Below are 464,071 nucleotides of genomic sequence, written 5' to 3'. Positions count from 1 at the left end.
AAAAACCAAACCCAAACATACAAATAAGCATTACTCCCCCTATAAACACACTCCTCTCACAGGAGTGAGACATTCTAACTCCCTGAGACATTTTAAACCCTAAAAAACCAGACCCCAGACTTGGAATGAAGACTCAGCCTTCAAATATGAGGGAAAGGGTTTGGCGTTCTGCGCAGCTCACCCCACTAAGCCTGGACCTGCAAACACCCTGCCGGGACCACCTGCAGGAAGCCCTCGGCCTGACTTTCTAAGGAGGTACCTGGTCCTTGTTGGCAACGCTCCCTCACACGGGAACTCCCTGCCACGCGATTCTAAATGCCCCAGACGAGCTTCAACGCCAGCCTTCCTCTGCCCAGGGCCTCCCCTCACCCCACGGCCCCCGCAGGTCCCATCCCGGAGACCATAGCTACCACCCAGAGGCCTGCTGCTGAGAGGGTCCTGTGTCCCGTGTACCCTCGTGTCCGCCTCTGTCGCCAGATTAGCTCCTGGGGTGGGGCGGCAGCTACCGGGGCCCTGTGCCAGGCCCCCAGGGGAAAAGGCCACAGCCCTGGCCTCGAGGGTTCACATGCAGGTGGACGCTGGGGTAGGAAAGGAATCGTCACGCACACGCAAGAGAAGGAAACTCAGATTTATTGAGCACCTGTCACGCCAGGCGTGTCACTTACACACATGCATTCAACACAACGGATTTCGGAACTCGAGGCTGGAGGCACGGATTTCCCAGCTCTGTCAGCCAGCGGCCCACGGTCAGGAAAACACACGGAGTGGTCTCCGCCCCTCTCTTCTCAAAATCAAAGTGAGTGAAACCAACGCAGAGGAGCTGGGAGGCGTCCCATCCACGGCGCGGAAGCCACCGAAGCCCGCAGGGGCTGCTCTGAGCAGCTCCCCGACTCTGACACCGACACAGGACTGCACGAAGCTGTGGCCGAGCACGTGACACTGTTTCTCGGGCGTGAGAGTCTGAAACAGGTGGGGTGTCTCCTTCCCCACGTGCTTTGCATCCGGAGAGACAGTTCTCACGGTTGGCAGACGTCTTCTCTTCCTGCCGCGCCTGTGTCTCCCGGGAAGCGGTGACACTTTCTCCCTGGGCGACCTCTGGGCACCGCCAAGCCTAGAAGCCCACTGCCTCCTCTGCTTAAAGTTTCCTTTTGAGGAAAGAGGTAAATCTGACAAGTGTCTGGTCAGGGGTTCATAGCACCGAGAGTCTCCTTCACGTTGGCAGCCACACTTCAAAGGGGGGGCTGTCAGAAGAACGAGAAGCAACCCCCCCACATCAAGTTTGCCCCAACTTTCGAGAAGAGGGGAAAAAACTCGAAAAGCATCACCATGTGAAATAATAATAACAATTAGCAATAATAATAATATTAATAATAATCTGACCGACCGGCAGCATCTGTTGGTTTTAATAATGTTGAGGTCTCTCAGGAAAATAAAACAAAAACAAATGATGAAAGAAAGAAAGACCACGTGGCTGAAATGTTTCAAGACCTCTGGCTTCCCATCGGGCTCTGAGTTCAAGTTTCGGAAGTCCACTGCTGTCTCCTGGCATTCCGGAATCTTCTAGGGGCCCTTCACGTTACCGGGTCGAGCGGCGAGGCTGGCGAAGTAGGCACACTGGGAGGGGTCACACTGGCCAGGGGGGCCGGGGGGGCCTGGGGGACCAGGGTGTCCAGCTGGTCCTGTCTCCCCCTGAGGGCCGGGACCCCCGGGGAGTCCATCTTTCGCATAGCCAGGTTGCCCGGGCTGACCTGGCGCAAGGAGCAAAGGAAACACGTGGTTCAAATGCCCTTGGGAGCAAAAGAGCCCTGATCTCCCCACTTCCATGGCGTCTACACTGGGGACTCATGTCTGCAGAGGTGACACCCCAGTCTGGGCGCTCTGCCTGGGGAGGTTAGAATGGCCAGGTGGCCACCGGGGAGCAGAGCGCCTTGCTGTGCAGGTGAAGGGCTGCCTTGAGCTTTCGGACGAGGACAGCCATCAGGGTGCCACTGGAGAGACATGAGCAAGGACAGGTGGAGGCCAGGGAGGGGACATGTGCTCCATGAGGAAGCGACGAGACACCAGGCCTCCTAGGTTCTTACGCGGTTCCAGGAGCGGCGTCTGAGTTGGGAGTGGGGCACCAGGTCCTCATCACTAAGCATCAGCCCCAACTCGTGTCTCCTGGGAGATACCTGGTGACATTCCATTATCCAATACCTAAGCTGTCCCATTTATTCTGCAGTTTCTAAGCTTTATCTATAGTTTCAATTTGAGCCACAGACTCGGACTACATTAAACTATTCTGCAAACCGTAGGCAGAGATAATGTACGTGGGAAATAAGCAACAGATAGAAAGCCCAAAATTTAGATCCAGAAAAAATTACTAAAGACAAACTTCCATGCCTCCTTTTATTAAGCATCATAATACATATAATCCACCTATCTCCCTTTTTGCTTTGGCCACTGGGAAGCTCAGTGCTAAGTGATATTCTTCCTTAGGTTGTCATAATCACCTTGTTAGAAAATCTGACACCCTCCATAAAATAAAAGGAAACCAAACTTTTTCCTTTAAAAAATCTTGGGATGTTGCATGAATTCTGTTCATGCTCTGGATGCAGTCGTGTCATCTATATGCCTGCTTGTGCTGCGTTTTGAGACTAGCAGTTATTCAGTTCTTTAGGCAGGAACCACCGAAGTACAGTCATGATCTCAACCTCATATTGGTACAATTATTTCCCCCTCTTAACGCTTCCTGATCCGCCTTTCAATCTTTAATTGAAATTGCTTTATTTTTTAAAATATTCTTAATATTTGACACTGCTGAAAAGTAGGCAAGCTATCAAAAAATTTTCTAATGTATTTCCAGTCATCTTCTCTAATGAGAATAGCAATATATGTCTGCCACAGGAAATGTGGAAACTCAAGAAGATATTAATACTAAAAGTAAGTGTTCCTTAGGTCTAACATTCAGAAATGACTTCAGGGAATCATATCAACTAAAATTAAAACAGGAGCCTCACTGAGGCGGAGTTTGATAACAATTTTTTTTTTTTTTGTCTTTTTGCCATTTCTTGGGCCGCTCTCGCGGCATATGGAGGTTCCCAGGCTAGGGGTCCAATCAGAGCTGCAGCCGCCAGCCTACGCCAGAGCCACAGCAACGCGGGATCCAAGCCGCGTCTGCGACCTACACCACAGCTCATGGCAACGCTGGATCCTTAATCCACTGAGCAAGGCCAGGGATCGAACCCGCAACCTTATGGTTCCTAGTCGGATTCGTTCACCACTGCGCCACGACGGGAACTCTGGAGTTTGATAACAATTTAGTCTAATTCCTCCCACACCTCATCCTGGAACGTGACACTGCCATGTTCAAAGGAGTTATCCCCATATAACCACTAGGGACAATGGCCAACTTGTCCAGGTTTTAAGACTCAAATGCCACGTCCCAGGAGCCCCTCAGCCTCGGAAAGCCCAAGACAGCTGGCCACGCTGCCACGTCGCCCGTATTCGCCGAGATATGTCCTGAGACTCGCAGCAGGGAACGAACATTACACCATGGAAGGAAAAGCATCCCACATTCAAGCGAGTCTAGGAAGTGCTGGTTTAACGGAAATAAACATCGTTTTTAAATGCAAGGTTCCTGAGCACCGCGGAACAGTTCCTTTGAGACAGGAATCTCTAAAAGAGAAGAACAGCTCCCCGGGATGCCCAGACTTATTTAAGCCCAGACCTGTCTTCTTTAGGATGATGGCACGGGATTTTAATTCGAGGCATCTACCTCAAGAATTCATGGGATAAAGTATAGTTTCCTGAGTGAGCCGGGAAGCTGGCGTTTTGGAGAGATGTCATAAAATCTGGATTTCTGCATCTTCAGTCGTTAACCAACCCTTTCTCCAAGCCACTCGCCTGTGGCTGCAGGGGATGGCCCCTCCCACCCCGAGAGCCCACCCTCTGCTCCTACCTGGGATTCCGGGGGGCCCCATCTCGCCTCGCAGGCCAACTCCAGGGGCACCTGGGTCACCTTTGGCTCCTCGCTCTCCTGGTGAGAAAAACATGCATCTTTAAGAGACCCACGACGAGGGCAGAGAGAGGGAGCCGAGAGCCCTGTGCCAACGCGGCTTTCCTCTGTTCACGTACACTTCACACTCAGACCCCAACTCCTGTTCACACATGCATGCGTTCACACACCCATGCACACACTCACACCCCAATTCCTATTCACACATGCATGCACTTTCACTCACACTCACGCACATACCTGCATTCAAAAATATGCCCACACGAACACCAAAATAAATGGATGCGCCCTCCAAAGTGTGTGCTCAAATACACATATGTACATGCAAACATTTACAAGTGCATAACTACCCAATTACACACACACACACACACACACACATATATTAGCAAATATATGCATATACTCATGAGCACATCAAACAGACCCCGCACGTACACACCACCTCCCTCTCTCTCTCACACACACACACACGTCCACACACGTTCCCTGATGCGCGCCTACACGTCCCCGTGTTCTCAAAGCATCTCACACGACCCTTCATCGCGGAGGAGCTGGGAGACACAGCCACCTGCACACACACGAGACACAGCTCAGCTCTCAAGAAGCTGGAATTCCAGTAAGACAGGTGAGGCAGGTCACCGAAGAATGTTCTAATATGAAGCAGGATCAGGTAAGTACTAACACCACAGGAATTTAAAACCGTGACAGATGTTCAGAAGAGGGTCCATTCCCCCGGGAGGATATGAGAGATTATATTTGGGTTAATAGTATACATATTTTATTTTCCTTTTTGGCTGCCCTGTGGCACATGGAGTTCTCAGGCCAAGGATCAGATCTGAGCCGCAGTTGCGACCTATGCCAGATCCTGAACCCACTGTGCTGGGCCGGGGACTGAACCTGCGGCCCAGCGCTCCAGAGATGCAGTCGATCCTGCTGCGCCACAGCGAGAACGCCAGTACCATGCAGGGTCGATGAGACTGTCTCTCTCCACTATCTTTATCAGCTTTCCTTTTTTTTTCTTTTGCCATATTGTTCCCAGAATATCTCCCGTGTGCAACACAGCGTATTTTCTCTTGCAACCCAAATGGAAACCGTGCTGGGTGGTGGAGATTTGGGGCCTTTCCCATTTATTGTTATAATTGCTACATCTGGTTGGGCTTTCTGTCCTAGTCTGATGGTGTCCGTGCTTTATGCTTTCTTGTTGACGCTTTTCTCACGTGTTTTGTCTGATGAACCCACGGAAATAGGGCCTGGACATGGACTTCACAGAAAGTCGAGTATGAGAAACATTACAGGCAGTAAGTCAGCGAGTAAAGAATGAAGGAATGGATGATTCCAAGAGCGAGCCGGCGGGCAGCGGTTTCCCAGACCCCAGCGCCAATCGGCGGCAGCTGAAATCCAGCCCCGTCATTCCCAGGGGGCTGAGTTTGGGGTCAGGTCCTTCCCACCCTTTCGCATCTGTCCTTTTGCAAAGTGAGTGCCTTCTGAGCTGCTTGTGCTGTGCGTGGGCGCTGCCCCTTAAAGGACAGGCTCCCTGTTGCCCAGAGCAGTGGCGTCCAGGTAAGGTGCCCACCTGAGACCTGGAGAGCAGGCAGCCATGTGCAGCTTTGGCGCAAACCGCTTTATTCACATGTAAGGCTGGCATCTCCTGCCCATTTCCCTGGAGATTAAACGTCTTATTCCTCAGCTACCTCCCCACTCAAAAGGGGAAAAAGAGGGCCTTTCGTGTTACTCTCTGACACCTGAGCCGTGGAGATGGAGAGAGAACAAGAAAGTGGGAGGGAACCGATTTAATTCTCCTGGCAGAAGCATCACTGTGCAGAAATATCGAGTATGAAAGCCTCTTATGCATTTGAAAAATTACATGATGCCAAAGCGCAGGGTGCTACCAGGCTGCGGGGAGGAGGAGGAATGAATTATGCATGTTCAGCTGGAGCGTGCACCACGCCCTGGCTCCTTCTCAGCCCTCGGGTCCGCTGCAACGCACATCTTCCCGGGCCCGCACTCACCTTTGGGACCTACGGGTCCAGAGGGTCCTTCCAGACCCCCCTGCCCGGGCCGCCCTGGCTCCCCCATGGGGCCAGCCCGACCCGGGAGCCCATCTTTTCCAGGGGGCCCGGGGGGTCCGGGTCTGCCCTGAGAGGCCTTGGTGTGCGCTGAGGGCATCTGGGCCATGAGGTAGGCAAGTTTGGCTGCGGAGAAAGAAAAACAGACATTTCAGGAAGGAGGGATAAAGAACCAAAGACAGGATGGATGGCTCGCTGCAAAGCTCAGACCCAGGGAGACAAAAGCAGCTGCAAAACAAGAGCAGGAAAAACCAGACTGAGGGCACAGTGCCCGGCACAGGGGCCTGCGCCCTCTGACATTACGGGACGGCTCGGTCGGGGTGAGGCACTGCTTTGGAGCCCAGTTGCCTGGGGGCGCCTAGGGCAGCCACTAACGGCTGCATGGCCGTGGACAAGCCACTCAGCCTGGCTCAGACCTCGCTGCCTTTTCAATAAGATGAAAAAGGGCCTCGCAGCCCTTTTCACGGGGCTGGTGAGAGGATGAAGCATATGGGACAACGCATTGACCCTGCACCTGGGTCAGGTAAGAGCTGCGCGGACATCGCTGCTGCATCCAGGTAGCGCTGGTGGCAGTAGTAGCAGCAGCAGTGACAATCAAAAAAATTGTAATTGTCCGTCTGGGGACATCGAGGCCCCTGGGGCTGGGGCAGGTGGGATGTCGGTGGCTCATACAAAGCTACACTGGGACCCCTAAGTGTGCAAAGGCTCGTCCATAAGTGAAGGCCAGACACGCTGTCCTTGCTGATCTCAGGGGTCCAAGGCGCTACTATTACAGAACTCAGGCCAAGCCCCAGAGGTCCAGGTGCCGGCCACCACCTCCTTCTAGTGCACTGGGGACACGGGGCCCACCCGATGGCCACCAAGCGCTTTTACCATTTCCCATACAGTCCGGATAATCAGGCCCAGCTCTTCATCTTGCAGGTGGTGGGGCCCAGCCCCAAAGAGGCACGCTGACAGCCCCCTGGTGTCTTGGTGGTAAAGCCAAGGCAGAGTTGGGATCTTCGGAAGGTGCGTCCTTGGCCTCCCATGGCAGCCCCCTCCCCCATCTTCTCGCCAGAGGAAGTGGGAGGGGCACGGTCCAGCTCGGAGCCCAGGGCGGACCAGCTTCACTTCTCTGAGTCTCCCCCCCCCTTTTTGGCCTCACCCACAACACATGGAAGTCCCCGGGCTGGGGATCAAACCGGCAATGCCACAGACAAGCCAGATCCTTAGCCCACTGTGCCACCTCAGGAACTCTCACTTCTCGGCGTGGAGCCTTGAGTCTCACATCTTGAAAGTGGAGCTGATGTTTGCTCCTCGGAAGAGTCTTTGGACAAAAGGATGCAGAGGCCAGCAGCTCTCCACCTAAACTTTAACTAGTTCAGAACAGGGCTCGTCTCTGCCCCAGGTCTGGAAGCTCTGTTGGAAAGGGCGGTGGCCTTTTCTGTCACCCATGACTCAAATGCCAGAACGCACAACGCAGAGGTGCCCAGACGGGAGACCGCGGGACCCGCCCCGCCCAGCAGGGCCCCAGTCCAGCCTCGGGCCCCTTCCTTTCGTCACCTCCTTCCCAGCAACCCTGGCTCTGCGTCTGCCCCAGGCAATGGCCTTGGGTTCTCCTGTGCCAGGCGACAGACGGTGCGGGACTGGACACCCCGGGAGGGCAGGGCTGAGGGTCACCTTGCCCAGTGCTGCGTGCCCTACCTGACGTAGAGTCTGGCAGGCAGCAGGTGCAAAATAACTGCCCTGACACGACCACATGCATAACGTGCCCTTCCCCTTCGCCCACCTGCGCCCAGGAACGGAGGTGGGTTTCTGATCTTGCCCAGCACACAGCTGTCCTCGACTTTCTCCTACACTTTCTGGCACACGGGGAAGTGGGAACGGCTACGATCCGAGAGACTGTGACAGCAAAGAGCCTGGATTCTGCAGCGAGCCTGCCCGCCACTCGCAAACCCTGGTCTCACCCTGACCAGCTCTCCGACCTCAGCCAAGTCACTTAGCATCTCTGCGCCTAACACTCGAACAAGCCTCTGTGTTCACGGGGGCGCCCACATGTCAGCGTGTGGGTGCTGAGGAGGCCGCCCAACGTACGGCCGGCCCTACTTGGTGCTCTTAAGACGCTTACCTTCCTACCTCCCCATGGCTGAGCACCTGCTGTGTACGGGGCTTGTGCAAGACTCAGGCTTACAGTAAATGCAATACAGCAGGATGGAAAGGATTCTAGTTCCTTGAAAGCACTGTGTGTCCTAGCTCCCCTCAGGGTCTGCGGACGTGCGGTGCCGAGGGTCTGGGGTCTCCCTCTCCACTTACGTGGCCCCAGCTTTGAGGAAGGAGACAGATGGGCCCCAGGCAAGACATGTACAACTAGCCCCCTGTTTATACTTTCAAAGGCAGGAGACAGGGAGGCTCCAGGATAGACACTTTCAAGCGACCTGTTTATACTTCGAGACAGAAATAACAGCAGGAACAAGGTGAATAACTGGACTTTGCCTTCTGCGGGCACGTAAAACAGAGGTAATGGCCGGGCCAGAGACGGGCTGAGCCCTGCTTGGGCGAAAGCTCAAGAGGAGATGTTAACACTTTCCCACCTCGGGGTCAGGGAGACCCCAAGCACACGTGTGCAGGAAGACCTGCTCTGGGTTAGAACGGGGGGCCGCCAGGCTAACCTTCCCACAAGGCCTTGCTCTGGAATCCATCTTGGCCTGAACGCGGGCACGCATATCGGGAGGGCCCTGGGTCCGGTCAGGTGTGAGGAAGAAAACGAGAGACCTGACCAAAGGAAGACGAAGACCCAGAAGGGCTATGCTTACAGAAGTGACTCGAATCACCCCTTTGGCAGGTTCCCCATGATCAGGGCCGGCCACACTCCTGCCTGACTGCGCTCTTTTGCGGCTCAACCGCTTCTCTGCGTGCTCTCCCACGAGTTGTGCCGTCTCTCTCATGATACGCTGCGTCCCTGTTTTTACAGTCTTTGCCTCCTTGAGACACTCTTGCTTTCAATGGGGGCAAGAAGCAGGGCAACTCGGCTTTTACCTCCAACTGGTCTAGCTGCTGGGATGCCTGGTTTTCACCCAGGCTGCCCAGGTTCCATTCCTGAGCAGGAAACGAAGATCTCTCTTCAAGCACCACTCACTGCTATCTCCTGGCGATCACCTCCTCCAGGAAGCCTTCCGCCCTCTGTACCCCGCCCTCTGAGCTCTCTCAGCTACTCTCATCTGCCCTCTTCTGATGTCCTCTGTGCCACGTTAACTCTAGGAATTTCCTTTTTATGCCAAAGTCATCTTGTCTGTTTACTTCTCCGTCTCCTCCCCTGAGCTATGAATTCTTCGAGGCCCATCGCTGGCCGGACAAAGCGGAAATAAATACACGGCTGTGGCAAGGCTGGTTCTGTCGATGGGGAGCTCCCCTCCTAGAGGCAATCAAATGGAGTAATTCAGGCATCCCAAGGAGAGGTGTGGACTGGAGCCGTGTCGGATAAGGTTGGCTGGAGCCTGCGAGGCGCTGCTCACTCCTGATTTCTACATGAGCTGCTCTGCGGCTGCCCTTTCCAAACCGAGCTGCAGGACTCCTGAACGATGAAGAAAGCACGGCTTCCCGGGGCTTCTCCTAAAAGCATCCAGGACCCGAGCTACACAGCTGGGATGAAGTCCAGCCACTCACTTTCCAGCTGTTTCTCCAGTTCTTCTTGGATGAGCCGCCGCAGGACGTCCAGGGATGGAGACTCCCCCTAAGAAGGGCGAAGGCAGTTTACTCTTCTTCCCAGGGCTCCTGCCACCCACGACCCGCGACCCCCCCCATGGCTCAGGAAACTGAGAGTCAGGGCAACAAATGCCACGCCTCCCCAGCTCCATCGCTCTCACACCTAAAACGCCTCCTGCCCTCCTGTCACGCGGGCAGCATCGTCCCATCTTGCGTGGCGACCTGAACTCCTTCCTGTCTGAGGGCCCCGCTCCCTCTCCTTCCTGCACAGCCTTGCCGCCGCTTACCTGCATCTCCCGCCTGAACAAAGCCCCTCCCAGCCCTGGACCTGGGAGCTGCGGCTTTGAATCTCTCCGCCAAAGTCCCATCTACCTGCAGGACCAGCTCGCAGGCTGCCTTCTGCGCTAAAATTGTGTTTGACTTCCTCCCACCGACCACTTGGCTGCTCTGATCCCCGGGGTCTGGCTTTTCCTGCTCTGGTCACACTGGCCCAACACAGGTGTGTGACACAGTGCTGGGGAGGGGCTCACAGAAACGGAGGCGTCTGAGGCTCAGAGAACAGAGCGCTGGCTCCAGGATCCCACAGTGACACGCATCTCTTAGAATGCAGGAGAGCAGACCTCACGCCATACTGGGCCCCTCCCGCGTCATCAGAGTCCTTCGGGGGCAGGGGGGGGGTCCACCCACGGGGAGGGGGGGGCGGGGCTTCCTGTGCTCCTCTCTGCAGCTCCAGCATCTGGCACAGCATGAAAGGGCCTCCAGTCCCTGCTCTTTTTTTCTTTTCTCGTCAGTAATCTTTTGTTAGTCCCAGAAGGTCCATCATGACCCAGGGCAGCAGGGGCAGGAGAACTTGGCAAAGACTCAGGGGAGCGGGGCTTTAGAAGCCCACCAGGTCCTCCAGCCCCCACACTTGGCTGAGGGACAGGATCTGGCTGCCCGGCCTCTTTCAGGGGGGCTGGAACTCAGGCTGACCACAGTCATCGGCTAGTGACAGTGCCGCAGAGCCTCGGAGCAGGCAGGGACTGGAGGTCACCTACACCTGTGCTCTGAGGAACAAGAGGGTCCCCGGAGGAAGAAGCAGACGGCGGAGAGGGGGAGGGGAGACCCTGTGGACCTGGCAACAGCCCCATCCACACGTCCACCAAGCTCGGGAAGCTAGGGTGTGCCTATGCGACAAATCTGTGTCAAGTAAGAGCTCTGCCCCTAGAATAAAACTTGCTCTAAATAAACCTTTCCTTTTACAGTTGGCAAAAGTGAGACCCAGAGGGAGGAGCAAGCGCCCCAGACAGGAGAGAGGGAAAGCCAGGCCCCGGATGGACGGCAAGCAGCCCCCAGGAAGCTGCGTCACTGAGAGCCGTCTGCATCTTCTCAGCCACCTGTCGCATGGGGTCCTGGGGCAGAAGAGCACTACAGCCCGAGGAATGCAGTCTGGAGGATCCACTACACGGAGACAGGGCGAACAGGAGGGGGCCTCTGCTCTTGAGCACTTCCAAAGCCACGCCTGTCATCTCACTTAACCGCTACAACCAACCCATCAGACGCGGGGGGTTGGGGGGGCATCCTTATCCTTCCCTGCAGAGCTGGCCCAGCAGGCTCAGCGAGAATTCACCTGCCTGCGCCATCTAGACTCCTGGGATCTGTAACCTGGTCCCTCTGAAGCCCCACCCTTCGCCGGCTTCCCCATAGGCCCTCGGAGCCCCAGGTTTGAGGCATCGCCAGCATCCTTACCCTCAGTCCGGGAAACCCTGGCTGGCCCGGAGGCCCCGGGGGCCCGGCCGGCCCATTCTCCCCAGGTGGTCCTTGGGGGCCCATCAGGCCTGTGTGACCTTTGTGGCCTGGGATGCCAGGGTCCCCAGGCTGGCCCTTCCCTCCAGGAGGTCCCTTGTCACCTTTGATGCCCGGATCTCCCTACAGGAGGAAAGAAGCGTCAGGAAGCAAAGGCCAGACAAGACTCGCGGCTGCAGGCTGGCGGCCCCGCCGCTGCCTTCTCGGCAGGCGTTCTGAAAGGAGACCTCAGCTCTGGCCCGACTCGGGGCTGGCGGCCCAGACACGCACGGGGGGCCAGAGAGACAAAGCTACCCGCCCACAGTCACGCAGGCAGTGTGCAGAGGCCGAGACTGGAACTCTGCTTTCCCACCCCAGTCCCGTGCTCCATCCCAGGAGCGCAGCTCCACCTGCCTGGCTAGAGGAGGCCAGCCGCTGAGACTGACAGCCCGAGCTGCTGGTCCACTCCCGGTCCAGGTTGGTTCCCTGTCAGCTGGAGCGACAGGGGCACTCGTCTGACAGAGGTGCCTCACTTGCAGGTGACCTCACCGCCTTCTCTGGGGGCCTGCAGAGCATGATGCTGGCGGGGACCACTTCTCCCCCTCACTGGCCGAGAGACTGAACTCTCGGATCAGTGGTCCAGGAACCACGGCAACCATGCGACCGGCCAATCCTCTGTCCTGTGTGCTACTGTGTCTGAAGAGCCAGCCTCAGTTGTCAGAGAGGCTGAAAGTGCAGGGGCCACGTTGCTGGCCTCAGCGTAAAAAAACTCTGAGGCAACACCGAGAAAAGGTGGAGCGACGGATGCTAACTGGACGTGGGACCTGCCGACAGACATGACCCAGAGCCCCGGAAATGGAAGGTGGGCCAGTTATGAAACCCCCTGCCACCTGCACACAGACTCGAAAAATGCAAACAGTGAAAGAGTGAGAAAGGTCTGATAAGGTCTGGGGGTTACATAAAAGGTATGTGCGCATTTACGCAGGTCCCCAGAGGGGTCTGCACACCCGGACTTGGGAAAGACACAAAGCACGTGACAGTGACAGTGCTGGACCTGGGGAGGGGCGGGGACTAAAGGGTGTGGGGACTCCCCTCCACTGCACTACTTCTTTTGCAATTTGCATTGTTTCTGGGTCTGTATGGCTTTTTCAACAAGAACAAAAAGAGCAGTGAATTAAAAAATGAATTTAACCATATTTGGGGGGGTCACCTAGATTTTCTGAAGGTAATGCACTGCACAGAGATGACCTCAAGTTTAGGGGTCTGGGAGGGCCCTGGGGCTCTGTGCATCTCAAGGCCAAGGCCCTGTGGGACAGCATCTCCTATTATGAAAGGTCTCAGCAGCCCTCTGCGGTGAGAGTGATGTATCTGTCCCATATTTCGGGTGTCCCCAGGGTGCAAAGGCAAGGGGAGCATGACCGCTGTCTGGCAAGGCTCCATGAAACCACTCAACGTGGAAAGGCAGCTCTCGGCCGCTGACGTGTATTAGAGAAGATTCTATTTACTGATCAGACTTAGAAGAGACGTATAGGTGTGGTCTGAATTTCCTGGCTCCCAGCCAAAACTGAAGCCACGCCCCACACACAGCAGCTCCCCGGGGCAGCTTCTCAGTGGCAAGACCCTGCGTGCCGGTGCCCCCTCCCCCGGCTCCATCCTCAGCAACCAATAGCCGTGGGAATCAAAGTCACGGGCAGCAGGGAGGAGGAGAGAGATCCAGAGGGGGTGAGAATCCCTGACACGCTGCTTCCATTCTTCTCTGGCCTGGAGGAGAAACCAGCTCCTCACCCATCCAACGTGCAAAGAAAGCAGAGATAAATTCTTTGCAGGACCATGGAAAACAAACAGGGTGGGTGTGGGGTGGCAGCGCCGGCCATGTGGGGCAACAGGGGGACTCCATCATGGCTGACCCAATGGGGGACAGTGGGCAAAGGGCATCTAACTTCCCTGAAGGGAGCGGTCGGGGGTGAGAGAACACCCCTCCCCCCATGGATATTTCTGGAAAAAAAAAAAAAAAAAAGATTTTTTTCTTTTCCTGTTGTTTTTTGGAGCAATGCAATGTAAAGCAAAGCTTTCTGAGCCTAAGTGCCAAGGCGATTCATTATGGGAAAATCTGTTCCCCTGTCACCTCCAGGGACAAATCTGGCTCCTGGCAAACTGGCGCGTTGGGCTCCAAGCGTGTCACGCACAGGCGTTTGCACACGGAGAGGAGCGAGGGATCTGTCAAAGTCTGGGAACACTTGCCTTTGAATCTGTAATTGCCATGATTTTACGCCTTAAAATAACAACTAAAAAAAAAAAAGGAAAAAGAAAAAATCCAACAACATCGACTACGACAGCATCAAGAAAAGCCTCCCCCTGTGGGCTCAGGATGCTCGGGAGAGCAGGGAAGAGAGCCTGCCGCGGCTCCCTGAGGCCCTGGGCACAGTCCCCTGTCCCCTGGAGGCTGCCTCCGCAGGGCCACACGTCCCCACTTACCCTTTCTCCTCTGGGTCCCGGCTCTCCAGGCTTCCCAGGGGCTCCCTGCGAGGAAACCACAGGACGAGATGGTCACTTAGCCCGGGCCGGCCACCCGCACGGGCGTCTCGGCCCTTCTCGGTTCTTCCAGGATGCTGTGTGGTGAGGTCAAGGGGCCTGGAGAAGGCAGGGCCTCCAGGGGGCCTCTCTGTCCAGACCCCACAGCTCGGACCCACCTCCCCTCCTCCCCAGGCCCACCCTGGACCCACGGCATCGGCCGTGTTCGAGCCGTTAGGGGTCCTTCTCCACCACGCTCTCGATGGCTCCCGCCACACGCCCAGCAGACCCTGCTTGGATTGGTCTTGAATACGTGCTCCTTGCCGTTGGGCCCCTGGCCGACTCCACTCCCACCAGAGGGACCAATGTGGGCCCCGAGGGCGGGGTCTGGGCGGCTCTGCCATCCCGTGGCCTCTGCCAGGCATCTTCCCTCTGCCCAGCTTGCTCCTCATCACTGATGGACTGCACATCTGTGCCCCCAAATCCACATGCTGAAGACGTAACCCCCAGTGTGAGAGTATGAGGGGCGGAGTCCCTGAGGGGCCTAGGTTTTGCCACAGGGTTCGGGAGCGCGGCCTGAGATGAGGTAGCCGGCCAGTGCGATCAGGAAGGGAGAAGCCCCGACTCTGCCAGCACCGGGATCGTGGACTTGGCAGCCCCCCAGAACCGGCAGCAGTGTATGCCTGCCATCTGAGACAGCTGCTTTAGGGTAGTTTTATGGCAGCTGAGTTGACAAGGCACTGTCCCTTTGTCTGGATCACTAACCCCTCCCTGGCCCTCAGGCCTCCCCTCCAGGAAGCCCTCCTGGATCACTCAGCACTTGGGAGGCAGGAACCCCCATGCCCCTCCCGAAGGGCAGTCACATTGAGGCCAGGGGACACAGCCCTTCAGGGCCCTCTGGGACATTTCCTGCCTCTGTGATCCTCTCCCCTCTTGGCCCCCGGCCCCTCTCTGCCACTCCTGCAAAGCTCCAGCAGGTCCCTCTGGCCAGTTGACTCTCCTCATACTTTTCCTCTGGCTGACGCCTCACTTCCTTTCTCCCTAGAGGAGTGACAAACGTGCATGTGTCAGCCTCCCCGTGGACAACCAGCACTTGGGGGCAGTGGTTCAGGCACAGCCCTGGGAATCGGGCGCTGCTTCTCCTTCCCTCAGGCCAGGGAGCAGGAGAGAACCACGGATGATGGGGGAGCGGTGCAGTGGCCCCCGGAGAGGAAAGCGTGGCCCTACCGGCTGAAGTCCAGGCTGCCATGTTGCTGTGGCTGTGGTGTAGACAGGCAGCTGCAGCTCTGATTCGACCCCTAGCCTGGGAACTTCCAGATGTCACAGGTGTGAGGACCAGCATTGGAGGTGGCGTGCCCGGGATCTGGAGCCCTGTGACCTGGCTTCGTGGAGCCGCCTCTGTTCCCTCCCACAGATGAGAGTACAAAGGGGTCTTCCTGGAGTTCCCACTGTGGCTCACTAGGTTAAGGACCCAACTTTGTTAACCCCTGGCCTCGCTCAGGGGGTGGAGGGTCCGGCGTTGCCGTGAGCCACGGTGTAGGTCATAGACCTCGGATGCCATGTTGCTGTGGCTGTGGTGTAGACAGGCAACTGCAGCTCTGATTCGACCCCTAGCCTGGGAACTTCCAGATGTCACAGGTGTGGCCCTAAAAAGACAAAAAGGGGAGGGGTCTTCTTTATTCCAGGGGAGGCTGTGGACTTTGAAACGGACAAGCCAGTATCCACAGAGCTCTCAAGCAGAGCCCCGGGCTATTTTCTCTGCAGTCATTCACTCTTTCATTCATAACTTAGCCCGTATTTTTGAATCGATTCTGTCCCCGGCACCTGGGCTATCGCAGGACAGAGCAGGGGGTGTGACAGAGGATACTGGGGCGTCTGCTCTCTTTCCGGGGTGGGGGGTGGTCGAGGAGGGTTGGCAAAGGCAATGTTTCAGCCCAGACCTCGGGGTGAGCAGGAGCAGGCGTGGGAAGGGTGGGGAGCCGCGGGAGGCCTTTCTGAGGAGCGGGGCCAGTGTGTGTGAAAGCGCGTGCAGAGAACGTGTCCTGTTTCTGGAAGCAGAAGGCGCTCAGCGAGCGGGAGGCAATGACCAGGGCCGGAGCGTCCCGGGCTCTGTCCACAGAGGACAGAGCCGAGGTGTGAACTGGAGCCTGACTCGGTCTCATGTAGGCTCCACAGAGGTGACTCGGACTGTGGGGGGAGGGGGACAGCGAGGGGCAAGGCTGGACACAAGGACCCCAGCGAGGCGGTCCCTGCAAACGTCCAGGTGAGAGAGGAGGCTGGCCTGGGTTAGGGACCTAGTGGCCGAACGGGGAGAGCTGGACGGAGCTGAGAGGCGCCGCGGGGTCGGAATGGATAGGACTTGTGGACGGACTGGGTGCAGAAAGACAGCTAGTGACAGAGGCTTTCCGACACAGCATCTCTGGACCAGCTGCGTGATCCATGGGCCCCGTGCAAGATGAAAATGTGACCCTTTGTTCAGAAAGCCTCAAGGATTTCAGGGCAGCGAGAGCAGAGCACAGAGGCAAAGGGCAGCCCTGCGAAGTGCAGGGCCCCGTGAGACTGCACGTGTCACCCGCCCGTGAAGGGACCCTGCGTCTCCCACAGGAAAGGGCCAGCCAGAGGAGAAGTGTGCGCGGTACTTGCCTCCTTGCCGGCGCCTCCCTTCTCACCTGGCTCTCCCTGCGAAACAGAACAGAGGGTCGGTCAGTCCGCTGCACTGGCCCGTGACACGTAACACGAGCATCTTGAAAACAGACGGCAGTCAGCCGTCCAGCCCAGGATCTCCAAACAGGGCTCTCAGCTTACCTGAGGCCCACGGGGACCCAGGAAGCCAGGGAGTCCTGGGCTGCCGTTTTCTCCTCTGGTTCCCTTCTGACCCTGTGGATGGAAGATGGGGTGAATTCTTCAAGGTCAAGTACCAAGGCGAGACGATTTAGAAACCTCAGAACCGCTCTGTAGTCTTGAAGGTTGGACATGTGAACAAAATGGAAGAATTCCCCTTTCCTGCGGTGGAGGGGTGGGCTTGGAGAGGATGGGATGGGGTGCTAGGGACCCCGCGATGCAGTGAGGAGCAGGCAAATCGCCTGTAAATAGTCCTCGGCTTTCCCCTTCAGAGCAACGGAGCAAAACGGGACAAACATGTAACAGACAGCTTGATGTGGGGTCCCCGTAACCTCCTGGCGAGGCAGTGTCCTCTGGCCATCGGCCAGCAATTCTCACGGTGCAGTAGCATCACTTTGGGGGAAAGGCTTTTGGGGGTCTTTGAGCTTCAACCTCTCTGGCAAGCCGCCCCCTGTGGGCCAGCTCCGCATGGGGGATGCGTCACCCAGTGACCCAGTCCCATCCTCTCTGCAGCGTCTCAGCGGCGGTGACCAGGACCCTCAATGGTTCCTAAGGACGTTACTACGTATCCACACAGTTGTCCCTGTTCCAAGAGCACCACCAGAGGCCCCTTTGCCTGGGAACGATGGGTTTCCCAGGATAAAGGATTTTCAGTGCTACAACCCAGAAGATTCTCGGCAAACCAGGATGGGCTGGTCACCCTAATTTCCACAGTGACCGCAGTCAGCTGGCCAGACTGGTCTGCCATTGCCCGTGCAATTATTGCTTGAGTGCTGCACCATATGGGTGGCTTCTCAAAAGGGTCGCCAATTACAGCAAATAAATATACAGCACGACAGGGCCGGGAGGAGACTGGTGGACAGGCTTTGACTTACCCAACCCTAGAAACCATTGAAGACCCATCTCCTCCATCATGTCTCCCCATCCTCCAGACCTGAACCCCAAACCCCCAATCCTCTGCTCAGGGACCAGGACTCTGCTGCTTACTCGTGCCACCCTCTGTCTACTAACCTGCCCACAGCAAGAAGGCAGAAGACAGGAACGAGGCTCTCCCCATCCCCCACCTCCTAGCTGGCGGAGGACCCCCTTGGGCCATATCTGTGCTATGGCCATGCCCACGACGCCTGCTCACCCCGTCTGAGATGGTAAGGGGTCGGCTGGCCTCACCCTGTCCTTCTAGCCTCAAAAAACATCAAATGACTACGAGGCAACCTTATTACACATGCTTTTAGTCTCTCATAGTTTTGTCCTGCTGGATGCCAATGGTTGTCGACAAAAGGAAGCCAAGTGCATAACTGCATGTATTTTAAACGTTGAAAGAGGTCCTTCTGGGAGTTCCCATTGTGGCGCAGTAGGTTAAGGACCTGACATAGTCTCTGTGAGGATGTGGCTTTGACCCCTGGCCTGGCTCAGTGGGTTAAGGATCCGGTGTTACCATGGGCTGTGGCGTAGATCACAGACGTGGCTCGGATCCAGTGTTGCTGTGGCTGTGGTGTAGGCCTCAGCTACAGCTCGGATCTGACCTCTAGCCTGGGAACTTTCATATGCACAGGGGCAGCACAACAAGAAAAAAAAATTAAAAATTAAGTAAAATAGAAAAGGAAGAGGTCCTTCCCAGATCCTCTTGCCTCTAGCCTGGTCCTGCTGTCCAAAAACTACACCAACAACCACCGAACTGCACTCTTTACACGGGTGAATTGTGGGGAACGTGACTTATATCTCAATAAAGCTGCTGTCAAAACAGAAACCACAACGGGTTTGTGGGAACAGTTGCACGACTCCGCAAATGTACTTAGGACCCCTGAAACGCATCAGATACCCCCACTGATGCATCTACAGATAGAGACAGGCAGTCTGTGATGAAAACTACACGCCCTTTCAAGGCTCGCCCTCGTTCCGTCACGGCCCTGGGGCAGTACTCACGGGGCTTCCTGGAGGGCCGGGGTCTCCCGGAGATCCAGGCGATCCGTTCTTGCCCTGGAGGAAGAGACACAAGGGAGGATTCTGCCAGGATGCTCCGCCAGGACATCCCAGAGCAGGAAGGTGGAACAGCGCTCTCTGCAGCGGAGGGCCTGACTTCACACCCAGAGCCGACACTTGGACCAGCGCGGCTTCCCGTCGTTAACTAGGGGGTGCTTCTCAGCTTGTAAAAAGGAGCATGTGATGTTTAACTCATAACAGTTAAGTGAGCTCATGGGCCTGACAATCCAGGGCCGGCGACTGCTGCCCACAGCACAGGCAGAGCAAATCATCACGACCACGTCGAGCCCTCATCCGTTCATCCTCTGACGCAGATGACGTCTCGGGGAACAAAGAAAGCGCTCGCCCCACGGCCACAGCGCTGTTCCCACCTGGGAGGCATGTCCCCCCCGCCGGATCTCACCCTTGCATGCAATGGAGAAAAATACCGAGACACTGAAAAGTGGCTGGTTCGGAACCACGGAGCTACTGGATGGGAGGTCCATTCACTCCAGGTTCCCGGACGGACTCACAGCTCTAACAGTCTCGACTGGGATGGGTATTTTGTGCCTACTTGTAACGCGCATAAATACATTTAACCAGTAAGACCCTTGGTCGGATAAAAATCAGAAAGTTCAAGACTGCTCCCAAGCCACAGACAAACTCCCATTAAGCCCCAGGCCCGCAGGTCAGCTTCGGCAGGCTGAGATGGGCACTGCCCCGGCCCGCTGCTCTCCTCTGGCTCAGGACCCTCCCTGCCGGACGGTGTGTCTTTACCTGGCTCTCTCCCCTGCTCAGCATCCACACGCATGGGAGGCAGGCACTCTGCTAGCTGAATGAACCAACACCATCATAGGGAAACACGCTGCATGGATCCCTTAACCACAGGTGCCAAGTCTTATGACCTGTGAAGCACGTGTTCCAGATGAGCCGGCTTCGTGGCAACACAGGGCAGTAAAAAGCTAAACCTCCGTGGCACTTGCTAAGTGCCAGGCTTCACAAGTGTGAACTCAGCGCTCACAGATACAAAGCTGCCGCTGACTGAGGTGCAGAAATGCTAAACAACCTGCCTGAGACCTGAGACCAAAGTGAGGGGACTGAGGTTGGAACCCAGGCGTCACTGACTCTGGCCCACGCGACCCCGCCCCTTACTAAAGGTAAGGCTTGCGGGTGACCCAAACCAGCGAGCATAAATAGGGCTTTCTCCTCCTGCTGGAAAAAGCACTGTGATGGCCAGGGAGTCATGCGCCTCGTCTCACAAGGTCCCGCCAGGAATCGGCTAGGGTGGACCCCTTCATAGCCAGGATGAGGAAAGGGAGGCGTGAGAAAGCCCAGGACCTGCCTGGGGTCGCAGAGCTAGGAAGGGCCGGGCTGCGCACCTGCTGCGGCCCCACTCCACACTTGTGGGCGTGGCACGCCACGGCCCCGCCCCGCGCCTCCCCCCCCCCCGCCCCCGCCCCTGGGTCTGTGCGCTTCTGAAAATACAGGCTTTGACACATCCCCCTGGTGAGCTTCTCTCTCCTCCTTCTCCCTTTGGTCCTGTTTGCCTAGAGAATGAGGCCCGGGACACATTACCACACGGCACCAGCACAGGCGGGCGTGCACAGAGGGAGGGGCGGCTCTGGGCGGCCACCTGCCACCAGTCAGGACCCTAGGGGCCGAGTGGGGCTGAGACCTGGCTCCCTCCTGGGCTAGAGACCACCCCTCATGTCCCACCTGTGTTCTCCAAACCCCTTTGGTGTTCACACCACCCCAAGGGCTCTGAGCTTGCCCCGGGCCCTCCCACCAGGGTGACCTTTCAGAGAAGGCGAAGCAGCGCCCACAGCTCCAGCTGCAGACTCCTGGACCAGAGTGCCTGAGTGCAGAGGCCGGCTCTGCCACCTGCTGCATGGTCTCCGGAAGGGACTCAACATCCTCGTGCCTCCTTTTCTCAGCTGGGGGCGAGGACAGCCAGAGCACCTGCCTCCCGGGGTTCGGGGAGAACTGGGTGAGGGTATGCTGTCCCTGCTCTGTGGCCCCTGGTACCGGCCTCTGCTGACACTTCCTGGCAGCCCTCTGCGAACACACAGCATCTGGTTCAAGGCTGTGTGACCCCGGAAAGCATATCATTCCCGAGGAGGGAGAGTGAGGTCGTCAGGAAAATAACCTGGGACCTGCTCTGATGGGGCCGAGAACACGGATTTGGGAAACTTGGGCGGCTTCCCGCTGGTTACGGATTCCTTGTGATGTCCCTCAGGATTGAGAAGCAAATTGGAAAACCACGAACCCGCTTGGGGGACCTCAGGCCTGCAGGGCCAGGCCCGCCCCGACAGGTGCTGCCCACGCTCTTCGAAGCCTCACCTGGGCCTGCTGCCAGCTCCACCCACCTCACACCTGTTCCTGTGCTCACTGTTTCCAGCACGGAGCCACTCCCCTTTCCTTCTTCTGTGCCCTCGAAAGTGCCTGCGCTCACCGAGGACTTACGAGATGCTACCCTGTGGCCTCGCACCCTGATCTGAAGGCTATCCACGCCCTTCCTCTGGCCACCTGGGGTCACAGACTGTGGGCATGGAGGGCATCTGGACACTGAATCCCCATGGGCTGCCCATTGAGGATGGAGGCTGGATTTGCATCCTTATGGTCCCACCAAGGAAGAATGGGGCTCTACCCAGTGAGTTCTGGAAGGATGTGTGTTCAAACACATCTGACCAGTGCCCACAGTCCTTCTGCACAAGCCTGAAGACAAAGCACATAGCCACGGTCATGGCCACGAGAGTTGGAGAACACGGGATCTGATGTCAGGAAGTCCTGGGTTTAAATCCTACCGGAAGCTCTTGCCAGCTGCGTAACCTAACTACCAGATAGGGTAACCCGGGAAGCCCATACACCTGCCTTGTAAGTTTATTTACTCATGCGTTTATGCCATTACTCATTCAAAAATACATACATGCACATGACCTCTGCAAAATAAGCAAGTTGCCAAGACGAAGTGTGAAGCAAACATGCATTCTGTGTATATGCCAGTAGATGTACTGAAAATAGTTTCAAGTTGGGAATTTTCTCTTTACTCTGTAGCTTTCCTTTCTACACGAGCCCGGTACCATCACCACAGATCACATCCGATATTCACCTATGTGAGTGTGTGTTAGAGCAGCGCCTCTGAGATGGGCCCCGGGCTAAATGGGAAAAGGCACATGTGCTTCTCTTTGCACAGAACGAGGAATATATTTCCTTCCTACCCTCCTCTCCCATATTCATTCGAGCTGCTCTTGGATAAGAGAATGATGTGCCTATGTGCCTGAATGGGCAGGGATACTATTCAAAAGCTTGATCAGCCCCATGGCATGTTACGAGTTGAACTGTGCCCCGCTTCCCAATCCATCTGTTGAAGTCCGATTCCCCAGGATGTCAGAACTTGACCTTGTTTGGAAGCAGGGTCGGTGTCTATACATTAAGACGAGGTCATCCTGGAGGAGGTGGGCCTCCAACATGACGTTATGAGAAGGGGACACTAGGACCAGAGACACGTCCACAGGAGAATGCCGTGTGAAGGTGAGGGCCGAGACTGGGGGGATGCTCCCACAAACCAAGCAAGGCCAGGAATCGCCTGCAAACCGCCAGAAGCCGAGAGGCTCTGGAACAAAATCCTCCTTCTGCTGGCAAACAGATCTTGGACCTCCAGCTTACAGAACAGTGAGGCCATGCGTCCTGGACTTGTAGCCTCCATAGCGGAGAGAGAATACATTGCTGTTTAAGCCGCTCAGTTTGCGGGTCTTTGCTCCGACAGCTCTGGTGAGCTACTCAGAGGATGTCCCAAACGTCAGAATGTCCCAAAGCCGGAGCATGAAGGTCCTACAGGCTGCCTGCTGTGCCAAGTGGCACCTTTTAAATTTCCCAATTGTGGGTTGTGTTCCCAAAAAGGAGTCTGGGGCGTATGTGCTGGGCCACTAGGGGGGCTTCGGGCTGTGGCTATACAACAACTGCTAAGACCTTTCGTTTTTCTAACAACACATAGGACTTACGGTGACCAAAGGGGACAGGTGGGGGTGGGAGGGATGGCCTGGGGGTTGGGATTGGCATTTGCACACTGAGGTCTGTGGAATGACTGGCTAACCGGGCCCTGCTGTGGAGCCCAGGGAACTCGCCCCAACATTCCGTGATCATTCACGTGGGAAAAGAACCTGAAGGAGAATAACTGACTGAATCACTGCGTCACACAGCAGAAATGACCACAGCCGCGTAAATCGCCTCGACTTCAATAAAACTGTAAAAAATGAAAAAAGAAAAAACCCCAAAAAACAACCCCCCCAAACCCCCCAAAAAAGTCCAACCCACAGCGCTGCAGCAGGAGGACTACGGTCACAGGCTCTGTTGAAACACAGAGCAGGTTGGACTCAAAGCGAAACTCACCGGTAGGCCCCTGGGTCCCTGGGGGCCCTGCGGCCCTGTGGCTCCTGTGTCTCCCTGGAACAGAGAGAGGTCACGTTATCACAGAGCCATCGCATGAAGACGATGGAGGCACAGTTTCAAATGGGGACCAAATTTCACCTGTTACCCAAGAACACCAACAAATGGCATCCAAACTGTTTCGTCATATCCATCGCCAGTTATTCCAGATATGGACAAACTCACTCCACGTACAGGAGTAAATGCACAGACAACCTCATCTGTACAGTCACTGATTTATCCACTTGCTTAGGCGCCCCCAACTGGCCCTGTGGGGATTTCAGGGCCCCATCTGGTGCTAACGGGAGTAACGGAGAAGAGAGCTTCTGGGGTCACTGGACTGTCCCCTGGGGCCGTTCCTGCCTCGGTCCCCGCAGTGAGAGAAACTCCACCTTCCGGGTGCCAGGCAGTGGGGAGGTACTGCCGCCACCTCCAGGGCCTTCCAGGCAGGCCCCCAACAAGGCATAATCTCTCCGAGTCAGGAAGGAAAAATACAGAAGCATGGCCATGCTCCAACACAAATTAGACTGTAGAACACCCTGGAAGATGGAGCTTTTATTTTATTTTTGTTTTTAGGGCTGCACCTGCGGCACATGGAGGCACCCAGGCTAGGGATTGACTCAGAGCTGCAGCCACTGGCCTACACCACAGCCACAGCCACAGCCACACCAGATCCAAGCCACATCTGCAACCTACACTACAGCTCATGGCAACCCCGGATCCTTAACCCACTGAGCGAGGCCAGGGATTGAACCTGAATCCTCAGGAGGACAACACTGGATCCTTAACCTGTGAAGCCACAACTGGAGCTCATAGAAAATGGAGCTTTAAAATGAAAAGAGTCAGAGAGCTGAGGAGAGACAAGAGCATGTGCCCTGCGATCTGGCCTCCTGGGCTCCTGCGCCCCTGCACCCTGACCTGCCGAGCCCACCCACCGCTGCCTAGGGAGCCCCTCCCAGACCCTGCAGTGGGAATTGCAGTGACAGGGGTTGGCTAGACGAGATTTTCAAACTGCGTTTCAGCGCCTGGGAGGCAGCTTTGGGGACAGGGCTGGGGAGAGGCCTCGCTCAGCGGTGCAGCTTCTCTGCTTTGGCCTGTGTGCTGGGCCTCCACACACAAGACTGGTTTTGGAAAATAGATCCCATTGCTACGGACAAGTGCAGGAATGAGACTGAATTTCTTCCAGGATCGTTTCCAGCTCCATCATCTCGAGACCACAGATCAACCAAGACGACGAAATGCGAGAGCAGGGGGCGGGGTACACGTCACCAGGGGTTAAAGGCCAGTGCTTGGGATGCGAAGGGGCGAGCAGGGGCCGCCTTGACTTCAGGACCGCGTGCGCATGCTCCTGACCACGCACCCGCAGGAGACCGAGCTGTGTCCACACCTCGCACTGCCCTGCAGGATGTCACGTCCCCAGGCCAGTGCCCTGTCGGGATGTGATCCCGGCAGATCTGGGCTCCATGCTGCTTCCTCCTGCCTCCGACTCTGTGCAGCCATGAGTAAGTCTCTTGGCCTCTCTGGTCCTGTTTTTCTATCATACGACCAGGGGAAAAGGTGACATGCCCCATCCTGATCTTAAGAACAAGAGTCAGTTCACATGTACCCCAGCACGTGGCAGTGATGCCCAGATGGGTTGGAGACGGAGAAATAATCCAGGAGAGACTCTGAAATGTCCATCCAAGGCCATCCGAGGCCAGATCCAACACGCGCATCATCGATGCCAACAGACAAATCACGACCGAGTCTGCAAAGCCTCCTTTGTACAGCACAGGCACCAACTCTCAGGCTGGAAGCCCAGGGGTAGGAAGACTCATGGGGCCTGTGGTGCCAGCAGGCGAGGTGTCATCAACAGAGGCCTAGATTTCCCCTGGGAGTCCCTCCACTGTGGCACCATCCCCTCATCCAGGTTCTGCCCATCTCTCGGTTCTTCGGGGAGGCGCTTTCTCTATACCCCCTCCTCCCACAGCCCCACCCAGGCCCCCCGGGTCCCCCACACTCACGTCTTTTCCTGGGGACCCTTCCCGGCCAGGGGGCCCCATGGCACCAGGCTCTCCCTAGAAGAGGAAGCAGAGACGGAAAGAGCTGCTGTCAGGGAGAGAGATGCAGAAGGCCAGCTGTCTCTGCCACAGCAATCCCAGAGCATCCAGTGGGGGGAGTCCAGGAGGACCACCTGCCCGAAAGCACCCCCCTGCGTCCTGGCCCCCAGCGGGGCCTGCAGTGTCCCCAGGCCAGCTGCGAGTGCCCGGCCCGCTCTGCCTCCCAGAGCTGCAGGGAGACACCAGCTGGGGGATCAGCCCGACCACCTGGACACCTCTGTCTCCCCACCTGCCAACCCCCTGCACCGTCTCGGCACCTCAGCTTTCTCCTCGTTGCACAGAGCATGGCAGGGGCTGACTGATGGACCCCTGAGGTTCTCTCTGTTTGGGGCACTCGGGGGAGATGGAAGAAGGAGAAGGCTAGGACAGGACCCAGAATCTTCCATCTGGGATGAGCCGGTGCTTTCCGCACACCAGCTCTGGGCCCTCGGGAAAACCGCTGTCTCCAGGCCTCGGTCCCCTCCTCTGTGACGAGGGGCCTAACAACAGCGCTCGCTGCTCAGGGCCCGTGACAACGTGGCAGTGACCACAGCTGACTCCAGGCTGACTTGGTCAGCTGGTGACACATCGGTGTCTGGCCCCCAGAGAAACATCTAGAAACCGTGGATGAGAAGGGATGATTCTTCCAATACTGCCACTGTCCTCTCTCAGGTGACATGGCATGCCCCCATACGCAGGGCCCTGTCCTCTCAGGGGACACGGCACTGTCCCCATCTGCAAGGCCCAGGAGCCCTCTGTCTAGAAGTGTCAGCTCAGGGGCACCAGGATGACCTGATGGCGAGACGTCCACTTACCCGGGGGCCAGGGGGGCCAGAGTCGCCGGTGTGTCCCTTGAAGCCCTAGAAGAAAGAGAATAACGTCATCCCACCCAAGAGCAGACGGACAAGGACCCGGGACACGGTCCAGCAGAAGCCCGCCCATCGCTCTGTCCTCCCGACTCCTCCTTGGTGACTGTGGTGCGCTGGGTTCTGCTCTGCGCCAGGCCCAGGCCAGGTCCCTGATGACCGGCTGGGTGACCAGGCCCTTTCTCCCGGGCACTCTGCAGCGGGGGCAGGGCTGCGGGGGCCTGTCCCAGAAATGCCCCAGAGGGTGGGGCATCTCCCCCACGTCTCTGACCCCCCTCGGCTTCATCTTTCTCATCTCACCCCACGTGGCTTAGACAAACCCCCCACCCCCGCCACCTGGATCCTGGGGCAGGTGGTTCCCTTTGAGACGACGCTGCCTTCAGCCCGAGTGAGGGCCTCGGTGCCTTTCTCGTTCCTGCACCCGGGGCTGCTCCCCATCAGCACCCATGAGCAGAGCCAGCCTGGGACCCCATGCTTGGCTACGGGGCTGGGCCACCCGGCGAAGCCCAGCGGCCTGGAAGTGCTCCACCTGCATGCAGCCCAGCCACAGAGCGCCAAGCCCTCTGAGCGAGGAGGAAGCGTTAGCAGAGCTGACACGCTCCTCTGTTATCAGCCAGGCCATCCTGACTGTGTGATAACCCACTGCACGGAGAGGGAGCTGAGGCTCAGAGAGCCAGGCTCCCTGCCCCAGGTGCCACAGCTGGAGGGGAATCGGATTTGGATCCGGGCAGGCCTGTACTGCTCCAAAGCTCCCCCATCCCTCACTGCTCTCCATGCTCGGAGACCCAGAGCCTTCACTGGCTGCTGACCCTGCACCTGAGAGGCTCCTCCTCCCTCCCTCCACCGTGCGACCACACCCTGGTTGTGTGTCCTCTTCAGGCTGCACAGTCGGCCCCATCAGAGGTCCCCGTAACAGGCTGCACGCGTCTGCATGCTGTTCCCTCCTGCTGGCGGGCCACTGGCCCATGGAGTCAACCGTGCTGGTTACAGGCCTTCCTCTCTGCCAGCCTCCCACCCCAACACAGCACGTCTCCCACTGCCACTGTCTGATGTCCTCCTGGCACCTCTGTCCCTGTGCAGCATCTTACAGCATCACTGCAAGGCACTGCTCTGAAGGTCCTGTGAGGCTGAATCCCCAGCCAGAGGCTGGTCCAGAGCCATGCCCTTGAAAGGGGGCTGCTGCCTGTGCACAGAGGTCAAGGTCAGAAGATCTGGGGAGCGCCTGGGACAGGGCCTTGAAGGTAACTTCACTTGTCAACACCCTCCCCCAGACAGGGCTGCACAGCGCAGGAAACCGCGACCCGCTCAGCGCAGCGAGGTGACCTGAGTGAGGTCCCGCGCTGGCCCCTCATTTGATGTAAAGGCAGGAATGAAGCGGGAGGGGCACAGATGGAGCCGGACCAAGACAGGAGTGTCCCATCTGCAGTGCCCCCACTGGGTACTGGGCCGCAGCCATCACACGTGCTCTCGCGGCAACGCAGTGAAAGCCTGTAAGATGGGGTTTGTTGTCCCCATTTTATAAATAAGAAACTTGAGGCTCAGGCCGATCTGTCTCGGAGAGACTCAGTAGGGGAAGCATGAGGCAGGAGTCCATCCTGCCCCCCCCTCCCACCGGTCTGGGGGTAAGAAGGAGTGGTCTTAGGAGGGAGGCTCTGAAGGTCTCAGTGTAAGGAAGGAATGGGGAGGGGGAGGGCAAGGATGGAGGAAGAGGAAGATCCCACCTGCCGAGCCGTCCCGGACGCAGGCACACCCTCGCCCCCGTCACGCTCAACTCTAGGAGCCGGCGGTTTGTGGCCTGTTAGGACCTTCAGGGACCAAGGCCACGTGCCTCCCAGCTGACTCCCCCAGGCCCTTCTCAGACCGCGTTTCCTGGTTGCATCTCCCAGTTTCGAAAAGCAAGTAAGGCCCCTCCTGGGGACAGGACAGCCCTAAAGCTGGCCACAGGAGGAGAGGCGCGTCCTAGAATGACCACAGCCCTGGCAATGTGCTCTCTGTCCTGCCTGCCCCCCCCCCCCACCGACTGGGGGGGTAAGAGTGGGCGGCAGCAGGGTGGTCGGGCACAAAGGCGGGTCTCAGACTCCGGGAGGGTTGGGGGAGGAGGAGGAAGCAGAAGCCCATCAGCTTTGACTCCACATTCAACCCCCGTAACCTCCTAATATCACCATCCCTGAAACGAGGATAATAACACGCCCCCCGGGCAGAGCTTTGCAGGGTTAATCTAAGGAAAGGGGCTTTTCAGGCTATTAGGTCTGTAGGAGCAGGACTGACTGTGGGATCAGCTGGAACTGAGCCACAGCGCCCTCTTTCTAGCTCTGGGTCTTAAAGGGCTTTACTTCACTGGGGCTCAGTTTCCACATCTGTAAAATGAAGACAGAACCTACATTTGCAGAGTTGCCGTAAGGATGGAGAAAGAGAGTGCGCTCCGCTGTTCAAAACAGGCCAGCTCCCTTTCCCTTTCCCCGGAGAGGGACAGGTTCCGCCTGGGTCCCAGCATCGTCCTCAGAGACACTAGAATCCCGATTGCAGCCAGCTCGGGGGCAGGGACCCTGGTTGCCCTCCTCCCATATAATCAGGGACAAAAGCATCAACTGAGGAGCCGACACAATGTCCCGGATGCTTGGCGGGGGGTTTGCATGTTTTATCTGCTCCTTTAGTATTGTATTCACGGCACCCTAGAGAAGTGGGAGCCATTCTGATACCCATTTCAAAGACGAAGAAACAGAGGTTCAGAAAGGTCCCCTGACCAAGGTCATAAAGTCAGTAAAGACAAAGTGAAAGCTGAACCCAGGGCTGCCTATCTCAGAGCCCACAGGGCTCCAACTCACACCATGCCAGCCAGAGGGGGGTCTTTGTTCACCTGCCTGGGTCTGTACCCCCTGCCCCTGCACTGAAGCAGGACTCCTTACAACTCTCAGCTGAGAGATGGGTGTCGCCCCAACACAGTTCCCAGCAAACGGAGCCCCTCGGCTCAAACAAAACAAAACGCAACAACCTCTCCTTCCCACAAACAGAAACAACCTTTCTGAAAACAAAACACTAATTCTGTGTCTTAATCCCCCCGTGAGAGGTGATAGCGTCGCATTCTTAGGCCTCTTCTCCTGGTAAAATCAGGTGAAAGGCAAAGAGGTTTAGGAAAAAGGACAGGTTTTCTGTGACTGTTTTATCTCCCCTTATTAACACCAGCCAGGTGAGTTACTGATTTTTTTTTTTTTAACAGGAAAACACATTAAGGAAATAGAACTAGCATTTTGAACGCCTACTTCTTGCTAGATAACTGGATTTTAAGATTTTCATTAAAAATCATATTTTTTCTAAAAGAAAATTTAAGGAATTGTGTAAGTGATTTTGAAAATATTGAGTAAAGCACTTAGTAAAACACCCCCACCAACCCCAAAATACAGAGTTCATCTTTATAGAAAAGGTGTCTGTATATGTTTATATGCGTGATGAATAGTTGAACAGCTAGATAGAGATTTAGGCATATAAATGCTGGATGTGTCACACACAGAAAAAAAGACGGAAAGAATACCAGCACGTTAACAAGAGCTTCACTTGTGTGTTGCAGATGATAAGCAACTCTATTTTCTTCTCTATGACATTACTTTTCTTACTATTTTCCGTTTTATTACCATCATTTGTTATTGTTATTCCATGAGGATGAATTATTATCATTAATTGGGGAAAAAACCCTTCGGCTGTGGAAAGGGTTCAAAATTCAAATCGACTCACTTTTAGGGGTCCTCTCATCCAGGGAAAGCCCATTACGAGGATACCAAATAGGATAAGAACCAAGAAAACTTAGAACAGCAACATGGTAAGAATGGTTGCAATTTTGCAAATAAATTTTATAGCAATGGCACGTGAAAGACCTGCATTTACTGCCTGGAAGTACCAAGGTCTTGGCAGACAGGGATTTCTGGAAGCTACAGCCGAGCAGGCTCAGAGACCCTACCCACTGCGTCACAGCCAAGTGGCTGATGGTTTTATTCCACCGTGGACAACACACCCACACACACCACACTCAGCACTTACTGGGGGACCTTGGGCGCCCTCCGGTCCTGGCAGACCCGGCTCTCCTGTTTTGCCCTGAGAGGAAAGAAGAAGAGAAGCGTTTGAGGACAACATCTTAAGGATCGAACTCTCCGTGGCCGCCCGGGCTTCACGGCGCCACATTTCCAGGGGCAGGTCTCTGCCCTCTGCCCCCCGCTCCGCCCCCGGCTCTGTGGTCCATTATCGTCCATATAAATCAGCTCGGAGTAGCACAGCCTATCTCGCTCCTGGTTTTCCTGGGAAGGTGCTGGGTGCACAGGTTTCGCCTCTGAAACACTCACCGTGCCTCTTTTTATTCTCGGAAGTGCTCTGGTCTGGTTGAGAAATTCCGTGGAAGCCCCAGTTAGAAACAGCTTTATACCTACTCACAAAACCACCTCAAGGCAGCCGAACGTTACATGCCTGTTACAAACGGGGACACTGAGGCTCCAAGAGGGCACATGGTTTCCCTGAGTCAACCAAGGGCGGAGCCAGACGGGACGCCAGCAACACGCTAAGATGCTCTGTCACCCAGCAGCAGCGCCCACCGCCGGGAGGGCCTGCAACTCCCCACCCCCCGCCCCCTCCTCCTAACTGCACGGAGGCCCCTGGGACACTCGCTACTCAGTCTTCACCACCAGCAGCTTCCTGTGGCCCTGGAGCAAACAAAGCCATGAAGAAAAGCCAGTGCGAGCCTCGGGTGCTGAAGTCCTGCTAAAGTGGTGCGCAGTGGGGGAGCGTCAGGACCAGCAGGGAAGGGGGTGCAAAGCTGGGTGTGACCGATGGGGAGACGGGCAGCAAGAGGCCCCGCCTTCACTCTGGGGGGGGTGTGCCTACTTCCCCAACCCCGCCTTCATTTTCACAGAGACCTTGAGGGTTAAAGGGGGTCCATTAAGGGGCACAAGAGAGGGAGAAGAGCATTTGTGGATTTTCCTCAACATTTACATGTATTTATTTATTTATTGGCCATGCCTGTGGCATGTGGACGTTCCTGGGCCAGGGATCAAGCCCGAGCCACAGCTATGACAATGCTGAGTCCTTAACCGCTAGGCCACCAGGGAACTCCCGTGCATAGAGTAAAAATTACAGGGAGAAGGAGGATTAGACCCCAAGTTTTGGCACCCGAGTTTGGTTTTCCTTCTGGCCAGCGTGTGCAGTCTGTGTAAGCCTAGCTGTGTGATGGTGGGCGCCACCTCCCTTCTCTGGATCTGCTTCTCAGCTGTAAATGCAGGACAATCTCCCTGCCATGGGTCCTCCCGGGCCTGACTCGGTTCCGCCCCAGAGTCAAGAGAAGGCATCACGTCCCAAGTTACCAGCAGGAAAAGGGTGACGACCAGCCACTGCAGCAGGGTTCCGTGTGCCAGGCACTACCCTGGCACTTCACACAATAGCGCCTGTCAATGAGTCCTCACTAGCACCCACAAGGGAGGCACTTTTGTGCTCCCCCAGGCCCAACTCCAAGGCACAGAGAGGTCAACCTACTCAAGGTCGCACAGCTGGGCTTCTAGACAGGCGTTGTGGCTCCAGAGCCTCTGTACTTTGTTCTGCACTACAATTGATGCTCAGATGCCCCCTATTAGAAATGATACAACAAGCAACTCTAAAAGCTGCCTATCTACCCACCCGTCTGTGTATCTATCTACCCATGCATTCCTCACCTGTCTATCTACTGTCTGTCTGTCCAGCCATGTCCCTGATGTGTAGAAACTTTTTTTGCTTTTGTTTTTTTTTGGGGGGGGCTTCACCCATGGCATATGGAAGTTCCCAGGGTAGGGGTCAAATCAGAGCTGCAGCTGCCGACCTACATCACAGCAACACAGGATCTGAGCTGCATGTGCGACCTACACCACAGCTCACAGTAACGCTGGATCCTTAACCCACTGAGCAAGGCCAGGGACTGAACCTGCATCCTCATGGATACTAGTTGGATTTGTCTCCGCTGCGCCACAGTAGGAACTCCCTGATATATAGGAACTTAAAGGAGTAAGTCACAGTGGGAAGTAACCCCCGTGCCCATAGCCAAGGCTGCTGGTCCCCAACTGCCCTCCCTGGCTCATGGGAAGGGCTCCTGTCACTTTGCTAAGCAGCCCTGCTGGGACAGAAGAGGCTGTCACAGAATGGCCTTTGCGGTGCTGGACTGCGGGGTTGAAGGCCCAAGGGCAGGGGAGTTCAGCCTCCACAACCAACCCTCCATCAAAAAGGCTGGAGCTGATGAAGTAGCCTCCTGGGCCCCTGGCAGGGGTTGGGGCAGAGAGGCCAGGTGTGCCCCTCGCCTGTTCTCAGATGGTCCCCAGGGGGAGGGGACCGCAGCTGCCCATGGGAATGTCTCACTCACTAGCCCGTTAGTGGGTTTTCTTTCCCTCCTTCTTTCACTTCCTCACTCCGTCCATGCTCCTGGGAGCACATCCCCAGCCCTGCGCCCGCCTCCAAATCCTGGTCTCCAGGTCTGCTCTCGAGGGTCTCTGATGCCACCCTTGCCTGGGCCAACCTCCTCCCAGACGGCTCGGAGCGATGAACATCAGGAGGGCCACCCGGAGACCCCAGAACCAACTGACCGGTGCGCCCAGGAACGCCCGCTGGGGGGCCCGAGGGGCCCCTCCCTTCCCAGCAGAACCAGCCCCGCCCCCTCGGGCGATGAGCTCCCCACTGCTTACCCCCCAGACCTGGTCTTAGACCAGGCCCCGCCCAGCGCCTGGCACAGGCCTCTCTGGAAAAGGCCTTCAGGGAACAGACAGAAGGAAGGTCTAGGGCCTCTGTACCCTGAACTGTCAGTGACACAGGTCGACACCTCTCAGAGTGATACACTTCCTGCAAGATGGCTGGTTGCCTGCCTTGCGGCATGAACTCCGGGGTCAGCCTTCAGGACGTGGGTCCCAGATGCTTCACTGACCAGCTGTGTGACCTTGGCCAGCCTACTCAACCTCTCTGTGCCTGAGTCTCCTCATCTGGGCCAATAATGAGAGGCACACCCCACAGGGTTTTTCTGGGGGTTCCGCTGGAAAACGCAACGAAGCACTCGGTGCCCGTCTGTCCTCTCCTCGGGGTGCAGGCGGCTGCTGTCAGGCATGGTGGCGTTATCTGTTCTTTTTCCTCACCCCACAGCCTCAGCCTGGCTAACTGCCACCTGCCCACCCCAGGCTGCCCTGCTGGGTGTCAGCCTTCGACAGCTTAGATGAGCCTTTTCTTCTGCTCGCTGCTAGAAGCCCTTTCTTGTCCTCTCGGCAGAGAGTTCTGGTTTCAGCACCTGGCAAGCAGGGCAAAGTCATAAAGAAGGTGCTTCTGGCGAGTTGCGTAAGACGCAGACTGAGTCATAATTGTCATGACCAAGCAAATTAAATGGAACACAAACCTCGCTGTGGAGACTTTCGTGTAATTCCTCTTAGTGGTTCTAAAGCTTCTAAACTAGGGCAGTTGGAAAAAGTAACGCACTGAATGAACAATTAGAGAAGCCTGGTGCGTTTAACCACTTTCTCACTTCACTGGCTTCTGCAGCAACTCCGGCAAGTCACTACCTTTATCCTCATTCTCTCTGACATGAAACCGAAACCCGGAGATGCTCAGAGACCCACGGCAGCTCGCAAAGCCTGTGGGGGTGGAGCAAGCGCTGCTTCTGGTTGTGGTTGTCATTTTGGCCTAAAATATTTTAACTTCACTTTATCAAGAAGCACTGCACACACACGCTCCAAACCTTTAGAAGATAACCATGGAATATCATACTGTGGGGCATAAACCTGCCTTCCTATCCCCGTGTCCCTTCTGCTCAGCAGCACCCATCCTCAGCTACCTCCCTGCTTGGTGACTACTCCTCTTGGTGTTTCTGGAGTCTCCCAGAGTTCCTTTATGTAAATGCTAGAAAAATGCACATAGACCCATTTTCATACAAAAGAGGGCAGGCTAAACACACAGCTCTGTGCGCTGTAAGTTGGGGATGTCTCATGTCCTGTTTAGAAAATGCCCTCGTTCTTCCTCACGTCTGCTGGGCATTCTATTGGCCGCACCTATCATTAACTGTCTCCTGCTGGTGGGTGTTGGAAGAACCAGGTCTCGGCCCCAGGTGCCACCTTCCTCTGTCCGCTCGGTGCTGAGGCTGTGGAAAGGGTTTGTGAAGACAAAACCGCTGCTGGAATAAAGCTTCAGCATCATCACGGAGCCCAGATCCACCCTCAAGACGGACTGGGGTCCTGGAAGGACCACACTGAGGTCACAGAGGCGGCCCCTCTGCCTGCACACCTCCAGCCAACAGCGACCAGGGCCATAGGGACAGCGCCTCAGTAGCACGTGGTCCCTCTCACTGGGTGGCCCGGGCAGCTGACATTAAAGATCAAGAAAAAACAACTTGAGGAGTTCCTGTTGTGGCACAGTGGTTAACGAATCTGCCTAGAAGCCATGAGGTTGCAGGTTCGATCCCTAGCCCCGCTCAGTGGGTTAAGGATCCAGCGTTGCTGTGGCTGTGGTGTAGGTTGCAGACGAGGCTCGGATCTCACGTTGCTGTGGCTCTGGCGGAGGCCGGCAGCTGCAGCTCCAATTTGACCCCTAGCCTGGGAACCTCCATATGCTGCGGGAGTGGCCCTAGAAAAGGCAAAAAGACAAAAAAAAAAAAAAAAAAGAAAAGAAAAGAAAAGAAAAAAGAAAAAACAACTTGATGCTAAAGTGGAAGAAAGGCAAACTCAGGCACCCTGGAGCCAGCAGGTGAATCTCAGGCTTTTTTTTTTGCGGGGCTCGGGGTGGGGCAAGGCTTTTCAGATGTCGGATTTCTATTCCAGCAGCGCTGACCTGCCCGTTCCCCTCCCACATCCACAGGATGGAGGCTGCAGGGGCAGTTAACAAAAACCAGAGAGGGACAGGAGCCCTGGGCTAGGGTTTGGATTCTGTCACCAGCCCAACAGGTGACTTTCAGCCCATGATGTCACTCTCTGAGACTCGGTGTCCTCAGCTGTCAAATGGGACCAGCAGCATCGACGTTGCAGGGTTCTCAGGAGACGTAAATGACGCAATGCACCAAAAATAACTCTCCCTGTGCCCGGGTCAGAGCAGCTCCAGACACACACAGTCACTGCTTCTGAGAAATGGAGGGTAAAAGACGATTGAGCATCCCTCACCGGCTCTCCGGGGGCTCCTGGTTTTCCATCTCTGCCTTCTTTGCCTTCTTCTCCCTGCAAGAGAAACTCCACTTGGTTATCTGGCCGAAGATGCTAAGCAGGAAGGAAGGACAGACGCCCTCCACGTGCATGCTCAGCAGGCAGAACTGGCTTGGTGACCCAGTTTCTTCCCCAGCACCACGATTCTGGCTTCGATCTCTGGTCCGCAGTGCCTGACACACAGGGGGAAAGCAGGAAACTGCGGTAGCATCACTATTACTGTCACTGGCTGACGGAAGCCCCCACGGGATCTTTTCGTGGAGTCAAACTTAGAATAATAGGGGCTCGTCTCTGAGCCTCCGGGGTTGACTGTGGTGATAAGGAGGCGCTTCTGACGAAGACAATGGGGTTACTGAGGGACAGGCTAGCTCCTGGGACACAAGAGGGGCTTGGTAAATGACAGCAAGGGCCAAGGCCGGGCTCCCTGGGAAGGCTGTGAACTTTACATGTTTCTTTGCATTGAAACCAAGCTACCAGACCCTCCCCGTTCTCCACCTCCTGCCCATCTCCTGCTATGAATAAGACACTATAAGCCTCATGCTTAACTAAGCGATCATCATCATTCTTCAGGAGTCTCTGCAGATCAGGACAACGATGACAACATCACACAGACCTAGGTTCCATCCTGGGCCACCACGCCTGGGCGGGCTCGGGGGAAGGAAGGCAACAGGCAGCCAGGCAGTGGGGAAACTGAGTCACACGGAACAAGGTCTGAATCCCACTTGCACCAACTACGCCTACGATCTGGGCCACGTTCCGGACACTCACAGCTCCTCAGCAGCCCCCCTCCTGAACAGAGATGACACACCGGCCTGGCAGAGTCACAAGGTGGCTCAGAATCAATGCTTCCACAGGCGACGCTTAACAAACCAGGCATCGATCAACAGCACTGGCGGTGCAGCTGTTCCTGCCGCCCAGCAGGTGCTCCTGAAACTGGGCAGTAGCCCTCATCCGCGCCTTTGACGTCCGCGCCTGCGCACCGGCGGGAAGCACAGGGGACAGTAATCTAAGGCTGGTGACCATCCGGGAGGCTGGCCAATGCTCCAGGGGCACCGGGAACTCTTTATGGATCCTGTTCCCCGTGTAACCATGATAACACTAAAGAAACCCCTAGGCTGACGCGGACGCCAGGCAGTGTCGGTTCTTTTTTCAGTTAGAAGTTTACCTCCAGGAACCGCTTCTCTCCATACACAGAGCAGCGGCGAGGAGGGTCAAGAGACCCGATAAGGAGAGTGGCCAACTCGGCGTGGAGGCTGGAGGCTGGCAGGAGACCCTGGGGACTCCTGGGGCAGACACCTGGTTCCTGGGGGCAGCAGGAGCGCCACCTCGGACAATAAAGAAGAGCACCGAGCGTGGGCTACTGAATCATCAGAGAAGGAACCGAGGCTCCCGGCAGAGAAAGGCCCCCCCTTGCTGACTGCATTGCTGGGCCAGCCTTTTAAACTCTCCGAGCGTCAGTTTCTTCCCCTTTAATAAGTTAAAGAGATCTTCGCACTGACATGGCAGGAAGAGGAGCCGTAGGGCATATAAAGGGGTGCCTGTTGCAATGCTTGGCACAGAGTTGGCTCAATAAATGGGAAACATTGTTTTAATTCACAGAAGTCAATGCTGGTGCTCTACGAATATTAGTGAACGCTGACGCTGCACCGCTCCCAGCCCCTACCAGACACAGAAGCCTCTCAAGTTTTTCCTATTTCTTATGGTCAGTGCGAGTCCGCACACCCGTGTCTTTCTGCAGGTTGCACCTTCTACCCGAAATGCCTTCTTTCCGACCCCTCTCGACTTCCTCTGCCTGGATAACTTGACTTTGAAGACTCATCTTAAGAATCACCTCCTCCAGGCAGGCCTCCAGGCCTGGCTTGAGTGCCCACAGATCTATCACCTTAGACATCACGCTCTGCGTCAATGGTTTCTTCCTTTTCTGTCTGGCTGCCCATGAGACCCCAGGCTCCGCGCTGGCAGAGACCACAGCCCAGAACATAACCCCATGATGGCAAGGCCCTCTTCTGTTATATTCCCAGATCTAGCCACCAGCAGGTGCCTAGTTAGAGTGCTGAATGAGCAAATCAATGCATAACGGAGGAGGTGGTCACTAATAAACCACTACACAAATACAGACACGATTACCAGCTAAGACAGGTACTTAGGAAGAAAGGAAAAAGAAAGCAAGACAGCCTAGCTTGGCCTTGGGGGTGGGAGTGGGGGAGATAAAAACTTAGGAAGTGTTTTGCTTGAGGTGAGATGAGAAAGGTCAAAGGCATTAACTAGCAAAAGAGGTGACAAGAGGGCATTCAGAGTGGAGAGAAACGCATGTGCAAAGGCCCTGTGGCCTGGAGAGAAGATGCAGAATGTTCTAGAAACCAAAGAAAGCCAGCATGGCTGGAGCAAAAGAATGCAACATGGCGCGGGGGTGGGGGGGTGCTGTGGCCAGGACGGGCCCTAGCAGCAGGCACATGCCAGGCCTGGAAGCCACGCCAGGCTTTAGCCTCAATGACAAGGACACACGCAGCCTCTCTGAGCCATTCTTACTGCCAGCATACTGGAGAATTGGATCCTATTGAGAACTATATTAACTGAAAAGTCCGGAACACTTGTGGAAAGCAATTTTACAGTATGTATCAGGAGCCTTAGATATTACTGCACTCTGACAAGCAGACGGCCCTTTGGGGAACCATCCTACAGAAATAAGAAAAGCGCTATGTATTTAAAATAATCTAGAGCAGATTTCTGAAATAGTTGTAAGATTTACGAGACGACAGAAGAATATTCACAGGCTGTATGCTGCATTTATTGGGTAGAGTGTATATAAAATTTATAAGCATTTAATACTAGTGTGGAAAATAGAAAATGCTTATATTATCACAAACAATTATCACAGCTATGTATGAATTATGTGTGTGTGTTGACTGATGAATGTGTGTATAGAAAGAGAAGAATTTTTTTTTTTGGCTGTGCCCACAGCATGTGGAAGTTCCCGGGCCAGGGACTGAACCTGCGCCACAGTAGTGACCCGAGCTGCCGCAGTGACAATAATGCTGGATCCTTAACCCGCTGTACTGCAAGAGAAATCCTGCAAGTTTTATTTACACAAATAAACAATATATACATAATGGAACAATGAAACTAAGGTTGGCTTTGGTTAGTGGTTATTTTTCTTCTAATTTTCTGTAGCGTCAAAAATTCTCCTGGTAAACATGCTTTGCTTTAATAATGCTGGAATATAGTTTTCTTTGCTTTTTTCTTTTGTAGTAGAGAAACAACGGTTCTTTAAAAATGCCACTTACCGGGATTCCAGGTAATCCAGAGGGGCCTGGGGGGCCAGGAGGACCTTCTTTGCCCTAAAAGATCCAGGACACAAAATGCCATTAAATTTCTTGGACTGGCTTTTCTAGAGGTAAATGGTCTCACCCGGAACTGCCTCCGTGGGTTGGAAGGAGGCTTTGGTGAGGAGCAGTGGGTGCCTGTGCACCTGCCACAGCCACCTCACCGCTTCCCCACAGGGCAGGGAGGTGCCCTGGGCCAAGCATAAATATGCAGCTTGGTAGTCATGCAGCCCGGGACTCCTTCTGGCCTTATGACATAGACTCTTGGGGAATTGGAGACTGAAAGCATCATGGGAAGAAGACCCTGGGGCTTGGCAGCCCACAAGACCTGGGTCCAGACCCCACTCTGCACTTCGCCCCCAAACGCCTGTGACTCAGGACCCTGTCTCCCAGCACCCAGCACCCAGCACCCAGCACCTGCAGGTGTTCTGCACGCAGGACTTGACACAAACAAGGGACTGACCAGGGGCACGGGTAATAGACGGTTGTATTACTACCACCTTCTTACCCAGGGGGTTCCACGCATTTTTATTATCAACCACTTTTAGGATTCCTTTCTCCCATGAAATAGACCTTGAAAGATTTTCTTCCAAACTGCACTAATTAATATTTCATTTCCCATTTTATTCACCAAAAACACACATCGCTGTCACTGAGAGCTTCTAAATCAGATAAAGTAACCAGAGGCGTCATTTTTCTCAGGAGGCGCATTCTGGCATCATCCTAAGCCTCTACCAGGAGTTTTGAGAAGAGTCCCGATCACTTTATAATCTCCTGCCAGTGTTTCTTCTGCAAGTAAACACTGGCGTCAGGTTTTACACTCAACCCACGTGCCCCACAAAAGGCAATATTCTTAAAGGCTGGATTTTAGCCCCTTGGAAGAAAAGCAAAACCAAAAATATTTTGATATTTATTTCAGGCTTATAGAGATTTTTATTGTCATATAAAGCATCTAATCAGGAGACCTTACTTTCTTTATTAAGTACTAAACTCAATCAAAACTCAATAACCGAGTTTTATTTCCATATCTGAAGAAAATGAAAGATATAAGTATCAAATCATTAAGATACTGAGAATTATTTTTTCATAGACCCTTGAGAACCAGTGAAAAATGGACAATGTTTTAGGTTCACTACTGTTTTTTTAAAACCTTTCCTCAAGGAGTTCCTTTGATGGCTCAGCAGTTAACGAATCTGATTAGCATCCATGAGGATGCAGGTTTGATCCCTGGCTTTGCTCAGTGGGTTAAGGACCCGGTGTTGCTGTGAGCTGGGGTGTACGTCGCAGATGTGGCTTGGATCTGGCATTGCTGTGGCTGTGGGGTAGGCCTGTAGCTGTATCTCTGATTACATTCCTAGCCTGGGAACCTCCATATGCCACGGTTGTGGCCCTAAGAAGAAAAAAAAAAAGCAAGAAGAAAACAAACAAAAACAAAAAACAAAACAAACCCTTTCCTCAAATGTATCTGCATGTTACATAATCATGCTGAGAGATAACTTTTTTTTTTATTTTTGGAGGTGTGGCTCCTGGCCTACACCACAGCCACAGCAACTCGGGATCCAAGCTGAGTCTTTGACCTACATCATAGCTCAATGTGATGTAGGGATATGGCAATGCCAGATCCCTAATTCACCGAGCAGGGCCAGGGCTCAAACTCGCATCCTCATGGATACCAGTGAGGTTCGTTACTGCTGAGCCCCAAGGGGAACTCCGAGATTACTCTTAATTTTCACAAAATGAAATGCTAGGTTCATGCATTTGCCTTCGTAACAGTTTGACAGAGACCTGCATCTCTGTAAACTCATGCTGCATGATATTTGAGACTGTTTAGACATATTGCCACTTGCACCAGTGCAGAATAATAATATAAAACAAAAAAACAGTCTCTTTCTCTCCACAGCACCTGCAAACACGTTAATAAACAAAGTGAATATTTTTTTGTCAACTTGGGCCAAATATTCAATCCCCATTAGGAATTTTAAAATACTGATAACAGAGCTTCCTGGATTCCTTCCTGGGTGCCTATTACTCCAAAGACCCTAGTTGGAAACACTAATGATCTAGGACAGGAATCCGTGAGCTCCGGGCCTTTGCCTGTTTTGCAAATAAAGTTTTATCAGAGCCCAGTCTCACCTGTTAGTGTACATACTGTCGGCGGCTGATTTCACCTTATCGAGGCAGAGTTGAATATTTGCAACAGAAACCATATGGCCCACAAGACTAAAATATCTACTATTTAGGTTTTTTTTTTTCCTCCCATCAGGTGAGTTAAAGATTCAGTAAAGAGTCAGTATGGTTGGTCCCAAACCTGCTTTTGAGACTTGTTGTTTGCTATGGAAATTATACAATTTAGCTGCTGTTCATTGGGTAACCCAATGAAATTTAGGTGGAGAAAAGAAGAAGAATGGCCTTTTGTGCAAATTAAGACCTTGAAAATACTTGACAAAGACGAGACACTCGCTGTCTAAATAGCTGATAGCTATACCACAAGAGAGCTGTAAAAGATTAAGCAAAAATTCTAATAAACCAGGATTCTGCATTCAAATTGCTTCACGGGTGTTCTCATATGCTCAAGCCACTTTATAAAAAAGTAACAAATAGTAAATAGGTGGATATTCTTTCTACAAGATGGTAACAAGAGACTCCATTCAAGGGAACAGAAAGAAAAATAAGGGCCTTCATTCTATGTCAAAAAGATTGGCAAATGATCTATATGTTTTAATTTAAAACACAACGAAAATAGATTTGTGTTTACTTTTTAACCGTTTCCTATATAATTTTCTTTTTTTCTTGCTTCCTTCCTTGCATCCTTCCTTCCTTCCTTCTTTCTCTCTCTTTCTTTCGACCACCACAGTCACTGTTTGTACAAAGACGACTTGGGCTAGATTCTGGTCTGATGTTTATGCTGAAATACCAAGACCACGGGCAGCTTCAAGCACAGGCATAACTTGCCAGGACAGAATCAACATTTTATTTAATGTAGCGTAATTCCTGCGAATGCAAGGATTCACATCTGGGCCCCACATCTGGTTCTCCTTGGGCAAACAGTCCATTAGCTTTTATCGGGGAAATCGTTTTCTGTCTCAGAATCAGTAAAAAGCTGCTTGTGGTACTGTTTATATTGTATTCCTTCTGGGCCTCCTAGGTGGGCTGCTTCAAAAGGACTCACCAGACGGTGATCAGAAGAGAACCGCGTGGCTCTTACTTCTCAAACTTATCATCCCTCTGGTCCCTGACCTGACCATCCTGCCCACACAGTGGGTCGGTGTGGAGGAACAGAAGGCGAGCTGACATGGGAGTTTTCCGACGGACTTAACACCCAACTTGGATATTAACGTCCTGTATGACCTTGGATGCATGGCCTCAGCCCATCGGGCTTTGCCCTCCTCATCCGAGGAGGAGGAAGTGGTCCTGGCTGATCCCTACAGGGCTCTTGGTGCCTGTGTCCAGAGGGTGGACTTGCTTGCTTAGCAATAGCTCTACCTGAAATATGACACTGAGATTTCGCAGCCTGGGGTGTGTACCTGGCTCTGCCATCGCCTCACTGTGCGAGCCTGACCTGGGGGTTTCACGTCTCTGAAGCCCACGTTCCTTATTTATAAAGTGGAGACAACGATTCCCAAAGGTGAGGCAGCCAGAGGAGAAGAGCAGTATGAGCAGAGCCTATCTTGCTTTAAGTGAACACGCATGTAGTGACGCCAAGCACAATGCCACCTTTGTTTTATGGTCCTGACCCCAAGCGTGGTCCTGGCAGCTCTGTGCAATGCATATAAATGCTGGGTTGTTGAGAAACAGGCCCTGGGTCCCAGCCAGCTCCACCTGTGTGACTTCAAGACCTTGACCAAATGACTTTCCCTTTCTTAACGTCACTCTGCTTTCTGAACAGCTGGATGACAGCGGCTACCTACCGCCTGACACGCCGCTTGGCTCATTCCATAGCCTCAGAACGGGTGAGCGCCAAGCCCTGTCTACTCCCCATACCTGTTCTGAATAGAAATTACACTGACAAGGAATAGAGAGATGGGACTACAACTGGGACCAGTCCGAACTGGTTTTAAACTGGATTCGGGAAGCACAGATGGCCAGGTCATTTCACTCAAACCTTTAATTTAGAGGAACGGTAACCAGGGTTCTCACAGAAAGCAATTCCTCCTACGGTCGACGAGCGGTCCCCAGACCCTTGGAGCGTGAGCCACCGGAAGGAGGAAGGACCAGGGCGGGGCTGGCAAAGGCTGGGGATGGTGGGACGGTCCAAACACAAACTGAAGGCAAATCCTATCCGTTGAGGAACTTACTGGGGGTCCTTGGATTCCTGGTGGTCCAGCAGCTCCCGCACTTCCATCTGCTCCCTAAGGATGGTAAAACAGAGCCAGGTTGTTGTGTGTCTGAGCAGAGATCACTGTCACATCCTCTGTGCACGAGGCCTCCCCAGCTCTGAGAGCGGCCTGAGCACTTCAGCGGGGCTTGCGCTGTCCCCACCAGGCTGGGCTAGTCTCTGGCAATAGAAAGACGGTGGGAGGACAGCAGCCACGTTTCCGGAAAGACCAGTTATCCAAGAGATGGGAGGAAATGGTTTCAGTTCAGAGGGGACCTTTTCAGCTCACATCGGGGAACGTTTCAGGACAGAAGACAAGAACTAAACAATTGGATTTATCTTCCAGGGGGCGAAGGAAGGCAGGTGCCTGTACTGACCAGGGATGAAGAGATGCAGAGATGGGTAATGGGAGGGGCGCTCTGCACAGGGAAGTAAACGATGCAACGTGAGCTCCAGACACGCGTCTGGCCCGCGGCTCTTGCACGTGCCTGTGATCCAAAGCCCCACGCGTCAGAGCTCACATCCTGCCCTCCTCCACATCTGGGCTCAGGCATCAGCTTCTCAGTGCGATGTTTTCTGCCTATCAGATCCCAAAGTGCCAGTCCTGCGCCTCACCACCCCTTTCCTGTTTTTGTTTTTCTCGAGCCTCTACATCCATCCGACACCTTAGTGTTTATCTCCTTACTTGTTTATTGGGAATGAAAACAGTACCTTGGCAATAGCAGACACTCAATAGTTCTTGAATAAATGAATGAATTAGGAGCTGGGCTGCCTGGGTGATAAAGGCAGAGGTTCTTTAGGCATTGCTTCTTTTTTTTCTTTTTTTTTTTCTTTGGCCACTTATGGAAGCGCCACTGCCCACACCGCAGGGAGGTGAGGCGATTTACAATGTGCTTGGCGCAGAGTAGAGGGACCAGTCAGGAGTGCACCTTCTTAGAGCCAGAGGTCCCGGGTCTAAGTCCTGGGTCCCCACCGGCTGGCCGGACGGCCCTAAGGAAGGTATTCTACTCCTCTGCATCTCAGTGCCTTTGTAAAACAGAGAAAAAGCAAGAGCAGCTATGCGAGCTGCACTGCGGGGAGACCTGAGTAAGCTAATACCCGAGTAAGCTAATACCCAGAAAGGGGAGCCAGCCCCAGGCGCATAGCGACAGACGCCATCAAGACGTCTCCTTATCATTAAGTCTGACGACAATGGTCTTCTGGGCGTGTCTGCGGGCCAAGCCCCCACCAGAACGCTGCAGACAATAACCAAACGAGGCGTAACAAGTAAGTGAGCTCTCACAGTGGGTGACCGATACTTTTCCAATAGTCTTTATTTGGTCGCTTTATGTAATTTATTGGGCGCCTATGCTGGAACCGGGTGCTGGCAAGGTTTCCGGGCTAGAAAGATGACCTCGCCATGGTCTTAGACCTCCGAAGAACTTGCTGTAGCTGTAGAAGATGTGTCTTATTTTTCACATAGGACAAAGCCTCGAGACAAGCTGCTGTCTGATTTGTCTCCACATCTCTCACTAGGGGAGGACTCAGTAAATGCTCATGAAATACAAAGAGGCTGATGACATTTGGATAAACAGTCTAAGGTTCACATGTGTGCCTGCACCTGGGCTGCTGCAGAGGAAATTACACATCCAGCCTGAACCTAACAGAACAATGGAGTTTTTACCCCAAATCTGGATGCTTCTACATAATTCTGCCAAAGGCTTTGGGCATCCCAGACTCTGGAACCTAGCCAAGCTATAGCAGAGGGGGAAGAGAGTAAGGGTTTTGTCTGGAAGAAGAATGTTAACTGAGACCAGAAAATAAACTGTGGAACAAAAGAGCCTTGTCTTCTTGGTGTTTATATACTACAAAATAACACGCAAAAACCGATGCCTGGGAGTTCCTGTCATAGCCCAGAGGAAACGAATCTGACTAGGAACCATGAGGTTGCAGGTTCAATCCCTAGCCTTGCTCAATGGGTTAAGGATCCGACGTTGCCGTGAGCTGTGGTGTAGGGCAGACGTGGCTCAGATCTGGCATTGCTGTGGCTGTGGCGTAGGCTGACAGCTATAGTTCCGATTCACCCCCTAGCTTGGGAACCTCCATATGCCACGAGCGCAGCCCTAAAAAGACAAAACAAACAAACAACCCCCCCCCAAAAAAAAAACGATGCCTGAATGACCAGGCTCTTGAGTTTCTTTTGCGTGACTGGCCCCTCCACCTGGACGGGCAGCTGAGTCAGCATCCATTCCCAAAGGCGGTAACCACCCAAAGCCTGGCACCAAGGGGAAGCTCAGTGAACATCTGCATGAGGCCAAATAATCACATTCATCGGCTGGAGACAGACAAGCTGGTTTCTGATGGATTGTTTCTGAATCTCGGTTTCCCTGTCCAGCATGAGAATAAGAAGCCAGGAGCCATTTCCTGACTGTTGTCATGGAGTTCTAAGCCACAGCAGCTTCCCGGGAGAAGAGGACAGGGTACCGTTTGTACTAGAGATGCGTTTGAAGCTTTGGACGTACCAGGATGGGGTGGGGGTGGGGCTTTAGCATACCCTTCATTTTATTAGCCCCTGAGCTGACAGGTTGTACGAGGAAGCTAAGGCCACCATGCTATGAAATGATTCGCTCAGGAAGGGGACTTTTTCCATGACTGTGGTTCCCTCTCAAATGTCCCTTCTCCCTTTATGCCAATGCCTCTTCCCACACTGCTGTCAGCTTGATCAGCTGCAGCTGGTTGTCAGATGCTACAAAATCCCATACCATAGGTGAATACAGTGCAAAGAAATTGCCAACAGGAAATGACACATTTTGAAGCAAATGCAGAATTTCAGGCAATGAAATGACGGCACCCTGTTGGGTTCCCTGCAAGGTGGCTCACAAATGTGCACACAGCAGAGTTGGAAGAGCTGGGCGTTGAGGCTGAGCAACTGAAGAGGATGTGACAGCAAAGGCCCTTGAAGGAGGGGGCAGGGGATGAGCTGAGCAGCCAAAACGCAAGGCAGGCTCTGCGGAAAACTCAGACAGCTTTTGCACTTGGTAGGTGATTTATCTTTTATGGTTTTGATATAAAAGTCAGTTATGAAGCAAAAGATGCCATTTCATGCTCTCACATTTTATTGAAAAAATACATTTAAAACAACTTGATTTATTCTAAGAGTTAACACATAAGTTAGTTAGAAGCCAATTCGAAGTTGTTAAAAAGAAGACCAAGCAAGCTTCCTTCCATACATTCTAACTTCATGATCCTAACTGAGGCTCCTTTTCAGTATTTATCATGACAAGTCCATCCCCATTTGAGGTCGGCCCCCTGTCAGGGCCCTTTAGCCATCACCAGTGGGCTTTGTTCTATGAGGTCTGGGAGACCAGAGCCCCTGAAGAACCCATGGGAAATCCCAGGGGACTGGTCCCGGGCTTGGTGAGGATGCTAATTCCCACCGCCTGTTCCCACAGCTACCACTGGTAAGGACCACCGTGGACTCAGAGCAGAGGAGCAACAAGAATCGCCAGGGGGCAGCCTCGAGCAAAGGGAGATGCATTTGCTGAGAAGCGCATCAGTAAACGTCAGTGCCAGAATTACTCTACGAGCAAAGAGAACTTTTTTTGGGGGGGGGGGCTGGGAATAAATGGGATGACATTAATGGTTGTTGCAGTGATAACGATAACAGCTGTCTGGAACGATAAATAATGATAATGCAGAGTAGTAGTAATTGTGGTTATAATTACTGTTATCAGTTATAGTAAACCCAAGAGAGTCTATGGAAAAGGAAAAGCTGGTGCTACATTTCCTTTTTTTTTTTTTTTTTTTTTCTTTTTAGGGCCACACCTGCAGCATACTGGAGGTTGCCAGGCTAAAGGTCGAAGTGGAACTACAGCTGCTGGTGTACGCCACAGCCACAGCAACCAGATCTGAGCTCCATCTGTGACCTACACCACAGCTCATGGCAACACCAGATCCTTACTCCACTGAGCAAGGCCAGGGATCGCACCCGAGTCCTCATGGATACTAGTCGGGTTCATAACCCACTGAGCTACAATGGGAAACTCCCTTTTAAAAATATATATACTTCTTGCTTAAGATCTTAGCCTTGGAATTATTCCAGGCTTCGCCCTTCCCAAGCTGGACAAAATGGAAGACTGTCGAGCCCGTCCACCCCCGCCTATGCCCTCCATCCCAGAAGCATCCTAACTGCACTGTCCCTCGATGCTATTCAAGCCCCTCTGTGCTCACCCTGACACCATGGGACCTGCTCTTTCGGTCCACCCCTGGACGCCCTTCAGGTGTCACCCATCCTTTAAAATAAGAGGTGTGTCCATGTGACAGCATCTCCAGGGAGTAGGGGAGTGCGTGCAAATGACAAGGACAGGAGAGGAGGGGACCAAACAGAACTACTTACCGGTGGCCCAGGGTTCCCTGGGGGCCCCATGAAACCTGGAACTCCAGGATGGCCCTAGGAAGACACAGGGCGATTAGTTTCAGTGATTCACAAAGAGTGTTTCCCTTTGCACAACTACCAAATTTCAGACAACCAGCCAGAATCTACCTTCTAACTCATATAATCATTCTGGATATACACACATATAATACTTATAAGTGTAGATGTATTTCAGTAGGTGGTTGAGAGACTGTCTCATAATATTTATAAGAAGAAATCAACCTGGAACTGACCTGCTTCAAGATAATGTGAACAGAGAAGGACCTACATGGAAAGAAGAATGGCCATACGGCTGGAAGAGGCTGTCCTGGGTCCTAAGTACAGAGGGGGACGTTTCTTTCTATTCTCTTATTTTTATGTATCTTTGAAGTATCTCATCATAAAAACTTAAAACAAATAAATACAAATACACACAATTTATGTCCTCAGTGGGGACTGTTAGGTTAACTGAACTACGGCATCTGTGACAGGATTATAGTCATTTTAAGAAAGATTCGTGTCTCCACATGCAGAGGAGTCCATGTGTGTTTGAGAATGAGCCCAACCAGCTATGGTGCAAAGGGAACTGCACCTAACATTTGGTTTAGTACAACGATGCTATAAAACCAGAGAAGTCACCGTGATGAAAGAAGGGACCTCCCTGTCCTCCCCACCCACCCCCGGAAGACACAAGCTGTAACCTTCGGTATAGAGAGCACTGGCCTTGACAACTCATAAGAATAATCCCAACACGTTTTGTTTTTCAAGATCTAGATGGAATTTTCACCGAGTAGGTCATTCAGGCCTTAATACAGCTCTTATCTCTCTGCCTCTGGATTCCCAGCTCACACACCTCACCTGTAACTGAGGGGCAAGCCCTGCGATTTTCCCATGACCCTTCTGCCTCCCAGAGCCTGATGCAGAGCCTGGCGTGGAGCCGGCTTCTGATGGCACCAGCTGAGAGACGGCGAGAAGACTGAGAAGGAAAGGGGAGGGCAGGTGGGTGAGAGGAAAGGAAAAGAAAAGAAGGGAAGAGTGACAGCAGCACAGCACAGGCATAACAGCCGGTAAATGGCAGAAAGGCTGCTTGGGGTTGAGCTGCTGAACAGGTGCAGAATGGGAGACAGCGTTCAGACCCACAGAAGGCACACTGGTCCCCACTGGTGCCATCTTCCAAGGCACTTGCAGAAGTGGTCCAGCAGGGCTCGATGGGCCCCGAGCAGAGGAAAGCATTTCAACTCGAACCACCAGGGTCACATGAGAGAAGAGGCAGCTGGGCAGGAGCAAAGAAGGGGGCATGTGGCATTTTGTAATGCACGACTGCAGTCCAGCGAACAAGGAGCACTAAAACAAAGAGTATAAAATGCACATACACACACACACACACACACACACACACACACACACACACACACACACACACACGTGTGTTTTTAGGGCTGCATGGCATACAGAGGTTCCCAGGCTGGGGATCGAATTGGAGCTGTAGCTGCTGGCCTACATTACAGCCACAGCAATGCCAGATCTCAGCTGTGTCTGTGACCTGCACCACAGCTCATGGCAATGCCGGATCCTTAACCCACAGAGCAAGGCCAGGGATCGAACCCATGTCCTCATGGATATTAGTTGGGTTGATTACTGCTGAGCCACAACGGGAACTCCAAAATACATATATATATATAGATATATATATATATCTATATATATATATATACTTGTCTTTTTGCCTTTTCTTGAGCCGCTCCCACGGCATATGGAGGTTCCCAGGCTAGGGGTCGAATCGGAGCTGTAACCATCGGCCTACGCCAGAGCCATGGCAACACGGGATCCGAGCCACGTCTGCAACCTACACCACAGCTCACGGCAATGCCAGATCCTTAACCCACTGAGCAAGGCGAGGGATCGAACCTGCAACCTCATCGTTCCTAGTCAGATTCGTTAACCACTGAGCCATGACAGGAACTCCCAAAAATATATATTACAAAAAGTCAGGCCCCCCGGATAACTGGGGAAGGGGAGTGTGACAATGACCCAAGGTGGAAACCATGAAAATATGATTTTTATGATTTTTAGATCCGGACCTGCTGTACAGCTCAGGGAAGTCCACTCAGTGTCCTGTGAGGACCTCTAAGGGAATGGATACGTGCACATGCAGAGCCGAACCACTTCACTGCACAGCAGAAATTACACAACATTGTTAAGTCAACTAGATTTCAATAAAATTTTAAAAATAAAAATAAAATGTAAGTGTTCTCTCGTGGCGCATAGGATCAAGGATCTGGTGCTGTTACTGCAGCAGCTTGGGTTGCTGCTGGGGTGCAGGTTTGATTCCTGGCCCGGGAACTTTCATATGTCGTGGGCATAGCCAAAAAATAATGGAAAAAAAATCTAAGAAAAAAAACCTGGAGTTCCCATTATGGCTCAGTGGAAACAAATCTGACTAGTATCCATGAGGACACAGGTTCGATCCCTGGCCTCCCTCAGTGGGTTAAGGATCCGGCGTTGCTGTGAACTGTGGTGCAGGTCGCAGGTGAGGGTCAGATCTGATGCTGCTGTGGCCGTGGCTGTGGCTGTGGCTGTGGCCAGAAGCTGTAGCTCTGATTCAACCCCAAGCTTGGGAATCTCCATATGCTCCTAAAAAGACAAAAAGACAAAAACAAAACAAAACAGAACACAACTTACCAAAGGCAAAGAAGAGAAAAGAAATAATTTCAGAAATGGCGGCATGAAAGCTGCCTAGGAAAACCTGCGGTATTTCTTGAGGGTGAAAGAGTCATTACCAAGTAAGTTTTACCTGATCTCCTTTCTGTCCAATCTCGCCATCGGCACCATGTTCTCCTTTACTTCCCTTAGGAGGAAGAAAGAAAGAGAGAAAAAACGACTGAAAAATTTCCTAGAGCGACTTGAGAAAGACAAAGTTTTCACTGCATTCATTCACTTATTGTTCGTCAGCCTCTTAGCACGTCTGTGCTGTGGGCCCCTCTAACAGGGGACCTTAAGCAGATCAAACGCTAAGTTGCAGGGGTTTCTTTTAATCTAGAAAACAAAGAGAATTATGATTGCCTCCCCATGAAATGTTGGGAGAATAAAATCAAATAATACATGGAAAACACTTAGAATAGAGCTCAGAATATAGTATGAGCTCAATAAATAAAGTTATACTCGTGATTTTTTACTATTTTCTTTTTGACTCCCGGGTTTGTCATTTAGGAATTGCGTGCCATTGGGCAAGGTGTTTCAAATGTTTCACTGCTTCTAAAATGAGAATGAGAGCAACACAACCTTTGTCATGAGATCACATGACATAAAATGTACAAAGTACGCAGACTCGTGGTGGGTTCGGTGTTTGCTCTCGGTAGAGAGGAGCTGTCACCCTTCTCTCCATGACTGTCACCGTGCTCATCATCTTCGTCACCAGCCCATCTCTGCAGGTGTCATGGTGACAACCCCACCCCCACCCTTTATTCATCATCATGGTTAATTAACAGTCACCGCCACCACGGCTGTCGTCGTTTCCCCAGCATCCCCTTCCTCCTCCTCGTCATCCGTCACCCCATCAGCACCAGCACCAGCGTCACCCTCCTCATCCTCATCAATGGCACCACCCTCATCATACTGCCAACATCAGCACCACCACCCTTATCCTCCTCGCCACGACCATCACCATGGACCCCTCACCAGCACCAGCACCACATCGTGCTCTCCTAGAATCACTTCCCTCCGCCACCTCCTCCTCGTTCTCTTCATTCCCACGGTCATCAAGACACAATGTGCAACTTGCCAAAAACAGAGCTTTACAGACTAACCCTGAAAGCACTACTCAAAGGTTCCCATCTCCTTTTCACCTACTTGGCACGGCATTCACCAGGTTACCAAGTTGCATTTCAGGAAAAGGTTGTTACACAGAAACATTTCAGTTCCTTTGGAAGAATGCGCTCTACAGCAAAGGAAGCCGTTGGCAATTAGTTGACCTTGGCTCTGGTTCCAGGTCGGTCGGTCTGTCCTTATCTTTCCATCTTTTAGAAGATCATGTCTCTTCATGTTCTGTTTGTTCACTCGGTAAATAAGCCTGGGAGGCAGGTCAATCTAGGAGGGTCCTTCCGGGTCCAGGACCCTATAGTTCTCTCACTGAAACGTCATGCCCAGCCCCCTTGCCATCCAGACTGCTGTACCACACAGCAGTTCACTGATGACACTGATACCTAATGACACCCTGGCTGCCTCCCTGAGGTTTCCTGGGAGGGCGAGGTGATCTAGCACCTGTAAAGTGCCAGATGCTAGCACGTAAAAGAGAAAAAAAAAATAGATGCGAAGGGGAACAGTGTTTGTTCCAACATTTTTGCATGCAATTAGGTCTCCTGTTTTGAAGTGTATGAAGCCAGCACACTGTCTACAGGCCACCTTATCATCTCAATGAAAAGGAATGACATAGAAGAGCACCCTGCCTCGCTGACATTTAGGATGACTGCCTTAAAAGCAAATGGTTTTCTTTCCTTTTCCTGGCCTCCGTCTGGGACTAGAGTGGCTTCAACCCTCATCTCGGAACAACTAAAATGTCAGCAGCTCAAGGCTCTCCACAGTTGTCCTTGTCACCTTCCCCACTGCAACGGGGGATCAAAGCAAACACGGCCACCCCCAAGCCTGACTCACTTCCTTCCAGAAAAGAGGGCTGACATTTACAGAGCCCCCGACTCCGCCTGGCACTCTGCCAGAGCTGCCCCGTGAGCTCCCACTGCATGCACTTCTTTGTTCATGTCCTGAGCTGATGCAAAACAGGACTTAATATGCCTACAATACCAAAGTCAGCCAGGAAGACTACTCAGTGAGGTCAAGGTTATTATCAGAGCATAGAGATAAGAAATCTAAAGACCAAAGAGGTCAAGTCATGCGCCTGAGGTCACACAGCTAAGAAAAAGCAAGATTTGGCATCTAATCCAGATCTGTCTGTACCAAACTGCCTCGTCCCGATCAAGTTACTTTCCTGGTTCTCTTTCTAGGTCATGATGCCTTGTCCCACCGGTGCAACAATGTCAAGAGCACGAGTTGCATAGTCTGGAAGCCTGACTAACCCTGCTGAGCATGTCCTGGGAACCTTTCTGTCCACTGAGAATATAGCAAAGCAACAAAGCAGATGAGACACAAACACCAAAATCCACCTGCCCACCTGGAGTTTACATTCCAGAAATATTACTAATTTACTACTTGGCTAGGTCGGTTCTCTTCAGTAGATGCTACCAAGGATCCACTGAAAGGGCTTCATTTTTCCCATTGAAAACAGGGAAGAAACTCCCACCACAAGCCCTTTTATTATCATTATTACTATTTTGCTTTTTAGGGCTGCACCTGCGGGATATGGAAGTTCCCAGGCTTGGGGCTGAACTGGAGCTGCAGCTGCCAGCCACAGCCACAGCCACACCAGATCTGAGCCACGTCTGTGACCTGCGCCGTAGCCACAGCAACATGGGATCCTTAACCCACTGAACAGAGCCAGGCTTCGAACCTGCATCCTATGGCTACCAGTCTGGCTCTTAACCTGCTGAGTCACAATGGGAACTCCATTTCTGGCAGTTCTAATGACAGCAAAGGAGGTATTATCTCTGCCTCCCAGAATCGCCCAGAACCTCCAAGTGGAGCTTCTGCTCATTTCGTGTCAGGTCCTTACAGTTCCCATTCTGTGACCCGTGGATGCGCAGAGAAGAAAACCCTGTTTGTTGTGACGGATAGAGAGTAATCAGCATGTCCACATGGGCAGAGGCCTTTACGTCGGACTCTGCGGAAAACCGCGTTCTGATTCCATCTTGCTCTTTCTTCCTCTGCGTGGATCACGATCCTAACGGCAGCCACTATCTCAGACCCTAGCCCTTAGAGGCGGGGTTTTATGCAGTTCGAAAGCTCTAGAAGGAAGCTCTGGATCTGAGGGCATCATTAACCTCCCCAGACCCAACAGCCAGAGAGAGGAGCTGCAAATCTGCAAGGCAAACGTCGGGAGGCTGATTTATCACAACCGAAAACAAACAAGCAAAGCAAACCTTCCTGACACCGCGTGTGACCAGTGAACACCCGGGGCCTTTAAAAGGACGCTAACAATGAACACGACTGCTCCACTCTGGGCGGCCTCCCCGACGTACGAATTCACCTTTGCACCCGCAGGTCTGGCACAGATGCTGTCTGATGAGCGAAGTTCAAGAGAAAGGAAATGAGAAAGTCCTCCGTTCTGTTTTCGGGAGCAGGGCGCATGGGACGAATGGAGAGCACAGAGACGGCCTGAGTTTGAAGCCAAGAACCAAGGCAAGCCTGAGTCCTCAGATGAGACACCAAACTCCTCGGAGACGACGTCCCAGCACTGAGCGGGGCTGAGGGGGAACTACTGCAGAGTCATCACTGGAGGCGGCAGAAGCAGGTGACCCACTGGGAGCTGTCCTTGGTGCTGGCCTCGGGGATCGCATTACTGGGGGTATAAAAGCCTACTAGGTAGTGGGGGCCCTGGAGTTAGACGAGCAGGGATTCACCGTGGCTGTATCACCTCCTAGTCTTGTAATCCTGGCATTTAACTTTGCTAAACCTTACTGTCCTAATCTGTAAAGTGGGACATCTCTAAATCCTAGGATAATCCTCACCATTGAGGCAGATAATACCGAGAGCAGGCAACCCGGCCCTCGGCCCCGCACACACCAGGCACATGTCTGCTGCAGCTCCGTGGGAGCCCGTTCTGTAGGATGGACCCTGAGAGCCTCTCAAGGTCACCACGGACTCCCAAGTGGAGAAACAATGCCCCCGTCTTTAGGATGCGGTACTCATTTCTGTTCTTTTTCTGGGTGGAAGCTTTCTTTGGTTTTCTCAGATTATGTAAAGGAACAAACCCTCCCCTGGAGGGAATAATGAAGGAACAAAGGCAGAACCCTGGTCCTGAGACACCAGCACTTCAGGAGGGGTTGGGCTGATAGAGAAAACAGTTCCTACTTAGTGGCGAGAACTCCTCCTCATCTGTCGAATTGACCTGCTTTTCTCTCTCGGAATAAAGGTCGTTCCGTGGCAGAGGTGGCACCCAGCAGCTGGCAGGTTGACAACACAGGTGCCTCCTAAGGATCAGCTGAAATTACCTGCTGAATCTTCTAGGCGAGGATTATGACCCGGGAAAGCAGGCTGATACTCAGTGAACAGCACAGAGCATGCGCTGCCTAGCTGCTGACTCTTAACCTAACGTCGCCCAGGGCGGGATCTCCCGTTCCAGCTACACTGAGACCTGGTACCTGCAGTTCCTGAAGCAGGCGTCTTGGATTTGTCAAAACCCGATACAACTTCAAAGTCTACGGATAACAAACACTGGATGTCTTAACCTGCCAGCCAGGGCCCGGGAGATCTGGCTGCTTTCCATCCGCAGGCCCAAGGCTTGCTTGTCACCCTGCAGGATTTGTTTGCTCGCTTGCTTTTTAATAGCAACAGTGATAGCTCCAACCCACTTTCCAGGGCTGAGCCCAGGGTGAGGCAGGTGGACACACACTTTGAGGGTAAAACGTAAGAGGTTCCAGAAACCTCAGGATCCAAGATAAAGACTATTTCGATGCCGTATTTTTAAAAGTCAAAATGAATGCCAGAGAATCCAGCGGCAGTTCCCACTGTGGCTCAGCGGGTTGCCAACCTGACTAGTATCCATGAGGCTGTGGGTGTGAGCCCTGGCCTTGCTCAGTGGGTTAAGGATCCGGCTTTGCCGTGAGCTGCAGTGTAGGTCGAAGATGTGGCTCGGATCCTGCATTGCTGTGGTTCTGGTGTAGGCTGGCAGCTGTAGCTCGGATTCGACCCCAGCCCGGGAAGTTCCGTATGCTGTGGGTGTGGCCCTCTTTTTGGAAAATAAAAACATCCATGAAGAACAAGATATGAAATTGTAAATAAAGACAGGGCTTCGAAGGGGCAGGGATTAGGGAGCGGCAAGGAGAGCGAGGGGTGCAAGTGGAGGCGGGGTCCCGTCTACTGCTGACATTTTCATATTCTGTTCTCCACGCATCTGCTGCATCCATTTCAAACATTTCAAAATACTGCACTGGAGCCTCATTTTTCTTGGTTGCTGAGGTTTGGGGGCTTCCCCTTATGCTTTCTGCCCAGGTCCTCACCAGTTCTGGCCCTGGGGCTGGCAGGGCACTAAGCACCCAGGCTGACCGAGGAGGGCTGACAAGGGACTGGGCACTGTCTCTGCTCTGACACTCCCTAGTTCACCAGGAGGAAAGGGAAGGGCAGAGGGTAAGCAGCCTGCCCAAGGGCATTGCTGAGACTGGATGCCAACTCCAAAGGTCTTGCTTCTGAGGTCTCTCTCCTACTGGCCACTTTATGCCGCCTCTCCCAGCAGAGGAGCCACGCTGTGTCCCAGCCGCGCCACAGGAAGAAACACAATGACAGTCACACTGCGGGGGGGAGCAGTGGGTACAGTTTATATTGGAACAGAGGTGACAAAGGGGTCAGCCCTCACCTGCTCCCTGCCTCCAGGCGGGCACTCGCATGTTCCCCTGGAGCTAAATACTGTCGCCAGCGAGAGCCCAGACAGCTCCTCTGCCTGTCATAGGGCTGAGCTCACAGCTCTCTCCTCTCACGCCCGTGTCCTTGGCTCTGGGAAGCTACATGGAGGTTCTACCCACTTCAGATGGCGTCTCCTCCCTCATTCACAGGTCAGGACTATTCACATCTGTAAAGCAGTCTCCTAATATTTTTTACTGAGCGCCACGTTCTTTTTATGTATCATATGAGTCAGCATTCACACACCTCTGAAGCTTTTATTCAGATTACTAGTGATTGGAGAAATTGAGGCCAGAGAGGTCAAGGTTTGCCTAAGGTCACACAGCTCCAAAGACTCGACCTAGGGCTGGGACTCAAGTTCACGGCCGTCCGTCCCCGAAGCTCATGTCTTAACCTGCACTACGCATTCCTATCAGGGAGCTCGTTTACACTTCCAGCCTCTCAGGTGTTTGTCGATGCGCAATTGGAGACTCAGCAAGTTCAAGGGTCCCTTCCCAGGGTCGCTGAGACAGTCAGCACTAAGCAGAGATTGCGAGTGTGGGTGTCCTGATTTTAAAACCAGTATAGCTTTACACGGGGCAGCACCCTTGCCCAAACTTAGGTCAACCAGGGAGATGAGAGCAGATGCACGTGGTTCTTAGGAAGGCTCACTGACCTGCGGTCCAGCTATTCCAGGGGGTCCTGGGGGGCCTCTGGGCCCAGCATCTCCCTGAGGCAGAACAACAGGGAAAGAAAGAGGAAAAAAAACCCAGTAAGAATTTGTGTCTGGAGCCCACGCCCAGAGTCATCCGGCAGCCACTCCTTCCGCATTTATTCTCTGCTTTCCCGCTGGGATGCCCCGTCCCCACTCCCAGGCCAGCGTGTCTGAGGAAGGATGCAGGTGAGTGGTGACAGGAGTGCAGCCGTGGGTTCCTGGGCATCACCCACCCCCAGTATGGCAGCTGGTGTGGGAGCCAGTCCCCAGGATGCCAAGGACCCCTGCCTCCCGTATCCATAGCCTTGCGCAGAATGGAGAGGCGGGGCTGGAATCTCCGAGGTATTTCGCGGCAGTGATAGAAAGTCAACTTTCTCTTTTCTCCTTACCTTCCGGCCTTCTGTGCCTTCTGTCCCCGGCTTGCCTGGGACACCCTTGTCCCCTTTAAAACCTGGCAGACCAGGGAGGCCTGGGGGGCCTGCAGGGCAGTCGTTACACACGTCCTGCGAAAGAGCAAAAACACACAGTACAGCTACTGGGAAAACAAAAGGAGACCACAGGTTCTGCCTCCACAGACAGGAGGAAGCCAGCCCACAGCGAAAAAGCAAACAGGTGGATTGGGTCAAACTCTGCGTTAGATCGGCGCTGATCTAGCTCATGTTCCTGGATTATTTCTCCCTACTTCTGGCCAGACGGCTGAAATGCAGCCCAAGACAGAGATGTCGAAAGCGCACGTACCAGCGCCTGTGAGCATCTGCCAACATCCACGGCACAGATTTGATGAAAACATTTGGTCCTGTTAAAGACAGCATGCTCTGGCCCCAAGGCTGGAGCCCAGACAAAGCTGGGAGCTGAATTCTCTCTCATGGGTGTGCCTAAGTGGTTTCTGAACAAAGAAGCGAAATCCAGCAATAGGCACACACCCTCAGGACTTTCTTGCTGCGACACATGCCCCCTCTCACCACGCCTGGCATTACTCTTTGTCCAAAGTAGGCATTTAATAAATGCTGCCTGGAGTGGAGCTTTGTGCTACTTCTTGGAGGCAGGCAGGTACTAGCCCTGGAGTGAACTTTCTTTCTTCCTTCCTTCCTTTCTTATTAATAAGTACACCTGATTCACAGTGTTTCTTCAAGTTCTGTTGTACAGCAAAGTGACCCAGTGACACACAGTGCCCTGTGCTGTACAGCAGGGCCCCACTGCCCATCCATTCCAGATGTAACAGTTCGCATCCAAAACACCCCCAAACTGCCCGTCCCTCCCCCCCGCCCCCCGGAACCACAAGTCTGCTCTCCTTGGCGGTGACCTGTTTCTGTTTTGTGGACAGGATCATCTGTGCCACATTTTAGATTCCACACATAAGTGATGTCACATTGTATTTGTCTTTTTCTTTCTGGTTTACTTCGCTTAGTGTGAGAATCTCCAGTTCCATCCACATTGCTGCCAATGGCATTAGTTTATCCTTTTTTATGGCCAAGTAGTATGCCATTGTATATATGCACCACATTTTTTTTTTTTTGCTTTTTGGGGCCACACCCACAGCATATGGAAGTTCCCAGGCCAGAGGTCGAATCGGAGCTACAGCTGCCAACCTACACCACAGCCACAGCAATGCAAGTTGCAAACTGCAACCTATACCACAGCTCACAGTATAACGCCAGATCCTTAACCCACTGAGCGAGGCCAGGGACCGAACCTGCAACCTCATGGTTCCTGGTCAGATTCGTTTCCACTGCACCATGACGGGAACTCCTGTGCACATCTTCGTAATCCAGTCATCTGTCGATGGACCTTAAGGTTTCTTCAGGTCCTGGCTATTGTGAACAGAGCTGCCGTGAACGTGGGAGTGCATGTATCTTTTTCAGTGGAAGTTCTGTCCAGTTATGTGCCTGGGAGTGGACTGCTGGATCATACGGTCGTTCTACCCTGGAGTGAATGTAACGTTCTCAGCCCAGGGAACAGGTCCTCTGATTTGTCTGCATTACCCCAGCTCTCCCAGTTTGGAGCCCAGTAAATACCAAAGAGAATCCACAGGCTTGGCCACACGCTTGCCCAGCCCCAGCCAGGGTCTGCTCCTGCCACGCCCTTCTCTCTAATCCTCACGCCTCCTCCCCGAGCCTCTCCTGGAGACAAAGGTTAAAGGAGATCAGGCGGTACTTAGAATAGTGTCAGAGCCTTCCGGTGCCCTGGGCTGTCACTAATAACGCAGATGCACTCCCTCAGCAGCTCCCTCCCTGTTAGGCGCTGGGCTTTTCTGCTTTGAGACCACAAGGAGCACACGTCTTCAAGAGCTCACAGTTCCACGATACGAACGGACACAAAACAAACGCAGTAACGAGGACCTTTGGTGGCTCTGCTGGAGATCTGCTAAGCTTGTTCATTTTCGGCAAGGGGATGGCGCGGGCGACCTGGCATCATCTTGGTCTCTAATTCAGGACGGACTGGGTTTTCTATCCAAAAAGCAACCCTGAACCGTCCACCATTCTTTTTACGTGCTCACTCCTACGCGGTCTTTGAAGATTCTTTTTTTTCTTTTTTAATGTTTTTTTTTGGTCTGTTTTTTTTTTTTTTTTTTTTTTTTTGCCTTTTCTTGGGCCACTCCTGCGGCATATGGGGGTTCCCAGGCTAGGGGTCCAATCGGAGCTGTAGCCGCCGGCCTACACCACAGCCACAGCAACACAGGATCCGAGCCGCATCTGCAACCTACTCCACAGCTCATGGCAACGCCGGATCCTTAACCCACTGAGCAAGGCCAGGGATTGAACCCGCAACCTCATGGTTTCCAGTCGGATTCGTTCACCACTGCGCCACGACGGGAACTCCTGAAGATTCTTTAGACATGTCCTACTCCAAGAAGCCTTGCTGATGGCTTCACACGCAGGACATGTCCCAACTCCCCTGGACCCAGGAGTTCCTGCTATTGAAGCTCCGTTCACCCCATCAGGCAAAAGAACGGCTGAGTTCTGGGGACAGGGGCAGACTCGCGTTCTCCGTCCAGTTCATAGCAAACAACACGACGTCCACAGCTGGTGAACCAGCCAACCAACCACCCAACCAGCTGACGGTGACCTTCCACACCCAGTGTCATTTCCTTCCGTGGGTGGTTTCAGAAGCGGCTGAACTGCAGGGGAGGGTGAAAAATGCCCAAACGAAGGGGCGAGTGAGATAAACTGAAGGTTGCTGTTCTCAGTGGCTGTTCCTTATTTGAAAGACCAGCCGCCCTGAGAGGAACTCGTCTATCCTAAGACCGTCTCCATGGTTCTTTAAAATCAGGTCCATCCACGACACGTGGCAACAAGGACATGGGGTGCATAAAATTCCAGCCGGGTGGCAGCAGGGATTGTGGCCTCTGATATCTTGGTGGATCTGGAGGGCACAGGAGTGATTTGAGACCATTCTGGGCAACGGGACCCACAGCAGAGAGCATAGAAATAGCTGAGTGATGTAAAATCTCAATACATCCCATTTCTTCGCAATTTCTGGCACGGATTACTCTCAGCCTGGCTGTGTCTTAGTCACACATTCTGTGCAGGATTGTTCCCTGAAGACCAGAGCAGCCCTCAGTGGCCCCCAGACACGCCAGTGAGTGGGCTGGACCTAACGTACTGACCCAGTCCCAGAAGCCAGTGAGCACAGGGCAAGCCCAGCACCCCACCTCCTGTCCTACCGATGCTGTCTTTGGCTCCTGTGCTCCTGGAGCCCTGGTCCCTCCTGAACTGGCCTACCTGGAAGGCCTTGAGACTCGCACTGGGGCCCAGGTCCAGCTGCCCCCAAATACGTCTCAATGGCATATTGATTATTTTGCATTAAAGTTACCTAAGAAATGGCCATCGCAAGAGGGACATTTTTGACCCTTCTCTCCAGCTCCCGGAAAGCAACAACTAAACCTGTCATGTGAAAGGGACACTTCCTGCATCTGGAGCCATCTCTCTGTCGCCAGAGATGGGGTTTCAGCACCGAGATGCCTGCAAAACAAATCTTTCTCATCATCATCATCATCATTTGTCTTTTGTCATTTTAAGGCTGCACCAGTGCAGCATAGGGAGGTTCCCAGGCTAGGGGTCTAATGGAGCTGCAGCTGCCGGCCTACACCACAAACACAGCAACGCCAGATCCGAGCTGCCTCCATGACCTACACCACAGCTCATGGCAACAACCACCAGGTCCTTAACCCACTGAGCGAGGCCAGGGGTCGAACCCACGACTGCATGGTTCCTAGTTGGATTCGTTTCTGCTATGTCATGATGGGACCTCCTATTATTATTATTATGTGGAAGTTCTTGGGCCAGGAATCAAACCTGAGCCATAGCAGTGACAACACTGGATCCTTAACCCACTCTGCCACCAGGGAACTCCTATACAAACCTACTAATTTTAACGGACTACTCCAAACCCAAGCTCTGCTTAGATTCTCCACTAATTAAGCATCCAAAGCCTAGGCTTCTTTGTCCTATAAATTCCTCATAAATGTATGGTTTCTTTGTCTAAAAAGCCTTAAGTGTTTTGGTCACTTCTTAGGTCCCATTTCTCTGAGACCTCCATGGGCACAAATTAAAATCTCTTTCTTTTTCTCCTGTTAATGTCTTGTGTCAGTTCTATTATTACTCCCGTCACAAGAACTCAAGAGGCACTGCAGGGAAATTTCTCCCTCCCCACTAGACAGGGCTCTGCTTCCAACAAGACGGGCTTATCCAGACCAGAGCGAAGCCTGGGGCCTCCTGGGATCACAGCTTCCCCTCTCTGAGCCCCAGTCTCCTGATCTCTGATGAGGACCTTGAAGTCTGGGGAGAAATACGTGAGATGACAAAGGGAAAATGCCTGAGGCCGTGCCCGGCGCGCGGCGAGGGCACCGGAATCGCAGCTGCTACGGGGGTCCCTGTGGTTTCAGCTGTTACTTTCCTCCCTAAATCCGTAGCCTTGTTTGCTTTACAGACCAGATGTCTTTGATCATCCATACTGACTCTTAACTCTTCCACTCAACCGCGTCATCTCAGGCAAGTCACTTGGTCCCTTTGGGTCTATTTCTCTGTCTCCTAACAAGGGTCATTCTCCTACCTTCGGAGATGGTTGTGAAATGTAAACAGCAGGTGTGAGGCAGCCAGCACGTTGCAGGCTCCCCTGTGTGTCTCTCTAAGTGCCCACTCCCCCTCGCCTCAACCCCGTCCCTTCGTCTGAGACACGTTCGGCGTACCTGCCTGGCGGTGTCCCTGCACGTGGTGTGGCCAGTGTACCAGGCAAGCGCCCCACAGGATGCTCACAATGGCAGGGATGCTCCAGCCTCTGCCATGTGGGAAAAGACCACCACTGCTGCCCAGGTCATCTCATCCAGCCTCTCGCTCGATCCCTGAGTCCCCACAGTGCACTCCTGCCAAAGCCCACTATTCAAAGCTGTGGGTGATGGGCTCAGAGCTCACCACCTGCCTGTGCTTCGTCAGGGAGCTGTCAGGATGCTCAGACTCGCGCAGAGATGCAGTCAGATGACAGAGAGGTCACGCCCAGAGATCTGGAGCGGGTCACGCTGGATGTGAACCTAGGTTCTGCCACTGTCCAGCTCTGTTATCTTGAACAAGCACCTGGCCCATCTGGAGCCAACCTCCTGCTGGGTAAAACGCAGCCAGGAAGAGTACCCACCCCTGGGTTGTTTGTGAGGATCAGACGAAATACTCTTTATCCTGGGGAAGCATCTAATGGAGAAGCTGAGGAAGACCTCGCCGGGCGCAGATCCCACCATGGAAGTGCATTAAACAGGAGCTCTCAGAAGGCGAGCTGCCCACCCAGGCGGTTCCCAGGGATCAGCATGAGGTAGACAGACATTCTCTTATGAGAGATGCCTTCTCAGCAAGAGGGAGGGTCTGGCCACCAGCTGCCTGGACCACCATCAGACTCTAACCTCCATCACCAAGATGGCAGCAGGTGATTCTAAAACGGGGTGCTGGGGAGTTCCCGTCGTGGCGCAGTGGTTAACTAATCCGACTAGGAACCATGAGGTTGCGGGTTCGATCCCTGCCCTTGCTCAGTGGGTTAACGATCCGGCGTTGCCGTGAGCTGTGGTGTAGGTTGCAGACGCGGCTCGGATCCCGCGTTGCTGTGGCTCTGGCATAGGCCGGTGGCTACAGCTCCGATTCAACCCCTAGCCTGGGAACCTCCATATGCCGCGGGAGCGGCCCAAGAAATAGCAACAACAACAACAACAAAAGACAAAAAGACAAAAAAAAATAAAAAAAATAAATAAATAAAACGGGGTGCTGGGAGAGTTGACTCCACAGACCTGGGCACACCCCCATGGCCCGGGCTTTTGTCTACGGGGCTTCCAGGCGAGGCACAGCTCTGGGGGACCATGGAGTCTCAGGTGCTGCCCTGAGGTGCTACGTTCGGGAATGTGGGGGCCTGGCTGCTCTGATGACACAGCTGCATCCTGTCACCACTGTGTGGCCGTCAAGCGGCACCCACGCAGCACTCACTCCTGTTATCACTGCCACGAAGACGGGGATGCCCTTAGGCTGAAATCCTTGGGGGGAGGAGCTGATGCAAATCCAGTGCCTTCCAGTGGGAAGGAATTATGGAAAAATCATCTAGGCTATAAAAGCCTGTAATAAACAAGGCTTGGATCAATACATAATGATTTCGTGCCATGTCCTTGTTGTTAAAAACAAAATCAAAACCAAAAAAAAACCAAACTCCCTCTTGTCAATAAAAACCAGGAAGGACTGCTCTCCTGCTGCTTATTTTTTAATAAAACGTATGGTTTTCCATCGCAGCATCTCAGGATGGAGGGAGAGTCAAAGTCCTTGGTTTCTGGGAAGCTTTCTTCTCCTTCTTGCTCTCCTCCCTCGCTCTCATCCAGTTTGGGGAACACAGGAAGAGAGGAAGGGGCTGACCACACAGAACCCAGAGCCAAGCTTCACCCAGTTTTAAGACAAAGGCTTGAATTACAGGCAGCCAAAGGCTCCCCTACGCTCACTGTCGCAGGACGGTGGTCACCGGAGCCTGAATCTCATCCTGTCTCTCTTGCCTTGCCCAGCTCTTCCCCACTGAAGATGGAGTCCAGGTCCCTGGCATCCAGCTTTCCCGCCCTATCTCAGCAGAGCTGTGCTCAGCGCACCTCTCCCGCCGCTCGTGGAGCAGCACATGTGGTTCTGAAGAGGAGCTGAGTCTGCACTCAGACCTGACTCATCCGGCTAAGGGGGGCAGCTGGCTCCCCTGTCCCCTGCCCTGCACCTGTGCTCTGGACCTTGCACCAGCAGGACCCCCACTCACCCCGTCTGACTGCCCACCATCCTCTTTTCAGGACTCGAGGAGGCAGTCCTGGGTGGGGTCAAAGGTCAGTTGCGGGAATCTGGGAGGAGGGGATTCTAATCCCAGAAAGTCACTACTAACCCTCACAGTAACTCAGGTTTGTCTTTCTTCCTTCCTTCCTTTCGCTTTTTAGGGCTGCACCTGTGGCACATGGAGAATCCCAGTCTAGGGGTCGATTCAGAGCTACAGCTGACGGCCTACACCACAGCAACACAGGATCCAAACCACGTCTGTGACCTACACCACAGCTCACGGCAATGCCGGATCCTAAACCCACTGAGCGAAGCCAGGGATCGAACCCGCAACCTCATGGTTCCTAGTCGGATTTGTTTCTGCTGCGCCACAACAGGACCTCTGACTCAAGTTTCTGATAGGCAAAACAGGAACATAAATAAGCACCAACCTCAGAGAGTAACTGTGGAATAAGAGATGCACACGAAGCATTTAGCACAGCACTGCCCAGCAGGGCTCTCTCTGACGGTGCACAGGCTCTAAATCTGCTAGCCTAATTTAGCCTGATTTAGCCACTATCCACGTGTGACGACTCAGTACTTGGAAGGTGGCTGGTGTGGCTAAGGACTGGAGATGCTCATTGCACTGAAATTTTTTTTTTTTTTTGACCACACCCAAGGCAAATGGCAGTTCCTGGGCCAGGAACCTAATCCGAGCTGCAGCTGCGTCGAGGCTGGATTCTTAACCCACAGCACCAGGCTGGGGATAGAACCCATGCTGCCTCAGAGACAATGCCAGATCCTTAACCTGTTGCTCCACAGTGGGAACTCCTAATTGCATTTAATTTCAATCACCTTAACCTTAAATTGATGCACGTGGCCAGTGGCTGCAGAACTGGACAGTGGGTTTTAGCACAGCGCAGGCACACAGTGAGAGCGCAGCAAACGTGAAGGCCACAGTACAGTTGTTCACACAGAAAAAGCCAAACACACACACGTCATTGAGATCTCCAGTTCCCCCAGTAACCATTTTCAAAACTCGTGCTTTTACCTTAACCAAGAGATTTATGTCCCCGGGAGACAGCAGTGGAGAGGGGCCCTGTCAAAGGAAAGAGAAATGAATACAGGCAAATACACAAGCCTGCACACCGCACACCCGTGCTGCTTCGGGCCGTGCGCTGTCTTCACAACATAAGCTGTTAACACTGGATGTGTCAGTGCCACACGCTGGATTCGAAAGAGCCCCGTCTAAGCCCCACGCTTGGGAGTCACAGACAGACTCCTCTGAGGCAGCAGCTGAACAGGCTGCCAGGCCTGCATCTCACATCAGCCTGTCTGGTCCCCGGTCTCCTTCTTCCGGCCCCTTCTCCTTTTCTGGTGCTCCCTCCTCTCCACTTCCATCAAAACCAATAGGTCCTATGGGTCCTACAGGCCCCACCCAGACGGGTAACAGCGGTTGCTATCAGTCATTCACAACCTAGTATGAATCTAAAGCACGTCCTTCGGCTCTCCCAGGTAAAAGAGCACTTCGAACGTCCTTCATCATTAGGAGCTGGAGTCTCCAACTGCAGGAAGGAGATTTCAGAAAAGGGAGTGGTTACGAAGTCTCGGAAAGCATGCGGCTCACAGACTTCACATCCAAACCCGCTGTGAGCTGGAATGTGGCGCGTCATGACTGTGGCCGGCCTGGAGCCTCGAGGGGTGCAGGCTGGGTTCACGCTGGGGTGTAAGGGACACGAAGCTGGGAAGGACAGTGGAAATTCAAAGACAGACACCAAAGGGAAGAATGGAGATGGGCACGCTGCTTGCAAACGTCTCAGTTTTGCAATGGCAAAGGAATACCAGAAAACCCGTTCTCCGGGGGGACGCCTGTGCCCACAATCTGACCTACGGCTGATTTCTTCTGAGCAAGTCTGAGTTTAGGTTTATGAATTATGTGAACCCAGTCTAGCACGTTAGGGAGATGCCTGTCCTGGCTCCCCGTCCTTTCCCCAACCCCAGAGGGTTTCCGCCACATCCTGCCGGCTAAAGAAAGCCATGTGACAGTGGCATCGTTCAAGTTTGCGGAGCACATCCCCGGCAGGGGCTGGGCGCGTGCTTGTGTTTTCCGAGTCGATGTACTCAAGGATTCGATCCACCCTCTGGGCTGTAACAAGAACAGGACGCCCAGGAGAGGGTGGTTGGACTGCCTGGGATTTAGAGATGCCTGGGATTTGGAACCACCAGGCCTGCAGGGGGAGCTCCCTCAGGCTGCATCTGTCACGGTCTGGACTTGGCGGAGGTCCTTGAACCCCCTTCAGCCTTTGGCCTGCACCTCACTCCTCCCCCCGCTTCTCAGGGGCCTTGCACTTGGGCAACGGGGTGCACCCTGTGGGATTACGTGGCTGCAGTAAAGCTGGCGCCATGAGGAAGAGGGGGCATGACTGAATCCCCCTTGACCTCCAGCAAGATTTCCACTCATCCCACTGAAGGTCGGACTTCAGTGAAAACTTCCAGGACCCCTGGGCAGACTGAGGTGCACTTCCCAGGGCCCCGCAGGCTGGATTGCGGAGGACAGATGCTCAAGCCCTCGGCAGCCTCCATGCCTTGGGTCTTTGTCTGAAATGCGTGGCCGGCCAGGCTGACCACGGAGACAGGGGGCCTCTGATGGCCCGGGGGGCACTCTGGTTCCTGAAACCGGCCTTGAGGCCTGAGGTGCCCAGGGGGCGACTGCTACGGCGGCGACCTCAGCGGACCTATTTCCCGGTATCTTCCCACTGCCTCCCGCTCACCCCGACTGCTCATCCCCACTTCCCGGAGGCTGCTCCACGATGTGGTTGCTTGGCTAAGCCTTCGGGCTTCTCTGGCATTGGTAACCTCGTCGGGGTCGGGGGGTGGGGGTCTCAGAAGCCAAGTGCACTGAACCCGCAGGGGGACCTCGGGCTGGAGGGCGACCGCACTGCCCAGGGCCAGCCTCTCGGGACGGTCCCTTTCTGCTCACACTCTGACAGTGTCGCTGCCCTCGCTGGGAGAGAGGCGACGGTCTCATCTACTCTAAGGAGGTGGACACCAGGAGGCAGGGACATCGCTGAGCAAAAAGGCGGGACACGGGTCAGCTAGGGACGGGCAAGAAGGCTGCTCTGTCACCCCCAAGCCCCATCCATCCTTCTCGGCCCTGCTCCAGGCCCCGGAAACCGCACCCTGGGGAAGTACCTCGGGACCCACCTGCCTGCTGGCCCCCGGGTGAGCTGGACCAATAGAAGGACATTGGGAAACCGCAGTGGCGGTGGGGCTGGGGCACGGCTCCCTCCCTGCCTCTGGCCAGGCTTCCTGGCAGTGGCGTTGAACCCCCCATGGCAGCTCGGAGCTGGCAGCCCCTTCCCTACCATCCTCATTCTCTCCTGACTCTGAAGGCAAGCACCCAGGAGCAGGGGCCTCTCTCTGGGGTTTGTCTCTGGGAGCAGGGGCGCGGGGGCGGGGGGTGTCACAGCCTCTCCGATTGGCTCCCCCTGCTCGCAGCACTGTAAAAAGCCCCCTTTTAAAGTCTCTGGAACCATCCAAGCTGCATTTTATTTTGGCTGGATCCCTGGCTGATGGTCAATAGTCCTCCAGAGCAGCTGGGTGACATACTGGCTTTCCGGGAGGCCCTCTCTCGCCGGGGTGTCCTGGTACACCCTAAGAGGAGAAAGAAAGAACACTCACTGTGCTGAGCACGTCATCCCGACCCGCTCGGCCCGCCCTCCCCTCCAAACTCTCTTATCTGCCAAACGTAACTCGGGGGAAAAAAAAAAAATCACCCAACTGTGAAGACGGGTGTCAATAAAAATTCACGGTTTCCAATCTCAGCTGAATACCCAAGGTTTCTCGGGAAATATTCAACTGTGGCAAATGTTCAAAAGAGTAAGCCACCTCGTCTCTGATTCGCATCCAAAACACGAAACCGACAACAACTCATGCATGCGGAGTGGTGCTTGTGCGTGTGCGCGTGGGGTACCCAGGAGCTTACGAGGTTCTGGAAGCATAACACGAAAGCGAAACACGTGAAACCAGACAATACAAAATCAAAGGTCACAGGGAGCAGACAACAAAACATGAAAAACCTTGGTGGGGGAGGGGCAGGGATTCGTGGGGCAGAACTGCTCCCCTGGGGTTTCCTGTCAAGGGAGGCTGGGGGCGGGGGGCGGTTCTGCAAGAACCTGGGCTGATCCTGCATCCCTGGCCTTCACTTACATCCTGGCCAGCTGGTCCCTGGGGGCCGGGCATTCCAGGTGGGCCTCGAGATCCCTGCACAGAAAGAAAAGAAGTAAGAACAATAAGGCCTCCTTTCCCTGGCGTCCCGTCTCCGTGCACAAATGGCCTGCTGGCCGGAGCCATCTGATGTGACTCGTGTGTCAGAGCAGCCAGCCCAGAGCTTACACATTCACTGAGGGTGTGGAGGCGGGCGCGTTAAGTACACACAGAGAACACTCTGGAACGCCTTCCCCGTGAGCCTGATGGCCGGGGGCCCCCTTCTTGAGTGGACGGGACAGCTCCCGCAATAAGGCAGGCCTCAGCTCCAGTCCTGCTCCCCTCACTGCAGTGTGGACGACCAGCTCCCGGTGCTGGCTGCTGCGTAGACTGACGTGGGAGGGCCCGGCACAGGGCTCAGGACTCAGGCAACAGGTGTCATTATGATTATTTTTGGCCTCGCCTACAGCACGCAGAGGTTCCAGGTCCAGGGGTTGAACCCACATCACGGCAGTGACCTGGGCCACAGCAGTGGCAATGCCAGGGCCTTCGCTGCTAGGCCACGGAAGACCTCCGGTCGTTAGCTCTTATAAGAAAATCACTCCCACTCCGCTGAAGACCTCCAGGCGGTACCGGGAACGGTACAGACGGCTTTCGTGATGGATCTCGCTTCCTGTAGGGAGTTCCCTCACCTCCCGCCCCCTTACAGGTTAAGAGCGAGTCCTCGTTCGCTCACGGCTGCGTGGCGGGGGATGAGGAAGCCGGGATTCAAAATGGGTTCCTCTGGCAATTTGATTAAATTCTTTAAACACAGGCTGTCCTTCTGCAAAGCAGAGGTGACAAAAGCAAAGGCAGCGCCAGCCTGTCCACTACCTCCTGTGCTCCCTGCACTGGACGAGCGCCCCACCCCCCACGCCACAGGTCACTGCTCTTTGCGAGCAGCCTCACTGTTGAACCTTTAGGATTTCTTTGTAAACACGCTCTGGCCAGGCCACTTTAAATGGCTTTGATCAGCGCATCAAGTTTCCCATCAAAACCCAGCCCTTTATTCAAATCATACTGTACCGGGGGCCCTTTTTCTCCTGGGGGTCCGGAGGGGCCCTAAGAAACAAACAAAGAAGTAAGCAAGTTAGGAATGAAATCTTTGCTGAAACAGGCCGCCGTTGTTAGTTCTAAGCTGGGCTTTAATTGTCCTAAAAGGAGGAGTTTACTTCTTCCCACCTTTAAGTCACAGGGTCTCACCCTCTCACCACCACCCAGGAAGGCTGCATATAGAAACCCTTCTGGAACCTTCTCCATGTGCCCCTGAACCAGCACAACCTGATCTGGGCACCACTGGGTTTCTGACAGGTGAGCCCGTCCTAGCTCTGGTGTGAGGTGGGAACCAGCAGCCCAGCACCCTCGTGTTGTGCCCCTTCCTGCCCTGGGATGGCTGGGGAGCACTTTCAGAGCCAGACACCCAGACTGGACCGCCTGGCAGATGCTGCTGTGGTTCCCCTCCCTGCTCCTGCAAGTGGGCGCACACACACACACACACACACACACACACACACACACACTCGGGTCTGCCCTCCTATAAGTGTGGCCAGCCTAGCATCTGGCCTCCAGATGTTGCACATAAGGTGTGTCCCTTGAGGGAGGCATTGGTGTAGTTTCAGGGGCTGCAGTGAGCGGGACCGCCCCTTGGCCCCAAGCCTCTCCCTCTGCAGAGAAGCCCTGCCTGCTTTCCGCCTGCACACATCCTCTCACCACATGTTGCTTCTCAGTTTGCACATCAGCTCCCTTGGAAAGCCTTCCCTGGCTTCTCCCAGGAGGCTCCTTAGAAGTGATGCCCCAGCCCCCGGGGGTACTCCATCTAGGGCGTGCCACCTGGTACTGTCACTGCTTCCTGGCCTGTCTGTCCTCTTGGCTGGAAGGACCACATGCTGCCTCAGGGGCCCTGCCCCGTGCTTAGCGCAGCCCGGTGCACAGTCGGGACCCAGCAGAGCGCAGCAAGTGGCCCTCCACCAAAACCGAGATTTGATGGTATGAGGAGAGCTTGAAAATCACTTTTTTTTTTTTTTGTCTTTTTTGCCTTTTCTAGGGCTGCTCCCAAGGCACATGGAGGTTCCCAGGCTAGGGGTCCAATTGGAGCTGTAGCCGCCAGCCTACACCACAGCCACAGCCACAGCAACATGGGATCCGAGCCGCGTCTGCGACCTACACCACAGCTCACAGCAACACTGGATCCTTAACCCACTGAGCGAGGCCAGGGATCGAACCCACCATCTCATGGTTCCTAGTCAGATTCGTTAACCACTGCGCCACAATGGGAACTCCGAAAATCACTTGTTATCATCCTTCTGTCTCGTGGATGCTCCAACTAAGGCCTCGAAGAGACCAAGGGCCTGCAGGCGCCAGGCGGGGTGAATCCCACTCTCAGTCTAGTGCGGCCATGTGACTCTGCAGCAGAGCCCAGGGGGACGTACCAGAGACCCCAACAGGGAAGAGGATTCCATACCAATGCAAAGGTTTCTGGCCATAGGACAGGCCAGGGAACCTAAAAGCCTGCCAACCAAATCCAGCCCAGAAGTGCCTGATAAAGTAAGATAAGCATCATCCTAGGGCAGCGTTGAGCACTAAAGAAAGCGGGGAACCTCCAGAGGCCTAAGCCAAGCAGGCAAGTCAAACAGGTGAGACAATGACCCAGAATTCCACCTGGGGTCCACCTGACTCACAGTCCCCTCTCCCTCCATCAGTCCTCAGGGCTCTGTAAGCTGTAGGTCAACGGCACAGGTGGACTGATACACATGTATCTGAACATCATTCCTTTCAAAGTAACTCCTTACGGGAGTTCCTACCATGGCTCAGCGGAAATGAATCTAACATCCATGAGGATGCAGGCTGGATCCTTGACCTCGCTCCGTGGGTTAAGGATCCAGCATTGTCGTAAGCTGTGGTGTAGGTTGCAGACGCGGCTCAGATCCTGAGTTGCTTTGGCCAGCAGCTACAGCTCCTATTCGACCCCTAGCCTGGGAACCTCCATATGCCCCAAGTGTGGCCCTAAAAGGTAAGCAAACAAACAAGAACAAAGCAGCTCCTTACTGGTACAATTGTTCCTCAGGGAAAGGGCCTAGGGCCAGCTCATTACTGGCATGGGGGACACTGCCCCATTTTAGGGTCACCTTTTGTTCCCAAATTCAACTCCATGATCCACCTTAAGCCTCTAACTTGCTCATTAGACTAAGCTCCAAATGCCTCTCTTAGGTCCTTTAGTATAAAAGCCACATGTGAAGGATAGATTTTGCTATCAAAAGGCCTTCATTTCAAATCTTAACTTTATCAATTACTGGTTATAGGACCTTGAGCATGTTACTTTATTTCTTGGAGCTTCAGTTTTCTCAACTGTAATACAAAGCTAGATGATCACCTTGCCTTGTCGGATCAGAAATAAAAGAAGGCGTTCCCACTGCGGCCCGTGAGGATGTGGGTTTGATCCGATCCCTGGCCTTGCTCAGGGCGTTAAGGATCTGGCGTTGCCGTGAGGTGATGTAGGTCGCAGATGCGGTTCAGATCCCAAGTTGCTGTGGCTGTGGTGTAGGCCAGCAGCTGTAGCTTTGATTTGACCCCTAGCCTGGGAACTTCCACATCTTGCAGGTGCAACCCTGAAAAGACAAAAAAAAAAAAGAGAGAGAGAGAGAGAGAAAAGAAATAAACTACTCTAAGCAGAGAACCAGACTGGAGCCTAGCCCATAAAAGGAATTCCCATGGCTATTCTGCTAATATACTTTTTTTTTTTTTGTCTTTTTGCCTTTTCTAGGGCCACACCTGCAGCATATGGAGGTTCCCAGGCTAGGGGTTGAATCGGAGCTGTAGCTACCGGCCTACGCCAGAGCCACAGCAACTCCAGATCGGAGCCACTTCTGCAACCTACACCACAGCTCATGGCAACACTGGATCCTTAACCCACTGAGCAAGGCCAGGGATCGAACCCGCAACCTCATGGTTCCTAGTCGGATTCGTTAACCACTGCGCCACTATGGGAACTGCCTGCTAACATACTTTTAAGAAACAGAAAAGTGTGTCATGGAGGGGAGACTGTGTAATGACTTCCCAATGCCCTCCCTAAATCTGAACATGTTTTCAATGATAACAACCCTCTTTCCCAAGATTATGCCCTCTGATGGGTTTGTTCAAGAGTCACTTGATCCAACACACTTATTTTGGCCATTGGCACCATTATCCACTAAAAGGAACTACAACTCCTTGGAGAAACAACAAATCTCAGATCTGGGCGAGGAACATATTACAAATCGGGAGGGTCCCATCACTCCAAAGAGCAAGGAAATGATTGAAGGCTGCTAGGCTTCTGTCGAAAGTTCTCAAGGTCAAGTTGAATAGGCTCCCCTTGGCATAAGACAATTTGAACGTCAGAAGGAAGAATAAGTGCAATGAACTGAAAAAATAACCAAGTGTGTATAAATCCATGAGTTCAAAATTAGAGAAAAAAAAATAAAAACACCTCCTGGATGACCTTTGCAAGATGCCAAGGAACCGAGGTGTTATGTGAAGAAATACAGGGAAAGGCTGTGGTGTTTACGTTCTGCTTCCGTGGATCCGGCCCGCCGGGTATCCGGATCGTCAATGAGGGAACGAGTCTCCACAGAGAAGCATTCATTCGAGCTGAAACATGACAAAGAGCCGAGCGAACTAGAACAGCACCAATTTGCAAGCCTTGATGGGCTGACTGATTTAAGCAGGGACATCAAAGCGGGAGAGCATCACGCGAGACCATGAGACACCACGCGCCTCCTGCTGCACGAACACAGCACCTGTGAAGTCTTGCCAACGAGATCAAACCTGAGTCTGATCAAGCCTCCAGGGCCAGGGATGGATGTATAGGAAAGACGGGGACGGAGCAGCTGCTCCATCAGCCCATGGGCAGAGCCCAGTCTGCGGGAAGCTAAGACCAAACCGTCACTCTTGTTTCGTCAATTTAAAAACCGGCGAATTACAGGTGCATTCCCCCCGCCTCCCATGGATACGCACCCATTTCATCCTCCACCCTCTTTCATCTGAAGGGCTGAGAGGGACCAGGCTGTGGGCTGGGCTCTGGGGGAGGGTTCAAAGGCCTGCCTGGCTTTTCATCTGCAGAGGGACCTGGGCCCACGGTCTGAACCTCCCTAAGCCTCAGGGTCCTCACCTGTGAGCTGAAAAGGCTAGGAGTTCAAGCTCACAGGACCACGACAAAGACCGAGGAGCGGAGTCTACGTGAGGGCCTCGCACGGGAGCCTGGCGCATTTGTACGATGCTCAGGGCGCCCTAGGAATTATTACTAGGAACAGCAAAAATCCTTGCGGAGATTAGAAAGGAGAGTTTTCAACCAGAAGGGAGAAAAAGAACTTATTTCAAACCTTTTTACTTTTCTTTTCAGGGCTGCACCTGCAGCATATGGACATCCCCAGGCTAGAGGTCGAATCAGAGCTGCAGCTGCAGCCCTGCGCCACAGCCATGGCGACGCCGGATCGGAGCCTCGTCTGCCACCTACGCTACAGAGACTGTGTTGGGTCCTTAACCTGCTGAGTCCCCTGAGGCTTTAATCTAAAACCAAGACTGGGATGCTGAGCTCCTGGTTATACAAGGTGCCCTGGGGTCTGGGGCCATACCCTATCTGTGCGGTATGCCCCCACCCCCCTCCTTTGTGTCCCGCTGGACCTTACTCTGTGCACAGAACAGGACAAGAGTGCACGGTAGTAAATGGAGCTTTACTTGCTGAGCCTCGGCCTTGAAGGAACAACCGAGAGACGCCTGGTGTCCCCAGGCTGGGCAAGATGGGGCTGACTGTGCAAACTCCCATTGAAGGGAAACTGGGCAGCCTGATTCCTGGCTGCGTTATGAGTGGCTCTCTGGTTCTTTGAATCCAAGGAGCGGGACTAAACCAGCAGAAAGGACAGAGGAACCACAAATGCGGGTCTCGCAGGGCAACAGTGCGGAAAACAGGAATGTGCCTGAGAAGACATCAGCACGAGCCAAGACCACATAAACGGCAACTTCCACCGCTGCCCGGCTCAGACGGCGAGAAGGGCATCTGCTTGGCGCTGGGATGCTGGGGTCTACTTGTGGCTCTCTCGAGTCCTAAATGTGACTTGGGGCAAGTGTCACATCTCTTAAGTGGTTCCCCTCATTTGGAAAATGAATGGGAGAAGAGGATCTGGCTGGTCAGGCTGCTGGGAGGATGGAATGAGAGCAGCCCCAGGAGACAAATGAGAGCGTGGATGAGCAGGCCCTGCTCGCTCCCGGCTGGACCCCGAAGGAGGCGGGCCGTGCGCGCTGCACTTAGGATCGCCCAGCTCTCAGAGGCTTTCATTTCTATTCTCATTACCTGGCTCCCTGGGAGACGGGAGTGCAAACAAAACCCCTAAGGCAGGACACCTGCCCTGCGTCCCTGCACACAGGCAGCCAGTGCTTCTTTCCTCGGCTGGGATGGAGTCTCCGAAGGGCTGCGAGCCGGTGTGTTTGTATGGGAACCCCCGGGCCCTGGGCAGAGGAGGCCGTCGGAACAAGGGACTCAGAGGGAATTAAGCCTTAAAGGAGGGGCGATTTCAGGCAGCGAAGGCTGAGCAAGATGTCAGCGGGGGGATCGTTAGGAGAGCAAAGGGCAAAGGCAAGGTTCCAGGGTTACTATCAAGGCCACCCGCTGTGACCTCCAACGTCCCATCCACAAGGACCCTACTGGACGGCAGGAGGCCTGGCTGCGGCTGCCGGAGGGTCTCCGGCCCTCACAGACCTCAGGCTCCAAGTTCAGTGAGGTTCAGCAACACCGGGACCTGCCCTCAGGCCCAACTGGGTCACTGTTGAGCGTTTCAGACCCCGCGAAGCGCAGATCAGAGGGAACCTGAAGATGAAAGAGACTGTCGCCCACGCCTTGAAGGGAGAAGCCGAAACTCCAGACCACCGGCTCCCCTCCACTCCCCCGCCCGGAGAAGGGCAGAGGGTGGCAGCAAAGCCACGGGTCCCCTTCCAGGGCTCAGCGCTGCTCCTGGGTGCCGACGCCTTGGAGGACAGGGCCAGGGACGAAGGACGGGGGATCCAGCGGGGATGTGAGGACATGACAGCAACCAGCACGCCCCCTCCACACACACACCTGGTTCTGCTGAAACCACAGGTCCGGGGACACAGAGGGAGAACAGGCGCAAGCCCGGGGACACAGGGGGAGAGCAGGCGCAGGTCCGGGGATGAAGAGGGAGAGCAGGCACAGGCCCGGGGACGCAGAGGGAGAGCAGGCACAGGTCTGGGGACGCAGAGGAAGAGTAGGCACAGGCCCAAGGACACAGAGAGAGAGCAGGCGCAGGCCCGGGGACACAGAGAGAGAGAGCAGGCGCAGGCCCGGGGACACAGAGAGAGAGAGCAGGCGCAGGCCTGGGGACGCAGACGGAGAGCAGGCACAGGCCAGGGGACGCAGAGGGAGAGCAGGCACAGGCCCAGGGACGCAGAAGCAGAGCACTGGTTTGGAGGCTGTGGGGAGGGCTCTGCCCCCGGGACCTGCAGGATCACGTCGGCCAAGTCACTTCATCTTCTTGGCCTCAGATATTTACCCGGCAGACACTGACACAGCTGACACCTTCAGGGCCCCACCCCAAATTCCCTGGGAACACACAGCTGGCAGCTCCTTGCTGCAGGTGCCTGCCCTGGGGCCATCTGTAGCCATAAGAGGACGCTCGGCCGAGCGCAGGGCAGCCCCCAGGAGTGGGTACCTAACACACTGCTAACTTAGCACAGCTCTGCCAGGGCGCCATGCCACCTCCCGGGGGTGCCACTCCCTGCAGGGCGAGCCTGAGATAATTTCCCTAACAGACTCATGGCTCTGAATCCTGTTCTCTGGAGATGCTTCTGCAACAAGCCCAACCTTCCTCAAGGGATAAGCCCACTTTTTTCTTGCTTTCTTAATGGCCACACCCGGGACGTATGGATGTTTCCAGGCCAGGGATGGAATCCGAGCCGCAGCTGCAACCTACACCACAGGTGCAGCAACAGTGGATCCTTTAACCCACTGTACCAGGCTAGGGACTGAACCCATGCCTCCACAGAGACCCGAGGTGCTGCAGTTGGATTCTTAACCCACCACGCCACAGCGAGACTCCTAGAGACAAACCCACTTTCACAGGACCGAAGGACTGAGGATGCAGACTCTTCTAGACTTGGCACCAGACCAGGGACAGACCACTCGGCAAGTGACAGGGCTCCTGCAAAGCTTGGAGCGGGGAGGGATGAACTCACACCCCCGCTGTCACCCCTTCGCCCCCTTCTCCGCACACCTGCTCCCAGCTCGCCCCTGCACCCTCATGACAGATGGCCCGGCCCTTAGCAAGGAGCCTAGGCCAGCAGCCAAAGACAGGATTTATGAAAATTCAATAAGGTTTCCCCACCACGGAAGCTTTTAATAAGCTGAAGTGGAGAAAGGACTCTGAACAGTTGATTTACAGGCGCTTGGCTGGAAGCAGCCAATTACTTTACAGGTGAAATCACTTGGGCAGGGACATATTTCATGGGCAATTTTAGCTGCTCCGGGCGGGCAGGGATGGCGTCTGCCTCTGCTGCCCTGCTTTCCGCTTAAGGGCTTGATACGGCGAATCCTTAGGGAGTGGACGGGACGTGGAGAGACCCGTGAAAGGACGAGGGGCCACGCGGGACACCTGTGGTTCCACGTACAGGTGCTTTCTGTTCTAAGGGTGAACGAAGCATGAGTCAGAATCGGAAGCCCGCCAAGCGGGCCCCTTGCAAAGCAGGAGGGCGGAAACAAGAGCCTGGATGGCTACGCGCCTTCTCTACATCTTTTGCCAAACTGTGCCTTCTAGTCACTAACAGGGTGAGAGCAACAGCCAAAGACAGATGACAGAGCTCATGTCCGCGAGGGTTTGCTGTGGAAGAGAATTTCTTTTAAGAGGAACAGACTAGAACTGGACGTGTCCAAGGGGATGCCATATGCCGTCTCCCGCGGTTTCTGGGGACGTGGGGGACGTCACAACGCCCACGGTCATCCTACCACCTTGCAGTTAGTCCTGCTGGGCCGGGGTGATGGGAAGTGAGGTGCTCGTTTCTGGTGGGGAGGAGACGAGGCAGGCTGGGGAGGGGCGGACACAGGAGCGCCCGGGGGAAATTCAGGGCCCGAGGGAGGAGCCCAGGAACAGCCCTGCGGTGTAAGAGCCCCCCCCCGAGGGAAGGAACGGGGCTTTGATTTAACCAGTTACATTCTGGGTGAGACACCGGATGTCCTCTCAAGTTCTCTGAGACAAATGAAGAATGGTATTCCTTTAGGGCTGGCTGTTGTCTGCACTTCTTAGATGCAAAGCCAGGCAGAGACTGGTCATGTGCTGCTCGGGTTTATTTTCAGATTCCATTTGGGGGCGGCGGTGAAGTTAGACGGTGCTTCCGGGTTACGATAATGATGATGACACAACGTCAAAGGTACCACATGGGCAGTATGGACATTACGAGGCTGAGCGGTGGGATGTGAAAACCACGGGGTACTTGAGCCTCCTTTAAAAAACAAGACAGGTGCTAGAGACTGAATGTTCGCGGCCCCCCAAAATTCACACACAGAAACCCAGTCCCCAGTGCGATGGCATTTGGAGACAGGGCCTTTGGTGATGCTGTCATGGGGACGAAGCCCTCAGGAAAGGCATCAGACTTTATAAAAGAGGCTTCCGAAAGCCCTCTTACCCCTTCCACCACGTCAGGACACACCCACACAAACAGCCGACTGTTAGCCACACACCGAGCCTGCTGGCACCTTGATCTTGGACTTCTCAGCTTCCAGAATGGAGAGAAGTAAATTCCGGTCGTTTTCCAGGCCACCAGGCTCTGGCATCTTTGTCATAGTAACCCAAACAGACTAGGACGACACGGCCACCAAAAGAAGTCAAGGCCAATGAAAGGTGTGTTAATAACAACATACAGTGTTTTCCGCCAAGGAGGGACCGAGCAGGAGAAGATAAAACCCCAGGACTGAAGACCGGCCTTACGATTGGAAGGTTATCATTCAGTCAAAGGCCGGGGTTGGGGAGGAGGTGGCGCTTTGCGCCGCAAAAGAAAGAAGGAGAAGCAAGGGCGGAAGACACAGACGAGCGAGCGTGATCCTACAGTCACGCAAAGAAACGCCTAATCGCCGTCTATTCTCTACAGAAGTGATGGTCTAAATGTGAAACCCAGGCGGACTAGCTTTCAAGGAGGTGTCTTCTGTGGTAGAGGTGCTCCGGGGAGGCTGGCTGGGAGCGTCACCGCATCCTCACCCCAGACGGGCCTGGCTGCCACGGACCCTCTCGTTTCGTAACTCAGAGGTTTTATAGGTTTTGGGGGGGGTTTGTTTTCTAGCGCCGCACCCACAGCATATGGAGGTTCCCAGACTAGGGGTCCAATCAGAGCAGCAGCTGCCGCCCTGCACCACAGCCACAGCAACGCAGGATCCGAGCCCTGTCTGCAACCTACACCACAGCTCACGGCAACACTGGATCCTTAACCCACTGAGCGAGGCCAAGGATTGCATACTAGTCCTCGAGGATGCCAGTCGGGTTCGTTACCACTGAGCCCCAACGGGAACTCCCTGCAGCTCTTTCAGTTACCGCACCTGGGGTGGGGGGGTGGGGGGTGTCTGCCAACTCACATCCAGAAGGTGATGGGAATTACGCATCAAAACTACTCATCAAAGACCCCTTCACAGATTTCACTTTGGAAATAAACACCTTTCTGGATTGCATTTATGTTCTGACCTGTATCTTAGGGGGAGGAAGAGGGTCATGAGCTCATTTTTGCTCAAAATCCCTGAAAGCATATGCTGTTTTTCCCACTTCACCCCCGTTCCCCAACCAATTCAGCGCCCCTGGCTATAACTCAGTTTCGGCAAAGCTCAGCCAGTGAGTCTTTTTTTTTTTTTTTTTTTTCTCATTTTCTTTTCTTTTCTTTTTGGCCATGCCCACATCATTCAGAAGTTTCCAGGCCAAAAATCGAACCCGAGCCACAGCAGTGATGATGCTAAATCCTCAACCACCAGGCCACCGGGGAACTTATGTCCTTTTCAGATGAGCTGTGTTCCCTTAGTCCTCTTTTAACCAGACAAGCCTGGGTCTCCCCGGAGCCTCATTCCACGAGAACCCCAACCTGTTCAATAACATCAGCCACAGTGGACAGACCTACACCTGGACCGACCCGGGTCAGTGCCCCGCTACCAGGACAGCTGGGCAGCACCCCCCTCGGGAGCCAGAAGGGGCTGGCTGCGTGGCCAGGAGCGAGGAAGGGCTGGGTGATGAAGGACTCACAGCAGGGCCGGCGACCCCAATGCCCGGGTCTCCGCGGTTGCCAGGAGCTCCAGGGGTCCCAGGTGCGCCGCGGTCCCCCTGCAAAGAGAAAGCATACTGTCAAGAGGGCAGCTCTGGGAAGGAGAGCGCGGGGGACAGAGGAGTCACGCCCCTCCCACCGTCCTGTCCCACCCCACATCTCTCCCATCACCTGGACTCGGAGCACCCCGAGGGTCATCCATGAGCCCATCACCCCACCCAATTCAACACGCATGGACCACAGCTGCCAACCGTGACCTTTCGCCTTCCAGAGCCGACCACAGACCAACCTTGACGATGGCTCTGGAGTAATTAACAACAATATGACCCACCATCCCCCCTGCCACCACCCCCCTGCCACCGCAATTCCAAATGCCACTGAGGTTTCTCCACCATCCATCGTACCCCTCCCCCAGCCTGGACACACCCCAGATTTGACCGTGTACCCATGTTTCAGCTCAGTCCCACATCACCATAAATTAATTCATCATTTCACCAATAATTTGCCAAGTACGTATTTCTGCCAGTCACTTTTCTAGGGCTTAGGAGGGGCGGGAACGTACCCTTCGTGACGAAGCGTGGGGGGTAAAGTAGGGTGGGTTCAAGTTCTGGCTTCAACACTGAGCAACTGAAGGTTCCCTAAGCTTTGTTCCTTCAGTTACAAGGGACAGGCGATAAGAGGAGCGGCCAGGCCAGCAGGCACCGTGCTTATTAAAGGAGACCACACACACACAGATGCCTGGCACGGCCGCCAGTGCACATTTGCTGTCGGGGTTCTTGCGGTTCTCATGTACCTGCCACGCTGGGCTTTGGTGGAAAGAGGAAAAGGAGAAGGAAAGGGAAAAAGAAGAATTTCTGTTTGCCATTTGCTGTAGCAGGACAGAGATGGTCGTATCTTCCCATCCACCATTTCAAAATCCTCGATCTCTGCAAACAAGCGCTTGTCCGAACGCAACAGGCAGCAAAAGCTGACTTGTGCTGATGCAGAATATTTACGAGCTTTAGAAGCCCGTTTTGCGTGGATATTTATGCATTTCTGCTGCATCAATATGAATGAGTTTGGTGAGGATCGCTGCCCCGCACAGCACCACAAATGTTACATACGTATCGTTTGCAAAGTATGACCTTTCTAAATTCCAAAACAAATTCAGTCCAAAACACGGGGCCCCCACAATTGTGTGCGAGAGACTGTACACCTGTATTAGGTCACCTGCTGGCATCTCAAGCCCGAAATGGGGGGCGACCCTGTCCAGGCCGCTTAACTCTTCAGGATGCATTCGCTTGCAGGACAAATGGAAGCAGCCTTAGGAGGCTGTTACGAAGAGTCCGTGGGATGATGGGCAGCAACTTATTTCCGGTAGAACCCGACACCGTGAGGCCACACTGCTTCGGTAAGGTCTGTGTTTTTGAGCAGTGACGGAAACTCCTATTAATAATGAGCTCATCCTCTGACCATCATCTCAATTGGAAAATTTTACATTGTGGGCCTTTAAGAAAAGGGAAGGCTTCAAGACGACTCGTCTTTCCCGCAGTGTGACCGCTGCTTGGACGAGGGTATAAATTATGGATGCGTCCAACTAACGCTGGTTGTTTATTCACTTCGAGCTGAGAGCTAGGCTTCAAGACCAGCTCAAGGATGAGCCCTGTGCATTTTCTTTTCTTTCTTTCTTCCTCCCTCCCTTGCTCCACCCACCCCTTCTTTTTTTTCTTTTTTATGGCTGCATCCGGAGCATCTGGAAGTTCCTGGGCTAGGGGTCTCACTGGAGCTGCCGCTGCAGGCCTACGCCACAGCCACGGCCACACTGGCTCCAAGCCACATCTGCAGATGATGCCGCAGCTTGCAGCAAGGCCAGATCCGCAAACCCACCGAGTGAGGCCAGGGATCTACCCTGTATCCTCACAGACACCATGTCGGGGTTCTTAACCCACTGGGCCACAGTAAGAACTCCAGCCCTGGGCATTTTCCATACTCAGTGTTAAGTTCAGAAGAGAAGCCTGGACAGGGCTTGCGAAGTTCTCACCAAAGAGATGAACCACAGTCCACACCGTTCACTAAACTCTGGTGATGTGGCCCCTTTCCCGCCTCTGTCCAGGCCCGTGGTGGCCTCGTGTCCTGAGAGCCACAGCGTCCCTCTGCCCCGCCCTAACTCCGTACCCAGTTCCCGGAAGGTCTCTTCAGAGCCCCAGATGGGACATTCCATTTCTCTAGAAGAGCATATGACACGGCTGATTCCAGGAAGCACAAGATGCTTGAGGCTTCCGGGAAATCTGGTTTGTGTGCATGGGGACGGTGGAAAGGGACAAAGTCATGAAAGAAGGCAAATCTGGAGAAAGACGTAGTGAACTAAGAATGGATGTGCTCGGCGCTGGATCCCTCCCGCACCGTGACTGTGAGCGGATGCGGTGGGACGATTCAAACCAGCCCCCGCGTGACTCCAAGGCCAGTCTAAGGCCTGGAACCGAGTCCCCTAAACTCGAGCTCCCCTGCCGAGTTCATGACTAGCCTCTCCATCCAAAACTCTATTCCTGTTCTTGTCCTGCCCCGGTTCCCCTCGGGGTCGAGGAGTAGCCGAGAAAAGGGGGGACGGACACGGAGCAGGAGCGCAGGACACCTGAGGGGCTCCCCTCCCAGGGACAAGCCCCTCTGTGTGGTCGCGTCCCCACGTCTTGCTTGGCCTTCCCAGTTCCGAAGAGCAGACGCAGGCAGCCACTCACGAGGGGAGGGAGGGAGGCAGAGCCCAAGGAGGCGCGGTTGAGCAGGAAGTACCGCCGCCGCAATGAGAGCTGAGCAGGAACGCGCTCACAGGACTCCCAGTTTCTCCTCGAGGGATGCGCAGAGAGGTCGGACACCCACCTTGAGCTGTTCTGCGGAAACTAGGACTCCTGCCCTCGAGAGGATGCTGACCACAGGCATGGACACCCCAGACCGGCTGCAACCAGAAGGCTGATGAGTAAGAGTCCCCAGAAGCATGACCACCAATCAATCCGAAAGCGGTCTGAGAGCTGAGCACCCTCTCTGGGACCCCGCCTTAAGGCTGCCTTTAAAACCCTTGTCTGAGTCACGGGGGATTCAGGCCACCTGTTCTCCTTGCTTAGCCCTGCAACACACAATACGTTGCTTCATCACAACCCGGTGCCCGCAGACTGGCTCTGCTGTGTGTCAGGCGGGTGAACCCTGCCCCTCCAGGCAGGTGGAGGGTGGTTCTGTGACCGTGGATAAATCCCATAAACTCTTTGGTACCTTAAGACATTCATTAATTAGAAAGCAAATAGGAGTTCCCGTCGTGGCGCAGTGGTTAACGAATCCGACTAGGAACCATGAGGTTGCGGGTTCGATCTCTGCCCTTGCTCAGTGGGTTGACGATCTGGCGTTGCCGTGAGCTGTGGTGTAGGTTGCAGACGCGGCTCGGATCCCGCGTTGCTGTGGCTCTGGCATAGGCCGGTGGCTACAGCTCCGATTGGACCCCTAGCCTGGGAACCTCCATATGCCGCGGGAGCGGCCCAAGAAATAGCAACAACAACAACAACAAAAGACCAAAAAAAAAAAAAAAGAAAGCAAATAAACAAAACAAAACAAGAACATTCTACCAAATTCCCATGTATCAAAACAAGAACATTCTACCAAATTCCCATGTATCTTCTGCAGACTAATGTACAAGAGACCATATGACTTCAGACATTACAGGTAAATACATGATTATATTTTATCACCAGAATTAGACGATAGAAAATAAACTAAGCAGCCAAAATATCAGAAAAGTCTGTGTTGTTTTGCACCCCGGTTTCTCTTCAAAATAGTTAACACAGGTCTTTTTCCGATTATTTTCTCTTTTCACGCGGCTCCCCTTCTTCCCAAGGCTCTATTTTCATGCACATCACTCACCCCTCACTTCCTGGAGATAAACCTCACCACAGCTGAATGTGTATTCCTCCAGGCTACCTGTTCACACCTCTGCTTCTTGCATGAGCCATATTCCCCCTTGTTTTTCCCTCCAGGTTCTAAGCTTCCAAACACCTATCATCCACGAAGACTGAGCTGCCGAATCACCGCACTTGCGTAACCCCAGCTCTGCCGCCCTCCTCTCTGCCCTACGGAAGATAGTGGAGCATCTCTTCATTCCTCTTAACACACTGACCTCCCAGTTTGTCTGTCCGACCCTCTGACTTCTGTGTGTCTTAGAAGAAACCATCCTTTCATTCATGTATCCATGAACTCAGCCAATATCTGTAAGCACCTAAAATGAGTCAGAACCTACACAGGGTACAATGAATGTTTACCCACTTCTGCATCCTGCAACAGCCCTCCAGGAGCAAATTCCCGGATGCTGGAAGGAGTGCCTCTATCATTGCTCAAATTTTGTCAGGTTCTAAATTTTGCTTTTTACTGAAATCAACTTTTTGCCCAGGAGGGAGCATGATAAAAGACCTCTCCCAGCCCGGCCTGGAATCTGAGTCACTGATGGATTTCTGCCTCTGGGTAGGACAGCCAGGCCTGGCTCCATTCAGCTGTTTAAGGCCCATTGTGATGCTAACGGGCCCCCCAAACAACTACACAGCACAATCAGGGACTGAAATGTTTAGGAAAAAAGGAGAAAAAGGCCTCAAAGCTCTATCAAAACAAGAAGGCTCCTGAATGAGGAAAAAAAGGGCCCAGGAGCCCCTGTTACACTGACTAATATCTGTTTTGGCTGCAAGACATCCTGGGCCAGTTCAACAGTGCTCGGGGAGGAAACGTGTGAGGTCGTGGAAGAAAAAGGACTACTGAACAACTATGGGCCTTGAGAGCATGTATCCACAGGAGCCGTCTGGGGGGTTAGCTCCTTTACACAGAAAGAGAAAGAGTCTCAGAAAGAATAAGCCACCTGCCCTTGAGTCGTCTGTCTTGCAGGGAGTTGAGCTGGGATTCTAACCAAGTTCTGAATGGAGGCAAAGCCTGTTCATTTCCCCAGAAACAAGTGCCACCCAAGAGAAGGAAAGGCATCTTTCAGAGTCTTCCTGCTGAGGAGGTGCCAAGGAGAACCCCCCCAGAGTCCCCTCCCCAACCTCGGGGACAGCGCCGGGCACTCAGCCAGACACCCGTGGGCTCTGGGGCCCTCCCGTCCTCCTATTCTCTGAGTCCCAATTTACCTTCCCAGCGCCAGCTGGCTGTGGGAACCTTTAGTCTCAACCACATTCTACTTTACAAAAATATACAATATTAGCGCCAGCGGGTCATCTGCTTTCACATCTCACATTTTATTTATTTCTTAATGGTTTTCTTTTTAGGGCTGCACCTGTGGCATATGGAAGTTCCCAGGCTAGGGTTAGCATAGGAGCTACAGCTGCTGGCCTACACCACAGCCACAGCAACGCAGGATCCGGGGTGCATCTGTGACCTACACTACAGCTCACGGCAACGCCAGATCCTTTAACCCACTGATCGGGACCAGGGATCGAACCCAGACCCTCATGGATACTAGTTGGGTTCGTTACCGCTGAGCCACAACGGGAAACTCCACATCTCACATTTTAAATGGAAGGAGGTGTTTGACCAAAGGCACAGCATGACTTGCCATGGGTCCCATGGAGTTGAAACAAGCAGGTCAACTGGACCCCAGGCGAAGCCCTCTGCTCTGCTCACTGCCCTCTCTCAGCCTGCCCCTCTGCTCCTCCGTGTCACCCCCCCCTGCCACTTGGGCTTCCTCTCTCCAACCGCACGCCCACAGGGATGAGGGAGGTCTCGCTGGATCCCCACCTTCTTGCTGCAAACCCCAAAGCAGAGTCCACAGGGTGACCTAATGGTAAGAGTCACTAGCATTCACTGAGCTTGTACCTGTGACAAACATGAGGCTCGGCGACTCTTCTTACTTGCATTGTCTCATTTTCCCCCAAACTGCCTGGGCGACAGCGTTCACCACCCTCATGAGTAATTATCGCAGAGAAGGGCCACCTTCAGCCGTTTTTCGCTCTCCCATTCCCAACAGCCTTGCCTTCCTCTCTTCTAAGAGGCAATCAATTTCCTCCAGATCCCGAAGGTTCTCCTCTAGGGGAACCTGGGAGCACAGGACCCCTGCCAGTCAGACGCCGGGCTCATCGCATCCCCGGGGAACCTCAGACTCTCCTCCAGAGGCTGGGTCCTGCTCCTTTCCGCCCGCGCCCATTGCTCCAGGCATAAGGTTCTAATTTGCACAACCTCGATTTCAGGCTAAGTCCTTTCCAGTTTTATTTCTTCAGAGTCTAGGGAGCTGCCAAATATTTGCTCAGATCACTCAAAGAACCCTCTCATCGCCTTTTCCTTTGATCATGAGCAACAAAATCGCTATCAGAGGGATGCACGTTCGTCTGCGATGATCTCCATCAGTGCAAAGCTCGGAGAGTTTACAGAGTCACCGGCCTGAAGAGCAGAGAAAACCACGAAGCAAACACAGCGATTATTCCCGATGCCTCAAGTTCCGCATCCTGGATATTTTTGTAAACAAAAAGCCTTTACCGTACAATAAAAACAATGCACTCTGGTTAAGTGCTATGATCCCAAAGACACAGCTATAGAATAAAAGGGGGAGTAAAAAGAACGGGTATGGGGGCCTTGAAATAAAACTTCCAGTGAGAGCAGTGTATGTGGGTTCCCCAAGCTTTGCGTCTTAAATAAGAGATGGATGGTGATGTGACCTGGGAAAGTACTAGCGGCTCAGAAAGTGGGTCTGGGGACCAGAGGCAGAGTAAAAGAATTCTTAAAAATTTGTTTTCATAAACATATGCAAGTAGAGAAAATACGGTAATGATACAGTAACACATCTATTTATGTGATTTTGAATATACATATTAAGCTAAAGCAAGAAATAAACATGCTAAGGTCCATCGCTGACTACTTCCCCCACATTCTTAAGTTTGTGCACCTGAGCGGGTGGAATAATTTTCCGCCAGATGTGGGTGCATTTACCGGCCATGCTTTGCTCTGAACACACTCTCTTTCCGGCACCTGTGGTCTCCTCCCTGCAGAGAACGCCTTCCTCATTTTCCCCTTTTGGTGGCGACATGCACTTGAAAAATCAGGACAGACATCACCTCCTCCAAGAAGCCTTCAAGGTCAAACGAGGCTGTGTCGGAAGCCTCCTCTAAGCTCACCTGTGCCTCATCTTCCCTCTATCCTGGCATTTGTCTGCTTTAGCCTGCTTGGTTATCTGTTTCTACCCTGGCCCCTGAGCTGTTATTAGAGGCCTGGGAACACGTAACACCCATCCCTGCCACCCAGAGCCCACCTCCAGATCTGACACATGGCAGAAGCTCAGTGGATATGCAATGAAAGAGATAATAAGAGCTCTGATGCATAAATGACTCAATGAGTGACCAATGCCAGGTAAGGACAACTTCCAGAAAATGTCCCTAATCATTCAGGGAAGTTCTCTTTAGAAGACACTCCCTAGTGGGAAAGTCGTCTTCTCTGAGTTGGGGTTGCAAGTGAACTGAAGAAGAGACACCTGCTATTTGCCCCGAGTCTCCTTTGCCTCCTGGGTGCTCGGCTGGATGACGCTGTTCCCTCCCCTGTGGTGTCAGCAGGTTGGTGGACACGAATCACCACCCCCAGGCCTGGCCTGTGGAATTTTCCCACGAACTCCCACACCACCTCTCCTCTCGTTTCCCACTGCGGACGGAGGCTCTGGTAGGAGACACTGAAGCCCTGGAGGATGGGACAGTCACTGGACTGGCCGAACATGGGTCCCTGAATGGCTGTGTGGATCCAAACTCCCTGCCCACCACCGCTCCCACCGGCCTTCATGTGAACAGAAGTGAGCTTTCACTGTGCTGATCATCTCAGATTCGGGGATCCTTTGTTTCCCGATTAAGCTAAAGTACAAGACTAGATCTCTCCCTGTGCTGGTTGAAAGCATCTTTTGCAACTTGATTTAACTGCAGATACTTTTTAAGCAACCACTGCATGGCAGCTCCTTCGACTCGCAGTTCAGAGTCACAGAGCCTCTAATTAGGTGGAAAGTGACGAACACGGAAGTGAACAGAAATGACCGGAGATGCTTATAATTAAATTCTGCACGGTTCCCTTCTGAGTGCAACCCATGGCACCCACAGTTTGCCAGATAAGTACTCACCTTGGTTCCCAGAGGTCCAGGTGGTCCTGGTGGTCCCCGAAGTCCCTGGGGAATTGAATGGTGCAAAGACATTACGGGTCCGGGAGTGAGTATCTACCCACCCGCCATGGGCCAAGCTGTGTGCCCTCGATGATGTGGGGGCCCAAGGACAGACGGGACCCCCCCGTCATCGCCTGTCTTGTATCAAAGAAAACCACCTGGCTTGAGAAGTAAGATCCTGGGGTGTGAATTCTGAACCTGCCACTTGCCATTTCTGCGTGACCTTGAGCAAACCCCCCTGTCTCTCGTAGTAGTTTGCTTTGAAAGCCACTTATTTTGTGGGCTCCCTCACGCAAGGGCAAGGCCAGGTTTCAGGTTTCAATGCAGGGCTCCTCAGATTACAAAACCTGACCTCCTTCTTGTTTACCTGCTTGGAAGACCTGAGGGCGCCAAGGAGGAAGAGCTTCAGTTTCAGGCTGACGGCTCTGATGCAGCACGCGTTAAAAATCACTGCCTCCTTTTGGCAGTGTTGGCTGAAAGAGCCAGAGTGAAGGGGGCGGGAGGTCCAGGCCCTTGTGTGTTAATGGTCAAGCTCTCCCACTCCCTTTGGCAAGGGAGTCTCCTCTCTGAGCCTCGCATTCCTCGTCTCTAAAACAGGGTTCATGATGCCCTCGACATTTGCATCCCCCCAAAGTCACATGTTCAATCCTAATGCCCGTTGTGATGGTATTAAGAAGTGGGGCCTTTGGGGTGATGCAGTTATGGGGTGGTGCCCTCATAAATGGATTAGTGCCCTTATAATAAAGGTTCGAGACCCCTGCCCCTTCCACTCTGTGCGCACACAGCAGGAAGTCAGCAACCTGTGACCCCCAAGCAGGCTCTCGCCAGAATCCAAGCAGCTGATACCCTGACCCTGGATGTTCAGTGGCCAGTTTACGGCTTTTTGTTGGAGGAGCCCAAAGAGACTAAAACAACTTCTCACTTCTCAGAGCAGACGCGAGGGTGCAGCCTAAGGGCTTAGTGCCTGGGACACAGACAATGCCACATCAGCTGAGGGCCATACACTAAGGGTTTATGCGAATCGTGTCATCCGATCCTTGGGAGGTGGGCGCTGTGATCATTCATATTTTAGGACGGAAGGAAATTCGCATCTAGGATTAAAGATTAAGGATGCAGGCACAGAGAGTTTAAGTCATTTTCCCAAGGCCACACAGGCAGTGAGTTGTTCTGACTCAAACCAGGTCTCCCTGCCCCTCTCCACGAGGTTGTGAGCTTTGCGAACGGGAACGCCACCTCCTCACTGTCCTCAGGGTCTAGGACAGAACCTGGCCCAGCGTGGCCCCGGGAAACCCAGAGCTTCACTATCGGCCCCGACTCTTCCCTCCTTCCTGTGAGAGGCTTCCACACGCCTGCCCACTGCCAATAGGCTTGTAAGACCGCCCGTGGCAGTGGTGGGGGGGGGATAGACACGCCGCCCCCCTGACGCTGGGCTTGGCCACGTGACTTGCTTTAGCCGATGGCGTTTGGACAGGATGAACGCCACGTGCCCGGGAAGGCGTTAAGAGTCAGGAGAGTCTCTGCTGCGAGAATGCCGTGTCTCAATCAGGGCCTTCTCCTTCAGCTCAGGGCTCAGAATTAGGACACAAGCGGGGGCAGGACCGTAGCTGTCGACTCACAAATGTCAACAAGGAACCCACGACACAAGGGCATTTTGCTAAGGGGAAGGTGCTGAGATTTGGGGGTTCTTTGTTACCGCAGCAAAATTTACTAGTAGAGCTCGCTTTGTGTCCAGGACACACTAAAAAGTGTGCAAATTCCAATGGACATAGCCTCCTGCATTTGCACACACAGCCTGTCTGTCTGGAACACCATCTCTTTTTGCCTAAAAGATAATTTCTTCCAATTTCTAACCCATCTCTGTGTCCCCAGCGTCCAGCCCAGAGCCTGACACACACCCGCAGTCCACACAGGACCCTGTGCTGCGCTGGCCGGAAGTGGACTGGAACCAGCTGTTCCTGCCACACTTCTCCCAGCCGACCTGCTTTCATGGGCTATGACTCAGTTTCTGCAAAGTGTGACCAGTGAGCCTTTTTATCTTCCTTTTCTAACACCAGACTGGTCATCACGAGCACAGAGACCGCTGGACCCGACACGTACCGGCTCTCCGTCCTTCCCTTTTCCGGGGGGGCCCGGGAGCCCAGGAGCACCAGGATCACCCCTGGGGCCAGCCGGCCCTGGAATCCCATCTTCTCCCACTGCTCCCTGCAAAGAAAAGTAGTTTCAGGCTCAACGACACGCAGAGAGTAGGCGTTTCAGTGGCGGCACCAACCTGGCGGGGCTGGTACGCTTCCTGGCGATGTCATTTCAGAAAGTCCCCCCCCCCGTCTTCTGAGGGTGCAGAATGGTGGACTGTGTAGCGTGTGTCCCCAGGATTCAGATGCCCAAGCCCTAACCCCAGCGCCTCGGTTTGGAAAGAGCGTCTCCGCAGATGTAATCAGCTAAGCTGCGGTCCTCCGGAGAGGCACGGCCCCTAATCCCACGTGAACCGGTGTCGTGAGGAGGGGACATGCGGACACGGACCCGCGTAGAGGGCAGTCAGTGGGAAGACACAGGGAGAGGACAGCCAGCAGTCACCGAGGAGCGGCTGGAAAGGCCCTGCCCTCGCAGCCCCGGGGAAGCAACCCTGGGACACCTTGATTTGGGCCTTCCGGACCCGGGGAGAGTGGGGAGACGGCAAATTTCCGTAGCTTAAAGCACCGGGTTTCTGATACTGTTACCGTGGCCTCAGCAAACATCACAGCGCGGAACATGCGCACGGGAAGCCGTTAGCGGCTCTCTAATCCACCTGCTACCCATCGCAGGACCCCACCTGGTGCGCCTCTGACAGGCAGTCCCCCCCCCCCACCCCGTGTCTGCTTGGACTCCTCTGAGAGCAGCGAGCTCACCCCCTCCCCAGGCTGTTCACCCCTTTCCTGGGCGGTTCCCTTACACAGTGTGTTTTTATAATCAGCCAGGACAACCCTCTCTGAAACCTTCCAGACGTTTGATGATCAAACTCGGGGCTCTGAGTACGAAATCCAATCCCTCGTCACACTACAGGCCTTTGGTGATTCACACACACAGGGCTTGGGGCTCCAATGTGGAGCGAGAGGAGGGAGGGAGAGGGAGGGAGAACCAGGATCCGGTGAGGGAGGGAGCTGGGCCTGGCGTCTGCTCGTCCTGTCTGACCACAAAGCCAGGAGCACCCCCCGTCCCCCGCCCCCCCAGCCTGGATCTGGAACCCCGGGGGGGAACCTGTGAGCCACGAGAACTCCCTTTCTGGGGTGGGGCTCCCTTGGGCCAAAGCTGCAACGTGACATTCCTGATGTGGGGGTGACATGAGGCACAGGGTCCCAAGAAGGGGTAAAGCGAGGGATGGAGCGGACCTCTCGTTAAGCCCAAGACCAGCTTCCCCGAGCATCCGGCCAGCCACCGGACAGTGGTAGAGAAAAGGCATGTTCTGCCCTCCAGGCTCTTTCTGACTTTAGGATCACCAGCGGGAAGCCCCCCTCAGTGTGCAGCCCTGGGTCCCGGACCTCAGCCTGGGCTTCCGCTCGGCCAAGGAGAGGTGTTTGGCGCCCTCTAGTGGCAGAAGGAGCCAACGACGCACTGATGTTCCCATCCCTGCCCACTTGGTCCTGGAAAACCTCTTCTAACCCCCTTCCAAGCTCCTTCTAAATTGTCAGGGCTCTGTTATGTCCCAGAATAGAGCCCAATCCCTCATCCACGGCATAATCAAGGCACACAGATGGGCCAGGTTGCTTTTCCCTCGCTTAACCTGGGTGCTCTACTCTTCGTTCTGCAGACTTAAGGGAGGGCACCTTTAAAAACAAATGAAGTTTCTTCGTGGTGCAGCAAGTTAAGGATCCAGCGTTTCCACTGCAGTGGCTAGGGCTGTTGTGGCACGGGTTCAATTCCTGACCCAGGAACTTCCACATGCTGTGGGCACAGCCGGAAAAAAAGGCCACAGCCTTCCCACTAAAATGTGAAACCATGAAAATATACATCTATTCTTGTTACACGTAGCCAAAATAGAAAGGATAAAACAAATGATCCCTCCTTTGAAAGGCTCTGGGTGAGGTGGACTTGAAGACATCTGCATTAGAAGAGGCTTAGACCCTGGAGTGCGGGGAGGGGCCTCTGTGGATGCTGCCTCGGGAGTTGGGGGGACACAGAGACACCAGTCCCTGGACATGAAGCCTCACGTGGGGAGCTGGGGACAGTGAAACACGGCCACCCCCGGCACCTACTCTCTGCCGAGACCCCCGACAGGCCAGCACTTCAGCTCGGCCTCGGCACCTGCGCTGGCCCCACTTCACAGATGAGGACATTCAGGTGAGCCTGAGCTCCAGGCTTCTCAACCTTGGCCCTGACCCTCAGGGGACGGGAGGACACTGTGCGGAGAAGGGGAGTGGCCCTCTGACTGTGAGATGCGTAGCAGAATCCCTGCTCTCCACCCACTAGATGCCAGCGCAAGAGAAGTCAGGGCACACGTCAGAGACACTGCCCGAAATGCAGAGCAGGACATGCCACGTGGGATTTCGAAGGCCGTGGAGGCTTCTCCTCTGCCCCGGGGTGTGGGCACTTTGGAGCAGACACCATGTCCCTCTTTTGCCCAACAAAGCCAGCTCTCTCTCTTCGCTCGGGGAGGCCTGTGCACACAGTGGTGTGGGAGGCCGAAGTCGGTGCCCTGAACTGAGAGGAAGCGGGACTTGGGGTCAGACGGACCTCGCCCTGTGGCTCACTAACTAAGGGACGCAGGACAACGGAGCTCATCTCCCAGAGCCTCACCTCCGCCTCTGCTGAGTGGGGACCCCCGACTCAGGGTCCATCATGAGGCTTAAAGGGGATGGTGCAGGGCCCTCCTCCTGCTCGGGAAGCCCTTCCGACTCCTGGTCTGAGCAGAGCGGATCCTCCCTCCCCGCTTCTAAGGCGCTAAGAGCAGCCGCTGTGGGCAGGGATCACCTGTCTTACCTTCTCCCCACGTTCCCCGTCTTTCCCAGGGGGGCCTCTGGTGCCTGGGGGGCCCTGAGGAAAGAAAGGTTATTGACGAGGTGAAGTTCAAGATCGCCCAGAGAAGGACAATCAGGCCCCCTTGGAGTGGATGACCACAGCTCTGCCCCCATGATCCCCCACCAGGATTAGATTCCTTGCCGCTGTCCCCCGCACCGTGCCTGCCACAGCAGTCCCTCCCCTGGTCTGCACGGAGCCTCGCAGGGCAGAGCTCTAAGCACGCCCTGCCCGCCTTGGGCTCCAGGGCTCAGCAGGCAGGCGGGGCCTGGCTCAGAGGGGAAGCCGGGGAGGGCGAGGCAGAGCCAGGAGCACAGCCTCGGGAGTCAGGGATCTGCTCCGCCCTTGTCTTCTGAATCCCGCAGAGGCTGACTTTCTGAGACAAGGCTCAGGAGCAAGGGTTCCACAGATGCTCCAGCGGGGAAGTGAGACAGGACAGGCAGGTGTGACACGGTCGTGTAACTGGACCTCAGTCCTGCTGGGGGCTCTGGGGGCCCATGTGGGAAACCCACGCAGAGCGGCTCCGTGAGGAGACATTTATAACGCACCACTCAGGGCTACCTCTGCTGCGGCTGGTGCAACTGGCCCTGTGGCTGGACAGCAGGTCTCTAAAAGCCAGAGAAGACCCTCAGGCAAAGCAACGCAGGGCTGGCTGCTGGAAGCGTGCGGCTCACACTGCAGCGGGGAGCGGCCGTGGTGCCGGCGATGTTCCAGGAAGCAGTAGCCACGGCCACCACTAGACACGACTCCGTCTCCCTGTGCCTCAGCTCCCTCCCGAGTAAAACGGGGGCCACCTCCCAGCCTCGTGAGGATACAACGAATGAGCATGTGCAAAGCACTGAGAACAGTGTCCGGCACGCGCACACGCACACGCACACACACCCCACCCACTATTCGTCCTCTAAACCGCTGTGATTATGAACCGAACTGATTTCTATGTACTGTAGGAGCACAGTCGTCAGCTGCCCTTGACAAGACGCCATGGAGTGTTTCACTGCACACGCTGACACCGAAATCCACGTCTAGGGTGGACCTTAGAGCTGCTCCACGAGCAGACCCCGTCTCCGCACGGCCAGCACCGCGGGGCGTGGCGGGTGAAGCAGCACAGCCCACTCTGTTTTGAAGATGGAACAGCTGAGGCTTCCAGGAGCCCCTGGCAGAGGCCCGACGGCCGGTTAGGGGCAGAGCTGTGGCCAGAACCCAGGAATCCCCAGCCGTCAGGGCTTCTTCAAGTTCACCTTGTTTCTTCCAAGGCAAACTCTGATGCCAATGCCAACGGCAAGGACAATTACAGGCTCCTGCAGGGTCAGCCTCGTTTAACCCTTGGACGTCTCAGGAGTTAGCTAGAGCCTCAGGCTGGTCACTTTCCAGGTGACTTTGCTGGGACACCAAGTTCTCCATCTGCCAAGTGGGAGTGAGGGTACCTGGCCCCTGAGTTTCGCGGAGGACAAGCGAGCTAGCTCGGGGGATGGGCAGCCAGGGGTGGGGTCCCTGCCTCTCTCCCACCCCATGACTCACCGCACTGCCTGGGGGGCCACTGGGGCCGGGGGAGCCGACGGGGCCAGGAGCACCCTGTTCAGAGATAGAGGGAGGTTAGAAAGGCTCAAGGTGTTGACTGTACGTAGATAACCCGACTCTCTCCAAACCTGCCTCCCACTCGACGCTCCCTGATTTGCCGGGAATGTTCCTAACCTTGAACTCCCCACACGGAGAAGACGGACCTCCTGTTGGGGTGCTGTGGCCCCCCAACCAGCCAGTCCCCATAGGAGTGGAACCCGGCACAGGGGAGGGAGAGAGGACTCTAGAACGTTCCTTAAGACCTCGGCACGGAGCACGGGGCATGGGGGGAGGGCGGAGGCGGAGTGTGAGCTGCGGGTGGGCAGAGGGGAGGGAGGCCAGGTCCCACCACACACGTGCCCACGTGAGGCTGGGCCTCTGTCCTCGGGGCACTGGGAAGGGCACGCGGAAAATGGAAGACACGGCTCCGACCTGAGCTGTGGAGAAGAAGGCTGTGGAATATACCGAAGGTTGACTGCAAGGGCACAGGAAGCTCTAGAGACAAGGGGGAGGACCGGGCGAGGCAGCCGTGGCTGGGCGGGAAGGGGCTCTCCTGAAGGAAGCGCCAGGAGGAAGGGCCAGGGCTCAGGGACCAGCTGCTGGGGGGGGCCAAGGAGGAGTTTGGGTGATCAGACGTCTGAGGATGCCGATGCTGCTCTCGGAGGAGGGGCCCCAGGGAGGGAAGGCGTGTGTGTGTGTGTGTGTGTGTGTGTGTGTGTGCGCGCGCGTGTGTGTGTCTGTTGGATTTAACTGGCAAATCAGGCCATGTTTTCTGGAGAAAGTGGATTTGAACACTGACGGCTGGACAACGAGTCCATGAAAGGAGATGCAGTGAGAACACCAGGGAGGTGGGGCCTCCTCTCGCCCCTTCCCTGCCCCCGCCTGCACTCGGCTCCCGTACCCCACCCCTGGGGCTGTGCTCCGTCCAGGCCCCCCGACAGGCCACGAGGGACTTGCCAGATGCTCCTTTCTCTGTGGTGTCCACACTGCTCACTGGCTGCAGCTAACCCCATTCCCACTCGGCCACGTGCACCACCACATGAGCACACGGCAGCGGGTACGCAGGGCCTGGGGTCCTGTCTGCCTGCCGTTGCTGCTGCTGCTCTACTGTCCCGGCAGGAGCCGGCCGCGTCCTGCCTCCCGCCAGCTGCACGGAGTGGCCTGGCTCTGCAGCTCTGCACCACGAGGCAGGGTGCCAGGCAGAACCTGGGGGTGCAAGTGTCAACCCCCCACTCCCACCCCGGCCCCAGGCGCTGGGCCCCAGGAGAGCGAAGCAGGAGCAGCGTGTGTGTGAAGGCCGCGTGTCCTCCTGGATGAGCTGCATTAGGGGTTCATGTGTGTTTGTGCATCACAGTATGTGAACATGGATGTATCTGTGGGCACGCTCCTCGGAGTGACAAACTTATCTATGAGTGTGTGTGTGTGTGTGTGTGTGTGTGTGTGTGTGTAAGGGGATCCCTTTCATGGGCTGGCACCTGGACAAAGCCTGAAAGTGCTGGGAACCTGGCGGAGGCCAGCAGATCGCTGGTCCTTGCTGCTCGGGAGGCGCGGACCCGGGGCCAGCCTCCCCGCATACTGCCCCCCGCCCCCACCCCACCGTGTGGCCTGCGCTCTCCCGGACCCCTCCCCAGTCAGCCGAGCTGGGAGCCCGGACTCCCGCATGTGGGCCCGGGGGGACTCACGGGAGTCCCAGCTGCTCCGGGCGTCCCCTGTGCGCCTTCCTGTCCCTTGGCACCCTGCACGGGGAACAAAACGCAGGTGAGACATCCCAGACGACGCTGCCCCGGCCCCAGCAGGGGCCTGGGGCCCCTTCCTCATCAGAGCCAGCTGACCCAAACCGAAAGGACGGGGAGCAGGGCCCAAGGGTGCAGAAGCCACAGCTTCTGGCTGTCGTGCTCTTCTCCACCACCCCGGGACTCAGGCCTCAGCCCCCAGCCCATCTCCTGATGGAAAGGAGGCTTGGAGCCACGGCCGGCCAGGTGCGCACAGCCAGCCAGGGCCCGGGGATCCGAGCTCACACAGGCCACTCCCACGGGACCGCTTAGAGCGCACCAGCAACTGCCCTACAAAGAGGCAGCGAAGAGGCCAAAACAGAAAAATGTGACCGAAACGCCAACACACGCTAGGTGTTATTTAAACCCGAGTTGGAGTTGCTGAGGGGCTGGGAGGAGGAGGGGATTTCCTGCGTCGGAAAAGCTGCAGGGCGCCAGGACCCCTGGGTCCTGAGCTCTGCCAGCCAGATGGCGCAGAGCAGGGAACTCAGCTCGCCTAAACTGACCCTTCAGCGCCAGGTAACGACATCCTGGGGTCCTGAGGGGGGCTGCGTTTTGGGGTGCTTTGGTGCTTTGTGAGATGCCCTCTGCCCCAAGGGACTGGACCCACAGAGTCCAGGCAGCATCATCGGTGGCAGCGCCCCCAGGTGGATACTCCTGGAATGGCAGGTGAGAGGGGCCAGCGCGGGAAGCAGGGACTGGGGGGATTTCCGGTCTAGGCGCCCACAGGGGGACAGAAGGTTCTCTTACCGGTGGTCCAGTGGGTCCCTGAGGCCCCACCGCTCCAGGATGACCCTGTGATCCCTGCAATGAAACCACCTGTCAATGGACTAGGTCATACCTTTGCTCAGGGCGGATGGGGGTGGCGTGGACACGTGCACCAGGACAATTTGAGACCCACGGAGGGGCTTCCTTGGACCCCTGAGGGAGGAGGATGGGGCTGCATTCGGTTCCGTGGGGCTCCTGTGTGTGGTTTGGACCTGTAGCCGCTCAGCCCTTCAATGTCCCGTCTCAGGGTGACCAGCCGCAGGGCGAGGGGCGTGGGGCGTGGGGCAGGGGCGGGGGCGCAGAGCCCAGGGCACTCACCGGGTCCCCAGGCGCGCCCGGATCGCCCTTCTCTCCTTTGGGCCCGCGCTCCCCCTGTCGGTGGAGAAGCACACAGTCAGCGGACGGCTCACCCTCAGGTCGCACTGGCCTCTCGGTCCTGCTCAGGCCACCGCCTCCAGCCAGCTCCCCGCTTTCTCAGACCTCGGAGACCCTGCCCCAGAGGCTCTTCCTGGCCTCTGCCCAGCTCATCATGGACCCCCCAGTTAGTGTCTGCCCAGCCGGGAGGGCGGCCCGGGGTCCTCACTGTCTCTGCAGCATCTGTCGAGTGGAATCTGCAGTCTACCTCGGAGAGCTGGGGCCGGATTAAATGAGACTGTTCTTGCGGAGTGCTTCCCGCTGCCCACACAGAGGAGGTTTTCAGCAGATGCAAGCTCATTCCTTCTAGAATCTCTGTCTCCCACTAGCTCACAAGAGCACACTGGCTCCATTCACCAAACAACAATATTCTCATCTCTAGAAAATGTCTCACGGTGGGGGTTCGCAAAATTCTTTTGTCTGGTCTTCAAGTCATAAAAAAGAAGCCACAGACCAAAATAGAATACTCTGGAGTTCCCGTCGTGACTCAGCAAAAACGAATCTAATATCCATGAGGACGAAGGTTCAAACCCTGGCCTCGCTCAGTGGGCTAAGGATCTGGTGTTGCCGTGAGCGGTGGTGTAGGTCGCCCACGAGGCTTGGATCTGGTGTTGCTGTGGCTGTGGTGTAGGCCGGTGGCTGCAACTCTGATTTGACCCCTAGTCCGGGAGCCTCCACGTGCCACGGGTGTGGCCCTAAAAAGACAAAAATAAAAGTAATAATACGCTTTCCTCCTCTTCACCCCTCACCATCAGCACTTTCTTTTCCTGATGCATTTGTCAAAATGAAACTTGAGAAAATAAAATGGATCACTATTTCGATGGACAGTGTAAAAAAAAGACAAAGGGGCTTGTGGGGGGGGGAGGAGTAGGATTTGGATGACACACAGGGAAGGAGTCTGCCCCGCTTTCTGCCAGCTTGGGGGGGGGGGCTGGGGGGCGGGGGACAGGCTTGGACCCTAGGAGGGATCCCAGGGACTTAGAGCAAGATGCTCAAGCCATCCGTACCCAGAGCCTGAGAGCCAGGAGGCAGGGCCCTTGCTGCAGGGGCAGAGCAGCTGCCCATCACAGCTGGGCTGACGCCTGAGTGCACCTTCTCCTCCCACGGCCCCCACCAGCGATGCCAGCAAGCCCAGTCCCCTCTCTGGACTCAGCAAATGCAGGGCATCAGCTGGGTCCAGGAATTCTTGGCAGGCTTCGGGGGTGGAGCCAGGCTGCCTTCCCAAGGCAGCTGCTTCTACACCAGCCCCAGTTCCAAAGACCCGCTGAAGCCCTCAGCTGCAACTTCTCCACGCCTGGCCCGGCCCGCCCTCCCTCAGCTGAGGAAGGGGCTTCCTCTCCTCTCTGGCGTCTCCAGACCCACACACCCTCTAACAGCCCTGCTCCCTTCTCCACAAACTGAAATCCCCACGCCCCCTCCAGGCCTCCCCCTTGCGGTCCCCAATGTCCCTGGAGGCAGGGGGAGTTGAAGGAGTCAGGGCTTTTCTTCCAGCCCCCCTCCCCCTTTCTCTTCCTCTTCTTAATCATGCCGCCGTGACCCCCCCATCACCCGGTTCCCCCCAGCCCTGTGCACAGAGACTCAAAGGCACACGGCTGAGGAGCAGAGGGAGCCGTGAAGGGGGGGGGACATCTTTCAAAACCATCAATACAAGCACGGTTACCCCGGCAACGAGGCAGCCCCAGAGGGATTCATGCAATAATCCGCAATGACTTTTTTTTTCATGGACACAATTTCCTTGCTTTGCATCCAAAAGTGGCTTCCTGGTTTCTGCACAGCTCAGACCCTGCAGGAAGCTGTCACACGGGGGCTCAAAGGGGCAGTCAGGCAGACCCCCAGCCCCTCCGTCCCTTCCCACGGGAACGCCCTGGAGATGGTGGCTGTGGAGCAGTTCCTTTAAGGAGGAGCAGCCTCGCCTCACCCCAGAGGGACTCAGGGTGGGCACAAGGGAGGGAGACCCGGAGAGCGAGGGTGAGGGCGGGCAGGGGGCATCTTGCAGGTGGGTGTGGTCCTGGAAGAGGGAGGCGGTGGGGTAGCAGGATGGAGCAGGCGCCCCCTGCGGGGCGAGTCTGGAACCTCAGCAGCAGCGGCCGACAGCGGCTCCCTGGGGACCTAAGGCCACTGACAACTGGGCCTCCACTGCGAACCCCTGGAAGGCCCTTCGCAAGGGGCTTGGCTGCGGAGCCACGGGCCATCGCCTGTGAAACGGATGGTCGGAGCGACACCTGTGCCGCGCCTGAGTGTCCGATGTGCCTTGCCCTGCCCGCCGGAGCCCTGCCTTTGAGAGAGGAGCGGCCGCGGCCTGCTCTGCCCCCAGGCATCTCCCAACACCCCTCCTGCAGCCCCGCTGCCCAGGAACGGCCCCTCCGGCCCCACGTCCTCCCCGCGCCTCCTGCAAAGCAGCTCAAAATGCTCCTCTCCCCACAAGGGGTTCAGCACCTGCTCAACCTCTCTTTCCACTCTGTTCTCTTCCCTCATGCACAGGATGCTCTGAGCCATTACAGTTGTCTCTGCTTAACAGCGGAGCGAGGCGGCCGACTGTCCACACGGGCCTCTCGGCAGCGCTGCCTGCCACGGGCCGGGTCCTGACCACGGAGAACCGCGTCCCCCAGAGGAAGCCCAGGAGGCGCCGCTGGCCTCAGGCCGCGTCGGCACCAGAAACCCCGAGCCCGCTTTCACAGCAACCACGCGTGAGAAGAGGAGGGAAGGGTCCCGGGGCTGCGGCCAGGGCGAGCCTCCTTCTCTGTGTTTTCATCTCTACAAGAACCCATAAGCTCCCCTCCATCGGCCACACCCCAAGCAGGCTCGGTCCCCCTTGTCCTCTGAACAGCCCCTCTTACTATGTGGGGGGCTGTGCCCCCAGTATATGGAAGTTCCCGGGCCAGGGGTTAAATCCAAGCTGCAGCTGCGACCCTAGCCACTGGAGAGACAAGGCTGGCTCCTTAACCCACACGCCACAGCGGGAACTCCTGAACAGTGCCTCTTAGTCCTGTCCCCTCGAGGCACTCCAGGCCTCATCCCCTCACCGCGGACACCCACGGTAACTGCCTGCCCTGCTCTTTCATCTTCTGCCAGCTCACGTGACTGTCCTTACAGCCACCAGCCACTCTGTGCAGTGAGGAGGTGACTTTACCCAAAGAGAGGGCTGGCCTTCAACCTGGGCCACTGGAGGCACCCTCCAGCCCCCGGGAATGTCCTGTCCAGTGCTGGGGCTGGTGCCTTGCAGGGCCCATTCCCTGCCGGCTGCCAGGACAAGGTCTAAAAGCCCAGACACCTGGCAGTGACTCATAGGTTGGGGCTGAGAGTCAGGACGCAGCCCTGGCCCAGCTCCCAGAGCCCCCAGGACCTGGCGAGCCAGGCTAGGGGGAGGTGGGGGACACCAGGCAGCACCGGTGGGGTTGGGGGGCGGCTGCTACTTACAGGTATCCTTGGGTGCGGAGTGGCCAGGGACATCTGCGAAGGAAACCACAGAAATGAGAACGACGTGAATCCATTTTCACCACCTGCCTCTGAGACACGGACCAAGGGCACCTCGAGTGATTATCAACGGTGACAATTTGCTCACATATTCCTTTGAAGTCCCTGAGCATGCACGAAGTCAGCAAAGCACAGGGCTTAGATGTGGGGCTCCGGAGTCCCACAGTCTGAGCTCAGACCCCGTCACCTTTAAAACCACGTGACCTCAGACACCTGCCAGCCTCTATGCTCTCACGGGTGAAATGGGGGTGACATATCCTCCACGCGGGGTGGGCTGAGGCCGAAACAGACAAGGGCGTGCACGTCATCAGAGCCGGCCCGGGATGGCCGGATCCTTCCAGCACGCTCCTCTTCACTCTCAGCAGCTGCCGGCCGTGGCCCAGGTGAGGACGAAGCCAGGCTGCAGGCTCAGCGCTGGGCACGGAGAGCTCAGCTTGTGCAAACCCTGTCTCTGCAGATGAAGACCCCGGGGACCGGCCCCTCGCAGCCCTCCTGCCAGGCTGCATGGATCCCTCCCAGGCTCACAGCTCTGCACCTGCTGCTCCTCTGGCCCAGAACGCGCTCCCCTCCTGCCTCTCTCTCAGGGCCTGTGCCGCGGTGCCCCCTCCTCTCCACTCAAATATGAACCAGGCCCCTTGTTGTGCAGCCCTCACTTTGCCTTGATAGCATTTACTGTCATTTGCAAGTCAGGTTTATCTGGGCCACCAGGAGTCTGGCACTTTCCTCCCTGACTAGTCTGTAAAGCTCCACAGCATCCGAACTTTGCCAGCGTCTGGCTCACAGCCAGCGCTCAGATAAAAGCGAAAGGACAAGAGCGTATCATGGATTCTGGCCCCAAAGCACAATGGGTTCAGAATGGAAGGTCTCTAGACCGTGCCCTCCAATCCCAGGGTTTTTTCCGAGAAGAAACCATTGTTTTTCAGATTAACATATTTGTGTATCTTTCCATATAATTCTGAATGTACAGAAATGCCTAACTCTGCATGAGCGTTACGTAGTTAGTAACGGCAAAAGCGCTGTTATTATTTATGTTCTTGCCATGTAGTAACACAGCATATACTTTCACAGTAACCCTAAGAAGTAGGGTATCTGTTTTGGCCCTCATTTATGGCAGAAGAAACTGGAAAGACAGAGAAGGAATCGACTGCACGGAGCTCACACAGCCAGTGAACTCTGGAGCAGGAGCTGGCACCACAGCCACCGGCCGCGGGGTCCATGCCAGCCTTCCCACACACCGCAATTCACAAGTCAGTTTTTCCACTTAATTTTCCTTGCGTATCGGCATCTTGCAAAGCCATGTACATAGTGTACGCGTCTGTTTATTTTTTTGAAGCGGGACTCCATGATACGCGTGTTCTGCAGTTTAGTTAATTCTGTGCTTCCGGTCAGCTTGGTCTGCCTGTTTTGTTTTGTTTTGTTTTCCATTTTTCTCGAGTTTTACGGCAGCGCGGTCGATGGACAACGTAGCGACCACTTCTGCTGAACAGCAAAGGGGTGCAGGGATACGGAGACACACAGGCTGTCGTTTTTCATTCTCAGCCACACTGCAAGGTACACCCTTAGACGTGATTTTGTAAATACACACAATGCAAAGAGTTCTTTAGGATGGACGCCTAGAAATGGAATCTCTCTACACCACTGGGGAGACGGTTTATATGCGGGTACCCAGTCACTTCTCAAATAAGTCACCAGATAGCTTCCCATACACAGCACTGCCCCTTCCCTTCAGGCTTTGCTACACGAAGCAGTTCCAGCCTCCAGCGACGACGTCAAACGACCCGTTCTGACTTTCGATTTGATTCCGAGGTTCTTTCAGCATCTTTATGGAACGGCTGAGTCTCGTTTCAATGGGAGTGAGGGTGGGGGGAGACTGGGTTGTGAGACAGTGATTTACATGCATAAAACCCACAGGGAACACATCTTTGTCAGATGGCAAACGGGACTCTGGGTGTCCCGGCTCCTTCATCTCCTGCCCTCCGCACTGAGGCAGTCTCCTGCTTCCCCGCTAAATGACCACTTCCCCTAATGGCCCTGTCGTGGCCAGCCCCTGGAGCTGTGCTCTGCTTCCCTGAAATCATCTGTTCAAAGCCCAGAATGTCAAGGCTGGAAAGAAACATTCATACGAAAAAAAAAAAAAAAGACATGCAAAAAATATGTCCATGTGTTTAAATAGCCTTTTAAAAAAATCAGTATTTATGTACCAGAAGCTGTGCTATGTACCTTATATTATTTCAGTTAATTTTTACTACAAATGTACAAAATAGCTGGGTATAACAGTTTTTCTTAACAGATGAGAAAATTGATTCTTTTTGATATTAAACAACATATCCAAGACCACAATGCTGGTGAATGGACCTGCTGGGATTCAAACCCACTTTTTTCCTGGCTCCAAAGCCCATGCTCTTACTCATGGCTCAACACCAATTCACGATGCCCACCCTCAGGCCTCCGGAGGGGAAAGCACGAGCCATGGCTGTGTCCTCTCCCTGCGGTCTGAGGCCGGACAAGCTGTGTCTTGTCGCTGGACCCTGTTTCCCCATATGTGACAGGTGCGTACGGATTCTCAGTGTCCAGCAGGGTTCTGATCAGCAGTGACTGTGTGTGCTGAATACAATGAGTCAACAAGCACAAGTGGTTTTTAGAGAAGCTACGCCCTTTTGGATTACAGGGCCTCTGGATAGTCCCGGTACGGGAAAACGCCCTTAAAGAGACATTTAGAACTAAGTGCCATGTGTGCAGAAGGAGAAAGGATTAGAAGCAGAGTAACTTACAGTTCCTGGTAATCCAGGGGGGCCTGCTGGACCAGCTTCACCCTAGATGGAAGAAATGGAAAATAAACAGCCATTAACCCTGATGCCCGTTCTGCTCATCCTGGGATACCTTCCCCAGACAACAGAACCACCTGCCCCTGCGTCTACCTGGGTGGACGGATAGATAGATGGATGGATGGATAGATTCCAGATTATAAAATAGTTCAGACATATCAAAACTTTGTTTGGAGAAGCATCCGTGCTGATGCGGCAGCTCTTGCTCATTTACACCATATATTCTTTGTTTTTTTTCTTTTTCGGGCCGCACCCATGGCATATGGAAGTTCCCAGGCTAGGGGTCAAATGAGACCTGTAGCTGCTGGCCTACCCCCCAGCCACAGCAATGCAGGATCCGAGCTGGGTCTGGGGTGTTGCCTCAGCAAAGGGCAACGCTGGATCCTTGACCCACGGAGCAAGGCCAGGGGTCAAACCCGCATCCTCATGGATCCTAGTCGGATTTGTTACTGCTGAGCCACGACAGAAGTCCTGTATCACTCTGTCCCCTTCCACGGCGCCGTGGAAACAGCGATCCACTATCCGTCTCCCCGGTGAGGACAATTCGGTGACTTCCATTGGCTGCAGCCATGACCACGCGGCGGCAACCATCTCCTAGAACCTTCTCCGGGCCCTGCCCCAGCCTCTTTGGAGGGGACAGGCTCTGCTCAGGGACCTGAGGGGCGAATGTCACATTCCCGTACATGGCAAAGGCTCGGGAGTTGAACCACCTGAACCTGAAGCCTAACTCTACCCTTTTATGCGGGATTGTCCTTCCGCTGGCAGGCTTTCGGTCTGGAAAGTGACAGCAGTGCACGCAGCTCACAGCATCGGGTGGGGACCCAGTGAGGCCATCCTCAGTGGGGCCCGTAAGGAAGGAATCGCTGCTGTTGTCCTTCCTTCTTTCTGCCCTGAGGAAAGGAGGTCACTGGGCCTCTCCGCGCGGGAGCAACGGACCCCAAAGCCCATCATTCCGCGGGAGCCACGAAGGTGTCAGGACATGGATGTCCAGGCCCAGGGGTGCTCCTGGCGTCGCAGGGCCAGGTCTCTGGCAGGCCTGGGGCCACATGTGGTTACTGGTGGACACATGAATGAGGCTGGCTTGAGGGGCGAGGCTGCGCTTAGTATCGATGACGTAATAATCAAAAGCAGTTACATTGTTTTCTACGACACTCCCGTGGTTACAGAGGCTTCCATTCCAGGTACCAGGCTGCTCTTCCACGTGCATGAATTCCTTTACTCTCCAGTTCAACGCAACAGAGTGCGTCCCATCCCCCATTCCACGGATGCAGAAACGGAAGCACAACCACACTCAGGCACCTGCCCAGAGGGCCTCTGGCCAAGATGGAAATTAGCAGAGACCCTCATGGCCCACCCGCCTCACTGCACCTGCTACGAAGTCCTGGAGCCCCTTCCCGCCTTGAGCCACCTGGCCTGCTTCCCCCCCACCCCCCACCCCGCATTAGGAAAGGTTTGTGGCCCACTCCTCACCCCGCCCCTGAAGGGAGATTATAGGCCCCCAACCAAGCAGCAAGGGTATGGTAAGACTCTCTCCTCTCTCCTTTGTCCCTGGGCTGTAAAAACACATCTCGCTTGGGGGTGGCTCTCCCCGGTCATCGGGAAGTCATTCCACTGCTCCAGCAGCCCTTCTATTCTCACTAAACTCTCCTTCTCTCTATCTCACTGGAGAAAGAAGACAGCAGGAGAATCCAGAGACACCGAACCATGCTGACCCGAGTTCCAGATGCTCCAAAGCGAAAAACACCTTCTCAGGGCCACCTGCATGATCTGAGCTCACCCAGTTCTCTTCCTGACACGGGTGACCTCATGCTCCAGAACCCACCTCACCCAAGTCAACTGACCCCCCATGAAAAAGTCCAGACCATCAAAGCTGAGTGTCCCCAGCGGCAGGTAGGAACAGACATAAAAGAAAAGATTGGAGGAGAGATGGTTTCCCGCCCCGAGGGTCCCCAAGTCCAGCCTTCCAGAAGGGGCCCCCGTCCCCCCGCCGGGCTGTGGGCCAGGGCGGCGCCCAGGTGGCTCTCTGACTTAGAGAAGCAGGTTTGGTTGGAGAAGGATCAAGAGTTCTGCAGTTCACGTGACCGCCTGGGTTCCGGGCCTGCTCCTCCACAGTTTAACTCTCGAAGCCCCAGGGGACAAAGGAGCAGTGTCCCCCTTCCTACTGAGATGCCCTGGGGCCAAAATGCTCCCAGTGGGTGGTGGGGAGGACGTGGACTGGCCCAGGCAGGCGTGCACAGGGCACAGCCAGAAGGGGGCGCTATTGCCTTAATGTTTTCAGATTTTTTTTTTTTTTAAACCAGAATTGTCTGTTATTACATATACCCCGAGAGGAAAAGAAAAGCAGGCCAGATTCTTTGGAAGCTTGAATGTGATTCTGCTGTGGCCCCGGCAATGCTGCCAAAGCAATAAAAGGGGCTTAATGCTCTCGCTGAGTCCTCTGCATCCTGGAAATGAGTTTCTCAAATAAAAATTGCATTTCTGAAACGTCCAGGGGAGCAGCAGGCCTGAATGGCTTACCCACCAAAGCCCTTTCCATTCCAGGATCTCTATTTATAGATCGCAGGTCGGTCCAGAACAAAGCCCTCAGCCTTCCACCCTGCAGCGGGGGATGGGACGTGAGCAGGTCCAGGTTGGAGGAGAGCAGGACACAGTGGGAAGGGACGGCAGGCCCTTCAGGGGTGTGACCACTGGCTCTGTGGGCTGGCCTCTGTGAGGTGCGGAGCTGCGAGCAGCCAGGACGCTTCCCAGACTGGGCTTCTGGTCCTGACTCGACTGCCCTCCATCCGTGGAACCTGGCCTCCCTCGGCCTCAGTTTTCTCATCTATAAACTGGAGGGGGGGGGTTGCTGATAACATGAGCATCCCGGGTCACTGTGCAGTGATCCTGTGATCCTGGGACACGGGCAAGTCCAGACCTGAGAGCGCTTAGGCTTTTTACAACAGCCTGCAGGGAGGGCCGCAGGCACGCGCTCCCGCCTCCGCCCATCTGGCCACTGTAGTCACGATCCATCACCGTTTTACAGAAGAGACTGAGGAGTTCCTGCTGTGGCTCAGCAGGTTAAGGCCCTGACGTTGTCTCTGAGGATGTGGATTCAATCCCTGGCCTTGCTCAGTGGGTTAGGGATCCGGCATTGCCGTGAGCTGTGGTGTAGGTCGCAGATGTGGCTCAGATCCCGTGTTGCTGTGGCTGTGGTGCAGGCCCACAGCTGCAGCTCCAATTCGACCCCTAGCCCGGGAACTTCCATATGCTGTGGGTGCGGCCCCAAAAAGTAAAAAAAAAAAAAAAAAAAAAAAAAAAAAAAAAAAAAAAAAAAGAGAGAGAGAGAGAGAGAGAGAGACTGAGTACCCATGGACTTTGGAGTCTAAGGGCTCCTGGATACCAGCCCGTGTGAGCAGAACTACTTCAGGCCAGCAAGTGAAGCCCGGGGAGGTGAGACGGGATGCTCCAAACCACACATGGGACAGAACCGAAACTGGAACCCCGGCCACCGCTTCGACTCCAGGGTGCTCTCCCTGAAGGCAACACACAGAACCGACAAAGGGAGGCTTGGCAGCTCCTGGAGCCGACGGCCACGATGCCAGAGAGCTCCTACCTTTTCTCCTCGGTCCCCTTTCAGTCCCGGGAGCCCCAGCTCCCCTCGCTCTCCCTGCAAAGAAAGGCAAGTGGGAAACATCAGGGCTCATTTGAGTGGAGGGGCCGCCTCGTGCAGGTGAAGACCAAGTTCAAGGGATGTCCCTCCAGCGACACGCAAAGCACCCAGTTCTCCACCTGGCACCTGGCAGACGACACCGCTCACCCTGTGCCTGTAAATTGCATCCGAAGATGGCCCACCCTTTTCAGAGCCATCCCTCCGCCTCTGTCCTTCTGTTCCAGCTCCTGGACCAGGCCAGCCTGACCGCCTTCCTCTTCTCTTCCGCAAAGATGGGGAATACGCCCCAACCCCAGCCCGGTGGCCACCCAGCCCCCAAGGGTCCAAGACTGCCCTCCAGGGCACAGGCCACTTACCCGTGCTCCCTTCTCTCCCCTCACACCTGGGGATCCCAGAGCGCCGGGGAGCCCTGCCTCCCCCTGTGGAAAGAACGTAGCCCCCACTCAGTGGGCTCTCAGGATGAGCAGCCACATCTGCTGCCCAGCCCCCCGGAGCCCCCGGGCTGAGAGGGGGTAACACGGAAAGTGAAATAGTGGAGAGGGGAGATCTCGAGCGTGGGGGCACTGGGGCGCCCCCAAGCGCCTGCTGACTCTGCTACCCCTCTGGGAACCCTTGTTTCGCCTCCTCATCCCGTGGACCAGCCAGGGTCACCTCCTGGTCACCTGTCCTGAGATCCCCCGGGTCTGAGGACAATCCCAGGCCTGCCCACCCTCACCTGCGTGGCACCACCCGCTGCACCCATGCAATTGCTCTTGGTCCATGGTGGCGACACCAGGAACAACCCAGAAACCGGTGCAGGCCACGCTAACAGTCATGGGGTGGGTGAGTGAAGGCGTGACGTGACTGGCGCGGGGGCCCAGGGGACACGAAAGACAAGGCGGAGGGAGCAGGACGCCCTGAGGGATCAGACCCACAGACCTTCTCTCCAGGCCGGCCCGCCAGGCCCTGCTCGCCACCGTCACCCTGCAGACAGAACAGCAGACACCTCGTTACTCTCCGCTTATTACGCCGTCGCTGACACGCAGCACCTGTCAGCCGCAACCCCTGATTCTGAGCAAGCAGCACAAGCGCCACAGGCTTCAGCAACAGTGTTGAGCGTTCCCGGAGCCCGGCTTCCACACTCCCCCACACGGTTTTTTGCTGCCCTCCAAAGACACAGCTTCTGGAAGTCCCGCTGTGGCTCGAAGGGGTTGGTGCCCTCTCTGGAATGCAGGGATGCAGGTTTGATCCCTGGCCCAGCGCAGTGGGTTAAGGCGCCTGCATTGCTACAGCTGCGGCTTGGATCTGAACCCTGGCCTGTCTGAAGTGGCCAAAAAATTTTTTTTTAAATAAAAAATACTTTTTTGAAAATGACACAGCTTCTGGAACTGCCCTGACAAAGTTTATTCCGGTGGAATCCATTCTTCCTGAATCGAGATGCTCGCAGTGCAAAACGATGAGAAGGAACTGAAATCAGGACTCCCAGGGCCACCCCGGTCTGAGATTTGCTGCCCTTCAAGGAAACCCAGGCCCCGGGCCGGTTCCATGATGGAGAAGAGGTCTGATGAGCCTGTCGGGCCAGCCGCGGCTGTGGTTCAGGCTCTCTGGGGAAACAGGAGGAGCCCACTGGCGGCTGAGGGCGCGCTTCCCTCTCCCATAGCGGTGACAATAAAGACCAGTCTGGGATGAAATGTCACTAAACATCTAAAGTTATACTGGAAAGCCAGCCCCCAGCGGGGACACACTGGTTCCAGGAGCTTGGATGAAGTTTCGTCCTTGGCCATCAGGTCCCTGCCTAGCGTTCTGCAGACACGTTTGAGGGGGGTGGCGGGCACAGGTGCCTCTCCTCTGATCCCACAGCATCAGGCTGCTGGGCTTCCCAGGTCCCTGTAAGTCACTGATGCAGAGAGGTGTGGTGGGTGGGGCGGAGAGACTGTCGTTTCTTTCTTCTTTTTTTCTTTTCTTTTCTTTTTTTCTTTTCTTTTGACAGCCATGTCTAGTGTCTCGAGGAATACTAACTTCTCCGATGCCAATTTCTTCCTAACACGATGCTACTGAGTAAAACCCTTAGTAGATCTCCATAAGGAAATGTGGTTTTCTGAGAAATAAACGGGCACATGAAAGAATGAACGAATGAATGGGTGTGATGACACATAAGGATTTTCGCTGCAGCGATGCCAGACGCCGCTGGCACTGAAGGCTGTAGCGCACCACCACTTAGCAGAGAGAAAGGAAAAAGAAAGAAAGCAAAGAAGCTAAAAATATGCTTTAGCAGCTTGCACGCATTTCTTCTGGCCGCTCTGGTGCCACCAGGGCCGCTGGTGTCCAGAGTCAGTGCACAGAGACATTCTAGATGCCCTCCAGTTCCCCCATCAACTCCCAGTGTTTACAAGCACAATCAGTAAGAACCGCGCTAACCAGAACTGTGCAAATGCTTGCTACACAAATGCTCACTTTAAAGCTGCTGGGACGGTAACACCTCTGCAGGGGCAACTGGTTCTCACGTGCTGAGAAAGGCGCTGGGGGCTGAGGTTGGGTAGAAGGCCTTTTGAAGGCCATGTGAAGTGCCCCCCAAACCCTAAGCCAAAGGCACCACCCATGAAGGGCTGGGCGCCACTCTGAACTCTTGACATGAGCCAAAGTGGTCAATGCAGTGACTCACCCTGCAATCAGTTGGTTCCCTGAGGGGACTTAAGAACCTGCCACCCAAGACGTATCCATAACCTCCTTCAAAGAGATCCATCTTTAGTTGGCACGATGTCAAAATAAACTAACGAACAGGACCTCCTGCCAGGTCTCCTTTGAAGCTACAAGGTATGTTCTACAAGTATCATAATTCACAGTTTTGAACCTTCTAGAGAAATGCTTTAAACATATTACACTGGAAATCATACAAAAATGACACATAAGCTGCAGTAATAGACGTCTCTAAATCCTTCAGCCATTAGGGGTTAGCATAAATACAAAACATGTAGGAGTTCCCTTGTGGAGCAGCAGGTTAAGGGTCCGGCAATGTCTCTGCAGTGGCTCAGGTCACTACCGAGGCTGGGGTTCGATCCCTAGCTCGGTCCAGTGAGTTAAAGGATCGGGTGTTGACTGGATTCTATCCCTGGCCCAGGAACTTCCATATGCTGCAGGTGCAACCATAAAATAAATGTATATATAGATGAAAAGACTAAGGGGCCCAGAGGGCCTCTCTAACGTCACCCTAAAACTTCTCCTGATGGAGCACCTTCATCTGCAGAATCGTTCACAGGGAACTCAACGGGGATAGACTGCCTCTGAAGACTGTTGAATGGAGTGTTGAAATTCATACAGTGTCAGCCTAGAAGGATTTGCCAGCTCGCAGATCTGAAGAAACACAGCTCTAAGGTCTGGGTGACTCCATAAAATCCATGAAGTCAAAAATGGAAAATAATAGCAAACTATGCAGACACTTTAAGTTATTTTCAGAACGTGACTGAATTTCAGCCAATCCATCAAGCACTGGAAGGTGGGCGGGTGTTTATGAGACCATGAGAGTCACCCACAAACCCCTGGGGCAGCATTTGCGTGGACAAAACACGGCATGTTACACGTCATTACATTTCAGTCTTTGGGGATCATTATAAATATTTCTTAAAAAGCGAAAGCTGAGTCTTAAAAATGAAAGGCTGCTGTGCTTGCGAGTGGTAGCAGGATGGCTCGCTGTGCCCTGCTGGGAGCAAGAGGGCCAGGTCTCAGCATCGCTGAATCTGAGATGCAGGGTTTCCAAGAAGATGCTTCTCCCACCCTGCGCCCCGCGGGCATCCCGAGATGTGGGGGGCGCTGATAATCTGGGCATGTTCTGCTCTGTTTTCATTTGGTTTTCTCAAGGATGACCACTTGGTGAAAACGCAAGGCAGCAGGGAAGCTCGGGGCCATGGATCTGCCCATCAGCCCTTCACTGACAGCCAGGCGACCTGAGTCCTGCCTCCCGGGGCGGCAGGGTCACCACAGGTCACTGGGCTCTGTCCAGGCCATGCTGTGTCCTTGCTGGGCCGGGTCTGTTACCCACCCACCCAGGGAACCCTTGCTGAGAGTGCCTGCCACATGCTGGACCCTGGGCTGGGAGAGGGGACCGTGGTGGCCAAGACCCAGTCACTGCCCTGAACTAGTTCTTAACCCGGGAGGGCGTGAGGTGCTGTGGGGGGAGCGACGGGACTTCTTCCCAAGGCCACTGCTCCCCCCGGGTGCTCTCTCCTCGAGCCACAGGTCTCCTTGGGTCCCAGGACCGTGCCTGCCCCTTTGCTCCTCTGGCCTCGAGGTGCAGAGGCTCTGCTGCTGCCAGTCCCGGGGCGAGGGTGTCACCACGGTCCTTCCTGCCCGACCCCAGCCCACAGAGATGCCCTGCCCTGGCACCGAGGTTTGCACAAGACCCAAGGGCGCCGTTTAGAGTAAGGAGCATGAGGGGAAGGGGGCCGAGTCCCTACCCGCGGGCCAGGCTGTCCAGGCAGACCGTCCTCCCCTCTCTCTCCGGGGTCTCCCTGCAAGGAAAGCAACGAAGAGTAAGCAGGAGGGGCTGGGCTCGGAGGCGACACACCGGGGACCAGACACAGGCTGGAAGGAAGACCCCTGGGACGGAGGTGTACCGAACTCGAGTTCTGTGTGACCTTGGGGACCAAAACCAGCAGCTCAAACCACCCCAAGATGCCAGAGTCGATGGCTCAACCTTTGACTTATTTTTTTATTTTTTTGTCTTTTTGTCCTTTTTTTAGGGCTGCACCTGCGGCATATGGAGGTTCCCAGGCTAGGGGTCCAACTGGAGCTGTAGCTGCCGGCCTACGCCACAGCCACAGCAACGCGGGATCCGAGCCACATCTGCGACCTACACCACAGCTCATGGCAACCCTGGATCCTTAACCCACTGAGGGAGGCCAGGGATGGAACCCGCACCCTCATGGTTCCTAGTCGGATTCGTTCACCACTGCGCCACGACGGGAACGCCCACCTTTGATTTATAAGGACGTAACTGAAGAGAAATGCTGTTCTCCTACCCACGGGTTCAGAGGAAGGAAGCTTCAGCCTAAGCGCCGAGACTACAAATACCTGCTTAGCCCTTGTGTCTTGGAAAACAAGTCAGCAGGATGGAGAATATTTGCATAAACTGCCCAGAAAATTAAGTTAAATCCATACGTATTCTGTATCTTGTCATGAAAAAGTGGGAGTTTTCTAAACCTGCTCATTGAAAAGGATGCTGCATTTCCCCAGAATATCCAAACGTTGCTTTTCCAGGTCTGCTGACACACATCCTTGGACGTCTGTATGTTTTTGCCAGGAGAGGGTGAAGTTCACTCGTTAAAATGCTGGCTGCGTGGCGTTTTAATTGTCCATCTGAAGTGGGTAAACCGCGAACTCGCTCCCCAGTTTTCCGACAGTTAACCTCTGCCTCTTTTCTCAATGATCTCGGGGTAATGAGCCCCAGCAGAATATATCTGAAGTTGAAGTCTCTGATTATGTGTGTAAGAGGATCTGAAAGGGTTTCCTCCTCGCAGATAAATTAGGTACATGCTCCTAACAGATTAAAGTCCTGGGCCTCACATGGTCCCCCAGTTACCTGAGTGGAAGTGAGGGGCTGGCCTTGCAAACCCGAATATTCCCGAGCCCCTCAAGATGCCAAGCGTGACCCAGGGCCCAGGCTCCATGTACTTTTATTCACCAACAATCAAGCATCTCTTTGGCATCTGTATTTTCATTCCCAAACTCACACCGACCTTGGGGCCCGGCAGGCCTGGGGGTCCATTCAGCCCGTCCTTTCCAGGTGGTCCCTGGGCCAAGAGGGAAAAAAACAGACCAACGTGAAAGGCCTGGTTACAGGGAAGGGGCCCTGGCGTCCAGCCCGTGGGCCCGACGCAGAGCCGGGGAGAGAGGGCGGGGCTCCGGTCACTCACCGCCGGCCCGGGGTGCCCGGGTTTTCCCGGGAAGCCGATCTCTCCAGGTAAACCCTGCAGAGGGACCACAGGGAACGTGAGTCTGAACTCTTCCAAGCACGCGAGCCTCCCTCCCAGCGCCTCTCCGGGCAGGAGCCCAGGTCTTGGGGAAATCTGGTGGCCCTGATGTGTGATGTCACAGCTCCAAGGCTGGGCAGCCCAGGGCTCCTCGGGGCTGCAGCCGGGCCGTCACCTTCGTTCCCACCTGGTGGGATGGCTGGGCCCCTCCCCCACCCCCCGCAGGTCCCCACCCCCCATGCTCTGCCCACAGGCGACTTTCCCAGACGCTCCTGAGGTGGGGGAGGGGAAGGTCTCTGAGCCAAAGCACCCACTCCTGAAAGACCCCAAAGGGCAACCCCAGACCCCCGTGCCTCCCAAAGCGCTTCTTTAGAGCAGCCACTGATGTGCTCCGGGACCTCAGGTGCCACTTGCAATTTAAGGGCCCCCAGCAGTGGCTGCCGTTGCTCTGGTCTCAGACAGTCAGGTGGCCCTACACAAAGGTGTCCCCAGCTCCCACAGCCAGGAAATTTCCCTCTAAGTGCCCTGGGAAGAGAAAAATCAAAGCCAGTCTCACCGGGGGGCCTCCGGGTCCAGGGGGGCCTGGAACGCCAGGTGATCCTGGGGGGCCCTGAAAAGAGAGCACGGCCTGGGTTACGCGAATGTGTGGGAGTGGCCGCCCGGGCACACGGTCCTTTGAGAGAGGAGAGGACAGGGACACAGGGATGCAGCTTTATCTCAAAGACCTTACTTTTTCAACAAAAAGGAACAAAAGCAAAAAGGAAAGATCTGAAATAAATTGGCAAAATGTTAACCTGTGCGGGTCTATTGCTGTCTGTTATGTTACCTATTCTGCTATACATTTAAAATACTGGAGCACTTAAAATAAACAGATGTGGAGCTCCTGCTGTGGCACAATGGGATCAGTGGTGTCTCTGGAGTGCTGGGATGCAGGTTCCATCCCCCGCCTGGCACAGTGAGGTGAAGATCCAGCATCATTGCAGCTGTGGCACAGGTTGCAACCATGGCTGGGATCTGATCCCTGGCCCAGGAATTCCATATGCCGTGGGGCGACCAAAAAAGAAAATGAACATAACATAATATACTATACTATATACACATGCTGTGAATACACACGGTGGGTTAATCTATTAATGAGTATCTTCTAGAACAGTGGTTCCCCAGCATCTTCAGCCCTGAATCACCGGGATGAATACACAGGTCTGTTTAAAGCCCCCTCTCTCCACTGCACAAGCTCTAGGAGACGTACCTCTCGCCTCTGTTCAGCTGTCTCTCCAGAAAAGCCCTCCCATGTGTCTCCCTTCTCGGGCGGATGTCTCCACCTTTCTGAAACTTTCCGCAATTCCCCAGGCAGAATTAATCACCGCCCCCCCCCAAGCTGAAGGCCAGTGTAAGTGTGTTCATCTGACCCACGCGCCCTCAAAGGCAGAGGCCCCTCCTCTTCCCCCTGCATCTCGTCTGGCCGGCGGCAAGCCCAGGGCCTGAAATAGAGCAGGGGCTCAAGGAATGTTTGAAGCGGTGTCCACTGGGGACACCGCTGAGAGAGCTGTGCCTTCAGCGAGAACAATATCATGTCACCACTAGAGGGCAAGAAATACTAAAAAATGGCCAAGGTTGCTACAACGGTGGACAGCTCCCGTTCCTCCCTCTGGGGGCGCTGGTGAGTCAACAGAGGGCAGAGAAAGGCAGCATTTATCGAACCAAACTTTTGGTGGCACCAGGACCTGGCATTGTGTTGCTCATTCAGTGCTGGCAAGTCTTTGCGGGTAGTGCCTACTTTCATGAGGAGACATCTGCGTGGAGCTGGCAGCGCTGGACAGTGGCCTGGGTAGGTACCAGTGCAAGGTCCCCTAATGGGTGAGGGCGGGGGAGGGCACCAAAGAAGGCTGGTGACCCCGGGCTCGAGCGCTCTACGCAGGCACTGACCATGACATCGGCTTTCCTGGATGCAGCAAGCGACACTTCGGAATCGTGGCCTTGGGACCTTACCAATGACAGGCAATGACTGCTGTTGAGACTGGACCCACCCCCCAGCAGTCTGACCAACTTTCATCAGTATCCTTGCTTTGCCTTCTTTCTTCTGCAAATAAGGTGAACAAAACCCCAATAAGAATGGCCATTTGAGCCACTTCGTTGGGAAGTTTCCAAATGAAGCTAGATGCTTCACTGCTACATTGCGGCGATTTATGAATTTCCTACTTTGTTCTACACATACTCGAGGGGTCTTTGGAATTTTAGGCATGAAGCGGCTCCCTGCCTCCCACAAAAGAAACCTGCTTGAGCTCCCAAGACTCCACACCCTTAGTCCTCTTCCCAGACGAGGTGTGAGGGATTCAGGATGGCGGGGCTGCCGAGGAGGCAGGGGCTGGGGAGGGGCTGTGATGGGACGGAGGTCCAGACACACGGGCACAAGGATGGATGCCGAACCGCCTGCACGAGGTCATGGGAGGGACGGTGTGGGGTGGGGGCCTTCGGGTTCCCTCCTTCCAAAACACGCCTCGTGCTGGGGGAGCAGCGAAGCACAGCCAGACACGGCAGCTGGACTGCGGCAGGAAAACCACACCTGTGCTGCCGGGAACCGAGGGAGAGAAGCACCTCAAGGAAGAAAGAGAGCGAGCAACTGAGAAGCGGGGCAGGATGAGGCCGGAGAACTGACCTCTGTCCCTGTCAGGGATCAGGCATCGCTGGCCTGGAAAGACACGGTTTCGGTGGCCCGTCAAGAGGAAAGCAGACACGAGCGGCCTCAGGCGAGGTGGAAAGTTGGGCAAGGAGCCTGATCTGAGAGCAGAGATGATTTCCGAAAGGTTTTGCCGGGAAAAGAAGAGAGGAGCGCCCGCTGTGGTGCACTGGGTTAAGAACCTGACTGCAGCAGCCGTGGAGGTGAGGGTTCTACCCCTGGCCCCGCACCGCGGGTTAAAGGTCCTGGCATGGCTGCAGCTGCGGCGCGGATTCAATCCCCGATCTGAGACTGTCCGCAGGCCACGGGCGTGGCCATAAAATAAAATTTAAAACAGGAACAGGGAAAGTAGCCGGAGCTGGAGGGATTCCGATGGAGTGAGTTTTGTTTCTGAGCTGGATGGCCTGTGTGTGCTGGGGGGAAGGACCCTACAGAGGGGCTGGTCCATGCTGGAGGGAAGGCCTGGCGGGCGGAGGCTGAAACCAAGACCCAAGGGAAGGGACGGCTCACCGGTGGAGCAGGGACCTTCCTCCAGTGGAGCCAGAGGAGGGCCGAGTGGGGAGGGGAGGCTAAGGCAGGGGGTGGACGGGGTCGCCTCTGCTGGCTTCCACCTCCCCGAGGAAGTACAGGCAAGACCATGGGCCGTGCAGCAAGGGAGAAGCAGAGGATGCCGTGGAATTGAACTCAGACGGGGAGTGTGAGAATGAGGAGCAGGCACGTGACTGGCCATGAGCTCTGGACCTGCACGTACAACCGACCTGCAGCCATTTGTTGGAGGAGGGCTGAGTCAGCAGGTGCCCCCCCACCCTCGGGGCCGTGTTGAGCCTCCACAGGCCCGTCTCCCAGTCGGGGCAGAGGGAGAGAACACGGAGGGCCTGCTGAGCTCAAAGACCACCCAACGACGCGGGTGAGAAAGCTGGGACCCTGGTGAGGACACGCTCAGGAGGGTGGGTTACACACATGGGCTTCCTCTGAGTCCGTTTCCTGTTCTTTCTGCAGGAGCCCAGACCATCCCAGCTACCTGGCTGCGGAACTCTGCACGACGGATGGGATGGATGCTTTAAGAACTTCTTCCAGGAGCTCCCTGTTGGCTCAGCAGGTTAAGGAACTGGCACTGGCACTGCTGTGGCTCAAGTCACTGCTGTGGTGCGGGTTTGGTTCTGGTCCGGGAACATCCGCCTATGCTGTGGGTGCGGCCAAAAAAAAAAAAAAAAAAAAAAAGAACCTTTCCTAGGACTGACAGTGTGAGTTCTTTCTGGCCTCACAACTGTCTTCACAAGATACTGAACCCAGCAGCCAGCCCAGGCCCTGGCACAGAGGACACCCTCGACCTGCACTTGTCGAATCATGAAGTGCCTCTTGGAAGAAGACACGTCACTTCCTTTCTTTAGGGAAGGAGGGCAGGAAAATTTGTGTGCGGATCCTCGCAGGGCTCTGATTAAGCACTGGATCCCTAACCCGCTGTAGCACAACAGAACTCCAGAGGGGGCATATGGAAGTTCCCAGGCTGGGGTTGAATTGGAGCTGCAGCCGCCGGCCTACACCACAGCCACAGCAACAACAACATGGGATCCGAGCCACGTCTGTGACCTACACCACAGCTCAAGGCAATGCCAGGTCCTTAACCCCCTGAGCGAGACCAGGGATCGAACCCGAATCCTCATGGATACTAGTTGGATTTATAACTCACTGAGCCACAACGGGAACTATCCCCCACCCCAGAAGGTTATTTTAAACTAAAATGATTTGACTATTGATATCTTTATGAGTGGTAATGATGACATAAAGAGATGAAACAGGCCTTTGGTTTAAGGTGGCCTGGAGTCAATTGCTAGGTGGCCTTGTGCACCTAAACGGGCTTGGGGGATGGACTTGACTTCCGTCTCCAGAACCATCACGAAGAGGGGGGGCCCTCCTCACATCTTTGGGTCAGTGAAGGCATCTGAAACCAGCCCAGCAGTTGGGAGTTTTCACCGTCTTCTCTTTTTATCATTAATAAAAATATCTAAATCACCGATACACCTAATTATTCAAGAGAGTGACAAATGAGCCAACAGATCTAAATGTTAATAACAAAATAGCTGGGTTTTTTTTGTTTGTTTTTTCTAGGGCCGCTCCCATGGCATATGGAGGTTCCCAGGCTAGGGGTCCAATCGGAGCTATAACCACCGGCCTACACAAGAGACACAGCAATACGGGATCCAAGCCGCGTCTGCAACCTACACCACAGCTCACGGCAATGCTGGATCCTTAACCCACTAAACAAGGGCAGAGATCGAACCCAAAACCTCGTGGTTCCCAGTCAAATTCGTTAGCCACTGCGCCACGATGGGAACTCCAAAATAGCTGTTTTAATTATTACCAATAAAGAACAACAAAGTAATGACTCTATTAATTAACCAATAAGGCTAATTAGTATTAACAGAACATCTGATCCTTCTTAAGACCACGGTGACTAAACAGCTATTCAACGTGCTCCGTCATTACAGTGATGTATAAACAACCGATTGCCCCAATTATCATTATTAATAACGGAACAGCAAGTACCTATTCCTAAAACCACCTCGTTGCAATTGGAGCAGATTTATGAAGCCGGATGGAGTGTGAAGATGCATGAAAATTACTTCCATAAATTAGCATGGCAATCGCCCTCCCTGCACGACTTGGAAATGTTTGCTTTCCTCCCAAATTGCTTGTAATTGTGAGTCCTCCTCTCCAGGGATGGGGCTCCAGGGGGTCATGGCTGTCCCCTCGGGGGGCTTCGGTGTAGACACCCAGGACCGAATACCTACTGGGCCGCGTGGGGCCGGCCCCGCCCTGGCCGTGTTCCCACCAACCCTGAGGATTCCGGCCGTCCTGATGACCGCAGCCACCTTTACAGAAACAGGTGACCAGACCAATTCCCACCGTGCCTGATGCAGCATGCAGGAGCCACCCACCTAGAATGTGTATGTTGAGTCTACAACATTCCAGCCAGTGAAAATTCTCATCTTGAAAAAGAGGCACCAAAGATTCTTCTAGAATGCCAGCCACTGGGGGCTTGGCGCTCTCTGAGGCTGCAGTGCTGGCTCTTCTCATCACGAGCAAAGCGAATTAAACGCCGAGCTCAATTTCTTTAGATTTGAAATGGGATAAGCCTTCTTTTCTCACAGGAGGTTACACAGTATAGACACAATTACACATGAGCGCCAAGGAGAGCGTCTTGGTAACAGCAGAACCTGAACACGTGTACCCTCTGCCCTCTGCCTGGAGGAGCAGAACACCCTGAACCTTCGTTTCTGCTGCACCAGTCGCCCTGGATTTTCGGGTCAGTGAAGGGACCCTCGTCTGGGCCCCGAGAGAGGCTGAGGGGCCCTCCCAGGACTTAGACTACCTGGACCTCTTTCTGCCCCCTCACACCTGGCTCCTTGGTGGAGAAGATGTGGGATGCGACCCTGGTGATGGTGTCCCCGAGGCACAGTGAGCACCGGCGGGGCCGCCATCCTGTCCTCCTGGGTGGTGGCAGCAGCAGGTGGGCAGGCTCATCAAGGGCTCGGGCCACATGTGCTGCTTCCTCTTGAGCTTCGACCAAGGTGGGCTTTGGTGCCCACCTGTTCCTGGACGCCTGCCCCTCCACCCGTGGGGCGGTGGCCACACTGTCCTCTGGCGTTGCCAGGGAGGCACCCACCCAGGGGACGTTGCTGACTGCGCTTCCCAAAGCCACTTTTCCTGCACTGAGGTACGAAGTGTGTGCAGGACCGGCGCCCCAGTATCACCCGCCCCCTTTATGGCTCTTTTGGAATTTGTAACAAACAGTGAAACTGAACTTGTCCATGATGCCTCAGACAGAGGCGGCGAGGGCTGGAATTCGAACCAGATCCCTCCCCTGGGTAACCGCGTCCCCTCCCCTCCTGGGGCTGCCTTCTGGGAACTCACTGACCCTGATGGGGGTGGGGAGGCCAGGGAGGCTGAAGGGAAGTCTGAACACCCACCAGTGCCAGGCGGCTGTCCTGCCCATACTGAGGTGGGGCTCACGGTGATGTCACATTTATAGATAAAGGGGACAGAGAGAGGGGTTAGGGCTAAGGTAGCCTGGGGAGGGTAGGAGATGTCTGCCCAGAAGGCAGTGCCCCTGAGCGAGTCTCTCTGCATCTGGGACTCTCACCCCCCAACTCTGAAGTGGAAACAGTGACCTCAAGCCTGCCCATGGTGGGGGGAGGGTGGCTGGTCCCCAGGAGACCACAGTGACAGCACGTGTGAAACTGGGAGTGGGGAGCTAGACAAAGGGTGGAGCCAGCAGAAGTCACACCAGAGCTGAGTCTGAAAGACGGGGGCAGGGGAGGTGCTGCCCCATCCACCTACATCTCTCCAGGCACCAGAGAAGGTCCTTCTCCCCGCACCTGCAGTGGGGGGACAATGACCCACCAAGCATTCTTCTCAATGCTTTGATGAGGTGGCATGCAAGATTCCGACTACCAACCTGAGAACGGCTACCCGATCATTTGTTTAGTCAGAGAAAACAGCACGCTGCTGTGGAGGAGAATTTAAAGCCAGTAGTTACCTGATGCCCCGGCAATCCAGGGGTTCCAGGAGGGCCCGCCTCACCCTTCTTTCCCTGAGCACAAAAGAAGAACCAAAATTAACAGGCAGGCAGTGCCCAGAGCCCGGCTAATAACACCGTCTGGTGGAAAAGCCCTGATTAACGACACCCCCCCCCCGCCGCCGGAGGCCTGCAGGGGAGCAGTGGGGTTGGGAAGAAGCTGGGGCCCGGGAGCTTCCGCTTGGATGCCAGGGCTGTCACTTAGATGACTGGGGCAATGCAGGGCCCCAAAGTCAAAATGTACAGCAGGGTTCCCCTGAGAAAAATGTCCTTATTCCCCCCGCCCCCGCCGCCACTCAGCCCCGTCCCCTGAAGGCAACTAATCCTGCCAGATGTAGGTTAATCTTTCCAGAAGCATTTTATGTTTAGACAAACTTGGCACACCCATCTGCATGCATGCCCTTGTGCACGCACGCATGGACACATTCTCTCTCTCCCCCTTTGTTTCTTTGCAAACTATACCATACAAGCTGCTGATAAACTTTTTTTTTTTTTCACGTGCGCCTGACGTCTGTTGGGTGCACCCTTTATCAGCGAGCAGGGAGCCTCCCCGTCCTTTTTCACAGCCACGTAGTTTTCATCATCAGGGTGAAATGGTGCAGCCCCTACTCCTGGGCAGCCAGGTCACGTGGGCCATTTCTGCTCTTCTGTTAGAATCCACGCTGCCACGCATGACCCACCACCCTTGGCCTGCCCCCAGGCCCCCCTGGACCACTGCAGGGGCCTCCCCAATGCACCCGAACCGTAAGGAAGTTCCCAGGTGAAGGGCTGAATCAGAGCTGCAGCTGCTGGCCTATGTGACAGCCACAGCAATGTCGGATCCGAGCCACATCTGTGACCTACAACTACAGCTCACGGCAATGCCCGATCCTCAACTCACTGAGCGAGGCCAGGGATCGAACCTGCGTCCCCATGGATACCAGTCACATTCATTACCATCGAGCCACACAGGAACACCAAAGAATGACATTCTTAGAACATCAACCAGGCTACATCTCCTCTGCTCACACTGTGATCCTGCCCAGCTCACTCAGAGCCAAGGTGAAGGGCCTCCGCCTTCTTTCCATCGGGAACAGAACAAACACATCCTTGCTGGCTTTTCTTCCTGCTCGTTCCCAGGAATCCACATGGCTCTATCCAGCAATTCCATCTAGTCTCTGCTAGAACGCCTTCTCTGCCCAGCCTGAAACGGCACCCTGACCCCTGTCCCGCCCTCTCCCTGCTGTATTTTCCTTTGCTCTATCACCACCGGATACATCATGGCCCGTCCACCCAGTGGGGAGCTCAGCTCCTGAAAGCAGGCCCTGCCGCCTGGTGGAAACTCAATAAACACTCGTGGGCTGGATGCAAAGCTTGTCCCTCTGGGACTGATGTGGTCTGAGCCAGGACAGCGGCCGCGGGGAAAGCAGTGGGGGTGGAGAAAAGCGACGGTAGGACGAACAGACACCAGCTGCAGAGAGAGTGGGCTGGTCTGATTCTGAAGCCCCCAGACCCCCATCGGCTGGGCTGAGAGCACCACAGCCCGGAGGGCGAAATCACGGCTAGGTTAGAACGAGTTGCTTGACCCTTGTCAGGTCAAATTCACAGTGTGGGCTCAGCTACCTTCAGAAGGGAGCCAGGCCTTGGAGGCACCTGTCTGTGCATCCATCTCACCTGCCCTGAGGAATGCAAACACCGGGCTGCTGGTCATAAGCGGTCTGAGAGTCGCCAGCTCCCCTTCCTCAGGGAATTTTCTCATGAAGCCGATACTCCCCTTGCTTCCAGGACTTGCCATGGAGAGAGGCTCCGGAAACTTACGAGATGGACAGACCATTTCCCGTCAAGGTCAGTGGGATGGCCTGGTGAGTGGTCAGCAGAATTCGGAACCCCGGGCAGCAAAGTTTAGAGGAAAGGCTGAAATGCAGGGCGAGGGTGTGTAACGGTTGATAAGCAAGGATCAGCGGGGAGACGGTGGGTGGGACGGCCTGGGCTGTGACTGAGCAGAACTACTAAATAAAATGCCACTCAGGGAGCTGCCTGGCCTCTATCGGTGGGTTAAAGATCCAGCATTGCCATGAGCTGTGGTGTAGTCGCAGACACGGCTTGGATCCTGCGTTGCTGTGGCTGTGGCGTAGGCTGGCGGCTACAGCTCTGACTAGACCCCTAGCCTGGGAGCCTCCATGTGCCGCAGGTGCGGCCCTAAAAAGACAAAATGAAATAAATAAAATGCCACTTGGACCTCAGAGGCTGCATCAGCTTCCCTCCTCCGGATGATCCGCCACTGTCGGAGGGTCCCTGATGTCCCGGCAGCTCCTCGCTCCGCCGGAGGTTGGGGCTCTTACATAAGGACACCACTAACTCCGGGAGATGACCCCCCGGTTGGAATGAAATGAGTGGCGGGCAGGGAGTGGGAGGTGCTGCAAGGCTGGGGAGGTCAGTAACGATGACCTGAAAAAGGAGAGCCTCGGGCAGGCCAGAGGGATGTGGTGGGAACGAGAGACATGCAGAGCCGAGCGCCCGGAGACGCCTCCTCCCTCCCTTCCTGCGGCCACAGCCGGGGCGCTGACCCTGCTCGAAACCCCGCCCTCCCCTCCAGACTTCCCTGGCACAACCTATGCTGGCAGGTTATTCTTCCACAGGGTGAGAGAAACTCTGTCCAACTTACCTGCCACCTCCTTGGCCAAAAGGCAGAACATCTGAGCTGTTTTATTGGGAAACTGACACACCATGTGACCCTGACATGCCTTTTTGAGTCTGGTGTCCAGTCTCCCATCCCTAAGCGACGGCTGCTTAGCTTGGCCCCAGAGACCCTAAAGACTCCTGGCCTCTGAGGCTTGGCCCACACTGCCACCTCTGTCCGCAGCAGCCACACTGCCATCCCACTCTTTTTTTGTTGTTGTTAGGGGTTGAATTGGAGCTGCATTTGCCAGCCTACACCACAGCCACAGCAACACCAGATCCAAGTCATGTCTGTGACCTACACCACAGCCCATGGCTATGCCGGATCCTTAACTCACTGAGCAAGGCCAGGGATTGAACCGGCATCAAGGATACTAGTCAGGTTCATCACCACTGAGTCGTGACGGGACCTCCCTCACTGCCATGTCAACTTGTCAAAATCCTGTCCCAGCCCAGTGTCACCTCTTCCATGAAGTCCCAACAATAAGGTGAAATAACGGCAAAATACGGAAATATATATTTGAGATTCTCTGGTGTCACTCAAGTGTTCATGAGTCAGAATCACCAGGGACGTGACATAAAGCTACCAACCAGGACTTGGTCACTCACTGCAATCAAAGGAATTCTCTACAATCAAAGGAATTCTTTTTCAAACCCATTTCCTCTACAGTATCATAAAAAAGGGGCTTCTCAATCCAGGGTAGATGAGGAAGGGCAAGCCATTGAACTTGCTGAATCTTAATTTCCTTGTGTGGAAAATTATAATCATTGTATTTATCTGAAAAGACAGTAGTCGAGAAAATAACTCAATAACTAAGGAAGTGACTTATAAAGCAAAACAAAGCATCGTACAGGGAGTTCCTGTTGTGGCTCAGTGGTAATGAACCCAACTATCCATGAGGTTGTGGGTTCAATCCCTGGTCCCGCTCAGTGGGTTAAGGATCCGGCGTTGTCATGAGCTGCAGTGCAGGTCGCAGACGCGGCTCAGATCTGGTGTTGCTGTGGCTGTGGTGTAGGCCGGCAGCTGCAGCTCCCATTCAATTCCTAGCCTAGGAACTTCCACATGCTGTGGGTGTGGCCCTAAAAAGGAAAATAAAAACAAAACAACAACCAAAACCCTAAGCATTGCATGAATGTAACAAACAGTCAGGAGAAGGGGAAAGAAGATGATGGTGACTGTGATGAGGAAGAAACGGTAACAGCAGACTTCCGGCTCCTTGGAGTCCCTGGAGTTGGAGACCACAGGTCGAGCAGATCTGGTTTCAAAACCACTACCTCCCAGCAGTGCCATGGAGATTAATGAGATAACGCCTGAAAGTGCTTAGCACAGGATCTGCTGTTAAGAGATGCTTAGTAGTAGAGGTGATGATGGTGGGGGTGATGATGATGATGGGGGTGATGGTGGTGGTGGAGGTGATGGTGGTGGGGGGGGTGATGGTGGTGGTGGGGGTGATGGTGATGGTGGTGGTGGAGGTGATGGTGGTGGTGGGGGTGATGGTGGTGGTGGGGGTGATGGTGGTAGTAGAGGTGATGATGGTGGGGGTGATGGTGGTGGTGGAGGTGATGGTGATGGTGGAGGTGATGGTGGTGGTGGAGGTGATGATGATGGTGGAGGTGATGGTGATGGTGGTGGTGGAGGTGGTGGTGGAGGTGGTGGTGGAGGTGATGGTGGTGGTGGAGGTGATGGTGGTGGTGGAGGTGGTGGTGGTGGTGGTGGAGGTGGTGGTGGAGGTGGTGGTGGTGGAGGTGATGGTGGTGGTGGAGGTGATGGTGGTGGTGGTGGAGGTGATGGTGATGGTGGGGGTGATGGTGGTGGGGGTGATGGTGGTGGTGGAGGTGATGGTGGTGGTGGTGGAGGTGATGGTGATGGTGGGGGTGATGGTGATGGTGATGGTGGTGGAGGTGATGGTGATGGTGGTGGAGGTGATGGTGATGGTGATGGGGGTGATGGTGATGGTGGAGGTGATGGTGATGGTGGGGGTGATGGTGGGGGTGGAGGTGATGGTGGTGATGGTGGTGGTGGTGGGGGTGATGGTGATGGTGGGGGTGATGGTGGGAGTGGAGGTGATGGTGGTGCTGGTGATGGTGCTGGTGGCCATGTTACCGATGGTGAAGGTATTGATGGAGGCCACAGCTCTAAAGACGGTGGGGGTAGCAGCAGCTAGGTCCCCTCTGCATTTTGGACTATGCTTGCGTGTGGGGATTTGAGAAGTGCTGACCAGCACAAGTTCTGCAGCAATAAAGAATTGTTTTTACTACCAATGAGCCTGTTTCTTGTCATTTTTCTTTTCTTCTCTTTTAAATTGCTACCCAACGCAAGGTCTGGATAAATGTTTGTAATTTATCACGGGGGCAGATTTTTCAAGCCACTCTGGATGCCAGGATGCTGAGCAAGACCAATATTTCCAAGGCTGCCTGTCTGCCTGAGGAGAACAGGGAAGCCTATAAACCAAACAGCCGCTCCTGTCCCACCAGGACGCGGTAACACAGCCACGTGAGGGGCCATTATCAGATGAAAGGATTGCTTGTGCAAGTGGTTCTAATCTGTGCCGTATGGCCCTTTTGCTCAGTTCCTGTTCTCCATGCCTCCAAATGTCAAACATGATTACTTTCTACTGGTTAGAGCCGAAACCAGGTGCTCAGGGAAAACCTAGCGTGTCCTTAAATAAACCTGGCTCCACGCCACGATCTGAATCAAACAGTAGCCTGTAATACAAAGGATGCTGTTGCCATCTGGTAGATGAGGGCGAGGCAAGAAAAAGGGCTTTAAAAATTGAGAAGGAAAACAAATTCAACCCAGGTTGCCACTGACAAAAGACTGCCCGTGTTTCTCTCTCTCAAATCTACTAGAAATCAGAGCTGATGGATCTCATCGCTTTCAGCAATATAAGACCCTGGGCTCACGGGCGACAGACAGCCTGCGATTAAAGTGACAGGTGTTTAAGGCATCCTATAGAACAGGTGCTGCTGGTTAAGAAGGGCTCCCTGATTGCCTCGAGGATTCCGATGAAAGGACTGTTACTGTCCAGTTTAGAATTCCAGTTATGCACACGGACCCACACACACCCCACATCCTAAGGCAAAAACATGAAAGATCCGGAGCCAAGATGAGCTGAGTTGTAATCCCTGCCTCACCATTTATAATCTGTGTGGCATTGGGTAATTCACTTCATACCTTCACGGAATGAGATTAAAAGGACCATACCTCATAGGATCCTTGTGAGAATAAGTGAGAAACATATGTGCAAAAAAAACCCCAAAACACAAAAAAACACCTAAGTACCTGCTACGCAATGAAGAATCAACCAATGCTTTCTCCTTCCTATACCTTCTATTAGTTCTGCGCATGTATAGACAGAGTCTGTGTTTAAGTATGTTGTTAAGGCAGCTGACGCAACCAGGCACAACCTGAGACCTTCAGGGTCGCTAGTTTCGGTAGGAAGACGAGCACTGCATTTGCTACTTCAGTCTTGGGAAGAGAGAAGAAAAACCAGAAGATGTTGAGAAAACCATCAAGGGAACCGAAGAGACTGTCCCCAGCTTGTGGGAAGGGCCGTGACAAAGCCCTGCATGACCCTGGGCAAGCAGATCATTTAATTTCTCACCCGACATTAAATTGCTCACTGTAAATCTGAGATTCCACCCACTACAATGATTCTGCCTACGATGATCCTGTAGTTCAGATGTTCCAAATTTTACAGTAAGTTTACTTTTATTTTTATTGTCTTTTGTCTTTTTAGGGCCACCTCCATGGCATATGGAGGTTCCTAGGCTGAACTGGAGCTCCAGTTGCCAGCCTACACCACAGCCACAGCAATGTGGGATCTGAGCCGCGTCTGTGACCTACACCACAGCTCATAGCAACGCTGGATCCTTAAGCCACTGAGTGGGGCCAGGGATCAAACCCGCAACCTCATGGATACTAGTCAGGTTCATTAACCAATGAGCCATGACGGAAACTCCAAATTTTATAGTAAGTTTAAATGCCTGACAACATGGAATTCTCTTAAGCAAAGTTTTTTTCTTTTTCCTTTTTTTTTTTGTCCAATGGCTGCACCTGCAGCATATGGATGTTCCCAGGCCAGGGACTGAAATCCGAGCTTCAGCTGCAGCAACGCAGGATCTTTAACCCACTGCCCGGGCTGGGGATTGAACCAGCACCTCCACAGCAACCCAAAGTGCTGCAGTTGGATTCTTAACCCACTGCACCAGAGCGGGAACTCCTCCCCTCCTTTTTGTTCAGAGAAGAAAGAAGGTAACTAGGCTATTTGGGGTGAGACTAGGACCACACAGCAAGACAAAGACAGGGTATGGAAGAAACCAAGGTTTTTTTTCTTTAAAATTGGACATTCTAGACACATAGATGACCAAGAGTCCATGCAAAGGTGCTCAGCATCCCTAAGCGGCAGGGGACTGCACATCAAAACCACGAGGAGATGTCACCCACACGCCTTAGAATAGCTACTACCAAGAAGACAAGGAATAGCAAGTATTGGTGAGGATGGGGAGAAGAGGGAGCCTGCTGCACTGTTGGCAGGAATGGAAACTGGTGCAGCCACGATGGAAAACAGCATGGAAGCTCCTCAAGAAGAAGAAGAAGAACTACCACACGATCCAGCAACCACTCCAATTCTGAGCATCTGTCCAAGGAAATGAAAACACTAACTTGAAAAGATACACACACCCCCATGCTCACTCCAGCATTACTGACAACAGCCAAGACATGGAAGCCACCTAGTGTCCACTGAAGCAATGATGGATAAAGAAAAAATGGCATACATACAAGGGAATAAAAGTAAGGAAATCATGGAGCTCCCGGTGTGGCTCAGTGGGTTAAGAACCCGACTAGTATTCATGAGGACGCAGATTCAGTCCCTGTCCTTGTTCAGCGGTTTAAAGGATCTGGAATTGCTGTGTGCTGTGGTGTAGGAGGCAGACACGTTCAGATCTGGCGTTGCTATGGCTGTGGTGTAGACTGGCAGCTGCAGCTCTAATTCGACCTCTGGGCTGAGAACTTCCATAGGCCTTGGGTTCAGCCTTAAAACAACAACAACAGCAGCAAAAAAAGGGACATCTTGCCATTAGCAACAACGTGGATGAACCTTGAGAGCCTTATGCTAAGTGAAACACATCAAGGACAAATACCACACAGCCTCATTTATAACGTGGCACCTAGAAAACCTGAATTCACAGATGCAGAGAACAGACTGGTAGTTGTTGGAAGGGGCAGGGGTAGGAGGTGGATGAAATGGGATGAAAAAAAAAAAAGTTGGGCATTCTCTGTCAAAGGTCAGAACCCAGGAGCCCAGAGGCCCAGTCCAGGGTCCTGTTCCGCCCATACCACCAACTGTGCCAACCGCCTGGAAAGCAGCACTCCTGTGGGACTATACAGTCACTAATGCTATTATGTATTTATGCATATTTACACCCTTATAGATATTATTTAAATATTTATTGTAATGTATATATAAAAATATGTTTTATAAACATGGGGCACTCCTCTAGATGCTGCAAATACAAAAATAACATCCTCACAGACATATTTTAGTGGAGAAAACAAAAATAAACAAATTCTCAAATAATAAAAATATCAGGTAAGTCCTCTACAGAAAATTAAAATAGGCTGGTGTGAGAGTGACAGGATGTCTATTTTGGGGTGGACGATTAGGGCACGAGAGAATTTTTTTTTTGAAAAATCAACCTCATGGAAGCTTTCCAGTGTCCAAGTGCCTCCACAGCCTGGAGCCTGGCTGGCTCTACTTTGGAAAGTTCTGGGTTCAGATGCGGCTGCAGCACTGCCCCCTCCAGCAGGGCTCCCCAGGCAGGGCCTGGTTCAGAAAGGCAATAGGAAAACAGAAGTTCAGAAACGGCTTGAGTAGCTTCTCTACCTCCGTCTAAGGCAGGGAATACAGCCAGGCTGTGAGTGCCTGACATCCCCTGCAGGGGTCCTGCACCTTCCAGGGCTCTGCGGGATCGGGATGGGGATGGGGATGCGGGATCAGGATGGGGATGCGGGATGGGGATGGGGATGCGGGATCAGGATGGGGATCGGGATGGGGATGGGGATGGGGATGCGGGATGGGGATGGGGATGCGGGATCAGGATGGGGATCGGGATGGGGATGGGGATGGGGATGCGGGATGGGGATGGGGATGGGGATGCGGGATCAGGATGGGGATCGGGATGAGTATGGGGATGGAGATGTGGGACTGGGATGGGGATGGGGAGAGGGTGCCTGGCTCCTGACCCTCCCCTTTCACCACATCACTGTGGTAAAATACCAGCTATGACCAAAATGAATGCATTCGCCTTGCCAGGGATTACGCTGTCTGCCTCTCGCTAATCTCTAAAATAAAGGCATCCCATTATGCAGCCGCTCTGCTGTCTCTGTGTCTCGGTTCCCCGGCCCCTGCAGCACCTCACTGTCTTGTCTCTTCCCGTGCCACAGCCTGAGTGTGCACGCTGACAGTAAGGAGCCCTTCAGAGGGACGTTTCAATGGAAGCTGACGGGGAGGAAATGCAGGAAGCCCTGAGCGAGGGCGAGGGGTCGTGCTCTGAATAAGTCGTCCTTCGGTCTCGGGTCTTCCCGACTCAGCCAGAGACCGGCTGAACAGGAAGTGGCTTCTGAGCCCACACCAACATCGCCGTTTGCCTCTGCTCTGGGTGTCTGCGGTGAAGCCGAGAACTAGCAGTGCCCATGGGATGGAAGGGCTCCCGTCAGATTACCGTCAAGGACACCAGCAGCACGGGGTCCCCAGCGACCCACTGGGTCACCCCCCTCTGTTTGCTAGAGACACAGGACCAGAGAAGAGCTCCTCTCTCACCACCCCGCCCTGGGACTCTGGGCTTGCTCTCCTCCGCAACACACTCGGTCTCTCAGGCCAAGGGCTCTGCCTCTGCCTCGGGGCCCTGCTGCCTGGCAGAGCCTCGGGTCCAGGACAGGTGCTCCTCCCAGCCCCCTCCCCGGTCTGGACCACCACCTTTTCCCCTTGACCACAGCCATCATCTCCTAGTCGGTCTCCTCCCCTCCACACAGCGGCCAGACGGATGCCTCTGGAATGCAACCTGGGCCACGCCACTTCTGCACCCAAACATCCTGCAGGGAACGAACGGCAACCAGACATGCATGAGACAGTCCGGGAAACTGTGAACACAAGTGAATACACGATGAAGCTTCTTCACAGATTTAGGTGTGATGAAGGTATTATGGATTTGTTTCCGGAGCCTGGAAAGGGGGGTGCAGGCCCTTCCCAGGACTGTGGTGAGGACGGGCACTTAGCTGGAGCACAGGGGATCAACCAAGACCGGCCGCACCCTGCCCTGCCCTCCTCTCCACCCAGATTGCTTCTCGGGTCCCTTTACTTCATTCCTCAAATCCCCCGTCTTGGTGCATGTGTCAAAGCCCCTCAGCCCCAGCCAGCGCCAGGGTCGGATCAAGTGCAGCCGCCCCTGCCCTGGAGTCTGACACTACTCTTAGGGGTGAGAGGTTTTTCTGGGGTGGACAGCAGCCGTCCCTAGAGGATACATGAGCACTTTTGGGGTGCCAGGACGTCATGGCCAACGAAGCGTGGGCCTTGACAAACAAGCTCCAGGCAAGAGACATCCCCTCCCCTCCTTAATAAGAGCCACCTGAATAAAGACAAAGATTTAAAACAAACAAAAAAAACTTTAGGGAGTTCCCGTCATGGTGCAGTGGAAATGAATCTGACTAGTATCCATGAGGACGCAGGTTCGATCCCTGACTCGCTCAGTGGGTTAAGGATCTGGCGCTGCTGTGAGCTGTGGTGTAGGTTGCAGACAAGGCTCAGATCCGGAGTTGCTGTGGCTCTGTTGCAGGCTGGCAGCTGCAGCTCCGATTTGACTCCTAGCCTGGGAACCTCCAGATGCTGCGGTTGCGGCCCTAAAAAGACAAAAAAAAACCCCACAAAACCCAAAAAAGTCCTTTGCAGTCATCTCTGTTATCAGAGTCACACTCACCATCCAACATTAAATTAGGAAAAGTAACACTTAGAGCGGCTGGGGGCGAGATGAAATAAGGTTCCCTAAACACCCATCACATATGTACAAGACCGCTGTTTTCTCCTGAGACCATGCACGGGCTTGCTGGGGGAATGACAGCCTCGACAGCTGCCACGTCTTGCTGCCCATAAAGGGCCACGCCCACACTGGCACGAGTTTTCTCACAACAACTCAGCTGTCTGGGCTGCCTTCCCATTGTGACCAAATACACAGGCACAGAGAGGCTGGGTCCCCTGAAGGCTCACGCAGCTGCTGAGAAGGAGAGGCAAGCTTCAACCTAGGTGCATTTTGCTGCCAAGTCCAGGATCCTTGAGCCACACAGAGGAGACGGCAACTGGCCTTGACCCATTCGACTGATGGGGAAACTGAGGCCAGGGCTGGGGATGCTCGTGGGAGGTGGCATCTCCACGGTCTTCTAGCATAAGTGCCTTCTCCCACCCAACCCGCCTTCAGGACACCCTTCCACGTCTCAGTGAGCCTTCAAAATAAGTTCCTCTGAGAAGCCTGGGAGTTCAAGACGGTCCTAGGATGCAGAGGTGCTTGGAAACCAGAGGAGGGCGTTCACGGTAGGTAAGCACAGGGTGGAGTCTGTGCTGAGTCAGAGGCAGGTCACCGGATGTCGGAACTGAGAAGGTACCACGTGATCCCCCCTAGTCACACTCAGTCCACAGCAAACCTGAGACACCACCCTCTTCACTAGGGACTCTCCAGGCTATGAGAGAGGCCATGTGTGGGACAGGGGCTCCCTCTGCCAGACCCCAGAACCCCCGCTTCCACCCATCTGAGAGTGGCCCCCTGGCCTCTGGACTAAAACCTCCAAGGGCAGTGAGCTCCCTACCACCAGGGGCTGCCCCAACCCCTCTGGATGGTTGTGCCCTGGGCCTGCTCGCTAGGTGAGCCCGTGGAAGATGCCCCATGCTTAAGGGCCGGGCACCCTGCAGGGAGCTGAGAATGCAGAGTTTCAGGCCAGTCCCAGTTCGCCGTGGGGGCACCGAGGGGGGCACCCAACCCAGGTGTGCTTCATCACCCTCTGTCCTAAAATACACAGCATGGTGTCAGGCTGTGTTTACTGGTGGATTCAAATCCATAAGGGGTGCACAATCAGAATAAAAGGACAAGGGCTGAATTGAATTAAACACTTCAGGAATTATGATATTCATGGAATTTCCGTCGTGGCTCAGTGGAAACCCCCAACTAGTGGGTTTGATGGGTTTGAACCCGATCAAACCCACCCCATGAGGACATGGGTTTGATCCCTGGCCTTGCTCAATGGGTTAAGGATCTGGCGTTGCCATGAGCTATGGTGTTGGTCACAGCTGTGGCTCAGATCCCGTTTTGCTGTGGCTGTGGTGTAGGCCTGTAGCTGCAGCTCCGATTCAACCCCTAGCTTGAGAACCTCCACATGCTGTGGGTGCAGCGCTAAAAAGACAAGAAAAAAAATTACGGTACTCGAAAATAACGTGGATTTTTAGATTAGAGGACCTAACAGCCCACGGGCAGACTGCTACTCTTTCACTGCTATTTTTCCTTACTCCTTCCTCAGGACTTAGCTCAAGCATCACCTCTTTCAGGAAGCCCTGGCTGGCCCCCAGGTTGGGTCACTGCTCCTTGTCTGTGTTCTCTCAGGCCCGGGCTTCCTTCTGCTGGGGCTCTGACCACACACGGATGTGAGTGTCTATATTCATGACTCGTGGCAAACAACAGGCTCATCTGCACCAAATGACCTGGGATTCAGCTCCGGGCTGACCACACAGCCCATCCTCAACCACCGCTGATGAACCCAGTCTAACCCTTCAGTCTGCTTCCAATCTTTCATTCTAAGCTCATGAGACAGGCTTCATCTCCTCCGTCTGAGCTGCTAAAATGGGGGGGGGGTCTCAGTGGGGTCGAGTTGGGGCGCCATAAAGGGAGGACAGTTTACTTACTCGGAGGCCTTGCAGGCCAGGAGGTCCGTCCTTGCCTTCTGGACCCCTCAGACCCTGTAGGAGGAGAAGACAGGGGGAAAAAAGACCAGCCGTGGTAAATACAGCGTAAACACCACAGGATGTACTCTGCCCTCTCACTCTCCCTGCATAGGAAAATACCATCCCGTTCCAGTGAGGAATCTGGGAGGGAGGTCAGGAGGGAAAAAAATTCCCCGTTCCCTCCAATCCATAGCACTGAAATATCTGGTCTAATTAAGGGTGTTTAACAACCGAGATGGAGGTGCCATCACTCACACTTTAAAGCTGAGTACAGCAAGGATCGAATGCCTTGCATTAGTGCACACAAGAGCGCACACACTATGCACACACGATGTGCACATAAAACAGGTGTCTGGAACCCACGCATCTTTTGCTCTAAGCCTGGTGCCTCTGCCCCTGTATCTTGCTGCCTCAGCAAGAGCCAGCTGAGGTTATCGGACCCTCTGTCCATTGTGATATGAAATGACCGTCTGCATAAATAAATGAGGTTGTCTACGAGAGATCAACTTCCACTAAGCAAGGAAAACTGGCACACGAGGGCAGCATAGTGACCTGATTAAAGTCCGGCCCCCCTCGGTACGTATCTGCTGCCTGATCTCAGACAAGCCACTGGGCATCTCTGAACCTCGGCTCGTCGCCTAAGTGAGGGCAACGTACCTCCCTACGGGGTGGTTGTGAGGGGCCACATGAAGGATGGGCACAAAAGCCCTGACTCAGCACCCGGACCTCCTGAGAGCACCCGATTTATACCCAAATGTAGAGTGATGTCACTTAGAACACGGCATGAAATGTGAACGGGAAAAACCCTTCAGCTCTGTGGCTGTGTCACAAACTTTATGGGTGAATTTGGGCCAGAAACTCCCTCTCTGCACTTCAATTTCATCTTTCATAAATATGATTATTATATCAACAGCCCCAATTACCAAATTCGGCATAACTATTAAGTGATGGAATTGTATTTAGGTCTAAGGTCTTTCCTCTTAATAACACCCTAAAAATAAATACATGAGTGGACAAACAGTAGTAATTAAAGGTTTAAATCTCCCTTGCTCTCAAAGATTATTCCAGAGAGCTCAGGGGAAAATCCACAGACGTGAGCTTTCCTTAAGCATCAAGAGATGCCTTGCGTTTGATCTGCTCACCTGGAGAGATGCTTTATTATGCTCAACCAGACATTGATAAAACTCCCAGAATCTGTTTTGTCTTGGGGAGAGACTGAGAGATGCATGCCTACAGCAACCTCAGCATTTGGATGCAGCGGGCTGCATGCTGTTTCCATTTAGAGAATGGGAGACATTTTCTACTTGCTGGGGTTGCTAGATACAAACTCAGAATTTTCCATTCTCAACAGACGCCAGTGAAGACAGGTTCTCGATTTGTTTCAATCCAATGACTATTTAGGGAGCAACTGCTCTGCGGAAGGCCCTGGGCTAGGTGCTGCCAGGCATTCAAAAAAGACAGAACTAAAAGTGACAACAATATTGGGCTTAATGAGGCTTCACAGAGCGGCGCTTTCTACGGGGACTCCTTTAACCCTCACAGGATATTTACGTGGGAGAGGCTGTCAGTGATGATGATGTCCAAGTTGGGGAAGACGAAGAGGGTAAGAGAGGCACAGCGACGCCATCAAAGACCCAAAGTTACTGGGAAGATGAACTGGGACATGAAATCAGATGTCCTGGGTCCTAACCCCAAGTGCATTCCACGGGCACGGGATCCTTATGAGATCATACGGTGACCAGGCCCCACGCTCATGTTCATCTGGAATGCCCATTGTGGGCTCTCTCCTCCATAAGCCTGTATTAAGTTACAAACTCTGTGGATTTAGAAATGGGAGAGACAGTGGCCCTGGTCTTAAGAAACTTCCGGTCCTGGTCTCTTATCACTGGTCCCCATTTTTCACAAGGTCTGTAGGTAAGCTACTGGGTTTCTGAGCTCCTTGAAAGGGAACTTCATCACCAACACTACAGATCACACCCAATTCCATTCTACCGAGAGCATCTAGCCTAGGGGGCAGCTTCAGGACCCTGGACAGCTCCGCCGGGTGCAGGCTTGGGGTATCTGAGTGCTGAGGTTCAGCACCCTCTCTTTGTCCAGTGCAATGGGCTCCAGGTACGAGCCACGCAGAGAATTCTCACTAATCATCCGGAGATTGCGAGCGTTCATTCTCGATTGCTTCTCTCTCCTACTCCTTTCACTAAACCATGAGGTCAGGCCATGAGCTTACGCCCCTTTATCTCCAGTCTTAATATTTCACTTGCTATAAAATAGGTGGCCACAGATGTTTAAGGCGTCTTTCCCTCAAAACAAAATTTACATAAAGGGGGCAAACTTCCCATTATGACCTCCCAGATCCCAGGGTCAGAGGTCAAGGAGGCTGCCTCGCGAATTAAGCAGGGCTGGGCATCGTCACCTTCTCTTTCCTTAGTGGGACCATGAAGTAGAGTAATTCTCTTTGGCACATCTCAGAGGAGGGATTGCTGTCCTGTGCCCTCTGGAGTGAAATGAGCGTGGGCTAGACAGTCAGACAGATCCGAGTTCAAAGCTCAGTCTTGCTTCTCAGCTGTGTGATTTAATAACATCTCTGTACCAATGTCTGCACTAGTAAAAGTACAAAAATAATTTCACCCTTGCAAACAACATGCAAATGTTTTTGTATATAATATACTACAGTATATGGGCAGCCAGTACTTTTGCCAATCCTGGATCTGAAATATATGCGCGTATGTGCACGGAGAGCGAAATATGAGAGCATTCTGCATTATCTACTTTCAGCCTCGCAACAGTTGTAACGATGCCGGAGAGCTCTGGACACCAAGCCTTGGAGAAGCTGGGCAAAGCAACTGAGGTTAGAGAGACAGAGGGTGGCTTTTCTGACCTGAGCTTTTAGATAGGAAACTGTTCTAATTATGCTGGAATGAGACGTCTAAGTTTCCTCTAGTTTTACCCCAGTAAAAACATACACATTTATCTGAAGGAGGAATGGGCCTTGATGGCTTCATAAAAATCTAATTTATGGACATTTCAAAATAAGATTGGCCTTATTTCCTTCAACAAAATACAGTAACTTGAAAGCAGCAGCAGCCCGTTACCAGGATGAGCACGGGTCAATCACTAGCTTGGAACCGACTATAGCCTTATGAATAATTATCCTTTGTCTCTGACCTCTTATCAAAAATGACCATTGTGATTTGCCTGGCCTCTTCTGAGTGGTTATTTACACATCATCGAATCCCTAACCGAGGGAGAAACCAAAGGCTGAAGTGATCCAAACGACTGCAGAGTCAGTATGACTCAGAAACATGCCGAAAGCAAACACGCACCGGAAGCGACTCAACCGGCATCAAAGTGCCCAGTGGTTTCATTCCTTTTATCCGAAAGGAAACTACAGCACCAGACGGCAGACCCGAGGCCCCAATCCCGGCCTGTGTGGGACGTGACTGGGGGCTCCGGAGGTGGGCTGCCCGGGCTTTCCTCTGGGCTCCACATTGCTAACTGCATGGTCCGTGCCCAGGGGTCTCACGTGAGGCCCAGTTTCCTCCTGTGCCGGGGGCTGACAACCGTCCCCGTCCCTGGGGTGCTGGGGAGAGCTTCTGACACCACGCAGTGCCCAGGGTGAGCCTGCCTATTACCTTCCAGATCTACAGGTGTCAGGGCAGACCTGGGCTGGGGAAGGATGGCTTACCTGAGCGCCTGGTGGCCCAGGTGGGCCCTGGTGACCTCGTGGTCCTGGGGCTCCCTGGAAACATAAGCCACACAAGAATTAGCCACAATCCCCCCTCCACACAATGGGGTCCCTTTGCTGACTCTGCTTTCTTCAGAGGTCCCATCGAGGACCGAGATACTCGGCGGAGATGTGCGTTCCTAGCCGAGAGTCAGCTTGACCCATCTCTGAAAAGCTCCATCTGAGTTCAGCAAGCAGGGTCACTCCCATGCTGGTGGCCTTCCTATTTCTGCGGCCCCCCGAGAGCCCCACCACGACAGGACCCACATTCCTCTCACCTGCTCGCCCTTCAGGCCCTCTCTCTGCACCTGAGGGACAAACCAGATGTCAGCAAAGGCGGCGGCATTTTCTCCACAGTCAACCTCGCTCCCCTCCGGAGGGGACTCACACAGCAGGCTGGACTCAGCCATTTCTGACTCGTCTCTGGTTCTATCCCATCATTGGTGCGCTAAGACTTGTACCCAGCCTGCGTCACCCGCGGACTCCCGCCCCATTCCCGGAGGCAACAACTCTCCCCAGTCCATACTCCTAAGAGGATCCGAGTCCACGATTCCAACCCCTGGTGGCAGCACCACTCACCACAGAGCCCGGTACCCCGGGAGGTCCTGCAGGCCCCACGGCGCCCTGCGGAGAAATGAGCAACCTGTCAACAGAGTGTACTTTTTGTCGAGGAACAGTTAATTTATAAGGCTGTGTTAGTTTCAGGTATAGAGCACACTAATTCAGTTGTACACACCTACACACAACCACGTGTATATGTATATTCTTTTACAGATTCTCTTCCATTACAGGCTATCATGAGATCTTCAGTGTAGCCCCCCTGTTGTGTGCTTATTTCATACACAGTACCGTGTATATGCTAATCCCAAACTCCTAGTTTATTTCTACCCCCTCTCTCCCCCCAGGTAACCATAAGTTTGCTTTCTGTGTCTGTGAGTCTCTTTCTGTTTTGTAAATAAGTTCATATGCATCATTTTTTAGATCAAAAAGATATATGCACCCTAGCACTTCAGAAGCTCTGTTCACAACATCCAGGACATGGAAGCAACCTAAATGCCCACCAACAGAGAACTGGATAAAGAAGATGTGGTACATATACACACAATGGAATATTACTCAGCCATAAAAAGAATGAAAAATAATGCCCTTTGCAGCAACATGGATGGACCTAGAGACTCTCATACTAACAGGGTGTACCGACCACCTTCCCTGCTGTTCTCCACCCCTTCGAGGCCCTTGTTTATCCAGGCAAGCCCTCAGGACCGCCGCCTCCTCCGTGCTCCATCACACATGCCATCCTGCCTGGTCTTACTGCCTTCCTGTACATTTCTGTGTCTAACTCGTATCTCTGCATCAAGATGGTAGGAGCCTTGTTTTTGTTCACGAGCACATCTTGCCCAGTGCTTGGATGTGGCTGGTGCTTTTTGCAGCACTTCTCTGCTCAGGGGCATCCCTCGGTCCACCACCCAGGAGCACCTGCTCTACCAGGCACTGCATCAGGCACAGTGAGCACCCGTTCCACCAGGCACTGTGTCAGGCACAGCGAGAGCAGTGACCACACCCACGGTGCATCCTCTGCGTGAGGCCCAAGGTTCAGCACTTGGTCAGAGATCAGGAAACACTTATCCAGCAAATAACTAACACAAGGGCTGTGCTGATCCCCCTCCATTTTCAACAGGTCACGCTCTACAGAGGTTCTGTTTTCTCATCTGCTTCTCCCCTCCCCCCAGGCCGCCCAGGCTCTGACAGCTGTAAGGTCAGATTTCCAGAATGTGGGCTACACCTTGGTTCTACACGGGGCATATTTTTCAACCAACAGAAAAGTCTTTGCTGTTATGTCTCTAGTGCCCTAGAGACAAAAACAAGGACACTGTTCACAGCCAATGTCCCCACATGTGACTTGGAGATGCGACTTTTCATGTGCCCTAGAGGCTGGCTTGGGCAGCACGAGACACGTTCAAAACCTCCTGGAGAATCAGCTGGCAAAGCTGAATAAATACAGAAGCATCTATTAGCTCCTAGGGCCCAGGAGTAAGAATGAAGGACTCAAGGCACACCTGTCACCCTGCGTTGAGGTCCTATCTTATGGACAGGGCCAGTTTTCTCTGACACCCAAACTGCTGCAGTCACAGTTCTGATGCTCACACTGCTGCCCAAGACTTGAAAAAGTCACATTTCTTTACATGGCATCAGGTGTTTTCCTCAAATCTCACTTCATAATGACTCTTTAAAAACACTTTACTTTTTTTTTTAGGGCCGCACCTACAGCATATGGAGGTTCCCTGGCTAGGGGTCAATTGAAGCTACAGCCACTGGCCTCCGCCACAGCTTCCACCTCAGCTCATGGTGACATTGGATCCTTAACCCACTGAGCAAGGCCAGGGATTGAACCCATGTCCTCATGGATTCTAGTTGGGTTCATTACCTCTGAGCCACAATGGGAAGCTTTACTTTTTAGAGCAGGTTTAGCTACGCAGCAAAGCTGAGTGGCACGTACAGAGGGCCAGTTCTTCTCACTGGACCTGGCTTTCTGTCTCACGTGTCATAATCGAGTCCTGCCTCAGAAACGTGTTTCCATTCCAGCTTTTCCTCTCCACGGCCCCAGCACCCATATACACACGCGTGTGCACACACGTGCTCACACTGCCTTTTTAAAGCACTTTCTATCCTCTCCAGACACTTCCATGACATGTACATGTGGCCAGCTCCAGGCACTCAGAACCCGGTATTGCTTCCCTATACCCCACACATCTTATTAATACTTCGGCAATACTACTGTCAGTATTACTAAAATCCTGAATGAACTACACACTGGAATATTCTGAATTACACTGTAACATCTTGGTGTGGCTCTCCAAACTACACGGTAACATTCCTAACTATACAGTCACCTTTTGGTGTGGTTTCTTAAACATACGGAAATACATAAAACATTCATATAGGAACATATATATACTTATATACAGATGAGAAAGATAAAAAGAGGGTTAGGTGTGGCTGAATAACGATTCTTCTGAGGTTTATCATTGCGTCTTTCTCCTTTTATCGTCACAATGTCTCATTACGACATTCATTTTTATTGTCTTTATTGCTGCATTTACCATCATCATTACACCATGCAAAGTGAGTTTCAGTGATAGTTATGAAATCAATTAATCAACACATGTTTTATCACCTGCACAAGTAATTTTACAAACGGTGAGATGAAACGTCTTGACAGGTTAAATCATTAGCAAGGAAAACTAAGACCCTATGGTCCATTCATGATAATTTATGTATATAACGCTAATAGGCATTGGATACTGTTTCTATGCCTTGTTCTAAGGACCTGACATGGACTAAATCTTTTCCCCTGAGAGACTGTCCTGTCTTAGAGATGAAGAAACTGAAGCCCAGCGAGGTTCAAGGTCAAAGAACTGGTGGGGAGTTCCTGTCCTGGAGCAGCGGAAATGAATCTGACGAGGGACCATGAGGTTGTTGGTTTGATCCCTGGCCTCCATCAGTGGGTTAAGGATCCGGAGTTGCCGTGAGCTGTGGTGTAGGTTGCAGACTTGGCTTGGATTCTGCGTTGCTGTGGCTGTGGCGTGGGCCGGCAGCTATAGCTCTGATTAGACCCCTAGCCTGGGAACCTCCATATGCCATGGGTATGGCCCCAAAAAAGACAAAAGACGAAAGACAAAAAAAAAAAAAAAGTAACAGGACCAAGAGTCTGCCCTTGCATCATTCGGTTTCTACCACCTGGGTATCGAATTTTGGCAAAGATCTATTTTACCCACCGGGGTAGCCAGCCTCCACGATGGCCCTGCCGCCTGGTGTTCAGAGCCTGCGTCCTGGCCTCCTCTCCGGACCACTGTCCGTCTGTGCGGCCAGGCGCTCACAGCAGAAGTGATGGGTGTGGCTTCCAGGATGAGGTTATAGACGTGACTATGGATGCCCCCTCTGGACCCCCAGCCCCGGCCTCAGCCGACTCACCCCACACTCTGGGGGAGCAGCAGCTGCTTCTGTGAGCCAAGCACCCTGGGCGTGAGTGTGGAAGTGGATCTGGGAGCCGCCCGGCGGAGAGGCCCAGGCACTGAGCCCTCCAAGCACCCTGGGCGTGAGTGTGGAAGTGGATTCTTCAGATGTCATGACTCCACCCTGGTGATGGCGCATGGAGGACCCTGAGCCGCCGCCGCCCAGCCGTGCTGCTCCTATATTCCTGGCCCTCAGAGGCTGCTTGAAACCATTTCACCCTCATTTTACCCAGCAGCAGATGACTCACACGGCCATGCAGTGAGTCCACTGACACTCTTTGTCTTGTCCTCTTTTGAAGGCTGCACCTGCGGCACATGGAAGATCCCAGGCTAGGGGTCAAATCAGAGCTGCAGCTGCCGGCCTACGCCACAGCCACAGCAACGCCAGATCTGAGCCGCGTCTGCAACCTACACCATAGCTCATGGCAACACTGAATCCTTAACCTACTGAGCGAGGCCAGGGATCGAACCTGCAACCTCACGGACACTAAGTCTGGTTCTTAACCAGCTGAGCCACATTGGGATCTCCCACTAACACTCTTACTACAGCAAAGAGAGCTTCCCCTGACACTGCAAGCTGGTGCATCGCCTTACAGGCAGCTAGATCCACATGCTTTGGTCTGTAGCCCCTGAGGAGTCCTGAGCAAGACACCCTACTTCTCTGGGCCTCTGCTCTCCCATCTGTAAATCGAGGGGGGTTTCGATCAGCTCAAGGGGTCCAGCAACTTTCTCAAAGACTAAAGCATCTAAGACTTGTCCCACTGGTGTCCTTTTAGACTCAGTTAGGAGGCCTTACATCATCTGAGAACCACTGGTTTCTTGACTCTTCCAACGAACACCCCAAATCATGCCATGACCCTTGACCCTTGTCTTCCTATGCCGCTGCATTCATTGTAATAAGTGGTGATAACTCAGCTGCTTCTCAATAAGGAGGGGCCACAAACCTCTATCCATGAGGTGGAAGGTTGGCATTTATGGAACACGCGCGCGCGCATACGTACACACACACACACACACACACACACACACACACACACACGGGCGAGGTGGTGGGAAAGAGCTGTCATCTAGATCCAAACTTTAAGGATCATTCCCTCTTAGTGACTTGAAATAAACTACTTATTTTAGGATTTAACATCTCCTGTCAAGGAGCTGCGAGAATACATTAAAACCCTGACACTAGGATCCCATAACAATGGAGGTCTCAACTCTAAAAATACTCAGAGAATAATTAACTCCGCTAGAACGGAAGCCCAAGTGAGAAAGTTTGGAAGATATCAGCATTCTCCAGCCACCGCTCCTGAAAGGAGGCTTTTTTTAGCCTGTAGGTCTATTTATTTATTTACAACGTTTGCCCGCTCTCCTTCTGTAAAGAGTCAGAACGGCCGTTCCCTTTTCTTCTAGTTTCAGGTTGCTCTGGGGACTCGTCTGAGCCCGGCAGTGACCTTCACCCGACCTCTACAGTGATGCTGAGCAGCAGGGATGCGCCTCTGGTCTCGCCTGCCTTGGCTTTGCTGGATTCATCCTGCTCCCGTCCCTCCCCAGCTGTTCTCAAACCCAAGGTCTGATGTCTTCCCCCTCCCCATAACCCAGACCACAGTGCGCTTTCTTAGTTTCCGCTGTGACCTTGAACGCCTACAAAGGTTATCATCATCACATACACTGTCCTAGCACTTCGCAATGTGCCAAGGCTTTTTACATACAGGTCCTTCATTTGAGGTACAGAAACCCTAAGCAGCAAATGCACCAAGTTAAGCCTTGCTGGGAAACTGTTCCAAAACAGATGACCCGTAGAATGATACTTTATGAAATAACTGGCACATCTTCAAGATTATAGTTCTGATAAAAAGAAAAAATGCTGCAGAGGAAAGAGAAGGAGAACAGGAGGGAGAGGAGGGGGAGTTGGTAAGTTTTTTTTTTATATTTGTTCATACTCTGCCTAGTCCAAAAAGCCATATAGGTAGCATAATATTGTAATATGTCTAGACATTATATAATAGGGATTTTTGTTTGTTTCTTAAGTGAGTTTTTATTTCTTAGAGTAGAAGAGATATTGAAATACAATAACCAGAAATTTCCGGTAGGTTGAGTTCCCACGTCCAACGCTCTTCGCTCTTCGTCTGCACTCTGTTCTAAACTCCAGCCTGGCCCCCCCCTCCCCCCCCCCGCACACACCCCCCCGGCCCCGATGTGTTCAGCTCACACGCCTGCTCCTCGGGGCCTTCCCGCCGGAGCCTGGCTTACCTTCTCTCCCTGGGGCCCTGGCACGCCGGGAGCGCCGGGTCGTCCCTGGACGAAAGAGAGGTGGATGGTTAGCGCAGAAGGAACGGGCTGGGGGGCAACCCTCTTCCGACTCTGTACCTGGCCTCATTCCCAGAAGGCACAGGTCCCCCGAGACAAGACGTCCAGCCCGCGTGTGCTGCTAGGAAGCGCCTCCTCAGCTAGCCTGACGCCCCATCTCCAGGCAGTCCCTTTGGACTCGAGCTGGTGCTGCAGAGTGGAGGAGGCATCCTGAGCCAGCAAAGGACCATTCCTGAGGATGCGAGGGGCCAGCAGAGAGAATGTGGGGAGGGGGCGGAAGGTGGAGGACCCCTTCTGCCAATGTCATGTGGAGTCCTTAGGGCGAGCTGGGGAGTGGCCAAGTGTCCAGGGCCGAGGAAGGCGGGAAACGGCCGCCCAGACTCTGGATCAGGGCTCGGTAATGAGGCAGAGAAACCCAGGTCCCAGGGAGCTGGCCCCTCCCCGTCAATGCCCCCTCGAGGAAACCTCCCGGGCGGACTCCGCAGGGTCCAGGCCCTGAAAACTCCCACTGGAGCGGGAAGTGAGGAGGGGCCCAGGAGCCACCCCACCCACAGGAACAAGGAAGGCTCTGGAAGGCAGTGCGCCCATCAGGGCTCACCCCATGGAGGAGTGATTTCTGTAGGGCTTCATCCCAGAGGTGCAATTAGAATACACTTAAGGGAGTTCCTGTGGTGGCTCAGTGGTTAATGAACCTGACTAGCACCCATGAGGAGGCGGGTTCAATCCCTGGCCTCGCTCAGTGGGTTAAGGATCCGGTGTTGCCGTGAGCTGTGGTGTAGACTGTAGACTCGGCTTGGATCCTGCATTGCTGTGACTGTGGTGCAGGCCGGCAGCTACAGCTTCGTTTGGACCCCTAGCCTGGGAACCTCCATGTGCCACAGGTGCAGCCCTAAAAAAAAGCTTCCTTCTTGTCTCACCCATCAGCCGCTGGGGGTTCTCTTGCAGAGGCCACCAGGATAGCAGGTTATTAGTTTCTTGGCTGTCCATCCAGAGATGGTCCGTGTCTACCCAAGTTGCCCATGCATTTTCCCAGGTGGTTCTACACTTGCCTTTATGTTCCACTTAATAACCGATCCTACAGGCCATCCTATCAGTACAGGAGGCACTGCCTTAATTTCCACAGCCTCGTAGGATCCCCTGTATCTACAAGCCCTGATTCATTCAAGGTCCCTCACTGATGAGCACCTGGGCTCTTTGCGATCTCTCACTCTTGGGGACAGGACTACAATGAATACATCACCTTGAACCTGTGCCATCATCCGTGGCCTTGGCCTTGGCCTTAATGCTCACATGTCATCTTGCTGGGGTTCAAATGGAGTTAGAGTGGTATGCTCTCTGGGATCCCTCCACCACGGTGTGGAGTTGTCCACGTGTGACCGTAAGCCAGGGGCTGGTGGCTAAGCCTCCTGGAGCCCCGTGCCAGGCCCCCACCCCGTCCTGTCCTCCGACAAAACCTCACCCTCGGGAGCATGCTCACCTACCTGCTCTCCGGTGTCCCCACGCTTTCCGGGGAATCCATCCAGGCCTCGATCCCCCTGGCAAAAGGAGGAAGGGAGAGAAGTGAAGAGCAGAGGGCATCCTCGCAGTCCATGCCATAGAAAGGAGGGCAGGCAAAGTGCCCGCCAAGCCCCACGGCGCACAGGCTCCTTCAGACACACCAGAGCCGAAGACACGCACACAGCCCAGAGCTCACATGCCCTGGGGGCCAAGGACAGTAAGTTAAAGGCCAGGGAAACAACATTTCTTTCTTTGCTGCTCTTTTCCCCTATTTGTGACCCGCGAACACCGTGCAGCCTCTCTGAACCACAAAGACACCTCATCTCATGCGTGGGTCTCCAGGGGGTTCAAAAGGCCAACGCAAGGGGCTCGTAATGCAGTTCACAAACTGTGGGCACATTTTTATCCACCATTCATTCATCCATCCAGTAAGTAAGTATAAACACCCACTGCATTTCCAAGTGAGCGAGGGGTGACAGAGACAGAGACAGACAGAGCGCTAGACAGTGATGGAGGCAGAGAGAGATGGAGACAGAGAGAGACAGCGAGCTAGACGATGACTGAGACAGGGGCACGGACAGAGCAGGAAGACAGAAGACAGCTGTGGGGAGAGCGGGGGCTCTAACTGCCACAGCTGGGATAGGAGGTGGGTGGAAGTGACAGGGAAGACTGGGTTGGCATTTAAACTGGAGCCAGCACATCCCATCAAAGTCGTGACACTTAGTCTTGTGCGGCTGATATTTGGTTTCATTGGGTTTTGGAACCACTGCACTGACCACACAAGCACAAATGAGGACAGGATGGCCAGCCGATGGCCAGCTCCATTCCTCGCACAGGCTGAGTGGCAGCCGGGGCCCTGGGGCTGGGAGGACACGGAGCTGGGCTGCCCTCACTACTGGGACTGGAACCCTGGCTCTTCCACTCTCAAGCTGCGTGAGCCTGGACAATTCACCTGGCGACTCTGACTCAGTCTCCTGTCGACAATACGGCTGACGTTTATCTCACAGGCTGCTCACGTGAGGAGGGAGTGAGCTGACACGTGGAAAACGCTTAGAGCAGCACCTGGCACGCGGAAGCAGCTACTAAGCACTGGCCGAGCACACAGCGTGTGGCTGTGCGGAACGGGGACGGGGAGAAAGGGGCCGGCAACGGGGAGTGTCATGGGAGACACCGGGGTATGAGCTGGGAGTCCTAATCCAGGTTCTGTCTACGCCGCTGCCCCTGGAGGAGTCTAGCTGGCTCTGGGATTCAACGGTCTCATTGGGTTGAAATAATGAAAAACAAGAAAAGAAAAAAAGTGACTGTATTAAAAGAATTCTAAGCTCGCTGGTGATTTTTCACTTCCCTTAATTGACTGGGACGCGTGTGTACAGTCAGTCCTGTGTGTCCACGCGGGATTCATTCCAGGACCCCACGAACACCCAAACCCACGATGCGCAAGTGCTTTTTGTAAAATGTGCAGCATTCGCGTATGACCGAGCACATCCTCCATGTACTTTAAATCATCTCTAGAGTTCTCGGAACACCTAATACAATGTAAATGCTTCGTAAATAGTTTTTGGCACATGGCAAATTCAAGTTGTGCTTTTTGGAACTTTCTGGATTGTTTTTCCGAATATTTTTGGTCCGTGATTGGTTGAACCTGCAAATATGAAGTGCGACCTCTATATGCAAATTAAGCAGAATCAATCCGTGTCCGCGGCATCTTCTGAGTACCAGGGGCTGCACCCACACTTGTTTAAAATTCACATCAGTGACTCAATCCTGTGAGACTGTCCCCACTATCAGTAAAGGAAATCAAGTCTCAGAGTCTCAGGGCCAGCCTGGTTCACACAGCTCAAAGGAGGAAGCCGCGGTATTCACTGCCTCCATCCAGGGGGGTTGTGGCAAAGGCCAGGTGTGTGTGGGGGGGACCCAGACCACTTGCTGCTGTTCTCAATCTCTGACAGCAGGGGGCGAGCACACCCCACTTAGAGTGTGAAAAGCCCTCAGCTCCGGCCATCTAGGCTGCAGTCCCGAGGATCCTGAAATCTGGTGTCCGTGTGCACACTTAACGTGGGAGGGGCGTGTGGCGTGCCTTCCACGGGACACTTGCTCCGTAAAGGTTTAACTGAATGAGCAAGTGAATGCACCTCTGTGTGCCCAGCACACGGAGGACAGTTAACCAGCACTCGTAACACTAGGTCCTGGTGGACAGAGCTGCTGGCCCTTCCAGAACCACAGAGACTCAAGGCCATGGCCTTCCTGATGCCTTGCAGTAAGGCACCGCTGGGGGCCGGTGTTAGGGGGCAGCACAGCTGGGGGCAGTGTTAGGAGGCGGTCAAGGTCCCTTCAAAGCCCCACTCCCTTTTGTTAAACATCCAGGAGTCCCTGCTGGGTGACAGTCGCATGTCTGTTTTTACAACTAATTTCATTAGGTCCTCAGAGCCACCTCCTGAGACGGTAGCATGACCCTAAATGTTAGATAAGGAACACAGGGATCGGGGAGGCTGGAAGCCGGTGGAAGGTTCTAGAGCTGGCAGAGGCACAGCCAGGTTGGGGCGCCGGCCCTTCTGATGCCAAAGCCAGCGCTCTGTCCATTTTACCTGGGCTACCGGGGCCTGGGCTTCCCTCTCCTGAACCTGGGCAGGGCCCCCTCGACTTCCTCCCTGGGGCCTCAGCAGCGTGACTGCCACACCCTCCCCAAGCCTGGGGAGCATGGCTTTCCAGGCAGAACTGGGGCCACCACGTCCCCTTTTCGACCCTCGTGAGCCGACTCCTCTCTTTGGGACTAACTAGGTTGACCCTACAGTCTGTCAACTGTCCCCAGCCTGGTAGCCCCTGGACAACCATTTGGGCCTCACTGCTCCATCAAAGGAGGTCCTTGTGCCTACAGAGCCTCCAGGGTGCCCTGTGTCTCTGAGGCATCTTCTGGAAAATGCCTAAAGCAAGGCTGGCCCACTGCACCCGAAGGCCCCATCGGAGCCAGCCTGGCTGATGGATGGGCACTGCCTCTCTCTGGCCCAGCTCCATGTCTGGCAAGGCCAGGCAGCTGGATGCACCTGTCTCAAGGGGAGATGGAAACTTCCTTCTTGCTGATTTAAGAAATCGAGAGGTTTGTGAGGAAATAAACTGTCTTAAGTACCCATCAGATATAAGAACTGGAAAGGAGCCCAAGAGATCACACAGCCCAAGCTTCTGGTTTGACAGATGGGAAAACGGAGGCACAGAGAAGGGACTGGTGCACCCGAGTCACCGAGGAAGTCAGCGAGTCTGAGATCACACCTAAAGCTGAACTCGCAGGGCCTGGGCTGTGCTCCCCTCACTTATCTTTCTTTTTTTTTTGTCTTTTAGGGCCGCACCCTTGGCATTTTGGAGGTTCCCAGGCCAGGGGTCTAATCAGAGCTACAACTGCCGGCCTAAACCACAGCCACAGCCATACCAGATCCAAGCTGCATCTGCAACCTACACGACAGCTCACGGCAACACCGGATCCTTAACCCACTGAGCAAGGCCAGGGATCGAACCCGCACCCTCATAGATACTAGGCGGGTTTCTTAACTGCTGAGCCACGACGGGAACTCCCCCGCCACTTATCTTCTCTTTTCTCTCTCTCTGTCCCCCACTCTCCATAAATATGGCATATGTTGCCCAGCGCTGTTGGGAGCATTTACAAGTATCCACTCATTTGATCTTCACAGTGGCCTCAGGCAACAGTTACTCTCAGCATTGAGGGCAGTTGACCAAGAGGTTAAATAAACTTTCCAGAGGTCACATGGCTTGCATGCCCCAGAACTAGGATTCAAATGCAGGCCAGCTGCCTGGGAACTTCTGAGTGTACAGTCTGAATTTCCCCCGAAACACAGGGCCGAAAGAAACAAATGTCTGTGGCCATGTCGGTTACCTTCTGGACATTTTGATCCTGTTATTTTATCCAATCTCCCAACAAGCTTTGGGGAAGGGGCGAATATTTCCACTCTGCAGATGAGAAACTGAGGCTCTGGTGCACCAAGGGGCTGCGCTGCCCCCACAGGCCCGTGAGGACTCAGCTCCACCAGCCTCCTCAGAGACCCTGGGGCCCCCAGCTGGCCAGTCCTCCCATGCCCAGCATTAAGCTGCTGCAACCAGAGAGCCCAGGGGGCCACCTTTCCGATGGTGCCGTGTTCCTGCTCAGTTATTCCAAGTGTCACGTTCACGTCCCTCTTGTAAGGGGAAGGAGCAGAGGGCCACGGTGAGGGGCTGTGCCTGTAACCAAACACGGAAGCACGGGACATCTCTCAAAAGGACCAAGAGACCTAAGCCCTCATGAGCACTGGGTGAGAGATTTCGCTTCTTAAGCTACTATGATTAAAATATGACATCCAGGAACAGCAAATAAGACGGACACGGAACGGCGTATGTTAGTGTGACTGTGTGGAAGAAGGTGAGGTCCGGAGTTCCCATCGTGGCGCAGTGGTTAACGAATCTGACTAGGAACCATGAGGTTGCGGGTTCGGTCCCTGCCCTTGCTCAGTGGGTTAAGGATCCGGCGTTGCCGTGAGCTGTGGTGTAGGTTGCAGACGCGGCTCGGATCCCGCGTTGCTGTGGCTCTGGCGTAGGCCGGTGGCTACAGCTCCGATTCAACTCCTAGCCTGGGAACCTCCATATGCCGCGGGAGCGGCCCAAGAAATAGCAACAACAACAACAACAGACAAAAAAGACAAAAAAAAAAAAAAGAAGGTGAGGTCCTACAGAAAATGAGCCCAAGTAGTCCCTGCTGTTGTAGCGGGATGCTGCACCTGGAGGCTGTCTTTGCACTATTTTACAAATATACTGAAGTTAAACACCTTAATAATTTAGAAATTCCCTCTAAAGCTGGAGAAACACGCACTCTAGGAAGAGGGAAGAGGGCAGATGCTGGAGAAGGGTCTGGAACGTGAGTTAGCCCAGACAGGCCAAGCGCCAGCTCTGGATCTGAAGGAGCCCAGTGCCCAAATGGGCCTGGGGAAGCTTCCTGAGACTGTGAGGCTCACTGCTGTCGGGGGAGGCCCCCGCCACCCCAGGCCCCCAGCATTCTATGGCCTCAGCCCCTTGGAAGGATCTGATCCAAGGACCACCTGTGACCTGCTGGCATCCTTATGAAGGGACGGCCAGCCTGAGCCCTCCTCAGTCACATCATCTCCATGGCAACTTGAGTCTCCGCTTAGGGCAGGTCACAGCACTTGGCCAATGAGGCTAAGTGTGGGCCACCAAGGCTACAACTGTCACCAGGAACCCTCCCTCCATCGAGAGGCAGGGTAATTGAGGGGCGGGGAGCCTATGCAACTTGCCAGGAGTGCCATGAGTCCGGAACAGCAGCTGGAATTTTCTGAGTCTCAACCCAGGGCTCTTGCAAAACCCCCAGCCTGAAAAACCTCAAACTCTGTCTTTGCAAAAGGGGACTGTAACCCCTGCAGGTACCAAGCCCATAGTCTTCTTGGGCCAGGGCTTACATTCAGGGTGGCCCGGCACCCTGGTCCTCGCCCGTCACACACGCACACATGTGCACGCACATGCGCGCACACACATACACACAAACACGCACGCATGCACGCACACACATCATCTATGGAAAGCTGCAGGGACTGAATCAGGCTGTAATTACCTTTTCTCCTCGGGCTCCCTTTTCTCCTCGCTCTCCCTGGAGACCCTGTGGGAGAGGGAAGGTGAGTAGCCAGCAGCCCACCCCAGCCTCTCTGTGCTCTGCGTGCGGGGCCCGCGGACAGGATGGCGGGGAGGAGCTGTCTCCGGCGGAGTCTCCCCTGCACAGTGGCCTGGGCGCCTTCCGGGTGCACATCAGCTCCGGGGGCTGGTCCCCGGCCTGGATGACCCAGGTCCTCCCGCCAACACCTGGACACACCCTGGTTCCTGAGCTCTCCAGGCCAAGTGCAGGAACGTGGCCACAGCGTCAGACCCCACTGCCACCCAGAGCCTGTGGTCCCCTCTGATTGTGGAATGGAGGGGCGACCCCAGCCTTGAACGTGAGGCTCTGGGCCCTTTCAGCCACATCCCCCGCCCTCCGCTGCAGGAACAGGACCACTGCCCAGTCCTGCACCCACCCCACCATCCTCAGGGGCAGCATCCAGCATCCACGCTAAGAACCCCTCCCCTCTGGGGGCAGACGTGACAGAAACAGAAACGTCAGGCGAGGTGTGGGCTTCTCTGGCCGCAGGCTCTAAGGGCGGTCCCTGCCCCGCCCGCCGCCACTCCACCCCCTCACCGGGCTTCTCTGTCCCCAGAGCACTCGGCCCACGTGACACATTTCCTGCCCGCTACCCGCCCCCCCAAGCAACAGGTGAGCCCAGGAGGGCAGAGCCCCCCTCCCTTCAACACTGTGTCCCCAGGGTCTGGAGGAACGGCTGCTGCTGGTGTTCATAACTGCTTGTAGAATGACTAAGTGACCTGCTGAATGGCTGCATCAACCCCTTGGTTTGCCAGAGAGTCTTGTGGTTCTGCCTGAAGCCTCTGCCCCAGGTCAAAGCGCAGGAGGTCAGAAGGCCCATGTCTCCTCAGGTGTGCAGGGTCATTGGCCCCCCTGCCGGGGAAGCACGGCTTCTCCTGGGCAGGAACGCCCTTGGGGAGCGGGCCCCGCCCTGCCGGAGGGCCTGGGCACGTCTTTGGTGCAAGGTGAAGTCCCTGTGTCCCCCGTCCTGCCCTTCCTCTTCTCCCTTGGACACGCCACGAGGAAGACGGTGCAGGGGTGGGGACTGCCCGGACCACCTGTGGATTTCAGGAGCAACACAAGCATCTCTGATGCCCGGAGAAGCACAGGACCAGGCCATGGGACACTGTCCCGGAGGGGAGGCGGTCTGAGGACCACGGAGGCCTGCGGGGGGCTGGACATGCGTCCCACCTGAATTCCATCCAAATGTGTTGGCCAGAAACTCAGAGAGCAGAGGTCTTAAATGCCCCCAAGGCAACACAAGCGCCTTGCTTGAAAATGACCTTGTACGCTGCTTCTCCCATTTGGAGATCGGCTCCAAGCTTTCTTAACGAGAAGCAGGAAGGAACAGGGGTAGAGGCCCAGGAAGCCACTGTGCTCCTGAAACACTGCATCCATGTGTTCCTGGCCTCATTCACGGGCACTTGGTGGCCAAACACCCACCGAACATCCCATGCGTCTAGCACTGCGCTGGGGGCCGGGGTTTAATAAAAACTCCTCCCCGTTCCCGAACAGCAGACTGGACAGGAGGGCAAAAAAGGCTTCTCAGGTCCAGGGTCAGCAGCATCTAGGCTGCTGGGTAGAAATACAGATCCGTGGGTCCCACACAAGTCTGCTGCTTTGTTATCTGGGAATGGGGTCCTGGGAATGTGCATTTAAGCTTCCTCCCAAGACACCCTTTAAGACCCCACCACTTTGCCCTAAGAAGGGACACGGATGCTTCACTGCCGCAGGCGGGGGCAAGGCAGAGGCCCTCTGTGTGCACGGGAGCAGGAAGGGGACCTGTGGGAAAGCCTGCGTCCCCCCCAAGAGAAGGCACCAGAGCCCCTTCCAGATAGCGACTTTACTCACCGGAGCGCCAAGGGGTCCAGGAAGTCCTGGGGGTCCGGGTGGGCCTTGGGATCCCTGCAGAAGTGTTCACAAGGGAGCGGTTTGGGGACGGAAAGAAAAGACAGGAGCAGAGGCAACGCTCCGTCAATAAGCGTCTTCAGGGGCCAGACGGCTGCTTCTCACCCGCCAGGCCGCCCACACAGGGTCTCCCCAGAAACCCCTCCACCTCCACTGCCCCTGCAGGGAGAGCTCGCGTCACTCCCTGCCTGCTAGAGCCAGGAACCCATGCCGTCCCCGAGCTACCGTGAGGCCAGGGCAGCCTGGACAAGTCCTGACCAAGCCCAACAGGAGGCTACAGAGCCCGGGGGCGCCTCTGCTGCCTGGATCAGCAATGGCCATGCTTTTCAGGCAACTACACTGGTGATATCTGTTAAAGTCTATTAAAATTAAAACGTGCTTTTCCTCAGCCAAAGATAGGCAATTTTTATAAACTATCCTACTGAGATAAAGATACAGCACATAAGGGGAAATGCACACACACACACGCATGCATTTTTGCTTCAGTGATTTTAGGGAAAAACAAATGAAATTAGCAATAACCTTGAGAGCCATAAATAGAGGAAAGGTTATATAAATTACGATGCATCCATGTCATGGAATAATATGCACTGATTAAGAGGACACGTGGCATCTATCTGCACTAACGTGGAAAAACTACTCGTGTTCAATTAGAAGGTATTCGGAAGGTATGGTATGATTCACTTTCTGCAAGAATTTAGAAAACATCGTGGCTGCGCAAACACACACGAGCATGTGCACATCTCCTTTCCACCCAAAGAGCTGCGACGCAAAAGACTGGGTTTGCACTGAGATCTGGGCACCAGGAAGGACAGAGGAAAAGAGCTCAGAGCATCACTTACCCGCATGCCCACCTCACCAGGCAGCCCCGGCTCTCCCGGCTCCCCCTGCACACACAAAACAGCACAGGGTCACAACCCAGAGGACAATGGCCCAGGCATGCTGGGCAGCCCTTCCTGGAACTCAGAACCCATCACGGGAACAAAGTAACCACCGGTGAGCAGAGACACAGGCTTCCCCAAGAGACTTTCTAGAAGCTGATCTTCACGGGGGTTTTATCTCCTCAGCCCCCGCCCCTCCTGCTGCAGCTGCTGGTCCACAAAACTAAGCTCAGACGGAAGAGCGGGGACAGCAGGGCGACGGGCGTGACCGTGTGGCCGTCCTCATGCGGGGGGGGGGGGGTCTGGCCACCTGGAGGGGGGCAGGAGGGGTCTGGAGGTCACAGGTCCCCCTTCCTCTCCCGTCCTGTCCTGTCTCCCCGCCAGGCCTCCTGTCCCGGAGCACTGTGGGCTTATGGGGTGCTCACAGGTCAGGGCACCCTCCGAGGCCCGCGCAGACGCGCTGAAAGTGGCAAAGGGAGCGCAGAGAAGAGCCCCAGAGCCGATGTCCGCTTGGGTTCTCGGTGGAAAAGCGGCTCCCTCTGCCCTGGGTCCGACTGCCCGCCTGAGCTGAGAGCGCCCCTTGCCTGGGGCCCCGGGGTGTGTTCCACCTCAGAGGCAGGGGGTGCAGAGGTGGGGTTGGGGAGCCGCTGGCCGTGCGGGCTGCAGGACGCTGCTGGGGCACCACCTGGCTCCCAAAGCTGCAAACTGGGCACTCGGGAGCCGAGGCCTCTGCTTGGATCCCGACTTCCCTCCGTGTGAAGACCTTAGGACGAGCCCTCCCTGTAGAACTGCCATCAGCTGAGTGAGAAAACAACGCCCCGGGACCCTCAGGCGATGCCTGGGGGCCACAGCTGCTGCTGGTGTTTGTTCTAACTACCGGGCTGGGAAGATGCTGGTCCAAATGGGCACCAGCTCAGGGCACCCCCTGGCAAAGGCTGCCACACTGCAGGCCTGGCAGGGGTCTGACCAGGGGTCTGCGGGGCTGGGGCTGCCGAGGGAACAGACTTACCCGCATGCCTTTGCTGCCGTCTCTCCCCGGGGGACCCGGCGGGCCCAGGGAGCCCTGGGGGGGGAGAGAGAGAGAGACGAGCAATTAGGACGGGGCGAGGACAGCACTGGAGATGGCGCTCAGATGCTGGCGGCCAAGCACGAGCCAGGCAGGAATTGTGGCCAAGCCTGCTACGTGGAGGCTGATTCACAGACCTGCGACCTGGGCGCCCCCTGGGAGAGGGTACAAAATGCAGATTCTCAGGCTTCGCCGAGACCTCCTGCATCAAGGTGCACATTTTCACAGGATCCCCAGGTGATCGGCACGCACCTGACAGCAGGACCGAGATGCCAGGCCCTGCCCTCCCCTAACTCAACCTATGGCTCCCTCCATCCAGGCCGGCGCCACACACATCGAGCACAGTGCTGGGCTGGATCGGGTTCTGGACCTGGGCCCCGTCAGCTCTGGGCTGGATGATTCTCTGTTGGGGCGGGGGGTGCAGGATGTCCTGGAGTATCCCCAGACGTCAGCAGCACTCCCAGGTGTGACAACCAAAACTGTCCCCAGACATTGCCAAACACCCCCCGGGAGGTAAAAACCAGTGACTGAGAACCACTGGACTACACCAGGTATTGCACTTCTCAGTCGGGGCAAACTCCGTTCTAATGGATCACACGGAAGCATGAGACGGGCGCGCCCGTGGAGCAGCTGTGGGGACCCGCTCATCTCCCCACCTCTCCCAGGGACGGACGGGGGGCACCTCAGAGACAGTGGAAACCAAGGTCTCTTAGCTCCCAGCCAGCTCCCACACCGCTGGATTCAGATCAAAGGATCGATTTTCCGTGGGACACTGAGCAAGTCAGTGTCTCTCTCTGAGCTTATCCATCTGCGAATGAGGACGTGGGCCATTCGCTAAACGAGGGAACGGACGTATCTCGAAGTATTACTTAGAAAACACTGCGGATGTCTGCAGGATGTCGTTACATGTTTTCTTATTTCGTCCTTATAATCAGCTCTCGCGGTGGGTCTTGGTTTCTCAAAGACACATCACACGTTATATAGTTCTAGTTTTTACCTCTCCATTAAGATGTATGCATGTCTGTAATAGATACACCCACACATACTTTTAAAATTTATGCAAAATGCCTTCTATGGCCTCAACATTCTAAGTCTTTATGCTACTGGAGAGAGAGACAGACAGCTCTAGCCATGCAACCTCAAAGGCAGCCACTCTGGAAGGCTGTGTGTCACTCCTGTCATGGCCGGAAGGGTGAGAAGAGCTTTGGAAAGTGGAGGCCTCTACCCCCGATGACAGAGGAATAGATGGAATCACACCACACCAGGGCTCCCGTGGCTAAGAAATGGCACCACTGCACATGCACTATGAAAAATAAGCTGCCCGGGACAGTCACACAAGACGCCCACTCCTGCTGTCACCTAGCATTTTAACAGTGCAGGCAGGACACCTGTGCTCCCAAAACACACGATCTGCCACAAAGTGGTGTCTGCTTCTTAGGCTCCGGTCCAGGAGTGTCTAGTCCAGGAGACTAAAGAGGTAATTAATGTGAGTGGAACCGCCCAGAGGGGGCGTCCCCAGCAAGGCAGCCTGGGGAGCAGGGCTTCATGGACGTGGCAGCTGAGTGCCAGCGCAGACGAAGGGGGGCCACTTTGGAAAAATTACTTCATCTCAGAGTCTCAGTTTCACATTCCGTAAAATGGGAACAATTACAGTCTCTGTTGAGTTTTCCTAAGTGTCAAATGGCTCCACGGCGGTGTCCAGAGTTGGTCTGGAGGATGCCCATCTGATGTGTAGCTAATGCGTGTGATGGGGTGGGGAAGATCGGAGGGGTCTGTGGTCAAATGAGCTTGTGAAAAGCCCTTAAATAAAGCTCAACAGGCTCCTTGTCAGCAGGTGGTCTTGAAGCCTTAACTCCCGCGGTTGGCTGGATGGCGCTTCTCTGCCCGCCCTGCCCCGGGGCGTGGGAGGGGCTCTGCTGCTCAGCACACACGTGGGGAGGGGGGCTCTGCCTCCTCAGGGTCAAAACTGAGCCTCATACACTTGTGTCCAGGGACCAGGCTGCCATCAGCAGGGGTTCAAAAGTGTCAGAAGCGGGTGTCAACTTAGTTATAGAGTATGGAGAACAGTGGAGACAGTTTACGGTGGGCAAGCATTTTGCACCGAGGTTTTTCTGGGTGGGGTATGGGGGGGGCATTCTAATTGGTCTTTGGGAACATCTGACTCTCCCTGGCTGGACACAAAGGCAGGCAAGCCGTCAGGGGACCTTCGCAAGAAGAAGAGTGGGTCGGTGCCAAGGGCCTGGGGTTTCCTTGGGACTGTGGGAGCTGATGGGGTGCTTTCTGGGGTCAAACGGTCCTCGCCACCCTCCTAAGGGGACGGCAGCTGTGGCCCGAGATCCCTCAACCTCCACTTCCACATCCGCACGGGGCAGGGCTGGGGGGGGGGGGTCCCTGCCTGCCCCGCCCCCACCCGTCCCGAAACTCAGCAGGGACTGTGGGAGACGACGAGGGCAGAGGCAAGTGAGGAGCTGCTACTCGACACCAATCAGCACTGTCTTTGGTGTTACTGATGGCAGAACGATTAACTTAAGGTTATCACATACAATATTAAGGGGATATCACGGACGTGTATGTCACTCCGCCCCCCTCCACCTCGGCCGCCCCACTTCCCTGGGGAAGTATCAGAGCGCCCCCAACAGTCTCTCAGGAGACAGGAAGGAGCTGCGTCTCAAACCAGGATTCTGGGGGTCAGGAACCAGGGGGCTCGGCTCCCCGGATGCCCTGTCTGTCCCCAAGGCCCCCGCTTCGTCTCCTGCCCCAGCGTGTTCTGATCTAAGCAGAGGCTGTGTGCCTCCCGACAGCAGGCACCAGCCACTGACGCTGCTTCTCTAGGGGTCAGTGCACCGTTTTCAAAAGGGGGAACACGACGGAGGAACAAGGACTTCCCCTGAGGAAACGCCCCCCATGGCGCTTCTCTGCAGGGTCAAGCCCCTTGGGGTGACCTGGTGCAGAGCTCACCCCCAAGGACGGTCACCCGGTGCTGGAAAGGCCAGGTTGCCTTCGGGCGGCTGCAGGCAGAGCAGGACTCTGTGGTTCCTGCCTCTGGAATACAGGGGGCGGGGGGGGCCCCAGAGCTCCCAGGACGGGCTAATAAAGGGAGCCGGGAGGAGACCAGAGACAATGCCCGAGGGAATGCCAGAGCGTTCCGGAACCTCCCCGTGCCCACGGCTGCCACACGTCCAGCCTGGCCGGCACTGGCTAGATGCCCAGCAAGTACCCATGTGAGTCTGCCTGGTCCCAGGACAGGAGCAACACGAGGTGGGGAATCAGGGTGCCATCACTCCATGTCCAGTGTTCCCTGCACCTTAATCCCGAGCCCTGTGGGCTTGTCAGGGGACACATCGGGGACACCGTCCCACTTCACAATTAGCCTTGGGGGCATGAGACGCCCAGGGACGAAGTGAGCAGCGGGCTGCTCTACAAGAGCATGGTTTCAAGAGCCAGTGAACTGCGGCTTCAGGTCCTGCTCCATCGCTCCCCAGTAATGGCCTGAGTCAAGGCAGCAAAACGCTCTGGGTCTGTCTCCATCTGGACGTCAGCACCACACACCCAGCTGAAGGCTTTGTTTGTTTTCTCGAGGTCGGGGACAGCTGGGCAAACGGGCTTTAGAAAACTGGTGTCGTAGACCACCAGCTCCTGCTTTGTTATGGGGGGCGGGTGACCCCTACTTTAGAGTCTAAGAAACTGACGAGAAGCCTCCTTAGAGGTGGCTATTTTCTTTGTCTAGGAAGCTAACATCTGGTTTGGAATCTTGCTTTGTGTGGTTAGGCTAGCCAAGCCAGCGCTGCAAACATACGTTTTTTGAAAATTTTCCACTCTTAGATCCTCATGAGGTCCTGGCACTTCATTAGATGGGTTCCTGCCCTTGAAAACTGTGTCCCCAAGAAAAAGTCCACCTGACCCAGGTATCTGGCGTTTAGATATAACATCATAAACCACCACCATTCCCCTGCAACGACTTTCCCCTGAACGTGGGCTCAGCCACGTGCAGACGTTTTGAAGAGAAAAAGAAGCCCTACACTGCCCACTGATGCCCCATCAGGAAAGCCACGCTACCCGGCCGAGCCCGTTTCAGCATTGGTGAGACAGAGGTTCGCACAGCTTCCAGCTGAGACAGTGACTGTGGATCTAACAGGTAGACTATAAACAGTGCTAAAATGTCAGGTGTTTCTATTTTGCTGGAAATGAAGAACAAGTTCCCAAGTGCTTAGGGAGAGTCAATGAAAGAAGTGAGGAAAAGACGGGAGGCCCCCCCATCAGGAATGTTGGGCACGGGGAGATTCTTAAAGGGGACACGGTAGCTCGGGAGCCACAGTAAACTATGACAAAACGGAGAGAGAATGTGGAGGGCGGGAGGGCAGGAAGGAGGAAGGAAGGAGAGAGAGGCCAGACTGAAGACGAGGCTGCCTGCGAACCGAACAGAACACGTGACTTCCCCTCCCGGGTCTCGGCTTCACCACCGTAGAAAGGGTGGTGCTGGGAATGAGAGTACCTCTGGCCCAAAGAGGTTGGCAAGATACCTGAGACGATGCTTTGGCAGATGCTGTGGGTACAGAGAAAGTGGAAGCATCAAGTACTGTTACTTCGGATAAACCAGCAGGGACCGCCCCCCTTCACCTGTAAAAGCTGACCGTACGTAACACACATGGACCCTCTACAGACGATAACCAGGACTCAGGGAAAAGGCACCTTCCCCCTGTTCGCCCGAAGTCCAGGCCCTGATTCCACTCGAGGCTCTGACCTGTCTGCCTGCCCCGCACACATGCACTTCCTGGCCAGTTTCACTGGGAGCCTTGGGCAGGCAGCATCTGGCAGGAAATGTGCCAGAATCCCAGCCCCAGGAATTGCACGGTTATGTCACTGGGCCAAATACAGAGAAAAGAGAGAGCTGTCTCCCCTGTTCTTTTGGTTAATTAAATGTCAGGGCTTAACCCCTAAACAGGGACAGAGACGTGGCTCCTCCGTTAGAGGTGCTACATTAGTATTTGCACTCCTTCACTGGAGGAGCCGGGGCCAGACCCTTCACGCGGGGCTGGGCAGTGGTCCTCCGACTGTGGCTCCAGGACCAGCAGCACCTGAGCCTTGTCAGAAAGGCAGATTCTCTGGCCTCACCTGAGGCCCCTGGATCAGTGTGCAAGTGGGGCCAGGCCAGCGGGCTCCGCAAGCCCTCTAGGAGATTTCAGGGCTTGGTCAAGTTTGAGAACCGCTTCTCTGCGCTGTCAGAATACGGGAGCTCCATCCCTGTCTGGGCCACACAGACAGGTAAGTCCCTTGCACCTGGTCACATGGTTAATCAGCCTGTAAAACAAGGACAACAGTCCCTACCCCAACGCCAAGCGGTCTGTGCACGAGTCCCGGCTGACAGCCGCACCATAAACACCAGGGGCCGTTATTATTCCCAGATGCTGCACGAATTACGTTAGATGAACTGAAGAGAAGACACCTCCTTCGTCTATGGCAGCCCACCTGCACCACACTTCCCGAGCATGTGCTCTCCAGGCCTCCTGAGGCTCTGGGAGCTACAGAAGCCCTCCTCGGGGGAGGCGGGGACACTGCCGTTTCCCAGCTGTCGGCCGCCCTGGGGATAAGACCTCCCCAAGCTGAGGACCAGAAGATGTCAGCTGGTGTAAAAAATGGAAAACCAGGCTGGTGTAATGGTAATTACCCTTAACACTTACGAGCACTTTTTCCAAACAGAAGTCATTTATTTTCATTAGTTCCTTTCATCCTCATCGCCCTCTGAGGCGACTACGATTAGTCGCCAGTTTATAACGAGGAAGGCAAGGGTCGCAAGGGTTGAGTGACGGACCAGGGTGACGCAGCTGCTAAGCGGCCAGGCTGAGATCTGAGTCCAGCCAGTTGGTGTCCAGAGGTCACACATTCAGCCTCCCCTGCCCTCCCAGTCTGCTGTCCAGCAGCCCAGAGCTTACCCTGCGCATAAACGCTCTCGCCCTTCTCTATGAAGCCCTTGGTCCTGTGACTGGGCCGTTAGACTTGGCAAGAGACTGAGTGTCAGACAGAGCTGGAAAAAGTGCAGACTCTCCCGTTCCAGCTCTGCCGGGGGCTGTGAGAACCCGTGAACCAAAAACTTGCATGGTGTGTCGTCCTTCAGCACCACGGACAGGGCCCACGGCAGCGCGCGAATTCTTTAGTCCAACTGCCAGCATTTTGCCCCAACCTGCAGGGCTATGTGAGGGCACGTAAGCAGCTAAACTTATTTCCCCCAAAACCCTTTAATTATGATAAAAATAGAAGGCCCTCAACCACAGTTATCCAACTCAATAACCATGAATAATGCACATTAATGCACAGGCTAAGAATAGGACATGGGGGCGCTGATGGAGCCAGCGGTGAACAACAATGAGACCCAGAGCTAGAGGCATGCGGCATAAATATATCTTAGAAGTTGCACACCTACAAACACACACATATAATTTCTATTTTATGGCTCAGAGGCTCTATAATGTAGTCATTGCACAAAATAAGTTGATTCCCTCTAGGGACATGGGTTTGGAGGATCAAGAATGCCCAGACAGGAGCTTCTGTCATGGCGCAGTGGAAACGAATCTGACTAGGAACCAGGAGGTTGCAGGTTTAATCCCTGGCCTCACTCAGAGGGTTAAGGATCCGGCGTTGCCGTGAGCTGTGGTACAGGTCATAGACGTGGCTTGGATCTCTCGCTGCTGCGGCTGTGGTGTAGACCAGCAGCTCAGCTCCAATTCAATCCCTAGCCTGGGAACCTCCATATGCCACCAGTGTGGCCCTAAAAAGCCAAAAAGGAAAAAAAAAGAATGCCCAGATAAAGGCATCGCTCTGGGTGTGGACGTGGGGGATGCAGAGTCAGGCAAGCATGGCCTCAGCCCCACCCACACTGCACTCTGTGACCCTGGCCACACTCCAGCCTCCATCAAGGAGCAGCAAGAGACTGAGGCTCCTGAACTGAACAGGTGTCTTTTATCGAGAGGTCGATAGAAGGCTGATGCCATGACTCTTCCCAATACAAGACGTCACCTCTGAGACAAAGTCACTCTGCAGATAAAATCACTGAATGCTGGCCATTGGGCTGCTAGTGCCCATTTCCCATCCCATTCTTTCGGAAAGCACCTGTGAAACAAAAGTGGGCCCGTCATCCCTTGTCACATGTCTCACCAATGCCAGAGCGAGGACCCCGGGACCTGTGGAAGCATCTTGTGGTTTCTGAGGGCCTGCCCTGCGCACTGCTCTGGAGAGGAGTCGATGGAATGAAAATCCATGTGCAGGAGGTCCCACTGTGGCTCAGTGGGTTATAAACCCGACTAGTATCCAGGAGGACGGGGGTCCGATCCCTGGCCTCACTCTGTGGCTTAAGGATCCGGCGTTGCCATGAGCTGCAGTGTAGATCGCAGATGCAGCTTGGATCTGGTGTTGCTGTGGCTGTAGTGTAGGCTGGCAGCTGCAGCGCCCATTCAACCCGTGGCCTGGGAACTTCCACATGCGCAGGTGCGGCCATTGAAAAGGAAAAACAATCCACGCGCAGCGGAGCTCGCTCTTCACGCCCCACGCACCCGTGCAGTCCGCCTAACTCCCAAAATCCTCTCGTCTCCCACGTTCAGACACAGCCTGCCTTTAAAAGACACCGAAGAATGAACTAGGTCAGTGGGAAGGACCTAGTCTTTCACCCTGCGGATGGCACGGGGTGTGCCTGTCCTGTTGAGATCAGAGAGGTGTCCCTGTGAGGGCAGGTCTGACTGTCCCCTGAAGCAGGACCGCAGGCACCACTCACTACAGGGCTTCATAGGGAGGCCCCTCGGCCAGCCGAGACCTCGGGTTAATCAGGGGCAGATGAGTGGGAACAGCACAGCCACCTACCACGGCCTCTGCCCCAGCAGCTCTGCAGCGGCCTCGGTGATGTTTTACTAGACACACTTCACCACCCCCAGGCTCCTTCCCCCGTGACTCCCAGGTACAGGTGGATTCAACCTGCTCCATGTCCCATGAGGCTGTCCTTCTCCAGTCCACCAGCACAGTGCCTGGCCTGACATTTCGTAGCTGTTACTTTTTTTTTTTTTTTTTTGATAAACCAGAGCTTGTTATAAACTTTGTCCTCTTCCTACAGCTTCCACAATAAAGACATGCACGTGCGGGGGCCTTTTCCTAAGTCTCAGCAGCCTTTTCTGTGAAACGGGGATAGTGATGGTTCCCCCCCTGCCCGCGCCAGAAGGACTGACTAATAAGACAATGACCCCAGACGCACTGGCTCTGTGCACAACTCCTCAAAGGTCACTGCATAAGCATCCCCAGGATTCCAACAGGCAGGAGAGAACAATGGACATGCAAGGAGGAGGAATCAGTGCCGGGGAGGTGGGACCACAGACCTGGAACTGGCAGGAGACAAGGATGGGGGGGCATTGTTTGCGGCCAACACAGCAGGTGGGAAGTGCGCTGCAAACACGAGGGACTCCGGCAGCCAAGTAATAGAGCCCACAGAGGATGGTGTGACAGCAGCAGGATTTTAAAATCAAGGGCAAATCAAACACACGTGCATCTTTCCAAAAGTTCAGAAAGTGTGAGCCAAAGGAAGCCATCTGGAGCTCAGGAACCCCAGGCCCCCTGCCCCCTGCTGGGGGTTGATTTTTGGCATGTTGGTCCCCAAGGCCCCTCAAGCCCTGCCTTCCCTGAGAGGCTGGATCTTCATGGTTAGGAGTTCCGCTGCGACTCAGTGGGTTAGGAACCTGACTAGTATCCGTGAGGACATGGGTTCAATCCCTGGCCCTGCTCAGTGGGTTAAGGATCTGGTGTTGCCGTGAGCTGTGGTGTAGGTCAAAGACCCGACTTGGATCCTGCATTGCTGTGGCTGTGGTGTAGGCCGGCAGCTGCAGCTCTGATTCAATCCCAGCCTGGGAACTTCCATATGCCACAGGTGAGGCCCTAAAAGATAAAAATCAATCAATCAATCAAACTTCATTGTCTACAGCGATGGGGAGGAGCCCGCCTCATCCAACCCCAAATCATCAGAGACAGGAAGCCCTGGGCTTCACGGGTGCCTGGTTTGGAAGAAGCACACGGAGCAGCTACTCTTCTCAGACCTGAGGACCAGCCCGCCTCGGCTGACAGCTCTGACCTGGCCTCCTCACAGCTCTCCTGTATCATCACAACAGCTGCAGACTCTTGCCTCAGTTTTCCAGTCGGCACCATATTGGTTTAGCTTCATGGCAAACCAAGCCACGAGAACTTGCCCCGCAATGACTTCAGGGAACTCGGGGCTGCAAGAGGCACCGACAACCTCTGCAGGACCTTCGGCTGAAGTTTCTAGAAGGCAGCATCCCGGAAAGTCAGAAGAGCCCCCACTACCTGTCCAACTCAGATTCCTCTTTCATCACCAGGTTTACGGTCCCAGTAAAAATGGAAGGAAACCGTAAAAGACAAGGAACTGATGTCTGCGTGACTTAAAGTTCTGTCTGCTGCTGAGTCCACCAGCCCAGTAACATTCAACTGAGTGTCTTCTGTTTGCTCACATATTTTTTTCTGGGGCACTGCACTGTGAAATCCAAGCACGAAATCCATACGAAGTTTTATTTATTGCCGTGTGGATTTCTGTGAAAATGCTGAAGAAAGGACTTTCTGGTGGTGGTTGTTTTGGAGTTTCTCCCCCTCTACCAAGTGCTGAATAGGCGGGTGCTCATCCAAGCATGGCTCCGTGGGGCATTTTGCCCCAATTCCATTCCCCGGGGCTCCCCAGGGCCATTACCTACAAGGTGTGTGCCAGGTTCGACGAGAGGCTGTAAGGTGCCCTCCCCACCCCACCCCACCCCCGTTACTCTGCATTCCAGGGAAACTGGGTGGGCCGGGGCCGGGGGGTGGGGAGCCACACCTGTCCTAGGCTGCTCTCTGTCTGGGGGCCGCCTTCTACATCCCAACCCAACCCAACTGAAAGAGTGATGCCAGCAGCTCTCCATAAAGAAGACAAAGACCCCTGGCAGGAGGTGCTCTGCCCCTCCCCCTGTACCTGAGCCGTCACAGATGCTGGCTCAAGTGAGCCTGGACTCCACTCAGCAATATCACCTGCAGGGATCCACTTCAAAACCGATCTCTGCTTGACACCTTCACCCGACTCCAGCCGGCTCATGTCATGGCTCCAGGACTGCCAAGGCTCTCATCCCATAGCCGTGGGCCGCAGCTTCTCAGTGCAAAAGCACCGAGGCCACCATTCTGCTGGATTTGATAATGTGCCCGGACTGACCATCCGGCTCAGGGAATCAGTGCCTGGGTGGCTGAACCCAGACTCCCGCTAATGCTTTTGGATTTGCGAGGTTCTCTGCTAAGCTCTTTCCAGGGATACAATCTTTAAGCCTCTCATCGCTCTTAAGAGACCCTCCCACTGTTACTCACTGTTCTGTTCGGTGTACAGCCGAGGAAACAGGCACAAAGAACTGCGGTTACAGTGAGGCCCTCTCCAAGGTTATATGGCAGGTCCTAGGGAGAGCCCTGCCAAGGAAACGTGGAGCAGACGCTCTGGCTTCCAGACACCAGAGGGCGCTGTGGCCCCAGGAAGGGGCCACAACAGCCGCTTTGCGGGGTCCACTCCCTGAAGTCTGGGGGACCTGAGCTGAAGGACCCTCCAGATGCAAAAGGAAGCTCCCTGGACACCGCACACTCTGGCCTTGTTTTTGTTGTCTCTGAATCTTTTCTGGCCCTGGTGCTCGTGGACCACATCTCCACGGACTCAGGGACCACCCGGGAATCCTCACACCAGCAGCCTCACTGGGCTATTCATTTATTTTCTCAACGTGGAAGGAACCAGGGTGGGAGGGGACGGGGTCATCGTCCCTCTCTGCCCCGTGACTCCCCCGAACTGGTCCAAACCAGCCCAGAGCGGCGGCTGCGCCCTCTCCGCCTCACCATCCCACCCAGACAGCAAGGCCTGTGACGACGAGCTGGCGGGAGAGCAGCGTCGCCCCTGAGGCGGGCTTGCTGTGCCGGGCACTAGTCGGACCTCCCCAGGCTGCTCCTGCCGGCGGCCTCGCATCGTGGGGACTATTGTCACTCCCTTTCCCACCTTTTACGGAAAAGCAAACTTGGGCTGAGGGTGGTGGCCCAGTGGGAGACACACACTGACACCAAGTGGAGCCAGAACCTGAAGCTGAGTCTTTTGGGCTGCAGGGTCTGGGATCCAGCTACTGGCCCCTGATCCTGGTTGATGGCGGTTCGAATTCCATCCATCCATCCACTCATTTTGCACGCATTTATTTAGTGCCAGCTGTCTTGCAGACACTGTGAAGGAGGGTCCATGACTCCCTTTCTCCCCTTCTGTGCCCCCAACTCCGGGCTGCAGCAGCTCTTCTGGAGTGTTTCCTAAAGGCTTGCTTCTCCCTTTCCCACAGCCCAATCCCATACATGTTAAAACACTGAGGGAGTTTTGTGCCATGAACCCGTGGTGACTATGGGGCTGGACCAGGAACCAGAGAGGAGACCAGCTTCCAAAACGAGGCAGCCCAGGAACAGAGCATAGCACAACAGTCTTGAGCACTGGGGGCGGGGGGTGGTGGTGCTGGGAGAGTCAGGAGGCCAAGAGCTCCAGCAGTGTTTCCGATGTGTGACCTTGGGCTAGCCACTCACCTTCTCTGAGCCTCTGTTTCCTTCGCTGCAGGAAAAGGGGCGATTCAATCAGTCTTCCAGCTTGCCTTCATTTCAGCAATCACCAGTGATTGTGTTTTCTGGCCATCTTATTAACTGTGACCTTGAGCAGGTCACGTGACCTCTAAACTATGTTGTCTCATCTGTGAAACGGGCACAGGAGAGCCTTCCCTGAAGCACTGTCCTAATAATGAGTCACAGAGCACAAGACACACCTTACACAGCGCCTGGCTCTCACCCAGGCCAAGGCACGGTGTCACCGTGCTTACTCACAACACCAGAAGTACAAAACAAAAACAACACAGCCAGACCCACAGGCTCCAATCCACCCAATTCCCTTGGTCCTTCACCATCGCTTTGAAGAGAATATTCAAGCAAAAACGCCGGCCTGTTCAGCTCTGTCCCAGGGTGCGGGTGACAGGTGGCCTTCTCCCTTCGGGGGAGTCTATCGACCGCATGACTCACCCCAGCCTCGCCTCATCTTGGAGGGGAAGCAGAGACTGCTGGTTATGAAAAAGACCCCCAGGGACTCAGGCTGGGGGCGGGTGAGTGACCAAGGCTCAGAACTGCCACCTGCAAGGGCCCTTCTGCATCATCACAGGCCACCCCCTCGTTTTTACAGATGAGGAAGCAGAGACCCAGAGAGGGCGGTGACTCAGCCCAAATCACACAGCTCATATGTAGCTGTGAATTGAGACTCAAGACTTTGCTAAAAATGCCCAACAGCAAGAGAAGGTCAAACGAGGACAGAGCCAGGAGTCGTTCGGCTGCTTGTCTCTCCTGCCAGCACCGGATGTGGGAGGAGGCCTCCCCAGCTGGAACTGTGACCTGGTGGCTTTGGGTCTGAATATGGTGCTGAAGCCTGGGCTTTGGGGCACCAGGAGGTGACTCCAGGCATCAGAAGAAGAAGGCTGCCTGTCCTGAACTCAACCAGAGGGACACAGCAGCAATGCACTTGCTGCTCTCGGGAAAAGGGGGGCCTGTCAGTTTTTCCCGGTGACACCAGCCCATGAGATGGCCAGCATGTCACTCAGAGGACAGGCTGGCCCAGGAGCTGCATGTCAGTCTGGCCCTGCAGGCACGGCCCAGACGGAGCGACCTGACTTCAAGGGCAACGGCAGCCCCAGTCCTTACCCTGAAGAACATCTGGGTGTCCTGTTAAGGTAACTGAGCAGGACCCTCAGGTGCCCTCCTGGGGCAGGCCCTCGCCCCACATCCTCTGCTTCAGCTCTTCTCTGAAAGAGCTAGAAAATAGCATTCAGTGCACACTTCCTGAGTTGTTTTGCAAATGTGAACCCTCCCCGCAGCAAACGGGAGATGTTAACCACTCCATGCACCCGAGCACCAGCAGCCCCAGGCCTTCTGGAACCAAAGGATGTGCCTCCAGAATCAGTCTCCCTTTCTCTCTCACACACACATACACACGCACACACAACTGGGGTCATAGCATAAAGACATTCTGCAACGTCTTCTAAACCCCGACAAAATGTGATCTTCATTTGGGGGGTTATTAATGATTGCTCTAGCTGTGATTCTGCATCCCTGGATGCCACTGCATTATTTAGCTGTGCGACAGCTCATTTACCCTCTGCCCAGGACACAGCATCATAGCTGTTTCCAGTCTGGCTTATAAATGATGCATCGTGAAATGTGTGGGTATGTCCCTGGGCAGCGTCTTGATCTACCTCCTTGGAGTAAACAGACAGGAAAGGACCAAATAAAAGGTACTGCAGGGAGAGAACGGCCCCCTCTGAGCAGCCACGGCCTCCCCGGCTCCAGGGACACTGCATCCTGAGTGTCTAAGTGCCCAGACACTGACGAGATCCCAAGCTCCTCCGGTCGCTCCCCTCTCACATCTCTTGGCACCTGCCATGTGATCGTGCACAGATGGTCCGAGCCTTCCCACCACGGCCAACGAGGCTGCACATGTTTTGACACTGAATGCCCAGCGTGCTGGTCCTCAAACCACATCTGCAGCTGTTTCCCACTTCCCACCAGCACCGTCGGGTCCCTCTGCTCTAAGCGCCGTGACCCACCCGCCCGCAAACGAGCCCTCCCCCTGCACTTCGCTCATGCTCCTCGCTTAGCTTGGGGAGCGCTGACCGCTGTGTGCACGTCAACCGCCCGCTCAAGGGGACGACCCACACCGAGGCTGGGCACGCCGCCCAGGAGACCTCTTCCCGCCCATCCAATTCGCACCAGGCAGCACCCAACTCTCCCCAACCCGAGTCCTCCATCCTGTTCCCGGGCCACCTCCAGGGCCCTAGGAGAGACAACAGGAAAGGGCTTACCTTTTCTCCCTTTTCTCCTTGGAAAGCAGGTCCTGCGCCCTAGGAAAGGGGAGCAGAAGGCAAAGGCTTAGTACAGAGCCTCCCCGGCACGACGTCACAACGGCGGCTGCACCCGGGAGCTGAACCGGTTGGGCGCGACCTCATGAGCTCTGCCAAGGAGCCTCTAAAACACAGCTATCATTCACGGCGTGTTGAGTCTCATGAGTTTGAGCTCATTTTTCCAACAATGCAAAATGATGGTACGATTCTTGTTCCACATCAGCTTTAGTGAGACTCATCTGCAGAGGATGTAATTCATCCACCAAAAGGATACAGTCCAAGGGTTTGCGTGTATTTACAGAGCAGGGCGAGGTCACCACCATCAAGACCGCAGCGTTTTCATCCCCCCCGCAAGCATCCCGTATCCGCTAGCGGCCACGGCCCTTCTCCCACCCCCGCTCTGGGCGGACAACCTCTTCTCTGTCTCTATAGATGTGCCCGTTCTAGACATTTTAGACAAATGAAATCAGACGGTATGTGGGCTCCTACGATTGGCTTCGTAGTCCGTGTTTTCTCCACAAAGTGTTTGCAGAGCTCACCGCAGTCGCAGCAACGAGCAGCGCTCCACTTTAGTGGCGAATACCACGCCACCGCATGGATCTAACTCCCTCCATTCCCCCAGTCACCAGGCGACAAACACTCGGGTTGTTCCTACTTTGCCGTTACTATGAATAAGGCTGCTGTGAACATGTGTGCACAAGTTTTCGTGTGAACATACGTTTTCATTTCTTTTTGAAATGCACCCAGGAGAGGAAGTGCCGAGTCCGATGGTAGTTCTATGTCGAAGTCTTTAAGGACTGCCAGAGTATTTTCCAAAGCAGAGGCAGCATCTGACACTGGTGATGCACGAGGGTTGCAATCTCTCTGCAGTCCTAGCTGTTTTACCCATTACTGAAAATGGGGCACTGAAGTCCCTAACCACTGCTAGTGAATTACTTATTTGTTTCAATTCTCAATGTTCGCTTCATATATCTGAGGCACTGTTATTAGGTGTATACATGCATATAATTGCTACATGTTTCCAAAGGACTGACACTTTTTTTTTTTTTTGCTCTTTTTGTCTTTTTAGGGCTGCACCCGTGGCATATGGAGGTTCCCAGGCTAGGCGTCCAATCACAGCTGCAGCTGCCAGCCTGCACCACAGCCCCAGCAACATGGGATCCGAGCCGCGTCTACGACCTACACCACAGCTCACGGTAACACCAGATCCTTAACCCACTGAGTGAGGCCAGGGATCAAACCCGTGTCCTCACAGATGCTAGTTGGGTTCATCGACTGCTGAGCCACGATGGGAACTCCAGGATTGACACTTTTGTTGTTATAAAATGTCTCTCTTTATTGCTACTAACTTTCAGTTTTAAAGTCTATTTTGCCTGCCATTGCTATAGCCACTCCAATTGTTTTCAATGTTTTCTATTTGTAGAATGTGTATTGTGCCTTTTACTTCCGATCTATTTATACATTTGAATCTAAAGTGTGTCTTCCGTAGACGCGATACAATCGGATCCTGTTTGTATGTCCAGCCTGAAGCTCTCCGTGACTCCTGGGTTTGTTTCATACACCTCCATGCGATGCTATTTCTGACACAGTCAGACCTACATGTACCATCGAACCTTTTCTTTTCTCTGCCTCCTCCTTTCTCTGTTCCTTTAAGCCCCCTTACTGCTATTTGTTGCATTACATGAGGACTTTGCAGTGCACTATTTTAACCCCTTTAAGGATATTTTCACTGTATAGATTCGAATTATTTTCTGGGCAGCTGCTTGAGGGTTCCTATCTCCATCCTAACTTCCCAGGGTCTACCTCCGATGTACACAAACGTACTTCCAGGGAGACTTGGAAACATACGCCTCTGTGGCCTGTGACCTCTCACCCCTTTTTTGTGCTATTGCCATTGCAATTGTTAAACACCCAATGATACACCGTCATAATTATTAAACTTGCCACCCCCTGCATCCTGGCCTCAATTATTTGTGATGCTAAGTCAGCTGATCATCTTATTGGCGTTTTCTTCTACCTCATGAGTCATTTTTCTTCAGCTGTTTTCAGATGTTTTGCTTTGTATTTTTAGCATTTTTTATCATGATGTTTCTAAGGATGGCTCTCTTTGTCTATCTGGATTGGTGTCTAAGGATGGATCTCTTTGTCTGTCTGGATTGGCGTCTCTTCGGTTTCCTGAATGTGTAGGTTACGAATCTTCATCAAATTTGGGATGTACTGGCCACGATTTCTCTGATTCCTTTCTCTGCTCCTTCTCCTCCTCTCCTGGTTTTTTTCCCCCATTAGCTGCACACGGAGGCACTTCACGGGCCCCCGCATTTCTCTGCGGCTCTGTTCACTTTCCTTCATTATTTTTTCTCTCTGATCTTCAGATTACATAATCTCCACTGATGTCTTTTCAAGAATGCCGGCTCTCTCTTCAGCCGGTTCAAACCTACTACATGCCTCTCTAGCGATTTTCCTTTTCATTTCAGTTACTGTAATTTTAAGCTCTGGAATGTCCATTGGGTCTGGTTTTTTTTCTTTACAATTTCCATCTCCTTATTTCCATTCTGTATGTGATGAGATATTGTCCCAATGCTTTCCTCTGTTTCCCCAGGAATAGTTTCCTTTAGTTCTTCAGATATAATTATAACGGCTACTTTGCAGGCTTTGTCTGTTAATTCCAACATCTACGCCCTCTCCCAGGTAGTTTCTGTTGCCTGCTTTTTTTCCTGCATGTGAGTGAGAGGGTTGTTTCACTAGGCCCCACCGTACCGAGTTGATCTGATGGTTAAATGAGCCAGAAACCTGTAATGATGTAATACAGAGCCAGGCACACCATGAGTGCTGCTGAGTGTCAGCAGTTCTTCCTATTTCCATGTCATTTTGCACGGAGCAGGTGCTACCTACTCTGCCCAGGAGACAGGTATAAATGATGTGGGTGAAAAGAATGGTCCAGCAAGCGAGCACCAGACCCGAACCCAAACAGATGCAGGTTCAGACTCTGCCTCCGCCACGTGCGGGCCCTGTGATCATGAGCACGTCACGCAAGTCTGAATGCTGTGTTGAAGAAATTGTTCTAAGGAGTAAGGCGAGAACCCACGTGAAGCACCTGTGACTAAGGGCAGGTGGTGCAGCGACAATCACGAGCTGCTGGATGATGACAATGGCGGGTATGCGCCAGGCTAACTCTCTTCTGTTTCTTTAATGGCCGAGCCGTGGCCCATGGAAGTTCCCAGACCAGGGACTGAATCCGAGCCACAGCTGCAGCAATGCTGGATCCTTTAATCCACTAAACCAGGCTAGGAATCGAACGCACGCCTCCACAGCAACCAGAGCTGCCGCAGTCAGATCCCCATGGCAGGAACTCCCAGGCTAACTCTTCAAGGGGAGAGCTCTGTCTTGTCGGGGTTCTCCCCTGAGTGCTGAGAACCGAGAAGGAACTAATCATACTCACAAAAATGACTGCTTTCGTTCACGGTCCATCTACCGTTGGCCAAGCGTTTTATCGACAAAGTCGTCACTTTCTTTAATTTGTTACCAGAGTGAATTCGAGTTTTCAGAGAGGTTAAGAAACCTGCTCACAGTCACGCAGCGAACGAAGACAGGAGCCAAGGACAGTTACTGAGGTCCTTACTCTCAGCTTGTGCTACTGATGCTCCAAGATGCGCTGTGAAGGCTGGGGTTAGTGCTTCCCCTGGGCCAGGTACTCAGGAGAGCTCCTACATGCTTCTACATGCTCTACACTGTTTACACGCATTGACTCCTGTCATCCTCATAATGCAGCCAGACAGCTCATCTTATCCTTCCCCACAGATGAGGAAACTGAGGACACAACGTATCTTGCTGGAGTCAGGACTCGCTTCCCAGACGCTCGGCTCCTAAGTCCTGCTGTGCAGCATGAATCATTCGCCTCCTGACCCTCCATCTACAGTGTCTCCTCATCAGCTGGAGGATCCTGAACACAGCCTGAGCTGGGCCAGGCACTGGGGAGGCTGTGATGACACATCACCACCAAAGCATCAGAAAGTCAGCTGGTGCCGGACTGAGAAGCACCCGTGATACAGGAGCAGGAAGGGGGTGTGCGAGCCAGACCCGGGGTCGGAAAGACACCCTGGAAACCCTCGAATTGTTGAGTTTGAAGGATGAGAAAACGTGAGTGAGGCAGAGAGAGGAGGAAGGGAGAACAGGGTGGACGGAGGTCAAAGTGAACGGTGGCAGAGCACAGAGCATGTGCAATGGCCAGGTGAGAAACGAGCATCGTCACAGCCAAGCTGGGGCTCCGGATTCGGGGGGGTGGGGGGAGGATGCGGCTGGAGCAGCCAGCAGGCCTCCTGTGCCCATGGGCACGGGCTTGGACTTCATTCCCGGGGCGGGTGGGGCATGGTGCTGGCACTCAGGCCATCCTAGCTGACACATACGCCCGAGGAAAGCCCTGGTACCCGCACCAGCCACGCGACGGCTCTTTACTCACCGAATCTCCTTTCTCGCCCTTGGGCCCAGGAGCTCCAACCGGCCCGGTGGCGCCCATGTCTCCCTGAGGGTGGAAACCAGAGACGAGCACGGGTCAGGTCCTCCTCCGGGCCCCCCACTGTGGCTGCCCACGGGCCACCTTGCCCCCACTCCCTGGAAGCGGCTGACAGGGTCACTGCCAACTGCACCACGAAGCCAAGCCTCCCACCTCCCGACAGGAAGGAAGCATCTGAATGATTTCTCCAACCTCCTGATTCCAGGAACTAAGGACACCTTGAGACAGCGAGTGGATCAAAGCATCACACGCTTGTCCTGGGGAGCAGACTGGCCTCGGGGGCCAGAAGGGCCTCTAGAGGCCCCAGGTTCAAACCCCAGCTCTGCCGCCTCCCATGAAAATGTCATTAGTCCTTGGGCCTCAGGCTCCTCCTCTGTGAAATGGGCACGCAGTCATGAGCACGGACGAGATTAAGAGCATGAAGGTGCTTTGAAAACTGCCAGAGGTCAACCAGGGTCCTCCAATTATGCCATTTGTATGACATTTGTGCCCTGAGGGTCCTGGACCCTCACAAGAGCCCGTGAAGAGAGGGAAGGCAGACAGAGGAGAAAACTGTCTGCCAGGGAAGAAAAGATGCATCAATTCTAGCCCAGAACTCCACTGGCCCATGAGCACGAGGAACACAGGAGCTCTCGGCTCAGTTCCTTCTCTTTTTCTCCCCAGGATGCACTGTCAGCTCTTTCATTCAGGTCTCCTGCTTTATACGCTAAGAACATAGAGCTACTTTGCTTATGCTGTTCCCTTGGTCTGTAATGCCTTTCCCTGACTATGTTCCAGGCAGCTCCTATCCATCCTACTGGATCCACCTCGGGTGGGGCCCCCAGGCATCCTGGAGCCCTCCCCAGCGGCTTCCCCTTCTGGCCCCCGTTCCCCCACCCAGTGTTCCATCCCCCTATCCTGCTTCTGGGTCCTGGGGACGGGTCCTGTCATTCACAGCTATGTCCCCACATCCAGAGTGGGCCTGGGTCTCCAGGAGACACCTGGCCACACCTGTGGACAGGACCTGAGCTATCTCTAGGTAAACAGAGCCACTGGAATCTCAGGCGTTCACGCAGCATCTTAACCATGGGGGGGTGGGGGGTGACAATGACAACCTGACCGCAAAGTTAAAGGGCAGGATTGCAAATCAGCCACAGGGGGTGGGGTGGGAGCAGGCTCATCCGCAGTGGCTGGACCTGTCTCCTCCTTAGATGTCCCCCTCCCACCTCTTCTCTCCCAGGGCCGGGGGTTGGGCTCTGCCCCCCCGCCCCCCGGCCCTGGCTCTGGTCAACCACAGCAGGGGCCGTCGGTCCCTCAACAGCCCCTGCCTCAGACCAACATTTTCTACTTAGAGGGTCACAGACGCCAGATGTCTCTGCTCTTTCCTTCCACTGACAGCAGGGAAGCTGAGGGTGCAACCTGGGGGAGGGGTGCTCAGCGAGGCAGAGAGGCCTGCCTCCTTCTCACAGCGAACGCCCACCCGGCATCCTGGACCCAGGAGCTGCTCACCTGTGTGTGTGTCTGTGTGTGTGTGTCTGTGCACAGGTGCCCTCCCCATCCTAGCCGAGTGGGGGCAGAGAGGGGAGGGGCCAGAGAAGAGGGAGGTGAAGGTACATTCGGAGGAAGAAGGAGGAGGAGACAAAAGGGAGCTTAACTCAGCAGGTGCTCAACGGTGATGCCTGAATGATGCAGGTAAGCGGGGGAGGGGGATGAGCGGGGGTGGGGGGGGAGGGGCGGGGGAGGAACAAGTAGAGGAAGGGAGGGAGTCTTAGGTGTTTCCACACTCGGCCCCTCTTTCAAACCCCTGAGCAGGTAACGGCCACTGGGCAACAGGGACCCTCTCCCTCAGCCTCCAGGTGACCATGGGCCACTCAGCTCTCTCTGGGTCTCAGCTTTCTGAGAGCAAAAGCGTGATGCGAGAAGACAGCCCTTTCCAGCTCCGTAAGTCTGTCCCCCCAGGCCGTGACGGCGGGAGAAGAGGCTGGCTGTGACTGAGGGAGGAGGCCGTCACAGGGGAGCACCTGCCTTTGAGCAACTTGTGAGTTTGGGAAATGTGTACAAAAAGATGTTCATGCAATTTAAACAAACAGAACACGTGGTCTAAACAAACAGACTCTTTAAAGCCCAACGCCCAGGGTTTCTGGAATACGGAGGCGTGAAAGGATTGATGCAGAGTTAGCTGACCACAGAAGCTGAGCAAGGAGGACCCGAGCCCAGGCATGTGTTCTAACTCCTTGCTCACGCTTTCAGACGGAGAAGTGGAGGTTCTGGGCGGTAAAGAGATTCAGAGGTTACGGACTTTGTGCCACGTGCTCGATCCTTCCATCTCAAGAAGCTCAGAAGCAAAACACTTCAGGACAGTAATCTACACACAGTGTGGGTTTTTTGTGTGTTTCCTTTCTTACAAAGAGCAAATCTTGTAAGCAAAGGATCCTGTGGCTCTAAAGGGCCCCTGTGCCGCCTCCAGGACTGACCTTTGCCCCGGGGAGTCCCACGGCGCCATCGGAGCCCTGTTCACCCTGGAGGAAGAAAGACAAAAAGCAAACCAAGTCAGGCTCTGCTTGAAAATCCCCCTTCTCTCTTCATTCGTTGCTTATCCTCTCAGCCAGCCAGACAAACTTTACTGGAGCTGAGAGCCCTGTTCTCACACTCCCCACCTACCGGGAAACTCACATGGCCTCCAAGGACAGCCATCGGTGGAAAGAAGGTCAAGCCACTTACAAATAGCCAGCCTCACACTCCACGGGGCTCCGCTCCATGCGCCATCCACCCGTCCCTCACACCCCAGACCCACCTACGCAGCAATCAATCATGACTTAATGTTGACATGGAAAGATCCCATCTTTACCACCTGGGATTTAGGAGCTTATGGAAGTAAAGACAAGTAGACATTCTAAACACACTGTGAAAACTGCTACAGAAAAAGAGGGAGAGAAAGGGGTCATGATGTCCCGTGAATAGCAGGTGCGGACTAAACAGCTGTTGGATGGACTGCACAGATGTGAATAATGGAAGGGGGGGAGGGAGGAGGGAGGGGGGAGGAGGGAGGGAGGGAAGAGGGAGAGGGAGGAGGGAGGGAGGGAGGAGGGAGGGAGGAGGAGGGAGGGGGGGAACCATATAAGGTGGTCCGAAAAGAATTCTTTGGGGATGTCTTCAAAAGAGAGCAGCATTAGGCAGATAAAGAGAAAAAGATGCGGGCAGAAGCTCCTGCACACACAAACTCCAGCAGGCGAGGAAGACCCCTTGGAGGAACAGGAAGCTCCTGCCTACCTGGAAACTGGGAGGGGGAAGCGGAGTGAGATGAGTCTAGAAAGGCAAGCAGGACCCACCAGGGGCCACACAGGGAGGGGACAGTGGGGAGGGGTCTGGAAGCCGAGCTGAGGAGCCCAGCGGCGATCCAGCCAGTGTTTGTGAGATGCAGTGTGGGAAGATGCAGGAAGGGAGGCCGGAGCCGGCTTGACCCCAGCCTTCCCTCCCAGGGACACACCCACGGCAGGACTCCAGGGAACCAGGAACTGGGCAGAGTCCGTGCCAGCCACCGCCTGGCACAGTCCGTCTGCGTGAGCGTGAGCCAGAGCCCCCACGCAGTCACCCCTCTCATTCGGGGTTTTAAACTGAAAACAAGGATTCCAAAGACTTGGGTCTGGACAGTTGCTCTTGTCATGACGCTGACAGGTGAGAAGGAGCTCAACGCACTGTCTGCCTGTGGCCCTGCCCAGCGCCCCCTCCCCCGGCTCCCTCCCAGGCCCAACCCAGTACAGGCCGGAGGCGGGTTCCTTCAGGAAAAGCTGCAGCTCAAGCCCTGAGGGAGCTGGCTCCTCGGGGCTTCTGCAAGGCGGGCCATGGCCGGACACCCCCACCTGACTGAGCGCGCCGTGGGGGTGCTCTGGGTGGCAAGAAGAAAGGCGGGAGGGCAGGAGAATGAGGAGGGGAGAGGAGGGTGGGGAGAGTCCCCCGGGGACAGGCAGGCCTAGTGGACACAACTGTTAGGGAATCCCTAAGGCGTGTCCACTCCACTTCAAGCTCGAGTTCGTTCTTCTGCCTCGCGGCGCTCACAAAGTTGGGGAGCACCTCCTGCAGGCTGGCCCTGAGCTGGGAGGGACAGAGCAATGGACACACCAAACGCTGGACACCAGGGCCCGGGAACCACCCGTCCAGCAGGTCTTCACGAAGGGTCATGTCCATTTTGTAGGAGGTATTTGTCTTTTCTGCTCAAGCCCTCATTAAAAGGGCTGCTGGTCTACAGAAAAAGAGCAGACAAAGGCCTCGGGCAGTCAGAGACCTCTCCCCTAGGCCAGCGGGAGGCAGTGATGTTCAGAAACACACTAGTTTTTAAGATTAGAAACAAGTCGCAGAAGCGGCCCTAGAAAAAGGCAAAAGGACTAAATAAATAAATAAGAAACAAGAGGCATTAAACTCTGCTCACATCGGAGTTCCCTGGTGGCCTAGTGGTTAAGGATCTGGCATTGCCATTGCTATGGCATGAGTTCGATTCCTGGCCCAGAAACTTCTGCATGCCATGGGCATGGCCAAAAAAATATATAGATATAAACTGATACATGCATTTAGATGATATAATACAGCTAATGACAGGAAAAGTGAGAAGCAAGGGATGAAGGGGGTTCCACAGAGCACAGTGAACCCTCTGCCACCGCCCTGCTCAGTCGTACTCTCAAAGCCAATCTGGCTTTAGCTGCACACGAGTAAAGAGGCAATCGCTAGGAGCCGGCAAAACACTGGGCATCCATTAGTAACCTCAGGAGATGCTCGGTAGAGCTGAGTCTAAGGAGCTCCCCCAAGGGGCACACAATCAAGAAAGGAGAAGGCAGAGCTCCTTGCGGCACAGCGGGTTAAGAATCTGGTGTCACTGCAGCGGCTCGGGTGGCTGCTGCGGTGTGGGTTCAGTCCCTAGCCCAGAAACTTCCATGTGCCACGGGTGCAGAAGGAAGGGAAGCAGGGAGGGAGAAAGGGAGGAAGGAAGTCCGAGGAGCAAGAACAGTCCCCTGGCGCGAGAGTCATCTGGAACCTGGGGCCATGCTGCCCTGGCAGCCCACGTGCATGATGGGAAATTCCCGCCTCCACCCCTGGCTCTGCTGATCTCCCTTGGATGGTACCTTTTCTCCAGGTGGGCAGGAGCAGTTGATGGTCTTCAAAAACCCAATCTGTTCACTGCCAGAGGTGGGGGGCGGCTGGGGAGGGGGCGAGGGCTCGGTCAGCACGGTCACCTGGCACTGGAAGGAAAGCACGGTGGTCAGAACCTGGCTTCTTGCCCAGCCCCGCTCCCTGGAGCTGCCCTGGAGCTGCACGGGCGGAGGGGAGCCAGGAGCCCTGAGGGTGTCGGGCCCGGGCAGGGAGGGCAAGGAGCATCTGACCGCAGGTCCTGGTGCCCCAAGGCCTTGGCATCAGACCAGCGTGGGCCAACCGCTCTCAGCCACTTAACTGGCCTTTCAGCCACCTGCCAGAATGGCTAACACTTCTGAGCCTCAGTCTTAACCTCTGCAGAATGGGAACAAGGGCGTTCCCATCACAATGCAGTGAGGAGGGCTTAATGGGACAGGACGAGGACACCCAGCTCAGAGTCTCGAACCCAGGAGCCCAGCAGGTGCTCAGCAATGACCTATTCCCTCACCCCCACCACAGCCCTGCTCCCTCTTCCCCTCCTGCTCGTATCTGTCTTCTTCCCTTGTCTTTCTCTCCCCTCTCTCAACAGTCAGGCTCCTCTGACCCCCAGTCCCAGCCCTGGAAACAACCCCCCAGGGTGCCAGGGCCCCCGTTGTCCTGAGACAGGGCACACTCTGTACCCTAGGCACTAGACCACAGAACTGCACATAGACCTTAGCCTGCAACCCTGGGAGGCAGGACTGTGCCTGCCTTTCAAGCATCCCTGGAACTGGCACGCAAGTGGAGAGAGGGGCTGCCGGGGGGGGGGGGGCCCGGGAGAGGCAGAACCACACCGAGGGTCTGCCAGCTCTGGTCTGCCCCACCACTCCTGACCCACGGGGCCTCCCCTGTCTTGCTAACCAGCCCAGCTCACCACGGCTCCCCTCCTCTGAGCCCTGGCACCTGGATGCCATCTGCTCCTGGGAACACACTGCCAGCCTCTGCCTCTCCCTCCCAGAGCTGGGCCTCGTCGCTCCCCACAGCCCTGGGGGTTCCTGGCAGACCTGGACGGACCACACAGCCTGCTTCCCAACCCATATCTGCTTGACCAGGCACACACGAGTCTCCACTTACCGGACCCGAAGGGATGTCACAGCACGTCTCCAGCTCTGCATGTCGGGAGTCACAATAAATCACAATCCGCTGCAGGTCAAACTGGGGGGAAGGAGAGGACAGAGTGAGTCTGGGGCTCTGCCCTGCCCGAGCGCTGTCACCATCAGTCTCCAGACGCTCAGCGTGTCCCTGTATTCAGCTCTTCAGGCATCTCCACGTGGTGTCTTGAACTTCTTTTATACGAAAAATCTGCCCCATCACTTTCTTTAATACCACATAACACAAAGGGGCTGTGGAGTCGCACACAGGTGCACATACGAGCATGCACATTTGCACATGTGTACATGTGCGTGCCTGTGTGCGTGCACATGTGTGCACAGATGCACACAGCCTGGCGCATGCACGCGAGCCATGTCTGCAGATGAGGCCAGGCCCTCTGGAGGAGGCTGGCCCCAGGGTGCTGGCTCGGCCGGCCTCTCCCGGGCTATTTCTCTGCACTCTGCACCTGCACCCTGCCACATCCTGCCTCTCGGATGCTCACGTTCAAGCCTCTGCACGTGGTCCCTGAGAAACCAGCAAACTCCTAGTCCCCCCCAGAACTACACTGAGGCACCCACAGATCCTGCGATGCTCCTCCAGGGGGTGGAGCTTCACTGCCCTCCCCCACACACCCCGCCAAGTGCAGGAGGGACAGGACATGGCAGAAGTGATGGCATGTCACTTCAAGATCAGGTTATAAAAAGACTGGCTTCTGAATGGGGTGTGCGTTCTCTCCCTCTCCCCCCTCCCCCCTCATATCACTCAGCCTGGGGGTCACTGCCTGCCCCATGGGGAAGCTCACACAGAGAGGGCCACTTCCAGCAATCCCCCAGCAAGGAACTTAAGGCCCTCAGTCCAACAGCCCACAGGAGGCTGCCAGCAACCCCCGAGTGAGCTTGGAGATGGTCTTTGAGCCCCGTCTGAACTTCAAGACCACAGCAATGGCCAAGAGCTTGATGGCGACCGTATGACAGACCTTATGAAAGAGCCACCCAGCTCCGCCCCTCCCAGATTCCTAAACCACAGAAACTAGGAGACAATAACTTTTGGTTGTTTTCATCTGTTTTTTTTCGGGGGGGGGTATTTGTTATGCAGCAATTGATAACTGATACATGCCCTCTGCTGCCAAGAAGAGCTCACGGGGCCCCTTCTCCACCACTTGGCTCCTGGGTGCTACAGCTGATGCTGAACACAGCAGACTGTGCGGTGACTCCGTCCATCTCCCCCCACCCCCGGGCTCCCCATCCTGACCCTCTTTCCTCAGACACACTGAGCCCTGCTTTCCCTCCTGCGTTCCCCTCGCGGTCCCCATGCTCCCTCCAGCCTGCTCTTCCCAAGGCTGGCTCCCTCCCCGTTCACCTCTGTCACCAGCCTTCAGAGCCTGGGGTCCTCCCTGTCACTCGTCATCCTACACATCCTCATAATAGCAATTATCACAAGGCACCTTGGTTTTATGTGCATTTCTCAGTTCACCTTTTAAACCGTGCCCTCTTTGAGGCTGTGGGGCAGCCTGTGTCCTCTCTTGTCTTCCTCTGTATCCCAGCCCAGAGCAGTCCCCGACGCAGCAGATGCCCAGAGGCACTGAGCTAAGTGAGGCACTGGCTGAGGGGATGCTCGCATGCAGGGACCAACATTTATCGAGTGGAACCTGAGCCAAACCAAGGGATGGAGGGATGCTTATTTCACTAAACACCGATGCTGCAGGCTCCTGGCCTCGCACCTGCCTTGTGCTGCCCTCGGAGGCCCTGAACAAGCTGGTTGGGCAAGGGGTCGGCTCAACCTCACCCTCCTGGCGCCGGGCCGTGCCCTGTAGGTGCCTGCCTCACCGCACTGACTCGGCCCAGCAGAGACAGTAACAGATCCAGTTGTCCGCCTGTTTTATTTCCTCCAAAGACACCAGCCCACAGACAGGAGAAAATAATAAAACCAAATCACGTCTTTGAACATGGCCTGTTTTAGAGCAAGGGCCCTGTCTTCTGCATGAGCACCGGTACGTGCACACAGCTGGGCCCGTCCTGCAAGGCTGCAGGGACAGAGACGAGAAGGCGGCAGAGACTCAGGGTCAGGGAGGGGCTTGGGGTCCACGACCGCTGATGCTTCTACTATGAAATTAATTCCAGTCATTCACGCAATGATCTCCATGTGATCCTTCCGCCTGAGTGAGGCCAGAAAGTCAGAGAGCTTTTTCTACTATTTAAACACAATGTTGAAAGACAAGACCCAAACAGCAGCCACGGTCCATCAGGGCGCTTGCATCCGCCCAGGGCGGACAGACAGCACCCCCCTGACCACACAAACCCCACGGCACAGCACCAGCACGAGCATGTACCACTGACACTGCCCTGTGGACTGGAGGGGCCAGGCTGCAATGCAGAGCATGGGTCTAGGGGGAGCCAGGCGAGGACTCACTACCCTGATATGCGTATTTGACAGGATGCATCCAGACCCAGACTTAAGATCTCTGCATTTGGAGTTCCCGCCATGGCACAGCGAAAACGAATCCGACTAGAAACCACGAGGTTGCAGGTTCAACCCCTGGCCTCAATCAGTGGGTTAAGGTCTGGTGTTGCTGTGAGCTGTGGTGTATGTAGGTCGCAGACGCACCTTGGATCCCTAGTTGCTGTGGCTGTAGTGTAGGCTGGCAGCATAGCTCTGATGAGACCCATAGCCTGGGAACCTCCATATGCCACGGGTTCCCCCCTCCCCCCCAAAACTCTGCATTTTATTGCATATGATCAGACTTCAATAAAGAATAAAATAAAATCTGTAGTTATTGAGTGAGTTAATTTATTTCTCACTCAATCAAAGCTTACTTAAAAAGAGAAATAGTTTAGAAATTTCACAGGCATTAAGAGAATCAAATTAGGTTATATTTTCAGCACCTGGACCAAAGTAGGTGTACATATAATTAGTATAATGAACAACAGTTATCCTATAATTACATAAATATGTGTAACTACACTACAAAAATAATACGACTTACTAATATTTATGAAGTACTCACTTTGCATGGACGCTTCGAAATGTTTTACTCATCCTGGATCTCTTAATCCTTCGAATCATCGATTCCCTCTCATGAATAACATCGCACAGACAAGGAGACGGAAGCTCCCAGGCGCCACGCTCACCCAGGTCACCTGGCCCGCAAGCCCGTGGCCCCCAGAGCAGACGGCCCGGCCCCCTGCCCGGAACTCGGTCAGCCCCTCCCCTACCCCCGGGGGGTCTCTCAGAGAGAGGTCGCCCCCAGCTCACATGCACCTGACCTCCGCGCATGTGCTCACCCAGAACAAGTCCTGGTGGGTCACGTGCCCTCGAAAAGCCCCCCTCCCTCAGGGAGTGAGAAGCTCCTGTGCTCTCTTCTCCCGCATCGCAGATGCTCCCCTGCCCGAAAGTGTGTGTGTGTGGGTGTGTGTGTGTCAGAGGAGAAAGGGTCAGGGTGCGCTCACTTTTACAGGCAACTGTCTAACGCTAATTCCCTTCCCATGCCCTTGTCCACCTACAGACGCAGAGAGCCGCCCCTGTCCGCAGTGCCCGGCACACAGGAGGGGCTCGATGTGCACGTGATAAATGATGAAGTGGCGACGTAACTGAAGGAACGAGGGAGTGAGTGATGGCGACGCGGCAGTTTTCTGAGTCAGGGCCCCGCCTCCCAGGACAGTCCAAGGGGATGACCGGGTAAATGATACGGGCAGGTGTGGGGGACCCCGGGGGCACCGGGCCCCTGAGGCTTCTCCCAGAGACCCCAGGACCTGGCTGGTACTCACGTCGACGGGCACGCTGTCGTAGAGGCGCTTGCCAATCACGGTCTTGCCCTGGATGTCGATGTTCTCCCGCTCCTCGATGGGCAGCGTCTGCACCAGCGCACAGTCCACGTGCAGGGTGACGTTCTGGGCCTGGACACTCAGGGCCACCTTGTGCCAGTCGCGGTCGAAGAGGTCACTGACCCGGGGCCCCCGGAAGACCACCCTGACCGCATCCTTCACGGCGCCCACCGCGTTGTACTCGAGGGCCTTGCTCTCGCCGTCCAGCCGGATGGACACCTGCGGAAGAGAGGCCCGGAGGCTCCTTGAGCTGCGGGACACCGAAGCGGGGCGGGGGTGGGGGGGACAAATGGGAGGGGAGACGGCAGAGTCAGACCCCACAAAGCTGAGTGGGACCCTGGCTGGGACCCTGACCAGCCGGTCAGCCGAGGGCAAATCCCTTCACAGCCCTGAGCCTGGTGCCCCTCAGTGACATTCCTGAGAGCCACCAACATCCGCCTTGCAGCTGTCCTGCCCCCTGTGTTAAAGGGAAGACGAGCTCCCACGTTAATCCAGGGCTCAAAATCTCAAGGGCTATGCAGGTAAAGGCGTCTCTGTGAGACCACAAGTCTTCTGCGGTGAGACCGACCAGAAATCCCGACGGGTTTCAGCGCCTTTTAAAACCCCAGGCTGCAAAACAGAACCCGCCCGTGTCCACATCCGGGCGAGGTCCTGTCCATGAACCCGTACCGTCTCTCACCTTGAGGATGAAACTGAAGCCCCCATAGAACAAAGCCATTCAATGGCAGGTGCCTGGCCTGTCTTGTTCACTGGATCACCCTACAGCCCTTTGCAAAAACCTGGAAAACTCTGGAGGGGAATTTCACTTTTTCTCTGCTTTTTCTGAATGAATGAATGAATGAACAGGTGCTCCTCCATGTGCTTGTGTCTTCATCCCTCGCACGATACTCCCGAGCATCCTCTGGGACAGGCAAGCAACCTGCCAGGCGTCAGGACGGCCAGAGTGGGCAGGACCCTCCTCCATCAGTGCAGGGCGGTGGGGACATCACAGCGCAGGGCACAGCATCCCCTGAGCCAGTGGGTGAGGCGCACATTCCTGCCCCATCAGCCGGGGGTTATCGGCACTGACAGCCACGCGCCCCCTTCTCTGCCTGGATCTGGGCTTCCAGAGTCTGACCTTCGCCTCCTGACCTAGACCCCTGTGCCCTCTGGCTTCCCGTTAATCTGGCCCACGAGAGGCCCATAGGAGTGGAGATCAAAGGGCAGGAAGGGGGGGGATTGATCCCCCCTCATCTTTCCTGCTGTCCCGCAGCTCCAGATGGCCATTCCTCACCTGCCAGGGCCCTTTGGAAGCCCTCTCTCCTCCTGACCCAACCTCCCCCTGCCCAGGCCCTCCAGACCCGGGGCAGCAGCTTCCTGCTCTTGCTAATCCCAGGACACAGCAGAATCCCTCACTGGTTTCCTTAACCTTAACCCTTAACCAACCTCACCAGCTCCCTCACCCCGAGACAGGCCACTAATACACTCTTCAAAAATTAGGGCTGACTACTGACTGCTCACCTCCACCCAAACTGGCGTGTCGTTATTAAGCTGTGCGACCTTGGGCAGGTTGCTTAACCTCCTTGTTCTACTTCCTCATTTGTAAAACAGCACCACTGATAGTGCCCACTCCAAAGAGTTGTTACAAGGACCAAATGAATTAGTGCAGATGTGAAACACTTAACCCATTACTCAGGATAGGTCAGGCACTGGTCTACACAGTATAATGGCAAAAATAAAAATCACTATAAACGAGAAGAAAATATTACCCATGATAAGTCAAGCCAGCAAGTTCAAGGCCATCACCACAGTGTCGCCTTCTCTGGCACACGTGTGACTGGATTCTAACCTGGTCCTTTGCTCTCACACCCACAGGCGTGCTGATTGGCTACCTTTTCATAGCACTTCCTCGCTACAGGAAAGCATCTTGTTCATTTCTCTTGTCCGCCCGTCTCTTGCCTGCCCTGCCCCGTCCTTCCAGGCAGGCACCCTGTGTCTCGTGCTCATCTCTTTAACCCCAGTGGCCAGGACAACAAACGCCACATGGCAGCGCTCAGTACGAAGGGAATGAGTGAAGCATGAACGAGAGCCCTTAGGTTACAGGAAGGTGCCGACGGCCCTGCATGGCGTCAGCCAGTGTTTCCAGCACCGAGTGTTCTAGTTTCTCTGTCTGGGCCCCATGTGGCTTCAGGACAGCCAAGGGGGACCCAAGACTTCTTTGTAAGGGCACTGTCGGATGGTGTGTCACGGTTAGGGTGGAAAACAGAACTACGAACCCCTGACTAATAACCTGAAACTTCTCATACGCATAATCCAATACTTATGATTAAACCTGGTCGTCTATTTCTTTTTCTGTTTGTCTTTTTTTTTTTAGGGCTGCACCCGTGGCATATGGAGGTTCCCGGGATGGGGGTTGAATTGGAACTGTAGCTGCCGGCCTACGCCACTGCCATAGCAACGCAGGATCTGAGCCGCGTCTGCGACCTACACCACAGCACACGGCAACAACGGATCCTTAACCCATTGAGCAAGGCCAGGGATCGAACCCACAACCTCATGGTTCCTAGTCGGGTTTGTTAACCACTGAGCCAGGATGGGAACTCCAAACCTGGTCTGCTATTCCTTAAAGTCAGTTTCACCTGTTTGAGTCCTGGATCCCCGAGCCCCTGGGGAGCTTCATGAGGACGTGGGTTTTCCTCCAAGGTTCCTATTTCTTCTAGCACAAGACAGAGCAGAGGAAGGCCGGGCGGGGCTGAGTCCTGGATCCATCATTCCGAGCTGGGGGTTGTGGGGGCGGCGATCAGAAAGACCCTCCACGGCTCAGATCCACCAGCAAAGCCTGCTGTTCCACTTCCTAAACGCATGTCCAGACCCAATCACTTCTCCCCACTTCCCTGTGACCGTCGATCTGAGTCAGCAGCATCTCCTGTCCTGAGGGCTAAGACCGTCTCCCAGGCTCCCTGCTCCCTGCTGGCACCTCCCAGAGCCTGGGCTCACGTCCCTGCACTGGCCCACGAGGCTGCAAAATCCCACCTGCCACCCCGTCCCGAGCCTCATCTCCAACTACCCCTCACTCTCTGCTTGGGCACTCGCCTCCTTCCTGTCCCTCACCACCTCTGGGACCAGGGCATGCCCTCAGTTTCTCCAAATGACAAAAGGGGATATGCCAGCGGCCATGGGTAAACACGGCAGGCTCACGGCTGTAGAAATCTGGACCCTGATACAGTCTGTGTGACCGAGAGCCCGGGGGAGGGCTGCTCCCACCACGATGCTCCCAGAGCATCTTCGAGGCCTTTTGTCTATTTTTCCTGTGTCCAGCCGGGACTTCCCCAAGGCTGGGGGCGGCCACCAAGGGCACTTCCAGGGAAATGGAACCGGAACGGCCAGGGGCCCTCTGGAAAGGCAGGTTCTGCCTCTGCAGGGCTCTGCCGGACTCCAGCCCCGGGCTCCTTCTGGCAGAGGGAGGGGACGAGGCCGAGCCCACACAGCCCTGCAAAGGCCATGAAGGAAGAGGACGCAGACAGAGGGTGGCGCGGGCTCCCCCGCAGGAATGTCATGGCAGGGCCCTCGGAACTGGAGACGCGAGGCCGGCGTGTCTGCAGAGGGAGGGGCGCAGGTCGGCATCCGAGCTGCCGGCCCTCAGGAGTTCCAGCCTCTGCAGAAGAATCTCGTCTCCTCGTCCAGCCTCCCACACGCAGGAAACGAGGCCACTGGGCAGCCAAGCTGACCACCGCTGAGCATCTGTCTGATCAGGGCGCGGAGGAACGTCGCGCAACAGGACGAACTCATGGGGACCAGAGCCCGCCGGCACCACGGTTCAAAGGCGGGCCTAGAGCTTGACTGCCTGGGTTCAAATCCCACCTCTCCCTCTCAGGACCGACGAAAACACAGGCGGACGTCCTGACCTGTCTGAGGTTCAGTCCCCTCGTGGCAGGACAGTGACAGCAGGCCCTGCCCACAGGGTTATGAGACTGAGTTAGGATTTGCAAGGCCCTCTGGACACCCTGCAGCTCCTCCTAAGCGTGTGAGCCGGGGTGAGACGGGCCCCGTCTCGGCCACGGGGGACTGAGCTCGCGGCCACCAGGCAAGTGGCCTCTCGGGGAGCGGCCGAGGGCGGCTGCGGTGCCGCAGTGGCTCGAGCACGTCCTGCTTTCGTCTCCACCCCAAATGAGACCAGAGTCGGTGTCCACGCCCTTAAAGCGGAGCAATGTCTCCACGTTCCAGGGGGTCAAGGGTACACGATGGACGGCTTGTCCATGAACTCTGAGAACAAAAGGGCTGGGGTTCGCACCTCCTCCTCCTGGGGTGAGGAGACAGGTCTCTTCTCACTTGGCTGCAGGTGGCTGAAGGGTGGGCCTACCTCCCCGGAGCTGAGAGCGGGGATGCAGCAGAGACGGCACAGCCAGGCTTCAGAGCCCCACGCAGGGTAAAACCAAAGGCCACCACAGAAAACTGTACTGTACATCGGGCGGTGTTCTAGAAGCTTCAGACATACTACTCCGCCTGATGTTCCCACCAACCTGCTGTTCACAGTAGCCGTTCTCTTTCCACTTTCTGGCTAAGAACGTCAAGACTCAGAAAGCGGATTTATCTCAGCCGAGAAAAGGAGCAGACACGAGGTTTGCACCCAGGATGTGCTGGCTCTGAGTCAGCTCATTCCACTATGTCGGGAACATGCTGGTAACAGAGCATGTGCCACGGACAGCAGCGCTGGCTGCCGCCTCCCTGGTGGGGCCGAGGGTCCCTGAGACAGAGGCGCCGGGCCCTTGACCATCAAGGGGTAAGAAGCTGCAGCCGTTTGGCGGCGTCCCACCCCCGCAGGTGCCCTCCATCTCCCGGGCCCAGGACCAAGATCCCTGGACCAAGCACCTGGGTGACGCCACGCCCACAAGAAGGAGCCAGACATCCGCAGGCCCGTGGAGACAAGGCGCGCTGCTCACCTGCGGGATGCCGTACTGGTCGATGACCTGCCAGATGTACCAGTCTTCCTTCCGGGACATCTTCCTGAGCCGGAAGGTGGTGACAAAGGCGTACTCGTCGGGCAAGCCTTGCGGGAACACGTCCCTGGAGGGAGACGAGATAGATGATGCCAGGCTGAGAGCAGAGGCTGCAAAGGGAGCCCAGGCACCCCAGGGCTGCCACTCGGCCTCCCAGGACTTCTCGAGCCCGCCTTCTCGCCTGCCTCGGCTGCCTTGTCCTTCCACCAGGCTCCCGTACAACCTTCTGTCGGCCCTTCATTATCCCGCTGCCCCGCCCTTGGCCCCTTCAAATCCAGTGCTCATCTGCTCCCATAACCCCCGGGTCAAGGATAAATGCTAAACGGCCCCAGCCCTCACCTCTCCCCGCTGCTTCTCAGCAAGGTCACACTGTCATATCCCACCCTGCCTGGTCCCTGTCCCACGTGCCAGAGACATCCTCCCATCTCCACAGACTCTGGTTTCCTGCAGAGTGGGTGGGTGGGGGGGTCAGCCCCTCACCTAGGGAGTCCCTTGACCCCCGGCAGCTCCAGCCCAGACTGGCCTGTAACTGCCTTTCCGCCTCCAAACACAGAAGGGACACTGTCCCTGGCCGGAAGCACCCGGCTGGATGGTGCTGTGATGCTCCTGCCACAGCTGAGGGCAGCCAGGCGCTCAGGGGTTCACAGGCAGGCAGAGGCTCCCAGCCAGGAAGGGCTGAGCTCCAGGGCTCGCCTCTTAACCAGCTGCACCCTCACCCTGCACCCCAGCCAAGCCCTGCCCTGGGGCCCAGCCACCTGCACGGGAGGGGGTGGGGGCTGTCTCGCCAGAGAGCCAGGAAGGGAAATGAGGGGGCGGCCGGGTTCCTGGTTCTCAGGCTCACGGACCCCCCAGGGACCCTCCGTCTGGCTGCAGAACCTGTGAGCAAGGACTGGTCTCCCCCGCTCCTTCTGTGAGTTTGGGTCCACAGATCTGAGCCGGACCGGTCACAGTGGTTCTCTGAGCTGGGATCTCAGCCAGGTGCTCCCAGCCTGGGTTCAGGGCCGTCCTAGGTCACTGACACATGGGAGGGAGCCGGCACGTCCCCACTGGTCTGCACAGACCCAGGCTTTGGGGCCACCGATGGACACCACCCCTCACCTTCCTCCTCTTCCTACTGTATCACAAGGCCAGCTGTGTGGCTGCTCTTTCCCACACACGCTTAGCTCTCACAGCTCTGAAATAACACGCACACACGAGGAGCAGATGCATGTCCCAGGTGTCCATACAGGCCGCCTCTCCCTATCTCCAGCGTTACCATATCTCTACCTACACGCAGGCAACACCTCATAGTTTGCTGTGCTTGTTTGGCTTTACTGGGCTTCGCAGGTGTCATGGTTTTTAAAAATTAAAGGTTGGGAGTTCCTGTTGAGGCTCAGTGGTTAATGAATCTGACCAGGAACCATGAGGTTGCAGGTTCGATCCCCGGCCTTGCTCAGTGGATTGAGGATCCAGCGTTGCCGTGAGCTGTGATGTAGGTCGCAGACGTGGTTTGGATCCCGCGTTGCTGTGGCTCTGGTGTAGGCCGGTGGCTACAGCTCCGATTGAACCCCTAGCCTGGGAACCTCCGTATGCCGTGGGTGCGACCCTATAAAGACAAAAGACAAAAAAATAAAAAATAAAAATAAAAAGACTAGAGTGTGGTGCAAACATAACTTTGATACACACCAGGAAACCAACAACTTCGTGCTACTTGCTTTATTTTGGTGTTTATTATAGTGGTCTGGCACCAAACCTGCAGTATCTCTGAGGTGTGCCTCTGTCTGCCTACCTGTCTAGAGACTAAGACTTTTCCTTACTCTTTACATATATATACACATACGCATGTATGTGGAAAAGCTGGAGGGAAAAATGGAGAGGGGAAAGGTCACCATTAACAGAGACCATCCAGAGAAAACAAAATGCCCTAATCGACTCCTTTCTACAAACCAAGGCAGCAGACGGAGACCGCAGGGAGGAGGGCAATGGATTTGGCGCCGAGGGACCTGAACTGGGGGCCCGGCCTCTGCTTCTAGGAACGAGGAGGCTTTGAACAAGGTCGTACCCCATTTCGACCCTCAACTGTCACACCAAGTAAATGCTGAGAACGACAGAGGCCTTGCGCCCCTCATTTTACTGTACTGAGAAATACAACAGATGAGGCGTGGGAAATGCCCTGCAAACATTAAAGTGAGAAAACTAGAAATCTTGAAAGTGACACCCCTTTTCATGGTGAACAAAATTCATCTGTTATTTATTTATTTATTTACTTATTGTGTCTTTATTTGTCTTTATTTGCCTTTTTAGGGCCACACTGGCAGCAGACGGAGGTTCCCAGGCTACGGGTCCAATCAGAGCTGTAGCCACCGGCCTACACCAGAGCCACAGCAACGCTGGATCCTCAACCCACGGAGCGAGGCCAGGGACGGAACCTTCGTCCTCATGGACAACAGTCAGATTCGTTTCTACTGAGCCACGAGGGGAACTCCTAACCTGTAAATTGAAATTATACGTGTAGATGTATCTGTGCCTAAATTTCAAAGCATCAGAAATGAAGGGATACTCTTGTTTCTTGACACGTCAGAGCTTTGTTGGTTTGATTTTGTTTTTGGCATTTCGCCATTAAACCAAACTCGAGACCACGTCAAAATTCCTTTTCGGGGCAACTCAGCACAACATAAACCCAGATCCATTTCCCGGGAGCACTCTGACCCCACGTGCAGAGAGCAGTGGCCAAAGCCACTGTGCTGTTTGCTCCAAATATCCCGTTGGAAAAAACAGCATCCGCCCGCTAGAAAGACAGCATCCGCCAGCAGGTGCGAGGCCTCTGCTGGGCTTCCCACGGCATCTGAGGGACGTGTGCTCCCTCCCCTGTCTTGTTCTGCCTCTACTGCATGTCTGCTTTAAAGTGAAGCTGCCTGTGATTTTTTTTTTTTTTCTGTTTCTAACCAATATGGATGGTGAGTTGGACAAATTAGGCTAAAAAAGTAAGAAGAGTTAAGTGGGATATGGGATCTAGACTCTGTTCACCCCTCTGTTGCCTCCAAAGGAGCATGGGACCTGGTGACTAAGAATAAAATCACCCAGCATCTGTACCCCAGCCCCGCGTGGACGGGACAAAGCCCACTGTCAGGAAAGGGACGCCTACCCTGGGGGTCCATGGTGATCACCGTCTCCACTGAGGGGTGGGACGGCCAGACTCGAAGAGAGAACGTGAGGAGCTCCCTGGTAGCCCAGGGGGTTCAGGGCCCAGTAACTGGTGTAAGACAGACACCCAGTGAACACTGGAGTGGGTCTGCAGTGGCCTCTATGACTACGTGACTCCGGGCGCTGCCATGCCCGAGTGTCACGCAGGGGCTGGTCCCGAGCAGGTGCCGTGGATCTAAGCCACAAATGAGCAATGTCTGTTTGCTGAGCTGATAGAAAAACGCACGCGTGAATGGTGGAGGCTGAACACCAAATCTGTGTGAGAGGGGGTGCAGAGGGGTTGGGGGACTCAGGCCATCCCTGCTAACAGACGGCTAGAACGGGTAGCATTCCCAGGCCAGGGACGTGGTAGCTGCATCTCAGGACGACCTCACCAGGCACTTTATAGGCTAAATCCCCACCCGGCGCGCAGTGACGACCGACCGGCTCCTTCCTGCGCTTCCCCAGGCGCCCAGGGCAGGTCTGGGAGAAGGAAGCACTCACTCCGTCCTCTGCACCACGGGGAAGGATCCCATCCGCACGTAGGAGCTGTGCGCGCCGTTCTCTCTCTTGCCCAGGATGGTCTTCACACTGAACGAATCCATCAGGTCAAAGCCTGTCCAGAGAGAAGAGCCGGGAGTGAGCGTGGCCGCAGGGGCAGGGGAGACAGAGGAACCGAACGTCTGCAGCCCGCCTGCCCTGGGGAAGCGGAGGCGAGTAAAGCGGAGGTGAACACAGAGTGGGGAGCCCGCGGCTGCCACTCCCATTTGCCAATTCCAGGCAACAGGCGCTGGGAAATGCAGACGCTGGGTTTCCAATGAAACCTGAGCCTCGCGCAAGTTCTGGATCAGGTGAGGCGCACAGGAGACGGGCACCGTCCCGGTCAGGTCAAGTGACTGGCGCTTGGGAAGCCCACGTGCAGACACACGGCTCGCCCAGCGCAGGCCGGCTCTGCGGGCCAAGGGCCAATTCAGGGCTGTCCTTCCTGCAGCCGCGTTTTCACAGCACATTTGGACTTGGCTTGATACGCCATTTAGCAGCTTTTAAATTGCATTTTTTTTTGTCTTTAGGGCCGCACCTGCAGCATACGGAGGTTTCCAGGCAAGGGGTCGAATGGGAGCTGCAGCCGCCGACCTACACCATAGCCACAGCAACGAGAGATCTGAGCCACATCTGCCACCTACAGCACAGCTCACGGCAACGCCAGATCCTTAACCCACTGAGCAGGGTCAGGGATCGAACCCTCATCCTCATGGATACTAGTCAGGTTCATTAACCACTGAGCCACGAGGGGAACTCCTAAACTGCATGATTTTTAAGGAGCGAAACAACAAAGAAGAAAGCTGTGTTCGGGGTAAGGGATTAATGGAAAGGCGGATTTCGTTCGTCCTGATTTTAAAAGAGGACCTTTTACGCTGACCGTGGACGTGATGGAAAAGACCTGACCTGTGGGCTCAGGTGAGGCGGTGGGACGGGGAGGGGTCATCCAGCTCAGCCACCTGTTGCTGTGACACTGGGTGGGTTACAGGGTCCGCAGGCGCCTCGGTACTCGGTTGTGAAAGAAGCTTGATGCCATCGCATCGGGGGTCAGGAGAGTCCCGGGCCACCCCTCGGTGTGTGGGAGGAAACTGGGAAACTGACTCAGCAGGTCCGCTGTTAGTGACTCTCTGCCCTCAGCCGCACAGCCTCACCCGCCGCCCCCTACAAAACTGCCTGGACCCGTCTGGGGGACGGGCCCGAGTCCCGCAGATGGGTCCTCAGAGAAGCTGGACCACAAGGCCCGCGGGAAGCAGCAGAGTGACTCAGCGGCCTGACTGCGTCCCGGGGAAGGGAAGGCCCGGAGCAGATGAGAGGAAGCCGCCTGAGGGCACCAGCCCGCCCTCATCGCCGCATCCCCAGGGCTAACACAACTCTCCGCGTCGCCTAAGCCGTGAGACTTGCAGAAGGTTCTTGAGGTCTCCGACATCCGAGGGCTGCCACGGACAAGAGGAAATGACCTTGGAGGACTCACGTGAGAACAATGAGGACGAATCCCACCACCAAGTTCTGTCCTGAGAGAGGACCGATCATCCAACTTCCTCTTTTTTTTTTTTTTTTTTTTTTTTTTTTGCTTTTCAGGGCCGCACTTGTGGCACATGGAAGTTCCCAGGCTAGGGGGTGAATCAGAGCTGCAGCTGTCGGCCTGCACCATGGCCACAGCAACACAGGATGCAACGAGTTGCATCTGCGACATCTACCGCAGCTCACGGCAACACCGGATCCTGAACCCACCGAGCAAGGCCAGGGATTGAACCAGCATCCTTACGGATACTGGTCAGATGCTTAACCCACTGAGCCATGACGGGACCTCCTCAACATGCCCGTCTGAGAGCCTCTCGGTTCCAAGCCCCGTGTGAGACGCTGCAAGGACAGGAAGGACTCAGGGTGGACAAGGAGTTGGAGCAGTAGAGCCAGACAGGCCTGGGCTGTGCTCCTGCCAACCAGGTCCTGGCTGTGTGATCTTAGGTTGGCTGCCTGACCTCTCTGAGCACCTGTGAAAAGGGACTGTCTTTGTAGGTACCTCGCAGGGTTACAGGGCAGCTTAAAGGACACAATCCTAAGTTCTTCACGGAGGGCCTGGCAGACAGTGAAAGACCCACGAAGCTGTCTGCACGGCCCTTAGTTCCCATTACAATGACGGCCTCTTCTCCACTGGCCTCTGTGCGTGGATTATTTACGACCGTTATTTACTCATTCCATCCACATTTGCCGAGGGTCTGCTCTGTGCCAAGCAGGTGTGCATGCCGGAGAAGCAGCCGGGAGAGGTGACGTCCTGGCTCTGGAGGCGCAGGGACCCCAGCGAGAGACTGAGAACGAGCAAACACCCAGCACAAATGCCAAGGCCGATTCCAGGCAGTGAGGGAGAACTGAGCAGGCCTGGGGGTTGACGGGAGCAGCACAGGGGTGAAGGGCAGGCCTCGGGGACAGGCCACCAGAGCAGAGGCTGCCCCAGGCCTGGAGCAGGGCCCTTGATGGTCCAGGAAGGCGTTCCACGCAGAACAAGGCTGTGCTGAGACCGGGGCCCTGGGTGACCTCAGGCAGGGCCCCTCCCCAGCCCCTCCCAGTCTCAGGTTGTCTGGTTCCTGGAAGATGACTAAGAGTTGCCATCGTGTCATTTCTAAAGAGCATCTCACACACCAGCTCATGAACAGAATTCAGACACGATGCTAAGTGATGTTTGGTCCTGGAGACAGAAAACACGCATCCAGAAGCTCCCTCGGGGATGAAAACAGCACACCCGGGACAGTGCTCATCAATGCTCAGGAGGCCGGTGACCCAGCCTCTCCAGAGACAGTGGGTGCCCGCAAGGAGCAGGGACCCCCACTTTCTCACCTGCACCTCTGAGCTTAACGCCTCACACAGCCCGGGGGTCCAGCCAGAAGCAGCTGGTGGAACTGACTGGGGCCACATGGGAGGGGCACTGCGAAGATCCAAAGGGACCCTGGACGGGGAAGTGTCCCCGTGAGGCTGGGAAGCACGCTGGGGGCTTGCCTGGGGACAGGCTGGTACCTGGGAAGGGGCACTGGTCACAGGGCTCCATGGAAGGGACACCAAGTGGTACAAGGCAGGGAGCCTGTTTAGGTCTCGGATTCTGTTCCCGAGAAAGGCAGACGAGGTAGGAGCAGGTTCTGGAGCTGGTCTGTCCTGGGTCCTTAAGCTGGCCCAGCGCCGGCGTCCCCGTGCCTCCGTCACCACTGAGGCAGGGACCAGGGCACAGTGCACAGGCTCACCACCTCCAGGGTGTCCTTCCGTCTCCTCCAGCCATAGCAGATGGGTCCCCTGGGGGCAACACGGCCTGGGGACAAAACTCCTGGAACTTCTACTGCCAGGAGGAGGGGGGGCCGTCCTCCAGAAAAGCAACCACTCTCATTTAAGGAGAGGAAGAGGGGACGGGCCAGCGTCTGGGTGAGACACAGCGGGGCCCCTCGCTGCTCTCAAGCTGTGGCTCCAGGACTCCAGGGCAATCACTCGGCCCCCGAAAACCCCCACTTCACGGGGCTGCCTGAGGCCTCACAAGGCTGCCTGGCCCTGGGTGCCTCCGACTCAGAGAGCAGGCTCAAAATCTGGCGGCAGCTGCCTGATGCCCGCCCTGTGAGGTGTCCACGCCACAGCTCCATCCCTGTCGCTGGAAACCGCCACCTGAAGCTGGGTTTCCCTGAGGCAGTTCCACGTGGGAGAACAACAGCAACAACAAAACAGCCTTAAAAAGCCAACAGATGCTCTAGTTCCGCTTTCATCAGTTTCAATGAATAAAAACAAAGACTTAAACACGACGAAACTTTGAACAACAAGCAATTAAGGAGGTGGCAGCCAAGGGCACCGCAGAAAAGATGAATTGCCTGCAATAAATGAGGCCCGGAAGGAAAATGAAAAATGTTCCGAGGTACCTGGGCTCTGATGCGGGGAGCACGAGATAAAGAAGCAATTGTTTAACGCAGGAATGGCGAGGTGGTGCCTCCCTGAAGTCACGGTGTCAGCTGAACCAGGTGGCCTTGGGGACAGCATTACGAGTGCCCGGAGTCCCTGGCAGCACCTGCTCCATGCCGCTCTCCCCTCATCCTCCAGAGGTCCGTGCCAGATGCTCCAGGCTCCAGAGTGACGCCCGGGTCCTTAGGGGCTCTGGGCGCGGTGCCCATGGCTTCTCTGTTCACGGGACCACTTTTCTCATGGAAGGCCAACTATTTGAGGCACCAGGCCTGATCTGACTCAAGCTTCCACCTCTAAAAGAACAGGACCTCTAGTTGTCATTCTCTTTTTATTTTTTGTTTTCTTGGGGCCACAGCCGCGGTATACGAAGGTCCCAAGCTAGGGGTCCAACTGGAGCTGTAGGCGCTGGCCTACACCACAACCACAGCAATGCCAGATCCTACCTGTGTCTGCAACCTACACCACAGCTCACGGCAATGCCGGATCCTTAACCCACTGAGTGAGGCCAGGGATCGAACCTGCATCTCATGGATGCTAGCTAGATTCGTTTCCACTGAGCCACAACAGGAACTCCTTACTTGTCATTCTTATTTGAGGCATTGTTTGTAGAAAGAGGGAAGGCCAGAGAAAGGAATTCACTAAGCCATTAAGGGCCTCCTACATCTTAGATGCTCTGTCGGCTGCTCAGATGCCAATAATCCCAGGGGACAAAATCCAGTGCCCCCCTCCCCCCACCAAAGTTTAGCATCTACAGGGGAAACAGGAGTATGGATCCGCAGTGTCCATATCGTAGGTAAATGACGAGGAGGGGGAGAAGCTGGGCTTGTACGGGAGCACATGGAATATTTTCCTTGCCGGCTGAGGAGCAATCAGGGAGGGCTTCCCAGAGAAGGCAAGGCCTGGCTTGAATTTGAAGAACAAATAAAATCTGGGCCAACAAAGCAGGAGAGCAGAGCATCCAAGGTAGCTGGATGTGCAAAGGTCATCGGACCCGAGTCGGCCAGGTGCCTTCTGAGAATCCTGGCTGTTTGGAGACGTTAGGGGGACACAGGCTGGGCATGAGTTATGCAGGGGCTGATCAGGCTGGGCTCTGTTGGCCATGGGAAACAGTCTGAGTTTCTTTGTACAGGCAGTGGGGAGCCACGGAGGGATCTGGAAGCAAGGGAAAAACACTGCCTTGTGTCTATGCTAAAAGGCCATCTGGTGGCTGGGGAGGGAGAGGCCGGGAGAGGAAGGCCTAGCCGGGGTAACACAGGCCGGGGTGGGGGTGGGGGTGGGGTGGAGAGGCTGGGCCAGGGGTCGGGCTGACTTGGTGATTATCATCTGGACGTCGAGGCCCAGGTAGGAGGAGTGAGAAAGCGGGATGTCGGGGCCAAAGTTTGGAGCTGGGCCGGCCAAGCCTGTGACTTTCTTCGGGCATGAAATATCGAACCCTCCAGAAGTGTTGTAAAAGACCATTAGTTGCTACAATTTGCAGAACATTCAGTTTGTAGAGCCAAGAGGGGTCCTCAGAGCCATTAGCTGTGGGGAAACGGAGTCTCAGAGATGCTGTTGGGAGAGTGACCCAAGCCGCCTGGCTGGGGAGCAGCACGGTTAGTCTAAAGACCTACGCCTGCGAACTGCTTTGTCTGTTCTCTTCCCCATCCTCACTGTTCCAGCCCAGATAAACCCTAAAAATAGCTGGAGGCATTTAAGGAAACGCCTAGAGGTGCAGCTTTTGGGGACCACACTTTTTTACAAAAGCTGCTCTGATTATCCGACTGTATCTAAGGTGGCGAGTCTGCAGCGCCATCTCTCCATGACTCGAGCTTCAGCCTCAGCACAGCGGGGCCTTTTTTCTGCACAGCTTATAATTAGGGAAGATGATAGATCCAGCAGGTTCTCTGCTCCCAGAGCTGCAAGAGCAGGGCACATGCACCGCACGCTGGTGGATGCCCACCTGCCTGTGATTTACTTCCTGGGGGCCTCGAGCCTAGAGAGGGGAGGGGAGCTCCAGGGTTCCACTGATGCCAGCTTCACACAGCGGATTCCAAACACAGACTCCTCAGCAGGTGCCTCCTTGTTTGCAGGAGCCAAAAGGGTTTGTTCTCAGCTCTGCATGAGCACATGTGTCTGTACACATGCATGCACACACACAGATGCACATGTGCATGCACATGAAAACGCACACGTGCGTGCACAGCGGTGCACACACACATACATGCGTAAACAAACATACAGGCACAGACACAAACACACACATTCTGCATCTTCCCAGCAGCAGTCAGTCACTCTTCAGAAGGAAAAATACTGGGGGCTCTTGAGTCTGCAGAGCCTCAGGAAGGCTCATTCTGATTCACAGACGACGTGACAGGTCCGTGTGTTCATTCCACCCCTCCCTTCCGATGGCCAGGAGGTGAGCCCTGACGCCGCCACCAACTCGCGCAATTGCTTGAGGTGTTTGTACCTCAGTTTCCCGAACTATAAAACACATAACAGTGCCAACCTCATATGCTGTGAAGGTGAAATGAGAAAGTAAGTACAGACCCCGAGGCAACACAGTAGGTGATGCTAAGTGTCAATCACTGCCGTTTTGTTATTACTGCCACCCTGGCAGCACTTCTTTCCATGGACAGACACCCTAGATCATGAACTGTTCAGAGGAGACGCCGCTATGAAGGACTCATCCCTCGGGAAGCCAGATGTTCGCTCGGGAGGGTAAGAATCCGCTTTGAGGAGTGAGCACAGACTGTCCAGAGCCAGAGCTCCGCCGGAAGGACCGAGGCAGTGAGCGGACACGTCGACGTTGGGTTGCCCAGCTGTGTGGCCCTTTGAGTGGTGAGTGTCAGTATTTTTCACTTCGAGGTAGCCACGTTAACAAAGTAAAGTGGATGAAAGTGTTTTTTGGAGTTCCCGTCGTGGCGCAGTGGTTAACGAATCCGACTAGGAACCATGAGGTTGCGGGTTCGGTCCCTGCCCTTGCTCAGTGGGTTAACGATCTGGCGTTGCCGTGAGCTGTGATGTAGGTCGCAGACGCGGCTCGGATCCCGCGTTGCTGTGGCTCTGGCGTAGGCCGGTGGCTACAGCTCCGATTCAACTCCTAGCCTGGGAACCTCCATATGCCGCGGGAGCGGCCCAAGAAATAGCAACAATAGCAGCAACAACAACAACAACAGACAAAAAAGACAAAAGACAAAAAAAAAAAAAAAAAAAAAAGAAAGTGTTTTTTTTTTTTTTTAATACACAGTGGCTGCACCCACCGTATAGGGAAGCTCCTGGGCCAGGGATTGAAGCTGTGCCTCTGAGGCAACCCGAGCTGCTGCAGTCAGGTTCTTAACCCACTGAGCCACAACGGGAACTCTGAAAGTCATCTTTTATCTCATGAGCTGGATCAAAAAAACCCTGATAAGAGACAGTACCTCACTGGGTCACCACCTTCACCCCAGGCACTGCCCCAGAAGTGCTTAGGAGTTTATCTGAGAGGCGGGAAGTGGGGAGAGAGGCAGTGATGAAGAGAGTGGCACCAACCAGCGGCCCCGGCAGGTGACCGCAGCTGGATCCCACTCGGAAGCTCTGGGAAATGGGCCAGAGAGCCAGGGTGTTTCTGCACCGAGGGTCACCGGTTGAGGGCTGGGGTGCTGTGGAAGGGCGCTAACCCTCTGGCAGCTTTCACCTGCTGTGCACCCTGGCAGCACCATTTTCTTCCACTCCAGAAACATCCCTCAGGCAGCAAGAGGCACATGCTGGCTTCCTCATGTGGGCAGGCAGGGTCCCTGGGGTAGGGCCAGGCCACTGGTGGTGCCTACAAGGCGCCTGGCCCTGACTGCCCACGGCTATGGCCTCAGACGGAAGACTGATTACACATGGGTTAGAACTGGACCCGAGGCGCCTCGGGATGGAGAGTCGGGGCCTCTGACCTGGTGGGTACTGGTGAGGAGGGCGGGGTTGTGTCCTGGAGGGGCAGAAACTTCCCTGAGATCCTGCGCTTGAAATGGCTGGCAGGACTCCTGGCCACAGAGAAGATGCTCTCGGCCACCAGGACGACGGGGAAGCCGGCCCAGCCACCCCCTGCGCATCCCCGCGGACCCCGTGGTGTTCAGAGACTGTCTCCGCGCGCTTAGCTCGGCTGCTGGCTCTGCAGTCACGTGTCGCTCTGTTTTTTCATCCATCAATTCAGTCATATATTAATAACTCTGACTCCCTCGCTCTTTCACTCCCAAACACAGGGGTCTATTCACTCTGTTATCCACGCTGTCAGTCACTCGCTTCCTCTCTCCCCACCCCCCGCCCGACGGCCCCCTTACTGACTCCACAGCATCCCCACCGGCCCCCGGGGGAATGGGAATGGGCTTCCCTGCTGGACGGTTCGGGTGAGGGAGCTGCCACCTGCACGGTTCAAACCATTCTACCAGGACTCTGGGGAAAGGTAGGAACGAGAACAGCACAGCGAGCCCCCCCCCCCCCCGACTCAAGGAGAGTCCCGGTCGGGTCCAGCACACAGCGCAGCACAGCACAGCACAGCGCAGCGCAGCACAGCCGCGTAGCGCGGCCGTTCCTCTCACCTGTGATCTCCTTGGTTCCGCCACTGGTGTACTTAAAGCCGTGTCCTTCCACACGAACGCTGGGGCAGAGCACGTCTGAGAAAAGCAAGAGGAAATAGAGATTGATGACAAAATACATCTCACCGTCACTCTCTGCACAGCACGTGACATCACACGGACCCCACCCCACCTCCGGCATGTAGGATGTTCTGCCTGGAGTGGACGCAGGGAAAGGCCACATCGATGGACTGTTTCACTTACTCCCAAATGGACTTAAGCATCATCGGCTCTGCAAACACTGTGCCCTGGAAGGGGGAGAAACGAACGGGCCAGGTCCCTACCCACCAGGAGTTCACAGCCCGTCCACTAGAGGGAGCCAGACACCGAACTCCACAGGATCATACGTGGTAGAAATGGGGGGTGGGCGCAGGACACATACCCAACCCCTAGTCCTAAAAAGGCCACATTTGGGGTTTCTCCTAAAGGAACAGTCAGACCCAGCCAGAAGGACAAAAGAACGAAAGCTGATCCAGCAGAGCCATGGACTTATGTATGAAAAACCCCAAGTCAGCGGGGTGTCTGCAAAGTGTCTGCTGTGCCACCCTAGGAGCTTCAGGTGCAAATCCAGAAGCAGGCAAATCCTGGGAGAAGCAAGATGGCTCAGTAATACAAAGGCAAGGGAGTAGGTTACACCGCAAAAGATACCTCCTCATGCGATATTACATAAATGTCTTATCTAAATGTCTTCATGATTTCTCACTTTACAAAAGGGCTGGAAGGAAGAGGGATTCTTCCAGTTGCCCTAGAAACCCCAGAAAGAAATTTACAGCTGACAAAGAGGAAAGGGCGGGGGACGGATAAATGGGGAGTTTGGGATTAGCGGATACACACGACTATACAGCGAAACAACAAGGACCTACTGTAGAGCGCTGGGAACGACACTTTGTATCTTACAGTAAGCTATAATGTAAAACAACCTAAAAAGAATACATACGTATATATGTATGCATAACCGAATCACTTTGCTGTACACTTGAAACTAACACGGCATTGTAAATCAATGCTATTACAATTAAAAAACAAAATCCCAGACAGAGAAGGGATTGAGACGTTTCAAGTTCTGGGCCCAAGTGTTGGATGGCTCCACTGCAAGTCTTCTAATCGCTCTGTCACCGTGAGCGTGTGTGACATGGGACACTTACAAAGCACACACTTGTCACAGGGTTGCTGGGAGGACTGAGAAAGATCAAGCCCTAACAGGACTTAAATTTAGCACCAGAGGCAACTTAATGTAGACCCCGCCCAGCTCTTGAAGCAATCAGGTTAGACCTGTTATTAAAATAACGGCACCCGGGTTACTAGGCAGTTCTGTCTTCCCATCAATGCCACGTGCAATGACCTCTTTCATATTTAGGGCCACAAATTTTCCCTGCACGACCAGCCTGCAACCCCTTTACCACTCAGCAGCGAGGGAAAGAATGAGATGGTCCCTGATTTGGGAGGAGGTATTTTTAATGTTTATCCTACAAGGCACCAGAGGTCTGACAGGCCCCAGGGAAGGGGATATTTTGGAAACAACACAGAGGGACCTGTCTGTCTAGAACCACATACAGCGGGGACGCCAGCCCTGCGAATTATTTAGACAGCCCCACCCAGGACAGCGGCAGCTGTGGGGGGCCCTGAGGGCTTGAACGTTGGCAAGCCGCCAGAGGGACCGGCTGGGACCCTGCGTCACTTCAATGAACGGACCCAGAAGGTCCTGGCCTTGATTATGAGCAGACCTCTGGGGGCTCATGGCTGGAACTCGGGGCAGGCAAAGCCACTGAACCTTGTCTCTGCAAGTACCCCAAGGGGACATCTGATCCCCAAGCCTGGACGGTCAAAGATCGTGCGAAGGCCATGAACACCGAGAATAACAGGACTTTTTGGAGACGTGAGAGCTTCAAAAATGCTTTAAGAATCATTCCCCAAACCACGTGCCAACCCCCGTCTGGGGCCGCCGCTGAGCCTCATACACTCAAAAGCCTCAAGTGGGAATTTACAGCAATTTAGTAAGTCGGGACCAATGACTCCCCAAACAGCCCCTCCAGCCAGGCTCCCCAGGGTCGAGCAACCCAAGCCCATCACGACAGCCCTTTGGCCAAGATACGCCCACATCTTGGATAATGATCTATTTATTTCCACGTTACCTCATTTCTTCAAACTAAACCATTTCCAGCGCTTCCAGAAACGCTCGAGGCAGCGAGCTAGGTCTAGGGACACACGATGGGACAACAGAGAAGCCCCCACCCCTGCCTGCAGGATATCTGAGGGCTGACGCGCAAGGGACCAGGAACATGGAAGCGCCAGAAAGTGTCACAGCTGCTGTGACATCCTGTGTCCCCTGGCTTCACAGGCTCCATCTCCTCCATCCTGGGACCCCGCTCGGCACCCCCAGGGCCTCACTCGGGTGAGAGTGAGGCCCTGGGGGTGCCGAGTCACCCCCTACCCCAGGCTGGGTGAGGGTGAGGGCGCCTCCGCCGGGTCTGGATCCTCGAACGGCTGTCTCCCCACTGAGTCCACAGACCAGGCTGAATCTCGGTGCAGCTGTGTCTCCACTGTCCCCACAGCTGCGGGCACAGAACAGGCCCGGACACCTGAGCTGCGAAGTCCACGCTGAGCGGTGGGCCGGACGCCCCCCAGGCGTGGGCTCCCCTGTTGACACCAGGAGAGAAGACTTCAGATGCCCTGCCAGGGAGGTGCGACAGACGCCGCTCGCTGTCCACCTGACAGCCGGTCCCCACTTCTTGCTAAGACAGCATGACCTTTATTCAGAGTGGCAGCGTTTTCAGCCCAGGGGGCAAGAGTGGCCGGTCTAAGCCCCTTATGGTAATTCTGGTCTGCACCTTCCCAGCCACCCTTCCGCTCGGGGCGGACACGTGACCCAGACCTGGCCCAGGACAGAAACATCAGAAGTTTCTCAGAGAGCTTTTGCTTCTGGTGTGAGGGGACAGGCAGGTGGAGGGGGCTGGCAGGTGCATCCTCCCTTCCTCCTCCTTCTAGTGCGGGATGTGACGCTGGCAGGACTGCTGGGAGAAGGGAGGAGAGAGGAGCCCAGCACAGCCCCCCCGAGCCTGGGGGAAACGCACAGGAAAAGCAGGCCAAGTTCATGGTGAAGGAGCCACGACAGACTGGATCACCCCCACGTAGGCAACCAGCACAGATGGATCAGGTAATTGTTCAGGAGCAACCTAAGAAGAGGTTCTGGAATGAAGGATAAGGCGAAGTTCTCGGGACTCAAAGTGGGTATTTAAGTAATTCTTGGTGAGTTGGCTGATCTTCCTTCTTGAAAGTGGAAGACCACACAAAAGACATGGCTGGTTACCAAGCCCCTGTTCCCCTCGTTCGCTGACTGTCACTTACTGACACCTGTAGTCCTTCAGCCTTTGGGGACATAGAACATTCTAGACTTCTGGAAAACACCCAGGTCCTGCTGCCCAGAAGCCTTCCATAGAGGCCAAGTCTTGATCAGCACTGCTGCTCCCAGACGGAAAACCAGGAATTCACTGCAGTTTCTCTGGAAAAATGCTTCCACTTGTCCTCAGTTTACCGAGCGGCAGAAGGAAGTGCGTGGTTACGCGTCCGGGGAGGAGGGTTTGCACAGGGGGTCTCTGCAGACCCTCTGCTTGGTGCCGACTCGCCCGCGGTTCTGTCTGGAGAAGATAAGCCATGCCAGCCCCTGGCTCCCAGCCCGGTCTCTCCAGTTGGGGAAAAAAGAAAAAAAAGGTGCTGGCAATTATTGAGTGCCTACTGTGTGGGGGAGTTTTACCCACAACCACTCAAGGAAGTATATTTTGTTCCCGTTACACAGAGGTAAAAACAGAGACTAAGAAAAAAAAAAAAAAACCTGAGGCGAAGAGAGGTTAAGAATTCACCAAATTGGAGAAATATCTGGTTTTTTTTTTTTTTTTTTTTTTTTTTAGGGCCACAGCCATGGCATATGGAGGTTCCCAGGCTAGGGGTCGAACTGGAGCTGCAGTTGCTGGCCTACACCACAGCCACAGCAACACGGGATCCAAGCCGTGTGCGTGACCTACACCACAGCTCATGGCAATGCCGGATCCTTAACCCACTGAACAAGGCCAGGAATGGAACTCGCGTCCTCATAGTTACTGGCTGGGGTTGCGACCGCTGAACCATAACGGGAACTCCTAATATCTGGATTCGAATAGAGATCCACCCGTGTCTTGAGTCTCAGGGTAGAGACCGCATCCCAGTCTAGTTGAGCAGGACCAGTAGATGCAGGGAGCAGAGCCCGAGGACTCAGCGAGCAACGGAGAGGAAGCAATCATGGCCCATCCATCACCGGCGGCGGCCGCTGCTGAGTGCAGCTAACCACAGACCCTGACGACAGGCCAAGTGGGCAGGGAGGGGCGGAGGAGGAGGAGAGGAATCAGAGCCACGGCAGACACGCGGCGCGGCGCCTCACCTCCGAGGCCGGCCAGGAAACCATCCACACCCCCCCACTTAGGAGAGCAAGGCCCCGGGCCCAGGGACGACAGGAGCGACAATTAGGACCTCAGAAGGGCTCCCAGGACCGCGTGCCCCCTGGTCTGGGTACCGCGCTGGGCGCGTGTGGTGCACTGTTTCTGCTGTGCCAGGGGCGGCGTTGTCTCCGCGGTCGGCAGACACATGGAGAGGGCTTGCTCCGTGCAGACACTGCGCCGGGCACGTCCAATCCATTAGCACGTCTGATTAACCCCTCCCTAGAGCCCCCCAGACAGGTGCTGCTGTTCTCGGACGCGGGAAGAAAGGCACAGAGAAGTCAGCAAGCTGTCCAAGGCCGCGGAGCCAGCAAACGACAAAGGCGGCCTGTGGCCCCGTCATCCGGCTCTGGACCACCACACCACATGGTCTCTGCAAGGTCACCTGCCCAAGGTCACCCAGCACGTAGGGATCCACATCTGTCTCCAAAACCTGCAGGCCAGACGGCCAGCTTGCTTCTTCCCAAGGCAACCCCTTCTGCCTCTGGACACTCCTGACATGTGCAGGGGGCTTCCTCACTCTGTGCCGAGAGATTTCACCTGCTCTCCGGGTTCTGCCCACTGGGTCCGTCTGCTTGTGCCCACTTACACCTGACTCCGGGCAGGGCACTGGGGAACTTGGGGTGGGGCCTGCTCTTGAGCCTGGCCTCTGCGGACACCAAACCCCAAACAGGCCCTGTCCTCTCTCACAAAAGCCATGTTTCACGACAGCCGGCGCCCTCCTCTCCTGCTCTTCTCCAGCTGAGCATCCCGGGCTCCCGGGCAGCTCCCGCACCCAGAGCAGGAAGAATAGAAAGAATAAGACCCCATGGGAGCAGGAAGACTCCGTGAGCACAGGCGCCACAAAACCACAGCTCCCCAGGCACGGCTGGCTCATTTCTGTCAAGAGACACCAGTCTGTAGCATCCTGTCCAACACACAGTATACTTATCGTGCCCATTTTTCAGATGAGAAAACCGAGACTCAGAGGGCTCGTTGGTGGTGTAAACCATACTCAAGCCCAGTGTGACTCCAGCACTTTCCCACTCGCTACCACAACCCGACACACACATACCGGTGTCCGGAAGATGGTACATAACGTACGCAACACGTGAACTGCCGTCACTTCGCCAGGGCGGAACTCAGAGTAGATTCAATCTCCTTTTTGCTTTTCTACATTTTCGAATTTGCTTTAAAGATTTGCATGTGATTCCCTAGACAGTATTTGTAAGTTAGTATCATATCATTATCTTTTAAAAACAGGCCTGAGCCTTGCCCTGGGGTGTGAGCAGTCACAGGAAAAGCAAACGCACAGAAGGTTCCAGAAAGTACAGAGCTCGAAGAGCAAGGGGTCTGGTTTGCAGGGGGTGGGGGAGCCTGGAAGCCAAAGTCCAGGGAGGGGGAGAAAGGGGGTGGGTCAGGGGAAGCCTCGAAAGCCCAGGCTGGTTTGTGATTCAAGCAACGAGAAGGTTCTGCCCAGGATGCGGGGAGGAGACGCTGGCCAGGGAGGGGTAAGCAGCTACTATGAGGGGGACCCCTGCAAGCAGGGGGTGGTTTCAAGTGTCCTGGTCTCCCCGGACCGCTTCCCTCCTGAGGACGGCCCCTGTCCCGCGGGCGGAGCACCAGCAGGTGTCACCAGAGACTGCAAGGACCTCCTGCAGGCTGGGCAGGGGAGTAGGAGGGAGCAGGGGAACAGGAGGGGGGCAGGGGAACAGGAGGGGGGCAGAGCCTGTGCCCAGTACTGGGTGCCAGGGCCTGGCTCAGCCAAGCAGTGACCTTTGCACCTGGGGTCTGAGAAGCACCAATAAATGCAAACTCCTTCCCTTCCAGCCACATCCAGTAGGTGCCTGCCACGCACTTGGCCCTGAGCTGGTCCAGGCTGCACAGCAATGGGCTCCGGCTCACTTCCCTCGCACCTTCATCAGTTCAGCAGTTCTGGGCTGTAAGACACAGTCCCCTTCACATCCCCTCTGTGGCGGGTGGGGAAGAGGACGCAGCCAGCGAGGGTCCAGGGCCCACGACCTAACGAGCTACACCACAGCCGCCCACCTGGAGGCGCAGGACCCCCCAGAGAGTCTCTCAAACTGGGTGCCTCACTGGCCTCACCCTCACCCCACCCTGCTTCTCTCGGTCTCCTGCTCTTTGGGTTTGTTTTTTCTTTTTGTTTTTTGTTTTGTAGGACCGCACCTGCAGCATTTGGAGGTTCCCAGGCTAGGGGTCCAATCGGAGCTGCAGGGTCCGGCCTGCGCCACAGCCACAGCAACGCCAGATCTGAGCCACATCAAACCTACACGGCAGCTCATGGCAATGCCAGATCCTAACCCACCGAGTGGGGCCAGGGATTGAACCCACATCCTCCTCACGGATACTAGTCAGGTTCTTAAGCCGATGAGCCACCCGGGAATGCTACCTCCTACTCTTTGAATTTCCTACATTTATGACCTCGAAGCCACTGGAAACACAGTGAGTTCAAAACAGACACACTTGCTCCTGCCGTCCCACCGCTCCCATGTGACGCTGTCCACCTCCATCCAACAGCTCATGTCCATGTAACACGGGCAGAGGTGGCCCCTGACTCTGGCCCAAACGCCGGCCCCGGACAGGAGGGTGCGTGCGAAGCGCCAGCATCCACCGAGCTCTACGTCCCGGGTGCGGCCACCTTCTGAACGTTTCTGTGCTTCACTGTCAAAGGCGACATGAAACAAAGCCTCTGGCGGCCTGGCATTCATCTCCGAATACAGCTCCCGAGGCTCCCCAGAGACCCGAGACCCCTCCCAGGGGCCTCCTCTGCCCGCCCTCCGGTCCTTCACTCCAGCTGCCCCAGGGCGCCGGCTCCCGACTCCCGGCCGCGCCCAGCCCGTTCCCCGACATAGAGTCTCCTCGGCCTGGACTGCTCGCTCTTCTCGGCCGTGGTCCGGGCAGTGTCCTCAGAGGCCCCCAAACCACTGGCCCTACAGCAGAATCCCTCTCTCTGGTTCATTCTTAGCCTCCCTCATTATGTCCGACAGAGCAAGTGTTTTAACTTCCGGCTAGAATTTTCACTTGTTTCAGGGCTTTTTCTACAGTTTTGTTCCCCCCAAGATAGAGGGTGTGTTTATCACATGAACTCCAGGACGCTCCAGGCCTGCAGTCAGCTTCCAGCCCAGGGGCAGCACTTAACCAGGCCTTCCTGGACCCGTGAGTTAGATGCTGCCGTGAGGCTGCCGGCTGGGTTTCCTCCTCCGCCTGTTTCGGACGGGGACACTGAGGGTCAGAGCCCCCGCGTGGCTTCCTCAGGGACACGCGGACAGCACAGAGGGTGGGGGCCGACACGCACCTGGCACCTGCGCTGAGCCAGGCGCTGCCGAGAGCACTTCTGTGCTCTGATGCACTTAACCTTCGTGGGAGAAGGCGGGATTGGTGCACCCACTCTACAGATGAGGCGGGCAAGCACGAGGCCAAGGGAGAAGTACAGCGATAAAATGACAAACACGGGACCTGAAGCCCAGGCCCATCGGCCTAAACATCTCGGGGCTGAACTAGGACACAATCCACGGGGCCTCAGAAGGTCAGAGCAAAACGAAGAGGGAGGAAGGAAGGAAAACTCGCGATAGCTCCGGATTTTAAAGGGGCCTCACCCTCATTACAGGTTTACTGGCTCCCTCTCTTCCTTTTTTGCGGTGCTCTGTGGCCTCCATCCAGCGGTGGACTCACGGGCAATCACGAGGTCCCCCTCGGCCGGCCCCGCTCGCCCCTCATGCTAACGGGAGACGGCAGAGACTGGTGGGCTGACCCTGGAATCGCGCTGGACTCCCCTCCCTAACAGCCCACTTCCACCTCCAGGGGTACAGCCCGAGGCCCGTCTGTTCTGAACGTGGACCCGAGATCCCCGGGGCCCTGGGGTGTGAGGAGCAGCTGTTTGCAGGGTTTGTAGCCAGTGCTCACAGCCCAGGGTGTCCGCACACGTGGACACAAGCCCCTGTGACGCAGGCCCAGTGAGCAGAGAAGGGGCTAGGCCGTGGGGTGGATGCACTGGGGCCAGGGTGCGACCCTCTTGAGCCACCATGTCCCTGGACACCCCCTGCCCCCAGGCCCACGTCAGGAGGGTGGGACATGTCTCCCGGGGGAATTTTACATTTGATCTGTGACTTGCTAACACAAAGTGCATAGCGGCCTGGGCTCCTTTTGTTCTCCTGCCCTGGGGCCGCCCCTGTGTGGAGTGGGGTCCGGTCAAGGTGAGCAGAGGTCACCAGAGATGCTCAGCTCCACATCCCGGCCTCCTGTAACCCCTGTGTTCCACCCACTCCCCAGCACAGGCGCTCTGGCCCATGGGTGCCTCGCTTGCAGCCCAACCAGAGCATGTGGCAGGATTTGGGGGTTGGAGGCAGAAGATCCCTGCAGCAGAAAACCCCCGGGCTGAGCAGGCGCTCAGGGACACCGAGGCTTGCCCTGCAGGCGTGCGGGAGCCCTGACCAGCCTGGCTCCCTCAGGGGGGCTCTAAGCACCTGTTAGCAGCACCCCTGCATCACTCATCCTTGTGCCTGGTTGTTAAACTGATGTCAGGGATAGGAACCTTTACTGAACACAAAAAACAAAGATCAAGCAAAGTTGGCTACTTCCAGAAAACAAGAGGAGATATTTCACAAGTGCACACAGGCACTCAAAAGGCACTGATTTTTCATGAAGCTGTATTTTTCTAAGCAGCCGCATGCAGCCTGTTTCGGGGAAGGGGCAGGAGGAAGGGGGTTTTGCTATGCTCATCACCGGTGTCTAGGTTCCTGCGCATGTGCATGTGTGTGTGCGTGCCTGTCTGCACAAGCATGTCTAGGTGTGACTTTGTGTGTGTGTCTGCTTGTGCATAAACTCAAAGAAACTAGAGTCTGTGCAATTAAGAGGGCAAAGGCACAGTTTATAGGAAAACGCGTCACGGAGAACACACTGCTGTGACGACTGTCTCCCCCCTGCCTTCCAGGAAGCGTGAGGCTCTATCAGAAGCACCGCAATTAATCAGCCACGTTTCTTGGAAAGCCCCTAGACATCCTGGAACCCGGGCCCCCCGGGCTCTCAAGTGCGAATCGAGTTCAGCTAGGACGGGGTGAGCCGCAGGATGCGAGAGACACTCAGAAATGCACTTTCTCCCCGTGTTTAATTACAGAGAGGCGCCCTGGGACGTAGAGACATGTGCTTATATATAGACTGTGTATACGTGTGTATACATTTTGCAAGTGCCAATTTCGTCGTGGCCCCTCTATTTTATCCGTGTCTCAACTCAAAACGACAGCCACTGTGGGAAAGGCACAGTCAGACCTCCCTGAGCTGGAATTCCTGGCATGACGACGCCAGTCAATGAGACGGTCACGCCAACGTGGACGCGTCCTCTGCTTGGGATGGCAGCAGAGACACAGAGAGCCCAGGCTGGCACTGGCCCCACAGCCTGGCAGGGCAACGGGAGGACCTTGAAGCCCTTTCTGGTCCCACTGGGGTGCAAATCCGGGAGGAGATGGCAGGAGTTTTTAGGCTATGCGGCACCTCTAAAAGTGACCAGGAGGGGAGACGAGAGAGCAGCGTGGAGGGGCAGTGGACCAGGCACAGTGGTCAAGACTCACAAGGGAGGGGGCCCTCCAGGGGGTGCCGCCCACCCCGCTCGGCACCCCAGGAAATGCCTCTCTAACATCACCGCAGGGGCCAGTGGCAGTGACTTCAGATTTCTATCCTATCAGAAGCTGCTATTGGGGTGTGTGTGTGTGTGTATCTTCCCTACAAAGCCAGGCAGTAAACACTTCAGCCTTTGTGGGCCACGTGGTCTCTGTCACAACTACTCGCCTTGCGGTTATGTGAACAGAGCCACAGACAAGACGTAAACAAGCTGACATGAAGTATGTCTTCCAATAAACCTCACTTTGTAAAACCCGGTGCCTGGCCGGATCTGGCCTGCGGGCTGGAGCTGGCCGTCCCGCGCGTTAGATCAAGGATGGCCTGGCCCTCCTGAAGGGGCCAGTTTCCTCTGCAGGACTCACAGGAGATGACCTTCGAGACTCTGCTTGATTCCCTCCTGGGACGGGAAGCTCAGACACGGTCATGTCATGTTTGGGAACTTGCGTTTTTTGACATTTTTGAATACAGAGCTGCCGTAAAAACCATCAAGTATGATCATGGGAACACAAAGACTAAGCGTCACAATAAGGTATTCACCGGACTGGGAAGTATCGCGGCTTTAGAGGTGAGGAAACCAAGGCTCACAGAGGTGACGTCTCGGGTCCCTGGGGCCCAGCTGGCAGCTGGCAGAGCTGGGACTCCATCCAGCCCTGGGCAGCAGATCAGAGGTCCTGGCAATGCTGTGCCCTAATTATGACGGGCACCAACCCTGCGCCAGTCTACACAGGGAGCCTTTCATGTGCATGTCCCCTCGGCTCTAGAAAGTAGGTAATATTATTGTTTTCACTCTATAGGGAAAACTAAAGCTTAAAAAAAGTAATCTGTTAAAATAAAGACAGAAACCTGTATTTAACTGGGGCTTTTTAAATTTTTTTAAATTTTGTGGCCATACCCGCAGCATATGAAATTTCTAGGCCAGGGACTGAATCCAAGCCACAGCTGCAACCTGTGCCAGATCCTTTAACCCACTGTGCCGGAAGGGGATCAAACTTGCACTTCCACAGCAACCAGAGCTGCTGCAGTCGAATTCTTAACCCACTGTGCCACAGTGGGAACTCCTTCACTGCGTTTTGTTTTCATTTTTTTTTTTTGTCTTTTGTCTTTTAGGGCCGCACTCGCAGCATATGGAGGTTCCCAGACTAGGGGCCTAATCAGAGCTGTTGCTGCCGGCCTGTGCCACTGCCACAGCAACGCAGGATCCGAGCTGCGTCTGTGACCCACACCACAGCTCACAGCAATGCCAGATCCTCAACCCACTAAGCGAGGCCAGGGATCGAACCCGAAACCTCATGGTTCCTAGTAGGATTCGTTCCCACTGAGTCCTGATGGGAACTCCCTTAACTGGTGGGGCTTTTAGACCTGAGTCCATTTGCTGAACCCTGATGCTATAACATCACAGCTCCTGATGGGGAAAGGGAGGCCTTCCTTCAGTGCTCATCCCGTAACCCTCTCATATCCCTACATCTCTCATCCTCAGTGGGACCTTTAAGGCCGTCAAGAGTGCTTTGAGGGAGGAGGTAGAAAATCTTCGCAGTCACAGTGGTCCGGGACCCTCCGATGCTCAGCCCTACCCAACAGCACAGACAGGTGACAGGTGTGGTCCGGCAACTTCAGAGGCGGAGGCAACCGGAGGGGAAAAGGCATTTATGTCGCTCCCTTGAAGGGAGATAATTTTTTTTTTTTTGGTCTTTTTGTCTTTTTCTAGGGCCTCACTCGTGGCATATGGAGGTTCCCAGGCTAGGGGGTTGAATTGGAGCTGTAGCTGCCAGCCTACACCACAGCCACATCAGATCTGAGCCGCGTCTGCGACCTACACCACAGCTCACAACAACGCCAGATCCCCAACCCACTGAGCAAGGCCAGGGATCGAACCTGCACCCTCGTGGTTCCTAGTCGGATTCGTTAACCACTGAGCCACGATGGGAACTCTGGAGATCATTTTTTTTTAAGACGGAGAAACACTGCCCTAAGTGAAACATATTTAACTCAATCATCTTTCTGAAAAGCAATACACATATACACATATTATTCAGAAAGATTAAAATATACACATGTGTCATATGTGCATATATACATGTGTCACACACACACACATATAAAGAGCAGATGGTCACATGGCGTATGTCAGGGCCGTCACTGTGCCAAGCACTTTCCAGGTCCCCACCTTCGATCCTCAAGACATGCCTCAAGGTAGAAATGTCACCATAATCCTCTTGGTGCCAGTGAACAGACAGGGCACGGAGAGGTTAGGTAACCGGCTGGGGAGGCAGAGCTGGGCTACACCAGGCAGCCGGCTCCAGCCACTGGGGGTCCCCAGCACGCACGCAGAGACACACACACACACACACACACACACACACACACACACACACACAGGCCCCAGCCTCTGCCACCAGCCCACGCTGCCCCCAGGAATCACAACGCACCTGCAAACCTCTGCTGGGAACCCACCTTTGGGACAAATCTGCAGAGTTCGGTCCTAAAAGTATGGCCATCACAAGAAACCAGACCCCAGAAGCAAAGAGAACAACAGTCCTTTTGGGGGGTGGACAGGAAATGAGGGTACATGCTCCCTGCTGGTTATAAAGTTGCGTGCTATGTGTGGTGTGTACGTTGCATGCTATGAGTGAGATCAGCCAAACCCCCTGGTTCAAGAGGCTGAAGGCGGCAGCAATCGGGTTTTGACGTGTGGGTCACACAGGTGCTGGCAGAGAGGGGAGGCAGGCGGGGTGGCAGCAGGCTCGGGCCTGGCCGGACACAGCTGGGGGACTATTTCTTCTTCCTTGATGTGCACAAAATCAAAATCAACGACGGGTGGCTTTTAGTTTCCTGTCGCTTTCGGCAATGTTCTAATACAATTTCCCAGCATATAATCAGAAAGCGGTAACCTGGGGGGTGACCTCGATCAAGACAAGTTTTCCCAGGAGGAACGCCCAGTGACCTCTGGGCCAAGGGTGGGGCCCCAGCCGGAATTGCTTCTTGAGGCTGCTGTGGTCCCAGGAGCCAAGCCACAGGCATCCGGCAGCAGCTCCAAAGCCACAGCTGGTGCAGCTGCTGCTGCTGCCCGGGCTCTGGGTCCGCCCAGGGGACGAGCTGGGTGTGTCACCACGTGGCCACATATGTGCTCCCGGATATGTGTGTACATGTGTGTGCATGTGTATGCGCATGCGCACGAACGTGTGTGTTTATGTGGATGGGTGTGTGTGTGTGTGTTGCATGATGTGTGTGGTGTGTGGGAGTATATTGTGTGTATGTTGCATGGTGTGTGGTGTGTGTGGTGTATTTGTGTGTGTGTTGCATGGTGTGTGTGTGTGTATGTGATGTATGGTGTGTGTGTACGTGTTGCATGGTGTGTGGTGTGTGTGTGGTGTGTGTATTTGTGTGTATGTTGCATGGTGTGTGTGTGTTGCATGCTATGTGTGGTGTGTGTTGCGAGGTGTGTGGTGTGTGTGATGTGTGGTGTATGTGATGTGTGTGTGTGTTGCATGGTGTGTGCTGCATGCTATGTGTGGTGTGTGGTGTGTGTATGTTGGTGGGGGGGGGTTGCACACTCGCAAGCACACACACGTGCCGAGTTTCACCTCGAGTCTCTGGGCCACAAAGAGGGACATGGGGCTGGAGGCAGGAGCCGGGTCAGGAAGACTTGGTCACTGGGACGAGGCCACCAGCAGGCCTGTGACCCCTCTGATGGCCACACAACTCAGGCTCCGAGGGAGACAGGCCCAGAGAAACTCCCAGGCTGGACATGCCACCCAGACACGCCACCAGCCAGCCCCAAGCTCCCCTTGGGCATACCTCTGGGGGTTGAGGTAAGCTGCAGAGCTGAGCCTCCATGCTCGCCCCCTCCCCATGGGGAGGTCACCCTCTCCTCCCCGGCTCTGCCCCCACCCCGCCCCCCAGCACAGGTGCCCTCAACGTCAGGACCATCCTCCTGCAGCCCTTGACTCTCATCTCTGCCTGGAACTCTGGGCCCCTACATCTTGGCATGAACCGTTCTCTGCCGTCATTCCAGGCTTAATTCAATTTTCCTCAAAGTCCTTTCTGTAACCTTCCCACCTGAGCCCCTAGTCAAGCGGTCCTACTTCACCTTCCGAAAGCACTTATCACCCTCTGAAATCACCTGGGCCAATTACTTGATTTTTTTTCTCAATCTCTTTCCTCTCTGCAAAGTATCATCCTAAACGTATGATCACAGACGAATCATTCACCGGCGTGATCCCCTGGCCTCAGAACGGCATCTGGGAGCCAGCGGGGGAACAAAAAAGGTGTTGAAAAAATAAGGCAATAGTGCGTGCAAAGAGCCCTTAAGACTCACTGTTGTGAGCTGGTATCTTTAAAGGTCCACCTCGTCTGTTCCCAATTACAAAAACGAGTCGTTATTTCCTTACAATCTCTTCCACTGCATAAAACAAAAAGGCACAGATCTCCACGTGAACCTAAGGAGTCCCCGTGTGCAGGTGAGCCGCCCGCGGCGGCCACAGCCAAGGGCCAGAGCGCCTCTCGGGGAGTGTCGGCACCCGGCCACCCTCACTCACAGCGGCCCGGCCACCAGCAGGCTCCAAGCCCCGCCAGGGCTGAGGCTCAGCTCGGAGCCCACACACAGCCACACTCTCCAAAGGCAGGGCTGGGCAGAGACACGACACTTTCCCAGTGACTGCGGGACAATAAACTCACCCCCCACAAAAGAAGCCTCTCTCTACCCCCTCATTCTCTCTCTCTCCCCCTCTCCCTCGCCTTCTCTCTTTCTCTCCCCTCCCCATTCTCGCCCCCCATCCTCTCCTTCCTTCTCTCCCTCCTCCTCTGTCTCTGTGTGTCGCAGCGCTAAGTACCCCATCCAGCAGCCAAACCTCGCGGCAACATCCCTATAGCTGAGCACAGACACAGCACACGGAGGCCCCGAGGGAGGAGGCCGTGTGTCATGAACCAGAGAAGCACGAGGCCCCTCTGTGCCCCCAGCCACGCTATCATCCAAGGCCTAAAGGACAGGACCAACCCAGGACATGCCCCTGCCCTGGGGAGGGGAGACGGGCCCACCAGAGAGCGTCCCCAAATAGAAGTGGGTGGAGGCTCCTCCAGCGGTGGCCGCTGGCATCCTGCAAGCTCGCTTGCGGCCACACGATCAGCTATATAAAGGCTGCTTCACGGCCACGACTGAGCCTGGGGCACAGAGAGCTCGTAATTACAGCCGATGCTCTGGGCTTGGGCCTCCGCCCCACACGCTGCAGGAAGCCAGGCTGAGGTCCAGTCCCCTGGGAACCTCGTCAGGCCATGACTGGCAGGAGCTGATGCCGTGACACGGAGGTGCTTCCCCGGATGAGCCCAAGGCCATGGGGACAGGGAGCACAGCCGGAGCGGAGCTTCGGGGAGGTTGCTGGGCGGCGCCGTGGAGGGCGGGACACAAGCAACGCATCTCTAATGGCACTGTGTGCGGTGTCGCTGCTGCTGTTACCCCATTCAGATAAGCCCTTCTGTTTATGGAATGGGGATAATTTCTTCCGGGTACCACGAGCTTTATTTGTTTATTCCACAGCCATCAGCCTCTGTGCGTGAGCCAGGCCTGGGCTGGGCCCTGAGAGCGTTCAGTCATTAGCCATCCGATAGGGTGATGGTTGGAAGGAGAGCGGAGAAAACTCAGGCTCTCAGGCAGTGTTTCTCAATGGTGTGAAGAGGTTCCCTGTGATCCTGGATAAACCACTCAGTCCCCAGAGCCAACGCCAATGGACAGAGCAGGAAAAGGCAGAAAACTTACTTAAGGGATTGAGGTGAGGCATCGAGGCCACGGTGGATTTGAAGATGCTTCCTAAAGATCAAAACTTACCAGTCAGACCTCAGGCCCTGTGGTCAAAGAGAATGGGGCTAAACTGCCAGTTCTGCTCCCGGCCAGCTGGGCCACCTTGGGGAGAGACTCTCACCCCACCCATGAATCAGGGACAGCCACGGAGTCCCTCCAACATAGGTATTGAGCATACCAAGTCTGAGGATGGATGGAGGCACCAGGGAAGCCAGAAATATCTAGGAAAGATGAACTGGTAGCACTGAATTATCCAACTCGCAGCTGGGACTTGGGCGTAGGACGTGCTCTCAGCAGCACTGGGCGACAGCATCAGAGGCCTGGGAAGCAGAAGGGCTGCTCCGGTCCATGGGTGGTCCAGAAGCAAGCTGCACTGGCCACCTCGAAAAGATGCTGCCCAACCCTGTGCTTGGTCCTGTCCCCACATGGTCACCTCCTCTGCTCACTTGGGCACTCCCAGCCAGGCTTCCAGACCAGGCCAGCTGCTGCTCCCAGGCCTGTGCTGCCTGAGGACCAGGGCTGCTGTACCCCAGCCCAGATGCTGGCCCCTCACTTCTGTGTGCTGACCTGGGCCTCAGTGTCCCCGTGAAGGGCAGTCCCAGAGCCTGCCGGCCCCCAGAACTGCCCCTCCTGCCTCCTGTAGCCTGGAGGGCTGCAAAGCATGGGTTCTGGAAACAATTGGACCCTCAGTTTGCCACCTGCAGCATCAGCATCACAGAAGAAGAGGGAGGAGGAGGAGTCTAACATTAGGCTTCATGTGTAACGTTACCCCTTCTAGTAGCCACGATTTTCTAAAAAGTAAAAAGACCAAGGTGAGATAATATTCCCAAAATATTACTTAAATAAGTCATCAATATAAAAACATGCATGAGATGCTTACTCTTTTTCATACCAGGTCTACAAAACCTGGAGGGTTGTCCCTCAGCGCTTCTCAGTTTGGACCAGCCCTGGACGGGTCCATGGCCACACAGGCTGGCAGCATGGGCCTTAGCGCATTGCGCTGTTCACTGCCCAGGGAGTCAGGTCAGGGTCCTGCTCCTGCATATGTGCCCTACGGGAGGAAGCAGGCGCCGCTCAGCCCGTCCCGGCCTGCCTTTTCCAGACCCTCATCAACCCTCAAAATCTAACCTTTGTCTCTGCTCACCACGACACGCACAAGTGAAATGCACAGTTACTGCTGGCTCTGGCCTCAGATGTGCTGAACAGCCTTCGTCTCTGCATCTGGGAGGCAGTAGATCTTAACGCTTCTGATGTGCCCCGTACAGCCTGGATGACAGTGGGCACAGAAGGAACTGCCAGGTCACTGCCCTTCATTTCTTTTCAGCAATATTTAGGCACCTCCTCCTAGATACCAGGCTCTGTTCCAGACAGGGGCACCCCAAGGAGGAGACTCTGCCCTTAGGAAGCTTACATTCTTGGGTGTGAAGGCAGCTCCTAGGCAGATAAACCACCAGACATTTCCATGTGAAGCCCCTGCCGGAATTGCTCCAATTCTGGCCGTGAAATCACCCACAGGTCACCTTCCCTGTGCCAAGGGATATCTAGCTGTTTGGATGTTGTGATGCTCCTGGGTTTAACCTACTTCCCACCATGTCGCCATTAGCGCTTTCATTTTGTTTGGCTTTGTTTCTCACTGAAACGACTGTCAGGAGAGTTTGTTTTGTTTGTCCCCAGAATAGAGCAGACCCTCTCAGGCTACAGATGTATTTACAGAGCGGATTCCCTTCAGATGTCTAAGAATAACCGAAACCTTACATCGCCTCAGGCATCTGGAGACGCGTCCGTGAGTTTTGTCTAGCGTGTCCAGGTGACGTGTGGTGGGCTGGGCTTGCCTGCACCCCTGTCCCCTTGGGTGGAGCCCTGTGTTCCTGCATGGCTCCAGCCCCCTTCCTGGAGGGAGCAGAGGAGGCCACTAACTCCACTCCTAAACGTCAAACAGGGTCCTGCGGTTTAGGCCCCAGACAGTCAGCCTCTTTGCACTCAGAGGCTACAGTGGTTGGCTGGGAACAGTCGTGGGGCCTCTGGGCATCCAGTAAGACTGAATCCAGGCCTGCTGGGTCGCCCTCTCTTCTCCGGGGGTCTGCAGACCCGCAGCTGTAAGAGTCACTCAGAGCTGTCCCGTGTGTGGGCAGCTCGCTTGCCCTCACACACCCCTTCTATCCTTCTCTGTCCTGCCCTGAGCCCGGGCAGTGGCCCTGGGACCATTCCCCTGGCCCTGTGTTGGCTGCTGTTGATGCGGTCTGGCCAACAGGAGGTGCCAGCCAAGCCCAGGGGAGTGAGGCAGGGGCACCCTTCCTGTGCCCTCTGGTTGAGTGGGCAGCCGTGTTCCTCCCTGGGGTGAGAAGACCGCGGCTCTGACAGGCGTGCCCCCCCGCCCCCGGCATCCACGTATCTTCCATGAAAGCCCAGACACACAAATCTGCCAAGACCAGAATAGACACCAAGAAGGAAGAGCCTCCAGTGGGGAGAGGGAGTGAGCCTGGTCTCGCAGCCAGAGGCAGCCTGACCTCCGGCCTTTCCATCCTGCCCCCTGTCCACCTGCTTTATTCTTTAAGCAAGCTGGAGTGGCGTCTTCTGCTACCTGTGACCCAAAACCTTGTCACTGATTCAGAACCGGGGTAAGTGGCGGTGAAATCTGTGTTCTGGGGACAGAGGGGGCTGAGGCCAGCGTGCGGAGGCTGAAGGTGTGGATTCTGTGCCCAGCGCTGGCGTTGTATGAACTGGACAATGTGGCCAGTGACCTGACCTCTCCTGGGGTTGGTCCTGCTGTTCCCCAAACCATCCCCTGGGCCCGGAAGTTCTTCAAAGTCTGGATTCTGCTCCGCCAAGAGCCGGTCTGAATCCAGGCGGGCAGGATGGCAATATGCCAGGGGGCAGAATCAATCTAAATGCAGCCTTGCTTCCTGGGGCTCTAGATCAAGGCTGCGGGAGGGCAGCTGGGTGCACCCCGACCCCGAGTCACCATGTTGGGTGTCTGCCTCTTGGGTGAGCCTCTGACCTGGTGTCTGGCTCTCGTTGGCCCAGATTTCTGGCCATATGCACCCAATCCAGCTTCAGCCTGGCCTGCTGGGCTGGTCCTCCTCCCTGTCTCCTCTTCCCCAGGTGGCCTGGTCACCTGTCTGGACCCCTGCTGAGGACCCCAGATTTTGAATGCTCTCATCTGTAAAAAGAGAGCTGCTTTAACTGAGAGGTTGTAATGAGGGTCAGAAGAAGCCACTATGGAAGTCCATGGCCAATGGCTTGCACACGACAGAGTAGGTGATCAGCTCTTAGCCCTCTGGGCATCGGTTTTCTAATCTATAAAATGGGTCTTCCCCCAGCACCATTCTCTGAATTTCCCAGCAGTCTGGTGAAGGGTCTCCCTTTTGTTTCCTGCCCTGCCAGCATTCCATTCTCCACAAAGCTCTGCCCACGGCGTGCCCCTGCTCAAAGTCCTCCAGGGCCTCTCCTTAGCACACAAGGCCCTCCTTTATCCAGGCCTCAACACTCAGACAAAGCCACCGACCCCCAGTGCCCTCTCTTACTCCGGCAATTATAGTTCCTGGATGACGTGTTGCCCCCTCATTCTGAAGTTCACGCTTTCCCATCTAAACCACCAAAGCGCCACCTCCTCCAGGAAGCCCCCCCTCACTCCCAGGGTCACCATCCGTCACAACCACAGCAGGACTCCACCCCAAGACTCTGTGGCACCTTTATTAAAGTCACCCCCACAGCATCACATGCCTTGTTTGTGTCTTTTCCACCATCTAGACTAGGAAAGCCCTGAGGGCAGACGCTGTGTCTTATCCTTTCCTACAGACCCAGAAATCAGCACAGGGCCACACAAACAATAGATCCCAGTAAGCATCTATGAATAAATAAGCAGAGATGGAGTGAGCCGACACAGAGAACAAGTCACAGGGTCGTAAAGAAACCTGGGGCACCCAGTCTCAGACACGGCCCATCCCTGGCACAGGCTCCTGTGCTCTGCCCAGCGGCTCCCACCATCCCGCCCTCCTCCACTGCCTCAGCCCCCGGCCCCAGCACCACACTCTGCGCCACCCCACCCAGGGCTCAGTCCCCCAGGGAAATCAGCAAGACAGAGGCTGACAGGGCTCCCTGCGCCCACCTGCTGGTCCTGGAAGGGGACGTCCCCTGGCTAGGAGAAAAGGTCACTCCAGCAACGCAGGCAGCGGCTGAAGCTGGAGAAAGGCTGGACAAGAAACCCAGCTCTCCCCTGTCATCCTGGAGAGGGGGCTGGCCTCAGAATGACTCCACTAGGGTCTTGGAGGTCAGCCTTCTAGGTCAGAGTCCCAGGGGCCATCGGATCTCTGCCTGCTGTCCCATCCCCCACCCCCCGGCGAAGATTCTAGACAAATAACGTGGAGACCTCAGAGGATCTCGGAGGGCACCAGGTCAACAGCCCTTGGCCTCTGGGACCAGCAGCGCCCCACCGCCTTGGAACAACTGACGCGGCTCCTCGGGGACAGTTCCTGAAGCCGGTCTGGGCCCTATTCCTCCGAGAGTTCTCACTGCAACCCCTCCCCAGGGCTGAAGGCGCAGGAACCGCACGCCCCAGCTCTGCACGCAGAGGCTCTGGCCAGGCCTCTGCCCGCGCCTGCTCGGACGCCCGGTCTGGGCAGCCAGCGGATGTTTCCCCCCGCGGGACCCAAGACGCGAGGGCTCCGCGCACCTCGCAGTGGGCGGGGCTTAGAGGCGGCCATCTTGGCTTTACACCTGCGACGGCCGCCGGCGGGGCCCGCCGGCGGGGCCTTGGCGACAGGCGCGGGCGGGGTGGGGGCTAGCGGCCTTCTCGGGGGGCTCGGGCCCGCCTCTGCCGCGGGGCTGGCGCCTCCGGTGCCCTGGCCCGGCCCCGCCGCTGCGCTCTGCCCCGGACGCCCCCGCCCCAGCCCGGGGCCCCCACTCACTCTCGCACAGGCGGCGCCGCAGCTTGCCCCGGATCTTGTCGATGGCGTCGAAATCCGACACGTGGAAGACGTGGGCGGCCTTCGGCTCCGAGGCGATCTCCTCCAGCTCCTCCCGCAGCGCCTCGCCCACGCCCACGGCGAAGATGCGGATGCCCGCGCGGTGCGCCGCGAGGGCGGCGGGCAGCACCAGGTCCTGGCTGCGGCCGTCGGTCAGCAGGATGGCCACCTGCTTGAAGGCGCGGTCCCCGGGGCGGCCGCCGGCCCGCGGCGTGAAGCTGTGGCGGGTGATGTAGCGCAGCGCGTCGCCCGTGTGGGTGTGGCCGCCCTGGTAGGCCAGCTGCCGCGCCGCCGCCTTGACCTCCGCCCGCGAGCCGAAGCGGCCCAGCTCGAAGGCCGTGGCCGGCTGGTCGCTGTAGCGCACGACGCCCACGCGGGTGCGGTCGGGGCCCACCTCGAACGTGTCCACCAGGTTGGCCACCCACTGGCGGACCTTCTCGAAGCCCTCCTTGCCCACGCTGGAGGAGGCGTCCAGGAGGAAGACCAGGTCGTAGTGCACACTTTTGCAGCCTGCAGGGGCGAGAGGAGGAGCGACAGGGGCCCCGGCGTCACCGGGCGAGCGCGGGGTCTGGGTCGAGAGGCGTGGCGTCCGGCCCCGCCCAGCTGGCTCTCACGCCTGGTCCCAGCCGTAAAGCCCCAACCTGGAGTGCCTGGGGGCCACGTGACACGGAGTGTCCCCAAGGCTGCTGTGAGGTTCAGCTGACTATATATATCGCTGATATTTATCTTTATATGTGTAGTTTCTATATGTGTACATACATCGTTTATATATATTTATATACGTAGTTAATATGTATTTTATATGTAGTCAGTATATATTTTTATAGTTAATACATTTATATTTAATGTAGATGTTTATATATAGTTAATGTTTTATATATAGTTAATATGTTTTTGTATGTAGTTACTATATATAGTTAATATGTATTTTTAATATAGCACATATATATATATATTTTTTTTTTTTAATTTTATGACTGCACCTGAGGCATGTGGAAGTTTCCAGGCCAGGGACTGAATCCGAGCTGCTGCAGTGTGAGCTCCAGCAATGTGGGAATACTTTTAACCCACTGTGCCGGACTGGGATCGAACCCGTGCCTCCAAAGTGACCTGAGCCACTTCGGTCAGATTCTTAACCCCCTGTGCCACATCAGGAACTCCTATATTTTTATATATGAATAAATGAATGACAGGCATGGAACAACACTGTGTCAGTTTCTTTAACAGCTCCTATTATTTTGGCTCAAAATTGACTTCATCATCTTTCAAACTTACTACAAATCATGCACGCCCATTTCGGAAAAGGCCACCAAAACATCCATCTTTTTAACGCTCATATTTCCCTCTGCTTAGAGATAACCACTGCTCACCCAGGGTGTATTTCTGTCCTATTTCTATATAGTTATCCATGGACGTGGGCTGGTACCAGAGGCACTGGTGTCCTTGCATTCAGCAGTGGAAGCCCATTTCCAGTGTGATCCTGCTGGTTTCCATGGCTGCAGAGATTCCTCTGCAGGGATGGACATCGTTTATTTAGCCAGTGCTCTCTTGTTGGATAGTTGAACTGTTCACAGTATTTCACTATTACGAATTAGATAAAATAAATTGCAATCACATATTTTAGAAACTCCATAGTGCTTTATAAGAATGTGATCCTATTTTTACAAATGTAAATTTTATATAAAATATGTGATGCTTGCGATTAAACCAAGTATGGCGTTATGTAATTTATTTCTGATCCACAAGGCAACCTGCTGCAGAGCGCTTGCTCGTCCCCATTTTACAATTAGGTAATACGAAGAAAAGTGTTTTCTAAACTCCGAGGTGCTGTCCAAACACACAGGGGACCATCGAGATGCCATGTCTCAGTTCTTCCAAAATCTGAGTCTTGGCCATGTCAACGGCAACAGCTGGGCAGCCCTCTGGGAACACATGGCACAAACATGTAATTGGTGAAAATAAAATAAAAACAAACAAAACAAAACAATCCCACTTGGTTAAATGGGCCAACTGGCAAAAGTCGAAGAGACCGTGGTAGCCAGTGAGAATGTAAAGAGAATGCCTTTGCAGGCTCAAGAGGTGGCCGTGGGGGTTGTCACTCCCCTTGCCAGGGTCTTAAAAGCCTTAGAAAGGAAGGTATCTTTGGATCCACCAATTCCAGATTTAGCGATTTGCTCTGAGAAAACTAGTAGATAAATGAAAAGGGGAAAAAAATTCCAGATGTATAAGGAACATCAGGGCAGCACTGCCAAGCAAGATCCTGGAGGCTGTGTCCATGTCCCCAGAGGGAACCACTTAAATGCCACTCCTCCTGTGCTTAGTCAGTGGACTGCCAGGCAGCCAGCACAGCGATGGGCGTGCAGGAACACTCTTATTTACCCACATGGATGTACATCTTCCACGCTGTGGTTGGGTGTAAAAGCATGTGTGTCTATGTGTACACCTCCGTATGCAGGAAAGACGCTGCACACAGAAACATGGCTTACGCCTGACAAGCAGAACCAGGAGTGAACTGTATTATGCTGTAGTTCTGATTTTATGTTTAAGAGCAATGACTTAGGGCTAGCTTCGGCTGGGCAGCACATGTACTAAAATTAGAACAATGCAGGAGTTCCCGTCGCGGCGCAGTGGTTAACGAATCCGACTAGGAACCATGAGGTTGCGGGTTCGGTCCCTGCCCTTGCTCAGTGGGTTGACGATCCGGCGTTGCCGTGAGCTGTGGTGTAGGTTGCAGACGCGGCTCGGATCCCGCGTTGCTGTGGCTCTGGTGTAGGCCAGTGGCTACAGCTCCGATTCAACCCCTAGCCTGGGAACCTCCATATGCCGCGGGAGTGGCCCAAGAAATAGCAAAAAGCCAAAAAAAAAAAAAAAAAAAAAAAAAGAACAATGCAGAGAAGATCAGCATGCCCCCTGCATAAGGATGACATGCAAATTTGTTAAGTGTTCCATATTTTTACAGGGAACTATATCCAGTCTCTTTGGATAGACCATGATGGAGGGTAATATAAGAAGGGGAATGTATGTACATACATAAATATATATGTGTATATATATATGTAACTGGGTCGCTTTGCTGTACAGCAGAAATTGGCACAATGTGGCAAATCAATTATACTTCAATTTAAACATGAAAAATAAAAGCAGCAAATTAATTTCAAAAAACAGAAAAGCAATAAAGCTAGGTCTGCTTATACACACACCCTCTCTCTCTTCCTTATCCCGCCCTGTGTCAGCGCCACCCTTGAATTTTCCACATCTCCCTCCTCCTCTCGATTTGAAAGTCCAAGTCCAATCTGCTGAGGAGCTGGGTTGCCTCCCTGCCCTGCAAGGTTGACCCCCTAACAGGATCAGCGCATTAGAAGCGTCTGCCCCGACGTGTGGATGCAGAGACCATTCCTGGGGAGGTTTTCTCCTTGACACACAAGGGCATCCTTTTGTCCTCGGGACAATGGTGGCCCAGCCTGCTCGGGCTAATTGCTGCTGCGGGCCAGGCAGGGCCTGGCCTGGGACTGTAATCCTTGAGCAAATTTGTGTTCAGGCTGCAGAAGTTTCATTTGTTCAAGAGGCCTCACCAGGAGTTCCCGTCATGGTGCAGAGGAAATGAATCTGATTAGTATCCATGAGGTTGCGGGTTTGATCCCTGGCCTCGCTCAGTGAGTTAAGGATCTGGCGTTGCCATGAGCTGGGGTGTAGATTGCAGACGTGGCTCGGATCCTGCGCAGCGGTGACTGCGGCGTAGGCCAGCAGCTACAGCTTTGATTCGACCCCTAGCCTGGGAACCTCCATATGCCGCGGGTGCTGCTTTAAAAAGACAAAAATAAAGAAGAGGCCCCAGCAAGGGGCCATTTGCTCCTGGAGGCCAGCAGATAGGCTGGGTCCTGGGCACATAGAACGGGAGCGATGTTTTAGCAAGGGCCCCTTGACCCCTGGCTGGCAACCGTGTCCCCCTGGGCCGTCATTTTCTACTCTGTGAAATGGGGGCGGGGACAGAAGGTCCTCGGGCCTTGCCACCTTTGAATTTGATGATCCTGGGTGTCAGCTGCGCGCTTGGGGTCATCCCAGGGACACAGAAATCTCCTAAGAAGCCCTGAGTGCCTCACAGCCAAGCCACGGTGCCCACACTCATCATTTCTAGAGAGCCGGGCTCCGGGAGGCTCGGGCAACATCAAACGCAGGGCAGAGCTTTGGGAAACCCGAGAAGAACAGGCCTTGGGTTTGTTGTTTGGTTTTCATTTTCTTTGGAGGACCTGAATAAATGGCTCGGGTCTGGCTTCCTGTGTCCCCAGCCTCACAGGGGTGGGGGGGAGGGTGGGGCCTCTCTTCTTTTTTCAGCATTGCTTAAAACTGAAGTATAGTAAATTTTCAATATTGTGTTCGTTTCAGGTGCAGAGCAAAGCGATTCCGTCATATAGAGATTTGTGTGTGTGTGTGTGTGTATTGCACATATATATACACACGTGTACATATGGCATTCTTTTCCGTTACAGGTTATTATCAGCTATTGAATACAGTTCCCTGTGCTCTGGAGGAGGCCCTGATTGTTTATCCACTTCGCGCGTGGCAGTGCGCTGTTTCCTCAGTTCCTCATTTGTACAATGGGGGCAGCATTCTAGGCCCAGCGCCTCGTGACAGGCGCTCCCCTGAGGTCTGGTTCCCCTGTGCTGCAGACCTGGTGTGCGGGCTCTGGGCCGCAGGCTGTGACCCAGACCAGACCAGCTCACGTCCACGGCCCCTTTCCCAGGACCCCCGCTGACGGGCCTCCCAGGAGGCCCTCAGACAGGCGAGCAAACCCTCCCGTCCCTTCTCACCCCTCCCGCCCCGCCCTTCTCTGTTCCAGTAACGTCCCCGCTTCCCGGTTCCTCCACGCCCCGGGGCCCTGGACGGACTCCTGTGCATCCAGTCCCCCCACCCCCAGATGGGGCCCAACGTCCTCACAGAGCAGGACGACAGGGCAGGGCGCCAACCCCGCCGCTGTCCCCAAATGCTACATGCTCAACAGAGACACACTCTCCACACGCTATGTGACTGACTCCGATGTGTGTTCACTCTCTCTCTCTCTTGCACACACACACACACACACCAGCTCTATGACTGAGAGGATGCACATGGCTGGGGAACAGCTGACACGACATCTGTAATGCCCCCACTCTGTCACACACAGACACAGACACACACATACATGCACATGCAGGCACAAACACACACATGTGCACGCACGCACGCGCGCGCACACACACGCACGCGCATACCAACTGCTCTGCCTTCAGCCCACACAGCCCGCAGCCCCACCTGCCCTCTGGGCCTGACAGCCGCGGTCCCCCCTCCACAGCAGCAGCAGCATCCAGAGCAGACAGGTCACGACGTCCCCTCGCCGGCGGCCCATGGCTCTCTGGTGCTTCCCGGCCAGGAAGAGACGCCGCTGGGGCCCAATGGATCGTGTCCTGTGTGGAGAAAGGCAGGCCTTGAAGGAGAGCCCTTGAGCTGCGAAGCTGCAGGAAATGACCTCTGGCTCCCTGTTGGAGGGCTTCCCCCAGACCCAGCCTCCCAAGCCTCTTCGCGGCTCAGACTGCAGTCTTCACATAGCCAAAGGTGTGACTTTATAAGAGCCGAGGCCGCTGCTGCCTCCCCTCGCGATTCCCCCGTCTCTCCCCATCCACCCACTCGCAGACGCAGGTTGAGGACCGGCCAGGCCCCACGTCATCCGCGCTAAGCCTACGCCCATGACACCAGCCCCACTGCTCTGATTGTATTTTGTGCTTTGAGACATTTAATAGGCTGTTTTATTTGTGTCGCATGTTACAAGAGGATACCTTTACACCTTGGTCTTTGCCCCCATTTAACTCTCTCTCCTACAAACCTAGCTTGGGGCAGGTTTGGAGGAAAACAGTTAAGGTGTCCTATGGATTTCGAAAAGACCTTGATATGAATTGTCATTCATGTTGTACCGGAGTTGCCCTTGTGGTGCAGCGGAAATGATTCCAACTAATATCCATGAGGATGCGGGTTTGATCCCCGGCCTCGCTCAGTGGATGGATGATCCGGCATTGCCATGAGCTGCGGTGTGGGTCACAGACACAGCTTGGATCCCACATTGATGTGGCTGTGGTGTAGACCGGCAGCTACAGCTCTGATTCGACCCCTAGCCTGGGAACTTCCATATGTCATGGGTGCAGCCCTAAAAAGCAAAAAAAAAAAAAAAAAAAGTAGCCAGTGTTGTTGCTGCTGTGGCATAGGTCATACATTGAAGCCGTGGAACCTCCAAATGCTGCAGGTGCAGCCATATAAATAAATAATTTTGACAATGTTATGTTTCATTATAAAAAAGAAGAAGAATTCTACTTAAAATAGCATCAAAAATGGATTTGGAGTGGATAAGCAATGGGGTCCTGCTGTATAGCACAGGGAACGAGAGCCAATCACTTGTGATGGAACAGGATGGAGGATAATGTGGGAAAAAGAATTGCATGTAGATGTGTCACTGGGTGACTTTGCTGTACAGCAGAAATTGACAGAACGTTGTAAATCAACTATAATAAGTGCTTTTAAATTAAAAAAAATTTTTTTAAATAAATTAGTAAAAAATACAAGATCTTTGGCTTTCCCGACATGGCTCAGTGGTTAATGAACCCGACTAGCATCCATAAGGACACAGGCAGGTTCAATCCCTGGCCTCACTCGTGATTAAGGATCCAGCATTGCTGTGAGCTGTGGTGAAGGTCACAGACGTGGCTCGGATCCTGTGTTGCTTGTGGGTGTGGTGTAGGCTGATGGCTATAGCTCCGACTGGACCCCTAGCCCGGGAACTTCCATGTGCCACAGGGCAGCCCTAAAAAGAGAAAAAAAAAAAAATACAAGAGCTTAAACCACAGATTCATGCAACTTGAAGCCAACTACTTTAATGAGTTGGTTGATAAATTATCTGCATAATCTGCAAAATCATTAATAAATTAAAATTTAATAATTTTTGCATAAGTGCAAAAATAGCATCAAAAACGGGATAAAATACTTAGGAATACATTTAAGCAAGACTTGCACACTGAAAACTTCAAATCCTTGCTGGACGAAATGAAAGAAGACCTACATACATGGAAAGACCTCTTCTGTTATTGCTTCATGGCTAGAGTTTCTCTCTGGGGTGATGAAAATCTTCTGGACATAGACCGTGGTAATGGTTGCACAACATCTGAAGGGAACAGTGCTACTGAGAAACACACTTAAGATGGTAAATTGTATGTTGCATGCTTTTTACTACAAAAAAAAAATAATCAAAGACGTCCATATCCCAATCTCTGTGAATATGTGACATTACATGGTAAGGGAGAATGAAAGTTCCAGGGGGAATTAAGGTTGCTCATCACTTGACCTTAGAATATGGAGGTTAACCTGGAGTATCTGGGTGGGCTCAGTGTCGCCACGAGGGTCCTTACAGATGAGAGGCGGGGTCAGAGCCGGAGTGATGAAGCCCGAGAAAGACTTGATCGGCCATCGCTGGCTTTGAAGATGGAGGAAGAGCCCATGTGTTAAGGAGGGCAGGTGGCCCCTGGGACCTGGGAAAGGCAAGGAAGGGGAGTCTCCCCTACAGCCGTCTAAGGGAATGGCCCGGCCAACCACTTGATTTTAGCCCAGTGAGACCCATCTTGGAATTCGGATCTTGAGAACTTTAAGGTACTAAAGATATCCAAGATACCTAGATATCTATCTAAGATAAATCTGCATGGTTTTAAGCCATTAGGTTTGTGGTGATATGTTGTCGCATCCATGTACTGACACTGAGTGGTGATGAGAATCGGGGGGATGGAGGATCTTCAAGCACCCAGGATGGATGCTGGGGTGGTAAGTGGTCCCCCAGGCAATCCCCCGCCTCCCTGCTTTCTCTCCGCCTGTCTCCTACAAAGGGACACGCAGGCCCTTTAATCCGGACTGAATTTGATCCCCACCACAAGTCACATGTTGAAACCCCAGCCCCTCGTGTGATGAAATTTGGAGGCGGAGTCCTCGGAGGGTACTCAGGTTTAGATAGGTTTAGAGGATGAGTTCCCGATGATGACATTAGTGCCTTTATGTGAACAGGACGTCCCAGGAGCCCCTGCCTCTATGGAGGGTGGACCAGTTGACCTGACTGAGAAGAAGAACTGGATTCTATTCTAGCCTGGAAGTATCCTCACACCTGGGCTGCGGACCACACGGCCCCTCACCCCAAGTGGCAAGATGGCACACTCAGACCTCTCACATCTCCATCACCCACCCAGCCTGTAAGAGAAAAGCAGCTGACATCAGTTCTAGAGTAGGTGGCCCTGGAGGGGTGGGTATGGAACTCGCCGGGTGGTCAGAATGGTGGGCCCTCAAACCAGAGAGCCTGAGGGTACAAATCCCACTTATTCACCAGCTCTGAGATCTCCCAGACGGACCTAAACTGTACCTCAGCGTCCTCACTGAGTGGTGATGATAACAGAACCTACCATGGCGGGTTGTGGCAAGCAGATTGTCGAAGGAATTACATAATGAAACTGCATGTAAAGCGGCTTTAACCCAACCTTAAAGCCAGGTCACTGATGAGAGCCAGAGCTGGGATGCCAAGCCCCATGGGCTTCCTCAGCCCACCTGCCATCCAGGAGTCCCTGTACCTGGGGTAAAGCAGCTCCCCCATGGCCAGGGTGCCAACCACTGTTCCAGTGGATATTTATGGAGCTGAAAATCCCCAGTCCTGATGTTCAGTTCTCTAGAGAAAGGGCTGAGGAAGTGTGTAGGTACCATGCATCAGGCACCTTTCAGCAATATCTTCTCTGCAAATCAGTGCCATTATCCCCGGCTTCCTGAGGATGAACCTGGCATCAGGGAGCCCAGACAACTCCACTAGGCACCCAGGCCAGGAAAAACAGAGCTGGACCTGCCATCGGGCCTGAATGACACCAAAGACCACACTCTTTCCAGCACTAGCCTTTAACACGTGTCCCGTGTTCACTAAGCACCAGGAGCCAGTCCAAGGGCTTATACATAATAACTCGCTTAATCTGAATGGAGGTATCATGAGACCCACTTTACACAGGCACAGAGGACTTGGGAACCTGCCTGTGACTCCACACTAAGTAGCCAGGATTCAGTTCCAGGCAGTTACACACTTGTAATCAAGCAACGATGTGGCTTCTTGGGATGCTGGAATCTGGCTGGAGATACAGCCTCCTTGGCTGTGGCCTAGAGTTATTTTCACACACTGTCCTCTTTGATTGGCTCATGTTTTGTCGAGTGTTTGCACCTACGCTCATGGGAGCTATTGGGCATGTTCTTTTCTGAGAATGCCTTTGTTCAGCTTGGGATTAGGGAGATGCTGGCATCTTAGAAGAGGAAGGAAATGTTCCCCGTGCTTCTATCTTCCAGAAGGTGTTATAGAGAAGAGAATGCATGGAATATTCATCACAAAATGCCCACTGAGGAGGCAGGCCTGGTATGGAATCCTTCTTCTCTTTGGCCATATCAGTGAGACTCCATCCCCACAAGAAGGGGTGTCGCTAATCCATAAGGGAGGCCGTGAGGGTTACACAAAATAACTTCGACAAAGTATGCAGCACAGATGCTGGCACAGATCAGGTACACAGCAAATGCACCTGGTGAGATTTGTGTCAGCCTGTTTTCCCAGCCACTCCAGCCAGCTCGGGTTCTAGCCCAGCAAGCATGGGTACCACTATTCCACTTCCCTCTCGCTAGCTCTTTCCAGGGCTTGGCTGCCAAGCAGGGACGACACAGGCCACACCCTGTTCCTGGGAGGCAGGGCTCTGCCATTAGTCTCCAGAAGTCCAGCAATTAATTTACTGAGTTGAGTGCCTTCCACAGGCCAGCCCATCGCCATAGTAACCAGCCTTTCCTATTCAGGGACTCAGAGGTGGGGGAGAAAAGACACTGAGCAGAAAGCAATTTAGAGGGAGAAAATGAGATCTGGCACATTCCGAGGGCAGCCTGGGCAGAGTGCGAGCTCTGTCTGCTTCAGAGGGTCTGGCCGCTGCCCGCTGGGGGTGGAGACGGGGTAGAATGAGGCACTGCTGATGTGTTACCGGGGTGACAGGCGATGCTCTGGGCAGGAATCTGGGGGAGACATAAAAGCATGGTGTGCCGTGTCCAGGCCCCCGAGCCGGGTCCTTCTCCCACAGAACCAGCCCTGAGCCTCTGCTGGGCTGTCTGTGATGCAGGCTGCACTTGCTGGTCGAGAGGAGAACAGGGAGCTGGGTGGCCTCTGTCTCTACGGAAGCCTGAGAGCCCAACTGCCTGGGAAGCGCTGGTGGACCTGCCTCCTGGATTCAAACCCCTGCCCTGTGGGGCCGGGAACAAGTCCTCTTCAGTCACCAGACAGAGCCGGAGCATCTTCTGTACCCAGGCTCTGTCACAGGCGTTGACTGCTCCTGGGGCAGTCGGCCCAACATCTAAGCTTCTACATCAGAATCCCTGTGTTCCAAGTCCATTTCTGCCTGTGACTTGCTGGGCAATCCAAGGGAAGTCACTTAACCTCTCTGGACCTCAGCCCCTTCAAGTACGGAGTGGGGATAGTAGCACCTATGTTGCAGGTCAAGGGGAGAAGGAAATGCATCACCACGTGTAAAAAAGTTCGGACACTGTCTGATCCTAGCGGGTCTTCAGGATACACTGTTAGGGACCTGCCAATCCTTCGTTTCCTCATCCATAAAACAGGAACAGTAGCGCAAGCTCATAGATCTGCGGAGGAGGTCACATGAGGTGATGGTGTGATAATCCTTCACAAAGTAAAATGCTGACCGCTATTGCCATGATCAATAACAGGGGAGGAGTTCCCGCGGCGGTGCCATAGGATCAGTGGCATCTCTGCAGCACCAGGACGCAGGTTCCATCCCAGGCCCAGCATAGTGGGTTAAGGATCCGGCGTTGCTGCCGCTTCAGTGGAGGTCACGACTACAGCTCAGATCTGGTCCCTGGCCCGGGAATGGCATCCGCCGCAGGGCGGCCAAAAAAGAAAAGAAAAAAATAACATATCAAGGGGATACTCATCCGTCTGAGCCACGTAGAACTCAGCTGATGTGGCCCCTGTAGAGGTACTGGGGGTTCCTTGTTTTATTCTCTAATTCAGTCCTGCCCTAGATGCATGGATGCAGGCACAGAGAATCACACACTTGGCCACAGAGCTTGCAACCTAATGATGGAGACAGATAAGCGAGGACAGCTTACATTTCCACCTGATCAGTGCTCTGCTAGAGGGAGCACCTGACTCGGGCCTCCTGGAGGAGGTGATGCCAGAGTCGAGCCTGGAAAGATGGGTGGAGACTAGGTGGCGGCGGGCGGGGGCCAGGCGTGGCCTTCCTTAGGAACAGCTGCCTCCCTCCCAGGACCATTCATGATGAGCAATAAGTACACTATTCAGAGGAGGGGGCGAAGGGAATGGTGAAAATCAGTCTGGAGCAAAAGGTAGGAACTCGTGGAGAGGGAAACGTCCAAGTTTGAGGAAAGAGTCTTAGTAAAGGCAGGCTAGGGGCTTGCGCGGGGACCCAGAACGAAGGGCCAAACTCTGCCCTGAGACCGGTGCGTGTTGTCATGCCTGGGTGTGGCATACACAGATGCGACCTAGGCGAATGGCAGGTGGCACAGAGGGACCAACATCCAAAAAGAGAGGCTGATAACCTCTCCTAAGGCTGTAGCAGGTGCAGTGGTCCAGCTGCAGAGTCCGTAACACCAGGTGACCAGCAGCAAGTGGAGAGATGGGGAAGGAGGAGAGGGTCTGGAAAGAAGCCCAGATGCCCAGTTAGAGCATCCAGAAGCCGGTCACGGAGCGAGGTGGGGGTGAGGACATCCTGAGCGAGTCTGAGACCCTGGAAGACAGGCAGGTGAAGTCAAAGACAGACGGACACTTGAGTCTAGAGCTTAGAAGAGAAACTGGGAGTTCCCGTCGTGGCGCAGTGGTTAACGAATCCAACTAGGAATCATGAGGTTGCGGGTTTGGTCCCTGCCCTTGCTCAGTGGGTTAAGGATCCGGTGTTGCCGTGAGCTGTGGTGTAGGTTGCAGACACGGCTCGGATCCTGCAGTGCTGTGGCTCTGGCGTAGGCCAGTGGCTACAGCTCCGATTTCACCCCTAGCCTGGGAACCTCCATATGCCGCGGGAGTGGCCCAAGAAATAGCAACAACAACAAAAAGACAAAAGGCCAAAAAAAAAAAAAAAAAAAAAAAAAGAAGAAGAGAAACTGGGGCCGGAGATCCTCCTGGAAAAGAGCAGGGGGAGTGGAAGACAGAGCCCTGCGGGCAAGCAGTGTGCAGGCCAGGGTGGGGGCGAGGGGAGAGGCCAGTCCTTCCCCTCAGACACTGTCAGCTTCACCCTCAATTACGACCACTTAGTCATGGGAGTGCGTATGCTGCAGTCCTTCTGTAGCTCTGGTTCTTCTTCCCCTGACCTTCCTGTGAGTTTTATGGTAGAGAATTCTCTGTGGTGTATTTTTAACTAAAAATAAACAAGCAAACTAAACCTTCAAGAGAAGGAAAAGACAAGCTGCAGAGCAGGAGAAAATATCTGCAAAAGATACATCAGATGGAGCTCCCTTGTGGTGCAGCGGGTTAAGGGTCTGGCAGTTGCCACTGAAGAGACTTGAGCCGCTGCTGTGGTGTGGATTCGATCCCTGGCCTGGGATCTTCCACATGTCATGGGCATGGCCCAAAAAATATACCTCTGATAAAGAATGGTTATCCAGGAGCTCCTGCCATGGCTCAGTGGTAAAGAATCCAACTAGTATCCATGAGGATTTGGGTTTGATCCCTGGCCTCGCTCAGTGGGTGGAGGATCCAGCATTGCTGTGAGCTATGGTGTAGGTGGGCAGATGTGGCTCAGATCCCACGTTGCTGTGGCTGTGGCTGTGGTTAGGCCGGCAGCTATAGCTCTGATTTGACCCCTAGCCTGGGAACTTCCACATGCTGCAGGTGTGGCCTTAAAAAGACTTTAAAAAAAAAAAAAAAGGGTTATCCAAAATATACCATAAACTCTTAAAACTCAACTATAAGAAAACAAACAACCTGATTTTTTTCAAATGGGCCTATGTTCTTAAACAGCTCACCAACGAAGATGTATACACATGGAAAATAATACAACAAAAAGATGCTCCACATCATGTGTCATCAGGGAAACGCAAGTTAAAACAACCATGAGATACCATCCCACCCCCATCAGAAAGGCCAAAATCTGGAGCACAGACAGCGCCAAATGCTGACGAGAGCATGGAGCAACAGGAACTCTCATTCATTGCTGGTGAGAACACGAACAGAAAAGCCACTTTGGAGGACAGTTTGGTGGATTTTCCCTAAACTAAGCATATTCTTACCGTATGACCCAGCAGTCACCCTCCCTGGCGTTTATCTAAGGGAGATGAACACCTATGTCCACACAAATCCTGCACATGGGTGTTTAGAGGCCCTTTGTTCATAACCGCCAACACTTGGAAGCAACTAAGGTGGCCTTCGGGAGGTGAATCAATAAAGCAACTGGGGTCCATCCACACCATGAAATGGTGCTCAGTGGTGAGAAGAAATGAGCTATCAAGCCATGAAGAGACATGAAGGAAACTTCAATGCACATTACTAAGTGAAAGAAACCAATATGAAAAGGTTATATACTGTATGATTCCTACTATGTGACATTCTGGAAAAGCCAAAACTATGGAGACAGTTGAAAAGATCAATGGCTTCCAAGAGTGTGGGGGTTGAGAGGCTGAACAGGCACAGAGGATTTTTTAGGGCAGTGAAAAGACATGTCTAAAATGTCCATCGACGGATGAATGGGTTAAGAAGAAGTGGTACATATATACAATGGAATATTACTCAGTCCTGAAAAAGAACAAAATAATGCCATTTGCAGCAACATGGATGCAACTAGAGATTCTTGTACTAAGTGAAGTCAGTCAGAAAGAGAAAGACAAATACCATGTAATATCACCTATATGCGGAATCTTGAATATGGCACAAATGAACCTATCTACAGAATAGAAACAGCCTCAGAGACATGGAGAACAGACTTGTGGTTGCCAAGGGGAAGGGAGGGAGTGGGATGAATGGGGCATTTGAGGGTAGTAGATGCAAACTATTCCATTTAGAATGGATAAGCAATGAGGTCCTACTGTCCAGCACAGGGAACTGTATCCAGTCTCTTGGGATAGACTATGAGGGAAGATGATATAAGAAAGGGACTGTGTATATATGTATGACCGGGTCACTTTGCTGTACAGCAGACATTGGCACAACATTGTAAGTCAGCCATACTTTAATTTAAAAATTCAAGTAAAACAACAACAAAAAAAAAAAGAAGAAGAAGAAGAAGAAGAAGAAGAAGAAGAAAATACATGTCCAAACCCGCAGAGTGGCAGCTGATGAAGCGGTTGAGGGGTAAGAGATGGGGTGAACATGGAATGGCACAGATGACGTAAACGGCCATCAGAGACACGTTGCGGTTTCCCGGCAATCATTGCGTCTCTTTATGACGAGCTGACAAAATGATTCTTACCACTGAGGAATCTCAAGTCCAGGAAACTGAAGAGGTGTGTCCCAGATCGTATAGCCAGGAAGCTGCAGAACTGGAATTTATTTCCAGGCTACCATCATCCTAAATCCTGCGTCCTCTCAACTTAGCCACAGAGGACAGGTTCCCTCCCCCCCCCCCCACCCCATAGAGTGGAAGTACTTGTTAGGGTGTCTTGCAGAAAAGGGAAAGGATAGAGCTGAGGCCAGGAGGAGCCTCTGGTCCTAACAACCAGCAAGAACATCCTCGCAGCCCTGACACCCTCGCCGTTCACACGACGCCAGATTTCAATGGAATCCGCTTAAGCCTTAACGCTGCCAAAATGCAGGATTAACGTGATGGAAGGAGATGGAAATAGAGTGATAGATGTGTTTTCCTGACCTCCTTCCTCATGCTGCGGAATTCAAAGATATTTCCTATCCGTTCTTTTTTTTCCCTTAGAAGAGGCCAGATGCCAGCTGTGTACCTCTGCCATTTGCCATGAAACTCAAGCCATATCTGTCTATTCTTAAAACAAAGGCAATTTCTTAAACTGGCCCCCAAAGGACTCGAAAGGCACGTCCCACTCCGGGAGCCATCGCCCACTGCCCCATTCTTCCGCTCGGCCTGTGAGGTCACTGATTAATGCACAGACTGGATGCCAGGCGTTGTTTTAATCACTGGGTATAACAATGCCCCGCCTCCTGGGAACTTCCTTTCTAGGGAGAGAAGAGAAAAACCAAACCAGGAAACAAATAGAGCCATGTGGTTTCTGAGAGTAGTCAGTGATTTGAACACAACAGGGTTATGTGATAAAAGGAGTTGTGAGCAGGACAATTTTTTTCTTGTCTTTTTTAGGGCCGCACCCATGGCATATGGAGGTTCCCAGGCTAGGTGTCCAATCGGAGCTGCAGCCACCGGCCTCCACCACAGCCACAGCCATGCGGGATCCGAGCTGCCTCTGTGACCTACACCACAGCTCACGGCAACGCCGGATCCTTCACCCACTGAGCAAGGCCAGGGATCCAACCCGCAACCTCATGGTTCCCAGTCAGATTCGTTAACCACTGAGCCACGACGGGAACTCCCAGAACAATTTTTACACTTTGTAAAGTCTCCTCTGAGCTGGGGACATCTGAGATCTGACTGATGGGACGGAGCCCGCTGGTCAGAAAGAGGGACCAGGATGGAGTGAGGAGGCAAAGGCCTCTCTGGGCTCTGGGATTCCTGCAACCAACAGCCTTGGGAGTGACCTCTCGCCCCTGACCTCACCATTGGCACTTCCTTACAAGATCCAAATGAGGCTCCTGACACACAAATGTGAACTTTGGATCGAGGATGCAGTGACCTCTCACTGCCTCTGACAGAGCTCAGAGCCCGCCTCACAGACCCTCAGGCACTGGCTGGTACCCACATCGGCCTCACCTCTGTCACCTGCTTGCATGTTGGCCTGGCCCTATGAGAACAAGGGAGACGTGAACGGAGAGCTGGCAGAGCTGGGGCCGCCTGAATGCCCATGATGCCAGGTGGCAAGGATGAGCGAGCTTCCCGTGAGTCAAATAAAGATCACACAAGCAAGGTGGGTTTGGGTTATGGGGCTGGTACCTAACCAAGACAGCAGCGTGCACAAGGAGACTCCAGCCGTAAGCAGCCACAAGAGGGCGTCGCCGGAGCAGAAGCAGAAGGGGTAGAGAAAGACCTCCCAGGCTGGGGGACCCCAAGTTCAGGAAGCTATGTGAGAGAACCACCACTTGGGTGCCTGGAACACAGCAAAGTATGGGTGGGAAGGACAGCCAGGAGAGGACCACCCTGCAGCCACTGAGGTACTAGCCACCACCCCCTGACCTCCCCCTTTCATCCTCACTCCAACCCCCCAGAGAAACCGGAAGAAGGAAGGAAAGAGCCCGCTCACTACCCCCTCCCCCACCCAGGACCCTCGGGACCAGGGTTTAGCATCGGCAGTGACGGCAGGGCAGAGAAAGCTTTACTGCGACGATAGGATTAAACTCTGATACTAGAACTAACTGCCACAGCCCTTGCAGCACCTGAAAGGGAACAAAAAGCTATGTGATTTGGTTAAGATTTGTTCAGGGACAAGAAAATGACGTAACAAATGTCCCTTCCGCTCATCCCCTCGAGGAGGATGGCCCCTCCAATCGGAACGGAGAGAAACGTGAATTCACTTAAGGCTCGCCCAGCGTCAGCCACACGGCAGGGGCAGTCCCAGGACGTCCCTACGGAATCCGCACAATAGTCTGCTGAGCTCAGCATCTCTGTCCCCGTTCGTGGACTGGAAACCCACGGCCAAGGCATTGCTCGGGTCGTGCAGTTATCATGACCCGAGGCAGCAGGCTTCCCATTCTGGTCCCCTCTGAGGTCCTACCCACAGTGAGTCTCCCCTGCCTGGTCCCTCTGTCCCCTACGCCTTCTGAGACTCCCTTCTGTGGGCAAAAGAATCTGTCTCTTGCTTTGGTGAAACCATCTCTTCTCTTGACCAACATAGTTCACATGAGGGGACTCCATGGCCTGGCCAGTGGGGTGGCAGGTGGCATAGGACCAGACCAGACCAAGTTGGATGGCACATCCCTACTAGACGCTGGAATATGACAAGGGACAAGCACATTATCTGAGCTGGGCCCATCAGGGCCAGCCCTGGGACCTCTGCTGGAGAGGCCACGAAGACACGTACATTTCTGCCAGAACTGCTATGTTTGGAGACGTTGAAGGCCAGGTGCCATGACACGGGGGTAGGGGTGCGGGTGGGGGGATCCTGATGGAGAAGGAGGCCACCCGTTGATGGACACAAGACGAATCTTGGCACTTGAGCACCTTAGCCCAGTGTGCCCCGAAGTCCAGAAGCACCCAGAGCTTTTGTGTTGGGGATAAATCTGTCCCCACCCCCTTTTTTTAAACCTATGTCCATGTGAGCTGGGCTTCTTCCACTTGCAAACCACAGAGCAGGCCTTGTACTTAAGACCCAGCAGGTACGGCTCCATCTCGAGCTCACCCAGCCTCTGCCATGCAGCCTCCCTGCTTCCTTCCTCCCTGTCCTTCCTCTCTTGTCCCCTCTCATTGCATCTTTGATTGACAGCTGCTCAACTTAGACAGGCTTTCCCAGAAGCACCCTGCCCACCCTCCCCTCCAGGGGCTGACTTCCAAAACCTACCAGCCACCCGACCCTGAACCCCTCCCGGGCCAAGCGACAGTGGCCCAGACGGGAGCCCCACCCCCTCAGGAGCATCAGTCTTTCCAAACACCTGAGAGCTGCCACAGCCCCATTCGTGTTTCTTTCATTTTCAGTATTGAATGCTTCCTGATTTTTTTTTTCCTTCTTTCTTTCCTCCCCCCACCCCACCCTGAATAGACTGTCTCAGTTCATTTCACAAGAGACTGTCTCAGATTACAGGGTCCTGAGGACACAGAAAGATATTTCTGTTTAACTTATTTTGAGTAGCGTCTGGAGGGATGAAGCAATGCCCATAAATAGTGCCGCAGCATCCACACTGATTTTGGAGGTGCTGTCCCAGGAGGCTCCCCTTTTCCTGGGGGAGGACGATAAGCCACAAGCAGATCCCCCCCCCCCCAAGAGATTTGAGACATCACAGAGATGGAGAGCCATGGACCGTGGGGCCGGAGAGACTAGTTTGGTTTCCGCCTCCAGCGCTGGCCGGCTACGTGAGCTCAGCCTCCGTCTCTCTCCAAGTCTCAGGGCCTCATCGGTAACAACCGCCTCACCAGCTGATTGGAAGGATGAGGGTCCCCATCACAGTGCCTGGCTGCCAGTCAAGGGCAGCCAGAAAATATGTCGGCATTCCCGATGTGGCGCAGTGGTTGACGAATCCGACTAGGAACCATGAGGTTTCGGGTTCAATCCTTGGCCTTGCTCAGTGGGTTAAGGATCCGGTGTTGTCGTGAGCTGTGGTGTAGGTCGCAGACACAGCTCGGATCCCAAGTTGCTGTGGCTGTGGTGTAGGCTGCAGCTCCAATTCGACCCCTAGCCTGGGAACCTCCATATGCCACAGGAGCGGCCCTAGAAAAGGCAAAAAGACAAAAAAAAAAAAAAAAAGTAAAAATACGTTTCATTACTTTTATAATTTAAACATTCTAATAAGAACTATTTTTCTTTTACTATTTTATTTTATTTTATTGTCTTTTTAGGGCCACGCTCAGGCATATGGAAGTTCCCAGGCTAGGGATTGAAATGGAGCTATAGCTGCCAGCCTACACCACTGCCACAGCAACACCAGATCCTTAACCCGTTGAGTGAGGCCAGGGATGGAACACGAGTCCTCATGGATACTAGTTTGGTTTGTTCCTGCTGAGCCATGACAGGCACTCCAAGAACTATTTTTTAAAAGGAAATAAACGATTTTCCAAATGGCATATTTGCATCTTCAGATGAATTCTGTACATGTACCTTATATGCTTAAGGTATACGCTTTGGTTCAGGGCAGGGGCTTTGCACTGAGTCATGGGTTTGGATCCCAGCTCTGCTGCTTACTAGTTGTGGGATTAAATGTGCATCAGCCTCAGTCTGTCCATCTGTACGGGGATGGCAACATAGCTGATTCACAGAGTAAATGATGTGAGAATGTGTAGCATACAGCCTGGCACCAACTGGCATCCAACCTCAGACTCAGGGTTGCATTCTTTTTTTTTTTTTTCTTTTTAGGGCCGAACCCATGGCATATGGAAGGTCCCAGGCTAGGGGTCGAATTGGAGCTACAGCTGCCGGCCTACAGCACAGCCACAGCAAAGCCAGATCTGGGCCGTATCTGCAGCCTACACCACAGCTCATGGCGACGCCAGCTCCTTAACCCACTGATGGAGGCTGGGATCGAACTTGCATCCTCATGGACACTAGTTGGTTTCATTTCTGCTGAGCCACAACTTGGAACTCCACATTTGCTTTCTTTTTACAGAGCTCAAAAAGTGTCATGGAAAGAGTTCCCTGGTGGCTCAGCCGGTTAAGGATCTGGTGTTGTCACTGCTGTGGGGCAGGTTTGATCCCTGGCCCCAGAACTTCCACATGCCGAGGGCACAGCCAAAAAAAAAAAAAAAAAAAAAAAATGTCAAGGGAAAGAAGATTTAAATTATTCTAAGTATCTCCAAAAACATAAAATAAGGGCTGGCAGATGGGAGTGGCAGGGAGTGGGCTTTCGTTTTAACCAGGTGGCCAGCCATGCACCTCGGAGCCCCATGGGAGGTGGTGATTCCCCTGTCCCCGGAGGTGGGCAGTGCTGGGACAAGTATGACTCAGTCACTGGATAAGGACACCAGGCAAGGGACCGTGATGGGCATCTTACAGCCTTCAGACCAAAGAGCCCAGAAAAGGAATGATTATTTTTCAAAACTTTGTGTAGTCACTGAATCCATCCTTACAAAGAAGCTTGCAGTTATGTTTTATTTTATTTTTTTCTCTTTTCTGGCGGCACCCTTGGCATACGGAAGTTCCCAGGCCGGGATCAAATCGGAGCCAGAGCTGGGACCTATGCCACAGCTGCAGCAACACCAGATCCTTAATCCACTTCACCAGGCCGGGGACTGAACCAGCGCCTCCACAGAGTCAAGCCGGATCATGAACCTGCCGTACCACATCGGGAATGCCAGTGCTGTTTTATTTTCTAGTGAGATTTTGGTTAATGTATGCTTGAGGTTAGTTTGCTTTGCCTTGTCTTTATGGAATGGAGAGCAGGCTGTCCCACAGGCGCTGAGAGGAAAGGCTTCTCTTTGCAGAGAGTTCCAACCAAAAGATGCTATGAATTGTTTTGTTTTGTTTTCTAAAAGTGTATTATGAACCAAATTTTTAAAAATTAAAATGAGGAGTTCCCATTGTGGCCTGGCAGAAACAAACCCAACTAGTATCCATGAGGTTGTGGGTTTGATCCCTGGCCTCGCTCAGTGGGTTAAGGATCCAGTGTTGCTGTGAGCTGCAGTGTAGGTCGCAGACACGGCTCAGATCCCATGTTGCTGTGGCTGTGGTGTAGGCCAGTGGCTACAGCCAATTCAACCCCTAGCCTGGGAACTTCCATATGCCCGGGTGTGGCCCTTAAAATTAAAATAAATAAATAAATATTAAAAGAATACTCTCCTCTCTCCTGGAACATAGGCAGATTAGCTAGAAGTAGTGAGCCTCCAGTAACTGGGAGTATACAAGCTCAGGCAAGCGGACAGCAGGAGGGAACTTAACCATCAGATGGAGTTTGTCACTGGAGGAGTCTGACAATGTCCTCGACCACAGCGGCCCGGCGAGTCCACCCTGCACACATTCCCTGGGTCTCTGCCAAGACCTCCCTTTGTTCGGGCCACAGGCCTGCCCGGCTTTCAGCCTCTCACGAGTGCTCAGTCCTCAAACCTCCTGAGAGCCATTCATGGTGAGCCCTGGACCCAGAAACCCTATTCCTTGGGAGCAGCCTGTGGGACAGCACGGCAGAGGGGTGGAGGTCACGTGCAGAAAGGGGCTCGCTGAGGCAGCAAGCGGGGACCCGGAGCATCGCCGCCTTCCCCCGGTGAAGGGAGTCTAAGAAGCAATAGAACAAAATGGCACTTCCTAAAGCCGCAGAGAAAGTGATTTTGCTAAATAATACAGCTGAGAAGTGGTCCTGGCACATCACTCATCCATTCATTCAACGCTGCCTTCCTGTGGGCATTGGTTCACAACGTCACTGATCCACAAGCCCTGGGCTGGCCCCAGGCAAGGTGCTATAGGGAGGAGAGGTCCACGTGGCTGCCTGGCCTTGGCCTGGTCATCTCGGACGCCCACCCACCCCCGACACACACGCCGGTACACGCGCGTGCACACATGCACACACACTGCTGAGTCCTGGGTGGGAAGACCAAAGGGCCGACTCCTCTCTGCCCAGACACCTCTCGGGAGCCCTGGGTTTGAGACCCACCTCCGTCTCTAAATACACGCAGGCAAGTTACTGACTTTCTCCTAGAAACTCTGTTTCCTCATCTGTAAAATGGGGGAATTGTACTTTTCCCAACTCACCAGATCCCTCTTCCCTGATTTTTGTTGTTATTTTATGAATAAAACTATTTTTACTTTTATTGAATAAAAAGCATAAAAATGAAAGTGATTTTTGTCAGGCAACCTGCCATGGCTTCAATTCTTGAGTAGAAGGACTGGCTAAAACATTGCCAGGGACACTTCCCACCCTAAAAACTCCCCGTGGGCCTTTCTCACTCTGGTTCTCCTGGCTGGCCTGCTGGCCTCCATGGGTAATTACGGGCTCTTTCAAGGGGAAGTTTCCCAAGTTGAGGAAAAGGCCTTTGTCGATGCGACAAGGGCTTAGGGCTCGGATCCCCCCATGTGACTCTGAATCCTGACTCTTGTATTCCCTCTACCTGTCCTCAGGTGAGTCGCTCAGACTCTCTCACCGTCCAGCTCCCTGTTCCTGGATGGGAATGGCCCACGCAGAGTTTGTGGTCCTGACCCACAGTGACCACACAACCTGTGTTGGCCTCTACGTCATCAGCAGCAGCATTGAAGGAAGAAATGGGGAGCCTGGGGGAGCAGCAGCATTTTAGGGCTGGAAGGAAAGCACTTAGGAAGCGCAGGATGTCACGCTGGGAGAAGACTGGCAAGGTTCAGATCAGCTTCTACCCCTGCCCCTGCCCTTGAACCTATACCCCCTACCCCAAGCAACGGCCGTCCATCCTCTGTTGGGATCCCAGATGAGTGGATCTGGGGGATCCCTCCTGTCTCTACACTGCTCTGCACTGCACTGGGATCCAGTGGCCAGGGAAATCCTCCTGCTTCCCCGTCTGGGGACCAAGACAGCAGAGCGGCCGCCTCTCCTCCGGGCGCTCCTCCAGACTCCCCGCGGCCACACACCTCTCTCCTCCACCCTGCGGGATGGGCCGCGCTCATCTTCCCCGTGAGCCACAGCTCTGCTCCCAGGACACCCTGCTTCTCTGCACCCCTCTTAGAGTGCAATCTGAGGGAGACAGGTAACCCCAATCGTGCGGTCCAGAACTCCCTGCCAGGGACGCAGACCCTGGCTGACCGGAGGGCACCAGGCCAGCCTGAAGCAGGCGGCTACTTTGATGGCCTCGCTGGGACAGAAGCCAAACGTTGTCCCATCTTCTCATTTTTCAAGAGAAGCCAGAGATTAAGATGTGTACATGAAATCTCCTGAACGTTCATGTCGGCAAATAATTAAAACACATGTGAAATAACCTCTGAAGCACTAAAACTGCCCACGGGCGGGATGAGGCTGTGAGCCACTTACTTAACCATTTTCACAGATAAAAAAAAAAAAAAAAAAAAAAAAAAAACCCCAAAAGACAAACCAAGTTTTGAGAATCTGATAAAACGTTGATGAAGCCTCAGGAAAAAAACCAGTTAAACAGATTTCTGCTTGGAACATTTTAAAGGCCACATGGATCCCCAGAGTCACTCCTGGCTCCCCAGGAAAGGAAATCCCCTTCTCTTCCAGTGTCTTTGCCTTAAAACCACAAGGTGGTAATTTCCCAAAGTCACGCAGCTGGCCCCTGGGGAGCAGAGTGACAAGGAAATCTAGGATGGGGTGGGGGCGCTTCCTCCCACAACCTTGATGCATCCCCCTCCTGGGTCTGTGAAGCAGAAGCAAGCGAAGACACACCTCCCAGGCACAGGCACACACAGAGCTCGTCTGTCTCCCTTTACTGTCCCCACGAGGCAGCTGAGGAAAGAGAGTCACCGGGCACAGTCCCCGAGCTCAGGGCAGCCAGAGAAAGTAGCAGAGTTAGGACCGGAAGGCAAGACAGCAAAGCCCCTGGCCTTCACCTGTACCTGCTGAGCCAGTTCCATCCTACTCAGCAGGCCCCTAGCAACCTGGAGCCCTGGAGCTGAGAACTTTCCTGGACCAGCTCAGTGAACTACACTAGAGCAGCTCTGAAGATCTGGTCCATCGGGTGTTGGGGGGGACGTGGGGGAGGGGCTCTCACAGCACAAGTCTGGATTTCTAGGAACTTGCCTGGTGTACATCCTCAGGAGAGACAGACAGATGGGGACTGGAATGGCTTGTGTGGGGACAGGGGTGGCACACAGGGTTCTGGAAGGTGACAAGTATCAGAATGAAGCTCTGGGGAGGGGGACCAGGCAGGAGCCCCAGGACAGGAGTAGGGGGGCTGCCTCCTTCAGGAGATGCAGGATAAGCATGTCCCCTGTCTGTCATCTCTGAGTCTGGACTTGAGCAGGGAGACAGAAGGACACATTTTCCAATGGCACAACTACTTCCAGTTACATTTATAACCTGGTGAACCACTGTGGTTGGCTGTAGAGGGCTGCGCTCCAGAAAAAGGACAGAAGCACCTTCCTGGGCCAGAGAAAGTGGGGAGGCAGGATGTACAGTTCAGATAGGAGAGAGATGTAAACTTAGACCCACATGCAAAGATCCTGGACAAGAAATGCAAAACCGAAGGGAAGTCATCCTGCCCTACTTCACCCTTCTTATTTTGGGGTTTGGGCTTTTTCTGGCTTTTTTTTTTTTTTTAAATCTTTCTGGCTCTTACTCCAAATTTGTTACCCGAAAGCCGAAAGAAGCTGGGATATCTCAGCAACTCTCAAAGCAGAAACAAGCGGGCATCTGACATGCTGCCCTCATCCCCGCGGTCCCCGTCTCCTGGGGCTGCTTGAGGGGAATCAAACAGGTGCTTGCTCGGGACTTTGCTCCATGCTCCTCCGAAGCTCGGGGCAGAGTGGACCCACCTCTCAGGACTGAGGTCACTCCCTGAAGAGCTCAGTGTGTTCAGGCTCCAGAAGGAAACAACCCACGTTAGAGAAGGGCTCCTGCCCCTGCCCTCCACTCTTCACTCCAGGTCAGGGGCAGATGGGGGGTGGGGGGCTGTGACCTCCAGCAGCCCCCCCGGCGCAGAACAGAAGCCGGCCTTACCTGGCAGGGGAGAAGCTCAAAGGGATGTCAGCTGGGGTTCCAGTCCAGGGCGGGTCCACAGGAAGCGGTGGCTGGAGAAGAGGCCAGCCCCAGGCAGCCCCCTCCTGGGGGTCACCTGCCAGCGACCCTACCCACCCTCCCCCCAAATCTAACCAGCTGACTCTCTAGAAAAGACTTGTAATGGGTCTAGGGGGCCTCCCACAGGCCAGGGGTCCGGAGAGAGAGAGCTAGTTTTCAAACCAAGAACTAAATAAATGCAGAATAGGTAAGGCTTGGATCTTAGAGAATAAAACAGAAAGTGTGTGAGAAACAGAAAAATAGGGAAAAGGGAGATACTGCCCTGGGGAGAAATGCAGCAGCGGCAGCCAGTCCAGCTGCTGCCCAAGAACAAAGCTGCTCCGTCCCCCCAGGGGCGAAGTGGCCCGAGCGGTGGGATCCCCAGCCCAGAGCTCGGGGGGCGGAGCCGGGCGGGGGGCGGGGCCGCGGCGGGGTGGGCGGGGCGGGGCGAGGAGGGGCGGGGCGGGGCGAGGGGCGGGGCTCGAGCCGAGAAGGAGACACACAGTCTCCTGGAGCGGGAGGGGCCGAGGTGGGGCGGGAGGTCCCCGGAAGAAAGCGGAGAGGGCAAGGGTGTGTCCCTACCCGAACACGACGCGGGTAGTTGCCTGGGCATGGGGGCAGGGACAGTGTCGGGCTCCAGGCAGTGAAGCGGAGGCCCTAGGAAGCCCCGCACGGGGCCTGAGAGCTCGCAGTCCAATTATAGGCTTCACTGGATATTTTGGTCCCTTTTACCGTCCGGTCTGAAATAGCCCCCTCACTAGGCAGCAGCTGCGCAAGTTTGGCAAGTTTGGGGGGCAGGGGGACGGGGCGGAACTCTGCGCCTGTCTGACACTGCGTCCCACTCCACCCCAGCCTCTACCTGCCTCCTCCTGCAGGTGGCCGCTGTACTGGCGGTCAGGACCTCCCCGGGGGAGGGGGGGGTTGACATTCTCATTTTGAGATGAAAACTGCGAAAGTTCAGAGAGAGCCATTGTCACCTGCCAGGTGCCCCCCAGCGGAGCGCGGAGCAAGGGTGGGGGCCCAGGTGGATCTGATGAGAACACCTTTCTTCCTAAAGGGCTTCCCAGCCTCTAGCAGCAGAGAGTCAGCAGGTGCTGGCCTGAGGGCTCTTCTCCTTTGGCTTGCTGACCCTCTGTTCCTAAAAATGGGCTGGGCCTGGGTATTTTGAACTAGATGAGAACATGGCTTAATTTGTATGACCTCTCCCACCCAGCTCCCCTCCCAGTCAGGCTCCTGACTCTGGGGCGTCTTTATTTGGCTGCAGGGATTTAATAAACAGACAGTATGGGGCTCATCTGTGACTCAGGGATTTCTCAGCAACCCAGCCCCTTCCTTTCCTCCTCATTTCCCGCTGCCACAGTGGCAGTGCATTCCTTGCGTGGGTACTGAGGGCCGACTTGGTACCAGGCAGTGTCAGGTCCAGGTAATGGGACACCGGAGGTGTGCTAGTGAGAAGAGGCCCTGGGGCAAGATGGCAACTCCCTGAATGGGTGTCTTGCTTATCAGAGTCACAGGTGGGGTGTGGAGGCAGGGAAGAGAGTGATCACGCCTGCGTGGGAGGGCTGCATGGCACACGCATCACTGCCCAGTGTATGCCAGGACGGCCCAGGTGCAGGGTGGTGTGGGTGAGCCCAGGGGGGTGTGCCCTGCGTGTGCCCAGCCAGGAGTCCTGGGCCCTGTCTGTATTTATTATTGCTGCTGTTAAAAATTAGCATGCATCTGGGAGTTCCCTTTGTGGCTCAGTGGTAACAAACCCGACTCGTATCCATGAGGATGCAGGTTCGATCCCTGGCCTCACCCAGTGGGTTAAGGATCCCACGTTGCTGTGGCTGGGGTGTAGGCCAGCAACTGCAGCTCTGCTTGGACCCTTAGCCTGGGAACTTCCATGTGCTGTGGGTGTGGCCCTACAAGGCAAAAAATAAAAATAAAAAAAAGAACCAAAAAAGCCTCCCCAGGTTAGAAAAGCTGCTGGAGCCCAGTGGCCTCCCCTGCAGCTCCTTTCTGGCTTCGGAAGAGGCCAGGCTGGCATCTGAGTCTTCCAACGCCTCCTCCCTGCTGTTCCTTCAAACCAGCCTCTTCACTACAATGGGTCTGTGGGTTCAAAACCGCTCTGCCCCCAGGAAGTAGACCCTAGGATTCCCTTTGTCCTCCCATCTCTGCCAAGAGAGGCAGGCCTCGAGGCTGGAGGAGTGAGCAGACAGTTCTGGAAAGACCATTCCGGAAAGCGTTTTGTCTCGCTTCCTTCCCTTTCTGGACTGTTCCTCTGCCCGGATGACAAGCTATTTGCATTTCTGAGATGTATTAAACAGAAATAGAAAACACGCATGGATATCATTATGCACCAAGAATGTCTGGATGTGCGGCAGACAGAGAGTAAGGCAGTGCCCTCCCAGGCCCAGATTTCTTCTCATTCCCGCCACCCGCTCGATCTCAGTGATAATGAACACGTGGAGTAGCTTTAAGGTGATTGCCAGTCACAGTTAATGCTTCCGTGTGGAAACAGCACAGATCGTTGGCTCCGGGTTCCCCAAAGTCCTTCGGAAGTTTCTGGGAAGAATCCCCTGAGGAGCTCACTTGGGTTGCCGGCTGTCGTTCCTTCGGGCCGTGTAGCATGGAGATGCCTTTGCCTTGCTCCCTGTCAGCATCAGGAACGGCTCAGGCATCCTTTCCAGAGGTCCCCTTGCTCCATCCTCGGCTCCCAAGGCAGCTGTTTGCCTCTTCCTGGTCCAGCCCAGCTGGTGCACAGCTCACTCGTGTCTTTTTTCTGCTGCCTTCTGCCACCAGCCAGAGAAAGTTTCCAGACTTCAGGCGCTCATGGGATTATATTATGCTCTCCCAGACAATCTCAGACCTCTTCCCTCTATTCGGGTCCCTAGGGCCCTGTTGCATAACACAATCAGAGAAGCCACATCACAGGCTGTCATTCTGGGGGGTAGGGAGGAGCATTTTCCTGGGAGTCTTCATTCTGACCTCCCAAGCCCTTTTTTCAAAATTCAGCACTCACAGAAATTCGTAATTACCTTTTCTCTTCCTGTGAAAAAAACTTTCCTGCATTTCTAATTGACCTCAGTGTCCATGAGGGCAGGCAAGGCATTTTCTTGTTCACTGCTGCGTCCCCAAGTCTCGCAGGGTAGTTGGCATACAACACATACCAAGGGTATCTGTGAAATGCACGACTGAGTGAAGGAATGAATGAACAGTGAGGAGAAAGCTTCAGTCTAAGTGACTCGCACAGGGCCAGCCTCTAGGTTTTAAAGAAGATATGATTGACACGTTAAGATGCACAGACTGCGAGGTTAAAAAAATGAACGTGGAGTTCCCTGGTTGCCTTGCAGTTAAGGACCAGGTGGTGTCACTGCTGTGGCTCTGGTCATTGCTGTGGCATGGGTTTATCCTTGGCCTGGAAACTTCTGTATGCCCTGGGTGCAGTGGAAAGAAAGTGAGAAAGCGAGAAAGCGAAAGAAAAGAAAGAAAGAAAAAGAGAAAGAAAGAAAGTGAAACAGAGGCTTGGCTGTTGAGAAACTTGCAAGAATTGTTTGCCTGACTTTGAATATAGATCTGCCTTTTTCTAGAAAGTCCTATTTTCTTCTACATATTCCAGTCTGAAAAATGACTTTAAAAGTTTCCTTTTCAGAAGGTCCTGTCGTGGTGCAGTGGTTAAGGAACCCAACTAGTAACCATGAGGATGCAAGTTCTATTCCTGGCCTCACTCAGTGGGTTAAGGATCTGGTGTTGCCGTGAGCTGTGGTGTAGGTCACGGACAAGGCTCAGATCTCACGTTGCTGTGGCTGTGGCATAGGCTGGCGGCTATAGCTCCGATTAGACCCCTAGCCTAGGAACCTCCATGTGCCGATGGTACGGGCCTAGAAAAAAGACCAAAAAAAAAAAGTTTCCTTTTTAGCAGGAAATGCTCTGATTTCTGAAAAGTGAGTTGCAATTGTCTGCTGAGAAATCAAATGCTGGTTTCCTGGCAACTCGGAATCTCCTTCCTCCTGGGCCTTGCCTCAGCTTCCATTCAGGGTAATTCAACCAAAGAGACTGTGTTACCAGCTAATGGTGTGATCCTGCCAAAGCCACTTAACCAACTCCTGGGTCAGTTTCTTGCCCTTTCGGTGAACTTCATGCTTCAGGTTTCCCTGTTTTAGGAGTTGGGCCAGTAACGCCAGCATCAATCATCCCTTCCATCCGTGGAGTCCCCTCCTAAGCTTCCTGGGCATCCCCGGGGTGCTCTGACCACCTGTCCAGGGATCTTGCCTGTCACTCCTCATCTTCTTGGTTGGCAGCATCTCAAGCACATGTGTCCATTTTCCAAGTGAGAGAAGCGGTTGTTCTGCCTGAGAGCTAGAGAAGCCTGAACCATTCCCTGACTTTGAAATCAATTAAATGACGTGCAGTGGATCAGAGACAACTGGAAGTAACATCAGTAAAACATGGCAGCAATTATACGTCCAGGAATGTACTCTTCATCAGCAAAGATACATCCCAAGAATGTTCAGATCGGCATTGTTTATAAAAGTGAAAAATTGGCAACAGTCTAAACATCCCACACTAGGCGGACGGAGGAAACAAATGATGGAAAGTTATTCAAATAGTGAGATGGGATTATGCTCATTACCATGTAGAGAGGCCCATGCTGTGCTGTTGAATGGGAAAAAATAAAGCAGATTAGTAAAGCAGGCATCCCCATTTCTCTTTCCAAAAATCATTATTGGAGAGACGCTTTTGTCGCTTTCGCAATATTTCCTGTTCATTCAAAGACATTTTGTGGGTACAGACCCAGGCGCATCCTGGTCTGTAAAATGAGAACATACTCCTGACACATCCTGTTCTGTCGCTTGATGTTTTTCCCACCTGACACTGTATCTTGGGCAACTGTCAGTGTCTGTCCCTCATTCTGTTCATGGCCCCCTTGCTTGTCATCTGCATTTCCATTTCACCAACATCGGAGGGTCCTCAGACTCCACACCAAGCCAGGAAGAGCTTCACTAAGCCTGGGGAGTGGAAGGATTGTAACTTCCCTCATGAATCTTCATCAGACAGATGGTTCTTCCTACATCTTTATTTGGTGACAACATACCAAACATCTTTGTATGTATATCTCCTTCTGCTCTCTACCTGTGTTTGGGAATTGGGCAGGAAGCATCCTAGAAGGTGCCCTGGATGGGTAAAGGATGGGTACAATTTATTTGTCTTGCTTTTGGCCATGCCCACAGCCTGTGGAAGTTCCCTGGCCAGGGCTCAGACCCAAGCCACAGCAGCAACCCAAGCTGCTTCAGGGACAATGTCAGGTCCTTAACCACGGTGCCACAAGAGAACCCCTGTACAACTGATTTTTCAATAGCTATCTTTTTCTTTGACATCTGAAATGTTAAAACCCAATAAAGAGGTATGGACTTGCCCCTGTACAGGGCAAGAGCCATGGCGGGGTTTGGAGGGGGGGGGCGTTGGAGATGGGAGGCTGATGTATAAACTGGAGTTTTTGAAAAGAAGGAAAAGTAAAGGCGCGTGTACTCTCTCCTCGGCTTCCCCACTGTATTGATGAAAAACAGAAGCTGGGAGAGGTTTGCAACTTCCATACCCCGCCGCCAGGGGGTGCTCACTGCCGCCCAGAGCTCCATCCGGTCTACGTGGGCTGCATAGCAGACGAGGTAGCAGAGGAAGAGACAGGAGGCCAGCAGCACGCAGGCATCGCTCACGGGACGCCGTTCCTTGGTGGATGCCTTGGGAGCAAGAGCTTGCAATGCAGGACAGAGAAACAATGCGTGTCTCAACTTTCCAGAGATAGTCCTGGCTACATGGAGTAGCATTATCTGTCCCCGTTGTTCAAGAAAAACAAATCCACCTTCCTAAATTACATGCCTGTCTGTATTATAGGGATTACACATCCTCCCCCATCTGCTCGGCAGGCATCCTTTGTGCTGGCCCCTCCAGCTTCGCGGTATCAATTAAGCTGACACACTGCCTGCGTGCACTTGCCCAGCCTGGCTCTGCACTCACCCGCCTTTGCTGGAAGTGGGAAAGGCACTCACAAGTATTGACAGAGGGAAGGTGAAGCTGGGCGGGAGCTTGCATGCAGGACTAGCCCAGCCCTCAGGCGACCTGGACTAGGGAAGCACTAGGAGGGATTTCTTTTGTTTGCAAGGGGAGGGGAGGGGGCCCCATACCTAGTCTCAGAGAGAGGTTTTGAAGTCAGAGCACCGCGCCCTGCAAGGTCACAGGGCAGAGTTGGGAGACTTCACTTTGAACCCCTGTTCTGCCACCTGTTTGGCTGCATGGCCTTGGATGATGCACCCCTCACCTCCTAGGTCCTGTTTCATGGCATCTGTCTTGTGGGTCCAAGGACGTCGTTCAAGGGTGACCCCAATGTAGTTGCCTAAGATGCCTGAGACCCCTTCTGTGAAAAGGTGTGTAATAGGAATATAAGGTGTCTGGTTGTTTTAATTTCCCGGACAACAGCTGATGTGGCGCATTTTTTCATATGCTTGTTTTTCCTCTGTGTATCTTCTTTGGTGAGGTGTCTGTTAAGATCTTTAGCCCCTTTTTTAATTAGGTTGTTTTCCTGCTGTTGGTATATTTTAGATAAGAATCCTTTATCAGATGCGTCCTTTGCAAATCTTTTCTCCTCCTCTATGGCTTGTCTTTTCATTCCCTCATCACTGTCTTTTGCAGGACAGAATTTTTTTTGTTGTTTTTTTTGTTTTCTTTTTAGGCTGCACCCATGGCATATGGAGATTGCCAAGCTAGGGGTCTCATCAGAGCTGTAGCTGCCGGCCTACACCACAGCTACAGCAATGCCAGATCCTTAACTCACTGAGCAAAGCCAGGGATCGAACCCGAAACCTCATGGTTCCTAGTCAGATTCGTTTCCACTGCACCACAACAGGAACTGCTGGACAGAATTTTTTAATTTTAGCAAAGTCCAGCTTACCAATTATCTCTTTCATGGATTGTGTCTTTGGTGTATCTAAAGAAGTATCACCATAGCCTAGATCATCTAGGTTTGTTCCTATGTTGTCTTTTAGGAGTTTTACGGTTTTGCAGTTTACATTTAATTAATTTTTATGAAGGGTATAAGATTAATTTTTTTGCATGCAAATGTTCAGGTGTTCCAGCTCCATTTGTTGAAAAGACTATGATTCTCCATTGTATTGCCTTCTGTTGACTATATTTGTGGGTCTCTTTCTGGCTTTGTATTCTGTTCCAGTGATCTATTTATCTATTCTTTCACCAGTACCACAGTGTCGTGATTACTGTAGCTTTACGGTAAGTGTTGACGTTGGGTAATGTGGGTCCTTTAGTTTTCTTCTTCTTCAATATAGTGTTGGCTCTTCTGGGTCTTTGGCTTCTCTGTCTAAACTTTAGATCTGTTTATTCTCATAAAAACTTTAAAAGCTTTATTTGTGGGTATGTCTTCTGATATTCAAAATAGAAAAGTACCGACACCTCCTTTATAAAACACAGTAGTGAGATACATGCTCCACATTTTTCTGCATGACTAGGGTGCCTTTTGGAGAGCACCGTGCTGGAATATCAGACCCAGAAAAGGCCTTCCCAACTTCAGGCCACTCACTTTCCAATGGTGATGAGCTTCAGACTTGGCTGACTCACTGCAGAGATTCTAGTTCAGGGGTTTGGGGTAAAGCCCCTCACCGGGTCTTCTGCAAAGTCCCTGCATAATTGTGATGCATGAGTGCTTGGACCACACTCGGGGGAAACGTGCACCAGGTTATCCCCTGCCTTTCTAGATGCAGAAGCAGATGCTGGGAGAGGAAGTGCCTTGTATGAGGTCACAGGGCTAGGAGGTAGCAGGCGAACTGGGACCCAGGGCTCAGACTTCAGATTTGCAAAGAGAAGGTCCAGGTCCCTCCCCCCTTCTCTTAGCTCTGTGACCCTGGAACATCCTTCAGAGTTCATTCTCAGCCATCCTCACTGCCATTCGCCCTCTGGAATTTCTTCTTTACTTACGCCATTAGTGGATCACAGAGGAGCAAATGGCTTTTCCTCCTGGATAACTATTGTCTTTACAAAAGAAGCCTTCTGAGGACCAAAAGATGTAATGATAAGGAATTATGTCCCCACCCCTGACCCTCCTTTGAGCTTCTGTGCTATTTGTCTGTGGATTTCTCTTATTGGTGTTTCCAGAACTCATCTGGTCTTCAGAATCACGTGGGCAAATGGAAGTGAGATTCCAAGTCTCCAGCCTCCACAGCTGGAATTTCAAAAGTCTGCTTCACTTAATCCTCATGCCAACCTTGAGAGGTCAGAGGAACTGGAGGAGCACAGAGGTTGAGTCACACATACCCCCCCCCCCCCCCCCCCCCGTTCTCACAGCTGGAGAATGGCAGGTCCAGAAGTTAAGTAAGCTTGGGTCTGAGTTCTTTTCCACACACAGAGGAAGGAGTTGCACTTTTAAAAAGAGGTGGCTATGAAACACATTTTGTAGGTGAGGCCCCAAGTCAGCACCAGACTAGCCAGTAGCACTGAGTTCTGGCATGAAGCTTCGCACTGAGGGCTCGCTGCTCCTAAGACCCCTCCTGTCTCCAGTTAGGAGCAGACTCAGGGCCTGGTCTGGGGGTCCGGGGCCAGGGGAAGGAGAGCCGAAGGGGCTGATGGTGGTCACCTTTCTTGCTGTCCTGACTCAACCGAGAGTAGGAGGCTGGTCAGGTGGGGAAGGCGGAAAGAGGATGGCGGGGGTGGGGGTGGTGCAATTTTAGGGCATGAACAGATCCGGTTGGGGGAGAACGAATGGCATGCTTCCCATTTGTGAAGAACAGCGCTGTTAGAGTAGCAGGAAAGAACAAGACTGACTCCATATTAGATCTGTTTCTTTAACTTTTGTGCTCTGTTGCCTGTGCTTAGTCAGGCTGGCTCTGCGCCTTTTGCAAAAGCCTGTGGCCGGTGGCCTGAAATAGACAGGGCAGCCCCTTCTCCAGTCTCTGACCTGTAAGGGTAGAGTAGTTTGCCATTCATATGGAAATTGAAAGTTGCAGAACAGAGACTAACTTTTGTCTTCCTGGAGGTTTACAGGAATATCATGACCTGACCTACACGGACAGCTGCAAGAACAAAGGATTCCTACACCCAGAAGTTTGCAACAACGGACCACACCCGCCCCCCCACATCTTGCCTTTAAAAGTGCTTTGCTGAAACCCTTTGAAAAGATCAAGGGCTTTGGGGGCACAAGCCACTCAGATCCTTGCACCCCGCAATAAACCTTTCTCTTCTCCAAACTCTGACACTTCGGTCTTTGGCTTCACTGTGCATTGGGCATACAACTTGCATTTGGTAATATTAGGAAAGACTTTTCTAAAGGCAGGTCAGCTGCACTGCCCCCGAACCCAGTCAGTGCATTTCCAAGGTCTGCTCTGCTGCCCTCCCAAACCCCACCTGCTCTGCCACCAAAGCTCTGCCCAGCCCCACCCAGCTTTCTGTACCCACAGCCCCAACGCTCCCAACGGAAGCACCTCTCCTCTCCACTTATCCAAGATGCACTGAAGAGGTCAGCCTTGGAAATGACCTTCAGATGCAAAGCCAGAGGGGAATGGCCATGGGAAACTGGAGGCTCCATGAGCAAGAGGGTGGACACCGACTCTACGCTCAAGGCAAGACGTGCCCCCCTTTTCTCCAAACTTAAAGGCGCCCTTCTTTCTCTGGGTACAATACAGTGAATGAGGCTGGGATTCCAGGCAGGGCAGGGCATTCATGCTTTGTGTCGCCATAATGAGGGGTTTTCAGTGGGCCACGGGCCTCCCAGCATGGGGGTTCAAGTGGCCAAAGACACTTTGTTGGGAGGGGCAGGGGTTTCTGGGACTGTCTCAGAAAACTGTCAGATGGCCTGTGCCCTCAGAACAAGCCCTTAGAGAATGCCAGCCTGGCTGGGGTCTGGGCCCCTGGCAGCTTCCCAGAAAAGCCCATGACCTGGGTGGCTGGTGAGGCCCACAGAGGCTGGGCAGGGCCTGTGGGGGGCCAGGGGCCAGGGCTGGACGAGGCCAGAGACGGAGCCACATCCTTGCTTTCACGCCAACTCACTGTTCTGGCCTCCATTTCCATATTTGTAAAATCAGAGTTAGAATAAAACCCTTCCAGGAGTTCCTGCCGCGGCGTAGTGGAAAAAAAAAATCCGACTGGGAGCCGTGAAGTTGTGGGTTCAATCCCTGGCCTCACTCAGTGGGTTAAGGATCCGGCGTTGTGGTATAGGTTGCAGATGCGGCTCAGAGCTGGCGTGGCTGTGGCTGTGGTGTAGGCCAGCAGCTGTAGCTCTGATTCGACCCCTAGCCTGCAAACATCTGCATGCCGGGGGCGCAGCCCCCACAAAGCAAAAAAAAAAACAACCCCAAAACACCTTCCAATTCCCTTTCAACTCTAAAACACCCTGCTCAGGAGTGGCTGCATTTTAGGGAGACCCTAGCTCAAAATGAAAATGCAGGGACCTTGTTACAACAGCAGGAGAAACGTGCTGTTAACGGTACTGAAATATTAAGTATGTTTTTCCCTCTTCTCTAATCTCTCTCTTGAGTTATTGCTGTTGGTTTTATTTGCTATTTAATGTCACTCTAAGTAAAGACAAATAAAAGCATACCTTGCTAGCAGGAATTTTACCAGTCCCCTTTATACAGTGCAATGTCAGTTTTACATGCAAATGTAGGCGTGTTTAAGCCGCATACAGAATTGCTGAAATTACACGCTTTGTATTTTGTAGCTTGTTCCATGCATGTGCATTTTGATCTTACCAGACGACAGAAGTGCTGCACCAAAGTAACCTAACTCTTTTTCCTTCACAGGTCGGTGTGAACGTGTGTTTTACGACCCGCTCTGTCTCCTGCTCACTGATGAGTGAGCAGAACTGAAAGAGAAGGAGCTGGGGTCTTTGCCTCCTCTGTTCTTTGTCTCCCAGCTCATCACCTTCAGCAAAAGTGCTTGATTCCAACAGGGAAGTAACACGAGTAGGAAGGGTGAGAGGGAGCCCCCTCGGTTGTGCGTCTTTCTTAGAAGGGCCAGTGCCTCCCTTTCTGTTGAAGTGGATCTGTGTCTGCCCTTACCCGGTATAGACAGAACACACATCCCCAGTGCTCCTGGGGAGTCCGCTGAGCTCCAAGAGCTTGGGGGTGAGCCCGTGGCAATCCTGTGCTCCTGGGGCCGTGAGGAGCGATGTGCTCCCGGGACAGAGGGCTGCACGTTGTGTTTGTCTTCTGTGTTCGCACACGGGCTCCTTCGTTCCCTCAGACTTCACCTGCAAAACACAGGTTCAAAGATAAAATTGCTAGAAATTTCAGCATGGCGACAGCAGAGCCGAACTAAGTGTGAGGCTGTATGACTCAGGGACTCTCTAGAGAAATACAAACGATAAAATTCTTTCTTTCTTCCTTCCTTCCCTTCTCTTCCCTCTCTCTCTTTCCTTCCTTCCTTCTTTCTTTCTTTCTTTCTTTCTTTCTTTCTTTCTTTCTTTCTTTCTTTCTTTCTTTCTTTCTTTCTTTCTTTCTTTCTTTCTTCTGCCTTCCTTTCTTCCTTCCTTCCTTTCATCTATCAACTGTATATCAATTTATCCATCAGCTGTCTTATCAACTTATCAACTATCTATCGTCTATCTATCAACTGTCTATCTATCTATCTATCTTTCTATCTATCTATCTATCTAGGAAGAGGCGCACCAATTACGGAGGCTGAGACGTCTCATGAGGTACTGCCTGAAGCTGGGTACCAACCCAGGAAACCCAGCGGTGTAGTTCCAGCCCACGGGCAGGAGGGGATCATGCTCCCGCTCAAGGGGTCAGGCAGGGAGCTGACCCCCCGCTTCCGCCACTCTGTGCTCCGTTCAGGCCCTCAATGGATTGGATGGTGCTCACCCGTGTTGGAGAGGGCAGTCTTAGGCCACTGATACAAAATGTTAATGTCTTCCAGAAACATCCTCCCAGGCAGACCCAGAATAATATTTAACCAGACATAGGAGCAGCTCGAGGTCCAGTCAAGTTGCTATAGGAAATGAACCATTATAAGGCCCTTCTGAGCATGGGACCCTGTGTGTCTACAGTGTCCCGCCTGTGAAGCTGGCCTGGCTGCTACTGCCAGTCACCACCACTTCTCTGGAGGCTTCTGTGGTTCTGCTGGTATTAGAACCTTCCACATGGGCTGAAGCAAGGACACCTCTCCTCCTTGTGCTGGAAGACCTCAGGTGAATGTCTTGCACACTCAGAGCCTCATCTTCCTTCTCATCTGTACAATAAAGATGCTGACACAACTGCATCGGTCGTGAAAATTACGTGCACAAGAGGCTGGACCTCTCTGAGCCTCAGTTTCCTCATCTAGAAAACATTCTGTGCTGTGATTAAGATTAAATTAAGTTAGATGACACATGTGAAATGTCTGGCACATTCTGCAGCCCTCACCAGAATAATTATCCTACATTAGAGCCTCTCCCCAGGTGCTCGGGGAACAACAGCAGAAGCCGTGATTGGAGGGATTTCTGGAGTCAGGCAGGGACGTGGTTCTAAATACTTGGTTTGGGACAGGATCAGAGAGTTGTTGGGGTTCAAGGAGACCATCCAGCTTGCAGGATCCCAACCGAGTCCTCTGGATCCCAGGACTGGCCTCTCACCCTGGACAGGAGCTGAAGTACCAGTAGAAAACTGAGGCAGAAGTGAGCTTCCCAGCAAGGTGGAGGTTGGAGAGCAGAGACTTGGGGTGCAGATGTCCTGTGTTCCCCCTGCCCCACCACAGGGAGCCTCAGATATTAAGCAGGAGGGGTAATTTGTTCCCAGGTCCCTCACTAGTGAGAATGTGTTTATCGCTCCAGACTTGGTCCCTGTTAGGACCTGCTCAGAGGAATATTTCTCTAAGCGTCTTCTGCAAGATGTAAATACATGTTCCATGGACAGGAGGAGGGGGGGAGGGGAGGAAGAAAAAGAAGAGGAGGAGGAAGAAGGGGAGAGAGAAGGAAGGGGAAGGAGGAGGAAGGGGAGGGAAGGGGGGGAAGGGAGGAGAAAGAAGAGTAACAACGAAAACAACATGACAATCTGGGAAGTATCAAGTTCAACAAATTTCAACAGACTCTGTATATGGGAACCCACAGCATCATTAAGAGACTCCTGAGCTTCATGACTCTCCAGCAGCATCTTCCAGCCTCATGTGCACAGGGACCAGTTTCCAGAAACACATTGCAGAGAGGAGCACAGTTAGGCTGGAGCCCCCCCCCCCCCGGGGGGGGTGTCTGTGCTCACCAGGCAGAGGAGCAGGGGTGGGCTGGGGACCCCTCCTCAACACCCCTTAGAGGACTCCAGAGTTGTGAAACTATGAGAAAAAAAAAAAAAAAAGGCAGGGTGCTAAGAGACGTGGATGCGCTGTTCCGGGGAGGACGCAGGCGTGGGCGCCACATCTGATTGTCGCAGGGTTGCAGGTGGTCATTAACCTTCCACAGAAGCCAGGCCGGCGGGGACATCACACACAACAGGCAGTGGCGCGTTTCCGGCGGGCCACGTCCAGTTCCCACGCCAGGCGGGCAGGTCCGCCCACTTCCCATCCCAAGAACTTCCTCTCCTCCAACCCCACCCCGCCCCCTCCTCCCCACAGTTCCCCAGGCTCCTCTCCTGAGACCCAGCTCTGCTTCTCCACCCAAGGTCCCAAGGCACAATCAGTGTGTCCCACATCACCCCACAGCCATCCTCCCCAAACCTCTCCTTGTCCCTGGGGATGGGGGCATAACTCACCAGCTCCCCTCCCAAACTTCTTTGGGGAGAAGAACACAGGGGTTGGGTATGAGTGTTGAGTGTTACTGAATGCAAGTCCCTGTGCCTGACCAAGCATCGGAGAAGCATCTGGAGCAGAGATGTGTTTACTGCAGGGCTATGCAAGGAGGATGGGAGGGCTGCCCCTCCCAAGCCCCCAACTCTTCTAAAGGGTTCAGTAAGGGGAGGGAGGGGCATGGTTGGTTGCAAACTACTTGGTGTAGGTCAGGTCACGACGTCCCTGTAAACCGACAGCAAGACAAATGTTATTCTCTGTTGTGCAACTTTTAATCTCCATCTGAATGGAAAAGCGGTCTACCCTTAAAGGTCAGAGCCCTGAGAATGGGCTGTCCTGTGCATTTCAGGCTCTAGGCAACACTCTTAACTCAAAGCAAAAGCAGTAGAACACAAAGGTTACAGTAAGAGAAAGAGATCCAATATGGAGTTAGATTCATTCTGTCCTATTACTTGAGGAACGTGACATGGGGCACTTGGCAGCACTGTTATTTGCCTCCAAGAAGCTCTGCCTCCCCCCCTGTGGAGTCCTGGGAACGGCTCACTGAAGGAGAACCCAGCGCTCCAAATTCAAGGGCAGAACTTGAGATTTAGTAAGACTGCCGACCCTGAGTGAGCCTCAGATTCTGTAAGTAGAAAACAAAAGTGCTGGAAGCCAGCACTTCCTTCACGTAAATAAGGTGCTGATTGGTATGAAAAACACTGGCCCCGTCCTTTGCTTGGTCCCCTAGGGGCAAACCTGGACCTGTGGCTGGAACCTGCGGGACACAGGTGTTTGTTCAGAAGAAAGCAGGTGCAGTCACAGCAGACAGGGACAGGCTGAACAAAGCATCGCACAGGCCGAGGTACAAATCCTGGTGAGCCTTTTATCTGAACTGCCACATCCCCACTTCGCTAACTCTGTGACCAAGGGCGGCTTCCCCAACAAGTGTGAACCTCAGGTTCTGGCTGTAAAATGTAGCTACGATCAATTTCTGTGCCAATCGCCCATCCATCCATCATCATAAACCAGACCAGCAGGACAGCAGCCCCTGTGAGAGGTAAAGAGGCAGAGGTTGGAGGCTGAACAGCCTGGGAGGTGTCCAGTGAGAGCCGATTTTCTTGCTTGGAAGTGATGGAGCTTCCTCTGGGCACAGTGGGCTGTCGGAAGAAAGCAGGCGAGCTCGGGACACAGGATTTGCGATGGAGTTGGTGGAGCGGGGGAGGCGGGGGTGTTCCTGCTTAAGGGCCCTCTGGCCCCTCCTGGTCACCCAGGAACTCAGGCCAGTCTGGGTTGTGACCTCAGTCTGGCCCCAAAGTGGAGCGCTCCCTGTGGACTTGGAGCAGAAGCCAAGCGGGCGCACAGGGCACAGCGGACGGGGGCGGGGGTGCTGCTGAGAACGAGGGCCACAGCGGCAAGGTCTACGCGGCAGCTGCGAAGCGAGCATGCGCAGGACGGGGTGGGGGGGGGGAAGGGGACCGTGTCCGTCAAAGCGGATTCCCGTCAGGAGTGCGCCCCCTGGTGGGATGCCGGGGTAACGACCCAGCCCAAGGCTACTGCCCCTTGCGGAGCTGGCCTGGTCCCAGCCGGCTCGGACTGCCTTGTGTGGTTTTAAACACCAAAGCATGTGTGTTGTGAGGAATGGCGGGAAAAGGTACTAGCCACTGGAATGAACTGTGGAGGGCGGAGGTTAATTGGCTGTATTTGGAAGAGCCAAACCTACTCCCACCCGAATCCACCCTGCATTCACAGGCCGCCTCATCCAACGCTCCTGAGGACGTCCCGCCTCAGGTTCTGATGCTGAAGACGAGTCATGCTCAGGCTCAGGGCTCCAAGGCAGCGCATCCAGCGAAGGGCTCACTCCCTTTCGCGTGAGGGTGTCGGGTAATTCCCGTTGATGGGCACATTATTTTAATAGGATGAGGCCCGTGGCGAATTGATGCCCTTCGGAGTTGGCAGTCACTTTCTTTCCGAGCATGGTTTCCATGGCACTTAGGACTCTGTGCTCCTGCTGACACCTGCCCCTTCAGGGACAGATTCTGCTCATGGTCCATCCTGAGGGGGAAATACCCACCATAAGTACCACTCCCACCACACTCACTGCCAGGACAGACCCCTGGACTGGCTGTGGCCCTTTCTAGGAGGCCCACAGCCTATGGTCCATGAGGCTGACACTGCAGATACCCCGCTGAATAGCTTCTCTCTCTGGAACCCAGCAGTGATAATCAGACTTCTTTAAAAAAAAAAAAAAATCTCCCTGGGAGTTCCCTTCGTGGTGCAGTGGTTAACAAATCCCACTAGGAACCATGAAGTTGCGGGTTCGATCCCTGGTCTTTCTCAGTGGGTTAGGAATCTGGCGTTGCCACGAGCTGTGGTGTAGGTTGCAGACGTGGCTCGGATCCCACATTGCTGTGGCTCTGGCTACAGCTCCAATTCGACCCCTAGCCTGGGAACCTCCACATGCCGCAGGAGCGGCCCTAGAAATGGCAAAAAGACAAAAAAAAAAAAAAAAAAAAAATCTCCCTGGACACAATTGGTGAGTTTGTCCAGAACTAACACACAGAAATATTTAACAAACCAAACACATAGCCTTTCTACCCCAAACAAGTATAAACGAGGCAATGATTTTCTAAGTAGCCCATGGTGAAAAAAGAAAAGAAATCAGAAGAGAAATTAGAAAATAGTTCTCAGAGAGTTTTAAGGAAAATACAACATGAAAAACATCATTGACTGATGTGGTGGTCATTTCCCAGCACACAGAGCTGTCAATCGTTATGTTACATGCCTGAAACTAATATGATGTTACATGTCAATTACACCTCAAGAACAATGTTTCAATTTTTTTTAATTTAAAATTAAAAAATTGTTATTATTTTTTTGGTCTTTGTAGGGCTGCACCCATGGCCTATGGAGGTTCCCAGGATAGGGGTCGAATCCGAGCTGCAGCTGCAGGCCTACACCGCAGCCACAGCCACACAAGTTCTGAGCCACACCTGCGACCTACACCACAGCTCACGGCAGTGCCGGATCCTAAACCCACTGAGGGAAGCCAGGGATCGAACTTGAGTCCTCATGGTTGCTAGTCAGCTTCGTTTCCACTGAACCACGACAGGAACTCCTAAAAATTATTTTATGAGACTGCTGGAGATTCTTTTAAAAATCAGAGCTAGGAGAAGGTCGCAGGATGGAGCTAAAGCAGGGCTTAGAGGAAAGCTTTCAGCTTTCATGCAATATTGGGGGGATTGTACAACCAACAACCTAAGCCTTTGTAAATCACCTATATGTCAATAAAACCTTAAAAAAATGAAAAAAAAAACCCTCAGCGTTCATGTTAAGAAACTCAAAAACTCAGAGCAAATTAAATGTGTATTCTACAAATGAAATAAAAATAAGAGCAACAATCCACAAGCTACACAAATGGTGAACAGAGACAGAGGCAGCAGAGAGTGTTGGTGAGTGAGGGGCAGGGCCAGGGCTGGGGCCTGCATCCCCCAGGCTGGAGTGGGGTCACTGCTTCCTCCACAGCTTCCTCAGCAGCCTGGAGTTTCGGGTGGGAGGGGTGCCGGGGTCCTGGGACCCGGATGTGGAAGGAAGGGCCATGCAGAGCTGTGCCAGCATTATGTCCTAAAAACTGCATTTCCTCAGGCCAAGCACGCACTTAATTCCATCCCCTGTGAAGTGGGGGAGATGGCAGAGCCTGTGCCATCTAGCCTGGGATAATGTGGGCTATGGGCCTGATGTGTAGGGGCACCCCTTGCAGGGGCACTGTCTTCTGAAGCAGGAGGGCTGGTGGTCCAGGCCCCACCCCCGCACCCTTCCTCCCTCCAGCCTCCCCTGCTCTCCTGTGCCTTCTCCCCCGACCCGGTCCCTCCTGGATGCCAGGGCAGCATGCTGAGCCCAAGCCTGGCTTTCTGGTTGAGCAGCACAATGAGAACATGTCCAAAATCTGTGAACTGACAGCGAGCAAAGAGCCAGATGCTCTCTGGGGCCAACCCAAGGAACAATTAGGCGGCCGTTTGAAGGCCAGCGAAACCCGGGGACAGCCAGGACCTTATTAGCTCCAGGCAGCCCAGTCTCCACTTCCCGGGAGCACTCCCTTTCTCTCTCTGTGTCTTTATCTCTGTGTGTCTCTCTCTGGGACTGTGTCTCTCTCCATCTCTGTGTCTCTTTGCCTTTCTGTCTTTACACCTCTGTCTGTCTCTTCCTCTGTCTCTCTCTGTCTCTCTCCATCTCTGTCTTTCTCTTTCCATCTCTCCATGTCTCTTTGTCTTTCTGACTTTATACCTCTGTCTCTGTCTTCTTCTTTCCCCAGCCATGTGTCTCTGGTCCCCTGGAGGTAGAAAAGCCAAATGACGGCAGCAGCTGAAGCCCTTGGAGCTGTTTCCTGCCTCACCTTCCTCCACCCCCCCTCCACCCCCAGGCGAGTTCTCTCAGTTTCAAGAGGCCAGGGGCATAGAGAGCAGATTCCCCAAAGGAAGGGCGACATAGCCACCCAGTCGCCAAAGTTCCCTTGCACACTGAGTCCCCAATCCTGGGCTGCCTGCACACACACACACACACCCCACTGCCCCCTCGCGCCCCTGCCCTGGCCGGCTCTCCACGCGTCCTTGGCCTGAGGGCTGTTCTCAGAAGCTCTGATTTTACAACCCCGGCCTTGGGCTCCAGCTACATGAGGCACTGGAGCTGTGCTGCACCCTGGCGGGGGCCGCTCTGCTCCCTTCCCCGGGGCCACCAGGCAGCCAGGGCCCTGCCCTGCTCTCCCAGGCAGACCTGGGTCTCTGCCTCTTCTGCTCCTCCTGCACACAGACCCACACCCGGAGGGTCCCACTTGTGTGACAGTGGCTCAGAGCAAGGCTTGCTGTTGCCCAGGGGGGTGGGACCAGAAATGGCTGCCTTCTTCTAAAGGGAAGCCCAAGGCTGGAGAAAACCTTTCACAGATGGCCTCAATACAGCTGCCCTGGCAGGGGCACAGGTGGGCAAAGGATAGATACATAACTGTGGAAAGGAAAGAACAGATACATAACTGCGCCGGCACGGGGAGAGATGGGAGTCGGGACAGACTCCCGTGTCCCTTCCCCAGGGCAGAAGGACAGAACCCGTGGCCTGTAGGCCAGACTTGGTCTTTAGAGTTTTCATTCTCATTGTCATTGTTATTATTGCTATTGCCCTTGTGGTATGAAGAACAATCAGAAGTCATGGCCACCATTGCAACGTCTTGGAGTCTCAGGTCCAAGCTTGTGTACCCAGCTTGTGCACCTGTTCCCTCCGGCAGCACACGCTGGATGCCTCCCCCACAGAAGGAGGAGAAGGAACCCATGGTTTGTCACAGCTAGCGTCCCCACCCCCCTCGGCTATCTCCCCCTCCTCCAGCAGCATCTGGCCCATCCGTATAATGGTATTTACAACCCCTGCTTGAAAACACCCCTGCTTCATCAGATGAGGCGGAGGAGCCCTGGGCCGGGCAGGTGAGGGAGGGACCAGTCGTCATCTGAGCTGGAGCTCTCGCCGCAGCCACATGCACCTGTGACTCTGATATGCTGTCCCTTGAGGCCCGGCTCCCTTTCCACGTCCCACATCCAGAAACCACTCGGCCGTCACAGCCCTGAACTCTCTCGATCTGGACCACTCGCTGTGTTGCTACCAGGTAACGACGCGTGCACCGCCATGTAAAGCCTGTGACTCTTCATCGATGGCCCATGTATGCTGGTCACTGTGTTAGGTCCTGGGAGGACTACTGAAGGGAATCTTGCCTAATAATCCTGCCATTCGGGGGCTGATCTGTGTAGCAGGAAGAGCCCAGGATTGGGGGCCAACCGGGTCTGGATTTGAGCTCTGCTGTGATGCCGTCCGGCTTCCTGAGTTGAATGAGCGAATCATGCAACAGCAGCACTGAGCCTCCGTCTCCTCGAGTGTGAAATGAAGGCTGCAAGTCCTTCCCTGCGGGGTCGTGAGAGAACATGTGTGAAAGCGGGGGCCCAGTGTGGTCTGTGTGCTCTCACATCTGTCTGCCCCCCACCCCCGCCCCACATGGCAGGGACCTGCACCCCAGACGTCCTGGTCCCTGACATTCCAGCTGGAACAGCCAGTGTGACCCCAAGAGCAAGACCAGGGGTTTCTGGCTTCTGTTTCTGGAAGAAAGGCAGGGTATTTCTCCCCTTTCTGTTGCTCTGGGAGAATTCTCTGGCCACACTGTGCCTCCCCCTCTGTCCCATGGCACCTGCCAGGGCTTTAGCTGCTGCCAGAAAGCCCTGGTTTCCAGGACCTGCTGGTACGCCCTCCAGACCAGGGGTGGCAGTTACCTTCCTGCTGCAGCTAATTTCTCCCTCGTTGGGTGTCTCGGCTCTTCCATCGCCCGTGTAATAAAGTCCCTTCTGGTACCAGCTGAATTGTGCTCCCCCATCCCCAAGCTACAGTCCTAATCCTTGTAACTCAGAATGCGGCCTTATTTAGAAATAGGGTCCTTGTGATGTCGTTAAAGATGCAGTCACACTGCAGAAGGGTGAGCCCCCTCAATCCTATATGACCAGTGTCCTCCGTAAAGGGGGGCATTGGACACAGACACACACAGAGGGAGTAAGTCATTGACGATGAAGGCAGGGAAGGGGTGATGCTTCTATGAGCCAAGGACACCAGACTTGCCAGCGACCTTCAGCAGCCAGAAGAGAGGCTGGAACAGGTTCTCCTTCAGGGGGAACCAACCTGCTGACACCTTGAACTCAGGTGAACTTCTGGGCACCAAAACTGTGGGACAATACATGTCTGTGGACTAAGCAGACATAGGTTTGTGTTTATCACTTTGCTGCCACAGCCCCAGCAAATCAATAGCCCATTTTAAATCCGCGCTGTTCTAGAATACACAGAGGGGTTTCTGGCTCCGGTTTCCTGATGGAATCTGCTGAACGTCCCGCCCAGCCGTGTGCGCTCCACACCGCCCGTCCACACAGCACGTCAGGACCCTGCAGCGCACTCACTACACCTTGCTCTGGGATCCAGGCGCAAGCTCTCTGAGCCTCGTCCAGAAGGTCAGGATAGCATAGCTCCTGGGAGTGCCCGTTGTGGCTCAGCAAGTGGCGGACGCAACATTGCCTCATGAGAATGCAGGTTCCATCCCCGGCCTGTCTCAGTGGCTAAAGGATCCAGCGTTGCTGCAGTTCCAGTGTCACCCCTAGTCCCGGGGTCACGTCACTGAATGCCCTTTATATGTGCCAAAAATTGCCTTTTGTTGCTGGTTCCTCTCACTTACCGTGGCCGAGGTTCGCCCACCCATGTCGTAGCATTTCTTTTTTTTCATTTGTTTGTTTTTGTGCTTTTCAGGGCTGCACTTGCAACACATGGAAGTTCCCAGGCTAGGGGTTGCATCACAGCCACAGCAACGCAGGATCCGAGCCTTGTTTGCAACCTACACCACGGCTCACAGCGACACCGGATCCTTAACACACTGAGCCAGGGATCAAACCCTCATCCTCATGGATACTAGTCGGGTTCATTACCGCTGAGCCACAGCGATTTTGGAATGGAATTCGCCATAATAACCAGATAGGTTCCACTGTTCCCACCCTGGAAATGGGAGGCCCAAGAGATGAGCGGCTTCTCTCAAGGCTGCCCTGACATGGGCAGCGGCTCCTCTGAGCCTCAGGCTGGACTCAGACCTGGACCTGGGCCCTGGCTGAAGCAGCTCTGTGAAAACATTTTCCCTTGCGGTCCGGGGTCCCTGTCTCCACCAGTCCCTCCAGGCTTCCCGAGCGTACTTGGCAGGAAGGTAGATGCTGGCTGCAAACCAGCTCACAGTGCGTGATCGCGTGCAAATACTGAAAGCCCGCGGCGTCGGTTTGTGCGTCTGTGAAATGGGGATTGTAAGAGCACATTCCTTATGGGGTTACTGTGAGATGGGAATGAGAGCATGTCTAGCACTTAGTTAGTAACCCCAGATGGCTATTGGCGATGCTGTCATCTGTAAAATGAGGCAAGTGAAACTCAGCTCGCAGCTACATCCGGAGAGAGGAGGGGAGGCCGTGGTGCCCACCCACAAGGCTGGCACAGAGCTGGCCACGTGCCGCCTGCTCTTCTTACTGTCCTCGTTATAATCCTTTTTCTCTAAAGCTCTAGCTCGATGCTGCCCCTCCTCTCAAAACCTGAGCTGCCTGCAGGCCATCGCCTAAGTCCATGTGATACTCTTCCAGCCAAGTTTTGAAGTCAGTTCCAGAGAGAGGCTAAAGACTGGCCCTGTGGGAGCGCAGAGCCGGTCACATCTGCCTGCTCCCTGTGGCCACTTTGGCTGCCCCTCCACCTGGCTCTCACTGGCTTCCTGAGCTGCTCAGGCCACTCAGAGACAGAAGGCTGGAGGCAGCCTGCATTGCGATGATGCGGTACCCAGCCCAAACTCTGTTGTCATCTTTCCCAGCACAAAGCTCAGCGGAGCCAGGTGGGCCGCCAGGGGCACGTTGCTCTGGATTCTGAACCAACCTGATGCTCTTGTGCCCACCCTCATGCCCTTCAGGGGGTCTGTCTTGTCTTCGCCAGCACCATCCAGCCTGCAGGAGCCTCGGGTTCCATGCTCCTGGTAAACAGCACCCCTCCAGTGGCTCCACGGCTTGGCGGTCCCTTCATTAACCTCAGACAGAATGACTCCTCTTCATAGGCATTCGGAGCATTGTCAGAGTTCGCTGTCATCATTTGCTCACATTTCTGCCTTCGCCAACCCAGAGGGCAGAAGACGAGCTGTCAGCTCTCTAGGACAGCCTGCAGCAGGGCTCTTGGGCCCAGACAGGGGAGCGCTAAGGGCTGCAGAAAGCCCCAGGGCAGGCATGAGCTCGAATCCGGGCCTGGAGGGACTGGGGGCATCTGTATAGCAAGGACCAGACGGAGGTATCCTGGGGGAGCAGTGACACGGACACAGGGACAAAGGAACGTTTGGGAAAGGCCTTTGCAGAGTTTAACTCTGTAGGGCTGGAGGATTGAGAGAGGGTGCTAGAGGCAGACCAGCAAATGCCTGAGGTGCCTGGCCAAGATGTGAAATGGAGCCTCTTTGCCAGGGAGAGAAAAGGAAGGGAACTTCCATTACTTGCATGAAGCGATGCCCTAAAATTGTCCCCAAAACTCTGACACATAGATTTATTCACAACTCATCACTCTATAGAATGAGAAAATTTAGGTTTAAAAAGCCTAGATGAGAACCCCCAACCAGGAAGTGGCAGAAGTAATTACAATTATTTCTTTATCTATTTATTTTGCTTCTTAGGGCCACACCTACGGCATATGGAAGTTCCCAGGCTAGGGGTTGAATCAGAGCTGCAGCTGCCGGCCTACACCACAGCCACAGCAACCCCAGATCCTTAACCCACTGAGCGGGGCCAGGGATCTAACCCACCCCCTCATGGATACTAGTCGGATTTGTAACCCGCTCAGCCACAACGGGAGCTCCCATGAATTCTTGAGCAGGTTGGTTGCTGCGAGGCTGAAGGAGGGGACAAATGCCAAGGAGCTGACCTGAGTCCAGCCCTCCTGGCATGCGTGGCTCTACCGTTCTCATCACCTTTGATGGGATCGTCCCTCCTGTGTCATCCCACAGAAACTGGGAGCCACAGTGGTGCTTCCGAACCCTCTTCCTGTTGTCCGGTGCAGGTGCCAGTATCCAGTGATGTGAGGAGCACCCAGCCCTTCTGCTCTGGGGCCACCTGCCCACCTGTACCTTTTTGTGCCTTACCTGGTCAGGTGCATCAGGTCCTACAGGTAGAACAGGTGGTGCACGGTTTATGTGACCACAGAGCCAGATAATTACAATGGGGCAGCTCTTGTCCTTGAGCTCTTGCTATGGGACAGGGTAAGGCTTTATGGACACGACCTCACACAATTCTAACAGCTCCTGAGATTTTCACTGTGGGGAAGCCCAGCGCACAGAAAAGAAGCTCAGTATCCCATTCAGCATTGCAGAGGTGAGAGGTCTGAGTTCAAATGCAAGGGTGTCTGATGCCTGACCATTATGCTTTTGTTGTCCATTGTACAGTGATATTTATGAAGCGTGACTTATCTATGGACATGCCATATATTCACATCTATTTTACAGTTAATTTTGTAAATTTGTTTCATATGCATATATATGTATATATATGCAACATGTATAACTACAATGTCAAGAAATGTAAGTACTTTTGAATAGTTATTTATCATCTAAAGTATATATTAATTCATAAGTAGCATATTAATATATTAGATATTTGTTATCTGCAAGGAGATATGTCATATATATGCACATATATAGATATATAGCTAAAACCTTTCTGATTTTATAATTACTTTCCCTAGCATTACTCTTGACCAATTTTAAATGATTTACCTGACAAGACATAAATCATGGTAAATTTAAACTGACTTTATTTTTTCCTCTTGAAAGCCAACACCACGGCCGTGTTTGCAAGGCTAAAAGCAATAAGGAGCGGTATTTAAGCCCTGTGTCCCCTTTGCTAACTGGGGATTTGTCACTAGTTTGTTTGGTGACAATGGCAGGGAGCAGACCTAGCCTGTTTCTGGAACTTGAGCCTCTAATTGGAATGTGCATTGTGTAATGAGATTTACTCTTTCTGAGTTACTTCATGAAAAAACAAACCCCAGAGACAAAATGGGATTTTCACCTATTTGTTATTTTGCCTGTGGCATGAGATGGAAGGAACCAAAGGGCAAATTCAAGGTGAGCTTTTCGAAGCATCTCCACTCATTCCCATGCATTCATTTCTCGGTCAGGATTTGCCGACTTCCTCAGGGAGTAGAGGAAGAAGTGATTCCTAATGGTGAATTCCAGGGAAGCCTTCAGGGAGGAGGTGCCCTTTGAATTGGGCCCTTAAGGGTGAGTGGAAGCTGCATTCAGCTGGAGCCAGAAAGGCAAAGAAGAAGAGGACACTTGCTATAAAGCCGGGGGAGTCCATGGGTCACTTCACCCACCAATCATCCAAAACATGTTTATGGGCACCTAGCATCTGCCGGGCACTCAAGGTAGCCAGGATGTAGTGAATTAGAACCGGAAGCAACTTCTACCTGCAGAGGAGGGCGCCTGGGGTTGGGAGGGATGGGGGGGGGGCAACGGGGAGGGGCCAAGACATGCAGGACCGCCAGACCTCCCCACCGGCTCCTAGGGGGTGATCCCATTAGCAGAATAAATAAGTAAAATAAAAAGGGAATCGCCCCTCCCCCTGCGTCTCTGGGTCTCGCTTCCGCACTTGCTCTGACGTCTCATCACGGCTTTTGTTACCAGGACACTCTCATACAACTTAAATACGGACCAGCCTCCACGTTGAGGCTGGCTGTGTGGGGACAGCTCTCCTCTGGCAAAGCCTGTGCCCCAAGAAGCTCTTGTTTTTAGCAGGAAAGAGAGAGATGGATACAGGAAGGAACAAGGAACAGGACACAGGTGTTACCAACCCCAGCAGGGTCCTTCCCCTCCGTGTCATTCCAGCCAGTGCAACCGGATGGAATCCAGTTCAGAAGCAAAGAAAGCCTTGCTCTTTGACCAGAGAACAGCGAGGTGTGATCCACCTCGGAGCATGCGTTCTCTCACCGCCACAGGCTGTGGGAGGGGCTGCTCTGGAGGGGGCGGGGTCTCCAGGGGGGCGCAGGCGCAGCTGAGCTGCTCACGCTCCCGGTCCCAGGGCCGGGCGCAGCCTCTGCACACGGCCCGCCGCCACGATCTTGGATTGGGGGTCGTGCGCTGTGTTTCTGCCCCAGGCCCTCCGAGCTGAGTGGTCGGGGCAGCCACTTCACACCGGGAACGCTGGTCTAAAGCGCCAGGTCTGAGGCTTCTGCACAGGCACCTTTGAGCAAGTGACATTAGACTAAGCACAAAAGAAAAGAAAAAGGTTAGACTTTATTTTATTGCCCAGACTCTATTTTTGTTCCCCGGGAATTGTTCCTGGGCTTCACCGTGACTCCGGTGCGAAGAGGTGGGGAAGCCTTTGTTCTGAGCGCGTGAAGCGGAGAAAAGCCTGAGAGCCCCTCCCTGGGCTGCCTGTCCCCGCTCACCTGGGAGGAGAGGAGGTGGAGAGATCCCCGGTGAGACCTCGTCGAGGCCCGCCAGCCGGTCCCCGCTAGGACGCACCTGCAGCGAACCCTTGGGGCTGTTTGCCTTCCGGAGGGAGCGGCTGGGGAAGGCGCTGGCAGAGACTCCTGGAGGGCTGGGGTCGGTGTGAGGGGGTCCTGGAAGGGTGTAAGGAAGTGGGCTTTGCTCTGGATTGGATGCGGGGAAAGAGCGGATGCTTCCTTACTGGGTCCCCCTCCTGTGTGGTAACTATGGGGAGAGCTCCCCCATGGAGCGCAAGTTAGAGGGAGGCTGTGTTATCTCAGTGGGTCCTTTGCCCAGAGTCAAAGGAAATGGCAGACGTGTCAGACAGAACCCGGTGGGGTGCAGCAGAGCAGACCGTTTATTCACGGATCGAGGAATGGAGAAGGGAGGGCTTGTGCCCTAAAGACACCTTCTCCCCAAGGGAGGGGCCTACGGGAGTCGTTAAGGGGCAGGAGGCAGGCTTGTCATCAGGGCTCTAGGAAGGCGGCAGAGAGTGCTGGCTGCGTGCGCAGACTCCCAGCTTCTTTGGGCGCAGCTTGGATTGTGCCCAGCAGGGTGCAACCCCCCCTCCCCACTCCCCACTGCTGGGCGGAGGTCTTAGCGTGGCCTTGAAGCAAAGGGAACGGTCAGACACCTCCAGGTCGCATCTGCGCAGGCTCGATCCTGGTTCAGGGCAGTTAACCGCTGCGCAGAATGCACAGCTGCAAAACATCCTGTCAAATACCAAGTGCTTTTGAAACCAACACAGAGACAAATCTAGGCCAGGATGCTTCCGCTCTCAGGGCAGGGATGGGTGACAGCTGCAGCAGCAGTCACTCTGTTGAACGGGATGGGGGATATTGGGACATTGTTGTGGTTCGGACAAAGTTCTTGTTCCTGATGACCCAATGGTCTTGTTTGTCTTGATGGGTCAGGGGCAGGACGCGCTTGCCTGATGTGGCTGGTCTCTGAAGTGTTCGTGGTCGGCAGGAGAGCATTGAGGCCTCCCGAGGGTACCAGGCCGGCCGCCGAGGTCGGGCTGCCTCCGGTGCTCAGCTCTGACCTCAGGTCATGCTTAGTACCTTGGAACTGTTAGTTTGGTGACTTCGGTAGAGAGCATAGGCTCGGCAGGCAGTGGCCATCCGGAAGCACAGGGGCTCAGCGGCTTGGAGCAGGGTGAACACGGGGTGAGTGGGTGGTGGGTGGCCGGGGAGGGAGGAAGGGGCTGGTAACCAGGGTCTTGCTTAAGCGTTTGGACTTGAGGCTGCATTCGAAGGGGGAGAGCCTAGGAAGAAGGGTCCCGTGGTCTGATTTGCCTTTTAGACACCTCACTTGCTACACTGGAGATGGATGCAGGCAAATCCGAATGTGCAAATCAAGGGGCAAAAGTACTTAAAAAAAAAAAAAAAGAAAGAGAAAGAGTTCCTGTCATGGCTCAGTGGTTAATCCATGAGGTTGCGGGTTCAATCCCTGGCCTTGCTCAGTGGGTTAAGGATCGATCTAGTGTTGCCGTGTGCTGTGGTGTAGGCTGGCAGCTGCAGATCCTATTAGACGCCTAGCCTGGGAACCTCCATATGCGGCAGGTTCGGCCCTAGAAAGCAAAAAGAAGTGCTGAGAAAAGAGATCAGTTCCCTTGATCTGCCCCACGCGACCAGGTCACACTTGAGGGCCTCAGAGGCCCCACCTTCCCAGGTAGGTGGCCTCCCGCGGCTGTTCATTCAAATGAAAATAATGAGAGGTGTGAGAAGAAAAAGTTTAGGCTGCTAATCAAAGCCCAGGATAGTCTGACCTTCAGTTCCTCGAAGTTCTTTGTGGAAACTGCTTCGAGGCAGGGCCTCCTGTCTGGTAGAGACAGCGGTGTGGGTGTGGGTGTGATAGCCTGCTTCCCGCCCTCCTTCCTTTCTCTTCCTTCCTTCCTTCCTTTCTTTCTTTTCTTCCTCCTTCCCTCCATCCCTTCCTTCCCTCTTTTCTTCCGCTTCTTCCTTTCTCTCCTCCCTCCCTCCCTCCCTCTTTTTCTTTGGTTTTGGCATCCCTCAAGTACTTTGAGGTGGAACATTCTCAAGAGAGCTTAAAAAGTTGTGAAACACCCTTTCCTCTCCACACGAGGCTGGCATTGCCTCTCTCTCTGTGGAGCCCATTGTTTGGGTTGCTGTGCTGTGTTTGCACCCACTGCCCCACCCCCCACCCTTCCAGCTGAAAGTGTATGGACCGGGTAACAAGGGAGGACCAGCTGTTTGATTGGGCTGGAACCTGGGAAAATAAATGGTCTGGGGGGTTCAGAGAAGAATCCAGGAGCCATAGGGTGGAGCCAAAGCCACCACTGCCTAAGTGCTTTTGCCCTGAGTGCTCACAGCCCAGTACCCAGCGCCATGCAGACAGACACTGGCCCCATCCTAAGAGGTGACCCGTCTCCTACCTTCACCAGGTAGGAACCAACAGTGAGAGCAGAGCAAAGGAGGCATTTGAATTTTCAAAACATGGACCCGTTTAGCGGTAGGAAAGGAAGGACAGGCAAGCGCCAAGCTTCAGGCTCCATCCAGTCCTGGCTGTGCCTGGTGCATTCCCACTGCAGCTAACTCTCCTCTCAAACCATCCAATTCAATCAAGCAGAGTTCAGTAACTATGGATCACCCCACCTGTGGCTGCCCTTCCTTTTATGCGTTTTGTGAATCGCAGCCTCTTGGACAGAAGCAGGATGACGTTGTACTGGGACAAGGACTGGGAGGGTTATTGGGCAGTTTGGTCCTAGCAGAAGATGGGGTAACAAGGGAGGACCCCTTGTTACCTGCAGCTTCCTCCTGCACCTTCCTTTCCTACCACTGAACGTGTCCGTGTTTTGAAATTTGGTCCTAGCTCTTGGCTCCGTGCGGTTGAGCAGCTCCTGCATCCTCAGCTGTGCTGAGGCCGGGAGGATGGATGAACTCTGCAGCTTCCTCCTGCATCTTCCAGTAGCTTAATGGCTAAAATAGCTTTCCTAAAATTCAGCAACTTAGTCTCAACGTCATTCCAGTGTGGGTGCTCCCTTGGCTTGAGATGTTCCAATCTTCTTTGCTGTTGACATTATTCAGTGTCACTAGAGTGGGTCTAGGGCAATTTTCTCTTTATTCATCTGTGTTGGGGCTTGGATGCCCCCTGAGTCTGAGGACATCTGTCCTTCAGCAGATCTGGGCAGTTCTCAGTTTTTCTGGTCAGGACCTCATTACATGTTATAAAGGTCCAGGCAAAGCTGCCTGGGAGCCCTGACCTGCCCCACCACCTGGGGAAGGAGGAACTGCACACCTGTGTGGGGGTGGGGCTGGACCACCAGAAACTCCGGCTTCCCAGAGGCTTCCTTCGGGGTCTAGGTGACAATCCCAGAAGACTGAGGGACCTCAGGAACTGTCGGGGACACTCTGCCCCATGGAGACAGGAGGGTGGAAGGAGCCCACAGGTAAATCTCTCCCCTTCCTCCTCCTGGAAGATGCCTGTTCTGTGTGGCCCTTATAGGGGCCTTTGTCTGAAGCTGTGGCCGGCTCAGGAGCGCACCCTCTTGACGTGTCTGAGCACAAAGGTGAATGCATTTGGGGCTGTGAGGTAGTTTTGCCAATGTTCGTAGTGTACATTCCTGCAGAAGTTTCCTTGTCCGAGATATGGGTGTCCTTTATGTGAATAACGATAGATGCCTGAACATTGCATTGTAGGGCTGTGAATAACAGCCTCGTTGCAAAAGTAACACATATAATTAGATGCCACCCCTGCCCCAGCCCAGGTGAAAAGTGATCTTGAAGAGAGGATGCACAGAAGCTGGTTCCTCCGGTCCTGGTTCTGTTTTTCTCTTGGGCAGTTTATAATACGAGGCGCTTCACAGAGGAAAGCCCATCAGATTGGTGTCCAGAGGCTAGGATTTAACCTCAGCTTTGCCCTCATTAATTCTTTGACCTTGTGCTAGTTAATTTTCCCTGTTCTTGCATTTTCCTTGTTTGGAAATTGGGGACTGCAGATCATAAGTGCTAGGGTTGTCATGAAGGCTCAGGTCGCAGGCATGCGAATTGCCTGGCACCGTCCGTGGCATTTGGAGTGGCCTCGTTAAGCAGGGGCCGTTCTGGGGGACTGTTCCTCCCCGGAGCTCTGATGCAGACACCTCGGTGTCCAAGTCCCGTTGCAAATCCATTAGACATTTCAGTTCAATAGACTTTCACCGACCACATGGCTCACAGTGTAGGCTCCAGGGATTATACAAATGAAGCGGATGGCTTGGCAGTGGGAAAAAAATCGTGCTAAAATTAGGGGCTTGATCCCTTTGAGTTAAGATCAAAATGCCATTTCTTTCTAAGCGTTGTTTCCAGGGAGCAGGTAGCAGTAACTGTGGAGGCGTTTGTAAGAGCAGAGACAGGACTCGCTGTCTGGGACTTTGGGCAAAAGATACAAGGATGTTCCTTCCAGAAGATTCAGGAACGGGCCCCATCTTCAGGTCCTTGGCCGTAATCACGCGCGCAAAGTCCCTTTTGCCACGTTAAGGGATCATGATCATGGGTTCTGGGTATGAGGGCATCTTTGGGGGGCCATCATCCTGCCTCCTGCAGTGACCTCCAGCCAACAGCCAGGAAGAAACCGAGGCCCACAGACTAACAGCCTGAGTGCCGTCAGCAGCCACACGAGCGGGGAGCAGAGCCTTCCCCAGAGAAGGCTGCATAGACCAGCCCAGGCTGACACCGTGATTGAAGCTAAGGCCTGCCTGGACTCCTGACCCAGTGATGCAGACACTTCATGTGTGTTGTTTGAAGCACATAAGATTGAGGCAATGTTACTATGTAGCAGGAGTTAACTGTTCTGTAGAATACATTATATAAAGGCCCATGTGGCTTTGGTCTTGCCTGTTTCTCCAAATCCATCCGCCTTTGCCTTCCCCTCCATTTACACGTGTTTTACATTCACAGAAACACACACACACAACCAGCTGCCACAGGTAGAACTCATTCTTTACACAGAACACCAGGTCTCATGTCCCTGTGCTCTGACATTAAATGGAGATTACCCAGAGGAAGATAAACAAGGGCTGTTTACTTTGAACTTGCTCAAGCAAAGGAGTCGGCCACCATCACTTGCACCTGGCAGAGAATCAAAGGTGGGCAAAGAAGAACGTTGTAGTGTGGAAAAAAGAAGAAAACAACAACAAAAAAAGACTTCGTGCATGCCCTGATTGGAGGCTCTTGGCCTGGAGAAGCTGGAGGTGGACCACAGCCTCCAGGGGGGCGTCCAGTGTGAATGTTTAGGGCGGATATTGTTTTTATTCCAGTTAGTCCAAAGCTGGAGATGGGGGCGAAAATTAGGGAGGCTGTCAGTAAACCAAGACGTGGCCATTCGGGGCTGACCGATGCAGGGGTTATTGTCTGCCTTTCTGGGTTGGTTGCTGAAGAGAGGAGTTTGGCCTCCTCCCGTCGATTGTAGGTCGGCTCTCTGGACTGGGTGCTGCAGATTTTTAATAGATGTATTTGTCCCTGTGTCTCTTCACGCCCACAGCACTTTTTCGTGTGCTCTTCTCTCTACCCAGAGCAGCCATTCCTCCGCAGCTGCCAAACTCATGCTCATCCTTCGGAACCCTGCCTCCGCGTCATCACGTCTGTGAGCCCGGCTGCCTCCACGCCACATCAGTATCGAAGGTTCCACACCACATCCTTTTACTGGCCTGTGTTTTCCTCCTCACCTTGATTGTGAGGGGCTCTATTTCTCCAGCATCCAGCCCCCAGCCCAGTAACTAGGTGTCAGTATATTCTTGTCGAACAGTTGCAAAATGGTCAGGGCCAGTGACAAAGTGGACATTCCCATTTGCTCCAACCAACCCAGTGGTTTCGTTGCCCTGTTAACCTGAAGCCAGGGAGTCATGCGTTCTTGGAATCAGGAGGTATCAAGCTTATCCTAGCCTGTGGCCAGCAAAGAGGAGACGAATGCAGAGAAGCTTGCCCACATCGCCACAGGGGAACAGTCCAGACAGGAACCCAGAGGCAAGACCCCAAGACTTGGGTTCCTCCTGGTTCCATGCCTCCTGGAGTCCTCGGGAGGCTGGAGCCAGAGCGCAGGGGTCGGGGCCTCTGTCTCGGTGGGTAAAGCAGGTGCTGCCCTTAGAGGCTGTTGTTGACACATGAGAATGCCCTCACGAATAATGGAAAATCATTCATCACCTAGCAGCTCCTATGATTCACACTTTCTGAGGAAATAGCCTAATCCGGGAAGCCAGTGGACCTGAGGTCGGCACTGCTGAATTATGTGAATCTCCCGGTTTTTCTGTCCGTGTTCTCATTAGCCCCACATTATGAAGATGCAGATGATGGTAAATATTCAGAGTGGTATGCGTACGTCTGTTGTCCTAGAAGGAACGCGGTAGAAGATGTAGGCCCACAGCTGTTCCTCTCTGGTCCTTAATCCAGGTGAGTGGGCCTGTTCAGGATTCTGCTTCTGTTTTCAAGCAGGTCCCTGTACGGTTAATTAAAAACAAGGGCATCATCTCCGCCGTGATGGAACCGTCCCATCTCAACAGTCCATCATGCTGATTAGCAAGGGGAAAAGGGATTCGCCTGTTTTCAAGCTGTCTATCTAAAGTTGGAAGAATTCAGAGGAGATGCACCAAGCCAAATCCAACATGCAAAATTTCGTTTGGAAAAGGACGCTTGATACATTTTCAGCTGTTGCTTGGATTTCTTCTGATTTGGGCCTCTTGCAGGATGACTGCTGCGGCAAATATTTAACAACCTACTAATGTCTGTGTTAGCAGTAATCACAGTAGTAGTATAATAGTAGTAATAATAGCATAGCATTTGGGAGTGTGTGTTCTCCTCCACTATTATTTTCCCAAGTGTGTTGTTACACACTTGTCCTTACGATGGAAGATCCCTCCGAAGCCAGAGGTATATTGGAAAACTGAATATTCTAGTCCTTCCTTGGAGATTTATAATATTCACCAGAAAGATCACTTTCAGAGTCATGAAGTTAAACAGTGCTCCTTAGAACTGTTGAAGCTTATTTGATAATGTAACCGTTTATATGTGGAATATCTATGAGCAGCATGGGAATTGGCACTTCTTGGGCTAGATTTTGATATTTTAATCATTAAAAACAGACGACTGAATTGTTGTCCCATTACAGATAAGAAAAATGAGATCTGGAGGGGCAGGGTGACATGTCTGCAACCAGCAAGTAAATTCCATCCCTGGAATTTGCACTTATACCTGCCCAGTTCCAAAGTCCACACTCCTTAGACGAGTGTATTTTGCTAGTGATGTGGACCGGGCGGTGTGTGTGTACCTGACCGTTCAGATGAAATTTTCCATCCTGGCTTTGTGGAGAAATGCTTTTTGAATGTTTGCAAAATAAAGCACCCACAATAGACGGCAGACTTGATTTAAGGCTTCCCTAGGGCATAATGGGCCTTTCATCCCTTTGCTCGTGCAAGAGATTCATGCCAGCACCACACAGCAAGGTGCACTGATGGGAGAGGAGGGGGGCAGGGAAAAAATGAAACTTTCCTGAGCACAAATGGGTGCTGGGCTCTGGGTTGGGCCTGGGATCAAAGATACATGAGACAGACATGGAACATGGCACCGATGTTTTCACCAGGGCCTGGCAACTGAGCACTTTTTATAAAAGTTTGCTTTCGATGAGTAGAATTTCCTTCTTTTAATTTGGCCTAACTTAATTTGTTTTTCTTTTATGATTATGATTTGTAGGCTATTTAAGAAATCTTTTCCTTCAACGAAATTATGAAGATATCCTAAAAGCTTGATTATTTTAACTTTCAGATTTATGTTTATGGTTTTCTTCAAATTAAATTATGAATAGGAAAGTTTGTTTTTCCCCATACATATATTGAATTTTAGGAAAGCAAAATTTGTTGAAAAGACTGTTTCCCAGTGAAAATCTGTGACACTGTAAATCACAGTGTGTGTCTCTGCAGGGTCTGTTTTTTTTTTTTTTGTTTTTGTTTTTTGTTTTTTTGCCTTTTCTAGGGCCGCTTCCACAGCATATGGAGGTTCCCAGGCTAGGGGTCCAGTTGGAGCTGTAGCCACTGGCCTACGCCAGAGCCACAGCAATGCCGGATCCGAGCCACGTTTGCAACCTACACCACAGCTCACGGCAATGCCGGATCGTTAACCCACTGAGCAAGGCCAGGGACCGAACCCGCAACTTCATGGTTCCTCGTCAGATTCGTTAACCACTGCACCACGACGGGAACTCCCTCAATCATTTTTTTAAAAGTTTATTTTATTGAAGTAGAGTTGATTTACAGTGTGTTAGTTTCTGCCGTGTAGCAAAGTGATTCAGTTATACATATGTTGTTTTTCCTATTCCTTTCCATTGTGGTTTATCACAAGAGAGTGAGTATAGTTCCCTGTGCTCTACAGCAGGCCCTCTTTTTGTTGCTTATCCATCTAGTTTGCATCGGCTAAGCCCAAACTCCCACTCATTGCTTCCTAACCCCCCATGTCTTGAAACCTATAAATCATCTATTTCTTAATATTATCTTGGCAGTTCTACATTCGTAGTATTTTCATTAAATTTTTGTATTTGTTTGTCAACAACAACTATAAACAAAACTTCGGTTGCTTCCATGTCTTGGCAATTGTGAGTAAAGCTACTGTAAACATCTGAATCAGGGTTTTTACATAGACATACGTTTTCCACTCATTTTCACCTCATTTGTATAAATACCCAGGAGGGTGAGTGCCGAATAGTGTGGCAAGAGTATGAGCAGTTTTATAAGAACGTGCCGCACGATGTTCCAAAGTAACTCCCACCAGCGAGGAACGAGGGTTCCTGTGGCTCCACACCCTACCCAGCAGTGGGTGCTGTCAGTGTTCTGGGTTTTGGCCTTTCTCATGGGTATGCAGTGGTATCTCACTGTTTTAATTTGCCTTTCCCCGAAGACTTAGGATATGAAGCATCTTTTGATATGCTCATTTGCCATTTGTACATCTTTGGTGAGATATCTGCTCAGATCTGTCCTTTAGCAGTGGATATCAGCAACCCAGATATCCAGATAGTGGAATACTAGTCAGCATTAAGACAGAATGAGCTATCAAGCTACAGAAAGACCTGGAAGAACCTCCAGTGCATCTTGCTAACTAAGTTAAATAGCCAATCTGAAGAGGATACATACTGTATCACTCCCACTGTGTGATATTCTGGAAAAGGCAAGACTATGGAGATAATAAAAACAAAACAAAACAAAACACAGTGGTTGCGGGAGAGAAGAAGGAATAAACAGATGGAGCATAGAAGATTCTTAGAGCACTGAGGCTGGTCTTTATGATACTGCAATTGTGGATACCAGCCTTTAGACACTTGTCCAAACCCACAGAAAGGAGGCGTGGACCCCCAGGTCAAGTATGGGTCTGGGGAGATGATGAGGCGCAAGTGTAGACTCATCAGTTGTAACCAGTGTGTCGCTCTGGGGGGGATGTTGGTAGCGGGGGGCCATGCACTCACGGGAACGCTGGAGTTCTGTTCAGTTTTTCTTTAAACCGAAACTGCACTACAAGATAAGATCATTTTACAAATGATCTTCTTGGACTTCTCATCGTGGTAACGGAGCTGACTGGCATCCATGACGCGGGTTCAAGCCCAGGCCTCGCTTAGTGAGTTAAGGATCCAGCGTTGCCATGAGCTGTGGTGTAGGTTGCAGATGTGGCTCAGATCTGGTGTTGCTGTGGCTGTGGTGTAGGCCCGTGGCTACACCTCTGATTCGACTCCTAGCCTGGGGACTTCCATATGCTGCAGGTGCAGTCCTAAAGAAGACAAAAAAGAAAAAGATCTTCTTGGATTTTAATCAGAATTATATTGACTCTACAAATGAATTTAAGGAGAATTGAAATCTTAAGTATCCCAAACCATGGACATGGAATAACTCTCCATTTGTTCATGTATTCCTTAATTTTTCTCAGCAGCATTTTGTGTTGTGTGTGGCATTCTAACACATTTTTCCTTAGATTTATCCCGAGGTATTTGAATTCTTTTTAATATTATACATGTTTATGTGGATTTATTCCTACATACTTGATTATTTTCCATGCCATTGTAAATAGAACTATTTTCAAACTTATTTTTCTATTCTTTGCTGCTGGGATATATAAATATAATTGCTTTTATATAGATTGTAGCTTTACCTTGTTTCTAGTATCTTTGCTAAATTGACTTATTAACTCTAACTATAGATTTAGGCAATTTATACATCCATAATCGTGGCATTTATGAAAAGAGATGCTTATTCCTTTTTGAATCATTATAGCTTTTATTTATTTTCATGCTGATTGTACTGGCTAGTGTCTCCAGTACGGAGTTATTTAAAAGCGATGACAATAGGCATCTCTCATCTGTTTTTATCCTCTGAGGAAAAGCATTACATATTTTACCATTGAGTATGATGTTGGCCAAAGGTTTATAGCTAGCTGATACCTTTTATCAGATCAAGGCATTTCTCTTTATCACAGTCTGTTGATTTTTTTTTTTTTTTTAGGGGCACATTCATGGCATATGGAAGTTTCCAGATTAGGGGTTCAATTGGATCTGTAGCTGCTGGCCTATGCCACAGCTGCAGCAATGCCAGATCTGAGCCATGTCTGCAACCTATACCACAGCATGATGCAGCGCCAGATCCTCAACCAACTGAGCAAGACCAGGGATTGAACCTGCATCCTCATAGATACCAGTCAGGTTCTTTTCTGCTGAGCCGCAGAGGGAATTATTTTTAATTATTAATTATTAAATTAATTACTTTTAATTATTTTTGGTTGTTTTTAATTTATTAATGGCAAATTTTGTCAAATGCTTTTTACACATCTGTTGGGAAGATCAGAAGAAAGTATCCTATATTTTGTTATGTGTAAATGAAAGTGATTAGAGTGTTAATATCAAGCCAAACTTTCACTCCTGGAATAAACCCCACCTGGTCAAATTGTGTTGCTCTTTTCATGTATTTCTAGGACAGATGAGGTGTTCAGTAGATGTTCCCTTTAATATCTCTCATTCACCTCCTAGTAGAATCATACATATCTGACTAATGGTGAGATTAGGTGGTTAGGGCTAATGGGAGGAAACAGCCACAGCCTAAGCTTCCATTACACAACAAGAGACGCTGTCTAGAACAAAAATTGAGAAATAGTAATTTTAAAAAATGGGCAGTAATTTGCCAAATTATTTGAAAGACATTAAATGTCTGAATGAATTCAGGCTGTTCCAGAAGTTTTCCAAAGGATTTCCTTCTCAGCCTGCTAGAAAGAACTCCTGTGGGTGCTATAGACAAAAGCTATCATTCATTCATTCACCATTGATTAAGAAGCGAGTACATATCAGACACTATGATAAAAAGATGGAGGGATGTAGAAAATGAGAAGAACCTTAGTGACAAGGATTTCGAACCACATTCCACGTCGAGCTCCTGGAAACTGTGGGATAAGAGGAAGCAGAGTCAGTGGGGCCCAGACACGCCACACGCGCTTTGGATTATCTCTGCTTTGCTTTTGAAGACTTTGCTTTTGAGGAAGTCATCGTTGTGTCTGCTGTGTGTGGCTTGCTGACTTTTCACAAGTGAGCACAGCCATGAAATGAACCCCTAGCTTGAGATACAGAAAATTATCTACACTTTTGCAATTTTCTTTGAGGTCTCCTAGCAAATCCAACACCTTTCTGACTTCTTTGGCTATGCATTCGTTTTCATGATTTGACTTCCTGTCAAGGGATTTATCCAGCATGTATCCATTTATGTTGACTTTAACTTTTTGTGTTTTTAAGAGGTATTCATACTTTGTGTATAATTATTCCAGTTACTATGGCTGCATAATAAGTCACCCTGAAATTCAGTAGCATAAAACAACCATTTACTGTACTTACAGCTTCAGAACTTTGGACAGAGGAGAGTATGGCGGGCTTGTCCCCACCCGTCTGTGAGGCATCAGCTCAAAGAGTCAGTCTTCTCCATTCACTTGTCTGGTGGATTCCGGTTGCCACCTGGGAGCGTAGCTGGTGCGTGTGGGATCTCCACATGAGTTGGGCTTTCTTATAATGTGGTTTCTGAGTTTCCAAATTGAGTGTTCTGAGAGGGGAAGAGAGCAAAGCAGAAGTCGGACCTGATTTTACCCCCTCGTTGCCAAGTTGGAAGTCACACAGCATCGCTTCCACTGTATGATGTTGGGCAAGACAACTGCAGGGTTTTGCCCAGAATCCAAAAAAAAGCGGGGGGGGGGGGGGAGACTCTTGCCTCTCTCTCTCATTGTAAGAAAAACATGTGGGATGGAACATAGATTGGTGGTCGTTGATGTACATTAGTTGTTTCTAGATTGGGTGTTATAAATCTACAAAAATCCTGTATGTGTGTGTATATATATTTGATTTACATACCTGTCTACTTGCATCGAGTGTGTGTTACATTGCATGTGATTGCTCAGTTATAGGCATCTCATTTTTAGCAATTAGTGTTAACATTTTCCGTAGTGTTTGGACAAACCTACGCTTCCTCTGGCAGAACACGGGTCGTGTAGTTGCTCCACATCCTTATCATCGCTCGAGAGATGGGTGGCGAGCCGGCTGTGGGCAGCGTTCAGGAGCCCTGCATTCATGCCTCAGGGTTCAAAGCTGAGACTGGAGGCTTTACATGCAAGAACATGGGGAGGCTGCTATTGCTGTTGTTGCTTTTTTTTTTTGTCTTTTTGCTATTTCTTTGGGCCGCCCTGCGGCATATGGAGGTACCCAGGCTAGGGGTTGAATCGGAGCTGTAGCCACCAGCCTACGCCAGAGCCACAGCAACACGGGGTCCGAGCCACGTCTGCAACCTACACCACAGCTCACGGCAATGCTGGATCGTTAACCCACTGAGCAAGGCCAGGGACCAAACCCTCAACCTCATGGTTCTTCGTTGGATTCGTTAACCACTGCGCCACGACGGGAACTCCTGCTGTTGTTGCTTTTAACTGACTTTGGATTACCTTAGCCTGGACATAATTCACTCTCCAGTGTCTAGGCAGAGTTACTATTCCATTATTTCTTATCAGGTCCCCTCTCTTATTCACTTTGCTCCTAAAAGCATTTATTTTAAAAGTGCCTATATCAGCAGAATGAAACACTGTATTGTTGTGATACAAATATGCATGTATAAGGTAAACATTTTTTTAAAGAGCAGGAGGATAACACATTCAAAATTCAGAGTGAAACTCACCTTGGCAGGGAGGGAGAGGGTGGGACAGGTGGTAGAACCCAGGTTGAGTCAGTGCTATTGTCATACTCTAGTTATTCATTTGGGTAGTAGGTTCATGGGTAATTTTTTCTTTTTTTTTTTTTGGCTTTTTTTCCTTTGATGGTTTTTATTTTTTCCATTATAGTCGGTTTGCAGTGTTCTGTCAATTTTCTGCTCTACAACAAAGTGACCCGGTCACACGCACACAGAAATATATACACACATTCTTTTTCTCACATTATCCTCCATCATGCTCCTTCACAAGTGACTAGATATAGTTCCCAGGGAATTTTTCTTTTTGCTTTATCATTTACATATATTACATATATTCTTTGTATATTTGCACATGTATATGCATGTATTCTGTCATTGTATCAGACAGTGGTCTTAGGTGTAAATTATTACATGATTAAAAAATTAAGCCCTACATTTCTTTTATAGAATTTATGCATGTTGTATAGTGATATTTATGAGAGGAAATTCATGAATATGAGAGGCATAACAAGGTAAAAGAAGACATACATAAGCCTTCTTGTAGTAAAAATGGGACTATTCTGTCCTTAACACAGACTGGGCTGTTTAATTAAACATGGATTTTTTTTTTCCAAAATAAAATATTCGAAGACAAAACACTTAAGGGTGTTGAGTGCTGGAACTGTGTCCAGATATGGTTGCAAGCACCTCAGAAAAGGGGTGAAAACCGAGGGGAGGGAGCAGCGGTAGCTGAGAGCAGATTTACACAGGCAGGCAGTTTACTGCCTGGTATTTTTCACGAAGGCCGCTCCCCAGCAGAGACACTGCATGTTGTCGTTCTCTGTCAGGAATTTGAAGCTCACAGTTACTGTGGACTCATTATGACCATGAACCTCAGGCGTTCTCAGTCCATTTCTGCTCTCAGTTAGCAGGTGCGCAGTATTTACTGAGCAGAAGTCAGGTGTCCTGGGATCTAAACCCCGCAGCTGGCGTTCCTGTGAGGTTCGTGCGAGGGTCCACGTTTTACAGATGGGAAAACGGAGCTCAGCGATGTCGAGTAGCTTCCTGCTGGGGCAGCTTGTAGTTCCCAAGTGTGGTCACAGCAAAAGCCCACGTGCTCTTCTGACCCTGAGCCACCACGCCCCCATCAGGAGAAGAGGGTATGTCCCCTCCCCATGAAACCAGTGGATCTCAGTGGCTGCCTGGACCAGTGCCGTGCAGCGGAAGTGACCCCACGTGACTTGGGTTCTGAAAGGAAATGAAGTTTCTTCCTGACTCTTTCTCGAGACACTTGCTCTTGGAACCGAGCCGCCGTCCCTTGAGGAAGCCCAGGCTACCCGGGGAGGCCGCAGGTCGGTGTTCCTGTTGACAGTCCCAGCCGAGGTTCCAGCCAGTAACCAGCACCGACCGATTAACACGGGAGTGAGAAGGCCTTCAGCAGACCCTGTGTCAGCCACCTCTGACTGCACCTGCAGGACAGATCTCAAATGAGGGCCTTTACCTGCATCCAGTCGCCGCCAGACCGCAAGAAGAAGTAGAATTGGCAGCAGTAGGGGTAATGAAGTCGGGGTTTTTAATTGTGCCGATTTGGGGGTGGTTTTTCTCCCAGTCAAACTAGGAGCATTAAGCCCCAGCCTCAGAACTTAGCACTCACTCATATAATAGAAGATGCCATTAGCACCTCTAAGAAATGACCTGTTCTTGCTTATAATTCCTTATAGTCCGTTGATAGTCCTAAGACTTGTTGATCAGATTTCATCTTCCTTCTTTTTGTGTCTGAAATTCCAGGCCTCTGGTCCCAGGTACAAGGATAACTAACCCTAGTCTATCTCGGGGACAGACGGACAGATTCGTAGAAAGCAGAGTGGAAAGCCCTTGTGGTAGCTGGTGGAGGGGGAGAGAGCCGTTGAGGATGAGCAGCCTGGGCTCAGGGAGATGGGCAGGTTGGGGCTATCAGCTAGGATGAAGAGAGACACGCTGCAGGTGCCACGGGAAGCCCCAACCTCAAGGGAGCAAGAATTGTTCTTACAGCTGAAAAAAAAACAATTCTTATTTTTTTAAAAAAGCTTTAATGACGGGACAGAAGAAGGTTTTTTACAGCTTCTGAAGCAGACACATGATTTATATCAGTAATAAGAAGTAAAATCCCTGAAAATAAAATATAAAAGACACTAAATGGAGTGGAAATATGAACGGAGGCTATAAATAGGCCACTGACAGATGGAGAAGTCAGAGTTACTAACGTGTTTATTAGAAATGCTCAAACTCGGTATTTAAAAATGCTATTGTAAACAGCAAAAGGTACGGCTTTCTACCCTGACGAAAATGGCAAAAGGAGGTACAGTTCAGGACGTCGGAAGGAGGCGGGAGAGGACCCTAAGACCTGCCGGCGTCGGGCAGGCTGGACCGGTACAGCCGTCCTGGAGGGAAGACAGGTGCAATTAGCAGAAGCAAGAAGGTGCAGAGCCAGCAGCCCAGCAGAGACACTCGGCTCTGCTTGTGGTCGCAGGTGTTACAGGAAAGCCAGCTGCTGGTCAGTGGGGTGAGAGCCAGGCAGGTGGTGTGAAGGCACCGTGGGCCCCGAGAAGCAGCAGAACCGAGGAACCTCAGCTTCATGGCCATGTCTTAAAAGTGCTGAGGGAAGCAGTAGCACATTAATACGCATTGGAAAACATGCACAGAAACCCCCACATGCAGGGAATGATACCAACCATGCAGAAGCCACCTGGTGGGGAGGCGAGGGGTGTATCGCGGGGCGGGAATCAGAACACAGTGAGAGAGAGGCTCTGAGAGCAAGGCTAAAGGGACTTTTGATGCTGGCGTTGGAATGTCACCGACCGAGGAGTTGAGTCAGTTCAGCTTCCTGCACGTCTCCGCCCCTCCAAGGGTGGGGCCGAGAAAAGGTCTAGCGGAGGAGATGTTAATGACCTTGAGCCGGACCTGACTGGGGCCTCTAGCTGTTGAGACGCAGGAAGAATCAGGAGCCTGCCCAACGCAGCCCAAGAGGAGAACACGGGGAAGAGTGAGTTTTCACGGGGACAGGTCCTGCGGTAATTAGGCGACTCCAGCAGCTGAGAACACTCATCGTCGGTGGGCTGGAGGCAGATGGGGGGCTGCCCAGGAAACCAGGAGGCTGCAGCAGGAGGGCGCTGAGAGGAAGGGAAGAGGAGCTGGTGGGCCAAGAGCTTCTTGGGGGTTGGGGCGCTGAGTGAACAGCGTGGGAAGACAGTGTAGAGGCCCGTGAGATGAGGGCTGAAACCGTTTTGGCATTTGTCTGGGACTTTCTGCTTTTATCACGAAGAGGTGCACGGGTTTGCATGGGTGCAGTTAGGGGCTGTGGTGCAGAAGAGAGGCCCAGAGGGGCCAGCGGGGCCCCCGCTCTCCCTCTTCTTCCGCTTATAGGGTGTGTGAGTCATCCTCTGAGTCATTTCTTGTCTGTGGATCTCAGTTTGGCGGAGATGAAACAGGGATACTTACCGTTTTGGGCAGCGTCCTTGCATGGCTTCAGAGACAGCATGTGTGCAGGTGCTTTCATTCTTCATGTTGCTTCGAGCTTAGCAGCTCTGACAACTGCTGCTCTACTCTCTGTCTCTGGGCTTTTCTTTCTTGGACATTTTATATAAATGTAGTCATGCACTGTATTTTTTTTTTTCCTCTCTTTTTAGGGCTGCACCTGCAGCATATGGAAGTTCCTGGGCTAGGGGTTGAATTGGTGCTGCAACTGCTGGTCTATGCTGCAGCTTATGGCAACATTGGATCCTTAACCCACCGAGCCACAGCAAGAACTCCATGCACTATGTGTTCTATTGTGTCTTGGCTTCTCTCACTTGGTGCAATTTTTTAAAAAATAAATTTTATTTTACCCTGTGTTGCTGTGGCTCTGACGTAGGCTGGCGGCTACAGCTCCAGTTGGACCCCTCACCTGGGAACCTCCATATGCCCTATTCCTGTTACTACATGCAGGAAGGGATGTTTGGAAGAAAGCGAATCGTCTTGGTCTCTGGCCACCTGGGGAACTGGACCACAGGTAATTTAGAATCGATGAGGTCCTTCAGAATTCCCAGTTCACCTCTGGCAATCTGCACATGAGGACGCAGAGGGCAAAGGAGGCCACGTGACTTCTCCAAGGTCTCAGAGGAGGGAAGGCAGAGGCAGGACCAGGGCTAGCCCTCCTGACTCAGGTCCCGGATTCTCTCAGCATTCCTGTGGCCCCCTGCAAGTCACACAGAATGGCAAGGGTCTTCTCCTTGCAAATCTTTGTTTTCCCCAACATTCAATCCGCCGAGAGCGCTGCCATGTAAGTTATCTGAGCGAAAAGGCAAAGACAATGCAGAGTAACAGAAAATAACTGGGGCCGAGATGAGCATCTCGTGGTCCCCTCATTCCTCCAGTTTTCCGTGTGAGGAAGTTGCTCTCCCTCTCTGGCTTAGGAAAATTAAAGAATCTCTTGAAGATCCCTCCTGCTGCTAATATTCTGCAATTCAGGTGGCACAAAGAAGCCGTTTTCCAAGATCACACAGTATTGTGTTTTATCCTGTTTGACGTCAATTCATGGGAACTAACCTACACTGTCGCCCATTCTCATTTCCACTGAGAAGCCAGTCGGGTGTCTGCCAAGCTTCAGGGAGAGGAAAGGGGTCTTGGGCCGCTTGCCTCGGAGGCACACGGGGTCCATGGGATGGGGCCTGGCTCCACACCTGGGCTCCTTCTGTCTACAGAGGGGCAGATGCAGCAAATCGCAGAGGCCTCCCACCTTCTAATGAGAATGTGACGGCTCCTTCTGCCTTTGGCTGCTGCCTCCTGGGGGTCTTCCAGGCAGGCCCCTTCTCCACCATGTAGGACTTGGAGTTCCGGCCTGGGTATCAAGAACTGGTGCTGGGGTTTGACTTCACTGGGAACAGCAGGAGGGCAGATTCATTCAGCATTTGCTCCGTCCTGAGTGGCGCCTTGCTGATTGCTTTTTACTGTCCTGTTTAATGCCCGCAGTGACCCCACAGCCCCATTTTACAGATCAGGAAAGAGCTGGGAGTTTAAGCGTGGTGCCTCAGGCCGCATGCAGGCATGCGGTGGAGTCAGGGTTCCAAACTGATGCCAACCCAGAGCTCGGACTTGCTGCAGGAAAGGACACCTTCCACTGTGGTCTGTCTGGGGAGGACGCTAACCGAACGCCGAGCCAGCTAGTGACTGACCCATTTCCCAAATCACAGCTGCTGGAGATGAGAACTTCTGATGCGTGTTTAACTCCTGATAGTCTGTGCTCCCAAGTGGTGGTGCTGGAGGTCAAACTCAGGATTTTGACTGCATGGCAGCCTGCATCCCAGCACGACCTCACCCATCCAGGTGCTGAGAGCTGCCCTGGGAAGCACAGCACACTCTGTCACTTCAAATACACACGTGAAATATATATATGTTTCGAGGGCTGCACAACGAATTTTGTAGAAGCCACCCCCAGCCCTGAAATCAATTAGACACACTTCTTAGACTCTAGAGGGGCGTGTCAGCTATGGTCTTTTCCTAAATCCAGCGGGGCCGATAGTTACAAGGCCGCGACTGGCCAATTCCCAGCGCATCACTGAGCAGCAGACCCTGCTCCTGCGCACTGGGGAGGAGGGCTTTCCTCCCACTCTCTGATATGCAGCTTCTGCCGGCTCTTGGGACCCTGATTTGGTGGTTCCGGAGGTTCCGTATCATGGTCTGACATGGAGGTGGGAGGGAATGAGTAGATGTGTGAATGATTTCCTGCCATTACGTGAGGGGGTCAGACCTTGCCAAGCTGAACCTCTGGAGCCCAGCGAAAGGTTTCAGCAGTGAGGATAGGAAAGGTGGTCAGATGCATACTGTGAAATAAGGTAAGCAGAAAACATTGTAGAACAAGCACACCTTGGAAGCTGGAATGAGTGCAGCTTCCTGGGTCTGGAACAACCAGGATCTGAGTCGTTGGTGCTGAGGGCTGGTCCAGATCATCACGCCCCAAGAAGGGTGAACTTGGGGATCCTGGGTTCCAGCAGTGCTGTAGCACACGCATCCTGCCTCTGTGCCTTTGAGAGGACACACTCTTTTTCTTTGCTTTTTTTTTTTTTAAAAAAAGGATACATCTTTCTGTAACAGAAATCCTAAATCAGACCTGCCCAGACAATAAGAGGACAGCATTTAGGGCCAGTTTTATAGCATCGCGTCTCTGTTTCTCTGCAACTGCCTTTATTCTGCCCATCTCTGCATGTCTGCTTTCTCCTTGCATTGCCTTTTCTCATAGTGGGAAGACAATGGCAGTCATTCAAGTTACAAGTTTTGCATTTTTAGACCACAAATAGGAGCCTGTTTCTCAGAATTCCCTGCAAAATCCTGAGTTTATAAATCACTCCCTGTGGCTGGGAGAAAATCGGGCCTCTATTAGTCTATGCTAATCAACACAGAAAAAAGGTGAGAATGAATCTTTCAGGTTAAATGCCCTAGAGCTTACGGTGGGTTGCAGACTCACCCCAAATCCCAATGGCAAAGTGGGCGGGAGCTAGAGGGTTCCACACAGTGTTCTGAACAGCGACTGCCTGTGCTCCTGCCCTATCGGCTGTCTAGTTACAGCCCCGTTTCACATTTCTCAAAGGAGCAACCTATTTCAACAACTTGCCATCACCCTTGCTTGCACCTCTCCCACCAGGACGCACCGTAGCTTGAATGTTCCCAGGAAGGAGCCCTCCCTGGTCCTGGCTGCTTCTACTCAGGTTGCAAGTGGGGTCACGTTAGAAAGATCACGAACACCCTGACTCAAGGTTAGGAGGAGAAGTTCTCAGCAGAAGTTACGGGGGCAGCAGGCTCCTAGAACGCACAGATCTTTACCATAGTGGGGGCTGATCTTGACCCACCCAGGAAGAGAGGGTGCGTTTCCTGTGGAGTGAGCTTTCAGTAAAGGACTTGGAGCCAAAGATGGCTGACCACTAGGTGGCGCTGTTGCAAACTGTCAAATTTATCATAGGGGTTTTGGATCAAATTATCTCTTTGCTACTCTGAATCTTTAACTATAGTAGTATTTAAGGATTCCCCTTATTTTGTTGAAAATGCCCTCTGTGAGATCAGTATTTCTCATTATATTAATTGTTTCAATATTGTCTTCTGGGAAAAAGACTTGGCAGCATTTCAGAGCTCAGGAGCGGTCAAAACAGAATTTTTTTTCCCATAATGGTCTTGCTTATGTCAGATTTTTACTTAAAGTCACAGGACGTGCTCCTCTGGGGTGTGTAGACTGAGGCACAGATGAGGCAAGGGACGCATCCAGGAGGACCCAGGAATTAGAGGTGAAGCAAATCGGGACCCCAGGTGTCCTGACTGTCAGGGCGAATGGTTTTTCTCCTCGAGTGTCAAGGACAAGGCCTCCCACGCGTGGGGCTGCATCCTGCGTGGTGCTTTCCACTTGCTGGCAGTCCCTGGCTGTGCCCAGCTCTCTGCGGACGCTCGCCCCCCGACCTCCCAGAAGCCCTCCCGGCAGTCAGCCGCTCCTGATGTGGGCTCCTCTGTCACTTCGCAGCCCTCCCGCTCCACCTCGCACCGCTCGACAGGGCGGGCGGGGTCCTGCACAGTTGGCCCTGTCTCCAGACCGCTCCTTCTTAAGGACAGGGACCCGTCACCCATTCATATTTCTGTGAACATCTAGAGTTCCAGGTGTTGTAGAGACACAGTACTGTTTGCTGGATGACTGAAGAAGTAAGTGAATCATTGACGACTGACATGAACAAACAGAACTTCTGCACACGCGGTCGCTTCAGCCAGAATTGCTCTGCTGAGAGTAGATGGCGGGAAACAGCAGTGCTGTTGGGAAGAACCGTGTGTGAGCGCTGGACGCTGGTGAGCGAAGCTGTCTCGAGACCTCTCAGATCCTGTCCTCGCGCAGGAGGGAATTACACTTTGATAAAATGTTTATGTGAGGAATAGATGGCTGTTGCAGCACAAGCATGTGTTATTTGTGGGGGTCTGTATGTAGCCACATTATTACTGTGTTTTGCCTCTTCAGGGCCACTCCTGCGGCATTTGGAAGTTCCCAGGCTAGGGTTCGAATGGGAGCTGCAGCTGCTGGCCTGCACCACAGCCACAGCAATGCCAGATCCAAGCTGTATCTGTGACCTGCACTGCAGCTCACGGCAACTCCAGATCCTTAACCCACTGAGCAGGGCCAGGGATTGAACCGAGTCCTCATGGATACTAGTCAGGTTCATGACTAATGAGCCACAATGGGAACTCCTCTATTTAACCCCATTTGAAAATATGAATTGGACCCTGAAGTTTTTGCTTGAAAGTCTATGGTGACTTTGCACTGTGCTTAGCCTGTTTTCTGTGTCACTCGCCGAGGCTCGGCGTGACGTGGACTCCAGGTTCCACTGCACCTCACCCCAGCGTCCCCTCTTTCCACGCTCCAGCTGCCCTCCTGTCTTCATACACGAGGCTCAGTCTTTTCCGGGGCCTCCTTTGCTTTTCTTTCAGGTTCGCTCTTACCTCATGCTTTAAAGCATTGGATTCTTTTTGTGCCGTTTAGCTCTCAGCTCATGAGACAGCCGCGCTCCGATCAGCCCTCCAGAGCAGCCTCTTCCTAGTCCCTGCCGCCCACCCCTGCCTGTTGCTGCATGCGTTTCCTTCTTGTCTGCCTCCATCGCTGGGATATTCGGTCCCTGAGAGCAGAGACCTTGTCTGTCGAGCTGCCTTACCCGGTACCCTGCAGAGCATTCCAGCACATAGTAGGAAGTCAGTCAACATATGCAGAGGGAAGAAAGCATAGATACAAAGTGAGCCCATTCAATTCTGGGACTCGTACAGTAAGCCCTTTATGGCGGTATCTCTGGGAACGGGGGAAGGACATTATAGTGTTTTATTATGCTTGACAATGTGCCTAGTAAATATTTTACATGAGCACATTTGGATTTGATGAGAATGAATTTTTTAAAAGGTGTTGCACTTGGGTTTTTCTTTCTTTTTTACATTAAGCTATTATTCTCTTCCCTGGAATTGTGATCGAGACATGGTCTGACAAACCTTTAAGCATAAACAGAAGAGGTCCTCCGGTGATGTAACATGGCTCGTGTCCTTGACGCCCTTGAAAGCTTTTGCCGGCGCAGTGAACAGTATAAATAGAATCATGACGTTGGAAGGGACCGGCTCGTAACCCAACCCAACTCCCTTATTTTCCTAATGAGGAAATTAAAGCTCCAAGAGGCAGGGTACATCAGCGGCAGCAAGATCAATGTATGGTACGTTGGATTCTGGCTCTGAAGCTTAATTCCCAGGTAGCCTTGGACTAGTCCTCTGCCTTCTCTGAGCCAGTTTTCTATGCCCTAAAACGTGGGGGTGGGGGTGTCTTGTGGGCCTCGAAGGATCTGTTCGGTTCTACCACCCACATTCCTACTCAGTGGAACAAGTCTTGCATGAGAAACCCAGACTATCTGCAAGTGGGCCCAAGACAAATTCTCTGAATCGTTGGTTGGAGACAGGACATGCCGCATCTGAATTAAGTGAAGAAAGGAAAAGAAGGATGTGACCACTCGGAGCACATCTCCCCCTGCGGATGGAGAAAAATCCCCAGAGTGTTCCCACCACCCTAAGAACCAAGAACAAGCTGGGTACACGAAGTGGTTATGTATTTTCTTAAAAAAAAATGAGGGATCTACCTATGCAGAATTACAAATGCGTGCTAGAGACGGATGACCTCTTCCTGGGAGAGCCCTGCCCCTGTTGTCACCCTGGGGGCATGGCCGAAGGAAGAGTGAACAACAGGACATGGAAGGTGGTACAAAGAATTTTCATGTTAGTGGACATTTGATGGCCATGTGTGAGCTGATGTGATGGGCTGGAATTCCTGGGTGTCCCCTCACACGAAGCTAGTTGTAGCCACCTGCCACCGTTTCCCCACAGGGCCCTCATCAAGTGCCTACGGTGATATGCTGGCGGCAGGTAGCAGGGCCAAGAGAGACCTTCCAAGTTGGAGGGAACCTTCCTGAGTACAAATGCTTGCTTTGATGGAGGCAGGGCAGGGGAGTGAGGGATTACCCCCAGGCACTAAGGCATTCTTTGAGGATAAGGTAGCAGGTGGCCAAAGGTTGGGGGCGAAGAAGCAGAATGGAGATGGGTCTCCCCAGAAGGAAAAGGCTGGGATCAGAGTGGTTGAAAAAAGGGGCTCAAAAAGCTGGTGGCCAAGCTGTAAGTCAGAGAGAATGCTTCCTTGACTCAGAAAATTGACAGGAAAGAATAAAGAGGTCTTTGGCGTTTTACCAGTAGTCAGATCCCAAGAACTGACTCTATCCTAAGAATAATTATTATTTTTAATCTATTGTTTGCATATAATGTTCTGCACATAATAAAAAGTTAATGTAACATACAGAGAAGCAAACCAACCCAAATCAGGTGACACAATACTGAATAGAAGCAGACCCATAGATAGCCCAGAGGTTAGAATGAGCAGATAGGGGCTTTAACATAGCTGTGAAAAATATGTGAAAAAAGTCTATTGGAAAAGGTAAAGAAAAAGACACTTGATGGAAATTCACATCCACGGGAAAAATGAGAGCATGTCAGGTATTATGAGAACTTATTCTGTACATCTTTCATTAAAACATAGTGACTGTATAAAGCAAAAATAGCAAAGCATTGTGGGGTTTGTAAAGTCTGGTAGAGAAGAGCACAAAAGCCGGGACAGAGGGGATGGGAGATATAAGCAAATATTTATAACATGAAGCTAGGGAAATGAATCTAGAAGTAAGTAAAACATGACCAAGGGAGGTTTACCTCAGGGCTTTAAGGTGTGTTCAGCAGTCAGTGTAATTCAGCAAATTAGGGGTATCAGTTACTTATACCTCACTTAGAAGAAGAGTATTAGGAGTTTCTGCCGTGGCACCGTGGGTTAAGAATCTGACTGCAGAGGCTTGGGTTGCTGCAGAGGTGTAGGTTCTCAGGTTGGATCCCTGGCCTCACCCAGTGGGTCAAAGTGTCTGGCATTGCTGCAGCTGTGGTGTAGGTCACAGCTGTGGCTCCAATTCAGCCCCTGGCTTGAGAACTTCCATCTGCCGTGGGCGTGGCCAAAAAAAAGAAGAGTATCAATAAGAAAGATTGTCCATTTTAGTGGAAGAATAAACCTTATGTAATTTAAAAGCTGTGTAAGAGTCAACGTTGATCAGATATAGAAGGTAACATGCTCAGTCTGATAGTCAGCACCTACCAAAACCACAGCTGTCATCATCACTTAATTGTGAAACATCGAATGCCTTCCTTCTCCTTCCGCCGTTGAGTTCAGGCCGAGAGGCTCTTTCTCACCTTTAGTTTGCAACCTTGAGCTGGAAGTCTTAGAGCAGTAGGCAAGGGGCAGTGAGAGGACATAACATTGTGAGGAAAAATACAAATTCTGCATTTTCTAGGACATGACTGTATATACATAAAAGTCTAAGGAATCTAAAGAACAGAAAAGTGAATTTAGTGAGGTCAACTTGTTAAACATTTGGGTATCCATTTTTAAAAAAAACAACTAGGAGTTCCCGTCGTGGCTCAGTGGTTAACGTATCTGACTAGGAACCATGAGGTTGAGGGTTCGATGCCTGGCTTTGCTCAGTGGGTTAAGGATCTGGTGTTGCTGTGGTGTAGGTTGCCGACATGGCTCGGATCCTGCGTTGCTGTGGCTCTGATGGAGGCCGGTGGCTACAGCTCTGATTAGACCCCTAGCCTGGGAACCGCCATGTGCCGTGGGAGTGGCCCTAGAAAAAGGTAAAAAGACAAAAAACAAACAACGAAATCTACATCAATCATACACACTATTTAGTGTAAATTCACAATAAGTCATAGATTAGATCTTAAAAGCCAATTCCATAAAACTTGTAAAAAAGCGCGTATCGTCATATATATGCAACCTTCATGTAGGCAAAGATTTCTGAGGATGCAAGAGCAGCAACCCTAAAAAAAATAGAAAACATGGGCTTCCGCAGATTGGTGTTTCAACGGGATCATCAGAGGGCGGGTGTAAGGGAACCAATAGGGAAGTCGCCGTCTGCGCAGACAGTCCTGCAGAGCTCATGTGACCAGAGACTAAACCCACAACGTAGAAGGCTGCGTAAAAATCAGCCCCGAAAAGACAGAGGGCAGACACTTCCCGACAGCACTTTTGTAAGAACAGAAGTGCTGCATGAACTCCCGTGGCTTCAGAGGAGGCCCTGAGGCAGACAAGGAACAGGCGCCAAGGTGAGCTGCTAGGCCTCGGGCCCTACAGGTGCGCCTGAAGTCAGAGGCCTGAGAAAACGCCACCTGGGGCACCAAGAGCATCTTTGATGGACAAGTTCAACTCCCATGCACACCCCCTGGCGCTCATGGACTTGAGCTGAATGAAAGTGCTGCCAGTGGATTTTCTGAGTTTAAATCTTCCTTCAGAACGTGATGGAGAGAAAAGCACAGCAGAGGGGGCAGGATCCTAAATAACTAATAACACACGACAGCAAAAAGGACGATAAAGATGTTTTTGTTGACTTGTTAGTAGGAGTAAAACGGGGGCTGTGAGCTTGTGTTGCATGAGCTAGACTGGTTAAAAATTTTTCTCTTTATGGCCACACTTGCTGTGTGTGGAAGTTCCTGGGCTATGGGTCAAATTGGAGCTGCAGCTCCAGGCCTACACCACAGCCACAGCAGCACAGGATCTGAGCTGCATCTGTGACCTATGCCACGTCTTGATCCTTAATCGAGACACCGGATCCTTAGCCTGCTGAGTGAGGCCCATATCCTCAGAGAGACAGCTTTGGGTTCTTACCCCTTGAGCGGCAAGGGAACTCCTCAAAATAATTTTAAGTGAGAATGTTTTAGGTTTAAAAATAAAAGTATGGAGTTCCTATTGTGGCTCAATGGTAACAAGCCTGATGAGTATCCATGAGACTGTGGGGTTCGATCCCTGGCCCTGCTCAGTGCATTAAATAATCTGGTATTGCCATGAGCTGTGGTATAGGTCACAGGCGAGGCTCAGATCCAGCATTGCTGTGGCTGTGGGGTAGGCCAGCAGCCACAGCTCTGATTCAATCCCTAGCTTGGGAACTTCCATATGCTATGGGTGTGGCAATAAAAAGACAAAAAAAAAAAGTAAATTAAAAACAGTGACTACAGTGATGGGGGAAGGGTGTTTAGTGAGAAAATGTGCAAATATTCTTAGGAGGATAGAAATTAACATTTTGTAAGCACTGAAATTTAATTAAAATATATTTAGGTATTTATTTTAGTTTTTTTTAAAAATAAAGGTATTGAGAGTTCCCTTGTGGCGAGCAGGTTAAGGATTTGGTATTATCACTGCAGTGGCTGCGGTTGTTGCTGTGGCACTGGTTTCATCCCTGGCCCAGGAACGTCCACATGCCATGGGCTGACCAAATAAAATAAGGGTGTTTACTGAAAGAATATGTGTGCCAAAGGGACCAAATGTCAGAGAATAAGGGAATTAAAGGCTCCTTTGTCTCCAAGCAAAAGAAGCATTATGTTTTTGAGGGTCAGGGACCCGGAGTGGCTTGGCTGGGAGGTTCTGGCTCAGGGCCTCTCAGGAGGCAGCCTGCAAACCCACGGCTGCTGTCATCTCAGCTCCCCAGTTCCCTCCTGCGGCTGCTGGATGGAGACCTGAGTTACTGCCTGTGGACTGCGGTGTCCTCGAGACACGGCATCTGGCCCTCCGCAGGTGGGGATCGGGGAGAGTAGTGAGAAGAGCCTGAACGGGAGCTGCCGTCTTTTTAGAACCTGGTCTCAGATGCACCATTTCTGCTGTATTCCGTTCATTGGAAATGAGTCACTAAGCCCAACCCATACGCCACAGAGAGAGATTACATAGGTGTGTGTCAGGAGGTGGGGGTCACGGGGGGCATCTTAGGGGCTGCCTGTTGCCATGTGTGTGTGTGTGTGTGTGTGTGTGTGTGTGTGTAACGGTGGTGTCGAATAAAACCACAAAGGACATGGACTGCAGGCTCCACCCAGCACCCCAGGCCCCGCCGGCTCTGAGATGGGGTCCCTGGCATTTGCAGTTCTGACATGTTCCCAGGCCGTGCTGGCGTTGCTGGTCTGGGAACAAACCTTTGAGAACCTCGGGGTGGGCCAAGCCTCGGGACAGCCATGCCATTCCAAGTGTGGAGCCTATGGAGTAATTAGGGGCTGAATGTGCGGGCTCGCTCCGCGTTCCGCTTAGGGCACAGAGCAGGAAGGCTGCTGACCTGCTGAGAAGTTTAGAATTTACACTCAGTTCGGGCTAGATCACTTTGTCCTGTAGAAATGTAATGTGAGAGCAGGGTTATTTTATGTTTTCATTAAAGTATAGCTGACTTAAAATGTTCTGCCAATGTCTGCTGTACAGCAAAGTGACCCGGTCATACATATACACACAGTCCCTTTCTTATCTTCCCTCATGGTCGGTCTAGTCCAAGAGACTGGATATAGTTCCCTGTGCTGGACAGTAGGACCTCATGGATTAGCCATTCGAAATGGAATAGTTTGCATCTACCAACCCCGAACTCCCCATCCATCCCACTTCCTCCCCCCAGGTACAGGTTAATTTTAAATTTTCTTGTAATCACATTTAAAAAATGAGGACAGTTCCCATTGTAGCTTAGTGGTAACAATCCCGACTAGTATCCATAAGGACACAGGTTCCATCCCTGGTCCTGCTCAGTGGGCTAAGGATCAGGTGTTGCTGTGAGCTGTGGTGTATCAAAGACACGGCTTGGATCCTGCGTTGCTGTGGCTGTAGGGTAGGCCAGCAGCTGCAGCTCCAATTCGACCCCTAGCTGGGAAATTTCCATATTCTGCAAAAAAGACCAAAAAAAGGGGCAAAATGAATTTTAATATTTTTAATTTTAATGTTTTATTGAACCTATTTAAATGTAATTAATATAAAATTACTAATGAGATTCTTACATTTTTTAAGTTAAGTCTTTAAATCTGGTGTGTATTTTACAGTTCAGTTCCTATAGTTACTACTAGTAACATTTCAAGGGCTCTGTAGTCCGTTGCTACAGTATCAAACAGTATTTCTTGTATGAATTTACTTATTTTTTCTTTTTATAGCTGCACCTGCTGCACTATATGCATCTGCAGCTACCAGCCTGTGCCATAGCCACAGCAACACCAGATCCAAGCTGCATCTGTGACCTATGTTGCATCTTGTGGCAGTTCTGGATCCTCAACCCAGTGAGTGAGGCCAGGGATTGAACCCGCATCCTTACGGGGACTATTTGGGTTTTTCACCTGCTGAGCCACAATGGGAACTCCTATTGCATGAATTTGCATAGAGGTTTTTACTGATTACTCAGCTTAAGTCCCCCCACCCCATCACTACCTCCCCAAGGACTAGAGGCAAGGATGTTAATAAGACCCTTTGCAGTGGCTTTGGCAAGAGAGCCTGAAACCCTGGGAGTAATAGCCTTGGTGTGCAGAAGAGAACTGGTTCTGTTATGAGAACTCCTGCTGTTTCTGTTACATTATCTCCCACATCAATCCCCTGGTGAGTTTGAGCCTGTTAAAACTGTTCTTGGTCTTAAAAGGCAAACACCCAAGTGAGAACAAATAGGGGCTGTCTCTCTGTCCATAACTTGCTGTGGCAAAAGATGAGGCCACTATCACTTGTGTGTGGCAGAGACTCAAAAGCAGGCAGAGGAGTGGAGAAGCTTTAAATGCTCTGATGGGTGGTGGTTGGGATGAGGAAGCTGGCAACTTAACTAGAAATGGGCCTGTCGTGCAGTCGGTTTGGGTACGGTACACATTTGGCTTTTCCAGGGAGGTTAATCTGGGTGACAGTGATGATGCTAATGGGGGTGAGGACCATTTTGGCAACGGTAATGGTACTGACGAAGCTGAGGAGGACGGGGTGGTGGGGATGACGAGACGATGAGCCCGATGGGAGTGACCGCGGTGTTGATGGGGGTGATGGGATGCGAGTTGATGACCGTCACAGGACTGATGAGGGTGTTGTTATTGATGATGATACTGGGGGTGATACGGCCACTGTTGACGGTGATGATGGAGCTGCTGCCATTGAAGGGGCTGGGGACATCTTGATCATGATGGTAGATGACCGGGTGGGAAGGTAGCGTAGCTTCTGTACCAGACGCTGTGCTGGGATATTTACACGCTTTGCTGCATTTTCTCCACCACTCTTCCAACAGCTACTGTAATTATCTGCATGTTTATGAAGAGGGAGCTGAGGTTTAGAGAGATTATGGAAATTGTTCAAAATCACCTTCCTAGCTAGTTGTGAAATCTAGATTTTAATATTAGCACTTGAGCCCCAGAGTGGGAGCTAATAACCGCTTTGCTCACCTGCTTCATTCTGTGCTGTTTTCACACAGGTGATGTGCTCTCACAGAAGCAGGTGACAGGTGGGAACACAAGGAGGCGGCGACTCTGCAGAGCAAGGTGAGTTTTGAAAAGTGTCCCAGAGGTGTGCTTTTAACCAACCTAAACTTTGAACAGCCAAGGGAGGTAGAAGGAACGGGATGGTCCTTCCCAGCAGAGCCAGCTGGAAATGCACCGTGCCGAGGGTCTGTGGTCCCAACTGGGGCAGGTGGAAGCAGTTGCGGCTGAGGTGGGAGATAAAGCTGCAAAGTCTGGGCCAGGGGCTTATGAGCGCTGAGTCCGTGTTAAGAGCCTTAGAGCCTGTGGCACCTCTTATTTGTTGGGCTCAGTGTAAGGTTAGGGCTAGTGCACAATTAAAAATTAAAAACGCCTTGACATACGACCTTGGATGCTAACTGGCCCGCTGCTCTGGTGCTCAGCCAGAAGACGCACTCACTGCATGGATTTTTGTGTGTGTCACTTTGCCTAAATTCCTCCTCCAGCACAACGTGGTGAATCTGAAGCACTTTGATTTTTTCTGGGACCTTCAGGATCTCCCCTCTTAACTCCTTCGGTGGGAAGCTGTGCGCCCCTGAAAGAACACCAGGTTAATAAGGCCAGTGGCAGTCCAGCCCATGAAAGAAAAGGGACTTTGCTCCAGTTGAAGCAGCAAAGTCGGCAGGAATTCTTCTGCATCCAATTACTACACACAATTAATTCCCATAACGAGGCAGAGCATGTCTTTTTTCATTTCGTCTCAGGGAGCTCATTTGGGTCACTTTGCTGAACTAAAGATTTTCCCCAAGGCATGAGGGTAAGAAATTCTCTACAAGTGCACTACCATGTGGTACATTTTCTATGACAAAGTTTAGTCTGCTCACAAAACGGTCAATTGGGTTTTCTCTCAGGATATGGAAACGACTTACGTTTTAAAGACTAGTCTCCTCTCTTCAGAGGTGTATAGTCCAGTCTAAAGGGGGACGTCCCAGGACAGTAACACTCCTACGCAGAGTTTGGGGGGGAAAGTGAAGTTTTGTAATACACACATGTGCCTGGACGTCTGGGTGGGTGCGATTCAGGGTGCAGGGTCGGGGGGATGGTACTTTCGCCCCAGGAGCTGTTTGTCCTGCGGTGGGGGTCCTCCTGGGGGCTGCGGGGTCCCCTGGAACGAGAGGTGCGCAGGTACAGCTTCGGTTCTGGAAATGAAGCCTCAGGTCATCCCCCACCTGCTGGTTCCACTCTCATATCAAGGTGATGACGGTATCACCCCAGCTGAAATCACTTGTTCAGAATTGACTCTGGGCCATTTAGGACAACCCAGGGCTGTGAGGTGGGACGGGAGGAAGAGGAGGAGCTGTGAGAGGCTGTGGCCCGATGCACGCAGGGCGCAGGTCAGCGGCCCCTACGCAGCGACCGAGAGGAGTGATGACCCACTGCACTAAATGACCAACGTCATCTCCATGACACCCCACAAAACCTTCCCAGTTAAGTGGTAATGAATCGCTAGACATTCATGCTTAGATTGAGGAGGGGGCAGGATGGTGGGTTCTGATCCCAAACGTGTATATGGAACACGATTTTTTTAAACTTGCCTGATGATAAACATCAAGAGGCACTCACTAAAGTTAAAGATGCTGGGATCCCTCAACCGGGGATTCTGGGATTCAAGTTTGGGGAAACGTTACACTAAACTCAGTTCCACCAGGAACTGTACACCCTGTACAAAATAAATCCCGGGAATTCCTGGGCTGAAATCCCTCCTGTGGTTGCAGAGCTGGTCTGAGGGTTTCTGCCCACTGGGCTCCCTTACAGCGGCCGGCAGAGGGCAGCAAAGAGCTTCCACGTGTTGAAGTCACCCGGGGGCGCAGCTGCGACAGGAGCCTGTGAAGGCGTTGTGGGGAATTTCTGGACGTGAAGGTGGAGCATTGCAGCTAGGTCTGAAGTGGGCCTTGCACCCGCAGAAGGTGGGGGGCTCCTAAACAGTTTCAACCAGGGAAGCAATAGCTCACCTTTTTTTTTTTATTACTATTTTTTTTTTAATTTTTTGTCTTTTTAGGGACACCCCGGTGGCATATGGAGATAGCTCGCCTCTGGGGAAGCTCGTTGAGGCAGATGCAAGGCAGGATCCGGCAGTGAGGGGGGGAGGGGACAGTCACCAGCGAGGTCTTCACCTCCTGCTGCACGTGCACACAGCTACACCTCCAGGCTGCCTTTGTGTGTGGGAACGGGGAGGCAGGGTAGGATCCACTTCATGGGGCTGCTCCTGAATGAATTAATCCACTTAGGTTGATTGGTGTGACGTCGGCCACGTGCATAACTACTGAGTAGATGTTAGTGATTGGTGACGTCTCCATGACGCTTACAGGACAGCTGCGGTCTCCAGGAGGATGTAGTGAGGGGCTGGGCGTGAGGTGGGAGGGGCAGGGCCTTCCCAGGGACCAGACCCGGGCAGGCTCTGCAGGGGGACAGCCTCCCTCCCAGGGCGCAGTCGGACCAGGGGTCGGGGAGCGGGGCCAGTCCAAGTGACCGTGGAGACACTGTGAATAGGAAGAGACTGTGCCTTAAGGGTCTCCCAGAGAGATGAGCGAATCAGTGGTTAAATGGCAGGTTAGAATAAACTTGGAGAAGAGAAAAGTGAGATAGGAACAGTCATTCGCGGGTTTAAGGCCACTGGGCAGGCGTGGGGAGGACAGGTGAGGGGGACAGGTGAGGACGGCAGCCTGCGAGTCAGGAAGGGCAGGTTTTCAAAGAGAAAGTAGCACAGAATCTAGGCCAGGATGGGCGGAAGAGACATTATTATGATATTCTTGAGGATGAACTAGGACCCTGCCTCATCTCTGCTCTACTGTTTACTGCCTTTCTCTGCTTCTGCCTTCCTTGGTTCCCTTATGGTCTTTCATTACTGAGACCTGCTTAGATCCCAAAATGGTTTAGGCCAGAATGGCTTCTCTTTTTTTGTATTTTTGCTTTTTTGGGGCCACACCTGCGGCACATGGAAGTCCCCAGGCTAGGGGGTGAATTGGAGCTGCAGCCGCTGGCCTACACCTTGGCCACAGCAGCGCAGGATCTGAGCCGCGTCTGCCACCTACAGCTCACAGCAATGCCAGGTCCTTAACCCACTGAGCCAGGGATCGAACCTCAGGTATCCTGTCAGGTTCGTTGGCCACTCCTTTTGGGGCGGGGGTGGGGAATGGCTTCTCTTATGTCAAGAAAACCATTCCTGGTTCTCTTTCTCCTGAGACGCCCTAGTCTATCCAACTACAGTTTAGCTTCAGATTAAAAAAAACACACGGAACACACACAGACGTTCCACAGATAGACCTGACCTTCCCACGTGCCCCTCGCGCAGTGATTCCCACCTTGAGAGAACTACCAGTCGGAATTGTCTACCAGTCACACGCATGGCTTGGTGTAGATATTTTTATTTTATTACAGTTTTTAATTATTTTTTGTCAATTTTAGGGCCACACCTGCAGCATATGGAGGTTCCCAGGCTAGGGGTCAAATTGGAACTGTAGCCTTTGGCCTGCATCACAGCCACAGCAACGCTAGATCCGAGAGGCATCTGCGACTACAGCACAGCTCACAGCAACGCCGGATCCTTAACCCACTGAGCGAGGCCAGGGATCGAACCTGCTCATGGATGCTGGTCAGATTTGTTTCCACTGAGCCACAACAGGAACTCCGTATACAGATGTCTTTAATTGGCGTGTTTTTAAAGTATATTAATGTGGTCCATTAAATTTTTGTTCTATAATATTTTATCACTCAAATTAAGGAAGATCATTTTACTTAAAGGGGAGCGGAATCTGTAACCCCTCAAAATGCTATTTTGGCGTAAGGATTATTCATGACTGATTGTCTTTAAGAATCGGTTTTGCTATTTTTGTTTGTTTGTTTTTAAGTTCCGAGAGAAGTTCTGAACACTAAGTAGAAGCTACCCTGTGTAAGACATTTATAGAATGCAGGGTGTCACCTTTGCTGGACCGGGAAGGGGAGGATAAACAAACCTCTAGAAACGCATCCTTGGTGAAGACGGAGGCTTAAATCTGCAGAACCACCACAACCTCTTTCACTGTGCTTTGCCCGAAAGCCTCCATAACTGTGTTGCCAGAACTTGGCCTCTGCTCACCAGTGCCGAATAGAAACGCAGAGACAGAGTTTGGGGCAAGGGAGAAAAAAATAGCTTTACTGCTTTGCCAGGAACAGGAGGGTCACAGCAGGCTAATGCCTCAAGGACTGTGCCCCACTTTAGGAGAGATTGGGAGGTGGTTTTATAGTTGGGGAGTGAAAAATCAGGCCGCAGATAAGGATCAGGGCAGAGCAAGCTTGCAGTGTTTTCCAAGTTGGTGTTCAGGAGTCCAGCGGTCTTCTTCCTGGAATAAAGACGGCTTCCTTATCATCTTCCGTTTGTAGGGGCGTTTAGCTCTGCAGAAGAACTCAAAGATACTGTTCTGTGTGTCCCTGGAGGAGGAACCAGGACCTGGCCCAAGGCTGCACCATTGTCTCCTGGCGGCTCCTCCCAGGTCTCTGTATCCCCTCCCCTGATGAGCACCTGTTTGAACCCGCCCTTTCGAACTGGAGGCCGAAGTTTATTCCCTAAAAACAAGAAATAGGGGACACAGAAAGGCTTGTGTACCCAGGAGCCCACAGGGCCCTGCCTGGTTTCAACTGTACCCCAAAGACCTCACCCCCCTCTTTTGTCTCTAACCGGAGGTGGTATTGGTTTTCCGGGGTCTTTCCCGTGCTTACAGGAGGTACAAGTGTTACTAAGATTCTGCCTGTTTTTCTCCTGCTAGTGTGTCTTTTATGATGGGGGGCTCAGCCCGGAACCTAGAAGGATGGGGGCAAGATTTGTTTTCCTTCCTACACGTTCCTGTTTCAGAGACAGTTGTTCAGTGTGAATCCATGTTTAAGCTTCCTAATCCTGCTAAGTCGCTTACTCCTCTCCTTTCCTTTAAGAAGTGTGTTGAATCTCATTACTAGGTGATTATTATTTTTTGAAATTAAACCGTCTTTTCTTTTTTGTCCAATAGTTCACTTATAAAGGCCAGGGACCTCGAAGCTCTAAGGGAGCTCTCTGCTGGAGTCCTCCAGAAGGAGTTTCAACGACCTGTTGAAACTGACAGCAGTAATGGCCTGAACCCAGCCAGGACCCAGACTGGGACTCGAACCCAGCTAAAACCCAGATTCGGACTTAAACCCACAGTTTTTAAATTAGAGTCACTCACCGGTCTCTGGACTCACTGAGGTGCAGGTTCTTTGTGCCTCTAGGCAGAAGCAATTCAGCAAGAGGCTAAGAGATCAGCAATAAATAGATTTATTAACGTAGCATGCTTGTGAGAGATGCGAGCAGAGGTTCTGCCCCCAAGGATCAAGTGGACTAGAGTTTTATCATCCAAGGGGGGTGGGGGTCAGCAAAGACCACCTCTTCCTCTTTCTCAGAGTGGTAGCTCCCCCTTGTATCCGGTCTTGGCGCTTATTCAAATCAGCCAAACGGCAGACCTCAAACTCACTCCTGCCCTTGGTCTGAATCTGAATGCCGGCCTCACCCCATCCGCTATCCGATGACCTGAGGCACATCTCGTGCCTGCGCTAGTCTGGAAAGCCTGCCTTGCCTGGTTCTGGTGGCTTTCCTGAGCAGTTACCAACTTGCCGCCATCTCCCCAAAGTCCCCTGTCTCCCTCTCTGTCTGTGGTCCCTGCTGGGATCTCTACAACTGCTGTGTAACGATGCGGCTCCATCCGCATCACTGTCATCCTGAGGCTGACACGGCATTCCTAACGCTCTAATTCTCCTCTTTGTGATTCTTTGGTGGCTCTCTTTTGTCCTCTGAGTTTCCAGCTCGGTCTGAGTGTATCCAGGGCTCTTGACACTTTATGATCTCATCTCTAAGCTCGTTCCTTGTCTGTCTTCTCTGCCAAGCCTCTCCCATCCTGCCAATCCCTACAGCTTGGCAGGTGTCATCTTTAAATCACGACCTTCCATGTTTGGAATCAATCCTTGCCTTAAGTCAAACCTCATAGCCTTATCTCAGCACCATTCTAAATGGGTTCAAGAATAATTGTTGTGGGAGTTCCCGTTGTGGCTCAGTGGTAATGACCCCGCACCCGACTAGAATCCATGAGGACGCGGGTTTGATCCCTGGCCTCGATCAGTGGGTTGAGAACCTGGTGTTGCCATGGGATGTGGTGTGGACCGCAGACGCAGCCCAGATCTCGAGTTGCTGTGGCGTCGGCCGGCAGCTGCAGCTCTGATTCGATCCCTAGCCTGGGAACCTCCATGTGCCGTGGGGATGGCCCTAAAAAGACCAAAAGAAAAAGAAAAACAGTTGTCATAAGAAGAGATGGGGCTCTGTCTCTCAGCTGTTCAGCACCCTAGGATGGATTTCCTTCCCCCAGAGGCAGAAGGCACGCAGGACCAGGTTCCTGTCTGTGGACACCTTTCCCCAGGAAGAGTGCCTGGATGAGTTTGCCCCGTACCCCTGCAGTTGCATCTTGAAACCTGTCCTCAGAGGGAGCCCACTTCCCTCTCTGAAGCGGACCTGGGTCTGCCCTGCCTCCTCCCCGAGAATCATCCCTCACCGGGTCCCCCTGCCATTGTGGTGTCTCAACTCCAGCCCTTGTCTGCCGGGTCTGCAGGGCTCACCTGTCTGTCCCGAGGGGTGGTGTGAGAGGCTGCACGTTAAAGTCCAGATACGTAAGGTTAAGTCCAGATTTGAGCGTAAAATCAAACCTAGAAGTATCCAAATCAAAAAGGTACATCTGAATGAATTTTTCCAAGGTAAAAATTGCTTGAGTCACCGCCAACCAAGTTAAGGAACAAAATAAAAACGGTGGCGTTGCCCCTCATGGCTCCAGTGGCTTCCCTTCCAACCACGACACTCAGCCCCAAAGATAACCACCACCTGGCTTCTACCACCACAAGTGACTTTTCCGCGTGTTTAAAATACACACGCACAGGCACACGTGTGCGCAATGTGCATATACACGGGCAGACACAGTACACATACACACTCAGGCACGTGTGATACAGTATGCATGTCACTGTGTCTGGGTTTGTTTACTCAGTATCGTCTTTCTGCGATTTCTCCCCGCTTTGCTTCATTTTCACTGTTTCGTTTACCACTCTGTGTGTGTTTATCCATCTCACGCAGTGCGATCATTGGGTTGTTTGCAGTTTTGTTACCAACGGTACTATGAAAATTCTCGTCCATGGTTTTGGTAAACAAATGCGCTTACTATTACTTAGGAATAGAATTTCTGGGAAATAAAGTATTCATGTGTTTAGTGCTGATAGATATGGCCAACCAGTTTTACCCAGTGGTTGCAACAGTTTACTTTCCTACTAGCAATGGTGTAGGATTGCAACTGACAAAGTCTCAGTCAACAACCAGCATTTAGATTGTCAGTCATTTTTATTTTAGCTTTTGGGAGTGTGAGAGCATTTACTGGAATCTCATTTTACAGTAAATTTGCATTTTTCCATATACTTGGCCTTTTGGAAAAAAACTTTTGCAAACTGTTTCATTTCTTGCTCATTTTTCTATTAAATTTTCTTTCTTCTTCTGACTTAAAAGATTTCTTTATTTATCCTGAGTATGAGTCCTTCATAAGTTATAATCATCTCCTACCCATGGCTTGTATAGTTCTTCTCTTACTGGAGTGTTTTGATGAATAGAAAGTCTTAATTATATCCTAGACAAATTATCTTTTTAAAAATACTTAATGGTTTGTGCATGTTTTTCCTGCTTAAAAAAATCTGTGCCCACATCATAGCATTAAGCCATTCTTCAGCGTCACCTTTGGGAATTTACAACAATTTTCCTTTTCTTTTTAGATCTATAATCTATCAGGAATGAATTTTATGTTTCCAGTGAAGAAGGAATCAAGATTCATATTTTAAAAATATGGATATACAATTTAGCCAGAATAATTCATTTGTTTTATTACAACTGTGTGTGTGCATGCATGTATGTGTGTGCTAACACTTAGTGGGAACTGTATTGTATTCCATTCCTCTATCTGCCTGTTTCTGCATCTATTAGTGTATTGTCTTAATTATTTAACTTTGTGCAAATCTTAGCACTTGATAATAAACATCCTCCAGGTCTGTTTGACTTCTTCAAGATTAACTTAGCAATTTTTTTTTTTTTGTCTTTTTGCCTTTTCTAGGGCCGCTCCCGCGGCATATGGAGGGTCCCAGGCTAGGGGTCCAATCGGAGCTGTAGCTGCCGGCCTACGCCACAGCCACAGCAATGCGGGATCCGAGCCATAGCTCACGGCAATGCCAGATCCCTAACCCACTGAGCAAGGCCAGGGATCGAACCCACAACCTCATGGTTCCTAGTCGGATTCGTTAACCACTGAGCCACGACAGCAACTCCTAACATGGTAATTTTTTGACTATTTGTATTTATATTAAAATGACCCAGGTTGGAGTTCCCAATGCAGTGCATTGGGATTGGTGGCATCTCTGCAGCGCCAGAACACAGGTTCAATCCCTGACCTGGTGCAGTGGGTTAAAGGATCCAGCATTGCTGCAGCTGTGCTGCAGCTCGGATCTGATCCCTGGCCCGGGAACTCCATATGCTGTAGGGCAGCCAAAAAAGAAAAAAAAAAAAAAGTCTCAGGTAAAAGAAGCAATATCTAATTTGATTTTGGATTCATCTCATTTTCTTTTTATTTTCTCTATGATTTTTGGCTCCAAATTCTAACTTCCTTGACAGATTATCTGTGCCAATAAATAAACAAACACACAGGTAGGCAGTGCACAGGCAGTTCCTGGGATACAGGCAGTTTTTGGTCTCCTGTCACATTGATTCCAGCCTCGATGGGCTGGGAGGTCAGCTTTTGGCTCCTGAGACATAAGCAAAGTCATGGCTACAGAGGCTTGATTGCCGGGAAACCGTGCTTTGGGGATGCTTCCTTTCGGAACCTAGAGAACACGCTGTGTGAAGCTCAACCTGGCCACCTGGAGATGCCATGCCGGGGGCTGAAGATCTGGTTAAGGTTCCAGCCAACACCCAGCACTAACTTGGTGGCCTCAGGAGTGACCTTTCTGGAAACGGGTCCCTGACCCTTTAGAGCTTCCCCACTGTAGCCATCTGCCCAGGTGTAGGATCTTGAGAAAATTAATGACTTGAGAAAATTAAAAGTTTGGAGCCTCTTTATATACCCATAGAATATGTGTGTGTGTATATGTATATATTGTGTGGTTTATTATACATTCATAGAATTGTAATGTGTAATGAAATTATCTATCTATATATTTGCTTTTTAGGATCGATCACACTTGTGTCATATATGGAAGTTCCCAGGCTAGGGGTCCACTTGGAGCTATAGCTGCCGGTCTACACCACAGCCACAGCCACGAGGGATCTGAGCTGCATCTTTGACCTATACCACAGCTCATAGCATGCCAGATCCTTAACCCCCATGCCTGTATCCTCATGGACACTAGTTGGATTTGTTTCTGCTAAGCCACAGTGGGAGCTCTTATATATATATATATATATTTTTAAACTCTTTTCTATTTTTTTTTTCTTGCTGCATCCATGGCGTGTGGAAGTTCCTCCGTTATTCTTGGAAGAAGTATTGGTCTAACGGTTTTTCACAGTCAGCGGTGAAAATATAATGAAGAGCAGTATTCCACTGCGAATGGCGTGGAAGAACGGTGTGGTTGAAGCACAGTGAGTGATTGAATGCTCTGCTGCATTAATCCAATCCACTCAATAAAGATGGGGCAGGCTGGCTTGCGTGAAATGCATTCCTGTGCTGGACATTGTGCTGATAGGACAAGGATTGTGATTGTTCCCAGGTGCTTATGGGGTGGGTGAATAACAAGCCCTTGGAGTCACTGAAGTGCAAATGGTATAAATGTATGTTACATGTCATGTTTCTCATTCCCCGTAACGGAAGAACCTAAGAGAACAGATGCGGCTGATCCTGCAAGCGAGCTCTCTGTTTTTGGGTAATTACACTCTTTCACAGTGACATCTTTACATTTGGAAATAGGTGTCAGGAACACGGCGGGGCAGGTATGTTCCAGTTAAACGGTCTCTCCTGCCCCTCCTCTGATGATCCTGGCGAACACGGTGCGGATTCTTGGATGTCTCTGGAATGATTCTCAGGCGGGCTGCAAGTAATTTGAGGCTGATAACTGTTAACATGCTGAGGTTTGCAAATGACCGGCTTTGTAAATAATTTAGATCCATTCAAGGTTACTGCTGTGAAAGTCGACGTGATTGTGTTTTGATGTCTCCCTAAAACTATGTGCTGTGAATTCTCTATCCACCACCCTCCCTCCTTGTACACTGGGCTCTTTCCACTTTGCCCCAAGCTCTCGGGAGCGATCTGAGGGAGGGAGCTGGTGCAGTCACGGTTTTACTCTCTGGATGCTCCTGCGAGATCCCTGCAGGTTGACTGTGTCCTGGACCCATGGCCACAGCTCAGCTCAGGTGCTGCTCCCCACACAGCTCGCCTCCCTCTGGGCTCCAGAACCGTACCTCCAGCACCCCTGCAGGCCTGGGGGGGGCCGCGACTCACCACGCCACCAGCTTTGGGAGGGCACTTTCCCTCCTGACCCCCCAAATCCTGCCCGTGGGAGGAAATTGTCCCCTTCACAAAGGGTTCCCGTGTAGCTTCTCCTTAAATAGCCGCGTGCCGTCTCTTTCCTGCCAGGCTGTTAATGAGAGGTAGGATGCTGTATTGCTCAGCATATTTTACTTCAAAATCTGGGTTACCTGGTGGGACTGACGTCTGAACTTGACTTCATCCATCCTGAGCCAGACACGGGTCTGAAAAGTAAAGCTCAACCTCTGAATTGAGCCCCACGCAGCCCTTCAGAAGTAACAAGTTATAACAACGGCGTCGTCTGCTATGAGAAATCGTGGGTCCTGGGGTTTCTGGTGCTATTTAATTATCCGGTTTTAACTTTCCACCTTCCACCTATGAGGAAGAAACTTAAGAGCAGCTCATCTGAGCTCCCGGTTTCTGGATGCGGGAAAACTAGGGTCCGGAAAGCGGACATTCCTTTCTGGGGAGCAAGGTGCCAGCGGGTCTAAGCGCTGCCTCGGGGGGCTGAGGCTGCAGGATGAGAGGGGCGCTTGTGGACCGAGAATCCGGAAGTTGGTTTCTACCAGACTCACCCAAGTGAACGCCGAGCACCCGGTACCAACACCTTGTTGTAGACATGAGCGAGGCAGACATCCATCCTGCCCTCCGGCAGCGTCCATCCTTGCGGGGAAGGTGGAAAGTTAAAACCAGATAGTTACCGTCTGTCACCACGACTGTGAATGAGGCAACCAAGTAACAACAGAGAGAAGCCCACTTCAGGACGCAGCCGGGGAAGCCCTTTCGGCAGAGGTGACGCTCACGCCCAGATGGCCCAGTAAGTCCGCGTGTTCCTCCCCAGGACTTGCCGTGTACCGGGCTCTGTGCTGGGCGGGACCTGACCGTGGCTCTTAATAAAGGGACCGTCAGTTTTCCCACGACAGGGGTTATGATGGCAACGGACAGGATGCATTGCAATTGCCCGAAGGGGGGTTCAGTGCCCTGGGGAGGTTGGGCAGGATCCCCGAGAAAGTGAGGCTCCCAGCTGGGGACCACAAACAAAACCAAAGCCAAGTGTAGGTGTGCCTGGGGCCACAGGAGGCACAGGAGGCTTCAAGGGAAAGGCCGGGTGCTCGAGCCTGAGTGTAAAGGGAAGCCAGCAGCAAAGGTGAGGCTGGGGGTTGGGGGGCGACCAACTCTCAGGCCTTGTTCTAAGGCCTGCTGTCTTTAGAGCATTGGAAGGAACTAGGCCTCCTTCGGGGTGTGTGTGTGTGCATGGGGTCAGACGCAAAGATTACTCTGCCTTTAGCATGGGAGAGGCCTGGCCAGGCTGTCAGAGAATCACGTGCAAAGGCCCTGAGATCAAAAGAGCTCTGCGCATCTCTTTGAAAATTTGAAAGGAGACTGATGTGTTGGCACATCACAAGTGAGGGCGGGGTTAGGCAGAGGCAGCGCCGAGCCTCTGGGCTCTGAGATGTGCTTTCAGTGACCCCCTGGGAGCCGGTGACGCTGCCTCATATTCCTCACTTTCTGCCTGCGCGACCGTGCTCAAGCCCCTGGTCCTCTCAGAACCTCAGTATCCTCAACGTCAGCTGGGGCAAACGCAGGAGCTCCTGCTGTGGCTCATCAGGTTAAGGACCAGCGTAGTCTTCATGAGGATGTGGGTTCAATCCCTGGCCTCACTCAGTGGGTTAAGGATCCAGTGTGGCTGTGAGCTTCGGCATAGGTTGTAGACGAGGCTCGCATCTGGCACGGCTGTGGCTGTGGTGTAGGCCAGCAGCTGCAGCTCCAGTTTGACCTCTAGCCTGAGAACTTCTATATGCTGCAGGTGCAGCCCTTAAAAAAAAAAAAAATTGGGCAAACACAGCCAGCGTTGCAGGGCTGCCAGGAAGACAGAAGCGTGGATTCTGTTGCCACCATCATCTCACGTGTGTCTCGTCATTTCCATCTGCACAATGTCCCCACTGAGCTAGGCCACTGACTGCTAAACTCCATGTGTTAATAGTTACCAGGGAACTTCAAATACAGCCCTCCCGCCCGATTCAGGCCCCGGCCCCTGACCTAGACTTGGCAGGGACAGGGCCTGGGAACCTGCATCATCAAACATGGACGCCAGGGGCCTGACGTTCGGAGGCCCCTTGGCAGGACGTCCTCAGCAGGCCCTTGGACACCAGGCTTTCCTGGGTGGGCGCCCCTCACCTGGCGCTGTGTCCTTGCTCCTGGCCCTCTGGAGGTCACCTGGCTGCCGGTTTCCCACTCCGGGCTCCGGTGGAGTCTGTGCAGATTACACTGGACGCCTTCTCTCCTCTCCCGGCTCCTAATCCAATTATCACCACAACCAGATGTGACAGGCGCCCTCCCAAACCCATTTAAACCTCTCAAAGGGCACCGTTCAGGACCCAGGTTTTTATCTTCCACCAGGCCCGGCCGAGAAGCCTGGAAGATCTCCTCGGGCTAATTAGCAAGGAGATGTCCTCTGCCAGAATAATCCGATTATGGGGCCCCAGAGCGGCTGTGGACTGTCCCCGTCAGACCGGCACGCAGAGAGCAAGCGCAGCGGGGCCGTGGAGGGGGGCCGCCACCTCCAGACGCTTCCATGCCCCGTCTCTCTCTCTCCGTGTTTTTGAAATGATGATGAGGATAACGTGCCTTTCCCCAGGAAAGGAAATGCACGCACACAAACTGATTTACCCCCCTCCAGAGCTCCCGGGCCTGGTCAGGCCTGGGGCCTCCCCTAGCGGCTGACGTGACCAGCCATGCCGGCCACTCGCGGAGCCCAGCTCACTGCGTTTCCTTCTGGACTTTTCTCGTAATGCTTTTCCTCGCAGACATGGGATCGTGCCGTGGCCACGGTCCCTCAGTCTTTGAATGAATGGATAAATGCAGGCAAAGAACCAGCCTTTGAGATGGAGATCGATCTGAACCCCAGTCCAGCTTGCCTCACCCACCTCTGAACTTGGAAATAGCACTCCGAGAGCCAGGGCCCCGCTGGTCCCCTGGGGGAGTAGCACGAGGCCCCAGAGAGCCCCTGGCCTGAGTCACATCAGTTCACGGGAAGCTCTGGGCGGGTGTGCCGCGCTGGCTGCTCTCAGGATGTGATGGGGTGACGGCAGCCGGCATTTTTTGTGTCCTGACTATACTCCAGCCACTGTGCTGCTGACCTAAAAGGCATGAATTAATATGGCCTCGGAAGAGCTCTGTCAGGTAGGTAAAAATCCAAGGATTTTATAAATAATTTGGTAGAAAAGCCTGGCCAGAAAAGGCATGGTATTGTTAGAGTTTTCATTTATTTTGTTCTTATGAATATTCGTACCTCCGTGCAAAAACAGGAATAAGTTTCCTTAGAGTCCTGCCTTAGACCCTCTCTGGGCGTCCGCCAGTATCAGAGACAAGCACTGAATTAAATTAAATGTTCTGAATTCTGAAACATTTCTGGACCCAAAGATTTTGGGTAAGTAATTCAGGCTTGCATATATTAGACTCATTAAAATTTTGTGTGTGTGTGGAGGTTCCCAGGCTAGGGGTCTAATCGGAGCTGTAGTTGCCAGCCTACACCACAGCTGTAGTAACACCAGATCCGAGCCCTCTGCAACCTACACCACAGCTCATGGCAATGCCGGATCCTTGAGCGAGGACTACATACAGCACAGCCACAGCAACTCTGGCTCTGAGCCGTGTCTGCGATCTACACCACAGCTCATGGCAATGCCAGATCTCTGACCCACTGAGCGAGGCCAGGGATCGAACCCGCATCCTCATGCTTACTAGTCAGGTTCATAACTGCTGAGCTCTGACGGGAATGCCTTCATCTTAGCTTGTATTTAACACACTTATCACCTAATTTGGAATCCAGGAACAAGGAATCATTAAGTTTTTCTAATACGCTTTAGGTCAGGCATCTGTCAGAGTCAGCACTGTGTTGAAGAAACTGAATTACATTTTCGGGCTTTGAGGGGATACCCTGCAAAGCAGGAAATATTCCCAGGAGGGAGGGAGGCATGAAGAGAACGGACACAGGGTGTCGAGGTGCCTGGGGACAAGCAGCTGTGGGATACTGTTTCCATCCCTGGCTGTGAAGGGCCCCGGGGGGCACAGAGAGAGATGAGGCTCCAGAAAAAGCTGGTTTGCAGGAGAGCTCTTGGGTGAGGGCTGTGTCCTGTGTCGGGGTGCGTGTCAGCCGTCCCTAGACTGTGGCCTGGGCAGTGTTATGTCCTGTTGTCTGGTTTTCCACTCGTGCTTGGAGAGGGTGAGGAGGCCAGCAGAGACCATTCACCAGGATTCGGCCTCACAAAGTACGGCGACATCAGGAACGTGGACAGTGGACCTTTGGGCAGAGTGGCCAGAGGCCCAGTTGTATGATGGCGTGGTGGGTGCTCAGGTGTGTGAGCTGACCACACACCACACCATCAAGGCCCCATCAGTCAGTCAGCTCCCGCTGCTCTAACAAAATACCACGGACTGAGTGGTTCAAACAACAGACTTAAAAATTTTTTAATCGAAGTGTAATTGATTTACAATTAACAACAGAAAAATTTCCAGCACAATTGCAAAGACCGACGTCCACGATGAGGGCGCCAGCACGGCTGACGGACAGCCAGCCGCCTGCTGGAGGTGTCCTTCCCTCATGTCTTTCCCTTTCCTCACAAGGACCCTCCTTCCATCCTGCCCCCCCCCCCCCCATCTGCACCTGACTGCTTCCCCTCGGCCCGCCTCCAAAGGCCGTCGCCTTGGCAGACGGGGGGCAGGTCCTGTTCACAGCACCTGAAGTTCCCTCGTGGCAGTTGTGAATTCCCTCATTCATTTAGAATCTTTTCTGGGCACTTGTAAGTACCTTCCTCCTCTTTGCTCTCTCCTGAGGAGCACTTTCCATCCTCCGGTCATCGTAGCCAGTCGCCCGCTGAGCGAGGCAGCTGAGGCATTTCCCTGTTAACTCACCGCGTCAGGACTGAGAACACTGTTTTTGCAAAGACGGTCTTATGTTTATCCGGGAGAAATACTTTATGAGCTTTTGAGGTAGACGCGAGATACAGACGCGCCCGGGATAAAGCCTTCCGAGGCGGAGGGCCTCTGTAACTCCGTGAGCCCCCCCTTCGAAGAGCATCCAGTGGTCAGAGACGGCAGTGGAGGTGGAGTTGCGTTGACGTGGGCAGACTTGAGGGTGGGTGTGGGGCCGGAATCTGGAAAGGAAGGGGAGCAGGAATCCGTGTCCGTGAGGGGCCGGTGGGAAGAGGAACAGAGGGAAGATGAGGAGCGCCACCCAGCCTGCGCGGAACCTCGGGCGGGAAGGGAGTTTGGGGATGTCTGCCCGTTTTTGTGAGTTGTTTCCATGTGGGGCGTGCAATTAAACCTTCCCGCACTTGAACACTTTGGGAAGGTCTGTGCTCACAGAGGCTCCAGGGCAGATGGGTTACTTCAGGGACCCCTTAGAGGGTGAGTTCTGTTCCGGGTGAGCAGGGAGTGAGTGAAGCTGCTTCAGCACCTGTCAGCAGGAGAGCAAAGGGACATCCATGCAGCCTCAGTTTCACAGACAAGCCTCTTGAGGTTTGGCAAGTGCACGATCTAAAGCTATGTTGCTTGTAAGTGATAAGAGCGCATTAAGGTCGAATTCAGATTTGTCTGGCTTCCATGGCTGAGTTCTGTACACTCTTCTCTAATGTTTGTAAAATGATCAGCATCGTGATAATTGCTGTAATGTAGTAACACAGGTGAATCATGAACACCTTTCTTAAAAGAGTTCGATCCCCTTTCTGCTTGAAAAACCAAAGGTGGCAGAAAGCTCACTGCCTTTCAAGGAGCCAGTTAGATTTTTTAAATTTCCTTGGGCTTAAAAATTATTATTCTTTAAAAAGAATTTCACTTTCAATATTTGAATCTCTTAGTCTTAATTCTAAAATTTGAGGTAGTTTCAGAGAAGGATTTTCTCCAATTTATCAGAAAGTCTTCCCAGCTCTTAGAGGGAAAGTCACCATTGGAATGACCCCTTTTGCCCCAAGGCTCGGGATCCAGGATGTTGCAAATGAATGTTTGTTTCTGAGTTCCTTCTCCAAAGGAACAGGTCCAGTTAACTATCAGCCTTGAAGAATGGTTAAGCATTATGTGAAATGAGCGCAACTTTAAAAAAACATTTTATATGCACAGCATGTTAATTACCAACCACTTGCCTTCTGCTGAGCCAAAGACATGTTGGGAGAGATGGGGGTGAACGTGGGGCCCCGCTGATGGAGCAATGGAGTAAAAGGTGCCGGCTGGTGAGGGGAAGACAGAGCCTGGGAGGCGGCTGAGCAAGCACCGCTGTGCTCGAGGGACTGGACAGCGGGTTCTGCTGCTCACTCAGCCAAGAGAGAAGACACATCGCGGGGAGAGCCTGTCCCGAGTGAGGACCAGGCACCTTGTGGGAGCACGGCAGTGCCCACAGCAGCATCGAGGTGCCTGGGGGTGTGGGCATCCATGGGCATGTGGATCCAGGGAGGCGTTCCTGGAGGCACCTTCCTGGCTGTGGTCCCTTCACTGCCAAGGCTCATGCCATGCTGAATCATTGTCAGAGGGCCGTCAGGTCCCCTGTCACGGAGCATAAAGGGAGGCTGTGCCTGGAGACAGACGTGGGGCCGGTGACAGCCGTGGCTGCGGAAAAGCCACTCACAGGTTCTAGAGGATTCAGCAGAGCCAGAAGTTGCACTCAGGGCTCCAAGACCGACTGGGAATCGATCGTCTCCAAACTGGAGAGAGGAGGCCTCGGGTCATTGAAATCGCCTTTAGGGACGGTGTGGCCAGTCGTGGAGATCTCTTACGGGGTCGAGTAGAAGTTCTGGATTTTCAGATGTTCTTTGAACTGTTCGTGTCTGTTACTGTCAGATACGTTCCAAGAAAACAGTACCCGCTGGAGGCGGACGTGTGGCAGGTTGAATCTCGAGGAGGGGGCTGCAGGAAGTCAGATCTCTGACTGAGGTCTGCTTTGAACGTATCCACTCTTTCTGTTTGATATCATTGAACATTATCTGTCGTGTGAGCAACAGCAGCACATGAAGTACCCAGGGATAAAGGCACTCTGGAAACAAAAGTGAGAAATAAACGGAAAAGTGCGCCACGTTCCTGGAGAACCGCTTTCAATTTTCTGAGGATTTCAACTTGTCCCACCTCGTTGCGTGACTTAAACCTCGTTCTCCCTACATCTTAATGTGGTTTTATTCTAGTTTGCAAAGTGATTCTAAAGGAAATCTGAAAACGTAGTTACAGCATAAGGTCTAAGACGATTTTATAAAAGAAAATCCGTGGAGTGGGTTCTAACCTGTCATATGTCACACTGAGCATAAAGCTAGAGTAACTTAACTCCCGTGGTGCTGCTGTAGGAGGAAGACGTAACAGAGAGAAACGTCATCTATTATTTAGACTTTAATGAATGAGGAGTTCCCGTCGTGGCTCAGCAGTGAACAAACATGACTAGCATCCATGAGGCTGTGGGTTCCATCCCTGTCCTCGCTCAGTGGGTGAAGGATCCGCCGCTGCCGTGAGCTATGGTGTAGGTTGCAGACACTGCTCGGATCTGGAGTTGCTGTGGCTGTGGTGTAGGCCAGCGGCTACAGCTCCAATTTGACCCCTAGTCTGGGAACCTCCATAAGCCTCGGGTGCGGCTCTAAAAAGACAAAAAAGCCTGGGAATCTCCATATGCCGCGGCAGTGGCCCAAGAAATGGCAAAAAGACAAAAAAAAAACCCAAACAAACAAACAAACCAAACCTTTAATGAATGAAAGGGTAGTGGTGTTCAAGTTAAAATGATTAGTTACGTGTTAAATAGCATTTTGAAGTTTAGCTGAGGGAAAAATCTGGTATATATACTCATCTAACCTGTAAAATTCATTGCAGAGAGAGAATAAAGCTTTGACTATAAAAAATATAGTAATAACAAGAAAATATAAGCCTATATTAAAACAGGTTTGAGCAAAATTTGTGAGAATAAAATAGGTGTTTAAAAACTGCAAAAGATGGACCCCCTAGCCTGGGAATCTCCATGTGCCATGGGTGCGGCCCTAAAAAGACCAAAAAACAAACAAACAAACAAACAAACAAAAAACCCTGCAAAAGAAAGGCGGATAGGTTTCCTAAATAAAATACCATTCACATATATGTATATGCGTATGTGTCTGCGTGTGGTGTGTGGCAATGTAAGAGATTAGATTAACAACACAGAGCTACTTGTATGAGATGAGGAAAACCCCTCATGAATAATCATAGGCATAGAATAATGAATGGGAAATTTTATGAATCAAATGTCTTTACTTCATGCCCAATAAATATGGTTAGTGATCTTGGAGAGGACAGGTCAGGATCTTTAACGGTATTGTAGGAGCGAGTTTAAAATGGTCCTTCTGGTCTATAAAATGATAGAGCAGGAAATAGATACTTTGTAAAGTGAATGTGCATTTTTTTTTTGTCTTTTTAGGGCCACACCCACAACATATGTAGGTTCCCAGGCTTGGGGTTCAACTGGGGATACAGCTTCTGGCCTACGCCACAGCCACAGCAATGCCAGATCCAAGCTGCATCTGTGACCTACAGCACAGCTCGCAGCAACACGGATCCATCACCCACTGAGGGAGGCCAGGGATGGAACCCGTGTCCTCATGGTTGCCAGTCAGGTTGGCTAACCGCTGAGACACGACAGGAACTCCTGGTTGATTTTTTAAAAATTGTTCTTATCTCTTGGAACTCTAAGTGAGAATATAATTATTTTCCGTGGCCAAAATCAACATTTCTGTAACTATGGTTGGCTAACTTTATTTTGACATTCTACATGAGAATGTGTGTGTGCACTAATTTATTGCAGTAATTTTGAAAAAATATATAAGCATTTTGGATCACTTTATAGTCATCAACAATCATGCCTTATTAGCCCCAGACACAGGTTTGTGTTTATGACACTCCTGACATGAAGTGTCCAGTTCTACTGATTTAATTTTTTCTGATTAGTGAAAAAATTAAAAAGGAAATCTTAATATGTAAACCGTGCATTTGCATCTGATTAGTTAAAGCAAAACGGGTGTCCTGCTGCGTTATACCATCAATGAGTATTTGTTTTTTCCACACCAGGGATGAGAAAAGCGGTGAGGAAATGACAGCACATGTCATAAATCAGAAAAACACTAAAACACTTCGAAATGGAAAGAACTCTCTGGTTAAAGGCCATACTATGTTCATGTAATGTTTCAAGCAGGTTCTTCTTTTATTCTATCACAGTTTTGATGTTTCTCAAGAATGGTGTTTGTTAGTTCCCGTCATGGCGCAGCTGAAATGAATCCGACTAGGAACCATGAGGTTGCGGGTTCGATCCCTGGCCTCGCTCAGTGGCTCAGTGGGTTAGGGATCCGGCATTGCTGTGGCTGTGGTGTAGGCCGGCAGCTGCAGCTCTGATTTGACCCCTAGCCTGGGAACCTCCATATGCCGTGGATGCGGCCCTAAAAAGACAAAGACAAAAATAATAATAATAATGGTGTTTGTTGAAATTTTATTTGCTTCATGGTTTCTTTTATGCCCTAGTATAAATTTTATTTGGTTTTATAGTTGATTCCATAAGTTTGTGCTTGATTTTCTGCACAAAGGATAATAGAGATTTCAAGGTTCCTGCCTCTTTAGCCCACTGGAATTGCATCTGGATTGGATCTCAGGCTCTCCCCACATTCTCACTCTGTGGGGTGTTGGGCCCCTGACCCCCACCCCCCCCCATTATTTAAGGGGCAAAGTTACCCCTCCTCCCTTGACCACCTCATTCCTTTAAAAGGCACCTGATCTGCTCAGCCTTGAGCTGGAACCCGAAGTATTGTCTCCGCCCTCCCCTTTCCCTGCCTGGTCAGCCCGTATGTTCAGTGTTTTGTGCCTGAAACCACAGCTCCCGAGATGTTCTCTCCACACCACTCAAGCTCCTGTATTGTTGACACATTCTCCCACCGTCTTCATTGTTCTAATCTTTGTTTTTTGTTTTTTGTTTTTTTTTGCATCTTAGGGCTGCATTTGCAGCATATGGAAGTTCCCAGGCTAGGGGTTGAATCGAATCGAAGCTACAGCTGCTGGCCTACATCACAGCTACAGCAACACCAGATCCGAGCCACTTCTGCGACCTACACCACAGCTCATGGCAACGCCAGATCCTTAACCCACCGAGCGAGGCCAGGGATAGAACCTATATCCATCATAGATCCTAACTGGGTTCATTATTTCTGACTCCTTTCTTTGTCTTTTTTTTTTTTTTTTTGTCTTTTTAGGGCTGTACCTGTGGCATATGGAGGTTCCCAGGTTAGGGGTCCAATCGGAGGTACAGCTGCTGGCTTACACCACAGCCACAGCCACACCAGATCTGAGCTGCGTCTGTGACCTACACCACAGCTCATGGCAACGCCAGAATTTTATTTTTTTTTGTTGGGGGGGGAAACTCCTTTCTAATCATCTTTATCTTTCCAAAGGACTCACTCTCGGCTGCTATGATGTCTTACTACCACTTGTTTCAGAGAACAGTGTGCCTGAAGGGTTTGTCCTCCTAGGTTACCACCCGTCAGTGTAGACCATGAAATCCATTTAGGGGGTTAAATTAGCCTTTAAAAAATGAAGTAAATCGGAGTTCCCATCATGGCGCAGTGGTTAACGAATCCGACTAGGAACCACAAGGTCTCGGATTCGATTCCTGCCCTTGCTCAGTGGGTTAATGATCCGGCATTGCTGTGAGCTGTGGTGTAGGCTGCAGACGCGGCTCGGATCCCGCGTTGCTGTGGCTCCGGCGTAGGCCAGGGGCTGCAGCTCCAATTGGACCCCTAGCCTGGGAATCTCCATATGCCGTGGGAGTGGCCCTAGAAAAGGCAAAAAGACAAAAAAAAAAAAAAAAAAAAGTAGCAAATGAAGTAAAATAGAATAAGAAGTATCAGATTGCATGGCAAAAAGAAAAAAAAAATGGGAGAGTCCCCATGTCCTGGCTGGTATCATAGGCCAGCTTCTTCCACTTTGGGGGCCTCAATTTCCACATGTAAAAAAGGAGAGGTTTGACTATGAGCTGTGGTCCTCAGACTTTATGGAGCATTAGAATCACTGGGGGAGATTGGTGAACATGCGCGTTCAAGGTCTCCAGCTTCAGAGAACCCAAGGCCATGGTCTGGTGGCCCCTGACCCCCACCCCACCCCCATTATTTAAGGGGCAAAGTTACCCCTCCTCCCTTGACCACCTCATTCCTTGCAGACCGCCCAGAGGAGGTGTGTTCAGCTCACACCCTCTCCGTGCCATCCTTAGGCAGTGGCTCTCATGCTGGTGGCACGGCAGAATCACCCAGGAGCCCTGCAATCACAGTGCTGTCTCGCGCTTCCCCTAGACCCGCGTAGACTTGCCCACATCCACATTTTGCTGAAGAAGCTCCCTCGGTGACTCGGCGCAGTCAGGATTTTCCTGACAGTGGTGCTGTTGGGCAGAAATGCCTGTGGGTGCTCACCTGAGCCAGGACACGTCAGCAGCCCCCACAGACCTTTCCCTGCCCAGAGACAGAGCTGGGGCTGGCCCAGCACGTCTGGTTTGCAGGATGCATCTCAGCATCGCCCATCAGAGCACTTTGAAAACAAAAACAAAACACAAAAGAAGGTTTACCACTCCCAAGTCCTGGAGGGTACAGTGCCCTGGGGCATGGGTGGGGTGGAGGAGGTCCTGGGCAGAGAAAGCACGCACCTGGGCTCTGTCTCTATTGTGGTCATGGGTGGGGCGCCTAGGGTTTGGCGGGTTGACTCTTTATTGGCAAATTTACAACATTGGAACAAGAATTAAAATGCAGGAGGGAAAAACCAAGTGGTCAAACGGTCAGTTACCTGAGTCAACAAGAGCTCTAAAGAGAGGCACTTGATGGGCGCAGTAGCCTGGCTCTTTGTCTAGCGTGTGGCTGGCGGTATGTTTAGTCAAGATGGAACATATCTTTGAAGTGGATGCTTGGCCGTCAGAAGCCTAATGCACTTCTGTCAAAAAACCCAACTGTCAGGTGCTTGCACGACAGGGTCAAAAGAAAAGCCAGGAGAGAGGTAGCTGGTTGTGCCAGACCCCATGTAACAGACAAGGAGAGACCACAGGGAAGACGGGAGGAAGATGCAAGACGGAAGGGAACCTGCTTGCTTTAGCATCAGTCGTGTCATCTCAGCCAGTCCTAGGGGTCAGCATTCTTTTCTTGTCCGGCAGAACAGAGGCAGGAAGCATTTTCCTAGAAGTGACGGGACCTATTCCAGATCTCAGACAGCAAGCGGCCAAGCCAGGATTTGAACTCATGTCTGTTCCGCCCCAAAGCCCACCCATGCCAGTGCACGGGAAACCAGAAAGCAGGTGGGAGGGTCCTTCACTTTTTCTGGGTCACTTGGTCCATGTGCCTGGAGAGTACATTGTGTTCTAGCCTCTGGGATGGCAAGAAAAAAGCCACAAGCCAAACCACCCAAAACAAGACCATCTCTCTGAAAAAAGACATTTTGCATTTTTGTCAAATCATAGTCCTTTCAATGGCCATCTAACCCCTGCTGTAATACCCCAGCCCCATGGACTTGTGGGGGCTCCAGGGAAGAATCTATACTCCATTTACCCGCGAGACTCACACCTGTGCCCCAACCAATGGGGGATGTCTTCTTTAACCCACTTCCGCAGACCTACTCTGCTTTTACAAAAGCTCTGAGAACTATTAAAGAGAATGAAAGCAAATAGCACACGGACTTTCTCTTTTGATGTAGTCTTTAGAAGACGATTCAGCAGCTTGTAGGTCATCTGAGGAAGCACGTAGATGAGTCAGGATTCTGGCAATTTCCCAATTCGACACGGGAAGTGTGTCTCCCACTCAAGCAGTCTGTTGGAACCCAGGAAGGCAGAGGCAGCTGCCCCGAATGTGCGCCAGTTTGCCTGTGTGTCCGCGTGCACGTGTGAGAGCGCTTTGCCTGTGCACTTTTTACCCCTGCTGGAAGGGAGTTTCTCCTGCAGACATCCCACTGAGGACTAGCAGTGCGTCTTAATCACATCGCTGAGAACCTGCCGAGGCCCCCTGTTGGCCGGTGGTCAGACAGGATCACCTGACTCCTCAAGGGTCGTGCAAGGACCTGCAGATCCTCCTGCTTGAGTATCAGAGTGTATGATATGACGTAGGTGGGGGAGAATGACTGCAGTCTGTGTTTACACAGCACCATGGTACTGGCATAGAGAGCGAATGGGAGGATATGGTGAAAAGACGGTGGTTTCGCCTGTCCCCTGGTACCCCCTGGTATCCCTGGTACCCCTGGTATTCCTCTGTGCATCTGTACCACATCTTTTTTTATCCCCTCATCTGTCGATGGGCATTTCAGTTGCTCCCATGTCCTGGCTGTGGTGAAGAGCGTTGAGGTGAACGTCGGAGTGTGAGTACATTTTTGAATTAGAGTTTTGTCCAGCTATATGCCGAGGAGTGGGATTGCTGGATCATACGGTAGCTCTATTTTTAGTTTTTTAGGGAATCTCCATATTGTTTTCCATGGTGGATTTGCATTCCTCCCCACAGTGCCCTTTCTCCACATCTCTCCCAGCATTTGTTATTTGTAGACTTTTTTTGTTTTTTTGTTTTTTAGGGCCACACCCGTGGCTTATGGAGGTTCCTGGGCTAGGGTTTGAATGAGAGCTTCAGCTGCATCAGATCCGAGCCATATCTTTGACCTACACCACAGCTCATGGCAACTCTGGCTCCTTAACCCTCCGAGCGAGGCCAGGGATCGAACCCGAAACCTCATGGTTCCCGCTGCACCACAACCGGAACTCCCTGTTATTTGTAGACTTTTTGATGATGACTATTCTGACTGATGTGAAGTGGTCCTTCATTGTAGTTTTGATTTGCATTTCTATGATAATTTGTGATATTGAGCATCTTTTCATGTGCCTATTGGCCGTCTGTATGTGTTCTTTGGAGAAATGTCTATTTTGGTCTTCTGCCCACTTTTTGATTGAGTTGTTTGTCGTTGTTGAGTTGCATGAGCTGTTTGTGTTTGAGAATTAAGCTCTTGTTGCTTGCATCACTTGCAAATGTTTTCTCCCAGTCCACAGGTTGTCTTTTCATTTTGTTTATGCTTTCCTTGGCTGTGTGAAAAAGCTTCTAAGTTTAATTAGGTCCCATTTGTTTATTTTTTCTTTTATTTCTATTGCCTTGGGAGACTGACCTAGGAAAACGACTGACCTAGGAAATCATCGGTACAATTTATGTCAGAGAATATTTTGCCTGTGTTCTCTTCTAGGAGTTATATGGTGTCATGTCTTATATTTAAGTCTTTAAGCCATTTGTCGTTTATTTTTGTGTTTGGTTTGAGGGTTATTTTAACTTCGTTGATTTATATGCATCTCCCTACACTTTTGTAAATTGTCCCCTTTTAATCTTGTTTCAAGTTCTCCAATTTGAGTGTGCCATCTCTTTCCCACCATAAATGCAGCACATTGCTTTCTGCATCATGGGTGTTGGTGTGTTAATTTGTACAATTGTTTTATGGTGAGGTTTTTTTGTTTGTTTGCTCTTTTTAGGGCCGCACCCATGGCGTATGGAGGATCCCAGAATAGGGGTCAATTCGGAGCTGTAGCTGCTGGCCTTCGCCACAGCCGCAGCAACGCCAGTTCCGAGCTGGCATCTTCAACCTACACCACAGCTCATGGCAACACAGGATCCTTAATCCACTGAGCAAGGCCAGGGATTGAACCTGGGTCCTCAAGGATGTTAGTTAGATTTGTTTCCACTGATCCATGACAGGAACTCCCATGGTGAGTTTCTCGAAGGCGTGACCCATAACGGTTATTTTCTGCTATTGCTCGTGGTTCATTTGTCCATATTATATAATTGTTTATGCATCACTTAACAGGTATTCATGGAAGGCCTTCTTGGATCGAGGCTCTGTCTAGGTGTGGGGAGTACAGAGTCGTGTAAGCCAGGTTTGGGGTCTAAGATGTACCGTAAGTTTCACTCGTGTATGGGAATTAAGCAGGCGTATATGCTATCCATTATAATACTCCTTAAAAGGGCTCAATTTGAAATATGTAGGTACAGGGGTTCCCATTGTGGTGCAGCGGAAACGAATCCGACTGGTATCCATGAGGATGTGAGTTCGATCCCTGGCGTCACTCAGTGAGTTAAAGATCTGGTGTTGCTGTGAGCTATGGTGTAGGTCACAGATGTGGCTCGGATTGGTGGCACAGGCTGGCAGCTACAGCTCCGATTCGACTCCTAGCCTGGGAACTTCCATATGCCACAAGTTCAGCCCTAAAATGCAAAAAACAAACAAACAAACCAAAAAAACCACAGATACAAATACTATTGAAACTCAAGGCAAGTAGAATGTCTGTGGAGCTGGAGATCATGGTTGGACATGTTAAAGCCGGCTTCCCTGGGAGAGCATTCACTTAGAGGAAACAGAGCCAAGGAGCAAACCTGGGACCCAGAGCACAGTCAGGAGCCACAAGTACAGTGTGATGTTGATGGCGGCTGCATTCACGTCTGGCTGATACACAGACCCAAGCGCGGAGGTGAGAAGCATCTGGTCTGAGGGAGGAGGCATGGCTGAGGCTGGTTACAAGATCAGAAGGGAAACACCCTATAGGGGTGCTTGCAGGGCAGCCTTCCAAGATATGGTGGCAAATGAGTGACGGTCGTACACGGTCACAGGGGAAACTTCCAAGGCAAACACTGAGGGAGCTGCTGAAATCAAGGCAGTAGAATATGAGACAGATTTCTTCATCTGAGCCGAGCAGAAGGAATGGAGACTGGAAGTCTGATACTCTCAGATGTTTAGCTTATAATATCATTAGGACCCACATAAATACTTGTTAATCAGCTGCACACAGCACATTGTGCATCTTCCGTTTGTAGTCGAGAACAAGTGACTATTGCTTTGTTAAAAATGATCTATTTCGTCAAGTCTTGAACTGAAATTCAGGTGACTATTTTTATCTGTGTATTTTCCAAATGAATTTCTCAACTCTCAGTAGGAGCTGTATTTGTTGTAAGCCAGATATCTCCCCTCTTACAGTCGCAAAATGCTCACTGGAAAACAACAGTTGTGGTACCGCTGAAGAGAACAGAGAACTAGGCAGCAGCCTGAGAGATTTTCGGAAGGAACCTTTTCTGCCTGGTGAATCTAATCTTCCGTGACAGGGTAACGGTACTTAGTGACGGGAAGATGGTGAGAGGTGAAACATGTCCTGACTTGAGCAAAGTTATGGATTCTTTATTGCGTGATGCATCTGTTTCACATTAAAAAGATATTCTCAATGACAACTGCTAGGTACATACCCGGTCATGTCTTCTTGGATAATATTTTGTAAATGAAAGCCTGTCTTGGCCAAGTTTAAAGAAGGGCTGTTTAAAAAGATGGACTGAAAGGTTGGAATTCTAAAAATCAAAAGTCATCTTCAACTCTCCATCACTCTGACCCGTCCCATCTAGTCTTCATATCCTGTCAGTTCTTCCACCAAGAACTCCAGGGGAACTTCAGATCGTCTAGATACCATGTCTTCATGGCGACAGCATCGGAAAAACAAGCCTCTGACCTGAACACCCGACAAGTATGTCTCTAGACACGGAACCAGGAGGAAACGTAGCAGAGTAATGATTTCCATTGGCAGAGCCACAGGGAGCGGAGAATTCCTGGATTGTTTCATCCCATCACCTGCTTCTCTACACCCCAGCTGCCACGGGTCTGCTCTAGAATACTGGCGTCTATCTCCAGGAATATTGGAATAGCTTCTCAACCCCCTGGTTTATAACCAAGGCTCGAATTCCTGGTGTCATCAGTGACCCCTCCTTACCTGCTGTACATAATTTCCGATTGCCTCGTCATCACCGCTGGACATCAGACCTCGCCTGTGCTATTGGGAGCATCTTCGTGCTCCTTGAGCCAACATTCTGCTCTCAGATTACTTTTTACCGTTTTGGTCACATAAAGCCTCTGCGGTTCCTATTGCCCCCCAAAATCAGACCGGAGGGCTTTAATGTCCGATTATAGTCTAGCTCACATTTCCTCTTTTGTCTTTAATCTCCTGGTCAATTACTCATCAGTCTATAGTCGGGTTCTTAAAAATTCATCAACGCCGCAGCACTTTTTGGGTGCCTCCGTATGCACTTTTACCCTGAATGCTCACACTTTCCAGTATCTGTGCCTTTCTCAAAAAATGCCATGTGCCAAGGAGAGAAGCCGAGTGCTGCCCCTTTTCACAGAAATCCTTCTCTGACTCTCCCAGTGGGAAACATTATTTTCCTTGGGACTGTAAACCCTCACTCTTTCCTAGGCAATCTTAAACCGTCGAAAGACCTTGGATTGTTACTTAGAATACCTGCAAGTTTGGAGAGATGAATAACAGGGTCTTGCATGTTTTGTTAGTGTTACTCCCGCTTTCATATTTTATCAGTGTTTTGAGAGTAAACATAAAGGGGCAAAGGAAAAGGATAAAGAGGAGAGAGTCTGCTGCTGCCGTGAGGTAGGAAGCCAGAGCCTCTGCTCGGCCAGGACCGCTAGGGAGGCTATCAAATGGCCAGATTCCAGATGTATTTTGAAGGTGGTGCCAAGCGAATTTGCAGACGTAGGACCCCTGGGGTGTGAGAGAAAAGAAACAACGTGGAATGACTCCAAGTTTATTGGTCTGACCAACCAGAAAGTTGGAGCTCACGGGGCGACGTGGAGAGCCAGTATTGAGGGGGGAGGTCAGGAGTCAGATTTAGATTTGTTCTTCTAATTTTTGTTATAGTTGATTTTCTGTAAATTTCTGCTGTACAGCAACGTGCCCCAGTCACATATGTCCTTCCTCATGTCTGTCATCGTGTGTCGCAAGCGATCGGATGTACTTCCCTGGGCCATAGAGCAGGACCTCCTTGCTTAACCATTCCAAGTGCAGTCAGGTCTAGGTTCGCGATGTATGAGTTAACTCGTAAATATGCCACTGGAAAGTTGGAGCAGGTCAGTGTCTAGAGAAGGCTGGCACCCAGGAGGGATGTCTGGTCTGGAGATAAAATGCTCTGGATCTAAAACTTGGGGGTCGCCAGTGTCATGTAATATTTGAAGCCGTGTGACTCATGCGATCCCACAAGGAGTGAATGCGGAGAAGGAAAGAGATTTAAAAACTCGTCTCCGTGGCACGCTGGTGAATTGGGGAATGTGGATTATCCAGAAAAGGAGGCTGAGACATAATTAGGAGAAAGACAAAAGAGCATATGGCAGCCTGGAGGCTGAGCACAAGAGGTGTTCAGGGAAAAGAGAGGCTGCACTGGTCAAATCCTTCTAAAATGAGCTGCGCACGGGGACGTGACCTCTAGGTGTTGCAGCACGGCAGCCCCGGCGACTTTGACAGGGAGAGTTTGGGATCCTTAACCCGCTGAGCGAGGCCGGGGATCAAACCCGCATCCTCATGGATTCTAGTCTGCTTCATTAACTGCTGAGGCACGAAGGGAACGCCAAGGGGATAGGCACTTTCTAAAAAGCACACTTTCAAGGTACAGGAAAGACAAGCAGATTACAGGACATTTCCTTTAATGTGGGTCCTAAGTCTTACATGGAATATTCTTTCTAACATGCAGGTATTTGATGCGTTTTGTTCATGGCCTGATATTGGAAAAGAATGAGGTAAAGAGGTAGGTACTGACATAGGTAGCTATGATAGTCTATGGGGAAGAAGCTACTAATGAAATGTGTGTATGTTATAATGTCATTTATATTTTAAAACACCTAACTGTGTATGTGTTCGTAAATACAAAAAAACAAAGAGCAAAAAAACCCAAAAACCAAACAAACAAAAAAACTGCACAACAGCATCTAGAAGAATGCACAGTTATTAATAGGAATAGTAAAAAGAGGAATTTTAACAGTTCCAGTGAGAGAACTAGGGGGTTGGGATATGCAATGAGTAGCTTTCAGTTTTTATTATATGTAAGAATTTTACTATGACAAACATTAGAAAAATAAAAAGCGGATATGATTCTTCAGGGAGTCGACATTACTACGTTGAATCCAGGCTCGCTCAGTTGAACAGACGTTTGGCGTCAGTGATGGGTATTGCAGCTCAGTTTGGGGAACCCGGTCTAATCGTGTGCTGTCCCTCTCTGACCTTTAGGGCCTCCGTCCCCTCAGAAGCACAGTGGAGGTCAGGGTGCGGTGGCATCCGAGCTTCTTCCTCATTCCACACGCCGTGTTCTTTTACCTCCGTGTTGGGAAGTGTGCCGGTGGGTCAAGCGCAGAAGTTTTCATTCTGACACTTCTTTGATCCTAAGTCATGGAGTAATGTTTGGAAATTTCATTTATCTTAATTTGGTCTTCGTCTTGCGGGTGGGGAAAATGAGTTCGCGTTACATCAGTGCTTTTCAGCCTGACCCCACGCTCCCTCAGCCAGCAGTTACCTTGGGGGAGTCACCTCAGCTTTATAAGCCTCAGGCTCTCATGTTTGAAAGTGGTGGAAAGAACAGTGATTTCTTTGCAGAATTGTTGGGTAAATAGAATTTGCGAAAAAAAACCTTTCACAGAACATTTCATAACATTTCAAGAAAATAAGTGATGTGTAATTTATAACATTTATAAAAGCATAAAGAATAATAGTGTCCCTGAGAAAATCCCAGCCTGCAGAGTTCCAAGGATTATAGCAGAAGTCTGCCGAATGAATATTTTTGCTTCTTTCACACCCCCACCCAGTTCTCCTTTGAGGGCATGACACTCTACCAAGGCCTCTATTTTTTTTTTTTCCTAATGGCTGCACCCACAGCTTATGGAAGCTCCTGGGCAACCTACGCCACAGCTGCGGCAATGCTGGATCCTTAACCTGCTGCACCATAGTGGGAACTCCTACCCAGGCCTTCTTTGTTGAGAACTTATTACTCCAGAAGAAAGATATGCAGGCATTTCAGAGGAAGATAGCGTATAAGCTGTTAAACAAGAAAAACCTTAAATTTCCATGGATTTCTTTTCTTTTCAGTTTTTTTGTTTGTTTTGTTTTTTAGGGCTGCACCTGCGGCATATGGAAGTTCCCAGGCTAGGCTGTGAATCGGAGCTGTAGCTGCCAGCCTACACCACAGCCATAGCAACGCCAGATCTGAGCCGCGTCTGTGACCTACACCCCAGCTCACGGCAACACCAGATTCTTAACCCACTGAGTGAGGCCAGGGATCGAACCCGCAACTGTCGGAGGCTTGCCAGGCATGCATGCATACAGGCCATAGTGAATCAAAGAAACTAGATGGCGCTTGAAGAATGACGCTAATCTAGGCTTGAAAATACATGACTTTCCCAGACCCCTGGGCGACAGGGAGTGAGACGGGAAATGTACATCGGATAAGGGGCTGCTTGAAAGCAAGTGGCCACATACTCCAGATGTTGTTGATGGAAAGCCATTGACGTTCTTGTTCTCATGACCAGAACCCTAAGGGAGCTGGAGGAAAGGGCGTGCCTTCAGCAGAAACAGTATAATCTTCCTGGGGGGTTAATCATTTGTAGCATCTTTGAATACAAAGGGTCTGTGCCTGCCGCATCTGTAGCCTCGATCAGTAACATTGTAGATGCCACATGGGATCCGGAAGGTACAGGGAAGGAGGAAATAGCAAATAAAAGTCATGACTTGGCTCAGAGGGTGGCTGTTGCCTCTCGAAGGCGGGAGCCCCCTGACCCCCACTCTATTTCTTTGTCTCTTCTTTCTTAAATCTGCAGCGCCGCTGACTTTGGGAAATGGGTTGACGAGCAGGTCTCCTCACGCAACGTCATGATTACTGGTCGGGTTCGTTTCCACTGCGCCACGACGGGAACTCCAAATTTTTTATAGATTTCAATACCAGAATCTTATTTTTAGATGAGTGCAAGCCGAAATTTGAAACCAGACATGAAGACTTTAAAGGTCAAAGCTGCTTCATCATTTCTTTTTTTTTTAAATAAGCAAATCCTAATTAAACGGACCCTTGAGCAAAGCCGTAATTCATCAGTGGGTACTTGCTGGTACGGAAAAAGCTGACTTTCAGCTTGTTGAACTTATGAGACATAATACAATGAGTAGGAAAGCAGAGATGTCAAACGCATCCTCTTTATGCCAAAGGAGACCAGATATTTTTCCTTAGCTCAGACTTAGAAGCATTTTCTGTTCCCATTACAATTTTTACCACCCTATTAGGAGATGATCATTCATGACAGGGATTTGAGTGACTGTTAGGCAATTTCTGAAGATACACGATTGTCCCCGGTGTCTTTGATGAGCTCACTTCCTGAAGCCATCAATAAATGCTTTAAATGCAACCTTGACATTAGCCTTGCGGCTTCCTGGAAGCTTTCTCTGATGTGTTTAATGCGTGGGGAGAGAGTGTAATGCATTCCGAGTCTTTGCTCTGGTGGCAGTAGTGAGAGGTGAAGGCGGGAAGTCACAGGCGTCCTGCACTGAGGAACCAGCACAGGAATCCCTGCCCCCGCACAGGGCATGTTCCGAAGATGACGCCTGGGATGGCATGTTTTTCCTTGGTATGTTATCTGTTCCCTAGATGAACAACTCAGAGAACTCTCTCAAGGTCACTTCCCTTTATCTGTAATTCGCACGAAGGCCTAACGGGGCTCCACCAAAATAAGAGTCAGGGGTGTGGGACTGGCAGGTGCACACGGAGGCCTGTGGAATGACTGGCCAACGGGGACCTGCTGTCGAGCGCAGAGAACTCTCCCCAGTGTTGCTTGACCACCTGTGTGGGAAAAGAATCTGAGAGAGAGCGGATGTGCGTACAGGTACAACTAACTGAGTCACTTTGTTGTGCAGCAGCAATGGTCACTACCTTGTCAATCAACTCGACTTCAACACAACTTTAAACACGAAAAAAAAAAATAAAGAGTAAAACCTCAGAGGTTCAACCATTGGAGGGGTCAGTTTCACTGGGATGCCGCCACGTGCTGGCTGTAAAAGGTGTGGTCCCTGTCTCTGTGGAGGCTGAAGCCTGCCGAGGATCGTAAGAGAGGGCCCGGGTGCTCATCCCCCGAGGTCACTGCATTGCTTTCCTACAGCTGCTCTAACAAAGAACACGGTGGCGTATGACACACCGAGCTTCTCCCAGTTACGGAGCTCAGAAGGCAGGGGCTTGAGGGCGAGTCCGTTTCCTTGCCTTTTCCTGTCTCTCTCTCTCTAACCGTTTGCTCTCCTAGGCCCATGGTCCTTTGGTCCATCCTCACCGATGGCAGCACAGCGTCGTCAAGGCACCCTCTGACTCTCCTGCCTCCCAGTTTCACTTGTAGGACCCCTGTGGTCACTTTGGATCCACTGTAACAGCTCCCATTAATAAAAATAAGTCTTAGCCTTCCTCTGCCACCACCGAGCTCGTCTTCCCCTCCGACAGCCTCCTAGTTCACGGCAGTGGTCTTTCTGATGCCGTCACGGATGCCTTCGTTCACACAGGAGCCATGACCTTACTGGCTCTGTTCTTATTGGGTAGCCAGAATTTTCTCTGGGCAGTTATTTGGGGGCTGGACCTATCTAAGAAATTGTCAAGTGCACACTTCTCGGATTTCACACACTTACTTTCTTGGCAACACGTGTTTCTTGACAATGGTGTTTTAGGGACGGAATGCGCCCTTGGTGATCAGGCTAAACCAGCCCGGCAAATGTGCGAACCCTCTTCTTTGTGTGGTGGGGCAACATCCTAGAGACCGAAGTGCTTAAGAGGGTGTTCCAGCTTCTGATTTAACAAAAATGTTCCTGGAAATCCTGGTCAGTAGGCATCCTTTGGGCACTAGACACCTGAGCCCACTGAGCCCAGGCTGCATGCATGGGAGGCAAAAGGACACAGTGAGGTCGGGGACCTAAGCCCTGGCCGGGGGCAGGGTGTTTACAGATCTGTACCACCGGTTGGGCTGTCTCTGCCTTATGCCACCACCTGCTCTGTAGATCTGTTATTATTGTATTCTTTATTTTTTTTTATTTTTTTGCTTTTTAGGGCCACACCCATGGCGTATGGCGGTTCCCAGGCTAGGGGTCGAATTGGAACTGCAGGTGCCAGCCTACGCCAGGGCCACAGGAACGCAGGACTCCGAGCCATGTCTGCAACCTACACCACAGCTCACAACAACGCTGGATCCTTAACCCCCTGAGTGATGCCAGGAATCAAACCTGCGTCCTCATGGATACCACTAGTCAGATTCATTTCTGCTGAGCCACGATGGGAATTCCTCACTTTTGTTTTTTAGTGACATCTTTTATATTTAATTTTATTGAAGTGTAGTAATTTATAATGCGTTATTTTCAGGTGTACAGCACAGTGATTCAGTTATAGATATATAATTTTATATAGCACAGTGATTCAGTTATATATATATATAATTTTATATAGCACAGTGATTCAGTTGTGTATCTATCTACATATGTACACACACACATACCTATTCTTTATATGGCACAAATATTCAGGGGTGTGTGTGTGTATATATATATATATATATATATATATATATTCCTTTTCAGATTCTTTTCCTTTATAGGTTATTATAAAATATTGAACATATTTCCATCATCATATTCTTTAGATTTCTCTTTGTCCCTTGGTGGGTCATCTGCTATTCTAATAATTCTTTAATAATGCTTTACATTCAGATTTTCATTTTCAAAATACCACGTGGTTTCTGTCTCCTGCTTGGATCCTGACTGTCACAAATAGCTCTTGGTTTAAGGCACGGACCTCATTTCATGGGCCAACACCCCAGCCTCGCATGGCGTCCCCTCAAATCTGTCCTGAGTCTCAGAAGCCCACTCCATCTGTTTGTCAAGCCAGTGACTTTGTTTTACAAGGCACATAGTGGAAGAATTAATTTGTAGGTTTGAGCTCATTGCAGATGCTCCTTCCCAGTGAAAGGACTTCCTTGGTGCGTGTTGATGCAAAGCGGGGTCCTATGGTGATGGATGTGTCCTGAGTCACTGAGTGATGATGGTTCTATTAGAAATATTTCCTGTGAGGAAGACAAATCTGCACCGAGAGTACGTATGTGTTTCTCTTAGAAATCATTGCTGCCCGTCTGCTCTACTGTGGAAGGGAGAAAATAGTTCTCCATCACCTGGTAGCAGGATGCTTGCATTGGGGCGTGGGGCCAGCAGGGTGGCCATGCAATTGCCTTTCTCAAGTAGGACACTCTTGAGAATGAAAGGAGCTAATGGGACACGGGGCAAAGGGATGAAACAAGACCTTAGGGGGAAATGCAAAAGCATGGTTACCCCAGCTGTTGGGAACTTGGCATTGGTCCCTGCTCAAAACACTGCTAGTACTTGGCAGTAGAGCGTCCAGCTCAGCTTGATGAAGGATGGCCAGCTTGCAGAGCCCATGCATCGCCTTCATTCCTGATGTCACGGAATCTTAGCGCCCAGAGAGCAAACACCAGGGTTCCCGGTGGAAGTCCAGAGATGTTTGGACTTGGTCACTGAGGGTTTCCTCCTGGGGCATGTCTCCTGGTGCTCATTTAGTTTTATCATAAATATGGTCATTCACCCTCTCTAAGCCTGAATTCTTTTCATCCACACATGGCTCCTCAATATGACACTTAATTTCCAATTGTTTTTGGAAAATCCATAAGCAGCCAACCAGTCCATTTGCAGTCATTGTATAGGCTCTGCCTTTTCCATTGTACAATGAACATATAAAAATACTACCCAGATTCTTCATTGCATAGCTTTCCTGTGTAGCTGTTCTACGGGGCACCTTGAGTGGGGTATCTTGCAGCTGCCACCCACTTCCAGTGATGACAGCACACCGTTCAGACTTTGAAAGGGACCCTAATTCTTTCCAGTTGTGTGGGCTGCCATCAGAGAGCTGCACATGATTCTGTAGGCCTGAGCTAGCGGAGAAGAAGCCCAGTCGTATGCATTAATAAGCTTGCATGGACACAACAAAATCTCATAGATTAGATGGCTCAAAGAACAGAAATTTATGTCCTCCCAGTGCTGGAGGCTGGATTTTCAAGGTCAGGGTGAAGGCATGAGTGTGTCCTAGAGGGAATTCTTTTCTGTCTTGCAGATGGTCACTTTCTTGTGTGTCCTCATGTGGTGGAGACAGGAGAGGTGGGGAGAGACAGACAGACAGACAGAAAAAAGGTTATGTTGAATTCCTAACACCTGGTCCTTGCGAACGTGACCTTATTTGGGAAAGGGGTTTGGGACAGGGATTGGTCTTTGGACATAGGTTAGGATGAGGTTGCACTGAGTTAGGGCAAGTCCTAAGCCAAATGGATAATTGTTCCCATAAGAAGCGGGGAAAAGATCCAGAGACAGAAAGAGGAGAACACACTGTGATGAGCAGATGCAGAAGGAAGTGGTGCCTCACAATCAAGGGACACTGAGAATGACGGGCAGTGTCAGAAGCCACAAGAAAAGCCTGGGTTCGATCCTCCCCTAGAGCGTTCAGAGGAAGCACAGTCCCACTCGCCCCTTGATCTCAGACTTGGAGTCTCCAGAACTGTGAGACGATAGCCTACGGTCACCTGAAGCTCCCAGGTGTGGGACTTTGTTACAGAAGCCCTGGGAAAATGACACAGATGCTTTGTTTCTGATCCAGCACAAGTGGAGACTGAGCTGTTTGGGTCTGGGGTTTTCTTCCTGGTGGAGATAGTCCCATTCTCTCCAGCCACACCCGAGGCACAGCCCTGCAGCCTTGAGCTGCTGAGCTGCTTATTGATGCTCACCTTCTCAAATAACCCTCCACAAAACCAAACCAAACCCCCAGACCCCCACAGTGCCGGGTGCTGAGCGAGTGTGGGGCCAGGAGGGAGAAAGGGACTTCCTACCATGGCGAGAGTGAGCCTGTCACAGGCTGGGTGGGAGCAGCTCTGTCCACAATGTGCAGTGGTTCCCTAGCCCCTGTTTGATGTGCACGCAGGGAGTTCCCGTGGTGGCTCACTGGGTTAAGAACCGACTCGTGTCCGTGAGGATGCAGTTCGATCCCTGGCCTCACTCAGTTGGTTGAGCATAGGTGTTGCCACCAGCTGTGGTGTAGCTCACAGATTCGGGGTGTCTGGGATGTGCATGCGGTACTTGGGAATATTTGATAAGCATCCTGGTTCCCAGGCCTCCCCCCAGATCCCCGGGTCCAGCCCTGGGCCTCCTGGGAACTGCTGGGCCCTAGGGAGGTTGTCCACGGGGTGCACCGGGGAGAACAGTCTTCAAAGCTCTAGGGACGAGCTCAGTGTGCTGGCCTGAACTTTTCCGTGCAAAAGGCACTGCGTTGTCGGTTTTTAAAACTGGGTAATCTGAACAGTAGCACAATGGTGCACATTCCATGTCTTTAGTCTCTGGCCTGTCCTTCTTTTTTACCATTTCAAACTGAGACTCTTGGTTTCTGGTCAGCACAGTGGGTCCGATGTGCTGCCAGGTCTGTCACTATACGAAGAGGCTACGACCATGGCCCCAGGTAGCCTGCGGCTTGACTGACTAGCAGAGGCAGGATGTCCTCCTGGATGTTAATTTCCTTCCTTCCTTCCTTCCTTCCTTCCTTCCTCTCTCTCGTTCTTTCTTTCTGCCATGCCCATGTTATGTGGAAGTTCCCAGGCCAGGGATCGAGCCCTGTGCTATAGCAGGGACCCCAGCCACTGCAGGGACAGTGCCATGCCAGATCCTTAACCTGCTGCGCCACAGGAGAACTCCACCATTCTATTTCTTTATGAGTGAGTTTGGGCTAATCATTATAACCCGTTTATTTCCTCCAGACTGGAACAGAGTATTTAAACTTCTCCATGCTGTCTAATCAGTGGGTATTAATGACAGTTCTGGGCTTCAGCTTTTGATGGGAAAATCTGAAAAGGATCGTGGCTGTTTCTCCAATAGGCTGCACCTTCCAAAATTCTATAGAAAGCAGGCTGAGACACCTGTGAACATAAATACCTATACTAAATGCATTATTTAAAAAATGCAAGAAGATGTGACAGTGGGGTACATTTCAGTAACTGGGGGAGCCCCCGTGGAAGTCTTGATGCGTCTGGTCCTACCTGAATTCCATCTTGAAAGGTGATTGAGGATATTTTATTGGAGCTGGTGGAAGAAGGTGAAGAGGCATGCGGGTGCTCAGGAGTGATGACTCACTGGCCCTGGAGTGGTCGCAGCAGGGAAGAGAGAAGAAGGTGGGCAGGAAGATGAGGTAGGGGGCCCAAGGATGAAAGACCTTTACAACCCATGGGAAAGTCACTTTGCATCAGGAAGGTGATGCTGAGCCCAGGAGGGAAAAGTGGTCCAAGCAGCACCATGCTTAGAAGGCCACCAGGAAGTTCTCTTTCATTAGGGGGAGAATGAATCTGAAATAGAGCAAAGCCATGGGGAAGCTTGGGAACTGGTCCATGCGAGTGAGAAGAATCTGAACCAGCTGCAGGGGTGGGACAAAAAGAAGGTGGCAGGGGAGGAAGGATCAGAAAAAGCGATTTTCAGCAACTGGGTAATGTAAGCCCCTTGGTATCTGTTTCTTCCAGACCAGGCTGCAGAACTAAAGAATATGAATAATAGATGAAGGAAATGATGATGCAAGTTAATAAGAAAATGTTAACAATGTGCTTAAATGAAAATTCTAGGGTGAGAGAACCAGTCAGGAGCGAGTGAGGGTTAGAGGCTCAGCCCTAAACCCCGTCGTTCTGTGGTTGCTCTTTAGCAATGGTTCCAGTGGTGAAGCGGGAGGTACTGGAAATATGTGCTGACAGCGTCCCCTGATCTCTCAGGCATTGGGAATATGTCTCACAGGGCAGAGTCCCTGTTATTGCCAAGCCTATTCTAGACACAAGAAATAAATAACTAGGAAAACCATGCCTGCTTCAGGTCACCTCCTGTATTTGTCATCTTCCTTCCTGAGAACTTGTACCCAGCAGTGTAACCCTGGAAATAAGCAGCCAAAGCGCTAGAATGGAGAAATGATTATCTCTCCCTTAATATCAGCAAGAGGAGCTTTGGACATTTCCCTGAAAAATCAATCATAACTCTCATTTTCTGGAAGTCTTGCGTTCTCGCCCTATCCCGTGCATGGAGTAACAGCTCTCCACACCCTGTTTCATTCAGCAAACACAGCAGCCTCTTCCCTGATGGTGTGGGGAGCAGCAGGAAAGCCAAGGCCATTGCCAGCCCAGCACCCGGGAGGTGCCGCCCAGATGCCGGAGAGCAAAAGGCAGTGCACCCCTGAGCTCACCAGCTGAGACATCTTGTTTTTGTTTTCTCTGTGAATGATCACGGATGCGCCATCCAGGTAAGCAGTTTAGGATATTAATAACCTTATCATTACGCTGTCATCAATAGAAGCCGCAAAAACAAGTCATCAAAGAGGAATTTTGCATGCCCTGCACTGATAGCAGAAGGGTGGGCTGACTGCTGGCTCAGACAGCGAACTCAGTGAACCCAAGTTCTGGTCCAGAGCTTTATTTATCTAAAGAACAGAACTTCAGCAGGTTCTCCAGGAGTTCATCTCACTCTGCAGAATGACTCCCATTGACCGCGACATGAAATTGAATACCACTTTATTCATTTTCGTGCAGAGACAGAGCTGCCAAAATAATCAGTTCATTTTCTCACCCTGGGAAAAGCCATTCAGGAGACCAAATCATGAAAAATTAAGTGGTGAGAGTTGATCTAACATGAATAGAGCACCTGGGATGCACTGGGTGCTAGAAATTTTATTTATCTTATCATATTTCATTCCAATAAGGACTCTGAGCTAAAGTACCTGCAGCTGATGGAGTTTCTACACCTTTCCCAGAGCTGGGATACGGCAGAACCAGAACTTGAACCCACTTCTGTCTGTCCCTAAAGGTATTCTCAGAGTTCTCCACATCTGAAATTTTAAATATTCCTGGAATCAATTGATCTTGAAACTGCATTTTTCTTTGGCCATACTCAGGGCATGCAGAAGTTCCCAGGCCAGGGATCGAAATCGAACCAGAGCCACACTAGTGACAATGTCAGATTCTTAACCTGCTGAGCCATGAGGGAACTCCCTGCATTTAGTTGTAGGATATTTCCCCTCCTTTTAGAGTAGGGAGCAGAAATGCACAGAGACAGAGAACATGGGGTCCGAGGTTAGACTCCTGAATTTCTGATCTTGGTAGTGCTTCCTGCTTGGTTGATATTGGGCAAGTCACGTAAGTTCAATTCTCATGTATATTAACTATAAAGAGGAGGAAAATTTTTAAAAATGAGGGAAATTATAGCAAAGTGCCTGGCATGTAGGAAGCGCTCAAGAAACACTAATTATCATTTTTTTATTAAACGGTAGTTGATTTACAATGTTCTGTCAATTTCTGCTGTACAGCAAAGGGACCCAGTCATACATACATTCTTTTTCTCATACTATCGTCCATCGTGGCCTCTCCCAAGTGACTGGAGGTAGTTCCCTGTGCTATACAGCAGGACTTCATTGCTTACCTATTCTAAAGGTAACAGTTTATATCTGCTAACCCCAAACTCCCAATCCAACCCTTCCCCTCCCCCTCGGCAACCACAATTCTGTTTTCCATGTCTGTGAGTCTGTTTCTGTTCTTCAGATAGGTACATTTGTGCCATATTTTAGATTCCACATATAAGCAATATCATGGTATTTGTCTTTCTCTTTCTGACTCACTTCACTTAGTGTGAGAATCTCTTATTGCATCCATGTTGCTGCAAATGGCATTATTTCATTCTTTTTAATGGCTGAGTAGTATTCCATGGTGTATATGTACCACATCTTCTTAATCCATTCATCGGTTGATGGACATTTAGGTTGTTTCCATGTCTTGTATGTTGTGAATAGTGCTGCAGTGTTAACATAGGAGCTCATGTTTTTGTTTTTGTTTTTTTGCTTTTTAGGGCTGCACCTGCAGCATATGGAAGTTCCTAGGCAAGGGGGTCAAATCGGAGCTACATCCGCTGGCCTACGCCACAGCCACAGCAACACCAGATCCAAGCCACATTTGCAACCTGCACCACAGCTCACAGCAATGCCGGATCCTTAACTCACTGAGTGAGACCAGGGATCGAACCTGCGTCCTCATGGATACTAGTCGGGTTCATTAACTGCTGAGCCATGAAGGGAACTCCGAGGTGCATGTATGTTTTGAATGAAAGTTTTGTCTGGATATATGCCCATGAGTGGGATTGCTGGCTCATATCGTAGTTTTATATCTAGTTTTCTGTTTTCCATAGTGGCTGCCCCACTTTATATTCCCACCAACAGTGTAGGAGAGTTTCCTTTTCTCCACACCCTCTCCAGCATCCGTTGTTTGTAGACTTATTAATGATAGCCATTCTGACTGGTGAAAGGTGGTGCCTCATTTTAGTTTTGATTTGCAAGAAAACACTAATTATTGTTTGATTTTATACCCAGATTAATTGTGCACTGTTTTTACAGCTATACTTATGAGAATCAGTTTTGGCCATGTTGAATAAAATAACTTCCTCCAGATAGTTATGATACATCCTGGCTTTTTGTCCACTTCTTCTGGTTGGTTTTGTTTGTTTGTTTGTTTGTTTGTTTTTCTGAAGATTGTATACACACTGGGTCATTCAGACAGCGGCATTCTGCCACAGTTCCATGCTGTGAATTTCATTTTCTGGAACTTTGCTCCAGGATCTCTTAATTGGATATGGGGGTTTTCAATGCCTCTTAGGAGCAAGAGAGGCCAATTACTTCCCAGGACAGTCCACTTCTGATCGTTCCTGGTTACACCCACCGTAAATGTGACTTAACAAGTCTCTAACTCGTGTGGACCTTACCACTCACAGGAACTACAAGGGGGGTTAGGCACCCAAGGACTTTGTGACCCTCCTTTGAGAGATCGAGACACTGCAGCGCATATAGAAGGGACAGGCCATTTATTGACAACTTGCTCTGGGTCAGCACTGGACAGACCTGAAAGCACCTCTACCAACATGCTCTGACTGGGCCCACACAACAGCCTTGTGGATGCGCGGACAGTGTCCACACCATCTCAGAAGACAAACTTTATATCTCCCTGCATAGAATCCATGACCCGCAGGACAAAAGTCACTCTCCAGACTAGATCCATGGATTGGCCTCTGCCTGCTTTCCCAGTTGCATCACTCATGACTTTCTGCCTTATCATTTATGGCCCAACCACATGGACTTACTGGTAGCGCCCTGTCCCCATCTCCCTGACCCCACCCATGCCCACAAACCACCCCAGCAGCTCCTTCCCCACATGCACTGCTATTTCTCAGCTGATGCTCTGTGCTGTCACCGTATCTTCTTTGTAACATTCTTCCAGATGTCTTTTTCACGGAGCAAACTCTGTGCTTTTAGATTAGACTGTTTTTAGTTAATAAACCTTATTTTTTAGAACAGGTTAGGTTTATTGAAGAAATTTATAAATAGATTTAGATTTACTGATAAATTGAGCTGATGCTATAGCATTCTTTTATACCCTGCACACAGTTACCCTCATTAAAAGTTTGAACTACTGCGGTACACTTGTTACAATTAGAGAACAGTTTTTTTTAAGGCTGCAGGTGTGGCATATGGAAATTCCCATTCCTGGGCTAAGGCTCAAATCAGACCTGTAGCTGCCAGCCTACGCCACAGCCACAGCAGTGCCAGATCTGAACTGCATCTGCAGCCTACACCACAGCTCATGGCAATGCTGGATCCTTAACCCACTGAGCGGGGACAGGGATCAAACCTGAATCCTCATGGATACTAGTCAGGTTTGTTTCTACTGAGTCATGACAGGAACTCCAGAGAACAATTTTTTTTTGACCATGCCTCACAGCATGCCTAAGTTCCCAGGCCAGGGATCAAACCTGACCCAGGGCAGTGACAACGCTGAACCCTTAACCACTAGGCCACCAGGCTACCAGAGAACTCCTATTTGTTACAATTAAAGAAGAAATATTGATACATTAATATCAACTAAAGCAGGTCTCACCCGAAAGTGTGCTCCTGTTGTGCAGTCTATGTGTTTTGACAAATCCGTCATGTCATGAGTCCACCAGCAGTTAAGCATCATACAGAATGGTTTAACTGCCCCAGTAATCTCCTCTGCTCCATCTGTTCATCCCTCCCCCAGACCTTCTGGAGGCCACCATTTTTTTTTTTTTTTTACATTCTCCAGTTTTTCTTTTTTTCTGAATGTTATATAATTAAAATCAGATACTACTTAGCATTTTCAGACTGGCTTCTTTGACTTAGCAGTAGGCACTTTCTCGTTTTCTCATGGTTTGATAGTTCATTTCTTTTGTTGCTAATAATACACCATTGTATGGAGGTCCCATTGTTTGCTTATTTAATCACCTACTGAAGGACAACTTGGCTGTCTACAGTTTTTTTTTAATGATTTTAATTTTTTTCTATTATAGTTGGTTTATAGTGTTTGTCAATTTTCTGCTGTACAGCCAAGTGACCCAGTCACACATCTGTATATACATTCTTTTTCTCACATTATCCTCCATCACGCTGCATAATGAGTGACTAGATATAGTTCCCAGTACTACAGCAGGATCTCATGGCTTATCCATTATAAATTTTTCTAGTTTTTAGTAATGTAGAAATAAAGCAACTCTAAACCTTTAGGTTTAAGTTTTCGTGTGGACATAAGTATTCAAGCCATTTGGCAAAATACCTAGGAGCACAAGTGCTGAGTTGTAAGACTATGGTTAGTGTTGTAGAAACACTGCCAACCTGTCTTCCAGAATGGCTGTATCATTTTGCATTTCCACCAACAATGAATGAGAGTTCCTTTGGCTCTATGTCCCTGTCAGCATTTGCTATTGTCAATTTGGAGGTTTTAGCCATTAAAGTATGTTTGTAGTGGTATCTCAATTATTGTATTTTGCAAATCCCTAATGACATATGATATATTTAGCATATTTTTTTAATATGCTTACTCGCCATCTGTATCTCATCTTTGGTAAAGTGCCTGTTCAGATCTTTTCCCAATTTTTTTAACTTGGATGTTTGGTTTATTTTATTTATTTATGTATTTTTCTTTCTACAGCCGCACCTGCAGCATATGGAAGTTCCCAAGGTAGGGGTCGAATCAGTGCTTCAACTGCAGGCCACTGCCACAGCCATGTCAACACTGGATCTGAGCTGCATCTGCAACTTACACCACAGCTTGCAGCAAAACTGGATCCTTAACCCATTGAGCAAAGCCAGGGATCGAACCCACATCCTCGGGACACTAGGTCAAGTTCTTAATCCACTGAACCACAATAGGAACTCTTGTCTTTTTATTTTTGAGTTTTAACAGTTCTTTGTACATTAAAATTTTTTTCATTAAAGAATAGTTGATTTTCTTTGTACATTTTGGGTACAAATCCTTTATCATGTATGTGCTTTGCAACTGTTTTCTCCCAAACTGTGGCTTCTCTTAATGAATATTCCTTTTTTTCAAACTTTGGCAATTTTCATGTATGAAATGAAAATACTTTTCTAAAAGAAGTTAAGGTGGAAGTGCCGCCCTTGTCTCTGCAATCTCATTTCCGTCCCTCATCCTCCTACGTGGCTGTTACTCTGAGTCCCCTCCTACCCCTGCATTAAAATCAAGTCAGTGTCACCTCCTCCCAGAAACTCCCACAACACCCTCCCTTTCCTCCCAGGTGTAGGACGGTAATGGGTTCCCCCGCCTGTGCTCTCCCACGTTCCTCTGACAGCTTGTGAGTCACCGTCCTGTCCCCCGCCCCCAACTTCCTCTCTCTCTCCCAGATCACCACTTAGATGGTGGCTTTCTGTTCATGACTCAGGTTTACCCCTTGCAATGAAAGATCCCTCATGGCAGGTTATTTTTCTTGTTTAATTTTGACCATCACTGCCTGGTACAGAGTGAGCATGCAATAAAAAAGTTTGGCCAAAACATGGATTTGTTTAAAATACTGAATGTGGTGCAGCAGAAGTGAATCCAACTAGGAACCATGAGGTTGTGGGTTCAATCTCTGGCCTCAGTGGGTTAAGGATCCAACGTTGCCATGAGCTCTGGTGTAGGTCGCAGACGCAGCTCGGATCCCATGTTGCTGTGGCTGTAGTGCAGGCTGGCAGCTGCAGCTCTGATTCAACCCCTAGCCTGGGAACCTCCAAATGATGTGAGTGTGGCCCTAAAAATATATATATTTATATATTATATATATAAATATATAAATATATATATATATATATATATTCAGTAAGTCCTTGATATATCCTCAGCATAAAAGGATAGGCATTCTGCTACTACAGCTCACTTTTAGGACTCATCCAGGGATTTTTTGTTTTTTATGGCTACACCTGCAGCATATGTAAGTTCCCAGACTAGGGGTTGAATCCGAGCTACAGCTACCAGCCTACACCACAGCCACAGCAACACCAGATCTGAGCCTGATCTGCATCGACACCACAGCTTGCAGCAATGCTGGATCCTTAACCCTCTGAGCAAGGCCAGGGATCAAACCCACATCCTCATGGACACTATGTGGGATTCTTAACCCGCTGAGCCACAACAGGAACTCTTCATTCAGGGATTTAAATTCTCCTCTCAGATGGACACAAATGAATAAAACACACAAAAAGGATAGTACATTCATACACTCAATCTAAAAATTATTTTTCATGTGCGGATGAAACTTTGGATTTGACCAGGTGCGAGATCACAGGTGAATCTCAACCAATTTGAAATCTCCAAGATGCAGCCAATACAATACGATCACAATGAAGTAAACCAAACACTGATAAGAAAAATACGAAGAAACAAAAGAATCTATAGCGATAAAACAAAACTATCCACAGCTCAGTGACTTAGAATTCACGGAATATTCACACATATGCCAATCGTAGGATAGAGAATCTCAAAGTTAATCCGTGTTTCTTTTTGTAAAAATAAACTTACGGAGGCTGGTGTATGGTTAATGCACTTCACTTACGAATTCTCGTCAATGACACTTTTTCATCTTGTTACATTTATAATATGAATTCTCGTCAATGATACTTTTTCATCTTGTTACATTTATAAGAAGATCTGGAACATCTCTGAAGCTAAAGGACTTGATTTCCCGGAGCCCTGAGATTCTTCAAAGCAGCTGCCTCAGGGGCCAAGAGGAGGAACAGCAGGGGGCGGGCCCCCAGAGGGTTCTTCCCCAGTGAGGAGGGTCTGACACCCTGTTCATTGACTCGGAACTTTAACATGAGAGGGACGTACTACGGCATCTAATTTTTAAAAATTTTATGACTTGCAGTGTGGTATCAGTTTCTGCTGTACAGCAAAGTGCTGACCCAGCCCTACACATATACACATTCCCTTTCTCATATTATCTTCCACCGTGGTCTGTTCCAAGAAATTGGATATAGTTGCCTGTGCTGTACAGTAGGACCTCACTGCTTCTCCATTCTTAATGTAATAGTTTGCCTCTACCAACCCCAAACTCCCCATTCACCCCACTTCCTGCCCTCCCGCCCCTTTGGCAACCACAAGTCTGTTCTCTATGTCTGTGAGTCTGTTTCTGTTTTATAGGTAGGCTCATTTGTGCCGTATTTTAGATTCCACATATAAGTAATATCATATGGTCTTTGTCTTTCTCTTTCCGACTTCACATAGTATGAGAATCTCTAGTTGCATCCGTGTTGCCACAAATGGCATTATTTTGGGTTTTTTAATGGCTGAGTAGTATTCCATTGTGTGTGTGTGTGTGTGTGTGTGTGTGTGTGTGTGTATCTCATCTCACATCTTCTTGATCCATTCATCTGCTGATGGACATTTAGGTTGTTTCCATGTCTTGGCTGTCGTGAATCATGCTGCCATGACCGTAGAGGTGCATGTGTCTTTTCAAATTATAGTTTAGTCTGGATACATGCCCAGGAGTGGGATTGCTGGGTCATATGGTAGTTCTATATAATTTTAAGTCCAAAGATAAGGAAGATTTCATAGTTGCCTGATTCAGTGACTCAATGAGAGCATCAAAAACTAATGAGTTTTTTTCTCTCTTCACTTTGCCCTGGACTCCATGGCTCTACTCTTAGCCTTAGCGAGCGCTCACTGCAGCAATTCCATGGGTCGCGCACAACACAAGAGCCAGGGGAAGAAGGGGGAGTGCCTCGTATGAGGTTTTTCTCCTTGAAGGAAAGAAACTTTCCCCAGAAGCCTCCATCAGCCCTCCCTACGTGGACTGGTCAGCTCCCTAAAGACAGTGTGGGATTAACCTCCGCCCAAGGCCCTTTGCTGTTAGCACAGGCTGAGGGGTTTCAGGGTAGATCCCCGCCGTCAAATGCCAGCATGCAAGTTAGTGAGGTTGTGTGCAGCGGTGTCCACATGTTTCATTTAAAAAAAAAGTGTTCTACTGGAAAACTATTTAAGTTAGAAAACTACTGGAGTTCCCATCGTGGCTCAGTGGAAACGAATCTGACTAGTATCCATGAGGATGAAGGTTCGATTCCTGGCCTTGCTCAGTGGGTTAAGGATCTGGTGTTGTCATGAGCTGTGGTGTAGTTTGCAGACGTGGCTCGAATCCCGTGTGGCTGTGGGGGCTGGCGGCTACAGCTCTGATGGGACCCCTAGCCTGGGAACCTCCATATGCCGCGGGTGCAGCCCTGAAAAAAAAAAGGTTAGGAAACCACTGGCTTTAACTCTCTCTAAGACTGCTCTCGATCATTATGGGCCTGTGACGGATGACTCTGCGTGCCTCAGGGCTGTGCGTGACAGAACAGTCAAGGCTCCATCTAAGGCCTGGTACGAGGTAACTCCTGGTGGATTCTCAGTGTGCTTCTAGGCCCCTGTTGGCTCAAATGGAACCTCACCTACTCCCTGTGCCTGTGCTTCTGGGGCTCTGGGCAAGAGAGAGCGTTTCCCTCTCTACACGGGGAAGCCGCAAGCCAGTAAGACAGAGGGGTGACTGTGGGGGGTGGGGAGTCAGGGGGGCAGAGCTCAGGGTAGCCCACATGGCAAGGAGAAAGGTGGCTGGCCCGGCAAGGGCTGGAGAGGGAGTGGGCTTGGAATGGGCCCCATCTAAGGTCAAGGGCTGCTCGATCATGTTTGGGTCTCTAGCCGAGGCTGGACTGAAGAATGTTCGTGCCTCAGGCAAGTGGCGCATCTGTAAGAGTTCTTAATCTTCTCCTTTGAAGAAATAAATGTTTCTGGAGTTCCCTGGTGGCTCAGCGGGGTAAGGATCCAGCGTTGTCACTGCCGTGGAGTCGCTTTAATCCCTGGCACGGGAACTTCCGTGTACCATGGGTGCAGCCCCCCAAAAAATGTTTCTATATAAAAATATCCCAAAATTAGATTATGATGATAATTGCACAATTTTATAAATATACGAAAAACCATTCAATTCGTATGCTTTAAATAGATGAGCTTCATGGTATAAAGCTGTTAAAAACAACAAAAATGTAGAAGTTTAGACATTGGTATACAATTTTACAGATGCCTCGACCCCAGCTCCCAAGTTTATGGTCCCTCTGGGCAGTCCCTCCGTCCTGCTACACCCTCATTTTTCAAGCAGTGAACAAGAACCATTTGTCATGACTCTCTATTTTTTACTTAGATTTATGAAGAAGAGTGACATTGATCTTAATGCCCTGTGCTTAGGAAATTTTAAGCACCCACAGGATTTCACAGCAGGAATCAGGGACCTTTAGAAATCATAGAGCCAGATTCCCTCTATACACCTGCCATTCTGAGGTCAGTGAGTCTGAACACCTCACAGAAAGGCAGTGCTGCCAACACGAGGAGCCGAGACTGATGCTCAGTGCCTCTTGTCACCTCCTCTTGTGACGCACCGGATTCACACCGTCAGCCGCAGGGGCCTGTGGCGTTTTAGCTTCTCCAAGTGGCACTCCAAGTCACTTCTTAATCCAGGGCCCTCAGGGGCCAGTGCAGACCGTCCAGCCTGAGCTGGTACGTGCGGAAGGCTTCTTAAAGGGGGTCAAGTACAGAGCTAAAGGCCTGAAAGATGCATGTCAATAAAAACGGGGTTAAAGAGAGAGGATACCCCCACCCAGAATAAACGGCTTGAATCAAATCCCCCCAAAGGAAAAGAGTTTGTGAAAATTCAGCTGCTTCAGTACAACTGGCGAGCAGGGCAGAGGGAAGAGTAATGAGATTGAAATGTTCCCGAATGAATTAATTTGGTCGAAATGTGCCACATCCCAGTCACCCTAAGCTGCCTCCCTAAGCTTTCTTTCCACAGTCCCTTGTGCCCTGTGTAAAGTGACCCTTCAAATTCTGAATGAGTCATTTAAAAATTCCGAGTACTCTGGGCAGATGAGCTTTAAAATGTATGAAGAGTGTGGAGACCTGGCGTGGTGGTGATTTCAGACGTACCAGTATCTCCCCCCATAGACTTGTACTGGCAACCTCCACGTGCTCTTGTGTAATTACTCCCCTCAGCCAGAGCCCTTTCTGAGTTGGGACAGATGCAGTGCATCCAAAAGGACGAGGGGAGTGGAAGAGGGTCATTAACAGAGAAGCAGCTCTGCAGGTGACCTCGTGCAATGCTGTTTCTCGTCCTGCCCTCGTTCCCTCCCAGGCTCTGACCAACACGGTGCAGCTCCTACAACCACGTAGCCTATGGATGGCGAAGCCCAGAGGCCGCGGGGCAGTCGCTGGGAGGTGCGGCTCAGAGGAGAGGACCTCTGTACACCCTCCAGCAATAAAAGCATCTGGTGGACGCCGCTGTGTAGGCTCTGGTTGCCAAGGTGAGTCGTGCTGTGCTGGGGTCTGGAGCCATGGGTGGTTGTGACTGGTGCTGAGCGCATGACCTGTGTCTGGGCTGACATGTGACGGATGCCTTCGCAGGCTGAAGGCTTAATTACATGCGTACCAGTCTTTCCAGTGGGAACAGAAGTGTGTTTCATGGATGCACTCCAGCCATTCCCAAGTCTCCTGAGAGAGCAGTGGGTTTGCATGCCCACATCCTACTCTGACCAGGATCCAGGATAAACCGTGAGGACAGGCCCTCCTAATGCTAAGACTCTGCTGCTGTGTGAGGGGTGAAAAGAGCCTAGAACAGGATAGAGGCTCGTCAGCCCGATGGCCGGCGGCTTTCGAGGGCAGGAAGCAGCATTTCTGGAGTCTTGGAAGGGGGTCTTCCCTTGGGTCTTATGTTCTTAAACGGACACATGTCCTGTCTCTTGACGATGCCCTGGCCGTCACAGCAGCATGGAGAAGGTGAGGCAGATCCCTCTGCCCACGTCCTCTGGGCCCGAGTCTCCTGGAAACTTCAAAATCCCTCCTTGTAGCCCAGACGGCAGGACTTATCACGTGAGATGTCATACCTGGGTCAGCGAGGCTGCAGTGTTTTTGGGGCCAAACACGAGCAGAACTGGGTTTGGCCCAAGAGGTGTAGCCATTCACCTCCCTCCGGCAGAACAGGGTGTGGACCCAGCAGTGGGGCGAAGTATCGGTGGCAGCACATTCTAGGTGCCCAGGGAGGGGAACACATCCTAGGGCAGTTAACCTGTGTTTGGGCAGAGCTGGTGATCAGACGGATCCCGGCTGGACCTGTGTGCTTGTTTCCTGCATCTTTGGATAAAATGCAATCCAGAATGCGATCATCCGGCCAAAGGAGACCCCCGGCAATGTCCGCTGCCACTTCCTTGGTCTTATTTCGTGATGACAAAAGGTGAAAAGGTAGCTCAATCTCAACACCTTAAAAAAAGCTAATAAAACCCCCAATTTGTAACCAGTGGTTTTAGACAAAATACCATAAACATATCAAAGTCTGATTTCTCACAAGAAATCAGTAAATTCAAATGTCCTGGGTGGTAGGTTTCTTTTATTAACAAGGTACACATGACGTGGTTTGAAAAGCGTCAGTCAGATCTTGCTAATGTTTTTGAAGAGTCAAAGCACATTTTCAAGGTAATTCTCCACCAGCAACAGATGCGTCGGGAAAACTCGTGAGAATTTCATCAGTGGAGAGGGTGACCATATAACCCCATCCAGAGCTATCAACTCAGTGAGGTCAAGCGCATGTCTAACTCCTCAAAGTGAGGTTTTTTCCCTGTAAAATTGAGGGATAGTCTTTTTACTCTTGGAGTGGTATAGAAAGAATGCCACTTTAATTGGTCCTAAACGAGCCTCAGGTTTCCCAAGTGAAAGGTGCTTATTGAGAGGCCGCTCAGCTGCCGAGGCCTGCTCCTGGCCTCCCTCCACGTGGACCACGATGCTGGAGGCACCGGCCTTCTGAGCGGCTGACAGCCCAGCTGCCCCTAGTTAGAGGGAGGGCGAGAAGCACGCCTGGGCCCAGGCAGGCCTGTTCCTGCTCATTGCGGGGGAGGCGCCAGAGCTATAAAAGGGGAAGCCCCAGGCCGCCCCCTCCTCTGCGTGGGCCAGGCTGCCAGGCCTCTGTTCTGGTGCCCTGGGCTGGGCTGCAGGGCGGCAGGGGTGGGGTTTGCTCCCAGTGGGCTTCTGGGAAGATGGGGTTGGGGGGCCTGGCGGTTCTTCACTGTTGGGCAAAGTCCCTGCTTCTTTCTCTCTCTTCCCCAGGCCTGTTCTCACTACAAAACTCTCTCTCGCTCTCCTGTCTCTCTGAAAGCCAAGGAGGCCTCTCTGGGGTCGCGGGGCTCTGTAGGGTCTGCTGCTGGCCTCCTCCTAGAGAAAGCCTCCTTCTTCTGAAGTTGCCCTTTTCGTTAAAAAACAAAAACCCTTAAGTGCGTGTCCTCAGTTCAGTGGGCCAGCGTGAAGCTTGGGGTACCTTACTCCAAGTAAGGCCCGAACTCCCAACCTTCTAGGGGAACAGACCAAGGTCTCAGGAGGCCTCAAAGTGCCCTGGGCACAAAAGAGGGGGCTGGGTGTGGAGGGGGACACAAAAGGGCCCCGGGGTTTGTGGAATGTGGGCTTGGGGGCTCTGGGAAAGAGCGTGGTGGTGGAAACGGTCCCTCACTTCTAGTGAAGAAGCGGACAGGGCTGGGCTTCTTCCGACAGGTAGGCCTAGAAGGAAAACCAGACCGCTGACCCCGTAAGCAGCAGACTGGGCAGACGAAACCTGCTGCGGAGGCCGTCTCTTCGTAAAGGCACTGGGGTCAAGCCACCATGGCCTCAGGGGATCGCTAGGGTTTGCCCCTGAGACAGGTGGCGAGGGGGCTGGTGGACGCCCTGGTCCACCCTGTGTAGCTGTGGAGCCTGGGGCTGCCCAGCACCCCCTCATCAGGGCTGAGCACCGCAGACTGTTCCCTTGATCCAGCTTCATCTAGGAAAAGACACCAAAGCAGCCAGAACCCCAATGCTGAGTTGACCTCTCCAAGAACAGGGCTGCCCAGCCTCTTCCTTGCCCCGGGGAAGGGCCTCATGGTTTCTGAATTTCAGAATATCAAGTCATTCAAGTTTAAAAAAAAAAAAAAAAACCAGGCCCCTTTTGCGATGGCTTTATTTTGGCTTTAAGTAAAGCAACTATGTTTCTGTGTTACTGAAGAAAATAGTTTAACTAGAAGTTCCTTATTCCTGTTAGTATGAGCTGCTTCTGAGGGTCTAATCTGCTTTCGGAAAGCTCGAAGGGTCTGTACTGAGGGAGGAAATTGAGAGAACCCTGGTCTCGGGTGCAGAGAATGGCCCTTGTGTCCTGCAGTGATTACCCTAGTAAGTCTCCTTACCCCTCCACCATACAAAGCGACACAAGTTCTTTCCTTGGGCTAAGCTCTTAAGACTGACCCCGGGCACTTTTCAGATACGCAACACACTATCACCTGGGTGGCCGTGTTGTATGTTACCCCCAGGTGAGCCCTGGAGGTTTCTCTCGGCTCTCCCCTCACCTGCTTCCCTCCCTTCTCCTCTCCGCCAGGTATGAGTAACACTCAGAGTCTGTTTTGGCTCTGCTTTGGGAGGACGCTGGGATGACTGGGGACCACGCACGAGTGTGGATGTCGCTGCCCAAACCGATCTTCCCTTAAAAAAACCAACCTAGGTGCCAGATGCTCTAAAGGAGTTTGGGCTTCGTCCTGGTCCTGCTGTCCTTAAAACTCAGATGCCTCTGAGGACGTCATGTGACGACTCAATAACTAGGGAGTCAGATTATGGTGTCTAAGATGCAGACTTTCCCAAACAAAAGTTCAGGAGACGGTTCCTAGGTCCCATAAAACCCGTAGATCATACGGTAGAGCGCTGAGGGTGTTGGGGAGGGTGGCTGCACTTAATCCCAGGTCAGGAGCAGAGACGGTGACTCAGAACGGCTGAGAACAGAAACTAGAACCGCCCTGGCCTCAGCATGGGGGGGCTTGAGCAGGCTGGGTGGGCTGCCATCGGGGGCGAGACAGCCTGCCAGGTAGCAGCCAACACGGATTACATGAAACAAGATGAATTTTCCCATGGTACCCCACTTTTTCTAGGTCTGCGAGGATATTTCATTCCCTGGCAGTGCACAAGGATGAGTTGCTCTCTATTGGTCCTAAACGAGCCTCAGGTTTCTCAAGTGAAAGGTGCTTATTGAGAGGCCGCTCAGCTGCCGAGGCCTGCTCCTGGCCTCCCTCCACATGGACCACGATGCTGGAGGCACCGGCCTTCTGAGCGGCTGATGGCCCAGCTGCCCCTAGTTAGAGGGAGGGCGAGAAGCACGCCTGGGCCCAGGCAGGCCTGTTCCTGCTCATTGCGGGGGAGGCGCCAGAGCTATAAAAGGGGAAGCCCCAGGCCGCCCCCTCCTCTGCGTGGGCCAGGCTGCCAGGCCTCTGTTCTGGTGCCCTGGGCTGGGCTGCCAGGGCGGCAGGGGTGGTTTGCTCCCAGTGGGCTTCTGGGAAGATGGGGTTGGGGGCCTGGCAGTTCTTCACTGTTGGGCAAAGTCCGTGCTGCTTTCTCTCTCCTCCCCAGGCCTGCTCACTATAAAACTCTCAAAGCCAAGGTCAGACACAGGCCTCTCTGGGGTCGCGGGGCTCTGTAGGGTCTGCTGCTGGCCTCCTGCTAGAGAAAGCCACCTTCCTCTGAAGCCTCCTCCTGAAGCTGCCCTCTTCCCCGAACAAAAACCCTTGGAATTCCCATTGTGGCACAGTGGTTAATGAATCTGACTAGGAACTATGAAGTTGTGGGTTCGATCCTTGGCCTTGCTCAGTGGGTTAAGGATCTGGCATTGCCGTGAACCGTGGTGTAGGTCGCAGACGCGGCTTGGATCCCGCGTTGCTGTGGCTCTGGTGTAGGCCAGTGGCTACAACTGATTGGACCCCTAGTCTGGGAACCCCCATATGCTGCGGGAAGCAGCCCTAGAAGAGGCAAAAAAACAAAAACCCTTAAGTGCGTGTCCTCAGCTCAGTGGGCCAGGGGGAAACTTGGGGTATCTTACTCCAAAATATAAGGCCTGACTCCCCAACCTTCTAAGGAAACAGACCAAGGTCTCAGGAGGCCTCAAAGTGCCCTGGACACAAAGGGGGGGCTGGGTGTGGAGGGGGTGCGAAAGGGCCCCAGGGCTTGTGGAATATGGGCTGGGGGTTCTGGGAAAGGGTGGGCGTGGCAGCAGAAATGGTCCCTCGTTTCTAGTGAAGAAGCAAACCGGGCCTGACGGTCCCCAGATGGGTAGACCCAGAAGGAAAACTGGAGCACTGACCCCGTAAGCAGCAGGATAGGCTGTACTTCCCTCTCCGTCTCACAATGGGGGGCGGTTAGCAGCCCTCCTTGCACCCGGGTGGTGTTTCTCTGTTTAACCTCAAGTTGAGGATGAAAAGGTTGGTTGCTGGAGCCTTCTGAGAACTAGCCCTTTAGAGTCTTGTTAACAAGGCCCAGGGAGATTAGATTCAGCCATCAAAGGGGCTACTAATCAGCTGTGAGGACTAAATGGCCTTGAATAAGGCAGCCCAAGATTTTTCCAGAAAATGGATCCTTAATTCAAAACTGGTGCCTTAATGATCTCGTTATAAACAGGGGCGCAGTAACTACGGGACAATCAGGGCCCCCTGTGGGTGGCGTCTAGCAGCGTTTGCTGTTCCTTCAAACTCCCACCCGAAAACCCTCCACCTCCCCCACCCGAAAACCCTCCACCTCCCCCCCTAGAAAGGCAATGGCATTGACGTTTCAGGCCAGGCTGGGACTCAAGGTCCTAAGTCCCCTGCCGAACTTGTTAGAATTGGCCAGCGCTGCATCCTTCCATTTTAAGACTACGTGTGCACTGCGCGTTGGCGAGGACTGCTGCCTCCCTTCCCTCCGTGGGTGGGCGCCCCTCTCCCCAAGGCCCTGAGGAAGCTGAGCGTCTGGCTGCTGATGGAAGGGCAGCGTCCAGGAGCGCCAGGCAGGGGAGGCGAGGCTCCTTTTGGACCTGAGCTGATCAACTGTATTGTCAGGTTGGGGACTTGAGAATGGGGTTACTCACTGGCTTGGCACCTGTGATGACCCTGTTCATGGGGCCCAGGGCCCCCGAGGCTGTCCTGGGTCAGTCGGCTTGAAATGTCCTTGTCCTGCCCCTTTTGCTCACGACTGTGACTGTTGCAGGCACCCTGGGCCTCAGATGTGAGGGTGACCAGCAATGTTGGGGTGGGTTCCAGGAGCCCAGGAACTACAGGGAACCCAAGGAAGGGGGTGGGAAGAGCACAGACTGAGGTGCAGCCTTGCCCCTCGTGGGGCCCAGCAGAGGCGAGCCGTCCCCTGGGGAGGGTGCCTGTGGGGGACCTCTTTGGGGCTTCTTCTCTGGACGAGTGCTGGTGTTCCCTGCTGCTGTGTCCTGTCTCATTTGTCCTTTGGCTCCCCTCTTGCGTGACTGCTCAGCGCATTTATTCAGACACTTGCCTGGCACAGGAAGGGCCTTTCCATGCCTTGAGAGAATAGGTTGCAGGGAGAAGGCAGCTCTTGGGGCGAACCCTCCACATGGCTGGTTAAATCCAAGAGCTCCGGAATTGAAAATATTTCCTGCTTGCTGAGAGGCTGAGTTTAATGAGTTTTTCAAGACCGTGGCTCGATGTGCGAGTAGGACGTGTGGCAGCAGCAAGAGGACCAGGTCCTGAAATGGGCCCCCGGGTGCTGGTCTCAGGGCCCCAAGTGTGCTGAGCATGTTTTCAGCATGACTGGCAAGGCACAGAGGGACCGACCAGGAAGATGACAGGCTTGAGGGGGGATGGGGAGTGGGGAGCTTCTGGAGGGTGCCTCCTGGGTGCTGCTCGCCCCAGTAACGTAAAAACCTGGGTGTGGGGCCACAAGACTTAGCCACCCAATGTTCCAAAACCTAATAGAATTTTCCTGACCTTTTCCAACCTTTAGGCACTTCCCTGACCTCCTTTTTGCCCTTCTGGTGGCAGGTGTTGCTGGCATGGAGACCTGTGGTTCCTGGAGGTCAAAGTCTAGCTTTTCTGACTCTAGGCTTTAAGGCAGGAAGGTCCCTGTGCCTTTTGGTTCTGAATGTCCTAAAATCCCAGGTTTCCAGACTCTTTCCCCCCCAACCCCCGCCACACTGGCTGAGAGGTCTACACCCAAGATGCCCTTTCTACCCAAATATCCTCACTTGGGACTTCCTCCCCTTCTCCGGCATCTCAGACATCTCCCGGGACTCTTGGGAGGGATTGGTGGTGGTGCAGTTGAGAGTAGAAACCTTTAATGTTCCCCCGAGGTGCGAACTCCAGGTGACTGAAGCCGCTGGTTGCAGCCTGAAGCCCCAGCATCCTCCCAGGTCATCCTTAAGACATCGGCAAAGTCCATCTCCCTCTCACCTCTCGGATCCTTGGGTGTGTCTTCATGGCCTTGCAGTTTGGTGTTGCTGCCGTCTCGGGGTGTGGTTGACCTGGGGATGGTCATCTGTGTCCACTCAGGTGCTGCCACCTAGAAACGATCCCAGTGCCACACTCTGACCTATGGATCTATGGCAGCTGCTCCCTCCTAACTGGAGGGCTTGTGTGTAGTGGCTTCAGGTGCTCTTCATGCATCATCTGGTAGCTGCCCAACATTCTGGGTAAAAATAGCCTCTGCTAACCATCTCAGACTTGCCATTGACTGGCGGGAAAATGTTTCTCCCAGAAACTTGCCTTAAAAAGGCAGCAAGACTGAAGAAAGCAACAAACTGGCTGCATCAGTGACCTTGACCAGCCCAGCCTTCTCTGGTCTCCTTGGCCCCTTTCAGGGGTGACTCTCACCCTCCGTGGTCCCATTGGTAGGGTGTCAGCTGCCACTTGGGGCTCCTATTGGCCCCATCTCTCGTGGGCCCTTCTGACACCTGAGCCTTCTGGTCGAATTCAGGTCTAGACAGCCTGGTTCCAGTCCCAGTGAAGATCTGGTGGTGGGAGGGGCGTGGATGTTGGGTGGAAGTCTGAACCGGCTTCGTTCCTCTGGCCCTAACCTTTGGGATAATGGCAGTTGGAAGAAATGTTACGTGAGGCCCCAGACTTAGAAGATGAAGCAAACTATCAATTGATGAACCCGAGCCTAAGGGGGAGAGGAGGTCTTTCCATCAGTCTTAGAAATGGTCCCCTTGTTTCAGCAGGCAGCCCCTGCCTGTCCCACGTGCCGCTCAGCGTGACCAGCAGTAGGTCTGCGGGGAGGCGCCGAGACTCTTTCCCCCCCTCTGGAAACTCTTCACTCTCATCCTGAGACCATGAAGGGTTAGAAAGGCTTATTTGCATGAAAAGAAAGTGAGGAAATTGAGGTCAGGGGTCTGCCCTTGCTCTCCTCTCCTCTCAAACACAAGGGTATGTCGGTGGCAGAAAATGAGGGGGGAGGGGGACCAGGTTGGTAACGGGATTACCAGGATGGTTACGAGGATAGAATCCTGTGAAGGTGTAGACCGTGCTTGGGTGGGTTATGCCTCAAAGAGGTGAGAAGGAAGCAGCACATCCTTGGTGGCGGCAGGTTGGGTCAGCTGAGGGAGCATCGTTCCTGGAAGCATCTTACCTGCCGTCTTGTAATTCCTAATTCTAAGAATTCTTCCTGAAACTCCCACGGTCTCTTCCCAGTGAGAAGTACTATGAGGCTTCTCAAGGCAAAGCCTGAGCACAGTGGCTCTGGAATTGAATGTCACAGTTGACCTTCTGATTCACAAGTCTTTGGACTATGGGGGAGTGACTTATAAATATGTGCTTGGTTTCTTATCCACATTAAAAAGTAACTTCCATTTCCTGAGATCTTTCTAAAGTGTGGGAATGACTTGATGCTCCCCAGGTGACACTGGTGCAATTCTCCTTGGCTGCCCAGGAGTTGGATCCACCCAAAGTGGGGTGGGTGGGTAGATGCTTTGGATGTGGATAAAGACTGGATACCCTGCAGCCATGTGGCCTGAGTCAGGTGGGAGCAAAGAGCTCCAGACCTGTGCGTACATCGCAGTAGCTTAGAAGCTACATATTCATGATATAGGCCCTACAACAATTTTCTGTCTGCAAATTCCGGTTCTGTCCCCTGGTCCCGAAGGGCAGGGCTTCCTGCTACCATCCTCCCGGCCACACTGAGTCTTCAGCTTCTCTCCAGCCCAAGGATGGATGGAGGCGCTGCCCGAAGCACCTCTGTGGATGTTGTCACTTCCTAAAGGCACTGGGGTGGAGCCACCATGGCCTTGTGGGGTCTCTAGTGCAGAGTGTGGCGATGGGGCTGGAGGGCTCCCTGGTCCACCACGTGTAGCTGAGCCTAACGGCTGCCTAGCACCTCCTCATCGGAGCTCAACACCAGACACAAGACCCATCTGAGGCCCACCAGAGCCCTCCCCCTCAATCGGCTTCATCTGGGAGACACCAAAGCCAGAACCCAAACACTGAGCTGACCTCTGGAAGAACAGGAGTGTCCAGTCTCGTCCTTGACCCAGGCTTGGAAGGTGCCACATGACTTCTGAACTTCAGAACATCAAGTCTTGGGAGCTAGAAAAATCCTGGGCCTGTTCATGACTTAAGCAAGCATACTCCTGAAGTTACCGAGTAGTTTGGCTAGAAAGTCCGTATTCGTGTTAGCATGAGCCTCTTCTGAGTGTCTGCCATACTTTCCAAAATACTTTCGTAAGGGTTTATATTTAGAGAGCAAATTGAGATGGCGGCGGTTCCAGCTGCACAAAATCGTTCTGTGTACGCTGGAGCGATTGCTGTAAAAAGTCTTGTTACCCCCTCACCATACAGAGCGACACGTGTTCCTTTCCTTGGGGTGAGATCTGAAGATGACCCCCCTGGTGACGTCTCAAGTGCACAATATGGTATCACCAAGGTGGCCATGTGTCATGTCCTCATATTGCCACCCCCAGATTATACCTGGGAGTTTGTCCCTTGGCCCTCCCCTCACCCACCCTCTACCCCTCTGGTAACTACTGATACGTTCCGAGCTTGGCTCCACTCTGCTTTGAGGACCCCAGAGCAACTAGGAACAGAGCACAAGTCTGGATGTCACCGTCGAATACTTCCCTTTAAAAGAAAAGCCAACCTGAGGCCAGATGCTCTAAGAGTTGGCTTCGTCCTAGTCCTACTGTCCTTGAAACGCAGATGGCTCTGAGGACCGTCACCTCAGCTCAGTAACCTAGGGAGTCAGGGATCCCCCGGATCGTGGCATCTCAGATGCAGACTTTTCCAAACAAAAGTTCAGGAGAAGGTTCTAGGTCCTATGAAACCCATAGATCATAAGGTAGAGCGCTGAGGATGTTGGGGAGGGTGGCTGCACTTAATCCCAGGTCAGGAGCAGAGACGGTGACGCAGAAAGACTGAGAGCAGAAGCTAGAACCGTCCTGGCCTCAGCATGGGTGAGCTTGAGCAGGCCAGGTGGCCTGCCATCGGGGGCAAGACAGCCTGACAGTTGACAGCTAACATGGAGATTATGGCTCATAGGATTATGAAGCAGAGATAAACTTCCCATGGTGAGACCAACTTTTCTGGGGCCATGTGGGATATTGAGAGCTTGAAGCAGCTATATGTGACCTTTCCAAGTTACCAAGGGGACGCTTGCTTCTGAACAACCAAAACCCAAAGGGAAAAGCCATTGCAGTCCTATCAGAACATTTGAATCCTAGGAGTTCCCACTGTCATGGCTCAGCAGTTAACAAACCTGACTAGTATCCATAGGATGCGGGTTTTGATCCCTGGCTTCGCTCAGTGGGTTAAGGATCCAGGGTGGTCGTGAGCTGTGGTGTATGTAGGTCGCAGATGTGGCTTGGATCCAGCATGGTTGTGGTGTAGGCTGGTGGCTACAGCTCCTATTCATCCCCTAGCCTGGGAACTTCCATATGCCACAGGTGTGGCCTAAAAAGACAGGAAAAAAAAATCTGCCATCTCTTTTGGGGGCTCACAAGTAGCCAGTGCAACAATTGATTTTTAAAATTTTGACCCAGGGCTGACACTGACCTGAAGCTATCTTAAGCTATTTAGACCTTATATTTTCTTGGGAAGTACTATGTCAGGAAGCAGAACCCAGGTGAAGTATGGGGCATAAGACAGCATGAAGCAAGGGGGAGCAGCAGGGTCGGTCGGATGGAGACGCTGAGCTGTGATGTGAGCCCAACAGAGACCTCAGCCTGCCCTGCACGGAGCCCCGGGGCTGGGACGATGTTTGAGTTACCCTGCAACACACCTGCCCTTCTGTCTTGCTACTGGAAGCCCTTGGTGTATGATGGTGCACCCCCAGCCTGTACCATGGCCCGCTCTCCTTCCCGCCTGCATCTTAGGAGTGGTGATGCTGCAACACAAGGTAGTTCCATCCCAGCCCCACCAGCACTGCACCTCGGCACTAAACTCTGAATCCCACCCTGAGGATGAGTCCTGCTGCTGTTGAATTTCAAAAACAAGTTGTGGCAGGGATTGGAGTGCAAATTTTACTTGGGTGATTCCACAAACATCTGCAGGGCACTGGGGGATGTGACCTTGAATGTAAAGAAGCACGTCAAGGGTATACGATGAAACGAATTCCCATTTAATGCACCTAGAGGTGGATTGCATTTGGGAACTTCTGGGGGCCATTGAGAATGTGCCCATTGGGCCGAAAGTAACTTGGGTGGCAGTAACCCAGTTTATTGGGCACTGTTGTCATCTAGCTCTCTGGTCCACCCTACAGCTACAAAGCTCAGGATCTCTGGATGGTCAGGAATTGGTGTACACACCAGGTTGGCACGTGATGAGGGAGCGAGAACCCGGATGCTCGTGGAAGTCATGGGGGGATGGCCGACGGCTCCTGAAGCCGACCTCCCTTCATGTGTGCCGTGTCTCGTCACCTGACTTTATTTCTGGCCCTGCTGCCGGGTCCCCATACAATACAGCCTACTCTGCTGCCACACCAGCCTCCTGGCAGCAGAGTAGATTCTCCAGCCGACTCCTGCCCGGAACAGTGTGTCGGGGAAGGAGTTCTCGGAGTCTGAGAACTGGTCCAGGCAGCTCTAGCCCTGTGGTGAGCCAAGTGGGGTCACACTGCTGATTCGCCGTGGTAGGCAGCTGCCTTGTCCTGGCTAAAGGCTACCTCCTCTTGAGCCTGTGGAAATCATTTTATTCTGTATAAAAATGACCATCTTCCCGCCCCTTTTTCTATGGGCACCTCCACGTAGCCTTTGAACCCTTTAGTGTCTCCAACAAAAATGAAGTTGGAAGGATCAGACTAGTTGCCTTGAAGCTGCTGAGAGAGAAGTGGTTTTTGACCAGAACCAGGCTCTGCTTTTCTCTTGCTCCCTGTGTCGCATCCAGATTCCAGACTGTCTCTTTCAAGGCTTTCAAATAGTTGGAAAAAGATTAATCTCCTGGGGCTTCCACATTTAACCATCTACCTACTTTGTCCAAGGAAACATTTCTTAGGATGTCTGGCCAACTCTTTAAATTGGAGTGGGTGGGTGTAGTCAGATGCTTGCTGTTATTTCAACTTTATTTTGGCTTGGCTAGCTGTTCAAGATCTTCCAAAACCATCCTGTGGGAGGATATGGGCTACAGCTTCTGGGATTCCTCCATGTTCCCTTCACACCTGGCTGATCCTAGCGACCTTGCACCTTCCTTAGAAAGCTTGGCCAGAGAGTTAAGTGACTTCCTTAAATGATTGTGAAGATTTCCCTTGATCCCCTTCTTCCTCACCCTTGACAGCCAATTCTGAAGTTGGCGATTCAGAAGCTTCGTCCACAAACACGTTCCCAGACAGGAAACGCGCATAGTAGATGAAGGATCCGGCAGAGAGGAACTACTAAATTGAGAGTACATAAGAGGACAAGGGGGTATCTTCATGCTCCAGGTTCTTGGAAGAAAGCTGCTCGCCATGGGGCGACGAGGACAGCTGCCCAACAGAGATACAGTTGGACAGTGTTTTTCAGACAAGGCTTAATTATCTCTAGGAAATGCAAGATCTGGATATCTGGCTGGTGGCTCAGTGGCAGGCCATGTTAGTAAGAGTCCTTGGATCAGGATCCTGGGAAACAAAAGGCACACAGTGGTGAAGGCTGTGTCACCCATTAAATCCTGTTCTCACTTCACGGCAGAGGCTTATTTCCAGGGGGGCTGTGTGGCAAGGGGTTTGAGATTTGTTAAGTGGCCATCTTTCTGGTAAAGGGTTCCCTGTCAGGATCGCCTTCAATTAAAGGGGCTAACAAGGTGCTCCAGGCTACAGATGACCTATCCAAGGGTGATTCTAAACCTCAGTGTGGAGCTTATGTGAGGATTGAAGGAAACAGTCATTTCCTGGACGGAAAGCTTACCTTCCTTAAAGCCAGTGATGCTCAGAGCTGACGGGTGTCTGTCCTTGCTTTGCCATCTCTAAGCAGGATTGTCCATGTTTGCTTGATTTTTTTTTTTTTATTGGCTATTAATCGGAGCCAGATGATCATGAGACATGGAATTGCTACACCCAAAGTGGTGTTTTCTAACTGCTGGGTATCCAGAGTGCTAAGCTTCTAACTCTTACTGATTCAGTTCATCTATTTCCATGTTCTGTACTACTTGGGTTTGATGCTGTTAATTTCTAGTTGCTTGCAATACAGAAGAGTCTTGGCCATCCCTTGCTGCCTCATCCCCTCTCCAGGTGCTTCCCTAAACATGTATTAGGTCACTTAGTGTCCACAACTCATTCTCGCATTTTGTCACTTGGGACACTTTCTATTGCTCTGTCCTTCCAGTTCCTCTGCCATCCATGTGCCAATTCCTTCCACTGCAGTTTTTATCCTAGAATTTGACTTCCTTTCGGAGTATGCCTTTGGTCACTTTTGACATGAATTGTTAACATGGGAGGAACATGGAAGATTAAGCGACTATAACTTCGACATATTATGACTAATTTTACTAAGTCCTCTCTTCCTCTGCAATGGTTTTTGTTCACCTTCTACACATGGAGGACTGATTCCCAGTTCATCCTCGTGATTAAGTGCTGGTTTGGCCTCTTCTGATCTGAAATCCAGATGTAAACTTAAGCCCAAAGAAGGTAGAGATAATTTTCTGTCTCAAAATAGAACTGTAAGCTTGTGATTAAATGTCTCAAGTTGGATGTAGTAGAAATTAAGTCTGACCCGCTAAATTGTTGCCGTGGGTCCTGTTGACTTCCAACCGATTTCTTGCTTCCTTTGTGCCCTAAATCATGGGGAACTTGACCTTTGAAACCTGTCTTCCAGTTGCGGGACCAGCTTTCTGCTGGGCTCGGCTGGTGGGAGGAACTGGTGGGAGGCTGCCTCAGAAACGTTTTGAGCATCTTCTCTGTGGCTCCATCTTCATCAGACCGGACGAGAGGGATGCCAGTGTTTATGGAAGACCCTGCCCTTTGTCTCCAACCACTTCCTCTGATCCTTTTGTCCATTCAGCCAAGGAGTGGTCACAGATGGGTCCTGCCTGGAAGGCCAAGGACACCTCTCTGCATCCTCATGGACCCTTGAGCTGTGGTGCAAGTCACTGCCTTAGCTACATCTCTTAGTTGGGACCAGGTGAGGAGTGTTCAGTGTTCCTTTACTTGCTCACATAAGGTTCTGTGTTTGGGGCTCCACATAGTGTGTCCATGTGCCAGGACCAGCACTGGCGTCTCCAGGAAGGTTAAAGAAAGAACCCTGACAATAGCTTCCAGGTTATCACAATGCCTTGTCTCTGAACTGATGGATTATAGTGAGCACTGAAAGTGCAGTGGCACGGGTGAGAGTCTGGTGTCTGTACTTAAGTTCCTCCAGAGAGCTTATGGCTCCAGGCCTGGACTTATCGCCTAAGGATGGAAGGCTGTCTGGGCTACATCTCTGGCCATACATGTCTATGTAGCAGATGGAGTGGACTCTGGGCTCTCTTGGACCTCTTTGTGGCCACCTACATGATGAGCAGCAGCCCAGGCACATGCCCCTGACTAGGTGATGCCATTTCTCAGTCAGGCTGTGGGCCAGTCTCCATCATGAACAGGAAACTGACGGAGTTCCCTTCAGTTGTCATTCCCCGACTTTGAGTGGTTCAAACTAGGCTGGTCAGGAAGAACAGGGGTTGGGGGACTTTAAACGGGGAATGGGAAATACCGAGATCTTGTGTCTACTTATGTGTGGCCAGACAAGCCTGGATCAGAAAACTGGTTTAGGAAGTCACAGCCCAGCCCCTGTCTAACCATTCGGAGATCATGCTCCATGAAGTGGCATGGGCTGTCGTCAGGGACCTTCTCTCGGCTTTGTTACTGGCTCTTTCAGTAAGTAACCCACTAAATCACTGTCTCACTTCAAAAAGTGAAGCGAGAAGGGGTGTGGATCCAGGAATCTTAAGGTCTGGTAACGACCTCCCAACAAGGCTACTGGCAAACTCTAGAATGTGCCCCGCCCCCAGTTCCTAAATCCTTAAATCTTGTGCATCTTTGCTTCCAGTTATTTCCAAGATCTTGAGTCATCTTGACTATCGTCAGTCTAAAGCCTTTTTCATGGAGGTCGATTATCTCCAGATCACTTAACTGTTTTTCTGGGGCTTTTTCTTCCTTATGAGTCATTCTCTGCCTTTTCATTTTATATATATTTTTGGTGTGGTCTCCTTTTCTCCGACAATAGTTACAGCCTCTCTTGCTTCTGACGTCCCCCTCCACCTTGTGGCTGAAATTGGTGTGGGCCTTGCTTCCCGCTGGGAGGGACTGGTGCCTGCTCACTGGTGGGCGGAGCTGATTCTTATCCCTCTGGCTGGGGCTTTGGGTCTGGGTAAGATTAGAGGCAGCTGTGTGCCTGGGGGGATTTTAGGCAGTCTGCGTGCTGATGTTTGGTCTGGGGCTTCTGAGCCCTGATGACAGGGGCCAGACTTTTCCAGAAGGGCCACCTCTAGAGGAGCACACACTGATTATTCCCAAGATTGTTGCCTCCAGCATCCTTCCCCCACAGGAGCCACAGTCACCTCCTATTTTCCCAGGAGATCCTCTAAGAACTCAGGTGGTCTGTCCCAGACTCCTGTGGAGTCTCTGCTTTGCCCTGGGGCCCAGTGCACATGAAATCCGTAGGTGGCAGGTCCCCCATTCCTGCAGGCACAGAGCTGGAGAATGCTAGGAATAGCTACATGATAAATGGGTGTGTAGAGAGGAAAGCTGATCTGTCCGAAGTGAGTGTAAGCTGTACCTACCAAAAGTCGGAAAGAATGCAGTGCCTCGCGGGCAGCATGGGTGACAGTTTTTTGGGACCGTGGGACTGGCCTTCCTGAGCACCGCGGTTTTCTTTCCTTGCATTCTTTACCCTTAGGACTTCAGGGCCCTCAGTAGCCTCTGGTTGGGGCAGTGCCTCTGCAAAAACCAGGTTGCCCAAGGAAAAGGGTGTAGGCGGCCTGTGGGCCAAAATGCTACGTAACACTGGAGAAGCACAATGAGGGACTTGGAGGATCAGCCACTTTAACCTCGTCCATGGAAAGGCACAGGTGAGAGAGACAGGACAGGGATCAGCAGTCAGCTAAGGATGGCCTGGTTTTAAGAAAGCAGTGGTGGCAAGTCCAGAGTAACGTGGCTGGAGAGGCAGAGGTCTCTTCCATCACCGACTCCTTAACACTTAAACTATATAGCATATGGCACCCTATTCGGTATCTTTTAACAACCTGTAATGGAAAAGAATCTGAAGCTGTACAGCCAAAACAACCAACACATTGTTGTAAGCCATGGTTTAATACAAGAGATTATTAGGGTAGGGAATAGTGTGTTCACGAGAAGGACTGAGGTGTCCAGTCAGAGGACAGAAGAACCTGCCTGCTCGTGGGTCCTTGACTCCTGCCAATGGTGAATGTCCCCAAGATAAAGTCAACATGCTGGATCCAGAGCCAGCATGGATCTCCCAAATTACCAGTGGGGGTACATCCAAGGAGTTGGGAAATTTGAGGAGGTTGAGCTGGAATCTTTACAGAGATGGTGTTGAATTTAGGGCTGGCACTAACCAAAGCATGGCAGTCAGGGCTCAGAGCGTGAAGAGCGGCTTGGAGGTACTTACTTCAAAACTCTGAGAAAGTCTCATCTATACCCATGGCTCGCTTGTCTTTGGACCTCACTCTGCCCCCTTGGCCTGAATATTGATCCTGCTCTTCCATGACCAGGGGAGTTTCTGGGCCTACAGACTAGTTGCCACTTTCAGACACAAGTTGCTCTGCTCAAGGCAGCAAGACAAAGCTGACATCCAAGCATCTCCCAGAACCAATGGCCGCTCCGAAAGGGTCTATGTCCACAGAGAACCTTCCCCCAGAAGGTACCAATACCTAGGACCAAGCTGGCTATTATCCCACCCATGCCCAGTGATGTCCATGAGTGCAAAGTGGCAATTAGAAACGGACCTCAGCACTTGGTGAGGCTTTCTGGAAGAAACTTGATGCCCTAAAACAGGCTGTGCTCCCCCAGACCCCCTAAAAACGAGTGTAGAGGGGGGCATCCTATTAGATGCTGACGTATCAGCTGGGTGTCTTATCTCCTCTTTGGACTGGGATATGCGGTTCCTGTTAAGAGCCAGATTGGATGTGAGGCTGGCGGCACCTCATCCGGCTCCAGTGGGGGCTGGATCCAGGGTCACCTGAGGCTGGAGACTTGTGTTAAGTGTGTAAGGCCAAGGAGAAAGCTCACTGGTCCTGAGGACATGGGCGTAGAGCCAAGGTTATATGTACGCATGCAGGTGGGGAGACCGGAAGGCAATATAAAAATCTAGAAATGTAGGAGTTCCCGTTGTGGCTCAGTGGTGAACGAATCCGACGAGGAACCATGAGGTTTCGGGTTCGATCCCTGGCCTTGCTCAGTGGGTTAAGGATCTGGCATTGTCGTGAGCTGTGGTGTGGGTTGCAGATGCGGCTCGGATCCTGTGTTGCTGTGGCTCTGGTGTAGGCCAGTGGCAACAGCTCCAATTTGACCCCTAGCCTGGGAACCTCCATATGCCGCGGGAGCAGCCCAAGAAATGGCAGAAAGACCAAAAAAAAAAACCTAGAAATGTATAGTCTCTGATCCTAGGATGTTGGGTTTTGTGTTCCTTTATAGAAAAATCCTTTTCTATATCAGATCCCTCCTGGGCACTTAGAGTGAATTTTTCATCTTAAGTTGTATAGGCTCTCCCTCCTCCCTTTCCTGGCTCTCATGAGTCTGGCCATGACTCACTCATTCCCTCCTCTGCTGCCATCCACACAGCGTGCCTTTGACCTTCATCAGCTGCTTGAGGATGTCTGAGTGTGAGACAAGTGTGGGCAGGAAGGCCTGTCCGTATCTAGATGCAGACTGGCTACTTTGACTTCATGGACTCGGGAGGCTGGGTACCAGCTTGTGCCCTGAGTGAATGAGTACTTGTGCTCTTGCTCTGAAAGTCGAATGTTCTCAGGGTGATCGTGATTAAACTTCCTTCAAAAGATGAAGACTGGAGTTATGGAAATAGGGGCTGAGAAGGTGGGCCTGGAATTTCTCCCCTTTCCTCATGGACATTTAGCTTCCACTGGGTCATAAAAGCCACAGATCTGTTATAGACTTAGAATTTGAGCTGTGTGGGCAGGAGAGCACTTGAGGTTCCGGCTGCCAAAAGCCAAGTGGACTCTCCCTCCTTAGTCTTTCCCTGGCATTGCGGACTCCCCCCCCTGCCCCGGAGAATGGGCGTGTTGGACACAGGCCTTATGACGCCCATGACACCAGCTGGCAGGTGCCTCAGCTGAGGTTTTCCTTGCCGCGCTGGACCTCTGGCATAACCTGTGGAGTTTCTATTCTGGCACTGTAATGGGAGGGTCACCCAGGTCCTTGTCCACTGCCAGGTGCAGCCAGTCCTACAGGCTCTAGGGCACCTTGCAGTGTGCATGAGGAGGTCACAGCCCCCCACTCCTACCTGCATGGAGTGTTCCGTGCGTACAGTCAGGACAGCAGGCGCTGCAGCTGAGCACAGGCGATGCATTAATGATGCCCCTTGAAATGATGCATTTTTCTTAGCTTCTTGGACTTCTGAGTTATAGAACTTGCCCTATGGAGCAGCCTCTGAGCTTCTGCTCCTGGCTTCATTTTCAAAAGCTATTAATGTTGACTAGAATGTTTTATTCATGTGAGTCCCGTGTTTCTTTGCAAGATTCAGGAAATGATTTGTTCTCACCTTGGTCCTCTTCCATCATATAATAAAAGGGACAGGATGGGGGGACAGGAATCGAGTTTAACAAGGTCTAGTTTCCCAGAAGAAGGGACCCGGGTGGGTCGTCCGTTGGTTATGTGCTCTGATGGGGTGAATTTTGTTAATTTCTTAGGCCCGGAGCAGTTGAGGATGGAGCTTGGGGATCCATGACTACAGAAGTCTGCTCAGTAGCAGGTGTTTCCATTTCCCTGACAGTCACTATGGCCAGTTGCAGCCTCCTAAGTGGTCCAGAGAAGGCAGCCAGGCCTGACTTGAGATCTCCATGCTAAGCAGCCAGATCAGGGACAGGTGAGCTGAACAGAACTGTAAGCAGCAGCAGGACTGAAGTGCAGAGACATCAACAAGGTGTTTTCAGTCAGTCTTGTACAAACCCAGGCTCATGGGAACTGCAGGCCCCCAGCACAGTCCATAGAATGTTTTCTCTGCAACTGAGACCCTTGAGAGTGAGGGAGAGTCTCCCTAAAGAGGTCACCGCAGAGTCTGAAAGCAGCCATACTACTGTCCCTAGACAGATGATCGGATGTTTGTCCACTGCGGCTGCTTTAAGAGTGGACTGTTGAATCCGGCACTTTCTTTTTGGGGCTGACTCAGGCTGACGTGCCCCAGGGCTTGTGTGGGGCCAGCTCTCCCTGATCTTTTCTGACCATGTAGGGACTGGGATGAGGGAACACAGAAGCTTGGAGAAGGAAGCTCTCGGGGGGATGGGATGAATGAGGTACAGCTGTCTAAGCTGAAATGTGCACCACCTGCTCACCATTGGGCATGAGTGGCAGAGGGGTAGCACTTGGCAACCTTTGCTGAATCGGAACATTTTGGACTAAGTCCTCATATGCACAGAAAGACACAGAAGTGGTGCCTGCCCGCTGTCCAGGACAGGTTTGTGCAGACATGAGCCTCCAGTGCTGGGATTTCCTCCGTATAAAGTCTGGGAAAGACCCTCCTCCTCAGGTCTGGCTTGGCTGAGACTTGCTTGGGAAAACAGCTTGGACTCGACTTGCCATGATGCTGCTGCTCCAAGCTGCAGGTTCAGCTCAGGGTGGGGCTTGGTGTCCACCTCCTGCAGTACGGGGCCCCAGGCACGTGAGAGGGCAAAGGAAGCCACCCTTGGAGAGTTCCTGGGTCCCCAACGAGGTGAAGACATTGTAGATGTTTTCTTTATAGTTGATTTAATTTCTATCCACTTCATAGCAAAGTGACCAGTCATACATATATATACATTTTTCATATTTTCCATCATGGTCTATCCCAGGAGACTGGACAGAGTTCCCCGTGCTGTACAGTAGGGCCTCATCATCCATTCTAAATGGAAGAGTTGGCATCTACTGACCCCAAACTCCCCATCCATCCCACTCCCTCACTGCTCCCCCTTGGCAACCACAGATCTTTTCTCTGTGAGTCTGTTAAGTTCATTTGTGCCCTGTTTTGGATTCCGCATATGTGATACTGTATGGTATCTGTCCTTTCTTAGTGTGATCTCTTGACTGTATCCATGTTGCTGCTAATGGCATTATTTTTGTTTTTATGGCTGAGTAGTATTACATTGTATGTAGTACCACATCTTAATTGGTTCATCTGTGAATGGATACTTCAGTTTCCATGTCTTGGCTATTGTGAATAGTGCTGCAGTGAACATACAGATGCATGTATCTTTTTGAGTTATAGTTTTGTCTGGACATATGCCCAGGACTGGGACTGCTGAATCATGTGGTAGCTCTGTACTTCGGTTCTTGAGGAACTCGTGTACTGTTCTCCACGGTGGCTGTACCAATTTATTCCCCCCAGCGGTGTAGGGGGCGGTTCTTTTCTCCATCCCTCTCCAGCAATTATGTAGAGGCTTATTAACGGTAGCCATTCGAACCAGTGTTCAGTGATCCCTCATTGTAGTTTTGATTTGCCATGAATGCATTTTCTGTTCTGTCATGATGCTCTTATGCAGCCACGTTGATAGAGTATTAAAGCCTGCTCTGACTTGTGGCCAGTTTGAGCCTGTCACCACAGTTGTGCTGTGTAAGAGATGCAACCTGGCGGGGGGGGGGGGGGGGCAACTGGTGGAAGTCGCCACATAGCCTGTGAAAGATTCTGGCCATGTGATTGGTGTTGACTCGTGCACTGACTAGATAGAGGTTAGGACCTGGTCAACATCCATCCTTATCCTCTAGGTGCCCAAGGGTAGGACTCAATTTCTGCGAGGATTCCACCCACGCCTGGCACATTGGAGATGCTCAGAAAATGGTGGCGAGTGAATTCCTCGGTCTGCCCTCAAGTCCTGATCCGAGTTGCATTTAAAAGATTCTCTTCCTGGAAATGTGAACGAAAAGAGCATTCGGTGCCGTAATCCTCAAAGTTCTGAGTAAACATTTATCTGGCTATAGAGTTTTGCAGAAACCTAAGGGGTTTCTCTCCTTTGCTATAACATGAGTAAAGTGTCCAACTTCAACATTTTGCTGAGATGAGAAGGGGGAAACCCTCTTAATCTTGCTGAGGCTGAATTCTTCATCATCTAAAAGCAGACCCGAAGGGGGAAAATGCTTTGTCACCTGTAAGAATCCAAAATGATACAAATAGACGGCAATGAAAATGTCTGGTCAAGGGGGTGGACGAAGAAAGGACGGATGGGATTTTGGCCCCTTTGGGTTCCCGTAGGGTGCTACAGCACAGGCGTGGTGTCCCATTAACTGGGTCTGAAAGTCTGGTCCGCCTCTGTGTGACTCGAGATAATTCTCTAAACTTTGAAGTCTGCGTTTCATCAGTAAAGTGGTAGTGATGGGAACTGGCTTGATCTTGCAGGATTACCATAAAGATTCAATGAGAAAGTAATGCATATGTTAGAGACTGAATATCTGTCTCCTTACCCCCTAAACTCAGTGTTGAAGCCCTAACCTCCAAGGTGATGTTGTCTGGGGGTGGGGCCTTTGGGAGGTGACTAGGTTTAGGTGAGGTCCTGGGGGCGGGGCCTCATGATGGGACAGTGTCAGAAGAGGGTACGGCGAGGGTATGCTCTTGTTAGAACCTGACCATGCTGGCATCCTGACCTCAGATGCAAGGAATTCCTCTTAATCCGTGAGGCTGTGGCACTTGTACGGTATGTGGACTGGCTTAAATAGCATGCCACGTGCTTAGATCCACTCAGGCACACACCATAACCCCTCCATCGAGGCGATGGTAATGGGGGAATGTGTTGGTTTGGTCTCCTTGGGTTCTGATGGTTGGTTGTGGTGACCAAGCAAGGGCTCATCAAAGCAGGCTTTGCAGAAAGAAGTGTTTTGAGGCTGAGGAATGTATTCTTTGCATTTGCTTCTCATTTAACCATTTCATAGGTTAGCAGTTTAAAATTTTGTGACTTAGGAGGGTCTGTTTTGATAACCCCAGCCTGATCCTCCAGCATGCTAAATGGAGTTGATGGTTCAGAAGCAGCCTGTCTGCACCCAGAAAATGGAAGCCTATAAATTCAAAGCAGCAATGCTTTGCACTCCTGGGGAAGTTCAGGTGGCCAAGAGCAGGGAGCAAATGCAGACTGCTTACGTGAGAGGGTCTCAGAGGCTGCCTGTCTTTCCCTTGATCGCTGTTCTTTGTGCCTTAAAGTCAAACGGCATTATGATCTGGTTAGGACTGAAACTGGGCACTTGAACACCTAGAGCTTCTGCCACAAAGCCCAGCACCACGTCACAAAGTGCCTTAAAACACCACTCTTCGTTTCAGGTGATGCTCTTATACCATCTGGATCAGGGGAAGAGAGCAAAAGAGCTGAAAACTCATTCAACGGAGGGCACCACTGGCAAGACACCTCTGACCCCCCCAGGTGGCTGAGGGACCCATTGTTGAGCCAGCAGTCCTGTCAGCTCTCATGTTAGTGCACAGAGGGGGGCGAGCCCGAACTCAGAGCAGCGTGGACCTAGTGCATCACACGGCCTTGTCAGTGACCTTCCAGGGAATCTGAGTGCTGTGACCCCTTCCAGCTAGAGTCTGGGTGTGCAAGAAACCATTCCCATGGTGGCAGCATCCTATAGATGCAGAAAGGCTTTAGGTCCAGCAGAGCCTAGTTCTAACCTCAGCACTTCCGCATCGTAGATGAAACAGGGAGATTGCGTTCCTTCCTTGAATCTGTTTCCTGCCCAGTGGGAGGATCAGTACTGCATCAGTACTGATCACTTAGTACCCTTAAGGAGTAAATGAGTTGATGGTGCAAAAACCAGCTTGTGGAGTGTGGCACACGCGGATGTGTGAGGGTCCTTATCTCTTACCTGGCTCTATGCCATATAGGTAAGTTCTACATAAAAAGTACACCTTTGGGGAACTTAAATTTTAAACACCTTTATACGTTGTCGAAAGGAACACATCATGTGTGTAGGGATGGAATATCCAGCTGCTGACTCCTTTTTGAGACAGCTGATCACCCAGTAGCAGTTGTCTGCGAGCAGAGCACAGGCTCAAAATCAGAAGACCTGGTTCTACTTGTTGCAAGAGGATGTGACCTGGGGGGGTGGCACACACCAGTCAGGTCCCTCAGAAATGGCCAGTCTGAGGGGTGCCTTCATGTTGGGTCTCTTGGTATCAATTTTGAATACTCGCATACTGAGTTTTGGACAAACTATGGAGACTACGCGAAGGAACTGTTGTATACAGGGGAAGACCACCAACTGCAGGTTACCCTCCCAGGTGAGGGCTGCTTGCCCAGAGCATGGTGGCAGTACAGAAAAGGACCAGGTCACTGCCTTGACCGGCTGTGCTGTCACTCTCCAGCCCAAGGTAGGCACCCAGGTTTCTAGAATTCAGTACACAGCAGAGTATAATCCAGGCTGAATTCATTATTAGTGTTCAATATTTTTCTTCATGTTTAATAAAACTTGAACACTTTCATGGTCCCTTAAAGAAACTGGTCCTAGATGCTGTGACTTTGGTGCCCGCTGGATGTGTCAGCTCAGTGCCCGACAGGCCAGGCTGATGAATGACTGTCCCCTCAGCTCTCAGAGATGGTTTTAGACTCCTTGGTAACTTTTTCTCTATTCAGATAAATAAATACCAACTTGAACTGAAATGGCTAACTTGCCTGCAGCGGCGTTGGCTGTTCTGGGTCCGTGATGGAGTATCTGCCTTCTGTCCCCACCTGTTTGTCTCTGCTGATTGGTTCCGTTTCCTGTGAACCAATCACCATAGTCCTGAACTTCACACACTGGCACCAGGGCCTCATAAACGGATGAGGTGCTTCCGTTTGAAGCTGAGGAGGAAGAAGTGACAGGCCAGGAGGAGGAGGGGGGGAGGCATCTTTTTAAACGTCACTTCTGGCTCAGGTGTCCCTGAAACAGGCCGGGGTGGCAGCTTCTGAACCCCCACGGACTTCCATTTGTGTCCACTCTGGCTCTGCCAGGAGTGTCACCACTAGTTGGAAGTGATAGGGAGAGGAAAGGGTGAGAATGGAAAACAGGCAAAAGGCAACAATGACTTGCTTGGGGTCAACCTAGAGAGGCGGGCAGGGCTCGACCCAGAACTCAGGCCTCCTGATGCCCAGTCTGATGCCCTTCTAGTTAGGAGATGCCTTTCAGGCTGAGAGTCCGGACAAGGCTGGACCAGCAAGGGTGAATGTGCAGAGGCAGGGGCACCCCTCAGTGGGGAAGCTTCTCCCTCTGAGGATCCTTGTCTGCCGCGTCCAGCACTGCAGGGCAATGGGAGATGCTGAAAAAGGGACGGTGTGGTGTAACAAAACACACAAGACTTTTTTGTTTTAGAAAGTGGAGGATCAGGAGGCTCTCCATTCCACAGGAAAAGTGCCTAGGTTTTAGTCCACATGACTTTATTAAGGAAGGTGATGGATGTAGGTTAGTGAGCAAAAGCAGGCGTAGGCAATGACAAAGCTATCTCCTAGTGAATAACAAAGGAAACTACTAGCAAGGAAGTTACTGGTGCATACCCCTGGGACAGCTGCTTATAGGATAGCATGGTTAATGCGTAGCTCCCTTGTCTTGTCTTTGAAGGACAGCCTGTACCTTAGAACTCTGCACAGCAGATATGCTTATCTGGCTCTGCCATCACAAGCATTCCTTGGCTTATTGTGACACCAAGTTTGCCTTCTGCAGCATTCAGCAGTTCAGTGGTCTCCAACATCTCCTCTCCACTAAGTCCTAATGGGCTCTGTCCTCTGCATGGTTGGTTCTACCATCTCTTTAGCCCCTTCCCAGTCCTATACTCTGCCCCCTTGGCTGGCAAGGTCTTGCCGGCTGAGCACTCACAGCACTTTATCCAACCTCTCCAAGAGCCACGAGCAGGTTCTCGGTCCATCAGTTGCTGGGTACCTGCATTTATCACAAGGTGGGTATTGGGTATAGAGTGTTCTTGGCAAACCTCAAAGCAGCTAGAGGGACAGCCACACAAGGCACTCAGTTAATGTGTCCTTGGAACAGATATTGGAAAGAGTTCTGACTTAAGGGTCAGCCGCAGAGAATCACTTACTACCTGTGTTAGCCTAGAAGAGTTTGAGCCTCAGTTTCCATGTCTTATAATGGGAATAAGGCAGTCTTTACAGGGAATTGTTAGGATTGATTAAACCCCTGAATAAGGGAAAGAACCCAGACTACCTGGTTTATAGAATGGCAATCCTCTGAAGGAAAGGGGGAGGTATTTAGAGGAGGAAATGGCATTTTTATTTAATTCAGTCTAACAAGTCAAATACTAGCCATGGTACATTAAAACCATTCTAATTCTATTTTGGAGACCATGGGGTCCGGGGGAGGAACTGAACTTCATTCTTTTCCACCTTTAAATAACACCTGTCATGTGGTAATGCAAGCTTTTCTCCCCCCACCCCCAGGAAGGATGAATTCTCATGAGTTCAGGACACACAGTGTTGGAAGGGTTTGCATCATCATCAAGCTTCCTCTAACATCAGACGTCTTAAGTGGATCACACAGGCGGCCCCTCTTTATTATGCTCAGCCATGTGATGAAATCACTAGAGCTCCTTTGCCTATAATGGAGTGTTTCAGGTTGGGGACAGAGTGAGGGATGCAGGCGGCGCTCTCTTCTGGAATCATCCTGCGCTCTGCTGCAGAGCTTCCGTTAAGAGGATGCCTGATTTTTCTTCCCCCTAGGTTTGCCAAATAGAAGATCAGAATCTTTCATTCTCACTGAAGTCGCTGATGCCAGCGTCACAGTTCCGTCCAACAGATATTTAAGGAGCTCCTACTCTGGGAGAGACTGAGATAGATGCTCCAGGGCACTTGGCAGTGGATCGTGACAGTAGGTGGCAGTGTGCTTGTATTAGATGCAGTTCTCGCAACAGTGTGGCATAGCCGTTTTCAGTAATAGTAACAGCTTGCAAAAGTCAGGGAGGGTGATCCTAAAGATCAAGTACTGAGCTAGCAATATGGGCCTTGGACGTGGAGCCTCAGGTTCCCAACCCTAAGGCCTTTCCTCTGTCCATGTTCTTTTAAGAGCCCACACTTTGATTAGGATTCACTACAGTGCTTTCTGGGAATTCATTTTCACACAATGGGGCCGCTAATCCATTATCCTATGTTGAATTCTCATGTGACAGGTGCTGTGGGTTTGAAGATAAATATATATTGCTCAGGACTCTTAGGCAGTTCGATAGATGGGTCACCTTTATATCAAGGTTCCTTTAGGTATTCTGGTAAATGTTTGGCAATAAAGTTCCCTTGTACAATTAAAGGCATTATGTTCATGAAATGGTATTCATGCACTGAATTTTATCCTGTAGTGACGTTCTAGCCTGTAGGTCTCCTTCAGAACCAAGGAGAGTTCTTGTGGCCGCGAAGAACTATTCTTAGTTCAGGGTCTCATTATCGTCTACACTGGGAGGTATGGGGGACTTGGAGGTCTGTCCCTGCTGATTCTTGATACCACGGGCTTTCTCGATTCTTCGGTTGCCCTCTCCTGATGGGAGCCACACCGAACTAGGGCACACTCGTCGCTCTCCCAGCCTTTAATACACACGTGCCATTTCTAAGTAATGTCCCATGTGTCACGAGGGAGATTTCAGAGGAAACCAGCATAAGGTTCCCAAAACGGGCTCTAAACAACACAGCCACGGTTCAGATCTCAGGTCAGAATGATCCAAGTCTGGGTCTGGAAGCAAGCCTCGGGCTTAAGTGGGAAGGTAGCTTGGGTTCCCACTGAATGCAGGACTACAGAGCATCCTTGGGAATTTTGGAAAGGCACCTCATCTCTGGGGATTTAATTGAATGCTGACCCTCCAGGTGGATGAATTAGGAAATGTCCCACCTTGCTATGGGAGGGATCAGAGGATCTTTGCTCCTGCAAGTATTCTGCCAGGATGTGTGAAATTCACACTGTGTGCCGTGGCTCTGCTTTAATGGGGGGAGAAAGACTGTTAGTGCTGAGTGTGTGGGAGAAGCATGACTTGGCTGCAGAGTCTGTGGTGAAGATGGCTTCCTTGTGGCTTGGGATTTAACCCCTTGGCAATGGTCTCTGGAGAGCGTCCTGCATGCTAGGAGGGGTTGTGAAAGCTATGGGGAAACTTTCCAGTGAGGTAGAGATGCTAGAACTCTGTCTTCGGGAAGCGATCAAACGGCTTGGGCAAGAAGCAGTACTAGGAAGGATCTGCTGCTGTAAGACTGCAAAGCCCGCTTCTGGAGCCCCCAGAAAAGTTTTCAGTTTAGTGAGCTCGTGGACAGCCCTGGCACTGCGTCGTGTGGTCCATTCTCAGAGGAGGGTGGTGTCAGGGGACTCTGGGGTCTGGTGTCCATGAGCCAAAAGCACAGGCCATGGAAAGGCTTATAGAACTGTTGACCAGGTGGCAAGACCACGGTGGCAACCAGGGGCCTTTACTCACAGGAATCCAATGAGCCACAGAGTTCATTAGGGCAAGATGAATAGAGGCAGCTGCCAAAAGGACGGTGTTTAAGTAACACCAGATGGGCAGCCAACAGATAACTGTGTGTATGTGTGTGAAAATACATATGAATGCAAACGTACATGCATTCAGAGAAGGGAGAATGAGCAGAAGGCTAAGAGGAAGTTTTGATCCCTCGATTTTCCAAACACGTCTATTGAGGGAGAAATAAGCTCACCTTCAGAACAGACCTGGCAAAGCCCATCATCTGGGGGAGGCTAAAGTCGGAAGCCACCTCCAGTGATCTTCCGGTTCTTCCTCAAACACCCTGAGCACTTTCTCAAACTGGACGGTAGGAAGAGACATGCTCATTTCTAGGGATTTTGGATATACCTGTGAGCTGACATTCCAAGGGTCCCGAAGCCCCCCTGAGAGAGGACTTCCGGAGGCCAGGTGGTGAATAGAGCTCTATCCCTGCTCTGACCAGGAGCAGCACTGACTGGTCCACCCCCCATCTGTTGGTCATTGCTCCACTTCCCAAGCGCATAATCGGATGGACCCAGGAACTGGCCAAATGCTCAGTGGAATAGGAGCTAGCGCAATGGAAAGCATGGAAAGGGCTTCATCCCTGGCAGTCTCCTGTGGAATGTGGCGTAGGTGGAGGGTACCCTCAAAGATGTTGGGGTCACAGGGCCCGTTGAGCCCCAGACCGACCCCCCTCAAAAGCCCGAGGATCCCTGCATATGATGGTGGGGCCCTCTCAGGAAACACTCACAGGCTACCTAGCCTGTCCCAGGGAGCTGGGAGGGCCTGCACGTTTACGTCTCCCTGGGGTGACTGACTCGTGCTGGAGGTGGAGAACCCTCTCGTTGGCAGGAAGGTGCCACATCGTCTGGGCCTGTTGTGCCTTAGTCATTGGGCAGCAATGTCACCTCTCTGCCCGCCCGATGGGAGAGAGGAGTGGCTGACGCATGCTGAACGCCCTTGATTTGAAGTGAAAGGTTCTGTGGCTCCATTTCAGAGGTGAGGAAACTGAGGTGCAGAAAAGCTAAGAGGAAACTTTCCAGTGAGGTGGAGATGCTGGAACTCTTTTTTTTTTTTTTTTTTTAAAAAAAGTAAGCGACCAAAGGTCCTGTTGCTAGTAAGTTTGGAGTTGAGAATACTTTTCTTGAATACTTTCGTTATCTGGGAAATACCTAATCACTGAAAATATACCTACCTGCAGAGGTAATCTCAACACTGCACCAAATTGGGGACGAGCACCCCAGTATTTGAATCCTTGCTTCCTACGTCCTCTGGGTGATGATGACCTGCCCGGGGCTGTAAGGTCACCCACTGGTCAGTTGCCTGGATTTTCTAGCCTCAGCCTCTCACCTGTGAAAATGGATGGCATTTGGATAGATGAGCTCTGAGGAATCTGCTCTTTCTATATTCTGTGGCCTTTAAATTTGTTCCTTCTCTCTGAAGGAGTTAACAGGGGCCTTTCTAATACTACTTATTTTAATGATTCTCCCGGAAAAATAAGCCTCACTTACCCTACATTCTTTTCGATGCATTGATTCACTGTTTCCTAGAGAGTAGGAGTGAGATGTGAAACAAGTGAGGGACAGTGGCGGGACGCTTAAACACACGTGTGCAAGATGCACACACGCCACAGCAGTCCCCAGAGGTCGGGTCGCGTTGCCGCCTGGCTCCTGCTGGGTTTTACCGCCACCTCCCCCTGTCAGCGGGTGGACTACATGGTAATCCTGGTGCAATTTACAGATGTGGCAGGAGTCTTCAGGTTTAAGAGCTATTTTTAAAATAGTGAGAGAAACAGTACCAGAAACCTAGGAGAGGAGCGCACCCCAAGATGGGAGGGAGGGGGTTTGGAGGAGAGAAGGAGCCTCATCCCCCCCAGATGGGAGGGCGGGGGTTGGGAGGAGAGAAGGAGCCTCATCCCCCCCAGATGGGAGGGCGGGGGTTGGGAGGAGAGAAGGAGCATCATTCCCCCCCCGCCAGATGGGAGGGCGGGGGTTTGGGAGGATAACATCTTCCTGTCCTTCATTCTGAGCTGAGCCTTTTTAGCAGGTACAGACTGTATGTATCATGCACACTGTCTGCTTCCAGAAAGAGTCAGAAGCAGCCTCTTCCTTTTCAGGATGTGCTGAGCCTCGTCTGAGTCAGGCAGTGACCTTCCCTTGAGCTCTGCTATGTGATGCTGAGCAGCAGTGATGAACCTCTGGTCTCACGTGTCTTAGATGAGCTGGATTCCTCCTTTCCTGAGTCCCCTTCCATCCTCCTAACTACCCTCTAACCTTTGGTGCGGTGTCTGGGTGAAAATCATTCTTTGCGCTCCAGCACGGCTCTGTGTCTCACCATGTGTTCCTGTCATCATGCTGACAATGGTTCTTATCACGCTATTCTCCTGAAAATCGGGATCACTTAGGAATTCCAGAATACTTACGAATGTCTGCTTTCAGGTTTTCCTGGTCAATGTGCTGGCATCGTCTTTTACAGGCACACGTAATTTTTATGTGCAATTATCTTAGGTGAAGTTCAGAACCTTTAGCTAATTATCCTGCAACGAAACGTGCTAAAATCCATGAATGATTTCAAAGGGACACTTTGAGTCCACTGAGTACTGAGGAAGGTTTTAGAGTTAACAGCAGGGCTGATCATTCTTTTTTCAAGCATGGGTTGACATGAGGAGGACATGGAGGAAGGGGAGAAGATGAGCTGCGATGCCCTCAGAGGTTCAAAGCAGTTATGTCAACTGGCCTTGTCTTGACTCCACCCATTCAAATGCCGGTGTCTTGGCCAGGAGTCAGGAGACCTGAGTGCGAGCCCTAGTTTGGTCAATCCCTGACCCCACCAGAGTGACCCCCAGGTGCTGGGCCTCTGTTCCCCTCCCTTGTACAGCAAGGAAGCTGGGTTATAAGATTCCTGTGATTGATGGGAAGCTCTGTGTATTCATCAGGTAATTAATGATTTCCTGTGCCTTGAGCACCCTGCCAGAGGTGCTAGCTCCTAAACTAGCAATGCGCATGCATTATTTAATCCCTGTAGCAATTTTGTGAAGAGGTCCTATTTTACAGAAAAGAGAAACTGACAGAATTGGAGCGCTCCGTCCTGGCTCTGCCTCTTGCTGGCTGTGTGGTCTTGAACACGCCTCTTCTGAGCCTCAGACCAGAGCCCAGTGAGTGACGGTCCTGATGGCTTCCACTGGCGTAGGTCCGACGAGTCTGCCAGCCGAGCCTTTGACTCCATCAGTAGAGGGAACTGGCAGGCCGAATTGGGTACCTCTGTGCAAACTGTACACCCTGCATTTGCCCGTGTTTCTGAACCCGGCGCGTCCTGATCCGAACACCTCTTACACGAATGTCCCGTGTGTGGGGTCTGTGTGCTTGCTTGTCCGTCTTCCCCACCACGTTCAAGTGCGTGCTGACAAAGCTCATGGGAATGGGACAACTGCCAGCACATGAGAAATGCAGGCACGCCTGTGTCCCCGGTGTGGGGGAGGGGAACCCCCTTCCAACCTCGTATGTCGTTTAATTCCAAGAACCTGAGACAGTAAAGAGGATGAAGGCACATAGATGTAATAATGCCTTTACACAGACATGAGCTTTCAGAGGAAAAGGAAGACCTGAAAAAGCTGTCAGTCCCCAAACCTTTCACCCCTTTGACGCACAGAACAGTTGCGGGGATGTGAGCAGACAGAGGGCGGCGAATCCCGGCGTGGTGAATGGGGGAGGATGAAGGGAACCCTTATCTTGAGGAGGCCGGCTTGTACGGGCTCACGTTGCGGTTGGCTCCTGTCTCTGGTGATGTTTTCTTCTTGCTGCGGTGCAGCTGCCTTTGTCAGGAAAAGTCTCCTGACCTGCTTTTAAGGCAGAAAGGGGTGGGTCAGTAGCCCTTTCCCCATATCTGGTGTTTCTCAAGTGCCTTCGGCCTAAATGATACGCCAGGGCGGCATATGTTGGGGTAGCATGTTCCATTCCCCTGTCCTAGGCTTTAGGGCGCGGGCAAGCATGCCTGGTCCTCTTCTCTTCACAAGGGTCGCCATCCAGCTTAAATCATTGCCGCTGCTTGTCTTTACCTCCAGTGGTCTCCCCGTCATCTGTTCAGCTGTTCCTCTCCCACAAAACATCGGGGGCTCCCCACCGCTTCCAGGGATGAAGTCCAAACTCCCCAGCGGGCACCGAGGGTTCTCTCAGGCTCAGCACACACCTTCCCCTCCCTGGCCATGCCGCCCTCAAGGGTGGTACTCTCCACCATCCAAACACATCTGCCTCCCTGTTTGGCCATGCCCACGCTCCATTTCGACATCAGCCAACCCTAATAACGGGGGCAGCACGGGGTGTGGGGACAGATTAACCTGGTTCCAGATCTTCTCGTCACGTGCAGCTCCATGGTGATCTTGGACAGACTAACACGTGTGAGCTAAACTTGTAAGTTACAGCCCCTTGGGTGTAGGGGTCAGAATTCACACACTTCCATAGGAAGATCGCCAGGCATGTGATAGAAATGCATGGTGTATGTAGAATCACTGTAACCCAACTCGGTGTCCATCGTGAAGATGGCCCAGCTCTCCTATTACACCTCTCATCTCATCCAGAAAGAAGCTCTTAAAACCTAATAACTTTTCATCAGTTCTTCTCCCAGCTTTCTCGTCTCTCTCGACCTGGTACTTGGCATCCTCGCCTTCTCTACTAGACGGAGCACAGTCCCCCTCTGATTCAATTTTCCATCCTCCAGAGGGCTTGGCAGACGGGAAAGGCTCAATGAACACTTAAGAGATGAACAAATAAATGGATTGCTTTGGCTGATTGCATTACAACTGCGGAATTGTCATTCCACAGGCGTACGTTGAGCCACCACTCTGTTCCACGTTCCATGACAATAATGACTCAGACAACTCAATCAGCAGAGCCCACGCAGACCCAATTACAATCCCACACGTACGAAACAAGACGTCTATGCTCTTTCCGGGTGCTCTGAGAATGAACCCAAAGGGTTTCTTTTTTTTTTCTTTCCCCTAAAGAACTAGTTATCTGAGATTACCTATGTTGTTGGCCTTGCTCTCCAAATATTGCCAAGAAAACCATGTCCAGGACCAAGAAGCTCCAAATAATGGCACGGTGTCATAAGAAAATCTTTGTGATTCTCAGCTGTATCACAAGCCAGTTGATGAAAGTAATCTTTCCTGAACGTAGAACTAACTAGAATTTCACAGGTCAGCATCTGAGAGCTCAAGTTCATGTCTGGTTGTCGAGATGTGAATTCCACAGCTGAAGAGAAGGCCATCCTGTTAAACTCCCCCTGTGTTTTCTTGATGGTAGATTCTGGATCAGCAAACGTTTAATAAACGGATACATGAATCTGTCTCCCCAGCACCCTGCCTCTCCCTCCGCAAAAGTTGTTCCATAAATGCTAATTAAGACTCAGCATTGTTGTTGGGCTGTGGAGGCCCTTCTGACGCCGCGTAACAGAAGGCAGAGTTAGAATCAAAATGGAAAAGATGAGGGTGTGTCCCCACCAGGTGGATGGATCATAGCTTTTGTCGACTGTCTATGGAGCACTGATCAGGTGCAGACTTATTTTCACACCCCTTTAGCTTGATCCTCAGAACGCCTCTCGGGTGAAGCAGTGGTTCTCTTCCCGAATTGTGTGGTAGGAGACTGGCCATAATTAGTGCACTGTTTGAACCAAAAGCTTGTAAGTGGCAAGGTCAGGGGCATGGGTCCAGGTCTTGACTCCAAGGCCAATGCTCTTAGCGTTTTACTAGAACTTTCCGAAAGTATGGGAAGGAAGTTTGTCTCCTGCTTCCTATCAGCAAATCGGATGCAGAGCACCTTGGAAAATCTTGTTTCTTATAAAACCGACTACTCACCAGCCCCACACCTTTCACAGGGCATATTCTCCTAGACACGCCTCCGCATACACCTCTAGCCAGACGAATGAGACTGCTTGTTGTGATACCAGCCACACCTGGGAATTCCTAAAGTTAGCTCTCATGGTATTTTCATATGTCAGCTGATACAAAAAGCCTGTTGTCCCTTTGGCCACCTGCCACACTGTAGTCCCTCCAACCAGGATCCCCTTCTCCAAAGAGCCCATCTTGCTGTGTCCAGAGCTGCATCTTTTCAGACAGCCTGACGTGAGCTCGGCCTGCTCCCTTTGATGCAAAACATCCTGCAGTGCTGTTGGGGTTCAGAACCCACCATCCCCAAAGTATATGTCTCTGGCAGGTTGAGTATTTTGAGAAACAGCAGATGCAAGAAAAACACTGACTTTCCTTTTTCTTAAAAGCAAGGAATGAAAATCCCATGTGAACTGCATCCTACCTGTTCTAGGCTCTTCATTTGACAGATGGGGAAACGGGCAGAGAGGGGAAGGGGCTCGCCTCACGTTTCAGAGAGCACTGGTTGCACAGCCGAGGGTGTGGCCAGAGCTCTTCCGTGTCACTCTGACATATCCCGACCGCCCAAGGTGTGGGTTGGGAGTCTTCTAACCTGGAGATGCCCACGTGCTATCAGGGCCGTTGGCCCAGTCCCTCTCAGTGGACCCCAAATGGGCATGGGTGGTGTTCTGCACACATCCCCTGGCTTCCCCACTCCTGGAGGGTGTCTGTGCTTCCTGAGGCTGCTCGAGCCCACTCAGGGTCGGCAGAGGAGATACACGAGTCTGAGGACCTGGGGCCCAATCTGTTGCCTCGGGTTCTGATGGGCCACAGAAGGACAAGGCCAGTGCTGGAGACAGGAGTCGGGGTGTATGAGCCTTCCTGACTCCTGACGTGACACTAAACACGGCATGTTCTGGGCTTTAATGCCCCATCTCTTAACAGGTGGCGTTCTAATGGGGTCGTCTTTAAGATATCAACAGCTCTATCATGCTCTGATTTGTGGCTTCAGGATAAGGTCTTGGCTTTGCCAATTATGTGTGTGTTGACTCCATTCCTGCTGAATGACAGGAGCGGCTCGAGAAGGAATATTTATTGAACTGTCATTATATACCGGACACCTGCAGGTGTCACCCAGCTCTTCAGTGAAGAACAGGTGGCTTCGGCTCCTGGAAATCCTACAACAGCCGCCAGCTGTCCTCTCCTTCAGGCTTTCCTTGAGCTGCTGAAACCCGCATCGTCCGCCACAGGAGGGCCTCTTCCCTCATCCCGACACCTTTTGTCGTCGTCTTCTTGACACATGGGTCTGATCCCAAGAGGTTAAACACTGCACACGTGCTAACCCTCAGCTCTGTTAACTACGTGCCAATGAACCTGATGAATTTAGCGAAGGTGGTGTGCCACCTGGCGGGCACTGTGCTGAGCTCTGGGGGCTTCACACGTGGCCCCTACCACGACTTGTGACATTTTCTCTGAGGGTGTCAGTTCCCCCTGAGTCGTCAGGCCCTGATGGCAGGAGGCCTTGTCTCTGGAACATGGGCTGCTTTTGGCCGGGTACTGACCGCTGGGGCCAGGTGCTCAGCAGACACACGCCCAGACTTGAGGGATCCACCCCCGTGACATGCTGGGCTGGGGATGAGCCAGCATCTCGGACAGGGTCACAATCTCATGCCTTGTTTGCAGGCTTTCTCTGCCGCCTGGGAACGATAGCTGAGCACACCCACACCCTATAGACCCTGGGTCTCAGCTCTCCTCTCGGCTCTCTGTACCTCATTAGCTCGCCATGCTCAGCGGTGGGTGTGAGACTCACGTCCCTTCCCAGCACGTGGACTCTGTCTGCACAGTAAGCAGCCCATGGTGCCTTGGACCTGACTCCAGCGATGCCTTATAGCCCCAGAGGCCCCCCCACCTAAAGAGCAACATAGGAGCTTTGGACACATAACCAGGAAGCAGATGGATACCTAATGAAGGCCAGCCTCACGCACGGAGAAGTCCAGATCCAAACCATGAGAGGCTTTTTGCCTGTTAAAGTATCAATGGTTGAAGGAGAAAATGAAACACAAAAATCAAAGGAGCTGGGAAAACTCGCTCCCTGCCCCTCTTTTATTGTAATGACTATTTTGGAAAAAGCAATTTGGCAAATACTTCCAGAGACAGAAGTATTCATAGTCTTTGACCCAATAAGTCACTTCTGGGAGCGGAGCCTAAGGATATAATTCCTTGTCTGAGAAAGAAAAGCAACGTCTATGTATGAGTATATTCCCTGAGGCCTTTTTAATGGGGAAAAACTAGAAAGAGCCTTAAATAATCAATAACAGGGAAATGGGTATATAAATTATCGTGTGCACACTCAACTCTTTTGAATCAGTTAAGAAAACTCTAAAGCAGCATGGAAAAACACGATATTCGCAGGAGGGAAAAAAACAGGGTACAGAATATACAGCAGTGGTTTTATCTGTAAAAACTGAAGTATATGAGAATATCCTGAAACTAATACAAAGCTTGTTGGGGTGGGGAGAACATTCTGGGGTGTTCTCTGGTTTTCAAGTATCTAACATGCAGCTCTCTTACTTTACAATGGTAATGCAGTCCTATAATTAAAAAAAAATTAGAAATAGGCATTGAGGGATGGCTGAGGGAGGGGAGAAGAGGAAGTATTCACGTCCTGGAGAAACATCTGGACCTTCTAATGTGTGTCCTTCCCTAGAGGAGATCTGGGATTGGCTACACACATTTTTGTGACCTAAAAACCTGATCTTTCATATCTTTTTTGTGTGCTTGTTAGAACAGCTAAGACAGCTGACTATTCCGAAAGCAGAAAACCCCCGTCTGTATGAGTCTATCTGAAGAGCCTCCACTGACCTACACACCTCCTGCTGGAGGAGACAGCTTCTCAGCCCTTGTACTCATTGGAGACACTCAAGCCCTGAGAGGGCAGGTGACCCGTCCAGGGAGAGGAAGTTAAGGAAGAAGTCCAAGTTCAGTGAGAAAGTTGGGTGCGTGAACTGCATGTAACCTCCCCCTTGACGACTTAACTCATTGCTAAGCGAGTGGCTTAATCTCTCTTCTGGGGTGGTTTCTTTACTAAGCAGAGATGATAGAAGGAATTGCTTCGTTTTTATCTTGGCAACAAAGCGAGGTGGATAATATTGTCATCTGCAGTTTTAGCATCTTTAGTTTACATGCATGTAACACCTCATCATAAACTGAGCGATAGAAACAGGTGTGCTTGTGCATTTACGTTGTGACTCGAGGGGAACTTCTTGCTCCAAGGAAATTGTGTCTTGGAGGTGACGGGGAGTGTTCCAATCTGAAAATGCCTCCGGCTCCAGGTGTGGGTGCTTGGTAAGCTCTGCTCAGGGGTCCCCAACTCTACTCTCCCAAAGGGCTTTGAGCAGCTCCGCCTGGAGCCTGCTGTTCAGAACCTGAGCACCAGAGGTCAGAAACACGCATCCTTCCCCACCCGCAATGCACGACACACATGGGAGGGTGCCCTAACAGGCAGTCGACGTGGCCTTGGTTCACGGCTCTTCCTGGGCAGATGCCGACAGGCTGGATGGCCAGCAGGTGCGGGAGAGGCGTGAACACCACCCACTGCAGTGAGCTGGGGGAAGGGGGGCTCTCGTCCTCCTGCATCCCCCATTGTAGGGGAGGGTGTCTTAGAGGAGGCAGAGCCTGCCCAGGCCTGCTTGTCGGCTCCAGGAGATGATGCCTGTATCTCTCGAGGTTTCAAGTTTTTCTGTCACCCTGGAGCGCAGTTCAGTTTGGCTCACACACCTTTCGAAACGGCCAGGTGCGGCAGCTGATCAGGAGATGAAGGGGACTCAACACTTGTGGGCAGCTGCCCTGAACCACATGCCCTCTGCAGCACACGGCATCGCCTACTCACAGCCCTCTGCAGGTATTACCCACCCCCACACCATGTTCTGATGGGGTGGGGAGCACAGGACGAGTAAGGATGCAATGATGCATTCGCTCCGTCATTCACTAAACATCCAGCATGCACCATGTTCTAAGCACTGCGTTTCTATATTGTCTTCAGGACCATTTACCTCAAAACCTCCCGCCTTTGGCATCAGATCCTCCTGTGTTCAAATTCAGGCTTTGCCCATCTCTTACTAGTTGCGATGCCCAGTGGAGGTCCCTTAATCTCCCCAAGGCTTCGTGGTCACCTCTGTCCCCTGGGAAGACGGATGCCTCTCAGTTGCGGTATTCAAATGAGACGGGTGACACATCATCTCACGGCGGTCACATAGCAGTGGTCCAGCAAGTGCTAGGAAGTAATCAAGTAAAGGACAATGGTCTTCCTGGAAGTGTCTCAGGGAGAGGGAGTTAAGGGAAAAAACACTTGAGAAAAATGTGGTATGATGGGCTGTGTTTACTCAGAAGCACTGAGTGGTACTGATGGTGCTTCTCAAGACTGAGTGGGAAGATGCTGGTGAGCTTTCAAAAAGCAGGTCCCAGGCCCCGCCCCAGAGATGCTCATCAGGTATCTTCCTGGATGAACCTCAGAATCAATAGTTTAAATAGCACCTGACATCATTCTTTGCAGGCAGAGTCGGGACTATCCTTCGTGATTCTAAGATGCCCTGAGTAAAGCGTATTTTCTAACAGGCTTTCCGGAGCCGGGACGTCTCAGGCTTTACTGGACATGCAGATTGCCTGCAGAACGGGCGAAAAGGCAGATGCCTATTTGATAGGCCTGAGGTGGACCCTGAGATTCTGCAGTTCTGACAAGCTCCCAGGTGATGCCAAGGCTCCTGGTCCATGACCTGTACTTTGAGCAATGAGAGTGTTTCAACAAGATACCCATGTGATTTTGCTGTCCACGTTGAGAAGCGCTGTGCTACATCTCAAGAAGCTGTTGGCCTTAAGAAGGACTCCTTGGGGTGACTGCAAGAGCTGTGACGTGGTCGGCTGTGGGCCAGCCTCTGGGAACAAGACGCATTGACTTGGAGATTCCAGATGGTGCCATCAGGTGTACATAAGTGTCAGCAGTTCCCTGGGAGGAGTGGAAAGTGCTAATCTTAAGTGTTTGTCTGTGGTAGTCCCTTCTTATTTAATCCTCCTCATAACTCTGAGTTTATAGTTGCAACTTAAAGATGAAGAAACCAAGGCTCATGGGTTCCGCAGCGGGGTTTGAATAATCCTATCATGTCCAAGTCCACACACTCAGGCTGCCTGCCCTGCCTCCGGATTCAGCACCCTGACAACCATAAAAGAAGCAGAGGGGTCTGTGTAGGAGGCCTTGATGGCCAATGACCTTGAGCTGGCTTCAGCTGCAGGCACCAGTGGGCCATCTCTATGTGCTGCACTTAAAGCGGAAAAGTGGAGGCCAGGGGCCTGGGCCAAGTCCCCTTCCCCTGCCCTCCCTGTTCCATTAGGCTTGGCAAGCCCCTGAGCCTTAGATGGAGCTGGAGGGGAAGTGCAGACTCCTGTGCCCACTTCCGTCTGCGGCTGTGAGACCCCTGAACTGAAAACTCCATGGCCTTCAAAAGCATGGACAGACTTGTGGCACCTCTTTAATTTTAATTCCCAGCATTTTGCCCCAACCCTGCAAGGCAATGTGAGGGCATGTAACAACTAAACTTATTTTCCCCTAAACCCTTTAATTATGATAAAAATAGAAGGCCCTCAACCACCGTTATCCAACTCGATAACCATGAATAATGCACATTAATGCACAGGCTAAGAATAGGACATGGGGGCGCTGATGGAGCCAGCCATGAGCAAACAGGATCAGGATAAACTCTGTGGGACTTCTAAGAGGTATGTATCCAAACACACATCACCCGCATCTTCAGACGCAGGTGCCATATGGTGAACCAGCAGCATCACCTGGAATGAACTTCTGAGAGGGCACGAGGAGTCCAACTCTTCTGAGTCTTCGAGGTGATTCTGATGTATCTAAGAATCACAGATTTATCTCAAAAATGACTTCACTCGTCAATAACTTCACTGGACTTTGAAAAGTATCTCAAGGGGATCCAGAAGAAATAGTGTGGGCCAGCACAGGGAGTCAGAGTGGGGGGTCCGGGAGATGCCTCCTCCTAGACTTCTCCTTGGAAGGAAATCACTTTACTATTTGGAACCCAGTGAAAGGATGAGGGATAACTGGAGAAAACATTACTGATGACTATGAAACAGACTATTTAACTTATGCTGCTTTAAGTCTTCAAAGTACTTTGAGGGAGAGCTGACACCTGAGATGCGACAGTGCTACCACCCAGAGAAGGGGCAGGATCCTGGAGTCTCACCATCAGACCTAGCCAATTATGGCTTCAAATCTGACTTCGTTCCCAGACACTCAGGGAATATCAGAAGTGGTGACCAGTGGAAAATAAAACTGAGTCAGATAGAAAGATGAATGGTGGTTTTGGATGGAAAGACTCTATCATAAAGATCTCAATTTTTGAGAAAAAGGAAATTTGACACACACCTTGACAGAGGCCCTGCGTAAGACCCAGCTCCACCCACCAGAAGGCCCCTGGACCAACCTCAGGCACCAGGAGCAAGAGGCGGGCGCTATGGTCCTGTAGAACAGAGACCACAAGCACAGAAAGTGAGACAAAAGGAGACAGCAGAGAAATATATTCCAGATGAAGGATCAAGATAAAAACCCAGAAAGTACTACTAAGTGAAGTAGAGATAGGTAGCCTGCCTGAAAAAGAATTCAGAGTAATGGTAGTTAAGATAATCTAAGCTCTTGGGAAAAAAAAAAAGTGGGATATATTCAGACAGTCCCACTCATGTCACCTGCTAGCTGTGTGGCCTTGGGCAAGTCGCATCTTCTTGAGAAGGTTTGCTAATGCTCAGCCTAGAATGATACATAGGAACGTCTCAGTGAAAGAGTTACAGTTAGTTCTGTCGCATGGGATGGCTTTTTTAAGCGTGAAATCACTCTTCTCCGTCACATAAAAAAAAGTGTTGGCCAACCAACTCTTGATGGTCTGCAAGCCAAGCCTTTGTCCTGCTGTTGCTAATGCCACAGAAAGAACAGGTGAAATGGGGTGTGTCACTTATTTGCCTGTACTGTTACCCGGGGAAGTGTAAGACCTCTTCCAGTGTCTGGAAGCCACACAAACGCACTGCTGAGGGACGGAGCATCTTTGAGGAAAAGACTCTTATCTGAGCCTCCCCCTCCTCTCCACAACCACCCACACAATGGAGCAGATGGCCCCCATGCTCTACTTCTGGCTCCCAAACGTCTTTGAATCTCAGAATTTCAAACAGAACCTCACTCTGAAAGACAGAGGAAGACACAGGTCCTGGTTCAAAGTCCCTTTGCTCTTTATGCTGTAAGAGGACACCTATGTCATGTTGAAATCAGATGTTGATATTCTAGAACCACCCACCCAGGTAGGACTTGCAGGAAGCCCCCAGGGCTTGCTGCAGCTGTTCTTCAGGGAAGCCACTAGGGGCAGGGTTGGACCAGTGGCTGCCCCACCACCTCCTGTCAAATTAGAAGCTGAGTTGAGTGTGGACATCACCACCAGCTGCTGCCCCTACCATGTGAGTCTCCTAGTGGGACCACCTCTCTGAAACCTCACAAGGACTTCCTGCAGATAAGAGCTGAGCTGTCTTTTCTACACTGTCCAACCCGCATTCATGAAGCTCCATCAGTTGTTCTCAATAGAAGCTGGGAGCCTGGGCAATGTCCATGGACATTTTTTGGTTTTCACAACTGGGTAGCGGCCAAAGAGGCTAGTAGCATCCTGCGATGACACGGATAGCCCCCAATAACAAAGACTCATCCAGCTGAAAATATCGATATTGCTCACACTGAGAAACCCTGAGCTTAATCTCTTCTGAGCTAAAGTATTGTCTTTTCCAGGAATCACTCTGGGCTGTAGCTTCTTCCCAAGAGGATGACGGTGACCTTGCTCCCACTGAGGTGACCCAGAAAGCTATCAGAGCACTCGCACCATTGCATCCATCGAGCTATAGTTCCTGGTCACTCTTTCCTCTTCTAGAGCAGGAGGCCCTTCAGGAGGGAAAGCTAGGATCAGGTCCTTTTTGCTCTTTTTAAACTTCAGGGGCAGCGTGTTCATCATATCAACTCATTTACAGAACGTCTCTTCCTTGGTCTACGCAGCATCTAACAAAGGTTTGGCACCAAGTAGACAATATCCAATGCTATATCTGGAGATTGTAACTCACTTTTGTTATCTTGCTCAACTACTCGGCATGAAAAAAATTCAAAAAGTCATCTGGTCCATGAAAAATGAGGACTCTCACCCACAGTGGGGTGTGGATTTGGGGTAGGGCTAAGCCAGGTGGGTGCCAGAGCCTTTCAGTCACTGTCTTCTGTTTGAGGCAGTGGCTGAACTGGCCTCACCAGGCCTCTGCTATGGACTTTGAGGGAGGCAGTCTTGCAGAGTGGGAAAGATCCTTCTTGGCTCCTCATACCTTGAAGAGAATGAAGCAACTCTAAAGTTTTTTAGGGATCTCAGGAGACCTGGATTGAGAACAACCAGGCTAGACTCGTCTGGGGCTCCAGTGGTGGCACCGCACATGCTCCGTTGATGGATATGAACCTATGTCTTGCCCAACCTTCCGAATTTGAGCCTCGGGCTTGCTTTCTCCATCATCTATGTAGCCCCTGACCTGTGTCACAAGCCATTGCATTGGGCCTTGGAGCTCGGTTATAGAATGTGCATGTCTGACTCCTGCTACTCCCAACATTTGGGTCTCTGCTTTGGAGCACTCGGAAAAACCACAGGAAAGTAGCCTCCTCTGGACCCAGAACATCCTTGGCTGTTGTGTCGGCTCAGACACTCCCCCTCCCCACTCTCATCCCCTGCCAGGCTTCTGGCCTCAGGAAAAACTGAAGAAAACCATAAAGGACAGTGAACTTAGGGTTGTGCAAGCCAACATTCTGCTGTTGCTGAGTCAACTGTTGCTGAGTCAACTAACTCAATAAAATTCAGCTGAATTTTTTATTTGCTTGCTGAAATTTTTCCAATGTTACAAGCGTGAAATTGGAGCATAAAATCCATATGAGGTTTTATTTATTGCTTCATGCATTTCGGCGAAGATGCTGAAGAGATGGCTTCTTGCTAATGCTGGTCCCAACTGCATCTGGGTATGTGAGAGCTGACTTTAGCATGTCTTTATGGGTCATTCTGCTTTCTGTGACCATGTCTTCTCTGTAAGTCTTGAAAGTCCCTACGGGATAAAACACAGGATCCACTCAGGTACTTAACATCCTCCCCGCCCCCCCCGCCACAGACCTGCCCCATCACACCGTCTATTGCCATCTCCACAGAGCTTGGGACTAGCCAGAAACCAGCACTGTCCCATCACCAAGGCTTCTCAGCCTCTACAGGCTCTCCTAGCTCTCACTCAACTCAAACTACAATGAAGATGGAGATGAGAGTTGTGGTGTGATGATGGGAAGACATCAAAGAATGCTAAGCTTCACAAGAACCATCTAAGTCAAGTTCTATTATTATCTAACATTACCAATAAGGACGCTGAGTCACAAAGGACTTATTTTTGCTTACGGTTGAACAGTAAAACAGGTGCGAATTCAAACCGAGGTGTTCTGGCTCCAAAGCCTCGGTTCCTAATCCCTGGGCTGTTCCATCTCCAGTGATGACTACAGCTTTTCTGCTTTCATTATTCAGGGAATGTGTCACCAACTAAGATGTCAGCACAAGCCAATCTGGGAGAGATCTCGCCATTCTGAAATCACAGCATTTTGTCCTTACTCTTGCACAATTAAGAATAGTATGTTCAAATTAGTCATTTTGTATTAGGATTAAGATCAGATCTTGTAAAATTTGTATGCATCTTTATATTATATACAAGTATGATCTTCATTTTTTATGCTTGCACAAGACCGTATCCCAAATCACTTTACCCGAATATATTAGTTTCTCTGTGTGTGTATGCATCCCTTTTAGGTGTAATGTGTGCCACTTTATACTCTGCTCTTATATTTGTATTTAATTGCATACATAGTCCCACTTTTCCTAATTCTAATTTCATATGGCTACACAATCCCCTCCTACTGATAGAATTCTGTTTACCATTCTATTATGTCCATCTTCTTGTGTGCCTTACAAAGTCCTAACAATATCTTCTGTATATGACTTTAATTGCTTTAAATTTTTATCTAAATTATTTGCTTAGAATGATTCCTTGGGAGTGTAATAGTGGGTCCAAGGCCACAGCATACTTCATTTCATTTCCAAATTGTTCTTTTCGAGGTACAATAGTCTTGCAAGGATTCAAGTTAACCTCCTCTAAGATACTGTTCTTGTGACTACTGTGGCCACCTCTCCCCAGTGTACCCTGTGGACTGGGGGTGGTTATTAGAACCATTAACTCCTTTTCTCTTTCTGAAGCAGGATAGGATTATAATGAGAATACAGCCTAACTAGCTTAGAGATACATGAAGAAGATTAACTTTCATGCAACCATCTTAAAAACAGTTATTTTCGGAGTCCCGTCGTGGCTCACTGGTTAACGAATCCAACTAGGAACCATGAGGTTGCGGGTTTGATCCCCGGCCTTGCTCATTGGGTTAAGGATCCAGTGTTGCCGTGAGCTGTGGTGCAGATTGCAGACGAGGCTCAGATCCTGAGTTGCTGTGGCTGTGGCATAGGCTGGTGGCTGCAGCTCCAATTCAACCCCTAGCCTGGGAACCTCCATATGCCACAGGAGAGGCCCAAGAAATGGCAAAAAGACAAAAAATTTTCTTTCATAGCTCTCTCTCCATTTGGGTTTATGAGCTCCTGGGGGGCAGGTGTTAGAGGTCTGTGAACCCGCCCCTCTTCAGCACTCAGCTGATGTCAACTGCAAGGGTAGATGCTTCACCTTTTTCTGCGCATTACCAATTTCATGTAGCTGAGAAAGGAAAATACTGAGGTCAAAGTGACCAGCTTTCTAATGGGAATCTACAAGGTGTCAGAAAGTGCTCAGGGGGCTTCCGCATGCATTATCTGCCCTCTTTAATTTCATAACACAATTCTGAGGAAACAGACTCAAAGAGCCCAGGCAAATACTTGTGGCTCATCAGCAGGTTCATGGTACAGCCCAGATCCATTACATGAGCCCACATTTGAGCACAACAATGAAAGGACTGTGCTTTTCCTCCCTTCCTCCTAGATCTCCAGCTTCCAAAGGGGAGCAGGACAACCCACAGGACGGTGGAAACCTCAAGAGCATCCTTTCAGCCGGAACACCTGCACCAAGGCAGTGGTCTGGATGCTTGGGGCCCCAGCCACTAGAGGGCACTGCACACCCAGGGAGAGACAGCCGTGGGCATCCCCTCCTGGGTTCTTCCATCAGGTCTGGCTCTGGCCTCCTGAGCTGAGGGTCTCATCAGCATTCGCTGAAATAGAACTCAGTGGAAATAGCATTTGGAAAAGGCAACAAAACCAGCCCACGTTCTTTTCTCCTCGCAGATTGCATAGCGTCGTGGAAGCCTCCCTCATCACTCTCGACTGGGATGACTCAGCTGTCCCCAGAAGGCAGCCCCACGAACATCCACCCCTGCTTATGTTGTTCTGTCTCTGAAGGTCAAAGACTAGACATCTGGACAGGGTCTACTGCAGCCCCTGGCCCTGTGACAGACTTGGCCAACTCAGGCCAAGACTATCGACCGATCTCATCATCGTCACAGACTAACATAAACAAGAGCTAATGTTTACCTTCCCAACAACAATCATAAAGGATGATTATTACCCTCCCTCTTTTAGAGAAGGGGAAACGGGACTCAAGAGTCAAGCCTTACTGTGAATCAAAGCCAGGGCTTGAAGTGAAGTCTCTCTGGTGCTAGTCTGTGGTCTTTGTAATGAATGGAGCTGTCTTTTGGTCCTCAGTTCACCATCTGGAGTTAATGAAAGTTGAGATTTTTATTCATTTTCTCATTCACTCAAATTACTTGCTTCGTTGAGGTGTGTCTGGTATGCACAAAATTGCATCCATCCAGTGTATACACCTTTGTGTTTGTGATTGCACCTGGGATAGCATCAGTGTAACCAGGGTGCTGACGTGTTCATCACCTCCAAAGATGCCCTTGTGTCCTTTTGTGGGGTTTTGTTTTGGTGGGAACACGTAATATGAGACCTGTTCTCCTAACATATTTTAAAGTAGACATTCTTTAAAGTGCACATGCTTTTAACCTGTAGTTATTGTTGACTAAAGGTACTATATTGTATAGCAAATCTCTAGAACTCACTGTGTGTAGCAGAAAGTTTGTACGCATCGAAAAGCAACCCCCACTATCCTATCTCACAGTCCTCTCCTTTGCATTTCTGTGGCATCAATTTTAATGTCTCATCTTTCATTTCTAATTTTATTTATGGGAACCTTTTTTGCTTAATCTTAAGAAACCAGCTCTTATTTTCATTGATCTTTTCTATTCTAGGCTTTATTTCATTTATATCTGCTCTGATCTTATTTCACCCCCTCTGATAACCTTGGGTTTTGTTTGTTCTTTTTCCAGTTCCTTGAGGTATAAAGTCAGGTTGGGTTGAGAGCCTCCTTTCTTAACATTGGCCTTTGTGGCTATAACGCTCCTCTTAGAACTGCCTTTGTTCACGCCTGTGCCCATTCACTCTGAACATACAGAAAATAGAATCTGACGTGGAGTCTAATCTGAACTATGGCAGATCTCACACCAAGGTTTTTCTAAGTACTCTGTTTAGGAGCCAAGAGGATAGAGAGGAGCTCCCACAGGCAGGTGATGAGGGAAAGGGAGGGGACCAAAAATAGGATGCAAAAAAACAAAACAAAACGAAAAAAACACCAAAAAACAAAACCAATCTGGAGCTTGCTTAGCCAGCGTTTAGGAAAGCAGCCTTCCTCCCGCTCTTCTCTCTCATTGAGGTTATCTGCATCCACGCCGTCCTCCTCTCTCCTTCCATGTCCCCAGCTCAGGCTGAAAGTCCCCTTGGGGCCCTCCCTGATTTGTCATCAGGTAGATTTCTCCTAGGAAGCCTTGTAACAAGGGATGGCATGCCTGGCTCTGAGGACAACTGCTGAACACAGGTGAGGGGGCTAGTTTCCAAAAGGGGCAGAGGCTGACACACAGGCATCAAGCAAGAGTCTTGAGTTCATGGGGAAGGATGGATGCTAAGAGCCAAGAGGGGCGGCATCCTCGGTGAATCCGGAAGAGCAGGTCTCAGTCCTAGAACCGCTCTTCCAATGTGAGAGCCTCACACCTGTCACTCACCACCTCAGAACCTCTATTTCCTCACTTGTAAAAGGAAAAAAATGGGCTTTGGTAAAAGATATCCAACTTCCTATTTCAACAATCACCATCAATTGTATTTTACAGCCCACGTACTATCGGTGTGACAGCTGGGCGTCTCTAAGGCTCTCAGTCTGATTTCTAAAGTAGAATGTCCTCACCCTTGAAATGAAGATAGCATTCATGTTCCTGAAGCACTGACATAAGAATTAGATGGAAAGTATTAGCATAACTTATGCTTGCTTAGCAGAGAGTAGGAGTCCAATGCATGACACTCAGAGCTGAAATGAGCAAAATCGATGTTGATAACAGAAAACTAAAACCAGAAATACAATTTCTTGGGGCATCACACTGACGGATGTGCTGGGCACGTCACAGCTCTGATGGACTATTCAGCAGAGGAGGCCCCCTCTGTGCCCGTGAGTCACCAGCTGCTCTCCTGGTCTGGGATGAGCCAGCTCCCACATCCCCAGCAGAGGGCTGAGGGCGGGCTTGATCAATGGGGCCGCCGAATGATTGGGCTGGGGGCGGAGTGACTGTTCATCTGACAAAATGAGGAGTATGCCTGAGATGATGCATAAAGGCCCTCCCGGGTGGGGAGAGCTGAGACTTCAGCAGAGGCTCAGCCAGAGGAAGTGACTCACCCCAAATCATGCAGCTCAGACTAGGCAGAGCTCGAGTTGGAACACTGTTTAAGAAGATGCCCAACTGCGAGAGGGTGTCGGTTAGGGACGGGGCTGGACGTCTGGGGGTCTGCCCGTCCCGCCAGGACTTGAATCAGAACCTGGGCTTCGCGGGCAGGGGTTTCGGAGGTGGCAGCATGTTTGCGTTTCTGGGTCTTGAATGTGGTGACAAGGTCATATCTGAGGTCCTTGGGGCGCTGTGCCTGAGTTTGAAGAACGGGTGAGAGCAGGAAACTCCCTTTCTTCTGAAGGAGAAAGAATGGCCGTGCATCAGGTCTGAGGTCATCATGGCACAGGAAAGAACTGGCAGAGCGGGAGAGGCTGGTCGCATAGCACAGAGAAAGCAGAGCCACAGAGGCAAACTGACTGTGCCAGCAGGTGCTGCCCAGGGCCCAGGCGCCCTAACCCCTGAGGCCCCAGCAGCCTCGTGCCCTGAGGCCAGGCCATCCAGTCAGCATCCTTTGCCCCAAGTTGAGTCCCTGTTGAGAAGAAAACTGGCGTGTAATTATTCTCGAACAATAATAAAAATAGCTCCCTTGTTTGAGCACTAATAATGTGCCAGGTGCTTTATATTATCTTATCTCACAAAAATTGTGTAAGGAAGCTCTCCTGAATCCCCATTTTGAAGAAACAGAACTTGCAGAAAGGTGAACTGCCTTTCAAAATCTAAGATCTGAGAGTTAGAAATTGGCAGACTATTGTGAAGCAAGATCCGCCTCATTGTAAAAGATTTTTCCAGGATACTCTGCAGTCTCAAATTTTTTCTATATCCTTATATTTTAATATGTATACATATTTTTAAATGTATAAATGCATTTTATAATATGTTCATTGTGGAATAAGTAGAAAATCTGATATAGGCACCATCCCTTTAGGATACACACTTAAAAACTGCAGGTATTTTCCCCCAGTTTCTCCCTCTCTCCACAGCACATTTTCAATGCTGAGAGAAACATTCCAATCTGATTTGTAAAATGAACATATTATCTGGATTTTATCAGAACTTATTTTACCAAATATAAATTTAAATCATTGCACGCTAGCCCACTATTTGGTTATGACACCATTTTCCCAGTTCTCTCACTGCAAGACATTTTCACGGTTTCCAGTTTCACTCACAAATTACACTGTCAGAAACCTCTGAGCCTGCAAAGGTTTGTGTGTGCCTGATTATTTCCTGAATTCATAATGCTCCTTTTATGAATTTGTTTCAAGGTACTGGGTATTTTTACAGCTTTAGATAGGTCCACCTACAGGGAGAAAATGGGATTGCTGCACTGACGGGAGCCTGCTGGTGTGCGAGCTCCTTCTCACTGTAGTGTCATAAAGGGGATTTGGTCCCCACTTCTGTGCAATTAGCTGGCACGAGAAACCTCCGAGCCCAGACACAGCCCCTGTGGGCTGCTGAAACCATCTCTGGGCACCTGCAAGTCCCTGGATACTGGGGAGAGAACGTGACTGCTCCCCCCCCCCCCCCAGGCACCCTGCCTGCCAGGTGGGAACTGCCTCTCCTGGGAAGACGTGCATTCAGCAGGCAGTGGCTTTCAGACTCTGTCCCAAAGGAAAGCCCCCGCTGACTGATGAGAAAGGAGGCATGGCATGCTGAGTGTGCCTCTGCCTTTTATCAGCTCTGCAGACACAAATCTGGGCAGTTCCTTCTCTTGCAGAAGGTACTACGTGCATCCTAAGATCCACACGACTCATGAACAGCTCGCTCAGTGAACAGGAAGATGGGCTATGAAGCTCAGGGAAAACTTCCAGGACCCCCAAGCTCCCATCCATTTCTCCCTTCCTGGCTGGTCCTGCTGTCACCCCTGAAATGCATCCTTGCAGATGCTCTGAACTTCCCTGTTAACCCCCCAACTGTTTCCCAAACTCTCGCATCCCCCCTCCCCCGTCTCCATTCTGGTGAGATGCCCAGTGGGTCTCTCTGTGGACAGGACTCGCCTCAGAAATTCCAGTTTTGGTCACACTCCTCCCATAGCCTCCTGCCCAGGGGGACAAAGCCCAGACTCTGCCTTGTCGCTCAAGGTCCTTTGATGTGGATGACAAACCCCTCCTCCAGTGTCATTTCCAGTTCCTTACGATGTCATCAGGAGGTACCAGCTTCTCAACCCATTCTGAATATCTGGTTCCCGACTCCCTTCTCTTCTCCTGTTGGCTTTTTCACCACCTACAATCTGCCTGTCCTGGCTCTGGAGTTGCCAGATGACCTGCCTGGCTGGATTGGCTCAGCTTCTGGCACTCACCAGAAGTGTCATCTCCTGCACTAAAACCTCTCCTGAGAACTTCTGCGTCCAACCATGAAGGAGTGACTGGCTGGAAGCAGAGCCATGTAAGCGCCCAGCACAGATAGACAAGCCAGATAAGACGCTGAAAGATCCGCTTGAAGGTGCTGGACAGCTTCGGCAGCTTTCAGGGTTGAAGAGCAAGGTTTTTGCAAGAAAGGGGCTGCAGAAAAACATGTCCACCTCCTGTGCCTGCTTCTCCCTCCATGTACTTGCTGGTTCATGCTTCAGGTGAGAAATGAGAATCCCACATGGCAGAACCAGCAGAGGGTCTCTGCTAGAGGACAGAGAAGCCAGCAGGAGGAGAAATCTTGGGGGGCGGGGAGATACAAGGGAAAAATGGAGTTTGGGGCTGTCGAGGCAGCCGGGACTTGGGATCCCAGATCCCATGAGAAGCTGGGCAGAGAGAAGCGGGCCCACATTTGGCAGGTTTCTCTTAAGACCATTAATATTCTTCAAGTGAGCAGGCAAGGGTCTGCGAAGTGCAGAAGGAGCCACTGAAGAAATGGAATAACACCAAGCATGATTTCAAGGTGCTGAGAAGCCCAAACTTGCAGGTCAGCCCGCGGAAGAGGGTGGGTCTTAATAAATTCACCAGGGCATCCGCCGGAACCCATGAATCAGGATGAATCCAAGGCTGAAATTGCCTGACCAGCACTACAGAGAAATTTCAGGGTGATTTGACTCCACTCGCTCTACCTGGGAGAGGGGACACTTTCAGAAGGCCCCATGACCTTCCGTGGGCAGTCAGACACTTCCTCTGAAATGTCACCAGGTGTGTTGAGTAACAGGCTCCAAAGGGAAATAAAGGCACTAGGAACAGGCTCAGGTGACTTGGTTGTTGGAATCCCCTGGGACGAGGTCCTCCCAGGAGCTGCAATCATTCTGGTTAAGAAAACACGTGATGGGTGGAGAATTTCAGCAGACAATTTGAATGAATAACAATAATAAACCTGAAACTCGGCAACTATAAGAATTCAACCCTAAAAAAAAAAGAAGGAAATCCTGCTTTTGGTAAAACATGGGTGAACCTGGAGTGCGTTAAGCTGAGTGAAATCAGCCGGTCCCAGGAGGATGAAAATGTGATTCCTCTTGGAAGATAAATGGAAGGGAGAGTCCTAGCAGCGAAGGAGGTAATGTGGTGACCAGGGGCTGGGCAGGGCAGTGGGGGTTGCTGTTGGTTGGGTATGAGGTTTCATTTGTCAAGATGGAAAATTCTAGAGGTCTGTGACACAGTGCCTATAGTTGGTAACAGTTCCGTGCACCTCGAAATTAAGAGCTTGGATCTGGTATATGTGGTGCTTCCAAAAAACCAAAGGAAGAAAAGGGGGTGGGGGGCGGGACACAAGTGGCGTGGTCCATGCATGCAGATGGGAAGAAGAATTCCTGGACTCGTATGGGGTGGAAAGAAAGAAGCGTTTTATTGAGAATAGAAACGCTGCTAGTGCAGCAGGACGACTTCCTGATGAACGAGGGAGCCGACCCAGAGCAGCGTGGGACAAAGGAGAAGGGGGGGAGTCTCAGGATACAATGTGCTGGTTGGTTGTGGGTGTATGTTGCTCCTATAGGGGCGGGGTGAGGAGTGGGCCATGAAACCTTTCCCAGCGGGGGCAGGAAGAAGGAGCCAGGTTGCTCAGGGGAGGCTCCAGAAGTTTGACGACTGAGTGGGACTAAAGGGTGATGGGGGTCTGATAGTTTTTGTCTCGGCGGCCAGAGGCTTTTTGAGTTATCTCCTTGGAGGGGCCTTGAAGGTCCCACAGCAAGGGAACTTGGCGAGGTATTGCTGTGTGTTCCCTTCTCGTCATGACGGTGTCATGGATATTTGCATCTGTTCAGACTCGGGTTATATCTATTAAATGGGTGAACATCAAGCTGCAAAAATCAAATAAATGGCTTCAAAGGCACACGCAGTGGGGAATTCAAGGATGTAGTAAGACGACATGAAACTTCCATTTCTTCCTGAAGTCGGGAGGGGCAAATGCAGAAGCTGAGCTTTCCAACAGATTTGGGGCAGCAGTGAGTAGAGGTCGGGTCATGGGTCAGGGTCAAGGCTCTGCTGCTCTGGCAGGGTGTGTCCTGTGAACATCGATTTGCACTTGAGAATGGGCTGTAGGAGCGAAATGACACTCTGGTTTTCCTTCCTACCACTGCTTTCCTTTTCTTTTTATGTTTGTTTTTAATTCATTTGAATTTTTCTCATTGTTTGGCAGAGTTTAAGGGTCATTTTTAAAAAAATATGAAACAGGAATGGGAGAAAGATCTGTGCTCACATTTCTGCATAAAATGAATGATCTCCTTAAAACAATTTTAACAGAGGACACAACGTGCACTGGGGGAGCCAAGTAATTGAAGCACCACAGGCTTGGGGGAGGCTGGCCAGGAGTCCGAATGCAGGCACTGTCTCCTCCTGGCTGGGTGGGGTGGCCCAATTATGTAACCCCTCCGAGCTGGCTGGACCATTCTGATGGGGGCTGAGGATGCTTGCCTCCTGGGCTGCCGTGAGCATTACTTGAGATGAGGTATGTAAACAAGTGACGTTGTAGACGCGTCAAAGCCGCATTGTTCTTATGACTGTGCCCTCCTGGCCTCGTGACGTCCCCTCACAGCTGGCTGTGCCACAAAACTTGCCAACCTGTCCTGACCTTGCCAGGCCAGGGCGTGGGCAGGCTGCCCTTGAATGAGCTGAAGTCCGTTTGGTTTGTCTCCCGAGTGCTTCCTCCTGTGAAACCCCCTCCCGATGTTTGTAGTTGAGAGAGTCCTGGCTGCGAATTGGGATGTGTCACCCTTTCAGGGGACAGTTCTGGGAGGTTTGTTCTTGGGACTCTCTAAGGCTCAGGGCTCATGTGATGCTCTTTGTAGGAAACGGGGCCAGCAGCGGCTGGTTCTAGTGTTGGAGCACTGGAGTCAGGTGTGGGCTACAGTCCATGTCCCTCACGTCCTACCTGTGTTAACCCGGGCAAGTTCCCAGACTGTGCTGAGCCTGTTTCCTCCTCTTTAAAATGGGAATAATAGGGATATGAAACTCACAGGATTAAGAGGCTTCAGTCAGATGACACACAAAAATCCCTTTCTGTAACACCTGAGATGTTAATAGCCCAGAAGTCGTGGTTTACAATATGATTTGTTTGGCGTTCCCGTCGTGGCGCAGTGGTTAACGAATCCGACTAGGAACCATGAGGTTGCAGCTTTGATCCCTGGCCTTGCTCAGTGGGTTAAAGATCCGGCGTTGCCGTGAGCTGTGGTGTAGGCTGCAGATGCTGCATGGATCCTGCGTTGCTGTGGCTCTGGTGTAGGCCGGCAGCTGCAGCTCCGATTGGAACTCTAGCCTGACCTCCATATGCTGCGGGTGTGGCCCTAGAAAAAGCAAAAAGACCAAAAAATATATACATATATATGGTTTACTGTCACCAAAATTGCTGTGATTTTCACACAAGGACATATTGGCTAAATCTACCCAAGTCCTTTCTTATTTGGTGACATTGCTGAGTGCTCACCGCAGAGAGGAAGTGGGAGACAAGACAGACAGAGCCCCTGCTTTCTTAGAATGTATGGAACTGACCTGGGGGGAGGCCAGCAGTGAGCACGGTGACAACTATACGTCATTTCAAGCAGGAGCCAGAGCCACCGGGTGTCATTCAGCAGCAGACGTGGGGCGGAGCTTGGTCAGCAGAGGTCGGTCGGACGGTCAGGCGGACGTGCCTGGGAGGGCGCTTTGGGCGGAGGCCTAAACCTCCAAGGAGCAGATCAAGCAGTGGTCCTTGGAAGAGGGTTCAGGGTGGCGGGCTGGGAAGCGGCTGGTGCCTCGTGCCCTTTAGCCTGAGGGCCCCTCCCGGTCTCATTATCTGCTTCTCTGAAAATAACTCTCCGGCATCCTTTCAGAGAGTCTTCTTTCCAGATCCTTCCATGTTCAGCTGGAGCTCATTACATCACATTAAATAACTTCGGCACCTGCAGAGTCCCCAGACACCGCATAACAGGGGCGGCGATAATTTCGCTCCAGATCTGGGTGTAAACACACCGCAGGGCCCCGCCTGTGGGTGGTCCGGGTCGCAAAACGGGGTGCCTCCCTTTCACGGCCCCAGTGAATGGCCCAGAAATCCCACCTTATGCTAACTTTCCCCTCAACATTTTCATGGGGTGGGAAAGAAAAGGTAAAATAAGCTATATTTCTAGTATAGCTTACCACATTTTTTTTAGGCTGTGCTTCCTGGGTCCTGAATGAAAAAGTAAGCTTAAACATGAAAAACTTTTTGAACAGCAAGCAATTAACTAGGTGGCAGCCAAGGGCACTGCAGAAAAGATGAATTGCCTGAAATAAATAAGGGCCTGGAAGGAAAATGAAAAATGTTCCCGGAGGTAAATGGACTCTGATGCAAGGAGCATGAGATAGAGAAGCAATTGTTTAACGCAGAAACAATGAGAGGGCGTCTCTCCAGCTGCAACGTTGGCCACGTCCCATGGCTCCGAGCACGGATGGGTGCTGTGCAACTGCTTGTGGACAAGCAGCATCTCCCCTGTGGCTGTGGCCAAGGCCCCCCGAGCATCTCTCCGTGCGTCCTGGAAGGTCTGCATGGAGACGGAGTGCGGGGAGCCGAGGAAAATGCAGGGGTTCAAAAAAAAAAAAAAAAAGGACCTTGCCTGATGGCAGAAAAACCTGAAGGCAGATTCTTAACCAAGAAAGGGAGCTCACCTGCACGGTACAAGCCGAAGGTGGGCCTCTGGTCAGGATGAAAGCCTGCCTGCATGGTACAGGCCGAGGGCAGGCCTCAGGTTACACGGCTCTCACTTTGATGTTGATGGGGAAGAATTGGGGCTTTCCCAGGAAAACAGTTTCCATGTTTGCGCTGGAGAACATGGACTGTTTCTCGGGTGACCTAGTCTTTCCTGCTGTTTTATTTGTTACTCAGTTTTCCTCAGTCTTTCCTGTTTATGTACTTCTTATTCTTATTTCCCATTCCTATTGTCCTGTGGTGATTTGTGACTTAACAAAATTACAACAATAATAAGAATTTCATCCTGACTTTCACTTTCCCCTATTTAAATCCAACTTAATTAAAACATAGTGTTTATCTATTAACTAGTTATATAGTAAGCTTTTAGAGTTAGGATTTTAATGAGGTCCATAGAAGTTAGCCATATCTTATCCAAAAAACCTAGCTGTGAGTTTTGTCTTTGATTTTAAAAGCTTTTTAGTGATCGCTAGTTTAATTAAGTTGGTTTATATTTACTTACACTGTCTCCCTGCCATAACACTTTGAAGATAAACACCAGTCTACAAAGTTTGTAAATGCCAAATTCTTGTGTCTATGGCCTCTTCAAAGTACTCACTAAGCTTAGTTAAGATAGAGATCTTTTTTTTTTAACTTCACTGTATTTTTATTTTTTTTTATTTTTAATTTTTTTTTTTATTTTCCCACTGTACAGCAAGGGGGTCAGGTTATCCTTACATGTATACATTGCAATTACAGTTTTTCCCCCACCCTTTCTTCTGTTGCAACATGAGTATCTAGACATAGTTCTCAATGCTATTCAGCGGGATCTCCTTGTAAATCTATTCTAGGTTGTGTCTGATAAGCCCAAGCTCCCGATCCCTCCCACCCCCTCCCCCTCCCATCAGGCAGCCACAAGTCTCTTCTCCAAGTCCATGATTTTCTTTTCTGAGGAGATGTTCATTTGTGCTGGATATTAGATTCCAGTTATAAGTGATATCATATGGTACTTGTCTTTGTCTTTCTGGCTCATTTCACTCAGTATGAGATTCTCTAGTTGCATCCATGTTGCTGCAAATGGCATGATGTCATCCTTTTTTATGGCTGAGTAGTATTCCATTGTGTATATATACCACATAAGATAGAGATCTTAAAACAGGATGCACAGCTGCTCTACCATGAATAATTGACCAATGTACTTTTAACACTGTAGTGTAATCTGTAGTGAGAAACTGTCTATATCATCAACCACTGTTGCCAATAAAGTGTGAGCAGTCCAGCGCCCTGAAAGAAGGGACAAAGAGGCTGTCTCCGTAACTGTACATTCGCCGCCGCCGCGTCCCTCTCCGATCAGGAGGTGCACACTCCCTGGCCGCCAGAGCGGGCCTACGGCAACAGAGCTTCCCTGCTCTCTGGCGGGAGTGGTTGCTCCAAGCCCTCACCGCTCCAGATGCCGGAAACGGCACTGCTCATTTCTCTCCCTCTCGCTAGTCGGAGAGCTCGGAAGGGGGGGATTCATTCACCCCTAAAAGTGTACGTGCTGGTTCACTGAGGCACTCTTGTTAAAGAGCGTGGAGGAGACGGAAGAAAGGAATCCGGTGGGTGTTCAGCTACGAAGCCCTTCTGCTCCAGGCTCACCTCGGTCCGGACCCACGCGGTAAAATTCACACGAAAGTTGTGGTTTCCCAGGGCCTATGAAAGTTGTGTTTACTCCATAGTCTAATCTCTTAGGTGTGCACTATCCTAATCTCTAAAACACAGTGTTAATTTAAAATGCTTTATTGCTAAAAAGTGCTAACCATCCTGTGAGCCTTCAGCAAGTCATATCTTTTTTTTTTTTTTTTTTTTTTTTGGTCTTTTTGCCTTTCTTAGGGCTGCTCCTGCGGCATATGGAGATTCCCAGGCTAGGGGTCTAATCAGAGCTGTAGCCGCAGGCCCATGCCAGTCACAGTAACGCGGGATCCGAGCGGAGTCTGCAACCTACATCACGGCAATGCCAGATCCTTAACCCACTGAGCAAGGCCAGAGATCGAACCTGCAACCTCATGGTTCCTTGTCAGATTCGTTAACCACAGAGCCATGATGGGAACTCCAGCAAGTCATGTCTTTTTGCAAAAGTGACCTCAGAGGTCACTGATCACAGGAGTTCCCGCTGTGGCTCAGTGGGTTGAGGACCTGTTGTTGTCTCTGTGATGACGCAGGTTTGATCCCTGGCCTTGTTCAGTGGATTAAGGATCTGGCGTTGCTGTGAGCTGCAGCTTAAGTCACAAATGCGGCTCGGATCTGGTGTGGCTGGGCACCGCAGCTCCAATATGACCCCTAGTCTGGGAACTTCCATGTGGTACAGGTGCAGCCGTAAAAAGAAAACAAAAACAACAAAAAAAAGCACTGGTCACAGACCACTATTGCAAATATAAATAATAAAGAAAGTTTGAAATTCTGCGAGAATTCCAAAAAATGGGACACAGGGATACAAACTGAGCAAATGCTGTTGGGAAAACCTTGCTGAGAGATGACACAGGGTTGCCACAAACTTTCAACTTGTAAAACCAATAGCATCACAGTATCTGTGAAGCAGGAAAAAGCGTAGTGCGTAACAGGAGGTGTGCCTGTATTGGCTCAGATTCCCCTACTTCACAAGACAAAAATCTCTGCTTCCCAACAGCTCCATATCCAGGGAGAAAAATCCACGAGTCCATCATTTCAGTACAATAGGGCAATTATCAAGGTGTCCCGACTGCCGTAGGAACACACGGGCTGCTTTCCTCACCCAGCCGAGAAGTCAGGGAGGGATTCCTGGAGGAGTCCAGGCCCGATCTGAATTTGAAAGGCTAGGTCACCGCTGCTCGGGTAAAGGAGGGCGCCGTGCAGCAGCGTGAACGTGTGCAAAGGCTCTGAGGGTCTGAGCGAGCCAGGTTCCTCCTGGAAATAGCGGCTGTTTCCGGGTGGCAGGAACTCTCGGCGGGTGTGGGGGGCGGCAAAGTGCCTGAGGATGGATGATGTGGGGGAGGGGGTGTCTGCGCCCCATCAGTCTGGACCCTTGGCCCTGTGGGGGTGCTTTACTCCCACCCCCTCCAGACAGGATCCATGGGGAGGGGGCAGGAGGCATAAGCAGAGCCCGGCCGCGAGATGCCGCCCTGCCCGCTGGGTGTGGCGTGAGCAAGGCAGGTCTGGAAAGGAGCCTTTGGGAGATCATCAAAGAAGCACCGGTGGGATCCTGGGGACTTGATCCCGACAGTGCCTGGGGCAGCGGAGTGGATTAGAACTGCGGGCTCGTGGGCCGTGTAATAAGAAGACTAATAAGAATCCGGAGTGTGGGGGTTAAATCTGAGACTTGTACCATATCTACATTTGTACTTGAAATAATTAGCACTTTACACAAGTTGTGAGAGGTTTAGTAATTAAAATCGTGGAACTAAATAATTTGAGTGGACTCTAACTTGACCCGCTGTTTGTACCAGTAGCAGGACGACCAATTACATCATTTTCAGGGCCCAGTTAAAAAACAAAAACAAAAACATGGGGCCCCTTGTTTAAAATGAAAAAAAAAAACAAAACAAAACTGGGGAAAGAAGTGTCAGGACACATGCTAAAATGAAGCTCTTTTTCTTCTGAGATTCCTCCTGTTATGGTGTTTGTCAGTTGCTTTTTAATGTCATTCTAGGTAAAGAAAAGCTAAAACTAAGTTATTGGCTTGAATTTCACTTTTTCTGTAACGTGCGACGCTAGTTTGAAATGCAGATGTCAGCGTGTAGCTCAAACGCGGGATCACGCGAGTCGCACAGCTGGTGTCGCGAGCTCCAGAGATGCGTGTGAGATGCCTTCTCACCAGCAGACGAAACCGCTGCCTAAAATTAACTCGCGTGTTTTTATTTCATTCCTTTTATGCTCATATTCAAAACACTCTTCAGTTTTGTTTACTGTCCTCTGTCAGGAAGGACACCGAGAGAAGAACTAGGGGTGTCCTCGTTTTCAGTGTAAGTGGGTGACAGACGCAGGACTGCAACTTGGGAAGAAAGTCTGTGGTAGGGTCCTGGGCCCTGGCTGTGTCTCAGCAGGCTGCTGTCATCTTGGGTGTGTCAAGTTCTGGTCCCAGGAGAGGGTGTGGCTTCTTGGGGCCACCAGCGCCCATTTGCTCGGCTGGAGAGGGGACGTGCCTGCCTCGTGCTGGCTTTGGGCTCACTGAGGTCTCCTCTGCGAAGGGTCCCCCAGGATTCTGGGCCCTTGGGGCCGCAGGGACAGTGGACACATCAAGCTCCTCTACTGACACACCAGCCCCCTTGGCCCATGGGACTTCAGTTACAAAACACAAGGTCAAAGAAAATTTCAGGAAGGCGACGGCAGGGTATTAAACCAGGCATGGCCACCCCCCCTTTTTTTTTAGGTCCACGCTTGTGGCATATGGAAATTCCCAGGCTAGGGGTCGAATCAGCGCTTCAGGGGCCGGCCTACCCCACAGCCACAGCCACAGCCACGTGGGATCTGAGCTGTGTCTGCGACCTACACCACAGCTCACAGGCAACACTGGATCCCCGACGCACTGAGCAAGGCCAGGGATCAAACCCGCATCCTCATGGATCCAATTCAGGTCCTTTAACCGCTGAGCCACAAAGGGCACTCCCAGGCATGGGCCCTCATGAGGCCACCAAGGCTTGCACACCCACAGAGACGGGTTTGTCGGTGGGGAAACTGAGGCTCGTTGCCCTCATGTGATCAAAGGAAGGGCAGGCCCCAGGGCAGGTGGGCAGCAGGGCCCAGGTCAAGGTCTGTTTCTCCGCGTTCCCCAGCCCAGTATTTTTCTCCTCCAACAGGAAAACTCCTATCTTTATGTTCCAGGCCACGGAAATTCTTCTAATGGCCTCAGCTGTATCCTAGAAACAACTGAATGTAAATGCTTCCTGGGACTGGATGCCATTCAGTCTAGAAAAGCTGCCTTTGTAATACAATTATGTTTATTTCCATCTTTAAAGATGTTACTGAGGCGCAGTTATTGACAAGGTTGTGATAATTCCTGCTGTACAACAAAGCGATTGATGTACACACACCCATTCTTTTAGATTCTTTCCAGAATTCAGAGATGGTCAGGGCACACTGGGTGGAGTTCCCAGGGCTCTACAGCAGGTCCCCGCTGGCCAGTCATTCCGTAGACCTCCGTGTGCAAATGCCAGTCCCAAAGCCCCAGTCCATCCCTCCCACCCCAGCCGTCCCCTTTGGCATCCATAAGGTTTTCAAAGTCAGTGAGTCTGTTTCTGTTCTGCAATTAAGTTCATTTGTATCCTTTTTTTTTAGATTCCAGGTATAAGTGATATATGATGTTTGTCTTTCACTGTCTGACCTCTCTAGGTCCATCCGTGTTGCTGCAGATGGCATTATTTTGTTCTTTTGTATGGCGGAGTAGTTACTCCATTGCATATGCATGTACCAGGTCATCTGTTTCCACTCCTCTGTTGATGGACATTCAGGTTGCTTCCGTGTCTTAGCTGTTGTATATAGTGCTTCAGTGGACAGTGGGGTGCGTGCATCTTTTTGAATTATGGTTTTCTCCAGATAGATGCCCAGGAGTGAGATTGCTGGATCATAAGGTAGTTCTAATTTCAGTTTTTTGAGGAACTTCCATGCTGTTTGCCGTAGTGGTTGCACCAATTTACATTGCTACCAAGAGTGTGAGAGGGTTCCCTTTTTTTCCAGCATTTATTGTTGGTAGACTTTTGAAGATGGCCATTCTGGCTGGTGTGAGGTACCACAATTGTATTCAGGTTGACAGGAAGAGGCTTTTGTCCCCTCGGTGCAGCCCCAACCTGGGTGGAGCTTTCTCTGATTGGAGTATAATGAGAGTGGGTTGTGGATCAGACAGGCCCTCTGTGCTGTGTAGACAGGACTCCCTCTCTGCACGTGGATGGATGCCCGCTAGCTTTGTGATTTCCTGGGAGCCTCTGTGCTCTGGGGCGGAGGGGGTGAGGGTGGGGGGCACTTCTGGGCTCATCTGGCTGCCTAGTCACCATAGTGGATTCAGAATCTGAGAGTCCTGTTTCTAGCTAATCACCACCTAGACTTTTCATTGGGCCCTCTTCACACCTTAGGGCTAAGTTCAAAATCCAGGAAAAGAATGATTGGGAATCTGAACTGTTTCAAACCTAGAAATGTAGCAAACAAATCCATGCATTCTTTCATGTACTCATGCTTATATCTATTCCTATGTCATCCTTTCAAGCACTCATCCGTGTTTTATGTATTTATTCACACATGCATTCAACTAATGGGTCTGAAGTTGCTCTGCTAGGCCCTCAGTCCACAGAGGTGAAAGCTTGGAGCTGAGAAGATGCTGCACTTGAGCTTCTTATATGCTGGATGGGGAGAGAGCTGGAGATGTGTGCTTAATCATGATACGGTGTGATCAGTGTGGTTAAGTGGGTAGCATTTGAGCTGGGCTTTGAGGGATGAATAAGAGTTCACCAGGTGGACAAAGCCAGAAGGAGCACAGAGACCAAAGAGAATACCATAAGCAAAATCAAGTATCGTTCTTTTTGGCCTCAGCAGGTGTTGCAATGCTGCTAAACGTGATTTATTTACTTATTTTTAATTTTTTTTTTTTTTTTTTTGGCAGAGTGGGACCTTTAGTTGAATTAAGGAGCATGGTGTGCATAAGAGGCCTGGTCAGTTAGGAGATAGCTTTATGATGGTCGAGGGTTTTAGGAAGACCACCTAGTGGCATATCTGTAGGAAGGAGGTTGGGAGGAGGAATGTGCTGGAAGGGTCTAGCGGCGCCGCAGGTGAGAAACTGCGGGCCTCAGTGCCTCCTCCAGGTCCCAGGGCAGTTCTGCGTGTGGTTGCCCAGCTCGCTGAGCAGCACCGTGATGGACTTTGTTTTCTGAGCCGGAAGCCTGGACGCCTCCTTGGGATCAACACAGCCCCTGCGTTTATATCCTGGCTCAGCCTTGTTCTAGTCAGTCTATAGTCTGCTGATGTGGTTTTCTTTTTTCCACCAAGAGTTTGCAAATTGTTGGCTACGGAGCTCTTCCTCAGTAAATCCCTACCTCAGGCTGCTCTGCTTCTAGAGGACGCAACCCAGGAGGGTTGCTCCAGGAGGCAGGCTAAGACGGGCTTCTGGTGGGGGGGTGGCCACTGGGACACCCCAATCTCATGAGGAGTATGGCTCCTGGCAGGCTCTAGGGGACACGGAAGCTAAGGGTGTCACCTGTGGTCAAAGGGGATGGCGTGCAGGGGGACAGGTGTGCACGGGCGGGAGAAACAGTCATGAACAAAACTGAAGGTATGTGGCTGGTGCTGGGAGAAGCCGATGCGCTGAAGGGAGAGGAACAGGCTTGGGCAGGTCAATGCCCCACGAAGCAGAGCGGGGGTCAGAGGCCTTCCTGGCAGCGTGGAAGGCTCACCATCACTTTGCGCCTGGCAGATGGGCAGATGACCAGACACTGGGCTTCATCCAGGCTTCCTTGCATCAGGGTCAAATCTGCCTAGATGACCCCCTGACAACGCGGAGGCCCAGCTGAGGAAGGGCTCGGGGTTGATCCTGGGACGTGGGGACATCGGGCGGATGTACTCAGAACCCCGAACAGTCCGTCCCTGAAAAAGCAGCCCAGCTGCACCAGGGACCCCCCTATAGGAAGAAGAGAGAGCTCCCTACAGGAAGATGTTTGCCTTCCAGGTGGGTGCCCCACGACTCCTGGCCCCCAGACCCACTGCTAGGGTAGAACCCAGAGCTGAAGGGCAAGATTGAACACAGGACTCCAAAGGGCTGCAGAGGGGGCTCTCCTGTGTCAGCAGGAACCCTGAAGACATGCCAGGGGTGCTGGATTGAGAAGACAGATAACAAGGCTAAAGACGAATTTAACCCCCCTGGGGGGGCCTTGGGGCCTGATTCTAAGATCCCGCGGGAAGGCCACAGGGAGCTTGGAAGAAATGACAGACCACCTCCATGTCACAGAGACACCAAACCACCGTGACAGACGGACGAGGGGGGGGCGATCAAAGGCCGAGAGAAGTGGGTGTGATGGGGGGCTGGTCCTGGAGACTTGGACTTCTGTGGGCTGGCGACTTTCCACAGGGGTCCTGGTTGTCAGCAAGGCTGGGGGACCCCTCACCACCTGGGCGGCGCCGTCCACGGTAGGCTGCGGGAACCTGGTACAGATGCAGGCTGCCCGCGGCAGTGGACATGAGAGGCTCCCAGGGCAGTGGAGGCTGGGCCAGCACCAGCCTTCAGTAGTCAGCTGAGCAGCAAAGGGCTGTGAGTCGGGAAGGGCACAGGGCTGCCTGACCTGCAGGAATCTCTGAAGATGGCGTTAAGGCTACACCATGTTGGGGGCCAGAGAGATGGGCCATTAGCAGAACTATTGCTTAATATATTTGATCACAGAAGATCAAGGATGGATGCGCCTAAGATTGGGGTTAGCCACCCCCATGGAAAGTCAAAATCTCTTGCCCAGTTTTTGCATTGAAGCCGTGTTGAACCCCCAAACCTGTCAACTACAAGAGAGGCCCGGTCTCCAGGAGGGAAGGTCCTGCAAGGCCAGGTCACATGGTTACAGTTATGGCTGCTGGTCCTTCATTCCCCAAGCGAGCTGAGGCCGTTTGCTCGGTTCCCACATCCTGGGGGGAGAGAAATGCACAGGCCTGTGCACCACTTGGATTCAGAAGCCGCAGGGACCTGGAGCATCATCGAGGGTCCCTGTGGGGTGGGGGGGCCGGGGGGTCCAAGCTAAGACGAAACCGTGTATAGAAACCCGAATAGAAAACACGGCCTTTCCTCAACATGGTCCACCGGTGTGAGTTACAGCTCCCACGACAAAGAAAGTGCTTTATAATCACTTCTGACAAAGATGAACATGAGCAGAGGGCTATTGATGCTAAATCCAGATAAAATTAACATCTGGGTCAGGAAAAAAAATATACCCAAGTAAATGGTGTGTGATTTTTTTTTTTCTCTTTTTTGGCCACCCTGTGGCATATGGAGTTCCACGGCCAGGGATCCGATCTGACCTAAGCCGCAGCTGCTGTGACACTGGATCCTTAACCCTCTGTGCCAGGCCGGGGATTGAACCTGTGTCCCAGCACTCCCAAGACACTACTGATCCTGTTGTGCCACAGTGGGAACTCCAGGTATGTGAATTCTTGATTTTTCTCCTGTGAATACGAGGGATAAAAGGGAAACTACTGCTCACCGTAAGCTTGCCCGCTAGGAGGTATCTTTGTCTCGGTCCATTGTTTTCTCTACACATTTAGTTTCCCTCTGATCTTGTATGACCGAAGCCCTCTGGAATCCTGGAGGTGGAAAAGGCACCTCCACTTGGGAGTGAGCCCCGCGTTACTAGAAGCAATCAAGCAGATGTCAGGTGTGTGTTCTCAGCTGCTGCTCTGAGGAAAGTTCTCTTGCAGCTGTGAGGCACGGCTCTCCTCCAGCATCTGGCATCAGCCATGTGACCTGTGGCAAGCTGCTTTACCTGGGTCCCAGGGTCCTCGGTGGCAACATGGGAGGGTGTGTGTGGCGTAGGTGGGAGGGGTTATAGAATAGCTCGGGGTGTCTCTGTCCAAGGGTGACTTCAGGTACCTGGTCTTCAGTCTTTCTGCAGAGCGGACAACCACGCCCTGCCCGTGACCCCGCCTTGGTTCCCATTTCTGAGTTGTCTGGATATTCTTCCAAGAGTCAGACAGCACTGACAGCGCCAACACCAAGAGGGATGCCTCTGGGTTGGTTGGTACTTTCCAGACCACAGCCGTCACAGGGGGCAGATTTCCTCTCTCACTGCACAAATTTTAGAAGAATGTTTGGAGGTTAAATGGGAGAGGAGCTGTGTTTTACATAAACTCTGCCAAGTGCAGAGTCATATTTTAAAATTCAGATGCGTTCAGTACACAAGCTGGAGAGTAGGCAGGGGATCAGCAGGACCCGTCGAAGCCAGGGAAGGATGCCCGGATGGCCCTGCTGGGTACCAGACAGGAAGCAATCACCGCCCATCCATCACCTGACACCAGCCGCTGCTGAGTGCAGCTAACCACAGATGCTGATGACATTCCAAGTGGGCAGAGGAAGGAGGAGGAGAGAGATGAATCAGACCCACAGCAGACACACGGCACAGTGCCTCCCTGCCTCTGAGGCCAGCCAGCCAACCCGGAGCTGGGCAGGAGGGTCAGAAATGATCATCGCAATGGCCACACAATAGCAACCAGGGGCTCGTGCTCAGAGAGGACCCCCATAACAGTCCGGATGGGAAAGCAGAGGCTCTGGGGTGGTGGGACTGCCTGACATCACACAGCAGGCTCGGAAAGCACCTGAACACTAGTTTGCCTGCCCTTCTGCCCTTGGACAGCTCTGCTGTGGCCTGAGATCTTTGAGAACTTGAACTTGTCCTCTCATTCCTTCAGAGGTTTTCGTCAAATACTGCTCTCGGAATTAACCTGCTCATTTGGTCATTTCTTCGCCAAACACATACTTCTTTGGTGCTTGCTAGGCATGGGGTCCCACACAGAGAATGGGGAGGTGGGTTGGCCCCCTTTAGCTCAGGAAAGTCATTGACAGGGACGAAGAGTCTCCCTTTCTTCAGGCGAAGTTTCCCTCGGCAGTTCTCTCACCCAGACCCACAGAAGGACAAGGGAAATGAAGGGTCAAATCCAAATTTGAGACTCAAGCCGCACACACACCCTCTACGCCCTGGTCCTTAGCATGAGCTCTGCTACTTGGGAGCTGCTCAGACAGTATTCTGAGTGGATGCCTTTCTACATCCCTGTGCTGGGTTTACAGAACTCTCACGAACCAGCAGCTGACTTGCATCGCCCCCCACCCCCTTTGCCCCTTGCAGCCTTCCCGTGCTGCACACAGGCGGGCACACCTCCCTGGGCTGTGTTTCGCCTTGTTGCATCTTGCAAATATCGCATGTTTTACAAATTGAAGGTTTGTGGCGATCCTGCACAGAGCAAGGCTGTCAACGCCATTTTTCCAGCAGCATTTGCTCACCTCGTGTCTCTGTGGCACATTTGGGGAAGTCTTGCTGTATTTCAAACTTTGCCGTTACATTCGTTTGGGTGATCTGTCATCAGCCATCTTTGTTGCTATAGCAACTCAATGACGTCTCAGATGATGGCTAGTGTTTTAGCAATAAAGTATTTTTGATTAAGATATATGCTTTTTAGACACAACGCATTGCATACTTAATAGACTACAGTATGACAAACAAAACTTGATATAGGCTCTGGGAAACCGAACAAATTTGCGTGACTTGCTTTATTGTGGTTACCTGGAACTGAATGTGTGCCATCTCCCCGGCATACCCACCTAACATGGTCCTTTTGGGGTAAGAAAATTGAGGCTGAGAGTGAGGCTTACTCAAGGTCAACAGCCAGCAAGTGGTTGAAACAGGATTCAAACTCGGTATAGTTCCAGAAGTCCCCCTTACACGGAACTCCTACAATGAGTCCGGAAGAATGCACTTGACGATGCCACCAGTGGTGGCCTGTGGGGTGATTTTTACCTTCTTTTTGCTTATCTGCATTCTCGAGTTGGCTCAAAAAGCATTGCCTCTGGGTTTAAATTTTTTATACAAGGGTAACACGCGGATAGTTTTTAACCTGGCATGTATAAATGCCCAAGAAATGGGGATAATGACCGCAATTTTCCGAATTGGGGGAAATTAAGATAAAGTACGCCGCGGTCTGGCGCAGCCCTTGGTTGGCTCGCTCTAGACATTTTCCGATTCCCTTTCTTTCTGTTCCTAAGAAAGAAGGCGAGACTGTGTCCTGACTCAGAATCTTCTCAGCAGCAGATTCCAGAGCCCTGGCCTGGGGGGAGTTTTTTGTAGACCCCACCCCCCGCCCACCCCCATGGGGCTGGACCAGAGAAGAACTTACCTTCTGGATCCTCACCTTCCCACTGCCAACAGGTGTAGCAGCCCCATCAAGAGCTGGACGGTGGGCAGGGCTGGAGAGGGTCCCTGGGCTGGCCCTGCGGGCGGCTGGCTATCAACAGCTCCGCCTCCTCCCACGCGCGCGTGCACAGCGTGGTCCAGCGTCAAAGGCACAGGGCACATGAAGAATGCTTCTGCGCTGGGTGGGCGAAGCCGGGCATCTCCACCCCGCTGAGAGGAGAATGGCAAGACAGACACAGAATTATCATCGTGTGCCTGGGGCTTCTCAGAACCCTTTGGTGAGAACCAAAAGAGAAGGAAGAGAGGAGAGAATTGCAGAACTTTCCCCGCATGCAAAGAGCTCCGTGCAGCCACCCAGGCAGCCTTCAGGAAGCTCCAGGCAGCCTGCGAAGGAGGGGGCAGGGGAGACAGGGTAAGGGAAGGGAAGTCACATTTTTCTGCACCAAGAGGTGACGCACTTTAACCGCTCCCTTGGCTCGACTGACTTTCACGGCGATGCGGGAGTTTAGCATTCTTCTATGAAACGAGAGGCCCAGAGAGGGAAAGTTGTCTATCCACTGTCACACAGCTGGGGGGGCAGAGGCAGTGTTTGGACCAGGCTCCTGACTTCAGAGCCAGCTCCTTTCTGATAAGCATACAGTTGACACTGAATTCAGTCCTCACATAGCAGACAAGTGAAATGATCAAAGGTTTTAGATGTCTGGGGAAACGGATTCCCAGAAAATGGAAGTGAGTTGGCCATAGTCACAGGCCCCGGACAGGGCAGAGCTGGGATCAGAACCAGGACCCTTGAGTCACACGCAGACAGCTTTCCCTACAGATGATGGCACACAATTTGAACATTCTTTGTGGGGGCTGGGGAGGTGGGGAGGGGCATTGCCGGGGACATAACGGGTTTCCTTCAATGCAACCTTTCTTGAAAGTCCAAAACGTGGAACACACTGGGGCAGAGGCGTTTCTGGAGCATGTTTTAAAAGCCGCCCTCTGGTCCCTTCACTCACAGCCTCAGACTTGGAAAGGCCGTGAGCGCCGCTGATTCTCAGCTTCTAGTTCACCATCAGTTACCCGTGCGAGCTACCCCAAACTGCACGCGATGGCCACATTATGGTATTGGAACCTCACCACAATCCTGAAGACACAGATTGTGCCCAATTTTACCAGCTTGGTTGTCAAATGAGAGCATTTCTGCCTCCATGTTGGGGACGTGCTGCCTTGAGCGTCACCCCAAACAGCCTTCGAGGGCGAGGACCTGCCCCTCTACATTCTCTTGTCAGCGATGTAAGGCAGCACCCGGAGCAGGGCCTGGCGCACAGCGGGGGTGTTGCATGAGTACGTGCTGACGGCACGGGTGGGGTCTGCTGCTCTGGGGCCACCTCTGGAATTTATGGGAGCGCTTGGCCTGCCTTCACGGTCAAGGTCCCTCCCCCTGTCTGAGCCACATCCGCTCAAGTCCCCTAGGCTGGCAGGAGGGCCTGTGTATGCAGAGTTTGGGTGTAATTTGGAGGTGACCCATAAGGCTTCAGAGGCGGCCTGTGGGAAGAGGCAGGGTATTGCCAGCAAGGGAGTTGCCCACGGGGAAAGGTCATGCTCGTCCCTCTGACTCCTCGATGTCTCTGTCCGAGGAAGCAAAGGTCCAGCAAGAGGAGTAGAAGGCAGCGCTTCTGAGAGCAAGACCAAGCCCTGGGCCTGCCTGAGGTCAGCCAGGGGCCCGGTGGGTCTTGGTCATCAGGGCTCTGTCTCTGCAGGTTCCAGCCAACCCTGGCCCTCAGCAGTGCCACTGTCCTCACCAGGTGCATGGCTGTCCACCTGCTCTCTGGGCCGGGCGAAGGGCAGGGCTGTCCCCTCCACGTGTGGCCAGGAAGGTGCTTCCTTCAGTCAGGCTGCCATAGGCCAGGTCCAGGACTCGCCTCATGTCACGTGACTGATCGACCCCTGGGGGCGCATCCCGTCCCCTGCAGCCCCCTTGTGAAAATCGGCATCCGTGTGCCCCCGGCCTGCTGCTGCACAAGGACCACGAGCTCTCTCACTGCGTGGTCCTGGTTCTTTTCCGAGCAGGGGTTTACATCCCTGGCACTGGGAAGAGGTTTAAGGTGGGCAGCGAGACTGAGTCTCTGGCCTGGGCTGACCCCATCACGTGGGAGAGTGACCCCTCTGCTGCCTTCTCCCAGGGGTCCCGTCAGACTCCGGTTCCAGTTCTGATAAATGCAGGACATGTGGACTGGTGTACACTGGTTTGCCCTGATCTGGGGAATGCACGGGGCTTGGGGGGTGAGGGGGGCAAGTCAGAAATAGCCCTTGACCAGCTAACTAGTCAGGACAGGATGGGTGTCAGGGGCTGGTGAGAAATCAAGGCTGGAGCTTCTCTGCCTGCCCCCCCCCCCCCAGTTTTCTTTCCAAACAGGCCCATACGGGAGACCGGCCGGAGGCACCTGTACTTGGGTGGCTGCTGGGCCTTGCGATGGAGGGAGATGCTGGATGTCCTGTCTCGGGGTCCCTCACTGAGGCTAAGCCGTGAACATCGGCTAAGAGTTTGCACCTGCTTCCACGTGTGCAGGAGCAGAGAGAGTGGGTCCCTGCCCTCCTGGGGCTCTCGTTCTAGTGGGAGAGATGGACATAGCTAGCAACTGCCATCACCCGTGTCTTTATTCCCTTCTTGAATTGATGGCTGCTTCTGGGGACTAAGCAGAGTGATGCGGGCCTGGGCTTGGGGCAGAGGCCACACACTAGAGCAGCCCTGGGGGAGGCAGCCCATGAGCAGAGACCCTAGGATGGAAATGAGCCTGAAGATAAGAATGTCCAAAGCAGAAGGACCAGCGAGGGCTTCTGTGGGTCCCGGATCAGAGAGCATGCACGGGGGAAGGGCCGGAGGTAAGGGGACACGGCCAGAGGCCAGGCCATGTGGGGTCTTGTCACTGAGGCACTGAGCTTTGATTCTTCCTAAGCATAAGGGGAAGCCACAGGCAGACTTTGAGCAAGCAGGCTTTTTACCTCCACTTATCTTTTCAAAGATGCCCTCGCTGCTGAATTGCAGAGTGGTTCTTGGGGTGCTAGCGTGGGAGGGGGTGATCCCAGCTGTAGGGGTGCGGTTGTTATCATCAGCTGTCACACTGGGGTGTCACAAGCTCCAGCTCCCATCACCCTGTGATTCCATGTCTCAGGCTTTCCTCCCCCACATGGGCCAGGCACCAGTAGGTGTCACCAGAGACTGAGCAAAGTGTTGACCACTGGTACCAAGGGTGGAGAGGTTCTTGCCAGGATTGCTGGTGGATCCCAGGGATCCTTAGATACTGCTGCCTCCAGCAAACGGGAGCAGCGAGTAGCTCCATTATCCCAGGGAGGAAACAGGCTCAGTGAGGCTTCACAAGTCACCCAGAGGCAACACTCCAACAGGCGGCCTCAGAATTCAAGCTGGCATCCGACTGATGGCCAAGCCCCATCTCCCCAGAACACAGGGCCTTTATGCAGAAGGAGGGCTCAGAGGGAGACCCCACCCTGGGGTGGGTGGAAGGAGTATCTCTTTTGAGAGGCTACAAGCAGGGAGCAGGGGCTCCTGGGGGTGCTGTTAAGCATCCTTGCTAGTTTATTTATTTTATTATTTTATTTTATCTTTTGTCTTTTTAGGGCCACACCCTCGGCATATGGAGGTTCCCAGGCTAGTGGTCTAATTGGAGCTGTAGCTGCCACCTTACGCCAGAGCCACACCAAGGCCAGATCCAAGCCTCGTCTGCAACCTACACCACAGCTCACAGCAACGCCGGATCCTTAGCCCACTGAGCAAGGCCAGGGATCGAACCCGCAACCTCATGGTTCCTAGTCAGATTCATTTCCACTGCACCATGATGGGAGCTCCTCCTTGCTAGTTTATAATTTGTGGAACCCACTCACAGGCTGGTTAGTGGCGGGCCAGAGGGGGTGTGTGGTCTGTCCCTGCAGGTGCATTTGGGTCCTTCCTGAAGAGGTCCATGGGCTGGAACTTCTCAAAGTCCTCTTGACGCATGCTGGAAGAGATGGGCATAAGATGACCAGGTTGCTGGGGAATTTTGCCACCAGAAGGCAGAGGAGGAGGAGAACTCGGGACGAACAGGTTATATAATGACCAGTGAAGCCAAAAGGCATACGATGTGGGGTCAGAGGACTGGTCCAAATGCCTGCGCCGCCTCCCATTAGCCGGGTCACCCTGGGTCAAGCACCTGCACTCCCAGACCCCGGGCTCCCCAATCATCACTCAGCCCGCGGAGAAGATAACGACAGGACTCGGACACGGAAAGTGTCGAAGGCTAATAAGTGTGTTCTGGACGCCTGTTAGGCACTTTCAATAATTTTGGTGTTGGTTGCTCTCATGAAATTGCCTTTTTTCTTGTTAAAACCAACACATTGGCCATCAGAAGAATCTGGAGAAATGTACAAGATAAAAAATTTCACCCGCCTGTCTAGAAAGACTGGATGTGAATATAGAAAGACGTGTGATTGCAGATCATTTTTACTCGTATATGATTCGTTACCAAAAGGATGGCGTCACCGCCTACATACCTATGCGTAACCTGCTTTTTCTTCACGTGACGACCTACCAGGACCACGTCCCAGCTAGATAAGCTCATGTCTGCTGTGCCCGCATGGCGACCTCGAGGTGTTTTGTCACGTGGATGGTGGACGTCATTGACCTAATTCCAGCGTTTCTGTAAGAAAGAGCGTGACGTTAAAAAGCGTTATACTCTTTTTTTCCAACGTGGGCCTCGTAGCGTTCATTTAAAATTATATAATATTGGAAAGTGGGTGACAGGCCGTTCGGACGGCATCACAGGGATGTGGCATCGAAGGTTGTCACGAGGCTTCGACTCTGGGTGCGATTGGGGGCAGCTGTGTTTGGGCAGCTGGTTTGCTGGCAGGTGGGCCCGTGTGCCCACCCGCTTTGCTGTTGGGTCTGGGGTTTCTCAGCCCTGATGGGTGGGGCCAGATTTCTCCAAAATGGCAACTGACGGTTATCCCCGGGGCCTCTGTCTCTCACCTCCTGCCCCACCACGAGGGACAGCCACCTCTGCTTTCCCAGGAGACCCTCTAAGACGGCAGGTAGGTCTGACCCAGACACCTAGGGAGCAGCTGCCGTGCCCGGGGCCCAGCGCACAGGAAAGCTTCTGTGTGCCCTGCAAGAGAAGAGGCTGTTCCCCCGTCCCTGCACACAAGCCCCGCCGGCCTTCAACGCCAAATGCTCTGGGGGCTCCTCCTCCTGGTGCGGGACCCCTGGTGGCTAGGACCCCCGAGGGGGACCCTCTGCAAGACAGTTGTTTGCCAGTCTGTGGGTCGCCCGTCTTGCTTGTTTCATGAAGGTGCCCCCGTACCATTTCAGTGTGGCTTTTTCTTTGTCTCTGGGTGTAGGATGTCTTTTATTGGTAGTTTCCAGTCTATTTTGTTGATGGTTGTTGGCAGCAGTTAGTTGTAATTTTGGTGTTTTCATGAGAGAAAGTGAGTTTAAGGCCTTCGCCGCCGCCATCTTGTCCCTTTATATTTTTTATTTATTTTTTTGGCTGTGCCCTCGGTCTGCAGAAGTTCCTGAGCCAGGGGTCACACCTGCGCCACAGCAGAGACAACACCTGGTCCTTCACCGTGGCGTCGCCAGGGAACTCCAGCGTGGTCTGAATTAGATTTGGTTTTAGCACAAGAATAATTTGCAGATGGTATGTGTGTTTCCAGAGTCAGAGCATGGTGTAGGGCTGGCTCTGTGATAGGAGGGGCCATCCGCAAACTTCACCTGAATCACTTTCTCAGTATCGGCGATTGACACTTTGGAAGAGGCCCTCTGGTTGCTGGGTGGGGAAAGGGTCACAGGCTTCCAGAACTAAGGGACAATCGTGCCACAAAGCACTTGGCGCTGTGCCTGGCACACAGTGACCACAATCAATGTGAGCCAGCCCTTTAAAAAAAGGCTTGTGGAGTTCCCGCCGTGGCGCAGTGGTTAACGAATCCGACTAGGAACCATGAGGTTGTGGGTTCGATCCCTGCCCTTGCTCAGTGGGTTAAGGATCTGGCATTGCCGTGAGCTGTGGTGTAGGTACAGACGCGGCTCGGATCCCGCGTTGCTGTGGCTCTGGCGTAGGCCGGTGGCTGCAGCTCTGATTCAACCCCTAGCCTGGGAACCTCCATATGCCGCGGGAAGCAGCTCTAGAAAAGGCAAAAAGACAAACAAAAAAGGTTTGTTATGAAATAGAGTCCTCAGCCTCACCTTTTCCTGGGTCTTAGGCTTGATGATGGTCTGTAGCAGCAGCTGAAAGCCTCTGGAAGCACCTTGCAAAAGCCCTTACTCACACTCTCTCTCTCACTCACACACACACACACACACACAGGAGAGGCAACATACCCATTTGACAAAGACGGAAAGCCTAAGTGTGAGGATGTGGGAACACTGGCGTTCAGTCAGACGCTCTGCTGGAAAGGAGGTGACCTGGCACTATCTTTGTGCAGATCCTGAGTCTTTATGGAAAGAGTGCTTTCCCTTCGAGCAATTCCAAGTCTTGTGATTTATCCTAAAGAAAAAGAAAAGAAGTGAACATGAGTATGTTCACTATGATTCTGCTGAAGACAAACATTTTAACTATGAAACAACCCAAATAACCATCCGTCTGGCAATGGGAATGGTTACATAAACACACACACACGTATACATACGCAGTAGAATTCCAGGCAGCTCTTAAAGTGGGGGCTGTGAAAATGTATTTATATTCCTCAACATGAGAAAGTGCTTTCAGACGATTGATTGAAAAACCTTATGTGTTATATAATCTTCTTAGTAAGAAAAACATTCTTGTGTGTCTATAGAAGCCTGTGTATGTTTATGCTTGGAAGAATATGCAGGGGAAAAAATAGTGCTAAAATCTAGAAAGACAAGATGGTAAATATTATTTTTATATTCTTTGGCATTTTCTAAATATATGGTGCACATCATTTATTAACTTGAAGAAAGAAGCAGCAGCAAAGCTTTGCACACACAGTGCACGTACCTGTACACTTTCCAATCTGATCTTGGCCGGTTTTCTTCTGTGTTTCATTCTGAGTAGTTACTAAGTGTTCAGTTTACTGTTAGTTTCTTCAAGTCTATGCTGTTGTTAATTCCAACCACTATATTTCCTTTCAGAGACTATATTTTTATCTTTAGAAGTATTTTTAGATTTTTTATCTTCCATTTCTTTACCATGTTCACATTATCTACCTTAACGTAGGACACACATTTATGACAGCATCATAATAGCCTTATCTGGTCATTGCATCATCTGCATTATTCCTGTGTCGGTTTCTATGGATTGATTTTTCTTCTGGTTCTCAGTTGTATTTTCCTGCTTCACTGCTTCCTTGATGAGTTTGATCGAATTCCAGAGAGGATGTTGGTGCTGGATTTTGTAGTGTTCCTTTAAATAGTGCTGGCTGTTACATTGTTCTGGGAGGCAGTTACATTGTTGGGATGGGTGACCCGTTGGAGGCTGGCTTTCCAGCTTTGGAAGGGCAGGTCCAGAGCAGCCTTTGGACGGGAGCGGGTGAACCACGCTGTGAAAGCTGTGCCCTCCGTGCCCTCCGGAACTCTACCAAATGCCCGAGCGTTACCAAGTCAGATCAGTGTGAGGCTCCCCTGCTGATATCCAGGCTTTTCTCTCTGAAACTCTTCTCTCTTTGGTATTTTGCTCCGCAGATTCTGTCCCCTGGAGCCCCTGAATTCCGTCTTCTCAACCTAGTGTGCTGGCCCTTCTTGGCTCACCCTCCCTTCACTGCAGCCGGGAAGCTTCTGGTAGGTCATAACCGTGGGCTGTGGCTGGGCTCACTCGGCTCGCCTTTATTCCCGTTCTCGGAAGACTCAGTGCTGTGCTTCCTGTGGCCAAAGTCTAAGATTCGCCTTATGTGCATATAGCACGTGTGTAGCGTATTCATTCCGGGGACATTGCCCTGTATAGTGTGTGTGTCCCGATGACGTATAAACTCAGTTCTCTGGCTCTTGAACATGGAACATCACTTGGCCCCTTTTACTCTCTCCTGCTCACGAATGGAGTCTCCTTCCTTTCTTTTAAATCCACGTCAAAAATCTGCACGCTGCTGAGCGAAGTGCCTGCTGTGGCAGAGTCGATCGCTGATGGCGTGGAAGCATCTGCAGTGTGTGTGCCCAGTTGTTAGGCTGAGAGCTCGTCCCGGGAGCTTTGCCTCTTGACACACAAGCCCGTCCTCCTGTCTTGGGGGCAAGAGCATCCCCAGTGCTTTCAGGATAATCGTGGCCCAGGGCCAGGCAGGGCTCAGTCTTGGGGGCTTTAGTCCTACAGCAAATTTGTTTCAGGGCTGCAAAGGGTTTATGGGTTCAGGAGGCCTCGCCAAAGGGCCCTTTATAAGCTTTTAACAACTGTCTCCTAAAGGCCCAGGAATGGACGAAATTGTGAGTATGTGAGGATAAAACGTGAGGTGGCAGAAATGTCTCTAAAAGAAGCCATCGGGTGCCCTGGCTTCTGGCCCCAGTGCCAAGTTTAAGGGATGTGTGACTTTGGACAACCCACCGTATCCGTCTCCTCCTCTACGCGAAGACAAGTTTGAGGAAGACAATTTCGACAGCCCCTAAAACCGGGTAATAGTGCACTTGCGCGAGTGTGAAGCTCGGGTTCTCTGGGTTTGCTTGTAAAACTACAGACCCTCACTGTGCACCTGTTAAACATGAACGTTACAGGTTGAATTAATTGTGTCCCCATCAAATCCACAGGTTGAAGCCCTGATTCCGAGGGGCCCAGAGTGTGACCTTGACTGAAAATAGGGTTATTGCGGGTGCGATTAGTAAAGTTAGGATGAGGTCACACTAGAGCAGGGGAGCCTTTATCCAGTATAATTAAAAAGGGGAGGTTTGGGCACAGACGTGCACACACGTAGAACCCTGCTTGAAGGCAGAAGCAGGGGCGAGGCTGAGGTTTCTCCAAGTCAGGGAACACCAAAGACTGTCACCCACCAAATTGTTCCCAAAGGTGAGGTTCTTGTCTCGGTCGCAGAAGGAATTCAGAAACGAGATGGAAACTGGGAAGGAAAAGTGAGGATTCATTTAAGTGAGAAATCCACCTTTTAGGGAGAGAAGGGCCGAGAGGCGAGCAGCTGCCCTGTGTTTCTTTGGCACCTGTTTTAGGGGCATCCAGTTCCATGGGTGGGGTATTCACTGGGGTGGTGGGGCTTGGATGTCGTATTCCTTGATTTTCATCCCAGCTCCACCTCCTGAAGGGAGGAGGGATTTCTGTCCTTATTTAGTTTTGATTGGAAGTATCATGGCGTCAGCACATGATGGGTCCTTCTTATCTGCGTGGCTAATGTTATTGTAATTTTATTATAATGAGGGCATAGTGAGCAACAGGTTACTTTCGGGTGCTGGAGATTTGTACCCCTTTCCACTTTTCTTTTTCTGCCTCCAGGGCACTTATCACCCCAAAATGTGTGGTCTCCTGTCAGTCTGGAGGTTCCTGCTCCTCTTTGCCCATGGCCCCTGCTGTTTGCGTGAGGTGTGGTTTCCTGCCATCTGCCCCCCCACCGCCCCGCTCATGCCTAACTACCTGCTGTAGCAAAATCAGGGGGAGCTGAGGGAGAGGCCTGGACCAGATGCCCCTTCACAGCCTCAGAAGGAACCAAGCCCGCCCACACCTCATCTTAGACTTCCAGGCTCCAAAACGGGGGATGACACAGTCCTGATTTTTAAGCCACACGTTTTGGGGTACTTCGTCACAGCAGCCCTCACACACTAATAAAGGGAGACCTCCGTGACATAGATGTCACTAACGAGGCTCCGGGAAGGCTTGAGCAAAAGTCATCATCCGCAAATGTTATAAATCATAAAAGCTGCAGAAATATGAGGACTTTGTGTTTTATTCTGAGGTTCAAGTCAACTAGCTTGAACTTGGAGAAGCACTACCCTGGGCTCCTTACCCAGTCTGCTGTGTGTCAGTGGGTAAATCACTAAAGATCTCCGTACCTCAGGAAAATGGGGGAAATGGTCTGAGCATCGGGCTGTGACACCTTCCTAGGAGATGGCTCCAGGGACATGGTTCCCTCAGGGGCCCCGCTGTGCGGCTTCTCCCACGGGCTGTCTTCCTGGGCCAGAACACCGCCAGTAGAACGTTGTGCAATTTCCAGAGGGTAGCCTGGAAGAGGCATTGCAACTTTTTGCTATTTCTGTCTGGGAACTCGGCCCTGACACTACCTCGTAGGGAAGCCCGTCTAGCCTAGGGGATGAGCAGCCATGAGCTGAGAACTGAGATGCCCGGCCAACAGCCAGCACCAGGCGCTAGATCGATCTTCCTGCTCAGATGAGCCCCAGCTGGGGCAGCCACATGAGCAAGCACAGCCAAAACCAGCAGAGGAGACACCTGTTGAACTCACAGACTTGTGGGAAACAAAACCCTTGCTCTTTTATTAAGCCCTGTGTTTTAAGGTGGTTTGTTACACAGCCACAGCTAGCCGAAACAGATAGGAAGATTAAATGAGAAAATACATATTTACGTGTGTATATGTGTATATATGTGTGTGTGATTTATGTGTGTGTAATCAGTGTGTAGTCTCCCTGTGCCATCTGCAGGTTCGTATGTGTATAGATGTGATATATGTGTGTGTGTGTGTCTTTGTATTATAAGATATCTATAGGTAGGTGGGTAGATAAATAATCTCCTAGTACTGTCCCAACACATAGAACGTTCTCACTTAATAGCAGCTACTATAAGGCAAAAAAAAATATAGAATGAATGTTCAGTTTTAAGAGTTCAGCTGTTGCCACAGGGCTCTGGGAAGCTTCTCTGACCTTGCTTGGCACAATAAGTGAGGCTAGAGGGAGGCAGAGCGGGGCTGACCACCCCAGAGTCCAGAGACACTGACCACCCGTCACAACCCCCCCAAAGCCCCAGTGCCAAGCACGCAGGAGCGTCACACACTCAAGGCAGGTCTGCCACCATCAGAAAGGAGGGAATTAAGAAAAGCTATTAGAGTTCCGAGCTGCTGGCTGATTGTGCGACCTGGAGCTGGTTTTCCCGTCTCTTGGAGTCCCGCTTGTCTCCTGAGTGACGATGCGGCAGTGAGGATGACTGGCTTTCTCATCTCCGACAAGAGCCAGAGGTGGGCCGGCTTAGATGGCATGGCCCCCAACCCCACAGCCAGGTTAGAGTCCTCTGTAGACACCCCATCCCTAGGTCCCCTCCTGCAGCTGAGGGGACCCCTCCAGTGACAGGAGGTGGCGGTGTCCCTGCTGAAACCCCCCAGCTGTTAGGGGCTCTTTTTGAATTGAGCTGAAGTTAGTCTCTTGGTTCCTAATTATCTTTCTGGAGTCATAGTCACAGCCATAAATGCTCACTGGCCGCCCCCAGGGTGGGGATGTTGCCGCACCTGCACACACAGCTCTTAGCAAGTCGCCTGCCATGGTGATGTGGTGACACGGTCCCCTCCCCTTCCCAGCTGCGGGCAGCCCAGAGGGTGTTCCATCCTCTCTGTGTCCCTTCACTGAGCACATACATGCCTGATGGACGCGTGTCACGTGCTGCTGCAGCATCACTGGCTCTTCCTTCTGTCTCAGCGCTGAGGCACCTCCTGGCAGGACAGGGTCCCTTGGACAAGTCCACGCTGAAGACAGGGAGCTGATGGTCACGGGAGGCTTTCCAGGTGAGGACACCCCTGAGGCAGGTCTTCCCAGGAACACTCTGGAGCTTTCTTCATTGTGGCCCTTGGCAAGCTTTGCCATTGACCCCACCCATGGTGGCCCCTAAGGCCAGAGTCCCAGGCCCGTGTCTCTCTGCCCCCGAGTTCTACTCGGGGGGTTCTTGCCCAGCCAGGGACAGCCAGAATTATTTGAAAGATTGAAAGAATGCTCAAAGGATCTCAATGCTCCACATTTCCAAAGGCTATGGTTGTAATTTGGCGGAAAGAAAATTTTTTAAATTTCTGAGAATTGTTTTACTTTATTATTATTAGTCTTTTCAGGGCCGCACCCGCAGCATATGGAGGTTCCCAGGCTAGGGGTCGAATCGGAGCCGTAGCCACCGGCCTACACCACAGCCACAGCAAAGCCAGATCCCAGGCGCATCTGTGACCTACACCACAGCTCATGGCAACACCGGATCCTTAACCCACGAAGTGAGGCCAGGGATCGAAGCCCATCCTTAGGCATGCTAGTTGGCTTTGTTACCACTGAGCCATGATAGCAACTCCCAGTTTACCTTCAATTATGTCTTATCAGACACCTACCATGTTTTAGGGGAATTTTTATAAAGAGGAAAATATTAGGTGGGTGGTGAGGGTGTAAGTTAAGAGCAAATTTCATCTCTCTAATGCGGCTTTTATGAAGAACTGTACGGTGGGCAGCTGTGCAAAATTACCATGGGGCGGCTGGAGGGCTCACAAGGCCTTATGAGACGAAGGCAAAGCAGCACATTGCCGCGGGGGGCTCGCGTACCCCCTGTTCCCTGCCCAGGGCTGGGGGGGACCCCCATGATGATGAAAACCGTGGGCTGAAGCAAGGAGCTTATGGATGCGTGTGTGTCTGTGTTTTCCTTCTGCAGTATTTTCCTGAATCTTATTGTTACATCATGAATCATTGGTTTTTTTTTTTTAACTAAAGTATAGTTGATTCACAGTGTTTCTTCAAGTTCTGTTGTACAGCAAAGTGACCTAGTGACACACAGTGCCCTGTGCTGTACAGCAGGGCCCCACTGCCCATCCATTCCAGATGTAACAGTTCGCATCCAAAAACCCCGAACTGCCCGTCCGTCCCACTCCCTCCCCGCTCGGAAACACAAGTCTGCTCTCCGTGGCCGTGGTCTGTTTCTGTTTTGTGGACAGGATCATCCCTGCCGTGTTTTTAGATTCCACACATAAGTGATGTCACATGGGATTGGTCTCTTTCTTTCCGGCTTACTTCACTTGGTATGAGATCTCTAGTTCCATCCATTTTTTTTTTTTTTAATTTAATAGCTCTGTTGAGGTCATCTCTTTTAAAGGCACAAGTAAATGATTTGATTACACTTCCAGAGTTGTGCAGCTACCTCCATCATCCAGTCTTCAATCCTTCCTATCGGCCCATCAAGACCCTTTGTGACCCTTTGTAATCACTGGTCATTTCCATCCCCAGACCCAGGCAAACATTAATCCACTTTTGTCTCTATAGCTGATTCTTGACATGTCACAGAAGTAGAACTGCATAAGCCTTTGCGTGTTTCTTCTTTCTCTTGGCGTACTGTATTTGAAGTTCATCCGTGTTGCCGCATGTATCAATACTACGTTGCTTTTTGTGGCTGACGGGCATGCCAGCTGTGAATGCACCACCTTTTCTTTACCCATTTATCCCTTGGTGGACCTTTGCATTATTTTTGCTTTTTGGCTTCAAGGAATAATATTGCAATGAACATGCCTCTTAACTCTTTAAGTAGACAATTTCTCTTGGGTAGATACCCAGGAATAGAACTCCCGAATCAGAGAGTAAATCTACACTTAGCTTTTCAAGAAACTGTTAAAGTGTTTTCCAAAGTGGCTGTGCAGTTTAACACTCTCCCTCCAGGGTAAGAGAATTCCATTCTCCCCATATCTTTCCCAGCACTAGTTATTACGTGTCTTTTTGATTACAGGCACTCTAGTGGGAGGGACGTTGCACGCCACTGGGGTTTGATTTGCATTCCCTTCAAAAATAACAACATGCTCACTGTCTATTCCTGAGTCAGTGGATCTTTGCCACAATAACAGAATATCTCAGAACTGAGTCAATTAAGACAACTACCACTCAGGAGTTCCTTTTGTGGCTGAGCAGTTAATGAACCCAGCTAGGATCCATGAGGAGGAGGGTTTGATCCCTGGCATCGCTCAGTGGGTCAAGGATCTGGATGTGGCATTGTCGTGAGCTGTGGTGTAGGTCACAGACACAGGACTGTTCTGGTGTGGCTGTGGCTGTGGCGGGCCAGTGGCTGTAGTTCTGATTATTCGACCCCTCTCCTGGGGTGCGGCCTTAAAAAGCAATGCATACATACATACATACATACATACATACAGGCAGCTACCATTCATTTATCCCAAATTTGAGCTGGGTTCCACTGGGTATCTCTTCTGTTTTCAGCTCTACTGGGCCATGTCTCTAGAGCTGGCTGTAGTTTGCCTGGGCTGGCTGGTCTGCGATGGCCTTTGCCAGAGTAGCTGGTGTCTGCTCCGTGTACCTCTGTGTACCTCTTTCTCCAGCGCTCTCCTGAGCTTGTTCCCATGGCCGCCGTGCCAGCTCTAAGAGAGTGAATAAAAACATACCTCAAGTTCTTTCCAGCCCAGGTTCCTCGAGAGCACATCATCCCTTCAAGCACACAAATCAAGCAAGTTCAAAGGCCAGCCCCAGGTTCAAGGGGAGGGGAAATATTCTCCCCCCTCCCCAGGTTGGAGGGACTGCAAAGTTATAAAGGATGTGGGCACAGGAGAGAGAGGAGAACTGTGGCCACTTTTTCAATCTACCGTAAACAGCTTTCAACCACAGCAATTTTACATGATTTAAAGTGCTCCTGAGTTGGAGATAAGACCCTCTTGGGACCCAGATGAGCTCTGGAGAAACTCTCGGCAGAGCTGTGCTGAGCGATGGAACCAGCCTCCTCTTTCTTCTCACCGGGATGTGTGGGGTTGTATGAAAAGGGAAACCAAATGCACAGGGAAGAGTAAGCTGCTCTGACTTGCTGACCCCTCCTGCCTTCCCTCCAGCCCAGCCTCCTGCTGAATCCAGCCTCCAGCCACCCTGAATCCACTGGCTTTCTCGGCACTGGCAGACTGCCCATTGCCGCAGGGCCTTTGCTCATGCTGTCTCTCCTTAGGATAACTCACCCACATGCAAAGGGCAAGTGAGCTCCTTCACCTTCGGTAGATTATTAAAGTAGCCCTATGAGGCCAATATTTTGCCCAGTTACATGGAACTGATGCTTAAGCGTATAAAGTAACTCTCCCAGAGACACCCTGCAGAGATGTGCATGGAAGTGCTGGAGCTGGGACTTCACACTCAGTAAGTCTTCTGCCAAATCCCAGAGATGCCCCCAATAGCAGATACTAGTCCCATGGGAAGCAGTCCCTGGTGCCACATCTAGACTCACACCTTTCCACTGCCCTTCAAGCCCTTGGTACCTAGCAGGCTGAGCACCGGAAGATGCCCCTTCCTAGCAGGGTTGGCCCCACAGCCTGTAAAATTATGCCCACCCCAGAGCTCTGACTGCTGGAGCAAGGTAAATGCCTTACTGCCTGAATCCACCCATGTGTTTGCCAAGTTCAGTGGGTGATACAGCTTTTAGCAAAGCACATTCAGTTGGGTTTTGTTTGTTTTGTTTAAAGCACTCTCCCAAATCCACATCCACACAGTTGGCTGGGTGGCATCAAATATCCAAGCTCACAGTCCATCTGGACAGCAGCCCAATAAGTCAGCGGGCTGGACTCAGCCTGGGAACAAAGCCTTCTCTTGCCTTGCATCCTCGGTAGCTTCTGCGGGGTTGGTGCCATAGGCCTCAGGGCTCGACTGTAAACGTTGCAATTTCCGTAAACGTTGCAAAGGAAGGTTTTTTCTTAATGTCCCCTTGCAAATGGATGACTAGATCCAGTGCAAATAGTCATTCGAGACTTGAATTCCCTTTGGCATTTGCTTGTATCTTGAAGTGCCATCCTGGTACCTGGGGAGGCCGCTGTGGGAGCTCACAGAGGACATCACACTGCATGACCCACTCGTGTTTCTGCCGCCCCTACAGCCCTCTGATCTCCCTGAGGGCAGTGATGGGCCACCACTTGTCTTTCCAACTTTGGAGCCTGACACACAGCGGGCTCTCAGCAACTTTGTGCTAAGAGGGGAGGGAACGTGAGGCTGGAAGGAAGAAGAGCAGAAGGAGTGGACGGAAAGTTAGGTGGTTCAGAGAAATATGGGGAGACACTGGGGAGGCCCTGGCCATGGGGCCTTCCAGCCACGATACTGCTAAATCTTTCCTTTTAGTAAAATAATTATTAATTGCCTTGCCAGAAGCTAGACTGTGTATTTTGGGGTTTGTTTGATATGTGTCATCTAAGTTCATTGTTAGAGTCCACTCTCTGAGGAAGATGCAACTGTGACCCCCAGTTGATAACCGAGGAAAATAAGGCACAGGAGTTGAAAAATTAGGACACGGCAAGTAGTAGAGGTGTCATGATTTGAACCCATAAAGTTGAAAATGAAAATCCACACCCTTTATCAAGTGGCTGTGCTGCATCTCTTTTCACCTGGCAAATAGGCTTAAAGAAAAGAAAAAAAAAACTGTACAGTAATGTTTTTCTCCAAACCATTGTATCTAGAGCAGTTTTCACGTCAAGGTCCTCTGATAGACTCCTGTTTCTGGGGAGGTGGAATGGCCATGCTTTTCCACTTAGAAAACAGGCAAAAGACATGGGGAACTATTTCACCAAAAAGGATATACAAAAGGCAAATGAGCACATGAAAAAAATGTTCAGTATCAATAGGAATTAGGCAGAATGTGGTCAGATGAACTGCATCTGAGTTTCTGGAGGAAGGTTCACTGGAGGAAATACTTTTTTTTTATTAATTTTTTTTTTTTGTCTTTTTAGGTCTGCACCCATAGCATATGGAAGTTCCCAGTCTAGAGGTCAAATCAGAGATGCAGCTGCCTGCACCAGAGCCACAGCCACACGGGAATCCGAGCCGCATCTGCGACCTACACCAGAGCTTGAGGCAATGCTGGATTCTTAATGGAGGCCAGGGACTGAACCCATGTCCTCGTGGATACTAGTTGGGTTCATTACCCCCAAACCACAACAGGAACTCTGGAAAATACTTTTGGATAGGCAGAATAAGAAAACAACAGAGTCATACAGGGAAAAGAGTAAGATTTACTGGGGATAGGATCCAAATGAGAGAAGGTGAAGGAAATTAAATTATTTTTAGTTTCTTTGACAATAGCCATCCTGACTGATATGAGATTATATTTCATCATGGTTTTTATTTGCATTTCCCTGATATTCAAGGATGCTGAGTATCTTTATACACATCTGCGACCGTTGTATATCTTCTTTGGAGGAATGTTTATTCAAGACTTTGCCCATTTTCCGTTGAGTTATTATTATCATCATTACTCTTGTTATGGAGTCACAGGAGTTCCTTATATCCTTTGGATATTAAACTATGATCTGATACATGGTTGGCAAATATTTTCTCCCATTCTATAGGCTGACTGCTCATTTTGCTTGTTATTTCCTTTGCAGAGCTTTTTAGTTTGAAGTAGTCCTGCTTGTCTGTTTTTGCTTTTGTTTCTTGTGCTTTTGGTGTCATATTTAAGGAATTATTGCCAAGACCAGTGTCATGGAGGTTTTCTGTGAAGTGTTTTATAGTTTCAGATCTCACCTTTACATCTTTATTTTGACCAAATTTTTGTGCATAGTGGAAGATAAGGGTCCTATTTTATTCTTTTGCAGGTGGCTCTTGTTTTTCCGCCATTTGCTGAAGAGACTGCCCTTTCCCCACTGTGCATTCTTGGCACCTTGTCCAAGATCAGTTGTGTGGGTTTATATCTGGGTTTTCTATTCTCTTCCACTGAGCTCTATGTCTGTCTTTATGCCAGCATCGAGTTGTTTTAATTACTGTTGCTTTGTAATGTGTTTTGAAATCAGTAAGTGGGATGCCTCTCACCATGTTTTTCTTTCTCAAGATTGTTTTGGTTTTCTCTAGTCCTTTGTGGTTCCATAGGAACTTTAAGATTTTTTTTTTTTATATTTCTGTAAAGAATGCTATTGGATTTTTTTTTCTGAAATTTTATTTTTATTTTTTACAGAATAAAATACATACATCTAAACACAATTACATTCGCACAGATTATTATATCATGGATCTTAAGAAACAGATTAAGTGACTCCCACTGGAGAAGTGGAATGGAAAATATGCTGAGACAAATAGGAAATTTATTCTATACTTTATCCCATTTTTATGGTTTTCATCTTTACTACTTAGTTTTATCTATTACATTTCAATTTTTCTTTAAAAATTAGCATTGTATTAAAATTGTTATATTATGCAACTAAAATTTATAAAGAAGAAAGCCTTATATACCATTAAATATTTTATATAGCATAATAAAAGGAATGACTTAACTGGTAAAAATAATACACCCTCTGAAAATAAGTAAAATATAAAATGCATAAATTGGTTTAAAAACATTGGTTAAAAAAACAATGTAACTATATAAATATGTCCTCACAATTTGTTACATCTTATTGAGTCTTCAATATAGGCATTACACCATTCTAGGTGATGTGATAAACAAGACATTATAGACCTTACATTGTACCTTGGAGAGAAATGGTTATTAATAATATGATTGTAGAACTGTATTATTTAATTGTACAGTTTCATTATTATAATTATCAAATTCTTTGATGGAGTGGAAATCAGAATCAGTTCTAAGAAGACTTCAGCATTCCAAGAATGATGTCAAATGACCCCCTTCATGGTGGATTATGCACTTATTTACTATGAGATATATTTCTTCTCCAGAGATTCCTTGTTTGTGTACCAATTGTAGATTTTTGGTTTGCAGTTATTCTGAAGTTTTGATGTAAGAGTCTATATGTATATGAGATTGTTTTAAGTTGTTGTTCTCTTAATTGCAAGTTCACCTCTAGTGTCCCGCCACCTCGTCTTATGATTTCTGATTTTGGTGGTATAATTGTGCATGGATGATTTCATATCTTTACTGTATATAAATCTTTCTGGTGAGCCTTGTCATTTGTGGAGTTTTTGTTTCCTGTTGCTGTCTTTTCTTTCCTGCCTAGAGAAGTTCCTTTAGTATTTGTTGTAAGGCTGGTTTAGTGCTGCTGAATTCTCTCAGCTTTTGCTTATCTGAGAAGGTTTTGATTTCTCCTTCAAATCTGAATGAGAGCCTTGCTGGGTAGAGTGATCTTGGTTGGAGGTTTTTTCCTTTCATCACGTTAAGTATATCATGCCACTCCCTTCTGGCCTGCAGTTTCTGCTGAAAAATCTGCTGATAACCTTATTGGGGTTCCCTTGTATGTTACTTGTTTCTTTTCCCTGGCTGCTTTCAAGATTTTCTCTTTGTCTTTCATTTTGGTCAGTTTGATTAATATGTGTCTCGGTGTGTTCCTCCTTGGGTTTATTTTATATGGTCCTCATTGTGCTTCCTGGATTTGAGTGAGTGGTTCCTTTCCCATGTGAGGGAAGTTTTTGGCTATTATCTCTTGGAATATTTTTTCTGTCCCCTTCTCTCTCTCTTCTCCTTCTGGCACCCCTATAATACAGATGTTGGTGCATTTAACATTGTCCCAGAGTTCTCTGAGACTCTCTTCATTTGTTTTCAATCTTTTTTCTCTTTTCTGTTCTGCATCTGTAATTTCTTCTAATCTGTCCTCCACCTCACTTATTCGTTCTTCTACCTCCTGTATTCTGCTGTTAGCTGCTTCTAGTGAATTTTTTATTTCCGTTATTATATTTTGCATCTCTTCTTGTTTACGTTTTATATCTTGTATCACTTTGGTCAGTGTTTCCTGTAAGTTATCCATCTTTGCCTCCAGTTTATTTCCAATGTCTTGCATCATCTTCGGCATCAACAGTCTAAAATCTTTTTCCTGGAGGCTGAGAATCTCCTCATGGCTTAGCTGTTTTTCTGGGGTTTTTTCTTTCTCCCTCATCTGAGTTATAGTCCTCTGTCTTTTCATTTTTATAGGTTTTTGGTGTGGTAACCTTTTTACAGATAATAGGGTTGTAGCCTCTCTTACTTCTGGTGTCTGTCCCCCCTGTGGCTGAAGTCGGTATGGGGGCTTGCTGGCTGTAGGCTTCCTGATGGGAGGGGCTGATGCCTGCCCACTGGAAGGTGGAGCTGATTCTAATCCCTCTGGTGGGTGGGGCTTAGTCTCTGGATGGGACTAGAGGCAGCTGTGTGCCTGAGGGGTCTTTAGGTAGCCTGTTTACTGAGGGGTGGGGCTGTGATCCCACCTGGGTTGTTGTTTGCCCTGGGGCTTCTCAGCTGACTGACGGGTGGGGCCAGATTCTCCCAAAATGGCCCCCTCCAGAGAAAGGCAGCTGCTGAATATTCCCAAGAGCTTTGCCTTCAATGTCCTTCCCTCACAACAAGCCACATTCACCCCTGTTTTTCCAGGATATCCTCCAAGAACTGCAGTCAGGGTTGACCCAGATTCCTATGGAGACCTTGCTCTGCCCTGGGACCCAGTGCACGTGAAAGTCTGTGTGCGTCTTTCAAGAATGGGGTCTCCATTTCCCCCAGTCCCGTGGAGCTCCTGCACACAAGCCCCACTGGCCTTCAATGCCAGATGCTCCAGGAGCTCTTTCTCCCAGTGCCGGATCCCCGCACATGAGGGTTTGATGTGGGGCTCAGAACTCTCCTGTAGGTGAGTCTCTGTGAACCAGTTAGTTTTCAGTCTGTGGAGCTTCCCACCCGGGAGGTATGGGGTTGTTTACATCCCGAAATCACCCCTCCTACCTCTTGATGTAGCCTCCTCTTTTTCTTCTAGAGTAGGGTATGGTTTTCTGGTCCATTTGGGTGGAGATTTCTCAGTCTTTAGTTGTGAATTTTGTTGCTTTTAGGAGAGAAGTTGAACTCCAGTCCTTCTATTCTGCCATCTTAATCCCGTCCTCTCTGCTATTGGGATTTTGAAGGGATGTCATTGAATTTGTAGATCTCTTTGGATGGTACGGCACTCACTTTAACAATATTAAGTCTTCCATGAACTTATCCATGAACACGAGATATCTTTCTACTTGTTTGTATCTTTAATAAGCATCAGCAAAGATATGGAAAAGTTGGAACACGGGTATACTGTTGTTCGGAATGTAAATGGTGCAGCTGCTATGGAAATGGTATGGAGGCACCTCAAGAAATTAAAAATCAAATTGCCATGAGATCCAGCTATCTCGTTTCTTGTATTTATCCCGAAGAATTGATATTGGGCATCGCGAGAGACACCCGCACTCTCATGTTCATTGCAGCGTTGTTCACAGTAGCCAAGATGTGGAAACTATCTACATGTCTGTGGACAGATGCATGACCAAGAAAAATACATACAATGGAATAGCATTTAGCCATAAAAACAAGGAAATCCTGCCATTTGCAACAGTGTGGATGGACCTTGAGAGCGTTATACTAAGTTAAAGGGAAGGACACACACTTCAGGATTCCACTTATGTGAGGAATTTTTTAAAGCAGTCAAACTCATAGGAGTAGAAAGTACGATGGTTTCCACGGGCTTCGAGGAACGGGAAATGGGGAGATGCTGGTCAATGGGTGTAAAGTTTCTTTTTTTTTTTTCCCCAATGAGTTTTATTACATTTATGGTTGTACAGAAATCATCACAACCAAATTTTATAGCATTTCCATCCCAAACCCTCGGTGCATCCCCCCACCCCACAACTTGTCTCATTTGAAAACCGTAAGTTTTTCAAAGTTGGTGAGTCAGTATCTGTTCTGCAAAGAAGTTCACTGTGTCGTTTTTTTTTTTTTTTTTTAATTCCGCATGTAAGTGATAGCATTTGATGTTGGTGTCTCATTGTTTGACTTCACTTAGCTTGCTAATTTCTAGGTCTGTCCATGTTGCTGCAAATGCCATTATTTCTTTCCTTTTAATGGCTGAGTAATATTCCGTTGTGTATATGTACCACATACTCTTTATCCACTCCTCCGTCGATGGACACTTAGGCTGTTTCCATGTCTTGGCTATTGTACAGAGTGCTGCAATCAACATTGGAGTACATGTATCTTTTCGAGTCATGGTTTTCTCTGGATAGGTGCCCAGGAGTTTTGGGATTGCTGGATCAAATGGTAATTCTATTTTTAGTCTTCTGAAGAATCTCCATACTGCTTTCCATAGTGGTTGTACCAATTTACATTCCCACCAACAGTGTGATAGGGTTGCCTTTACTCCACACCCTCTCTAGCACTTACTGTTTATAGACTTTTGGATGATGGCCATTCTGGCCGGTGTAAGGTGTTCCCTCATAGTGGTTTTGATTTGCATTTCTCTGATAATGAGTGATGTTGAACATCTTTTCATGTGTTTTTTGGCCATCCATATGTCGTCTTTGGAGAAGTGTCTGTTTAGATCTTCTGCCCATTTTTTGATGGGTTTGTTTTTTTGGTATGGAGCTGCAGAAGGTGTTTATAAATTTTGGAGATTAATCCCTTGTCAGTCGCTTCATTTGTAAAGTTTGAATTAAGGTGAATGAATCCTAGAGAGGTACTGTACAAAGAGGACAAGGAGGGGAAGAGAAGGAAGTGGAGGAGGTAGGGGTGGGGGAGGATGGACGAGGAGGAAACGGAGGAAGGGGAGAGGGAGAAGAAAAAGGGCATTCGAGAACAAATGGAAGAGTTTCCATCATGGCTCAGTGGTAACAAACTCAACTAGTAACCACAAGGATGTGGGTTCGATCCCTGGCCTCACCGAGTGGGTTAAGGATCCCCGCATTGCTGTGGCTGTGGTGTAGGCCAGCAGCTGTACCTCTGATTCGACCCCTAGCCTGGGAACTTCCATATGCTAAAAAGACCAAAAAAAAAAAAAAAAAAAAAAAAAGAACAAATGGCATATTCAACTACTCAGCCAATCCAAGAGCACAGGCTTGGAACAGGCTGAGTGCGGAAACGAGTTCAGGTTATGATTTCTAGGTGTCCATGAGACTTCCCAGGGAGGGCGTTCAAGGGCAAGTGAACACAGATGTAGGTGCTTTGGGAGAAACAGCGGAGGCTGGAGTTGGATCTGGGCATCACTAGCCTAAAGGAGAGCAAAGGACGCGGGAAGCAGTGAGCAGAGGGGGCGGAAGCAGCGGGACGCTCCGTGTTACTCTCGCCGTGTTTTACCCCATCCTGGGGGAAGCTTACGTTTCCTCTCCTTTGTTCATTTTCTTCCCCTGATTTTCCATCGGCTTTTCTGGTGGAGGGCACGGTGCAGTGCGCTTTGATCCGTGTGAGGTACTGAGTGGAACACAGCGTGTGCCAGTGGAGGAATATTGCCATCATCTTGGCTCCGGCCCTGAGCATTCCAGGAGGTGTCCGTCCCTGACCTCATCCCACAGCCTTATCACCCCCGTCTTGACAGCTTGGAAGACCAGCCTCAGAGATGGCAAGCGGTTTGTTCAAGGTCACACAGCCATCCAGCAATAACGCTAAGGTTTGAAACCTCCAGGAAGGGACAGGGGAAAAGGGCAGGGAGACACAATCGGTGCCTGCTATGAGCCGGCTCTCTCATGTGTCACCTCATTTAACAACTAGGAGTCTCTCCAGGAGCAAAGGCTGCTGGACAGGTTCCTGGGGGCAAAAGCCCTGGGCTCACCTGTCCCCCACCCACTCAGCACGCACTGCCTATGGCTGTGTTGAGTGGATGACTGAAAGGGCCTCAGTCAACAGCCACAACAGAAAAAGAGGATTTTTGAGCCATAAAATCTGTCACTCTTGGGAAAAATACAGCCAGATTAGCAACAGGAACTAAGCCGGCTCGGACGTCTTTGTGGCCTGGTCGTCACGCCCAAGCGTAGATGTGAACAGCGTGGGAATGGGGTAGAGCGAGCATCACATCCCAGGGTTTCCTCATCCATCTCCGCCTGGCCCAGAAACAGAAACAACCCAGCCGCCCTCCGTCATTCTAACGAGTGTGGCGATGGATTTACACGGGGAGCGTCCGCGAGGGGGCGAGTGATCCTGATTATGCTTTGGGATTGAGTGTAACGAGAGAACCTTGGTCCGAATGCCCGTCGGCCTGATTTCAAAGGTACCAGGTGGGGTGGGCATTTTTGCGGATCTGTGGGGTCACATTCACATGGGCACAGAGGCCGGTGGGAAGGAGGGGGAGCTGGAGGGCTTGCACGGCTGGCTGCTTCGAAGGGGTGAGCAGAGCCCTTCCCGCTTCTCTGCCGGGTCCTGCGTCTCCCACAGCCGCTCCTACAGCACACCCCCTCCTTCGTCAGGGCTCCCCGACCGCATCCCTTGCTTCCCTTCAGAGAAGTCATCCCTCAGGAAAGCTTTGGAGTCAGACAGATCCAGCGCCGCAGGGTTGACAGTGCCTCCCTCCAAAGCAGGGCATATTGAAGCCCTGACCCCTCGGTAGCTCAGAAAAGAGGGTCTTTACAGATGTAACCAGGTTAAAATGATGTCAGGAGGGGGGCCCCCAATCGAACATGAGGGGTGTCCTTATGAAAAGGGGAAAACTTGGGCACAGAGACAGGTGCACACAGAGGGAAGATGGCGTGGAGACAGAAGATTGAAGTGATGCATCTACAAGCCGAGGAAAGCCACAGGCGACCCGCAACCCGCCAGATGGTAGGAGGGGGGCCTAGAAACGAGGCCTCCTTTGCCACTGGCAGGAACCAGCTGGGCAGCACCTTGATTTCAAATCCCAGCCTCCACAGTGTGAGAGGGCGGACTTCTGCGTGTGGTGCTCCGTCACAGCGGTGCTCAGGTTCAGGAGACTGATCTAGCCGCACTGTCCCCACCCTGGGTCCCTGTGAATGCAGCAAAGCACCTAGGGAGGGCTGCCAGGGTGGGGAGAGGGCGGGGGGCTGCCCACACTCCGTGGCCAGTGTGAACCAAGGGGGAGGAAGTGCGTGGGCATCTTGCTGGTTCCCACCCAAGATGGATGTTTCCAGAGCAAGGAGCTCCTGCAGTAAGAGGCTGTGGCCACCGCCAGAGACAGGAGCTGGGAGAGGCTTGGGGGGAGATCCAGGCCGAATAGAACCTTGTGGCCAGGGTGGTGGGCACGGGGCGGGGTGGGGGTATATTCCCTGAAAGGCCTGGGGAAAACCTCGCAAATGCCCCGTTAGAGAGGCACAGCTGACCGTCCCATCAAAATAAGGCAAGCAGGCGCGGTCCCCACTGTCTTCTCCCAAGAAGGAGGAAACAAACGTCCTCTCCCTTCCACGCCTCCCTCCCGCTGCCCTCTGGGAAGTGGGTGCCAGCAGGGAGAGGGGAAAAGGCAGGAAGAAGTCGGTCCTAGGCTCATCTCACCCCGGGCCTCTCAGGGTGGAGGTCAGGGCGAGACGCTGCAGGGAGAGGGGAGGGATTTTAATGGGAGAGAAGTTATGCTTTGAACGGGATTCGACTAGACTTTTTAATAACCAGAGTGGCCTGAAAGCCGTTGACTATGCCCAAGGTCTGCTCCAAAATGGGAAGTGGGGTCTGAGCAAGCGTGACGGAGGCAGCGAGTGGGGCCAGCAGAACTCAGCCCTGGTGGAGGGTACTGAGTGCAGGTGCTTCAATGGAGTCATTCCGCTGAAATGCTACTAAGTCACGGAAGCAGGTTGAGGCAGCTGAGAGGGAAGGAAAATTTTCCCCACGCCCAACTCATTCTCAACCTGCATCTCATAATCACAATTAATTCCACTCACATCTATCAAAAATCTACAACGGCTTCTGAGATAGGCCATTTATAAGCACGATTTTAGATTCTTACCATAACGTGAAGCTAGAAAATTGTTCTATATGTATTAAGGTCAAGAACTTCCACAGTAGTATGTACACAGCCTCTCTCCTCCCGCGGACATGGGGGAAAAGCTAAGATCACGCACAGGACTTCCTTGCCAGGGAGCAAAGCTCCAGAGGGGCTTTTGTTCTCAGCCTGGGACAGCCTTCTGCACCTGTGCCGGGGCCGTGACGGGAAGGAAATGTGAGCCAGCACGGCGACGTGGATGTGGGAGTCTTGGCTGAGGTACCTGGAAATCTTCAGTCTCAAAATTGCTCAAAACCTCTGGGCTGGGAGTTCCTGTTGTGGCTCAGAGGTAACAAACCCAACTAGTATCCATGAGGACACGGGTTCAATTCCTGGCTCTGCTCAGTGTGTTAAGGATCTGGCACTGCCGTGAGCTGTGGTGTAGGTCGAAGATGCAGCTCTAGCATTGCTGTGGCTGTGGTATAGGGTGGCAGCCACAGCTCTGATTCAGCCCCTAGCCTGGGAACCTCCATATGCTGTGGGTGGGGCCTTAAAAAGCAAAAAAAAAAAAAAACAAAAAAAAAACAAAGAAACCTGAAAAACAAAAAACCAAACTTCTGGGCTGTCAGGCTTGACCCCTTCTTTCCTCTGTAAGACTGCCCCTTGCTCAGAGATGATGCAGGAATGTTTGCGTCGCAAAAAAAAAAATAAAATAAAATAAAATTATGCTTACCTCCCCTGATGGCTACTAGACCAACAGTGAGGGTTAAGTCTCAGCATAACAAGCTGGAAAGATGCTGAGTGTGCTGGGAGAGGACTGGATCTCCACTCTGCAGGAGCTATAGGACCTGGCAACATGCATTGAGCAGGAACCAGGAGAGAAGCAGATGCTGAGGGTACCAGCCCAAGGAGGGTGCGTCAGAAGACGAGATAAGGAGAGAACCTACTCTCACAATTCAGGATTCATCTCACATGCAAAGGCCCCACACGCTGCTAGGATGGCTCTTGGAACCTTGAAGAAATTGGTGCCCATGAGGGAAGCAGAAGCGTCCTGATGGACTTTGGAAATAGGATCCAAGGCACAGAGAAGTGGGCGCACTACGGGGGCCACATGAGATGTTTGGAGAATTCCCCAGCTCTCTCCCTGCTCAAGAGGGGCTGGAGACAGTTCAGTTCACCCGGCAGTGAGACGGGCAGTGATAAGAGAAGCGGCGGTGTCATCGAGGAGTTTGTGGTTGTCTCCAAGCACGGGATGACAGTAGGAATGCTGGTACATTGCAAAAGAAATCGCAGGATTCCTAAATGTTGGGGCCGGGGGGGCAGCGCGTGACTGTCATTATTAAGATGGGAACAGTGACGGCAGTAAACAGCGGGTCAGAGCGGCAGCCGGCTCCATGACCCACAGGCAGCGATGGCGGTGGTTTTTAGCGCGTGGGTAAAGCCAGACGGGCACCAATGAAGTTATTGTTCAATCTATTAAATCAAGAGACAGCAAGAACTGACAGCCAAAGGCACTAGCTGACCCCAGACTGGATCCTGGAGAGGAAAATTGCCGTAAAGGACATTTTTGGGTCAGTTTACAGAATTGGAATGAAGGTGACAGACTAGATTAAAATATTGTATTCAGGTGAACTTGATTGAACTTGATGGAGCAGAGCCTCACAGACCTGGCGAAAGGCCGGTCCATCTTCCTCGAGATACCCAGATGATGGCTGGTCCTCCTTCCTCTTGGGAGCTTCTTACCTGGGCTTCTGGCTGCTCATCGATGCTGTCCTAAATCCTGAGAACATTAGTGTTTATGCTCTTTAACCCATTAATCCCCACCCCTCGTGCAGTGTCTACCTGAAGGGAAAGAATTCCTGGGGTGGGGGGTGTATGTACAAAGCTGTTTATCATGAGAAGTGTGTTGGGGGGGTAGGGTCATTAAGTAAAGTGTGGATTTTCCAGTTGGTAGGATATTATAAAGCCATTGCAAATGGTGTGTATTCACCCTAAAAGCATAATTCATATTGCCAAAAACTAAAGTGGCATTGAAAAATTGCATTGGAGTTCCCGTTGTATGTGGTTAAGAACCTGACTAGCATCCATGACGATGTGGGTTCGATCCCTGGCCTCACTCAGTGGGTTAAAGATCCAGCCTTGCCATGAGCTGTGGTGTAGGTCACAGATGCAGCTCAGATCCAGCGTTGCTGTGGTTGTAGCATGGACCGGCAGCTGCAGCTCTGATTCAGCCCCTGGCCTGGACAGTTCCATATGCTGAGGATGTGGCTGTAAAAAGAAAGAAAATCATTGCATCAGTGTTGTGAGGCTAATTCTCTTAAAGCATGTACACCTGAGGCTGGAATGGGGCAGTAGTATTTGAACACCGAGTATGCGCACGGTGCTTTAAAGAATAGCTGTTTTGCTCCAACCACTTGGCTGCCCTCAGGGGTGGGAGTTAACGGGGTCTCAGAAATGGGGACATCTGAGACTAGAGAGGCAAGGTGACTTTTTTGGTTACCATGTAATTTGACCCCTCCCACTACACCACCTAAAATGTATCAGGAGGTATCGTAGAGTGGTGAGAATATTGACACTTTTTTAAAGACATTATTAGCTTTTTTCCTGACATCGTTGATGAAAAGGCAATAATCAGACAGAATTGAATTCACAGGGAAGCTCCTTTTCTATGTCTCATTTAAAATCACTCATTCACTCCAACTCTCTTCCCCTGATTTCTCATCCCAGCACCACTGACACTTGGGACCGGATGATTCTTGGTTGTGGGCCCACCCAGGCATTGCCAGGGGGGCCCCTGGGGCGCACAGTCACCTGTGCTGAGAACCACTGAGCTGATCCGTTTGCACCGAGCTCCCTTCTCTTGTAGCAACAGGATTCACAATAAGACATCCGTCCTCATAGTCATCTCTGAATGAGCCGCCTCAGCTTCCATCCACCATCTAGGAATGAACAACAAGCCTGAAAAACAGAAATTCTAGGAGTTCCCTTGTGGCTCAGTGGGTTAAGGATCTGGCATTGTCACTGCTGTGGCTTAGATTGCTGCTGTGGTGTGCGTTCGATCCCTGGCTTGAGAATTTTCACATGCCACAGACACAGCCCCAAAAAACAAAACAGAAATTCTAAACACAGGTGTCTCTGGGGTTTGGGGAAGGGCGGTATCTGATAAAAGCTTTCTTCCAAGGTAACATCACTGCATCAGGAAGGATCGTGGAAGCAGTTTGTGTTAGAGATTATGATTTCTGAGAGAGAAATCACTTTGCAATCTAAATACCATGGCATTGGAGTTCCCGTTGTGGCTCAGTCATTAATGAATTCGACTAGGAACCATGAGATTGTGAGTTCGATCCCTGGCCTCGCTCAGTGGGTTAAGGATCTGGCATTGATGTGAGCTGTGGTCTAAGTTGTAGATGCGTCTCGTATTCCTCATTGCTGCGGCTCTGGCGTAGGCCAGCGGCTACAGTTCCAATTAGACCCCTAGCCTAGGAACCTCCATGTGCCATGGGTGTGGCCATAGAAAAGACAAAAAGACAAAAAAAAAAAAAAAGTAGAAATAAATAAATAGATAAATACCAAGGTATTAATCCTGCTCCAGAAACACATGTCAGACTGTGGACCAGCCACCTGCTGGAGCTCGGTCCTGCCCTGCTCTGCGTCCACTTACTTGTCTGCTTATCCACTGGCCCACCCTCTTCTCCGCTCAACAAACGGTGACGTCCTGGGCAAAGCATGATAGGAGAGATGTCCGTTTGTCCTCTGGTTCCAGGGACCCTCCCCACAAGCAAGGACACCGGAGGAACAGCCCACCTCTGTCTCAAGGTCTCAGTTACGGCCCTGGCTCTGGGACACACGGTCTGGGGAAACCGCCGCCTCTGGGCATCAGCTTTCTCCTCTGTGAGATGAGAGGACGGAGCTCTCCCATCACATCCAACAACTGTGGTCCTGACAATTGCAACCAGTGCCGGGCGCAACTTAGCCAGGCCGTGGGTGCTTAGATAGGACGCGGTCTCCGAAGCAGGGAAATTACCCACCTCAGCAGGTGTCCAAATGAATCTGGTTTTCAGGGAACTCCTTCCTGACCCCTGCATGCGGGACTTATTTCCACTGGTCCTGCTGAGACCCAGGGACTCCTTCTGCCCAGTCTGGAGTTCAGACTCAACCCCTAATTAGCATAACTACCATGACCCCCCCCCGCCCCCCCGGGACTCCACCCTCTCATTTCCTTCCCTGGCAAAAGGCTACTCTCAGCTTACACTGTCCTCGCCTTTGGGATTCGGGTTTTGTTTTCGTCTGGTCATCGTTTGTTCTTTAAGGCCCTCTCCATCACTTTAGGTCCTTGTTCTCCTTGGTGAACTTTTTTTAAGACCTAGATTTTTCTGGGCAAAATGTCAGGTGTCACTCAAGCCTCGTTCTGCCTCTGGCCCGTCCACATGCTCGCACTGTCCCCCTAGGAAAGACACTCGACCTTTCCGAACCTTCGTAAGTTCACCTGAAAAGTGTGGGTCCTGATTTCTTCTTCACGGGGCCGTCACAGGGCTGAATGGGGTGGAGCTATGGCCCAGCACACGGTAATTAAACAAGTTTTGGCTGTAGGCATCATCCTTGTTTCAATTAGAAAAGGGAGTTCCCGTGGTGGTTCAGCGGGCTAAGAACCCGACACTGCATCCTTGAGGATAGGGGTTCAATCCCTGGCCTTTCTCTGTGTTAAGGTTAAGGATCCGGTGTTGCTGCAATCTGTGGTCACAGATGCAGCTTGGATCTGGTGTTGCTGTGGCTGTGGTGTAAGCCTGCAGCTGCAGTTCCTATTCGACGCCTAAACCAGGAATTCTATATGCCACAGGTAGGCCATAAAAACAAAAAACAAAAAAAAAAAACAAATAAAAACAGAAAGAAAGAAATGGAGGAGAAGAAGAAGAGATTGGTAGGAAGGACAGCTCTTTGCAGAATCAGAGTGCCTCTGCTTTGGAAGGAACTTTAGAAGCACAACTGGCAGAGTCCCCAAGACCAAGATCACCCGCCCAGAGAGGTTTCCAGGCTGCCAGGCAGCCCCTATTGGAACACTAGTTATGGGAGTCTCACGGTGCTATGAGGCTGTCCTCTCAAGTACTCGCAGCTCCCCTATTCAATCTCTTATTTTCTGAGCTAATGTGAGTTGACGATAAACTTCATACTGGCCCTGATTCTCCTTGGGGACTGAAGTAGGGCCAGCTACTCTGCGCTCAAACCCCCTTTATGGAGCAGGTGCCCTTCCCTCTCCCCTGAGAGGACCACTCCCTTCTTAGGGGAGGCCTTTCTTTCTTTGCTTGCTTGCTTGCTTGCTTTTTTAGGGCTGCATCCTCTGCCTTTGGAAGTCCCCAGGCTAGGGGACTGCCAGCCTAAGCCACAGCCGCAGCAATGGGGATCTGAGCTGCATCTGCAACCTATACCACAGCTCACGGCAATGCTGGATCCTTAACCCACCGAATGAGGCCAGGGATCAAACCTGCGTCCTCATGGATACTAGCCTGGTTCGTTACTGTGGAGCCACGACGGGAACTCCCAAGGGATGCCTTGCTCGATAGGTGCATCCTGTCTTGGAAATAGCTGGGAGGTCTTGCCCGCACCCCCGAGGAGTGGGTGGCATGCAGCCATGACTCACGATGTAGCAGTTCAAACGTAATGGCCCCTCTGCCACAGCCGGGAAGCCATTCATGATTCAGAGCTCCCCCCAGGATAAAACCGAGGACAGATGTCCGCTGAAATGCCATAGATTTGTCTCTGCCCTGTTCTGTAACTTCCCTTCCCTGCTCACATCTCCTCTGGGCGCTCCTCTGATCCATCACTTTCCCAGGAGTCCTCATCCCAGACTCAGTTTTAGGAAACCCACTTATGGTAGGGACTCAGGGAGTTCCCTGGTGGCTCAGCAGTTAAGGATCCAGCATAGTCACCTCTGTGGCTCTGGTTGCTGTTGTGGAGTGGGTTCAGTCCCTGGTCCAGGAACTTCCACATGCCATGGGTGCAACAAAAACTAAACGAAAGATAGGGACTCAACCAGCCCCATGACAGCTTCTCATGAGCCTTATCCAAGGAACCCCTAGTACTCCCCCCTTCTGCACACTCCCACCCACTCACTTCATACCCTTTATGATACCCTGCAGCCTTCCTACCAGACTCCTCTATCACCATATGAGAAGACGTCAGCAGAGAGAAAAACAGAGCCTAGATCATCGAGTCCAGATGTGGCAAACTCAACTGCCTAAAGGGGTAAAGCTGGTCTTATAAACCAGTAAAGGAGTTTGGTGTGATTCAGTAGGGAGGGGTGGGGACTGTGGATAAAAGCGCACTTGTGCCTCAGCTCTAGCCAGCTGCTTGCTGCCTTTGAGAAATTAGAGGACAAACCTGAGGTTTCTAAAGAACTCAGAAATTCTGTGTTCTTTTTTGTTGTTGTTGTTGTTAATGAGAAATTTCCTGATCTTCATACACTGGCAACTTATTTAAAAAATTCTCAAACACTGTGTAAAGCCATCAAGTGCTTCTGATTTTAGTCCAGTTTTAGTGCTTATTTTGGGGTCTGCGCTTTGATGGCAAACTATGAGCAATTGCCGGAGGGAAAAATTACTCTTAAAATCATGCCAGACTTTCAGTAGCATTGAGAAGGTTCTAGGAAACTCTGAATAAGAGCTAATCCCTGATAGATTGTAACCATTCGATGAATGGGGTTGAAGGGAGGGGGTCACTAAGAATATTTCTTATTCTTGGGTTTTTTAACTTTTTATTAAAATAAACTTTATTGCAGTATATTTGAGTGTACAGCTTGAGAGTCTTGATACATAAATACACCTCTGTAACCATCGAGATATAGTTGCAAGATCTTGTAACTTGTGTAATCACTCCTTTCCTTCTTTCAACCACTGATGGCTTTTTGTCACCGCTGTTCAGTTTGTTTCTCCTAGAGTTTTATATAATTGGAATCATACAGTATTCTTTTGTGTCTGCTTCTTTTGTTCAACGTAAGGATTTCGACATTCATCTGAGGAGTTATGTCAGTAGCCCCATCTCTTTTTTTGTAATGATTTTTTTAATGGCAGGTTTTCTTCTATTCTATGAATTGGAATTGCCATAATTTGTCTCTTCACCAAGTGATTATTTTTTAGCCACAAATTCTGGTCATCATAGGTCCTTTCATAAGAAGGTTGCTGAATGTGTAGCCACAGCTTTCATAAAGAGCTGTAGTGGAAAAGAGGATATATTCTATTAGGACAATGATTTTTTTTTTTAGTTTGATCTTGACCTTAGGATACCAACATTAAACAATGACGTTTGCCTCTTAGATTCCATGCCAAGATTTAAGAAACATTACTACCCCATAAAAAGCCATCTACTCAGCTTTATGAATGAATTTTTCATTTAATATTTGAACAGAGTATGTTTTTGATTGATTATAATTTTATTTCTTATTAAAGTATAGTTGATGTACCCTGTTGTGCCAATATCTGCTGTACAGGAAGTGACCCGTATATACATATAATTTTTCTTTGAGTAGAGTGTATTTTTATTTTATTTTGTATATTTATTTATGCATTTGCTTTTCAGGGCTGCACCGGTGGCATATGGAAGTTCCCAGGCTAGGGGTCGAATTGGAGTTGCAGCTGCCGGCCTACACCACAGCCCCAGCAATGCGGGATTTGAGTTGAGTCTGTGATGTACACCACAGCTCTCAGCAATGCCAGATCCCTGACCCACCAAGTGAGGCGGGGGAGCGAACCCACATCCTCATGGATACTAGTCAGATTCGTTTCCGCTGCACCACGAAGGGAACGCCCATGAGTAGAGTGTATTTTTAAAGTTCAGACTAACTGCCTGGTGCTCTAAACCTAAGTGATTCATCTCGTTCTACTTTAGGCTTTGTAGAAGTTGCCTCCTTACTGGTAGACTTTCTGGAAACGAAAACCACTTATTTAAGTCATTTTTCATTTGTTAAGTTGATACTTTTTACATGTCTGCTTTTTTCCCTTTTCTTTCCTTCTTAAAAAAAAAAATTAACTTCCTAGAATTAAACACGTCAGGTAGCTTAAACCAACAAGATTCGTTTTTTTTTTAATTAATGAATGTGTTTTGTTTTGTTATTTTTCATTTGTTAAGTTGATACTCTTTACATGTCTGCTTTTTTTCCTTTTTGTTCCTTCTTAAAAAAAATTAACTTCCTAGAATTAAACACGTCAGGTAGCTTAAACCAACAAGATTCGTTTTTTTTAAATTAACGAATGTGTTTTTTTGTTTTTTTTTTTCCTGAGCAATTTTGATTCCAAGTAGAACTGGGGGGAAAATATAAAGAGATCCCACAGACCTCCTCCCACAAAACTACCATCCACATCCCTCCAGAGCAGCACCTTTGTCACAAGAGCTGACCCTGCACAGACACGTCATCATCATTCAGATCCGTAGTTGACGTCAGAATTCACCAGTGTCCGTTGCTCTACAGGTTTGGGCAAATGAAGAGTGGTCCACAATTACGGTACCATCCAGAGCACTTTGACTGCCCTGAAAATCCTCTGTGATCCACCTGGCCGTCCCTTTCATGCTCCATTCCCCCAAATACCACTGAGTTTTTACTATTTTCCTAGTTTTGATTCTCTCAAATCTCGCGTAGTGGGAATCAGAGTCTTTTCTGCTTGGTTTCTTTCACTTCGTCATACACCCGAGGATTCTTCCACGTCTTCTCATGGCTTGAGAGTCCTTTTCTTTTTAACACTCAATAATATTCCTGTCTGGATGAACCACAGTTTTTTATCCATTCACCAACTGAAGGCTATCTTACTTGCCTCCAAGCTTTGACGACTAAGAATAGAGGTATAGTTATAGCTGTGCGCAGGGTTTTGTGCGGACATACGTTTTCAACCCTTTCGGGTAAATGCCCTGAAGCTTAATTGCCGGATTGTGCGGTAAGACTGTGCTTAGATTTGTAAGAAAGTGCCCAACAGGCTCCCCCGTGACTGTCCTGTTTTGCGTTCCTGCCAGCAGTGAATGGGTGTCGCCGTTGCTCCACACCCTCGCCAGCATTTGGGGGTGTGTTTGGGTTTCAGCCATTCTACTAGGTGGACAGTGGTTTTAATTTGTTGTTTTTTTTTGTTTTTGTTTTTGTTTTTTTTTCCCACTGTACAGCAAGGGGGTCAGGTTATCCTTACATGTATACAATTACATTTTTCCCCCACCCTTTGTTCTGTTGCAACATGAGTATCTAGACATAGTTCTCAATGCTATTCAGCAGGATCTCCTTGTAAATCTCTTCTAAGTTGTGTCTGATAAGCCCAAGCTCCCGATCCCTCCCACTCCCTCCCCCTCCCATCAGGCAGCCACAAGTCTCTTCTCCAAGTCCATGATTTTCTTTTCTGAGGAGATGTTCATTTGTGCTGGATATTAGATTCCAGTTATAAGTGATATCATATGGTATTTGTCTTTGTCTTTCTGGCTCATTTCACTCAGTATGAGAGTCTCTAGTTCCATCCATGTTGCTGCAAATGGCATGATGTCGTTCTTTTTTATGGCTGAGTAGTATTCCATTGTGTATATATACCACATCTTCCGAATCCAATCATCTGTCGATGGACATTTGGGTTGTTTCCATGTCTTGGCTATTGTGAATTTGTTGTTTTTAATTTGCAGTTCCCTGATGATAAAGGGGTGGGAGCATCTTTTCGTATGATTGTTTGCTGCCTATATTCTTTGTTGTAGCAACCCTCAGGTTTTTTAATCATAAAGAGAATCGGAGTTCCTGTTGTGACTCAGGGGTAACAAATCCGACTAGTATACATGAGGATGCAAATTCAATTCCCAGCCTCACTCAGTGGAGTAAGAATACAGCATTGCCGTGAGCTGTGGTGTAGGTCGCAGATGTGGCTTGGATCTTGTGTTGCTGTGGCTGTGGTGTAGACCAGCGGCTACATCTCTGATTCAACCCTAGCCTGGAAACTTCCATATACTGTGGGTGTGGCCCTAAAAAGTAAGTAAATAAATGCATAAATAGCTCCTACCTAAGAGACCTTCCCGGCTGTGTCTAAGCTAGAGAGCCCTCTTGTCTTGTTTCTGTATCATCTCCCCTGCAATTGATTAGAGTCGCTGGGATGATGTGTCCAGGGCATCGGCCGCTTGCCCTGCCTGTCTCCTTTCTTCCCCTGCAGAGACTTGGGAAGTGACCTTCATGCTCTGGGCACAGCAGGTCCCCTGGGATGGTGCCTCACCTGGCTCTCCAGGGCAGGATCTAATTTAGCCACTACCACTGCGCTTCCATCTCCACATCAATCATTTCAGCTTCAAACCAAGTCTGACTACAGTTAGCTTTTCATCAAGAATTTCTATCCCAGCAGAATTATAGAAAGCCAGAGTTCTGCCTGTTAGAATCACATGGCTTCATGTTTTGTTGATCCACTCTCGTTCACAAGGACGGGTTATCTGGAGAACGTTTTGCTTTTTAGGGCTTTCTTTGGTTGACAATTTCTAAACGGTGTATCCGTGTCCAGTGGAGTAGGGCATGGTCAAGAGCGCATGAATTTAGCTTCCAGCTGGAAAACTGCTGTTTGTTGGCTTTGGGGCCCTGGCCTCTGTGAACCTCAGTTTCTCCATCTGTGAAATGGAGGTAATAGTCTAGTGAGTGGGGGAACCGAAAGTTATAACAGTGGGCACAGATTAATTGTACAGCAGATGCTATTTTTTTACTTTATTTGCTTTTTTGGGGGGAGAGGCCACACCCTTAAAAACTCCAAGAGCTCTCAATTTAAACAGAATTGCTAAGCACATTGAAAATAAACCTGATACCTCCTTTCTGGGGAGGCCAGACTCTTTCTTTTTGCTTTTTTTTTGCACAACTCCCCAAATTGTACTACAGATTTCTTACTGGAAATATGGAAGAGGCTGGTATATCTGACTTGTGCTTCTCAAGTATTTGCAAGATGGATGCTCATCTAAGGAAGCACTTGGTATCAGCTGGCAAATCGTTAAAGTGGCAGCTCCCATAAAACGCTTCCCCATCTGAAATGATCTGCTCAGCTCGGAGCTGCTGCTGGGGTTTCCAACACCTTATTCGAGTGCTCGGTGGGGCCAGAAGCAACAGGTGCTTTCCCACAGACTGGGCTCCATGGGAAGTCTGCATAAAGTCATAGGGGGTGGTCCACCCAGGGGTGACAGGGACAAACTTGTGAAACAGTGTGACTCCCAGATGCCCAGCCCATTTCTCCAGAGAAGAGAACCAGAGGTCTTACCTGGCTGGGAGTGTCCTAGACGAATGTCAACCCAGGGAAGTCCTCCTCCTGGGTGTCACCTGATGGTACAGTCCCCAGCCCCCACATTGGCAGGTGCCACCTTTTGAGATTTCCAATAAGTACTTTTCAAAACAAGGGTACAGAAAGAAATAGCTTGGGAAATTACTAATAACTAAACAAATAAGATCAGTTTAAAATACAGAAAGAGTGGAGTCCCTGTCGTGTTGCAGTGGAAACAAATCCAACTAGGAACCATGAGGTTGCAGGTTCGATCCCTGGCCTGGCTCAGCAGGTAAAGGATCTGGCGTTGCCATGAGCTGTGGTGTAGGTTTCAGATGTGGCTCAGATCTGACGTTGCGGTGGTGAAGGTCAGCAGCTGTAGCTCCAATTCAGCCCCAAGTCTGGAAACTTCCATGTGCCATGGGTGCAGCCCTAAAAAAAGAAAAAAAAAGTAAGAGTAGGAGATAGGTAAATGTGGGATAAGCAGTAGGTAGAGAAGCAAAAGGAAACAATCACCCTTCATTCCATCACCTAAAATAAGCTCATATTTTGGTGTGTAGAACACTCTCCCGGGCCAGGGCCTTAAATAAAACAAATATTTAAATGGCACAAACACGACTCTAATGCTGAGCACAGCCCTTCTCTATCGTAAGGTTTATTTTTCATTAAATTGGCTTGGAGAGAGGCAGTTCTTTTTAAAAGCTAGTTCTGCTCCAGGATTTAGCCGAAACTCACTTTTTCAGTTATTCACAACCTGGTCAAAGAGAGATGCTAAGATAAACACTTAGTGGATTTCTCAGGGAGGAAAATGCAGGAAGGATAAATCTTGCTGTGGCTTTAAGAAGAGGGAGGTTCCATGTATGGTCCCCATGCGAAGGGTCTGATGGAATCAAGGATGTATCTGGCAACCTGCTATACCCTGCCATGTGTGCACACTTGCCTGTGTATGTATATGTCTGTACATGTAATAACACAGTATACGTAACGTATGTGTGTATGTATATATGCCCATAACTTTATAAACGATGTAGAAGAGGGATATACCTCTCCTGGAACATTTAACGAAATTGTCACAAACACAAGTGTTCCATGAAATCTTGAAATTGATGGCCTTTAGATAATGGATAGAATATTAGGATGCATACATGTCTTTTCACACAAAACCATCCCTCTCGCCTGTTTTATAGATAGGTAAGCCAAGAACTTGCAAGAGTTTCCCTAAAAGAGTGAGAAATGAACTGAAAACCAGAATTTGAGAATGAACTGTTCCCTTACTGTCAAGACAGAGGGATTTTATCCATTTATAAACTTCACAACACAAAGTGTCAAAGCATAGGTTGCTGTAGTAGCTGCTCCTTTGGTCTCATAGGTTTCACAATGAGACTGTAGGAATAGTTGTCCTGCTTGGTCTCATCATTCTAAAGTTAAGACCACCGATGAGCTGCTTGTCCAATTTACAAATTCTAGTCAGTCTGTGCCCAAAACACTCTAAAACTTGCTCTGGCCTCAAGTCGCCAGCTCCTTTTCTGAGACAGTCCAGAGCAGGTGCTCAAACTGAGCCCAGCTTGGGCCAGCCACTAGTTTCCCTGATCATCTTTGCACGGGGTAATTTCGCTTTTAAACAATGGACATCATACAGAGGATTTTTAAGCCTTCAAAGACCCATTATTTCAGTACTTCACTTCACAATACCATTCTGCTCCATTTTCTTTTCATTTCAAGAGTAGAGAAAATTGCACATAAAGATGAGATTTGGGGTTAGCATCCATTCCTTTCCATAAAAGTACTTCTCTTTTAAGAAACTACATCTGTGTCTAGCAAAACATGAAGTAGGCTTTGCAGTGTCTCTCTGCTCCTGCAACCCAGACTCCTCCAGTTTGAGCTCATGATCAGTTGCTCAGAGTCCTTGGTCTCGCGTGATGCCAGCCTTCATCTGCTCAGGCCCTTCCTTGTACCTGGGCCCAGGGTAGCACCACACAGGGGTTGGCTGTGGTAAATCTCTCCCAGCCCGGCTCTGGGGGAACCTCGCCAAGTGTTTCTAGGGAGGGCCCACATAAGGGTGGATGCATCAGTCTTCAGGGGATGTTTGGGCAAAAGCAGTTATGACTGCAAATTGAATAAGCGATTTTCCCCAGGGAGCTGAGACATAATCTTTTCTGCCTTCACCTTAACGCAATAGAAAGGGCCTATGTGTCTCGGTTTCCTTTGGGGGTGTTTGGAATGGATGATCAAGGAGATTCTGGTCAGTCCCTCCCCCAGTTCCCCATCAGCCACCTCCAGAGGGATCATTTGATAAAATCATTTAAAATACAAGTCAAATTGCATCACCCTTCCTGGAAGCTCTTCAAAGGCTCTTCTGCACACAGAAAATCAAATCTAAAATCCTTCCGATGTCCTTTGAATGCCTAGTGATTTGTCCGGTGGCCCCTTTTCAACCATTTTTCGCTCAGTGCACTCCAGGAAGCTGTTCTTCCAAAGCAGCCCAAGCCTCCCACCCCCCTTTGGGGTGTCACAGGCTGTCCTTCTTTAGGTGTGGTACCCACTCACCTCACCCAGGTCTCTGCTCAAAGCTCCTTTTCCACAGTCATTCCCTGGCCATCCTTTTTGCACAAACAGCCCCATTACACCCTCATCCTTGTCCTGCTGTCTTCTGTTCACAGCAGTCATCACCCTTTGCAGTATGCTCTTTACCATCCAAATCTCCCACCGGACTATGAAATCCCTGCGAGCAAGGCTGTAATTCAGCACCTAGGACAGTGCCTGCCGCACGGAGGGCACCCAACCAGCACTTGCTGAATGAATGAGGTCTGTACAGCCTATGTCTGTCTCCTGCCGAGCGTCTCAAGGTTCAGTGGGGAAGAAACTGTTAAGAGTCATCACAACCACATCCCATGTGCCTGGTGTGTTGCTTGCCTTCTGTCTGATGCTCACGCACCCCAGGTCAGTGGAGACAAAAGGAGGGACCAAAGCCGAGTTCTTTAGCAATTGGAATTTCAATTCAGTTGAGCCAAAAGAGACTGGCGTGACCTCACCCAGTGTCGTGTCCAGCCGCCTGGACAAACTGCAGGGGTGGTTTCTTTACCCAGGCTCCTCATGTTTCAGAGGACAGAAGCAGATACTTCAGATCCTCTGAGCCCCCTGCCCACTCCTGCCCTCGAACAAGTTCCCTCCCAGGATTTCTGGGCACCCCCAGTAGGTGACCTACCCTTGCCCATGGATAAATCCTGTTCCTCTTGCCACCGTGGCTGGCAGCCTCAGGCCTCCACAGGCCTCCAGACCTGGTGCCCATGGACCTGACCATGAAATCACTGTGGCCTCTGCATAACAGCCATTCTGGCTGTGCTGCGGCTTCTACTGGCCAGGCTGCCCTGGCTTGCTCTTCATTGAGTAGGAGAGTCCATCTTTGCTGCCAATGACCAGGTTCCTGTGCTCCTGCGTCTTTAGAATTGAGAAAAGGATTCTCTTTCTCTTGGAGAAGATTTCCTCTAGAAGGGGTGGGGGCAGCAAGTGACCACCATCTACACTGCTGCCCTTTTCCTGCCCCAAGCGCCCCCCCCGCCCCGGCCCTGGGACCAGACTGCAGGGTTTGACCTCTCTCTTACCTGCCTCTGAGCTCACGGCTCCCTCAGGCATGGACTGTTCTCATTGCCTGGTTCTTCATGTCCCACTGGCTTCAAGTAATAATCGTAGCTATTTATTGATCATACAGTATGAGCTTACGGTATGCCCTCTGTGAGCTGATCACTTTGCATCATTACTCACATCTTATCTTTACAACCACCCCTCGGGATTGGAAACTCCTATTTCAGGATGAGGAAACCGAGATTTCCTGAGATTCAGAGGTTTTCTGGTTTATGATCGGAGGTGGGGAAGAGGTTGAGCCATTTCATGGTTTCCCAGTTAATCAAGAAATGGAACATTCAGTGTAAACATGAAAAGCATTTTCTTCCTAGCACCTATGAATATAGTATCTATGGAGAAAGATGTATGCACAAGAATATTCACCTTGGCACTATTGATAATTGTGAAAAATTTGCAGTAACCTAAATAGCAACACAGACAACTGATGAAAAGTCCACACGATGAAATATTAGGCAGCCGTGAGGAATGGTCTTGCAGCACTGTGCTGATTTCCATGTAAATTTGCCTCATGTGTGTCATCAAGTGGAAAAAGCAGGTTATAGAAACAGTCTCCCATCTCATTCTCTAGAAGTTAATGCCCGAGTGTTTCTTCTACAGCTTTAGAGATACTCTCTGGGCATTTAAAGTTATTTAAATGCAGAGAAGAGAAAGAGAATGAATCTGTTTTAAAAAATAGGAAAAAAACCAGACGTGCTTTTCTGCAACTTGCTGTTTTTCACTTCACAATCTTGGACATCAGTCTGCTTCAGCTGATTGAGATCTACCTTCGTTGCTGAAATGTTCGCACTGTGTTTTATTTATTCAACATTTATTGAGAGAGCCTGTTTCATGGCAGATGCGATGCAAAACACAAGAAAGCTTTTCTTTGATAGTTTAATGTACTGTTTTTTATTTTACTATTCCTCCATTGATGGATTTTTTTTTTTTACTTTCCTGTTATAAAAAACACTGCAACGCATTCTCATGTAAGTCTGTGTTGTTCTGTTGTTGTGTTTCTAGACTAAATTCCTAGAAATGACATTAATTGGTCATAAAGTAAGCACAGCTTCAATTTAAAAATTTTTTAATTAAAGTATGGTTGATTTACAGTGTTGTGCCAATGTCTGCTGTACAGCAAAGTGACCCGGTCATACATATATATAATTCCCTTTCTTATATTATCTTCCATCATGATCTATCCCAAGAGACTGGATACAGTTGCCTGCGTTGTACAAACTCCCAGTCCATCCCACTCCCACTCCCCCTTGGCAACTACACACAGCTTCAGTTTTGATAGATATTTTTTCCTGCACATCTTAACCGTGAGAGTCCAATCAGTAAAGGAATGTGGGCTTTCCCCTGTCCAGGGGAAGAAGCTGATGGGGATTTTGGAACAGAGAGGATCTCAGCCAAGAAGAAAAAGAAAACCACTGTATATGGAACACATACCATGTACTCGGCATGTGCCATAGATCCAAATGTTTTGCTCTTGACAGCTGGATTCCCAAGAAGCAGCACCATAGGTACCCCCCAAAAATGTTTAACTAAGTGTGAGGTGGATATTACGATCCTCACTCTGCAGGTGGGACGCAGACGCCAAGGAGGTTAGAACCCTGGTCAGTCCCACCCAGGCTTCCAGGGGTGGGGTCGCGGCCAAGAGGTCCCCATGCCCACCTGCAGGGCAGGTCAGAGGTAAACAGCCCAGTGCTGGGGAATGACTGAGGACCAATTTGTGGTACTGCCCTCCTGGGATGAAAGTCTTAGAGCTGGAATAGGGAGGGCAGGCAATCATGTCCTGGCCGTGGAGTGGCATTCCCCATCCTTCTTGTTTAAGATAAAAATAAATCCACTTTCATAAATTGCATGCCCCTCTCTCTCTACAGGCATCGCTCTTCCTCCCCTGTCTGCTGTGCCAGCATCCTTTGCGCTGGCCCTCTGGCTGGCCAGTATCAATCATTTTGACAAACTGCAGGAGCTCACATCTCCTGCCTGGCTTCTCACTCGCCCACCTTTGCCAGGAGAGGGAAGGCTCCTGACAAACATTTAGAGCAGGAAGAGTAATAGGTTGAGGCTGCAGAAGCCACAACAGTGGCTCCTAAGGGCCAACTGTGAGCTCCTCTTCCCAACTCCTCAGTGACAGCCTCCCACTGGGAGCTGGAATCTGGCCATGGTGAGATTGTTTACTTCATGAAAATTGGCACATGCAAGAAAGCAGGGCTTTTCTCTTTTTTAAAGCGTCATTAAACATTCACTGCTGGTGCCAACCCTCAAGGAGCCCTCACTTGCAACTACTCAGTTCTGCTCAAAGAGCAGAAACTGGGGTGGAGGCGGCTGGCCCTGTTACCCAGGGCTCACCTGGACTGATGGCATGCCTGGCCCACCCAGGTGTGTCCATTCTCGGGTACCAAGTGAGGAGCAGATTTTCATTTGCAGATGAGAAAACCGAGATGCCAGGAGAAAGGCACTAGCCAAGGCTCATTTCTCCACCAAGCTCCAAGCGTCTCCTCCACACAGGTCTGGCTGCCTTGCTTTCTCCTCCCACCCTCCAGCTACTTCAAGACTCACACCTCTGTCTTTGCTCAGACTCTCCTCCATTCCTCCTTCTTTGCTAATTGCCTTTTACTCTTCCCAACTCCACAGAGAGAATTTCTGGCACAGAAGTGAACGCATCCAGAGACAGCTCCATGGTCAGGCTTGGTCAGGAAGGGTCCTGGCTCAGAGTCTCTGTTGTTCCCTCTGGGCTGGCCTCCTCCAGCTGACACTTTACCCGTGAGGGTAGAAGGTGGCTGCAGCGGTCCTGGGCCTCCAATCCAAAGAAAGAAGAACTCTTGGTTCCTGGAGTGTTTCTCTTAAGAGTTAGAATGCTCCCTTCTCAAAAGCACCCCCACCCCCACCCTTGCCCCGCCCCCACAGCACTTTCTCGCAGCTAACTGTTCCAAATGAGACAAATCCCATGACCAGAGGAACCATCTGGCTGAGTCCTTTCTTTCTATAATCATGAACAAAAGGTATGGTTTTATCTTGAATAACCTGTGTCTGCTCTGGAACTAGGATGGGGGTCAGCAACTCTGTAAACACCGGGAATGTAGGGAAGAGCAGACACCTATTAACCCCAGATGCTGCAAACAAGGAGGAGGTGGAATAGATGTTCACTAAGCAGCTATCTTTTTAACCCACAGCCAGGATCCCTTTCTGGCATATAGTAAACATTGAAACAGACTTTCTTTCAGTGTGACTCACTTGTTACTCTCTTGTGTCCTGCAGGGCATGCCTCTATCTGAGCCTAGATGAATGGCTAGCTCAGAGGGATCAGCTCCTTGTGTCTGCAATTTCCCTGCCCATAGTCCATCATCAGGGTTTGATGGCTCCTTGGAGATCTTGGGGGAGGTGGATGGTCTCTGCCTTGTTCCAAATACAGTCAGTCCTCCAAATCCATAGGTTCTAAGTCTGTGGATTCAATCAACCACAGATCAAAAGTATTTTTTTTTTATTCCAGAAAGTTCCATAAAGCAAAATTTGACCTTGCTGTATGCCAGCAATGATTCACATTGCATTTACATTATATTAGTTATTATGAGTAATTTGGAGATGATTTTAAGAATATGGAGGATGTTCCGAGGTTATATGCAAATACTGCACCATGTTTTATATACAAGGGACTTGAGAATTCATGAATTCTAGTATCCATAGAGATCCTGGAACTAATCCCCCATAGATGTCAGGGAATGACCTTATGGCCTTTTCCACTCTTCACCTAAAGTGTGACTTTCTTGCCTAGGAGGCTCCAGAGCTAAAGCAAAGCACTGACAATGAGGGGGATGGTGCTGGACCACTGGTCCACTCGCCTCCTCTCCCCATCCCTGCAAGAGCTCATACCAGGCTTTCTGGGGTTCCTTCCCTTTTCCATTCTCTCCAGGGACCACCTCTCCATCCTTCCCCACGAGTCTCCTTCTGTCCAGTGTCAACAGTACAGCCTCTGGGACTCAGGGAAAGACACTCCCTCCTCTGCTCCATTTCTGCTGCCGGCTGGGGAGAAAGACATCCGGTCTTGAGGATAGATGGAGAGAAGTTCCCACTTCAGTCTTCACTTGGGTTTTTCTCCTAATGTCTTTTTTAAAAAATATGTCTTGAACTACGAGGATTAGTTTCTTGCCAAAATATCTCATAAAACTTACATAAGAGATATTGTTTGCAAAGATAGCCTTGACTTTCCAATGGTAAAAGAGTATTTGCCCTTCGCCAACCCCACGTTTTGATGTAAATTTACATAACCATGAAGGATGCTGCTCCCAGTCCCTCAGCTCTAATTATAGGGACTGTGCCTTGGCAGGGGAGGCGGGGGGGGAACAGGGATGTCAAGAAAGAATGAATAAATGAATGAACGAAATCACATTCCCTGCCTTTGAGGAGTCTATAGTCCAATAGAGCATTGCAGGGAGACCCACTGAATTGTAATTCAGCACAGCAAGTGCTGTGACTAAATCCAGCTTTAGGGAGTGGGAGGCTTTTGTGCAGGAAGTAACCTCCTCCTGGAACAGGGTCAGGAGGGGTCAGGCTGGAACACCAAGGAAGAAGAGGAATTTTCAGGTTGGCCAGCCAGGGATGGGTGTTCCCCCCAGAAAAGGCAGCATAACTTAGTAAGGAACGGACTTAGGGTTCGAATCAAATCTTTCTGCTAAGAATTATACCCCACGCATCATACCGTATTCTGGAGATTTCTGGATTCGGCATCCATGTTGGATTTACTCACTATCTGGCCCCTGGTGAAGCAAACTCATTACAACAAACCCAAGAGCCCTACTTTCTGGTACTTAGTTTTAAGAGTTGTGTAGTACCTTCCAGACTTTTCTCTGCACTCATACAGTCATACAATAATCAATAGATGGTGTGTACATTTTTTAATTTTCCATATTTGCAGCTACTTTCTATCAAGAGAAATAAGTGCAGCATAATAAGTACACTGTAATTGCATTTTCCCAGTTTTTTTCCCCTGCCACAAAAAAATTCTGTAAAAATACCATTGTACATTTATTCTTACATGCTGGTAATTTTATTTCTGTCGTATATATTCCCCAAAGTGGATTATTGGGCCAAAAGTTAGATGCATTTTTAATTTTAATAGAACAGATTACTTTCTGAAATGACCCTAGTAATTTATAATCCCATCAGCAGTATATGAAAAGTCTTTTTTCTCTAATCCTTTGCCCGCCATGAATTTTATAAATCCTATTAATGTCTGTCAGTAGTATGGTCAAAAGCTATATCTCATAGTTAATTATATTCCCATTTCCCAGACGCTGTGTGAGGTTGAGGATGGAGTTGCCTTTTTCTGCTGAGTGGACAGCTGGTGGGGCCTCTTGCTGTGGTGGAGGAAGGGTAACACCTGTAAGTCAGGTACCTTACACCCCATGTGTATGCTGGCTGTTTCTCCTACTGTGTCTGTGGCAGATGGCATCAGTCAACCATGGCTTCCTCTTCTTTTAAAACAACTACAAGAGAAATTGTAACCCTTGTATACCACTGGTGGGAATGTGAAATGGTGGGAGCTATGAAAAACAGTATGGAGTTTCTCCCCCAAAATTTAAAATAGAACTATCATATGATCCAGCTATCCCAGTTCTAAGCATAGACCCAAAAGATTTCAAAGTAAGGTCTCCAAAAGATAGCCGCACACCTCCTTTCATAGCAGCACTGCTCGAAGTAGCCAAGAGGTGGAAGCAACCCAAACGTCCCTTGAAGGACCAAATGTGATGCTTACCTGCAGTGGAATCGTCTCCAGACTTAAAAAGGTGGGAAATTCTGACACCTGTCCAACATGGATGAACCTTGAGGACATCATACTCAGTGAAAAACGCCAGTCACAAAAGAATAAACACTGTATGGTTCCACTTATGTGTGTTACCGAGAGCCGACAAGTTCACGGAAGCAGAAAGACGATGATGGGAAGGAAGAAGTGGGAAGTTAATGTTTAATGGGAAGAGATTTTCAGTTTCAGGGGATGAGGAGCGTTCTGAGGATGGATGATGGTGATGGTGGAACAACAATGTGAATTTCCTCTGTGTGAACTTTGGACAAGTTACTGAAGCCTTGCCAGGATGTCATGGAGGCTTGACGAGAGAAGTGGCCTGAGACCTTAACCTTGGAGGGAAGTAGGAATTTATCAAAGATGACATGTGGATACACAGACTGACCCTGCTAGGAGATGTGATGAAAGGCACATTGAGTGGGTCAAGGAACCAAGGATCTAACCCTGGTATTCTTGACTTCAGGGAAAAAAAATTCAAACCCAAACCCCCAAAAGCAAACTTTGTCCCTCTATGTTCTCACCTGTGAAACTTCCGACCTACATATACCAGTGAGCTGATGGTTAGGGAAGTATTTTTAGGTCTTGAAAGGACTATGAATTTTTAAGTTCTATTGTGTTGTGTGCTTTACATATATTATGTCATTTAATCTTCACAACGACCCTATGAGATCCATATCTTTAGGATTCTGTCCCTTTTAAATAGAAATGGAAGTCTCTTGCCCAAGGTCACAAAACTACCAAACATTAGAATTTAGAAGCAAATCCTGACAGCCTCCTAATACTGCTGCCAAAAGAAATTATTTATTTATTTTTATTTATTTATTTTTATTTTTATTTTTTTGTCTTTTTGCCTTTTCTAGGGCCGCTCCCACGGCATATGGAAGTTCCCAGGCTAGGGGTCTAATCGGAGCTGTAGCTGCCAGCCTACGCCGGAGCCACAGCAATACAGTTATTTATTCTCTTTGTTTGTTTTGTTTGTTTGTTTTTTAATTTATTTTTTCTTGTTATTTCCCCCAACACACTTTTTTCCCCCACTGTACAGCATGGGGACCCAGTTACACATACATGTATACATAATTTTTTCTCCTATTGTCATGCTGCATTGTAAGTAGCTAGATATAGTTCTCAGTGCTACACAGCAGGATCTCATTGTTAGTCCATTCCAAAAAAAAATAGTTTGCATCCATTAACCCCAAGCTCCCAGTCCCTCCCACTCTCCCCCTCCCCCTGGGGAAGCCACAAGTCTATTCTCCAAGTCCATTCTTTTCTGTGGAAAGGTTCATTTGTGCTGTATATTAGATACCAGATATGAGTGATATCGTATGGTATTTTTCTTTCTCTTTCTGACTTACTTCACTCAGGATGAGAGTCTCTAGTTCCATCCATGTTGCTGCAAATGGCATTATTTCATTCTTTTTTATGGCTGAGACGTAGTCCATTGTGTATATATACCATATCTTCCTAATCCAATCGTCTGTTAATGGACATTTGGGTTGTTTCCATGTCTTGGCTATTAATCAAAGCCATTTATGACAAACCCACAGCAAATATAATACTCAATGGAGAAAAGCTGAAAGCCTTCTCACTCAAATCTGGAACAAGACGGGGATGCCCACCCTCCCCACTACTATTCAACATAGTATTGGAAGTCCTAGCCACAGCAATCAGACCAACAAAAGGCATCCAAATAGGAAGAGACGAGATAAAACTGTCACTGTATGCAGACGACATGGTACTATACGTAGAAAACCCTAAGGACTCAACCCATAAACTACTTGAACTGATCAACAAATTCAGCAAAGTACCAGGTTATAGGATCAACATTCAGAAATCAGTAGCATTTCTGTACACTAACAATGAAACTTTAGAAAAAGAGTACAAAATACAATACCTTTTAAAATTGCACCTCAAAAAATCCAATACCTGGGAATACACCTGACCAAGGAGGCAAAGGACCTATATGCCAAGAACTATAATCAAGGAAATTAAAGAAGCTACAAAGGAATGGAAAGATATTCCATGTTCCTGGATTGGAAAAATTAATATTGTAAAAATGGCCATACTACCCAAAGCAATCTACAGATTCAATGCAATCCCTATTAAATTACCCATGACATTTTAAACAGAACTAGAACAAACAATCCAAAAATTTATATGGAACTACAAAAAAACCCAGAATTGCCAAAGCAATCCTGAGAAACAAAAACCAAGCAGGAGACATAACTCTCCCAAACTTCAGGCAATATTACAAAGCTACAGTCATCAAGATAGTGTGGTACTGGTACCAAAACAGACAGACCAATGGAACAGAATAGAGAACCCAGAAATAAACCCTGACACCTATGGTCAATTAATCTTTGACAAAGGAAGCAAGAACATAAAATGGGAAAAAGAAAGTCTATTCAGCAAGAATTGCTGCGAAACCTGGACAGCTGCATGCGAATCAATGAAACTAGAACACACCCTCATGCCATGCATGAAAATAAACTCAAAATGGCTGAAAGACTTAAATATAAGACAAGACACCATCAAACTCCTGGAAGAGAACACAGGCAAAACATTCTCTGACATCAACCTTACAAATGTTTTCTCAGGTCAGGCTCCCAAAGCAACAGAAATAAAAGCAAAAATAAACCAATGGGACCTCATCAAACTGAAAAGCTTTTGCACAGCAAAGGAAACCAAAAAGAAAACAAAAAGACAACTTACAGGATGGGAGAAAATAATTTCAAATGATGCAACAGACAAGGGTTTAATCTCTAGAATATACAAGCGACTTGTACAGCTCGACAGCAAAAATGCCA

At 51.8% G+C, this 464,071-nt stretch overlaps 1 protein-coding gene, 2 long non-coding RNA genes and 1 pseudogene across 7 annotated transcripts; 3 read left to right on the top strand and 1 right to left on the bottom strand.

Annotated features, from left to right (window-relative positions):
* Positions 1-614: 614 nt before the first annotated feature.
* On the bottom strand, positions 615-245,152 carry COL22A1 (collagen type XXII alpha 1 chain). The gene is made up of 64 exons (XM_021088863.2): positions 244,701-245,152; positions 225,620-225,771; positions 220,274-220,840; positions 199,461-199,535; positions 190,957-191,068; positions 187,234-187,357; positions 182,258-182,533; positions 178,476-178,556; positions 177,356-177,472; positions 174,716-174,760; positions 172,209-172,271; positions 167,714-167,752; positions 153,753-153,806; positions 152,705-152,749; positions 151,806-151,859; positions 149,898-149,942; positions 144,280-144,333; positions 142,742-142,786; positions 137,064-137,108; positions 136,763-136,792; positions 136,446-136,499; positions 132,722-132,775; positions 120,081-120,134; positions 113,420-113,473; positions 112,807-112,860; positions 112,630-112,683; positions 111,349-111,402; positions 107,837-107,881; positions 107,275-107,337; positions 106,862-106,915; positions 103,216-103,257; positions 100,388-100,420; positions 96,875-96,928; positions 96,539-96,592; positions 95,699-95,752; positions 93,978-94,031; positions 92,424-92,477; positions 89,568-89,672; positions 87,432-87,476; positions 79,330-79,407; positions 69,104-69,139; positions 68,042-68,095; positions 67,442-67,486; positions 64,884-64,931; positions 56,978-57,091; positions 56,550-56,603; positions 50,184-50,237; positions 47,372-47,425; positions 42,977-43,030; positions 38,643-38,696; positions 35,320-35,373; positions 30,224-30,277; positions 26,141-26,185; positions 25,251-25,304; positions 23,212-23,265; positions 18,787-18,840; positions 16,828-16,899; positions 16,666-16,701; positions 13,987-14,031; positions 11,476-11,655; positions 9,709-9,775; positions 6,010-6,192; positions 3,941-4,018; positions 615-1,748 (listed from the first exon to the last, which is right to left on the bottom strand). The coding sequence occupies exons 2-64, from the start codon at positions 225,711-225,713 to the stop codon at positions 1,561-1,563; spliced, it is 4,809 nt and encodes a 1,602-aa protein (XP_020944522.1). The 5' UTR covers positions 225,714-225,771; positions 244,701-245,152; the 3' UTR covers positions 615-1,560.
* On the top strand, positions 223,198-223,285 carry LOC146403650 (U6 spliceosomal RNA; annotated as a pseudogene).
* Positions 245,153-270,086: 24,934 nt separating the features above from the next.
* On the top strand, positions 270,087-456,568 carry LOC102165464 (uncharacterized). Of its 5 annotated transcripts, XR_014843325.1 has the most exons (8): positions 270,193-270,509; positions 299,989-300,055; positions 329,088-329,141; positions 329,621-329,723; positions 338,528-338,711; positions 348,941-349,109; positions 393,573-393,755; positions 393,872-395,229. It is a non-coding gene; the product is annotated as an uncharacterized LOC102165464 (long non-coding RNA). The 5 variants fall into 5 exon arrangements; XR_014843324.1 differs by lacking the exons at positions 329,088-329,141; positions 329,621-329,723; positions 393,573-393,755; positions 393,872-395,229 and adding exons at positions 422,890-422,985; positions 454,501-456,568 and having other exon boundaries at positions 270,087-270,316; XR_014843323.1 differs by lacking the exons at positions 329,088-329,141; positions 329,621-329,723; positions 393,573-393,755; positions 393,872-395,229 and adding exons at positions 422,890-422,985; positions 454,501-456,568.
* On the top strand, positions 370,002-375,450 carry LOC146403649 (uncharacterized). The gene is made up of 2 exons (XR_014843327.1): positions 370,002-374,074; positions 374,574-375,450. It is a non-coding gene; the product is annotated as an uncharacterized LOC146403649 (long non-coding RNA).
* Positions 456,569-464,071: the final 7,503 nt, after the last annotated feature.

The sequence above is a fragment of the Sus scrofa genome, chromosome 4, assembly GCF_054392235.1.
Source record: "Sus scrofa isolate SSC_HxYL_T2T_F1_AM1 chromosome 4, Sscrofa_HxYL_maternal_Yorkshire_Landrace_v2.0, whole genome shotgun sequence".
Taxonomy (NCBI): Eukaryota; Metazoa; Chordata; class Mammalia; order Artiodactyla; family Suidae; genus Sus; species Sus scrofa.
The sequence above is the reverse complement of the archived record's forward strand: the minus strand, read 5'-3'. Positions and strand labels throughout refer to the sequence as shown.

Bases quoted from the DNA above. Each gene is read 5' to 3' on its own strand.
- COL22A1 (XM_021088863.2), bottom strand. From the start codon at position 225,713: ATGGGCCGCCGGCGAGGGGACGTCGTGACCTGTCTGCTCTGGATGCTG. The intron at 95,753-96,538 runs GTAAGAGAACCT...TTCCCCGTGCAG, and splicing joins AGGGACCCACTGGACCACCG to GGTGCCAAGGGACAGGAAGG. The intron at 1,749-3,940 runs GTAGGAGCAGAG...TCCTTGCGCCAG, and splicing joins GGGGCCCCCCGGAATCCCAG to GTCAGCCCGGGCAACCTGGC.